Below are 576,716 nucleotides of genomic sequence, written 5' to 3'. Positions count from 1 at the left end.
ATCTATCTATATCTGTCTATCTATCATATATCTAACTGCTTATCTTTCTTTAATACTAATATTTAAATATTTAGCTGTTATCTAATATCTATGCAATATATATATATACATATACATCTAATATAATATTATGTATCTGATATCTAATTTAACTAATATCTATGTATTTTAATCTATCTATCTATCTATCCATCCATCCATCCATTATATATCTAATTATTTAGCTATTTATCTTTCTTTAATACTAATATTTACCTATGTTATCTAATATTTATGTATGTAATACATCTTTTTCTTCTTTGGTTTCATCTATCTATCTATCTATCTATCTATCTATCTATCTATCTATCTATCTATCTATCTATCTATCTATCCCTTTTGTTTATTCTCCCCAATGGACATCCTGTCCCTCCCATTCCAAGTAGTATTTTCTGCTATAGTTTTAAATGCTTCCTAGTCTAACCTGAATGTAGGATGAAGCTGGCGGGCTTTGTGGCGGAAATATAATTAAAGTGGGTGAGAGATGTAAACGATGAAGAATAAGAATGACATCAGGCCAATTTCACACTTGGCACTCCAATGGTCGGGACCAAGCAGGGCTCTTGCCATGCAACGCAGATCAAAGTGCACTGCCACTCCTAGAAAGGCAGAGGGGGAATTAAGTATGCTAATCCCCAGGACAAATATATTTTAATCTTGTTAAAATACAAGTTAATGCTGCAGCTCAGTGGCTGAACTTTGTCAGACAGTAGAGATCCAGTTGCACTGTTAACTCTGCATAAGGTAAGACATTCTCATTCAAAAGATACACAGATACAGAATCCTCTGTGCGATCTTCTTGTATCCATGCATCCTGATTTTCCATAGGGGACATTTGTCTTACATATTTTAGAGAGGCAGAAAAAAAAGTGACAAGATAATTTGAACTCCAGGGGTAAGTATTGTCCTTGGAACAGATTATGTGGGACAAATTATTATTATTATTATTATTATTTTTTACAAAATTGTATTATATACAAATAATAAATTAAAACAAACTGGGTGATAACGTCTCATGAGTGATTATACAGGTATGTAGTGATACAAAGCCTCTTCCAGAAGAAGAAAAAGGTTCATAAGGTGCAAAAACATCTAAATAGGTTTGGAGAATGGAAAATATATTTTTCTTCTTCTAAAGTTCTTTAACTTTGCTACCACATTGGAAAATCTATTTATCTATCTATCTATCTATCTATCTATCTATCTATCTATCTATCTATCTATTAATCCTCTTATTAATCTCACTTTTTCAAAACTGGTTATACATCTTCCAATAGCTCCTCACATCTAGGATCGGTATGGTGATAGAGAGTACCCACTCCTAGAATTGAAACATGGGGATATTTATAATTTAAACATATTTTTAGGCAATTTTGACACTTTTATATTTAGGACCTGATTAAAAAAAAATACTTGAAGCATTAAATATCATAAACCTGAATTAAATATTATTCTACATGCTTAATCAATGGCAACCTATCCAGTTAATGGGCATCTGTCAGCAGGATTTCACACCCCAAACTATTTACATGGACATGTAGTTCTTTCAAAGAAAAGAGCAAAAATAACTATACATGGTCAGTTCCTCCATTACTGCATAATCAGAATTTGAATTGATATGCCAATGACGCTGAAGAGCTATTTGTAAATCTGAAGCCTCTGTCACTCCAGCTCTATTCCTCCCCCCAGCACTGCCTCTGGCTGCTTGACTGACATCTCCTCTACATAAAGTCACATAGTATTGATGCTGTCAGTCAAGCGGGAGCAAAAGGAGGTGGCGCTGGGCAGGAAATAGATCTGGAGTGACAGAGGCTTCAGGGCTACAATAACTGTTTAAACTCATTTACATTTCAATTCAAACTCTGATTTTTTTTAGTAATGGAGTTGCGGACTGGTCATGTAAAGGTATTGCTGGACTTGTCTTAGAAAGAGCTACATGTTCATATAAATAGTTTGGGGTGTGAAATCCTGCTGACAGATTCCCTTTAATGTTAAGTAACAGGTGCAAGTGTTGAACTGGACCCATCAGAGATTTTTTGTTTTAAGGGCCAGACCACAAAATATTTTTTTTTTCACCATCAAGCGATAAAGAACACGTGGATTGCATGTCATTATGTTTTTCATATTTCATCATAGAAAAGGTTGCAAGATTATTTGTGAAAATAGCATAAAATGTGATAAATCCCAGGAGCCAGTTATGTTCTTCCCTGCTAGGGCTATGCTAACCCCCCAGAGCTCTGTACTGATGAGGTGGAGTATTGTGTCAGAAACCAGGACCCTCTGGAGGATTCTCTGCAAGCATCACACTTGAAGCTCATGGACCCCAATGCATAGTATCCAAATGTGTTCCCAACTATCACTGGTCTTGAAAAGTACTGGTTTCCTCATATGGGACAAAGGGGCCTTTTGGACCTTCTTTGGCTCCAGGGCCTGGGTGCAACTGCAATTCCTGAACTTACTGGTCCAGTGCTATGGTCGGCTAGTCCAACTGAGGTAGGAGACCATAGTAAGACTATGTCAAGTGATATATGTTAGTAAAACTAAGACATAATAACAGTGATGAGTGTAGTAAAACTGTATGCAAATAGGTAATTCATTGTAAAAATGTCATCAGGCTGTGATAAAACGAAGTCCGCTGCAAGCATCATGTGTCATGTTTCAGGAGTGTTTAAAATGATACTATTATTGGTATTCTTCATTGCTAGTGTTAGCAAGCTATATAAAGAAGTAGCAAACATTAACTTAATACTTAAAGGGAACCTGTCATGTGAAGAGACGCTATTAACCTGCAGATATGGGGTTAATCTGCAGGTTACTAGCGTTCTGAACCTGCCTGGGGCCTGCGCTGAGAGCCCCGCTGCAAGAAGGAAATTAACTTTATTCCTCCCAGCAGCATTCAGTGTTCAGACACAGGGGAGGCACCGGTGTGGTTTCAGTGACCGCTCTGTGTATAGAGAGCAGCAGCTGCCACCGCACCCCCGACACTGACTGACAGCAGCTCAGCATTAGGGCCGGCTGTCAGTCAGTGCTAGGGCGTGGTTACAGCCACTGCCTTCTATACACAGAGCGGTCACTGAAACCACACGGGTGCCTCCCCTGTGTCTGAACACTGAATGCTGCTGGGAGGAATAAAGTTAATTTCCTCCAGGCAGCGGGCCTCTAAATGCTGGACAGGGCAGGTCCAGTATGTAATTAACCTGCAGATTAACCCCATATATGCAGGAAAATAGCATTTTTTCACATGGCAGGTTCCCTTTAATGCATTAGGATATCATACAGGAGCAAATCTGGCTCGTGCTGTGTGCAATAGCAAGATAATATTTGCTACATTTGTATGTGTAATAACAAAGGAGCAGACTGTAATGTAATGGTAAAATGTAATGGTTCATGTTAACAAGATACCGTTGTTATAATTTTCAGCATGAAGAAAGGACATGAAAGTTGAGTTTGGTGAGGAAAAGAACTAATGGGATAAAACAAGATGAAGGGTCTAAAGCCTTGTTCATACCATGCAGCCTTGACATACATTTAAAGGGGTATTCCAGCTGCGCTCAGTTCTGCATCGGCAGCTATCATGAACCTGTCCTATGGGTATACCATGGTATAAGGGATATACCAAAGAGAACGACCAGCACTGACTTTGTGGTGCATATATAAGTTGGTATTTAGTGCTTCATCAGGGTTTCACACAAGAACAGCAGGAGCAACATTTCAGTCTATTATGCCCTTCTTCAGGCTGGTAAAGGCTGAGCACACGATGAATCCCATGCTTTTAGGGGAGCTGTTGAGTAATTGACTTGGGCACATAATCTGCTGTTTTGAACGTATCTCAGGGACATTGATCTATATCATAAATGGCATAAAACTTTCTGCCATAAAGACAAATGCCAAATGTTGAAAAAGTGGTCAAAGTAACCTGTGAGCCACTATCCTTACTTTATGTTGATAGAATTATTATTTTTTTTTTTGGAAGAAGTATAATTTCTAATATTGAAAAACCTTACAATATTTACATAGAATATTGTGTCTAATATCTTCAAAATACACAGTTGATGCTCTCCTTCTACGTGACACATTTTTTTTCTATATTTTTGCATTAGAAAATAATCCTACTCAATAATAACAATTACCCCCCAATTTGATGGATCGTGTGCTATAGCAAAATAATGGGGTGATTAAAAAAAACCCTTTTTGTTATAAACAAATTTTTAGTATTTTTTTTCCATAAATAAAATGGTATAGTTTAAAATATTACCCTAACTATAAGTAGACAAACATACACATAAAAACCCAGCTGGCTAATCTAGCATCAATATATCGTCAGGAAACCACTTAGTGTTAAACTCTCAAATCAGATCTAACTTATTGAGATGAAGAAAGGAACAGTCTCACCCAAATCCATCAAGGATATTCAAAGGTGCACAGTGTTGATCCTCTGAACCATTCAGGGATAGGAGCATCAATCCAATGCCCACACATTACCCTTGTCAGAAGGTTGCTAGCCCAGATAATCCCCAACGTGTTACCTCTGTAGACTCATCAGGGGAGTCTGCTGGTATTTAAATGGCCTGCCATATCCCTGGCTATGCCGGGTACATTCACCGCAACCGCGGCTGGATCAATACCTGTCTGTGGGCATTGGATTCGGGATCCTACCTCCGAATGGTTCATAGGATCAACACTGTGCACCTTTTAATATCCTTGATGGATTTGGTTGAGACATTTCCTTTATTCATCTCAATATGTTATATCTGATTTGAGAGTTTCATTCTGGATTTAATCTGTCTCTAGCATAATCAGGTTTAACAGTAAGTGGTGTCCTGATGACATATTGATGCTAGCTTGCCTAGCTGGGTTTTTATGTGAATGTTTCTTTAGTTAGAGTTAAGATAATATTTTAAACTTCATCATTAAAGGTTATTTTTTAATCACCCCATTTTTTGCTATAGCATTATATTTTGCATTATCTCACTTTCTGTATTGACTCGGAGAGCACTAGAGAAGAAGTTAAAAGGGTTGCCCACTATTCGGGCAACCCCTTCTCAATCAGCAGGTTTTCCCCCAGTAAAATGACAACACTTATACTGATTTCTGATGCCAGTGCTGTTCCAGCGGTGCTTGCATTGCCTCTCCCAGGGGCTGGCGTGACACGCGATCACTGTGGTCAATCAGCACTGGCTTCACTTTCCCCACAGGAAAGTGAAGCCAGTGCTGATTGGCCAAAGAGATTGCAAGATATAACAATGTGACGTGATCCCCGAGAGAACCAGTACTCACACTGCTGGAACAGCGCTGGCACCAGAAGTGAGTGTTATTTTACTGGAGGCAAACATGCTGATCGAGAAGGGCTTATCCGAGTAGTGGGCAATCCCTTTAAGCAAGCCAACAATTACTTTAGGTAAAAACACCCTGTTAGTTAGTATAACATCCAGACACACACTACATACAGTATTTGTGTTAGACAAATACAGTATATAGCTCTGCAATTACCTTAAAAGAGATAAAGAGTAGGGATATTTTCTACACATCACTCCAGCTATTTAGTGCAACTGTAGCCAAATTATGCACGTACCACTTTCTCCAAGTCTCCCTTCATTATAGAGTTTTCACCTTCCAGACTCAGGATTATACAGGATGTATAATTGATTGGTACTTTATAATGGATCTCTCACCAGATTTTGCAATACAATTTGCAAACATTATTAAATAAATCTTTTAGACCTGACAAAACTGGTGTACTTATATTGAAAATCCATCTATTCACAGAACTATACATAGTTTTTCAGCACTCACATTGGTCTCTGTCACAATTGGAGCTCACAATGTAAATTCCAAATGAATCTATCAGTATATTTTTGGATTGAGGGAGAAAACCAGAGTTTTAGGATGAAGCTCTCATGAATACAGTAGAAATATACAAATTACATAGAGATGTCACGTTACTCAAGCATATCCTCTGGATAGGGTACCCCTTTGATACAGTGGATATAAAAAGTCTACACACCCCTGTTAAAATGGCAGGTTTTTGTCATGTCAAAAATCATATCAAGAAAAATTAATACACAACTTTTCCCACTGTTAGGCTGTGTGCACACGTTGCGTTTTTTTTTTTTAAGTGCAGATTTGTAACAAAACTTGAAGGTTTTCCTGATGCCAGCAAGTGAATGAGAATCCTGAAGTTTCAAGTACACGTTCCTTATTTGTGACTTGCAGATTTGGTGGAGATTTAATTCTGCAGTATGTAAATTCTTTCAGCGTTTTTGCTGCAGATCTCACTCATACTAATGAGTGGGGAAATATCTGCACCAAAAACACAAGTAAAAAAATACAGCAAAACTGGACAATTTTGCCGTTGCGTTTTTCCTGCCAGGAGATAAAAGAAATGCTTAATGTGTGTACATACCTTAAATATCATCCATAATCTGTAAAAATCCACTGAGAAGCACACTGCAATCATTTTGAGGATGAAAATAAAAATAATAAAAATAAAATAATGTGGTTGCAAAAGTGTCAACACCCTATTATTATTGGGGATGTGCTTGTGTTCATGTGGCACCCTGCTGTGCACAGGTACCACAGGACCCAGGGTGCATGGACGGACTTCTCCACAAGAGGCCCTCATTACATACAAACACCTCCACCCTTCCACCTCATACCACCAGAGGGAGCCCGTTAGGGATATATATATGGAGGGTGGAGCCAGGCAGCTCTGTTAGTTTAGTGTTCAGTCAGACTGAGCGAGAGTCTGAGAGTGTGCTGACGCTGAGAGCAGCGAAGATGCAGCTTGTCTGATGTTGAATTCTGAGGGCCCCGAGTGTGGCCGAAGGCAAGAGGAGAAAGGAGAGAGGAGTTGAGGGGGCAGAGGAGCATCATAGGCTCACCCCAAGATACAAACCGGATACCGGGTCCGCGCCTACAGTGTCCTTTATACCCAGTAGGGATCACCGGCATTCCAGGAGGACTACAAGTCCCTGGCTGACATGAGGCTAGACCCATTACAGGACCAGGAACCACAATGCCCCAGCGTCCAGGGAGAGTGGTTGCCAACAGAAGGTCCTACTACCGAGCGACAGGTGAAGGAACAGCACAACACATAAGCTAGGCCCAGTTGCAGGCTGGCCAGGAGCATACAGAGAGGCAGACACGGGCCAGGAGGCCTTATACCCGCTCACTGGGGAGAAGTCCTGAAGTGCACCCATCCTACTGAGTACCCTGGATCGTACCTGACATCCGCAACAGTAAAGGTATTGAAGCGAATCCCCTGTCTCTGTCAGTTACTCCTGCTGCGCCATCCGCCTGCACTACAAGTCCCAGCATCACCACCATCACACTCCATACTGCCCCGGGGGCCCGCTCCACCTGTGGGGAGCAGAAACACCTCAGCTGCCATCCCATCACCCCCCGGAGGTCTGCAGCAGCGCTGGTAAACCTTACCAGGTACCACAGGTGGCGTCACAAACTATTTATTTTATTTTCCTATCCAAGTTACAAATCCCCCTTTTTGGTTGACCGCCCTGGGCCACGGACTGGGCCAGCCACCGTGATATCCCCCACCAGCATCCATAGGCCCGGCTGCCGAGTACCCCACCTTCCCCGGGGGCGCGTCATTCAGAATTGGCAAATCACATTTAATTTTATGTAAAATAGTAGTCGGTACACAGCTGCCATTATTTATAGTGATTCTGATTAACTCCAGTGCGTTTTACAGCAAAAGCCATGGTCCCAAAACAGCTTACGACACAGCAAAGCGATCTCATTGTTGAAATGTATCTGTCAGGAAAAGGGTACCATTTTTTTCCCCAAAGCATTAAGTATACAAAAGAGCACTATGAAGATGGTCAAAACAAAGTGGCTTAAGTTTAGCACAACAATTATATTACCTAGGAATGGATGTCTCTCAAAAATTGCTGAAAATTGGTTCAGGAGGCTGCCAAAAGGCCTACAGCAACATTACAGGAGCTGCTTGAATTTCTAGCAAGTACTTGTTGTGTACTACATGTGACAATAATCTACCGTATTCGTCAATGTCTGGCCTGTGGAATAAGGTGGCAAGATGGAATCTTTTTCTTACAACGAAAAACATCCAAGCTCGACTATGTTTTGCCAAAACCTACATCAAGTGTGCAAAGAGCATGTGGAAAAATGTGTTATGCTCTGAAGAGACTAAGGTTGAAATTTTTGGCCTAAATTCCAAAAATGTATGTTCGGCACAAAGCCAACAGTGCACAATCATCACAAGAACACCATTCCCACAGTGAAGCATGGTAGAGGCAGCATTATGCTTTAGGGCTGTTTTTTGATCATTGGAACTGGGGCCTTAGTAAAGGTGGAGGTAATAATAAATAGTTCCATTCAGTTTTTCATGAAAAACTTCCGGCCTCTGCTAAAAAGCTGAAGATGAAGAGGAATTTCATCTTTCAGCATGACACGACAGTAAGCATATCTCCAAATCAACAATCTGCGAATGCAGGTGTGAATATGCTAAGAATGTACTAAGTGAGTACAACAAAGAAACATGGGTATCATTGAGTTTATAATTATTTACATAATACACATGAACAAGGTAAAGCATGCTATGTGGAATGGATTTGTCTTCCTGTCCACTTTCTCTCTACAAAGGCTATTTGAATAGCAAATACAGTGTAAACAGTCACACAATATGTTGGCACAATGAAGTGGATTTAAAAAGAATCCATCAGCACGATTTTGTAATGTAAAGTAAAGACCTGTCTGTAGTGTCGCTGTAATACTGATTACATTGATAACTTTGGTGAAGAAATCCACCTTTTGGTTCTTTTTCAACCACCATTTGAATTTTTTTACTAATTCGATTTTGGTGCACAGGGGCCGGACTGTACACTGGTTTTTCTCCTCCCTGTCTTTGACTCTCTGGCCCCTCCACCTGCCTCCAGTCTGTGAATGACGGGCCTCCTCTGTTTGAAATCTCAGCAGTGACCTATCATTCAAAGACTGGAGGTAGGTGGAGGGGCTGAGGAGTCATTCTTCAGTTGAAGCTCCCGGGCTGCCACCATGTTTAAATGGTGGTAGGAGCACATTTCATGGACACTGGTAGGAAGTCACTCATAACTTCCTGCAATGCTACTGATTCTATTGCCTTTGAGTCTTTAAAATTCAGATACAATTGAATACAGCAGCTGTATTCTAGGAATCCATGTTCGGCTTCCTGCTTAGGGCTTTTGCATCTTCTCTGACATCCTGTGCCGCCAGCCTCATTCAGCAGGAAAGTATGCAGAAGATTACGAGAAGTGAGTGCGTCTGATGGGGGGTGAATGTTTTTTTTTGTTTTATTCCATGGGTGCACAATGTATATTTACTCATGTATTCAGGAGGCATGCTGTATATTTATTCATATATCCAGTGGTATAATGTATTATTCTCTTTATATTCAGGAGGCATAGTGTCATTTTTTATATTTAGGAGGCATGGTGTATCTGTTTTGGTCATTGTTAAAAGATTGTTTGATAGGGTTGCCAAAGAGTACATTTTCTTGCTAGGGGTGCAGCAAGGCTAAAAAGGTTTGGAAGCCTTAAATTAAACCAAAACATGCAAAAAGTACTCCAGATTGTCTGTTTTTAGTTAAGTAAATATACATCACTGATCACTAATGCTTATAGGGGTTTTCTTGTAACAACAAGTTCTCACCTATCCACATGATAGCTGATAACTTGTTGACTGGTGAGGGTCCAACTGCTGAGACCCAATTTTTTTTTGGCAAGTCCATGTAGAAGGAATGGAGCTGAGTTCGGGTGTCTGACCAGACACTCCATCTGGTAATGGGGATAAAAATTTCTTGATCTACCGATCAATGCAGTTTCCAATGTTGAGATACCCACCAATCAGCAAGTTATCATTATCCTGTGACTATGTGATAACTTCTTATGACTGGACCTCTTAGGTTTTCTACATGCTATATAGTCAATATAGAGTCAATCATTGCACGATTTTAGTGCACGGTTATTTCAGACATCCTGTGCTGTTTATCCTTCCTCATTGCTCCCTACTGGAACTCAGGTAAAATGTACTAAGCTAAACGCTGTTTTAGAACAGGTCACGCAGGGGCGGAACTACCGCCCGTGCAGCCGGTTCATTGAACGGGGGGCCCCGAGGGAGAGGGGGCCCCTCCAGCCTCCAGCAGGGCCGCCATCAGGGCAGACGCCCTGACTCCAGTGTGGGGCCCAGCCGGTAGGGGCCCCCTCTTGTGATTCTCTCTCCTCACGGGTCCGGGACATCTCAGCGCTGCGCTCCTGCGGCAGCACCTTCATGATTCCCCTGATTTCCGGTCATGTGACGGCGCCGTCACATGGCCGGAAGTCAGGAGAACCTGGTGTTAGCGATTTGGACGAGCGCCAGGATTCTGCAGGGATCGCATGGGGGTAAGTTTTACAAGTTTTGTTTTTTTCAAAATACAATTTACTAGGAGTGGGGGAATGGGAGGTGTGTGTGTGTGTGTGTGTGTGTGTGTGTGTGTGTGTGTTAGTGTTATAAGAGATGCACATGGGGGGGGGGAGATGATAAAAGATGCACATGGGGTGGGGGGGATGAGAGAGGTGCACATGTGGGGGGAGGGGGATGAGAGAGGTGCACATGTGGGGGGAGGGGGATGAGAGAGGTGCACGTGGGGGGGGGAGATGATAAAAGATGCACATAGGGTGGGGGGGATGAGAGAGGTGCACATGTGGGGGGAGGGGGATGAGAGAGGTGCACATGTGGGGGGAGGGGGATGAGAGAGGTGCACGTGGGGGGGGGGGAGATGATAAAAGATGCACATGGGGTGGGGGGGATGAGAGAGGTGCACGTGGGGGGGATGAGAGATGCACATGGGGGGGATGAGAGATGCACATGGGGGGGGATGAGAGATGCACATGGGGGGGATGAGAGATGCACATGGGGGGGGGATGAGAGATGCACATGGGGGGGGATGAGAGATGCACATGGGGGGGATGAGTGATGCACATATGGGGGGGTGAGAGATGCACATGGGGGGTGAGAGATGCATGGGGGGGGTGAGAGATGCATCGGGGGGGTGAGCTGCACATTGGGGGGATGAGAGCTGCACATGGGGGGGTTATGTTTACATAACTTTGTTGCCTTATGAAGCGCAGGGGGGGGGGGCCCCAAAAAATTTCTTGCACAGGGGCCCACTACAGTCTGTGTCCGCCCCTGAACAGGTGGTATGGTTCAGCAGAACATAGGGTTACTTCAGTGGGAAGGAAGTGTGGCTTAAAATGCAACAACAAGCACAAAAATTGTGCCAAAATTATTGGTTCTATGTAGGTCAACCAGCATAGTAGAAGGTCTAGTGTTATAACAAAGTTAGAACAAATTGTCTAAAAATGCTCAAAATCCAGCCACCGCCATTGTGATAGATTTGACACATTTCAGACTGTCCAGTCTTAGTTTACCCTGTCTTTAAATTAAACAGGAATAGTACAATTGTGCCAGTAGGTAGCAGGTAAATATCAGCCATGGGTTATTACCTCACATAATACCATTGTTTAACCACATATGCCTCCTTACCAATAAATAAGTGACCTCTTGATTGGAAGGGACCAACAGCCCGAGGGCTAGCCGAACTAATACCTGTTTTTCAAGTTAAGAGTTGTTCAAATGAGCATTAAAGGCTCTTTTAGAGCTAGCAATCTCCCACTGTGGTTTTCCTAATGAAGCACAGTGTGAGCACATATTGACCCAGTGCCTGAATGGTTGAGCTATTCAGATGGCCAGTGGTGAAGCGTTAAGCAAACCCATAAAGCCAAAATAGCACCATTATGCAAACATACATTGCATTCTGTAAGTGAAACCACACAATTAAATACTTTCAGGTTACAAACCTTGTGCAGCCGATCTACAGATGCACTTAGGCTGGGTCCACATCATCTGGGTCTACAGTGTAGATTCCATTTAACAAAAACTCTGGATGGAAGAAAATAGTGAAACTGATTCCATTGTTTGCAATTTCATCGTTCCCCTTTGTCCAGAGCATCAGTTTTTTTGCGCAGGATAAGTGTAGGTACTTACCTGGTGGACTCATCACAACATTTTATGTAATGATTGAATCGTTCAAAAAACTGAGTGATATCTATGCTTAAGAGAACCCAGCCTCATACACTGTGTGCACGACTAGGCATTTTTTTTTCTTCTGAGGATTAATGTAATCATTGAGCGACTACAGTGCTGTCGGTCAATCCAAAAAGTTAATAAACCTGAAACCTGAATATTTAAGAAAGTAAAAGGGAGGTTTTGTCTTTATTAGGAAAACATCTATGTGTGCAGAATTATTGGGCAGCTATTAGTGTGCAGAATTGTTATGCAACTACATGAAAAACCTATATTTTACCCTCTTTATTATTTATTTTTATCTTTTAAAGTGAGAATAATATCCAAACAACTCAAAATGTACAAAATGAAGGATTTCTTGAAAGATGCAGACTTTTTCCTGTACCACTGTTTGAAGAAAATGTCTTCTAAAAACTGACAGTAGGAGTTGATTTTAAGTCCAAATCTTTAATAGTACCAGCCTATAGCAGTACCCCACCTCCACCTTGCTGGCATCTGAGTCGAAGTGGAGGCTTGTGTTCGTTACCGATCCAGCCACCGGCCCATCCATCTGGTCTGTCCAGTCCATAAAACCTTTGAAAAATCTGTCTTCAGATGTTTCTTGGCCCAGTCTTGACGTTTTAACTTCCAGTATGTGCCTTGTTCAGTGGTGGTCTGGTTTTAGCCTTCCTTACCTCGGCCATGTCTCTGAACACTGAACACCTTGTACTTCTGGGACTCCAGGGAGGTTGCAGTTCTGGAATATGAGAGAACTGGAGGATAATGGCTTCCTGGTCGTGTTACGTTTGATTCTTCTCAAACCTGTGGCAGTTAATGTTCATATTTTTTTCTTAACATGTTTTTTTACGACCCTGTTGACTATTTGCAACAAAACTTTTCATGGTTTTGTGATCCCGACCCAAGATGTCAGCAATAAAACTTTTAACAAATCTCTTTTTTGACCCATTTTGCCATAGCAAAACAAGCTGCCTAATAATTCTGCACACCTTGGTAAAGAGGGATGTATCCTTAGGTCGCACCCCACTCATTACATAAATACACATCATTCAATCTTCTTCATCCAATAAGCATTCAAGTTTATGCAGCTTGGAGTTGGATAATTTGCATAAAAATGATGGCATGGTCAAAATACTCACTTGTCTAATGTGCACACAGTGTATATCCTTAGTCGTCACCTAAAATACATTGAAACATCATACTTTGATTTGACCCAATTTGTCTGTTTCAGTACAAATTTTTATGGACAACAAAGTCAGGTTTATTGAGCTATGCGAAGATTTGGAAGGGAATATTTCAGTATTTAACCCTTATCTGTTGAAGTACTGGGTTCCTTCAGCACTAGGTATAAGGATCAAGGGGCGGATTTGCATGATCTCCCCGTATCTGTGTTGTGTTCTAGCAGGTGCTCTCATTTCTTTAGAAAAAACACACCCATATAGTGCCTATAGTGAAACATGGTGGTGACAGTGTCCTTTTGTGGGGCTATGTTAATGTTGCTGGTGTCGGGAGCTACATTTCATTTATGGTATTGTAACGTGGTGCAGAGCGGTAGCTGTGGGCGGGGTGCTCGTCTTCCATGCCCTGGCACACTACATGAAAATGGGGGTCCTGGCTGTGTGTGTGCTCTTGTTACCTGGCCGATACGCCTCTGCAGACTGCATGGTGCCGCTATATCGGGCAGGCAACTACCAGATGTTAGAGAACTGAGGGAAACCAAAGTCCAAAAGTAAACTTCTTTTTACTGAACACAAATTTGATAAGAACTATGTACATCAGGATAACAGGCACATTTCTTCACAAAGGTTTATCTTGCATTAAGCAGACGTGGGCACTTCTTGGTTACAATTAATGACATTTCATTTCTCTTGCACATCACACTATTGCATACCATGACAAACCAGCAAACGATTATGGGAGACTCCATCTTCCCCTGTGAGGGCTGTATGGGTCAAGGTGTAAAGCTACGGCCGCTCACAGCTACTCTCAGTTTCCAACTGACATAGGAGGACCCAATTGCCTGAGGTACTGTACATCGGTACGACTCCTCACTAGAATCTCAAAAGTTCACTGCTCTCTGTAGGAGAATTTAAGTCCCAATATGGTTAGCATTGCTTTCTTTCAATATACATTAGTGAGCTTCCTTTCACCATAGATACCATAGATAGATGGTTCACTAATGTCCTTTTGATACAATGCCTTCTCTACTTTCAATCCCTTTTAAGTGGGTCTTCTACTTCCCCTTGGGTTAAGTTCAGTACCGTTTAGGTGGTCTCCCTGGCCTGGGTTCCAATCTGTTGAATGTCTTGTTAGGTTTTCTCGGTCCTTAGGATGTATTATCTGATGTCCTCGCTCTTTGCACACAACACACTATAACATGTCAGTCTGCCAATTGTTAGACATCAGGTTTTTCACTACTGAATACTGGGTTCTAGCTTTCTCACTATCAGGAAGTTGTCTCCTGTCTCACCCTCTGCAGACTGAATACTGCCATTGGGCTTGGCAGGCCAGGACCAAATGGTATGGAGATGAATGAAGGCGAAAAAAAAAAGGTCCAAAATAAACCTTTTACTGAACATCAACTTGATGAGAAGTATATACATCAGATAGCACACATAACACTTCATGAATGCTTCTTCTGCATTATGCAGAGACAGGAACTTTACGGTTACATGTGGCAGCACATTACTTCCATTACATATTACAACAGTCCAGCAAACTATTATGGGAAGTTCCATCTTCCCCTGTGAAGACAGCATGGGTAGAGGTGTAATGCTACAGTCCCTCACAACTAGTCTCAACTCCCAGTTACTTCGTGAGGATCCCACTGGCTGAGGTGCGTTGGTACGACTCCTCACTACTACTCTCAAAGTTCAATCGATGAGGGCCACATTCTCTTTGCTGTACCACTGCATCTTCAGCTCTCCGTAGGAGAACTGATGTCCCAGTGTGCAACACTATAGCTTTCTCTCCAGAGTAGATAACTGTTTGCTTACATCCCGTTTATCTAAATAAAGGAATCCTTCCTTCATGTTCCTCCCCTTTAACTGGGCCTCCTGGCCTTCTGCTCCCCTTGGGCAAAGTTCCATACCTTAAAGTAGGCCTCCTTGGCCTAGGCTAAGGATCTCGTCCCACTGCTCACCTGAGCGATGTTCTTTCCCTTTAAGAAGACTTCCTGGCCTGAGCTCCAGACTCCTGATGCCACTAGATTCTTGATTTCCTTCAGAACATACTGTCTGACATATTATGGTCTTCCCTCTTTGGACAAAACACCGTTAATATGCAAGCTGAAAGCAGCTAGACCTTAGGTCTTTTACTTCTCAAGTACTGTCTCTAACTGCTAACAAACAAGAAATTGAAATCCTGTGTTCCCCTGTAACATCATGGGCTGTTCTCCAACTGTTAACCCTGTCTGCTGCCAACTCACTGTTGCTGGGTAGAAAATAGACATACAACATTTCAAAACATCACAATGCATTATACAACCATCAAATCTTCAAGGGGGAAGGGGGGTGGCAGCTTCTCCACTCCCTTACATGGAGGTCATACAAAATACTATATGTAGTTGTTTTTGATGTGGGTGTACTCACTTTTGCATCAACTAATTTGAGTAATACTGAAGATTTTGTAATGGAACTTATATTATTAACCTTACATTCACATTATAGATTAAACATTGCTCTATAAAGCTCAGTCTTGCCCACATTTTGGAAACTGTTCTTATATTCAGTAAGATAGTGACTAAAATCTTACTTTTCAAATGGGATGTACTCATTTATGCTGATGACTGTATATAAAATACATTTTTATTGGTTCTAAAGAAATAAAATGTAAATAGTTGATTTAGGCTTAGAATACACTGGTGTTGTGGCCTCTAGTCTTCAATGAATATTATTGGTATCTGTTATGATCTGTCAGGATAAGTTCTGATCATTGTTTTCTTTTTTACTCTCATTTACCTATAATGGGTATAACAGCAATCGGTTATTTTAATGGATAGAATACCACACCAAACAACTACTCTAACCTTCAAATAGTAACCTGCCAGAAAATACTTGACGTAAGCAAGCACAGACTGGCCCACAAGGGAATAGGTGATCCCCCGGTAGGCCCCTGACCAGTAGTTGGCACAATATACTTGGTTCACTATGTACAGACAAAGGCAGCATCTACATGTAATCATTCATTTACAAACTACTCAGTGTATTATTATATAGAAGAAAAGGCAATTTGTGAATGAGGAAAATGTAATACTGGCATTTAGCTGGACAGTGGGCCATCAGAGCCAATGTTATTGGTGGGGGCTTGGCACTCCACATCGACATTGAAAGCAAGTATGAACAAAGCCCAGAGTAGCAAATTTCTACTACACATGGTCAATAGTGTCCATGTTCTACAAAATAATGATAAACCATTTTATATGTACTTGGAAACAATAATAGAACGACTCCAGATCACATAATTATTCTATGTGGAAGCAACATGATACATTGTTATGTCTGCTATTTCAGCACCTTTTTTATGTTAAGGTCAATGACCAATAAATGTAATCTTACTAAACATTAATAAATGTATGAGGTGATACATATGTGTAAAGTAAGTGACTAGATGCAACAGCGGAGGGATCAGATACAAACAATTTATTTATTGGATGGTTAACAGAGAAACTGAAATTGACAAATCAGACAAGAACAATATTTACAGAGTATTTGACAAGTAATTGTGTAACAGTGGTATATGAGTTAGTATACAATATGAAACTCCTAAATCAGCTCCGAGTCTATAGTCCAAACTGATTTGAATGAGGGAAGGGGCAAACACAGTATTTGGCGGCAACAGTCTCTAGAAATTGCTGCGGCTTCATGGGCCTTGACTAGGCTACTGCTCCGTCTCGTTAACCGCACATCTCTCTTACAAAGTCTATTAATGCTTTCTGGGCCGCTCTAGCGTCAGCCGGACCCAGTCTGGTCCGCAGCCCTCCCTCTGCCCATGCCCAGTACCGTAAGTCTGTACTGGAAGTGACGACCCTTCTCACATGTCTCCTTTTATTATTATTTATTTATATAGCGCCATTGATTCCATGGTGCTGTACATAAGAAGGGGTTACATACCAAATACAGATATCACTTACAGTAAACAAACTAACAATGATAGACTGGTACGGAGGGAGGAGGACCCTGCCCTTGTGGGCATACATTCTACAGGAATGGGGAAGGAGATAGTAGGTCAATAGAGTAACTACCGGGGGGCAGAGGGGGCGGTCGCCCCATGCCCCGTGCTCTGAGGGGGCCCACCCGGAGCTACGCTATTGTAACTGTAGCTACAGTTACACTACGGGCAGAGCAGGGAGACCCGATGTCCCTGCACTGCCCGACGGCTGCTATGGGGCCCTTGAGCAGGAGGGGGGCCCCCGGTGCCAGCATCACCCACCCACCCCGCACGTCACCGCAACCGCAAGCTCAGTGATGGGAGAGGAAGCGACGCTCTCTCTCCCATCAGTCCCCATAGCGTCCTCTGTGTCTGATGTCATCACTTGGCGCCTGGCCGGCTGTGCTGAAGATTTGTGTAGGTCGGGCGCTGGGAGCAGTGGGGGAATGAGGAGGAGAGAGAGGTGAGTATTGTGCTTATTTATTTATTTTTTATTATGGGGGGGGGGGGATTATGCTACAGACTGCCTATTGGAGGTGAGGGGGGATTATGCTACAGACTGCCTATGGGGGGTGGGGGGGATTATGCTACAGACTGCCTATGGGGGGTGAGGGGAATTATGCTACAGACTACCTATGGGGGTGAGGGGATTATGCTACAGACTGCCTATGGGGGGTGTGGGGGGGATTATGCTACAGACTGCCTATGTGGGGTGGGGGGATTATGCTACAGACTGCCTATGGGGGGTGGGGGGGATTATGCTACAGACTGCCTATGGGGGGTGGGGGGGATTATGCTGCAGACTGCCTATGGGGGGTGAGGGGAATTATGCTACAGACTGCCTATGGGGGTGAAGGGATTATGCAACAGACTGCCTATAGGGGGTGAGGGGATTATGCTACAGACTGCCTATGGGGGGTGAGGGGATTATGCTACAGACTGCCTATGGGGGGTGAGGAGATTATGCTACAGACTGCCTATGGAGGGTGAGGGGATTATGCTACAGACTGCTTATGGGGGGGGTGAGGGGATTATGCTATAGACTGCCTATGGGGGGGTGAGGGGATTATGCTACAGACTGCTTATGGGGGGTGAGGGGATTATGCTATAGACTGCCTATGGGGGGGTGAAGAGATTATGCTACAGACTGCCTAGGGGGGTGGGGGATTATGCTTCAGACTGCCTATGGAGGGTGGGGGGATTATGCTACAGACTCTGCCTATAGGGGGTGAGGGGATTATGCTACAGACTGCCTATGGGGGGTGAGGGGATTATGCTACAGACTGCCTATGGGGTGTGAGGGGATTATGCTACAGACTGCGTATGGGGGGTGAGGGGATTATGCTACAGACTGCTTATGGGGGGGTGAGGGGATTATGCTACAGACTGCCTATGGGGGGTGAGGGGATTATGCTATAGACTGCTTATGGGGGGGTGAGGGGATTATGCTATAGACTGCCTATGGGGGGGTGAGGAGATTATGCTACAGACTGCCTAGGGGGGTGGGGGATTATGCTTCAGACTGCCTATGGGGGGTGGGGGGATTATGCTACAGACTCTGCCTATGGGGAGTGCATTATACTATTTTGAGGACTATCTGGTGCATTATACTATATGGAGACTATTTATACAGTGTGGGGATTACAGTTAGGGTCATACAGTGTGGGAGATTATGTGGGGTCTTTGTATAGTGTGGGGGCCATCATACAGTGTTGGAGACATCAGTTTGGGGGCTACTAAGGGGTCAGTATACTGTGGGGGGTACTATACAGTGAGGGGGCATTATACTGTGTATAGGAGAGCATCATACTGTGTAGAGAGGGTCTGTACAGGGGGGAGACTCAGGACATTATTAATATCAGCCCCCAGAAGTCTGATTTGCCTTAGCTGGTTATTAAAAATAGGGGGGGATCCCACGTCATTTTTTTTAGGGTCCCCAATTTTTTAATAACTAGTAAAGGCAAATCAGAGAGCTGGGGGCTGATATTAATAGGTTGGGAAGGTCCATGAATATTTTCCCTTTCCCAGCATAATAAGACCAACTCACAACTGTCTGTTTTCCCTTGTCTGATATTTGTAGGTTGGGAATGGCCTAATAATCATGGGCATTCCTGGCCTATTAATATCAGCCCCCAGCTGTCTGCTTTGCCTTTGCTAGTTATTAAAAATGCAGGGACCGTAAAAAAAAATGTTGTGAGGTTCCCCCTATTTTTAACCCTTTCACAACATATGACGTATAGGTACGTCATATGTTGTGTCTCCCCCTTTGATGCGGGCTCCGGCGCTGAGCCCACATCTTTTCGGCCACATGACAGGAGATCTGATCAGCTGTCACGTGCCACTAACAGCCGCGGGTGCAATCGCGATCCACCTGCTGCTGTTAACATGTTAAATGCTGCTTTCAATCTCTGACAGTGGCATTTAACATACAGGCATCGGAAGCGCGTCACTAACTCCATCCATCGGCGCCCCTGTCACATGATCGCGGAGTGCCGATGAGTTGGTATGACCAATTCACAGCTGTCTGCTTTCCCTTGTCTGATATTTGTTGGTTAGTAATTTATTAGTAATAAATCAATAAATTAAAAAAAATGGCGTGGGGTCCCTCCTATTTTTAATAACCAGCTAAGGAAAAGCAGACAGCTGTGGGCTTATATTAATAGACTGGGAATGCCCATGGTTATTAGGCCATTCCCAACCTACAAATATCAGCCTGTAGCTGTATTTGATGCTCCAATTCTGAAGCTTAGTCTCAGCTTTTCTCGATTGCCATGGTGCGGTGGCAATTGGAGTAATTGTTTTTGGGGTTAGTAATGGAGAGGTATCAGCAAGACGCCTCCATTACTAACCCAGCAGTAACAATAAATAAACACACGCAGTAAAGTCCTTTATTTGTTAAAAACACTCCTCAACAATTAAACTCTTTCACCAATTTATTAAAGATAAAACTCCTGGGGGTGGGTAAGGGAAGGGGGGGAACTTACTGTAATATTGTAAAACGAGTATTGCCATGTAATATCTGTTCCAAGTTTTGTTATGTTTAATGAAAAATTTATCTGATTAAAAAAAGATAAAACTCCCACGCCGGTCCGCCGTATTCCACATCGAGGTCCCACAATGATCCCCGTCCAAAATTCCAGCATATGGAGTCCCGTTCAGAGAATGGAGTTTCATTGGTACCAAATGCAGCAGACACTGCCGGGTCTTGCAGTGGTCCGCGATACCAGTGTCTGTGGGCGGCGCTGACGTCAGTAGTGTTACCACATAACACCAATCAGAGCCGCTGTTTCCCACGCTGTCACACAGCGGCTCTGTTTGGTGTCGACATCAGTAAGGTTGGGGGAAGTGCCAACCATTTGAACACTTGTTGATTGGCTGCGCTGCAGCCTTTCAACAAGCTTTATTCGTGTGCCGGTTCCAAACAGTAACACGGACTTCCATTTAGAAGTCCGTGTTTGTGGTTCGGTACCGGTGCGACCCTCAAACTTTACCATTCGTGCTCGCCCATCCCTACACAGTATATATTTTTTATAATCCGGCAAGAAAAACATGGACGCTTCTGTCTTTGACGTACTCCTAAGCAAGATGCAACTACATAAGCCCCATGGATTTCCATATGATATCATCAATAAAATAATGAAAAATATGTCTTCATTGACATTCAATATATAGGAAGGATTTGTTATTTTCTTCCCCGATAAATTGTGTTATCACTTTTTTTGTCACACTTCTAACATAAAATGAATTCACATTTATCAAACATATTTAGTAAAAGAAAAATCATGTCAGTAATCAGTAAGAAGTCTTTGGCAAACACAAAAATCACGCAAAGTCCAGCATATTGGGAATAAGTTAATTAAATGACATAACCTTTGACAACCAATGAGCCGTTCACTATAGACATCTACACACAGAATTTATCATGTCATAATGAGCAATAGTTATAACAGCCTGGATAATCTCCTTCTAAATTGTTTCTTCTTTTTATATATTTTTGGATTATTTTTCTTTTCTAAAGGGGTTTTCTGAGGTCTTTCAAAAGTTGGCAAAGAATAGGAATTTTTTATAAAATAAATTCCTTTCTCATGAATCCCCGGCCACCTCAATTTCAAATTTCCATTAGTCCCCACCAGTCCAGCATTTATAACATCCCATCAGGGAAGGACTAGGACTAAAATTCAGCCGTGGCATTTGAAAGCACTCGGCCCATGCCGGCTCCATTCCCTTCCCCAGATTGGTGTCTGTATTACTTATGTTACCCTTCCTGCAGGAAATTAAGATTTACTAAAAGATCTATATTTCTAATAATGCCACTTTATAAAATTTAATAATCTGAAAATTATGACATGGATTTGTATTCAACCCCCTGAGTCAATACTTTGTAGGACCACCTTTCGCTGAATTTAATGCTGCATATGTTTTGGAGTATGTCTCTACCAGCTTTGCACATCTAGAGGCTAAATTTTTTGCCCAATCTTCTTTGCCCATTAGCTCTAGCACATTGAGATTGGATGGAGGTGTCTGTGAACAGAAATTTTCTCATCTTGGCACAGATTCTCAGTGGGATTTAGGCCTGGACTGTAACTGGGCCATTCACACACATGAATATGTTTTGATTAGTGATGGACGAGCACTAAAATGCTCGGGTGCTCGATGCTCGGGTCGAGCAAATTGGAATGCTTGTGTGCTTGATCCGAGCAACGAGCCCAATGTAAGTCTATGGGAAACTTGAACATTTTTCAGGCGGCTCCACTCGGCGGTCTACAGAGGGCCTAAAAATTGCCCAAATCGATGGGAACAGGGCTCAAATGACTTGGGAACAGCATGGGGAAGACCTCTGGAAGAATTTCTGACTCCCAGGTCACTGCGGTCAACAACGCTGTCAGAGGTATTACGCCAGTTTTACTGACTCACAATAAAACATACAAAAACGAAACCAAAATGGATTTTCCTGGGAAATATGTTAAGGAACATCCTTTCCAGAGTAATGACTTGTATATAAGGCAAAATAACTAACCAAAAACAAAAATACTCCTCCACACCTTGGGCTATGTTCACACGTATAGTTTTTGATGTGTTTTTGCACTTTTGCATTGCTTTCAACCGTGACAAGTGCATTCACCGGGAAACGTCATTTTAACATTTTACAACCTTATCTGGCCATGTGGTGTGTGAGACATGATCAAATACATCCTGTTTCATTTATGAAGGAGGGACTCTGAAAGTCACAAACCCTATTTTTATAGGGCCATCAGGCGGCCTTTACTATTCTTAAAGGGCCAGCAGTCGGCCCTTGCTATTCTTAGAGAGCCATCAACCGGCTATGCTTTGTTGTTCAAATTACTAAAGAGTGGGTCTCCTTTACTGTTATTGCGTATGCAGTGAGTGGCAGGTCTGCCTAAAATTTGGACACACCCGAATACCCCTTTGAAAATTTGGACACACCCCAATACCCCTTTGAAGAGACTTAGAGGAGGGCCTCCTGTAAACAATGTTTCCATTATTAGGAAGTGGGTCTCCAATACTGTTTGATTATGCAGTGAATACAAGGGCTGCCAAAAATTTGGATATACTCCAATGCCCCTTGAAAGAGACGTACAGGAGGGCCTCCTGAAAAAAAATGTTCCCATTATTAGGAAGTGGGTCTCCCATTGTGTTGGCCTACGCAGTGAATGCAAGGGCTGCCAAAAATTGGGAGGCAAACCAATGCCCCTTGGAAAAGACGTGGAGGGCCTCATAAAAAAATGTTCCCATTAGAAAGGAGCGGGTCTACTATACTTGTAATGCCAAACATTTACCCCTGGGGGTATACATGAAATACTGTATAAAAATTTTTTTTTACGGGCATCATAAACACCCTTTAAAAAAATTATGTGGGTGTTGCATCACGGACCATGGTCACCCTGGTGATATGGTGGTGGAGGATGAGGAGAAGGAGGAGGACAAAAGCAAATAGCCAAAATCAGGAAGCGTATACCCATGTGTGGGTGTAAAAAGGTGCATGGGAATACACCTCCCCAAAAAAAGACTGGATTTGAGTTTATGTTATGCTGCTATCATTCGGTGGTGTAAAGAAGTCTGGCCCATCCAGCCCTTGTTCATTTTTATAAGAGTCAGCCTGTCAGCATTTGCAGTTGACAGGCGGATGTGCTTATCAGTTATAATTCCACCAGCGGCACTAAAAACCTGCTCTGATAAAACGCTATCGGCAGGGCAGGCCAGGACCTCCAAGGCATAGAGAACCAGTTCATTCCACATGTCCAGCTTGGATACCCAATAATTATAAGGGACAGAGGAATCACGGAGGACGTTGGTACGGTCAGCAAGGTACTCCCTCAGCATCTTCCCAAACTTTGCACGCCTTGTGAGAGTACCCCGCGCCTCAGGGCCTGTGCAATGGGTGGGACTGAGAAAACTTTGCCAGAACTTTGACAGTGTTCCCCTGCTCTGCTGGATTGGAGTTGTGTCTCTCTTGAATGTACTCAATGTCGGACTGGGGTGTCTGGGGCCCACAGGAGGAATTGATCCTCAGGGCCCACCCTACAGCAATATGCAAATAACTGTTAGCCAATATCCCTGTTATAGTGGAGCGTCGACTGTAAATCACAGGCGGCTCCTGCACATATACTGTGCACCACCATAACTGGGATGTACAATTACGGTAGTTTGCATTAAAGGGGTTCTTTGGTTAAAACAAGTTATCACCGATCCATGGGATCCACAGGATCGGTGATCACTTATTGATCGTTTGGGTCCGAACATTGGAAAATGCACCTATCGGAAGAATGGGGAAGTTTTATCCCTGACAGGACACTTATCCCCATTTTAAAATGCAGCAGCAGGTGGGACGTCTGACCGCAGCTCCATTCATTCTCTTTGGGGCTTCCAGAAAGAAAACAAGAACAGCCACTGAGGGAATGAATAGATCAGTGGTCAAGTCGCACATGAGGAGAAAAGCTCCACATTCTACCAATCGGTGCGGGTCCCAGCAGTCAGACCCCCACTAATCAATAATTTATCACTTATCCTGTGGAGAGGTGATTACTTGTTTTCCCCGGAGAACCCCTGTAAGTGCATCTTGTTCCAAGTATTTAATCACTAATGGAAATAAAGAATCTTCTCCTAATTAATATCAGAGAGAACAAATGACCGCCAAACACAATCCACTATAACAACACCTATAGTACCACATACAAGGGAGAAATATTGAGAAATACTGCCACACCATGACCAAACCACATATTACCACCACATAGTGACCAAATAATACTTCATACAAGGGAGAAATACCACCACACGATGACAAGACCACATATTACCACCACATAGTCACTGAATAATACCACATACAAGGGAGAACTACCACCACACCATGACCAGACCACATATTACCACCATATAGTGACTGAATAATACCACATACAAGGGAGAAATACCACCACACCGTGACCAGACCAGATATTAACAGCATATAGCATCCAAATAATTCCCCATCATTTCTCTCCCCCACCTCCATCATTGCTCTCCCCATCCCCATCATTGTTCTCCCCCACCTCTTCCATCATTGCTCTGTCCCATTCCCATCATTGCTCTCCCCCACCTTCTCCATCATTGCTCTCCCTCACCTTCTCCAACATTGTCATATCTCCCCCACCTTCTCCATCATTGTCATATCTCCCCCACCTCCTCCATCATTGTCATATCTCCTCCATCATTGCCATATCTCCCCCACCTCCTACATCATCATTGCCATATCTCCCCCACCACCTCCTTCATTGCCATATCTCCCCCCACCACCTCCTCCATCATCATTGCCATATCTCCACCTACCTCCATCATTGCCATATCTCCCCCACCTCCTCCATCACCAGTGCCATGTCATATCTCCCCCTACTTCCTCCATCACCATGCCATGCATATCTCGCCCCACCTCCCCCATCACCATGCCATGCATATCTCCCCCACCTCCTCCATCACCATGCCATGCTTATCTCCCCCCACCTCCTCCATCACCATGCCATGCATATCTCCCCCACCTCCTCCATCACCATGCCATGCATATCTCGCCCCACATCCTCCATCACCATGCCATGCATATCTTCTACCTCCTCCATCACCATGCCATTCATATCTCCCCCCGCCTCCCACATTGCCATGCCATATCTTCCCCCACCACCTCCATCATCATTGCCATGCCATATCTCCCCCCCACCTCCTCCATCACCATGCCATATCTTCCCCACCTCCTCCATCACCATTGCCATGTCATATCTCTCCCCACCTCCTCCATCACCATGCCATATCTCCCCCCACCTCCCCCATTGCCATGCCATATCTACCCCACCTCCTCCATCACCATTGCTCTCCCTCATCTCCCCTCACCTCCTCCATCACCATTGCTCTCCCTCATCTCCCTCCACCATCACCATTGCTCTCCCTCATCTCTCCCCACCTTCTCCAGCACCATTGCTCTCCCTCATCTCCCCCCACCATCACCATTGCTCTCCCTCATCTCTCCCCACCTCCTCCATCAGCATTGCTCTCCCTCTTCTCCCCCCACCAGCACCATTGCTCTCCCTCACCTCCCCCCACCTTCTCCATCACCATTGCTATCCCCACTTCCCCCCATCTCCAGTATTAGTTAAAAAAAAACCACTTACCTCTCAGCACGTTCCCCCGCAGCATCGTTCTCTGCTTCCTGTCCGGCATCTTTCTCCCTGACACAGACTCACACTGCATGATGACATCATCAAGCAGCGCGGGCCTGTGTCAGGGAGGAAGCACTGGGCAGGAAGCAGAGGTGAGGACGGATCTCTCCAGCTCCGCTGTCATTTTCCTCCTGTCGGCAGCGGAGCTGGAGGGATCGCTCCCTGCCCGCCGCACAGGATGAGGGAAATCTGGCCATGGGCCCCCCAGAGCCTGGGGGTCCGAGAAGGAGGCCAGATTGCCCTCATAAGCTGAATTGCAAGGGCCCTCCTGACCCTCTGAGCCCTTGCAGTGCGGAGCATCGGTGGCCATGTTAACCAGGGGCCCCGTGTGTCCTGCTCAGGGGCCCACCGGAGAATTCTCCAGTGTCCCGTGCCCCAGGCCAACCCTGCCTGTACTCCTTGGTTGTCCAACGAACTGTGACGTCTGCCACCAACGTTTTCAGATGGGAATTTTTTTAATAGTTCTGCAACAAGGGCCTTCTGGTACAGCCCCATTTTTGTAGACCTGTCCGCCTCAGGAATAAGAGATATAAAGTTATCCTTATAGCGTGGGTCTGGTGTCACCAACCAGTAATGACTGTCACCCAAAATTTTGAGAACGTGAGGGTCACGGGAAAGGCAGCATAACATAAACTCAGCCATGCGTGCCAGACTGCTAATAGGCAAGACTTCCGTGTCCTCACCAAGAGGATGATTGACCATGCTCTCCTCCTCCTCCTTCTCCCTGTCCTCAGGCCATCCACGCTGAACAGACGGTATGACAGTTGTGCAGGTAGTACCATCTATAGCGAATGAAACTAGCTCCTGTTCTTCCTTCTCCTCCTCCTCTTCCTCATTGTCACCCAATCCACGTTGGGATGAGATGAGGCTGGGCTGTGTGTAATCACCGTGTATGGTTCCTTGCTCCATCTCATCGTGCTCCGCCTGCAATGCATCCTCTTTGATTGTGAGCAGAGAGCGTTTCAGAAGACAGAGAAGCAGGATGGTGAGGCTAATTATGGCATCATTGCTGCTAACCTCTTGGTGGAGTCCTCAAAGTTTTGGAGGATGGTACATATGTCTGACATCCATGTCCACTCCTGAGGTCTTATATGTGGAGTCTGAACTGAATGTCGATGGCCTTGTTGATGCTGGTAGCCAACAACTGCTCTCTTCTGCTCACAAATCCATCCTAACATCTGCAGTGTAGAGTTCCAACGCATGGGGACATCACACACCAGTCGGTGAGCCGGAAGCTGCAAACGCTGCTGAAGCACGGCAAGGGTGGCGGAAGCTGTAGCTGACTTTCTAAAATGGGCACAAAGGCGGTGTACTTTGACAAGCAGATCCGACAGCTATGGGTAGGTTTTGAGAAACTGCTGAACCATGAGGTTAAGCACATGGGCCAGGCATGGTACATATGTAAGCTCGCCATACTTCAGAACCGCCACCAGGTTCTGGCCATTGTCACACGCGACCATGCCTGGCTGTAGGTTCAGCAATGTCAGCCACAGATCTGCCTGCTCTTTCAGAGCTGTCCATAACTCTTCAGCATTGTGCGGTTTGTCACCTAAGAATATTAACTTCAGCACAGCCTGTTGCCGCTTGGCTGAGGCAGTGCTGCAGTGCTTCCAGCTTGTGATTGATGTGGTCATTTCGGAGATGGAGGCTGAAGAGGAGGAGGAGGCTGAGGAGGATGAGGTGCAGGAGCTGTACACTGTGGGGGCAACCCTGTTTGACCTAGGGCCCGCAATCCTCGGCATCGAGAGGATGTGTTCCGTCCCAAGGTCCGACTGGGTCCCGGTTTCCACTATGTTAACCCAGTGTGCCGTCAGCGAGATGTACCGTCCCTGCCCACAAGCACTTGTCCACGTGTCCGTGGTTAGGTGGACTTTCCCAGTAACTGCATTATTGAGGGCATGGCTAATGTTGTGGGACACGTGCTTGTGTAATGCGGGGACGGCACACCAGGAGAAATAGTGGCGGCTAGGGACCGAGTACCGAGGGATGGCCACCGCCATCAGGTTGCGGAAAGCTTCTGTTTCCACAAGCCTAAAAGGCAACATTTCGAGCGCAAGCAGTCGTGAAATGTGGGAATTTAGTAGTGTGGCCTGTGGGGAGTTGACTGCGTATTTGCGCTTGCATTCCAAGGACTGGGTTATGGACAACTGAACGCTGTGCTGGGACAAGGACGTGCTTGCTGATGGTGCTAGTTGAGAGTGTGCAACGACAGATGCAGGGCAGGAAGCATCTTCGCATGCACTATGGACAGGGGATTGGCTTGAACGCACAACAGCAGAAGAAGCAGTGGTGTCACCCGCAGACACTGTTCATGGACCCTGGGGTTTGGCCCACAAAGTCAGGTGCTTTGCTGCCATGTGCCTGATCATGCTAGTGGTGGTCAGGCTGGTAGCTTTGCTACCCCTGCTGATGCTGGCCTGGCAGGTGGTGCAAATGGCCTTTTTGGGGTTATCGGCAGAGTCTTTAAAAAACAACCAGACTCGGGAAGACCTAACAGTTGTACTGGCAACTTCCGTCATGTTGGTGTTACGGGAAATGGTTGCCCGCCTTCTGTCTGCGACCACCACACTGCTTCTTCCTGCCTGTTGGGGTGCTCTGCCTCCCTCCCCCTGTGTGCTACTGTCCTCGCCCTGCATGTCCTCCTGCCAGGTTGGGTCAGTTACTATATCATCCACCACCTCGTCTTCCACTTCCACACCCTGGTCCTCCTTCTGACTTTCTGGCAATTGTGTCTCATCATCGTCCGCCTCTTGTGACACTTTCACACCGTCGCCTTCGTATGACCGTGGCTGCTCAAATATTGGGGCATCGCTACATGCGATTTCCTCTTGCCCAGCTTCAAGTGGATCGGGCGAGGGGCCCAAATCTATAAATGGATAAGTGAACAGCTCTTCGGAGTGTCCAAGTGTGGGATCAATTGTCTCTGGACACTTGGCATGGTGGGAGGAAGGAGGATCAGGGTGAGGAATATGCAGTCCAGACTCAAGGCTACTGAGACTTGACCGTGTGGAAGACGGTGACTGGAAGCATTATCTGCTATCCAACCAATAACCTTTTCACACTGCTCTGTATTCAATAGTGGTGTTCTGCGGTCCTCTATTAATTGGGACAGTAAGGTTGAGCGAGAAGATGTGGGTGTTTGTTGTGGCACAATTTCAGCTTGCCCACGGCCTCGGCCTCTGCATGCACCATCACCATCACGTCCAGTTCCCCATCCCTTGCCACGTGCCTTGCCCATTTTAAATGGAGGACAGTATCTTCCATGCTCACTACAAATGGCTTAATTTGGAGCGAACTTATATGTGATCCGTGTGACGGACAAACCACAGTTTTAAATAGCTGGCCTGTAGGTAACTATTTGTAACAGCGCCAACCTCGTGTCAATAAGTTCACTGACACACTGCAACAAAATTTCAATGGAGGCCAGAAATGGCAATATTTTCAGTGCAATTATATGTGATCCGGGTGACGGACAAAAGACAGTTTTAAATAGCTGGAGTTTTAGCGCTGTAATATGGAAAGGACCTGGCTGTATTCTGCAGTGCCAACAAGCAAACGGCGCAGAAAAACGGTGTTCTCTGGGTTGCTTTTTAAGCAAATAATCAGGATTAAGATAAAAAAAAATATGATTCCTGGCCCCTGATACCTGGGGCTATTTCTACAAATATCTGTAAAAGCACCAGCAGACAGAACTGGAATGGACCCTCTTGCTATGTGCACTGCAGTCTACTATATACCCTGCCTGCCTAGCACTGATATCTCTGCAGCTGGATTAGTCCTCAGAAGGACTGTTAGTTGAGATGGATATGTAGAGACTCTTGTAGAATACCTACACTAACTAATAAACAACCAAATCTCTCCCTAGCTCAGCAGCACCTCTCCCTACACTGCCTGACTGCGGAGTAGACTGTGACGAGCATGGCGGTGCCAGGTCTGATATAGACCTGAAGACGATGTGCGGCCAGCCAATCACTGTAATGCCACAACCAACATGGCTGTCACAAAAAAAAGGTTGTGAGGAGCGGCGTCCTGGTGGTCAGTATTCTCTACTTGCCTTACTGCTCACATGACTTGGTTGTCTTTTGTGGCCTATTGATGTTATTTTCTTTGGAGGCAATGTGAGATTATCTGCAATATTGTGCACTTTATTAGTCTGATTTCCTTATATCATTGCCTCCATTAATAACTACTGTTATTATTTATTTATTGTGTCCACACAATTCATGTCATAGGGTCATGCAAGTCTTCTTTATTTATCATTGTTATTTATTGATGCATTTTTTCCCCCCGGCCTGCCCTCCCCCTTGAGTGTCTTCCTTATCCCTCCCACTTCTCCTTACTATGTTTTATCATATGATTCAATAAAATTTTGCGATTTTATGACTTTATTATAGGGTTGATGTATCCTTTTTAGGTCTTGATTTTTGAATGACACACAAACAATATTTATTTGCTGTCACAGATAATTTTTTGTGGTGTTTACTTTTCCATAAAGGCCAGATTTGTGGAGTATTCGACTAATAGTTGTCCTGCAGGCAGACTCTCCCACCTGAGCTGTGGATCTCTGCAGCTCCTCCAAAGTGACCATGGGCCTCTTGGCTGCTTTTCTAATTAGTGCTCTCCTTGCTTGGAATGTCAGTTTAGGTGGACGGCCTTGTCTTGTTTTGTTTGCAGTTGTTCCATACTCCTGTAATGCAGGTGTCAGAAATGCAACGTGCAGAGACACGAAGTGAGGGCAGTCAGAGATGTGTAAAAACAATTTAAATATATATATATTACCAGGTTTTAAATAAGGGGTTAGTAACAAGAATGAACAGGTAATTTACAATAACAATGAACAATCTCCCATAATAATGTGATACGCCCTGACGTGAAGGTCACCACAGCAGTTCTTTAACTCCGTGAATGGCCCTAGCGGGGGTCGCCGGTTATTCCCGCTAGGCCGCAAGTCTTTTTCTAACAAAGTCAATTAAATCTAGTTTGGCTTTTTCCACTTCGCCCGTCCCCCTCCCAACCTGACACTCTAAACCCCACTGCCCCCGGCATCATTTGAAGTGTCGGCCCTGTTCAGCGATGCAGCTCCTCTGTTTCTGCTGGCATGACTTCTCTGACGCAGTTCTCTATTATCTCCTCTTTTCTCGGCTGTTGAAGGCGGTCTCTTGCGCCTTGGAAAGCGGGGTCGGGACCTTGTCGGTTGACGGGCAATGTCGGGTACTGTGAAGTCACTCACTACCACAAGCAGATCCCGTCTCTCCTCAGCGGCCGCGGTACTCGGGGGACCTCTACGGTGAATCCGGCATTTGTTCACCAGTGTCCGCCTGTGCTACCTCGTAGGTCTCTGCCTCCGACCTGTCAGGCTGGTTTCCTCAGCGCATCCCTCGTGCGTCTCCTTCTCTCTGTAGCTTGGCGCCGAAATCACCTCAGGTTTGGCGCGCTCGACTGTTATATTTAAAAACTCCTCACTGGACATCACCTGACCGGGTTTCACGTTCAAATCTGTTCCTCCTTCAACATTCCTAAGGCGTCTTGGTTCCGTTTGATTGCGGTCAACCAGCAGATGACAATAAGTCTTGTTGACTTCTATTACACTCCTTCCATTTTTGGATGATGGATTGAACAGTGCTTCATGAGATGTTCAGTGCTTGGGCTATTTTTTGTGACCTAACCCTGCTTTACTCTACTTCATACTCCATAACTTTATCCCTGACCTTGGGCAGTGAGGGCATGCTTGGAGTATACATCTTGAACACCCTCTCGCCTAGATAACCATCCAACTAAAACTTTACTATTTTTAGAAACTACAAATTCCAGCATACTTGGCAAGACACAGACTTACCCAGCTCGTCATTTATTACTAGTAAGGATACAGGGAATTACCATTCACAACATCTTACTAGTGATTGTTGTGTTGTTACACAGTGACCTTCGAATTAGTTAAAATAGGGGGAACAGGAGAGAAATAGGGGAGAATGTGTTTTAAGGACATGACTAAAAATATTTGCTCTGGTGTTTTCCAAGTATCTTCAGCGTGCTCGAATGTTATGTTAGAGTCACTGTGTGTGCATGATTTGCGACTGTTTGACAGTTTTAATACATGTGAGGAATGCCTGTTTGTTAGCCATTCCTCACATGTATTAAAGCTGTCAAACAGTCGCAAATCATGCACACACAGTGAGTCTAACATAACATTCGAGCACGCTGCAAATACTTGGCGAGCACCCGAGCATGCTCGCCGAAGGGGTTAGCAGAACACACTCGCTCATCACTAGTAGTCATACCTTAACCGAAAAGTTTTGACCCAGGATGTGCATTAAGATTTCATGCCTGATCAGTTATCTTAATTTTTTACTCTTGAAGACTAGATAACTTGACATACAAGAATGGCTATGGGACATGGGGATTTTGCAAGTAAAAATATTGCCCTACATATACGTTCTGTCAAGACAGAAATGCCTTGACATATATAGCTATAAATTGTCAAAGAGTTTCCTTGTCGCAGGAGCAATTTGCAGTCAAGCTTCAGTTTCCAAAGTGTTACATCATTTAGCCTATTAAATAGCCCCCATAGAGGAGTGGCTTTTTCGGCTTGCAAGCTTCTTATACTCTCCTGTCAGTAGTTACAAATGATATGAGGCTTTGCACTGCATGAACATTGTTATAGGCAGTAATCCCAGATTACTCATGAAAGCTCAGTGCAGTGTATTATTATGCATGTGCAGTATCCAGCTAAAATTATATATTTCTTTGCACCATAGGATATAAGAAGGAATGCTATAACCTTGTAGAGTTGGATATTTGTTCTTTCAGCTGTTCCCTAGAGAGCACAAATCAGTATACACAATATACCTAAACCAGCAGTTCTCATATGTTACATCCTCATTATCTAGTAATTTGTCAGTATGGCATCATAGCTGCCCAATCCCATTGCTGTTCTACCTTCAGACTCAAGGAGCGAGACAGTTCACAACTATTTGATGACAACAAATAATATATGGACGTAGATAGAAGCGAGCAGCATGGAGAAGAGAATCTCCTGTGTATCCTCATTACATCTAAAAGTAAGGCCAAGAACAATGATTTAATAGCTTTGGGCACCATAATGGCTCTGCAGCCACAAGAGGCCAGTCGATTCCATATACACCCTTCGGTCCCAGGTAAGTTCTTGGTCATGGAAAATACATGGCTGGTTTTAAATAAATAATTATTGTAAATTAAATAATAATTGTAAATTTACCTCAAATTGTCCTAATTGTCTCTAAAGTTCATTAAAGGGGTTGTACACTACTATTTAAAATATGCCAAAGCGTTTTTATGATGAAAAGCAACTCTTTATAATTACCTACCTCTGCCTTTTCTGCCTGTGAGAGGCGCTATCACTGGCGGCTCACAGGCAGAAAGTGACCCCCCCCCCCGCTGACGTCCCATCTATTGAGGCGTGACCCACGCTGGGGTCCCCGCGGTGGCTGCTGGGTTGTGGGCAGGGTTACCCCACTGCGCCACACCCGGCATCCACCGCGCGCTTTCCCAATGAATGGGGAGAGGAAGAGCGCGCGGTGGATGCTGGGTGTAACGCAAGGGAATAACCCCGCCCATAACCCAGCAGCCACCATGGAACGCGGAAAAGAGAGACTCAGGGCTGCAAACTGGACTTGTCGTGACGTCAGCGGATGTCAGAACCGGCTGCAGCCGGGGGTCACGTGATGCCTGTGAGCGGCCAGTGATAGCATCGCTCAGAGGCAGAAAAGGCAGAGGGAGGTAATTACAAACAAGCTGCTTTTCATCATAAAAACGCATTGACATATTTTAAATAGTAGTGGACAACCCCTTTAACACTGGCAGGTATGGAACTATTTATGTAGCTGACAATCACTGGCCCGGAGAAGAGTGGATATGCCATTTACAGTTTATACCAGTAATGTGCCATGTAATAAAGTGGGGGTGCTTTGCTCCTAGTAATCTTGGTGATTTATTGCAAATTCAATGCACACTTACCCAACATGGCCACTACAAAATTCTGCAATGACCGGCCCTCCCATCTGGTTTGCAATTAAAGGGACCACCATTTGTGTTGCAAAAGTACAGGGACCCAAAACACACCTCCAGGCTATGTAAGGGGCAAGTGACCAAGTTGGAGTGCTGCGTCAGATGACATGTCACCCACCAAGTGACATGGTTTGGAAGAGGTGTCACCCATGGAAATCCTTTAAGATGATGACCTGAAGAAACCGCTCATGGGAATGCTAAAGACGTACAAAGCAGTCATCAGAATAAAAGGGGGGCACTTAGAATACTCTAAGTTTTAACACATATAATTGGTTTTGTTTCACGTGTTTCCGTACTCCTTGGTTCCATATATGTTTTCATGGCTTTGCTGCCTTCAGTCGAAATCTACAATGTGCACATTCCAATAAGAACAAGGAAAACTATAGCACTATATACTATACATCTCAAGTGAATGTACACTTTTAAGCAACATTTTTACTTCAGGTAAGTTTGTCAAATATTAGGTTTTAACATTTCAAATATCACTGTCATAAACATATAAATATATGTTATTATTTTGACTGCTGCCAGTCACCTCTAGTGGCGGAGCTTACTGCATACTGTTAAAGGGAACTTGTCACCTGATTCATGCTGCCCAAACCACAAGCAGCCTGAATCTGAGTCTGACTGCATGATTGGAGCCAGGAATATTTTTCTCGGAAACACTCCATTTCAGAGAAAGTATACCATATTTTGTGGATTATAAGAGCCCCCCCCAAATTTTGGGGTGGAAAATAGGAAAAAATATTTTTTTAAATAAAATGATGGTGCTCTTTACTGGGGAGGTTGGTGGCGGTGAAGCAGGGTCACTGGAGACAGGGTCGCTGCTTCAGAAGGCCGGCAGCGGCAGGGCGATTCTGCAGTGCCTGGGCGCTCATTAGATGTCGGCGCCGGTGAGCGGAGTCCCCTTTGTCATTCAGCTCACTGCGTTTGTCTTCGTGAAAATGGCCGCTGGAGGCGGTGCATGCGCAGATTGTATTACACATGTTTATTTCCTTTGTGTATATTGGAACAACAAAAAAAAAAACTGAGAAAAAAGGCAAATTAGACATAATGTCACACAAAGCCCCACAAATGGTCCAGACAAAATTGTTTCAAGCATGTGATGCTCATTGAAACTCACCTGTGGCAAGTAACAAGTGTGGGAATTATGAAAATCATACCTGAGACCAGATAAAAAGGGGAGAAGTTTATTCAATCTTTGCATTGAGTGTCTGTGTGTGCAGCACTAAGCATGGAGAACAGAAAGAGGAGTAGAGAACTGTCTGAGGACTTGAGAACCAAAATTGTTGAAAAATATCAACAATCTCAAGGTTACAAGTAGATCTACAGAGATCTTAATGTTCCTTTGACCACGGTGAGCAACATAATCAAGAGATTTACAACCCATGGCACTGTAGCTAATTTACATGGACGTGGCTGGCAGAGAAAAATTTCTGAAAGGTTGTAACGCAGGATAGTCTGCATGCTGGATAAGCAGCCCCAATCAAGTTCCAAAGTAATTCAAGCTGTCCTGTAGGCTCAGGGTGCATCAGTGTCAACATGAACTATCAGTCGACATTTGAATGAAATTAAATGTTATGGCAGGAGACTCAGGATGATCCACTGCTGACAGGGACATAAAAGCTACACTGCAGTTTCCCAAAATGTACCTGAGTAAGCCAATATCCTTCTGGGAAAGCATCTTGAGAACAGATGAGACCAAGATAAAGCAGTTTCGTAAAGAACATCATTCTACTGTTTACCAAAAACTGAACGAGGCTACAAAGAAAAGAACACAGTACCTACAGTGAAATATGGGGGAGGTTCAAAGATGTTTTGGAGTTGTCTTGCTTCCTCTGGTACTGGGAGCCTTGACTATGTGCAAGGCTTCATGAAGTCAGAAGATTACCAAGGGATTTAGGATCACAATGTAGTGCCCAGTGTCAGAAAGCTGGGTTTGCGTCCTAGTTCATGGGTCTTCCAGCAGGACAATGACCCCAAATATACTTCAAGAATCACCCAGAAATGGATGGAAAAAAAGCACTGGAGAGTTCTGAAGTGGCAGGCAATGAGTTTGGATCTAAATCCCATTGAACATTTGTGGAGAGATCTTAAAATTATTGTTGGGAGAAGGCGCCCTTCAAATATGAGAAACCCGGAGAAATTTGCAAAGGAAGAGTGGTCCAAAACTCCAGTTGTAAGAATTAAGTTGAGGGTGCCAACAATTTTGGTCCAGCCCATTTTGGGGGTTTTGTGTGAAATGATGTCCAATTTGCCTTTTTCTGTTTTTTTTCTGTTGTTCCAATACACACAAAGTAAATAAACAAGTGTATAACAAAACATGTGTAATTGCAATAATTTTCTGGGAGAAATACTTCATTTTCTGGAACAATTTCAAGAGAGCCAACACTTTCGGCAATTACTGTATTTATGGCAAGTAATAGATACTATTTAACTCAATAATAAGACAGTATGTGATAAGCTTCAAATCTACTAGTTTAACAGCTGCAGGCAGAAAGATTTTAAAATTTCATGTGGTTGTCAAAGGTTTTAAGAAAGCTGCGCAAAAGTAGTAAATATTATTACATAACAAAATAACCATTATTCACCTATTCAATCCCTCTACGTCCGCGGCTCCAGTGGTCCCTTCTGGTCCTAAAGTGCTGATAGAAAAATAGATATGATAGATAGATGATAGAAAAATCGATGTAGATACATAGATGACAGATAGATTTTATCATGCTTTCTATATAAACAGTGTTACAGAATTTAGTTAGTTTAAACTTACAGGAAAAAAAATCTAATAATTATTGTCCAACTTTATCAGAAATTACATTGAGTTCATTACGGATAATTTTAACCTTTTACATTCCACAGGTTGCCAACAATAAACTTAGAATCTGTCTTGGAAATATCAAGCACCAGGAGATAAAATCTCAGTAAAAGTGAGGCTCATAGACAGGAGGGGGGAACTGTGGATTTTCCCTCAGCTGCCTCTAACGCCCTAATTACATGATTTCTCAATTAAATATGTAAGAGAAAAGGCTTGTGCAATTACATCGCAGAAGGGAATGTTTTATAAAAGGACAATTAGCGTAATTTAAATTAATTTTAAAAGAAATGTATGCGATAGGAAGCTGGATCACTTTACAGAGGACTTGTTGAGAGACACACAGGACATTCTCTTTATACAAAGCAATGTTTCTTGTTGCAAAAATGACAACTACCATAATCTAATTACATATACAGGCCATTCCTATGAAGAACTGTCATATACGTAGTCTATAAGTTAGCCTTAATTACGTATAATAAAATCCAATTACTACTGTCAACTTTCTTTCCATATCCATGCAAAATAGTCTGTACTCATAAAGCCATTAATGCCTTTAACTTTAGCTAAAAAAAAAACTTGGAAACCTGTTCTATGTGATAAATAAATAAAATAAGACCGACCACTAAAATGAAAAAAAAAAACAAAACCATGTACTGTAAAGGTAAATTCAAATATTTGTAAGGATAAATTGCAAATCTATAATTGGCATAGTGTTATTCACATAGGTGACACATGTGGTTCGTGAACCCACTGTGCCATGGGGCCGGGCTTGACTAGGAGGTGCATAGCTCAGCAGCTACCCAGTGTTCACTGGAGCTTCTGATGGTGGAGCAAGGCTTCAGCTGCAGGTAGCAGAGGTTCAGGCACTGGCCGCACTAGGACCAGCGAGTTTGGGTTCAGGACTGGCCGCACAAGGACCAGGGACTACGGGTTCAGGACACTGGCCACACCAGGACCAGGGGATCTTACAACTCATTAGTATACCACCACACTACCTAATGATTCACAGTTACTTGGCCTCTCCATATTGGGGAGGGTGTCTTCTAAAGAAGATGCCTCCCAGCTACTAGCTGGGAGCCATCTTGCAGATGTAATCATATACTAAATGCCTCCCAGCCATCGGCTGCAGCATTTAATTATGTGCGTGCGCTGCCCCTTTAAGAACCACACCCAGTGTTCTGGACCACCAATGTAGTACTCCTAATTATTTTTTCAGACCTTTTTACCAACTTGCCCTCTTTGGCTTACATGATTTATACCATCTAACCAGCATCTGCAGAACCTTCACCTATTTATAGCCTTTTATATGAATACTTGAACACCTTTTGTTCAACTGTCTTACATACATTGTCACGCAAGGTGTGGGAAAGACTTAATGCAACACAGAGGGAAGAGGGAAAGGGATCCCAGACACTAGGGAAAGGGGGTGAGTGGAGACCTCCTAGTCTGGTCTAGTGTCACCCTGTCTCAACTATCGACCCTACATTGGCTCTTAACCAATCGCCACATGCGTTCCTTGCCCTGTCTTTCCCTGGCGTTAGACTCAGGCTAGGGCAGGGAGGAGATGAGCACTAGTCGAATTCCACTGAACTCTAAAGACAAAAAGGAAGGACAAACGGGGAATCGCTTAGCTTTAGATGACTCCAGACAAATGCGCACACGTCCTCAAACACCAGAGAGGAGGAAGTACTGCTCTTGCAGAAGTCTCACAAGGAGTAATGAATATCGCCGGCACCTCCCTCTGTACACAGCAGGTATTTGTACACCCAGACCAGGGAGTTAATTAGCCAGAGGAAGGTAGCCACTAGGTCCTAGAGACAGCCTCTAAGAAGATGTCTGTAATGCCAAACGTAGAGATCTCCTGCAACCAAGTGCAGAGCAATTGTCTGTCACTTCTGACACACCCGTGACATATATACTGTTGGTCAGTGATAAGGTGTTATGTGCATTTGTGTGCATCTAGTCCCCATGTGACTTATTCAGTACCTATATCTCAGATCCAGGGCCGTATTTGACTTAAGGCACTTGAGGGCAGGGCAGGTGCCTAGGGCAGCAGGTTGTGGGGGGGCAGCACCACCTTCTTACCTCCACTGGATGAAGTATGAAAACCGCCATCCTTATGGAGAGGAGGGTGCATGGGAAGAGGGGCACCGATCAGCTCCCTGCCCCGAAGGAGGAAGATAGATGATAGAAGTGAAGGACCTGTGATGATGCCATCGCCATGTGATTCTTATGGACAGGAAAAGCAGAAGAGACACTGGTGACAGGTAATTAGGGAACAGGGGTACATGGGAGGGTACATTAGGTGGGGGTACATATGGGGGGTGCAGGCTATATGTGGGGGTACATATGGGGGGTGCAGGCTATATGTGGGGGTACATATGGGGGTGCAGGCTATATATGGGGGTACAGGGGGTGCAGGCTGTATGTGAGGTACATATGGGAGTGCAGGCTATATGTGGGGGCACATATGAGGGTGCAAGCTATAAGTAGGGGTACATATGGGGGTGAAGGCTATATGTGGGAGAACATATTGGAAGTGCTGGATATATGTGGGGGAACATATGGGAGTGTAAGCTATATGTGGGGGTACATATGGGGGGTGAATGCTATATATGGGGGTACATATGGAGATGAAGGCTATATGTTTGGGTACATATGGGAATGCAGGCTACATGTGGGGGTACATATGGGGGTACAGGCTATATCTAGGGGTACATATGGGGGCAGGCTACATGTGGGGGTACATGAGGTGCAGTCTTGATGTGTGGCTACACATGTGGGGTGCAGGCTGTATGTGGGGATACATATGGGGGTTAAGGCTATATGTGGGGGAACATATTTTAGGTGCTGGAGATATGTGGGGGTACATATGGGGTGCAAGCTATATGTGGGGGTACATATGGAGGGTGAAGGCTATATGTGGAGGTACATATGGGGGTGAAGGCTATATGTGGGGGTACATATGAGGGTGCAGGCTATATGTGAGGAGTCCATGGGGGTACCATAAAAAGACATATATGCATGTTTTTCTCAATATCTGACACGAAATCAGAATAAACCTTTCCCGTTTTAGGTCAATTAACATTACCATAATTTTTAACATTTGCCAAATACTGGAATAATGAGAGAGAGAGAAAATGTTTTAAGTCATTTTCTATTACTTACTGCAAAGTCAAAAGTTTACATACACCTAGATTACTATGCCTTTAAACAATTCTGGACTGCCCATATGATGATGTCATGTGTTTGGAAGCTTCTGATGATACCTGAAGGTGCCTCATTCATCGGTACAAACAATTATATGCAAGTACAAACAAGATGGGAATGTCCTGCCATCATACCGCTCAGGGAGGAGACGGGTTCTGTGTCCCATAGATGAAAGTGCTTTGGTCCGACATGTGCATATCAACCTAAGGACAAAATCAAAAGACCTTGTGAAGATGATGGTGGAAGCTGGTAAGATTGTGTCAATATCCACAGTGAAACGAGTACTGTATCAACATGAGCTGGAAGGCCACTCTGCCAGGAAGAAGCAATTACTCCAAAAGAAACATAAAAAAGCCAGATTAATGTTTGCAAATGCACACAGGAACAAAGACCTTAATTTTTGGAGACATGTCCTGTGGTCTGATGAAACTAAAATTTTACTTTTTGGGCATAATGACCATCGTTATGTTTGGAGGAAAAAGGGAGACGCTTGGAAGTCTAAGAACACCATCCCAACTGTGAAACAAGGGAGTGGCAGCATCATCTTGTGGGGTTGTTTTGCTGCAGGAGGGACTGGTGCACTTCACAAAATAGATGGCATCATGAGAAAAGAAGATTATGTGGCAGTACTGAAGCAACATCTCAAGACATCAGCCAGGAAGTTAAAGCTTGGGCGGAAATGGATCTTTCTAATGGACAATGACCCGAAGCATACTGCCCAAATGGTAACAAAGTGTCTTAAGGATAACAAAGTCAATGTTTTGAGATGGCCATCACAAAGCCCTGATCTCAATCCCATTGAAAATTTATGGGCAAAGCTGAAAATGCTGGTGCGAGCAAGGCGACCTACAAACCTGGATCAGTTACACCAGTTTTGTCAGGAGGAATGGGCCCAAATTCCGTCCAACTATTGTGAAAAGCTTGTGGAAGAATATCCCAAACGTTTGACCCAAGTAATTCAGTTTAAGGGCAATAGTACCAAATGCTAATAAAATGTATGTAAACTTTTGACTTTGCAATATGTAATAAAAATGCCTTAAAACATTCTCTCTCTCTCATTAGTCTGGCATTTGGGAATATTAAAAATTATGGTAATCCTAATTGACCTCAAACGGGAAAAGTTTATTCTGATTTCATGTCAGATATTGAGAAAAACCTGCATATGTGTCTTTTAATATAGTGTATGTAAACTTCTGGTTTTTAACCATTTAAGTATTTATATAATTATTGTATCTGGTTTTATGCACCCGTTTTCTTGAGTGCCACCATGTAACCATTTGCTTGTTAAATAAAGGTTTTTTACTTTTATGACTCCACGTGTTCTGACCTTCAATGACCATATGTTTGGTGTTTCCGCTTTTAGGTTTTCACCATAAATTTGCAGGCACAGTGTCAAAGGTAAAAGTGAACAATGACAGTACAGTAAAATATTACACGAACAGAACAAAGTAATACAATTAAACAGGATATCTGTACAGCGACATATACAGTATATATGCAAACAGTTCTTTATGTTTACAGTTAATGGGCTTATATCGTTAGCAATGACTATTCCTAATGCCCCGACCTAATGGGCGCCACTCTCATTGCTAGGCCCCTCACCATTGCATTTTCTCTAGGCAGCTGAAAACATCACACAGGCCCTAACGGGGATTGATGTTACAACCCTTTAAGCATTTACTTACACACAAATTGTAAGGCTCATTTTGAGTTTGCCAAAAAAACATGTGGGGGACTCTCTAAATGAATGGAGGAAGGTGCTGTGGCCAGATGAGACCAAAATTGAACGTTTTGGCTACCAAAGTAAGGTAAACGCTATGTCTGGTGCCAAACCAACACAGCTAATCACCTCAAAAACACCATCCCCACAGTGAAACACGGTGGTGGCAGCATCAGGCTGTGGGGATGTTTTTGGCAGCAGGGACAGGGAAAATGATCCAAGTCGATGGGAAGATAGTGTGAAATACAGGGATATTTTTGAGCAAAACCTGTTTCAGTCTGTCAGTGATTTGAGACTGGGACGGAAGTTCACATTCCAACAAGACAATGACCCAAAGCATACTGCTAAAGCAACCCTCGAGTTGTTTTAGGGGGAAATGTGTAAATGTTTTAGAGTGGCCTAGTCAAAGCCCAGACCTTAATCCAATTGAGAATCTGTGGTCAGACTTGAACATTGCTGTTCACCAGAGGAAACTATCTAACTTGATGGAGCTGTGGCAGTTTTGCCTTGAGGAATGGGCAAAAATCCCAGTGGCAAGATGTGGAAAGCTCATAGAGATTTATCCAAAGTGACTTGCAGCTGTAATTGCCACACAATGAGGCTCAACAAAGTACTGACTTTAGGGGGATGAATATGTCATGCTAGGTATAGGATGTACCCAGTTTACAACGACGACGGGAAAAGGGGGGAAGCCCTGAAACTAGGGTAAAGAAGAGTGCAGACCCCTAAGCAAATCTAATGACACCCTGACTCCCCTATCGTCCCTAAATAGGCTCCGCACCTATCGCCGTGCAGGATACCTTAGCCCCGGCTGAACCTAAAGCTAGGCCCTAGGTAGAGAGGGGGAGGGGTGAGCACTACTCTGCTCCACTGCAACTTAAGACAAACAAGATAAATAGACAAGGGGATACACTTAGCTTTGAGAAGACACCAGAGAGATCACGACTACAATCCACAAAAGAACTCCAAGGAGAATCTAGTTGACTGCTAGAATTAAGACCTGAACAGAGGAATTAACTCTATCACCAGCACCTGTCTGGAGAAACTGAATGTATTTAAGGATCCAGCAACGGTGTGTTAAATAGCAGCAGAAGGTGGAGATCACCGCTGGGTCCTAAAGGGAGAGGGATGATGAAAGGATCAAGAAGGTGTTTGCAAGACCAAACGCAGTGACCTTCTACAGCCAGATCCAGTATGACGGTCTGTCAAACCTGACACACCCGGGATAGAATAGTTATGCACACTGAAGTTTTAAGTTATTTTGTCCTATTTGTTGTTTTCTTCACAATGAAAAGAAAACAAAATGTTCACAGTTGTAGGCATATACTTTACATGAACTGATGCAAACCGTCAAAAAAATTGTGAAATTCCAGGTTGTGCGGTAGCAAAACACGAAGATTGCCAAGGGGGTGAATACTTTGGCAAACCACTGTATCTATGGAAAGAGATGAACTCTGTTGAACCCCATAGTAGATGATATGTCTGCTACCTGATATGATGGTTCTTGTGAGAGTACAACATTGCCGCCATACTTGTGAGCTTATTTGCACAAGAATTGGCAATAGAGACACAGATTTGTAATAAAGGTATGGAACTAATCATCATTGCATGTACTTTACTATGATGACATTATATATTAGTCTAAAAACTTGTTGACATGTTCCCTTTAAGGCATATGAATATGTCATAAATATAAGAGATGGGAATACCGCTTTAAAACATTTTTTTTGTTAGAAATGTATTTTAATAGAAAACATAATGGTGGCAGCACATCAAATTACAAAGCTACTAAAATACACGTGGTTTAGGAAACAGAAATTCTGAACATATTGGGGCTGATTCATTAGGGCTAGCATTGCGCACACCAGTCTAAATGAAGGGCTCACTGGAATATGATGTGCCCAATCCATTGAGAAGCACACCACATAATGAATTTAGCGCAACTTCCCAGTGGCGTGCACCTTTGTGCGTCTCACTAGATATGCTACTCCAAGAAGTGACTAGAGTAGCAATTCTAGCTATAAAGTGTCAACATTTTGGTGAATTTGATGGATTGGTATAGCCATGCCCCAGTTCCTCCTCAGCTCTGCCCGTTTTGGCGGATCTGCATCAAACTGGTGTGAAAATGCGAAAAGTCACAAACCTGAAAAGTCCTGACTTTTCTATGCAGTTTATGCCAGTATTGTGGGGTAAAAGCTTTGATGAATTGATTGCCCTCATAGTACCTTCATAAATAAATTTGCCAATACCTTTAGGTTTCCTGTGTAAATAGTATATTAATACATGGAAACTAGCTGTAATTGTTAAGTGTAAAATTGTCGGAGGAACAACAAAAGCAAAGTAAAAGTGTAAAACATAAACTGTCAACTTTGCTGTATGATACCAGACGCACAAGTCCATTTCATAGTTCTTTTTGTCTATTCAAATGGAATTTATGCCCAAAACAGATCAGTTTGATACCCGATGCAAACGGAAGCAGAAGGGCCTCATTGATTATTATGAGGTAAACTTGTTTCTATTTGGTTTCAGATTTTAGAACGGAAGAAAAGTTCTGCATACGGCACTTTTCCGTCCATTGAAAAAACTGCCACATAACGGAAACCAAACAGACCACATAGTAATTAAATGGACCCTCTGTTTTCATTTGCATAAGTTAGCAGATCCATTTTGTGCATGAATTCCATTTGCCTACTCCTAAAATAGAACAGACAAGTGAAACTGCCAAACGGACGTGTGAACAGAACTTAAGACTGGCCATACACATATACACATTAGGTAGCTGTTGACCATCTTGGCTGAAATTTCCATTCACAGGAGTGCTAACTTGGCTGAGCACTCCTGTGTTCTCTGTGACAAACCCACCGACAAGCACGTCGGCCTGTGGCTTATCTCTAGGAGAACGATGAGATCGGCAGTCTGAAATCGGAAATGACATCTCTCCTGACTATCAGTCAGCCAGAGCCCCCATACACATTAGACCGCTGGCAGGTTCAGCTGACATTGGTCTAATGTGCATGGGGGAAGCCACCCATTCAGTGAAGCCACCCATTCGGAGATCTGCCAGCCAGGCAATTAAACTGAAATGCCATTGGGAAACTATGATTGTTATGAAAACTGGAAAGATAATGAGCACAATAGGGTCTTATCTGAGTTAAAAATATAAACTAAAGCAAAGAATATGCTCACCTTCAAGGTTTGTGAAAGGCAAAAATAAAATTTTGCCTGCATGTTCTTACCTCAGTACCGCAATAAGGTGACCGCACAGTACTGCCATTCAGCGGCCAAATAATGCTACCAAATGATGCCCAAATAATTTTTTTTTCAAACGGCCTTCGTCTCGATCTCGAGATAGGGCGAATTGATGGATGAACGATCTGTAGGAAAATCGATCTTAAGCAAGCCTAGTTAGGTCCATCAGGGTCTTCTCCACCATTATCTTGATAGTTTCAAGGCATTGGGTTATTGGACTTCCTCTTCGCTTGGTTCCTTCTATTCTTCCGACCATGGTGTCCTTCTCCAGTGATTGCTCTCTTCGTATGATGGAATACGTCTAATTACGCCTAAATAATACCTCCATAAACTACCCAAATGATACTACAATACAGTGCCCTTATGTCATTGCTATATAATTTTTGCTATTCAATACCCAAATGAAACCTCCCATCATTTTCCAAATATTACCGCCACACAATGCCCAAGTCATGAAGGAATTAATTGTGAAGTGCATGGTAGTCTAGGACAGTAGATTTCGAGTCTTTGGTAGCCAATAGGAAATAGGCTTAGTTTTCTAAACCCCTATGCAAGTATTTATTGGGTGACTCTTTAAAAAAATAAATTCACAAACAAAAGCAAAAATGCTTAAAAAAATATCTCAATCACCGTATCCGAACTATAGGGCTTTCATTTCATTTTTTTATTTTAACGTATTACTGATTTTTGACAAATACATTTTTACTCTTTCTATTTTATTTCAGTGTGAGGACTGAAAAATAAAATATTCAGGTTCTTGCATCTTTCATTTGTTTGTTTGTTTCCATACCTGTAAGTTCATCTAATTACGTTGTTCACAACACTTCAGTGAACATGATCAACTCCTCTTGTCAGGGGTAGACTTTACGTTTGTACTTAGATGCGTTACATTTGGCTCCTAAAGGCAGAAGCAATTCGTTCCTTTAAGGTACATGTTACCTTGTTTAGAGTAGCCAAATAACAGCATTCATGTTACATCAACAAAAGAGAAAGCACGCACCTGAATTTTGTGCAGGAGGCAAAAAAAACCACAACCACACAAAAAGGATCCAATTTCCTATGAGTGTATGGAATCACTGGGGTGGTAAATATAATGATGGAGCCTCATGTATTTTGGATTACTGGCTATCCAGCTGCCCTTTCCCTAGATAATCTTATTCAGCACATTACATGTGGATCTGTAGTTGCAGCAGGCGAAAAAAAAAAACAACACACAACAAAAAAGTGTTTAACATTTGGAAAATTCTTGAAGAAACTCGATAAAAAAAAAATAACTAAAGAACAATAAAAAATTTCAATACTAATAATTCCACATGTCGGCACTTTGGAAATACGACAAAATCTTTATCCGCCTGCTTTTTTTTTTGTTATTTAAGTAAAGCAATTGCTAATGCTACTGGCACAGTTTTCTCATTTGGGAATACACCTCAAATTTTAGCCCTCGAGGTTGCATTGGCACAGAAAACACAACACAAAAACTGTTTCAGCTGTATTGGGAAAAAAAAGTAAAGAATAAAAGACTAAGGTCTTTTGTTAGAAATGGAGGGTTCGGCTTAGTTTAGAACCTTATCCATATTTTATTTGGAGGGTGCATTCAGCTAGGGAAGGAGAATCGATTGTGCCTCCTCAGAGCTAAGCTTCAGCCTAGCTCGTATTAAACTGGAGAAAATCAAACAATGCAACAAGCTGTTATAATTAAATGCATTAGCCTCAGTCTAGTATAGTACTTTCAGCTCATTGCTAAACCATAATACCACTGTATTCAGGACAGATTTATGAAATGTGTTTGTCAGATTTCATAGTCACATCTTTTTGGGGGAAGTAATGTTCGGAAAGATTTTTTTACATTTATTTTTAATGCTCCATTTTCCATAAAAAAAAAATAAGTCTATATATAAAGTTACAATTTCTAAACCTTGCTAGAATTAAAGGTAATCAAACAGAGGCTACAATTATTCCAATGCGTTTTTTTTTTTTTTTTTTTTAACTTCTCCTGCATTTCTCCATTTTCAGAGGAAATTGTGTTTGAATAATAAATGATACCAATGGCAGAACTCCTTGAGAAGAAAAAAAAAAAGATTTGGGGAATTGAACACAATAGACCCTGGCATGCATATATCTGCATAAGAAGACTATGTTACATTGAACCATGACATATAAATGAGACCTTTCCGTTCATTTGAATACAACTACCCAGAATCCATATCTGTAGCTGAAAGTGGTAAACCCACCTTGGACAAAAATTGGTATTTTTTAACAAGTAAAATGTAGAGATGGAACATTTTAACAGTCAGAAAATAAGTCAGGATGGGGTATCTCAAAACCAGTTAAATGCTGAGGAAGATTTCATATACTTTGTGTTTGCAATCATCATGCCGATTTGTCAGTCACCAGCAAATTATATGTGTACCTCTGTTTTGCTATGGGCATGTCTAGTCTTCTCGTCATTAGGCAAATATATGTAAACATACCTGGCGCGACTGAAGTGATGCCGGCAGACGGGAAGCATACATGGAGTTAATCACCGCTCTATGGAAGGATTTCATAGTTCACTTAGTTGTGAGATTGATCCTGGGCGTTTTTAAATTTAACGAAATCCCCAAATTGTAATGTTTAAGTTTTTAAATGAAAAATAATTTTTGGCAAAACATATGTCTAGTATTCTCACATCTATTTTTTTCTTTTTCGTCGGCATTAAAGTGTGGAGAAACTCGAACAAATCCACAGAGGATAATAGACCTTACCTATCTTGAAAGAGCACCCTGTACAGTATGTGTTTGGGTGATATCTGTCAGTAAAATAATTTTTCCAACTTAAAAGAAAAAAAGTAAGCTGTTGTGTTTCTCAGCCCAATTGCAGAAAAAAAATAATAACCCCATGATACACGTAGTTAATAGGCAATGTATGAAATGATATATGCTCACCTATACGAGTGTAGAGAAAAGCTGAGATGTAAACAGAGCTTAAGAGAAAGAGTTAACATTTTACAAGTCAAAACTAAAATAAGAGGAGTAATGTTGTCTTTATAACTCGTATAAATGAATGATTGTTTTTTTTTTTGCAACAGTAAAAGGTGTTAGTAGAACTGGATGTTGAATATTAAAAAGATTAACCTACCGGACAACATCCCTGTTAAAGGGGTTAACCACTACTTGGACATCCCCTTCTTGATCTGAATTTCTGGCCTTGATAAAATAAAAAAGCTTATACTCACCTCCCGTGACGGCGCAGTTCCAGTGGTATCAGCAATCGTGCTCCCGGGGCTTCTGTTCGATTGTTGTGACACGTGAGTCTAGAGGCCAATCAGCGCTGGCGTCACTGTCCCCACCTTATGTTGAATTGAATGTAAAGAGGAAGTCCGGGCTACAGCTGATCTCTGACTTCCTCTTCATGTTCAATTCGTACAAAGGCAAGGACAGTAACGCAAGCGCTGATTGGGCTGATTGTCGTGTCACAACAACAGCACAAGAGCCCCGGGGAGAGTGAGTGCCGACACCGCAGGAATGGCACCGGCATGGGAGGTGAGTATAAGCTTTTTTATTTTATCGGAGCCAAGCGTGGGATATGACAACGAGTTGTCCAAGTAGTGGACAACTTCTTTAACTTTCTATCACGGTCAGGCTAATGACCTACGACACAATAATGAGGCCTTAAAGAGGTATTCCCAAGAACGAAAGTTAATTTTAATCAATAGATCTTGAAATAATAATAATTTCCACAATTGGATGTGTTTAAATAAAATGTTCCTGTGCTGAGATAATCTTATAAATGTGCCCCTGCTGTGTACTGTGTAATGGCTGTGTCTGACTGTGTATGTGTGTCACCCTGGCCTGGATGCCACAAATGTATAATAAAGCTGTGTCTGAGAGCAAGGGGAGGTCCTCTAGTCAAGGGCCATTAGCATGCAATACCTCCTGTCACAGGCCAGTAGGGGGAGCAGGCTGCCCCTATAAAAGCTGGAACTGGGGGCAGGGTTAGAGAGAACTGGACAACCTGTCTCTGGATTGAGAGGTGTCCCAGAGCAGGGACAGACAGTTGTGTTGCAGCCTAAGAGGACGTGTGGCAGTAGGAGAGCCACAAGCCTGGGACAAAAGGTGAAGTGAGTCTGTCCTGGCAGATAAAGATGCTAATCTACCAGACGTTGGTGTCTGAGGCTGTGAGGATTCCACATCCTACAGCAGATAACCAGTCCGCAGGGGACTGTATGTTCCTTGGCCTAAGAAGCCCGGAGGCTCCGCCACAGCAGAAGGGACCAGCAGAGCCGTACCAGGCCGGGAGTAGCAAGGGACCCGAGTTGCAAGCCATACGGGCGAGAGGACACGGTGAGCTCAGGAACGTGGGCTGTTACATTACCAGAAGGGAAATAGCCAGAAGGAGCACAGAGAGCACTGTAGGCCGACACCCTCACCTTCCCACTTGTTCTCAGACATCCAGGCCCCCTCCTAGCCGGGCCTGTTTCTGGGTCGTTTTACCTGTTCTAATAAAGACCCTGAACTGTTTAAGAGGCCTCCGTTTCCTGGCTAACGCGGTCGGAATCATCCCCTCCATCATCCATCATCCACTGCCCTGGGGCCCTACTCTTTCCGTGGGGAGTTGTACTATTCGGAGCTGCACATTTACATCTGCCCCAGAGGTCTGCACTGCAGCAGCGGTTAGCACTGACCGCAATCCACGTGTGGCGTAGTCGGACGTTACTTAAAACTTATAAAGGACTGCCACTGGTCTGACCACCCTGAGCCACGGACCGGGTTGCCACTACTACCTCCATCGTCTCCCTATTGCCCGGCTCCGAGTGCCCCACGGCCCAGGGGGCGAGTCATATGGAACATGCTCTGATCATACCTCAGCTCCTGGATGGGGGGAGCAAAAGAATATACCCAACATTACAGCACGGGATCACAGCTGATTCTTTCTGTGAGGTAAAACATTTCTCTGCCTGTTATTAAACAATGTTTTACTTCAAAGATCAGCTGTGATCCCCTGCTGTAATGTCGAGTATATTCTTTTGCTCCCCCCATCCAGGAGCTGAGGTATGATCAGAGCGTGTTCCATACACAGTCAGACACAGCCATTACACAGTACACAGCAGGGGCACATTTATAAGATTATCTCAGCACAGGAACATTTTATTTAATGCATACAATTGTGGAACTTATTATCATTCCAAGATCTATTGATTAAAATTAACTTTTGTAATTGAATGACATTAGTATACCAGCCAACCATTTGATCAGCCTCTCCAAAAAGGGGAGCAAGTTTGAAGTGACTTATGTAATTGGGAACTCCTGGGTGGTTCTGGGTGGGGATTAAAAGTGTCCTGTGAATGGGACAATTATGGTTTATAGCCAATCACTTTCTGTTTGATCCATCAGTTTCTATTTAAATTAAATGGAAGCTATCAAGAGAAAATTACCTATATTAGGTTTTTGTGTTTCATGTATTTTTGAAAAAGTACTTGGCAATATGGGATTCTTTTTTACATAACAATCTATATTAGGCAGAATGGTGGCTAAAAGGTTAGTTGCTTTGCATTACTGGGGTCCTGGGTTCAAATCCCACCAAGGACAACATCTGCAAGGAGTTTGTATATTCTCCCCATGTTTGCGTGAAGTTCCTCCGGGTTCTCTGGTTTCCTTCCACACTCCAAAGACTTACTGATAGGGAAATTAGATGAAGATGTCTATAAAGCAATGTGGAATTAATGGCGCAATATAAGTGAGTAAAATAAATAAAAATAAATATTAAAAAACAAATTGAATAGGCTTGCAGTTTTCATAGTGGACACTGGGGATTTCTTTTAGGACTTTCTATCCTTTCAGGAAGCGTTTTCTGCAGGCTCGTTATCAGCAAAGGCAAGATTACAATGACAGCTAACACTGCTAAACAAAGCAGACACCATTCATAATAGGCAATGTCACAGCTGACATAACACATTGACCTATGCACACAATTGTTAGATGTTTCATCAATACAAAAAAAGAGAGTGAGAATCTGTTCACTGTGGCTAATGACATGTGTTGTTTCCTGAAACAATAGGAAGTTGGAGTCTAAAAAGTGGCTGATGTACAAATTGCGAGATTACTAATTTTTCTTTCTATTAAAGATCATGATATGAAAAAAAAATCAACCTAAAAAAATATATGGAACACAAAAAACTGATTTAAACAATAGGTCAATTTCTGATGATCGCTTTCCTCTAAAGGTGGATAAGGTCTTATTATGTATATATGAATAGTTACAGATTAATTCCCCTGATTGACCTAGGAGTCCAGCCTGAGTAGTGACCTTGCTGCTATACATTTTCCCAAGCATGGCATAAGACTAGAAATCTAGAAAAAGCAACACATTCAGAAGATCTGGCCTTGAATCACATGATTACCCCAAACCCTGTTCTGGGGCGACTTCCTGAGCTCTTGCTGTACAGTCATGTCATGGTTCTCCTGTAACAATGCTGCAGTATCTTGCTATACACCAAATGGTTTTCTATCCCTTTAAGGTCTTAATACCAGTATGATCGGAGTTGGCATACTAATATACAGAGAATGAGCTACAGAACAATAACCAGCATTTAAATATTGCTTGCAAATCAAAATTAGTGTCTGTAATTCATATTTCAATAAACAAAAATGAGCTCATAAATATGGATATACCGAACAGGCAAAAGTTTAATTATTTCTCCTGTGAGGGGTAAATTATGTCTGTGAAAAAAAAAAAAAAAAATTACCAGCACTGAGAAGTCTATTTGAAATACACTGAGTAAGGATTAAACTATGTCCGACAGAGGCAACATTCTTCTGCAGACTTCAGAGATGGATTAGAGGGAGATATCAAAGCAATTTAGTGATAAACCTCATTATTTTATCTTCAGTCTATGTGGTTTCCTTTAGTGATTAATTAGGAGTCATTCTAAACAATACATTGACAGCACAGAGCCGTGTGACAATATAATAAATATAGAGTATGCGCCACTTTTACTGAAGTCTTGTAGGCGCTATCCCAGGAATGGAAATCTAATTATCACATCATTGGGTCTAAGGAAAGAAAAACTCAAGTTTAAAATATGAAGTTCTTCAGCAATTATACAAATTAGGCTGATATATGGAGAAGACCTCAGCTATGAAGGCCCCCATACACATTAGATAGCTGTCCGCTGAATGATCTTATGGCTAACAGCTATGTCCTCCAACTCCCCCATACACAGAAGTGCATGGCTCGGCTGAGCGCTGCTGTGCTCTCTGTGAGAAAGCCACTGCCAGACTCCTCTAGTGACAGATTATTTCCTGGAGAACAAAAAGATCGGTGATTGGAAATTCAACATGCTGGATCCTTCTCTTCCCTGACATCATCTGTTGAGGATGCGTCAGAAGCCCTCCACACACATTAGACTGTCATGAATTCCAAAGGAATCAATTTGGTGCAAATCACCAGTTCTCTCATGGCTATGCTGCAGGAATTGTCCAAAATAGTTTTTTTATCTCCACTGGCAGATGTCAAAATGACTTAAAAGGGTTGTCTGGAGGCATAAAAAGTAATTTGGATGTTTTGCAAATAGGAGATAATTTAAATATAGATAACTTATTTATTTTAACTATGAAATCTGCACCAATGTCCCACTTTTAGGCTCAGTCTTGGGGTCCAAGGATCTCCACTTCCACATTCATTCCGACACATTCAGAGAACTTCACAACTCTCGGTACATCATTATATGATGAAGGGGCCTAGCTGTCAGACTCAATTCTTAAAGGGGACCGGTGACATCCAGAAATGCTATTTATCTGCAGATACAGTGTAATCAAAGTGTGTGAACACACACATGGTGAACACACTCTGAAAAGCAGGCTGATAATCAAATTACAGGGGAGTGATTACAACGCATTGACTGTGTAGAGAGTGGTGACTGTAACTGCTCCCTGCACCGCCCCAATGATTGGAAGTGAGCAGCTGCAGGGAGAATAAAACATCATTTTTTCCCTGTAACCACTGCTTCAGTAAACCAGCTACATAGGATATAAATGCTATTTATCCGCAGATTACCCCTATATCTGCAAGTAAATAATATTTCTGGGCATGACAGGTTCTCTTTAAGCTAAGCCTACCCCCTCTGTAACACAGAGAGGAGGGGAGTACTCACTGAATGTAATGGAAAAAATGCAGGAGTGGGGCCAACGGGACTTAAAAATGGGTCTGAAATTGAGATATTAAAATATAAATAATAATGTATGGATCAAAACTTTACTAACACTTGGATAAGGGTATCGAGTGCACTAGAAATCTGTAATACCCAAAGAGTGAAAAATTACAATAAAAATATTGCATACCAGCTCTCAAAATACCCCACTTATTTGTCTAAAATTATAGATATTTATTGAATAAAAACAAAAATACAGTCATGGCCGAAATTTTTTTTCTAGAATGTGATGCTCGTTCAAACTCACCTTTGGCAAGTAACAAATGTGGGCAATAAAAAAATCACACTTGAAACCAGATAAAAAAGGTGAAAAGTTGACTCAATCTTTGCATTGTGTGCCTGTGTGTTCCACACTAAGCATGGAAAACAGAAAGAGAAGAGGACTGTCTGAGGACTTGAGAACCAAAATTGTGGAAAAATATCAACAATCTCAAGGATACAGGTCCATCCCCAGAGATCTTGATGTATCTTTGTCATGGTGCGCAACATAAATAAAATGTTTACAACCCATGGTACTGTAGCTAATCTCCCTGGATGTGGACAGCAGAAAAAAATTGATGAAAGTTTGCAATGTAGTATAATGCAGATGGTGGATAAGCAGCCTGTTACGCTCGCGCCCGGACTGACTGGCGAGGGCGTGATTAGTGATCCCACTGTACCATGAACCGAGGAGTGCCTGGAGGGGCGTAACTAAGTATCAACCCGATCCGACCAAGGTCGCAAGACGGCTTAGTCGACTCTGTGGACCAAGGAAGAACCGAGCAGAGGGACCAGGTGCGACTCCAGGTCAGATCCCGGTCACAGTTGTTGACCCACACCGGGGAATGCAGGAACAGGCAGGTTAGACTGGCATACAGGCAGGTGGGTATTGGCAAGTACGGCTGGTATGCAGACAGGTGGGCACTGGCAAGCATGGCTGGAGTGCAGACAGGGAGATACTGGCAAGCACGGCTGGAGTGCAGACAGGGAGATACTGGCAAGCACGGCTGGAGTGCAGACATGGCGGTACTAGCAGGTTGGAGCGCAGGCTGGATAGGGTCCAGTACAGACTGGGAGACAGGTACAGAGCCGCAGATGCGGTAGACAAGCAGAGTAAAGCGAAACCGCCGGAGCGGAGGACAAGGCAGAGCAGAGAGAAACTGCCGGAGCGGTGGGCAAGTCAGAGCAGAGAGAAAGCGCCGGAGCGGTGGGCAAGTCAGAGGAGAGAGAAACCGCTGGAGCGGTGGGCAAGACAGAGCGGAGCGAAACCGCAGGTGCGGTGGACAAGGCAGAGCAGAGCGGAACCGCCGGAGCGGTGGGTAAGCCAGAGCAGAGAGAAACCGCCGGAGCGGTGGGCAAGACAGAGTGGAGCGAAACCGCAGGTGCGGTGGACAATGCAGAGCAGAACAGGGCTGAAGGTGCAGGCAGAGAGGACAGAGCTCTGTTCACAAGGAACAGACTGGAAAATGCAGGAAGATGGCTAGAACACAGGAGGTGGATACGTAGGCAGGGAAAAGGAACAAGCAGAACCAGATACACACAAGGTACTTACTATGAAGTAGGGAGTGGACACAAAACTCACAAACAGAAGTACAGAGACAACGAGTTGGAGTTAGGTGCAGGTTCAGATACTGCAGGAAAAGGGAAGGACATAGAGAAAAACAGGTAACAGGCTAGGATACAGTTCAGACAGGAACTGCTACTGCAATGAGATACAAGAACGAGCCTGGGTATACAGCCCCCAGAGAGGCGGAACAGACTAGAAGACAGAGATAACAGGCCTGGGTATACAGCCCCCAGAGATGGCGGAAATGGACAAGAAGTCACAGATAACAGGTCTGGGTATGCAGCCCCCAGAGGTGGCGGAAACAGACAAGAAGCAGAGTTGGACCTGGCAACTTCAGAGTCAAGAAGCACACTGAATGTTAGTGTTGCTCAGGCACCTCCTACTGGGTGGAGGGGGTTTAAATATCCAGTAACTCACAGCAAGAGGCTGAAGACGCATTAGGGGTGCGCCCACAGCAGCTTTAAGAATCAGGAAGTAACCGGGCCGCCGCCCTAAGCAGTCAGTCAAGGGACATGCACACAGCATGAACTGGAGCAAGGTTTGTAGGCTGGACTGACAGGTAAGATTGCGGTCTTGCATAGTGGGAGGTGGTGCACTATGCAAGCACGCCGCCAGGGATGTTACACAGCCCCAATCAAGTTTCAAAAAAATTCAAGCAGTCTTGCAGGCTCAGGGTGCATCAGTGTCAGCGTGAACTCTCCATCCACATTTGTATGAAATGAAATGCTATGGCAGGAGACCCAGGAGGACCCCACTGCTGACACAGAGTCATAAAAATAGCTAGCCTGCAGTTTCCCCAAATCTTTCTGAGAAAGCCTATTGTGGACAGATGAGACCAAGCTAGAGCTGTTTGGTAAAGCACATCATTTTACTATTTACCAAAAATGGAATTACGCCTACAAAGAAAATAACACAGTACCTACAGTCAAATATGGTGGTATGGTGGAGGTTCAAAGATGTTTTGGGGTTTAGGGTTGTTCTGCTGCCTTGACTGTGTACAAAGCATCATGAAATCTGTGTAGTGCCCAGTGTCAGAAAGCTGGGTTTGCTTCCTAGGTCATTGGTCATGCAGCAGGACAATGACTGCAAATATACTTAAAGAAGCACCCAAAAATGGATGGAAACAAAGTGCTGGAGAGTTCTGAAGTGGCCAGCAATGAACCCGGATGTAAATCCCATTGAACACATGTGGAGAAATCTTAAAATTGCTGTTGAGAGAAGGCACCCTTCAAATATGAGAGTCCTGGAGTAGTTTGCAAAAGAGTGGTCCAGAATTCCAGTTGAGAGGTGTAAGAAGGTTGTTAATGGTTATAGGAAGCGATTGATTGCAGTTATTTATACCAAAGAGTGTACAGCCAAATATTAAGTTGAGGATGCCAACAATTTCATCTGGCCCATTTTGGGGGTTGTGTGTGAAATTATGTCCAATTTGCCTTTTTTTCCTCTGTGTTTTTTTGTGTTGTTCCAACACACACAAAGGAAATATATGTGTATAACAAAACATGTGTAATTGCAATAATTCTCTGGAAAGAAATACTTCACTTTCTGGAACAATTTCAAGGGTGCCAAAACTTTCAGTCATGACTGTAACACAACTCTAATCTTATAAGAAAAATTATACTGCAATACAATATCCAAAAACAGTCAGGATAAGTTAGAACAAGGATGGGCAATTAATTTTCCCAAACAGCCACATGAGAGATTGAGACTGTTGTAGAGGGTCAAACCAATAGGCTGAAATTAATTCTGCTAAATATTAATGTTAGCTAATTATTATCATTATTAATATTATTGATAATAATAACAATAATAATTTTATTGTTTAATATTGAGCAAAATTAAGTATGCTGACTAGCTACTACTACTAATACGTGTTATGATAAAGCTTATTGTAACATACACTCTTATTAAACATACATTAAGAGATGAATTGCAATATGATGCCGCAACAGTCCACCACACAGTATGATCCTCCACAACCTTCCAAATAGTTTGATGTCCTCAACGCCCTCCAACACAGTATGATGGCCACCACAAAGTGTGATGTTCCCACAGCCTCCCACACAGTATGATGATCTTCTCAACCTCCCAAACAGTGCAAAGTTCCCACACACGTGCAAACAGTATGATGCCCTCACAGCCCCCAAACCATATGATTCCCACAGCCCTCCAACATAGTATGATGCTCCTGCAGATCGCCACACACAGTATTATTATTATTATTTATTATTATAGCGCCATTTATTCCATGGCGCTTTACATGTGAAAAAGGGGTATAATACAAGAACAATTACAATAATCTTGAACACAATGTGACAGCGACTGGTACAGGAGGAGCGAGGACCCTGCCCGCGAGGGCTCACAATCTACGAGGGATGGGTGAGGATACAGTAGGTGAGGGTAGAGCTGGTCATGAAGCGGTGGTTACTGCAGGTTGTATGATCAATCACAGCCCCCTAACACATTATGATGGCCCCCACACAGCATGATGTCCACTGGTATACATTTCCCCCCACAAGTGAATGACAATAAAAAAAAACCTAAAAAACTACTCATCACTCCCCCATTCCGTGATGTGCTGCTACAGTCTGTGCTCTGTGTGGATTGAGGCTCCACAAAGCAGGCATGATCTCGTGACATCATCATACCTGCTGTGCTAAGTCTCAGATGCACAGGCTGATTGGTGGAAGATAGAGCCAATGGCTGCACCATTCTTTTCAATGGTACAGTATCTGCATCCTGAGAATGCAGACACTGGTTAATACGAGATACTGGGAGGGGTAGGGAGTCAGCATGATGACACTGTTTCCAGCCCTTTGGCTGTCAGTGTCTGCAGGTGGGACAGGAGGAGCTGGTCAGATGTGGCTTGCAGGACGCAGTCTGCCAGGTCTGCACCAGAAGATACAATAGTTAATACTCTACGTAATTTCAGACTTGTGACTCCTCACACCAGGCATAGCGCTTGCTGTCAGGATTCCCTGGTGCCAGCAGCAAGACTGGGTGGTCATATGACTGAAAGTATGTGATATTCATACTTCTGGCCACATTCCGACTAGATGTGCACGGCCTCACTCAATTCACTTGTATTGAGAGAGGCTGCGCACGTTTAGTTGGAATGTGGCTGGGAGTATGCATATTGCATACTTGCGGTCATATGACCTCTCACTTCCGACGCTGGCACCAGAGAATCCTGACAGTGCGCTGTGCCGATGTGAGGATTGACAAATCTGCAGTCACACAGTGACCCTAGACTTTTGTGCCAAACATGGACAACTGCGTTTATCCTTGCTATTTATAGTATTTTTCAAAATGTGCCCACGATAAAACCTAGTCTATGTATTAGTTGTATTTTTATATGAGTTTATCTAAGAGTTACACATAAGGCCAGTTTCACTCATCTGTTAAACACAGACCGTTGTTTTTAGATGAGGAGATCATGCCCAGCCGCTGGGTCTCCGAACTTGAGCTAACTGCCTCATAGGGAAGAGAAGGTAACTTCATATAGCAATACAAATAATGCACAATTATTAACAGTAGGGACATTGGCTGGAATTATTTATGGACACAATTTGGAATACAATTAATAACTAATGATTAAGTACAAATGAATGAGAAAAGCATTAACATTTTTTCTGTAAGTTTTTTTCTGTAAGTTTTATATATGTGTTTGTTTTTATTCAATAAATATCAACTATTCTAGACAAATAAGTGATGTATTGTGAGAGTCGGTGTGTAATGTTTTTATGTTACTTTAAGGCCTCATTCATATGTCAATATTTTTTGATCAGTATTTGTATGGCAAAACCAGGAGTGTCTCCAAAATACCGAACAGGTATCAATCTTTCATTCATAGTTTTTCTCTGTAAATTCCATCCCTGGCTTTGGCATACAAACACTGATACAAAATACTGACCAAATACTGACATGTGAATGGGGCCTAAAGAGAATAGCCACCCAAAACTTAAAGAAGCACTCCTCCCATCTAAGTTTTTATCCTCTTAATATACTGCAATCATCTTATTATATGGCACTGTGCACTTACAATTGCTCATTTTGCTTTTCTACCCAGGTAATTCTTCTCTTTCTTTGCTCTATGACTGCTCTAGTCATCCCCCTTATCAACTCCTGACCCAACTTCTCCCTCCCCCTTTCCAGGGACTTTTGCAGTGATGACTCATGCAGGGAAAATTGACCTCCTGTTTCTACATAGAGCTTAGAAGGATTCAGTTAGTCAGTTTTTAATCACATGATGTCATAGATGTTATGCACACGCCCGGACTGACTGGCGTGTGCGGGTGTTGTGGTTCCACTGGACCATGGACCGGAGAGTGCCTGGAGGGGCGTGACTAAGTATCTGGCCGATCCGACCAAGGTGGCACGACGGCATACGACGCCAGTGCACCAGGGAGAAACCGGGCAGAGGGACCAGGTGCTACTCCAGGTCAAACTCCGGACACGGGGGTTGACCCACACTGGAATTACTGGAACAGGCAGGTTAGGCTGGCACAGACTAGTGGATGTAAGCAAACACGGCAGGTATGCAGAGGGGTGGATACAGGCGAGTATGCAGGCAGGGAGGTACTGGCCGAAAGGACGGGCTGGAGCACAGAAAGGTTAAGACCCAGTACAGACTGGGTCACAGAACCGCAGATGCGGTAGACAACCACAGCAGAGAGGGAACGCCCAAAGCGGTGGGCAAGAACAGAGCAGGACGGGGCTGCAGGAGCAGCGAGCACAAGCAGGGCAGGACAGGACTGCCGGAGCAGCGGGCAGAAGCAGGGCAGGACAGGACTGCCGGAGCAGCGGGCAGAAGCAGGGCAGGACAGGACTGCCGGAGCAGCGGGCAGAAGCAGGGCAGGACAGGACTGCCGGAGCAGCGGGCAGAAGCAGGGCAGGACAGGACTGCCGGAGCAGCGGGCAGAAGCAGGGCAGGACAGGACTGCCGGAGCAGCGGGCAGAAGCAGGGCAGGACAGGACTGCCGGAGCAGCGGGCAGAAGCAGGGCAGGACAGGACTGCCGGAGCAGCGGGCAGAAGCAGGGCAGGACAGGACTGCCGGAGCAGCGGGCAGAAGCAGGGCAGGACAGGACTGCCGGAGCAGTGAGCAAAAGGGTAAGAGCGGAGCAAGGCTGCGGGAGCAGTGAGCAAGGAGTCAGAGCAGGACGGACAGGGCTCTGTTCACACGGAACAGACAGGAAGGGAAAGGCAGAGCCAGATACCCACAGGGTACTTGCAGTGAAGTAGCGAGGGGACCACAAACTCACAAACGGGAGTACAGAGACAACAAGCAGGAGTTAGGTACGAGTTCAGACTCTGCAGAAAAAGGAAAGGAACGGACATAGAGGCAAAACAGGTAAAGGATAGGAGAGAGTTCAGACTGGAACTGAGTGTACGGAAGAGACCGACACTGCAGCGGGATACAGGAGCGGGTCTGGGAATACGGCCCCCAGAGAGGCGGGACGAACAGGCAAGGAGCGTGTTCAGACAGGACAGACAAGATACAGGAACGGATCTAGGTAATCGGCCCCTAGAAGGCGGGAGGAACAGGCTAGGAGCGTATTCAGACAGGCCTGGAAATACAGCCTCCAGGAAAGGCAGCAGGCAAGAGTACACAGACAGGACTCAGTTCAGACACGGGAACTGATACCGCAAGGCAGGAGACATAGACAGGACTCAGTTCAGACACGGGAACAGATACTGCAAGACAGGAGAAATAGACAGGACTCAGTTCAGACAGGAACAGATACCGCAAGGCAGGGACACAAACAGGACTCTGTTCAGACGGGAACAGATACCGCAAGGTACAGACAGGCAGATCTAGGAATACGGCCCCTAGAAGGCGAAAGAACAGGCAAGAAGCGTGTTCACAAGAACAGACCACAGTTCAGACACAGAACTGGAAAACAGGCAGGAAAACAGGATAGGACCTGGCATGTCAGAGACAAAAAGCCGACTGACAGGACACAATGCTCAGGCGCCATCTTGAGGAAGAAGGTGGTATAAATACCCAAAGATGGACAGCAATAGGCTGAAGGTGCAACAGGGGCGTGTCTGCAGAAGGTACAAGAAACAGGAAGCTCAGCGGGCGTCGCCCTATGCAGCCAAAACAGACAAACAGACAGCAAGGAGGGAAGCCAGAGAGACATTCTGGACTGGAGATCAAGTGCGCGCTCTTGCACAGTGGGAGATGGACCACCATGCAAGGACGCCACCAGGTATGTTACAGTACCCCTCCCCCCTTACGCCCCCTCTTCTTCAGGCCTGCCAGAATCTTCCGCAGGGAATTCGAGGACCAGTCGTTCACTTCAAGGAGATCACTTCCACTGTCCACAGGAAAAATTGATCTCATCTGGTTAGCTAGGATGCTACCTCCTATCCAGCCATCCTCAGCAACAGACGAAACGGGTGGAGTACCAGGAACAGCACACAAGGAAGTCTCTCTCCACATATTTTCAGGTGGCACCCCAGAGGGTACAGGAGACAACTGGAAGTCCTTCACCGGGTTGGAGGGGGACAGAGACTTGGGGGTAATCTCTGCTTCGAGGTACATCTTGTCAAACTCACAGGAAGAAATAGACGGGTTATCAGGTACATAATGAGGAAAAGTCACTGTCTCTTTGTTATCTGGTGGTACCCCGGAGAATTCAGGAAACAACTGGAGGTCCTCCGCCGGGTCAGAAGAGTGCAGAGGCTCAGAGAAAACATCTGCTTCAGAGTACACTAGGTCGGACTCACTGGAGGAAGCAGGCGAGGTATCGGGTACCGAGTATAGGAAAGTCTCTGTCCATTCACCACCAGGTGGCACCCCGAAGGGTTCTGGAGACAACTGGAGGTCCTCCGCCTGGTCGGAGGGGTGTAGAGACTCGGGAGTAACCTCTGCTTCGGAGTACACTAGGTTGGACTCACTGGACGAAGCGAGCGAGGCATCAGGTACAGAGTAAAGGAGAGTCTCTGTCCTTTCGCTACCAGGTAGCACCCCGAAGGGTTCTGGAGACAACTGGAGGTCCTCCGCCTGGTCGGAGGGGTGTAGAGACTCGGGAGTAACCTCTGCTTCGGAGTACACTAGGTTGGACTCACTGGACGAAGCGAGCGAGGTATCAGGTACAGAGTATAGGAGAGTCTCTGTCCTTTCGCTACCAGGTAGCACCCCGAAGGGTTCTGGAGACAACTGGAGGTCCTCCGCCTGGTCGGAGGGGTGTAGGGACTCGGGGGTAACTACCACTTTGGGGTACCGATTGTCAGGCTCACAGGACGAAGCGGACAAAGTATCGAGTACCGAGTGTAGAGAAGTCTCTCTCCATTTGTCATCGATTGGTATCCCGGAGGATTCAGGAGGCAACAGGGGGTCCTCCGCCAGGTAGTAGAGGTGCACAGACTCAGAGGTAACCACAGCTTTGGAGCATCCTTGGACATGCACACCGGTTAAAGTGGGTGAAGCATCTGATGCCGGGTGCAGGAAGTTCTCCTGTGTGGAGTCTGGATGGGCAGAAGTCTCTTCGGGCAGGAGAACCGGAGCACTACCCACGCACATTACCCGTTGGGGCTTCTCCGGGATACAGGGAGATGAAGCTTCAGTAGGGACTTCAAGGTTGGGGTCAGGAGGTCTCAGGGAGGACAGACCCTGGCGTGACGGCTTGCCTCTACGTCTAGCACGTCTGGACTGCCTCTTGAGGTTGGGAGAAGTATCCGGAAAGCGTAGTCACCCTGTGAGGATTCTGGGTGGGCAGTAGTCTCATTGGGCTGGAGGACTATTGCGCTACCCACACACATTACCCATCGGGGCTGCTCCGGGATATTGGGAGGTGAAGCTTCAGCAGGAGCCTCCGGGTTAGGATCATCGAAGACCATTAGAAAGGCCACCAGGAAGGCCATTAGGTCCAGGAGGATCGGATCCTGTGTTTCATATAGGGGGTTGATCCATTCCAAGGCATCACCCGCCAGGTAAGACATAATGAATGCCACCTTAACCCGATTGGTGGGAAAACATAGAGGGTAGAACTTGAAGTGTAGCATGCATTGCTCCACAAATGCACGACTTTGTCTTGGATCCCCATAGTAACGTGGCGGATCCGCAGGAACGAGAGCAGATAGATCCATCTGGACGGGTGCGTAATTCGCCTGGAACTCAGCTGAGAAAAAAAAATAAATTTTATTTATTTTTAATGCATGTATTCGCTGGAAAACTTCTCAGAGAGCGAAGGCCGTGGGGCTCAACGGGAACGATGGCCTGAGCATGCTGTTATGCACACGCCCGGACTGACTGGCGTGTGCGGGTGTTGTGGTTCCACTGGACCATGGACCGGAGAGTGCCTGGAGGGGCGTGACTAAGTATCTGGCCGATCCGACCAAGGTGGCACGACGGCATACGACGCCAGTGCACCAGGGAGAAACCGGGCAGAGGGACCAGGTGCTACTCCAGGTCAAACTCCGGACACGGGGGTTGACCCACACTGGAATTACTGGAACAGGCAGGTTAGGCTGGCACAGACTGGTGGATGTAAGCAAACACGGCAGGTATGCAGAGGGGTGGATACAGGCGAGTATGCAGGCAGGGAGGTACTGGCCGAAAGGACGGGCTGGAGCACAGAAAGGTTAAGACCCAGTACAGACTGGGTCACAGAACCGCAGATGCGGTAGACAACCACAGCAGAGAGGGAACGCCCAAAGCGGTGGGCAAGAACAGAGCAGGACGGGGCTGCAGGAGCAGCGAGCACAAGCAGGGCAGGACAGAACTGCCGGAGCAGCGGGCAGAAGCAGGGCAGGACAGGACTGCCGGAGCAGCGGGCAGAAGCAGGGCAGGACAGGACTGCCGGAGCAGCGGGCAGAAGCAGGGCAGGACAGGACTGCCGGAGCAGCGGGCAGAAGCAGGGCAGGACAGGACTGCCGGAGCAGCGGGCAGAAGCAGGGCAGGACAGGACTGCCGGAGCAGCGGGCAGAAGCAGGGCAGGACAGGACTGCCGGAGCAGCGGGCAGAAGCAGGGCAGGACAGGACTGCCGGAGCAGTGAGCAAAAGGGTAAGAGCGGAGCAAGGCTGCCGGAGCAGTGAGCAAGGAGTCAGAGCAGGACGGACAGGGCTCTGTTCACACGGAACAGACAGGAAGGGAAAGGCAGAGCCAGATACCCACAGGGTACTTGCAGTGAAGTAGCGAGGGGACCACAAACTCACAAACGGGAGTACAGAGACAACAAGCAGGAGTTAGGTACGAGTTCAGACTCTGCAGAAAAAGGAAAGGAACGGACATAGAGGCAAAACAGGTAAAGGATAGGAGAGAGTTCAGACTGGAACTGAGTGTACGGAAGAGACCGACACTGCAGCGGGATACAGGAGCGGGTCTGGGAATACGGCCCCCAGAGAGGCGGGACGAACAGGCAAGGAGCGTGTTCAGACAGGACAGACAAGATACAGGAACGGATCTAGGTAATCGGCCCCTAGAAGGCGGGAGGAACAGGCTAGGAGCGTGTTCAGACAGGCCTGGAAATACAGCCTCCAGGAAAGGCAGCAGGCAAGAGTACACAGACAGGACTCAGTTCAGACACGGGAACTGATACCGCAAGGCAGGAGACATAGACAGGACTCAGTTCAGACACGGGAACAGATACTGCAAAACAGGAGAAATAGACAGGACTCAGTTCAGACAGGAACAGATACCGCAAGGCAGGGACACAAACAGGACTCTGTTCAGACGGGAACAGATACCGCAAGGCACAGACAGGCAGATCTAGGAATACGGCCCCTAGAAGGCGAAAGAACAGGCAAGAAGCGTGTTCACAAGAACAGACCACAGTTCAGACACAGAACTGGAAAACAGGCAGGAAAACAGGATAGGACCTGGCATGTCAGAGACAAAAAGCCGACTGACAGGACACAATGCTCAGGCGCCATCTTGAGGAAGAAGGTGGTATAAATACCCAAAGATGGACAGCAATAGGCTGAAGGTGCAACAGGGGCGTGTCCGCAGAAGGTACAAGAAACAGGAAGTTCAGCGGGCGTCGCCCTATGCAGCCAAAACAGACAAACAGACAGCAAGGAGGGAAGCCAGAGAGACATTCTGGACTGGAGATCAAGTGCGCGCTCTTGCACAGTGGGAGATGGACCACCATGCAAGGACGCCGCCAGGTATGTTACAATAGACCTAATGGGAAAGAGAACAATTAGGTGGGTAGAAGGGCAAAATGAGCAATTGTAAGTACACAGTGCTACTGTATAGAATATGATTATTGCAATTGCAAGAGGATAATAATTTTGACGGAAGCGCTTCTTTAAAACAAATCTTATATTGCTAAATTAGAAGTTACAGCCAATGTTTATTAATAATATTTTTTTTCCTTACAAAGATGTAGCATTTTATTTTTCTCATTGCCTCACACAGTTTTGCAAAAGACACAACAGGAAATTCAGACATTTGGGTTATTATATTGACTGTTACCTTTCAATTTGTAGTTATCGATATATCCCCCTATCCAATTCTCCGCTAGATTCACTGTTTGTCTCATGATTTCACTCCCCTTCTTTGCTGGCAAGTTTCTTCAATATTTATGTCTTGAGTCTTATAACATTATCGACAAGAATTGGGGATCTCAAGGCAGAGACACGTGAACCCACCTGCATGGGGAAAATGAAGCATGAGTTAGACCATAAAAAAATGTGTATTTAGTAACTCTGTTTGTAAATGTTGATAAAAATTAAAGACTGTGGACATCTTTGACATGGAATTTTTTTTACTTTCGTTTGAGGTTACCTTCAATTAATAAAATCACAGTCAGTCTACAATCTTCATTCATTTTCAAACTCCCTGACATGCAGTTTGCAGCATGATCTGAGTTTCTGTTTTTTTTTTTTTTTTTTTAACTTATGGAAGTATTTCTCCCAGTAATATAGGCAGGAAGCGAGGTATGTGTGGATTCGGGATGCTGCTGTATTTAATGCTAAAATATCAGCTCAGCTTCTATCCTCCACTTGTTAACTTTGTGCGCTCTCTTTATTTTCTATAGGTTGCATCTGAGTGTAACCTCCTCTCCCTTTCTGCTGCTATCTCTAACACTGAGAGAAGTGAAGGGGAGAGCAGAGAGAGACATCAGAAGTGAGCAAGAGCTTTGATGGATTTGTATTATTTTTGCAGCACCCTCAGCTAGATACAGTAAATGCCTTACAGACACTCTTGAGTAGCAAAATGGTAGACAATTTTTAATGACGGATATTTACAAAGTTGCTCAACTTTGTATTTCAAATTCTATGTGAAAGGTAGATGAATTTGTTTCATAAATATAGGCGACAAATTGCAGTTTTTTTCATCTGGGTCAAAACTAGGAGTGAATCCAAATGGAATGGGAACTATCAAGCAAGGACTAGGGCTCCGACACACTGAAATCAGCCTTTCTTTACTGTTGCATCCACTTCTGGCTTTGGCTCAAAAATTGTTTGTGTGATTCCAGGCCAAGGCTCTGTACACACCAGGGTTATTTAATCTCATTGTCCTACTTCATAAATTAAACTAACTGCTTTACCAGACCCCTTAGGGCTCTTGCAGACGACTGTAATTTCAGTCCAAGTGCGATCCGTCAAAACATCAGATCACACTCGGACCAATGTTGCTCAATGAGGTAGTGCACATGTCCGATTTTTTCCTCGAACCACCTAAAAAAAAAATCGCAACATGAATGATTTGCCTCCGATCAGAAGGCAGTCGCCCATTCATGTTTATGAGTCTGTTGAAAAACATAGTACCGCACTTGGATCAAATTCGAGTGCTGTCCAATTTTCATGGACTGACTTAATAGAGAAACTTTTTTTTTTCAATTCTCCACAGCTGGGAAAAATGGATCCCACACTGACCAAACTGTGATCAGAGTCTGATCAGAGTATGATTAACATAGTGGGACCATTTTTCTTCATGGAGAACATATAATTGTCTGCATCTCCCCTTATTGCAATTTTTTCTGCCCCAAAAACCAGAGTGGTGGCAGGAAAAACACTGTCTACGATACATGGGTTTTTACGTTCATTTTTGCTTCCATTTATCACCCATTCATTGTAATATGTGATATGCACTGCAAAAATGCTGAAAGAATTGACATGCTGCGACTTGGCAAAAATGCAGCAGGGATTAAAACACGGGCGAAAAACAAGCATTGGTTACATTAACATATTTTGATAAATTTGCAGCATTTTTTTTTAAAAAGGTGGAAGATAAATACCCCCCCAGCTCCTTTTACACTTATTGAAAAACAAACGCAGCGTGTGCATGAGAGTTTAGAAATCTCATTGATTATGCTGGTACTAATAAACGCTGCACATTTTATGTACTAAATACAAAGCAAAAACGCGTGGGTGATACCCTTGTTCGACACTAGCCGACGGATCCCATTAGCAATAATATTCCGCACAGTCTCTGTCATTTTTCCAACATTTTATTGGACAAAACAAGACAGCATTCTATGCTATTCTGTTCATTTTTTTTTTTACTAAAAAAGGGATGAAACCTGAAAAGCGATTGTGAACAGAGCCTTAGATGTTTTCTCAAAGTCCAGTAAAATGTGGTCACATTAGTTCCTGGCTCTTGTCTCTAAATCCTCAATATCGAAAGTTATTTTTTTTTAAGCCAATGGGGCCTTAGTTGTACGGTGAGTTCAGTACTCTCTCTCGTAAGTGACAGTAACTTCGAAAGAAGGAGTCAGGTAGGATTTTTTGTGCTAGGCATACAGTACATGACTGTGGGCAAGGAAATTCTCTCTTGCCTTTGGGCACTGAAACATTGACATTAATTTGTCGCCTGTCACTGCAGGGACTGAGCCTAAAATATTCTATAGATAACATAAAACATATAGCCCGTTATACCATGAGCCACTTTCCACCAGAATGAAATGATAGAATCAAGTTTATTATCGTCTCCGTGTTTCTGCCTTGTCTGTAGCGTATGGGGGGATGTGATTAATTAGATTACAATGAGATGATAGCAAAAACTGCTCAGGTAAAGCTTCATAAATATCTGCTGCTTCATCATCTCTGTAGAATAGAAAGTGCAATCTGAGGAATAAATTAATTTTGCTGGCATATAAATCACTATATTAATTAGACATTTGTTGCCTAAGATTTACTCGTAAGAAAAATATGCTAATCGTAAGTTGAAGAATGATCGCTATAAAAATCGAATACAACCTATAGGATCTCTAATATTTAACATTATTTCCATAAATAGTTTTTTTTTTTTTGCTAGAGGAATATATCTGTAGACCTGTATAAAGTACTTTGTGTAAAGAGGGCTGAGACTTTTACATTCAACATGGCCAATGGATACCTTCATGTCAATGTCGTAGATGTCAAGCCAATTCTTTATGTGGAATTTATGCAAATGAGCAGCGAGCCTAAAGTATAAAGCGCATAAACATAAATCTTAAAAAAGTGTTTAATCAAATCCTATATCTGTATAGATATTACTAATTATAGGGCAGCATGTGCCAAAATGAGTTATTTACTAGCAGGAAACCATTTTAATTACTTCCAAAACATTTATTATGGTTTACTATTTTTTAGAGGCCTTATGGAAAATGAAAAGGGCAACTGTAACACTTCTCTCTTGTATTAGTTTTGATAAATCTCATCTATTTGAACCAAATATGATGACTCTGATGATATATTGTGCATACTATACATTGACGCTCAAAAGTTGGGTGATGCGCCCCCAGGGCCGTGGGGTACTCGGCAGCCGGGTCTCTGGTTGCCGGGGAATATCACGGTGGCTGGCCCGGTCCGTGGCCCAGGGCGGTCACTCAAAGGGGGAATATTATATATATGGGGATTTAGGAAAGTTTGTGACGTCACATGGGGTGTCTGGTGAGGAGCACCAGCGCTGCAACAGTCTTCTGAGGCAGATGTTAGGGCAGCTTGAGATGGGACGGCTCCCCACAGATGGAGCAAGCCTCAAGGCAGTGTAGAAATAGAGAGAGGGTTGCGCTGGGCGTTGTGGTGCAGGGGGAACGATGGCGTCGATGAAGAATGGACGGAGGCAGTGCAGTGCAGTCATCCAAGATTTTACTTACAGTTCTTTAGACACTTCACAGGTGCACTATACAGGTAAAGGCCTCCCGCGTCGGGCTGCGTTCACCGGGCAGAGGTTCAATCCTTCCTCAGGCAATTTGAGAATACCTGGCAGAACCCAACTTTCTCGTGTTCCTACTTTGACCGCTTTCACTCCGGTCTTTCTCCCTCCTGCTCTGTGCTGCCCACTCTCAATCCCACTCGGGTGCTCTGAAGTCCTTCCTGTACGTCGGATCCGGGACCTACTTGACCCTCCTAGGGGATTAGAATGCCGCAACAATCCCTCTGTCTTCTGACAGATGCGGGGCGTACAGGTGCCGTCCTGCACGCGCCGTACCCCCTGGGATCCTTTATGTAGAACGGAGCCTACTCCCTGCTCCCCTCCTGGGCCTCTGACACTGGGCCCTAACTGTGGAGCAGATCTCCTAATGAGACTCTGCTCCCGGACTGTTCTTCTGAACAGTCCCGAGCTGTTCTTCTGAACTGCTCGCTAACTCAGAACCTGCCACCCTAAGATGGTTTCCCTATTTATACTCCTACTAAAGTGCTCCCTCTAACTACTTCCTCCACCCACACCCACTACTGGTTCCCCCTACCTTTGGGTTCCCCCCACTCCAGCCAGGGTCAGGGCTCAGCAGAAACATACATTGCGTCTTGCCCCTCCAGCCGGCCTGGAGCAGTATAACGTTGGATGCAGGTGTTTTGGGGTTCCATGCAGTACTCCCATCTTACCTGAGAGAAGGGAGACACCACACCTCTGGGTGAGGTGCAGTACCTCTGTGGCGACTGAACCCTCAGGGGTGCCACTTTCCCCCCCGGTAAAACACAGCACGTCCTCGGGCTGGAACAAAGCAAAAACAGGGATATAGTAACATAGTAACATAGTTTGTAAAGCAGAATAAAGACTTGCGTCCATCAAGTTCGACCTGTTAGTTCTGTAATTGCTAAAGTTGATCCAGAGGAGGGCAAAAACCCCAAATGATTTAGCCAATCTTCACCTGAGGAAAAATTCCCTCCCGACTCTGAAACCAGTAGTCAGAATAAATCCCTGTATCAACCTACTATTTTATTTTATTTTTAAGTATATGCTGAAATCTGCCTGGTATCTAGAAATGCATCCAGTCCCCGCTTGAACTGGTGTAGTGAATCCGACATTACCGTCTCCTCACTCAGTGAATTCCATATTCTCACTGCTCTTACCGTAAAGAACCCCTTCCTATGCTGGTGCTGAAACCTTTTCTCTTACAGTCTTAGTGAATGCCCTCTTGTTACCGTAATATCCCTCCTTTTGAACAAATCCCGGGCAAGATCTCTATACTGTCCCCTAACATATTTGTACACATTTATTATGTCCCCCCTCAACCTTCTCTTTTCCAGGCTGAATAGTCCTAGTTTTGCCAACCTCTCTGGGTATTGCAGTCCCTCCATTCCCTTTATTAATTTTGTTGCCCTCCTTTGTACCTTTTCAAGCTCATTTATATCCTTTCTATATATTGGGGCCCATAACTGAGCACAGTATTCCAAGTGTGGTCTGACCAGTGCTTTGTACAGTGGAAGAACAATGTTCTCATCCTTTGCAGCTATACCTCTTCTGATACATCCCATTACCCTGTTTGCCCTTACAGCAGCGGCCTGACTTTGGGCACTCCAATTTAGTTTGCTATCAATCAGGATGCCCAAGTCCTTCTCCATCTCTGAATTCCCCAATGATTTCCCATTCAGTGAGTACTGGTGACTTCCATTTTTCCTTCCCATATGTATGACCTTACATTTCTCCTCGTAAAGCCTCATTTGCCATTTAATGCTCCACCTACCCAGCTTATCCAAATCCCTCTGTAGGTCTGCACTGTCCTCTTTTGTATTAATTGTTTTACATAACTTTGTGTCATCTGCAAATATTGATATTTTACTATTTATCCCGTTGACTATGTCGTTAATAAAGATATTAAATAACATTGGGCCTAGTACAGACCCCTGTGGTACCCCACTAGTGACGCTTACCCAATCTGAGTATATTCCATTTATAACCACCCTCTGCCTTCTATCCTTTAGCCAGTTAGCTACCCACTTGCAGACATTTTCCCCCAGCCCCATCATTCTCATTTTGTATACCAACCTATTATGTGGCACGCTATCGAACGCTTTTGAGAAGTCGAGATACACGACATCCACTGGTTCCCCCTGATCTACTCGAGAGCTAACCTCCTCGTAGAATTCAATCAGGTTTGTTTGGCAGGAGCGATTCCTCGTGAATCCATGTTGGTTCGGGGTTAATAGATTATTAGCATCAAGATGCTCCGTAATTGCCTCTTTAATGAAGCTTTCAAAAATTTTGCCCACAACGGACGTCAGACTCACCGGCCGATAGTTTCCGGCGTCACTTTTCGCTCCCTTTTTGAATATTGGCACTACATTCGCCTATCGCCAATCAAGTGGTACAGACCCAGTCTCAACAGAGTCCTTAAATATAAGATATAACGGTCTGTCTATCACATTACTTAGTTCCCTTAGTACCCGTGGGTGTATGCCATCAGGTCCTGGTGATTTGTTTATTTTAATGTTACTGAGGCGTTTCTGTACCTCAACTTGGGTTAGATTAGTCATACTTAGTGGAGGATTAAGCTTGTCACTTCTCATTTCTCCTGTTAGTTCGATTTCCTTTGTGAAAGTTGTCGAAAAAAAATTATTTAATAGATTAGCTTTATCCTCATCTTTCTCTATGATTTTGCCTTCCTCACTTTTTATCGGTCCAATATTATCCGATTTAATCCTTTTACTATTTATATACGTAAAGAACAGTTTGGGATTTGATCTACTTTCCCTAGCAATACATCTCTCTGTTTCCTCCTTCGCTATTTTTATTTGTTTTTTACAGGTTCTCGTTTTTTCCTTGTAACACTTTAGTGCCTCCTTACTGTTTTCCTGTTTTAATCTCTTGAACCCCTCTTTTTTGCTATTTAACGCCCCTTTTACGTTCTTGTTCAACCATATTGGTTTCTTCTTATTTCGGGCCCTTTTATTCCCATACGGTATATACCTCTCGCACTGAGTATTCAGAATTCTTTTGAAGGTTTCCCATTTACTATTTGTATTCCTTTGATTAAGAACTTTGTCCCAGTCAATACGTTGAAGGCTTTCTTTCAGCTGATCAAACTTCGCCCTCCTAAAGTTTAATGTTTTTGTTGTTCCCTTATTGATAACCCTACTGAAGGGCATTTTGAAGTCGATAATATTATGGTCGCTATTACCTAGGTGCCCCCCTATCTGTACCTCAGTTATTCTATCAGGCCTATTAGTCAATATTAAGTCCAACACGGCCTTCCCTCTCGTTGGTTCCTGCACTAGTTGGGAGAGATAATTATCCTTAATATTTGTCAAGAACCTTTTTCCTTTCTGAGATCTACAGGTTTCTGTTTCCCAGTCAATATCCGGGTAGTTGAAATCCCCCATTACAATCACTTCATTATGTTTTGCTACTTTGTCTATTTTTCCTAATAGCAGATTCTCATTCTCCTCTGTTATATTTGGTGGCTTATAGCAGACCCCTAGTAATATTTTATTATTATTTTTTGCCCCCTCTATCTCTACCCACATGGACTCGACCCCCTCTTCTCCCTCTCCTATATCTTCCCTTAATCTGGGTTTTAGACATGACTTTACATATAAGCAGACTCCTCCGCCTTTCCCCTGTTTCCGGTCCCTTCTAAATAAACTATAATCTAATAAATTTACCGCCCAGTCGTAGCTATCGTCTAGCCAAGTCTCTGTTATACCTACGATGTCATACCTCTCCTCCGATATAAGCGCCCGCAGCTCATCCGCCTTATTGGTCAGGCTTCTTGCGTTGGTCAGCATGCAAGATAAAACTTTGGGGTTATTTAGCATCCTATTCTTCTCTAACGATCTAACTGTACTATCCCCACCCCACCTCTCCACCCTCATTATATTTACTTCTCCCCTTCCCCCTTGCTTGCCTCACATCCCACCTATTTCCTTGGTTTCCCCCCCCCGTCTCTAGTTTAAAAACTCCTCCAACCTATTAGCCATCTTCTTCCCCAGCACCGCTGCACTCTCCCCATTGAGGTGCAGCCCGTCCCTACGGTAGAGCCTGTAGCCGACCGTGAAGTCGGCCCAGTTCTCCATGAACCCAAACCCTTCTGCCTTGCACCAACTCTTTAGCCACTTATTCACCTCCCTAACCTCCTGTTGGCGCTCCTGTGTGGCTCGCGGGATTGGTAGTATTTCTGAGAAAACTACCTTGGAGGTCCTTGCCCTAAGCTTCCTACCTAGGTCCCTGAAATTATTTTTAAGGACCCTCCATCTACCACTCACTTTGTCATTGGTGCCGATGTGGACCATGACCGCTGGGTCTTCGCCAGCCCCACCCAGTAACCCGTCAACCCGATCTGCGATGTGCCGGACTCGAGCGCCAGGGAGGCAGCACACCGTTCGGCGATCCCGGTCTTTGTGACAGATTGCCCTGTCTGTCCCCCTAATAATAGAGTCACCCACTACCATAACCTGTCTTGCCTGCCCTACACTTCCCCCCTCCCCCTCATTACTGGAGCATACACTCCCCCGGCAGTCAGAGGATCTGTCGTGCTCCAATAATGCCGGTTCTGAACCAGCCTTCCTATACTTCTTCCCTCTATCCCTCCAAACTGTTATCCAGCTCCCTGCCTGTTCAGCCTGCACTTCCCCTCTATGCTCCACCCCCAGTATTGACCCATTGAGTGTCTGCTCGGTGAGCAGCAAACTCCGTTCCATGTTGTCGATGCTCCTCAGTACCGCTATCTGAGCACTTAGATCCAGAATTTGGGCTTCCAAGTGCACGATATGCTCACATCTCTCGCAGCAATATGGATCCTCGAGCGGGTGCTCACAGAATGCATACATTGCGCAAGATGTACACTGCACGGCTCCGGCCAACATGGACGTCATTCTAAATATGGGGATACAGTCAGTATATATATACAAGTACAAAACACAATTATTTATATATAGGTGTATGGACGGGGATCAATTAGGGATGTGCAAGTGTATCAATTAGATATCGGCGGGGGATCAGTTAAGTATGGACGGGGGATCAATTAAGTATCAAGTATGGACGGGGGAATCAGCTAAGTAGGTCAGGTGGATTAATTAAGTAAAAATTAAAGTAAAGAAAGAATGAAATACAGTCAGCAATTCAGTCCTAAGTCCTCCCTTCCAAACTCCCTGAATCCAAAGTCACTGAAAAACAAGTCACACACTTACTTTCGTTCGCACTTATGCTCCGGACACATGCAGCTCGTTCACACTCGCAAAAGCAGCACCGATGCCCTAGTATTTCACAGTGTTTTCTCCCCCACATGTCATAAATGACTTGCAAAATTTTAAGATGCATCCGCATATAAGATTATAAAAACATTCTTCCCTTTATGGGAGGCACTTTTCTTGAACGTTACAGGTAACATTTTTCAGAGACATTATAAAACTTTCTTAAATAACATTTTCCTTCTTCAATAAGTGCAACAAGTAGCAGCATGAGGGACCCGTCCGCAAACCCTCAACGTAGGCCCTGGGCGTGGCAGCAGGGCATAGGTGATCCTGGAGGTGGACCACGGCTTCCGCCATGCCAAACGGGTTTTTGTTCTGTGGTCATGGGCATTATTATAAAACCAATAGGGTGCACTTTAAGAAGTGCAGAACTATTTACAATGTCAACGTCCAGCTGCTCACAGTCCTCAGCCTGTGTACCCTGACGGGTATTCCTATGAACACACACTTAAGAAAACGTTATTCAAACCATTATCTTTCAACTGTATCAACAATGTTCAGTCCCACTTGCTGGCTCAATAGTGGGGACCCCGCCTGGGGTATTCTTCATTCTTCCCTGACCCAGCCGGGTCACGAGGGACTTCCTGCAGGGGTGTGTCCTTGCTGACATGGTACACATGCAGGGCGTACCAGCCATGTTCACCATGGTGCTGGGTGAACGTGACATGATCTCCCGGATATAGGTTCCGGTCGGAAGGCCTTCCTCCAGCTCGGGCTCCGCATCCCGCCGGTTGACGAATATGTCCCTGTTAAAATCGGGACTGCGGATAAAGCCCCACCCAGCCTTCAAATTGAATTTTACTATGAGGCCTTCCTCACGGGGGCTGGGGTGGGCTGTCTCCGCCTGGCGGACCTGCGACTTGGCGGCCTTATCTTGGGCCTCCAGGCACTCACTGCGCGCCTCCCGCGCGCGTCGCTCCTTTTCTAGTTGCCGGAGCTCCCGCCTGCAGAACTCTTTCCTCTGCAGGGTGGCGGCCTCGGTTTCTTGTGAGAACCCCATAAGGTCTCCCCCCGGTTGTCCCAGCATAACTCTTCTCCGTCGGGGCAGGCAACCAGGGGCGCTGGTATTGGGAGGAGTGGGCACCGCTGCTGATCCTCAAAGCGGGCGGACCAGTCAAAGACCGGCGCGCTGTACATCCACTCTGGTGCCGGAGGCGGAGGTGGCAGGAGAGCTTCCAGCAGTAGGCTCACAGCTTCAGCGCCTGGGATTAGAGGTTCCGGGGGGGCACTATATGGGGGATCCTCTGGTCCAGCGCCTGGGGGGAGGTTCCGGGTTGTACGGCTGTTCCAGCCTGGGTACTGCAGCATACGGCATGGGCTGGGGGAAGAGGCCCAGGAGCAGGTCGGTGCTGGCAGAGCCCGGGACTGGGGATTCTCTCCTACCAGCTCCTGTACTCCACACGGCCTCCTGGTTCTCCGCGGGCTCCGGTGGGGCTGCTGGCATCCGGTGTCACTTTCCACCGTGCCGCCAACTTTTCCAGCAACTCGCTTCTCCACCTTGCGACCGCTGCTTGCTGGGCTTGCTCCACCTGTTGGCCCAGCTCGAGGACCTCACTCTGGAGGAACTCCACGTCCTCCGGGGACAACTTCTCCACTTCTCCCTCTATGGTGAGGGGGGTGACTTGATGTTGTGGCAGGCCAGAGGCGGAGACTGGACTCTTGCTTCCTTCCATCCTGGCTGCCGGGTGCAGTCTGGCAAGACGGGTTGAGACCACACCCTGTCTCTATTCCTTTTCTCCTCCTCCTCTCTTCTTTTGGGGGCGGTCCCATGGCGATTTGCTGTCGGTCACTCCCTGTGACGGCCTTCCTGCCTTGACGGACACATCTATGCGGACAGTCACTGTTGCAAGGGGCAGGGTATGCTTTTGGCTCCATTCTGGGACCCGGCCCACGATGGGAGGTTCCATACTTTTGTCTTTGATCACGCACATAATGGTGCCCGTTCTTCTGGGGCGGGCGCCACATTCAGTAACATCATACAATTCTCTAGGCACACATCACCCGCCGGTACGGGCTGGTCACGCATCCTGTTCGTGACGCCAGAAGATGACGTGCCCCCAGGGCCGTGGGGCACTCGGCAGCCGGGCCTCTGGTCCATGGTCCAGGGCGGTCACTCAAAGGGGGAATATTATATATATGGGGATTTGGGAAAGTTTATGACGCCACCTGTGGTGTCTGGTGAGGAGCACCAGCGCTGCAACTGTCTTCTGAGGCAGATGTTAGGGCAGCTTGAGATGGGACGGCTCCCCACAGGTGGAGCAGGCCTCAGGGCAGTGTAGAAATAGAGAGAGGGTTGCGCTGGGTGTTGTGGTGCAGGGGGAACGATGGCGCCGATGAAGAATGGACAGAGGCAGTGCAGTGCAGTCATCCAAGATTTTACTCACAGTTCTTTAGACACTTCACAGGTACACTATACAGGTAAAGGCCTCCCGCGTCGCGCTGCGTTCACTGGGCAGAGGTTCAATCCTTCCTCAGGCAATTTGAGAATACCTGGCAGAACCCCACTTTCTCGTGTTCCTACTTTGACCGCTTTCACTCCGGTCTTTCTCCCTCCTGCTCTGCGCTGCCCACTCTCAATCCCGCTCGGGTGATCTGAAGTCCTTCCTGTACGTCGGATCCGGGACCTACTTGACCCTCCTGGGGGATTAGAATGCCGCAACAATCCCTCTGTCTTCTGACAGATGTGGGGCGTACGGGTGCCGTCCTGCACGTGCCGTACCCCCTGGGATCCTTTCTGTAGAACGGAGCCTACTCCCTGCTCCCCTCCTGGGCCTCTGACACTGGGCCCTGACTGTGGAGCAGATCTCCTAATGAGACTCTGCTCCCGGACTGTTCTTCTAAACAGTCCCGAGCTGTTCTTCTGAACTGCTCCCTAATTCAGAACCTGCCACCCTAAGATGGCTTCCCTATTTATATTCCTACTAAAGTGCTCCTTCTAACTACTTCCTCCACCCACACCCACTACTGGTTCCCCCTACATTTGGGTTCCCCCCACTCCAGCCAGGGTCAGGGCTCAGCAGAAACATACATTGCGTCTTGCCCCTCCAGCCGGCCTGGAGCAGTGTAGTGTTGGATGCAGGTGTTTTGGGGTTCCGTGCAGTACTCCCACTTACCTGAGAGAAGGGAGACACCACACCTCTGGGTGAGGTGCAGTACCTCTGTGGCGACTGAACCCTTAGGGGCACCACATGGGACCGCTCCATGAAAATGTATACTTTTCTTAACCTCTTCATGCCGCGGCCAATTTCGTTTTTTTTGTTTGATTTTTTTCCTCCCCTTCTTCCAAGAGCCATAACTTTTCTATTATTCCATCCAAATAACCGTATGAGGACTTGTTGTTTGTGGGACGAGTTGTACTTTTGATTTACACCATTGATCTAATCATGTGATGCACTGGCGAGCGGGAAAAAAATTCCAAGTGTGTCCAAATTTCCAAAAAAAGTGCAATTCAACAATAGTTTTTTGGGTTTGTCATTTATCATATACACTATACAGTAAAACTAACCTGGCAATATGATTCTCCAGGCCAAAATGAGTATGCAGATACCAAACATGTGTAGTTTATTTTATTTAAGTGGTGAAAAAAAATTAGGAAATTTATAAATATAAAAATTTTTGCTTGTGTCGTCATTTTCTGAAACCAATTTTCGGGATCTGGGGCCGGGTCAGGGCTTCTTTTTTGCTCCCTAAGCTGACGTTTTTACTGATACCATTATGGGGTAGATGCAATGTTTTGATCGCCTCTTATTTCATTTTATTGCAATTTTGCAGCGGACAAAAAAAACGTAATTCTGGAGTTTTGATTTTTCTCTAGATATGTCGTTTACCAGTTGGTTTAATTTATTTAACATTTTGATAGATCGGACTTTTACAAACACAGTGATACCAAATATGTGTTTTTGTGTTTTTTTTGCTTTATTTTTAAAGGGTTATTTCAACTTTTTTTTTTTTTTTACTTTTTCTCATGTTTTTAAAAACATTTTTTTCACTGTTTACTGTACTTGTTAGTGCCCTTAGGGGACTTGAACCTGCGATCACCCGGACACTTGTACTATACTCAGCAGTGCTACATCACTGCTATGTATAGCGAAAATCAAGATCTCCTATGAATGCCAGCTTCACAGGAGTACTGTAATTACAGACACGGGGGTCTCCAGCTTTCGAGCCTGCATCAAAGTCAGGGACCCGACATATATAACGTAGCTGTACATCATATCTCGGGAAGGGGTTAATTAAAAAATGAATAGAACTTTGGTTTCTCAGCCTCCTCTCACATGTTAGACTGGTTTAATGACCATTTTTTTAGACGTACACAGTCAAGCTTCTCCCTCAACAGCTTTGTACAGTTGTGATCTGGTAACTTTGTTGGCTAAAACATTGTCAAGAGAATACCAGATATCTGCTTCTTTCCAAAATAAATTCTTGCATATTTTAGAAAAGTGATTTCAGTCATTATCCTGTTGTATGATAAAACTGAGTCCATCCAAGTTATCTCCTGGTATGGCATTGCAAAATGAAAAGCATGATGCAATCTTCTGCCATGTGTAAAATAGCAAAATGTTAGAACTTGTCGGGAACCGTGAATTTAAAATAATTTGACACAAATCTGATTTCCATCAAAACATTTTGCTCATTATTAGGTTATCCTCTTGCAAAGTTGTGTGCATAATACACCTACTTACAGACAGTTTGTACTGATCTGTGAAGGGGGTAATTCACACCTTGATATTACATGTTCAGTTTCTGACATTTAATTTCTCACAATAACAAAATATTAACCCCTTCACGACATTTGATTTAAGTTTCCATCATGATCGGGAATGGGTTCCCGCAAAATGACCTAAATGTACATCATGGGGATCATGCAAGCACAGGATCTGTACCCGCACGATCGCTGCCGGGAGCTCGGCTTAAGCCATAGCCAAGACCCGGTTGTCACTGCCAGGAGCGGTGCCTGCGCCAACCCGAGCCATTTAACCCCCTAAATGGCAATCGATAACGATCGCAGCATTTAGAAGGCTAGGAGAGAGAGGGGGCACCCTCTCCATTCAGATTGGTGCCCCTGTAATGTCATTGAGAGGGTTCGTCATGACAACCTCCAGGTCAGCCAGCTACGGCAAGCCTGTTAGACCATGCTGAGAGCATGTTCTAAGAGGCTTCTGTCAGTGAAGCACTGGCAGGAATAATGCATTGCAGTGCTGGTGCATTACAATACATAATACTAGCGATCAGAGTAATAAACGTTAAAGTTTTATAGAGGGACTAAGTAAAAAAGCACTCCTTCCCTTCCAAGGCCTGCCGTGCCCCCGAACAGTAGTTTTCCACCACATATGGTGTATTTGTGTATTCAGGAGAATTTGCACAACGAATTATGTGGTCCATTTTATCCTGTTACCCTTGAGAAAATGCTAAATCTGGGGCAAAATCAACATTTTTGCGGAAAAATTTATTTTTTAATTTTCACGGCTCAACGTTATAAAATTCCGTGAAGCACCTCTGAATTCAATAAAGTGACACTGGTCAGAATTGTAAAAGTCAGGAAGGGGATCAGGAAGGTGAAAACAGGCTCAGAGTGAAGTGGATAAGAGTTTTGGAAGGAAGATCTTTTTTTCCTGATCATAATCAAACTATAAACCAATATTAAAGATACTAAAATACCTTAGATACTTCTGCCAACAATTATCTCTCCCGACTCGACTGTTTTTATGTCTTTTTGAAGGGGAGAGACGAGCAGGTCACTGTCAGATACCTCTGATGGAAGTTTTTTCCAGGAAAAACAAAGGGATCAGGCTCTTAGGCTTACTGAGCCGCTGCAGAGTTGTCTGTCAGTCAGTGCTGGGGTGTTCTTACATCTGCGGCTCTCAGTGCTGTGAGTGATGACCGTAATTGCTCTGGGCATGCCTACATGACTGAAAGCCGGCAGCTATCAGGAGACAAAGGTAATTTTGTCCTTAGTGCAGCACTTTAAGAAGAGCAGTCAAGCACCTTCATATTCCTATTAACCTGCTGATTAACCCTATATCTGTATTTTAAGGCTAGGTGCAGACGACCGTAGATTCTCTCATCTGAGAGAATCAGGTCAATTATACAAATCATACTCTGATCAAACTCTGATCAGAGTTTGATCAGAGTGTTATCACAGTGTGATCCGATTCTCTTGGATGAGGAGAATATGGAGAAAAAAAAATCTGCAGAAAAAAAGTCTGCAGAAATTGGACTACACTCAGAGGTCATCCAAGTGCAGTCTGATGTTTTCCACAGACTCATTGACTTTCATGTCCAAGTGCAATCTAAATATCGAATCAAAATCATGCATGCAGTAATTTTTTCCTCAGAAAGACTGTTCGATGAAAAAGTCGGACATTTGCACAGCCCCATAGGATAACATTAGTCACAGTACAATCCGATGTTTTGTTGGATCGCTCTTGGACTGAAAATACTGCCGTCTGCACGAGCCTTAATAGCATTACCCCACCTGACAGGTTCCTTATTAAAAAAAAAAAAAAAGTTTAGTTACTCTTTACGATGTCACCAACAGTCTGTGGCCTGTTACGGGAGAAGCCAAAAAGAACCTGCTTTCGGCACAGCTTCCTTGTTCTACACGCAGATCGCCCTTTCTTGTAAGCAGGAATGATACCACTAGTGGAAGAATATGTCAGAACTGCAGATAATGCAATTCTGTAATGTGTTCCAAACCAGAAAAATCTACAGAACATTTCAATTTGAAATGTTCAACTCCTTATGTAAATTCCATATATATGCCGAGAACGGCTACCATTGTTAGGATAGTACTGCTAATGACTATTTACACAGTGACACTTGCAGTCTGGCATACAGGACTTACTACAGGGGTATAGTTTAGGGGAGAATATAATATCTAATGTAATCAACTCTTCCAGGGTCAGACGCCTATAACCTACATGCATGTTCACAGACTAATACATCTCTAATCAATCTGAAAGCCTTACATCTATCTCCTGAACATTAGCCCGGACCCCATGTGCAAAATTTATGTTTAGAAAAACTATTACTCTAAACAGCATGATGTCAGGGAACGGAAATTGCAATATTTTACCTGTCAATTCCTATTTCTTAGTTTATTGGTTATCATGTGAAACCTTAATTTGATGAAATTTTCTCATTTGCATACCAAATTAGCACACTGCATGGGATTCCTACCGTAATACACTTCTGCATTATCTCTCAAATTGACTATGATGTGTTACCAAGTGGGAAGGGTTGCAAAATTTACTTTGAAATGTGTAGAAATACATTTAAAGCCATACCGGACCATTTTCAGCACAGGCTGACCTTATTATTTGTATTCCACAATTATATTCTCAGAAAAACCTCCATCTTTCATTAAACTTGTATTTGAATACGCGGCAAATGGAACGGAGCAGAGCTCATTGTTTCCATCTTAGATAATTAAATTAAGACAATACTTCACTTACTGTGTAAATGATTTTTACCATTTTGAAGTTAAGGAATTGAAGGGAATGCGCTGAAAGTAACCAGCATAGTCAGGTAATTGTAAATTACCTTTATTCACAGAACGGATTTCTATTTAAACACTTTAATGAAAATAAACATAATGTTAAATTGTGTTTGCCTCTTCACATGGTCCACGGACCCTCTGCTCAAGTGTTTCTGACTAATTAAGAAAATTATTATTTTTTCTTATGGGGCTTTAAAGATAACTTGTATTCCCGCCTGGTGCTTGTAATTCTCATTGCTGGAACACTCGAGACCTCAACTCCTTCATGTGAAAAGTCAACACAAGAGAATTTAACATAGACAACAACTGGCAAATCGAATGTAAATGTGCAGAATACAAGACGAACAAGTGAGCAATGACTAAAGAATGGAAATCTGCATACAATGTAAGATTTTATTCTTTTATCTTTTCTTGGTTCATGTTCTTGGTTTTCTATTGGTATTTACTATTCAATTAGTGAGGTAGGTCTAGGGAGAGGTTGCAGTCGCATCTGGGGTGTGGTGCCAGAAGTAACAACCCTTTGCCACGTATGAAGATGACAGTATTATAAATGGTACATTATAGTTAAAGATGACTTTCCTTCAGTAGAGATGAGCTCATCAGGCAAAATTCAAATTCGCCTGCTCGTGCATTTTTTCGATTTGTGCAGAAGTTATTCTCAGCAAATTTAATGTCCCTTATTATGTTCTGGGGTCTGGAAAGAAAAAAATTAACACGTAAAAAAATAATAAAAATGATTATAGTCACCTTGTCGGCCCCTCCGCTTCTGCTGTTACACCGCCACTCACTGCGCTTTTTTCTACATTGTAATCTGCTTCTGCAATTACAGTGGGGGAAATAAGTATTTGATCCCTTGCTGTTTTTGTAAGTTTGCCTACTGACAAAGACATAGTCTATAATTTTAAGGGTAGGTTAATTTTAACATTGAGAGATAGAATATCCAAAAAAAATGAAGAAAATCACATTGTATAAATTAGATAATTTTTTTTGTATTTTGCAGTGAGAAATAAGTATTTGATCCCTCTGGCAAACAACACTTAATACGTACTTTGTGGCAAAACCCTTGTTGGCAAGCACAGCAGTCAGACGTTTTTTGTAGTTGGTGATGAGGTTTGCGCACATGTTAGGGGGAATTTTGGTCCACTCCTCTTTGCAGATCATCTCTAAATCATTAAGATTTTGAGGCTGTCACTTGGCAACTCAGAGCTTCAACTCCTTCCATAAGTTTTCTATGGGATTAAGGTCTGGAGACTGGCTAGGCCACTTCAAGACTTTACTGTGCTTCTTTTTGAGCCACTCCTTTGCTGCCTTGGCTGCGTGTTTCAGGTCGTCATGCTGGAAGACCCAGCCGTGACCCATCTTCAGTGCTCTTACTGGGGGAAGGAGGTTGTTGGCCAAAATCTCACGATACATGACCTCATCCATCCTCCCTTCAATACGGTGCAGTCATCCTGTCCCCTTTTCAGAAAAGCACCCCCAAAGTATGATGTTTTCCCCACCATGGTTCACCGTTGGGACGGTGTTATTGGGGTTGTACTCATCCTCCTTCTTCCTCCAAACACGGCGAGTGGAGTTGATACCAAAAAGTTCTATTTTGGTCTCATCTGACCACATGACCTTCTCCCATGCCTCCTCTGGATCATCCAGATGGTCAATGGTGAACTTCAAATGGGCCTACACATGTGCTGGCAAGAGCAGGGGGACCTTGTGTACCCTGCAGAATTTTAATCCATGACGGTGTAATGTGTTACTAACGGTAATGTTTGAGACTGTGGTCCCAGCTCTCTTCAGGTCATTGACCAGGTCCTCCCATGTAGTTCTGGGTTGATTCCTGACCTTTCCCAGAATCATCCTTACCATACAAGGTGAGATCTTGCATGAAGCCCCAGACCGAGGAAGACTGACAGTCATCTTGTGTTTCTTCCATTTTGTAATAATTGTGCCAACAGTTGTTGCCTTCTCAACCAGCTGTTTGCCTATTGTCATGTAGCCCATCCCAGCCTTGTGCAGGTCTACAATTTTGTCCCTGGGGTCCTTAGACAGCTCTTTGGTCTTGGCCAAGGTGGAGAGGTTGCAGTGTGATTGAGTGTGTGGACAGGTGTCTTTTATACAGGTAACAAGTTCAAACAGGTGCAATTAATACAGGTAATGAGTGCAGATTAGGAGGGCTTCTTAAAGAAAAGCTAACAGGTCTGTGAGAGACAGAATTCTTTCTGGTTGGTAGGTGATCAAATACTTATTTCATGCAATACAGTGCAATTTAATTATTTAAAAATTTTACAATGTGATTTTCTGGTTTTTATTTTTAGATTCTGTCTCTCACAGTTGAAGTGTACCTATGATAAAAATTGCAAATCTCTGCATTCTTTGTAGGTGGAAAAACTTTAAAAATCGACAGTGCGTCAAATACTTATTTTCCCCACTGTATGAGGACATTGATGTGACTGGTAAATTGGATAATGAAAACTTGACAAAAATCAGAAGAAGAAATGACATCTTTCAGTAGGACAGTCTCATGCTTTGGGCTTCCAGGGAACTTGACAGCTGATACATGCTGCCTGTAGATTGAGCAGCATGTATCAGCTGTCAGGTTCCCTTTAAGAATATTCATAGAAGATACATATTAAAAAAACACTACAATACTCCCTGAAATTTTCCAGTAGGATTCTTTAAGCTGATGTAGATTGCCACCTTTCTGCCCTACAGAATTATGGTGCTTATATCATATTTGTAGCTTATAGCCTCATTATAGCTATCATTACACATTTTGTTACAATGTATTACTTATAAATATACTCTGCTCCCAACCGAGAACAATTGTGATAGTTTTCCTAAATAAATTACAGTTCTATTTGCAACACAAATGTGGAGTAAAAGATGCAACTATATGGAGGGAAGATTAGATCTCTTGCTGAATTCATTAAGAATTTTATATGTAGAGATATCATTAAAAAATCATGTACTTTCCTTGTCTGTGTTTTGTCTGACACGATTTGCTGAATTTTCTCCTTTGTAAATATTAACCAGTATTACCAATAAATTGATTTAAATGCCCTGATAAATCTAGTAACCAGGAAGGTAGCAGATCACTCGGGACAGTCTGAGCAATTTTTACTCGTGACTGTCACTCACGTCTATTTCTTTAATTATTTATACCCATTAAGAAAGTTCTATGTAAATATATGGAATCACAAATGCAGATTAGAACTAAGATTATCGCTAGAGATGATGAAATCTTTTCAAATTCTGATTTGCCAGCTTCAGTGAATTTTTCCCAAAAATTTGACTCATGACCAATAAATTCAGTTACTCCAATTGCCCTAACAATACACCCTCTGAGGCAGGGCCGGCTCCAGGTTTTTCTGGGCCCCGGGCGAAAGAGTCTCAGTGGGCCCCTTTAACACATACCACGATTCATGATGCAGAGATACGGCGGAGAAATATATATATAGTACAATGCAAAGATTTCACTTCTTACATTACATGAGTGATATCTATTGTAAATTCCACAATAGCTCAGAAACCGGTGAATCGCTCCACACAGAATACTGGCCCCCATATAAGGCTCCATACGGAATACTGGCCCCCATATAAGCTTCATACGGAATACTGGCCCCCATATAAGGCCCCATAAGGAATACTGGCCCCCATATAAGGCTCCATACGGAATACTGGCCCCCATATAAGGCTCCATACAGAATACTGGCCCCCATATAAGGCTCCATACGGAATACTGGCCCCCATATAAGGCTCCATACGGAATACTGGCCCCCATATGTCTCCATACGGAATACTGGCCCCCATATAAGGCTCCATACGGAATACAGGCCCCCATATAAGGCCCCATACGGAATACTGGCCCCCATATAAGGCGCCATACGGAATACTGGCCCTCATATAAGGCTCCATACAGAATACTGGCCCCCTTATAAAGCTCCATACAGGATACTGGCCCCCTTATAAAGCTCCATACAGGATACTGGCCCCCATATAACGCTCCATACAGGATACTGGTCCCCTTATAAAACTCCATACAGGATACTGGCCCCCATATAACGCTCCATACAGGATACTGGCCCCCATATAATGCTGCATGCAGGCTGTTACCCCCCACATAATGCCCCATACAGGCTGTCCCCCCCTTATAATGCTCCATGCAGGCTGTTACCCCCCACATAATGCCCCATACAGCCCCCCCCTTTTAATGCTCCATCAGGCTGTTACCCCCCACATAATGCCCCATACAGGCTGCCCCCCCCCCTTATAATGCTCCATGCAGGCTGTTCCCCCCACATAATGCCCCATACAGGCTGCCCCCTCCCCCGCCTTATAATGCACTATGCAGGCTGCCCCCCCCCCCTTTATAATGCCCCATGCAGGCTGTTCCCCACCTTATAATGCCCCATGCAGGATGTCACCCCCCCTCTTTATAATGCCCCATGCAGGATGTACCCCCCTCTCTTTATAATGCCCCATGAAGGATGCCCCCCCTTCTCTTTATACTGCCCCATGCCTCCATACATTAAAAAAAAAAAATCAAATACTCACCTCCCTTCTCCTCACCTGCTACCTGCTGCCCGCTGCTCGGGTCCGAACTCCAGCGTTGTCAGCGTCTTCCCGCTCAGCGCTCCCTGTGACGGCTCAGGGGAGGGCGTGGTGTAAAGACGTCACCGCGCCCTCTGACCTGAGACGTCACAGGGAGCGCAGACCAGGAAGACAGCGGATCTGTGGAGGCACGGGGAGAGCTGCCGGGGCCTTGAGCAAGCGGCGGAGAAGGGCGGGCGCTGACACCGCTCTCCTTCGCCCATAGCCCAGCGGGGTGCACGACCGCCAGTGGGCCCCTCTGCCTGCTCAGGGCCCCGGCATTTGCCCGGGTGCGCCGGGTGCTGACGCCGGCCCTGCTCTGAGGTCTCCTAGGACTGTGTCCACCTTCTTTCAAATCCTTTAATGCAAACACAGCCTTAAAAATGTCAAAGTGACCTCACTATATATCGCTATGGGTGCATGGATGGTAACAATTCTTTACTGCTGTGTTGTCACACACCCTGCCTGTACATTATATTCAGATTTTTTTGGCTTTCTTTCCCTATTTGTACTAGTAAGCTGTGATATCCTCTTACTAAACAGATTCATTCCAAAATGGTTGCTGCGCTGCATTCCCTGCCTCAGCTTTTATACTGGCTATAATAGGCTGTGCTATATTATATGATGCCTGTGTTATAATCTGTCATAGCTGAAAGGTATTATTGGGAATCCATGACGATCATGTGAGTCTTCTCTTGATGATGCAATCTTCCAAATTGTGTAAGATAATGGGGAGCATTTTGGGCAATTTGTTAGAACTGAATTGCAAATTGTTTGAATTTGCCGGATTGAGCAAATTTCCTAAAATTTAACACAAAGTAGTTTCATTCATCTCTAATTATCACCGATATTCTAGAGCAGACTAGAATTTAACTGGTCACAGTAGGTAAAACTTTTTGTCCTCACTAGTACAGTATATGACTAGAAGTTAAGTATGCTGCAAGCAATGTTACCCAACTTGCAGATACAATGTACGATCAGTCCCAGCATGATATTCCTGTCTTCAGCTGTTAGTAGGTCGCGGAGGCATGGACTTCACAAGACTTTTGAATTTGTCTTCTGGTGTCTGACACCAATACATTAGTGGTAAATGCTTCATCTTGTAAGTTATAAGATTTGGAGGAATAGACGACACTGAACTCATGTTCCTCAAACCATTTCTGAAGAATCGTTGCAGTGTAGCAGGGTATTATCCTACAGAACAATGCTATTAACGAACACAGTTGCCATGAAGAACTGGACTTGGGCTGCACAATATTATGGTAAAAAGTATGTCTCAAAGTAACATCTACCCAAGGCATTTCAGTAGAACAATTCCTAGAGCAGTTGTCGGCAATCTGTCTGCTATTTTGGTGCATTATCATGGGCTCTAGCAGCACACTGGCATAAAAAGGAGTTGCAGATTTTTGAAAGTAACCTCACAACTATGCTCTCCCTTAAAAAAACAGGCTGACTGAATCTTCTAGCAGGCACACAACATGCTTCTGGTGTCTACAGTAAGGTCCACCTAGCATGCCCCGTCCCACTTCAGGGCAGAACAAGATATGCATATACTAGCCATGGAGATGGAGAGATAAATATGGTAAGCTGGAGATGAGATTATATTGCCAGTCACAGGGTGCTTGAAGCTGGATGCAATAGTGTGGTGGGAGTGCTTGATATAAAAATACTGCAGGGGGTAAGGTGGGAAGCCATGGGTGCAAGTATACCGCCTGGAAGGGAGGGTGGCACAAAGTGTGATTGTGCTATGGCTGTCACTATTTTGAGAATGGGACTTCTGCATGTCACCATTATGGGAAAAGAGGTGCTGGAGGTCACTACTGTTGGTTATATCAGCTGCTACTATTTCTTTATAAAGAATATACACTGCTCAAAAAAATAAAGGGAACACTTAAACAACAGAATATAACTCCAAGTACATCAAACTTCTGTGAAATCAAACTGTCTACTTAGGAAGCAACACTGATTGACAATCAATTTCACATGCTGTTGTGCAAATGGAATAGACAATAGATGGAAATTATTGGCAATTATCAAGACACACTCAATAAAGGAGTGGTTCTGCAGGTGGGGACCACAGACCACATCGCAGTACCAATGCTTTCTGGCTGATGTTTTGGTCACTTTTGAATTTTGGTTGTGCTTTCACACTCGTGGTAGCATGAGACGGACTCTAAAATCCACAGAAGTTGCTCAGGTAGTGCAGCTCATCCAGGATGGCACATCAATGCGAGCTGTGGCAAGAAGGTTTGCTGTGTCTGTCAGCGTAGTGTCCAGAGGATGGAGGTGCTACCAGGAAACAGGCCAGTACACCAGGAGACGTGGAGGGGGCCGTAGGAGGGCAACAACCCAGCAGAAGGACCGCTACCTCTGCCTTTGTGCAAAGAGGAACAGGAGGAGCACAGCCAGAGCCCTGCAAAATGACCTCCAGCAGGCCACAAACGGTTAGAAACCGACTCCATGAGGGTGGTATGAGGGCCCGATGTCCACAGATGGGGGTTGTGCTCACAGCCCAACACCGTGCAGGACGCTTGGCATTTGCCACAGAACACCAGGATTGGTGCCCTGTGCTCTTTACAGATGAAAGCAGGTTCACACTGAGCATATGTGACAGACATGACAGAGTCTGGAGACGCCGTGGAGAACGATCTGCTGCCTGCAACATCCTTCTGCATGACCGGTTTGGCAGTGGGTCAGTAATGGTGTGGGGTGGCATTTCTTTGGAGGGCCGCACAGCCCTCCATGTGCTTGCTGAAGTAGCCTGACTGCCATTAGGTACCGAGATGAGATCCTCAGATCCCTTGTGAGACCATATGCTGGTGCGGTTGGCCCTGGGTTCCTCCTAACGCAGAACAATGCCAGACCTCATGTGGCTGGAGTGTGTCAGCAGTTCCTGCAATTATGAAGGCATTGAAGCTATGGACTGGCCCGCCTGTTCCCCAGACCTGAATGCGATTGAGCACATCTGGGACATCATGACTCGGTCCATCCACCAACGTCACGTTGCACCATAGGCTGTCCAGGAGTTGGCGGATGCTTTAGTCCAGGTCTGGGAGGAGATCCCACAGGAGACCATCCGCAGCCTCATCAGGAGCATGCCCAGGCGTTGTAGGGAGGTCATACAGGCACGTGGAGGCCACACACAATACTGAGCCTCATTTTGACTTGTTTTAAGGACATTACATCAAAGTTGGATCAGCCTGTAGTGTGTTTTTCCACTTTAATTTTGGGGGTGACTCCAAATCCAGGCCTCCATTGGTTAATAAATTTGATTTCCATTGATGACTTTTGTGTGATTTTGTTGTCAGCACATTCAACTTTGTACAAAACAAAGTACTCAATGAGAATATTTCATTCATTCAGATCTAGGATGTGTTATTGTGTTCCCTTCATTTTTTTGAGCACTGTAGTTTGTGACCATCTCTCACAGTTGAATGTGGCTCTCAAGGTAAGAAAAGTTGGGGACTATTGGCCTATAGCCTCACAATACCTCTACTAGCTTGCCTTCTTCACATAGTTCCTCCTGATGCCACCCCTTTATACTTCACAGATTAAGGCATTGCGTCATGATCAAGTTTTTCTGCTCACCTGCCCATTATAGATGGTTTTACTGTGCACAGGGGTCAGCATGGGCATTCTGACCAGTCTGCAGCTACACAGCCTCATACACTGCAAGCTGTGATGTACTGTGTGATCTTATACCTTTCTATAATAGCTACCAATAACTCAAAAATATCGGCTGCAGTGTCTTTTCGGAGGGATCAGACCAGATAGGCTAGCTCTGGCTCCCCACAAGGTCTGCAATTTGGATACTCTGACCTATCCAGTCACTGAAATGTAGCCCTGGGTACTGTGACCGAGATCATTACACTTGTCCTTGCTTCCTGCATATCAACTTAAAGAACTGATTATTCTATTTCTGCACAATATATTCCAACACTTAAGAGATGCTATTGTAATCAGATAATCAATAGTATTCACGTTATCCAGCGGTGGTTTTATTTTTATGGCTTATTGGTGTACATAATGGCCCCATGTTTTGCAGCCAAAAGCATTAATCTATCAGTAATTGGTTGATAAAAATGAAAAAAGAAGTGTAAAAAAGTAACCACAAATGAGTAAATGAAAAAATCATATATTAATCCCTTTACCAGGCCAATTTGTACAATTCTGACCAGTGTCACTTTATGAGGTAATAACTCTGGAACGCTTCAACGGATCCCACCGATTCTGAGGCCGTTTTGACATATTGGACTTCATGATAGTGGTAAAATGTATTCGATATGACATGTTTATTTGTGAAAAATCGGAAATTTGGCAAAAATTGTGAAAATTTCGCAATTTTCAAACTTTAAATTTTCATGCCCTTAAATCAGAGAGATATGTCACACAAAAAAGTTAATACATAACATTTCCCACATGTCTACATCAGAACAATTTTGGAACCAAAATTATTTTTTGTTAGGAAGTTATAAGGGTAAAATGATGACCAGCGATTTCTCATTTTTCCAACAAAATTTATAAACCATTTTTTTTAGGGACCACATCACATTTGAAGTCACTTTTAGGGGTCTATATGACAGAAAATACCCAAAAGTGACACCATCCTAAGAACTGGACCCTTCAAGGTGATCAAAACCACATTCAAGAAGTTTATTAACCCTTCACGTGCTTCACAGCAATTAATCGAATTTGAATGGAAAAAATGAACATTTAACCTTTTTTCACTAAAATTTTACTTTAGACCCAAATTTTTTTATTTTCACAAAGGTAACAGGAGAAATTGGACCCCAAAAGTTGTTGTGCAATTTCTCCTGAGTATGCTGATACACCATATGTCGGGGAAAACCATTGTTTGGGCGAACGGCAGGGCTTGGAAAGGAAAGAGCACCGTTTGACTTTTTCAAAGCAAAACTCGCTGGAATTTAGAGCGGACTCCATATTTCATTTGGAGAGCCCCTGATGTACCTAAACAGTGGAAACCCCCCACAAGTGACACCACTTTGGAAACTAGACCCCTTAAGGAACTTATCTAGATGTGTGGTGAGCACTTTGAACCCCCAAGTGTTTCACAAAAGTTTATAACATTGAGCCATGAAAAAAAAAATACTTTTTTCGCACAAAAATGATCTTTCAGCTGCAATTTTTTTATTTTCACAAGGGTAACAGGAGAAATTGGAACCCAAAAAGTTGTTGTGCAATTTCTCCTGAGTACGCTGATGCCCCACATGTGGGAGAAAACAACTGTTTGGACGCACGGCAGAGTTCGGAAGGGAAGGAGTGACGCTTTGTAATTCAGACTTTGATGGAATGGTCTGCGGGCGTCATGTTGCATTTTCAGAGCCCCTGATGTGCCTAAACAGTGGAAATGCCCAACAAATGCTCCCTTTTTGGAACTGATCTACTGTTTCCTGGAATGTGAATTTTAGAATGTAGTGTCATACGTCAGTTGGGTAGCATTCGTCAGGTTGTCATACGTCAGTTTTGTAGTGTTTGTCAGGTTGTCATACATCAGTTTTATAAATCAGAAATGAATTTAGTAGTCCATGCATGTGTGGTACAGTCTGAAGCATTCTTTCATACACAGGCCACGTTTGTCGGGGCAGGTGTCGCATTTATAAATGGTGTCCGTGCATATTCACCATCTGTAACACACTCGGCATCTCTTTTGTGACGTACCTTTTTTCCACTTTGAGGGACCTCCCCTAGGAAATCTTGGCCTGGTACTATATGAGTAGCTTCAGTTCCAGAAGTACTGGGGCCCGCTCATTCACCGCTGCTAAATATAAGGGCCGTGATCACTACCTCCTGGAACTGAAGGTACGACGTAGCGGTCTGGCCTGCACATCGTGATAGCAGGAAAGCGTTGTGCATTGCCATCTGTATGGTGTGCACGGCCAGCTTCTTGTACCACACCTTGGCCTTTCTCAAGGCACTGTACGGCTGGAGGACTTAATCAGAGAGACCAACTCCCCCCAGTCTGGTTTGATGACCTGTGTAGAGGTATTTTGTACAGTGTTGGTGGTGCTACCATCACCATGAATGGTGGTCAAGAAAAGGACATCCATATTGTCCTTGTACTTGACTACTAGCAGGTGGTCGCTACATTGGGCTCTGCTGTCACCCCTTCTGAGCATCTGCCCAATTAGCGTCTTCGGGAGGCCTCTGATTTTTGCGGACAGTACCGCAGGCTGTGGTACCTTGCACAGAGAAGGCCTTGAAGAGTGGGATGCTGGTATAAAAGTTATCCACTTAGAGGTGATAACCTTGATCCAGCTGTGGGTGCACCAAATCCCACACAATTTTCCCACTCACTCCCAGGATAGGGGGGCATTCAGGGGGTTCAATCCAGGAGTCCTTCCCTTCATAAACCCTAAACTTGTTTGTGTACCTTGAGGTAATCTCACACAGTTTGTACAGCTTAATTCCGTACCTGGCCCTCTTACTGGGCAGGTACTGCCAGAATTTAAGCCTCCCCTTAAAATGGATTAGGGACTCATCCACGCAGATGTCCCTTTGGGGCACGTACAGTTCAGCAAATTTGTTGTTGAAGTGCTCAATGACCAGCCGAACTTTGAAAAGACAATCAAAGTTGGGGTTATCTCTGTGAGGACACCGTGCATTATCATTATAATGCAAGAATTTGTGGATGGCCTCAACACGTGTCCGGGTCATGACCAATCGCTACAATGGAGTGTTATACAAAACGTCAAGACTCCAATATTGCCGAACTTCTGGCTTCTTTAGTATCCCATGTGAAGGACCAGGCCTCAAAACTTCATCATTTCTACTGCGTCTACAGGAGTCCAGTTAGCAAATGACGAGCGGTTTTGTGCCAAAAATTGCTGAGCATACAAATTAGTTTGGCCCAAGATGAGGTTTAAAAAATCCTCAGAGAAAAAGACTTTGAAAAAGTCTATTTCTGTGAGGCCAGTGGTGCCAAACGTGATTCCTGATTGCGCCACAAAATCTGAAGTCAGTGTCTCATAATTTTGGGGGGGCGATGTTCACCTGAGAAGGAGGATGAGGAGTCATGTTCAGAAAAATAATGAAAGATGGGATCCTTACCCTCACTGTCAGAGGCAAGGAAAGCATATGCCTCCTCCACTGAATAGCAGGTTTGGGACGAGCGGGACATTTTTTTTATGTATGTGGCGTTTGTGTGAGTACTTTATTCAGTTGTGTGTGTGTGAGAGAGAGTGCTTGATGTAAACTTGTAAACTTTTTTTTTAAGAAAAAGATAAAAGAAAAAAAGCAACAACAGGGGGTGGTGCAAACAGTGAGCACAAGTGCAGATCAGTGACCTGCGTCACTGATCAGTGCCCTGGCACTGCAGGACACACTAAAAAAAAATGCCAAAAATCGAGCTGTCAAGTACTGATCAGCGATCAAGTACTGATCAGCGCTTGGTGGCAGAAAGGGTGAGTGATAAGTGGGGTAAAAAGAGGAGGTAAGCGGAGACAGGTGGATTGGGGTGGATGAGGAGAGATCAGACAGGGATCGTCTTACAGTTGTCTTCTGTCATCAGCAGCAGCAATTGTGGTGTCACAGGCTTCTGTGGCACCACAAGGTCAAGCATGGCGCACAATCGGACAGCGTGACCGTCCTGTACAAAAAAAAGTCAATGAATAGAAGAGTGTAAAACAGTGAGCACAAGTGCTGTTCAGAGATTTGCGTCACTGATCAACGCTCGGCGGCTGCTGGATGTGCGCACGCAGGTGGTGCAAAGTGGGGGTGAAGTCAGTGAAAATAAAAAAAAAGTGTAAAACAGCGAGCATGAGTGCGGATCAGTGATTTGATTCACTGATCAATGCTTGTTGGCTGCTGGATATGTGCATGGAGGTGGTGCAAAGGGGGGGAGAAAAATGGACAGGGACAAAAAAAAAGTCCTGGAGAACAGCGAGCATGGACGTTGATCAGTAATCAAATGGGAGGAGTGCAAAACAGCGAGCACGAGTGCAGATCAGTGATTTGCGTCACTGATCAGTGCTCAGCTGCTGCAGGACGCACGAAAAAAAAAAAAAAACTGCCAAAAATCAAGCGATTAAGTACTGATCAGCGCTCAGTGGCAGAAAGGGAGGGTGGGTAGGGGGGTAAAAAGAGGGCGGAAGGTGGAAGAGGGGGATTGGGGTGGATGAGGAGAGATCAGGCAGGGTTCTTCTTACAGTCTTCTTTCTTCACCAGCAGCAGAGGCTTCTGTGGCACCACAAGACCTAGCACAGCGACGATCAGACAGCGTGACCACCCTGTACAAATCCTCAGCTACTATGAGGAAGTGCAGGGAGGTCATCGCCAAGTCACAGGGCGTCTGTGTGCTGTGATTATGGCTATCGATCTCATCGTTGATCGCACCAATCAGAGAGGGCTCAGGCGAGGCCTGGTGTTGCCAGGCACCAGCCTATAGCACTGATCCTAGGCTGGACATAAGTGATTCAGGCAACCTGATTGCCTGAAATACTGAGAAGTGCTGCGATTGGCTGTTCAGAATTGAACAACCAATCACAGTGATCGTAGTTGCGGGACAACAACGTCATCTACCCTGAGGTAAGATGGTGCCAGAACTTTAATGCGATCACTGCGACTTCGGTCACGGTGCCGCATAAATAGGAGATGTAATAATATGTACATGGTCCATAAGCCCCAGGGCACAGGGACGTATTATTACATACAATGTCAGAAAAGGGTTAATGGTCTTTCTAGCAAAGTAAGAAACATAACAGCTAATTTAAAGGGAACCTGTGAACAGGTTTTCCCTATAAAAGCCATAGCACCGTGTTCTCCGGCCTTTTAATATATTTCAAGCAAGCCCTCTTTATGCCCGAAAGAGCACTGTATACCTTAGAAAAATCTTTGAAGTTGTACGGCACTACATTTTAATATGCACCAAGTAGATTCTTGGGCATCTCCAAATTGTGGTCGACCCCATTCTGCCCCTCCATCGATGATTGATTCTACACTGCTTTCAGAGAGCAGAAAACCTATGTATGCACAGGTGTAATGCTAGATCTGCTGTGTGGATGGCAGAGAGGAGGCACAAGCAAAGTCTGGAGACATACATCGTACAGCTCGGTGCACATTAGAATGCAGCGCTGGACAACTTCAAAGCTTTTTCTTTTCTTTTTAAGGTATACGGTGTTGGATGGGGGATATACCGTAGTTGGCTTGTTAGAAATGTTTTACACAGCTGGTGAACGTGGTGGCAACAGCTTTTATTGGGAAAACCTGATGACAGGTTCACTTTAAGTGAACAAAAAATGTTGCTTCTTCAAGTCTGTGAAGTCTGGAGAACATACTGGAAAACGTCAAGAGAGAAACTACAAATAAATTTTAAATATGACGACGCCAGCAGAATAGTGTGAGTCCAAGTTTGAATGGAAATTATGCTTCAAGTGTTTGTCCACAACTGCAAAACTCTTTCTTAAATGCTTACATCTCCCACAATAAAATAAAAAAAAAAACATATATTTTCCTCCCAGACCAATGTTGCTTCTACAATGTACAGAACATTGGCTTCAGTCTATCCAGTGCTTTGATCTGTGGCTCTCCAGCATCCTGTTCAGAATTTGGAATGATCCATATAACCATAACTTTGGACAAATGTAAACTGGCTACACACCCTATGCAATGCATGTACAAAGTATCATGGGATTTGTAGTAACCAAAGCTACCGCCTCCAGTGATTTTTTTATAGTCAAAATGGTGAACAGAATCTGGAGCATTCTCTTTATAGTCTTTCAATCTTTCAATACACACACAAATGTTTCTATTTACTGACAGCAAAAAAAAATCTGGAATATTGTAAGGAACTCATTGTATATAAGAAAATTTCTGGAGTTATGATTATGCAATAATCACAATTTATATAGAACAAAAAATAATTTATTACATACATACACAATACATCTAGATAAACTGTGAAATTGGATTGTAGACCATGTGCTGTGCATTGTTGTTATGCCCTTTCAATTCTAGTTTCAGAATAGTTTTATCTCCCATGTAGAGGGACAGCTATGGGGTCTAATGTAGCTCCTTCATATGTAAACACCCTTACAGGATTTTGGAGGTAGATTATTCTATGTAAGTTATATATTTTGTGCTTTATTTGTGAAATTGTATTGAAGAAGCGACTATTTATATATTGAATCTGGTGTTTTCAAAAATGCATTTTATTCAAGTATTTTTCCACATCTTCTTGATATTTTGGTTATTAAATTAGTCACATATCTGTTTAAGGTCATTTGAGAATTAAGCTATTGAGATATGATAGATGTTCCCTAAATGCTACATCTTTCCATAAGTCAGTTCCCTCAAGTATAAAGGATTGTTAATGAAAATAGAATGTGTCCTCAATAAAGTATAATTCGGGTTATAATTAACCTACAATGTACTTGTCATCTATTGCAATATATCTGGAGGGTGCTAATGAGACGTTTAATTAATGAAGTTCATTTTACTGATCTTCCATTAATTTTAGAACGTAAAGGCAGTGCCATATTTCAGTAAAACAAAACTTGGTAATCATCCCTGTTGATAATGTAACAAATAAAAAATTGAATACAGTAAAAGTTTCATATATGTATAAGAAAGGAAAAATAATTTCCAACTAACCCTATATACACCTGATTTTGTAAGTATGTTTGCAGGTACGTAATACAAATTCTAGTGGATCATTATTTGTACATGAATTCTATTCTCACGTGGTCTTCCTACAAACATACAGTCATGGCCGAAAGTGTTGGCACCCTTGAAATTGTTCCAGAAAATGAAGCATTTCTCCCAGAAAATTATTGCAATTACACATTTTGTTATACATGTTTATTTCCTTTGTATGTATTGAAGTAAAGCGCCATACAATAAATGGCTCTATAATAATAATAACTAATAATACAAAAAAAAAACCGGAGGAAAAAAAAAAAGACAAATTGGAAGTAATTGTTTCAAGCATGTGATGCTCCTTCAAACTCACCTCTGGCAAGTAACAGATGTGGGAAATATGAAAATCACACCTGAAACCTGATAAAAAGGGGAGAAGTTGACTCAATCTTTGCATTGTGTGTCTGTGTGTGCCACACTAAGCATGGAGAACAGAAAGAGGAGAAGAGAACTGTCTGAGGACTTGAGATCCAAAATTGTTAAAAAATATCATCAACCTCAATGTTACAAGTCCATCTCCGGAGATCTTGATGTTCCTTTGTTCATGATGCGCAACATAATCAAGAAGTTTACAACCCATGGCTCTGTAGCTCATCTCCCTGTACATGGATGGCAGAGAAAAATTGATGAAAGGTTGCAATGCAGGATAGTATGCATGGTAAATAAGCAGCCCTAAGCAAATTCAAGCTGTCCAGAAAGCTCAGGGTGCATCAGTGTCAGCGCAAACTATCAGTCAAAATTTGAATTAAATGAAAAGCTATGGCAGGAGACCCAGGAGGACCACACTGCTGAGAGACATAAAAAAGATAGACTGCAGTTTGTCAAAATGTACACATGTAAGTAAGCCAAAACCCTTCTGGGAAAGAGTCTTGTGGACAGATGAGACCAAAATAGAGCTTTTTGGTAAAGCACATCATTCTTTACAGAAAATAGAATGAGACCTACAAAGAAAAGAACACAGTACCTATAGTCAAGTATGGTGAAGGTTCAAAGATGTTTTGGGGTTGATTTGCTGCTTCTGGCACTGGGTACTTCGACTGTGTGCAAGGCATCATGAAATCTGAAGATTACCAAAGGATTTTAGGTTGCAATGTAGTGCCCAGTGTCAGAAAGCTGGGTTTGCGTCCTAGGTCTTCCAGCAGGACAGTAACCCCAAATATACTTCAACAAGCATCCAGAAATGGATGGAAGCAAAGTGCTGGAGAGTTCTGAAGTGGCCAGGAATGAGTCAGGATCTTCTTCCTGTAGAGAGATCTTTAAATTGCTGTTGGGAGAAGACACCCTTCAAATATGAGAGACATGAAGCAGTTTGCAAAAGAAGAGTGGTCCACAATTCCAGTTGAGAGGTGTAAGAAGCTTGTTGATGGTTATAGGAAGCAATTGATTGCAGTTATTTATTCTAAAAGGCATGTAAGCAAATATTAAGTTGAGGGTGCCAACAATTTTGTCCGGCCCAGGGTTTTGTGTGAAATTATGTCCAATTTGTCTATTTTTCTCTGTTGTTTCTTTTGTATTGTTCCAATACACACACAGGAAATAAACATGTGTGTAACAAAACGTGTAATTGCAATAATTTTCTTGAAGAAATACTTAATTTTATGGTCTTATCACTTTTACCGTACCGTGAACGGCGCAAAAAATAAAAGCAGTAACTAAAATGCTGGCTTTTGTTCATTCTGTGTCTGAAAAATCTGAATAAAAATCGGTCAAAAAATATTATGTGCCCCAAAATGGTACCGAAAAATCAGCAACTCGTCCAGCAAAAAATAAACCCTCATATAGCTCTGTTCACCAAATAATAAAAAAGTTACAGCTCTCAGAATATGGCGATGAAAAAAACCAAATTTTTATAAAAAAGTATTTTTACTATGTGATAGCAGCAAAACCTAAAAAAAAGCCCCATATAAATCTGGTATCGCTGTGATCGCACCGACCCAAAGAATAAATCCGCCTTATCACTAACACAGCACAGTGAACCGTGCAAAAATAAAAATAAGAACTATTCTTGTACTGCTGTCTAGATGTTCATTCTACCTCCCAAAAATTGGAATAAGGCTCACATTTATCCTGCGCTCTCTGATGAGCGCTTATTTGGGGTTTCCGTGTAAATTCTGCAAAACTGCTATTCAGACAAAACCCCGGATGGAACCACTCATTTATGAGGCAGATGGAGTCACTTTGGACTGATCTGTGTTCCGGCGGTGTCCCATCATTTTAGGCGTCTTTTTAGCGCACAAGTGTGGTCAACCACAGATCTGTGCACACCTAAAAAAATGGACACCACCGGAGCAGTCACCAAAGTGTCTCCATCTGCCTCATTATGGCGGGTGGTTCTGTGGCACCCCAGGGGTCTGGTTTCCACAGTAACAGCAATGTTATGTCTGAGAGCAGGTGGGAGGTCTCTTGGTCAGGGATCCTATGCATGCCACACCTCCTGCCCAGTCCTGGGAGGGGAAGAACTTCCCCTATATAAACCTGGGGCTGAGGCAGGGTTAGGAAGAAGAGTAGAGAGAAGAAGAGAAGCAGTAATAGGAAAGAAAGACCAGGAGCTCTGTGGGAATCGTGCTAAGAAGAGGTCAGGGGCTGGTAGCTGTAGAGCTCGCCCTGATCGAAGCTTTCTCACCGGACCCGGAGTCCGAGGCTGTGGGGACTAACTTTTACCCAGCAGCAGAATCCGTCAGGCAGGGGATTTCCAGTCCTCTGGCCAAGAAACCCGAAGGCACGGTCACACGCGTGGGACCAGCACCGCCGTCGTGGAGCGGAAGCAAATAGAAGGCCCCGAGTCACCGGCCATACGGGTGAGCACCACACGGTACACTCAGGGACGTGGGCTACTTTTACCCGCCTCTAGCAAGGTAGCCAGAAGAGTACAGTTAGTTGGGAAGGCCTACAGCTCCGCCTGGCCAGGGGAAATCCCATCTGCTCAAGGACTGACCAGGCCCCATTCGCTAGCCAGTACTCCGGGAGGGTCTGTCTTTGTCACCAGTAAAGACCCTGAACTACACCGTACCGTCTCCGAGTGATTCCTGCTACCCCCATCATCCACGTCGGTTGCCCTGAGGCCATACCCCTCCCGTTGGGGGTTATACCATCTCCGCTGCACAACTGTGTCACCGGCCTCAGCGGTCTGCCCTGCAGCGGCGGCTCCATAGCTGCATTCAACGGGTGGCGTAGTCGTCCAATATCTACTGCTACGTACACCGCCACTCAGTCTGACTCCCTGGGCACGGACCGGGTCACTGCCACAAGGACTACCACCCCTAATAGATCCGGCTCCGGGTAACCCCTGCGTGCGCAACGCTACACCAGAAAGCAGGCCCAGGGGCGCGTCAGCTTTTGGCGTAGTCGGCAGGATCTCGTGCCCGCAACCACCGGGTACTGCGTGCCTGAAAAAGAGACTTTTTAACTTACCTGTGGTGAAGATTCCCGCCATCCGGCGCCATCTTCGGCCTTCTTCCCGCCATCCGTGGAGTTTTCCCGCCATTGGACGCCATCTTGAGGACGCCGCGCGGGAAGAAGAGGGGCGTGGACTCCGAAAGCGCGCGAGAACTGAAGCCCCGCCTCACGTCCGAACGCTGCGTAAGGTCCTGGAAGGAGCCCAGCCGACGCCGACGTCACAGGAGCGCGACGGAAGGTCCTCAACCCTGACGATCCACTGCGGAGCCGCGGCCTACGGAAGAGGATCATCGCAAGGTAGGCCACGGTCCACTAGGGGGAAGAAGGATGTCGGATACGGAGGAGAGCTTCACCGCTCCAACCCCCGCCAGCGCCACCGCTGTTGCAGTCATGCCTTTCACCATGCCCTATATCCCGGGGGCAGCCTGGCTACCCCAGTACTCAGGGGAGTCACATACCCTGCATGACTTTAGAGAAAAGCTGGATAGCCTCTTCCAGGTGTACCCCCTCACAGAAGAGCAAAAAGTGAGCATTCTGGTGGCCCAATTAACCGGGGCAGCCCAAAGGGAGGTAAAGTCCTGGCCACCTGGGGGGAGGACTGTCGCAGGGATACTAACCCGGCTGAGGGACACCTTTGATACCCGCACCTCAGCCGAGATCAAGCTTAGATTCTACGGGTGCAAGCAGCGAGCACAAGAGAGTATAAAGGACTATGCTCTGAACCTACAAGAGGCCTTGAGAGCCATTAAGCAGACCGACCCTGACGGCGTGGGAGACGAGGACAGGCTGTTGACTGAACAATTTATAGAGGGTTTATATTGCAATGCCCACCGAACTCAGTTGCGGGCAATGGCCTTACAGGACCCTCATCTGGGATTTGCACAGTTCAAGTACAGAGCCATCCGGGTGCTCCGAGAACCAGCACCAGGTGGCGTTGTGACCCACAGACGCCCCACTACCACTTACCACCAGGAGGCGGCGCCCTTGTCGGCAGGGCCTGTGGGAACTGATGCGCAGGCTTTGAGCAATGACCCGGCTCCAGACCTGCACCATCAGGTCCAAGAGCTAGCTAAAAGCGCTGCTGCGCTAACCCGAACTGTGCAGTCTTTACAGGTTTCCACTTCGGGGAAGATCCAGCTGGCATCCGGACCGGAGGACATCCCGTGGCGTCGACCAAGGAGGACCCCACCGGCCAGAGGAAGACCCAGCGACCGATACAACGAGGACGGACAACCCATCTGCCGCCGCTGCAATCAACCCGGACATATGGCAAGGTACTGTCCTTTAAACTGGCCCAACCTAGGGTAGAGGGCCAACCCCTAGGAAAAAGATCATCAGGCCCATCGAACTGGCGTGACAAATACGTGGGAGGACGTCCAGTCTTGCCTGTGGTACTGGATGGCATTCCTATGAGTGCCCTACTGGACACCGGGTCACAGGTCACCACCATCCCGTACGTGCTCTTCAAGCAGTACTGGAATGACTCGGATATAACCCGCTACCCTGACGACGACTTGAGTATCATCGCCAGCAATGGTCAGCCCGTGCCACAGATCGGATTTAAAGAGGTGACCATTAAAATCGGTAGAGTCGAACTGGCAGCACAGGGACTGATCATTGTAGACATTGACAAACACGAGAGTCACCCAAAGATAACTCTAGGAACTAATGTGATTGAAAATTGTCTTGCAGAAGTGATTTTCATTTTACAGCAGGTTGCCAAGAACGCCAGCTCCGGCGAGCAGCGAGTGCTCCAGAAAGAGATCCGGGCACTGATGCGACAGCAACAGGTGGAACTCTCCGGTGGTGAGATTGGTAGCGTGAGAATGTGTGACCCTTTCCCTATTGCCATGCCCCCAAAAAGTGAAATGATGATTTGGTGCCGGGCAGCTATTGGTCTGAGAGGTAGAGATTACCAGGCAATGGTAGAACCAGTTTACTCAGACAGTAGGCCCACCATTTTGACAGCACGGGGGGTGGTCAATGTACGCCATGGGAGGGTGCCCGTTCGCGTAGTGAATATCGGGAAGAGTGAAGTGTACCTGCCCAGGTATGCCACGCTGGCCAAATTGTATACCATCAATCGAAATTCCATACAGTCCATAGAACCCTTGCCTCCATCTTCTCCGGAGGAAGGTAACGGCTCTGAGAAAACAATGGAGGACTGGTGTCAGCAACTACATTTGGGTACTGACTCCACTCCATCACACCAGAAACAGGGAGTCTATCGGGTGGTTCAAGAGTATGAGAGAGTGTTTAGTAAACACCCGTTAGACTTCGGGCGAGTCAAGGGGGTAGAACACCACATCCCCACGGGAGATCATCCTCCCATAAAGGAGAGATACCGACCCGTACCCCCTGCACATTACCAACACGCCAAGGGGATGCTCAGAGACATGAAGGAGGCTGGGGTAATCAGGGATAGCTGTAGCCCCTGGGCAGCTCCACTAGTCTTGGTTAAAAAAAAAAGACAACACCATGAGAATGTGTGTAGATTACCGGAAAATCAACCATATCACACACAAAGATGCGTACCCTTTACCAAGGATAGAGGAGTCTTTGGCTGCTTTAAGATCTGCTAATTTCTTCTCCACTTTGGATCTTACTAGCGGGTACTGGCAGGTTCCTGTAGCAGAGGCGTACCGGGAGAAGACCGCATTCACCACCCCGATGGGACTTAGCGAGTTTACCTGCATGCCGTTCGGACTCTGCAACGCACCAGGAACCTTCCAACGGTTGATGGAATGCTGTCTGGGACACCGAAACTTCGAGACGGTCCTGCTATACCTGGACGATGTCATCGTCTATTCCAAAACCTACGAGGATCACCTGAAACACCTGGCGGAAGTGTTCGAAGCTCTGGCAAACTACGGCCTAAAGGTGAAACCCTCCAAGTGTCACCTCCTGAAACCAAAGGTGCAGTACCTGGGACACGTGGTGAGCGCTGACGGAGTGGCTCCCGACCCTGATAAGATCACCGCAATTAAGGAATGGCCAAGTCCCTCCAGTGTAAAGGAAGTGCGGCAGTTCCTAGGGTTGGTAGGCTACTACCGCAGATTCATTCCCGGTTTCACCAAAAAGGCAGCTCCTATGCAGGACCTCCTGATAGGCCAGTCCCGGAAGGCCAAGAACCAGAAGCCGCCCTTCAGATGGGAGAAGTTAGAAGAAGAGTCCTTCCGCCAGCTGAAGATGGCCCTCACGGGGGATGAAATCCTGGCATACCCTGATTACAGCCAGCCCTTTATCCTCTACACCGACGCCAGTAACATTGGGCTAGGAGCAGTACTGTCCGAGACCCAGCAGGGGAAAGAACGGGTAATTGCTTACGCCAGCCGAAAACTGAGACCCACCGAAAGAAACCCTGAGAATTACAGCTCATTCAAGCTGGAGTTCCTGGCAGTGGTGTGGGCAGTCACCGAACGCTTTAAGCACTACCTCGCCTCTTCCCGGTTCACCGTGTACACGGATAACAACCCGTTGACGCATCTGGACACGGCAAGGCTCGGTGCCCTGGAGCAGAGATGGATGGCCCGCCTGTCCAACTATGAGTTCACAATCAAATACCGGGCAGGACGCTCCAATACCAACGCGGACGCCCTGTCTAGGATGCCAAACCTACCAGACGAGGGTGAGGATTCAGAAGATTTGGAAGAGGTCGAACTCCCTGCGTTCCACCGTCATGGGACTGTCCAGTATTCCCACCGTGTAAGGGGTAAGCAAGCCGCTACGTTCAACCCCTTTCCTCACTACAACTGGGCGGAAACGCAAGACAGTGACCCTGCCGTCCGGCTGGTGAAGGAGATGCTGACTCAGCCAGAAGCTCGCCTTGACCCGGACGCTCCGGAGGAGACCAAGCAACTGTGGGCTGAGAAGAGTCGACTGTTCCTTTACAAGGGGAAGTTGTGCCGCAGAATGGTTAACTCCCGGACGCATGAACTGGTCTGGCAAGTAGTGGTGCCAAGAAGGGACGCAGCTATGGTGATGGAGGCATACCACGACGGGGCTGGGCACTTCGGATGGAAGAAGCTGGAGTTCCTGCTGCGCGGTCGGTTCCATTGGGTAGGCATGAGAGGAACCATCGAGAGGTGGTGCAGAGACTGTGGCCCATGCAACCTAAGAAGGAAGGACCGTGCCAGCCAGAAGACCCCCCTTCAGTCCATCGTCATCCGGCAGCCGTTGGAACTGGTGGCCTTGGATCATGTAAAACTGACCCCAAGCAGAAGCGGCTACGTCTACGCATTAACCATCGTGGATCACTACTCCCGGTTCTTGGTTGTCGTCCCCATCAAGGACTTAACGGCTCAAACAGCAGCTAGAGCCTTCCAGCAGCACTTCTGCCGTCCACACGGCTACCCAGAGCAGGTGCTGACGGACCAGGGACCTGCCTTTGAAGCGGAGGTCTTCCAAGAATTCTGTACTCTGTATGGCTGCCGGAAGATCAGGACGACACCCTATCATCCGCAAACTAATGGACTTTGTGAGAAAATGAACCAGGTGGTGATAGATCTTCTAAAAACATTGCCCCTGGAAGAACGCAGTCTGTGGCCTGAGAAGCTGCCCGACCTGGTGGACCTATACAACTACATCCCTGTAGGTTCCACCAACTGTACCCCGGCTTACCTAATGAGGGCAAGGCCTGGTAAGCTACCTGTTGACCTGAAGATGGGAGTCCTGACACCCGAGGACACTTCACAGGAAGCAGACTGGGACACAGAGAGGCAGCAGCAGTACCGGAAAGTACAGGAGAGCGTGGAGCGAAGTCTCTGTCTGGCTAGGGAAAGACAAGAGAAAACTTACAACCAGTATGCCCCCGCTGTTCCCCTGGTACCCGGAGAGCAGGTCTTGAAGAGGAAGAGACGGCTCCACAAGTTGGATGACCAGTGGGAGAAGGACCCGTACACCGTACTGCCCTCAAGCCACGACAACCCAAAGGTTTGTACCATCAGTAAAGACGGAGGGGAAACCACAGCCATTGTATCCCGGGATCACCTGAAGAAGTGTCCCGAACAGCTACGGAACCCAGAAGGGGAACAAGAAGACCCTCGACCCGTAGAGGAAAGGGAAGATATGGTTAGTACTGTGCTCGGAGACTTCCCTCGGTCCTGGACTCAAGTCAATGGTGCAGTTGTGGTACCCGTCCTCACGTTCCTCCAACCAGCATCCCAAGTGCCTACGGAGCAACAGGTAGAGCTGGGAGAGCAGCCGGTCCAGGAGGCAAGAGACTCCACACAAGCAGAACAGGAGGATCAACCCTCTGCTTATAGTGAGCCTGCCGTACCCCTAGTGAGCCAAAGAGCCCGTAGACAGCTGCCCAGTTTACCCTTGACAGCTCCTACACCCTGTAGTTCAGGGCCAGACAGTCAGCTCCGTAGGTCCACTAGGGCCACTAGAGGCCAGTTACCCGCACGTTGGAGGATTTGAAGTGTTTAAATTGTTTTATTTGTGGTCACCTGTCTGTTACTTGTAAATAATTATGTGTTTCTAGTTATTTTTAGGAGTCCTTGGTGGATTTACCGGGAATCCTTGTACAATTGGTTGGAGCGTAACCTAGGAATGGACTAAAGACTGTTAAGGACTCGGGGCAGGACAGACCCCTACCTGGTTACGTCTCCCTGTTTGGTGAAATGGACACCTTGCTTTTCTTCAAAACTGCACCCGGTTGCGGACACGCCGTAACCATCTTTATGTGTTTTTCTTATTGTATTATTATTGTTTATACCTTGTTATGTTTTTCTAAAATATGTTTAGTCCCGGAGTACTAAATTTCACTAGGGGGGAATGTGGCACCCCAGGGGTCTGGTTTCCACAGTATCAGCAATGTTATGTCTGAGAGCAGGTGGGAGGTCTCTTGGTCAGGGATCCTATGCATGCCACACCTCCTGCCCAGTCCTGGGAGGGGAAGAACTTCCCCTATATAAACCTGGGGCTGAGGCAGGGTTAGGAAGAAGAGTAGAGAGAAGAAGAGAAGCAGTAATAGGAAAGAAAGACCAGGAGCTCTGTGGGAATCGTGCTAAGAAGAGGTCAGGGGCTGGTAGCTGTAGAGCTCGCCCTGATCGAAGCTTTCTCACCGGACCCGGAGTCCGAGGCTGTGGGGACTAACTTTTACCCAGCAGCAGAATCCGTCAGGCAGGGGATTTCCGGTCCTCTGGCCAAGAAACCCGAAGGCACGGTCACACGCGTGGGACCAGCACCGCCGTCGTGGAGCGGAAGCAAATAGAAGGCCCCGAGTCACCGGCCATACGGGTGAGCACCACACGGTACACTCAGGGACGTGGGCTACTTTTACCCGCCTCTAGCAAGGTAGCCAGAAGAGTACAGTTAGTTGGGAAGGCCTACAGCTCCGCCTGGCCAGGGGAAATCCCATCTGCTCAAGGACTGACCAGGCCCCATTCGCTAGCCAGTACTCCGGGAGGGTCTGTCTTTGTCACCAGTAAAGACCCTGAACTACACCGTACCGTCTCCGAGTGATTCCTGCTACCCCCATCATCCACGTCGGTTGCCCTGAGGCCATACCCCTCCCGTTGGGGGTTATACCATCTCCGCTGCACAACTGTGTCACCGGCCTCAGCGGTCTGCCCTGCAGCGGCGGCTCCATAGCTGCATTCAACGGGTGGCGTAGTCGTCCAATATCTACTGCTACGTACACCGCCACTCAGTCTGACTCCCTGGGCACGGACCGGGTCACCGCCACAAGGACTACCACCCCTAATAGATCCGGCTCCGGGTAACCCCTGCGTGCGCAACGCTACACCAGAAAGCAGGCCCAGGGGCGCGTCAGCTTCGTCAGGGGTTTCGTTTGAATCGCATTTTTGTTGAATTTACAGGGAAACCCCAACGTAAGTGCTAGGCGTAGAACACAACATTGTGATCCAGCCTTATTCTGGAAGCGTCAAAAAATATTACCAATAAAACCCTAATTTATCCCACCCAAAATCAGCCCCCACTTATGTCCTTCATCTGTCACTGGAACCATATGGGGTTCCCACATTACTGCTAGAGCAAACTCTGGAAAAGCGACATGGCTCCCGCCCCCTCAAATAAAACCAGTGAAATCTGTGCTCCCAAATCCTAATGCCCCACTGTGCCTAAACCGCAGTAAGCGACCACATCTTTGCCATTCTTGTAGTGGGGAGAGAGTACTTAACAATTTACGATGTGCGTATTGCCAGAAACACAAGCTGGGTACAATGTATGGGGGCGCTACAATATATGAGGGCACCACACTGCATGGGGGCACAATGTATGGGCACTAAACTGGCATATTTGCAATTCTCCAGAAGAAAAGCCTGGTGTGGATTTTACAAAATAGTCACTGCAGCCGTTATTTCATTAACCCCTTCAGGACCCAGCCTATTTTGACCCTAAAGACCTTGGCATTTTTGTCAATTCTGACCAGTGTCCCTTTACGAAGTAAAAACTCTGGTACACTTCAACGGATCCTAGCGATTCTGAGATTGTTTTTTCGTGACATATTGCGCTTCATGTTAGTATTAAATTTAGGTCGATAATATTTGCGTTTATTTGTGAAAAAATCAAAAATATGGGAAAAATTTTGAAAATTTTGCAATTTTCAAATTTTGAATTTTTATTCTGCTAAACTAGAGAGTGATGTGACACAAAATAGTTAATAAATAACATTTCCCACATGTCTACTTTACATCAGCACAATTTTGGAAAAAAAAAAAAATTTTGGTAGGAAGTTAGAAGGGTTCAAAGTTCATCAGCAAATTTTCTTTTTTCCAGCAAAATTTGCAAAGCCATTTTTTTTAGTGACCACATCACATTTGAAGTCCCTTTGAGGGGTGTACATGACAGAAAACACCCAAAAGTGACACCATTCCAAAAACTGCACCCCTCAAGCTACTCAAAACTACATTCAAGAAGATTATTAACCCTTCAGGTGCATCACAGGAACTAAAGCCACATGGAAGAAAAAAATGAACATTTTTATTTTTCTAACAAAAATTTTCTTTTAGCCTAAATTTTTTAATTTTCACATGGGTAACAGGATAAAATGCATCCTAAAATTTGTTGGTCAATTTCTCCTGAGTACACTGATACCTCATATGTGGTCATAAACCACTGTTTGGGCACACGGCAGGGCTCAGAAGGGAAGGAGCGCCATTTTACTTTTTGAATGGAAAATTAGCTCCAAAAGTCAAATTGCGCTCCTTCTCTTCTGAGCCCTGCCATGCGCCCAAACAGTGGTTTATGACCACATATGAGGTATCAGTGTACTCAGGAGAAATTGACCAAAACATTTTAGGATGCATTTTATCCTGTTACCCATGTGAAAATTAAAAAATTTAGGCTAAAAGAAAATTTTTGTGAAAAAAAAGTACTTTTTTGTTTTCACAGATCATTTTGTGAAGCACCTGGGGGTTCCAAGTGCTCACTATGCATCTAGATAGGTGCCTTGGGGGGTCTAGTTTCCAAAATGGGGTCACTTGTGGGGGAGCGCCACTTTTTAGGCACATTAGGGGCTCTCCAAACGCAACATGGTGTCCGCTAACAATTTGAGCCGATTTTCCATTCAATTTGTTTGCGGACACCATGTCCCGTTTGGAGAGCCGCTGTGTGCCCAAACATTAGAGCTCACCTACAAGTGACCCCATTTTGGAAACTATACCCCCCAAGGCACCTATATAGATGCATAGTGAGCACTTGGAACCCCCAGATCCTTCATAAATTAATCCGTAAAAATCAAAAAAGTGTTTTTTTTTCCACTTTTTCATTTTTATGAATCAATTTGTGAAGCACCTGGGGGTTCCAAGTGCTCACTATGCATCTAGATAGGTGCCTTGGGGGGTCTAGTTTCCAAAATGGGGTCACTTGTGTGGGAGCTCCAATGTTTGGGCACACAGCGGCTCTCCAAAAGCAACATGGTGTACGCTAACAAATTGTCGACTCAAATTGTTAAAAGACACCATGTTGCGTTTGGAGAGCCGCTGTGTGCCCAAACATTGGAGCTCCCCCACAAGTGACCCCATTTTGGAAACTAGACCCCCCAAGGCACTTACCTAGATGCATAGTGAGCACTTGAAACCCCCAGGTCCTTCACAAATTAATCCGTAAAAATAAAAAAGTGTTTTTTTTTCCACTTTTTCATTTTTATGAATCAATTTGTGAAGCACCTGGGGGTTCCAAGTGCTCACTATGCATCTAGATAGGTGCCTTGGGGGGTCTAGTTTCCAAAATGGGGTCACTTGTGGGGGAGCTCCAATGTTTGGGCACACAGCGGCTCTCCAAATGCAACATGGTGTCCGCTAACAAATTGTCGGCTCAAATTGTTAGAAGACACCATGTTGCGTTTGGAGAGCCGCTGTGTGCCCAAACATTGGAGCTCCCCCACAAGTGACCCCATTTTGGAAACTAGACCCCCCAAGGCACCTATCTAGATGCATTGTGAGCACTTGGGACCCCCAGGTCCTTAGGAAATTAATCCGTAAAAATAAAAGTGTTTTTTTTTTTCACTTTTTCATTTTTATCAATCAATTTGTGAAGCACCTGGGGGTTCCAAGTGCTCACTATGCATCTATATAGGTGCCTTGGGGGGTCTAGTTTCCAAAATGGGGTCACTTGTTGGTGAGCTCCAATGTTTGGGCACACAGGGACTCTCCAAACGCAAAGGGTTCCAATTTGTTAGCGGACACCATTGTGTAGTGCATGTCAGGTTGGTGTGCGGTGTGGTATATTGTAGTGCATACACCACACACACACACACACACACACAACACACACACACAATCTCATACACTACAACACACACACACCAACCTGACATAGCCTCCTCAGCTGAGTACGCCCTAGACTGGGATGAGCGGGACGGGCGGGACATTTTGTGTGCTTTGTGCGTGTGTAAAAAAAAAAAAAAAAAAAATCAAAACTTTATTATAGTGTGAGTGTACGTGTGTGTGCTTGGTGTAACCTTCTGCAGTCACGTGTGGGGGCGGTCAGGCGTAGGGGCCGGTCAGGCGTAGGGGGCGGTCAGGCGTAGGGGGCGGTCAGGAGTAGGGGGCGGTCAGGCGTAGGGGGCGGTCAGGAGTAGGGGGCGGTCAGGCGTAGGGGGGGGTCAGGCGTAGGGGGCGGTCAGGCATAGGGGGGGGTCAGGCGTAGGGGGGGGTCAGGCGTAGGGGGGGGTCAGGCGTAGGGGCGGTCAGGCGTAGGGGGCGGTCAGGCGTAGGGGGCGGTCAGACGTAGGGGGCGGTCAGACGTATGGGGCGGTCAGACGTAGGAGGGGGCTGAGGAGATGGAGGAGCCAGAAGCAGCAGCAAGGGGTGTGATCACTGGGGCAGGAGCCGGCAGCAGCAAGGGGGGGTAGGAGGCCGGCAGCATCGGGGGGTGATTACTGGGGCAGAAAGGGGAGCAGGAGCTGGCAGGAGCAGGGGGCTGATTACTGGGTTTTCGGGGGGGGGTGATCACTGGGAACAGGGGGGGGTGAACACTGGGAACAGGGGGGGTGAACACTGGGGGGGGTGAACACTGGGGACAGGGGGGGTGAACACTGGGGGAGGGGGTGATTATTGGGAGGTGGGGGGTGATATCACTGGGACTGGGGGATGGTGGGTTTGATCACAGGAGCAGGGCATTTACACTGAGCCTGCTGCTGCTGTGATCACAGTCCACCGGCTGTCAGAAGGAGAGCAGCAGCCGGTGGATGAAGACGTGGGAGAGGGAGCGGAGGTCGGGTTGCAGGTATGAAAGTAGAGGGGGGGTGGAGAGGGGGGCGGGGGGGGTCGCGGGGGGGGTGGAGGGGGGGGGTCGGGGGGAGTGGCGGCAATACTTACCGCTGATCAGCGGTGGCGGCGGCAGACGCGATCCACAGGGTCCACAGCAGGGGGTCTGCAGCAGGGGGTCCGCAGCAGGGGGTCCACAGCAGGGGGTCCACAGCAGGGGGTCCACAGCAGGGGGTCCACAGCAGACGATCTAGGGTTGGGAAGGTGCTGGGAGGTTTCAGCCATCCCTCCATATCTGATTGGGGCTAGTATCCATGTGACACTAGCCCCCCAATCAGATCTGGGGGGAGGGGGGGAACAGAGGTGACACTCCCCCCAGCCAATGGCTGATGCTGTAAGCATCAGGCAATGCCCAGATTTAAATATTACACCAATTTTCATTGGTGAAATATTTAATTCATACCGACTGGCAGTTTCACTAAAAGTGAAAATGAAACAGCCAATCGGAGGGGTCCCAGGCACGGGGGGGTTAATCCACCCCCCGGGGGGTCGACTTCAGGATGTCCAGTTGCAGTAGCAACTGTGACACCTGAGCAACCCCGCTCGCAGGCGCTGCAGGGGCTCTTTCCCTCCATGTCACAGACGCTGTGACATGGATCGGGAACGAACTGTTTTCCATGTCACAAACGGTGTGACACGGGTCGGGAAGGGGTTAAGAGGTGTAATTTCTATAATGGGGTCACTTTGTTTTTTTTGTGCAGTTCTGACACCATCGGTGCTCCGCAAATGTTGCCCGCAAACTATTCTGGCAAAATCTGTGCTCAAACAGCCAAATAAGCAACACGTCAGGGCTGAGAAGGAAGGAGCGCTAACAGGAATTTCTGACGACACATGGGGCATCACCACGTTTGGAAGAAATTGAACAATAAATTATGGGGTCCAGTTTCACCTATTAACCCTTCTGTACTTGAAAAATCTGCAACAAATACATTAATTACATTTTTACCACTAAAATGTCATATTTCCATGTCTCAATGTTATAAAATTCTGTGAGGCACCTATGGGTTCAAAATACTCACTACACCCCTAGATGAATTCCTTAGGCAGTGAAGTTTCCATATGACGACCTAATGCTATCAAATTCTGTGTAGTACCTCTAGGTTTAAAATGCTCACTATACCCCTTGCTAAAATCCTTGAGGGTCTAGTTTCCAAAATGGGGTCATTTGTGGGGGGTTTCCACTGTTCAGGCCCATCAGGGGCTCTCCAAATGCGACATGGCGTCCGCTCTCGATTCAAGCCATTTTTGCGTTCAAAAAGTCAAACGGTGGTCCTTCCCTTCCGAGCCCTGCCGTGCGACTAAACAATAGTTTTCCCCCACATATGAGGTATCAGCATGCTCAGGAGAAATTGCACATCAAATTTTGTGGTCCATTTTATCCTGTTACTCTTGTGAAAATAAACAATTTGGGGCTAAATCAAAATTTTTGTAAAAAAAACTAAAATGTTCATTTTTTCCTTCCAAATTGCTTTAGTTCCTGTGACGCACCTGAAGGGTTAATAAAATTGAATGTGGTTTTGAATACTTTGAGGGGTGCAGTTTTTGGAATGGTGTCACTTTTGGGTATTTTCTGTCATATAGGCCCCCAAAGTCACTTCAAATGTGATGTGGTCCCTAAAAAATGGTTTTGAAAAATTTGCTGGAAAATTGAGAAATAGCTGATCAACTTTTTTAACCCTTCTAACAAAAAAAAATATGTTTAAAAAATGATGCTGATGTAAAGTAGACATGTGGGAAAATGTGGGAAATGTTATTTATTAAATATTTTGTGTGATATAACTCTGGTTTAAGGGCATAAGAATTAAAAGTTTGAAAATTGCAAAATTTTTGCCAAATTTCCGATTTTTTCACAAGTTGGATCTAACAAATTTTACTACTATCATGAAGTACACTATGTAAAAAAAAACACACTCAGAATCAGTGTGATTTGTTGAAGCATTCCAGAGTTATTACCATATAAAGTAACACTGGTGAGATTTAAAAAATTTGGCCTGGTCATTAAGGTTAAAATTGGCTCCATCACTAAGGGGTTAAAAAAAGGGCATATTTACATGACCTTTTTAAAGAAAATAAATGCTAAAAAAATGTGTGTGTTAAGGAAGTGGCCCACCAGAGGAGTCTCCTGTTCTCCTGTGGACCAGTCCAAACCTGATTGACTGTATAAGAAGAAATAAATAAATTATAAACACATTTACATTGCTGAACATTAAAAATATGGTAGTGATAGTAACGTGACTCACTCAATATCCTCTGCCTAAAAAAACACCAACTTTTATAACAGATAATAAATGCTAAAAGTTCAGATGGGAATTCAGTATCAGCAGTTTGATATGCTTGGACCCTCTTCAAAAGTGAAAACGAGCATGCTCGGATAACACCATATCTGAGCACGTTCGCTCAACACTAGTTGTGATATGAATCACAGTTTTTCCTGCTGCAGGTCTAACAGAGCTCAGTTGTTGAGGTGTGTATAATCCAGACCACATCACAGCTTTCTATGTAAAATTGTGAAATGCCTGCTAATCGGTGCTGGGGATGTGGTTGGACTAGGATGCACAAGGCCAGTTTTCCTCTAGTAATAATCTCCTGCTAATAAAACACTGATTGTATGGAAACAGGAAAACAGCCCAGTAAGTGACACGTCCCTGTAATCAGGGTCTCTGTACATATGGTGCTCTCATTTACATAGAAAGCCTGGTGACAAATTCTCTTTGATTTTCATTATAATATTGGTCAGATAAAAATCAGTTTGTACAATTATTGGCCAGAATCAAAGATTAATTTTCATCTTGCAAACGTTATCAACATAACTACTAAAGCTGCTTTTAGTACACATGCCAGTCTGGTAAGTTCAGGAACAGACCCTATTCTCTTGCGCAGTTATATGCCATCTCTTCCTTTTCAGTGAGCAGTTCCTCCACCACTATAAGTGCAAAAAATGTCTTTCCTTCACTTCCCAGAGTTCATTGTTCTACTATCCAATTGCCTGCCCAATTGCCTGACAGCCCTGACAAGAAGGCTTACCTTTCTTATGTCTGCATGCAGTTTGACAGATAAGAAAGCAGAAAAGGCAAAGCTCTGCCCTAACTTCCTATAATCTTTCTAGGCGTCTATGCTACTGAAGATGGATTACACTTGACAACAGGCAGTAGAAATCAAGTAAGACCAAAGAAATAACCAACACTTTAGAGTGATTTTTTTCAGGGTGAAACAGCATAATTTTGAAATACAGCAACTTGCAGATTGACTATTTTCCCATTATCTATCAAATGAGAGCAAGTTATCTGAAAGTATAAAAGTACATCAACCAATCAAGTCTATATGTTAATAGCCCTCAAAACCAATTCCTGGTAAGATATGCAGGCCTATGTCTCAAAAAAGGGGGTGCTAACAAATTTTTCTAAAGAATTTTTAGCCCATACTGGTTTTAATAGAATTTGACTTCTCATGGAAAGGAGAAATGGAAAGTCAAAAGGTATTATATACATCGACTGATTGGCTTATTTTACCATAGATGAGATTAAGGGTCATTGAGAAATATAGACTTACTGTAAATAAATCTCAAATTCAGGGTGACAACGTTCTGCAGGAAGATTTTACTATTATCTTATATATGAACTCCCGTAAATTTTTTTATGCCTTAACTTTGTGTAAATAGATATGTACCATAGTGTAAGTGCATTAATATACTAACCAGCCTTCTTCTCAATTCTGACTGAATTCTGACTTGCCAGATAACACTGTACTCTATGTTTCAGCCCAGCGGTGGGGAATCTTTTTTCTGCCAAGGGCCATTTGGATATTTATTCCACCCTTCGGGGCCATACAAATTGCAATCTACCTCCGCCCACAAAGTACGTCCTGATGCTGGCACTGGTGTCAGGATATAATCTTTCATTGCACGCGCCTCAGTGTTCAGTAGTGAATGCTGCATGCATGTGCTCACAGAGAAAGAAGAAATTAATGGGCCGGTCGCCATCAAAATACAACTGCCGGCCCAAGTACTGCGGTCCCCAGGAATCTGCCCGGGGGCCGGATAAAAGGTCATTGAGGGCCGTAAAAGTTTCCCATCCCTGGTTTAGCCAGAAGTCACTATAAGCCTATGGCCCCTTGTTAAGGCGCTCCATAGACTTACATTGTAAAAGAGACTTCCGGCCCACACAAAAACCCATTGTGGTCTGGTGATTTGGAATTTCAGTCACGTGAATGAGAAGAGGATCAGAGCGGCACAGGAAACTGGGGACGATGGAGGTCAGTGAGTATATTAACACACACTACATTACACATACATCTACACAGGTTTAGGGCATAACAAATTTCATGGAAGTGCTTCTTTAAATAAGGAAAAAAAAAGTTAAAGTTTCACTTTGTCTATTTTCCTCTGTGATAAACAGACTTTGTTGAAAGGAACCCGTCTGCATTCATGGATCATGTGAGAATTTTAAAGTAAAAATAAAAACCATGTGCAATATGAAAGGCAATCTAAATTGTCTTAGATGGGGGGACATACACACATGGACAAAATTCTTCTGTTAAAGTAAGAAGAACCTACAACGGTCAATGAAAGAACTTGAAATTGACAAAAAGTAATTTTTAATTTAGATTTACTGAATATCAACTACCGTATTTTTCGGACTATAAGACACACTCCCACCCCCTCAAATTTGGGGGGAAAATGTGCTTCTTATAGGTCGAATGTAGCTTACCGGGGGAATGGCGGCGGCAGGAGTAAGGGTGTGTTTGGCGGTGCAGGGGCTCCACCAACATTTTGTGAAACCCCAGAGCCCCCACACTTACATGGTTTCAATGCAGCGGTCTCCGGAAAAATGGCTGCTGGAGGTGGCGCATGCGCAGATTGAGCTCTAGGCACCGAGAGCTCGGCTCCTGAGATCTCAATCTGTGCAAACTGAGTACCGCCAAACACCCCCTTCTACCAGCCTGGGATGGGACTCGCAGCATCAACCCACGTCGTCACACCTCTTGTAATCTAGCTCTACCACCACCGCCACCCCCCCTCCCCCGGTATGCTGAATTCAGACTATAAGACGGACCCTCATTTGACGCATTTAATTTTTTTCCTCTATTTTCCTCCTGAAAATTTTGGGTGTGTCTTATGGTCCGATAAATACGGTAATGAAAATCAGACATTGCTTTTGAATTGTGGTTCAACGGAATTTAAAAAAAAACAAAAAAACTACTGGTTACTTCAGTGACCATTCTGTTTTTCTATTTTAACAGAAGGGTACCAACAATTTTGTCCATGTGTGTGAACAATTAATAGGCAAGTGAGTATTTTGACGATATCATCATTTTTATGCAGATTTTTCAATTTCAAGCTGTATAAATTTGAATGCTTATTGGATGAAGCAGATCAGGTGATGTGTATTTGTGTAATGGGGGAGCATGTGACCATAGGATACCCCTTAACAAGGTGTGCAGAATTATAAGGCAACTTATTTCCTCAAGCAAATTGGGCCAAAAAGAAATTTGACGGTAAAAAGTAAAAAATTGTTAAAAGTCGTACAGAGGGATGCAACACAGGGGTATATGATCACAGAACCATCAAAAGTTTTGTTGCTAATAGTCAACAAAAGTAAAAAAATGTGTTGCTGAAAACATGACGTACATTAACTAGAAAAGATTTGAGAAGAATAAAATGGGAAGCGACCAGGTAGCCATTATCTTCTATGCTGTCATATTCCAGAACTGCAACCTCCCTGGAGACCCAAAAGTACATGGTGTTCAGTGCTCAGAGGCATGGCCAAGGTAAGGGAGGCTGAAACCAGATCACCACTGAACAAGACACATTTGGCCAAGAAATATCAAAAGACACATTTTTTCAACTGAAGATACATTTTTAAAAGGTTTTATAGACTGATGAGAGTGACTCTTGACAGACCAGATGGATGAACCCATTGCTAGATCAGTAATGGGTGCAGACCTCCCACTATGGGATGGTATTAAAGATGAGTTAAAGGTTTTCAGGTTGAAGATGGACTCAAAATAAACTCCAAAACCTTCTGCCAGTTTTTAGAAAAAAATTTCTTCAAGCAGTGGTACAGATAAAAGTCTGCATCTTTCAAGAAAACCATGATTTTTATGCAGGCCATAGCTCCATCAAATGAATCAAAGTCCTCCACTGGTTGGATACCAGTAAAGGCCTTAAAGGGGTATTCCCATCTCCAAGATCCTATCCCACTATGTAGTAGGTGTAATAATAGTAATATTAGCAAATACCTTCAATTAGAAATGTAGTATAGTATTTTTGATTCGCTATCTCTCTTTCCTCATGTGCAGGCATTGCAGGACCTTAGGTATCCATGGTCACGTCAACTGATCAAGTCACAGTTAGTTAGCTACTGGTTAGTTGTCGTAACCATGGATACCTAAGGTCCTGCAATGCCTGCACATGAGGAAAGAGACATAGCGAATCAAGAATACTATACTACATTGCTAATTGGAGATATTTGCTAATATTATTATTACTACACCTACTACATATTTGGATAGGATCTTGGAGATGGGAATACCCTTTTAAAGATGAGAGAATAATGAAATGGCAGCTTCCTCACCTGACCTTATCTCTATTGAGAAATTGTCGGCCCTTCTTAACCGCTTCCCAACCGCCCACTGTACATAAACGTCGGCGCTGCCTGGGCTCTGTGCAGCGCCGACGTTAATGAACGGTCGGTGGTCCCGCAGCCCTCAGGACCCCCAGGGTCCTGCAAGTGCTGAGGTTGCAGTTCAGAGCGACAGCTCTGACAGGGGACATCATCGGGACCTGATTGGATCAGGTCCCAATGATGTTAACCCTTTGCTATCTTCTATATGCCGCGATCTATAGTGATCGCGGCATATAGAAGCTAGTGAGAGGAGAGGGGTCGTCCACTTACCTCTCCGACGGCCCCCTGATGTCTTCCAGGACCTGCCGTTGTTATGGCTGAGCTCAGCCTGCAGCTGAGTCCAGCAGGAGACAGACAGTGTGAAACTGTCAGCAAAGTTCTCATGCAATGTCTATTGCATTGCATGAGAACAGGGATTAGAAAAATAAAAATTAATGTCCCATACAGGACTAAGTAAAAATGTAAAAAAAAGTCTAAAAAATGTTTTCAAACTGTTAAAAAAAATCACAAAATAAATAAAAATAAATAAAATACTAAACCAATAAATCCGTATATTTATGCAAAAACAAAAAAAGTACACATATTTGGTATCGCTGCGTCCGAAACAACCCGATCTATAAAATTGTCACACTAATTAACTCCTTCTGTGCACACCGTAATAAAAATAAATAAAAAACGGAGCAAAAAACTATGCTTTTTCATCATATCGCCAAACAAAAAGTGAAAAAAATGCAATCAAAAAGCAAAATGGAAATAAAAATGTTACCGCTGAAAACGTCATCTTGTTCCCAAAAAAAAAGCCACCATATAGCTCCATCAGCCAAAAAATAAAAAAGTTACAGCTCTCATAATAAAACGATGCAAAAAAATATTTTTTCTATAAAATTGTTTTATTGTGCATAAGCGCCCAAACATAAAAAAAATATACAGTAAGTGTATCGCTGTAAATGTACTGACCCGAAGAATAACGCTGCCTTATCACTTTTACCACACGCAGAATGGCATAAAAAAAAACCTCAAAAAACAATTCCTGAATTGTTGGTTTTTGTTAATTTTACCTCCCAAAAAACGGAATAGAAAGCGATCAAAAAATGTCACGTACCCAAAAATGGTACCAATAAAAATGTCAACTCGTTCCGCAAAAAACAAGCCGTCAGACTCTGTCGGCCGAAATATGGAAAAATTATAGCCCTCAAAATATGGCGATGCAAAAACTAGATTTTGCAAAAAAAAGCGTCTCTTAGTGTGTAACAGCTGTCAGTCATAAAAGCCGGATTTTGGTAAGAACTTACCTGTAAAATCCTTTTCAGCGAAGGAAGGAAGGAAGGGAGACACAGATTCTCTAATTCGTGGGTAGGCGGAGCCCCATAGGATAGTTACCTCAGATTGGAAAAAGACGACCGGCCCCTCCAGTATATAGGCTCCTCCTACTCCCATGTTCATCAGTCCGTACACAAGCTAAGGAAGAGCAGACCAACCAGCAGAACAACATATCCCCTTCTGAAATTTCAGAAATGAGAGAAAACAGGTTATGTAATAGAAACACACAGTCTTAGGCATACCCCATTGGACCTGACAACTGTGTAGAGCTGGCGAAACTGGAAGGAGAGCCGTAGAGCGCTAAACCCAGTCCAGAAGATCGACATCAGGAAGGAGACGCGCTGCATCTAGAAACACAAAAAAACACTTCTGCCCTGGGAGGGTGCTGTGTCTCCCTTCCTTCCTTCGCTGAAAAGGATTTTACAGGTAAGTTCTTACCAAAATCCGGCTTTCAGCAGCAGAAGGGAAGGAAGGGAGACACAGATTCTCTACTTCGTGGGATGTCCTAAAGCAGTACCTACTTAAGGGTGGGAAATAGAGGCAGAAGCTTCCATACCCCAAAACTTAGGCAAGAGCGCAAACCGCGCTAAATAACGGAAAACTAAGTAAAGGGATAACTTAAATTACCGCCGCCTGCAGGACCCTGCGTCACCTTATAAAACTTAGTAAAGGTGTGAACGGAGCGCCAGGTGGCCGCCCGGCAGAGCTGCGCTGCCGAGGCCCCCTGACGAAAAGCCCACGATGAGCCAATGGCTCTCGTGGAATGAGCTTTAACTTTAACCGGATAAGGCTCGCCCTTGAGCCGGTACGCTTCCAGGATAGCTGAACGGATCCACCGAGCTATCGTGTCTTTGGAAGCACGTTGACCACGCCGACGACCTGCCGGAATTATAAAAAGAGAGTCCGACTTCCGAAAACCTTGGGTGATCGTAAGATAGAACTTCAATGCCCGCACTAAGTCCAAAGAGTGCAAGGCCCGCTCCCTTGGATTCTTAGGTCCTGGACAAAGAGAAGGCAACACAATGTCCTGATTAATGTGGAATTGTGATACTACCTTAGGCAAAAAATCTTCACGAGTACGAAGCACCACGCGATCCGGAAAAAATTCCAGAAAAGGAGGTGAGCAAGAAAGTGCTGCCAATTCCGATACTCTTCTCAAAGAGGTGACTGCCACCAAGAAGGCCACCTTCCAAGAAAGTAGTGAAAGTTTAGCAGAATCCATAGGCTCAAAAGGCCTATGCTGAAGGGCTTCCAGGACTAGATTAAGCCGCCATGGAGCCACAACTGCCCTCCGTGGCGGAAACTGACGTGTGACTCCGCGAATAAAAGAGCGCACATCCCTGCGAGAGGCAATAGCCTTCCTAAAAAGTGCGGAAAGAGCAGATACCTGTCCCCGCACCGTACTAACTGCCAAACCCCTGGCCAGACTAGATTGCAGAAAGGCCAAGAAGTTGGGGATGGAAAAAACCCTCGGGTTTCTTGAGGATCCAGAACACCATGAATAGAAAGACTCCCAAGTTCTGTGATAAATCCTGGACGTAGCTGGACTCCGGGCCGCCCGCAAGGTAGCAATGACCTCGGGCGAAAAACCGCGACGGGTCAAGATCTCGGTCTCAAGAGCCACGCCTTCAAACGAAGGGACCTCAGGTCCGGATGACGAATGGGACCCTGAGTGAGCAAGTCCGGGCGAGGGGGCAGCGGAAACGGAGGTGCCGCCTGAAGAGACACCAGCGTCGAATACCATGTCCTCCGCGGCCAGTCTGGTGCTATCAGAATTATTGATACCCTTTCGAGTTTGATCCGTCGGATCACCAGAGGTAGTAAGGATATCGGCGGAAACGCATAGATCAGCTTGAACTGACCCCACGGGGCCACTAGAGCATCCACCGCCACCGCATCCGGGTCCCTGTACCTGGACATGAACGTCGGAACTCTGGCGTTCAGCCTGGATGCCATCAAGTCCACCTGAGGAGTCGCTCAACGGGAACACAGCAGAGAAAACACTTCTGGATGGAGACTCCATTCCCCAGGGTCCACTTGCTCGCGACTGAGGAAGTCTGCCGAGATATTCAACACCCCTGGAATGTGAATTGCAGAGATTGCTGGAACTTTGGACTCGGCCCAGACCAGGATCCGAGAGACCTCCGACATGAGACTGGAACTCCTCGTCCCGCCTTGGTGGTTGATGTACGCGACAGCCGTAGCGTTGTCCGACAGGATCCGGACCGGTAGACCGCTCAATAAGACCGTCCAATGTTGGAGGCAGAGAAATATTGCTCTCAACTCCAAAATGTTGATCGGGAGAGACGACTGCTTTGGCGACCAGACTCCCTGAATCCAGAGGTTGTTCCAAACTCCCCCCCAGCCTGTCCGGCTGGCATCGGTTGTCACCACCGACCATCTCGGAGGAAGGAAGGATTTCCCCACGGATAGAGTCTCCGGACGTAACCACCATCCAAGAGATTCTCGCACCCTGCGGGAGATAATGACCGAGCGATCCAGAGAAGTTAGCGATCGATCCCAATGGGTCAGAATAAGGCTCTGGAGATCCCGGGAATGAAATTGTGCAAATGGTACTGCTTCCATAGTTGCCACCATTTGACCCAGAAGGCGCATGCATTCCCGAAGGGACATTGACAGCGCCGACCTCATAGCCTGGACCATAAGACGAAGGTTCGTCTGTTTGACAGGAGGCAGGCACACAACTGCCCGAACAGTATCGAACTGCATCCCCAGGAAAAGAATGGACTGTGCTGGCTCCAATGACGATTTCTTCCAATTGATCAGCCACCCGAAGTCCATCAGGTACTGAAGGGAGAGATCGCGAGCCGCTATTGCCTCCTCCGCTGTGGGTAACACTATGAACAGGTCGTCCAGGTAGGGGAGGATCGTAACCCCCTGTCTTCGAAGAGGAGGAGCCAGAATTTTTGTAAAAACCCTGGGAGCTGAGGCTTTGTGTGAAAGCTGCACAGCCTGTTTTCAAAACTCACTTTTTTTTTTTTTTATATATATATGCGACAGGCTCTGAAGGGTTAAAGCTCACCCTTAGAAAAGAGCTACCCCAGAAATGCCAAGCAAAAAATCAATAGGGGGAAACTCCCTTAAACACCATGTGTTTCCCCTAAAGTTCCACTTTTTCAGAAGGGGTTAACATCACAGCAACTATAATACTACACAGCCTAAAAGGTCAGTGAAGTAAATAGTTTTAGGAGAGAAAGCGGCAGTGCTCACAAGGACTCCTAATAGGTAGCCTGGAGAGACAGCACTGACAAAGAACCCCTGCCAGAGGCAGAGGGGACTCACTGATACTGCGGCGACCGCTCCTCCTAAGTGTGTGGACGGACGGGGAGCAGAGAGCAGGAGGCGCCGCTGGACGCCGGAGAAGCAGGTACCGCCAGCGCACGGTCAACCAAGCGCTTCCTGCCTAAGTAATGACGGCAGGAAGCCAGGAGACGCTAGGCCACGCCCCGCTAGGCCACGCCCCCCGCCTTACTCAAACAACAAAAATGAGGGCAGAAAACTTCCTACCTCTATGAAGGCAGGAAGCAAGTCAATAAAAGCAAGAAAACGCGCGCCAATACAGGGAGCTTCCTGCCTCAATGAAGGCAGGAAGCAAAAATGAAAAAGCATGCGCAAATAAAAAAAATAAATAAAAATTACTGGCCTCCGTCTCTGCTCCCCAGTCAAGGCAGCGTCTGAAATAGACAAGAAACACACAGGCAGTACACTTGCCGTAGCCGTCAAAGATACTCTTTAGACCAAAGAGCACTTACCCGGCTGAACGCCACAGGGATCCTCAGGGATGTGTGGCGCCATGGCCCTTTGCTCCCCCCTATGGCGGAGCACGCAGGGACCCTCTCAGATGTGTGGTGTGCGCCTCCGCCAGGGAGCGCCCTGTATCCCCCGGGGCCGGCAGGCATAAGTGGGAACCTCCTCAAGGGGTACACAGAGCTGCCAGGGGAGGGTCAGGGGTCTCAGCAGCGCCGAGACGCCCAGAGACCTCTAGACCACGGGGGGTCCAGGACTCGCTGGATATAAAATAACAACTCTTCTGAGGAGCTGTCGAAGCAGCGACTATCCTCTGAGACCTCAGATAAAAAGACTGATGAACATGGGAGTAGGAGGAGCCTATATACTGGAGGGGCCGGTCGTCTTTTTCCAATCTGAGGTGACTATCCTATGGGGCTCCGCCTACCCACGAAGTAGAGAATCTGTGACTCCCTTCCTTCCCTTCTGCTGCTGAAAACCCGATATAAATCTGGTATCTCTGTAATCGCACCGACCCGAAGAATAAAGTAATCTCATCACTTATACCGCACGAGGAACGGCGTAAAAAATAAATAAAACCAATTCTTCACCTGCTACTGATTTATTATGTCTCCCAAAGATCGCAGTAAGGCTCTGCTCACATTTATCCTGCGCTCTGCGCTGAGTACTTACACCAGAGTTTCCGTGTAAATCTCTGAAATACGTGATTCAGACGGAACCTATGAAGGAAGATTGCCTGTAATGAGGCAGATATAGGCCACTGTGGATGCCATCTGGCCTGTGATCCCACGGTTTTTTAGGCGTGCATAAAAGTGCGGTTGGCCACAGTTTTGTGCACTTCTGAAAAAAAGGACACCGCTAAACAGAGGCCAGACGGAGTCCAGAGTAACTCTGCTGCCTCATTATAGTGAATGGATCCTGCAGGGGTTTCATCTGAATTACATCACTTGGAAATTTAGATGGAAACCCCGATGTAAGTGCTCAGCCTAGAGCGCCGGATAAATGTTATGTAAAATGTTCCCAATAAAAGCTTCAACTCAGTCCTCAAAAAAAGCTAGTCCCCATTCAGGTCAGTCATCTGTTAAAAATATAAGGGACTTCCAAGTTACTGGTAGCAGAAAGGCTCTGGAAAAGCGAAATGGCCCTTACCCCCCAAAAGAAATTCAGAAAATTTTGTGCTCCCAAATCCAAATGCCTATTCTACAATAATTTGTTATCCAATTGTCAAATAGCGCTCAGTCCCTCCCAGATCTCGCCGTATGGCTAAGCAGTACGATACAGCCACATATGGGGTATTGCCACTTTTAGAAGAAATTGTGTGACACATTTCGGCACCATTTTTACCCATTGCCCTGTGTGAAAATGTAAAATCTGAGGGTAAAACATTTTTTTGTGGTAAAAATACAATTATGTTTTCTTCACTGCCCAATGGTATAAATTAAAAAATACTCACTACTTCCCTAGATGAATTCCTTGAGAGGTGTCTGCAACCTATCCCAGCCAACATAGCGCTCCTTTCTCTTCCGAACCCTGCCGTACACCAAAGCAGTGGTTTCCCCCACATATGGGGTATCTGCGTACTCAGGAGAAATTGTACAACAAATTTCATGGTGCAATTTCTCCTGTTATCCTTATGATAATGCAAAATTAGGAGATGAAAAACATTTTTTGTGGGAAAAAATGTGAAAATTTTATTTTTACGGCTCAATATTATAAACTTCTGTGAAGCACATGGGGGTGCAAGGTGCTTACCACACATCTAGATAAGTTCCCTAAGGGGTCTAGTTTCCAAAATGGTGTCACTTGTGGGGGGTTTCCACTGTTTAGGCACATTAGGGGCTCCCCACATGCGACATGGCGCGTCCGCTAATTATTCAAACAAATTTTACATTCAAAAAGTCAAATGGCGCTCCTTCCCTTCCGAACCCTGCAGTGTACCCAAATAGTGGTTTCCCCCACATATGGGATATCGGCATACTCAGGAGAAATTGCACAGCAAATTTCATGGTGCAATTTCTCCTGTTACCCTTATGATAAAGCAAAATTAATGGATGAAAAACATTTTTTGTGGGAAAAATGTGAAAATGTTATTTTTATGGCTCAATATTATAAACTTCTGTGAAGCACCTAGGGGTGCAAGGTGCTCACCACACATCTAGATAAGTTCCCAAAATGGTGTCACTTGTGGGGTGTTTCCACTGTTTAGGCACATCAGGAGCTCTCCAAACGCAACATGGCGTCTGCTAATTATTCAAACAAATTTTACATTCAAAAAGTCTAATGGCGCTCTTTTCCTTCCGAACCCTGCAGTGCGCCCAAACAGTGGTTTTCCCTCACATATGGGGTATCTGCTTACTTAGGAGAAATTGCACAACAAATTGTGTATTCCATTTTTTCCTGTTACCCTTGTGAAAATAAAAAAATTGGGTCTAAAGTAACATTTTTGTGAAAAAAGTTAAATGTTCATTGTTTTCTTCCACATTCCAAAAATTCCCATGAAACACCTGAAGGGTTAATAAACTTCTTGAATGTGGTTTTGAGCATCTTGAGGGGTGCAGTTTTTAGAATGGTGTCACTTTTGGGTATTTTCTGTCATAAAGGCCCCTCAAAGTCACTTCAAATAAGATGTGGTCCCTAAAAAAATGTTTTGTAAATTTGGTTGGAAAAATGAGAAATCGCTGGTCAACTGTTAACCCTTATAGCTTCCTAACAAAAAAAAATTTTGGTTCCAAAATTGTGCTGATGTAAAGTAGACATGTGGGAAATGTTATTTAATAATTATTTTGTGTGACATAACTCTCTGATTTAAGGGCATGAAAATTCAAAGTTTGAAAATTGCTAAATTTTAAAAATTTTCACCAAATTTCCGATTTATTCACAAATAAACGCAAGTGATATCGAAGAAATTTTATCACTATCATGAAGTACAATATGTCACGAAAAAACAATCTCAGAATCAGGGGAATCTGTTGAAGCGTTCCAGAGTAATTACTTCATAAAGTGACAGTGGTCAGAATTGAAAAAATTGGCCTGGTCACGAAGGCAAAAACAGGCTCTGGCGCGAAGTGGTTAACAGGGAGATTAACATTGAATAAAAACAGGTCACCTCTCTGATCAGTGTCTAGGTGTTAGAACCCTCCTGTTTGTTTTTTCTATCTTGTGCTTTGCGGTCATGTGACCATCTGCCTTTATATTCCAGCTCCGCCCTTCTGACTGTGCTGGACTTCAATGTTTGACTGTTTCTCTAGCCTGGTGCTTCGGTGCCTTTCTCTGTCAAGTTCGCTTGGTCCTCTGGGACCTTTAGTACATTTTTGTCAGTTTGTCTTTTTGTGTTCTGCAACAACTTCTGTTTAGGAGGTGTCCTATTTTTGTCCCAGTCCTTAGTTCTTTTAGGGACCCCTCCCTTAATTCTATAGGTCTTCGTTCAGACTAGCCGAGGACTAAGGTGGGTCTGTTCACTAGGAACAGGCAGCCCGCTACATCGTAGGGATTCAGCTTAGTCTTACTGTAGGGATAGCTTTCCCCTATCTTTCCTTAGTACATATTGCAGATCATAACAGTAAGTCCAGCCAAAAAAACTAAAAGGAAAGAAATTCGGGGATCAGTATGGTTTCCGTCCAGGATTTGGCTCAACGCCTGCAGGGATTGTCTCTGGAGGTGGCCGAGCTTCAGCAACATGTGAGTAGCTGTTCTGGAGCGCATATCGTCGAACCCAAGGTAGGACTGCCTGGTGTTTTTTATGGTTAACAGCAAGATTTTTTTTCCTTTGAAAATGCTTGTTTGTTATATTTTCATTTGAGACCAAGATCTTCTGGGAATGAATCACAGCGCATTGGTTTTATTATGTCACTTTTGCACAATGAACAACAGGGGTGGGCCTTTTCTCTCCAGCCTAATGATCTGTGTTTAAGGTCTGTTGAAGATTTTTTTTCTGCTACTGGGCTATTATATGACGATCCTGATCGAATCTCATCTGCTGAATCAGAACTTAGACGTTTGAATCAGGGGTCAGATGATGTTGAATATTATTGCACACACTTCAGGAGATGGGCTTCAGAAGTTAAGTAGAATGATCCTGCGCTGAGATGTTTATTTCTCGCTGGTCTGAGTGAAAGGGTTAAGGATTTGCTAATTGCATTCCCTGCACCTGAGACTCTGCAGGATGCTATGCAGTTAGCTGTTCGTATAGACAGGAGACTGAGGTGCAGGCTCAATGAGGTAAAGACACCTGAAATGTCAGTTCCTAGTGCCCAGAAAATCTGCTCTGACGGCGGGGAACCGATGGAGGTTGGGGGGATGTCACTCCGCTCTCAGGAAAGAGACCGGAGGTTCGCCGAGGGATTGTCTTTATTGTGGTAAAGCTGACCATTTGATTAAGTATTGTGAGCGTCGTTTAAGTAAAGAAAAAAAAAAAGGCAGTTACGCCCGTATAGCTTGTTTACGCTCTGCAAGAGTATTTCTTTCTGGGAGTACTACTCTGCAGGGAGATTTGATTGAATTTCAGGTATTTGTGGATTGTGATTCAACACTTAATGTGATTGATAAAGGGTTTTAGGAAAACCTTAAATTGAAATCCAAACCTTTGTCATCACCTATTTTTGTGGTTGCAATTGATAACACTCCTTTGAAATGTATTACTCACAAGACTGCGGCATTTCCCCTCACTATCAATGGAGTTCACCAAGAAATTTTGGACTTGGTTGTTTTGGATAATTTGCCCTCTCCAGTTGTTCTAGGATTGCCTTGGTTAAAACTGCACAATCCTTTATTGGACTGGTCTACTAATGTGATTAAGTCTTGGAGTCCGAAGTGCTATGATAAATGTTGTAATGGTCGCATTGCGGCTGTGGAAAAAGGGGAATTACCGGTACCTATTCAAGATTTTTGGAGGGTTTTTTCGGAGGAGGAGTCGCAAGTTTTACCTCCTCATAGGGATTATGATTGCGCCATTGAGTTTGTTCCAGGTGCTACTCTTCCCAAAAGTCGCTTGTTTAATCTGACTATCCCTGAAAGAAAGGCCTTGGAGGAGTACATAGAGACTAGCCTGGCTGCTGGTCACATTAGACCTTCTAAGTCGCCTGTGGCAGTTGGATTCTTCTTTGTTAAAAAAAAGGACGGCGGTTTACGTCCATGTCTGGATTTTCGTGAAATTAATAAGATTACGGTACGCAATTCCTACCCATTGCCATTAATTCCTGACTTGTTTAACCAGTTAGTGGGAGCCAAGTGGTTCTCCAAAATTGATCCCCGGGGGGCATACAATTTGTTATGAGTGAAGGAGGGTGATGAATGGAAAACTGCTTTTAACACTCCGGTAGGTCATTTTGAGAATCTGGTGATGCCTTTTGGTCTTACCAATGCACCTTCATTTTTTCAGAACCTTATTAATGACATCCTGAGACCTTTGATTGGTAAGAATGTGGTTGTGTATTTGGATGACATTTTGATTTATTCACCAGATCTAGAGTCCCATTGGCAGAGTGTACGTGAAGTTTTGCAGTTATTGAGTGATAATTCACTCTTTGCTAAGCTGGAGAAATGTGAGTTCGCTGTGCAGAAAATTAGTTTTTTGGGCTACATTGTCTCCAGCGAGGGCTTGGAGATGGACCCTGTGAAGGATCAGGCTGTGCAGGAATGGCTTAGGCCTGTTGGTTTGAAATCTATACAGAGATTTTTGGGTTTTGCCAATTATTACAGGAAATTTATTAAGAATTTTTCTGTAATTGTTAAACCTCTAACCGATCTCACGAGGAAAGGTGCGAATACGGCCCAGTGGACTACTGAGGCCATTGAACCATTTGAGTATCTCAAAGAGAGGTTCAGTTCTTCCCCTATCCTTATGCAGCCTGATGAGACCAAGCCTTTTTTGGTTGAGGTCGATGCTTCATCGGTGGGGGTCGGAGCAGTTTTGTCTCAGGAGAACAAGGGTGGAGTACATCTTTGTGCCTTTTCGAAAAAAAATTCAGAAACCGAACTGAATTATGATGTTGGAAATCGGGAGTTGCTGGCTATTAAACTTGCGTTTGAACATTGCCGTCATTTTTTGGAAGGCGCTAGATTTCCTATTCAGGTTTTCACAGATCATAAGAATTTGATCTATCTGGATGCTGCCCAGCGCTTGAATGCCCGTCAAGCTAGATGGGCACTTTTTTTTTTCTCGGTTTCCTTTTTCTGTTACCTATATCCCTGGTACTAAGAATGTTAAAGCCGATGCTTTATCTCACAGCTTCTCTCCTACGGTCGGTGCCGAGGAGGAGGAGAGCATTTTACAGAAAGGAGTTGTGGTGGCGGCTTTGGACTCCATTTTGGAGAATGGGATTCTGAAAGCTCAAGATGATGCTCCATCTAACACTCCCCATGGGAGGTTGTTCGTGCCTAGAGTCTTTAGGAGAGATTTGTTTGTGGAGTGTCATGAGTCTCGGTTGGCAGGTCATCCAGGAATTTCGGAGACTAAGAGACTTATCAGTCGCAGTTTTTGGTGGCCTGGATGGCAGAAGGAAGTCATCAAGTGGGTGCGTCAGTGTACTGTGTGTGCTAGGTCAAAGGCTTCACATACTCCTGCTGCGGGGTTGCTTTGCCTTCTGGAGGTTCCTAGTGCACCTTGGACGCATCTCACAATGGATTTTATTACTGATCTTCCTGTGTCCGAGGGTTTTACTGTCATCTGGGTGGTCGTGGACCGTTTTAGTAAGATGTGTCATTTGGTTCCATTCATTAAGTTGCCCTGCGCCAAGACACTCGCTAAGTCATTGGTTAAGGAGATTGTCAAGCTCCATGGCGTTCCCACGGATATTGTTTCTGATAGAGGCCCTCAGTTTGTGGCTCGCTTTTGGCGTGCTTTTTGTGACAGGTTGGGAGTCTATTTGTCATTTTCGTCTGGTTATCATCCTGAGTCTAATGGACAGACTGAAAGAAAGAACCAGGATGTTGAACAGTTTTTGCGTTGTTTTGTGGCGGACAATCAAGAGGTGTGGTCTGAGTTTCTGTCTCTCGCAGAATTTGCTCTTAATCATACATCCTCCTCTGCTGGGTGTTCTCCTTTTTTTGTTGTTGTACTGGGAGACATCCATCTTCTGGTTCGTTCTCCAAATTGGGGTCGGCGGTGCCGGAGGAGGAGAATTTTTCCGGAGATTTGGAGAGAGTTTGGACTAATGTACGTTGCAACCTTCAAGAGGCTAACAAGAAGTCCAAGAAGTATTTTGACAGGAAACGTAAGGAGGTTTTGTTTACTGTGGGTGACATGGTTTGGTTGTCCTCGAAGAGCCTGCGGTTGAGGATTCCCTCTAAAAAACTGGGTCCTAAGTTTGTGGGTCCATTTAAAGTGCTTCAGATTGTTAACCCGTCTGCTGTTAGGTTGGATGTCCCTACTTCCTGGAAGATTAATCCTGTGTTTCATGTTTCCTTGTTGAAAAAGGCCGACGTATCTGAGGGACGCCACTGTCACAGTTCCTCCTGTGGTGGAAGACGGCGAATATGAAGTTTCTCGTATCTTGAATTCTAGGTGGCATAGAGGGAGATTACAGTATCTTGTCTCCTGGAAGGGTTTCGGTCCCGAAGACAACTCCTGGGTGAGGACGGATGATGTCTCTGCTCCTAGGCTTGTTAAAGCTTTCCACAGGTTTCAGGATAGGCCTGGGCCTGGAGGATCCGGAGGATCCTCATAAAAGAGGGGGTACTGTTAGAACCCTCCTGTTTGTTTTTTCTATCTTGTGTTTTGCGGTCATGTGACCATCTGCCTTTATATTCCAGCTCCGCCCTTCTGGCTGTGCTGGACTTCAATGTTTGACTGTTTCTCTAGCCTGGTGCTTCGGTGCTTTTCTCTGTCAAGTTCGCTTGGTCCTCTGGGACCTTTAGTACATTTTTGTTAGTTTGTCTTTTTGTGTTCTGCAACAACTTCTGTTTAGGAGGTGTCCTATTTTTGTCCTTAGTTCTTTTAGGGACCCCTCCCTTAATTCTATAGGTCTTCGTTCAGACTAGCCGAAGACTAAGGCGGGTCTGTTCACTAGGAACAGGCAGCCCGCTACATAGTAGGGATTCAGCTTAGTCTTACTGTAGGGACAGCTTTCCCCTATCTTTCCTTAGTACATGTTGCATATCATAACACTAGGAGGCTGGGGTTGGTGCTGCCCAAAAAGTTGACAGTCAACAGATTAAGAAACTGACAAGATGCCATAGATAGAAAACGTATGACTGTTATTAAAAAGAAGAGGGGCTATATTGGTCACTCATATATATTGTTTTAATGTCAGAAACATATTTGTGTACATTTGAAGTTGTTTGGTTATTTTTCCTTTAACAGATGAAAATAAACAATTGAGATGAGAACATTTAGTTTTTCATTTAGTTGCATAATAATTTTGCACACAGTTGCTCTCCTAAGAAACACAAAACTTCACTTTCACTTTATTACATATTCAGGTTTTAGGGTTATTAACTAGTGATGAGCGAGCATGCTCGGTTATCGAGTTATACGAGTGTACTTGGGTTAGGATAGAGTGGCCGGCGTTCCAAAGTGAAATGCTTGTTCACCCACGGATGCATGTATCATGGATGATCGCATGTGTAGTGGCAGTGTAACAGCCACGATACATGCAGCTTCGGGGTACACGAGCATTTGACTCGAGCACGCCGGCTACTCTATCCGAACTCGAGCATGCTCGGATAATTTGATATCGAAGCATGCTCGCTCATCACTATTATTAACTTTTGGATTGACCAACAGCATTTTAGTTGTTCAATATTAAAACAAATCATCAAAAATACAAATTGCCTAATAATTCTGCACATAATGTAGAGCCAAACATTTGATCATGAGTGCTACATAAAACTGATTTGGCATTGGTACTCTTCTTAACTTTTCCTAGTAGGTTAACTATAAATCATGCCGATTCATTATTTTGTTTAGTATCATAGCAAATACTATCACAAGAATCAACATAGATTTTATGCTTTGTTAATGGCCAATAAACTAGTAAAGCAAATAAGTTTTCATGTATGAGTGTCAATTCAAGCACTTTCAGGGTAAATTAAAAATTTGTGTTTGGGTGAACTCAGTCACCTAAGACATAGAAGTTAGGATGGTTTTTAATCGTTAATCCTCAACACTGCAGAACTCTTTATGTGCCCTTATAATGGTAACAATTCAAACAAACACTTAGGCCTGGCTTTCCTACATACACGTCATCTGTTTTTTGTCATTCAGCTTTTTTCCCTATTTTCTACTGCTGAACTGGCGCAACATGTAGCATTTTCTTATCCGGATTTTTGAAGGGCTGAGCACAACAACTGATGCACCAAACTATTGAATCAACACTAGCATTGATTTCGCTCTGGTGTTCAACTAGAAGGGAAAAAAGCCAGATGGCCGAATAGAAGGGATCCCAGCCTTACATAAAGCATCACTAGTAATATAAGTCAAGAATTCCATATTATGACAAGTCTTCAGAAACCTTACCCTTACACTTAGAAAGCTGTTGCTCCATGTATGTGTCCTGCTTACAGATACATCCTTCTAAATCACCACTGACTGCCAAAAAATGTATTAAGAAATTTTGTAAGGCTAAATGTAATTTACTGCACTCTCATTTCAGGCTAGGAACTGGTTGGTTATCCTTGGCTTCAATAGAATCAGTGGATAGGAAATCTGAGTTCATGGTAAATTATATTCCCATGAATGTGGAGTTTAAGTGAAACATCCCAAATTCTAAAGAGCTCCAAAAAGTTCATAAAAAGTTTTTAACTCTTTTTAACCAATGTATCATCAAACAACTTGCGTTATAATATTAATCATCTTTCATTTAAATAATCTATAAAACATGAAAAATAGTTAACTAAAAATACGATACTGGTTCTAAATGTCCCTAGACAACCATCGCCATTGTGTACTCATCAAACTTGCCCTTTCGCTTAGAGTGATTGAATATGTCAAATAACTGTCATGTAGATGGAAGGAGGAGTTAATTATAAGGCAACCAAGTCACCAAATAGAAAGAAATACTACAAACTTGGTACAGTTTTCATTTTTTTAAGGGAAAAAATGGTGACGGGATAACAGAGCATTCAACTCTAAGATAACTACACGTAGGTAGGTGTAATAAAAATTGCTTTGATGGTTGACTAGAATAGACGTGTAGTAAATTAAAGAATTAATGAATATATTTATTATTGCAATTATGTGTTCAATAAAAAATAAATAAATCATAAAATAATTCAATCATATATCTAATAATAATACAAATAGCGAGCAGAACGATGGCTCAGTGGTTAGCATTATGTCTTGCAGAGTAAGCATCTACATGGAGGTCGAATGTTGTCCCATGTTTATATGTGTTTCCTTTGGGTTTCCCGATAGCAGGAGCATATAGTAAGTATAGTTGACTTCCTATGAAATTAATGATGTCTGTTAGATTGTGGATTAATGTCGATTTTTGTACAGCGGAAAATAAAATACGATGGCATTTTATAAGCAACCAGAAAAAAAATAAAACAAAATATATGTACGTATATATGAATAAATACAAATGGATCTGTTACAGATACACTAACAGACACAAGCCATGAATACAACGCCATAAAGTCTAAACCCATTGAACGTCCTATGCTTGTGAATATTGTATCCTAATGCCCAATAATGCATTACAATTATGCGTTCTGTAAATAAGGCATATCATTTCTATACTACATAGGGATGTATAGCACTATTAAAAGCGTACTGACGCCGTATGTAGGTGACGGGACCATTGTAATGGTACAATTTACTATGATGGGAATATTTGACCACTGTATCGTGATTCTATACTATATGTTGGGTTAGTATATGTCTTAAACTTTCTTTACTCTACAATTAAATCTATAATACAAGGAATAAATATAATTTTAGATACTATGTATAAAGCTTGAGAAAAGTTCTGCTATGGAACCGAAACGCTACCAAATGGGCTAACAAAAGTCCTTCACCTTTTTTTTCATATTTATTAGTATTGCTGCCTATTCTTCTATTTATATTTTATTGGACAAAGAGGGTATGTGTCCAAGAAGCTGTGCACCTGTATTATAGTATTTTTGGCACTGCTTCGCTATATATTTTTCTCTCTCTATATATATATATTTGTTTTTATTTTTTTTGTACAGCAGATGCTGCAAAGTGAAGTGACCATCCAGCTCCATTAAGACCTAGCTTCATTTCCTCCTCCTCCGTAAGAGGTGAACTGGGCACAGCCACATGATAAAATATATTAGTGGTTGAGTTAATTAATTAAATGTGGTTGTTTTATGGCACGCTCAGATGCATTGCTAATTTGACTGCTGCAGTGCTGCTCGCTACATAAAACCGTGTTTATATTGGGAAGGTACTATATCTGGTTTTGTTAAGCAGAATTTAATACCGTCCACGCTACATATCCGTCACCCATCATATTAAGTTTTCACTCGTCATATATCCAATCTAAAAATACGACATGATCATAGACGTAATACCTGTTTCAAATATCATTTGATATCTTAATAGGGCAGTTAGGCACAAGCAAGATATGGCATGGTGTAAAGAAGGAAGTTTATTTTTCTAGAAATTAATGCATTTTTGACCAATCTGAAAGCTGAAGACTTATTGTAGGAATAAAGTCAACGTTGGCAAAGCTTTAATGGATTTCTCTCACAATGTAGTAATTGCTGATCGTTTTTCTATGGATATATGTTGTAACTTAAGAGGGCACAGAAAAGAGCAGAGCATGGTTAATTTCTGTGTGCTCTCGTTAAGAAGGCCAGTGCTGGCAGCCAAGAAGACGTGCCATCAAGGTCATACAAGGTTACAGTACAGCTCAGTTATCCCTACAGTAAAGTAATACATCTAACAAATGCCACCATTCTCCGGTATAAATTAAAACAGTCGAATAAATGGTTATCACATAAACTGCAGTCTAAGAAAAATAAAACGATAATGGACGGTAAAGGTTAATTTGTTCATGTTTTGGCACCTAAGATGGAGCAAGTATATTTGGAGCGGGCAACGCCCATGTCTGCATGTCTCCAGCTCATTGCCCCCTGTATGTGGTGCCAACTCATCACATTGTATAGTAATGGCGTTTTGCATATGCAATTAACGATACGAGATCTCATAAAATATAGTTTATTGATAGATGATTACAATAAAAAAAAAAGACCTAACTAGGTATGTATTAGAAAAGTGCGGCAAAATTGGCCTTTTAGGACAATAGAAAAGGTAATTATCTATTATCATATGATGATTTTAACAAAATTTCAAACCCATTGTGTCGTCCTTGATAATCAAGTCATGATGGAAATATGGCCACGGTGACATAAGTTATTGGAGGGAATAAAACGCCATAGTTTGTGTTGCCGAGTAAGAAAATTGAGAAAAAAAATAAAATTGATTGTAGCTCTGTTTTGGGGTCTTCTATAACTCAGTATGTTGAATGCCATCACAAAATCCTAGAATAAAAACAAAAACCGGTCATATGATATACAACAGACGTCACGACCTACTGTACATCCGACACACAGAACAATCAGCTGTTGTTTTCTTCAGCTCACATCCCCAGCTCAGTAGCACGTCGCCATGGACTATCCATCGTCAGTAGGAAACCGGTTGATCTTATACATGATTTAGTTATAGAAAAATAGACACACTTATGTTATATATGTTACGTATAGGTAATATACTAGACTGATAAATCCAAAATAATCAATGGTCACAGCCTTATATTTGGATACTGCAGCTCCTGGGACGCAGCCATAGATATAACCATCTACTACTCACAGTACATTGAAGAAGAAATCTATCGATTGAAGTAATATACGATCAAAGCTCAGCCATTTTCAGGTTAAATAGAATTTCCAAGTCAAACTTCTCTTTTTTTTTAATGGAGAATGATGACAGTGAAAGTGTGATTATAAATATTAAAATGCTACGTATCCGAAAAGAAAATGCCATCTAATTTCCTTCCCATGAGATTTAAGATTTTTTTTTAAGTCATTAAATGAGTTCTTCCCAGTCTAAATCTTTTGGTATCAATTCAATATGACATAAGTAAAAGTTTCTCAGCAGATAGTATCGGACTGCTTAGATTTGGCCTGAGTACGTGTGTAGAGCTGTGTTACATGCTGCCAATGTATACACACACCTGACAATTACTGTATGTATTGTCCTACATACCGGATGACTGCCGTTAATGGAAACTGTATGTGACACCACTGTACAGACATATAATTAAGCAATACCGAATTCTGGGCATTCTCGTGGTAGAATACGGTGCAAATCAAACATTTAAAACACTTTTTATCCATTATGTTCGAGGTCTTGGGAAATATTTTTTTTTTCTTCATTTAATTAATATCATAAAATATTTAAACTCTATTTTTTTTCAAGGTATTGTGGCGTTTAACATTTTGGTAGAAAGTATATAAAATTACTCCTAATCCTTTTTTTAGAAGTTTCTCTAAATAAGGAAATTAATAATATTTCCATATACATTTACTTTAATTTTTATCATTATTTAGAAAAAAAATAAAGAACGGGAAATATTTTTTAGGATATTCTATATTATAATCCTTATTTAATTTGTGCGTGATTCGACACTTGATTAGCGCTATATATTATATAATTCAGCAAAAAAACGTAATCTAATTAGCAAACAATTTTTTTTCAGCAATTAAGGTTTCTTTTTACCTTTTTAGAGACTTATTGGACCTATTGTGACAGCCATAATATAAGAGAAATGAAGTGCATGCATGTAATGGCAAATATATATATCATAAATGGGAGGATAATTAGGGATTGTGCCAATCATATTACTTAATAGTAATATATACAGATTATATTGCACAACATGAAAAAAAGTGACAAATGTAGACTTTTTCACATATTTTAATTTAATTCAAGAAGTAAAATAAGTCCTCATTTTGAGTGTATAAGGAGGAGAAGTTATGGATGATGATGAGTGTAGGAACTACAAGTTCCAGAATGCCTTGCAAAGCAACAAAAGGCCAATAGGTTGATAAGTCTGAATAGTTCTGATTAAGTTTGGAGCTGTTAACTAGTAGTTATACATTATTATAGGTGTAACATAAAAAGGATTATCTTTATCATCATACTAACTGAATACAATCCTATGGGTTTGTAGAAAAAACAATAGTGAAATAAAAATCCTACAATTCTGTATAACTTCCCCACAAGTGTATATAATCCTAGATAAAATACAAATAAGAAAATTAATTATAAAAATAATACATTTTAACGACTGCTTTCTCAAATGAGTTAAAAAATCATGGAAATAATTTCCGGATGTGTTCTAGTGTATGTCAAATATTCCTGCCAAAAATCATAGGTTGCGTTTTTGTGCAATTTGTGGCACTATTGTGATTAAACAACTAAAACTATATGGGCTGCCATTCATATTCTTTAGAAAAATCTCATGTGCTGACCCTGTGATCAAAACTTCAGTAGGAACATTTCCATAAAATCCTTTCAAGATACATATATATCTACATACACATAATTGACACAGTTAATTCTACGGAAACCGTAGGCTACAGATACTAAAAACAACATTTCTTCACGTTTCCAATAAACACAAGAGCCGAACATTAAATGTCATTACTGTAATCTAGCTCAGGCTTTTTGGGCCTACGTTCTTCAGGCAGGAAAATAACAAACACATTATGATTTTCTTCTACTTAAATGCTTCGGAAAAGTAGAGCCGGACGCTGGGACGACATTATGAGCATATAAGAGATTATAAGAGGTTTATACAGGTTGGGTATAACGTATGATGTCTACTTAACATTCGTGGTAAGTACACTTTGTGTGACTCGAGCTGTTTACCCGTCAGTATTAGACAGTGTGCTAGTGTACCTGCAAGCTGCCATAGATGCAGCACTGTATAGAAAAATGTCAAAAGTCCTATCAACTTCATTTACAACTCGAGCTGCATGAGAGGAGATCTATAAGCACATACTGTTAGGATTAAATATTTATTTAAAACCTCAGGGTTTTTTCTTTTACATACCAAGATCTCAAGCCTTCATTTTAAGATGTCATTGGTTCTAAAATCAATATTTTATCTTGGATACATAATGCATTTTTCCCCCCTAAAACAGACTGGCTCTACGTGGTAAAGCAAACTACACCGCCTGACTGCTGAACACTGGCAAAGTGTGCTCGTTATTCATTACATAAAAAAAAAAAAAGACCAAATTGTCTGGAGTGCATTGTGTTCTCTTACTCCTCTAGTCATTAATATTTCAAGCCAGGCCACTTATTTAATACACAAATGATCCTGGGCAAAGGAAGAAAAGATGCTATGGATGGCAGAGAAATACCAAAAAATTAGCAATATGGTGGAATTTTGTTTTGTGATCTGCAATATTACACTGATCGCGGTTCCGTCCGATCTTCTTTAGGATGATAAATGGTAACCTACTCTTCTTATGAATTTAAGATCGCTTTAAAAATATACGTTCACAGAATGAAATGTGTGTGTGATTAAGTAGAAAAATGTCAATTTGCATATTTCAGTAGCAGAGGCCTACCGTGCACGATGGGCAATGGAAAATTTAAATAAAAGCACTTTGCATTACTAATAAAATCAGATCCCGTTTTGAATAGTAAAAGAAATGTGCTGGCAGAAAAATCTTGGTCTCTAAAGAACAATTTTTTCGAAAAAAGGATAAAGTTATATGTAGTAATACAGATCATGGTACAATGCAACAAACTAATGGCCCAGCTATAGATCCGGAAGGGGGTTAAAAATGATCAAAAAGGCATAAGCAAAACCATAAACCTACCTGCTACTTCATTGCACAGCTTGTCAGCTAAATTTTCAGTATCTTTGATAAGAAGTGAAATTATTTCCTCATCATTCTCCTCCACCACATGTTCACACTACAAGAAATGAGTAATGTGTTCAAGACAGGAAAAAAAAAAAAGCAGTAGAATCCAATGTTCAACGCTCAACTAATACTTCAATAATAAGATTGACATTCTGTTCAACTTTGTTTCTATGAATACAAAGACAATTTATGACTGTAATAAAAGTAAAAATGTTGGCATTTTCCAGTATGTGCTTGTTTAAAACCTAATTCTTCTACCTCAGTTACCCTTGATCAATAAAAAAAAATCAAAAAACTATAAAAAAAAAACTACAAAAAGTATAAAAAAAAAATACATCAGTTGATTGAAATAAAAAAAACAAAAATGTGAAATGCAAATTCTTAAAAGATAAACATTTCTAAAAATAAACTAAAAAAAAGTTTAAATAATTAATTGTGTATATAATTACTAACTTATCAATAAAGACATTCTTAAAAAATAGAAATATGTATAAACTACAACCAAACTGTACGTTACCATTCAACTAAAAAAGTACATAATTTTTTTTTTACTTTACTATAGCACAAAAAAAATGAAAAAAGATTTCTATAAAATGTATATGTAAAACAACAAAGTATAAATTTACGCTTCACAGAGATGTTCAGTTCTTTACTCCTTTGTATTCTAAGTGATACAAACACATGCAAGTATTGTGTGAGAAAATGTCTTACCGCAAACTTTAGAGGATTGCTATCTTCAGGATTGAACTGGAAATTGTTAAAGTCGACTGAAGGGAACGCCTCATTATCTCTGGGAGCAAACCTTTTGAAAGCCTTTTTCTTGGTATCAGGGTCTATGTAGAGGCTGTAGTCATCCATTTTTTCACATATTCCTTCTAAAACCTCTGTGAGATATACCTCAGATTTGACTAATGGAAGCTGTAAAAAAAATAAATTATTTAGAAGATAAGCAGCTTAGGACAGATTATTACTACACAGGACGAACAGTGATAAAGACAACTTCAAAAAGAGAGGGAAAGGCAAAGTATCTAGAAATACAGTTACATAGTTTCCATACTTCTTGCATGTGGAAGAGTTGTGGAAAACCTGTGCTCTGATTAGTTGTTGTTCGCCATCTTCAATGCAGCTGTTATATTGCTTCCCAGGGGCTTTGTGCAGAAAATAATAGCTTACAAAATGTAACTTCTCCCAGGTTCTACTGTTTCAGCTTTATTTCATAACAGCTGGTCCATGTCTTTGTCTCATTCGCTTTCCTCCAGAATTAAGTAAGAGTTCAAGAAGCTTTAACAAACTACCTACATACTTAGCGGTGTCTCCACAGCAAATACTCAAAGGGTCAAAGAGCACCCAGTACTCTTGGTAACTGGGACAAAAAGCCCACTCCCTAGTCTAGACAGGTCAAGGTGCAAGATGGTCCTATCTCTGTTGCTTCTTCCGGAATGGGGGTGTGAAGTGAAGCCAAGTGCACAGTAAACAATACTGATGCATCTTTGGGCCTTTCCAAAGGCTTTCTCTCCACCCTCTGCTGATCAAAGTAGGAAGTTTTCATGACAACCACAGTCAAAGGGGTTGAATCACAAATGAACTAGATTTCAGCAATGTTGATATATCCAGTCTCTATTGTCTCCTTTCAGACACAGTATGAACCCTTCCGGTCTCAATGACTACATTATAGAGGCACTTTCACATGTGTGCTTCATTTACACAAAGGGTTTCCTTGCTTCACCACCATCTGGACACAAATCAAATAAATACAGGCTGGAGAATTAAAATTTGGGGCTAGCTTTTATTGTTTCATTCATGCTCCGTTTAAAATTCAGCCTTCTGGATGTGACATTTGTTTCCCAGAGTGCAGAATAAAAAAAAAACACACACAAAGGAAAACATTTTTTTTACAGCATATTTCTTCATATTCCAACATCGAATACACCCCAAAACAAAAAAAAAACATCATAAAAGCTCAAAAGTTTTAAGAAAAATTATTTTAAAAAATATGTTTACAAATATATGTTTTTTTTTCCGGATGTATAATGTTATCGCTGGCCATGCTGAAATCCATCACTATAAATAAACTTCTACTAAAAGTTAAACTTTCAAAATTAAGGAAATTAAATGAGAAAAATTGTAAATTAAAAAGTGTTAAAACATAATATTTTTTTGCATGTTATCATAGTTGACCTCCTCCTCTTAGCCTAAGAGCCAATGCCACATGGAATTGGGAACAAAAAATGGCCACTTCAACACTCTCCAAAACCTGGCAAAATAATGACCTGGGTTAGTTATATGCTAAATACTTATTATAATAACTTGGAACTCTGGATGGGCAAAGTTTCCTGATGGATTAATACATGTGCTGTCAAATATGGGAATAATGATTCTCAGATTATTGATGCAGCATAGATATAAATAATTAAAGTCCATCTCTGGGCAAAAAAAAAAGAATTTCCAGCCTTTTGCCCCAAGCTGTGGATCAAGAGAATATTTCTTTATTCAGGGGATGAGGCATGACAATATGGTATCACTTAATAAAGAAATGGGCAAGAAATACCCCATGGCATCTCAGCATTGTGAGAGAAAGTAAATATTTTGGGGATGGGTGATTGACGCATACAGAGGCAAGCATTCAATTATCGCTTTTTGACAGAAGACTGATTATAAAGGGAATTCTATTTTTTTTTTTAAGAAGTCAAACTGTTAATATCTAATGAAATGTAAAATAATAAGTGGCATAATATTGAATGAATTTTCCAGCACTTTTGATAATAATATCCACCCGAAATCCACGTCGATCAGCTGATTGAAGGGCCCGTCCCATGCCAGCCAGTGTGGGGTCTCTTTCATTATTTACCAGGCACGGCTCAGTACATTTTGGTCGTGTCAGGTACATTTTGTAGTAGTCGTGCCAGATATTATAGTATAGAACCATTTATTTAAAGTGAGCTGTAGAGTCAGGCACATCCACTGCCAAATGTACAGAGCTGTACCAGGTAAAGAATAATCCGGGCCATGTCACCGTATCCCCCTTTACTCAGCCCCTCATATGACTCAAATTTTGAATTACCATACTCTGATACTGATGGCTTATCCTAGGCATACATGCATATCTCTAGACATAGTCAAGGCCACCAGAGTAAAAACATTAATAGTGTTGTTCAAACACAAAAAATATACGGTATATAAAAAAATTTCCAAATTACAGTAAAATATTACTGTATAAGGAACAGAAAGATGAAGTTCGTAATGCTGACATAAACACAGCTTAAAAGTATTATAATGTAGATTAGTTCTTTACATAAGGAACTAAACTTAGGTAACATTATCGTAAAGTATAAACTTCATGTCATTCTTGCATTTGTATACCAAATGTCAACATAATAACCTACCTTAGCCTCACTGCCTATAAAAGCTCCAGCTTGCCACTGTGTCCTTATAAGAGTTGTGGCTATAAACAATGATACTGTAATACCTGTCTTTGTGTGTCCCCACAATACCTGTACCCAGGCATGTGTGATCAAGCACCATGGACAGCAACCAAGCACGACTGCTCCAATCACACAGGGGATTTTGGGTCCCCGGCTCTCTCGATCGGTGGTTGCCTCTGTGGATGGACCACCATCCATCATAAATTTATTACAAGCCATTATAGAGCAGTATATAGTGGGAAATTATATTGACAGATAAAATCAAGTCCCAAAACAAGGAATTAATCAATTGGTAAAACTATGAACTTTTAGAGTTTTATCAATATTTCCTCATCGTTCTTCATCAACTCTGCAAAACTTAGCGAAAAAAGTTCACAATGACTTTGGTCACCAATGAAAACATCAATTTTGTGCTGTCAACTGCATCTTTAAATGGCAGGTTTAATGTTTTTCTATTGCTCTAAAATTAAAAATAAGGCTCCTTTGCACACAAAGACTGAGAGGGACTCAATGTTATATACATTAAATGGAGGCCATTAATATGATGTGAATAGAGCCTAATAGAAGCTGTAACTCAGAACACACATGTATATATATATATACATATATATATATATATATATATACACACACACATATACTGTGTGGAAAATAAGTATTTGATACACTGCCGATTTTGCTAGCTACAAAGAATGGAGAGGTCGGTAATTTTTTTCTTACAGAGAGACAATCTTAAAAAACAACAAAAACAGAAAATCACATTGTATGACTTTTACATAATTAATTTGCATTTTTATTGCATGAATTAAGTATTTCATACAATAGAAAAACAGGACTTAATATTTAGTACAGAAACCTTTGTTTGCAATTACAGAGGTCAGATGTTTCCGGTAGTTCTTGACCAAGTTTGAACACATTGCAGCAGGGATTTTGGCCCACTCCTCCATACAGATCTTCTCCAGATCTTTCAAGTTTTGGGGCTGGGCAACATTAAGTGGCTAGGCCACTCCAGGACCTTGAAATCTCTCAATACATGACCCCATCCAACCTCCCTTCAATAAGGTGCAGTGGTCCTGTCCCCTTAGCAGAAAAGCATCTTCAAAGTACAATGTTTGCCCCACCATGCTTCACGGTTGGTCCCAGCTCTCTACGGGTCATTGACCAGGTCCTCCCATGTATTTCTGGGCTGATTCCTGGCCTTTCTCAGCATCATCTTTACCTCACGAGGCGAGATCCTGCATGGAGTCCCAGCCCGAGGAAGATTGACATTCATCTTTTGCTTCTTCCATATTCTAATAATTGGGTCAACAGTTGTTGCCTTCTCACCAAGCTGCTTGCCTGTTGTCCTGTAGCCCATTCACAGCCTTCTGCAGGTCTACAATTTTGTCTCTGGTGTCCTTAGAAAGCTCTTTGGTCTTGGCCATGGTGGAGTGTGATTGATTGTGTGGACAGGTGTCTTTTATACAGGTAACAAGATCAAACAAGTAATGAGTGCAGAGTAGGAGGGCTTTTTAAAGAAAAGCTAAACAGGTCGGTGAGAGCCAGAATTCTTGCTAGCTGATAGGTGATCAAATACTTATTTCATGCAATAAAATGCAATTTAATTATTTAAAAATCATACAATGTGATTTTCTGTTTGTTATTTTTAGAGTCTGCCTTTCATAGTTGAAGTATACCTACGATAAAAATTACAGACCTCTTCATTCTTTGTAGGTGGGAAAACTTGCAAAATAGACAGTATATCAAATACTTATTTTCCCCAATGTATATATAGAAGTACATGCATTACATATGACAGCTTAAACTCTTCATGAATAAAATACCATGTGGATGAAGACTGGCACATCAATTCATGAAACTCAAATATAATAAAAGTTTTCAACAACAAAATTCTACAAGCTAAAATAAAGTCTTTGAATGTCACAGATTTAAGTGTCTATCCAGGAGTTACGCTCCAGGGCCAGAACTAAATGTATACATAGATTGTTAAATGTGCAATTTGAGAATCTTTAACTTATTCTTCGAAGGTTGGCAAGAGGTGCAGTGAGGTGTAATAGCACCTTTCAAAACGAAGGAACTTCTATTGTTTCAAGTTCTAGCAATACTACTACAGAAAAAAACAAGATTTAATTATTTCTGCAAATTAAGTTGGTAGTGCAATGTGGGAGGTCCAAAACAAGGCACTCTGTATGCCAATGTGTATGCCAATAAATCCTCTCCAATGCATCACCCGTGTGTTAGATGATGGCGACATTATCCTGTCTGGCTTTGAAATCCACGCTATCACTGTTCGATACAGGGAAGGAGAATGTACAGTAGCTTTGGCCTCGTTGATGTACTGTATATACAGGACAATGTCCACACCTGGAAAAATAGTGCACCCTCAGGCAAACTGTGCATCTGAAGAATTTCAGAGCTTTACAGGATAAAGTTGACATCAATCCACACAAGAAAGGGGGACACTAGGACTAATTTCTTCAAAATTGTTTTTTTTTTCAAAGGTAAGCCATTCTGTGACCATATAGGTATATGTTCATATATCCATAAGTGTAATACTCTGTGATTATATTCGTTTAGTGGGGAGAACTCTGATGACAGACTCCTTTTAAAGAGTATCTACAGTCAAATTATTACCCTTTATTACCCTTTCCAGTGCATATTTAGCATCAGTCACACAGAGTAATATTAGAAATGTACTGTCAGGTGTACAGGCTATAGACCCGGTTTGTTCCTTCCTCCACTGACCACAAGTACTAAATGTTAAGTCTCAAAAAAGAAAAAAAAATCTGCTTCCAGTTCTAATGGTAAATTGTAAGTTAGTGGTCATTAGGCATCCAGTAAAATTGGCATACGGATCATTGGGCCGGGTCCCACAATAAAAAGCAACAGAAAAAAAGTAGTAGATCCAGCTTCAAAACAATATTAGAAAAATAGGTAAAAAATAAACTTTATTTCATCTTTGATTAAAATCACATACCGTAAGTGAATCAGAAAAACATTAATGTTAAAAGGGAAACCCATAACCTACGCATTTCAAACCCATTATAAGTTCTTAATCATAGCCATGGCTGGATATACTACTTTTTTTCTGTTACTAAATGTTAAGTGCAGAATTCTTATTTGTATTGAAGGAGCTGTACTGAGTAACCACTGCAGTCTAAAGATCTTGAGACTTGGAAGAATCACATCCCTTGATTTTCCTTGACTGTCACTCGGGCACCACCTTTTACACCAACAACAAATGTTATGGGAACTCCCATTCTTCTGCCCCAGATCCACCCTAAAATATGTGACTCCACCCACTACACCCCAAGTTGTCTGCAATGGAGTCTGCTGCTGGAAAGAAAATTTCTTGGACCAAATTAGGGAAAAATACATAAAAGGTTTATCAATAGGGTATTACTTACTCCCGTAGTGCAAATATGTAATGCATTGGTCTTGAAAATCTGAAAAAGTGTGGGTTTATCCCCACGACATAGTGTGAGACATGCTGGCTCAACAGTAAATCCTTCTGACGACTCATTGTTGAACTGAAACATCACACACTATGTTGTGGTAAAAAATTCACTTTTTCATATATTTAAGATCCTGGTGCTGTTGTCTCTTTTATATATTCTCTGGGTTATTTTCAAGGAATTGTTGCACCCTTGTGGCAATGTGCACAGCGCATCTTGAACTTGTCCGGAAAAAGAGCTGTGTGGTCTCCATGATAAGATTGTTCTGCAATAATGCATTGCTGGAGGTACACTTTAAGATTTATATGTTTTTATTTTAAGTACAGTTGGAGCAAAAAGATTCACAGGACCCTGGTCCAGTAGCTATGTCATTAATTTGTGGTCGCCGGATCAAAGCCCTGTGAACCTCCTCCGACTTGCTGGCATCCCAGGCGCCTTCTCTATTTAGTAGCCTCAAGGCAACGTTACCGTTGCAGCGCAACACATGCATGATATCGCACTGGGTTAACTAATCAGAAGAGGTGTCAGGGAGGAGGAGTTTTGTAGGTAGCTCTAATCGGACAACCATGGACTACCAGCCACTGGACAACTCTAATCTAAAATCTTATAAAGACATGAGTAATCAATAAATATCAGGCAAAAACTAAAGATACATACCCAATAGGTGTCTAAACTACATACAAAGTATTACCTTGGGATAGCTTTCTAAAATACATGCAAAGCATCACCTTGGGTTATAGGGAGTCTATACATCTACAAGATACTGGTCCCCTATCTGTTACTTAAGTGTCTATTTTGGCAATAGAGGAAACTAATAAGTTCTTTTTGATTTTAAGGGTATGAGGATCCTGAATGGCGCCTGTCAATGAACAATTTCCTTTTGTAATTATGCCAGAGACAAGGCTTTCCACCCAGAACAGGCTCGAAGAGATACCAGACTCATTAAAATATCAATGCGGAAGGAGCCATCATTGTAGCAGGAGAAATCCTTTTGACCAAAGTCAAAACTATTATCTGTATTTAGAGGATAAGACACTGAACATTTATTTCGGATACATTACACATTGGCTCGGCATATATTAAACATCTGACTTAATTGGTGGTATTCTTGGCTATGTGATAAAAAAAGAAGAGATTAAAGACATAGACATCATTTTTTATAGCAAATATAAATTTCAGTTGGACGGATCTTTTAACTAATTCAGAGATCTTGTAGGTGGTGAAGAATGAATGCACAAAATATAAAAAAGGTACAAGCTTTCGTTATACTAAAATTAAGCATTATTTACATAACCCCCCTTGATCTTTAAAGGGTATAAGGCATGCCCTTGTGTCCACTCCAGGCCACTGTTGGCCATTCAAGTGCCAAATGCACCCATGCTTGGTACCAATTTTGCAGTGATAATACTAAGAAATGGACATTAAAGAGGTTATCCAAGACTTTTATATATTTATTCTTATGTGGCTGAGAACTTACAGGCAGGTAGTTACTAACTACCTGCCTGTTCTGTCGGCTCCTGCCTGCGATTCTGCGGCTTCCATTGACATTATGTCGATAGCGCAGTATCTTTTCCGCTCTGCTCAGCTGATAGGGCGTCTTTTACAATGTCATTCTAATTGACAGCTGGCTGTCAACTAGCATGACATCGGCAGTGACGTTGTGTCGACAGAGCAGACCAGAAAAGGAAGAGCTGCTTTGCTGAAGTGTGAAGCAGCAGAACCAGTCCATGACCTCTCTAAACTGGCAGGGATTGACAACGGGCAGAACAAGCAGCTAGTTGGCAACTTCCTGCCTGTTACTTCTTATCCCCATAAGAAAAAAAACCCTCAAAAGACTTGGATAACCTCTTTAAATTGAAAGAAGGCATTTATGAAAACCCAAACCAAAAGTGGTCAGTTTGTGGTGTTTCCACCTGTTTTGGGGTGTTCTCAGAAATGGAATTAAATATCCTGATTTTAGAAATTGAAATGTTAGTAAAAGTAGAGGCTCCTAGTAATCACCCTATATATACACAATATTTCTAGGTCTTTAATCATAATTGCTTCTGATAATAAGAAACACTTGTAACTGTATGCCACATTTCTCTGTCCCTGAACCACTGCATACATGTAGATTTGCAGCTTTATACTATTGGAAAGCTAATTCACAATGATTGTGAGAGTTGTAAGGTACAGGATGTGTCAATCTTCGCAACCAATGCTTTTACTGCACCCATCATCTTAAAATAAAAATGGAGCATCTTGGCAAGAATAGGTTACCATTGTAGGCTTACAGTTTCTATGCTAACCCATGACAAAAGATATAAGGTCAAACAAACCATTTGTACTCTGCAGTCATACTCTCTTCAATCTATCATCTACTTCTTGTTCACATATATTGAGGCACCTACACATTAGACATACAGGAGATGTTAGGACATCCTATTCTAAATCCATAATAGGTATTAATATGCAGTTGGGCTCCCATATTGCAGTTAAAACAGCTTCCACTCTTCTGGGAAGGTCTTTTAGAACAGAGGTCCCCAACCTTTTTTGCACCAGGGACCGGCTTTAAGCAAGACCAGTTTTCCATGGCCCGGTGGGGGTGGGGGCGGGGCTTTGGTCATATGGGGGTGGGGTTATGGAGGGGTGGAGCTGTATGGGGAGGATGCTGGCGGGACCTCGGTGTACAGCGCTGCTAAGTAGCAGCATTGTACATTGAGCGTCAGTGTATACAGCGCTGCTGCTTAGCAGCGCTACACACTGAACACCGGTACCGGGAGCCGCGTCACTGAAGCCAGTCTGCTGCCCCAGCACGCCCCACATAACATGTTCTGCCGGGGGCGTGTCAGTGAGGAGAGCCTGCCGCCCCACCCCGTCAGGAACACACCATGCTGTGCAGGAGGGCCGCGTCACTAAGACCCGCCCCGTGACGTACAACAGGTACCATGCTGTGCTGTGGAGGGCTGCGTCACTAAGACCCGCCCGACGCCCCACCCCGTCCTGCATAATGTTCTCTGCCGGGAGCTGCGAGCTGTCACGGCTATGGCAGAAAACATTATAAATCCACACAGAGCGAGCTCTGACCAGGCGCAGGGCTGCGGAGCTAGCTGTCAGCGGCGCCGCGGACCAGCTGAAAAACCCCAACGGCCCGGTCCTGGTCCGCGGACCGGCGGTTGGGGACCTCTGTTTTAGAAGATTTTGGAGTGTGTCAGTGGGAAATTTTGCACATTCATTCAGAAAAGCATTTGTGAGCATCTGTTCTAGTTTATTCCAAAGGTGTTATATGGGGTTGTGGTTAGGGCACCAAACTCACTCTACCATACCTTTATGGACCTTGCTTTGTGCACTGGGGCACAGTCATGCAACAAGAAAAAGGGCAGTCTCCAAACTATTTCCCCCAAACATACAACAGCTGTTCTCGCTGTTGGTGGCGGAGGCCGCCAGCCGGAAGTGCTCAATTGCGGAGCAGCTCCGTCTTCTGATAGTGGCCGGTTCAGGGTACTGCACATCAGTCTCCTATTGATTTGAATAGAAAGCAGATGTGCAGTACCCAGCCGCGGCCACTATCAGAAGACAGAGCAGTTCAGCAATTGAGCATTTCCAGCTGCCGGCTGCAGCTGACACTGAGAAAAACTAAATCAGTGGGGGTGTTGTGTGCCGGACATCGACCAATCAAACATTGATGCCCTATCCTACGGATATATCATCAATGATAAAGTAGTGGACAACCTCTTAAATATTTCCGCTTACTAAAACGAAGGTGCCTAGGTCAACTCCTGAAAAACAACCCCATAGTATTATACCTTCACTGTCAAACTAAACTTGGCACAGTTGGCACAATGCAGTCAGGCAGGTAACGGTCTCCTGGCATTCATCAAACCCAGACTCCTCCATCAGATGATAAATAGAGGAATGTGATTCATCATTCCACAGAACAGGATTGCATTTTTCAATGGTTTTCTTTAGGCATGATGCTTGCTGATGTAAGGCTTCCATGCAGCTGCTTGGTCACAGACACCTATGACATGAAGCTCCTGGCACACAGTTTTTGGGCTAATGTTAATGCCATAGAGGTTTGTACTTCACAGTTATTGAGTCAGCAGAGAATTGGTGAATTTTCTGCATTATTATATTAAAAAGCAATTGTGAAATCTTGCAGTTTCTGAGATATGGAGTTTCACACTGACATTTCCTGCTCTGTAGACATTTTCAGCAGTCATATCATTATCATCACAGGCAGATTAACAATGACAAGCAACGCCTATGTATATATAGTTAATCACAGGACCACACGCTGTTCACAGATAGTGATGGTCACAGCTCACCTTCTCCCTTTCCATGCCCAATGACCTCTATAAAGACCATAGAAAATGTTTAGAAAACTCAATGTTTTTCAGGTATGGTCTACAGTTTCCTATGTGTGGCAGCTATAAAGAATATCTATGAATCTATCTAACAGCTGAGGCAAGATGGCTGCCCTCATAATTATGTACAGAAAATAGAATAAAAAAATCTACAATCAGAAAAAAAAGCAAACTAGAATTATTTTTAGTATTTTTTAATTAAGTAATTTAAATATGGAGGAGAGAAGATAAAGAAAATATTTTATTTGATTAATGTAAAATACGTTATCTACAGTATATTGGCCTATGTTATTTCTAAGAGCAGGGTCTTCACCGAACTAAGGGTACGATTGAATATGCTTATAGTGTCTACTGCATAACTGCATTTTGTGTACTAGTCCTTCATACTGTAATGCAATGTTATGAATCTTGCAGCCTAAATACCTGGGTGGTGAACAGTGGCATACAAAGAATAATGGGGGCCACAAAGCAAAGAACAAAAATGGACCCTCGATTATGGTACAAACTTTTATCGCACAGAAGACAACAAAATTATATTTGTTTTCCCTCTTCATGACCTCAGTTTCTCTGGAGGCAGAAGTCCATAACATAGAAAGATTATGGTTGGCACACCGGGTGGCTGATGGCCCTCAGTGATAGGATGGATAACCAGACAATAATGTATAGAAGACTATAACCAGACTAATAATGTACAGCACTACTTAGTGGTAGGGAGGAAAATTTTACAGAGGTCAACATGTCATGTACAAGTCTCTAGGAGAAGGTGACCAGTCCTAACTATCCCCATTCAGTCTGAGGAGGTGGTAAGTGGTGCAGGACTTGTAATCTATGAAAAATAATGGCACTTGTATTGATCTGTCAGCATTTCATGTTCAAGGGTTCCACACTTTGCAAGATGTCCAATGTTTTGGTACTCTCGAACGATGATTACATCCTCCTAACAGACCATGATCAAGGTCTGGGAGATCCAAAACTTTGGACTGCCTGTAAAGTGAGGTACCCTTAACATGCTGACAGATCAGTTACTACTTCTCAGATCGGATGGGATGACTAGGACTGGTCACCATCTCTTAGAGTCCCACAACAGCGGGATGGTAGATAAAGCACAGAATACACAGCAGCAGCAAAGCGAGCTACCGTGTTGGCATAACTGCTAAGTTACAGAAACAATGTAGCTCGCTGGGCTATGCCATTTCCATAACTCCCATTCTTTTCCATAATAACTAAGCAAACAAGACAATGAAGTTGCAATTGGCTGTTTTGATAACCCTGTCTCAGGTGGCAGGGACCTAAAAGCAGTGATTCCCATCTTGGCCTTGAAAGGCAGAAATGGGATAAACCCTATAAAATGGATTCATAAGATCCCATTCACAAGAAAGAGGCCAAAAGAGGATCTTTTTGGTTTCAGTCTGGCAAGAATACTCTGCATTATAGCTTATTTAGCAAACTGGGCTATTCCATTAGGAGGCATCCATTGAATCCCTCAGGATACATTTCTTTTACTGTGTAAGCCTACGTATGATGGAGGCCACTCAGCGAATATGTCTAAGGCAACTACTGGGAAATCTACCCAACAGAAACCTTGGATGAAAACTGCAGACACTGAATAACAGGAGCCTATCGAATCTGCATACAGATTGCTTAACAGTTAAATTTCACAGAGGGAAGCCATAGTGGTAAAACAATAAAAAAAAGGCACACTCACCCCTTGATCAAGCTTCCATGTCCAGCACTCATGCTCCAATGGTCTCTGTTGGACTGGGAGTGATGTTGTCACTCACCACTAGTGACCAGACACGGATTTATTGCAGGGTCAGAAGTACTGACAGTGCAGCCAATTAATGACCAGATCTCTGGTGGTGAGTGACATCACAGCTCCCAGCCTGCCAGAGACCATCAGAGTGGCAGAGCTGGAGCGCAGTGAAGTCAGCGGTCAATTCATTAATTAGGTCACTAGTGGTCGATCAAATCACCACTCAAACCTGGCAGAGACTGTCCGAGCATTAGTGCTGGAGGGGTAAGTATGCATTTTTATTGTTTTACTCCTATGGTTGTAAACTGTGAAATTAATCTATTGAGCGTAGAACCCCTTTAACCATAACTAGGCACTTTGCAGGTATGCCAACTAAACCAATTAGAAGTGTCATGCCCTCCATTGCACTTCTTCACCTTTACTTATCCGTTTGCCAATGCCATATAAAGCTACCAGTAGAAGCTGTGCACTCAGCAACTTTCAATGAAAAATAGCAATTAAACGCCCGTTTTGGTTGCATAAAGATGTTCCGTTCCTAATTAGGCATAGTTAAAAGTCAATATTTAGAAGATGCAATTCAAACCTTAGTCGCTGTAGGCTAGAACAGGGGGAAGATGAATACACAGTAACACTAAAGGGATGATGAGTACCATAATTAGCTATTATGTTAATTGAATCCACAGCGATTTTGTTGGGTGAGATTTCTTCATATAATATGCAAATAGCTTCGAAAGGTTTGGTTTATTAGATAATATAATTAGAAATCGGGCTAACGCCGTGAATTTTAATGAGGCATAATAAAAGGTTTGATGTGAGTAATAGAGAAGGAGAAAAAACATCTGGGTTCAATCAATAAGTGGCCTTTTATATATCGTGTAGGTAGACTGCCGTCTAGATATGTGAATATAGAGCAGGTGTTTCCTAACCAGAGTACAAACACGCGGCTTAAAAGCCTTGAAAATGCTCTCCAATCCGACTCGTCAAGTCACTTATTGATTCGTTTGGAGGAAGCAGATTTCTTAAACAGGCTGGAAGTTAAAAGGATAAACTCTGCTTGGCTTTCACTAACTTCAAGCTCCCTTGAGCAGCCAGTTTGATCACCGCATCGCAAAATTACTAAATTAATTAAAAACTGGTGCTGGAGATCATTAAGAATGGGGATTTTTGAGAAACGCGTTATTCTGCGCTGTATAAATACTCTTCCACTTTAACCCCTTATCTGCTGGACAACGTCTACAATCTATTGCGAAACCAGGTTCCCCACCACCACCACTGAAGGAGAACAGGGCAATAGGGTTAATAAAGAAGCTTTTAGATCTATTCTGCAATGCACTTTGTATTCTGAGGATCCCCCTGGCTGGAAAATGATTAAGAAAATGTTCAATTAAAAGGAGTAATATATTTATGTCTGCCAGATAAATGCTCGCATCGGGTCTTATTTTGTAATCGACTCACCCATGCACCCAGTAACAGACTTAACATTTTAATTTTAAAGTCACATCCAATTAGAGAATTACAGGCGTACAACCTCTCCAGAATATTACGGATGAAATTCAGCAGGAATATTTGATTAAGGACAAAAAAAAACAAACCCTCAAAGTACACTTATAATTTAGTTATCATGAAGTTGTCATGAAAAGCATTTTACTTATTTAATTAACAAGATGAAAATATTCTAAAGACCCAAACGTAAATGGTTTCTATAGCCGTCAACTCTTCAAGTTACCTTGTTACGAGAACTTTATTACTTCAAGACTTCAAAGTGGTATAGAGATGGGCTGAAATACGGGGAACTCAAAATATACATATGAGAAATTCCCCAAAAAGTGAAAATTCCAAAAAATTAAATGAGATAATATTTTTATCATGTGGACGCTTTTGACAAGGTTTACAACATTATTTCCCTTTCCCATCCATAGTTTAAAAAAAATGAAACCAACTTCAAAAAGGACAAAAGTCTGAAAAGCTTTTCCTTCTTTTAATCTTGTTTCTGGTAAAATAAGAGTCAAGGATCCAGTCATATACATCGTTAAGTCTATACACTGACACACACAAAATATTAAGAAGGGGAGCCAGTAAGTCAAATAGAAGAGCCAATAAGATTACTCAGTCGTAATTGTCAAATGTTTTTACACTATGAGGAGCTTTTCCTCAAGAATTTAATTAAAAAATTTAAGGGCAAATTCAAGGTCTGTGTAAGACGTGTGCAATTTTTAAAATGTCTTTGGTAGATTCTAGGCTCTAGATTGATTGTCTTTTGGTAACCTATTTTAAAGCCTAAAAGAGGTTGTAACAATTTTTAAAAATAGCCATCTGTTTCCCAGGGACAACAGTGCCACTCCTGCCTTTAGGCTGGTTCTGGCATTACAAATCAGATCAATTAAAGGGCTTGACCAGTATTCAGGGCTGTGGAGTCTGAGTCGTAGAGTCTGAGGTCATTTTAGTGGAGTTGGAGGTGGTGTAAAATGGACTGACTCTGACTCCTAAAATATATAATAAATTGGGTACAGTAGTACAATGCAGAATGTGCTGTAAATGTTTTCATAACAATTTGGGAAAGTTCTGAAATGTCCTATAAATGTCTGTTCTGTTCCTGATTTAAGGATCTCGGCTTTTAGTCTCAACTGAATATGTGCCGCACTTTATGTACATGCTGTGGAGTCGGAGTCATGTGTCAGGGAAATTGAGGAGTCGAGGTTTGGCTTACCGACTACACAGCCCTGCCAGTATTGGAAAGAAAAATTCCAACATCAGTAAATGCTATAAAATACCCATCTACTAAAGCATTCACCACTCCAGTGGTAACTCTTGTTTGTTTATTTTGCTACAGCCATCATGTGCCATATTATTATTATTATTATAGCGTCATTGATTCCATTAGCAAACAACAAGTACAATAATTTGAACAAAAATGAGTCAGCGACTGGTACAAGAGGAGAGAGGACCCTGCTCGAGAGGGCTCACAATCTACAAGGAATGGGTGAGGATACAGTAGGTGAGAGTACAGCTGGTCGTGCAGCGGTATGGTGGAGCGAAGGTTACAGCAGGTTGTAGGCTTGTCGGAAGAGGTGGGTCGTCAGGTTCCTTTTGAAGATTTCCATGGTAGGCTGATGTGTTGGGGTACAGTGTTGCAGAGTAGGGGGGATGCACGGGAGAAATCTTGTATACGATTGTGGGAAGAGGAGATAAGAGGGGAATAGAGCGGGAGATCATGTGAGGATCAGAGGTTGCGTGCAGGTATGTACCGGGAGACTAGGTCACAGATATATGGAGGAGACAGGTTGTGGATGGCTTTATATGCCATGGTTAGGGTTTTGAACTGGAGTCTCTGGGCAATGAGTAGCCAGTGAAGGTATTGACAAAGAAGAAAGGCCGGGGAATAGCGGGAGGACAGGTGGAGTAGTCGGGCAGCAGAGTTTAGGATAGATTGCAGGGGTGCGAGAATGTTAGAACGGAGGCCACAGAGCAGGAGGTTGCAGTAGTCGAGGCAAGAGATGATGAGGGCATGCACTAGTGTTTTTGCAGATTCATGGTTGAGGAATGTGCGGATGCGGGAAATATTTTTGAGTTGGAGTCGGCAGGAAGTGGAAAGGGCTTGTATATGAGGTTTGAAGGAGAGATCAGAGTCAAGGGTTACCCCGAGGCAGCCAGTTTGCGGAACTGGGGAGAGTGGACAGCCATTGACTTTGATAGATAGGTCAGATGGGGGGGTTGAGCGAGATGGTGGAAAGATGATGAATTCAGTTTTATCCATATTTAATTTTAGGAATCTAGCAGAGAAGAAAGATGAAATAGCAGACAGGCATTGTGGGATTCTGGTTAGTAAGGAGGTGATATCAGGTCCAGAGAGGTAGATCTGTGTGTCGTCAGCATAGAGGTCAAACTGAAAGCTGTGAGACTCTATGAGCTGTCCCAGGCAGAAACTGCAGTTGGGGAAGAGCAGGGGTCCTAGAACTGAGCTTTGAGGGACACCGACAGATAGTGGGTGAGATGAGGAGGTGGTGTGTGAGTGGGAGACACTGAATGTCCAGTCAGTTAGATATGAGGAGATCCAAGATAGGGCCACGTCTGTGATGCCGAGAGATGAGAGAGTCGGTAGTAAGAGGTAATGGTCTACTGTGTCGAAGGCAGGTGACAGGTCCAGAAGGAGAAGGACAGAGTAGTGTTGCTTGGATTTGGCGGTTAGTAGGTCGTTGATGACTTTAATCAGGGCAGTTTCAGTAGAATGGTGCTGTCGGAAGCCAGATTGGAAGCGGTCAAAGAGGGAGCAGGAGGAGAGGTGGGAGGACAACTCAAGATGGACGTGTTGTTCCAGAAGTTTTGAGGCATAGGGGAGAAGTGATACGGGGCGATAGCTAGACAGAGAGGATGGGTCAAGGGATGGCTTTTTGAGGATGGGTGTGACCGAGACATGTTTGAAGCATGAGGGGAAGACACTAGTTGTTAGTGACAGGATGAAGAGGTGGGTTAGGGTTGGGATGAAGACTGCAGTAAGGTTAGGGATGAGGTGGGATGGGATTGGATCAAGTTCACAGGTGGTGAGATGTGACTTGGAGACTAAAGAGGAAAGTTGATCTTCTGTGATGGCGGAGAAGCTGGTTTTGGAAGAGGAGAGTTGAGTAGTTGTAAGGAGAGACTGGGGACTTATGGCAAAAACTTTGCCTTATGTTGTAAATCTTCTGCTTGAAGAATGAGGCAAAGTCTTCAGCTGAAATGAGTGGAGAGGGAGGGGGAACTGGGGAATGGAGGAAAGAATTAAAAGTACTGAATAGCTGTTTAGAGTTGTGAGACAGGGAGGAGATGAGAGATGAGAAGTATGTTTGTTTTGCTGCAGTGAGTCTGGACCTGAAAGTAGTGAGGGCTTGTTTGAATGTGATGAAGTGCTCGCTGGAGTGGGACCTTTTCCATCTCCGTTCAGCAACCCTGGAAGCCCATCTCAGTTCTTTAGTCAGGTTGGTGTGCCAGGGTTGCCTGTTGATTGTGCGAGCTTTGGTATGTGTGAGGGGGGCGACCGATTCAAGAGCTGCAGCTGTTGTGGTGTTATATAAGGTGGCAGCAGCATCTGCATCTTATAAGGAATTTATGTCTGTAAGAGGGAGGAGGGATTCGGAGAGTGAGTGTAGGTCGAGGTATTTGAGATTTCTGCGAGTGTGTGCAAATTTCTGGATTGTGGATTGTGGACCTGGAGAGGAGAGGGGAGAGAATGTGAGTAAGTTTTGGTCAGAAAGAGGAACAGGATGGTTAGAAAGGTTGGATAGGGATACCCATACACACATTGTATACCCATACACACATTTGATTAACTGCAGCCAATCACTGTCCTCAGAGGTGATGTTTATATGGATACACAGGACCACTGAAGCCAGTAATGGACTGCAGTGGTCACATGAATGACTGTCATGTGATCTTTGCAGCAAAACAAATGGGGACCAGAGACAAAAAGATTGGCATCACTGGTGTTTTGGGGAATTTTTTTTCATTCATAGTATTATGTGCTATTTATTTCGTATTTTCTTCCAACAACGTTTAAGATCTTTTTCATATTGGTGATATTTGCTTCCACAATCTGTTTTCATTAAAATTACTTTTTTAAGGTTTAACTAACAAAGGTGTGCTGCAACGTCCTAATATTGTGTTTAAAAAGTTTTTTGTTTTTTTTTCAACAAAATGGTATTTCAGTTATTGTTTTATGATGGGTAGAGTTTAAAAAGTCCAAGCTGGAGGTTACGTAAATAAAGTCAAACTTACTTATAATGCATAACTTGATTGGTCATAGTCCTATGAATATTGGACAGTTTGAAAATCGGTATAGCTGATACATTTTTTTTTAAAGTTTTATTACTTACCATATTTGTGTATCAGATCACAAAATAAATTCTAAGCAGTTTAAATAGCAGACTACAAAGTTGGTGTCAGCTACCAAATTCCGTGTGTCAATGTGCAATTTCACTGTGTTGTTAACTTGACATTATTAAATAGTGTACAACTCCAGACATCAAACCGAATGACAGAGGGTTTCTATGTTTTAGGTCATTCCATTCCAATGAGAGAGCAGGACTGGCTTGTATAATTGTAATTATTTTTGAAGCTATATCTGTACCAGGTATGTCCACCTTTCTTGGCAGAACTCTAAGTCAATTTGCTTGTATAAAGCCATTAAAAAAAACAACCACACAGATTGGCCGATAAGTTCTGTTACCTTTTGAGCAGGCCGCTGGCGATTTTGGGTTTGCGTTGCATGCTGGATGACTCAAAGTCAACCTCCTATATGTCCAAAAAGAAATGTGGATGTCATGAAATGTGGTCCCCCTCTTGTGATCCCACTATATAAACCAAAATGGTGAGCTGCTCTGTAATAATGGATCCCGCACTGGAATACCCGAGCCATCCATACATTACTTAGATATCTGTTCATCTGAATGACTGTCATGTAAAGCTAAATTTCAGAGATCAGCTGATCATAGTGATGGTTGGGTTCCGTAAGGGGTCCTTTCTTGTTAGACAAACCCTTTACTTCTGTTCAATTAACAAGGCAAACCACATAGGGTTTAATATGTAGAAATAATCCAGTCCTCAGCAACTTTTATACATATGAGTGTAATCAATGTCCCAATTACCTAGCTGTTATGTAGATGGCTCACCTTTTGGCCACATTCACATGTTGAGTATTTGGTCAGTATTTTACATCAGTATTTGTAAGCCAAAATAAGGATACAGAAAAAATACAGAAGTGGTGACGTGTTTTTATTATACTTTTCCTCTGATTATTCCTCTCCTGATTTTGGATTACAAATACTGATGTAAAATACTGACCAAATACTGAACGTGTGAACGTGGCCTTCCAATAATGAATTTAAAAAAAATGACAACCTATTAAAATATCACCCAATCCATTGACACTTTCTCCCTACCGAGATCTTCAACGATATTTGTATTTGGCATCTGACTGAAAAGCATTAAGTTCCTGAATTTTTTTTTAAAGACATTTTTACATAGAAGTAATTAGCACCCACATAGAGTTTAAACATTCCTCTCATGTGACAGGTTAATATATGAAACCGTGAAATCAGATCTAAATGTGACTTAATAGCATACTTACATGGCGTATCTGATAATAAAATTAAAAATATTAATAAACCTTGGTAAGGAGTAAGAAGCACCCAAAGCTGCCACAATATAAAATAAAATAACAACATGACAAGCAAAGGAAAGAAAAGTGAAAAAAAAAAAAAAAAAACGATACATAAAAGCTGTAGGTGGCATGTATGCGCACCCAAAAAATTATCACTTGAAAATTAAAAACTCTCTCAATTCAAGTCTCAAATGGGGTAAGAATTAATTCAAGGCTCGGTTTAAATTGCATTTGGGCTGTACATTGAGTGTGCATGGTGTATAAATCCCCGAGCATATGCACCTCAAAGGTATAGAACTACAGGACAACCTCTTATTTATGGCCAGAGTGAAACTTAAATAATAAAAAAAAAAAATCTGGACATTCCCCCCTGGATCCCTGCAGCTCCTCTGCTCTCAGCTTGGATGATCTCAGCCAATTATCTCCTGACATAAACAATGACACATGATAGCTATAGTCCTCACATTTACATCTCCGTGGAAGAAACACTGTTCTCCTGCTTAAAGAGAATCTGTCAGCAGGTTTTTGCTATGTAACCTAAAGACAGCATGAGGTAGGGGTTAAAACACAGATTTCAGCAATGTTTCTCTTATCAAGCTTGAGGTTTTGTTTGCTTGCAATTATTGTTTTAGCACCAGGAGCTTATCATTTCTGGGACACAGCAGTGAGTGCATGCTAGTACAACACACCCCCTCCTTTGATAAGCAGCTCACAGTCTATAGACACTGTATATACACAGCTTGGCGTGGGCGGGGTTAGCTTCCTCAGCTCTGCTGTATTGCTAAATCTAAAACCGCTGAATGTGTCTGAGCGCCTGCACCCAGTAATCTAAGTGATACATCGTATCAGTACATCGTGTCTACATCAGGCTGCTCTCAGATGAGGTAGCAAAACCTGCTGATAGATTCCCTTTAAAAAGACCTAGGAAGGCTGCATCTTGCTGATTGGCTGCACCGGTCAATTGACAAGGGACTGTCAGTGAACAATGGGCTATGAGCAGAGGAGCATAGATTTTTTTAAAAAATCTGTGCAGCACCATGGGCCATTTCTAAGAGGTTGTGCACTACTGAACAACCCTTTTAATTAAGCGGAGATTGCGTGGTATACAGCAGCATATGTTAATCAAAGACGAATATTGTTTTATTATTAGCTAGCTTTACCCGGCCACGCGTTGCTGTGGCTCAGTGAGGTTACATGGAAAAGAAAAGAGAAAGCGTACGTTTCTAAAATATTTAATTTCACAATGCTTGTGGGTATACAATATTTTTTGCTGTTATACAATATTTTTTGCTGTTCCATTGTCTGTGTAGATATAGAGATTGTCTGGTTTGCCGACTCTAGAACACGCAACATATAATTGTCCATGTGAGAAGCAATCCGTGTCTAGATTTAAACCGCACAATTCTACAGATTGGCCCTGAGCTGTGTTGATGGTGATTGCAAATTTCAAAATCTTAAATCTCCGACAGTTCTTCACCGATTCCTTTGAAATTTTGACACAGTCAGGTGTCACAATGGAGCCGGTCATGTCAAGGATTGCTAGTTATGCAATTCCCTAGTACAGAGGGAATGTGACAGGAGGGGGCGCAGAGATGAAGGCAGGTGACAGCAGAGGAGGAGGGGGTGATCCGCTTGACATTTCCTGGGCCTGTACCGGCCAGATCACAGCGCCGCTCCCGCCGGTGGCGCAGTGGGATTTGCACTCACTCGCTATCCACCCACTGCTGCGAGGCTAGGGCCCAGCTTAGCGCCCAGAGCGGAGGCCGCGGCCTGTGCCTCTCCGTGCAGCCTCCCTCTCTCTTGTTGTTGCGCAGTTGGAAATAAGAATCACCTGCCGGAGAAGAAGATGCCGCAGCAGCAGCGGTGCCAGAGAGCAGAGGCAGCCGCCTCTCAGGCGATGGTGGTGATGAGCAGCAGCGTTTTTCGGCCTTGAACAGACGGTCTCGTCATTCCCCTTCTCCCCAACCCCCACGGGGGACATGAAAGGAGCAGAGCACAGGCAGCGGCTGGGGCGAATGAAGGAGGGAGAAGGGTTTATGAATGAGATGTTACTAAGGGGGGGAGAATGCCAGGCGGCCGGGGAGAGTCAGCCTGGGACTGAGCTCGTAACACCCCTCCCTCTCACTGTTGCTTTTACGTCCAACAGCTAGTATATAAAAACATAGTAGGTATATAAAAACATGCGTGTATTTGAATGCAACGTTGTGGCAAATTTTCAAAGCAATCGGTGAAGAACTTTCGAAGATTTAAGATTTTGAACAAACGAACATTTACATTTTTATTTATATAGATTACTTTGACTGGTTGTAAAAAAAAGTGTATTTTTTTCCTTTCCCTGGCAATAAAAAAAGATATACATATATATGTTTGCACTAGGATCACTTCCCGATGCATTCACCGAAAATACACTCTGAACCAAAGATATTGAGCCTCTCTGAAATATAATTCCTTAAAAACGGATATTTTGATCAAAGCACAGTATTGATCACATCCTAGCAATTCTACATTTTTGACTGTTCTGAATGACAAAGAAGGTGTGTATGAGAAATAAAATCTATGATCAATTCATGAGTTTGTACTACATTTTCATTAAGATATACTGTAAGAAAGTCCTAGTTATAGTCCTAGTAATAATATAATAATAATTTTTATTTATATGGCGCTAACATATTCCGCAGAACTTTACAATTAAGCGGTGACATATACATACAATAAAAACAATACAATGCAACACGCAGTTCAACAGTTACAGGAGGAGTGAGGGCCCTGCCCGCAAGCTAACAATCTAGTAATAATTTATTATTGTAACAACTAAACGATCTTCCTTAATAATAATTTTAAAAAAACTCCACCAAAATTGAAAAAGGAGAAACACTTTGAAATAAAGGGTTAAATAAAAACCTGTTAAGTATATTTTGCTAAAAAAAGGAAAATATATTTGTAATAACCCCTAACAGTATATCATCCAACTGCTCTTTTATTATACCTTTATAATCAAAATTACTTCTTCAACTACAATTGATCTGCATTCTAAACACAATTGATTTTCGTCAGGCCCTTTAGTCTGGGAAATCCTTCAGATAAGCTGTAGGACCTGTTTTTGTAAGGAATTAATACAGAATTTGTAATTACATAGATACAAGTATTATAAGAAAACTATGTGTGAAAGTAACAAATGGCTGTGCCAACAACTAAAAAAAAAACACGAGTCCAACAAAAGATGTAGAATACTTTTGTTAGGTCCACAATTAATAAGATACAAAAGGGTGGAAAATATGGAGCAGTCTGAACTAGGATAGCCATAAAATAAACAGCCTGTAGACAGAGTGTACATGTAGAATATATGTATAAAACTACTACTATCTCAGCAAACTGAAAAGAATATATTAAAAAAAATAATAATTTGTGACATCCGCAGGTTGCAAATAGAAAATATCAAAAGGATGCGGATAAAGAATATATCTTTCCATCACAGTGTAAATGTAAGTGCAAATAAATATATATGCATAATAAATAGAATAAAGCCATGTACACTGGAATTGAAAAACAATACATAGCCATGAAGATTATTATTAATGATAATAAGAATTGAAGAACAATATATAGCCATGAAGATTATTATTATTAATGATAATAATAAATAAAAAAACAGAACTTTGCAAATAACCTAAACATTTTGTATAATTTTGTGTCTACAGCTCCTAGTCAGAGCATGTATCTCTATGGTAACAGACTACAAACAAATCCTGTGTAGTCTAGTCTTATCCTGCAGGCTTATAGGCTTATTTTCTCCCATCTTTTTTTTCAAAGGTGAAAGAGATTTCGGGATCAGACTATAAATGAGTAGTTAGTAGTCAGTTACCATGGAAACACATAGGTCTGCATTGGAGCTGTAGATATAAAATGTAAAAGGATTTTTAATACTTTATATGTACAGTATATATAGATATATATATTGAATCAAAAAATAAATAAAAATAATTAAAAAACATTGCTGGCAAAAGGTGGACCAACCCTTATAAAGCGCATTATATTGATGTCCTTTTGATGTCTGCAAAAAGGAAGTGTTTTCTAAGCAATGTTCAGAAATATAATTTTTAATGTTTTTCTATATATGAAAAAGAAAATGCTCGGAAAGGTTGTTCACAGTGGATCTAGATCTAATAGCATTCGCTGACAGTTTATTGCTGCTACTGAAGAAACAAAAACCCTTCAACTTCGTTGGTACACAACACTGGTTCTCTTAACACCTAATACCATGTGAAGTCTTTTTTTTACCCTAATTCATGTATTTTAATTGTGGTAAATATCTATATCTTATTATTTCTGGTCTGGGTTTAAAGGGGTTTTATGGTTTCAGTAAACCCCTCTTCCCCGGCTGCAGTGAGTTTAAAAAAAACAAACAAAAAAAGAAAACGACAGCGCTGCAGCCAATAAATGAGCTCGGCAGCTCATGCAATCAAATTGGGCTACTGAGCTCTGTTATTGGCTAGCAACATGATGTCAATAACAGACACCAAAAGTGTTTGGAAACTCAAAGCTAGACCTGGGGAGGGTAAACAAAGCACAACTATTTTTTTTTTTTAAAAAACAGCCGCCAAGAAAACTCCTTTAAACCCAGATCATAAATGATAATGTAAATATTTACCACAATAAAAAAAAAGATTTCACAAGGTATTAGATGCTCAGTAACGAATGCAAGTGCTTAAAAATGAGACCTTGCAAACCATGTGGTATCAGAAGTCCATGTATATTTTACTTGTGATTGACTAAAGTTGAACCATCATAAAGTAAAGTGATAAAAATGATAGCAGTGTAGTGGTTCTATCCATCTACAACATATCCTCAAAAATTATTGTACACAAGCTCAGAGAAATGGCCATATAGATATACTTTACAAGCAATAGATCTGTGGGCGTTACTCGAAAAAAATACCCCAAAAAGAGATCCTTTGTTTCCTAACTTGAGATCACCTATGGGCAATTTTTTTTTTTAATAAGAGGTGAAATGCATTGTACATATCGCAAGTTAGATATTTTCCTATAAGGCTATGTGCGCATGATGCAGAAATGCTGCAGATTTTTTCCGCTTCTCCCTGGCAGGAAAAACGCATGCGGATTTTACATGCGTTTTTCCCGCCAGGTAGAAGAGTTTGGCAAGCGTCTTTGCATGCATTTCTGCATGCGGGTTATCAAGCGCTTTTCCAAGCGATTTTAGCATCACTTGGAAAAGTGCTTGACAACTAGGTCACACTATATAAATCCATGCAACCGACATGGAGTTATATAGTGTGACCAAGTAATAGTTAAGAATAAGAATGGTAAAAAATAAAGATTATACTTACCTTCCGATGGCGCCCGGTGTTTTCTCCACTGCGTCTGATCTGTTGTATCGGTCGCGGTGGTGTGAAAGGACCTGCCATGACGTCATTTAGTCATGTGACAGGTCACGCGACCGCCGACGTCAACGGTCGCGTTATCTGTCACATGACTAAATGACGTGATGGCAGGTCCTTTCACACCACCGCGACCCATACAACAGACCGGACGCATCGCTGAGGAAGCGAAGTATAATCTTTATTTTTTATTTTATTTTAAATTATTTTTTTAACAGGTTCTATGGTATCTGGGTCTGGAGGAGAGTCTCCTGTCCTCCAGACCTGGGTACCATCCGCACATTAAACCGTATGATATCTGCATGTGCAGATGCAGTAATGCGGATGTCACGTGGTCCAATGCAAGTCAATGGCGGCGATTACGCTGCGTGTCTGCGGATTTTTCCGCAATGATAATCCGCAGCGGAAATTTGCACAGCACATGCAGATTATCATTGGGGACCATGGGGCACGTGTTACCAAGCAATTTTTTAAGCGTTTTCGCTGCGTAAATTCTGCGGCAAAAACGCTTGAAAAACGCATAGTGGGCACGCAGCCTAAACCTACTATTTGAATACCAATTTTGTCCCATGTGTTATATAATATACAAAGTTTCTGGTGCATGAAGGAAAGTACTACATGCATATAAGTGGCCAAACATGTACAAATTGGAATATTTCTGTTTAAAATGAATGGAGGCATAACAAGTAATGAATCTTATGAAGGTTATACACAGCATTCTCCCATAGTTTATTTGGGGGTTTCCATTGGGTACCCTAATTTCCTTCCACAGTACACTGGGTACAGGATGTGCAAGGCAGTTAAAACGTGTGTGCAAGAAGGCAGTATAAGTTAGTGACATAAAAACAATAAAACAAACTCTATGGCTATGTTCACACATGTTGGGTTTTTCAGAGTTTTTTTAAGCAGATTTTTATGCAGATTTTCAGCTGCGTTTTGCAGTACAAGCAAAGGCTATGAGAAACCAGAATTCTCTGTTCACACATCATGTTTTGTTTTGTTGTTGCGTATTTTGTGAATTGGTTGGGTTTTTGGAAAATGGAGCATGTCACTAGATTCAGCGTTTTTTCGCCCATAAGAAGTAATGGGTGGTGAAAAAAAACACTGAAAAAACGCATCAAAAACGCACCAAAATTTGCATCAGCGTTTTTGATGGCAAAATAGAATGGGGTCCTTTTTTTCACAGAACTTTATGTGCATGCATAAATAGAGACAGAAGGACAGTGAAAAAAACGCTGAAAAAACGAAGCAAAATCTGCGTCTTTGACGCAGCTGATTTCCTGCCAGAGATTCAATTTTGCTGCAGAGTTGTGACGCTGAAAAACCCAACATGTGTGAACATAGCTTAAGATTAAAAAGAAAAGATGTTGACAATAAGGAGTCAGCTTTCTTCTGTTGCAAAAAAAAAAGTGAAAAGTTAAATTCTGCCGGCATGGGCGATTGCAAAAAAATCTTATTACTGGACAGACCCCCAGAAGCCAGGAAATTATTATAGTTAGACATTTTATGGCACACACAATATTGGAGACATGTCCAATTTTGATTATCAAAATGAGTAACGCAAATCTATGGGTCTGGGAAAAAAAAATCGGACAGCACTCGGATGACATCCACGTGCGGTCCGATCTTCACGAAGAAAGATGGAGAACTTTTTTTTTTCCTCCATGTACGGGAAAAACTGATGACACTTGAACAACACTCTGAACAAACTCTGATTAGAATAATCGGTCTGTTTTTCTAGAAGGTGGAAAATACAGACGTCTGAATGAAACCTTAATGAAACTAGTACAAAGAAAAAGAATCTGGTGCCCACAGCAACCAATCAGATCACTGCTTATATTTTCAAAATAGCCTGGGAAAAATGAGAGTTGAAATCTTACCGGTTACTACTTTTGATAATTCCTGTAATAAATACCGTCATCTATTTTATTAAATATATAAATAAAAAAGTCATAAATATCAGGGGTAAGATAAAGGCTACCTAAAGTCTAAACAAAAAGTTGAAAAAAAGTTCTTGAATGCGGTAAAGAAGTCTTTTGCTTTTAGGTTATGTAACTTCCTAATATACTTTGTGTTACAATTCCTCCCCATTTTCATAGATCTGCTTGCTGTCAGTGCAAAAAAAAAAAAAGTTTTGCTTACAGAATCCAAAAACCATAAACTACACCGGCTTACAAGTCTGAGAAGTATTAATAAATGCAAGGCCAGTTCCACACATCTGGGTTTATATGCCTATGAGTCTGCTGAGTTTGGGGCAGGAGACTCGTGGCCAGTCCAGGCATCGCAGACCAAGTATGAAATGAGAAACACGAAGGTGGAAAACTGGCTTAAAGCGTCTGTCTGCGTTTGGGGACAATTTGTTTTATTGAAATGCATGTATTTGGGGCTAAAAAATATTTTTGCAAATGGGTTTTATTAAAAATTTTGCACTATTTGGCTTTTAGTTTCCTTGCCCATTCAACATTGATGTGGTCTGTGGTTATACATTATTAGCTGAGAGAAGCTCAAAAAAAGACAGATAAAAGATCTACAAACTCTCCCATAAGTCTGTCATAATGAGCTCACTGATGGATTCTCAGTTAATTCATTCTAAATTTACAAACATACATTTAATAAAAATAATTATCCCCAAATGTGGACAGCCCCTTTAAAGGAAGCTCCATACATGGAAAATCTGGATGTATTATAAGTGGATTTCCCCTATGTTAAGAATAGGCTCACACTGTGCAAATTTTTCTGCAAAGTATTTGCACTTGTTGCATGCAGATCTTGCCTCAGATTTAACCGTTTTGATTGCAAAGGGTTAAATCCGCACTGAATATGCACAAACAAATCGCATGCTAAAGATTTTACAAATCTGTACCACAAGTGTCAATTTCCACACGGAAATTTTCAGCAGATGAAAACTTATCTGCTTAGCTGGTACTGTTTTACGCTGCGGATTTTCTGCAAGCAAATCTGCGTGGAAAATCCACACCAAATACGAAACGTGTTCAAATATACAGCGATCCTTCACACGCTTTCAATTTTAAAAGTCAATTACTGGACGGAAAATTTACGCAGAATGTGGATAAGAATTTTTTTTTTTTTTTTTTAAATCTCATCCACTTATCTGCTTCCTTACTCCACTGGAGATTTTACCTGGGCAAATCCGAAGATGAAATCCACCTCTTCTCCATCCTGTGTGCACTTACACTAGAGACTTTCAGGCCGTGGAAGCGAACGCCTACTCACTGACAGCTAACAGAGATCTTGAAAATGGCGAGGAATTAAAAAACAAAATACGCTAGGACATTGCGAACTTTAATTATACAATGATTAAACTTTCATTACTTAAATGGAAATTCTCGATAAACAAGAGCAACTAACCCCAACTTTTAGGAGGATCTGCGCACTGGAGAGCCAGGGACAGCTCACAGCGCCACTAATATGAATAATCATTTTTATATATCCTTAATCTAATATACTATACAGTGATAAATCCTTTCCATTTAGGACTTACAAAGTAAATTGTAATTTCCTATTTATCTCTTGCTGACCCCGCATAAGAGCTAAATAGCAGGCTTGGAGAGCTTGATCGATAGCACTTCTTTTCTAGGATGAACTGTATGCAGTGTATGTTGCCTTGGTATAGTGACAGGGGAAAGTTGATGGATATTGGCCGTCCCTGGAGAGTAATGCAAGCGCAGTAATTACATTTTAATCAAGAATGTTCACTTCTCAACACTGACTGCATTACTACATATTAGTGTTTATCTTAGGAGCAGCGGCTTCTCTACATCCATTTCATTCTTCTTTTCTCTTTACCGCGAGACTGAAAATTTAGGAAAAACCTTCCTAATCTCATGATTCTATACACAGATCAATATAATGCCCATGCAATTACGGTAACTATTGCAGTGTCATCAAATAACCCTAATTCAGGATCAATGGAGATTCCAACCCTCAGTACCAAGAAGGAAAAGTATTTTTTTTCTCAAGAAATATAATGACGAACACCATTAAATTTACAATATCTCAAGTAGATTTTTTTTTTTTTTTCATTTTTAATTATGGCCTGTGACCAGTCTAATATATTTTGGCACAAATTAAAAAAAAAATGCTGTGTAACAAAATAAAAAAATTAACTAAATTAATTCTAAATGTTGAAATAAAGAATAAATGTATACAGAAGTAATTAAACAAAATGGGTAGGTAAAAAATACATCAAATTATCGCATTGATCTGTATTATATTTGATTTACAGTACATTCCATGGAACATTTGTTTTTTAGTATGAGAGACAATAATCAAGGATTAGTGGACAGCTGCCGCGGCTGAAGAACCAGCTACATTATCTAAGAGAATTGTTGAAAGCTAGAAGGAAAATGTGAAAGTATTGAAGAAAGTTTTCATAGCGTGTCATCTGGAAATTCGGGACCTTGAGATTGTCTCTCAACTATAGTCTGACACTTTATTGCAGCCCCGGCCAAGGAGCAACCTGAAAGCTCTTGAAGAAGAATGAAAACAAGGCTTAAACAGTAGACATAATTTTACAGGATGGTGAAGTAACCGCTCACTAATGGAGCTCGCCAGAAAAACAGTTAAAGACCAGGTGGTGAAAATCACATTTGTTGCAATTTTGGCTATCGCTAGCTGATGTTGGGTTGACCTTAGTTCAGCTTACTAGCTAACATTGCGGTGTTTAACTGTTCTCCCCACTCAATGTTTTTCAACAATCCTCTCTTTCGTCTTCGTATGTGGCCTCCGCGTCTTTTTTTTTTTTCAGAGTTTGATGAAGCTGAACAGGCTTAGCTAAGGAAACTTGCATTGAGCGTTAAGGTTTGTCCCACCTCGAGAGGCCACCTGGTCCAGGATCCCAGTTGTTTGTTGAGATTTCAGACAAAAAAAAGAAAAGAAAACAACCCTGATTCATAAAAGGAGACTTCTCGCTCCTGTAAGAAAACTAGACTGTAAATGAATCCAGTGTGAAGTCAATTTTCTTGTAAATAAAACGGAAGGGGGAAAAAAAAAAAAGATTGGACTAATTTCAGCAGTCCGGGTAGACGGTGTAAAGTGGTTGTTATTGCCCTCTAGTGCCACAGAGAAGACACACTTTTAACCCTCTGGCTTTTCCAAAAGTTAAATTGACTATCTCAGCTAAATGTTCATCTCATAAAATTGAATGTGTACATAAAAAAATGAAAAAAAAAATTGCATTAGAATAATGTAAAAGCTATATATTTCACATTTTTTTTTAATCTGGTAAAATTGTTACATTTGAGCGTTTGTAAAGTTTTCCTATGAATCAAGCTCAATTATTCGATCACAGTATATGCCGGTAACTTTTCACACCTATTAAGGTCTGTTTATAATAACTGATGCATTTGGTACTGCTTTCTGAGAGGTCATCACAATTATTGCTTAGTCTAAATACACTGGTCAAAAAAATAAAGGGAACACTCAAATAACACATCCTAAATCTGAATGAATGAAATATTCTCATTGAATACTTTGTTCTGTACAAAGTTGAATGTGCTGACAACAAAATCACACAAAAATCATCAAAGGAAATTAAATTTATTAACCAATGGAGGCCTGGATTTGGAGTCATCCCCCAAAATGAAAGTGGAAAAACACACCACAGGCTGATCCAACTTTTATGTAATGTCCTTAAAAAAAGTCAAAATGAGGCTCAGTATTGTGTGTGGCCTCCACGTGCCTGTATGACCTCCCTACAACGCCTGGGCATGCGCCTGATGAGGTTACGGATGGTCTCCTGTGGAATCTCCTCCCAGATCTGGACTAAAGCTGTGGTGCAACGTGACGCTGGTGGATGGAGCGAGACATGATGTCCCAGATGTGCTCAATCGGATTCAGGTCTGGGAACGGGCGGACCAGTCCATAGCTTCAATGCCTTCATCTTGCAGGAACTGCTGACACACTCCAGCCACATGAGGTCTGGCATGGTCCTGCATTAGGAGGAACCCAGGGCCAACCGCACCAGCATATGGTCTCACAAGGGGTCTGAAGATCTCATCTCGGTACCTAATGGCAGTCAGACTACCTCTGGCGAGCACATGGAGGGCTGTGCAGCCCTCCAAAGAAATGCCACCCAACACCATTACTGACCCACTGCCAAACCGGTCATGCTGAAGGATGTTGCAGGCAGCAGATCGCTCTCCACGGCATCTCCAGACTCTGTCACGTCTGTCACATGTGCTCAGTGTTAACCTGCTTTCATCTGTGAAGAGCACAGGGCGACAGAGGCGAGTTTGCCAATCCTGGTGTTCTGTGGCAAATGTCAAGCGTCCTGCACGGTATTGGGCTGTGAGCACAGCCCCCATCTGTGGACATCGGGCCATCATACCACCCTCATGGAGTCGGTTTCTAACCGTTTGTGCAGACACATGCACATTTGTGGCCTGCTGGAGGTCATTTTGCAGGGCTCTGGCAGGGCTCCTCCTGTTAGTCCTTGCACAAAGGCGGAGGTAACGGTCCTGCTGCTGGGTTGTTGCCCTCCTATGGCTCCCTCCACATCTCCTGGTATCTGCTCCATGCTCTGGACACTGTGCTGACAGACACAGCTACCCTTCTTGCCAGAGCTCGCACTGATGTTCCATCCTGGATGAACTGCACTATCTGAGCAACTTCTGTGGGTTATACTGTAGACACCGCCTCATGATACTGTACCTCTAGAGGTGAGAGCAATGGCAAAATGAAAAAGTGACCAAAACAACAGCCAAAAAGGAAGAGAACAGAGAAATGGTCTATGGTCACCACCTGCAGAACCACTCCTTTATAGGGGGTATCTTGCTAATTGCCTATAATTTCTACCAGTTGTCTGTTCCATTTGCACAACAGCAGGAGAAATTGATTCACATATTTGTGTATTTGTTCATTTTTAGATTGTCTAAATATTTTAATGCATATCTAATAAAGTTAACAATTTTTAGTTTTTATAGTATTTGATATGGGAAGAAAGGGAACAAAAAACGAAAGAGCAAAAACAGAAAATCGCATGGTCGTGAAGGGGTTAATATTAACAGTACCGCTGGATGTAGGAGAGGCACCATGTGCAACATATATGCTGCTAAGATCAAATATACATTTGAAATATATGTGTTACAATTATGTTACTAAAAATTGTTCATTAGTTACTGACTGACAGCTAGCTCAGCACTAGAGATGAGCGTTGTTCTACTCGAACTGTTTGCCAATCTCAAATTCGAGCTGTTTTGGGCGGTGTTCGAGCCGTTCGGCGAACACGAACAATTTGAGAAAAATTCGGCTGTTCGAGGTTATGTTCGATAACTGTTCATGCACCAAAATCATAACTGGATTTTTTCTCAGTAATGATGAAAATTAATGTTAATACGCAGTTTGAATGTACAGCGGGGTGGGGGGAGGGGCAGGGGATGGATCTCTGCAGGAACAATGAAGATCTCCATTTTTTTTTCTCTTTCCCGCATTTACAGTGGGGAGGTGCAATCTGTCAGCCTATCAGCAGCGCACACACGGAGCGAAGTGCTTTTTTTCACACAAGCAAGGGCATGTGTCATTGGCAGTGTATGTCACATGTCCTTGCCCTATAAGACCAAGCCATTTTCCCCGTCGCCACCATTTTCTCACTGCTGCAGCTGCGTGTTAGACGGCACCGCTGTTGCTGTGTGCGCTATACCTTGTTAATTTCAAGCCAATTTTCGCACAAATCTACAGATAGCTTGGGAGTAGGGAATAGTTGTGATTGCAGTCCTTTTAAGGACTAGGTTACAGCATTTCCTACGACTTTTATCAGGGAGGTCTGTGCTCTTAAATAGATAGATTGTGGGAGTAAAGACTAATTGTAATTGGAGTCCTTTTCAGGACTAGGTTACATCAGTTCCTATCAGTTTTTGCCAGGCAGGTCTGTGCCAGTGCTGTGCAAGTTTTTTTCACAGCATTTGGCTGAATCTAGCAAAGCTAATCCTTTTTGGCCTATTGCAGAGTGTGTTATTCAGTGGAGTAGCCTATCTGTGTTGCAAGATATACCACCTGTGTATAGAATACCAATTTTTTTACTGCACCTAGTGAAGTAAAATCTTTTGGGCATAGCATCATTCTATTAGTCCATCTATACTGACCTCCATCAGGTTGCAAATTAAAACTAATTTTTATCTGCATCTACAGTACCTCTGAAAAATATTTGGGCTTCTAGCTGTGTGTGGGACTTGTTGTATTAGTCCATCTATACTGACCTCCATCAGGTTGCAAACTGAATATATTTTTTTCCTGCATCTACCTCTGAAAAAATATTGGGCTTCTAGCTGTGTGTGGGTCTTGTTCTGCATCTAGCTCTGAAAAAATATTTGGCCTTCTAGTAGTGTGTCGGACTTTCTCTATTAGTCCATCTATACTGACCTCCATCAGGTTGCAAACTGAATATATTTTTTTCTGCATCTACCTCTGAAAAAATATTTGGCCTTCTAGTAGTGTGTCGGACTTTCTCTATTAGTCCATCTATACTGACCTCCATCAGGTTGCAAATTAAAACTAATTTTTATCTGCATCTACAGTACCTCTGAAAAAATATTTGGGCTTCTAGCTGTGTGTGGGACTTGTTGTATTAGTCCATCTATACTGACCTCCATCAGGTTGCAAACTGAATATATTTTTTTCCTGCATCTACCTCTGAAAAAATATTGGGCTTCTAGCTGTGTGTGGGTCTTGTTCTATTAATCCATCTATACTGACCTCCATCAGGTTGCAAATTCAAAATAATTTTTTTCTGCATCTAACCCAGCCAATAGGTTTGGCCTAATACCACAGTTTGGCCACTCAGCTCTGCTCGGTTACCATCCATTGTTTTTTTGTGCAAACAACTCCAGAGTTGTGAATTAGTTAACCACCAAAATGAGTGGAAAAAGGCCTGCTGCTGGTGGAAAGGGGAATAGGCGTGTTGGGAAGGGGAAAAAAGGTTGTGTCCGTGGGGTAGGTGTTAAAGCAACAGTAACATCTGCAGAAGAAAGACCATCTTCCAGCCAAACTAAAATGTCTACTTCTTTTAGCGGACAATGTGATAAGATCCCTTTCTTACGGCCACGCCAATCGCTACAAATTCCAGATGAGGCACAAAAACAGCAGGTGCTTCAACGGATATCAAGTGCTCCTTTAAGTGGGCTCTCCTCCACATCAACTTCAACATCACAAATACTCCAGTCCTCAAAGGTGTCACCCAAATCGCACTTGCTTCCTCACAGCTCCCAAATCTCCAGCTGCCCGTCTGAGTATGAGGTAGAACAGATGGTTGAGTCTGCAGAGCTGTTTACTCATACTATAGCCTGGGAATCAGAGGTCGACTCCAGCGCTTCTGTGAATCCAGACGAGGAAATGATCTGCACTGATGCCCAGAATCTTTATGAGTCGGATCCAGGACCAGACGCAGAAGGTTCTGACCATAATGTAGACCCTCATTCCCAAACTGTAACTCCTGTTGGTGGAGACAATGAGGAAGACGATGATAAGACTCAAATACCTGATTGGAGCGACAACTTTAGTTTTTTGTCAGGGCAGGAACAGGTTGGCTCTGAGGACGACGGGTGTGATAACGCACAGGGTGATGATGATGAGGTCGGAGATCCCACTTACTGTCAACCCACAGTCAGCCAAGAGATGAGGTCAGCAGAGGAGGTGGAGGAAGATGCTAGTGACGACGAGGTCAGGTTGCGCCTTCCTGGACAGAGACGTAGTACTGGAAGCACGTCAACAACTGCATCCTCAAACACAACTCTGCCTCTCACCACAAGTCGTGGTGGCTCTTCAGGTCGCATGGGTGCTAAGCCTTGCATAGCCTGGGCATTTTTTCAGATCGATAAAGATGACCCAACTCGTGTTATCTGTAACATTTGTCAGCAAAAGCTAAGTAGAGGCCAAAAAATACATAGTTTGAGTACTTCATGCATGAACCGGCACATGGACATGAAGCATAAGTTGCAGTGGGAAGCTCAGTGTGCTACAATGCGGCCTAGCCGGCCGGGCCAACCACCGTCTGCCATATCTTGTGCATCCGCGGCCTCTTCATCCTCTGTGACTGGGGGGACAGCAGTCACACCTGTTTTGGGGCGCAGACCTGCCACCTCTTTACCCGCAACAGCCAGCGTGATTGGCAGGTCATCATTTTCTTTGGAGGTGGTAACACCAGCTGGTGTTGAGCGCTGTCCGACATCGATAGCACCACCTTTGGATCAAGGCAACCTAACATGTCCACCTGCATCTTCCTCACAGACCGGCAGTTTGCCGGGGACACCCTTATCAACCCCGTCTAAGCACAATAGCCAGCCCTCGGTCCCTCAGATGTGGACAAGTAAAAGACCATTTCCTCCTAGCCATGAGAAAGCTAAGAGGTTGAATTTCACCATCTGCAAGCTCTTGGCTACAGAAATGCTGCCTTTCCGCCTGGTGGACACAGAGGATTTTCGAGACCTTATGTCCGTCGCAGTGCTCCAGTACCAGATGCCCAGTCGGCACTACTTCTCAAAGAAAGGTGTGCCTGCGCTCCACCAGCATGTCGCACATAACATCACCGCTTCTTTGAGAAACTCTGTGTGTGACAGGGTGCATTTCACCACAGACACTTGGACGAGTAGGCATGGACAGGGGCGTTACATGTCGCTGACTGGGCACTGGGTAACTATGGTGACAGCAGGACAAGGGGCTGCTGTCCAAGTCTTGCTGTCCCCACGAGTTGTGCGTCAATCCTCTTTATGTCAAAGTTCCTCCACTGCTTCTGCCTCCTCAACCTCCTCTCGGTCTTCCACCTGCACCCAAAGCCTGTCTGGTCATGCCACAAGCTTTCTAACTGCGCAGAAGGGATCCTGCACACCTCCTTACTATGCTGGCAGTAGGGCTCAACGTCATCAGGCGGTTTTTACATTGAAATGTCTGGGAAATGTGAGTCACACAGCTGAGGAGTTGTGGTCAGCTCTGGAGAACCAATTTCATGAATGGTTGTCTCCACTGGACCTGAAACCAGGGAAGGCCGTGTGCGACAATGCTGCAAACCTGGGTGCGGCCCTTCGCCGGGGCAATGTCACACACGTGCCTTGTATGGCTCACGTGTTGAACCTGGTTGTCCAGCAATTTTTAGCCCACTATCCCAGACTAGATGGCCTTCTGCAGAGGGCACGGTCGCTGTGTGCTCACTTCCGCCGTTCGCATCCCGCAGCTCAGCGACTTACATCTCTACAGAAGTCGTTGGGCCTGCCACTTCACCGGCTAAAATGCGATGTGCCTACCCGGTGGAATTCAACTCTGCACATGTTGCAGCGACTGTGGCAGCACCGACAAGCCCTGGTGCAATACGTTCTGACGTATAGCCTGGGCCAACGAGATTCAGAGGTGGGGCAAATCACGCTGGAGGAGTGGTCTCAGATCAGGGACCTATGCACCCTTCTGCACAGTTTTGAAATGGCGACGAAGATGTTTAGTGCTGACGATGCCATTATCAGCATGACTATTCCGGTGATTTACATGCTGGAGCACATGTTAAACAGAATTCGGAGTCAGGTGGTGGCACAAGAGGAGGTGGAGGAAGTAGAGGAGGAGGAGTTGTATGCGGAAGGGCTAACATCTGCAAGGTCCAGACGGTCGGCAGCACCAAGGCGGCAGGCATGTGAGGGTGGGGGAGATGGTTTTACCAGGGCGCATGGTAGCAGCCAAACTAGTGAGGAAGGTGCAGGAGCCCAGGAAGAAGTGGAGGACGAACTGATGGAAGACTCATCAGATGAGGGAGACCTTGATCACATTTCTGTTGTGCGAGGTTGGGGGGAGAGGACAGAGGACGGAAGCATGATTGTTACCTCGCCACCAACACAACAGGGACTTGGTGCTCCTGGATGCGCAACACACATGAGTGCCTTCTTGCTGCACTACCTGCAACATGACCCTCGAATTGTGAGAATTAGAAATAATCCTGACTACTGGGTTGCCACACTGTTAGATCCCCGGTACAAAAGTAAATTTGCAGAAATTATTCCTGCCATAGAAAGGGATGCACGCATGCAGGAGTATCAGCAGAGACTGTTGCAGAATCTTACATGTGCTTTTCCACAAAATACCAGTGGTGCACGTAGTGAATCTCACAGTTCCAACTTGCCAACCGTGGGACCGTCAAGTGTTCAGCACTCAAACCGTAACAGAACCACAGTATCTGCTGGTAACATCAATTTTGCGGAATCATTTCACCACTTTTTTAGCCCATCCTTTGCAAGGCCACAGGAGACAAGAAGTCTGACACATAGTCAACGCCTAGAGACGATGGTACAGGAGTATCTCCAAGTAAACATTGAAGCCACGACTGTGTCACTGGACCCTTGCTCTTTTTGGGCTTCCAATCTGGATAAATGGCCGGAGCTAGCCACTTACGCCTTGGAGATCTTGTCATGCCCCGCAGCCAGCGTTCTGTCTGAACGTGTGTTCAGCGCTGCTGGTGGTGTGCTGACAGATAAGCGCACGCGGCTCTCCACTGATAATGTAGACAGACTCACGTTCATAAAGATGAACAAATCATGGATCCGAAACGACTTTTCTACCCCTGTGTCATCCTGGGGAGAGTAAAAGCTTGATGATTGGTTAAAATCACCCTACCAACCGTTTTAAGCTTTCAAATTACTAATCATGTTTATCTGTATCTTGACTGGAAAATAATTTGGGCTTTGTAGCAGTGTGCAGCACTGATCCTATTAGGCCATCTATACTAAAGCTTCACCAGATTTAAAATTAAAAATAATTTTTAGCTGCATCTAGCCCGGAAAATAATTTTGGGGCTCCGAGATGCGCAAGGCACATAAGTGCCTTCTTGCTGCACTACCTGCAGCATGACCCTCATATTGTCAGAATTCGAAGTAATCATGACTACTGGGTTGCCACACTCTTAGATCCCCCAAACTTTTCGATCAACCTTTTCATTTTAATAAAGACCAAAAAAATGGTCATTTTTGAAATTATAAGCATTAGCAGGTTGTTAGAAACTGAAATCAAACAGTTTTCAACTCAAAACTTTATTCTAGGTGATGTTACATTTTCACATAGGACCCCTTGTTCGAAAGGAGCTTCTGAACTCTCTCGTCCATTGAATTTGTCAGGTTTTGGATGGTTTCTGCTTCAATTGTTTTGCATGAGGACAGAATACCCTCCCAGAGCTGTTGCTTAGATGTGAACTGCCTCCCGCCATCATAGACACTCCTTTTAATGATGCTCCAAAGGTTCTGAATGGGGTAGAGGTCAGGGGAGCATGGGGGTCACACCATAAGTTTGTCCCCTTTTATGCCCATATCAGCCAGAGATGCAGATGTTTTATGTGCAGCATGAGATGGTGCATTATCATGCAGAAAAATGATCTTGCTGTGAAATACACGGTTCTTCTTCTTGAACCATGGCAGGAAGTGCTGTTTGAGAAAATCCACATACATTATGGAGTTCATCTTTAGCGCCTTCAGGGATCCTAAAGGGGCCGACAATCTCTCTCCCCATGATTCCAGCCCAAAACATTACTCCACCTCCTCCTTGTTGGCGCTGTAGCCGTGTTTGCGTGGGGTGTCCATCAACCAGCCATCCTCCACTCCATCCATCTGGACCATCGAGCGCTGCACGGCACTCATCCGTGAACAAAACAGTTTTGAAATCAGTCTTCATGTAATGTTTGGCCCACTGGAGCCGTTTCTGCTTGTGTGAAGTGGATAGAGGAGGTCGACAGGATGGCGCATGCACAGCTGCAAACCTCTGAAGGACCCTGCATCTTGTTGTTCGGGGGACGTTGGAGGCACAAGCAGCTTCAAAAACTTGTCTGCTGCTATGACAAGGCTTTTTTGCCGCTGCTCTTTCAACCTGACGTAATTGCCTGTAGGAAAGAGTCCTCAATTTGCCCTTATCAGCACGCACACGTGTGTACTGTGAATCAGCTACATACTTCTTGATTGCCAAGACACTTCATCCTGATCATCGCACAATGTTGATTGTAGTCATGCCTTGACCTAAACACTCCACAATTTGTTGCTTCTCAGCAGCCGACACATCCTTTTTCTTTCCCATTTTGGCAGAAAATGTAGGCTGCTTAATAATGTGAGAGAGCCTTCTTAAGTAGTCTTGCCTTTCATTGGACACACCTGCCAAACTAATTAGCACAGGTGTCTGCAATTGCTTACAGTGATATAAAGAGCCCTGACACACATCACCATCAATGAGTTTAACTGACAAACAAACAAATTCTTCCCTTATCACTCCTAAACACTTTTTGCATAATAATTTGGAACGCAGTGTACATGTGCTTTTCCACAAAACACCAGTGGTTCACGTAGTGAATCTTACAGTTCTAACTTGCCAACCGTGGTCTGTATGGAGTTGTTCAATAAAGGGCCCAAAATTAAGATAACATAGATGGGAGAGGTCTCTATGAATAGGAATTCCTAAGTATTTGATACCCTGTGAGGGCCAGACAAAGGGAAAGTTGGACTGGATGGAATCCTATATGGATTTGGGGAGGGAGACATCGAGGGCCTCAGACTTAGCTGCATTGATTTTAAAATTTTACCATGTAACAAAGTGATCTATTTCAGCCATAACAGCATGGATGGATATATGTGATTGAGTGATATATACTAGGACATCATCAGCAAATAGAGAGCACTTGTACTCGGTGCCTCCCACCTCAATCCACCTAATATTGGGGTTATGGCGAATTGATGAGAGCAGGTGCTCCGTCACTAGGATGTATAAGAGAGGGGACAGAGGACATCACTGCCTTGTCCCATTGGTGATTGTGAAAGGTGATGAAAATGTTCTGACGCACCCCCTGGGCCTTGGGACACCCGGAGCCGGACCCTTTTTGGTGGATGCTGGTGGTTGTAGTCTTTGTGGCGGCGACCCGGTTCCGTGGCTCAGGGCGGTCAAACCAGTGGCGGAACTATTTATGTGGTTTTGATGTTTAAATGTCCGACTACGCCACCCGTGGATTGCGGTCAGAGTGAACCGCCGCTACAGGGCAGACCGCTGAGGCTGGTGTTGTGGGTGCAGCAGAGCGTAGCATAACTCCCCACGGGAGGAGTATAGCCTCAGGGCAGTGTATGCGGAGGATGGGGGTGATGGTGCAGGGCAGCAGCAGTAACGACACGGAGTCCGTGATGCAGTTCAGGGCCTTTACTCACAGTTCTTATTATCCAGACCACGTCTGCAGGTAACGGCTGCCCACGTCGTACTGTGCTCACCAGGTGAGGGGCTCAGACAACTCCCAGATAACTTTGGAGCGCTTCACAGGACCCCCTTTGTGTGTCCTTTGTCTGGCCTTTCTTACCAACACTTCTGTCCGGCTGCCTCGGGCCTCCTCTTGGTAAACTTGGCGCCAGTTTCCCTGACCCTATGTGGTGCCTTCCTAGCGGGTGTAGCGAGGGGCTGCGCCACATAAAATGTCAGAGCCTCCGGTTTCTAGCTGAGGGTCGTTTCCTGCCTCCACTAGTTCGGGGACCGGTCTCCCCCTTTGGCCTGACCCCTCCACGCAGGTGGATTCGGGCGTGCGGTGGCGACTCGCCCGTCCGCACCCCTGGGATCCCTTCATTCCTCGTTCCTGGAGCCTTCTCCGCTCCTCTTCCTTCCTTCTCCCTCTTCCAGGCCTGGGCCTCTGTTACTAGGCCCGCCTCCGGAGCAGAGCTCATGCAGAGCCCCTGCTCCCTGCCACTTCTGCTCAGACTTCTCTGCACTGAACTAAGATGGTGCCCACCTTTTATACTCCCTTCTCAATGCACCCAGGAACTGCTTCCTCCCTGCTCCTGCACTACAGGGTTCCCCTTCCTCAGTGTTCCCTCCCCCCACTCCAGCCAGGGACAGGGACTGTCGTGCCCATCTCAGGGGCATATTGGTCGCCCTGCCCCACGGCAATGTGGTGTAATGCATGCAGGTGTCGGGTCCTGATCCACACTCCATCCTTACCTGAGAGTGAGATATCACACCTCTGGGTGAGGTGCAATACGTCTGTAGCAACCGAGCCCTCAGGGTGCTACAGTTCCATTTATCTTCACCCTAGGTGACGTATTGCGATACAGGGCCGTGATTTTGGCTATAAAAGGGTCCCCTAGACCCCTACCCCAAGCTTTTTAAGAGAATCATATATGGCGTGCCAGGAGACTCTATGGAATGCTTTCTCAGCATCCAACGAGAGTATCTAATTACAAATTTTTAACTGCATCTAGCCCAGGAAATACTTTGTGCCTAGTAGCAGTGTCTGCTAGTCAGCGGATTATCCCGGCTGTTAAGCAAGCTGCACCACCTGTAGTTTAGACACTTAATTTTTTCAAAGGAAATGCTTCGGGACCATGGGATACTTAGTGAAGAGCATCAGGAGGCACCCCAAGGCATAGGGGCTGGGACTGGCAGTAGGATGCCTTGCGGTGGACAGCCGAGCTCGATCCTTATAAAAGCGCAGCTTTAGTGGACGCTACTGGAGCTGGAATTACCGCGGCTGCTGGCATGAGACTTGCCCTCCAATAGATCCTTGTAAATGGATTTAAAGTGTATTCATTCAAATTAGAGAGACAATTTAAATTAAAAAGCTTAGAGCTGCCTCCACCACAGGGGGGCTCGCTCGACCCACCAGCGGACAGGCACCAGTATTGGGAGAGGGGGGCTGGCCGTCAGGGTTCACCGCGGCTCTGGCACAAACCCGGCGACACGGAGGTGGCACGGGCAGGAGCGGACTGGCCGTGTCGGCTTCTCACTTTTTGGATTTTAGAAGGGCATGACATGCCTATATCTGTGTCTCCCCCTCCTTTTACTCCTCCACCTCTTTTATTTTCGCATGACTATATGTACTTGTCACTTTTCCATGTGTTAGTTATGTCTTCTGAGCAGTTTGTCAGCTTTTGGACACCTTTGAAGGTGTTTTCTATGTGTTTCTATGTGTTTTTGTTTGCCTGCCATTGGTTTTAACGGTGTTCGAAGGTGTTCGACGAACAGTTCGACGAACAGTTCGGCGAACACACGGGTGTTCGACGAACCGAACCGAACTCGAACACTACGGGGGTGGCTCAACACTACTCAGCACTGGAGCCGGATGTCAGTCAGTGCTGGGGGCGCAGTTACGGCCGCTGTTCTCTATACACAGAGCGGTGACTGAAGTCGCGTCAGCGCCACCCCGCGACTGAAACCCGAACGCTGCCGAGAGGAATAAAGTTCATTTCCTTCTGGCAGCACAAATCTAAGTGCAGGCGTCGGGCAGGTTCAGAACACTATTAAAGAAGTTGTCCACTACTTTATATGAACTCCCCAATGTATCTCCCCGGGGCCCAGAAGTGTTTTTGCAAATACCTTGCGGTGCTTTTTCTGCCTCTGAGCGGCGCTATCGCTGGCCACTCAGAGGCATCCCGTGACCCGTCACTGATGTCACGTCAAGTGAGGCGTAACATCAGTGACACGCTCCCCATGGTTGATGCTGGGCTGTGGGCGGCGTTACCCCGTGCATCACACCCAGCATCGACTGCGCACTTTCCTAGTGAATGAGGAGAGGGAGAGCGCGCGGTCGATGCCGGGTGTGACGTGCTGGGTAACCCCGCCCACAGCCCAGCATCCACCGGGGAACGCAGAAGTGAGTACCCCCTGCTGCAGCCGGGGGTCGCAGCAGGGGGTCACGTGGTGCCTGTGAGCGGCCAGTGATAGCGCCGCTCACAGGCAGAAAAGGCACCACAAGGTATTTAGAGAAACACTTATGGGCCCTGGGGGAATACATTGGGGGATCATATAAAGTAGTGGACAACCCCTTTAACCTGCAGATTAAGCCCATATGTGCAGATTAATAGCGTTTTTTCATGTGACAGGTCTCTTTAACGCTGCAAATTCAACAAATGACCATTTTCAGTTCTTTACAACCTATAAAATGTTTGGAATCTCTGTCTGCATAATCATTTGGAATACTGCAGTTTGAAAAAAAAAATAACGTTATCATTGGGAGGTTTGTCCAATAAAACTTTATTTATACTCTCACGGTTGATAACTTGAACATTACACTGACTCATTTGCATCGATCATTTAGGAAAATCTGAGAAAAATAACATTTGCATAATAATTTGGAACACTGAGTATATATCTATAAATCTTATTACCTATAATGAAAGGAGTGCAGGACACAAAATATATACAGTAGAAAGGAATAAAAATCACTTTTATTGAATCACAAGTTACAAAAACAAAACGATATGTAAATATAAGGTCACATGCACACGTTGAGTATTTGGTCAGTATTTTACCTCACTTAGCCAAAACCAGGTGTGGGTGATAAATGCAGAAGCGGTGACGTGTTTCTATTATACTTTTCCTCTGATTGTTCCACTCCTGATTTTGGCTTACAAATACTTATGTAAAATACTGACCAAATACAGAATGTGGCCTTAGGCCATGGCCCCACTTTCAGTATTTGGTCAGTATTTTTACTTAGGAGTGGGAGCCAAAACCAGGTGAGGAACAATCGGAGAAAAGGTATAATAGAAACAAGTGCTACAATTCTGCATCCACTCCTGGTTTTGGCTCCCACTCCTGAGAAAAAATACTGACCGAATACTGACCAAGTACAAGTAGTGGGGCCGTGGCCTTATACTTATAATAGAATGTGGGTGAGATACCATTGTGGGCGATGGAAGGGTTGTTACATGAAGGCCAGGCAAGGGAACCATGAAAGAGAGAGGATAGTTTTGCTTGTTTTAACACAAGTACATAGTTAAGGTGGCTTGAGAAACTATTCACCCTCTTTGGCATTTTTCATGTTTTGCTACCTCACAACCTGGAATTTCACTGTTTTTTTTGAGGGTTTGCATCAGTTCATGTAATGTACATGCCTACAACTGTGGTTTTCTTTTCTATTCACCCACCTAAAGTCAGTACTTTGTAGAGCCTCCTTTTGTTGCAATTACAGCTGCAAGTCGCTTTGGATTAGTCTCTATAAGCTTTCCATATTGCCACTGGGATTTTTGCCCATTCCTCAAGGCAAAACTGCTCCAGCTCCTTCAAGTTACATGGTTTCCTCTGGTGAACAGCAATCTTCCAGACTGACCACAGTTTCTCAATTGGATTAAGGTCTGGCCTTTGACTAGGCCACTCCAAAACATTTACATGTTTCCCCTTAAACCACTCAAGTGTTGCTTTAGCAGTATGCTTTGGGTCATTGTCTTGTTGGAAGGTGAACCTCAATCCCAGTCGCAAATCACTGACAGACTGAAACAGGTTTTGCTGAAGAACATCCCTGTATTTCACACCAGCCATCTTCCCCTCAACTCAGACCATTTTCCCTGTCTTTGCTGCTGAAAAACATCCCAACAGCATGATGCTGCCACCACCATGCTTTACTGTGGGGATGGTGTTCTTGAGGTGATGAGCTGTGTGGATTTGGACCCAGACATAGAATTTAGCTTGATGGTCAAAAAGTTCAATTTTGGTCTCATCTGACCATCTCCATACATTTGGGGAGTCTCCCACATGCCTTTGGGCAAACTCAAGATGAGCCTTACAATTTTTGTGTGTAAGTAAAGTTTTTTTTTGGCCACTCTTCCATAAAGGCCACCTCTATGGAGTGTACGGCATATTGAGGATATATGGACAGATACTCCAGTCTCTGCTTGGGAACTCTGCAGCTCCTTCAGGGTTAGCTTTGGTCTCTGTGGTGCCTCTCTGATGAATACCCTCCTTACCTGGGCTGAGAGTTTTGGTGGGTGGCCCTCTCTTGGCAGATTTGTTGCGGTACCATGTTCTTTCCATTTGATGATAATGGATTTGATGGTGCTCCGGGGGATCATCAGAGATTGGGATATTTTTTATTTTATTGTTTTTTTTTATAACCCAACCCTGACTTGTACTTCTCAACAACTTTGTCCCTGACTTGTTTGGAGATCTCCTTAGTCTTCATGGTGTTGTTTGGTTAGTGGTGCCTCTTGTTTAACTCCTTTACGACTTTGGACGTATAGGTACATCCAAGGTCACATTTCCATGTTTGATGTGTGCTTCGGCGATCAGCCCGCATCTTTTCCGGCAAATGACAGCTGATCTGATCAGCTGTCATGTGCCCCTAACAGCCGCGGGTGGAATCGCGATCCACCCACGGCTGTTAACATGATAAATGCAGCTGTCAATCTCTGACAGCGGCACTTAACATGACCACGCCGGAAGAGAGCCATAAGACCCTCCCAGGGGTTGGCATGACAACCCGGGTTCTACAGGAGACCCCTGAGGTTGTCATAGCCGTTCTGCTATGAGCGCCGCCCAGTGGTCGGCGCTCATAGCAGACGAGCATTTCTGCAACACATAGCAGGGCTGAAGCCCTGCTATGTGTTGCACAGGCAATCAGATGATCACAGCTTTAGTTTCCCATGGAGACTATTGAAGCAAGCGAAAATAAAAAGGTTTTTAAAAATATTTTGCCCCATTAAAAATAAAACAATTAAAAAAAAAAAAATCAAAAATACACATATTTGGTATCGCCGCGTTAAGAATTGCCCAGTCTATCAATATATAAAAAGAATTAATCTCTTCGGTAAACGGCGTAATGAGAAAAAAATCAAAATGCCAGAATTACGTTTTTTGGTTGCCGCAACAGTGCAATAAAATACAATAATGGGCGATCAAAACTTCGTATCTACACCAAAATGGTATCAACAAAAACATCAGCTCGGTGCACAAAAAATAAGCCTTCACCCAGCCCCAGATCCCCAACAAATTGAGACGCTAAGGGTCTTGGAAAATGGCGCTTTTTTTTTTTTTTTTTTTTTTTAACAAACTTTTGATTTTTTTTCACTACTTATATAAAAAAGAACCTATACATGTTTTACATGTTTTGCATCTACGAAGTCGTAATGACCTGGAGAATCATAACGGAAGGTCAGTTTTAGCATTTAGCGAAAAAAAAAAAAAATCTATTGGGGAATTGCACTTTTTTTGCACTGCACTTGGAATTTTTTTCCATTCTTCAGTACACGATATTGTAAAACTAATGCTGTCGTACAAAATTACAACTCGTCCTGTAAAAAAACAAGCCCTCACACGGCCATATTGTTGGAAAAATATAAAAGTTATGGCTCTGGGAAGAAAAGAAGCAAAAAACGAAAACGCAAAACCCAAAGTGGTGAAGGGGTTAATGGTGTTGCAGCCTCTGTGGCCTTTCAGAAAAGGTGTGTATATACTGATGGACTATGTGACACTTAGATTGCTCACAGGTGGACGTCCTGTCACTAAGCATGTCACTTAAGAGGGTAATTGCTTGCACCAGAAATTTTTAGGGGCTTCATAGCTAAAGGAATGAATACATATGCACATGACAATTTTTAGTTATTTGATCCCATAATTTTATTTTATGCCTATATTTTTCTCACTTCACCAACTTAAGACTATTTAGTGCTGATGCATCACACAAAAATTGTATTACAAAATATTTAACCACAGGTTGTAATGTAACAAAATAGGTAAAAAGCCAAGAGGGTGAATACTTTCACAAACCACTATACATATGTTGATAATAGACATCAAATTGAACTTTCCTTGACCAGTTATGCATTATCAATCGCTAGATCATCTATAACCCATGATGCCATTTGTTGTGAGAAAAACATCTAGCCCTTTTTTCAATGTTGTATGACATTACTACGAATAAAGAGAAAGTTTCAGCTCACCCCTGAGATGTAATCCCAGTCTGGCATGGAGCACGGCGTCCTCGCTGCTGCACAGCGCCTGGGTCAATGAGGAAGTGAAAATGGATCCAGCTCAACACACTGGGCAATTAATTAAAATTCAACAATCTTTATTGGCAAATCCTTTTAAAAATTTGTAGAAAAGACAAAAAATGGACATCTCAGACAACAAAGCATATATTATGGGGTGGTATGTATAAAAAATGCCATGACATTACTACCTCTGTTCCTCCACATGTAAAGTCCCTTGGTTGCTTGTAAGGTCCTTGGAAGGAATAGATCATGTGCCAGTCCTTTGTATTGGCCATACATGTGTTATACATATAAATTAGATCTCCTCTGTGGTGTCTTTTTTTCTAAGCCAGGGGTGGGGATCTTTTTTTCTGCCGAAGGCCATTTGGATATTTAAACCATTGTTCAGGGTCCGTACAAATTTTGCACCAACTCCACCAACACAGTAAGTTTTGATGCTTTCATTGCATGTGCCTAAAAGTTCAGTTGTGAACTCTGCGTGTGCGTCCTCACAAAGCAAGAAGATATTAAAATGCTGGTGGCCATTAAACCCCAGCGGCCCAAGCACTGCGGTCCCTGGAAATCTGCGCGGGGGCCGGAGTAGAGGTCAACTCGAGCTGTAAATAGCCAGCGGGCCTCAGGTTCCCCACCCCTGTTCTAAGCTAAACAAGCCCAACTTTTCTAACTTCTCATCATAGGAGAGACCTTCCATCCCATGTAATAATGTAACTGCCCGCCTTTAATCTGATTCTAGCTTCCAAGTCATTTTAAATTGTGGAGCCCAAAACTGTAAAGTAAAGACGTGGCTTTACAAGTAATAATAAATTGGGATTGCGGGATTTCATCTCTCTTTTTATACACCTTAATATCTTATTTTCTTTTGCAGCGGCTGCTTTGCATTAAAAACTGAGAAACTTTTTTTGCCAAAAAACGCAGACACCGAGCAGGATAGAAAAACAGCAGCAGGAAAAATGTACTCTTTCCGCAAATATCAAATAATGAGTCAACTACCATCAGCATGATTAATTTATCAGCTAACATACTTGCTAATACACAACTTGAGTAGTCTCTAAGATTTTTAATTTTTTTTTACCTGCATGAAGAATTGATTTATTTCAAATTTTGACAGATGTCAATAAATTTGTCCACATGTTTACTATCAAAAAACATTTTACGGAAATGGATACAGATCACAATGATTCTAATCCATCTACAAATATATTGAATATTGATACTTCTGCATCAACTTTACTTTCCACAGAGACCGTATATGAGGATGTAAACCTCATCAGCATGAACAGCTTTCCACTAGGGTGGCTGCACAGTTGGGACCTGGCCCTGCTTTGACCTTATCTATTTGGACGTACGCTGATACATAGTTAGATGAACTACAAGAGTTAAGTACCGTCCCAGTTGGGTACACCTTGTCGCAGTGGCATGCTCTGGCTCATTTTTTGGTTTTACTTATGATAGTACTAGAATACCAAATCCAGATTTTTATCCATTCAAATCACAAACTTCATGTATGGATTACTTTCAAATGTTGATTGAAAAGGTATTAAAAACTTTGGCCTGTACAAGATCCACCAAGAGTGACGCCTGAACGCAAAGAGAAAAAACAGCTGTACGTGAAGTTCTAATTGGAACATCACCATATGTCCATCCAACAAAGGGGAATCTGTTGTAGTTCTTGATAAATCTCTTTATCAAAAAGAAATAAACTGTATATTTGAAGATTAACACATGAATATGACCCCATGATGATCAAACATTAAATATTAGAGCTTCTCTTTCTTATTTATTAACAGAAAGTGTTAGGCTGTGTGCCCACTATGCGTTTTTCAAGCGTTTTTCCCGCGGAATTTCCGCAGCGAAAACGCTTAAAAAACGCTTGGTAATACGTGCCCCATGGTCCCCAATAATAATCCGCATGTGCTGTGATCTTGCTGCGGAAATTTCCGCTGCGGATTATCATTGCGGAAAAATAAGCAGCATGTCCATTAATTTTGCGGACACGCAGCGTAATTGCCGCCATTGACTTGCATTGAAATGCATAATATCCGTGTCAGTACATTTGTATACACGGATATTATGCATTTCTATGTGCGGATGGTACCCAGGTTTGGAGAAGATGAGACTCTCCTCCAGACCCAGGTACCACAGAACCTGTTAAAAAAGAATTTAAAATAAAAAATAAAGATAATACTCACCTTCCGATGTCCTCCTGGTATTTTCTCCCCTCCGTCGGGTCTGCTCTATGGGTCGCGGTGTTGCGAAGGACCTGCCATGACGTCATTGAGTCATGTGACCTGACACATGACTGAATGACATCACCGCAGGTCCTTCACACCACCGCGAGCAGTGCAAGAGACCAGATGCGGCGGAGAAAACACCGGGAGGACATCGGAAGGTGAGTATAAGCTTTATTTTTTACCATTCTTATTCTTTTTTTTTAACTAACTTGGTCACACTACTGTAAATCTATGCTGGTTGCATGGATTTATATAGTGTGAACAAGTTGTCAAGCCCTTTCCAAGTGATGCTAAAATCGCTTGGAAAAGCGCTTGATAACCCGCATGCAGAAATGCATGCAAAGACGCTTGACAAACGCTTCTACCTGGCGGGAAAAACGCATGTAAAATCCGCATGCGTTTTTCCTGCCAGGGAGAAGCGGAAAAAATATTTAGCATTTCTGCATCGTGGGCACTTAGCCTTAGGTTCGGGATTCTTAACAAAAAACAACATGATCCTTTACTCATCAGATCCTATCATACCTTTGTTTCACGCATTCCCAAAGCTCACAAAAATCAATTTCCTCCACCTTTCAGACCCAATACATTGCGCACAGTGTCACTAACAGAATGTTGGAGTAGCTGGGTACATAATCTACTACAATCCTTAGTAGATGTACACCAGTGTGACGACACAGCATTTAATCTTAATTATCCAGACGTCTAAATTTAGTAGGCCAGGAGAAATATACTATTATGTTGACTTTTGAATTTATGTGTTTTTCTTTGGCTGGTCAAGAAGGACAGACTATTATTTGTATAAGCCTGGATGTTGACACTTGAGTTGATATTTACTGCAACTTATTGTCTGCTATCTTTTGGTGACAGGGACTCAGGGTCATGGAACAATGATGTTTGCTAATATGCTAATTACATATTGAACCAGGCCAGCTAGTTTGTTGATCTACAGAGCAATGGAAGACAAACTATGCAAATTGATTAAATGATCATACAGTGAGACATGAGCCCCTGCCACCTTTTCCCCTGCCCTGTGAATGATGAGAAAGACCTTTACAAAATCACAGCCAAGAGAGACTCTTACATTAAGAGTAACTGTTCAGAACAGCAGCTAGGACACATTGCTCCATGCAGAGGGACACAGATTTGGATTCTATGGGATGCCAGATTAAGTGACCACGGCCCTGGCTGGAGGAATACAGATTTGCTGGGACTGTTCTATATGATTATTGTCTGTCTGGTGGTTCAATAAAGTATTGCCAAACTGTTTTACCCTCACCCTGTGTTGTCGGAGTAGTATTATGCCCACGGGAGACCCCCGTGTCTCCACAACCAGGCTTTATCAAAAATACTAAGAAACTACTAAAGTTGTATAACATTCAGTGGAAAAATCATTATAGTTGGGTTACCAGCGACACTAATTAACGTTACACCTCCAATCTGCATCACAGAGCATTACATTCTTGTCAGATTCAGTTATGATTTGGCAGATCTCAAAGAATATATCATTACAGTCTCTGAGTTTTTATTAAACCATAATTTTTCTCATTTAACAACTTTTTGCTTTTTTCTACAGATTTGTAGTTGCCCAAAGAACTCATTTCTTCCTTTCACTTGCCAATTTATATATGGCTTGCTGGGAAGAGAGTCACCTATATACCCCCGACAATCCCTATATCCAATTGTACAGTAGGTATATAGACGACCTACTCCTGATTCGGAATACTACACCAGATCTTATTAAGCAATCTGTTACATATTTTTACTAAAATAATCTGATTTTTACAGTGCATTTTGACCAAGTATCAATATTCTCACCAAACATCTGAGAAAACCACTACCTAACAATACCAAACAGTACTCTGATAGTTGCCACCCAATTCATGTTGTTAAAACTTCACCAATTGGTGAATATTTAAGAGCCCGACCTGTAAGTTCTGATGATCAGCATTATGCACAGCAGAGGGATATTATTACCAAGAAATTGAAAAGAAGAGGCTACTCCACCTCTATCATTAAACACTGACAAGATATGACCTACATTACTTTCTCCACCCCTTATAGCATGGATTTTACTAACATCATCAGTATTGTATATAAATATCTCCCAATTTTATATGATAATGATTCTCTAGATCACATCTTAAGAGATGGGGTTAAAGAGAATCTGTCACCAGGTTTTTCCCATACAAAGTAGGGCCAGCAGCTGTAAGCCCTCATATACAGCATTCTAAAATGCACTGTGAGGATGAAGTAGGATACGTCATTCACAAAAAGCAAAAAGGAGGACAGCAATCGCAAGAAGAGAGAAGACATCAAATCAAGACCAGCGACGCCCATCAGACCGGACAGCGCCGTATTTGAGCATAATAAAAGCTCTTTTTGTGTTATATAGAGTGCATTGAGGACATATATGCAGCATTCTAGCATAATGTATATGAGGACTTATAGGCCCTGGCCCTACTTTATATGGGAAAACTCAGGGACAGATGGCCTTTAATGTTATTGCCCACAGATGTCTTACAATAGATAACATCTTTTGACAGAGTTATTATTCTGCAAAAAATGTCACTAAAAATTGGCTTAGTACTTCTGTTTGGAAAAAGAAACATCCAGCACCAACAATCCGATAAAATCCCAATAGGCTTTACTGAATATCCACAGAAGACGACAAGTACAGTAACTGACGCATTTTGGATCAGTTGTGATTCTTAACCTTAGCATGCTATGAGTAAGGATCACAATTGATCCGAAACTTGTCAGAAAGTGTACTTGTACTCTGTAAGCACTAAAATGTGCAAACATTGAATATATAAAATTTAGACTACATTACTGCTACAAAGAATGTACAGTGCTCCGCATAAATAAGTACATCCCATTGTAAAAGCAAGATTTTAATCAATGTCTTCAATGTCACTGAATACAAGAACAATTTCCCAAATTTTGACAAGACTGAGTTTTATAGAAATTTAATAATATAACTTTGTTTAAAAATGTTCAGTTTGCAGATATCACGGATATCCGTATCATCAGGATGCAAATAGCGGTGAATACATTGTTGGAGGATGGTGCCGCTGGCTGCCTCTTCCACCAATCAGCGTGTGAAGCAGCAGATCCGATGAAGTCATTATATCGCGTCTGCTGGGCGGAGAGTCAGTTCACAAGAAACCAGTGCAGAGTGCCAGGAGAACGGGAGCGAGGGGAGTATGTGTTGTTTTTTTCTAATGGCTTTCTTCTGGCGACTCGACCATGCAGCCCATTTTTCTTCAAGTGCCTCCTTATTGTGCATCTTGAAACAGCCACACCGCTAGTTTTCAGAGAGTCCTGAATTTCAGCTGAAGTTACTTGTGAGTTTTTCTTTGCATCCTGAACAATTTTCATGGCAGTTGTGGCCGAAATTTCTGTTGGTCTACCTAACCGTGGTTTGGTTTTTACAGAGCCCCTGATTTTCCATTTGTTAATCACCGTTTGAACGCTGCTGACTGGCATCATCAATTCCTTGGATATTTTTTTGTATCCCTTTCCTGTGTTATACAGTTCAACTACCTTTTCCCGTAGATTCGTTGACAATTCTTTTCTTTACTCACAATCCAGAAACGTCAGTGGCTGGATGAAAGATGCATCCCAGAAACTCACTCAGCTTTTATGCACACACACACTGATTACAAACAAACAGGTCACAGATGAGGATGTTACCTTTAGTAGCCATTCAAACCCATTTGTGTCAAATTCTGTGCATGTTATGAGGCCAAAATCATCAGGGTATGTGAACTTTTGATCAGGGTCATTTGGATGTTTTTGGTTGTCATTAAGATTTAAAAAGAGAAAACACAGTTGTTTGACAATAAATGGCTTCACCCAACCAATAACCAGGAGTGGAGAAAAAGTTTTTTGTTATCATTCATATTCTCTGAAACATATTCTCTCTCTCTGGGGGTTCATACTGTATATGGGAAAATATGTAGGGTCTCACTATGTGTATAGAGAGGCTATGTGGGTGCTCACAATGTTTATAGGGGACACTTTCAATCCCATCCACAAGGTCATTAATAAAGAGATTAAAAAGAATGGAGCTTAATTGTGGTACCCCACTGCTGATCCTTGCAGTACCCTACTATGGACTTTAGTCTATTTAAAGAATATACCGTTATTAATTATGATTTCTAAAAACTTTTTACATCCATACACAATTATATGGCCATTTAACAAGTTCATGACCAGGGAATTTTCCTCCCTTTCTAACCAAACACATTTTTGGGTTTTAGCATACTTGCGCTTTTAACAGCTCAAAAAATGCTCTCGCTCAGATAATCAAATGAATTTCATCCCATTTTTTTGTGATACATGGGGCTTCATTTTTATATTATTTTATTTGGCTGATATCAGCGGATAAATGTAAAAATAAATAGGATATACCTGTCTATTTTGCATTTAATTTTATTTTATGGCTGCAAAGGACCGCTTAAAAACATTTTAAATTGCGTTCCCATTTTCATAGAAATTATTTTTGTATATTGGACATTTTTTTAATGGGTGTGGGGCTAGAAACAGCAATTCAGATTGACAGTGTCTAATTTTCTATTTTATTTTAGCTTTTTTAATTATTGTTTTATTTATTTAGTAAGGCCATAAATTACATTTGGGGGGACATTTTAACACTTTTTTTTTTAAATCTATGATTTCCTCTATAACTTGGGCTGGTATATTAGCTCCAGTTACAGTGGATTTCTAGCCTCCTGCCAGCATAGCTGAAGTAACTGTGTCTCCTGCTCCCACCCAGTAATCTCATATTCATTGGGTCTGAAGGAGGAAGCACAGTAAGTGCTACTGCTTCCTAACCTGTATACACAAGTTATGATTCAGCGCTGTGTCTACAGAGATGGAGAGTGGATGGTAATGAACCATGTTCATCTTTCCACTGGAAAATCTGGCTCTGTTTAACAGTCAACTTCTTGCCCCCACAGCTGCATGATTTTTTTGCAAACTGTTTACACTGAAATGACTTTTTAGAATGTCAGTGCAGAGTAATATGTGGACTGCTCGAACATACAAAGTTTATTGATAGAAAAGTAGTTAACTCCTTCATGACATCCACCGTACATGTACAGTGCTGCAGGAGGTGTGTTCCCGCAAGCCACCGTACATGTATGGCGTGACGATCGTGTGGGCTCATGCTGAGCTCTGGTGTGATCAAAAGCGGGTGTCAGTGCTATATGAGAGCTGACACCCTGTGGCAACACCCACGATCGGTGCTAGCGCCAAGTGCAGGCATTTAACCCCTCTGATGCCGCTGTCAATAGCGACAGCAACATCAATCGTGTTGCAGAGTGAGGGAGCTCTCTCTCTGCTCCAATTGGCACAACCGATGGTCTCCATGGTGACCCCGGGGCAAAAGATGGCCATGGGGTAACCTAGGTAGGGTGGCCTGTAAGCTCCTGCTCAGAGCAGGAGCTGACAGGCTTCCTTCTTTTGTGCGATGTGCAGAACTATGTTAAATATGAAAAAGGGGTGCATCATGTACCAGTTAGGTAAAGATGGGTGCTACAGGTGCATCTCACTAAATTAGAACACCATCAAAAAGTTAATTTATTTCAGTTCTTCAATACAAAAAGTGAAACTCATATATTATTTAGAGTCATTACAAACAGAGTGATCTATTTCAAGTGTTTATTTCTGTTAATGTGGATGATTATGGCTTATGACCAATGAAGACACAAAAGTCATTATCTCAGTTAATTAAAATAACTGGCCTGGGCCATCCTTAGCAGCAACAACTGCAATCAAGTGTTTGCAATAACTGACAATGAATCTTTTACAACGATCTGGAGGAATTTTTTATGAGACACGTGTTGTCAATATGATCACTACACCCAAAGATGATTTAATTGAGAGGTGTAGTTTATAAAATGAGGTCACTAATGTGAGGGGTTCTGCTGTTATGGCACTTCAGGGCCTCTGCCAATGTGACACCCGTAAACCATAACAGCAAAATCAGCCAAATAATATGGCGCTCCTTCCCTTCTAAGCTTTGCACTGTGCCTCAAAAGTAGAGAAATTGAAGGAGAAATTGCGTAACATATTGTACCACTCATTTTCTCCTATTATCCCTTTTGAAAATTGAAAAATATTTAGATTTGAGAGTCCTCAGTGGTTGATACCTTTCAATGGCTAACTGAAAAGATGGTAACAAATTGCAAGCTTTCGAGACTACTCAGGCCTCTTCATCAGGCATAGTATAACACAAAATCTGAAGAGTCACATATTTATACACAATAAGACCCAAAATTAATGCAATAGATAAGACAGGTGATGAAAAGCAGAGTTATTATGGAAGAGAGAAACAGTTCTGGCTCTAAATATTTTAGCAGTTAATAGATAAGGAGTGTGAAGGTTTTATTGTCCTGTGACTAGGTCCAGTGTTATGATGGCCTCACAAGTCTGAGGGGCACATTCCTTAGTTGATGTAGAATGACATAAATCCATGCGACACATTCATTCCTGCTCTGAAAGTGTTAAAGGTCATCATCAGTTTATATTCTGAGATTCTTCTTTCTCTTTGAGATTTGAAGTTACCTTTTAATACCAGTAATTTCATGTCTTTTATGCTGTGATCAGGGGAACAAAAATGCTTGGCTTGCTTGGCTACAGGTAGATCTATTATTTTTTCTTTAATTGTGTGGCGATGATGAGTCATCATTTTGAAAATTGAAAACTTGGGGCCAAAGCAACATTTTAGTGGAAAAAAATGGTAATTTTCCATTGACTCAGCCCAATGTTATACAATTCTGTGAATCGCCTGAAGGTTAAAAATGCTCACTACACGTCTAGAAGAATTCCTCAAGAGGTGTAGTTTTCAAAATGGGGTCACTCTGCTGTTTTGGCATTTCAGGGGCTCCACAAATGCGACATGGCTTCCTTAATTTATTCCAGCCAATTTTGCGCATTAAAAGTCAAACTGCACAGCTTCCGTTTCAAGCCCTGCCATGAACCTAAACAGTAGTTTTACACCACATATGGAATTTCAGCATACTCGGAAGAAATTGCACAACAAATTGTATTGTCAATTTTCTCCTGTTACCCTTGTGAAAATAAAAAAAATTGGGGCAAAACCAACATTTTTGCAGGAAAAATTTATTTTTTCATTTTCACGGCTCAACATTATAAATTCTGTGAAGCATCTGTGGGTTCAAGGTGCTCATCACCTATCTAGATAAATTACTTGAGGGGTGCAGTTCCCACAATGGGGTCACTTGACCGGGTTTCTACTGTTTAGGCACATTAAGGGCTCTGCAAACGCGACATGGCATCCGCTATCTATTCCAGCCAAATTTTTCAATTGGTGTTCCTTCTTTTCTGAGTCCTGCTGTGCCCCCAAACAGTAGTTTTCCTCCACATATGGGGTATCGGTGTACTCAGGAGACAATGCACAACAAATCGTATTTTTCATTTTCTCCTGTTACCCTTGTGAAAATACTAAATTTGGGGCTAAATGAACATTTTTGTGGGAAAAATTAAAATGTTAATTTTTTCCTTCCACATTGTTGTAATTCCAGTGAAGCATCTAAAGGGTTAATAAACTTCTTGAATGTAGTTTTGAGGACCTTGAGGGGTGCAGTTTTTAGAGTGGTGTAATTTTTGGGTATTTTCTATCATATAGGTCTGTCAAAGTCACTTCAAACATTATGCGGTTCCTAAAAAGAATGATTTTGTAAATTTTGTTGGAAAAATTAGAAAAATTGCTAATAAACTTTTAACTCTTCTAACTTCCTGACCCCAAAAAAATTATGTTTCAAAAATGATGCTGATATAAAGTAGACATATGGGAAATGCTACTTATATATTATTTTGTACAGCATGACTAACTGGTTTAAGGATCTAAAAATTGAAAGCTTGAAAACTGCGAAATTTTCAAAATTTTCACCCAAATTGCCATATTTTTACCAGGGTCTGGATTACGAGTCGGTGTCCATTTTGGTGGAGTCAGAGTTGGTATAAAATGGACAGACTCCTAAAATATATAATAAATTGGGCACAATAGTTCAATGCAGGATGTGCTGTAAATTTTTTCATGGGAATTTTGGAAAGTTATGAAATGTCCTATAAATGTCTGTTCTGTTCCTGATCTAAGGATCTCGACTTTTAGTTGAGATGAATCTGTGCTGCACTTTAAGTACATGATCAGTAGTGAGGCAGGGCTGTGGGGTCGGAGTCGGGACTTAGGGAAATTGAGGAGTTGGAGGTTTGGCTTACCGACTCCACAGCCCTAATTTTCACAAATAAACACACAAAATTTCAACCTAAATTTACCACTAACAAAGTTACAATGTGTCACGAAAAAAGAATCTCAGAATCACTGGGATCCGTTGAAGTGTTCCACAGTTATTACCACCTAGAGTGACACTGGACAGAATTGTAAAATTTGGCCTGGTCAAGAAGGTGAAAATAGGCTCAGGAGTGAAAGGGTTACCGTAATAGCTCTATGATTGGAAGGAACACTTAGAAGGACCAGGAATATAATAGGTTGGAAAAATACAAATTATAGAAACAGGAATAAAAACAGCATTGTCCTCTTAAATTCAACAATTCTTATTTTTCAGAATATATGTGAATCAGTGAAATTACTTAAAGGACCAAAAAAATTACAATTGACTTATATTAACTTCCAATACATTCGGAAACATCCATAACAAAGCCATAATGAACGTTTAAATAGATCCCTTCTCATTTTGTATTAAACCCAAGCACTATAATCACCCAAGAGCAGAAGCAGTATGAGCAAGAGTAAGATCTACGATTGTGGATTGTGTAGTCTTAGCAAAGAAGATGAGGTGAACGAGGGTATACCGGATCATACGCATAACATTAATCTCAAAAAAGAATTTGACTTCAGTGGCCTTGAAAGATTCCCTAAAGGAATCCTAAAGGGCCTTCATTTGCGGATTTCAATTAGCCTTTATTTCTATGCAATTATACATTAAACTCTTGTATTGTGTCGGCTATCATGATATCCCTTAATATGCATGAACATTAAACAATGCAAAAAACAATAGCATTCAATGCAATTCTGAAGGCTTCAAAGAGCGAAAGAAAAGACAGAGCAAAATGGTTACCAGGAACAGAAGAGTTACATAAGATATTAGAAAGGAAAGTTTAAGGTTATGTCAGCTCTCGGAGGGAATAAATCCAATCATGAAGGCTGAAGGATTACACCAAAACCCCCGGCTTGTTAATATTAGCATCTCCAATTCAGTCCCGTTTTTTTTTTCTTCTTACCTTATTCTGTACCTGCGTCCCGTCCGGATTTATCCTGAATGACCCTACGTCAATTGTCTTACTCGGGCTCACTTTCCTAATTTCATGCAGCAGCTCATCTACCACTGCCCTGCAGGCTAGAGAGAAAGAAAAGAGGAAAAAAAAGCAGAAATATTTTTAAAGCATTATTAAAAAAAAAAGTTACATTTATTGTGACAAATGTTACTTGTATCTATGCTGATATGGGCAAGATTATACTTGACAGCCTCAGCAATCCCTGTACCATGCCCTGGCATTTATCCATGTTCATTCGAGGTGCGTAGATTTCTTTCCACGGCCCAGAAACATAACGCATAGGTTAATTGGCTTCTAACTATATTGACCCTAATGTAAGGAAATCAAACTGTAAGCTACACAGGGGCACGGAATAATAACAAGGTACATATTTTCTGTCTAGCTGTGTAATAACGATGTGATATACAGACACAATAATAAGGCCACGCTCATACCTGGGGAATGGCTGTATATAACTGTAGTGCAGCACTGCAGCAGCTTTTTACTATACTATTACCGCTATAATACTACTCTTACTAAAAAATATATATAATAATTAAGTAATCAATGTTTACAATAGTTTCTCTTTCATTTTAACAATTTTATTTACAAGAATAAAATAAAATCTAAATATTTGTGATGGTGAGAAAGTACAGGTGCATCTCACTAAATTAAATATCATCATCAAGTCAGTTCTTCAATCCAAAAAGTGAAACTCATATATAGAGCCATTACAAACAGAGTGATCTATTTCACGTGTATATTTCTGTTAATGTTGATGATTATGGCTTACAGTCAATGAATACACAAAAGTCATCTCAATAAGTCAAAATAATTAAAGAAGTTGTCCACTACTTTATATGAACCCCCCAATGTATCCCCCCGGGGCCCAGAAGTGTTTTGTAAATACCTTGCGATACCTTTTCTGCCTCTGAGCGGCGCTATCGCTGGCCACTCAGAGGCATCACGTCACCATACACTGATGTCACATCAAGTGAGGCGTGACATCAGTGACGTGCTCCTCACACGCTTTCCCAGTGAATGAGGAGAGGGAGTGCGCGCGGTGGTTGCCAGGTGTGATGCGGGGGGTAACCCCGCCCACAACCCAGCAGCCACTGGTGGAACGTGGAAGAGGGACCCTCGGCTGCAGCCTGCACTTGTCGTGACGTCAACGGATGTCAGAGCCGGCTGCAGCCGGGGGTCACGTGATGCCTGTGATTGGCCAGTGATCGCGCAGCTCACAGGCAGAAAAGGCACCACAAGGTATTTAGGGAAACACTTAGGAGCCCTGGGGGAATACATTAGGGGATCATATAAAGTAGTGGACAACCCCTTTAACAAAAAACACCTGCAAAGGCTTCCTAAGCATTTAAAAAGGTCTCTTAGTCTGTTTCAGTAGGCTCCACAATCATGGGGAAGACTGCTGACTTGAAAGATGTCCAGAAGGCAGTCATTGACACACTCCACAAGGTCCCAGAGTTCCAATTTTCATTTGGAAATCAAGGTCCCAGAGTCTGGAGGAAGAGTGGAGAGACACAATCCAAGCTGCTTGAGGTCTAGTGTGAAGTTTCCACAATCAGTGATGGTTTGGGGAGCCATGTCATCTGCTGGTGTAGGTTCACTGTGTTTTATCAAGACCAAAGTCAGCAAAGCCGTCTACCAGGAAATTTAAGAGCACTTCATGCTTCCCTCTGCCGACAAGCTTTTTGGAGATGGAAATTTCATTCTCCAGCAGGACTTGGCACCTGTCCACACTGCCAAAAGTACCAATACCTGGTTTACAAACAACAGTATCACTGTGCTTGACTGGCAGCAAACTCGCCTGACCTTAACCCCATAGAGAATCTATGGGGTATTGTCAAGAGGAAGATGAGAGACACCAGACCCAACAATGCAGACGAGCTGAAGGCTGCTATCAAAGCAAATTTCGGATATTAAAAACATTTTTTAAGATGCTGTTATAAAGTATTCTAATTTACTGAGATAATGACTTTTGTGTTTTCATTGGCTGTAAGCCATAATCATCAACATTAACAGAAATAAACACTTGAAATACATCACTCTGTTTGTAATGACTCTATATAAAATACGAGTTTCACTTTTTGTATTGAAGAACTGAAATAAATTAATTTTTTGGTGATATTCTAATTTAGTGAGATGCACCTGTATTTATTACCTATATTTTATTTACAAATTAAACACAGATACTGATACATATTTTTTTATTTTAATTCTATTTTGCTGTAGATAATTCTAGCGGCGACCGTCTTACTCGAGTTGCTGTTAATAGCATTTTGAGACTTGGGAGAGTGTTCTAGGCATGCTCTGTGATCCGTACAGAAGTCATTGTGCAGATAGGGGAGGAGGTAAGCTGTAATCAGCAGTGGTGGATTCATTATTTACACTACTCAACATTGAAATTGCAACATCCAATAAAAAAAAGTTGTGGAATTATGTCAATCCCAGGATGGATAGACATGCTAATGATATGCAAATGAAGAAAAACTGGAAACAAAATTCAAAACCTCTCGAATTGATCAGTAGCAAATATGACCGTGCAGAAAAACACACACTTGCACATCTTGGCTGCTATCAGTGAGGTTATTAATGGTTGTCTGAGGAACGTTCTGCCGTGTTGAATGCACTTGTACATACAAAGAAACAAGATCCGCTGCTGGCAACTCCCTTTGCAATTAATGACCAATGATGTTCCATACGTGCCGGATAGGAGGCTAGTCCAGAGACGCTTCAGGCCATGGTAGCATATTTAGGCCACAAGGCCAGTAACACAAGCAATATGTGGCCTGTTGTTGTGTTGAAACCGTACAACTCTAGTATTCATTCCAGGTATGAGAACAGAACAGTGTTATATTGTTTTGATCATAGAAACAATGGTACGGCTATTTCTATAAAGTTTTTCATGATCCGTTTTCAATAAGACAACCCCAAGCCGCATATGTTGCTTGTACTGTGGTGAGCAGCATGAGTGGCTTTAACATTCCATCATGGCTTGCAGTATTTCAAGACTTGCCTCCCATCAAGGACATATGGGATGTCATTGGTCGACAATTGTAAAGGGAGCTGCCAGCTGTAGATCTTGATGATCTGAGTGCCCAAGTGCATTGAGTGTGGCAGAATAATTCTCAGACAACAATTAATAATATTCCCAGAGTACAAAGTGCGTGGCGCTCATACCCAATACTGACTAAATCAAGATGTTTGAAAATGTTGTTTATAATTTTTCAGCATTTGGATATTATAGACATGTGTATTGATTCCTCAGAAAACCATAAATAACCTCATGGATAGCATGCCAAGATGTGTTAGCGCGTGCATTTCTATGTGTGGTGCTAATACTCGATACTGAGTATATACAGATGTTTTGCAAACTTTGTTTCCATATTTTCATTATTTGCATATTATTAACACGGCTGTCCATCCTGTGATTTGCATAATTCCATGACTTTCTTCTCAGTGCTACAATTTCAATTGGCTGCTGAGAATCTCTACAGATAAGGAAAGTTCTGACTATTTAGATGCTCAGTGTCCAGTTTCGAAACGGCAAGATTTTTATTTTAAATATAACTTGATACAGAAAATTCAAAAGAAATCACTAATAATTTTTTAAAACTTGTTAACTTAAAATTTGGTTCAACTCCTTCCTTTTCCATGCCGTACTATTAATTCATGGGCAGTTTGTCATCAACACACTGTGCCATATTACTACGGCATGTCAATGGTATGGGCTAAGGAGTAAATCCTGTAACATACAGCTGACACCTCAATGCAAATGCGAGGGTCTGTGCTAGCGCCAATCCTGATTGTTTAACTCCCAATATGAGGCTTTCAATTGCATCTCCAGCATCTAGGCTTTCAACGGGGGGGTGGCTCCCTCATTACCCCAAAGCCAGTGATGTGATTGAGGGGTGTCTAAGGTTGCATTGTTTGACTTAAAGGCATGCCATCTACAGAAGCCTATTAGGCCCAGCTATTAAAAACGAGTGAAAAAAAAATTGTGATTTAATACAGAAAAAATATTTTTTTTTAAAGGAATTTTATTGGGCAAAAGTAATAAATATAAAAAATAGACATACCGTATTTTTCGGATAATAACACACATTTTTCTCCTCCCAAATTTGGGAGGAAAATTGGGGTACGTCTTATAATCCGTAGGTAGCTTACCGGGAAGGGTGGGGATGCGGATGAAGTGGAGCGGTGTCACAGGAGGTAGTGTCACTGCTGCAGGAGACCGGCAGCAGGAGTGGGGTGATGCTGCTGGCCCCGGGGGCTTGGAGGAGGTGGTGTCCCAGCGGAGCGAGGCAAAGGGCCCTGGGCTTTTATAAGATGTTGGCAATGAGCGGAGTCCCCTTTCCATTGATTTCCTTGCGGCGGGCTTCGAGAAAATGGCCGACGAAGGCGGTGCATGTGCAGATTGAGATCTCGGGAGGAGGGGTGTCCCGGTGGTGCGAGCCTGAGGGCCCTGAGCTTTTATAAGATGTCGGCAGTGAGCAGAGTCCTCTTTCCATTGATTTCCCTGCGGCGGGCTTTGGGAAAATGGCTGACGAAGGACGTGCATGTGCAGATTGAAATCTTGGGAGGAGGGCGTGTCCTGGCGGTGCGAGTTTGCGGGCCCGGGGCTTTCATAAGATGTGGGCGGTAAGCAGAGTCCCGTTTTCATTGATTTCCCTGCTGCGGCCTTCGGGAAAATTTACGCCGGAGGGAGTGCATGTGCAGATTCAAATCTCAGGAGGTGTCTCCCGAGATCTCAATCTGCGCACACGCCGCCTCTGGAAGCCATCTTCCCGAAGGCTACAGCAGGGAAATCAATGGGAAGGGGACTCCACTCACCGCAGCCTCGCACCGCCGGGACACCCACTCCTCCCAGCCCCGGGGCCCGCAGCATCGCCCCACTCCTGCCGCCATCAGCAGCGATCCTGCGTCCTGTAACCCTGCTCCAGCGCAGCCACTGCCCCCTTCCTTGGTAAGCTACAGTAAAATCGAACTATAAGACACACCACCATTTTATTTAAAAAATGTTTTCTTCCTATTTTCTTCCCTAAAATTTTGGGTGCATCTTATAGTCCGCAAAATATGGTAACTGATATCAGTGACCATAACAACCTGAGCTATAACTTTATCAAGTTACTGTATTTATCTTACCATGTGAATGCTTAAAAATAAAAAACAAGGACAGAATAGGCGGTATTTCTAGTATTTTGCCTCACAGAGAATAAAAAATGATCACAATAAAAACTACAAATTGTCTCACAAAAAATAGGCCCTCATTCCTCCATTAACAGAGCCAAAAGGAAAATTAGGGCTCCCAGAATATGGCAGCACAGGAATTTTAGTTTTTTTCAGGGAGAACAGAACTTTAATCTTCTGCAGCCGCTGCTGCTGTAAGCCAGCCAGACATGAATTAAAGCACCTTTCCTTCAGATTAACCCCATATCTGCAGGTAAATAGCGTTTCTGGAGGAGACAGGTTATAATGGATGCTTTGAACAATGTAGCTTCTAAAACTGGGTCACTTTTGATAGAGGCACAATATGGTAATGGAGCATAATACAAAAATTCATAACTTTGCAAAGGCTAATCAATAATTAAATAATTTAGTTACTCTTTACTGCTTCCCATTACAGCGCTGCCTTTTCATGACCCAACAGAATGAGGAACTTTCCATTAGGACATGAAAATGCAACGAATCATTACCTGAGAATCGTGATATCATGGCTCCCTCTGTCTAACTCTACTCACTCCAGGCTGCTAGCAAATATACAGAAGTGGTGAATGTTCAATTTAAGTGCTCTTTAGTGGCTAAATTAAAATCTTGCATGCCGTGGAAAGTAAGGAGATTGACAGAGGGAGTATGATCCCTCTGTCACTCCATCGGCTCCCTGCAACGCGATCGCTGGAAGCAAAATATTGCAAAGGCAATCAAAGTCCTAACAATCACCCCCAGGGTACATCATAGATCAAAGCCAAATACATCACAGAAGAGCAATGATCTATTTGTTGTTAGATGTTTAAGTCACAATAAAAATGGCACCAATAAAAACTACATTCTGTTATGCAAAATAAAATACTGATCAGTGAACAAAATCAGGTTTTTTTAAGCGATTTTTGTTGCTAAAGTAGTAACACAAAAAAAAAGTTGCAGACTGGAAATCACTTTAATTGTATCGACGTACTGTAAAACTATATCTTTGTTTATTCCATACACAGAAAGGCAAACAAAACATGCAAAAAACAATGCTAAAATTGCAGGGGGGGGTTTTGGTTATAAAATGCTGCAAAATAATAATTAAATAATTAAGTGTAAATAGTTGTTTTATTAACTAACAAAATGCAAAGTAAATGAAAAAAAAAAGAGAAATCTAAATAAAACCAATATTTGAGGTGATCTCCTATTGCCTAATTTTTGAACGAACTTTGCATTTTGTTAATTGATAAAAATAAACTATTAACACTTCTACTTTGGAACTTTTGAAAGCATCTCTACTTTGCAGCATTTTTTCCCACACCTGCCTAAAACTTTTGCACAGTTCTATATACAGTACAGACCAAAATTTTGGACACACCTTCTCATTTAAAGATTTTTCTGTATTTTCATGATTTTGAAAATTGTACATTCACACTGAAGGCATCAAAACTATTTATTAACACATGTGGAATTATATACTTAACAAAAAAGTGTGAAACAAATGAAAATATGTCTTATATTCTAGGTTCTTCAAAGTAGCCACCTTTTGCTTTGATGACTGCTTTGCACACTCTTGGCATTCTCTTGATGAGCTTCAAGAGGTAGCCACCGGAAATGGTTTTCACTTCACAGGTGTGCCCTGTCAGGTTTAATAAGTGGGATTTCTTGCCTTATAAATGGGATTGGGACCATCAGTTGTCTTGTGCAGAAGTCTGGTGGATACACAGCTGATAGTCCTACTGAATAGACTGTTAGAATTTGTATTATGGCAAGAAAAAAGCAGCTAAGTAAAGAAAAACGAGTGGCCATCATTACTTTAAGAAATGAAGATCAGTCATTCCGAAAAATTGGGAAAACTTTGAATGTGTCCCCAAGAGCAGTTGCAAAAACCATCAAGCGCTACAAAGAAACTGGCTCACATGAGGACCGCCCCAGGAAAGGAAGACCAAGAGTCACCTCTGCTCCTGAGGATAAGTTTATCCGAGTCACCAGCCTCAGAAATTGCAGGTTAACAGCAGCTCAGATTAGAGACCAGGTCAATGCCACACAGAGTTCTAGCAGCAGATACATCTCTTCAACAACTGTTAAGAGGAGACTTTGTGCAGCAGGCCTTCAAGGTAAAATAGCTGCTAGGAAACCACTGCTAAGGACAGGTAACAAGCAGAAGGGACTTGTTTGGGCTAAAGAACACAAGGAATGGACATTAGACCAGTGGAAATCTGTGCTTTGGTCTGATGAGTCCAAATTTGAGATCTTTGGTTCCAACCACCGTGTCTTTGTTCGACGCAGGAAAGGTGAACGGATGGACTCTACATGTCTGGTTCCCACGTGAAGCATGGAGGAGGAGGTGTGATCGTGTGGGGGTGCTTTGCTGGTGACAATGTTGGGGATTTATTCAAAATTGAAGGCATACTGAACCAGCATGGCTACCACAGCATCTTGCAGCGGCATGCTATTCAATGCGGTTTGCGTTTAGTTGGACCATCATTTATTTTTCAACAGGACAATGACCCCAAACACACCTCCAGGCTGTGTAAGGGCTATTTGACCAAGAAGGAGAGTGATGGGGTGCTATGCCAGATGACCTGGCTTCCACAGTCACAAGACCTGAACCCAATCGAGATGGTTTGGGGTGAGCTGGACCGCAGAGTGAAGGCAAAAGGGCCATCAAGTGCTAAGCATCTCTGGGAACTCCTTCAAGATTGTTGGAAGACCATTTCAGGTGACTACCTCTTGAAGCTCATCAAGAGAATGCCAAGAGTGTGCAAAGCAGTCATCAAAGCAAAAGGTGGCTACTTTGAAGAACCTAGAATATAAGACATATTTTCAGTTGTTTCACACTTTTTTGTTAAGTATATAATTCCACATGTGGTAATTCATAGTTTTGATGCCTTCAGTGTGAATGTACAATTTTCATAGTCATGAAAATACAGAAAAATCTTTAAATGAGAAGGTGTGTCCAAACTTTTGGTCTGTACTGTATAAATATATGTAAGAATTTATGGGATACTTTCTACTTTATTTTTTGCAATATGAAACTATGGTGCAGTTTTTTGAATATTTAATCCAAAAACAGGAGTGGATCGTAAGGTGGGGTTGTACAAAAATGGTCTATCCAAGTTTCGGTTCTGACAAATTCATGTGAAATCTGCACTGTGTGAACATAGAGAACATATTTCCCAATGATATGAATTAATTTATCTCTTAACTATACATTGAATCCAAAATCATAAAACTACTTGGGGCATTTGACAGAGTTTTGGGGATCTCAGAATCCTTTCATACTACACATAGTCTTCTTTTGGTGCTAAAAGGAAAGGATGTTCTATTGTTTTTTTTCTTCTTCCTCTTATTGACCTGACAAAAGGCCATTACAAAGTGGTGTCCAGTTCTCTGTTTAGAAACAAGGGTAAGCGTAACCCTGCAACGTTACTTCCCATTCATACTTGTGATTGAGGTCAGAGGAGAGAAGAGAGACCACAGAGATATCCCAAGAGATTTGTACTGACCTTTCCGGCTGTCGATGAGAAAGGCCATCTCACGCTATACTATTTTCCAGTTCTGCTCCAGTAATCTCTATATAATAACTGTCATGCGGAGACACCTTTATGTAATGTGCATGTTCTTGTTACTGGACGCTAAAAAAAAAAAATACCGTGCATTCTAAGGATTGCAGAATATCTGGGATGTGGTATTCGCATGTGAACTTTCATGATGTACAACTTAAGCTAAATATTATTGGCAGGAACAAACACACTGTGCAACTATTACGTAAGGGTCAAAATTTAAATTACTTTTGTCGTTTCTCCAGTTGAAATGGCGTAAAGAGTAACGAAACATCTGCCTCCTGAGTGTTGCAGCAGATTATTCCCAGAGTTAGTCTACATTTACACGTCCACGTGCTGTAGTTTTTTTTCTCGGAGAGCACATTGACCCGTTCATAGATCAGCTCTACAAAACGGTCTGTGTCTGCGAAACTCAAATCACGTCCTACATATCGGGACTTAGCAATTAACGTCTATAGCAATCTGAGTAAAACAAATAACATCCTATGTATCTCAGAGTTCCATATCCTAGGTTTCTCAGTTTTCTAACTGATCCAATGATTTTATTTTTTCCTCTCCTTATTCCAAATGCTACATCTCTAATTTCTCTGTCCACATAAACGTATGATGTCTTGTTTTTTTGCGGGACAAGTTGTACTCTTGAATATCAATCATTATACCATGAAATGTACTGGAAAATGAAAAAAAAGTGTAGAAAAAAAAAATCCCAGTTTTTTTTGGACTTTATTTTTCCGATGCGGCATGAGAAAAAAATTTGCAGCATATTGTGAGTGGCTCGGGAGCATACTGCGAGTGGCTCTGCAAATCAGATGACACGCATCCATTCAAGTCTATGGGTGCATGTAAAACATTGGACTGCACTTGGATGTCATCCCAGTGCAGTCCGATTTACGAGGACAGCAAGAATGGAGAAGATGGAGAAATTAAGTTCTTCGTCTTCTCCGCACCTGTGATACAACTCTCTCATGCAAGATAATTGGTTAACAGTTAACTGAAATTCGGCTCAAACTCTTGTCGGTGTTTGAGCAGAGAGTCATTACCACAATCGATCATCGCTCGTGTGAGCGAGCCCTAGTAGTTGTCTTGTGGACCAATTCTCCCACCTCAACTGTGGATCTCTGCCGCTCTTCCAGAGTGACCATAAGTCTCTTGGCTGCTTCTCTAATTAGTACTCTCCTTACTTGGGATGTCAGTTTAGGTGGACGGCCTTGTCTTGGTAGGGTTCCAGTTGTGCCATACGCCTTCCATTTTTGGATGATGGGTTGAACAGTGCAACGATGAAATGTTCAGAGCTTGGGCTATTTTTTCTCTTTTTTTTTTTTTTATAATCTATCCCAGCTTTACTCTTCTCTCCAACTTTATCTCTGACCTGTCTGGTGTGTTCCTTAGTTTTCATGATCCCTAATGTTCTCAAACAAACCTCTGAGGCCTTAACAGAACAGCTGTAGTTAGTCTGAGAATAAATTACACACAAGTGGACTCGATTTACTAAATTACCGTATTTGACTTCTGGAGGCAATTGGTCACTTAGGATTTTATTTAGGGGTATCGGATTACAGGGGGCTGAATACAAATGCACGTCACAAATTTCAGATTTATATTTTTAAAATAATTAAAAAAACATGTATCATTTCCTTTACACTTCACAAATACTTGCTACTTTGTGTTGGTATATCACATAAAATCAGGGTATGAATACTTTTTCGAGGCACTGTGGCTAAATACATGGTCTCCTTTGAAGCAAAGCCATAAGCTGGGCTTCAATTATAAGGGGGCCTTTGGTAGACTCCCAGCTACCATAACAACCCATTCTTATGTACGTGTAGAATGTAGCGCCCCCCCAGAGACTGACAGCAGAATTTAAGTGGTTAACAGCAGCCAGCATAGTATCACAGCTGTTATCTCCCAGGTATGAGCTTCTCAACCCGCTACATACATCTGCTCTCGACTTGAACTGTACATGTACAGAGGTTGTCAAGAAGGGAGTGAAGGAGTCAGATGTGGCAAATTGATTAAGAAGCGAGCCCTCCTTTAATGAATTTGGAGCATCTTGCAACTGTCGTGTGCTACTGCCAGAAATGTATGCCAGCTGGCATACATTTCGGTTGTAATTTATGCCACTTTTATGGCGTAAATTATGATGAATTTGTTGGGCGCCCTTGGCCACTCTAAAATGTTGGTGGAGCTGGCCACTTTGAGTCTGAGTTTTGCATAAAACTTTGTGACGTTTCAAGCAGTTTTAATAAAGTATTCTGATGAAAACTGCTTGATGCATCAGCCCCTCAATAAACAAAAACAAGTAAGCACTTATAAATAATTACATTATTTAATTATTAATAAAAAAGGTGAATTATGATAAGTACCATTTAATAATTTTGCAATTTCTATAAAACAAAAGTATATAGAGAACAAAGAGGCATTAGAGTGCTTTTTTCTAGAGGTTACCAAAAATGACAGGTTATAGAGAATATTTTTACTGACTAAACCAAAACATTGTATAATGATCAATAAGGAAACAATCATATCATATTATTCGAGGGAATAATGTGAATAATTCTGACTGAATAAACATATTAGTTAAAATAAACTACACCGGCAAAACCCACTGGAGCATAATTTAATATAAAGTGAATAAAAATAATAAAAAAAAATACATCAAGATAAAATAAAGCAAGTGTCATGATAAAATCGATTCATTTTGAGAACATTGTAGCAAAAGGTGAAGTGAGGAAATTAAGTTTGGGCAGCAATATGCTTCCAATAATCCCTACTATCAGGCACATGATGTTCAGATGATACTGACTGATATTTCCACTGGATCCTGAAGGGAACGGTGTCAAAACTGTATAACCACAATGGGAATATTGTACTGAGTGCATAAGAATGGCAGGCACTCATAGCAAGGGTTTAAGATCAATTCTAATTGCTGCCTTGTCTGAGTGCTAGATGCTAATGCACAAATGACTACTCTGACTTGCAAAGTTGGTGGCTAAAAATGGATTTAAAATTTCAACATACTGTAAAGTAGTATGAAAGTATAATTACACTGCTTAATTAATTTGCAATTGGAAAAGCTAGCATCCTTGTAGCTTTTTCAAATATTTTGTCTTATTTTGCAGTTTATTACTCGGTGCAGCATAGAAAGCTTTTCATAGCAGGAAAACACCAGCTGCTGTTGCTGGATCCTATTATGTTATGCATTAACACTTTGTTCATTCTCCCATGTACAGTAGTGTTCAAAATACCCTGCTCAAAAAAATAAAGGGAACACTTAAACAACAGAATATAACTCCAAGTAAATCAAACTTCTGTGAAATCAAACTATCCACTTAAGAAGCAACACTGATTGACAATCAATTTCACATGCTGTTGTGCAAATGGAATAGACAATAGATGGAAATTATTGGCAATTATCAAGACACCCTCAATAAAGGAGTGGTTCTGCAGGTGGGGACCACAGACCACATCTCAGTACCAATGCTTTCTGGCTGATGTTTTGGTCACTTTTGAATGCTGGTTGTGCTTTCACACTCGTGGTAGCATGAAACGGACTCTACAACCCACAGAAGTTGCTCAGGTAGTGCAGCTCATCCAGGATGGCACATCAATGCGAGCTGTGGCAAGAAGGTTTGCTGTGTCTGTCAGCGTAGTGTCCAGAGGCTGGAGGCACTACCAGGAGACAGGCCAGTACACCAGGAGACGTGGAGGGGACCGTAGGAGGGCAACAACCCAGCAGCAGGACCGCTACCTCCACCTTTGTGCAAGGAGGAACAGGAGGAGCACTGCCAGAGCGCTGCAAAATGACCTCCAGCAGGCCACAAATGTGCATGTGTCTGCACAAACGGTTAGAAACTGACTCCATGAGGGTGGTATGAGGGCCGATGTCCACAGATGGGGGTTGTGCTCACAGCCCAACACAGTGCAGGACGCTTGGCATTTGCCACAGAACACCAGGATTGACAAAGTCGCCACTGGCGCCCTATGGTCTTCACAGATTTTCAGGGTCACACTGAGCACATGTGACAGACGTGACAGAGTCGGGAGACGCCATGGAGAGTGATCTGCTGCCTGCAACATCCTTCAGCATGACCGGTTTGGCAGTGGGTCAGTAATGGTGTGGGGTGGCATTTCTTTGGAGGGCCGCATAGTCCTCCATGTGCTCGCCAGAGGTAGCCTGACTGCCATTAGGTACTGATATGAGATCCTCAGACCTCTTATGAGACCATATGCTGGTGCGGTTGGCCCTGGGTTCCTCCTAATGCAGGACAATGCCAGACCTCATGTGGCTGGAGTGTGTCAGCAGTTCTTGCAAGATGAAGACATTGAAGCTATGGACTGGCCCGCCCGTTCCCCAGACCTGAATCCGATTGAGCACATCTGGAACATCATGTTTCGCTCCATCCACCAACGTCACGTTGCACCACAGACTGTCCAGGAGTTGGCGGATGCTTTAGTCCAGGTCTGAGAGGAGATCCCACAGGAGACCATCCGCAACCTCATCAGGAGCATGCCCAGGCAGTGTAGGGAGGTCATACAGGCACGTGGAGGCCACACACAACACTGAGCCTCATTTTGACTTGTTTTAAGGACATTACATAAAAGTTGGATCAGCCTGTAGTGTGTTTTTCCACTTTAATTTTGGGGGTGACTCCAAATCCAGGCCTCCATTGGTTAATAAATTTGATTTCCATTGATGATTTTGTGTGATTTTGTTGTCAGCACATTCAACTTTGTACAGAACAAAGTATTCAATGAGAATATTTCATTCATTCAGATCTAGGATGTGTTATTTGAGTGTTCCTTTTATTTTTTTGAGCTGAGTAATAGAAGTCCAATATGACTAACCAGATTATTCACTGTTTTTGGTATAAATTATATTACCACATGTCAAACAATTTACCAGTTGGTGCAGTAGATTCTAAAAAAAACACCAGACTCAGCATTCATGATCTGCATGCTTTTGAGTCTGTGCATTTGAATAATTAATTGAAAGGGGATGTGTTCAAAATAATAGCAGTGTGGAGTTCAATTAGTGAGGCCAATCATTCTGTGAAGAAACAGGTGTGAATCAGATGGCCCTTATCTACACTGCACGTGTTGTACATGCATTTCTCCTTGAAAGCCTGAGAAATATGGGTCATTCGAGACATTGTTCAGAAGAACAGCGTACTTTGATTAAAAAGTTGATTGGAGAGGGTAAAGCTTATAAATAAGTGCCGACAATGATAGTCTGTTCAGCTAAAATGATCTCCATTGCTTTAAAATGGAAAGCAAAACCAGAGAGACATGGAAGAAAACAGCAGACCACCATTCGAATGGATTAAAAAATAGCCAGAATGGCAAAGGCTCAGCCAATTATCAGCTCCAGGATGATCAAAGACAGTCTCAAGTTACCTGTAAGTACTGTGACAGTTAGAAAACACCTGTGTGAAGCTAATCTCTTAGCAAGAAGTTCCCGCAAAGTCCCACTGATAAAAAAAAAGACATGTACTGGAGCGGATAAAATTTGCCAATGGACAGATCAACTGGCCTAAAGAGAAAAGGAGAAACATTTTGTGGACTGATGAAAGTAAAATTGTTCTGTTTGGGTCCAAGGGCCGCAGACAGTTCGTCAGACGACCCTCAACCTCTGCATTCAAACCACAGTACACTCTGAAGACTGTGAAACATGGTGGTGCAAGCATCATGATATGGGCAGGTTTCTCTTACTATGGTGCCGGACCTATTTACCGCATACCAGGGATCATGGACCAGTTTGCATATATTAAAATACTTGAAGAGGTTCCCTTATGCAGAAGAGGATATGCCCTTGAAATGGGTGTTTCAACAGGACAAAGACCCTAAACACACCAATAACCGAGCAAAATCTTGGTTCCAGTCCAACAAAATTGAGGTTATGGAGTGGCCAGCCCAATCCCCGGACCTTAATCCAATAGAGCACTTGTAGGGTGACATAAAAATGCAGTGTCTGAGGCAAAACCAACAAACGCCAAAAAATTGTGGGATGTAGTCAAAGCATCCTGGGCTGGAATAACAGTTGACAGGTGCCAGATGTTGGTTGACTCTATGCAACAGATGTGAAGCAGTTCTAAAAATCTAATATTAGATTAGTGATTCACAGGAATACTAAATCCTCAAAAAAAAAGAGAGGACATATTGTAAGTTTGTAAAGACAAATGCAGACACTGCTATTTTTTAGAACAGCCCAATGTTCATTTTTTGTTATCTTCTGTAAAGTAGTTATAACTTATATACATTTCTCTTCATGTTTTGAATTAGAAAACAGTGTGCAACGTTCCCAATGCATGGAAATAAAAACTAGTATAAAGATTTTGTGCTTAACTCATGTTTTTGAACACACTGCTATTATTTTGAACATTATTGTATAGCCACTAAAAAAAACTGGGGCCCGAGACATCAATTGCATTTTTTTAAGTCACTTTTGTTTATTTAATCCTGACATGTTTTTTTAGCACCAAATTTATCAAAATGGTGCACTCAGTTCATAAATTTTGGGCAACAGTACTAAATGTTCTTTTTTGTCTATCTTTAGCAATGTTGCAACTTTTTAAGAGCCAAAAGTTGCAGGTTTTGCAAAATGTTGCAAAAATTGCTACAATCTTTGCTTTGCTTTTTGCTACATTTGTGATAAATGTGACTTTTTAAAATGTTGCAAGTGATGAATCAGGAGAAATTATCTTGAAACGCTAAACCCCACCCAAAGTGGCAAATTATAAAAATAAACAGGTGAACACATAAAATAAGGCTCAAAACCACCAAAAGCTAGCTAGAAAACAGACGCAAATGTATTAATGAATCAGGTCTCTGATGTTCAAAAGTTAAAGGTTATTTTGCACCTGTGACCAAAATGATCAACTTGCATTACTAGGTTTAGAGGCAGGAGCATTCTGGTAATAATATGTGTTATGTGAGACCACAAGAGAATCTGTGCTAGAACAGACAGAGATTTAAAGGGAATCTGTCAGCAGGTGTTTAGTATGTAATCTGAGAGCAGCATAATGTGACATGATTCCAGCAATCACTTACTAATGTGTTTTTGTTTCAATAAAATTGGTATTTATCAGCAGGAGATTATCACTACAGGACTAGCTGCCTCATGCCTCTTAGTCCAACCCCGCCCCCAGCACTGATAAGCAGCTTTCTGTCAATATACACTTACAGCAGCCAATCAGTGGTGTGCGCGGGGTTATAAACAGGGTTACACACAGCTCAGCGTTTCGAACACAGCATTCCGACATCTGCTAGATCTGGAGCAGAGAAAACTGTGATTGTACCCCTTCCCCCATAACAGTGCATCATGACCACATGTTTTTCATACATTTTTTTTTCTATTTTCCTACTCTAAAACCTAGGTGTGTCTTACGGTCCGATGCGTCTTATAGTCAGAAAAATATAGTAATTAAAGTGTTGTACAAAATCAATGGTAAAAGAAAAAGTGGCAATGGACAGTGTAGTGTAAAATAAAAAAAGCCTCATACAACAGCTAAGAATGTGGGAGTTGATACCAGTAGCAAATGCACCACCACCACCCCTTGCATCAGCTGACCGCGCAGTAATACTACCAGACACAAGTCAGAATTGGACTATTTTGGCTGTGGCAAACATATTAGTGGGGAAGAAGTGGAGGGCATTATGGAATATATTGTGCATCACTTTCAGACACCAAAATCAGGTTACCTCTGACAGTGATAGGACGCCGTCCCCTTCACCCCCTTGACGCGCGTTTTGCCCACTAGCTTCTTCCGAGGGTGTGTCAGGGTGAGGGGTGGCCGTCTTTTTATGTTACGTACTGACCTATCATAACGCTGAGGGGTGAAGGGGACAGCGTCCTATCCTGGATCACAGTTTCTTTTGATGCATTTATTGCCTGTCAGGTATATACCATTTCAACTACACTTCTCTTTCACTTTGAAAAAAGAATACATTTATTATATAAATTATATGTCAATGAATATTATAAAAAATAAATAAAAACAACTACAGACTTGTCATTTTGAAATTTGAAACTTAACTTAAACTTTTGGATGTTTTTGGTTGTCATTAAGATTTAAAAAGAGCAAACACAGTAGCTTGACAATAAATGGCTTCACCAATAACCATGAGTGGAGAAAATTTTTTTTTTGTTATCATTCATATTCTCTGAAACAAGGCCAAGAAAGGAAAAATTCTGCCGGGGTCTGTAAACTTTGAGCACAACTGTATTTTAGGAGTCAAAGTTGGTACATTTCATACCGACTCCACCAAAATGGAGAGTGACTCCGACTCCACAGCACTAGCTGGTCACTACTGAGCATGTACATAAAGTGCAGCACAGATTCATCTCAACTAAAAGCCCAAATCATTAGATCAGGAACAGAACAGACATTTATAGGGCATTTCATAACTAATTCTTATGAAAAAATATTCAGCACATCTTGGATTGCACTACTTACTGTACCTAATTTATTATATATTTTAGGAGTTGGTATATTTTATACCGACTCCACCAATATGGACACTGACTCCGACTCCACAGCACTGTGTATAACCCCACACAACACTGATTGGCAGTTTTCTGCCTAAGCAGTGTACACAGAAAGCTGTCAATCAGTGGTGGGAGCAGGGTTACACAGAGCTGATGAATATAGAGGACTACCTGGCAGCAGGTTTACTAGTTCTCTAGTGATAATCTCCTGCTGACAAAACTGTGCTTTTAATCAAAACTACAGCAAGCAACTCGGTAAGTGACATTTCTTGGAATGGGGGTCTCTGCCCCTACATCATGCTGCTCTCAGATTAGTTGGCAAAAACTTGGTGACAGATTCCCTTTAAAACTGTGCAGGAAAGGGTGTGCATCCACAGAAAGAGGTGCAAAAGGTTATAGTTCTATGGTTGTATCACCGAAGAAGGTCCTGGTCTGGCTGTACTTAGATATGAACAATCACAGTATCTGTAGATATCAATGTAGGCTGGAACACAAGATTTTCTCAAATCTAATGGCATTTCTTTTTATATATGTTTCTTTTTTGATTGTTCTAATTATTGGAAGACCACTTTATCCGATGCTTCAGACAGATAAAACATTGCTGTTTTTTTTCATCTTTAGGCTATGTCCACACATTGCGTTTTTTGATACTTTTTATGCAAATTTATGCAAATTAAAAGCTGTGTTTTACAGTACCAGCAAAAGCTATGAGATTTCAGAAATCTCATGCACCCCCAGTTTTTTTTATCCTGACTGAATTGGAAAACGGCTGCGTTTTTTTTAAAACTGCACAGCATGTCACTTCTTTCAGCGTTTTTTCACCCATAGAAAGCAATGAGTAATTGCAAAAAAGCAGCAAAAACACAGGTATCAGGTTTTGCTGCATTTTTAGTAAAAAAAAAGAAGCACGTACAGCAATATGTGAAACCCATTTATTTCTGTGATTTTCCCAAGTTTAAACCATAATGTCTTGGTCTCCTCACATGAGAATGGCAGTTAGGATTAGGACAGTTTAATTAAATTAGAGATGAGTGCAAAGTAAACATTGGCCAACCAAGGTGTGAAATTGAACAATACCTGATCAATTCAAGGGCTGACCAAAGTGTTAAAGTAAACAGTGTCCTACAAACTCAATGCTCTGTCAATGTCTTAGGTACACTATTCCGGACCAATTCACCTCCCACCGCTGTTACATTTATAATTGTGTATTTTTTCATGAACTCATATGAACTTTTTTGTTCAGAATAGTTACTATTTTTTAATACATTATAATTAGTACACGCTCGCTCATCACTAATAAAAATCATTTTTCACTAATTTGACTAAATTGCCCTTTTTCCAAAAATGGTTCTATGGTTTCACATATGTCTTGCATTGGTGACCTGTGTTCATGCTTCTGTGGTGGAAGTAAAGCTGAACTTTGGGATCCTGAAAAACGCAGCAAAAAATGTAGCAAAACTTGCTTTTTGTAAGCAGCTTCTTTACTGCGAAGACAGCAGGTGTTGCCTGCAGAAAAAAAAACGCAGCAAAAATGCTCATAACAAAGAAGAGTTATTAAGACTATAGTTTTCCAGTTAGAGGTAAAATTAGACTTCCAAAGACTATTTGACCCCGATGATGGTCAATCATTGACCGTCTAAACTAACTAAAAATGTCCAATATATGTTTACTGAAACCCATGTCAGTAAACATGTAAGATGTTCTGTCGAAGATTTTCTTCTCTTTTGATGGCATAGTAAATCAATGACAATTCTCAATCTACACTGCATTAAGGAAGAAAGCAACTTCCCAGCAAAGTACCTTAAGATGCCAGAATGTATTGCAAATAAGATAATCTTTTATTTGCCTGAGGGCAGAGCCTCCAGCAAGTCTGACTCCGAACAGCATAAATGATGCAAGCGAATCTCGGTTATACAGTGGCAGTGATTAGAGGACTTCATGGTAGAGGGTACAGCTGCATGCAACGTACAGCAGGATAAGACTGTAAATCTCACAATGTTAATGCACATCTGCTGGCTCGCCCTCTCCGAAGAAGCTTTAATAACATGTCTGATCATACAGTAGACAAATAAAACATTCTTATCCATCTTGATAAGACTTCCAGATTTTCTGAACCTAACAATGGGTCATCAGTCACTCCAGAAAATGTATAATGTCATTTATGAATCCTCTTTTTCCTGCAGCCATTGGCCAAATGTATTCATGCCACCAATTCACCTGCTGTTTTTAGCTTCTTTTTTTTTTCAGTGACAATTCTGATTCTGCAGAAGTGAACACAGATTACCAATAACAAAGACAAACAAATGTATATGCATGAATGTATAGTAGTCGACCTTAAGAATTTAATCACACAGTGGATAAAATCCACAGAGCATTACAAGAGTGGCAAAGTGGATGAGATTTTACCAACTCTCATCTAAACGCCGCAGAAAAAAATATCTGCAGCGCAAATTTGAGCTGCAGTGCGGATGTCAATGTCATGCTGCATATTTTCATGTTAATTTCAACTTTTACAACATATTAGGTTAACGTGTAAAATATCTGAATTACAATCCAGAACAAATCCACAGAGGAAATTTTGAATATAAACTTATTGTCAAATGTTCTTAGGGTAAAGTTAACTGGTGACATTATAGGAGAATTCTCATGAAAATTGAAAGAAACAAACAAACATAACTTTGTAGACCCCTGCCACAGACAGTGGCTGTATAAGGCTGGGTTCACATTTAGGCTGGGTGCCCATGAAGCATTTTCCAAGCGTTTATGCAGCGGAATTTACGCAGCGTAAACGCTTGGGAAACGCTTGGTAATCCGTCCCCCATGGTCCCCAATGACAAGCCGCAATGTCAATGCCCATGTTGCGGATTTTTCCGCAGCATTTATGCTGCACTCAAAAATTCGCAGCATGTTCATTAATTTTGCTGCCACGAACGCAGCATAATCGTCGCCATTGACTTGCATTGGACCGCGTCACATCCGCATCACTACATGTGCACAAGCGGATATCACACGATTCAATGTGCGGATGATACCCAGGCCTGGAGAAGAGGAGACTCATCCAGACCTGGGTACCATAGAAACTGTAAAAAAAAGAATTTAAAATAAAAAATAAAGATTATACTCACCTTCCGGTGTCCTCCCGATGTTTTGTCCGCTCTCTTGCATTGCTCGTGCTGTTGTGAAGGACCTGCCATGACGTCATTCAGTCACGTGACCTGACACATGACTGAATGACATCACCGCAGGTCCTTCACACCACAGCGAGCAGTGCAAGAGACCGGATGCGGCGGAGATAACACCGGGAGGACACCGGAAGGTAAGTATAATCTTTTTTTTATTATTTTTTACCATTCTTATTCTTTTTTTTTAACTAACTTGGTCACACTACTATAAATCCATGCTGGTTGCATGGATTTATATAGTGTGACCAAGTTGTCAAGCACTTTTCCAAATGATGCTAAAGTCGCTTGGAAAAGCGCTTGATAACCCGCATGCAGAAATGCATGCAAAAAAGCTTGACAAACGCTTCTACCTGGCGGGAAAAACGCATGTAAAATCCGCATGCGTTTTTACTGCCAGGGAGAAGCGGAAAAAATATGCAGCAATTCTGCATCGTGGGCACATAGCCTTATACGGTACATTCCGCTTGACATATACACATGTATTTGCAAAAATCTGTATTCAGATGTTTACTAAAATGAACAAGACGTAATTAAAAAAAAATAAAATGTTCTTTCGACTACATTTTGTCAGGTTGAATTTTTTTTGTCTAAAAAACATGAGATATATGCTTTTTTTCTCCAATATTCCCAATGGGAGACGTATTGAAACATGCAGCACAATACAATATGTCTAAAATGTATATTTTTTGCTGTCTGTACTATTAAAAGCTACTAAATCAAAGAATAAAAAAGAAAAAAAACAACTTTTTTTTTTAAATGCATAGATGTAGATGGACATGCATGGATGTATATGCTGAAACTTAGACAGACATAGCTCCACATATTGTATGTGTATGTACAGTACAGACCAAAAGTTTGGACACACCTTCTCATTTAAAGATTTTTCTGTATTTTCATGACTATGAAAATTGTACATTCACATTGAAGGCATCAAAACTATGAATTAACACATGTGGAATTATATACTTAACAAAAAAGTGTGAAACAACTGAAAATATGTCTTATATTCTAGGTTCTTCACAGTAGCCACCTTTCGCTTTGATGACTGCTTTGCACACTCTTGGAATTCTCTTGATGAGCTTCAAGAGGTAGTCACCGGAAATGGTGTTCACTTCACAGGTGTGCCCTGTCAGGTTTAATAAGTGGGATTTCTTGCCTTATAAATGGGGTTGGGACCATCAGTTGTGTTGTGCAGAAGTCTGGTGGATACACAGCTGATATTATGGCAAGAAAAAAGCAGCCAAGTAAAGAAAAACAAGTGGCCATCATTACTTTAAGAAATGAAGGTCAGTCAGTGCGAAAAATTGGGCAAACTTTGAAAGTGTCCCCAAGTGCAGTTGCAAAAACCATCAAGTGCTACAAAGAATCTGGCTCACATGAGGACCGCCCCAGGAAAGGAAGACCAAGAGTCACCTCTGCTTCTGAGGATAAATTTATCCGAGTCACCAGCCTCAGAAATCGCAGGTTAACAGCAGCTCAGATTAGAGACCAGGTCAATGCCACACAGAGTTCTAGCAGCAGACACATCTCTTCAACAACTGTTAAGAGGAGACTTTGTGCAGCAGGCCTTCATGGTAAAATAGCTGCTAGGAAACCACTGCTAAGGACAGGCAACAAGCAGTAGGGACTTGTTTGGGCTAAAGAACACAAGGAATGGACATTAGACCAGTGGAAATTTGTGCTTTGGTCTGATGAGTCCAAATTTGAGATCTTTGGTTCCAACCACCGTGTCTTTGTGCGACGCAGAAAAGGTGAACGGATGGACTCTACATGCCTGGTTCCCACCGTGAAGTATGGAGGAGGAGGTGTGATGGTGTGGGGGTGCTTTGCTGGTGACACTGTTGGGGATTTATTCAAAATTGAAGGCATACTGAACCAGCATGGCTACCACAGCATCTTGCAGCGGCATGCTATTCCATCCGGTTTGTGTTAAGTTGGACCATCATTTATTTTTCAACAGGACAATGACCCCAAACACACCTCCAGGCTGTGTAAGGGCTATTTGACCAAGAAGGGGAGTGATGGGGTGCTACGCCAGATGACCTGGCCTCCACAGTCACCAGACCTGAACCCAATCGAGATGGTTTGGGGTGAGCTGGACCGCAGAGTGAAGGCAAAAGGGCCAACAAGTGCTAAGCATCTCTGGGAACTCCTTCAAGATTGTTGGAAGACCATTTCCGGTGACTACCTCTTGAAGCTCATCAAGAGAATGCCAAGAGTGTGCAAAGCAGTCATTAAAGTAAAAGGTGGCTACTTTGAAGAACCTAGAATATAAGACATATTTTCAGTTGTTTCACACTTTTTTGTTAAGTATATAATTTCACATGTGTTAATTCATAGTTTTGATGCCTTCAGTGTGAATGTACAATTTTCAGTCATGAAAATACAGAAAAATCTTTAAATGAGAAGGTGTGTCCAAACGTTTGGTCTGTACTGTATATGTTTTGGATGCATACGTCCCACGATAACGTTTGCAAAATGCAGAGCAAATGTGAACATTGCCTTAAAAAAACAAAACTGAAAAAGTGTAAATAATCTGCTGTAGCCATTACTCCTACTTTCATGTATTTAAAAAAAACAAAATCATTGAGAAAGATCTGGTGAATGTTTACAGCAGGAACAGATGAATTTTATGATTTTGATTGTTGCAAGTTAAGACCCTGATTCATTATTGCCTTTACGTCTGTTTTTTTGTCTAGTATTCTGTGATTTGCACCTTTTTATGGTTGCACCCAACTCATTATTCTATTCTTTTTTTTTTTAAAGTCTATTTTATAAGTGTTCACCTGTTTTTTTTTAAGCTTTCTTCTTTGTGGGTGGAGTCTATCATTGTCAGATATTTTTGCCTGATTCATCAATTGCGACTTTTTAAAAAGTTGTAAAATTTGACGCAACCCCAATCCAAATCTCCTTGGTGTATCTTTGAGTGCACCAAAATTTGGGGTCCGTTTTTGCGACTTCTGGAACCAATGTGAGACGTTTAATGCCGGAAGAAAGTCCTTTTTTTTTTTTTCTTTGCACCAAATTTATGAATCGTATGCGTCATGTTGATGAGTTTGGCAACAACGGCAATACCAAAAGACAAAAAAGGAAAGTGACTTAACCCCCCCTCCCCCTCCAGCGCAAATGATGTGTTTGTGCCAGGAGGCTGTTTGTCTGATAACCAGGGACAAGTAGCTCCTATCCTGTCCCTAACACTAGGGGCGCCCTTTCTTTCCCTGTTCCCCAGGTTACTTCAGATGGTGAAGATGCTGGGGCTACGTACCTTGCTGTTCTCCTTAATCAGCTCTTATATGTCCCCTCCCCCACCCAGGGAAGTGGGGAGGAATAGTGTATGTATATACACTAACCAGACACACAAGGAATGATGTACAGGGACAAATGAAAATACCAAACACACAAAACATGCACTTAGACAACAGCAGGAAATACCAAAGGGATAAGTCAGGTAAACAAAAATAGAAGAGGATGGGACTTTGCACACAACCAAAACTCCAAGGAACAGTCACAGAAAAACTCTCCTTAAACGCCTATACAAAACACCAACACCTCCACTCCACTCCAGGCTGTATAAGACATAACACTGGCAATCCCAAGAACCAGAGCAGAGACTATATAGGAGAGGGGAATGGCTGATGCTGCACAGCTGGGAACTTACAAATAGAAGATACAGAGACTCAAAGCTGAGCAGATTAACTCCTGCACTGCTAAAAGAAACTAGCACCATTTAATAGGAGGGAGAAGTGCTTCTATTCAACGCATGAGTACCTGAACTCAGACGCTGCAGTCTTCTCATTCCTCTCTGTCGGGGTAAACCTGTGACAGTTTGTCTCTGTAAGGCAGGTTTTGGGTATCCCAACCTGAGCCAACTGCTTCATAGGCATACATTTATTATGGCCCACATTTATTATTCACTTTATGCAAGTATTTTTGTAACTGCCCTCTCCACTTTAAATAAATAAAAATCACAATTTATATAAAGAGTTGGAAATTGAGCAAAAATTTTGCTATTCCACTATGCTCATCAAAAATTGTAATAGTGAATATTGTTTACATGAAGGAGCGTGGTCAACTACTTTTAGACAGAGGCAGATAGCCAACAAATTTTGGTGGTATGAAAATATCAGCGTCTTAAGATGTGTATACACCTATCGATCGGCGACACTAACAACTGGTGATCTACAACTTGTTTGCTCCTCAGTAGTGTTGAGTGAGTATGTTCTGTCGGAGTATGCTCCGGCCGAGCTCCGAGTATTTATAGCTGCTCGGTGATATGGTTGAATCGCTCCCGTGTGCACGATTTGCAACTGTTTGGCAGCTTTATTACATGTGAGGAATGTGTAAGAAATAGACATTCCTCCCATGTAATAAAACTGTCAAACAGTCGCAAATCATGCACACGGGAGCGATTCAACCATATCACCGAGCAGCTATAAATACTCGGTGCTCGGCCCGAGCGTACTCGCCGAAAGGGTTAATAGAACATACTCGCTCAACACTACTCCTCAGTGATGGTTTAGTTGTCTGTTTACACAGAGAGACCGCACGGAACAATCTGTAATACATTGTTCAGTGTGCATAGGCTCCAATTCTTCTTGGCAGAGCGATTCCCGATTACACAGTGCGATGTGCTGCCGACAACGATGATCTTTTGTGCAGCACAAAAGATCATGTCACCCAATAATGTGCATTTTGCTAGTACATCAGGTGATCGACAGCCTTTTTACACTGCACGATTACCGTGAGCATTCTTCGGAAAACACTCATTCATGATAATCTTTCATTGTAAACGCACCTTTAGTATGGAAACCACTGTACCCGGCAAAGAAGAGGAAAATACATATTTCGAGCATGGAGAGGAAATTTAATTAAAAAGGACATTAGCATAGAATTACTTTCTAATTAATCTCTATGTCTACACTTTTCTCCAATGATGCTGCTTATTGGATTCTCACTTGGGTTCCAAAAATCATAAGAATTCAGTGGAGGTTGTGGATCACACAGGACATTGAACTTCTTCTAATGTTCCAGTACAGTAAGATTTTTGAATCACAAATGTTCCTAATTTCATCCAAATGAAATTCGAGCAAAGTCTCTCACCACTAAAGCAGAATACATAGAAAATTACAATGCAATTAGAAATAGGCTCTAAGGACGCCAACAATCCCAAGAATTTGCCATCCAAAATATCTGAATTTTAAGTTAAAAATTCTCCAGCTTTTTACCTATCCCAGGGTCCAAGAAAGACAAGTCCTGTAAGTTTCCATTTTACAATACCTTTTTTGTTTTTTTAATTTGCCAAGTCCACATAAATATCTGTAGGGAAATGGAGCCCCCAAAGCCAGATTGTTGTGTCTCACTTGGTGAGGTGGATCCTCAAAGCCCCTGTATCTAGATGAGCAGTTGTAGTGCAACACGGACCAAAGACGTTGGTGTAGCAGCGAACAACCGAGGCTGTTATGGCAGGATAATAACTGGCAAAGCAGAGTTGTAATCCACAAGGAATGGGGTAGACTTAGCGAGAGGGAGCGAGAAAAGCAGAGTTGAGACACACAGGAGGTTCAGAGGTAGAATATGCCCAGCGAATTAGCAGAATTAACACAGCGACATAGCAGACCTGATTCTGTAGAAGAGTTCAACACAGAGCTGGCATAGTGATATAACTGAGTTAACTTAGCATTGGGGCAGAGATGTTAAAGAGTCCATTGCAGAACTCGCACAGCTGTAGAGTTGACCCAGCAGATAAGCAGAGCTGAGTTTGCAGCACAACTGAACAAGCAATATAGTAGTTACCCCAACAATACAGCAGAACTGAGTATGCAGAACAGCCAATGTCACACAGCCGTCTAGCAATATGGCAGTTACCCAAAGTTGTAGCAGACTCCAATGTCAAAGAACTGGCCCAGTGATGTAGCACTAAGAAGCTAAGCTGGGTTTGTCAAGAGGTTCTAGAGCAGAAGCAGCTGATGGTACTCAGGTGGCAAACTAACTGAGTCACACTATGGACTGGGAAAGTGATGTCATTGAAGTGAATTGGGCTGCCATGACAGCCTGACATGCAGAAGTACTCGGCAGCAGCTGCATAACACGAGATCCAGGAGAAGTAACGCAGATAAAAGGCCTAAGTAGTTGAGCAAAAGTCACACATTCATGTTTCGTGGTCTGTTTACAGAGCGATGCATGGACCGACCATGAGTCTTACTGACCTGAACTTGGCAGCATGATAGGCATATATGAGGCTGTCAAGTGCTGGTCATGAGACCCATGGTGGGTTCGTGCATTGTGGTTTGTACATGGACCACTAAACACGGAAGCGTAAATCCAACATTAAAGCTGCTCAATTAGGAAATTTTGCTGCATGGTGGCTCAGTGGTTAGCACTGTTGCCTTGCAGCGCTGGGGTCATGGGTTCAAAGCCCATCAAGAAAATCTGCAAGAAGTTTGTGTTCAGCCCGTGTTTGCGTGGGTTTCCTCCGGGTTCTCCGGTTTCCTCCCACACTCCAAAGTCATACTGATAGGGAATCTAGATTGTGAGCCCCAAAGGGGACAGTGATGATAATGTCTGTAAAGTGCTGCAGAATATGATGGCGGCTATATAAGCAAGCATAATAATACATTTTGCTGAATTTCAGCATATACTAATATATACTTTGAGGAAACTTTGCTTTAAACTGTTAATCATTATGTTAATTGTTTAGGTTGCTACTAATAAATTGTAGAGTTCATTTGTGGACCATGATGTACTGGTAAAGATACAGCACATGTGGTCTCTTCATTCATTTACTGTATTATTTCAAAAAAATGCTGTTGCGGATTGTTATCCGTTGGATGTTGATCTCAGCAAATTGGCAAGGGAGACAGCACTGATTAGGGAAGAGCAGAGCCGGGTCCGGTAGGTGAGAATCAAATTTTTTTTTTTTCATATCTCTGGTTTCCAGTACTAGCAGTCCCCGTCTTACAAACATTCGACTTCTGTATGTCTCATAGTTACAAACGCAAGATGGAAAATAAATTAAAAGAAACTAATACTCACATTTCAGTTTGCCCCACTGCTTACCCTAGGGTCTTCTTCTTTCTGCAGTCTCACCCCACATCTCTTAATTATAGGCCAGGACTGCTGGCAGCATCGAGGTCTTGGAGGTCACTGCGCATCATAAGGTGGTAGTGCACTTCTTGAATTTAGGATGTCGGGTCCTTATAACATGCAGTGGCTTCCAAGGCCTGGGTACTTTTGCAACTCCTGGCCTACAGTGAAGAGGCTGTCAGAACAGAGCTGATGCCCCTGCACGTGTCCCCTTGCTCTTCTCAGCAGGAATGCTGGCGTGTTCACTTACCTGTCCACGCGGCCTCAGCGTCTGTTTCCTACCAGGACCTGCACACGGCAATCAGGGCTTCTGGGATTGTGCTTCTGAAACCTTCCCCAGCCAATAGCCGGGCGGCATCTGATATTTAAGGCACCCTCCTCTATTGGGAGGTGCCTTAGCAACTTTAGTATTTAGTGTGTTTCCTGCTACCAAGTTTTAAGGTTTCTGTACCTGTGCTCCCTGAATCTTATCCTGTTCTTCTTGGCTGCACCTGATCCTGTCAGTCTTGCCTGCCCTGTCTGAACCTGAGAATGTCTGTCCTACCTGCACCTGATCCTGCCTGCCCTTTCTGAAATGGTTCCGGTCCGCCCTGCTGTAACCTGTTACTGAGCCCGTCCTGAGCATGATCCGTCTTGTCAGCACCTGTACCGCTACCCTCACCAGTCGAGCCTGAATCTGCACCTGTAATCCTGTACCTGAGTCCATCCTGTGTTCCTGAACCTATTCTGTCTTTTCTTGATCCAGTACCTGTTTTGTCTACCAGCCACACGTACTCCTGTTATCCAGTTCCTGGCCAGCCCTACTTCCGTGCCCCTTTAGGGGTCAGCTGCCATGGCTCCAGGGTCTGTCCTGGAGTAGCACCTGGTGTCCACTTGGGTTCAAGTCTAACCACACCATCAGGGGCTCTAGTGAAGAAACAGGTGGTCACTTAGTTACGCCCCTCCCGGCTCTCCTCGGACCGTGGCACAGTGTTTCAACAACCACGTGCATAACAGAGGCCAGAGATGCAGTGCACGAAAGCGGAAAAAAAAGCACTGGGCGACGGGCATTGAGCAGCAGGGTTGCGTAGAGCTCAGTGATGAGGCATTATTATTATTATTTATTTTACCGGACCTGTAACTGTTCAAACTTACATAAAAAATTCAGGTTAGGAACAAACCTACAGAACCTATCTAGTCCTGTCTGTAGTAGACTGCCCTCTTTAAGTGTGGATCTGCAGAGAAGTCTGTACGTGTAAGTTTCTGAACGTCTTAATAGACACTCATGAGATTCTGTTCAGTTCAAAAGTATCTTGGTTGACTAAAATCACATGCACATCTATTAACATGCAAAAAAACGTGTACTGAATGTAACAAAACCTGTCTCACAGCAGTCAGCTGAATAATTCTTCCTGTACATGTGGCTCCACTGCTTCATACACATCTTGCTTAGTTGGATACCTCTTACATTGTTAGAGGGAAGAGAATAACAAACTATGTACACATTTTTGTAATAAGACCATGTAAAGTGAATGTTGAGCAGTAAAAACATTTTTTTTAATCTGATAAAGCTCCAAAATTCAACAGACAGAAAGGCCACATCCTCTACTGTGTTAACCATGCTGAGGTTCCCCATACACAAAACCAACGTCGGTCGAACCCACCGATCTGGTTATGCCGCCAGTCTAATGTATATGGGGGCCCGGGACAAATGATTGTCGGGGGAGTTAAACAGTAACCACCATTTTAATTTTTTTTCATAAATGAATAGTACATATGAAAATAAGCAACTTTATAATATAGCTTATCAGAGAAATTTATTTCTTTCTCCTTGTGGACCGAACTATCACTTTCAATTCATGTGTAAAATCTGTATTCAGCGAAGACAGATTTTTCCAATGCCAAGAGATGACCGTCGGGGCTTTTAAAATTCTATGGAGGGGGAGGTAGGAGGAGTAGCTATGGGCTGACACAAACATTCTGCAAGTTCTCCTGAACTGGCAGTTACAGTTCTCCATAGAACTATATAAGCACCAACTGTCATCGCCTAGCTCAGTAATGGGAAAAACAGATTTAACCCGTGAATTGAAAATTTTCGGAATGAATGATCACTACAGGGGGCAGCATCTTTCCTGGCAGAAGATGGCTGTGTTATTCATCCATCATCTGTCTCTAACAGCGGTTAACATGTTAAATGCTGTCAATCTCTGACAGCGGCATTTAACAAGAGCCGGCAGGGGGGTGCGTCATTCCACATGTCTATCGGCAAACCTGTAACGTGATCGCTGGGTGCCAATGGGTTGGCATGACAGCCCCAGGGGTCTGCTGCAGACCCCTGTGCCTGTCATTACAGTACTCCTGTGAAAACCAGCCCATGGCTTGTGTTCATAGAAGACCGTGATTTTCGCTATACATAGCAGTACTGTTGCACTGATATACAGTACAGACCAAAAGTTTGGACACACCTTCTCATTTAAAGATTTTGCTGTATTTTCATGACTATGAAAATTGTACATTCACACTGAAGGCATCAAAACCATGAATTAACACAAGTGGAATTATATACTTAACAAAAAAGTGTGAAACAACTGAAAATATATCTTATATTCTAGGTTCTTCAAAGTAGCCACCTTTTGCTTTGATGACTGCTTTGCACACTCTTGGCATTCTCTTGATGAGCTTCAAGAGGTAGTCACCGGAAATGGTTTTCACTTCACAGGTGTGCACTGTCAGGTTTAATAAGTGGGATTTCTTGCCTTATAAATGGGGTTGGGACCATCAGTTGTGTTGTGCAGAAGTCTGGTGGAAACACAGCTGATATTCCTACTGAATAGACTGTTAGAATTTGTATTATGGCAAGAAAAAAGCAGCTAAGTAAAGAAAAATGAGTGGCCATCATTACTTTAAGAAATGAAGGTCAGTCAGTCCGAAAAATTGGGAAAACTTTGAAAGTGTCCCCAAGTGCAGTTGCAAAAACCATCAAGCGCTACAAAGAAACTGTCTCACATGAGGACCGCCCCAGGAAAGGAAGACCAAGAGTCACCTCTGCTTCTGAGGATAAGTTTATCCGAGTCACCAACCTCAAAAATCGCAGGTTAACAGCAGCTCAGATTAGAGACCAGGTCAATGCCACACAGAGTTCTAGCAGCAGACACATCTCTTCAACAACTGTTAAGAGGAGACTTTGTGCAGCAGGCCTTCATGGTAAAAATAGCTGTGGGAAACCACTGCTAAGGACAGGCAACAAGCAGAATAGGCTTGTTTGGGCTAAAGAACTCAAGGAATGGATATTAGACCAGTGAAATCTTTGCTTTGGTCTGATGAGTCCAAATTCGAGATCTTTGGATCCAACCACCGTGTCTTTGTACGACGCAGAAAAAGTGAACGAATGGACTCTACATGCCTGGTTCCCACCATGAAGCATGGAGGAGGAGGTGTGATGGTGTGGGGGTGCTTTGCTGGTGACACTGTTGGGGATTTATTCAAAATTGAAGGCATACTGAACCAGCATGGCTACCACAGCATCTTGCAGCGGCATGCTATTCCATCAGGTTTGCGTTTAGTTGGACCATCATTTATTTTTCAACAGGACAAAGACTACAAACACACCTTCAGGCTGTGTAAGGGCTATTTGACCAAGGAGGAGAGTGATGGGGTGCTACGCCAGATGACCTGGCCTCGGCAGTCACCAGACTTGAACCCAATCGAGATGGTTTGGGGTGAGCTGGACCGCAGAGTGAAGGCAAAAGGGCCAACAAGGGCTAAGCATCTCTGGGAACTCCTTCAAGTTTATTGGAAGACCATTTCCGGTGACTACCTCTTGAAGCTCATCAAGAGAATGCCAAGAGTGTGCAAAGCAGTCATCAAAGCAAAAGGTAGCTACTTTGGAGAACCTAGAATATAAGACATATTTTCAGTTGTTTCACACTTTTTTGTTAAGTATATAATTCCACATGTGGTAATTCATAGTTTTGATGCCTTCAGTGTGAATGTACAATTTTAATAGTCATGAAAATACAGAAAAATCTTTAAATGAGAAGGTGTGTCCAAACTTTTGGTCTGTACTGTATATAGTATAAGAGATTGGATGATCGCAGTTTCAAGTCCCCATCTAGGGAGACTAACAAGTACAGAGAAAAAAAAAAAATAATAATAATTTAAAACTAGTAGGTATATATAAAAGTTCAAAATTTAAATAATTTTTTTTTTAAAAAATACACATTTGTTAATGCATTTGTAAAAGTCCGATCAAAACAGAAAATATATTAATCCAATCGGTAAACGGTGTAATGAGAAAAAAAATAAAAACACCAGAATTGTTGTTTTTCACCCAAAAAAATTTAATATCAGGCGTATCTACTCCAAAGAGGTATCAATGAAAACATTGACTCTGGGTGCAAAAAAACAAGCCCTCGTACAGCCCCATATCGCGAAAATTGAAAATCTTATGACTCTCGGAAAATCGCGACACAAGCAAATATTTGTTTTTTACTATTTTTTTTTCACCACTTAACCCCTTTACAACCCAAGTTGGTTTGCACGTTAATGACCAGGCCAATTTTTACAATTCTGACCACTGTCACTTTATGAGGTAATTACTCTGGAACGCTTCAACGGATCCCCCTGATTCTGAGATTGTTTTTTCGTGACATATTGTACTTCATGGTTGTGGTAAAATTTCTTCGATATTACTTGCGTTTATTTGTGAAAAAAACGGAAATTTTGCGAAAATGTAGACAATTTAACAAGTTTCAAAATTTGAATTTTTATGCCCTTAAATCAGAGAGATACAGTGCCTACAAGTAGTATTCAACCCCCTGCAGATTTAGCTGGTTTGATAAGATGCAAATAAGTTAGAGCCTTCAAACTACAAACGAGAGTAGGTTTTATGAACAGAAGCATAAATCTTACAAACCAAAAAGTTATGTTGCTCAGTTGAATTTTATTAAATTTTAAACATAAAAGTGTGGGTCAATTATTATACAACCCCTATGTTTAATATTTTGTGGAATAACCCTTGTTTGCAATTACAGCTAATAATCGTCTTTTATAAGACCTGATCAGGCCGGCACAGGTCTGTGGAGTTATCTTGGCCCACTCCTCCATGCAGATCTTCTCCAAGTTATCTAGGTTCTTTGGGTGTCTCATGTGGACTTTATTCTTGAGCTCCTTCCACAAGTTTTCAATTGGGTTAAGGTCAGGAGACTGACTAGGCCACTCCAACACCTTGACTTCTTCCCTCTTGAACCAGGCCTTGGTTTTCTTGGCTGCGTGCTTTGGGTCGTTGTCTTGTTGGAAGATGAAATTACGACCCATCTTAAGATCCTTGATGGAGGAGCGGAGGTTCTTGGCCAAAATCTCCAGGTAGGCCGTGCTATCCATCTTCCCATGGATGCGGACCAGATGGCCAGGCCCCTTGGCAGAGAAACAGCCCCACAGCATGATGCTGCCACCACCATGCTTGACTGTAGGGATGGTATTCTTGGGGTCGTATGCAGTGCCATCCAGTCTCCAAACGTCACGTGTGTGGTTGGCACCAAAGATCTCGATCTTGGTCTCATCAGACCATAGAACCTTGAACCAGTCTGTCTCAGAGTCCTCCAAGTGATCATGAGCAAACTGTAGACGAGCCTTGACATGACGCTTTGAAAGTAAAGGTACCATACAGGCTCGTCTGGAACGGAGACCATTGCGGTGGAGTACATTACTTATGGTATTGACTGAAACCAATGTCCCCACTGCCATGAGATCTTCCCGGAGCTCCTTCCTTGTTGTCCTTGGGTTAGCCTTGACTCTTCGGACAAGCCTGGCCTCGGCACGGGAGGACACTTTCAAAGGCTGTCCAGGCCGTGGAAGGCTAACAGTAGTTCCATAAGCCTTCCACTTACGGATGATGCTCCCAACAGTGGAGACAGGTAGGCCCAACTCCTTGGAAAGGGTTTTGTACCCCTTGCCAGCCTTGTGACCCTCCACGATCTTGTCTCTGATGGCCTTGGAATGCTCCTTTGTCTTTCCCATGTTGACCATGTCTGAGTGCTGTTCACAAGTTTGGGGAGGGTCTTAAATAGTCAGAAAAGGCTGGCAAAAGAGATCTTTAATCCACACATGTGAAGCTCATTATTCTTGGTGCCTGAACTACTTCTTAATACTTTAGGGGGACCAAACAGAATTCTTGTGGTTTGAGGGGTTGAATAATAAATGACACTCTGAATTAACTTTTAACGTTTAAAAAAAAAAAAAAAAATTTGCTGCAGTGCATTTCCCACTTCCAGGCTGATCTACAGTACAAATGTCACAATGCCAAGTTAATTCCGCATGTGTCAACCAGCTAAATCTGCAGGGGGGTGAATACTACTTGTAGGCACTGTATGTCACACAAAATAGTTAATAAATAACATTTCCCACATGTCTACTTTACATCAACACAATTTTGGAACCAAAATGTTTTTTTATTGGGGAGCTATAAGGGTTAAAAGTTGACCAGCGATTTCTCATTTTTCCAACAAAATTTACAAAACCATTTTTTTAGTGACCACATCATATTTAAAGTCACTTTGAGGGGTCTTTATGACAGAAAATACCCAAAAGTGACACCATTCTAAAAACTGCACCCCTCAAGGTACTCAAAACCACATTCAAGAAGTTTATTAACCCTTCAGGTGCTTCACAGGAATTTTTGGAATGTGGAAGAAAAAAATGAACATTTAACTTATTTTCACAAAAATGTTACTTTAGACCCAATTTTTTTTATTTTTTCAGGGGTAACAGTAAAAAATGGACCCAAAAATTTGTTGTGCAATTTCTCCTGAGTAAGCAGATACCCCATATGTGGGGGAAAACCACTGTTTGGGTGCACGGCAGGGTTCGGAAGGGAAGGAGCGCCATTTGACTTTTTGAATGTAAAATTTGCTTGAATAATTAGCAGATGCCATGTTGCGTTTGGAGAGCCCCTGATGTGCCTAAACCAGTGGAAAACCCCCACAAGTGACACCATTTTGGAAACTAGACCCCTCAGGGAACTTATCTAGATGTGTGGTGAGCACCTTGAACCCCCAGGTGCTTCACAGAAGTTTATAACATTGAGCCGTAAAAATAAAATTTTCACATTTTTCCCATAAAAATGTTTTTCAGCCCCCACTTTTGCATTTTCATAAGGGTAACAGGAGAAATTGCACCATGTAGTTTGTTGTGCAATTTCTCCTAAGTAAGCCGATACCCCATATGTGGGGGAAAACCACTGTTTGGGCGCACGGCAGGGTTCGGAAGGGAAGGAGCGCCATTTGACTTTTTGAATGTAAAATTTGCTTGAATAATTAGCGGATGCCATGTTGCATTTGGGGAGCCCCTGATGTGCCTAAACAGTGGAAACCCCCCACAAGTGACACCATTTTGGAAACTAGACCCCTCAGGGAACTTATCTAGATGTGTGGTGAGCACCTTGAACCCCCAAGTCCTTAACAGAAGTTTATAACATGGAGCCGTGAAAATAAAAAAAATCTAACTTTTTCCACAAACATGATGTTTTAGCCTCAATTTTTTTATTTTCACAAGGGTAAGAGGGGAAAATGGACCCCAAAAACTTTTGTGCAATTTCTCTTGAGTAAGCCAATACCCCATATGTGGGGAAAATACAGTGTTTGGGCGCACGGCAGAGTTCAGAAGGGAAGGAGCACTGTGTGACTTTTTGAACGCAAAATTGTCTGGAATCGAGAGCGGACGCCATGTCACGTTTGGCGAGCCCCTGATGTGCCCAAATAGTTGAAACCCCCCACAAGTGACCCCATTTTGGAAACTACACCCCTCAAGGATTTTATCAAGGGGTATAGTGAACATTTTGAACCCAGAGGTACGACACAGAATTTGATGACATTAGGTTATCATATTGAATAAGTTGTCATCAGTCTTGAGCACAAGTGCTCGCTACTTGAGTTTGCATCGGGTACTCAGGTATGCACCATGTATCATGGGTGCTCAAGTGAAATGCTCGAGTCCCCGCCCGCATGTTTCACGGTTATTAGACACCCCAAAAAAAACATGCGGGGATCGCTCGTGCATGGCAGGCAATCCCCACGAGGTTTTTTTGGCCGCCAAGCATATGGGGCGGAGAGCACCCGCAATATTCAATGCATACCCGAGCACCCGATGCAAACTCAAGTAGCGAGCACTTGCGTTCAACACTAGTTGACAGATCGTCATCTTTTTTTACTTTTAAAAAAAAACAACAACCCTAACCTCAACCCTAACCCTACCCTAGCTCAACCCTAACCCCAACCCCAGCCCTAGCGTTTATTTTTTACGCTGTTCCTAGTACGATTTAAGTGATTAGATGACCTTATTCTTCGTGTCGGTGCGACTCCAGAGATACCAGAATGATATCGGGTTTTTATGATTGACAGCTGTCACACACTAAAAGACACATATTTTGTAAAATCTAGTTTTTGCATCGCCATATTTTGAGAGCTATAATTTTTCCATATTTTGGCCGACAGAGTCATGTGACTGCTTGTATTTTGCGGGATGAGTTAACGTTTTTATTGGTGCCATTTTCAGGCATGTGACATTTTTTGATCGCTTTCTATTCCAGCTTTTGGAGGCATTATAAACAAAAAACAACAATTCAGGAATTGTTTATTCTTTTTTATATTTTTTATTCTACTCCGCGTGTGGTAAAATTGATAAGGTAGCTTTATTCTTCGGGTCAGTACGTTTACAGCGGTATCACATTTATATAGTTTTTCTATGTTTTGGCGCTTTTACACAATAAAAACTATTTTATAGAAAAAATTATTATTTTGCATCGCTTTATTCTGAGAGCTATAACTTTTTGATTTTTCGGATGATGGAGCTGTATGGCGGCTTGTTTTTTGCGGGACAAGATGACATTTTCAGCGGTACCAGTGTTATTTATATTCGTTTTTTTGATCGCGTGTTATTCCATTTTTTGTTTGGCGGTATGATGATAAAGCATGTTTTTTTGCTTAGTTTTTTTATTTTTATTTTTTACCGTGTTCACTGAAGGGGTTAACTAGTGGGACAATTTTATAGGTCAGGTCGTTCCGGACGCGGTGATACCAAATGTGTACTTTTATTGTTTTTGTTTCATAATAATATTTATTGATGGGTATATTATATTTTTATTTTTGGTGGATTATTTTTTTTATTTATTTTTTTATATTTTTACAATTTTTTTTTTTTTTCACTTTTTTACTTTGTCCCACTCTGGGACTTTCACTTTTTTAATTCTGATCGCTTGCATAGCATAGGGATGGAGCACCATCTCTGTGCCATGCAGGCAGTCAGCACTGCACAGTGAGAAGATTGTTTGGTCATGCACTGCGCATGACCAAAAAATCTTCCTGCTGTCTGGTGACCCGGATGTTGTCATGACGACATCGGGTCGTCATGGCAACACCCGGGAAGCCGCGGCAGACAGCGCTGGAGGCCGGAAGAGGAGGTGAGTATTGCGATCACCTCCCCTTAGCCACCGCAATGCTGCGATCGACTTCAATTGCACCATTGCGGGGGTTAATGTGCCGGGAGCGGTGCGGGACCGCTCCCTGCACATAGTACCGGGTGTCAGCTGTGACAATCAGCTGACACGCGGCGGCGATCGCGCCCGCACAGCCTGTGTGCGCGCGTGATCGCGATGACGTACTAATACGGGTCAGGCTCTTAAGTCCCAGGGCACAGACGCGTATTAGTACGTCATGGGCTTTAAAGGGGTTAAATAAAATAAAATCTATGCATGTTTAGTATCTGCGTAATGGTACTGACCTAGAGAATTATATTGGCAGGTCATTTTAAACCGCAAAATGAACACTGTAAATAAAAGCCCCAAAAACCATTGTAGAATTGCACTTTTTTCGCCATTTCACCGCAACTTGGAACTTTTTTCACACTTTCCAGTACATCACATGATAAAATGGATGGTGTCATTCAAAATTACAACTTGTCCTGCACAAAAGGAGCCCTTACACGGCTAGGTCGGTGGAAAAATAAAAAAAAGTTATGGCCCTTGGATTAAGAGGAGGAAAAAACTGAAAAATCACCTGGTCGGGAAGGGGTTAAAGGGGTTGTCAGGTCAAAAGTGATAAGTCTGCAGTCACTCTGTGTGACTGCAGACTTATGAATCCCCCCAGCGCAGGCACTGTGCGCTGTGGGGATTTACCGGTATGAGACCCGGTAAAGGAGGGTGTGTATGTGTTATCCTTAATCCCGGCCAGTGGGCGCGGCATCGCTCTACATACACTTGTATTGAGCGAGGCAGCACCTTCTAGTTGGACGTGCCCACAGGTCGTCCACATCACTAGACGGGACGTGGCCTCGCTCCATACAAGTGAATGAAGAGAGGCGGCACTGAATGGCCGTGGGTATGTAGAACGTATACATAGCATCCGGTCCCGGGTCTCATACCGGCAAATCCCCGCAGCGCACAGTGTATGCCGTGGTGGGATTCATAAGTCTGCAGTCACACAGAGTGACGGCAGACTTATCACTTTTGATCGGACAATCCCTTTAAGGATCCGAAACGTTTAATTTCAGAATGCTGATGCTTTTGTTCTCATTGAGATAGGCCGCCACCAGAGATGTCTACCAGCAGTTTTCTGATAGAGAACTCAGGACAGCTTGGCAGAGTGAGTGTTTCTGTGTATGACAGAGTCAGCCAAGATAGCAGCCGGTCAAGTGATCGACCAAACCATCGTTTCACCGAGAGCCATCAAAGGAGTATGGGGGCTTTGGCTCTGTACTTTCTGTAGTGGGTGTGATCAGTCTGCTGATCAACAAAGCTTTCGGGAGTCGGCCCTCCATCAGTATCAGTATAGGTCATCAATATTGGAGTCCCAGTAAAGACCTTTACTTTAGTATATTGCACTTTATGCATGTGAAGTCCCTCCATTATGTTGCTAGCATTGACTTTCAATTCATAAAACACATTTTCAACCATATTTAATAAATTTGGCAAATCTCAGGTTTTCAGTGTGCCAGAAAATTAAATCTATAAAAGATACAGAATTAGGCGACATAACTATCTAATCTAAATTACACTAGTTAATTTTTCCCCTGCTTGATAGGAGGGGTGGGGTGTCATCAGCCGCCTATTGAGGGAATGAATGAACTAGTATGTGTAGGTCTATAATACTGACTATGGGAAAGGGGCACTGTAGGGGCCTTCCCACACCAGAGTGCCAGACAGGGAGTTTTATGGGAGTCTGGTCACATGCGGCTCTGATGTTTTGACATAGATTTGTTATCTCAATTACTGAGACTGAAGAAACTAAAGAATGGCCAGCCCTCTGATAAGGGAAAGTAAGTTAATAAAAACTTATTACTTTAATGCATGTAAATGATGTAGTTTAATTTATTCTAACAGTTTATACACAGGTTTTATTCCCTTTAAATCCTCCTTAAAGGGAATGTATCATCAGAAAATGACCATTTTTGTGTTAAATACATTTTTTTTTTACAGTTTTGTGTTCTTTTTCCATATCGTAATTGCATTAAAAATAAAACTGGGAAATTAGTGCAATTTTCACAATGGCCACTGGGGGCAATTCCAGATTGACACTTCCTGTTCTTTCAGGACATCATCATTAGCACCAATAGACGGACTCTAATCTAAACCCTATCTTTTGTATTGAAGCATCTAATGAGCGTGTGCAAAGGTCATTGTGAAGGGAGGGAGAGACGGGGAGCTGTGACATCGCCTATTGTAATTATCAGCTGTGTACAGAGGCATTACCCATCACTGTAATCCTGCCTGGGATAATAAGGAAATTCTTTAAAAACGCTTATTGAAAGGAAAGGACGTATAAGTCTAAAATGGCCACAGTGGCGAGGATGAACATTACAAGATTTCTACTTTTGTTTTTTAATACAGAAGATATATATATAAAAAAAAAAACCACTGCCAAAAATGTTTTAAAAATACTTTTCACACAAAAACCTTATGTAAAAAAGGTAATTGTCTGATACTACATTCCCTTTAAAAGTGCTGTCTAGGACTTAAAATCAGTGGGGGATATTTAGCAAGCTATTTACCATGGTTTCGTCAGAGTTTCTCATTGTGTTTCTTCTCGTAGTAGGTGTATATTTTTCTGTCCGTGAAATTAGGAGGAGCGCATCTTTTAATAAATTTAGATCCATTTACTCCAGTGACCTGCAGTTGAAGGCCACATTCACATGGTCAGTATTTTACATCAGTATTTGTAAGCAAAACCAGGAGCGGGTGATAAATGTAGAAGTGGTGCACGTGTGCATTAGGGCTCGCTCACTCGAGCGATGATCGAATCGATTATGGGAATGACACTAGGCTCAAACTCTAATCAGAGTTTGAGCTGAGTTTTATTTCATTGTGATCAGATTCTTTCGGCTGAGAGAATCATATCACAAGTGCAGAGAAGATGGAGAACTTAACTGTGCTGGGCTGACTGCAAGGACTACAAGTGCAGAACTAACTAGCGGGGCTGCTGAGCGTGCAGAGGCTGCATTCAGCATCCCAGAGGAGGCATAAGTATAGAGGGGCAGATAAGTACATAATTAAACACAAGATCATAGTTTAACACAGGAGCATAGTTTGGTATTTTCCTTACTAGCCTTTTATTCGTTTTTCTGCTTTTATCTATATTGTTCATCCCCATTAATATGTGCTCTATGGACAAGGTGTGCATCTTGTGAGATGTTTGCATGCCTTGAACAGTCATTTGGGGGTGAATATGTCTGCGCTCAATGTCAGCGAGTTACATGTTTGGAAGCCCAGATGCTGGATCTAAATGTGCAGCTAGCAACACTCCGGAGCATTGCAAATCTGGAGAGGAGTTTAGAGCTCACTGAGCTTGCAGTGCCTGGGAACAGTGATATGGAGGAGGGTGGAGGTGGGGAAGATCAAGACAGAGAAGTAGGTAGCTGGGTAAATGTTACAAGAAGGGGTAGGAGGAAAAGTGCCAGGGAGCCCAGTCCTGATCTGGCACAACCTAGTAAATATGCCGGTTTGGCTGAAATTAGGACTGCAAGACCAAGGCTGGGATCACTACAACAGGACGATGCCCTTAGCAACCAGGAAGACGACTGCTGTAGGAAGGAGGGAAATAGGAGTGCAGCAAAGGCCAGACAGATGTTGATGGTACGGGACTCTATAATTAAGAGGTCAGACAGGGTCATCTGCGGCCGACACCATGAATGCCGAACAGTGTGTTGTCTGCCGGGTGCTCAGGTTCGACAAATTGCGGATCGGATAGACAGATTGCTGGGTGGGGCTGAGGAAAACCCAGCGGTCATGATACACATCGGTACCAATGACAAAGTTAGAGGGAGGTGGAAGGTCCTTAAAAATGATTGCAGGAAACTAGGAGAGAAGCTGAAGGCCAGAACCTCCAAGGTGGTGTTTTCAGAAATACTGGTGGTGCCACGTGGCTCAGAAATTGGTGCAGGAAGGAAGGGTTTGGGTTCATCGAGAACTCGGCCAACTTTGCTGTCGGCTACAAGCTCTACGGTAGGGACAGGCTGCATCTCACTGTGGAGGGTGTAGCTGTGCTGGGGGAAAAAATGGTCAGACGGATGAAGGAGCTTTTAAACTAGGATCTGGGGGGAGGGAGGGTATTCGTGCTAATAAGAGGATAGATAGAGTAGACACAAAGAGTGGGACAGCAGGGGCTAATGAGGATCTAGGGGGGGCTGGGATATGCAAGGAAAGTAGGGAGCTGAGTAGGAGTAACAAATGTGCTAATAGTATTAAATATCTGCTGGCAAATGCAAGAAGTCTTGCAAACAAAATGAATGAACAGGAGATTCTTATGTCGGTCATGGAATATGATGTAGTGGGTATTACAGAAACCTGGCTGGATGAAACCCATGACTGGGTGACAAACATGGAAGGATATACTACATTTAGAAAGGACAGGAAAGACAAAAAAGGTGGAGGGGAGTGTATTTTTGTAAGATCCAACTTAAAACTTGTGCTCAACAACAACATTGGGGGAAGTTGCGACAATGTAGAGTCAGGCTGGGTAAATGTACATGGGGATGGCCATAAAGGAAAACTTTTAATTGGAGTTTGTTACAAGCCTCCTAACATAGCTGAACAGGTAGAGGATGAAATTCAAATTAAAAAGGCAGCAAATAATAATAGGGTCCTTATTATGGAGGATTTTAACTATCCAGATATTCAATGAGACATAGAATCATCCAGTTGTGCTAAAAGCTGCAAGGTCTTATCCACATTTCAGGACAATTCCCTCTCTCAGCTGGTAGATAAACCAACCAGGGGAGGTAATCTGCTGGATCTGGTTCTGTCAAATAGACCAGATACTGTTTCAGATCTACAGGTCCTGGAACATTTGGGAAACAGTGACCATAATATGGTAATTTTTAATGTAATATTCAATAAAACATTTCAAAAAGGAAATGCAAAAACCTGGAACTTTAGGAAATCTGATTTCAACAAATTAAGGGAAGAGCTTAATTGTGTAGTAGACTGGGAGCATGTCATGGTAACTGGGGATACCGAACGTAAATGGGGCATGTTTAAGGAAATACTACTAGAATCCTGTAGAAAATGTATACCCTCTGGTAATAAAATGTCCAGGAATAAAAAGAAACCATTATGGATAAATAAGACAGTACAAAGTTTAATAAGCCAAAAACAAAGGGCATTCAAAATCTTGAAGGCCGAGAATACAGAAATAGCATTTCAGGAGTATAAAGACCTAAATAAGAAATGTAAAAAAGAAATCAAGCTAGCAAAATTATCTACAGAGAAACATTAAAATAAATCCCCAAATTTTTTATAAATACATCAATGCCAAAAAGAAAAAAACAGATGGTATCGGCCCCTTAAAAGACAATAATAAAATAATTAATAAGGACAAAAAAAAGCTGAGATATTAAACAGGCACTTTTCATCCATGTCCACCAACAGTCTGTTCCAGGGATCTTTCAACAGGGCAAAAATCAAAGTTCACCACCTGATATAACTAGTTTAACACAAAAAGAAGTACGCCTGCGTCTGAGCAAATTAAACATTGACAAATCCCCCGGCCCAGATGGTATTCATCCATGGATACTGAGGGAATTGAGCTCAGTAATTGACATTGGGGTAGTGCCACAGGATTTTTATTCCGTAAAAAACAGTAGGTAAAAAATACAACGTGTTATGGCTATCCAGCCTTCATCAGGTGTTCCCCACGTTGGAGCCTTTGACAGGAATCATCCACGGCTCACCATGTTGACAAAAAGCCACTACTAAGGATTTCCATGGCATATATCTTATTTTAGAGTTGTGCCTAATTGCATAACATCATCAGGTGAGTAGAATCTTTTTCTCACATATAATTGTTTTTAACACTTCGGCTATGTGCGCACATTCAGGAATTGCTTGCAGAAATTTCTGCACCTCTTGGCAGCAAAAATGCTGCGGAAAATAAGCAGCGTTTTCATGCGTTTTTGATACGTTTTTCATGCGTTTTTTGCATATACAATGCATTGGAAAAAAAGCATGCAAAAACGCACAAAGAATGGACATGCTGCGTTTTTTTCCGCACATGAAATCCGGTCAGGAAAATTCCTGATCATGTGCACAGAACTTGCAGAATGCCATAAGAAGTCATGGGATAAGGTATGCAATGCGTTTTTGGTGCAATTCTGTACGGAAAAAAATGCATCAAAAACAGGCTGTGCGCACATAACCTTAATGCTTAGATAGTTCTCCCTTATTTCCCCTTTATTCCAGGTTACCCTCTACAGCTATTATTGTTACTAATTTTTAGAACACTATTGATTCCATGGTGCTGTACATGTAAAGGGGTTACATACAGAATACAAATAAATTACAGAGAACAAACTAACAATGACAGACTGGTACAGAGGGGAGTGGGCCCTATCCTTGCGGGCTTACAGTCTGCAGGGTAATGGGGAAGGAGACAGTAGGTTGGGGGGGTGGAGTTAGGGTTTTACTGAAGTAAAATACTGAACGTGTGAATGTGGCTTAGAACTGGTGTATGAAACACCAGCCTAAACAAATGTCTCCCATGAAATAGTGGGGTGTGTGACCACCAAGACAGCTGATTATCACAATGAAGAGGCCATGGAGCTTGCACAAGCCCTTCATGGTTTATACAGGCACAGGAGCGTGTTCATACAGGCGGCTACGGCAATGACTGCAGCTCACTTCCAGGATCGGGCACAGCTGCTATTGTGCCGTTGAGTCTGTGTACAATGAAGCGGCCTCCATTGTCATCAATTGTTTAGTCCTGGACAAACCCTTTAAACTATAGAGGCATCTCTTTCTCCAATGATCTAACATTACATATACATCCTCTTGATCAAGATGACCATAATATTCAAGATAATCTATATTAAAAGTAACATTACAATATTTCTATAAAAATTATAAAAAGATACAGCTAGACAAAATGCTAATGTTAATTCCAAATGAAAAAAAAAGTCATTACTATAAAAAAAAACAAAATGGTAAAAAAAAAATCTGTTTACTGTATTTGGTCATTAACAAGGGAAATACTCTGGTTGTGAAGCCGTCCATTGAGGTGTCATAAACATGAAATAATCAACAGCTTTGAGATCGGTGATCAGAAAAAATAGCTTTTTACAGACAATGACCCAATATACTTCCTACAAGGCAGCAGTCTGCACATTTCTTTATTCCCCATGTCAGCCTAATCTTCTGCTACATCTAAGACTGGATATGTCTGAGCATGAGATGTTTTGAAATTTGTCAATTTCTTGGTTTATTTTCTTAAAGACTTGCAAATCTTAAGGGACAATTTATTTCAAGATGTTGCTGAAAATATCTAGTGACTGACTGAGTGTCTCCGGTGGCTCATCTTGGTGCTATTGTGCACTGCCATCTGTTAAGAAATGTATCCTCTTGTCTTTTGGTTCGAGACCACAGATGGAAAGTTTCCTCTTGCCTGATAATGCTGACAATAACTGCCAACAGCCGCTTATTCCTGGTCAATGGTGTTCTAATCTCAAAGTACAAATATTCAACCGTGAACTTTTCTTACAAAAAATAAGGAGAAAAAATATACAAAAAGTCTCTAAACCAGAAAAGTCATTTGGTGCCATAGGAAAATCATTCTTAGAATACCTTCAAAGTCAAGACTGTTACCACCGCACAGTAACAAGAGAGGTCTATAGAGAGTTAATTAATTAAATCTCTGAAGACAATCAAATACGTTGACTGCAAATAGATGGATTACTTTTAGTCGAAATTAAAACTGACACTTTGAGGGTTTTTTTTTTTTTTATCTCTCTGCCTTGAATGACCTGAAATCAACAGGATGGGTCGAAGAAATTAATTTATGCCGTGCTATTAACAAAGTCCTAATTTAAGTAAGAAAACCATACTTATTCAACATTTAGGGTCTGCTTAAACTGTGCCCCCTCATATTTGATCTGAGTGAAATACCAACGATGTTCCGGTTTTGTACCATTTCTTCTTGATATTTGTGTCATGTAAACACTACAAAGAACGTGAGCATTTGTTGAAACATCCGTTCGAAAATAAATGTGCCTAATTTCAGACTATGTAAACATTGCAAGCAGCTACTTTATTTTTTTAAATTTACCATTTATCACTTAAAATGGATCTGAAAATTAAATGCTGGTGTACACTTGGATTTTTGCCATATCCCCCGCCAGTCTTTAATTCCTGCTGCAGTGATGGCAATGACGGGAGATCGGTGGGGTAAGTATGGCTGTATTTCATGCAATGTGGACTAATTAAAGCAAAATTAGACAACCCCTTCAATATTCTGCCTTATGTATGCTATATATATATTACTAGCTGAACCCGGCCACAAGTTGTTGTGGCTCAGTCTATTTAGTATAGCGTGTGTTGCTTTTATGTACAACAGATGGGTATAGCGTGTGTTGCTTTTAGGTCCAACAGATGGGTATAGCGTGTGTTGCTTTTAGGTCCAACAGATGGGTATAGCGTATTTTGCTTTTACGTCCAACAGCTGGTATATAAAAACATAGAAGTTACAGTGGGTACGGAAAGTATTCAGACCCCTTTAAATTTTCACTCTTTGTTTCATTGTAGCCATTTGGTAAATTCTAAAAAGTTATTTTTTTTTCTCATTAAAGTACACTCTGCACCCCATCTTGACTGAAAAAAAAACAGAAATGTAGAAATATTTGAAAATTTATTAAAAAAGAAAAACTGAAATATCACATGGTCATAAGTATTCAGACCCTTTGCTCAGACACTCATATTTAAGTAACATGCTGTCCATCTCCTTGTGATCCTCCTTGAGATGTTTCTACTCCTTCATTGGAGTCCAGCTGTGTTTAATTAAACTGATAGGACTTGATTTGGAAAGGCACACACCTGTCTATATAAGACCTCATAACTCACCGTGCATGTCAGACCAAATGAGAATCATGAGCCCAAGGAGCTCAGAGACAGAATTGTGGCAAGGCACAGATCTGGCCAAGGTTACAAAAGAATTTCTGCATTACTCAAGGTTCCTAAGAGCACAGTGGCCTCCATAATCCTTAAATGGAATAAGTTTCGGACCACAAGAAGTTTTCCTAGATCTGGCCGTCCAGCCAAACTGAGCAATCGTGGGAGAAGAGCCTTGGTGAGAGAGGTAAAGAAGAACCCCAAGATCACTATGGCTGAGCTCCAGAGATGCAGTAGGGAGATGGGAGAAAGTTCCACAAAGTCAACTATCACTGCAGCCCTCCACCAGTTGGGCCTTTTTGGCTGAGTGGCCCGACGGAAGCCTCTCCTCAGTTCAAGACATATGAAAGCCCGCATAGAGTTTGCTCAAAAACACACGAAGGACTCCCAGACTATGAGAAATAAGATTCTCTGGTCTGATGAGACAAAGATAGAACTTTTTGGTGATAATTCTAAGCAGTATGTGTGGAGAAAACCAGGCACTGCTCATCACCTGTCCAATACAATCCCAACAGTGAAACATGGTGGTGGCAGCATCATGCTATGGGGGTCTTTTTCAGCTGCAGGGACAGGACGACTGGTTGCAACTGAAAAAAACATGAATGTGGCCAAGTACAGAGATATCCTGGATGAAAACCTCTTCCAGAGTGCTCTGGACCTCAGACTTGGCCAAAGGTTCACCTTCCAACAAGACAATGACCCTAAGCACACAGCTAAAATAACAAAGGAGTGGATTCAGAACAACTCTGTAACCATTCTTGACTGGCCCAGCCAGAGTCCTGACCTAAACCCAATTGAGCATCTCTGGAGAGACCGGAAAATGGCTGTCCACAAACGTTCACCATCCAACCAGATGGAACTGGAGAGGATCTGCAAGGAAGAATGGCAGAGGATCCCCAAATCCAGGTGTGAAAAACTTGTTGCATCATTCCGAAGAAGACTCATGGCTGTACTAGCTCAAAAGGTGCTTCTACTCAATACTGAGCAAAGGGTCTGAATACTTATGACCATGTGATAGTTCAGTTTTTCGTTCTTAATAAATTTGCAAAAATTTCTACATTTCCGCTTTTTTTCAGTCAAGATGGGGTGCAGAGTGTACTTTAATGATAAAAAGTGAACTTTTTAGAATTTACCAAATGGCTGCAATGAAACAAAGAGTGAAAAATGTAAAGGGGTCTGGATACTTTCCGTATCCACTGTATAAAAAAAACGTGCGTGTATTCGAATGCAACAATGTGTCAAAATTTCAAAGCAATCGGTGAAGAACTTTCGGAAATTAAGATTTTGAACAAACGAACATTTACATTTTTATTTATATAAAATATATACTAGAGATAAGTGAATAAATTTGAATGGAACTGAATTCCACTCGAAATTTACAAAAATTTGCTTTCGCCAAAATGCTAATTTTTTTTGTAATCGCTTTCTGCCCTTATTCTGAACCATAAAAGGACATCAAAATGTAAAAAAACTATCACTCACCTTACATTTAAAATCACTATCACTCACCTTTATGGCCCCTCTGCATGACCCCTCCAGTTCTTGCTGGACCTCCATATCACCTATGCGCGCACTGAAGTCACAGCATCATGACATCATGTTGTGTGCCGTGACCTTGTGCATGCAGGTAAAGAACCTCTGGGGCTACATCAAAGCCAGAAGTCCCAGGGCAGTGTGAAAGTTCGGAATAATCTGAAGATGTGGCAAGGACCGGACAGGCTGGAGGGGTGACCGGTAAGGTGAGTATAATGATTTATTTTTTATACCTTATGTGTATTTAGCTTCGGGGTCTACAGGGTGGGCCATTTATATGGATACACCTACATTAAATGGGAATGGTTGGTGATATCAACTTCCTGTTTGTGGCACATTAGTATATAGGAGGGGGAAAACTTTTCCAGATGGGTGGTGACCATGGTGGCCATTTTTAAGTAGGCCATTTTGGATCCAACTTTATTTTTTTCAATGGGAAGAGGGTCATATAAATTTCTCAATAAGTTTGATGTGTTACAAGAAAAACAATGGTGTGCTTGGTTTTAACGTAACTTTATGTTTATGACCACTTAAAAAATGTGTTCAAAGTGCTGCCCATTGTGTTGGATTGTCAATGCAACCCTCTTCTCCCACTCTTGACACACTGATAGCAACACCACAGAAGAAATGCTAGCACAGGCTTCTAGTATTCGTTGTTTCAGATGCTGCATATCTCGTATCTTGATGGTATGGTGTGGTATATGGGGTACAAAAATAGTGGGGCCATTCTTCATCAATGGAAACCTCAATTCCACTGGATATCTGAAATTGCTACATGATGATGTGTTGCCCTCTTTATGCACTGAAGATGGCACGTTCCCTGAGTTTTTCCAACAAGATGGCGCACCACCACATTATGGGTGTCAGGTCCGAGCATTCCTACATGAACAGTTTGCTGGAAAGTGGATTGGTCGTCATGGGCCAGTTGAATGGCCACCAAGGTCTCCCAATCTGACCCCCTTACACTTTTATCTTTGGGGTCATCTGAAGGCAATTGTCTATGCTGTGAAGATATGAGATGTGCAGCATCTGAAACAACGGATACTGGAAGCCTGTGCTAACATTTCTTCTGCGGTGTTGCTATCAGTGTATCAAGAGTGGGAGAAGAGGGTTGCATTGACAATCCAACACAATGGGCAGCACTTTGAACACATTTTATAAGTGGTCATAAACTTCTAAATAACTCATGAAAGAATAAAGTAACGTTAAAATCAAGCACACCATTGTTTTGTTTATGAAATTCTCAATAAGTTTGATGTGTCACATGATCCTTCCCAAATATAAAGTTGGATCCAAAATGGCCGATTTCAAAATGGCCTCCATGTTCACCACCCATCTGGAAAAGTTTTCCCTCTCCCATATACTAATGTGCCACAAACAGGAAGTTGATATCACCAACTATTCCCATTTAATTTAGGTGTATCCATATAAATGGCCCACCCTGTACTTAGATATCAGAGCACAGTAACGGACATTAAATTCACAGAGAATAACGTCTTCAGAATTCTTCAAAGCTCTATGTAAAAATAGAAAGACTAATTCCTGCATGATCAGCATTAGAACTACAATTCTACATCACTGCAAAGTCCCTGGCAGGGGGGAGGAGGATTGGAGCAGCTGGGTCAGGAGTTGAAGGAGGGGTGGAGCAGGGCTACTAGGGACTTTGAAGTGATGTAGAATTGTAGTTCAAATGATGACTCATGCAGGAAAAAGACTTCCTGTTTCTACATAGAGCATACAAGGATTCAGCTAATCTGTTTTTAATCTCGTGATGTCATAGACCTAATGGAAAAAAGAATTAACTGGGTAGAAGGGCAAAATGAGCAATTGTAAGTACACAGCGCTATATAATATGCGACCTGCAATATATTAAGAGAATAAAAACATTAATGGGAGTGTTTCTTTAAAGAGATGGCAGGATGCAATACGTTGCATGGCTACCATTCTGCTGAGTGGATGATATTGTCTTGGACTTAGAAAGTGTCATGCCATTATCTCCTATATCTAGGTAAGAAAAAAGTAAAAATGTATATTTCTGAAAAGCATTATCCTATCATTATAATATTTGCTTACACAGTGCCACTGTTTTTAGAGTAGTCAATGAGAGGCATCGGTAGATATCTCACAGGACCAAAGGTTGGTTAGGTATTTTTGAGTGAGGTTGAGACTGGTTGATCTGAAGTCCTAAAACTAAATCTTTTATTTTGTATTCCCCAAACAATTGATGTGGAAAGGGCGTCATATAAACCATGGTTATGGTACTTTGTTTCCTGAAGCTTAGATTAGTAATTGTACAGAGAAGAGGGACAATGTTTCAACGTGTGACAGTCTGGTAAATGTTCTCCCCAGAATTGTAAAGTACAAAGACACCTACAATAGCCTTTGGCGATGGACTGTGTCAGGACAGTTATTCCTTTGCGTAGAATTCTAGATGAATGAAGAGGTACCTTGGTAGTAGAGCACCTGCATGACTTCTTGCTAGACAGAAAGACCTAAATTGAAAACAATGGCCTCCCAGTGGAAATTGATTTCATCAAGAAAGTGACATGTTCATGATCTTTTTTTTTGCATGGGGGAAGGTGCGTAGCGAGCTGTCAGTGAGATGCAGAATGACTAAAATCAACTCCAATTATGTATTCCACCATCTTGAGACAGCAATTTTATTTATCACTATAAAGTGCCCAAAATTAAATATCAAAAAGAGAACAAACTAAAACTTTGATAACGTCTGACATGGACTTGTAACAACTCACTGTCCTGACACTGGAGTCCTAAAAACCACAGGTACATCACTTTACAGCCGGTTGAAATGTCTCGTGCCGGCTGCTGATTGTAAAGAGTCAGAGCTCATTCCCTCTCTGTTCTGATGCCAGGCACAAGGGAGGGGTGGCAAGCTTCCAAAATGACAGGTGGTGAGGGGGGAGGGGAAACAGAGCAGAAATCTTTTTATCCACCTGAAAACAGCAGAAATGTGCTACAAATGCATCAGAATAGGTCCACCTAATTTCTACTGCCTACAAGTGAGTGCAAGGGTTGTGTTACGGCCAATTTACATATACTTATAGAAACTGTACTGCAATTTACATTAAGCATTATGTATGGAAATTGCAAAAATTGTGGGAAATTTTTTTTTTTTCATTAATTCTGGATAAATCTTGCATATATAATAAGTACTAGTATAGGAAAGACTTTGGGGGGTCTAATGAAAAAAATCACTGGTGTAGATTTTTGAAGGAAATACGTATACAGTAACTAGATAAATCTCTCCCTGTGAGCTGAGCAGGGCTGGAAAAACTGACATGTCACATAAGCTGCACAAGGCTTCTTATCCCGCAGGTGTCTGAATCGGAGATTATTTCAAGGCTTTTTCGAGAGACAGATCTTGTAAGACAATAAAAGTGGTGGAAAGAGAGTGCAGTGCCACAGAGTGACTACGGGGGGGATAGGATGGAGTGGGAGACATTGTAGATTTCAAAACTGCTTTTTTTGACAGGGATAGGTGCGAGGGGAACATTAAATGAACATGTCATGCCACCTAAATGAAGTATCTCTGGAACGGAAAAGTAAATAAAAACTAAGATGCCTCTTCATTCTCGCGCACCTGTCGGCACTGCTCTCGCACTTGCGCTCACACGCCAGTCAAAATTAGAACATCGAGTTAATCATCTTCTATAGATGACAGGGTAATATCGCAGTGCCGCAACAACTGTGCCAGGGCTGCCACACTCACTCTAGATGGATATAGTGATACATGTCAAGCACTGAGAACAATATTGGCCTTTCAGGCTAGCTGGCACAAGGTTACCAATCCAGCAACTGTCCCTTTAGAGGGCACTTGACCTCTTTTAGTTCCATCTGCTACTACAAATTTGTGAGTTTGTTTCATGACTTACTTAGAGCTTGTCACGTGAAGAGAAACAAATGACTAAATCTGTAGCGTTGGCTTATGTGATATCAATTGCTACCACAGTATAACAAAATAGAGAGTTTTTGCAAAATAGGCATAGGTTTCACAGGGAAAAAAAAGAAGACAAAGCGGTAAACGTAGGTACATGAAGTTTGTGCTGCTCCATAGCGCAAAGATAGCACAATTTTTTTGTACAGATAGGGGAAATCAACACAAAAAAAACCCTTTGTACAAGGAGGTACCGTTTATTAATCATCAATAGGGCCTTAAGTGATACACTAGAATGGACTAAAGTGAAAAGCGTGTTAGTTAGTAGTCGTCATAAAGCTTTTTCTGAATTTTCTATTCTAAGAAAAGCTTTAGCGACGATAAGTTGGATCGAGAGACGCCGCAGCCAATGTTGGATCTAGCTCTTAGACTAGTTTGGCAAAACAAATAATGGCTTGATGCCAAAAGCGATCGCACATAAAATTATGGGGTCAGTTCTGGCAACAGTTTCCCTCCAATGTTTCAATACCAGGCGGAGGGAAGAAAAAAATAACTTATGATAGTTGTACATATATGAATGAACCCTATAAAGCAATCTAGTCAAATTTCTGCTTTGTTAGCACCAGTCGCCAACTGGAAGTGCTGCGATTGTGTAGCAAAATTGTATGGAAATGCACAAAATAACCAACTGCAAGTGCTGAAGCACATGGCATGTAGAAGTTGTCTATCCTCAATTGTAATACTAAAAAGGTTATCCAAGGATATAAAAGACATAGTTACTTACCGGTATTGGGATTTCTCAGAGCCCATGACGGCACCACGGAAAGAGGGGATCCGCCCTTCAAGGACAGGAAACCTACAGATAAAAAGGGCGGTACCTCTCTCCTGCATCAGTTGTTTACAGAGCACAGAGAGGACCCCCAGGTTAGTAACACAAAATGTAACATTTTTAAGGCGTTTACCGGACACACCTCGTGACTACATATAAGTAACAAATAAGTGTGTACACAAATGCGTGAAGGGAGGGAATGTACGGGTGCCATCATGGGCTCTGAGAAATCCCGTCACCGGTAAGTAACTACGTCTTTCTCATTCACCCATGACGGCACCACGGAGAGAATTTCAGAGAAGTGTTGTTTAGGGAGGGGCCACCACTTCCAGAACCCTTCTACCAAAAGTGAGGTCTGAAGAAGACGTTAGATCCAGCCGGTAGTGTTTAAAGAATGTAGAGGGGGGAGACCAGGTTGCAGCTCTACATATCTGTTCTATTGAAGCACCGGCTTTCTCCGCCCAGGAGGCTGCTACTGCCCTAGTCGAGTGAGCCTTTAGATTCTCCGGGGCGGTTTCCCCGCTTGACGAGTATGCCAGGGAGATGGCATCTCTTATCAATCTTACCAGTGTGCCCTTGGAAGCTTTTTGTCCCTTACAAGGTCCCTGTAAGCACACAAAGAGAGACCTATCCTTCCTATACTCCCGTGTGACCTCTAATTATAGGATAATGCATCTTCTGACGTCTAAGGTGTGTACGTCTTTTTCCCCCCTGTTTTTAGGATTTGGGCAAAGGAAGGGAGGGTGACCTCCTGTGATCTATGGAAGTGTGATCCCACCTTAGGAAGGTATGCTGGGTCAGTCTTCAGTGTCACCCTGTCCTCTAGGATTTGTGTGAAAGGGGGCCCTGCTGAAAGGGCTTGTATGTCGCTAAGTCTTCGTGCCGATGTGACAGCTACTGAGAGTGACGTCTTAAGAGAAAGGGCTTTTAGAGATGCATCCGCTAAAGGTTCAAAGGGATGTTTAGTTAGGGCTGTAAGGACTAAGTTTAAGTCACAAGGAGGAGTATTCCGGGAGTGGATGGGCCTAGACCTGTAAGATACTTTGATGAATCTAGAAATCCACCTATTTCTGGCCAGATCACAGTTGTATAGGGCTCCTAATGCCGCAACTTGAACCTTTAGTGTGCTTGTGGCCAGACTCCGCTCTAACCCCTTTTGTAGGAACTCTAAGATGGAAGTAATGGGGACCTCCCCTTGTACCTTCGAACCCAAATATGAAAGGATTTTTTTCCAGGCTTTACTGTAAAGTCTGGTGGTTATGAGTTTCCTTATCTGTAGAAGAGTGGAGATCAAATTCGGGGAAAAACCTCTATCCCTTAAGAGCGCCCTCTCAAAATCCAGGCTGTCAAGTGTAGATTTGCTACCTAAGGGTGGAGGACCGGTCCCTGGAAAAGGAGATCCGGAATTTCTGGAAGAACCCAGGGGTTGGAGATGGACATTATCCTCAGCCAGGAAAACCAGGGCCTCTTTGGCCAGAAGGGGGCTATCAAAATTATGTTTGCCTGGTCTTCTCTGACCTTCCTCAGAACCGCCAGAATCAGAGTGATCAGAGGAAAGGCATAGGCTAGCTGGTGGTTCCATGGGATTGAAAAAGCATCTAATGCTGCTGGGTTCCCCTTGGGGTTTATTGAGCCGAATATGTCCACTTTTTTGTTCGGCCAGTTGGCGAATAGGTCTATGGAAGGGTATCACCACATTTCCGTGAGTTGGTTGAACACTAACTGATTCAGCTTCCATTCGCCCTGTCTCAGCTAGGTTCGGCTCAGGAAGTCTGCTGTGAGATTTTTTGTTCCTTTTATGTGGAGTGCAGACAGAGACTCCAAATTGTTCTCGGCTAACTGGAAGATGGATTTTGATACTTGTAGTAGAGGATGGGACCGGGTCCCCCCCTGTTGATTCAAGTATGCCACTACTACCCTTGTTGTCCGAGAAAACTCTTACATGGTGTCCCTGTAGAGTGTTTAGAAATTTTGAGAGAGCGAATTTTACTGCTAGATGTTCCTTCATTTTGGAAGATACACCTTTCAAGTCCTCTGTCCAGACCCCTGAGCTATTTGGTCATTTAGGTGAGCCCCCCACCCCCTGGGGCTTGCATCTGTAGTTAGGACCTGCGACACTGAGATTGTCCATGGAAAGCTTCTGGTTAAACTGTCCACCTCCGTCCACCATCTTAGGGAAAGTAAGGTTTTTGATGACAAAGTTAGCTGAACGTCTAAGTGCACTTTTAGTGATTTTTCTGCCCCCAAGATTTCCCATTGTAAGTCCCTAGTATGTACCTGAGCCCAACGGACCCACGGGATTCAAGCAGTCATGGAACCTAGAAGGGACATTGCTTCCCGCAGAGTCATAGAGGGGTGGTCTTTTACTCAAGATATAAGAGCTATCATTTTCTGAATTTTCCCTGCCGGGAGACGGCATTCCTGATTCCTCAACTCTAATAAGATTCCTAGATACTCTTGTACTTGGCCCGGCTCCAACTTGGACTTTTTTCGGTTCAGAAGCCAGCCTAAATTCGTCAAGGAATCCATGACCCTTGCTAGTTGGTCCTTGCAATGATTGAAAGAGTTGCCTATTATCAGCAAATCGTCCAGGTACGCGGTAATCAGAATGTTTTGCTCCCTTAGATGGGCCATTACCTCCGCCACTTTTTTGTGAAAACCCTTGGGGCTATAGCTAGACCGAAGGGGAGGGCCGTATACTGGTAGTGTTTGACAATTCCTTTTATCAATATTGCTACTCTCAGGAATTTTTGGTAGTCTCTGTGTATGGGGATGTGATAATAGGCGTCCTTCAGATCCAGGACAGCCATAAAACAGTCTGGGAACAACAATTTTACAGACGATTTTATTGACTCCATCTTGAAGGATTGAACCCTCAGAAATTTGTTCAATTTTTTCAGGTTTACTATTGTCCTGAAAGTCCCATCCGTTTTTTTCCTTAGGAACAGAGGGAAGTAGAATCCTTCGCCTTCCTCCTGGGCAGGGACTTCTTGAAGGACTGCTCTTTCTATTAGACCTAGAATTTCTAGTTCTAGCGCTGATTGTTCTACCTCTGATGACCTCTTGGGGGTTATAGCAAAGTTCAGATGGGGAATGGAGTGAAACTGAAATTTTAGCCCTGCTTTTATCAGGTCTAAAATCCAAGAGCTGTTTGATATTTTTACCCAGGCTGGGAGAAAATGAAGAAGTCTCACCCCCATCTGAGGCTGACTCTCATTGGCGGGTTTCCTGTTGCACTGGGGGGGCCTGTTAAACATAAATCCTTCGTTTTTTTTCTTCCTATCCTCCTATCTATCCTGGTCTTTGGGGGGTTTCCTGCGTATAAATTTTCTGCTCCGGAAGGGCTTCCTGTATGAAGTACTAGAGAGGACGGGGAAACGTTTCTGGTTATCCCCAGCCTTGTCGAGGATATCGTCAAGAGTGGGTCCAAATAGGAACTCACCCTCGCAAGGAATGGAACACAGCTTTGATTTTGTTTGGTGGTTATCCGGCCAGCATTTAAGCCAGAGGGGCCGCCTGGCTGCATTAGAGAAGCGCGCAGCTCTGGCTGCCAGCCTAACAGAATCGGCTGACGCGTCAGCCAAAAATGCTGCTGCGCCCTTCATTACTGGGATGGAGCCTAGTATGTTATCCCTGGATGTTTTGTTTTTAAGTTGTGTCTCTAGTTGATCTAGCCAGACCATCAAAGATCTGGCTGTACATGTGGCTGCGACTGAGGGTTTTAACCCTCCCACTGCGGCCTCCCAAGCCCCATTTTAGGAAGGTGTCCGCTTTTTTATCCATTGGGTCCTTTAGTACCCCCATGTCTTCAAACAGCAGGGAAAATTTTTTAGAGGCTTTAGCTATTCCCATTCCCTTTTAATCAGAGAGTGGACTTTGTCATTGAGAGGGAAAGATCTTCTTTTCTTTTGTTCCAGGCCACTGAACATCAAGTCCTGGACTGATTTCTTGGGGCGAGGATCTACCAACCCCATAGTGGACCTAACTGCCTTAATTAAATTGTCCGTACCATCTATAAGGAAACAGCTACGTCCCCCTCCCTTGGAAGATGACGAGGACGAAGATAAGGACGAATCTGAGACTACCACCTCACCGTCCGAACTGCTAGATCCTGATACAGGGGATAGGTTCCTGGTTTTCCCTCGTTTCTCCCCCCCCCTTCTGCAGTGACTTGAAGGTATCCTCTACCTGGGATTTAATGAGGGATCTGAGCTCTGAGGTGAACTTAGGGGTCTCCTCGCAAATTGTTAGTTCAATACACGAGCTGCATAGTCTTTTCTCCCATGTGGTGGGAAGATCCTCTGTGCAAAGCATGCAGGTCCTCAGTTTGGACTTGCCCGTACTCTTCCTTCCCTGATGAGAGAAGAAAAAGAGGCGGGGTCCAAGTTACAAGTGAGCTTTCACAAAGATCACTTACCATCCTGCTGTAAGAGGGAATACCGGATTTGGAGAGGAACCCGTTCCTGTAGATGGGTTTTTCCTCGATGTTAACGCCACGCTGGAGTCCTTGCCGCGTTGCGAAGACCTGCTAGACCGTCCGCTTCCACCGTCGCTTTGGCCGTGCTGGCATAAAGGGTCACTGGGGGGTCCTTTCGCACTCTTCCCATGTTGCTGGGGAGCTGGGGAGTCCTCCCCCCCGCCTCTAAAGCTTTCCTCTATTTGGCTGGACGGTGGGCATAATGTTCAAACGCGCCGCTCCCTGAGAAGCACCACGGCACGCATTACTTCCGGTGCACTGCGGCTTGCGTCAGGGGGAGGCGCCCAGCGTGCGCACGTGCCCAGTCACACCGACTTCCCAGTCACGCCCTGGAAGCCAAGGTCCACTCACCGCCCTGGGCCCCGACATCATCAAAGAACGCAGCGGCTCCAGTCTTCTCCTGTGCCGCGTCTCCCTGTCACCCTGTAGGCCCACTGACGTCAGCGGTGGCGCATCAGGACACCGCACCAGCCGAGGCAGGGAACCCCTGCTGCCTGAACCGGTCTGGCCGGGCCTGGTATGTCGTCCATATAATTCTTTTTAAGATTCTTTCTTTCTTTGCTGTAGGTCCCCGTCAAGGACAGGAAAGCAACTGATGCAGGAGAGAGGTACCGCCCTTTTTATCTGTAGGTTTCCTGTCCTTGAAGGGCGGATCCCCTCTCTCCGTGGTGCCGTCATGGGGGGGGGGGGAGGAGAAAAAATATACTAATTAGGTCAGCTTCCTTCACTTTAGTCGCACTGTTTATGGAAAAAATAGCTAACCTTTTTTATAATCAGGGATAAAGATGAGCTGACTGTTTCTTGCAGCCCAAGCCCACAATCCAGTTCAGTGTTATCTGACCGTGGAGAGGGGCTGTGCGAATTTTCTTATGCTTCAGAATTTCAGGTGCAGGTTATGATTAGCCGGGCTTCCAAGACATCATCTATATGCCATATAAATGATGTCACACATGGTCAGCGAATCAAACTCCACAGCGCGGGGGAAACAGAAGGTCAGGAAATTCACACAGCTCCTGAACACGACTAGAGAGCATTGACCTGGACCGTAGACTGGGGCTGTGAGAAGCAATCAATTCATGTCTAATCACGGACAATCCATTTAACTTTTCCAAACCAACTCTGGCAGGAAAATACAGTGGGTACGGAAAGTATTCAGACCCCTTTAAATTTTTCACTCTTTGTTTCATTGCAGCCATTTGGTAAATTCTAAAAAGTTAATTTTTTTCTCATTAAAGTACACGCTGCAACCCTTCTTGACTGAAAAAAAACAGAAATGTAGAAATTTTAGCAAATTTATTAAAAAAGAAAAACTGAAATATCACATGGTCATAAGTATTCAGACCATTTGCTCAGTATTGAGTAGAAGAACCTTTTTGAGCTAGTACAGCCATGAATCTTCTTGGGAATGATAGAGATGGGGTATCTGCGCTGGTCTAGGTGGATGTAGAAATACTAAAGAAGTGGCTGTAGACAGATATTAAAATGAAAGTATTTATTCGCAATTACACATCAGTTAGAAAGGTAGTTTAAAAAGTATCGGTGTCAGACATATACGGGGTTCAATAAAATGAGTGGGGGTGACTAGCCCCCTAAAAACAGGTTAAAAAGTGACGCTAAGTGCCCTGATAGTAGGCAGGTAACTTGAGGCTTGCTTCAGGGGGTATAATAGGTGATGGCCTGAGGTAGATGGAAGAGGCCTAGGAGAGAGGAAGGGAGAGGTAGTTAGATAGGCCTAGTACTTGAGGGTTTAAAACTCAGTTTTAATGTGGGAAAAATTACCTGTTTAGGGTTGTAGGGTATTTGATGTAGGGTGATGGAACGGCTTCAGAAGGTAGGTCTGAAGTCCAGATCTGTTGGGAAAAGGGATATTAAGAGAAAAAGAAAAGCAGCTGCATGCAGATGGACTAATGGATGGTGATGTACCTGAGTCCTTAGGGGTACTAGAGGTTGCTGGTAGAGTGCAGGTTCAGTGTGGTCACGTGACTGCAGGCTGCTAGGTTTGACTGATCAAATTAGGATCAAATTAGTATAGTAGAATAAATGGTGTCCTGTTTGATAAGGGGTTAAGGATAATTAGTACTACTATTATTATAAATACAGTTATATGAAAAAGTTTGGGCACCCCTATTAATCTTAAGCTTAATGTTTTATAAAAATTGGTGTTTTTGCAACAACTGTTTCAGTTTGATATATGTAATAACTGTTGGACACAGTAATGTTTCTGCCTTGAAATGAGGTTTATTGTACTAACAGAAAATGTGCAATCTGCATTCAAACAAAATTTGACAGGTGCATAAGTATGGGCACCCTTATCATTTTCTTGTTTTAAATACTCCTACCTACTTTTCACTGACTTACTAAAGCACTTTTTTTGGTTTTGTAACCTCATTGAGCTTTGAACTTCATAGCCAGGTGTATGCAATCATGAGAAAAGCTACTTAAAGTGGCCACTTGAAAGTTGTTCTCCTGTTTGAATCTCCTCTGAAGAGTGGCATCATGGGCTCCTCAAAACAACTGTAAAATGATCTGAAAACAAAGATTATTCAACATAGTTGTTCAGGGGAAGGATACAAAAAGCTGTCTCAGAGATTTAACCTGTCAGTTTCCACTGTGAGGAACATAGTAAGGAAATGGAAGAACACAGGGACAGTTCTTGTTAAGGCCAGAAGTGGCAGGCCAAGAAAAACATCAGAAAGACAGAGAAGAAGAATGGTGAGATCAGTCAGGGACAATCCTCAGACCACCTCCAGAGAGCTGCAGCATCAACTTGCTGCAGATAGTGTCACTGTGCATCGGTCAACTATACAACGCACTTTGCACGAGGAGAAGCTGTATGGGAGAGTGATGCGAAAGAAGCCGTTTCTGCAAGCACGCCACAAACAGAGTCGGCTGAGGTATGCAAAAGCACATTTGGAGAAGCCAATTTCTTTTTGGAAGAAGGTCCTGTGGACTGATGAAACCAGATTGAGTTGTTTGGTCATACAAAAAGGCGTTATGCATGGCGGCAAAAAAACACAGCATTCCAAGAAAAACACTTGCTACCCACAGTAAAATTTGGTGGAGGTTCCATCATGCTTTGGGGGTGTGTGGCCAATGCCGGCACTGGGAATCTTGTTAAAGTTCAGGGACGCATGGATTCCACTCAGTATCAGCAGATTCTTGACAATAATGTTCAAGAATCAGTGACAAAGTTGAAGTTACGCAGGGGATGGATCTTTCAGCAAGACAATGATCCAAAACACTGCTCCAAATCTACTCAGGCATTCATGCAGAGGAACAATTACAATGTTCTGGAATGGCCATCCCAGTCCCCAGACCTGAATATCATTGAACATCTGTGGGATCATTTGAAGAGGGCTGTTCATGCTCGGCGACCATCAAACTTAACTGAACTGGAATTGTTTTGTAAAGAGGAATGGTCAAAAATACCTTCATCCAGGATCCAGGAAATCATTAAAAGCTTCAGGAAGCAACTAGAGGCTGTTATTTTTGCAAAAGGAGGATCTACTAAATATTAATGTCACTTTTCTGGTGAGGTGCCCATACTTATGCACCTGTCAAATTTAGTTTGAATGCAGATTGCACATTTTCTGTTAGTACAATAAACCACATTTCAAGGCAGAAACATTACTGTGTCCAACAGTTATTACATATATCAAACTGAAATAGCTGTTGCAAAAACACCAATTTTTATAAAACATTAAGCTTAAGATTAATAGGGGTGCCCAAACTTTTTCATATAACTGTATTACCTTGTATTTAGGTAGAGAAATTGGTCCTGTATACCACTGGGTTTCAGTCCTTAGTATATCATGAAACACTGAGGCTGGTGGACAGGGAGGGAGGATAGTCCCTCTTCAGGTGTTCAAGAATCACTGTCGGTGATGCTGAGCGTGGATGGAGGGCAGCAGAGCCTTATTGTGTCGGTACAGAGGTTGCGTACCTGTTAGAATGGTGGTGGCTGCTGGCGTCGCAGGCACGTGGATTTGTTGGAACTGCACTCGTTGGTGGTGCTGAGTGGATCCGCAGGTACTGACCTGGTGATGAGAGCTGAATGGGCTGGTTGCGTTGCGCCGCACACGGAGTCCCGGCCGGAGGCTCCGGTCGTAGCGAGCGTTCCAGGTACCAGTTTCCTAATCACGTAGATAGGCAGGACGTCCGGTCACGTGGTGTGTGACGTAGGATCCCGCGGAGTCTCGCGATGGAGCAGGTACGGGTAGCACTGAGGACCTTTCCTACGCGTTTCGGATTTGCACGGAATCCTTTGTCAGGGATGGTCCTACAGTGCTGGATGCTTCCTTATATAGGTAAGTACTCGGTCCTCATGTGCTCCTTGATTGAATCCATTAATGTACAGATGAGATGAGCAGGTTCTTGTGGTTGCTAGAGTCCTTAATAGAGATTAGTAGCGACTTGGTGCTGATTATAAAGTATAGCTTGGATAGATAGGTTAATATATTGAGAACTGCAATTAATAGGTATTCCCGTTGTGCAGTTTAATTAAATGCAAACAATTCTATCTCACTGTTAAGACCTTTAGGTCTCAGTGAGTTGAGTTTAAAAATCCAGCTGCTTTCGATACGGGACATCTGATTGATGTAATTGCCCTGTCTCCAATGTTTCTGCACAATTTGGATACCTGTAATTTTGATATCCTTGGTTGAGCCTCCATGTTTATCTGCAAAATGTTTGGAGAGAGGGTGTTTTGCGAACTTAGTCCGTATATTGCGTAGGTGTTCACCCACTCTCCTATTTAATGGACGTATTGTGCGTCCAACATATAGTTTGTCACAGGGACATTTAAGTCCATAAATAACACCCTTAGTGGTACAGGTGATGAAATCCTTGATAGGAAACTCAATATCTCCATGAGAAATTTTATTCTGTTTTTTAGTATGCAGATTTTTGCACACTATACATTTATTACAAGGGTAGAAGCTGACTGGGTTTATGGATAGGCTTTTTGAAAGGGTGATGGACAAAGGATTTTTTTATAGATGGGGCTATTAGGTTTCCCAAATTTCTGGCTTTCCTAAATATGAATCTAGGTTTTGGGGGACATGCAAAACCCCTCGAATAAAATTTCTGGCTAATAAAGAAATCACTAGTGAGAATAATGAGAACCTAGGTGACGCCAACTTTGATATTCCAATTATCACTACCTATAATTCTAACACCCACCTCATAAGGAAAATTATCCAGCGGCATTGGAACATCCTTAGAGATAAGATAGTAGGGGACCAGATCCCCCCAAAACCTAGATTCATATTTAGGAAAGCCAGAAATTTGGGAAACCTAATAGCCCCATCTATAAAAGTCCTCCGGCCGGGACTCCGTGTGCGGCGCGACGCAACGCAACCAGCCCATCCGGCTCTCATCACCAGGTCAGTACCTGCGGATCCACTCAGCACCACCAACGAGTGCAGTTCCAGCAAATCCACGTGCCTGCGAAGCCAGCAGCCACCACCATTCTAACAGGTACGCAACCTCTGTACCGACACAATAAGGCTCTGCTGCCCTCCATCCACGCTCAGCATCACCGACAGTGATTCTTGAACACCTGAAGGGGGACTATCCTCCCTCCCTGTCCACCAGCCTCAGTGCTTCATGATATACTAAGGACTGAAACCCAGTGGTATACAGGACCAATTTCTCTACCTAAATACAAGGTAATATTTATAATAATAGTAGTACTAATTATCCTTATCCCCTTATCAAACAGGACACCATTTATTCTACTATACTAATTTGATCAGTCAAACCTAGCAGCCTGCAGTCACGTGACCACACTGAACCTGCACTCTACCAGCAACCTCTAGTACCCCTAAGGACTCAGGTACATCACCATCCATTAGTCCATCTGCGTGCAGCTGCTTTTCTTTTTCTCTTAATATCCCTTTTCCCCACAGATCTGGACTTCAGACCTACCTTCTGAAGCCGTTCCATCACCCTACATCAAATACCCTACAACCCTAAACAGGTAATTACCTCTTTCCCACATTAAAACTGAGTTTTAAACCCTCAAGTACTAGGCCTATCTAATTACCTCTCACTTCCTCTATCCTAGGCCTCCTCCATCTACCTCAGGCCATCACCTATTATAACCCCTGAAGCAAGCCTCAAGTTACCTGCCTACTATCAGGGCACTTAGCGTCACTTTTTAACCTGTTTTTAGGGGGCTAGTCACCCCCACTCATTTTATTGAACCCCGTATATGTCTGACACCCATACTTTTTAAACTACCTTTCTAACTGATGTGCAATTACGAATAAATACTTTCATTTTAATATCTGTCTACAGCCACTTCTTTAGTATTTCTACATCCACCTAGACCAGCGCAGGTACCCCATCTCTGTTTTTTTTTTTACCTAGGCAGCCTTTTTGGTTCACTGTAAGTATCAGCAGCAGGTCCAGGTTGTGAGTTTACCAGCGCCACCTACTAGTATCATCTTGGGAATGATGCAACAAGTTTTTCACACCTGGATTTGGGGATCCTCTGCCATTCTTCCTTGCAGATACTCTCCAGTTCCGTCAGGTTGGATGGTGAATGTTGGTGGACAGCCATTTTCAGGTCCCTCCAGAGATGCTCAATTGGGTTTAGGTCAGGGCTTTGGCTGGGCCAGTCAAGAATGGTTACAGAGTTGTTCTGAAGCCACTCCTTTGTTATTTTAGCTGTGTGCTTAGGGTCATTGTCTTGTTGGAAGGTGAACCTTTGGCCAAGTCTGAGGTCCAGAGCACTCTGGAAGAGGTTTTCATCCAGGATATCTCTGTACTTGGCCACATTCATGTTTCCTTCAATTGCAACCAGTTGCCCTGTCCCTGCAGCTGAAAAACACCACTATAGCATGATGATGCCACCACCATGTTTCACTGTTGGGAATGTATTGGGCAGGTGATGAGCAGCGCCTGGTTTTCTCCACACATACTGCTTAGAATTATTACCAAAAAGTTCTATCTTCGTCTTATCAGACCTAGGATCTTATATCTCATAGTCTGGGAGTCCTTCATGTGTTTTTAAGCAAACTCTATGCGGGCTTTCATACCTCTTGAACGAAAGAGAGGCTTCCGTTGGGCCACTCTGCAATAAAGGCTCCACTGGTGGAGGGCTGCAGTAATAGTTGACTTTGTGGAACTTTCTCCCATCTCCCTACTGCATCTCTGGAGCTCAGCCACAGTGATCTTGGGGTTCTTCTTTACCTCTCTCACCAAGGCTTTTCTCCCACGACTGCTCAGTTTGGCTGGACGGCCAGGTCTAAGAGACTTCTGGTGGTCCCAAACTTATTCCATTTAAGGATTATGGAGGCCACTGTGCTCTTAGGAACCTTGAGTAATGCAACAATTCTTTTGTAACCTTGGCCAGATTTGTGCCTTGCCACAATTCTGTCTCTGAGCTCCTTGGGCAGTTACTTTGAGCTCATGATTCTTATTTGGTCGGACATGCACTGTGAGCTGTAAGGTCTTAAATAGACAGGTGTGTCAGTTTAATTAAACACAGCTGGACTCCAATGAAGGTGTAGAACCATCTCAAGGAGGATCACAAGGAAATGGACAACATGTGACTTAAATATGAGTGTCTGAGCAAAGGCATTTTTATAATTTATCAAATGGCAGCAATGAAACAAAAAGTGAAAAATTTAAAGGGGTCTGAATACTTTCTGTACCCAGTGTACATTTTGTCAACGGCTTTATTGACTGAGTTTTCCAAAAAGCAGCTTGAAAGTTTGAGAGAACTGTGTAAAGCCGAGTGACGTGAAGGACAGTAGTGCCAATAAACTATGGAGCATTGTAAACCTGGAAGACTGAAGAGTGAATGAGTTTGTCAGACGCCAGAAGAACAGTTCCTTCCCAAATTCAGAACTATATACAGTATGCCAAGAGCGTGCAAAGCAGTCATCAAAGCAAAAGGTGGCTACTTTGAAGAACCTAGAATATAAGACATATTTCACACTTTTTTGTTAAGTATATAATTCCACATGTGTTAATTCATAGTTTTGATGCCTTCAGTGTGAATGTACAATTTTCATAGTCATGAAAACACCGAAATTTTTTTTAAAGGAGAAGCTGTGTCCAAACTTTTGGTCTGTACTGTATTCTAGTGGAGAAGGAATGATTGTCAAGGACTGTCATAGTTTGGGATGGAAACCCAAGTTCCAATAAAGGATCATTTTGAATGGGTATCGCATAAAGCCAAACCATGTCCATATGTTTTATTGTGGGAGAAGGGAGTGAATATCCTTTTCAGACGAGTAGAAGCTGTTATATTGGGGGGATGAGATGGGCTTAAATGAACAAAATTAGTCTAAAAGGCATTAACTGACTTAAAACAACAAAACCTTATTGTCACCACTGTAATCCATGCTGGCTTTTATTTACATACCTGCAGTGGTCACATAGTCTACCAAACTGACAGTTGCAGCCAATCACTATTCTCATCAATGGATAATACCAGACCATGGAAGCCAGTGACTAGCTGCCGTAGTCAAGTGTATAGAGGGCAATAAACCCACTGCAGGAAGCATCAAAATGCTGAAGCCAGAGTGGTGGTGGATTTATTAGGTATCTAATGGCTCCTTTGTTATTTTATGACTTTGCTACCTTTAGGCTATGGCCCCACTATTAGTATTTGGGCAGTATTTTTCCTCAGTATTTGTAAGCCAAAACCAGGTGAGGAACAGCAGAGAAAGGGTATAATAGAAGCACGTGCACCAATTCTGCATTTTTCACCCACTCCTGATTTTGGCTTACAAATTCTGAGGAAAAATACTGACCAAATACTGAGAGTGGGGCCATAGCCTCAGACTCATTTTTGTCAATCCCAGAAAGGCTTTTGCGATGAAGCCCCTAAAAATTTCTGGTGCAATCAATTACCTTCATAAATCACATGCTTAATGAAAGGAAGCCCACCTGTGTGCAATCTAGGTGTTACATTGTCTGTCAGTATATACACTTTACCTTTTCTGAAAGACCAGAGGCTGCAACACCATTAAGCAAGGGGCACCACTAACCAAACAACACCATGAAGACCATGGAGATCTCCAAACAAGTCAGGAACAAAGTTGTTGAGAAGTACAAGTCAGGGTTGGGTTATAAAAAAAATAACCCAATCTCTGATTATCTCCCGAAGCACCATCAAATCCGTTATCATCAAATGGAAAGAACACGCCTGCCAAGAGAGGGCAAACACGCCTGCCAAGAGAGGGCCACCCACCAAAACTCTCAGCCCAGGCAAGGAGGGCATTAGTCAGAGAGGCAGCACAGAGACCAAACCCTGAAGGAGCTGCAGAGTTCCAAAGCAGAGACTGGAGTATATAACCACAATAAGCTGTACGTTTCATAGAGATGGCCTTTATGAAAGAGTGGACGGAAAAAAGCCTTTACTTACACACAAAAATTGTAAAGCTCGTTTTGAGATTGCCAAAAGACATGTGGGAGACTACACAAATGTATGGAGGCAGGTGCTATTGTCAGATGAGACCAAAATGTAACTTTTTGGCCACCAAGGTAAATGTTATGAATGGCCCCAAACAAACACAGCTCATCACCCCAAGAACACCATCCCCACGGTGAAACATGGTGGTGGCAGCATCATGCTGTGGGGGTGTTTTTCAACAGTAGGAACAGAGAAAATGGTCTGAGTTCATGGGGAAGATGGATGGTGTGAAATACTGGGATATTCTTGAGCAAAACCTGTTTCAGTTTGTAAGTGATGTGAGACTGAGACAGAGGTTCACTTCCAACAAGACAATGACCCAAAGCATACTGCTAAAGCAACACTCGAGTGGTTTAAGGGGAAACGTGTAAATGTTTTGGAGTGGCCTAGTCAAGGCCCAAACCTTAATTCAATTGAGAATCGGTGGTCAGACTTGAAGATTGCTGTTCACCAGAGGAAATCATATAACTTGAAGGAGCTGGAGCACTTTTGCCTTGAGAAATGGGGGAAAGTCCAAGTGGCAAGATGTGGAAAGCTCACAGAGATTTATCCAAAGCAACTTGCAGCTGTAATTGCCACAAAAGGAGGCTCTACAAAGTACTAACTTTAGAGGGGTGAATAGTAATGCACACTGAAGTTTTCAGTTATTTTGTCCTATTTGTTGTTTGCTTCACAATAAAAAGAAAACTAAATGTTCACAGATGTGGGCATGATCTTTACATGAATTGATGCAAACCCTCAAAAAGCAAAACAGTGAAATTTCAGGTTGTGAGTAGTGATGAGCGAGCATGTTCTGTTAACACTTTTGGCAAGCATGCTCGGGTGCTCGTCGCGCATTTGCGGCGTGCTCGAATGTTATGTTTTAGTCACTCCATGTGCATGATTTGCGACTGTTTGACAGCTTTAATACATGTGAGGAATGCCTGTTTGTTAGGCATTCCTCACATGTCTTTAAGCTGTCAAACAGTCGCAAATCATGCACACGGAGTGACTAAAACATAACATTCGAGCATGCTGCAAATACTCGGCGAGCACTCAAGCATGCTCAACGAAAGGGTTAACAGAACACGCTCACTCATCACAAGTTGTGAGGTAGCAAAACATGAAAAATGCCAAGCTGGGGTGAATACTTTTGCAAGCCACTTCATTTATTTCACTATTCGGGAGCCCACATACTGTTTGTCTAGTGGTATATATAAGTTAAAGGGGCTGTCCATTTTTTTGACAATTTTTTTTATTTTATTTCATGTCATGCATTTGAAGATGAAAATAAAATTTTTGCCTTTGGGTTTCACTAAAATGTTTGCACCGTTTTGCTCTTTATTTCCAGCACTTTCAACTTTAATGTGGTGTGTGGTCATAAATCAGCTTAGAGCAGGTCACGAAGAGACAGATAAAAAGAGTTACAAACTCCTCCAACAGTCTGTCATGAGGAGCTGACTGATAGATTCTCAGCAAACTCATTCAGCAGCCAGCAATCGACAGTGCAACACATAGGCTCTAGAAGGCAAATGCTGCAACATTTTTAATGAAACCAAAATGCAAAAAGTATTTTTAGCCCCAAATACATTCATTTGATTAAAAAAAAAAAAGGTCCCAACCCCTTTAACGTGTACATAGCTGTATAGATTTATATGCACTGTTAGTGAAGTGTTGCACAAATGAACATGCTTTGATTTCTTTAAACCATTATGTAGAATATTTTTCTTTGTTTTATCTGAAAAGTCTTGGCAATCCTGTGTCTGAACAGCTCATGGAGAGTAAATTGTAACTATAGAACAAAATAAAAGTGAAACAAATATTTGTGCTCCTGCCTATTCCCTAGTCGCTGATTGCTCTGCAGAGACTCATTCTGGCTCTGAACGGTTTTGTTTCACCAATTTACCATGCTTCTCTTCATCCTATGCAGTGTACATTGCTAGCGGGGCACGGCAATGACCCTGCCTGCTGCATTTCTTTAGCATCAGAGTGACAGCTGTAACCGTGCCTATTTTGGGGGGCTCAATCTGGAAAATGTGGTTTTTAAAGGTCTTGCCCCCCTCATATATGTTTTGTTGCAGCTTCACCTTGAGTGAATTTCTGTACGGAGCATGCCAGATATTTAGAAGGTTGGAAGTGTGAGATAAATATCTAATTTGTTCCACTTTCAATAATATTAGTTGGCAATCTGTTTTTTTTTCTCTCAAAAATTGCACGGCACATTGATGAAAAACAAAGACTTCTGACAAGTATTAACTTATTTTGCTGATACTTTTACACCTTTTTTATGTTGTTATTATTAGGCTTGGTATACAACTGTGCACAGTGTAGAATAAATGCAATTTGCAGCTATTTAGTGACATTGCATTTGTATACTTTCTTTTTTTGCATGTTGTGTTATTTCTACAAATGTCTAAAACAAGCTAGAATAATAGCAGATAAAGTAATTTGGTGTATGTGTGCGAGCAACCTCACGGCGAGTCTCTGGGAATATAGAAATATGGTTCTAACAACAGAACTATTCATCCTCTAATTTCCCAGTATACTGTGCAGTAGTCACAGAGAGCTGATCTTAAGCAGTAAGACTGCAGGAGGAGATTTTTGAGTTTATGTATGCCTGTCCGTAGACTTGGGACTCGTCAGTACATCTCCACTCCAAACGGACAAGACTTATGTAAACTAGTAATCCCAGTCTGATGTCTGGGGGCTGAATTATAAAAGAGAGAGTATAACGGAAACTTAGAGGAAGTCTATTCCTCGGTTATTTCACATTTATATATTCCTGGAGAAACTATTTAATTTTTTATAAAGGCTAGAGAAAGATCTGCATCCATTTTAAGAGGAAAAGCTTCACTGCCCAAAATACTAAAGTGACAGATGAGCATTAACTTATATTTAGCGCTTTAAAGAAAATGTTTTATCCATAGATGTGCATTAGATGCGGAAAATACAAAGGTAAAAGATGCACTAAACACGCGTGTAATCTGCATATGACTGTATCAATAAAGCTTTGTCAAAGCCAAATATCAGGAGGTAATAAAAGCAGATTTAAAGGGAATCTGTCAGAAGGATCAACCTTCCTAAGCCATCATGTACAGTACAGACCAACAATTTGGACACACCTTCTCATTTAAAGAAATTTCTGTATTTTCATGACTTTGAAAATTGTACATTCACACTGAAGGCATCAAAACTATGAATTAACACATGTGGAATTATATACTTAACAAAAAAGTGTGAAACAACTGAAAATATGTCTTATATTCTAGGTTCTTCAAAGTAGCCACCTTTTGCTTTGATGACTGCTTTGCCCACTCTTGGCATTCTCTTGATGAGCTTCAAGAGGTAGTCATCTGAAATGGTCTTCCAACAATCTTGAAGGAGTTCCCAGAGATGCTTAGCACTTGTTGGCCCTTTTGCTTTCACTCTGCGGTCCAGCTCACCCCAAACCATCTTGATTGGGTTCAGGTCTGGTGACTCTGGAGGCCAGGTCATCTGGCGTAGCACCCCATCACTCTCCTTCTTGGTAAAATAGCCCTTACACAGCCTGGAGGTGTGTTTGGGGTCATTGTCCTGTTGAAAAATAAATGATGGTCCAACTAAATGCAAACCGGATGGAATAGCATGCCGCTGCAAGATGCTGTGGTAGCCATGCTGGTTCAGTATGCCTTCAATTTTGAATAAATCCCCAACAGTGTTACAAGCAAAGCACCCCCACACCATCACACCTCCTCCTCCATGCTTCACGGTGGGAACCAGGCATGTAGAGTCCATCCGTTCACCTTTTCTGCGTCGCACAAAGACACGGTGGCTGGAACAAAAGATCTCAAATTTGGACTCATCAGACCAAAGCACAGATTTCCACTGATCTAATGTCCATTCCTTGTGTTCTTTAGCCCAAACAAGTCTCTTCTGCTTGTTGCCTGTCCTTAGCAGTGGTTTCCTAGCAGCTATTTTACCATGAAGGCCTGCTGCACAAAGTCTCCTCTTAACAGTTGTTGTAGAGATGTGGCTGCTGCTAGAACTGTGTGTGCCATTGACTTGGTCTCTAATCTGAGCTGCTGTTAACCTGCGATTTCTGAGGCTGGTGACTCGGATAAACTTATCCTCAGAAGCAGAGGTGACTCTTGGTCTTCCTTTCCTGGGGAAGTCCTCATGTGAGCCAGTTTCTTTGTAGCGCTTGATGGTTTTTGCAACTGCACTTGGGGACACATTCAAAGTTTGCCCAATTTTTTGGACTGACTGACCTTCATTTCTTAAAGTAATGATGGCCACTTGTTTTTCTTTACTTAGCTGCTTTTTTCTTGCCATAATACAAATTCTAACAGTCTATTCAGTAGGACTATCAGCTGTGTATCCACCAGACTTCTGCACAACACAACTAATGGTCCCAACCCCATTTATAAGGTAAGAAATACCACTTATTAAACATGACAGGGCACACCTGTGAAGTGAAAACCATTTCCGGTGACTACCTCTTGAAGCTCATCAAGAGAATGCCAAGAGTGTGCAAAGCAGTCATCAAAGCAAAAGGTGGCTACTTTGAAGAACCTAGAATATAAGACATATTTTCAGTTGTTTCACACTTTTTTGTTAAGTATATAATTCCACATGTGATAATTCATAGTTTTGATGCCTTCAGTGTGAATGTACAATTTTCATAGTCATGAAAATACAGAAAAATCTTTAAATAAGATGGTGTGTCCAAACTTTTGGTCTGTACTGTAGGTCATGGGAAGTTGAAAAAAATGATACCTTGATATCTGTGATCTGATGTCTTATTCCAGACATCCATGTTTGTCTTAATATGTCAATGAGATGTTAAGATCTATGAGCGGGGCATATATCTCCCTGAGAATCTGCCTCCAGAGCTTATTTTAAATGAAAGGGGGTGTTCCCAGTGTGAGGCATGTAACAACTGACAGTCTGCTCTCCTGGTCCACATGTCTTACACTGGTAACGCCCCCTTTCATTTAATATAAGCTCTGGAGGCAGATTCTCAGGGAGAAAAGTGTCCAGCCCATAGATTAATGTACCATTCGGAGTTTTTCCCGGAACCATAGAATTAAAAAAGAGTGAGTTTGATCTGTGAATCGGATAAAAAACGGACATGTCTCTACATTCTTGGGAGAAAAGCATGGATATGTGACCAGGCACATAATGGGTACAAGTTGTATCAGTAAAAAACAAGGACAATTACTTCATAAGTGGTTTCCCGCAGTATCAGATAGATGCTGGAGATGTGGAGTGGAAGAGGGGAAGATGACACACATTTGGTGGAGCTGTCCCATAAGAGGTTTCTGGACTCCGGTAATTCAGACTATTCAAAAATGACTAGTCTCTCCGTACCAGGAATGTGGAGTCGGAGTAGTGGTGTTGGTGTCCATTTTGGTGGAGTCGGAATCGGAGTCGGTATAAAATGGACCGACTCCAACTCCTAAAATATATAATAAATTGGGTACAGTAGTTTAATGCAGTTTGTGGGGAATATTTTTTTCAGAACACTTTGGGAAAGTTCTGAAATGTCCTATAAATGTCTGTCCTATTCCTGATCTAAGGGTCTAGACTTTTAGCTGAGATGAATCTGTGCTACAGTAAATTTATCACTTAAACATGAGCCATGTATGAGGCATTTTGTCAATGGAAATTGAGAAGTCAGAGATTTGGCTTACAGACCCCACAGCCCTGCTCCGTACCTGACTCTCTTGAATCTCTTTTGCTCTTTATGATCCCAACTAGTTTCACCAGATACAAAAGATCTTTAATAAGCTACCTTATAAAGGCTGCTAAGAATATCATTCCTCGTCACTGGAAAAGTATTTCTGCACCTACTCTGGAGGAGTGGTTCTCTGAAATAGCCCATCTAAACAGGATAGATACTGTGAGACTTGGAGAGACCGGATTGAATTTGTGGAATCCGATGCCTACCGCCTTTCATCAGGCTGACGTGACCCACCATTTTCTCCAGTGCGCTTCTTCTCTGTACTGATTATGCTCTGCGCCTGGCTGCACTATGTATGGCTTCCATTGGATTTTAGTAACCTCATAATTGGAATACTGAGGACTTAAAATGTTCCCTTCCCTCCTTTTTCTTCCTAAAACTCAATGTTTTATTGGACGTTGTACTTATATTCCATGATATATTGATGCTGATATTGTCCTGTTTATTCTTCTTATTTGTATCTTTGTAATTGAAAATGATATAATTTTTTAATAAAAATTGAATGTTGGAACAAACACGGACAGAACTCATACATCAAAAATAGACGTCTGAAGGAGACATTATTTTCCTCCAACCAATCATCTATTTGAATCGTTTGCGTACAACAATATGATTTCAATTTCACTAAATTTCCTACCACCTGAGAAAAATGTACTAATCCTACCATCATGAATAAAATGGCAATGGCAGGTATTCTGCATCACTGATATAAATTAGATGAAGGTAGCACCTTCCAGTAGCCTGCGATTCTCTATTTTATGAACAAAAAAAGAAAAAAAAAATCCACAAAACTTTCTGAAAAAGCACATGCTGTGAGAGGGGAGGTGGGACAGCAGCGTAAAACCATTTCATTAGCTGCGCATAGCATTATGGGATCTATGGACAAAAGGACACACCGGAGAAATTTCCAGCAGCACAACGTCTGATATTTGAAACATTATTGTAACATTCATCACTTTCCTTGTCTTAATAAAAATCATTCCTTTTTTCATGTTTTCTAAAAACACTAAATATTAACAATAATAATTGTTATATTATGGGTGAATTTAGCCCAAAAGCGGATTTGTCACAATATATTACAACACAATCTGCATTAATTTATTATGAGAAATTTATAACCATTCAAATATGGATTTTCTAAATAAGTATATAAGCCCCTACAGGTCTAAGAAATCTAAGTAATAAATTGTACAGTTTGCATTGTGACATCTGATATTTCTTCTGTCATGTCTGTGCAGTGAATATTTGAATTCATAATTAAATTATAATTATTAACTCCTCCAGGATTGGGCAATTTTTTGTTTTTGAGCCTTCATTTTTTTTTCTTCCCTTCTTTCAAGAGCCATAACTATTTTATGTTTCAGTTGACATAGCTATATGAGGTCTTGTTTTTTAAAGCGGGACAAGTTGTATTTTTGAATGACATCATCCATTTTACCATGCACTATACTGGGAAACGGGGAAAAAAATGTAGTGAACTTGCAAAGAAAATCCAATTCCGTAATTGCTTTTTGGGTTTTTATTTTTATGGCATTCATTAATCGGTAAAAATGACCTGGAAATTTAATCCCTCAGGTCACTACGATTATGGCAATACTAAATATCCATATTTTTTATTTTTTTTAAACGCTGAATAAAATTTGGAAATTCGTAAAAAATAAAAAATTGTGTCGCCATTTTTCAAGACCCGTAAGCTTATCATTTTCAGTCGATAGAGCTATGTGAGGGCATGTTTTTTGCATGCATGGCTGATATTTTTATTGATTCTATTTTGTGGTAAATATGACGTTTTGATAGCATTTTTTGCAGCGTTGCGACTACCAAAAACGCACAATTTTTCTTTTTTTTCCTCTCTCTTTACGATGTTTACTAGTGATGAGCGAATGTGTTCGATTAACCCTTTCACCGAGCACACTCGGGTGCTTACCGAATATCTTCAGCGTGCTCGTATATTATGTTTGAATCCCTGCGTCTGCATGATTTACAGCTGTAAAGCAGCCTGAACACATGCAGGGATTGCCTCTTTGTTAGGGAATCATCACATGTGTTGAGGCTGTCTTACAGCTGTAAATCATGCAGACCCAGGGACTTGAACATAATATACGAGCACGCCGAAGATACTCGGTAAGCACCCGAGCATGTTCGGTGAAAGGGTTAAACGTGCATGTTCGCTCATCATTAGTGTTTAATGATCAGGTTAATTAATTTTACACAGCTGTGGTAAAACCAAATATGTTTTTTATATCTTTCATTTTAATGGGGGAAAATTGGGGCGATTCAAATTTTAGTGTTTTTTTATTTTATTAAACTTCTTTTTTTTTTTTAGTGTTTTAGCTTGACACTTCTGTGCTATGTAATAAATCAGCAGTGCTTATTTAGGCTGCACACTCCAGGTGGCATGACGTGTGGACTGATACTGCTGGAATGACGTCGTATGATACTGTCTGTTCATGATTGGACGCCCCCAGTGCAAACTATTTAATAACTGGAGTGGCTGGGGGCTGATATTTTTTGGCTGGGAAGGGCAAAATAACCATGGACCTTCCCAACCTGATAATATCACCCTCCAGCTGTCTGCTTTACCTTGGCTGGTTATCAAAAATAGGGGGGGGACCTCACGTCGTTTTCTTTAATTATTTAATAGGTTTAAAAAAGGTTAAAAACACCCTTTAGTGCCACATGAAAGACACTAAAGAGTGCAAGTTAATATTATTTAGGGAACGGCGGACATTAATCTAAGCTTTCCCTCGTATAGCAACTCTCCCTGGACTGCTTTTAGAGGACAGTGTGCCGAGCATCGGGTCAACGGGTCTTCTGTGATACCCAATGATGCAATTTGACAGTAATGCCAGTAGCCAACATGGCTGCAGCATTTATTGTCTATGATGGGCAATCCCCACATGTTTATTGGCTGTCTAACAGCTGGTAAACATCCGGGTCGGGGACTCGAGCATGGAACTTGAGCACACGCGATACTCGATCGAGTAATGAGCGTGCCCGACAAAGCTCGCTCTTCACTAGTAACAAGAAAAAAATTTAAGATGGCAGAATTACGTTTTTCGGGCTGCCGCAAGATTGCAACAAAATGCAATAAGAGGCGTACAAAACATCGTATCTACCCGAAAATCGTATCAGTAAAAGTGTCAGCTCAGGGCACAAAAAATAAGAAACACTTCAGGATATTTATTTTTTATTCATCCTGTTACTAATTCTCCTACATATTCACGATAATTGAGTATATATATATATATATATTATATATACATACACATATACAGTACAGACCAAAAGTTTGGACACACATTCTCATTTAAAGATTTTTCTGTATTTTCATGACTATGAAAATTGTACATTCACACTGAAGGCATCAAAACTATGAATTAACACATGTGGAATTATATACTTAACAAAAAAGTGTGAAACAACTGAAAATATGCCATATTCTAGGTTCTTCAAAGTAGCCACCTTTTGCTTTGATGACTGCTTTGCACACTCTTGGCATTCTCTTTATGAGCTTCAAGAGGTAGTCACCGGAAATGGTCTTCCAACAATCTTGAAGGAGTTCCCAGAGATGCTAAGCACTTGTTGGCCCTTTTGCCTTCACTCTGAGGTCCAGCTCACCCCAAACCATCTCGGTTGGGTTCAGGTCTGGTGACTGTGGAGGCCAGGTCATCTGGCGTAGCACCCCATCACTCTTCCTCTTGGTCAAATAGCCCTTACACAGCCTGGAGGTGTGTTTGGGGTCATTGTCCTGTTGAAAAATAAATGATGGTCCAACTAAATGCAAACCGGATGGAATAGCATGCCGCAGCAAGATGCTGTGGTAGCCATGCTGGTTCAGTATGACTTCAATTTTGAATAAATCTCCAACATTATCACCAGCAAAGCACCCCCACACCATCACACCTCCTCCTCCATGCTTCACGGTGGGAACCAGGCATGTAGAGTCCATCCGTTCACCTTTTCTGCATCGCACAAAGACACGGTGGTTGGAACCAAAGATCTCAAATTTGGACTCATCAGACCAAAGCACAGATTTCCACTGGTCTAATGTCCATTCCTTGCGTTCTTTAGCCCAAACAAGTCTCTTCTGCTTGTTGCCTGTCCTTAGCAGTGGTTTCCTAGCAGCTATTTTACCATGAAGGCCTGCTGCACAAAGTCTCCTCTTAACAGTTGTTGTAGAGATGTGTCTGCTGCTAGAACTCTGTGTGGCATTGACCTGGTCTCTAATCTGAGCTGCTGTTAACCTGCGACTTCTGAGGCTGGTGACTCGGATAAACTTATCCTCAGAAGCAGATGTGACTCTTGGTCTTCCTTTCCTGGGGCGGTCCTCATGTGAGCCAGTTTCTTTGTAGCGCTTGATGGTTTTTGCAACTGCACATGGGGACACTTTCAAAGTTTTCCCGATTTTTCGCACTGACTGACCTTCATTTCTTAAAGTAATGATGGCCACTTGTTTTTCTTTACTTAGCTTCTTTTTTCTTGCCATAATACAAATTCTAACAATCTATTCAGTAGGACCATCAGCTGTGTATCCACCAGACTTCTGCACAACACAACTGATGGTCCCAGCCCCATTTATAAGGCAAGAAATCCCACTTATTAAACCTGACAGGGCACACCTGTGAAGTGAAAACCATTTCCGGTGACTACCTCTTGAAGTTCATCAAGAGAATGCCAAGAGTGTGCAAAGCAGTCATCAAAGCAAAAGGTGGCTACTTTGAAGAACCTAGAATATAAGACATATTTTCAGTTGTTTCACACTTTTTTGTTAAGTATATAATTCCACATGTGTTAATTCATAGTTTTGATGCCTTCAGTGTGAATGTACAATTTTCAGTCATGAAAATACAGAAAAATCTTTAAATGAGAAGGTGTGTCCAAACTTTTGGTCTGTACTGTATATATATATATATATATATATATATATATATATATATATATATATATATATATATATATATATATATATATATATATATACACAGTGCCTACAAGTAGTATTCAACCCCCTGCAGATTTAGCTGGTTTGATAAGATGCAAATAAGTTAGAGCCTTCAAACTGCAAACGAGAGTAGGTTTTATGAACAGAAGCATAAATCTTACAAACCAAAAAGTTATGTTGCTCAGTTGAATTTTATTAAATTTTAAACATAAAAGTGTGGGTCAATTATTATACAACCCCTATGTTTAATATTTTGTGGAATAACCCTTGTTTGCAATTACAGCTAATAATCGTCTTTTATAAGACCTGATCAGGCCGGCACAGGTCTGTGGAGTTATCTTGGCCCACTCCTCCATGCAGATCTTCTCCAAGTTATCTAGGTTCTTTGGGTGTCTCATGTGGACTTTATTCTTGAGCTCCTTCCACAAGTTTTCAATTGGGTTAAGGTCAGGAGACTGACTAGGCCACTCCAACACCTTGACTTTTTCCCTATTGAACCAGGCCTTGGTTTTCTTGGCTGTGTGCTTTGGGTCGTTGTCTTGTTGGAAGATGAAATTACGACCCATCTTAAGATCCTTGATGGAGGAGCGGAGGTTCTTGGCCAAAATCTCCAGGTAGGCCGTGCTATCCATCTTCCCATGGATGCGGACCAGATGGCCAGGCCCCTTGGCAGAGAAACAGCCCCACAGCATGATGCTGCCACCACCATGCTTGACTGTAGGGATGGTATTCTTGGGGTCGTATGCAGTGCCATCCAGTCTCCAAACGTCACGTGTGTGGTTGGCACCAAAGATCTCGATCTTGGTCTCATCAGACCATAGAACCTTGAACCAGTCTGTCTCAGAGTCCTCCAAGTGATCATGAGCAAACTGTAGACGAGCCTTGACATGACGCTTTGAAAGTAAAGGTACCTTACGGGCTCGTCTGGAACGGAGACCATTGCGGTGGAGTACGTTACTTATGGTATTGACTGAAACCAATGTCCCCACTGCCATGAGATCTTCCCGGAGCTCCTTCCTTGTTGTCCTTGGGTTAGCCTTGACTCTTCGGACAAGCCTGGCCTCGGCACGGGAGGACACTTTCAAAGGCTGTCCTGGCCGTGGAAGGCTAACAGTAGTTCCATAAGCCTTCCACTTATGGATGATGCTCCCAACAGTGGAGACAGGTAGGCCCAACTCCTTGGAAAGGCTTTTGTACCCCTTGCCAGCCTTGTGACCCTCCACGATCTTGTTTCTGATGGCCTTGGAATGCTCCTTTGTCTTTCCCATGTTGACCATGTCTGAGTGCTGTTCACAAGTTTGGGGAGGGTCTTAAATAGTCAGAAAAGACTGGCAAAAGAGATCTTTAATCCACACATGTGAAGTTCATTATTCTTGGTGCCTGAACTACCTCTTAATACTTTAGGGGGACCAAACAGAATTCTTGTGGTTTGAGGGGTTGAATAATAAATGACACTCTGAATTAACTTTTTACGTTTTTTTAAAAAAAAAAAAAAAAAAAAAAAATTTGCTGCAGTGCATTTCCCACTTCCAGGCTGATCTACAGTACAAATGTCACAATGCCAAGTTAATTCCGCATGTGTCAACCAGCTAAATCTGCAGGGGGTTGAATACTACTTGTAGGCACTGTATATAAATAATTCAGCTAGTATTTCCTTATTTACACTGTGTGCAGAATTATTAGGCAAGTTGTATTTTAGAGGATTATTTTTATTATTGATCAACAACTATGTTCTCAATCAACCCAAAAAACTCATAAATATCCAAGCTTAATATTTTAGGAAGTTGGAGTGTTTTTTTTTTTAGATTTGGCTATCTTAGGAGGATATCTGTTTGTACAGGTAACTATTACTGTGCAGAATTATTAGGCAACTTAATAAAAACCAAATATAATCCCATCTCACTTGTTTATTTTCACCAGGTAAACCAATATCAGTGCACAAAATTTAGAAATAAACATTTCTGACATGCAAAACCAAAAACCAAAAAAATTAGTGATCAATATAGCCATCTTTCTTTATGATGACACTCAACAGCCTTCCATCCATAGATTCTGTCAGTTGCTTGACCTGTTTTCGATCAACATTGTGTGCAGCAGCCACCACAGTCTCCCAGACACTGTTCCGAGAGGTGTACTGTTTTCCCTCCCTGTAGATCTCACATTTTATGATGGACCACAAGTTCTCTATGGGGTTCAGATCAGGTGAACAAGGGGGCCATGTCATTATTTTTTCTTCTTTTAGACCTTTACTGGCCAGCCACGCTGTGGAGTAGTTGGATGCATGTGATGGAGCATTGTCCTGCATGAAAATCATGTTTTTCTTGAACAATACCTACTTCTTCCTGTACCACTGCTTGAAGAAGTTGTCTTCCAGAAACTGGCAGTAGGTCTGGGAGTTGAGCTTCACTCCATCCTCAACCCGAAAAGGTCCCACAAGTTCATCTTTGATGATACCAGCCCATACCAGTACCCCACCTCCACCTTGCTGGCATCTGAGTCGGAGTGGAGCTCTCTACCCTTTACTGATCCAGCCTCTGGCCTATCCAACTGGCCCATCAAGAGTCACTCACTTCATCAGCCCATAAAACGTTTGAAAAATCAGTCTTAAGATATTTCTTGGCCCATTCTTGACGTTTTATCTTATGTTTCTTGTTAAAAGGTGGTCGTTTTTCAGCCTTCCTTACCTTGGCCATATCCCTGAGTATCACACACCTTGTGCTTTTTGATACTCCAGTAACGTTGCACTTCTGAAATATGGCAAAACAGGGGGCGAATGGCATCTTGGCAGCTTCACGCTTGATTTTCCTAAATTCATGGGCAGTTATTTTGCGTCTTTTTTGGCCAACACGCTTCTTGCGACCCTGTTGGCTATTTGCCATGGAAAGGAAGTTGCCTAATAATTAAGCACACCTTATATAGGGTGTTGATGTCATTAGTCAACACCCCTCCTCATTACAGAGATGCACATCACCACATTTACTTAATTGGTAGTTGGCTTTCAAGCCTATGCAGCTTGGAGTAGGACAACATGTATAAAAAGTATCATGAGATCAAAATACTCATTTGCCTAATAATTCTGCACACAGTATAATTGTTCCTTTCAACCTAGAAATGTATGGTATTCTTCTTCAGCTACATCTTGCAATCTCACGTTGAATCCCAAGAAATTACATGTTTTTATATTCGCTGAAATGGGTCACTTTCTTTGTTGTCATGATATACGCACTTATTTGTTGTCATTTAATACCCATAACTTCCTTATTTTATTCTGTACATGGGGCTGTTTGAGAGCTTCTTTTTTTGCAGGACAAGCTGCACTTTTTACTAGTACATACTTTATTTACAAAAATAAAAAATGAACAGATGAACAAACGATCAAAGACGGAATTGTTCTTAAGTTTTATTTATTTTTTTTTTTTTTATAGAATTACAGTGCTGTATGGCTGACATGTTAACTTTATTTTGCGGTTCGATAAAATTACACAATTTATAATTTTTTTATGTTTTTCTTTTCAAAGAAAAATCATTTAAAAAAAATGAATTGCTGTTTTTTGCTTGACATATTGTAAGAGCGACAACTTTTACATTATTTTCTATTTAAGAACTGTATAAGGGCTTGTTTTTTTGTGTACAGAGTAGCTTTTATTGGTACCATATTGGGATATATAAGATGTCTTGATCACTTTTTATTTATTTTAGCTGAGCTTAACAAATACATAGTTTTTAATTTTTTTTTTAACATTGAAAAATATAGTTTTATAGTATGGATCACTACGAATTTGGCAACACCAAATATTTAGGTTTTTTAATTTTTTTTCACAAATAGGTTTTCACAAAACATTTTTATTATAATTGAAGTTATGTTTATGTGACACCCCAGGGGTCTGGTTGCCACAGTAATAGAGATATTATGTCTGAGAGCAAGTGGGAGGTTTCTCTGGTCAGGATCCCTAAGCATGCAACACGGTCCGCCCAGACCTGGGAGGGGAGGAATCTGCCCTTATAAACTGGGTCTGGGGCGGGATTAGAGCAGTCAGAGCCTGGAGAGGGAAAGGAAGAACTAGGAGCTCTGTAGGAGCAGCAGCAGAAGTCCAGGGGCTGGAGCTGAGCAGAGTTCGCCCTGGACGAAGATACTAAAGCCGGACACAGGAGTCCGAGGCTGTGGGGACTGATCTATACCCAGCAGCAGAAACCAGCCGGCAGGGGATTCCAGGTCCTCTGGCCATAGAAGCCCGGAGGCTCAGTCACAAAGAAGGGACCTGCGCCGCCATCCAGGAGCGGAGGCTAACAGAAGGCCCCAAGTCACCAGCCATACGGGTGAGCACCACACGGTATACTCAGGGACGTGGGCTACTTCTACTCGCTTACAGCAAGGTAGCCAGGAAGAGTGCAGATAAACGGGGAGGCCTACAACTCCACCTGGCCAGGGGAACTCCTGCTTGCTCGCAGACTGACCAGGCCCCTTATACTAGCCAGTACTCCCGGGAGGGTCTGCCTTGTACCATCAGTAAAGACCCTGAACTGCACCACACGTCTCTGTGATTCCTTGCCGCACCAGCACCATTAGTACTGGGACCCTCACACCATCACTCCCATCATCTTCCACCTTAGCTGCCCTGAGGCAATACTTCTCCCGTGGGGAGTTATCCCATACTCGGCTGCGCAAACAACATCAGCCTCAGCGGTCTGCAGCGCAGCGGCGGTCCCCACTGACCGCAATCCACGGGTGGCGTAGTCGGACACTTATTCCAATACAAATAGACTGCCACTGGTTTGACCACCCTAGGCACGGACCGGGTCACCGCCACGGAGAACTACAACCCCCAGCGATCCGGCTCCGGGTATCCCCCTGCACAGCACAGGCCCAGGGGGCGCGTCAACTTTGGCGTAGTCGGCAGGATTTCGTGCCCGCAACCACCGGGTACTGCGTGCCTGAAAAAGAGACTTTTATACTTACCTGTGGTGAAGTTTCCCGCCGTCCGGAGTCGTTTCCCGCCATCCGGAGCCGATTCCCGCCATCAGACGCCATCTTAGACCGTTTCCCGCCATCTTCTGCCTTCTTCCCGCCATCCGCAGCTGCTTCCCGCCTTCGGACGCCATCTTCGGGACGCCGCACGGGAAGAAGAGGGGCGTGGACGCCGAAAGCGCGCGAGATCTGAAGCTCCGCCCCACGCTCCGTCCCACGCTCTGACGCTGCGCAAGGTCCTGGAAGGGAGGAAGAGCGACGCTGACGTCATCGGAGCGCGACGCCAGGTCCTCAACCCCGACGATCGACTGCGGAGCCGCGGCCTACGGAAGAAGAGCATCGCAAGGTAGGCCACGGTCCACTAGGGGGGAGGAGGATGCCGGATACCGAGGGGAGCTCCACTGCCACAGCCACCGCCAGCACAACCGCTGCAGCAGTCATGCCATTCACCATGCCCTATATCCCGGGGGCAGCCTGGCTACCCCAGTACTCAGGGGAGTCACATACCCTAAATGACTTTAGAGAAAGACTGGATAGCCTCTTCCAGGTGTACCCCCTCACAGAAGAGCAAAAAGTGAGCATCCTGGTGGCCCAATTAATCGGGGCAGCCCAAAGGGAGGTAAAGTCCTGGCCACTTGGGAGGAAGAGGACCGTCAGAGACATATTAGCCCGGCTGAAAGACACATTTGACACCCGCACCTCAGCCGAAATAAAGCTCAGATTTTACGGGTGTAAACAGCGGGCACATGAGAGTATAAGAGACTATGCTCTAAACCTACAAGAGGCCCTGAGAGCCATTAAGCAGGCAGACCCTGACAGCATGGGAAATGAAGATAAGCTGTTGACTGAACAATTTATTGAGGGTCTACTGTGCAATGCCCACCGAACCCAGTTGCGGGCAATGGCCTTACAGGACCCTGACCTGGACTTTGCACAGTTCAAGGACAGAGCCATCCGGGTGCTCCGAGAACCGGCACCAGGTGGCGCTGTGACCCACAGGCACCCTGCTATCACTTACCACCAGGAGACGGCGCTCTTGTCTGCAGGGCCTGTGGGAGCTGATGCGCAGGCTTTAAACAGTGACCCGGCTACAGACCTGCACCATCAGGTCCAAGAGCTGACTAAGAGCGTTGCCGCGCTAACCAGAACTGTGCAGTCTTTACAGGTCTCTTCTCCAGGAAAGATCCAGCTGGCATCCGGACCGGAGGACGTCCCGTGGCACCGACTGAGGAGGACCCCACCGGCCAGAGGAAGACCCAGCGACAGATACAACGAGGACGGACGACCCATCTGCCGCCGCTGCAATCAACCCGGACATGTGGCAAGGTACTGTCATTTAAACGGGCACAACCTGGGGTAGAGGGCCATCCCCCAGGCATAAGACCATCAGGCCCATCAAACTGGTGTGATAAATACGTAGGGGGACGTCCAATCTTGCCTGTGGTACTGGATGGCATTCCTATGAGTGCCCTACTAGACACCGGGTCACAGGTCACCACCATCCCGTACGTGCTCTTCAAGCAGTACTGGAATGACTCGGACATAACCCGCTACCCAGATGACGACCTGAGTATCATCGCCAGCAATGGTCAGCCCGTGCCGCAGGTGGGATTCAAAGAGGTGACCATTAAGATCGGTAAAGTCGAACTGGCGGCACAAGGACTGATTATAGTGGACATAGACCGTCATGAGAGTCACCCTAGAATTACCTTGGGAACTAATGTGATTGAAAATTGTCTTGCAGAGGTGATTCTCATTTTACAGCAGGTTGCCAAGAACGCCAGTTCCGGCCAGCAGCGTGTGCTCCAAAAAGAGATCCGGGCACTGATGAAGCGGCAACAGGTGGAACTATCTGGTGGTGAGATAGGTAGCGTGAGAATGTGTGACCCGTTCCCTATTGCCATGCCCCCAAAAAGTGAGATGATGATTTGGTGTCGGGCAGCTATTGGTCTAAGAGGTAGAGACTACCAAGCAATGGTAGAACCCGTCTACTCAGACAGTAGGCCCACCATTTTGACAGCACGGGGGGTGGTCGATGTACACCATGGGAGGGTGCCCGTTCGCATCATAAATATTGGGGAGAGAGAGACGTACACCTGCCCCGGTATGCCACGCTAGCCAAATTGTTCACCATAAACCAGAATTCTGTACAGGCCGTGGAACCCTTGCCTCCATCTCAATCAGAGGAAGGTAACGGCTCTAAGAGACCAATGGAGGACTGGTGTCAGCAACTACATTTGGGTACTGACTCCACTCCCTCACACCAGAAACAGGGAGTCTATCGGGTGGTTCAAGAGTACGAGAGAGTGTTCAGCAAACACCCGTTAGACTTCGGGCGAGTAAAGGGGGTAGAACACCACATCCCCACGGGAGACCATCCTCCCATAAAGGAAAGATACCGACCCGTACCCCCGGCACACTACCAACACACCAAGGGGATGCTTAGAGACATGAAGGAGGCTGGGGTAATCAGGGACAGCTGTAGCCCCTGGGCAGCTTCACTAGTCTTAGTGAAAAAGAAAGACAACACCATGAGGATGTGTGTAGACTACAGGAAGGTCAACCGTATCACACACAAAGATGCGTACCCGTTACCAAGGATAGAAGAGTCCTTAGCTGCATTAAAATCTGCTAACTTCTTCTCTACTTTGGATCTCACTAGCGGGTACTGGCAGGTTCCTGTAGCAGAGGCGGACCGGGAGAAGACCGCATTCACCACCCCGATGGGTCTCAGCGAATTTAACTGTATGCCGTTCGGGCTCTGCAACGCACCAGGAACCTTCCAACGGTTGATGGAATGCTGTCTGGGACACCGGAACTTCGAGACGGTCCTGTTATACCTGGACGATGTCATCGTCTATTCCAAGACCTACGAGGACCACCTGAAACACCTGGCAGAAGTGTTCGAAGCTCTGGCAAACTACGGCCTAAAGGTGAAACCCTCCAAGTGTCACCTCCTGAAACCAAAGGTGCAATACCTAGGACACGTGGTGAGTGCTGACGGAGTGGCTCCCGACCCTGATAAGATCACCGTGATTAAGGACTGGCCAAGACCCTCCAGCATAAAGGAAGTGCGGCAGTTCCTCGGGTTGGTAGGCTACTACCGAAGATTCATTCCCGGTTTCACCAAAATGGCAGCCCCTATGCAGGACCTCCTGATAGGTCAATCTCGGAAAGCCAAAAACCAGAAGCCGCCCTTTAGGTGGGAAAAGCTGGAAGAGGAGTCCTTCTGCCAGCTGAAGATGGCCCTCACGGGGGATGAAATCCTGGCATATCCAGACTACAGCCAGCCCTTTATCCTCCACACGGACGCAAGCAACATCGGGCTAGGAGCCGTACTGTCCCAGATCCAGCAAGGGAAAGAACGGGTAATCGCTTACGCCAGCCGAAAGCTACGGCCCACGGAGAGGAACCCTGAGAATTATAGCTCATTCAAGCTGGAGTTCCTGGCAGTAGTGTGGGCAGTGACCGAACGTTTAAAGCATTACCTTGCCTCCTCCAAATTCACCGTGTACACAGATAACAACCCGTTGACACACCTGGACACTGCAAGGCTCGGTGCCCTGGAGCAGAGATGGATGGCCCGCCTGTCCAACTTTGAATTCACCATCAAATACCGGGCAGGACGCTGAAATGCCAACGCGGATGCCCTGTCTAGAATGCCGAACTTACCGGATGTAGGGGAAGATCCAGAAGATCTGGAAGAAGTTGAGCTCCCTGCGTTCCACCGTCATGGGATTACCCTGTATTCCCACCGTGTGAAGGACAGGCGCTCCGTGACATTCAATCCCTTGCCCCACTACAACTGGGCGGAGACGCAAGACAGTGATCCCGCAGTCCATTTGGTGAAGGAAATGCTGACCCAGGCCGATGCCCGTCTTGACCCAGATGCTCCGGAGGAGACCAAGCAACTGTGGAAGGAGAAAAGTAAGCTGTTCCTCTACAGAGAGAAGCTGTGCCGGAGAATGGTTAACTCTCGAACGCATGAGTTGACCTGGCAGGTAGTGGTCCCAAGACGAGACGCGGCTATGGTTCTGGAGGCATACCACAACGGAGCAGGGCATTTCGGATGGAAGAAGCTGGAGTTCTTGTTGCGTGAACGGTTCTACTGTGTAGGCATGAGAGGAGCCATCGAGAGGTGGTGCAGAGACTGTGGCCCGTGCCACCTGAGAAGAAAGGACCGTGCCAGCCAGAAGACTCCCTTGCAGCCCATCATCACCAGACAGCCACTGGAACTGGTAGCCCTGGACCATGTGAAACTGGCTCCAAGCAGATCTGGGTATGTCTACGCCCTCACAATCGTAGATCATTACTCCCGGTTCCTGGTGGTGGTCCCGGTCAAGGAATTAACGGCTCAAACAGCAGCTAGAGCCTTCCAGCAGCACTTCTGCCGTCCACACGGGTACCCGGACCAAGTGTTGACAGACCAAGGACCAGCCTTCGAAGCGGAGGTCTTCCAGGAGTTCTGCAACCTGTATGGCTGCAAGAAGATAGGAACAACGCCCTATCACCCTCAAACCAATGGACTCTGCGAGAAGATGAACCAGGTGGTGATAGATCTGCTAAAAACACTGCCCCTGGAAGAACCAAGTCTGTGGCCTGAGAAACTGCCCGATCTGGTGGACCTGTATAACCACATCCCTGTAGGTTCCACCAACTGTACCCCGGCTTACCTAATGAGAGCAAGACCTGGTAAGCTGCCTATTGACCTGGATATGGGAGTATTGACGCCTGAGGACACCTCGCCAGAGGCAGACTGGGATACAGAACGGCAGCAGCAGTATCGGAAAGTACAGGAAAGCGTCGAGCGAAGTCTGTCTCAAGCTAGAGAAAGGCAAGAGAAGGCTTATAACCAGTATGCTCCCGCTGTTCCCCTGGTACCTGGAGAGCAGGTCTTGAAGAGGAAGAGGCGGCTCCACAAGTTGGACGACCAGTGGGAGAAGGACCCGTACACCGTACTGCCATCAAGCCATGAGAACCCAAAAATCTGCGTAATCAGTAAGGATGGAGGAGAAACCACAGCCATTGTCTCCAGAGACCACCTGAAGAAGTGTCCCGAGCAGCTGCAAAGCCCTGAAGAAGATCAAGAAAACCCTCAACCCGCAGAGGAAAGGGAAGAAATGATCAGTACCGTACTCGGAGACTTCCCCCGGTCTTGGACACAAGTAAACGGCGCTGTCGTGGTACCCGTCCTCACCTTTCTCCAGCCAGCCCCGCAAGTGCCTACAGAGGAACCGGTAGAGCTGGAAGAGCAGCCGGCCCAAGAGGCAGAAGAGTCCACACCAGCAGTACAGGAGGATCAACCCACCGCTAGTAGTGAGCCTGCCGTGCCTCTAGTGAGCCAAAGAGTGCGCAGAAAGCTGCAGAACCAGTTAGTGAGCTCCGTAGGTCCACTAGAGTCACTAGAGGTCAGATGCCCGCTCGCTGGAGAATCTAAACCAATGCACTGTAAAGTTGACTGTTTATTGAAAAATGTTTATGGTTTATGTTTGTTGCCTGTTACTAATTATGTTTCTCAGTTACCCTGCAGATTTATTTGGACTAACAGGTTATGGACACTGGATAACCGGAACAGTATTGTAGATAGTTGCACCTTGGTGCCTCTTGCGAAGACGGTCGCAGAAGAGAAAACCTGTCTGGCGTGGCCTACTTGCGGCCCAAAGTAGCTAGCTCCAGCCTTGCAGCCACGCCCAAGGACAACGCAAGTGGTTTGCTTTGGACAGGTCCCCTATTCTGTGCCAAGACTTCGCCTTGTTGGGTGACATGGACACCCCCTTTGTGTCATAAACTTCACCTTGGGTGATATGGACACCCGGTCACGGAAACGCCGTGACTTCTACAGACTAAAGCTTCTTGTAAATATGTTGTCTTGTTATTGTTATACCTTGTATTTATGTTTCTTCAAAAATGTGTTTAGTCCCGGAGTACTAAAATTTACTAGGGGGGAATGTGACACCCCAGGGGTCTGGTTGCCACAGTAATAGAGATATTATGTCTGAGAGCAAGTGGGAGGTTTCTCTGGTCAGGATCCCTAAGCATGCAACACGGTCCGCCCAGACCTGGGAGGGGAGGAATCTGCCCTTATAAACTGGGTCTGGGGCGGGATTAGAGCAGTCAGAGCCTGGAGAGGGAAAGGAAGAACTAGGAGCTCTGTAGGAGCAGCAGCAGAAGTCCAGGGGCTGGAGCTGAGCAGAGTTCGCCCTGGACGAAGATACTAAAGCCGGACACAGGAGTCCGAGGCTGTGGGGACTGATCTATACCCAGCAGCAGAAACCAGCCGGCAGGGGATTCCAGGTCCTCTGGCCATAGAAGCCCGGAGGCTCAGTCACAAAGAAGGGACCAGCGCCGCCATCCAGGAGCGGAGGCTAACAGAGGGCCCCAAGTCACCAGCCATACGGGTGAGCACCACACGGTATACTCAGGGACGTGGGCTACTTCTACTCGCTTACAGCAAGGTAGCCAGGAAGAGTGCAGATAAACGGGGAGGCCTACAACTCCACCTGGCCAGGGGAACTCCTGCTTGCTCGCAGACTGACCAGGCCCCTTATACTAGCCAGTACTCCCGGGAGGGTCTGCCTTGTACCATCAGTAAAGACCCTGAACTGCACCACACGTCTCTGTGATTCCTTGCCGCACCAGCACCATTAGTACTGGGACCCTCACACCATCACTCCCATCATCTTCCACCTTAGCTGCCCTGAGGCAATACTTCTCCCGTGGGGAGTTATCCCATACTCGGCTGCGCAAACAACATCAGCCTCAGCGGTCTGCAGCGCAGCAGCGGTCCCCACTGACCGCAATCCACGGGTGGCGTAGTCGGACACTTATTCCAATACAAATAGACTGCCACTGGTTTGACCACCCTGGGCACGGACCGGGTCACTGCCACGGAGAACTACAACCCCCAGCGATCCGGCTCCGGGTATCCCCCTGCACAGCACAGGCCCAGGGGGCGCGTCATTTATCTTTATTTTTTAATGTAACACAAAAAATGTTTTTTGTTTTTTTTTTGCAATGCCTACTAGTCACTCAAGGGGACTTGAACCTGTGATCATATTGATAATGCACTGTAATACTTATGTAGTACAGAGCATTATCCAATCTATCAGTGTTTGACTGACAAATTGCCTAGTAGACCCTGTAAGATCGGATAGGCTGGGGGATATGGCAGACATGGAAACCATTGATTATTAAGTCTCTGGTTGCCAAACCAACTCACGATAGCACTTTGGGTATGTCGATGGGCTGACAGTGGCGTATGTGAGGTTAAAATGCAGGAATTGGATCTAGCTCCAGTCTCAGAACACACAGCAGGAGCTCAGCTGTGTATTACAGCTGGCTCCTTCTATAGATGACACAGGGAAAACTATTGAGTCGTAAATGTACGCCCAAATGCAGGAAAGCACTTGCAATATGCCCACTTGTGGGAAGGGATTCAAGGATTTTTCCGCTACTTTTACACTGGTGACGTACCCTTGGAAAACATCATCAATATCAGATCGGTTGGGGTTAAACACCCGGCACCCCCACTGCTCAGCTGCTGTCGCCGCCTTGACTTCGCGTCAAAAATGTATTTTAACATGAGGGAAAATTTACTGACCTCCACAATACGTGACCGGATCTCTCTTCCCTTCCACACTGTGGTATAAAACAGCTGTACAGAGCATTCCAATTTGGAACAAAAGTAATGTCATATTGAATACCTAAAAAAGAAATAAAATATAAGTTCACCCTAAAGTATCGGCATTTATATTTGTATTGAACCAAAGAATGCGTAAACCCTACTTTTCTGCTAATGGAGCTGTCAGCGGGATTGTTTCTGTTTATGAATTTTCCATTGGTAAGTTTTTATGTAATAGAGGATCCTACAATTTTCTGATAATTTTTTATTCTGGTATTTCTCGTTTCAGGATGTAGAGTGAACCAACAGACCTATTTTGCAATTATTTTTCGCAAACCATTTAATTGTGATGAGGTTCAAAAATTGACTGGTCTCTGTTTTTTTTCTATTCTTGTGGACAGATTCATCAAATTGTTTTCATCAGATTTCTGGAGTAAAAGACATTGAATTGCTTAAAAAGTTTTGCTTCTTTTTAAAGTTGTGAAAAAAATATTCTGACTTTTGGCGTTTTCACACCAATCCTGGCCATATCAGTCAAAGTGAGTGGAGCAAGGGCTGGACAGGCCATGGCGAGGCCGCCACCCCGACAAGTCCTTCAAAAGTTACATGCATAACGTATGGCAGAAATGTAATCCAGTCTCCGACTGGAGTAATATTTCTTACAAGGCGCACGGAAGCACACGCTATTGATACAATGCACCTAATTCATTAAGTGGCGTGTGACTGTTAATGAATTAGGCGCATCTTACTCCTACATGCCCATCAATAAGACCGACGTATGATATGCTAGTCTTAATGAATCAGGCCCTTGGTCTGCAAAAAAAAACAAAGATGTGAGCAGCTCTATAGACTTTAATGGGTACGTGTACTATCCATTAAAAACACAGCTAGAACATGAATATGAAACAGAAAAATCTAAATGAAGACTAAGGCTGCAGTCAAGCGGCGGTAGACACTCTCATGCGAGAGAATCGGGCCGATTATGCCAATAACACTCGGCTCAAACTCTAATAGAGTTTGAGCCGAATGTCATATTAGTGTGATCAGATTCTCTTGCATGCGAGAATCGGAGCACAAATGCGGAGATGGAGAACAAGATTTCTCCATCTTCTCCATTGTCCGATGTTTCACACGCACCAATAGACTTGTATGGGTGCACATGATCCGATTATCGGATGTACTCGCAGCATGCTGCGATTCTCTCTCATGCCGAATCGGTACTGCGACATAGTATAACATTGGGCCAAGTGCTTTCCGACAAATATCGGCTAGCAATCGGCCGTGTTAAACGCTCATGTGAGTGAGCCCTAAGACTCTGTATTTGACAACGCCAAATAGATTTTCGTAGTAATGGTTAACCCTCTGACTTCTACAGCAATGTAATTACAGGGAGCTGATGTGTTGATAGAACGAGTTCAATAGCCGCCTCCATGATCAGACATTTTAGCTGCCTATTCTGTGCATAAGTGATAAATGCCCATTAATAAAACCAATGGCCACTGAACAGCTACAGCCTTGATTTAGCGGTCTCTCTGATTTCAACAGTCACAGCCGGAGCTCACCATTCACTGTGCTGGTCCCACGCAGCCAACTTCTGACCCCATGCAATCCCTGTAACATATTTGTATAGCTTGGTGCCAAGACTAAAGGAATTCCATTATGTAACAGCACATAATGGAGTCTTAACAGGTTACACATGTGGTCAAAATTGTTGTTACCCCTCGTTTAATGAAAGAAAAACCCACAATGGTCACAGAAATAACTTGAATCTGACAAAAGTAATAATAAATTAAAAATCTATAAAAATGAACAAATGAAAGTCAGACATTGCTTTTCAACCCTGCTTCCACAGAATTAAAAAAAAAATTAAACTTATGAAATAGGCCTAGACAGAAATGATGGTACTCTTCTTAACTTAATATTTTGTTGAACAACCTTTTGAGGCAATCACTGCAATCAAACGATTCCTGTAACTGTCAATGACACTTCTGCACCTCTCGACAGGTATTATGGCCCACTCCTCATGAGCAAATTGCTCCAATTGTCTTGTGTTTGAAAGTTGCCTTTTCCAGACGGCATGTTTCAGCTCTTTCCAAAGGTGCTCAATAGGATTTAGGTCAGGGCTCATACGAGGCCACTTCAGAATAGTCCAATGTTTTCCTCTTAGCCATTCTTGGGTGTTTTTAGCGTGTTTTTTAGTGTGTTTAGTGTGTTTTGGGTCATTATCCTGTTACAAGAACCATGACCTGCGACTGAGATCAAGCTTTCTGACACTGGACAGCACATTTCTCTCTAGTGTCCCTTGATAGTCTTGAGATTCCATTGTACCCTGCACAGTTTCACAGTAGGGACAGTGTTCTTTTCTTGATATGCTTCATTTTTCCAACTGTGAACATAGAGCTGATGTGCCTTGCCAAAAACTTCCATTTTTGTCTCATCTGTACATAGGACATTCTCCCTGAAGCTTTGTGGCTTGTCAACATGTAGTTTGGCAGATTCCAGTCTGGCTTATTTATGATTTTTTTTCAACAATGGTGTTCTCCTTGGTCGTCTCCCTTGAAGTCCACTTTGGATCAAACAAAGACGGATGGTGCGATCTGACACTGATGTTCCTTGAGCTTGAAGTTCACCTTTAATCTCTTTAGAAGTTATCCTGGGCTCTTTTGTTACCATTCGTATAATCCGTCTCTTTGATTTGTCATCAATTTTCCTCCTGCGGCCACGTCCAGGGAGGTTGACTACAGTCCCATGGATTTTAAATCTCTGAATAATATGTGCAACTGTAGTCATAGGAACATCAAGCTGCTTGGAGATGGTCTCATACCCTTTACCTTTAACATGCTTGTCTATAATTTTCTTTCTAATCTCCTGAGACAACTCTTTCCTTTGCTTCCTCTGGTCCATGTTGAGTATGGTACACACCATGTCACCAAACAGCACAGTGAGTATCTGTGGCCCTATATACAGGCCCACTGACTGATTACAAGATTGTAGACACCTGTGATGCTAATTAGTGGATATAACTTGATTTAACATGTCCCTTTTGTCACATTATTTTCAGGGGTACCATCATTTCTGTCCAGGCCTATTTCAAATTGGAGCAATTTGCTCATGAGGAGTGGGCCAAAATACCCGTCGAGAGGTGCATTAGTCTCATTGACAGTTACAGGAATCGTTTGATTGCAGTGATTGCCTCAAAAGGTTGTTCAACAAAATATTAAGTTAAGAAGAGAACCATCATTTCTGTCCAGGCCTATTTCATGAGTTTAATTTTTTTTTTAAATTCTGTGGAATCAGGGTTGAAAAGCAATGTCTGACTTCCATTTGTTCATTTTCATAGATTTTTAATTTATTACTTTTGTCAGATTCAAGTTAATTCTGTGACCATTGTGGGTTTTTCTTTCATTAAACGAGGGGTACCAACAATTTTGACCACGTGTGTAATATTAGTGTCACCAGTATCCAAGCTGCAACGTCATTAATGCTCCCAAGTCACCTGGGTAGTAGAAATGATTTATCAATTTGTTTACTTAAAGCCCAGAGCTGATATCAGGTTTCAGATATTAAAAGTCACTTAGAACCCACAGGAATGACCAAATATATGTTAAAATAATGACTTGTATTTAATAGATGCATAAAATATACATGTATAATCAAAAGTGGATGATAACATTACAGATAAAGGAAGTATAACATAGCACTCTATATCCAAGGGCAGTAAAATGAGAGGTATTGTTTTTTTTTTTTTTTTTTAACAGCTAGGAGATTGGTAAGGAGACTTAAAGTATCACTCCAGTGCTTTTTATTTTACCGACGGAGTGGTGTCACTAATGTAAGTTCCCTGTCCCCAGTACTATACTTACCAGCCACCAACTTCATCTGTTATCGACACCGCTCCGGTAGTCCTCTGCAGGTTGTGACCTGCCGGATCTCTCCAGTGTTTGAGGAACGAACAGGAGGTCACTTCTCAATGTAAGTGTATGAGAGCCAGAACGAGGCAGAACGAGGTTCTCATAGACTTACACTAAGAGTTTGTGACCGTTAAGGTGCGGTAACAAGATGGCTGATCAGGACCGGAGTAGTGCAGGGAAGAGCAGAAGACAGTGGCTGCTAAGTATATTATTGGGGCAGGGAACTTACAGAAGTGTCATCACTCCAGCTCTAAAAAAATACATTAAAAAAATGCTGGAGTGGTGCTTTAACTTTTAACAGAATTTTTGAAAAAAAAAAATTCAGAGGTGGGTGACTCTTTAAAATCAATATTTTGTGAACGGAAAGAATAGATTAAGGATAGGGCTACACAGCAACTTTGGCCATGATACCTGTTGCGCTACCAAAGTTCGTTAGGTGTCATTGCTACATTACAATTCAATACAAATTAATTTGCGTCTTTGCGGCCCCCAAGGAGCTGTGGCAAGCTAGCTGCAAGAAGTCCAACCGTGTTAGATTTTTTGCATCCTGTTTGTCGCAGTACCATTGGGGTGGGGGAGTGGGGGTGGCTTTAATTTGTGTTGTGCAGAAATGTAGCGGCGTCATGTACTGTCGCACGACAAGTGTTATGGCAAAAGTCACAGTGTGGTCCCATTCTAAGTCCATGACCCCACTGTCAGTATTCGGTCAGTATTTTTTCTCAGCAGTGGGAGCCAAAACCAGGTGAGGAACAATCAGAGAAAAGGTATAACAGAAACAAGTCACCAATTCCGCATTTATCACCCACTCCTGGTTTTGGCTCCCACTCTGGAGAAAAAATACTGACAGAATACAGATAGTGGGGCTGTGGCCTAATAGTTGCATCATGCCATCCTTCATATACCTTCCATTTGTGGAATACAAACATGGTCATGGAATAATTAATGTATATAGCATATATGCTCTGCTTTGCTGTTGCTTATTTACATAACCCTTAACAGGGTGTGATTTAAGAAATAGGGGTGTGTTTTGGTTATGATTAATATGTGCTTTCCTAATATCCCAATCCTGTACAATAAACTGGTTTGACCCTACCCTCCATGTATGTAGTAAACATATGCATTTCCTGCGCAGACATGAAAAGCGCCATACAACTACTCAGCAGACATACCATAATTACTGATAGCAATAAATAGAATTTTCATAAAACAAAAATCTACTTGACTTCCTCACTTTAATAAGGCCATGTTCAGTATTTTACATCAGTATTTAAAAGCCAAAATCAAGAGTGAAATAATCAGGAAAATTATAATAGAAACACGTGCACCTCTTCAGCATTTTTTACCAACTCCTGGTTTTGGCTTACAAATACTGATGTAAAATACTGACCAAATATTGAACGTGTGAATGTGGCCTAATTCTTTAATCTCTGTTGAGTAGGCAAAGCTTCCCACTTACCTGTGTTTGCAGCAGGGACACGACCACTTTAATAGTCACTGTTTAAAGTAAAGTATTAGGAAGTCGCTGCCGGCTCAGATGAGCATTTATGATACAAGAATAACAGGTGTTTCAAGAGTCTATTCATTATTCACGTGGTGTCTCCTACTACTGCCACGATACTTGTAGCAGCATGCTGGTTCAGATGATTGACACGTGATAAAGCCAATCAGAGGGGGCACAGGTAAGATGTTAGCAAATCATTGACTCTCTCTACTGTGTGAATATCCCATCTGGAATTCCAGAGAGAAACCTTGAAATTCAATCGCACAGAGGAGAACAAACACGTCTCCTGGCTTTATATGAGCTGACTGCTGCCGCTGTAGCCTTAGCAGCTTACCTGAGACACAGAAAATACGATACATTGTACAAAATAGTACGATAAATACTATGTACAGGTGCACTTCTGTAAAATAAGCTGGGATTTTTCATAAAGTAGTAAATGTTCAAATTCCTCCCTTCCAAAAAACAAAAACAAACAAACAAAAGAAATAAGCATTACTTATCCCTTCAATCTCCAACAGTCCTGGAAGTGATGGCGTCCAGACTATCAGGTACCTGACCATTTCAGTCAATCACTGGCATGTACGACACAAAATCTCTGATCGGTTGAATTAATTAAGTGACTGAACAGATCACCAAACAGAGGCACTGGAGCAATGGGGGATTAAAGAAATGTTTCTTTTCATGAAATTGTGAATTTGGACTTAAAGAAAAATATAACACTTCTTAAGCAGGAAAATCCATATAAAAAAGATACGTCGACAGGAGAAACATTCAAAAAGAGGTTTTCCTGGCTAAACCTAAAGTTCTGCTGTAGCTGTATTGCACAGCAGATTTTCGGAAACTTGACATTGTGCAATGCGCACACTTGTCAGGAATGCTCTTCATTGCCGGTCAAGCAGCCATCACATGACCACAAATATGTGATTTTAATAATGAGAGAGAGAAGCAGGTAAAGTTGGTAGTCGGTGCGTGACTGCTGATCACATATTTGTACATTGAGTTTTATGTGCAGATTTTCCCCATAGAATTGCAATAGATGTGGAAAATCCGCAGGTAAAAAAAACACACAAAAAAACACATGTAGTCTGCACATGAATCTATCAGTTGAGTTTTGTCAAAGTCAAACATCAGGAAGTGTAAAAAAAACAAAACAAAGCAGCTTTATTTGAAACATGACATACCAAAAAGAGACAGAAACTGCAGTGTTAAAAATGACATAAAAAAAGGCATGGAAAAAAAAGACAAGTAACCTAATAGGTGCAGAAGTGTGGCAGAATATCGACAACATCAAATACTCATTATGGGAACAGAGTTAGACCTGATGAGGCTGGTTTACTTACTCTGAAAATCCATAATCAGAAGGTCAGTATAATTTAAAAAAATAGAAAAACAATTTCAAAACACATTATATTGCCATCCTGTCATAGATTTTCAAAGTAAGTACATCGAACCTCACTTCTGGTGACAGATCCCTTTAAAGGGTTATGCCCATGTTCTAAGTTAGGCATGTTTGCAAAGTACTGGTAAAAACAAGCAACTTAGCAAATCAATTTTGATTAGAATTTGGCTCCATTTTCCTGTTAGCACTACTTTTATTTTTTTATTGTTTACTGCACAGTGCCAAGGTTACTGGCCACTGCTGTTGTCAAGGAGCGATAAGAGAACTTGCACAGCACTTACAAGATCTTTCTTACTGCGCTTGTAAGCATTGCATTGGCATCTCAATTAATTAATTTATTTTACTCCCTTATATAGCGCTGTTAATTCCACAGTACTTTACAGACATCCTTGAGATGCAGATACCAGTGAACACAATTTTGGAATAAGAACCGTCAGCGCCTTCTTCCAATGATCCTGCCCGCTTGAGATTACAGCAGACGCCATGACGTCACTACACTAGCTGCGCATAGCTTCAATACACTGCACAGACCAGAGAGAGTGGGGAATGGGTTTAGGTGAGTAGTTATATATATATTTTTTCAAACTGTCAGCAATTGTGGGAAATTGTTTGGACATCATATTGCGTGGAGGCCTATGTGGGGACATCATATATTGTGGGGACATTGTACTGTGAGGGGGCTTTGTGGGGTTTATTACTGTGTGAGGGGGGGAACTCTGAGGATATCATATTGTATTGGGAGCTGTTGATCAAGGTACAAGGGCTGAATAACAGGAACGGTATAATTAATTTTTTTTGTAAACTTTATAAACAGCAGTTAACCCCTTAAGCCCCGCGGGTGGTTTGCACGTTAATGACCGGGCCAATTTTTACAATTCTGACCACTGTCACTTTATGAGGTAATTACGCTGGAACGCTTCAACAGATCCCCCTGATTCTGAGATTGTTTTTTCGTGACATATTGTACTCCATGATTGTGGAAAAATTTCTTCGATATCACTTGCGTTTATTTGTGAAAAAAACGGAAATTTGGCGAAAATTTTGAAAATTTTGCAATTTTCAGAATTTGAATTTTTAAGCCCTGAAATCAGAGCGATATATCACACAAAAGAGTTAATAAATAACATTTCCCACATGTCTACTTTACATCAGCACAATTTTGGAACCAAAATTTTTTTTTGTTAGGGAGCTATAAGGGTTAAAAGTTGACCAGCGATTTCTCATTTTTCCAACAAAATTTACAAAACCATTTTTTTAGGGACCACATCACATTTGAAGTCACTTTGAGAGGTCTGTATGACAGAAAATACCCAAAAGTGACACCATTCTAAAAACTGCACCCCTCAAGGTGCTCAAAACCACATTCAAGAACTTTATTAACCCTTCAGGTGCTTCACAGGAATTTTTTGAATGTGGAAGAAAAAAATGAACATTTAACTTTTTTCACAAAAATGTTACTTTAGACCCAATTTTTTTTATTTTCACAGGGGTAACAAGAAAAAATGGACCCCAAAATTTGTTGTGCAATTTCCCCTGGGCACGCAGATACCCAATATTTTGGGGAAAAAACACTGTTTAGGCGCACGGCAGGGCTCGGAAGGGAAGGAGCGCCATTTGACTTTTTGATTGTAAAATTTGCTTGAATAATTAGCGGACGTCATGTTGTGTTTGGAGAGCCCATGTGTGCCCAAACTTTGGAGCTCCCCCACAAGTGACCCCATTTTGGAAACTAGACCCCCCAAGGCACCTTTCTAGATGCATAGTGAGCACTTGGAACCCAGAGGTGCTTCACAAATTGATTCGTAACAATGAAAAAGTGAAAAAAAAAAACACTTTTTCATTTTTATGAATCAATTTGTGAAGCACCTGAGGGTTCCAAGTGCTCACAATGCATCTAGATAGGTGCCTTGGGGGGTCTAGTTTCCAAAATGGGGTCACTTGTGGGGGAGCTCCAATGTTTGGGCACACAGCGGCTCTCCAAACGCAACATGGTGTCACTAACAATTTGAGCCGATTTTCCGTTAAATTTGTTAGAGGACACCATGTTGCATTTAGAGAGTCCCTGTGTGCCCAAACATTGGAGCTCCCCCACAAGTGACCCCATTTTAGAAACTAGACCCCCCAAGGCACCTATCTAGATGCATAGTGAGCACTTGGAACCCCCAGGTGCTTCACAAATTGATTCGTAACAATGAAAAAGTGAAAAAAAAAAACACTTTTTCATTTTTATGAATCAATTTGTGAAGCACCTGAGGGTTCCAAGTGCTCACTATGCATCTAGATAGGTGCCTTGGGTGGTCTAGTTTCCAAAATGGGGTCACTTGTGGGGGAGCTCCAATATTTGGGCACACAGCGGCTCTCTAAATGCAACATGGTGTCCGCTAACAAATTTAACGCAAAATTGGCTCAAATTGTTAGCGACACCATGTTGCGTTTGGAGAGCCGCTGTGTGCCCAAACATTGGAGCTCCCCCACAAGTGACCCCATTTTGGAAACTAGATCCCCCAAGGCACCTATCTAGATGCATCGTGAGCACTTGGAACCCCCAGGTGCTTCACAAATTGATTCGTAACAATGAAAAAGTGAAAAAAAAAACACTTTTTCATTTTTATGAATCAATTTGTGAAGCACCTGGGGGTTCCAACTGCTCACTATGCATCTAGATAGGTGCCTTGGGGGGTCTAGTTTCCAAAATGGGGTCACTTGTGGGGGAGCTCCAATGTTTGGGCACACAGGGACTCTCTAAATGCAACATGGTATCCGCTAACAAATTGAATGGAAAATCGGCTCAAATTGTTAGCGGACACCACATTGCGTTTGGAGAGCCCCTCTGTGCCCAAACTTTGGAGCTCCCCCACAAGTGACCCCATTTTGGAAACTAGACCCCCCAAGGCACCTTTCTAGATGCATACTGAGCACTTGGAACCCCCAGGTGCTTCACAAATTGATTCGTAATAATGAAAAAGTGAAAAAAAAAACACTTTTTCATTTTTACGAATCAATTTGTGAAGCACCTAGGGGTTCCAAGTGCTCACTATGCATCTAGATAGGTGCCTTGGGGGGTCTAGTTTCCAAAATGGGGTCACTTGTGGGGGAGCTCCAATGTTTGGGCACACAGGGACTCTCTAAATGCAACATGGTATCCGCTAACAAATTGAATGGAAAATCGGCTCAAATTGTTAGCGGACGCCACATTGCGTTTGGAGAGCCCCTCTGTGCCCAAACTTTGGAGCTCCCCCACAAGTGACCCCATTTTGGAAACTAGACCCCCCAAGGCACCTTTCTAGATGCATAGTGAGCACTTGGAACCCCCAGGTGCTTCACAAATTGATTCGTAACAATGAAAAAGTGAAAAAAAACAACACTTTTTCATTGTTATGAATCAATTTGTGAAGCACCTGGGGTTCCAAGTGCTCACTATGCATCTAGATAGGTGCCTTGGGGGGTCTAGTTTCCAAAATGGGGTCACTTGTGGGGGAGCTCCAATGTTTGGGCACACAGGGACTCTCCAAATGCAACATGATATCCGCTAACAATTTGAGCCAACAATTTGTTAGCGGATATCATGTTGCATTTGGAGAGTCCCTGTGTGCCCAAACATTGGAGCTCCCCCACAAGTGACCCCATTTTGGAAACTAGACCCCCCAAGGCACCTATCTAGATTCATGGTGAGCACTTGGAACCCCAGGTGCTTCACAAATTGATTCATAAAAATGAAAAAGTGCTTTTTTTTTCACTTTTTCATTTTTACGAATCAATTTGTGAAGCACCTGGGGGTTCCAAGTGCTCACTATGCATCTAGATAGGTGCCTTGGGGGGTCTAGTTTCCAAAATGGGGTCACTTGTGGGGGAGCTCCAAAGTTTGGGCACAGAGGGGCTCTCCAAACGCAATGTGGTGTCCGCTAACAATTTGAGCCGATTTTCCATTCAATTTGTTAGCGGATACCATGTTGCATTTAGAGAGTCCCTGTGTGCCCAAACATTGGAGCTCCCCCACAAGTGACCCCATTTTGGAAACTAGACCCCCCAAGGCACCTTTCTAGATGCATACTGAGCACTTGGAACCCTCAGGTGCTTCACAAATTGATTCGTAATAATGAAAAAGTGAAAAAAAAAACACTTTTTCATTTTTACGAATCAATTTGTGAAGCACCTAGGGGTTCCAAGTGCTCACTATGCATCTAGATAGGTGCCTTGGGGGGTCTAGTTTCCAAAATGGGGTCACTTGTGGGGGAGCTCCAATGTTTGGGCACACAGGGACTCTCTAAATGCAACATGGTATCCGCTAACAAATTGAATGGAAAATCGGCTCAAATTGTTAGCGGACGCCACATTGCGTTTGGAGAGCCCCTCTGTGCCCAAACTTTGGAGCTCCCCCACAAGTGACCCCATTTTGGAAACTAGACCCCCCAAGGCACCTTTCTAGATGCATAGTGAGCACTTGGAACCCCCAGGTGCTTCACAAATTGATTCGTAACAATGAAAAAGTGAAAAAAAACAACACTTTTTCATTGTTATGAATCAATTTGTGAAGCACCTGGGGTTCCAAGTGCTCACTATGCATCTAGATAGGTGCCTTGGGGGGTCTAGTTTCCAAAATGGGGTCACTTGTGGGGGAGCTCCAATGTTTGGGCACACAGGGACTCTCCAAATGCAACATGATATCCGCTAACAATTTGAGCCAACAATTTGTTAGCGGATATCATGTTGCATTTGGAGAGTCCCTGTGTGCCCAAACATTGGAGCTCCCCCACAAGTGACCCCATTTTGGAAACTAGACCCCCCAAGGCACCTATCTAGATTCATGGTGAGCACTTGGAACCCCAGGTGCTTCACAAATTGATTCATAAAAATGAAAAAGTGTTTTTTTTTTCACTTTTTCATTTTTACGAATCAATTTGTGAAGCACCTGGGGGTTCCAAGTGCTCACTATGCATCTAGATAGGTGCCTTGGGGGGTCTAGTTTCCAAAATGGGGTCACTTGTGGGGGAGCTCCAAAGTTTGGGCACAGAGGGGCTCTCCAAACGCAATGTGGTGTCCGCTAACAATTTGAGCCGATTTTCCATTCAATTTGTTAGCGGATACCATGTTGCATTTAGAGAGTCCCTGTGTGCCCAAACATTGGAGCTCCCCCACAAGTGACCCCATTTTGGAAACTAGACCCCCCAAGGCACCTATCTAGATTCATAGTGAGCACTTGGAACCCCAGGTGCTTCACAAATTGATTCATAAAAATGAAAAAGTGTTTTTTTTTTCACTTTTTCATTTTTACGAATCAATTTGTGAAGCACCTGGGGGTTCCAAGTGCTCACTATGCATCTAGATAGGTGCCTTGGGGGGTCTAGTTTCCAAAATGGGGTCACTTGTGGGGGAGCTCCAATGTTTGGGCACACAGGGGCTCTCCAAACGCAACATGGCGTCCGCTAACAATTTGAGCAGATTTTCCATTCAATTTGTTAGCGGACACCATGTCGCGTTTGGAGAGCCCGTGATGTGCCTAAACAGTGGAGCTCCCCCACAAGTGTCCCCATTTTGGAAACTATACCCCTCAAGGATTTTATTAAGGTGTATAGTGAACATTTTGAACCCAGAGGTACGGCACATTATTTGTTTACATTAGGTCATCATATTGAATAAGTTGTCATTATTCTTGAGCGCAAGTGCTCGCTACTTGAGTTTGCATCGGGTACTCAGGTATGCACCATGTACAGCGTGTGCTCGAGTGACATGCTCGAGTCCCTGCTCCGCATGTTTCACGGTTATTAGACACCCAAAAAAAAACATGCGGGGATCGCTCGTGCATGGCAGGCAATCCCCGTAAAGCTTTTTGGCCGCGAAGCATATGGGGCAGAGACTCGAGCATGTCACTCAAATACCCACGATACTCAATGCATACCAGAGCACCCGATGCAAACTCAAGTAGCGAGCACTTGCTCTCAACACTAGTCGCCATATCGTCATCTTTTTTTCTTACTTTTGAAAAAAATCCCAACCCCAGCCCTAACCCTAGCACAACCCTAGCCCCAGCACAACCCTAGCCCCAAACCCAGCCCTAACCCTAGCCCAATCCTAACCCAAGAGTTTATTTTTGACGCCGTTCCTTGTGCGGTATAAGTGATTAGACGACTTTATTCTTCGGATCGGTGTGATTACAGCAATGCCAGAATCATATGGGGTTTTTATGACTGACAGCTGTCACACACTAAAAGACGCATTTTTTGTAAAATCTAATTTTTGCATCGCCATATTTTGAGAGCTATAATTTTTCAAGATTTTGGCAGACAGTCATGTGACGGCTCGTTTTTTGCGGGATGACTTGACGTTGTTATTGGTGCCATTTTCAGGCACGTGACATTTTTTGATCGCTTTCTATTCCGATTTTTGGGAGGCAGAATAAACAAAAACCAACAATTCAGGAATTGTTTTTTTTTTATTCTGTTCCGCGTGTGGTAAAATTGATGAGGTAGCTTTATTCTTCGGGTCAGTACGTTTACAGCGGTACCACATTTGTATCATTTTTCTATGTTTTGGCGCTTATACACAATAAAAGCTATTTTATAGAAAAAAATATTTTTTAGTATCGCTTTATTCTGAGAGCTATAACTTTTTTATTTTTCGGCTGATGGAGCTGTATGGTGGCTTGTTTTTTGCGGGACGAGATGACGTTTACAGCGGTATCATTTTTATTTATATGCGTCATTTTGATCGCGTGTTATTCCACTTTTTGTTTGGCGGTATGGTGATAAAGCATTGTTTTTTGCTTCGTTTTTTTTTTTTTTTTTTACCGTGTTCACTGAAGGGGTTAACTAGTGGGACAGTTTTATAGGTCAGGTTGTTCCGGACGCGGCGATACCAAATATGTGTACTTTTATTGTTTTTTTTTAATTTTTTTTCTAATAATATTTATTGATGGGTACATTATATTTTTATTTTTGGTGTATTATTTTTTTTATTTTTTTATAATATTTTTGCACATTTTTTTTTTTTCCACTTTCACACAGTTTATACACTTTATTACTTTGTCCCACTCTGGGACTTTCACTTTTTTTTTTCTGATCGCCTGCATGGCACAGGAATGGAGCACCATCCCTATGCCATGAAGGCTGTCAGAAGTGCACAGTGTGAAGATTGCTTGGAGATGCACTGCGCATGTCCAAGCAATCTTCCTGCTCTCTGGTGACCCGGATGTTGTCATGACGACATCGGGTCGTCATGGCAACACCCGGGAAGCCTTTGCAGACTGCGCTGGAAGCCGGAAGAGGAGGTGAGTATCGCCGATCACCTCCCCTTGCCCCCGCAATGCTGCGATCGACTTCGATCGCAGCATCGCGGGGGTTAATGTGCTGGTAGCGGTGCAGGACCGCTCCCTGCACATAGTACCGGGTGTCAGCTGTGACAATCAGCTGACACCCGGCGGCGATCGCGCCCGCACAGCCTGTGTGCGAGCGCGATCGCCATGACGTACTAATACGGGTCTGGGTATTAAGTCCCAGGGCACAGACGCGTATTAGTACGTCAGATGTCAGTAAGGGGTTAATATTGTTTTGATTAACTGCTACTGATAAGTATTCATGTTTTGCAATAAGCCATACTGAATAATGCATTAGCAGTAAATCAACAGATTTAATTCTGCTCAATATCATGTGATAAAAATTATTTTAAAATAATAATAATGAGTAGAATTAAAGGGAACCTGTCAGCTGATATATGCTGCAGCGTTTTAGAGAAAAACAAACTTTTAATGGCTGCCTGGGACCGTGCCGTGCGGGTGACTAGTAATACAGGCAGGTCCCCTGCAGCTTCTCTCCGCCCGCTAACAGTGAATGACAACACTCTGCCTGCGTACGCATATAGTAAGAGACTTGTCAGACAATGTCAGCGGCCTGGGAGAAGCAGTTGTGGACCCGTCTATAGCGAAGGTCGCGCCACAGCATTTCAGACATAAACATGCATGGCTGTGATCGTACAGCCAGTGGCTGATCCATTGTGCCTATGGTTTGGGCAGCATGCACAGTACAGACCAAAGGTTTGGCCACACCTTCTCATTTAAAGATTTTTCTGTATTTTCATGACTTTGAATATTGTACATTCACACTGAAGGCATCAAAACTATGAATTAACACATGTGGAATTATAGACTTAACAAAAAAGTGTGAAACAACTGAAAATATGTCTTATATTCTAGGTTCTTCAAAGTAGCCACCTTTTGCTTTGATGACTGCTTTGCACACTCTTGGCATTCTCTTGATGAGCTTCAAGAGGTAGTCACCGGAAATGGTCTTCCAACAATCTTGAAGGAGTTCCCAGAGATGCTTAGCACTTGTTGGCCCTTTTGCCTTCACTCTGCGGTCCAGCTCACCCCAAACCATCTCGATTGGGTTCAGGTCTGGTGACTGTGGAGGCCAGGTCATCTGGCGTAGCACCCCATCACTCTCCTTCTTGGTCAAATAGCCCTTACACAGCCTGGAGGTGTGTTTGGGGTCATTGTCCTGTTGAAAAATAAATGATGGTCCAACTAAACGCAAACCGGATGGAATAGCATGCCGCTGCAAGATGCTGTGGTAGCCATGCTGGTTCAGTATGCCTTCAATTTTGAATAAATCCCCAACAGTGTCACCAGCAAAGCACCCCCACACCATCACACCTCCTCCTCCATGCTTCACGGTGGGAACCAGGCATGTAGAGTCCATCCGTTCACCTTTTCTGCGTCACACAAAGACACGGTGGTTGGAACCAAAGATCTCAAATTTGGACTCATCAGACCAAAGCACAGATTTCCACTGGTCTAATGTCCATTCCTTGTGTTCTTTAGCCCAAACAAGTCTCTTCTGATTGTTGCCTGTCCTTAGCAGTGGTTTCCTAGCAGCTAGTTTACCATGAAGGCCTGCTGCACAAAGTCTCCTCTTAACAGTTGTTGAAGAGATGTGTCTGCTGCTAGAACTGTGTGTGCCATTGACTTGGTCTCTAATCTGAGCTGCTGTTAACCTGTGATTTCTGAGGCTGGTGACTCGGATAAACTTATCCTCAGAAGCAGAGGTGACTCTTGGTCTTCCTTTCCTGGAGCGGGCCTCATGTGAGCCACTTTCTTTGTAGCGCTTGATGGTTTTTGCAACTGCACTTGGGGACACATTCAAAGTTTTCCCAATTTTTCGCACTGACTGACCTTCACTTCTTAAAGTAATGATGGCCACTTGTTTTTCTTTACTTGGCTGCTTTTTTCTTGCCATAATACAAATTCTAACAGTCTATTCAGTAGGACTATCAGCTGTGTATCCACCAGACTTCTGCACAACACAACTGATGGTCCCAACCCCATTTATAAGGCAAGAAATTCCACGTATTAAACCTGACAGGGCACACCTGTGAAGTGAAAACCATTTCCGGTGACTACCTCTTGAAGCTCATCAAGAGAATGCCAAGAGTGTGCAAAGCAGTCATCAAAGCAAAAGGTGGCTACTTTGAATAACCTAGAATATAAGACATATTTTCAGTTGTTTCACACTTTTTTGTTAAGTATATAATTCCACATGTGTTAATTCATAGTTTTGATGCCTTCAGTGTGAATGTACAATTTTCATAGTCATGAAAATACAGAAAAATCTTTAAATGAGAAGGTGTGTCCAAACTTTTGGTCTGTACTGTATCAGCTGACAGATTCCCTTTAAGTTCGACCTGTTGGTGCGGCCCTCCACAACAGTCACAGTCTCTCAGGTGGCCCATTGGGAAAATAAATTGCCTACCCCTATAATAATAATAATTTTATTTAAATGGCGCCAACATATTCCACAGCACTTAACAAGTAAGTGGGGACATGTACAAACAATAAAAACAAAGAAACACATAGTTCACCAGTTACAGGAGTGAGGGAACTGCTCGCAATATTACAATCTATAAGGAAATAGGGGGAACATAATAGGTAGAAAGTACTTGAAGTGGACAAAGATGAATAGGGGGGGACAAGGTTCTGACTAAAATTTTGAAAGAGGGAACAGGGGAGAGCTAGACTGATGAATTGAGGTGATAGACCTATCTAAAGACGTGTTTTTAAAGCACGTTTAAAAACGTGGGGGCTAGGTATTAGTTGGATCATCTGGGGTAGTGCATTCCAGAAAACTGGAGCAGCAGGAGAGAAGTCTTGGAGATGGGAGGTTTGGATTATGGAGGATGTTATTCTTAGATCAGTTGCAGAGTGGAGGGGGTGATAGACAGAGATGAGGGAGGAGAGATAGGATGCTGCAGAACTGTGGAGAGCTTTGTGGGTGACCGAGATAAGTTTGTATTGTATTCTGTATCAAATGGGCAATTAGTGCAATTACTGGCATAGGGTAGAGGCATCTGTGTAGCGGCTGGACAGAAAGATGACCCTGGCTGCCACATTCATGATGGATGGGAGAAAGTTTGGTTAGAGGGAGACCAATCAGTAGAGAGTTGCAGTAGTCCAGACGAGAATGAATAAAATAAACCGTTAGAGTTCATGCAATTTCAAAGGTTAGAAATAATCGGATTATGGAGATGTTATTAAGATGCAGGTAACATGAGCGAGTGAGCAATTGGATATAGGAACTAAAGCAAAGTTTTTGTCAAATATAACCTTAAGACAGCGAGCGTGCTGCTTGGGAGTTATGGTTGAATCATCCAAGGCAATTTCAATATCTGGTATAAGTCAATACAAGAGGAAGGAAACATGAGAAGTTTAGTTTTGGAGAGATTCACTTTCAGATAGAGTGAGGACATAAAATTAGAGAACAGCGGACAGACAATCCCTGGTATTTTGTATTAAGGTGGGGGTAATGTCAAGAGAAGAGGTGTATAATTGGGTGTCATCAGCATAGAGATGAAACTGGAACTCAAACAGTAAGGGGAAGATTAGAGGAGTAAGAGCCAGCAAAAGATACAGTAAAGGAGCGGTCAGGTAGGAAGGAGAACCAAGAAAGAATTGTGTCCATGAGGCCAATAGAGCGGAGCATCGTGAGGAGGAGCTGGTGATCCACAGTGTTGAATGCTGCAGAGAGATCAAGGAGAATCAGCAAGGAATAGTGACCTTTAGCTGTTAATAGAGACTTTAGTGAGGGCAGCTTTAGTATAGTGTAAAGAGTGGAAGCCAGGGTTAAGAAGAAAGTGAGCTTAGAGATAGCAGGTGGACCAAGCGTTCCAGTTTAGAAATGAATGGGGAGATTAGAGACAGGTCTGTAGTTAGCAGTGCAGGTCTGGTCGAGGGATGTTTTTTAAAATAATGGGTGTATGCATGCATGTTTAAATCTAAAGGGAAAGATAACGTAAGAAAGAGAGAGGTTATTTAAGTTAAGTATGTAACAGCGTGTCTCTCCCTCGGCCTGTGTTCCTGGACTGCAATGTAATCAGGCCTGGGTCAACATCTAGTGGGGGATTCTGTCTTTGTTCTTTTCAGCATAGGACTCATCCAATATAAGCCCGTAGCTTCTGGAAACTTCTTAAGGCAACCACATGTTCTAAATAGGTGGGACCACCCCCACATCGATGGGCTGATCCCAGGACACAGAACAATAGACACATGGTTTTGGCCAGTTAGTTGTGTGCTGCCATGCAAAGGGCTAAGATCTTACGCTGAGGCGAGATCCTGGTGCCCGTGTGGGGATGGTTAGAAGCTGCCACTTGGGATTGTATTGCGTCCCTCATCTGTTGGATCCATCGAACTCATCCCAGGATTATTTCTGCCTTTTCCCTGGAGTCGGATTGCCGGGTGGCGCCGCCGGAACTGTTCCCCTTTTTGGTGTGGACTCATTGTGGACTCTAAGGAATAATATTGATATTTGATTGTTCTATGTTCCCTGCCTCAATAAATCTCATTGGATTGATCATCGGCCCGGTGTCCCTTCCTGCTCTGTCGCACACCCCGCCACAAGCTAGGTGTTATGATCTGCTACAAGCACTAAGGAAAGAAAGGAGATCTGTCCCTACAATAGAACTAAGCTAGATCCCTACGATGTAACGGGGAACCTGATCCTGCGATCAGACCCGCTAAAGTCCTCAGCTAGTCTGTACGAAGACCTATAGATGCAAGGGAGGGATCCCTACAAGAACTAGGGACTGGGATAAAGTTGGACACCTCCTAGCAGAAATTGTAGCAGTAAAAGACAAACACACAACATAGAACATAAAGGTCCGAATACCTAGCAAAACTGACTGAGAAAGGTAACTAAGCACCAAGCTAGCTTAAGAGTAGAAATTACAATGAAGTCCAGCAAGGCCAGGAGGGCGGAGCAGGACTAAATAGGCAAAAAAGGTCATGTGACCAGCAAGATAGAAAAAACCTAACAGGAGAGTTCTAACAGTACCCCCTCTTCTATGAGGATCCTCCGGATCCCCTAGGCCCAGGCTTATCAGGAAACCTCTTGTGAAACGCTCTGACAAGTCTGGAAGCAGAAACATCATCCGCCCTCACCCATGAGTTATCCTCGGGTCCGAAACCCTTCCAAGCGACGAGATAATGCAAACTCCCTCCATACCGTCTAGAATTTAGGATGCGGGAAATTTCGTATTCCACGTCCTCCACCACCGGAGGAACAGTGGCAGAGGCGTCTCCATCCGACACATAAGCTCTTTTCAGCAGAGAAACATGAAACACCGGATTAATCTTCCAGGAGGTAGGAACCTCCAACCAAACAGCAGATTGGTTAACTACCTGAAGCACCTTAAAGGGCCCTACAAACTTGGGACCCAATTTTTTAGAAGGAATCCTCAACCGCAGATTCTTAGAGGACAACCAAACCATGTCACCAATAGCAAACAAAACCTCTTGCCGTTTCCTATCAAAGTACCTCTTAGATTTTTTGTTAGACTCCTGAAGATTAACACGCACATCCGTCCAAACTCTCTCCAAATCACCGGAAAAACTCTCCTCCTCAGGCACAGCCGATACCAATTTGGAGAATGACCCAAAAGACGGATGTCTCCCAGAACAACAAAAAAAAGGCGAACAACCAGCAGAAGAGGATGTATGGTTGTTAAGAGCAAACTCAGCAAGTGGCAGAAACTCAGACCACCACTCCTGATTGTCTGCCACAAAACAACGCAAGAACTGCTCAACATCCTGATTCTTCCTTTCTGTCTGGCCATTAGATTCAGGATGATATTCGGATGAAAACGACAAATGAACTCCCAACCTGTCACAAAAAGCACGCCAAAAACGAGCTACGAACTGAGGTCCCCTGTCCGAAACAATGTCAGTAGGAACGCCATGTAGTCTGACAATTTCCTTGACAAAGGCCTTAGCGAGTGTCTTAGCGTAGGGCAGTTTGATGAAAGGAACCAAGTGACGCATCTTGCTAAAACGGTCCACGACCACCCAGATGACCGTGAAACCCTCAGAGGGGGGAAGGTCAGTAATAAAGTCCATAGCCAGATGTGTCCAAGGTGCACTAGGAACCTCCAGAGGGCAAAGCAATCCAGCTGCAGGAGTATGTGAAGACTTAGATCTAGCACACACCGTACATTGACGCACCCACTTAATGACTTCCTTCAGCCATCCAGGCCACCAAAAACTGTGACCTACAAGTCTCTTGGTCTCAGAAATTCCTGGATGACCTGCCAACCGAGACTCATGACACTCGACAAACAAATCTCTCCTAAAGGTCCTAGGCACAAACAACCTCCCATGGGGAGTGTTAGATGGGGCATTCTCCTGTGCTTTAAGAATCTCATCTTCCAAAACGGAGTCCAAAGCAGCAATCACAACACCTTCTTGTAAAATGCTCTCCTCCTCCTCAGCACCGACCATGGGAGAAAAGCTGCGAGACAAAGCATCAGCTTTAACGTTCTTGGTACCCGGGATGTAAGTAATGGAAAAATTAAACCGCGAGAAAAAAAGTGCCCACCTAGCCTGACGGGCATTCAAGCGCTTGGCAGCATCAAGACAGATCAGATTTTTATGATCAGTGAAAACCTGATTGGGAAATTCAGCACCTTCCAAGAGATGACGCCAGTGTTCAAATGCGAGTTTAATAGCCAGCAATTCCCGATTACCAATATCGTAATTAAGTTCAGTCTCAGAAAATTTTTTTGGAAAAAAAGGCACAGGGATGTACTCCATCCTTGTTTTTCTGAGACAACACCGCATCGACCCCTACCGAAGAAGCATCAACCTCAACCAAAAACGGCTTAGTCACATCAGGCTGCATAAGGATGGGAGAAGAGCTGAACCTCTCCTTTAGAAACACAAAAGCTTCAATGGCCTCAGTAGTCCACTGAACCGCATTAGTACCTTTCCTGGTGAAATCGGTCAGTGGTTTGACAATAATAGAAAATTTTTTAATGAATTTTCTGTAATAATTGGCGAAACCCAAAAACCTCTATCGATTTCAAATCAATAGGCCTAGGCCATTCCTGCACCGCCTGAACCTTCACCGGGTCCATCTCAAAGCCCTCGCTGGAGATAATGTAGCCCAAAAAACTAATTCTCTGTACAGCGAACTCACATTTCTCCAACTTAGCAAAAAGCGAATTGTCAATTAATAACTGTAATACCTCACGTACGCTCCGCCAATGAGACTCCAGATCCGGTGAATAAATCCAAATGTCATCCAAATACACAACCACATTTTTGCCGATGAAAGGTCTAAGGATGTGATTAATAAGATTCTGAAAAAATGCTGGAGCATTGGTAAGACCAAAAGGCATAACCAGATTCTCAAAATGACCCACAGGAGTGTTAAAAGCAGTCTTCCATTCATCACCCTCCTTCATGCGCAACAAATTGTATGTCCCCCGGAGATCAATTTTAGAGAACCACTTGGCCCCCACTAACTGGTTAAACAAATCAGGAATCAATGGCAGTGGGTAAGGATTGCGTACAGTAATTTTATTAATCTCACGAAAATCCAGACAAGGACGTAAACCGCCGTCCTTTTTTTTTTAACAAAAAAAAATCCAACAGCTACAGGAGACTTGGAAGGCCTAATGTGACCGGCGGCCAAGCTTGTCTGTATGTATTCCTCCAAAGCCTTTCTCTCAGGAATAGTAAGATTAAATAAACGACTTTTAGGAAGAGTCGCTCCAGGGACAAATTCAATGGTACAATCATAGTCTCTATGGGGAGGCAAAATTTGTGACTCCTCTTCAGAAAAAACTCTCCAAAAATCCTGAATAGGTACAGGTAATTCCCCTTTTTCCACCGCAGCAATACGTCCGTTACAACACTTGTCATAACACTTAGGGCTCCAGGACTTAATTTCATTGGTAGACCAATCCAGTACAGGATTGTGCAGTTTTAACCAGGGCAACCCCAAAACTACTGGAGAAGGCAAATTATTTAATACCACCAAATCCAAATTCTCTTGGTGAACACCATTAATAGTGAGGGGAAATTCACAGACCTTGTGAGTAACACTCGTCAAGGGAGAGCCATCGACAGAAACCACAGCAATAGGGGATGACAAAGGTTTGGGTTTTAATTTAAGTTTTTCCAAGAATCCCCCATCAATCACATTCAGAGTAGAACCACAATCCACAAATACCCGAAATTCAATTAATTCTTCCTGAGCAGCAGTAGTAGCAGAAAGAAATACACCCTTAGTATTTAAACAGGCTATACGGGCGTAACTGACCTTTTTTTTTTCTTTGTTCATACGAAGCACACAGTTCTTAATAAAATGGTCAGATTTCCCGCAATAAAAGCACAAACCTTCAGAAGACCTGCGGTCTTTTTCCTGAGAGCGGGGTGCCATAGCCCCAATCTCCATCGGCTCTCCAATGTCAGTACAGACTCTCAAGACACGGAGCTGACATGGCAGAGGATTTACACTCATTAACCCTTGCACGCAGTCTCCTGTCCACCCGTATAGCTAATTGCATTGCCTCCTGCAAGTTTCCAGGTGTGGGATAAGCAATCAGCAAATCCTTAACCCTTTCACCTAGCCCCCGCAAGAAACAAACTTTTCAAAGCTGAATCGTTCCACCCCACCTGGGCAGACCACCGACGGAATATTTTTCCACATTACCTGATCCCTGTCTCAAACGTCTCAATTCAGTCTCAGCTGATGAGACACGATCAGGATCATCATACAACAAACCCAAAGCAGAAAAAAAACTATCCACTGATCTAAAGCATGGATCACTAGGTTGGAGAGAAAAGGCCCATCCCTGAGGTTCTTTGCGAAAAAGTGACATTATGAACCCTATGCGCTGTGATTCATCACCAGAGGATCTGGGTCTCAAACGAAAATACAACAAACAAGCATTTTTAAAGGAAAAAAATTCTTGTTGATCACCAAAAAATAAATCAGGCAAACGTACCTTTTGCTCCACAAAATGTGCTCCAGAACAGCTACTCACGTGTTGTTGGAGCTCGGCCACCTCCAGAGAGAGTCCCTGCAGGCGTTGAGCCAAATCCTGAACCGACACCATGATGGAAACTGGAAGTCTTTCCTTAGAGATATTTTTGGGCTGGACTTACTGTTATGATCTGCTACAAGCACTAAAGAAAGAAAGGAGATCTGTCCCTACAATAGAACTAAGCTAGATCCCTACGATGTAACGGGGAACCTGATCCTGCGATCAGACCCGCTAAAGTCCTCGGCTAGTCTGTACGAAGACCTATAGATGCAAGGGAGGGATCCCTACAAGAACTAGGGACTGGGATAAAGTTGGACACCTCCTAGCAGAAATTGTAGCAGTAAAATACAAACACACAACATAGAACATAAAGGTCCAAAGACCTAGCTAAACTGACAGAGAAAGGTAACTAAGCACCAGGCTAGCTTAAGAGTAGAAATTACAATGAAGTCCAGCAAGGCCAGGAGGGCGGAGCAGGACTAAATAGGCAAAAAAGGTCATGTGACCAGTAGTGTTGAGCCACCCCCGTAGTGTTCGAGTTCGGTTCGGTTCGTCGAACACCCGTGTGTTCGCCGAACTGTTCGTCGAACTGTTCGTCGAACACCTTCGAACACCGTTAAAACCAATGGCAGGCAAACAAAAACACATAGAAACACATAGAAAACACCTTCAAAGGTGTCCAAAAGCTGACAAACTGCTCAGAAGACATAACTAACACATGGAAAAGTGACAAGTACATATAGTCATGCGAAAATAAAAGAGGTGGAGGAGTAAAAGGAGGGGGAGACACAGATATAGGCATGTCATGCCCTTCTAAAATCCAAAAAGTGAGAAGCCGACACGGCCAGTCCGCTCCTGCCCGTGCCACCTCCGTGTCGCCGGGTTTGTGCCAGAGCCGCGGTGAACCCTGACGGCCAGCCCCCCTCTCCCAATACTGGTGCCTGTCCGCTGGTGGGTCGAGCGAGCCCCCCTGTGGTGGAGGCAGCTCTAAGCTTTTTAATTTAAATTGTCTCTCTAATTTGAATGAATACACTTTAAATCCATTTACAAGGATCTATTGGAGGGCAAGTCTCATGCCAGCAGCCGCGGTAATTCCAGCTCCAGTAGCGTCCACTAAAGCTGCTGCAGTTAAAAAGCTTTTATAAGGATCGAGCTCGGCTGTCCACCGCAAGGCATCCTACTGCCAGTCCCAGCCCCTATGCCTTGGGGTGCCTCCTGATGCTCTTCACTAAGTATCCCATGGTCCCGAAGCATTTCCTTTGAAAAAATTAAGTGTCTAAACTACAGGTGGTGCAGCTTGCTTAACAGCCGGGATAATCCGCTGACTAGCAGACACTGCTACTAGGCACAAAGTATTTCCTGGGCTAGATGCAGTTAAAAATTTGTAATTAGATACTCTCGTTGGATGCTGAGAAAGCATTCCATAGAGTCTCCTGGCATGCCATATATGATTCTCTTAAAAAGCTTGGGGTAGGGGTCTAGGGGACCCTTTTATAGCCAAAATCACGGCCCTGTATCGCAATACGTCACCTAGGCTGAAGATAAATGGAACTGTAGCACCCTGAGGGCTCGGTTGCTACAGACGTATTGCACCTCACCCAGAGGTGTGATATCTCACTCTCAGGTAAGGATGGAGTGTGGATCAGGACCCGACACCTGCATGCATTACACCACATTGCCGTGGGGCAGGGCGACCAATATGCCCCTGAGATGGGCACGACAGTCCCTGTCCCTGGCTGGAGTGGGGGGAGGGAACACTGAGGAAGGGGAACCCTGTAGTGCAGGAGCAGGGAGGAAGCAGTTCCTGGGTGCATTGAGAAGGGAGTATAAAAGGTGGGCACCATCTTAGTTCAGTGCAGAGAAGTCTGAGCAGAAGTGGCAGGGAGCAGGGGCTCTGCATGAGCTCTGCTCCGGAGGCGGGCCTAGTAACAGAGGCCCAGGCCTGGAAGAGGGAGAAGGAAGGAAGAGGAGCGGAGAAGGCTCCAGGAACGAGGAATGAAGGGATCCCAGGGGTGCGGACGGGCGAGTCGCCACCGCACGCCCGAATCCACCTGCGTGGAGGGGTCAGGCCAAAGGGGGAGACCGGTCCCCGAACTAGTGGAGGCAGGAAACGACCCTCAGCTAGAAACCGGAGGCTCTGACATTTTATGTGGCGCAGCCCCTCGCTACACCCGCTAGGAAGGCACCACATAGGGTCAGGGAAACTGGCGCCAAGTTTACCAAGAGGAGGCCCGAGGCAGCCGGACAGAAGTGTTGGTAAGAAAGGCCAGACAAAGGACACACAAAGGGGGTCCTGTGAAGCGCTCCAAAGTTATCTGGGAGTTGTCTGAGCCCCTCACCTGGTGAGCACAGTACGACGTGGGCAGCCGTTACCTGCAGACGTGGTCTGGATAATAAGAACTGTGAGTAAAGGCCCTGAACTGCATCACTGACTCCGTGTCGTTACTGCTGCTGCCCTGCACCATCACCCCCATCCTCCGCATACACTGCCCTGAGGCTATACTCCTCCCGTGGGGAGTTATGCTACGCTCTGCTGCACCCACAACACCAGCCTCAGTGGTCTGCCCTGTAGCGGCGGTTCACTCTGACCGCAATCCACGGGTGGCGTAGTCGGACATTTAAACATGAAAACCACATAAATAGTTCCGCCACTGGTTTGACCGCCCTGAGCCACGGAACCGGGTCGCCGCCACGAAGACTACAACCACCAGCATCCACCAAAAAGGGTCCGGCTCCGGGTGTCCCAAGGCCCAGGGGGTGCGTCAGAACATTTTCTTCACCTTTCACAATCACCAATGGGACAAGGCAGTGATGTCCTCTGTCCCCTCTCTTATACATCCTAGTGACGGAGCACCTGCTCTCATCAATTCGCCATAACCCCAATATTAGGTGGATTGAGGTGGGAGGCACCGAGTACAAGTGCTCTCTATTTGCTGATGATGTCCTAGTATATATCACTCAATCACATATATCCATCCATGCTGTTATGGCTGAAATAGATCACTTTGTTACATGGTAAAATTTTAAAATCAATGCAGCGAAGTCTGAGGCCCTCGATGTCTCCCTCCCCAAATCCATATAGGATTCCATCCAGTCCAACTTTCCCTTTGCCTGGCCCTCACAGGGTATCAAATACTTAGGAATTCCTATTCATTGAGACCTCTCCCATCTATGTTATCTTAATTTTGGGCCCTTTATTGAACAACTCCATACAGACCACGGTTGGCAAGTTAGAACTGTAAGATTCACTACGTGAACCACTGGTGTTTTGTGGAAAAGCACATGTACACTGCGTTCCAAATTATTATACAAAAAGTGTTTAGGAGTGATAAGGGAAGAATTTGTTTGTTTGTCAGTTAAACTCATTGATGGTGATGTGTGTCAGGGCTCTTTATATCACTGTAAGCAATTGCAGACACCTGTGCTAATTAGTTTGGCAGGTGTGTCCAATGAAAGGCAAGACTACTTAAGAAGGCTCTCTCACATTATTAAGCAGCCTACATTTTCTGCCAAAATGGGAAAGAAAAAGGATGTGTCGACTGCTGAGAAGCAACAAATTGTGGAGTGTTTAGGTCAAGGCATGACTACAATCAACATTGTGCGATGATCAGGATGAAGTGTCTTGGCAATCAAGAAGTATGTAGCTGATTCACAGTACACACATGTGCGTGCTGATAAGGGCAAATTGAGGACTCTTTCCTACAGGCAATTACGTCAGGTTGAAAGAGCAGCGGCAAAAAAGCCTTGTCATAGCAGCAGACAAGTTTTTGAAGCTGCTTGTGCCTCCAACGTCCCCCGAACAACAAGATGCAGGGTCCTTCAGAGGTTTGCAGCTGTGCATGCGCCATCCTGTCGACCTCCTCTATCCACTTCACACAAGCAGAAACGGCTCCAGTGGGCCAAACATTACATGAAGACTGATTTCAAAACTGTTTTGTTCACGGATGAGTGCCGTGCAGCGCTCGATGGTCCAGATGGATGGAGTGGAGGATGGCTGGTTGATGGACACCCCACGCAAACACGGCTACTGCGCCAACAAGGAGGAGGTGGAGTAATGTTTTGGGCTGGAATCATGGGGAGAGAGATTGTCGGCCCCTTTAGGATCCCTGAAGGCGCTAAAGATGAACTCCATAATGTATGTGGATTTTCTCAAACAGCACTTCCTGCCATGGTTCAAGAAGAAGAACCGTGTATTTCACAGCAAGATCATTTTTCTGCATGATAATGCACCATCTCATGCTGCACATAAAACATCTGCATCTCTGGCTGATATGGGCATAAAAGGGGACAAACTTACGGTGTGACCCCCATGCTCCCCTGACCTCTACCCCATTCAGAACCTTTGGAGCATCATTAAAAGGAGTGTCTATGATGGCGGGAGGCAGTTCACATCTAAGCAACAGCTCTGGGAGGGTATTCTGTCCTCATGCAAAACAATTGAAGCAGAAACCATCCAAAACCTGACAAATTCAATGGACGAGAGAGTTCAGAAGCTCCTTTCGAACAAGGGGTCCTATGTGAAAATGTAACATCACCTAGAATAAAGTTTTGAGTTGAAAACTGTTTGATTTCAGTTTCTAACAACCTGCTAATGCTTATAATTTCAAAAATGACCATTTTTTTGGTCTTTATTAAAATGAAAAGGTTGATCGAAAAGTTTGGGGGATCTAAGAGTGTGGCAACCCAGTAGTCATGATTACTTCGAATTCTGACAATATGAGGGTCATGCTGCAGGTAGTGCAGCAAGAAGGCACTTATGTGCCTTGCGCATCTCGGAGCCCCAAAATTATTTTCCGGGCTAGATGCAGCTAAAAATTATTTTTAATTTTAAATCTGGTGAAGCTTTAGTATAGATGGCCTAATAGGATCAGTGCTGCACACTGCTACAAAGCCCAAATTATTTTCCAGTCAAGATACAGATAAACATGATTAGTAATTTGAAAGCTTAAAACGGTTGGTAGGGTGATTTTAACCAATCATCAAGCTTTTACTCTCCCCAGGATGACACAGGGGTAGAAAAGTCGTTTCGGATCCATGATTTGTTCATCTTTATGAACGTGAGTCTGTCTACATTATCAGTGGAGAGCCGCGTGCGCTTATCTGTCAGCACACCACCAGCAGCGCTGAACACACGTTCAGACAGAACGCTGGCTGCGGGGCATGACAAGATCTCCAAGGCGTAAGTGGCTAGCTCCGGCCATTTATCCAGATTGGAAGCCCAAAAAGAGCAAGGGTCCAGTGACACAGTCGTGGCTTCAATGTTTACTTGGAGATACTCCTGTACCATCGTCTCTAGGCGTTGACTATGTGTCAGACTTCTTGTCTCCTGTGGCCTTGCAAAGGATGGGCTAAAAAAGTGGTGAAATGATTCCGCAAAATTGATGTTACCAGCAGATACTGTGGTTCTGTTACGGTTTGAGTGCTGAACACTTGACGGTCCCACGGTTGGCAAGTTGGAACTGTGAGATTCACTACGTGCACCACTGGTATTTTGTGGAAAAGCACATGTAAGATTCTGCAACAGTCTCTGCTGATACTCCTGCATGCGTGCATCCCTTTCTATGGCAGGAATAATTTCTGCAAATTTACTTTTGTACCGGGGATCTAACAGTGTGGCAACCCAGTAGTCAGGATTATTTCTAATTCTCACAATTCGAGGGTCATGTTGCAGGTAGTGCAGCAAGAAGGCACTCATGTGTGTTGCGCATCCAGGAGCACCAAGTCCCTGTTGTGTTGGTGGCGAGGTAACAATCATGCTTCCTTCCTCTGTCCTCTCCCCCCAACCTCGCACAACAGAAATGTGATCAAGGTATCCCTCATCTGATGAGTCTTCCATCAGTTCGTCCTCCAGTTCTTCCTGGGCTCCTGCACCTTCCTCACTAGTTTGGCTGCTACCATGCGCCCTGGTAAAACCATCTCCCCCACCCTCACATGCCTGCCGCCTTGGTGCTGCCGACCGTCTGGACCTTGCAGATGTTAGCCCTTCCGCATACAACTCCTCCTCCTCTACTTCCTCCACCTCCTCTTGTGCCACCACCTGACTCCGAATTCTGTTTAACATGTGCTCCAGCATGTAAATCACCGGAATAGTCATGCTGATAATGGCATCGTCAGCACTAAACATCTTCGTCGCCATTTCAAAACTGTGCAGAAGGGTGCATAGGTCCCTGATCTGAGACCACTCCTCCAGCGTGATTTGCCCCACCTCTGAATCTCGTTGGCCCAGGCTATACGTCAGAACGTATTGCACCAGGGCTTGTCGGTGCTGCCACAGTCGCTGCAACATGTGCAGAGTTGAATTCCACCGGGTAGGCACATCGCATTTTAGCCGGTGAAGTGGCAGGCCCAACGACTTCTGTAAAGATGTAAGTCGCTGAGCTGCGGGATGCGAACGGCGGAAGTGAGCACACAGCGACCGTGCCCTCTGCAGAAGGCCATCTAGTCTGGGATAGTGGGCTAAAAATTGCTGGACAACCAGGTTCAACACGTGAGCCATACAAGGCACGTGTGTGACATTGCCCCGGCGAAGGGCCGCACCCAGGTTTGCAGCATTGTCGCACACGGCCTTCCCTGGTTTCAGGTCCAGTGGAGACAACCATTCATGAAATTGGTTCTCCAGAGCTGACCACAACTCCTCAGCTGTGTGACTCACATTTCCCAGACATTTCAATGTAAAAACCGCCTGATGACGTTGAGCCCTACTGCCAGCATAGTAAGGAGGTGTGCAGGATCCCTTCTGCGCAGTTAGAAAGCTTGTGGCATGACCAGACAGGCTTTGGGTGCAGGTGGAAGACCGAGAGGAGGTTGAGGAGGCAGAAGCAGTGGAGGAAAAATGACATAAAGAGGATTGACGCACAACTCGTGGGGACGGCAAGACTTGGACAGCAGCCCCTTGTCCTGCTGTCACCATAGTTACCCAGTGCCCAGTCAGCGACATGTAACGCCCCTGTCCATGCCTACTCGTCCAAGTGTCTGTGGTGAAATGCACCCTGTCACACACAGAGTTTCTCAAAGAAGCGGTGATGTTGTGTGCGACATGCTGGTGGAGCGCAGGCACACCTTTCTTTGAGAAGTAGTGCCGACTGGGCATCTGGTACTGGGGCACTGCGACGGACATAAGGTCTCGAAAATCCTCTGTGTCCACCAGGCGGAAAGGCAGCATTTCTGTAGCCAAGAGCTTGCAGATAGTGAAATTCAACCTCTTAGCTTTCTCATGGCTAGGAGGAAATGGTCTTTTACTTGTCCACATCTGAGGGACCGAGGGCTGGCTATTGTGCTTAGACGGGGTTGATAAGGGTGTCCCCGGCAAACTGCCGGTCAGTGAGGAAGATGCAGGCGGACATGTTAGGTTGCCTTGATCCAAAGGTGGTGCTATCGATGTCGGACAGCGCTCAACACCAGCTGGTGTTACCACCTCCAAAGAAAATGATGACCTGCCAATCACGCTGGCTGTTGCGGGTAAAGAGGTGGCAGGTCTGCGCCCCAAAACAGGTGTGACTGCTGTCCCCCCAGTCACAGAGGATGAAGAGGCCGCGGATGCACAAGATATGGCAGACGGTGATTGGCCCGGCCGGCTAGGCCGCATTGTAGCACACTGAGCTTCCCACTGCAACTTATGCTTCATGTCCATGTGCCGGTTCATGCATGAAGTACTCAAACTATGTATTTTTTGGCCTCTACTTAGCTTTTGCTGACAAATGTTACAGATAACACGAGTTGGGTCATCTTTATCGATCTGAAAAAATGCCCAGGCTATGCAAGGCTTAGCACCCATGCGACCTGAAGAGCCACCACGACTTGTGGTGAGAGGCAGAGTTGTGTTTGAGGATGCAGTTGTTGACGTGCTTCCAGTACTACGTCTCTGTCCAGGAAGGCGCAACCTGACCTCGTCGTCACTAGCATCTTCCTCCACCTCCTCTGCTGACCTCATCTCTTGGCTGACTGTGGGTTGACCGTAAGTGGGATCTCAGACCTCATCATCATCACCCTGTGCGTTATCACACCCGTCGTCCTCAGAGCCAACCTGTTCCTGCCCTGACAAAAAACTAAAGTTGTCGCTCCAATCAGGTATTTGAGTCTTATCATCGTCTTCCTCATTGTCTCCACCAACAGGAGTTACAGTTTGGGAATGAGGGTCTACATTATGGTCAGAACCTTCTGCGTCTGGTCCTGGATCCGACTCATAAAGATTCTGGGCATCAGTGCAGATCATTTCCTCGTCTGGATTCACAGAAGCGCTGGAGTCGACCTCTGATTCCCAGGCTATAGTATGAGTAAACAGCTCTGCAGACTCAACCATCTGTTCTACCTCATACTCAGACGGGCAGCTGGAGATTTGGGAGCTGTGAGGAAGCAAGTGCGATTTGGGTGACACCTTTGAGGACTGGAGTATTTGTGATGTTGAAGTTGATGTGGAGGAGAGCCCACTTAAAGGAGCACTTGATATCCGTTGAAGCACCTGCTGTTTTTGTGCCTCATCTGGAATTTGTAGCGATTGGCGTGGCCGTAAGAAAGGGATCTTATCACATTGTCCGCTAAAAGAAGTAGACATTTTAGTTTGGCTGGAAGATGGTCTTTCTTCTGCAGATGTTACTGTTGCTTTAACACCTACCCCACGGACACAACCTTTTTTCCCCTTCCCAACACGCCTATTCCCCTTTCCACCAGCAGCAGGCCTTTTTCCACTCATTTTGGTGGTTAACTAATTCACAACTCTGGAGTTGTTTGCACAAAAAAACAATGGATGGTAACCGAGCAGAGCTGAGTGGCCAAACTGTGGTATTAGGCCAAAACTATTGGCTGGGTTAGATGCAGAAAAAAATTATTTTTAATTTGCAACCTGATGGAGGTCAGTATAGATGGACTAATAGACCAAGTCCCACACACCGCTAGAAGCCCAAATATTTTTTCAGAGCTAGATACAGAAAAAAATTATTTTTAATTTGCAACCTGATGGAGGTCAGTATAGATGGACTAATAGACCAAGTCCCACACACCGCTAGAAGCCCAAATATTTTTTCAGAGCTAGATGCAGAAAAAAATTATTTTTAATTTGCAACCTGATGGAGGTCAGTATAGATGGACTAATAGACCAAGTCCCACACACCGCTAGAAGCCCAAATATTTTTTCAGAGCTAGATGCAGAAAAAAATTATTTTTAATTTGCAACCTGATGGAGGTCAGTATAGATGGACTAATAGACCAAGTCCCACACACCGCTAGAAGCCCAACTATTTTTTCAGAGCTAGATGCAGAAAAAAATTATATTCAATTTGCAACCTGCTGGAGGTCAGTATAGAAGGACTAATAGAACAAGTCCCACACACTGCTAGAAGCCCAAATATTTTTTCAGAGCTAAATGAAGAAAAAAATTATTTTTAATTTGCAACCTGATGGAGGTCAGTATAGATGGACTAATAGACCAAGTCCCACACACTGCTAGAAGCCCAAATATTTTTTCAGAGCTAGATGCAGAAAAAAAATATTTTTAATTTGCAACCTGATGGAGGTCAGTATAGATGGACTAATAGACCAAGTCCCACACACTGCTAGAAGCCCAAATATTTTTTCAGAGCTAGATGCAGAAAAAAAATATTTTTAATTTGCAACCTGATGGAGGTCAGTATAGATGGACTAATAGACCAAGTCCCACACACTGCTAGAAGCCCAACTATTTTTTCAGAGCTAGATGCAGAAAAAAATTATATTCAATTTGCAACCTGCTGGAGGTCAGTATAGAAGGACTAATAGAACAAGTCCCACACACTGCTAGAAGCCCAAATATTTTTTCAGAGCTAAATGAAGAAAAAAATTATTTTTAATTTGCAACCTGATGGAGGTCAGTATAGATGGACTAATAGACCAAGTCCCACACACTGCTAGAAGCCCAAATATTTTTTCAGAGCTAGATGCAGAAAAAAATTATATTCAGTTTGCAACCTGATGGAGGTCAGTATAGATGGACTAATAGAATGATGCTATGCCCAAAAGATTTTACTTCACTAGGTGCAGTAAAAAAATTGGTATTCTATACACAGGTGTTATATCTTGCAACACAGATAGGCTACTCCACTGACTAACACACTCTGCAATAGGCCAAAAAGGATTAGCTTTGCTAGATTCAGCCAAATGCTGTGAAAAAAACTTGCACAGCACTGGCACAGACCTGCCTGGCAAAAACTGATAGGAACTCATGTAACCTAGTCCTGAAAAGGACTCCAATTACAATTAGTCTTTACTCCCACAACCTATCTATTTAAGAGCACAGACCTCCCTGATAAAAGTCGTAGGAAATGCTGTAACCTAGTCCTTAAAAGGACTGCAATCACAACTATTCCCTACTCCCAAGCTATCTGTATATTTGTGCGAAAATTGGCTTGAAATTAACAAGGTATAGCGCACACAGCAACAGCGGTGCCGTCTAACACGCAGCTGCAGCAGTGAGAAAATGGTGGCGACGGGGAAAATGGCTTGGTCTTATAGGGCAAGGACATGTGACATACACTGCCAATGACACATGCCCTTGCTTGTGTGAAAAAAAGCACTTCGCTCCGTGTGTGCGCTGCTGATAGGCTGACAGATTGCACCTCCCCACTGCAAATGCGGGAAAGAGAAAAAAAAATGGAGATCTTCATTGTTCCTGCAGAGATCCATCCCCTGCCCCTCCCCCCACCCCGCTGTACACTCAAACTGCGTATTAACATTAATTTTCATCATTACTGAGAAAAAATCCAGTTATGATTTTGGTGCACGAACAGTTATCGAACATAACCTCGAACAGCCGAATTTTTCTCAAATTGTTCGTGTTCGCCGAACGGCTCGAACACCGCCCAAAACAGCTCGAATTTGAGATTGGCGAACAGTTCGAGTAGAACAACGCTCATCTCTAGTGACCAGCAAGATAGAAAAAACCTAACAGGAGAGTTCTAACACTAGGTAGTGACAACTGGGGAGAGGGACTAGATGAGATGTGAGGGAATAGGGTCACTGTGCAGGTTGTAGGGAGAGAAAAAGCAAGGACCCTGGTAACTACTTCTTCTGTGACAAGCTTGAAGGTGGAAAGTGACCTTTAGGTGCAAGAAGAAAGGGAATCCAGACTCTGAGGGGACTGTGCAAAAATGTCCTGGTGGATATGATTGATTTTGTCTAGGAAGTAAGTGGCCAGATCATCAGCGGGGAGGTTGGTGACAGGGGCCCGTACTTTAGTGCTCAGGGTGGAGTGGAAAGTTTCAAACAATTATTTTGGATTGTCAGATAGTGACATGATGAGGGTGGTGAAGTAGACTTGCTTGGCCAGATGAAGAGCAGAATTATAAGTTTTGAGCATGAATTTATAGTGAATTAAGCTTTATGCTGACAGCAATTTTCTCCACTGAAGCTCAGTACACCTTGAGCAACACTTGAGAAAATGTGTTTGCAGTGTCTGCCAGGGTCGCCGTCATCTGTGTCGGGTCTTTCTGCATGTAGCTGTTTCATCCAGGGCATTCTGCAATAACTTCTTATAATGTGACAATGCAAAGTCTAGAAAGGCGAGGGTGGAGAAGACTATAGTTTGTTCATAAGCTGCTGGGCATTGATGCCATGTAGATATCTGTATGTCTGATAAGTGGGGGTGTCCTGGGCATGGAGAAAATTCTTAACATAGAAGGAAAGAAGGTGGTAGTCAGAGAGCGGGAAAAGGGAGTTAGTAAAGTCGTACACTGAGCAAATCCGGGAGAAGATTAGGTCCAGAGTATTTCCATCTTCATGTGTAGGAGAGTTAGTAAACTGTGAAAGACCGAAGGAGTAGGTTCGAGAAAGAAGATGAGTGGCAGATGTGGAGAGCGGATCATCAATGCGGATGTTAATGTCTCCCATGATGAGAGTGGGAACGTCACAGAATAGTAAATGTGGAAGCAAAGTGATCGAGAAAATGTTTGGTTTTGCCTGGAGGGCGATACACAATCGCCACACACAAGGAGAGGGGTTTGAAGAGTAAAGGTGTGGACTTCAAAAGAAGGAAACATAAGCAAGGGAACAGTGGAAAACACATTGTGATTACAGGAGCAGACCTACACCTCCACCTTGTCTGCTCTCAGGTCTGTGGGTATATGAAAATGGTAGTGCACCATACGAAAAAGCAGCAGCATTGGTGGTGTCCGATTGCTGTATCCAGTTTTCAGTTAGAGCCAGCAGGTAAAGTGAATTAGAAACAAAAGTCATGGGTGTAGGCGAGTTTGTTGCATGCTGACCGTGAGTTCCAGAGGGCACAGTTAAAAGAGACATGAGAAGGCATGCACTGAATGATAATAAGATTAGAAAGGTTTCTATGTGCAGCAGGAAGAGAGTTATAAATACTAGTGGATGGAGGCCCAGGATTAGGGGAGATGTAACCAGCAACTAGGAAAGGGAGAAACAAGAGAAAAAGCCCTAGTCCCTAAATAGTATAGATGTGTAGGGCTGCACACCTCTAACTGGTAACATCCATTTGTCAGTTTCTAGGAAAAATAACAGAGGAACAGAATAATATTCTCAAGATTTGCTATTTTATGAAGAATGCAAGTGTTTACTAAAACATAAATATTAGGAGAGCATGATGCTCTTTAAAAAAAAAAAAGTTCATTGCTCTACAACACTTTATTTGAGGAGCAATATTTTAAGACATGACAGTATTGTGGGACTATTATGTCATTTGCAATTACCAAATCAACTGCACAAGTTTCTTTGCTTTCATGGTTAAGGTTCAATTACATTGGGATATGAAATTGGTAACTAATTGTTTATTACTACTCTCATTCCTGATAATTGTTGTCGGCAGCAGATTGCCCAATATAAACAAGTGATGTGCTACTGACAATATAGTGCTCTACAGAAAGTGAACCATAGGATTAAAGACTGTTCTATCCCAACATATTTTGTGTTGATCTGTGTGAACAGGTCAGTGACCAAATGCTGATAAAATAGACCGACATTAGCAATAAAAGAGGCCCGATAAAGGCAACAGGTAATAGACTACTGCATTGCTATGCTACTTTTTCTTTATATTAAAATAATACTTGCTTAAATTTCACTTCTCTCATAATTTAAGCAACAGAGCTTTGTGCAGCATGAAAAAGTTCTTGTGTGCATACACGTTGCTGACATAAAACTTCACCTAACGCTTTCTTTAGACTCCTTTGACCTCTGTTGTGTTCTCTCTATGAGGTCCAATCACCTTTATTCTTCCAGCTTTCATGCAGGCTCCTTCCAGGCATTGTGCAGAGAACTTGAAAAGTCTGATCACATGTAGGGATCATAGCCATGGTTCACTCTGTCTGCACAGGAGCTGCGCTTGGCAAACGAACTTGCTGACAGAGAGGACTGTCAGAAGGATGTACTTGGCATCACTTAAAGGCCACATATCTGCCCACAAATTTGAAACTAGTGCAAGAGGAAAAACTTAAAATTAACACATTTTTTATCATTGTAAAAACAGGAGAGGCATTTTGATTTGGATTCGCATTTGGAGGCATTTATCTTGTGTCAGGGATTTTATAAGTCCAAATAGAAAGTTACATACAGGACTGTCAGAGACACTATAAGAACAAATCCTTTATGTGTCAATGTGGTCATTGCTTATTAAAGAGGATTTCCACATTAGGGGGCGATTCATCAAAAGCGGTGTTTTTCAGGGCTGATTCATTGAGGTGCTTGCCTCTTAATGAACCAGGACTGTCGGACAAGAGGCGTGCGCCTACATGTGGCTTCGCCACTAATGTTACTCCAGTTGGGACTACATTAAGATTTGTGGCGAAAAGAACACAGCTGCTCGTCATGAATTTGACAAGCGGGGGTTGCCATGACTCCGTCCCACACACTTTGTAGGAGCTGGGCTAAAAAGACATGAGAATGCCATAAGTCACAAAATTTTAGTGCAGCCTCGACTTTTGCACCAAAACTTTTTTTTGCCAGAATCAGGCGGAAAAACTTTGAGGAATCGGGGCCTAAGGCTATGTTCACATTAGGCATTTTTTCAGTGTTTTTTTTATGCAAATTTTAAGCAACGTTTTACAGTACCAGTAAAGTCTATAACATTTCAGAAATCTCATGCACACACATTGGTTTTTGTGTCATCAGTATTTTGTGCTGAGCATGTTTTTTTGCACAATAGAGCATGTCACTTCTGGCAATATAGATTAGCACAGTTTCTTTAAATTAGTGATGTGTAAATATTGGCTCACCTAGGTGTGAGACTAAACAATACCTGTGGCCCACAGAGGTGTGAAATTGAACAATCCCTGTGCAACTCAATGGCAGACCATAGTGTAAAAATAAATAGTGTCCTACAAACTCAATGCACTGCCAATGTCTTAAGTAAACTATTCCTGAACAATTCACTTCCCCTCACTATTACATTTGAAATTCTGGTTAATATGGTTTCACATATGTCTAGCATTGGTGACCTGTATTCATGCTTCTCTTGCGGAAGCAAAGCTGAACTTTGGGATCCTGAAAAACGCACCAAAACATGCACCAAAACCTGTGTTTTTGAAGCAGATTATTTCCTGCCAAGAGATCAGGTTTTGCTGCAGAAAAAAAAACACAGAAAAAAACGCCTAGTGTGAACATAGAAGGATCTGGTCTCCCCAATCATTTCATAGACAACACATTCATTTCAGTAAGAACTGTGCAATGCTTCAGTTCTCCTGTGGTGGCAGTGTAGGAAAATAAAAAACTGGCTACCAGGCTCTACTACAGATTAAACTTTATCACTTGAGGAGTTCAACACCAGTGGGAAAACCGGGCAGGGAACCCATTGAATATAAAAATAGAAATTCTATCATGAACAACCCCTTTAAATATTTTGCTGCAACAGTTATTTTTCCAAATAGGAAAAGGATTCATATTGGTTGTCAAATTTGTTCCAAGAAATGGACGGCAAACCTTATCAGTCAACAGTGACTATCAATATGCTTGCAATTCCTGTCAAATTTAAGGGTATCTACTATATAATTGTCTTATCCCGTCTGTCTGTCTATCTGTCTTTCTGTCTGTCTGTCCTGGAAATCCCGAGTCGCTCATTGGTCCGGCAGCGGGCAATCAGCGCCGCGGGATTTCTGAAAAAAGATGGCGTCCGTTAGCGGCTCATCTGGCGGACGGAGGTCAGTGGCGATGCAGCGGGGAGATGAGCGGCGCTAGCAGCACAACTACCCCGACCAGCACGGCTGACCTCCATGCGGCTAACGTCGGAAGATCAGCGGCTTGACCCGCTGATCTCCTGACAGCAAGTGTGAACGGAGGACCGGGGAGCGGCGCCGCCGGTCGGGATGCTTCTGCTGCGAGCAGCCGCTCATCTCCCGGCTTCTCGCAGCAAAAGGAGCCGCACAGGCAGCGCCGCTCCCCGGTCCTCGCAAAGACGGAGCCGCACAAGCAGCGCACCTCCCGGGCCTACACTAATACGACGCTGATTGGTCGCGGTGGCCGGCCGCCATCAATCAGCGAGATGGGCGGCAAATTTAAACACCGCTCTGCTGATTGGTAGCGGCCGGCCACCGCGACAAATCAGCGAGATGGGCGGCAAATTTAAACGCCGCTCTGCTGAATAATCGCAGGTGGCCACAGCGACCAATCAGCGAGATGGGCGGCAAATTTAAACGCCGCTCTGCTGATTGGTCGCGGCCGGCCGCATACATATTCTAGAATACCCGATGCGTAAGAATCGGGCCACCATCTAGTATATAAGATTAGAGTAAAATGGGCTTGTTTAAAATGTTAGTCTGGCACCTCGCTTCCACATTGGGAGGTGAGCGATGCTGATGTCTTGTTCCCACAAACCTGCCAGAATGTGGGTACGATCAGCACATGTCCTATTCTAAGGAATCTAGCGTCAGGGTATTCGGCTGATTAGACTCTTAAGAAGTCCTGTGCTCCGCACATACCCCTGCGTTCAAGAGACCAAGCTCATTGGCTCCAAGAGACTAAGCCAGGATTAAAGAAAAGTCCAGCTCACTCACCACCAGGAGCACAGATCACACGGTCTGTGTGTATTGAGCGGAAAACAAAAACATCCAGCTCCCATGATCCAAATAAAATAATGGATGGCTTTATTGGATGAACCACAAAATATATGAACAAGTCAGAGACTATAAATATTCTATGAATGTCAGATCAATTATGATCCTTCTTCATGGCACTAAACATACAATGAGGTTTATACACCAACCCTTATGTTCACTAGATGTGAAAACCACATGAAAAAGGTGTGGATTTAATGAACAAACCAATGAAGGGAGTGTGCACATAATATAAAATGACAAACAAAAATAAAATGTAGTAATAAAAGCAAAAAAAACAACAACCAGGTAGGTTCTAAAAAACAGGCAGTACAGCCTATGAATTGAAGATGGTATGCCCCGCAAGAAATCAAATAAACAACAAAAGTAGTATTGCAATTGATATATTGTTTTATATGAAAATTGTTGTCATTACTAAAAGAGGAAATGTATTGGGACACTTGTAAAAACTGACAACAAATGCATGTGGTATGTCCACATTTGTATGCAAACAGGTGCTGATGTGGGAAACCAAAGTTTGGTGGGACTATACCACTTTCAAAAATCATACTGAAAATAAAATAGTTCAGCATTAGTGTTGAGCATTCCAATACTGAAATATTGGGTATCGACCGATATTCACGGTATCGGAGTTCCGATACGGAGTTCCGATACTTTTAGAATATCGAATACCGGAAGTTCCCATAATGCCTGCTCTCTGCAGTGTCTCTGAAGGATGACAAGCTGGATGGCAGCGCTCAGCTTCCTGTACATTTAGTGTTAAAGGATTTATTAAAAAAAACAATAGTGTTTTCATGCACCGTCTCTGAAAAAAAGCCGGCCGGCAATTCAGCAGCGGTACCCGACAATTTAGAATAGAAAGAATAGAGCATCACACACAGATTAGATAGATAGAAACATGTCAGTCACATATATAAGTACAGTGACAGTGTTGCTTACTGTACTTTTCATTTAGTGTTAAAATAAAGGATTTATTTTAAAAAAAAATTGGCGTGTGGTTCCCCGTAATTTTAGTCTCTAGCGGAGGTTAAGCAGACGGCTGGAGCAGATGTTTGAAGCCTGGGAAGGGGGTAATACCCACGGAGCTTCCCAGGCTACTAATATCAGCCCCCAGCTGAATACCTAGCCTTTACTAGCTATTAAAATGGGGGACCCCCCCAAAAAATGACGTGGAGTCCCCCCTATTTTAATAGGTAGCAAAGGCTAGGCAGACAGCTGGGGGCTGATATTAATAGCCCAGGAAGGGTGCCATGAATATTGACCCCCTCCCAGGCTAGAAACACTAGCAGTCAGCCGCCCCAGAAATGGCGAATCCATAGGATGCGCCAATTCTGGCACTTAGCCTCGCTCTTCCCACTGCCCTGTAGCGGTGGCAGTGGGGTAATAGGGTTGGGGTTGATGTCAGCTTATAATGCCAGCTTAAATCAAGCCCAGGTTAGTAATGGAGAGGCGTCTATAAGACACCCCCATTACTAACCCCATAGGCAAAGTTAAAAAAAAACACAAACACCCAGAATAAAGTCCTTTAATTGAAATAAAGACACAATTCTTTATTATTCTAAATTAAACCATACTTACCATCACGCCCATTCCAGCTGAAGCCAACGATCTCCTGCAATAAAAGTAAAATAATAAAGCAACATCATCCTTACCTTTCCATGGTTCCCACGACAGCTTCAGCTCTGCTACATTCACATGACAGGCTGGATCGCTGCAGAAAGCTGCCATCCAGCTTGCCATGCCGCAGAGACCGAGAAGCTCAGGCATGCAAGCGCTCCTCAGTGTCTGGCTGCGACGGCATAAAGATGAGCCGAGGTCATGTCCAATGAACTCGGCTCACCTCATGCACGTCACTGACAGCGTGGGAAAATTCTCCTGCGCTCAGCGCTTCAGCGTGAGAATTCTCCTACGCTGTCAGTGACGTGCATGAGGTGAGCTGAGTTCATTGGACATGACCTCGGCTCATCTGGATGCCGTCACAGCGAGACACTGAGGAGCGCAAGCAAGCCTGCGCTTCGCAGTGTCTGCGAGATGGCAAGCTGGATGGCAGCGTTCTGCTGCGATCCAGCCTGTCATGTGAATGTAGCAGAGCTGGAGCCGTCGTGGGAACCATGGAAAGGTAAGGATGATGTTGCTTTATTATTTTATTTTTATTGCAGGAGATCGTTGGCTTCAGCTGGAATGGGCGTGATGGTAAGTATGGTTTAATTTAGAACAATAAAGAATTGTCTTTATTTCAATTAAAGGACTTTATTCTGGGTGTTTGTGTTTTTTTTTTAACTTTGACTATGGGGTTAGTAATGGGGGTGTCTTATAGACGCCTCTCCATTACTAACCTGGGCTTGATGTAAGCTGGCATCATAAGCTGACACCAACCCCAACCCTATTACCCCACTGCCACCGCTACAGGGCAGTGGGAAGAGCGAGGCTAAGTGCCAGAATTGGCGCATCCTATGGATGCGCCATTTCTGGGGCGGCTGACGGCTGGTGTTTCTAGCCTGGGAGGGGGCCAATATTCATGGCACCCTTCCTGGGCTATTAATATCAGCCCCCAGCTGTCTGCCTAGCCTTTGCTAGCTATTAAAATAGGGGGGACCCCCCACGTCATTTGTTTCGGGGTCCCCCATTTTAATAGCTAGTAAAGGCTAGGTATTCAGCTGGGGGCTGATATTAGTAGCCTGGGAAGCTCCGTGGGTATTACCCCCTTCCCAGGCTTCAAACATCTGCCCCAGCTGTCTGCTTAACCTCCGCTAGAGCCTAAAATTACGGGGAACCCCACACCAATTTTTTTTTTAATAAATCCTTTATTTTAACACTAAATGACAAGTACAGTAAGCAACACTGTCACTGTACTTATTATATATGTGACTGACATGTTTCTATCTATCTATCTAATCTGTGTGTGATTCTCTATTCTTTCTATTCTAAACTGTCGGGTACCGCTGCTGAATTGCCGGCTGGCTTTTTTAAAGAGACAGTGCATGAAAACACTTATTTTTTTTAATAAATTCTTTACACTAAATGACAAGTACAGTAAGCAACACTGTCACTGTACTTAATATATATGTGACTGACATGTTTCTATCTATCTAATCTATGTGTGATGTTCTATTCTTTCTGTTGTAAATTGTTGGGTACCGCTGTATGCCGCTGCTGAATTGCCGGCTTTTCATGTCATTCTACATTATTCTTAGCTGTTTTCCTTCATGTAGAATTAACCTACAAGGAAAGAAAGGGTTTATTTTTATTCCGATATTTGTGTCCCATTGACTTGCATTGGTTTCCGGTATCGGAATCGGCGATATCCGATACTTTTTGGGTATTGGTCCGATCCAATCCGATCCGATATGTCCCGATATCGGAAGGTATCACTCAACACTATTCAGCACGGTTTAAGGATCAAAAAAGTTCCTATCACTAGATAGTCTGATGAATTTTTTGATCAGTGTGAAAGCATTCTCTCGGACTCTTCAATTATACTCATGCAGCTTATTATACAATATGAAGAAAATATTTTCCAGGAAACCCGAAAAGAAATTGAAATTTTATAAAAGTGACATTTCCAAAATGACTGACCACAAATCGTTTTTGGTATTGGATAATAAGTTAAAACAAAATGTCTCCTCCCTCGAAAAATACCATCATGGAGACTAAACAGACCAAATACTTGCGTGACCTAGAGGACTATCAGACCAATACAGTTTATAATTGGGAAAATAATTTTAATACCTCCTCTACTCCAGGACGACCCCTGAGATCCATATTAAAAATGTGCATCAGAAGATATCTCTTTGATGCTGTCAATTTCAATAGCAGGAATATTTCTATGGTTTCTTTTCATTGCGCGTCAGAACACCATGATCAAATCTCATCCCTTTCTCTGCAGGACGTAGAAAGGTTTAATCCATCATTGAATGGTGGTGACCAGAAACGTAAGCTTCTCAACAGAGAAGCATTTTGGATGTTTTCTCTTAATATACAGTTGTGCTGTACATGCCCCAGCAGAATTTTTCCTTTCTTGGCTTTGTTTCAGAGAATATGAGTGATAACAAAAAACCTTTTTCTCCACTCATGGTTATTGGTTGGGTGAAGCCATTTATTGTCAAATTACTGTGTTTTCTCTTTTTAAATCTTAATTGCAACCAAAAACATCCAAATGACCCTGATCAAAAGTATGTGAACTTTTGATCAGGGTCATTTGGATGTTTTTGGTTGTCATTAAGATTTAAAAAGAGAAAACACACGGGGTATGTAAACTTTTGAGCACAACTGTATGTACACCCCATGGTTTGAATCGAAGGCAAGATCTTATATTACAACTAATTGTATTTTTAATTTCAAAGTTAATCTATAATTTTTGCTTTTATTACTACATTGTATTTTGCCATTTTGTATTGTGTGCGCACACCCCCTTCATTGATTTGTTCATTAAATCCTGAATTTTTCCATGTGGTTTTGACATCCAATGAACACAGGGATGTATATTTAATAGTCATTGTTTGTGTAGATTTCATGTCATAAAGAAAGATTATAATTGATCTGTGTCACTGATGGATGGAGTTCTTATTTTGAAAGAACAATACGAGTAATTAAAGCTTTTTTTTTTGCTCAGTTGTTTAATCTGCCAGTTGAGAGCCATGGAGGTACAGCAATAAAGGAATCTATAATCACACCTGCACTCTGCTTAGCATTTCAACGCAACCACATCAACGGACTCCACAGCCAATCAGGTGGTGGTTGGTGACATGACTGCTTCTGGTCCATGGTTCAACACTCGGAGATTTACAATTTAAGCGGGAAAAAGCCATAGTGGTCAGGTCACTGGTGGTCGGTGACATCATTGCTTCCGCTCCAGCGGAACCTGTAGGTGTGGCAGTGCTGGAGTTGAGCTGAATTTATTGTTTTACCCCCGTGGCTCTCCAATGGCAGATTTAACAATTGAGTAGAGAACCCCTTTAAGGATGGTGGTTTGAGACCGTGTATTGACTATCGTGAGCTCAATCGCATAACTGTACGAAATCCGTATTCTCCCCCACCCATCCCTGACCTCTTTAACCAACTGGTGGGGGCAAGTCGGTTTACTAAACTGGATCTCCAGTGGGCTTATAATCGGATTCGTATCAAGGAGGGGGATGAGTGGAAAACAGCCTTTATGAGTATTGTGTCATGCCCTTTGGGCTCTATAACACTCTGTGTTTCAGACGCTTCAAAATTATATTTTTCGTGATCTTTTGGGTATTTGTGTTATTGTTTACATCAATGATATCATCTTCTCCAGGGACCTGGCTACACATAGGGACCATGTGCTCACCATCCTGAAAAGATTGGAGGATCATTATCTATGTCAAAAATGAAAATGTGTTTCTGAGGTGCAGGAGTTGGGGTTCCTGGGATCCATTCTGTTCCCCACGTAGTTTTGGATGGACTCCGAAAAGGTGAGGGCGGTGTTGGAGTGGGCACAACCAGTTGACCTCAAGGGATTGCAGCGTTTTTGGGGGTTTTGACAATTATTACTGTAGGTTTATTAAGGATTTTTCCAAGGTGGTGAAACCTCTCACCGATCTTACCCATAAAGGTGCAGACGTATCTAATTGGGGACTGGAGGTCATTAAGGCCTTTAATACACTTAGGAAGGCCTTTTCCTTGGCTCCAGGTTTGGTCCAGCCTGATGTCAATAAGCCTTTTGTGGTGGAAGTGGATGCCTCTGAGGTAGGGTTGAGAGCATTGCTCTCCCAGGGATCCACCACCCTAATGCATTTGAGGCTTTGTGCGTTTTTTGCTTGGAAATTTTCTCCTCCAGAGCTCAATTATGACATCGGCAATTGTGAACTTCTTGCCATAAAGTTAGCTCTGGAGGCGAGGAGACATCTCCTTGCGAGAGCTAAGCACCCATTCACAGTGCTTACTGACCATAAGAATGCTAAGAGAGTGAACTCGAGACAAGCCCAATGGGACTTGTTTTTTTACCAGATTCAATTTTTCGATCTCTTAACTCCCTGAAACCAAAAATGTTTGGGCTGATGCTCTCTCTCGGAGTCTTTGTCCTAGTAAGTCTGAAATTACAGAACCGGATTTCATTCTACCAAGGGGCATTGTAGTCTCTTCTGTCAATTTAGCTTGGGGAGTGGTTAAGGATCAGGGGATGGCTTCGTCCAGCAAACCCCATGATAAAAATATTTGTTCCGATGCCGTTACGATTGGGCTTACTCAGAGATTGTCATGACTCGGTCACAGCGGGCCACCAGGGCATTAAGGGGACGTGTCACCTCTTGAGCAGAAAGCATTGGTGGCTGTCCTTGGGTAAGGATGTTGAAGCTTATGATAAGGCATGCAAGATCTGTGCCAGGAACAAGGTGCCTCATGTTGCCCCGACAGGGAAACTTCTCCCTTTGCCCATTCCTGTACGTCCTTGGTCCCACATATCCATGGACTACATTACGAATCTCCCTGATTCCAAGGGTATAGCTACAGTGTGTGTTATTGTGGACCGATTTTCTAAACAATGCAATTTGGTTCCTTTGGCTCAGTTGCCCAGTGCGCAGGACTTGGTAGATTTGTTTCTTGTTCAGGTGGTAAGATTTCCTATGAATATTGTCTCTGATCATGGGTCCCAGTTTATCTCCAGATTCTGGAGCGATTTCTGTAAACGCCTCTGGCCAGGCAGGAACTCTCGTTTTCATCTCCATACCATCCTCAAACAAAATGGCAACCAGGGCTAACCAAGAAGTCTTGAGTCCTATCTAAGATGCTTTTGCTCCCATACTTAGCATGATTGGGGATCATACTTAGTCTTGGCAGAGCTTGCCCAATAGACACCACCAGGGCTTGGGAATGTCTCCCTTCTTCTGTAATCTGTAAATCCATGTTTTGAGGGAGAGGACGATATATTTCCGGCGGTCTGTGCTACTATTCACCGCTTCAGGAAGGTTTGTGAGGAAGCCCATATCCATCTCAAGAAAGTAGGGGAGAGCATGAAGAGGCAGGCCAATAAGCGTCATCAGCAAGGTTGCAAGCTTAGAGTGGGGGACAGAGTTTGGGTTTCTACTAAGAATCTCAAGATTAAGGAATCATCTCCTAAGCTTGCACCCAGGTTTATAGGACCATTTTCCCATTATGGAGGTTGTCAATGTCTATGCGGGTTCCCAATGTTTTTCACAAGACATTATTAAAGAAGGTGGTTACTCCGCTTGTGACCCAGGATCCATCTCCTCCAATTCTGGTAGATTATACTGAAGAATTTGAGAAAGCACTGTGGACTCTCATAGCGTTTGTAACTCCATTCAGTATTTAATTCATTGGAAGGAGTACGGTCCTGAGAAGAGGTCCTGGGTCTCGAGAGGTAATATACATGCCAATCGTCTCATCGTTGAGTTCCATAAGAGGTTTCCGGACAAGGTGGGTGGTGAGAGCCTTGAGGTCTCTCCTAGGGACAGGGGTACTGTTAGGAATTGTGGTTCTGTGCTCCCACCTGGGAATGGATCAGGTTTGGCACTACCCTACTCCAGTTGCAGGCGCCGCTATTGTCCTGACCCTGGAGGCAGAGCTACTACACGTTCAGGGAAACCGTCCCAATCTTATGGAGCATTGCGTTCTGGTGTTGTAGGAAGTGTGAGGACGTGGGAAGCTGTGTCTCTCAGTCTCTCACTGATTTCCCTGGTTACCAGGCAATGCAAAATGCTACTTTGTCTGGCACTAGGCAGTGGTGGGACGTTGGCCATTCTGCTGTTCAAGCTAGCAGGGAATGGTTGTCAGGGGATGATTGGGAGGCATTCAACACCTAATCATTAGGCGGGCTATTTAACCTGTTCCCTGATCAGTCCTTTACGGTTTATTGCAGTTCCTACATGCTGTGGTGGTGAGTGGTGCTAGCAATAGTGTTGCTATCTTTTCAAGGGTTTTCTCATTTTCTCTTCTGGTTACACTTCTTGGGGTCCTTGCAGAGGTACTCACCTGGTCTTTGACTAGGCAACAACCTCGTCACCAGACACCAGCTGTCTGGCAACAGTAGGCCTGGGAAGGGCTCTCCCAAAGTCCCCCTTTTATTTACTGGAAGCTGGGTGAAGAATATTGCCAGCCCTCAAGGGTTCGCCTAGCTGGACAGCTTGCGCCAAGTGTGTCTGTGGCTGTTCCTTTACTTATTTGGTGTCAGTCTTGCTGGGTCTCTCTGAGTAGCGCATAACAGTTTTCTTCTAATGACTCTTCCATGAAGGCCATATTTGTGCAGATGTCTCTTAACAGTCTTAACAGTAGAACAATGTACCACAACTCCAGAATCTGCTAAATCTTGCTGTCAAGTGGGGGTTCTGATTTACACCTCTAGCCTAATCCTACGAGAAGCTCTCACTGAAATTTTGATTGGTCTTCCAGACGTTATCTTGACCTCAACTGTTCCTGTTAACTGCCATATCTTAATTGCATTTCAAAATGAGGAAAGGGCAACTTGAAAACGCCTTTCTATCTACTTATAGCCTTCTCTTGCTTTGTGGGCCTCCACCATTTTCATTAGTGCTAGGCAGTTGCTTTGAATAACCCATGGCTGCTGTTTTTTGGCACAAGGTTAGAGGATGCTGGGATATTTGCATCACCTGGCCTTTCCTAATGATGATAATGAACAAACCATAACCCTAACAGGCTAATTAAGGTCTGAAACCTTGATTAAAGTTATCTGAGCACACAGAAAAAAGCCAGATTTTGGTAAGAACTTACCTGTAAAAATCCTTTTCAGCGAAGGAAGGAAGGGAGACACAGATTCTCTACTTCGTGGGTAGGCGGAGCCCCATAGGATAGTCACCTCAGATTGGAAAAAGACGACCGGCCCCTCCAGTATATAGGCTCCTCCTACTCCCATGTTCATCAGTCCGTACACAAGCTAAGGAAGAGCAGACCAACCAGCAGAACAACATATCCCCTTGTGAAATTTCAGAAATGAGAGAAAACAGGTTATGTAATAGAAACACACAGTCTTGGGCATACCCCATTGGACCTGACAACTGTGTAGAGCTGGCGAAACTGGAAGGAGAGCCGTAGAGCGCTAAACCCAGTCTAGAAGATCGACATCAGGAAGGAGACGCGCTGCATCTAGAAACACAAAAAAACACTTCTGCCCTGGGAGGGTGCTGTGTCTCCCTTCCTTCCTTCGCTGAAAAGGATTTTACAGGTAAGTTCTTACCAAAATCCGGCTTTCAGCAGCAGAAGGGAAGGAAGGGAGACACAGATTCTCTACTTCGTGGGACGTCCTAAAGCAGTACCTACTTAAGGGTGGGAAATAGAGGCAGAAGCTTCCATACCCCAAAACTTAGGCAAGAGAGCAAACCACGCTAAATAACGGAAAACTAAGTAAAGGGATAACTTAAATTACCGCCGCCTGCAGGACCCTGCGTCCCAGGGCCGCATCGGCTGAAGCACTTACGTCCACCTTATAAAACTTAGTAAAGGTGTGAACGGTGTGAACGGAGCGCCAGGTGGCCGCCCGGCAGAGCTGTGCTGCCGAGGCCCCCTGACGAAAAGACCACGATGAGCCAATGGCTCTCGTGAAATGAGCTTTAACTTTAACCGGATAAGGCTCGCCCTTGAGCCGGTATGCTTCCAGGATAGCTGAACGGATCCACCGAGCTATCGTGTCTTTGGAAGCATGTTGACCACACCGACGACCTGCCGGAATTATAAAAAGAGAGTCCGACTTCCGAAAACCTTGGGTGATCGTAAGATAGAACTTCAATGCCCGCACTAAGTCCAACGAGTGCAAGGCCCGCTCCCTTGGATTCTTAGGTCCTGGACAAAGAGAAGGCAACACAATGTCCTGATTAATGTGGAATTGTGATACTACCTTAGGCAAAAAATCTTCACGAGTACGAAGCACCACGCGATCCGGAAAAAATTCCAGAAAAGGAGGTGAGCAAGAAAGTGCTGCCAATTCCGATACCCTTCTCAAAGAGGTGACTGCCACCAAGAAGGCCACCTTCCAAGAAAGTAGTGAAAGTTTAGCAGAATCCATAGGCTCAAAAGGCCTATGCTGAAGGGCTTCCAGGACTAGATTAAGCCGCCATGGAGCCACAACTGCCCTCCGTGGCGGAAACTGACGTACGACTCCGCGAAAAAAAGAGCGCACATCCCTGCGAGAGGCAATAGCCTTCCTAAAAAGTGCGGAAAGAGCAGATACCTGTCCCCGCACCGTACTAACTGCCAAACCCCTGGCCAGACTAGATTGCAGAAAGGCCAAGAAGTTGGGGATGGAAAAAACCCTCGGGTTTCTTGAGGATCCAGAACACCATGAATAGAAAGACTCCCAAGTTCTGTGATAAATCCTGGACGTAGCTGGACTCCGGGCCGCCCGCAAGGTAGCAATGACCTCGGGCGAAAAACCGCGACGGGTCAAGATCTCGGTCTCAAGAGCCACGTCGTCAAACGAAGGGACCTCAGGTCCGGATGACGAATGGGCCCCTGAGTGAGCAAGTCCGGGCGAAGGGGCAGCGGAAACGGAGGTGCCGCCTGAAGAGACACCAGCGTCGAATACCATGTCCTCCGCGGCCAGTCTGGTGCTATCAGAATTATTGATACCCTTTCGAGTTTGATCTGTCGGATCACCAGAGGTAGTAAGGATAACGGCGGAAACGCATAGATCAGCTTGAACTGACCCCACGGGGCCACTAGAGCATCCACCGCCACCGGGTCCCTGTACCTGGACATGAACGTCGGAACCCTGGCGTTCAGCCTGGATGCCATCAAGTCCACCTGAGGAGTCCACCAACGGGAACACAGCAGAGAAAACACTTCTGGATGGAGACTCCATTCCCCAGGGTCCACTTGCTTGCGACTGAGGAAGTCCGCCGAGATATTCAACACCCCTGGAATGTGAATTGCAGAGATTGCTGGAACTTTGGACTCGGCCCAGACCAGGATCCGAGAGACCTCTGACATGAGACTGGAACTCCTCGTCCCGCCTTGGTGGTTGATGTACGCGACAGCCGTAGCGTTGTCCGACTGGATCCAGACTGGTAGACCGCTCAATAAGACCGTCCAATGTTGGAGGCAGAGAAATATTGCTCTCAACTCCAAAATGTTGATCGGGAGAGACGACTCCTTTGGCGACCAGACTCCCTGAATCCAGAGGTTGTTTCAAACTCCCCCCCCAGCCTGTCCGGCTGGCATCGGTTGTCACCACCGACCATCTCAGAGGAAGGAAGGATTTCCCCACGGATAGAGTCTCCGGACGTAACCACCATCCAAGAGATTCTCGCACCCTGTGGGAGATAATGACCGAGCGATCCAGAGAAGTTAGCGATCGATCCCAATGGGTCAGAATAAGGCTCTGGAGATCCCGGGAATGAAATTGTGCAAATGGTACTGCTTCCATAGTTGCCACCATTTGACCCAGAAGGTGCATGCATTCCCGAAGGGACATTGACAGCGCCGACCTCATAGCCTGGACCAGAAGACGAAGGTTCGTCTGTTTGACAGGAGGCAGGGACACAACTGCCCGAACAGTATCGAACTGCATCACCAGGAAAAGAATGGACTGTGCTGGCTCCAATGACGATTTCTTCCAAATGATCAGCCACCCGAAGTCCATCAGGTACTGAAGGGAGAGATCGCGAGCCGCTATTGCCTCCTCCGCTGTGGGTGACACTATGAACGGGTCGTCCAGGTAGGGGAGGATCGTAGCCCCCTGTCTTCGAAGAAGCGCCATGAGAGGAGCCAGAATTTTTGTAAAAACCCTGGGAGCGGAGGCCAACCCGAAAGGCAGGGCCACAAACTGGTAATGGGTTTGACCTATAGCGAAACGCAAGAAACGCTGGTGAGCCCTGCCGATAGGGATATGCAAATAGGCGTCGCGGATGTCTATGGACACCAAGAAATAGTACTGCGACAGGGTCGCTATCACCGATCGGAGAGACTCCATGCGGAACTTCCGTGTCCGGACGTAAATATTCAAATCCCTGAGATCCAGCACCGGACGAAACTTGTCCTCCTTTTTGGGGACCACAAAAAGGTTGGAATAAAAACCCTTTCCCTGGCCTTCCGGAGGAACCTGAACCACCACACCCTGCTGTAGGAGAGAGTCGACCTCCTGAAACAGTGCGGCAGCCAGTCTTGGCACGGACGGAATGCCCGTCAGACGAAACCTGTCTGGAGGCAGCGAATGAAACTCTATGAAATAGCCTGCCGACATAACCCGTGTCACCCAGGCGTCTGCCATGTGGGATGCCCAGATCGACCCGAATTGTAGCAGACGACCTCCCACCCGAGAGCCCTCGGGGGGATCCCTGGCGTCAGTCAGCCTTAGCGGACTTTTTATCAACCTCCCGTCTGTCCTGACGGGACCGTTGCTTCCAAGGAGTACAAGATTTCTGGGCGGATCTGCCGGAGGATGAGGGACGACCCAATCTCCAAGAAGGCTGACTGAATCGTCCCCTGGCCCGAAAGGACCGAAGACCTCTGCCGGGAACTGTCCTGCTGGCTGTGGATGCCACTGCCTTTTTCCCAGGCAGAGTAACATCCTTAGCTTTAGCTTTGGCAATTAGTTCCGAAAGATCTGAACCAAAGAGCTGACCACCCTTATATGCCAGACTAAGCAATCCCTGTTTGGATACTGCATCCCCGGTCCACTGTTTAAGCCACAGAGCTCTTCTAATCGTGACTGCCGAAGCCTGAGCCCTGGACAGAATTGAAGCAGTGTCCAGTACTGCATCTCTGCCATAACACATAGCTTCTTCCATTCGCTGAAAAAGCTTTTCCACTTCTGTGCGCTTAGTCCCATCCTGCCACGCCGCACGCAGCTGATCCAACCACCGCAGAGAAGCCTCACCGGCCCACATGGCCCCCAAGGCCGCTCGGAAACCATGACCCGCGGCTTCATAGATGGATTTCGCCGCTGACTCCGATCTTCTGTCCAAAGGATCCTGAAGATTGGCTCTCCCTTTAACAGGAAGCAGGGAAGACTTGGTCAGCTGAGACAGAGATATATCCACCTCAGGAGAGGGAACCCAATTAGTAACCATCTCCTTGGCACAGGGATATAGGGCATCAAAACAACGCGTTCCTCGGAAGCGTTTATCCGGACACTGACGCTCCTTCTCCACCACTTCGTTAAGTTCCTCATTCGCAGGTAATGTAGAACGAATACGGCGCGTCTTCTGATACAGACGGCCCGACCTAGACGGTCTTGTCGGCTCTTCAGACAGCTCTAATACTTCCCGCATGTCCTTAATAAGCCCATCTACGCGACCAGAAAGAGAAACAGAGCGATCCTGTTGATGCTCCTCTTCGGACTCAGAAATTTCATCAACCGAATCTGTTGGTGAATCCGAAACCTCTGATGCGCTCTGCGAGGGAGACAACGCCACCATAGTCTTGCGGCGCTTTTTACCTCGTGGCATTGGGTGTGATCTAGCTGACACCCACTGTCCCAGGAGACTAGAGAGACTATCAATGGAGCGAGTGAGCGCCTCCACCTTAACATCATTGAGCGTTGAACTTGATGTAGTAGAAGGCCTGAGTGTATCAGAGGCGTGCGACTGAACCTGAAACGGATCAGGAGACCGATCCACACTCCCAGGCCCCTTATCCGACATGCCACCCACACCAGATGCCAGGATGTACAACAAGGATGGCAAAAAAGTGTGAAAGCTGCACAGCCTGTTTTCAAAACTCACTTTTTTTTTTTTAAAATTTTTTTTTATTATTATTATTTTTTTATATATATATGCGACAGGCTCTGAAGGGTTAAAGCTGACCCTTAGAAAAGAGCTACCCCAGAAATGCCAAGCAAAAAATCAATAGGGGGAAACTCCCTTAAACACCATGTGTTTCCCCTAAAGTTCCACTTTTTCAGAAGGGGTTAATATCACAGCAACTATAATACTACACAGCCTAAAAGGTCAGTGAAGTAAATAGCTTTAGGAGAGAAAGCGGCAGTGCTCACGAGGACTCCTAATAGGTAGCCGAAGTGACAGCACTGACAAAGAACCCCTGCCAGAGGCAGAGGGGACTCACCGGTACTGCGGCGACCGCTCCTCCTAAGTGTGTGGACGGACGGGGAGCAGAGAGCAGGAGGCGCAGCTGGACGCAGGAGGGAGAAGCAGGGACCGCCAGCGCATGCTCAACCAAGCGCTTCCTGCCTAAGTAATGACGGCAGGAAGCCAGGATACGCTAAGCCACGCCCCCGCTAGGCCACGCCCCCCGCCTTATTCAAACAACAAAAATGAGGGCAGAAAACTTCCTACCTCTATGAAGACAGGAAGCAAGTCAATAAAAGCAAGAAAACGCGCGCCAATACAGGGAGCTTCCTGCCTCAATGAAGGCAGGAAGCAAAAACGAAAAAGCATGCGCAAATAAAAAATAAAAATTACTGGCCTCCGTCTCTGCTCCCCAGTCAAGGCAGCGTCTGAAATAGACAAGAAACACACAGGCAGTACACTTGCCGTAGCCGTCAAAGATACTCTTTAGACCAAAGAGCACTTACCCGGCTGAACGCCACAGGGATCCTCAGGGATGTGTGGCGCCATGGCCCTTTGCTCCCCCCTATGGCGGAGCACGCAGGGACCCTCTCAGATGTGTGGTGTGCGCCTCCGCCAGGGAGCGCCCTGTATCCCCCGGGGCCGGCAGGCATAAGTGGGAACCTCCTCAAGGGGTACACAGAGCTGCCAGGGGAGGGTCAGGGGTCTCAGTAGCGCCGAGACCCCCAGAGACCTCTAGACCACGGGGGGTCCAGGACTCGCTGGATATAAAATAACTCTTCTGAGGAGCTGCCGAAGCAGCGACTATCCTCTGAGACCTCAGATAAAAAGACTGATGAACATGGGAGTAGGAGGAGCCTATATACTGGAGGGGCCGGTCGTTTTTTTGCAATCTGAGGTGACTATCCTATGGGGCTCCGCCTACCCACGAAGTAGAGAATCTGTGTCTCCCTTCCTTCCCTTCTGCTGCTGAAATGAGTCTTCTTTAACTTTAGGCCTTTTAGAGATGATTTCATCTTCAACACTGTACATATGGAGGTGAAAAGCCTTACCTAGGTTAAAAAAAAAATGTTGGCCACCAACTTGGCTCTCCCTGTGAGTCTCATGGACTTTGAATAGAGTGGCATTGTCAATGCTCAGTATAGCATAAAAGATTCCTCGGAGGTGATTAACAATTCAGTACACTCTCTAAGTTTATATTGGGGTGAAGACAATTTTGGCGATATAAATTAATACTTCTGGCCTTGAGAGAAGTTATAGCATAAAGCCTAGATAGGAGTGATGGGCATGCGGGATTAAAGCATGTGCTATTCCAATCCTTTACAAAGGTTAGGCTATCACAAGTAGCTGCTTGCTTTAATACTCTCCCAGCCATTCCCTGAGAAAATCATCTTTTATGTTTTTATCAGCTGCCAAACAGTAAGAAGGGGATGAAGATTGACGCTTTTTCTAATCGGATTGTCTGCGTTGCTTTATTTATATGAAACTGTCAAGAAGATTGACACGAACAGAAACAGTCAAGTGTCTCATTACCGGCATATAATAGCCATTATTGATTGCAAAGGACTTCTCTATGGTGTTTAACAATGTGCTATGGCTTTTGTATATTGGCTGCTGATCAATAAACCTAGTTTAGAAGAATAATGCCACTGCATGAACGTCAAATGTTACATCAATATTCATGATAGGTAGGAAAATGATTCACTCTGACGCTGGTTACGTTTTTAGAAATGAAAATAAAAGTTTTCACTCATTAATATCACATATCAGTGACACTCAAAATTAAATCTGTCAGCTGACCCCCCCCCCCGATCCAAGAAAAAAAGCTGTTTACCTGCAGCCATAGTGGTATTCTGGAGGTAAATAGCATATTAAACATGTTTAGCGGTCTAACTGGCAGCGCAGCTATAGGGAGAAAATGAAGTTGGAGGGAGCTATAAACAGCCAGCACCCATTATATAGTGATCACGTTTTAACACCTTAATGACATTAGTAGTGATGAGCACAAGTGCACATTACTCGAGTTTGCCTAGGGTGCTCCGGTATGCACAGAGTATCGCGGGTGCTCGAGTGACATATTCAAGTCCACGTGGCTGCATGTTTCGTAGCTGTTAGACATAAATCATGCCTGGATTGCCCATGTTTGCCAGGCTGCAAAACATGCAGGCATTGAACATGTCACTCAAGACCCCACTGATCAAAATGTTATATTATGTCCTAGTAATGTGCAATACAAGTATGAGGATCTTACAAATCACAGATCATGTTTAAAAACAAACACACACATAAAATAAAAAGGGAATTATAAAGTAACTCTTTAAAGCAGACCGGTCACTTGCCATAAAAATGAAGGTTAGACTTATACACAAAAAGGAGGGGCTATACCTCAGGAACAGAGACGGGCAGGAACAAAATATGAACAGGGCCAGGTTCAAAAGAACAGCGTCTTTTACACCAAGTAAAATAAAGATTTACAACAAGTTGCAGATCCTATATATATATATATATTTTACAGGAAGGGTACCTATTTGCCTGATGTACATTGATATATCAGAACCTGCACCAGTAGCAATTTCCGAATACATATAATGGAAAGGTCTTATTATCAGGCTGACTTCCATGTCATTGTGATTGCAGGGATTTAGGAAACAGTAATGGATATAATAGTAAAAAAATAATTGCCAGTTTAATGTACACATTGTGAAAGGCTTGTTCTGATGTCTCTCTATATAATCCTCTAAATTCTGCTTTTATGAAAGGTTTCAGCTTGCAGACATCTAGATACAAATTACTCCATCAGAGCACAGCACCAGCATTTGACACAATCTCTTTGTACAACATTTTCTAAGGGTCAACCTGAAATCAGTCGTTGAGTGATTAAATATCCCCCATGGGGTTGGTGTTTTTCCATCTTGTCAGTGTTTATATACTCTGTTCATAAAAGATGACAGTATGTTACGGCACTTTTATTAGCGCTCCCGAGGCAGTTACCACAAATTAAAACGCCTTATTGGACAGCAAAATCCAGCTGAGTTTTCTATAAAGTCAGGAGCACTTCTACCTGTCATGAATTACAGCTAAAATAGGGTCCCAGCAGGACAGAGACCTTTCTAAACAGGATTTGGCCACTTTTCAGCATCTCGTGTCATAGCCTGTCTGCTGGTCCCTGTCTACACCTTTTTAAAGTTTACTTTATTAAAGGTATCAACTCTTGTTGTCAGGTTTCAAGGAGCCAGTAAGGGCATAATCATGCTGATATTTGATCTAATGTACTTGACAGCCCCATTCTGAAGCTATTCTTCACATTGGTAGCATATAAATCTAGCATATAAATCCGCAACACTAAAAAATCCATGTCCGACCCAGATAAATTATATACTGTACAGTTGTGGCCAAGAGTTTTGAGACTGACACAAGTTTTAGTTTTCACAAAATCTGATGCTTCAGTTTTTATAGTGCAATTTGCATTAACTCTAGAATGAAATAAAGAGTGATTAGACGTACTGGAAACATTTGCTAAATTATTCCTTGCCATGAAAATTACCTTAATCCCAAAAACTTAATTTCCAGATTTTCAGCCTGGTTACAAAATGCAAAGCCAAAAAATATATTCTCAAAAGGCAACAAAATAATATATAAAATAAAATCTAATAATTTTAGTGAAAGGGCCAGGTCTCTTCTTCATAAAATGAATCTTTTGTTATACAGTATGTATATATATTGAGTAGTGTATATTATATATATATATATATATATATATATATATATATATATATATATATATATGTATACACACACACACACACACACACACACACATACACTGCTCAAAAAAATAAAGGGAGCACTCAAATACCACATCCTAGATCTGAATGAATGAAATATTCTCATTGAATACTTTGTTCTGTACAAAGTTGAATGTGCTGACAAAAAGATCACGCAAAAATCATCAATGGAAATCTAATTTATTAACCAATGAAGGCCTGGATTTGGAGTCACCCCCAAAATTAAAGTGGAAAAACACACTACAGGCTGATCCAACTTTGATGTAATGTCCTTAAAACAAGTCAAAAGGAGGCTCAGTATTGTGTGTGGCCTCCACGTGCCTGTATGACCTCCCTACAACGCCTGGGCATGCTCCTGATGAGGTTGCGGATGGTCTCCTGTGGGATCTCCTCCCAGACATGGACTAAAGCATCCGCCAACTCCTGGACAGTCTGTGGTGCAACGTGACGTTAGTGGATGGAGAGAGACATGATGTCCCAGATGTGCTCAATCGGATTCAGGTCTGGGGAACGGGCGGGCCAGTCCATAGCTTCAATGCCTTCATCTTGCAGGAACTGCTGACACACTCCAGCCACATGAGGTCTGGCATTGTCCTGCATTAGGAGGAACCCAGGGCCAACTGCACCAGCATATGGTCTCACAAGGGGTCTGAGGATCTCATCTCGGTACCTAATGGCAGTCAGGCTACCTCTGGCGAGCACATGGAGGGCTGTGAAGCCCTCCAAAGAAATGCCACCCCACACCATTACTGACCCACTGCCAAACCGGTCATGCTGAAGGATGTTGCAGCAGCAGATCGCTCTCCACGGCGTCTCCAGACTCTGTCACGTCTATCACATGTACTCAGTGTGAACCTGCTTTCATCTGTGGAGAGCACAGGGAACCGGTGGCGACTTTGCCAATCCTGGTGTTCTGTGGCAAATGCCAAGCGTCTTGCACGGTGTTGGGCTCTGAGTACAACCCCAATCTGTGGACGTCGGGCCCTCATACCACCCTCATGGAGTCGGTTTCTAACCGTTTGTGCAGACACTTGCACATTTGTGGCCTGCTGGAGGTCATTTTGTAGGGCTCTGGAAGTGCTCCTCCTATTCCTCCTTGCACAAAGGCAGAGGTAGCGGTCCTGCTGCTGGGTTGTTGCCCTTCTACGGCCCCCCTCCCCGTCTCCTGGTAGCGCCTCCAGCCTCTGGACACTATGCTGACAGACACAGCAAACCTTCTTGCCACAGCTCGCATTGATGTGCCATCCTGGATGAGCTGCACTACCTGAGCAACTTCTGTGGGTTGTAGAGTCCGTCTCATGCTACCACGAGTGTGAAAGCACAACCAACATTCAAAAATGACCAAATCAGCAGCCAGAAAGCACTGGTACTGAGATGTGGTCTGTGGTCCCCACCTGCAGAACCACTCCTTTATTGTGTGTGTCTTGATAATTGCCAATAATTTTCATCTCATGACCGATTAGCTAATGCTCATCGTGGGGATATTCAAAAGAATGTTCCCACAGTCTCTAGCTCACCAGGGCTCATCAGCTGATGAGCCTCAGTGACCTCCTGCAGCATGTATACTGACAGGGGGTGATTTTACACCCCTGTCAGTATATAGTGCTGTATTCTACAGCAGTGACATCAGTGATGGCTGATGTCACTGCTGTAGAAGTGACACAGATCATCGTGGGACACTTGGAGTTACGTGGACTGCATCGTCGACGGCGGACAGGTGAGGAATATTGTAGTTTGTTTTTTATTTTTTTTTTCAGGAGATCAAGGGCTTCGCGGAGGCGTGTAATAAAAAAAATTGTAGAACCGTGTGTTTTATTTCATTAAAATACTTTATTCTGGCCGTGTCTTTTATTGAAAAAGCGCCGACCATGTTACCATGCGGTTAGTAAAGGGGGCGTCTAATAGACGCCCTCCATTACTAGCCTGGGCTTCATGTCAGCCGCCAATACAAGGCTGACGTGAACCCCAACCCCATTACCCCACTGCCACCGCTACAGGGCAGTGGGAAGAGCGAGGCTAAGCACCAGATCTTATGGATGCACCACTTCTGGGACTGCTGAGGGGTGATATTAATAGCTGCGGAGGGGGCTAGCATCCATGGAACCTTCCCTGGCTATTAATATCAGCCCGCAGCAGTCTGTTTAGACTTTGCTGGTTAGATTTTATAGGAGGACCCCACATCAATTTTTTTCTGGGGTCCCCCTGTAATCTAGCCAGTAAAGGCTTAACAAACAGCTGTGGGCTGATATTAATAGCCATGGAACATTGTTGGCTAATGGCCCGCTAATGGATTTACTGCATTCAATACATTCTAGTGGTCTGTTGTGGAGACTAGCGACTCAGCAAGAGAAATTGACATGCAGTGGTCCTGAAAGACGCGTCACATGTCAGTGTCCGCGGGGGATTCGCAGCCTTTTATGCACACACAGTGGACAAGGGATTTCTAGAGATCTCATCCACTATACTGTAACATCTGGACGCTGCGGGTATGAAGCTGTATATACACGCAGCGTCAAACCAGCAGCTACTCCTGATCGTGGCCACGTACCTAAACTCACCCGCAGCATGTCAGTTTCTGTAGTGGACACGTCAGACTCCACTGCAAATTTTGACCGATTGAAGTGTCACTATATGTGGTGGATTCACATGTACTGATAACAAAAGTGCAGCATTTGAACACCGCGTTTTGGACGCAATATAAATACGTTGTGTCCAAAGCGCTGCTGAGTGTTGATCGGGGGACGTGGGGGCTAACGAACCAGCTGTGAGATGTTATTTAATGGCCAGGGAAATGTTTGCCAATGGCACCTTCCCAGGCTAAAAAAAACAGCTCACAGCAGTCTCATAAATTACATGAATAGAAATGCTATTGAAGATTGGGTGAATGCGACTAGCTGACACGCAGCTCTTTTGTTTGGTGATGTCAAGGTGTCAGACTTTTTCATGACCAAACAAAGTAAAGAAACACACAGATACAATCTAAACACTTTATTTGAAATACAACAGACCCATTCTTTAATCATTTATATGAACCAATATACTCACCCCAGTTCTTATGGTAATCAAGGGATTAAGCAATGTCCCACCAAATCACTTTATTTAGCTCCAAAAATCATTCATTGATGCTGAAAAATTCTTCAAAAACCGCTTAAAAGAACGCATGTAAAAACGCGTCAAAACCGCATGTAAATCTGCATGTGTTTTTTTCTGCCATGGAGAGGCAAAAACGCTCAGAAAATTTCTGCTTCAATTCCTGAACGTGTGCACATACCCTAAGGGTATGTGCACACGATGCAGAAATGCTCAGGATTTTTTCCTGAGCATTTCTGCATCTCCCTGGCAGGAAAAAACGCATGCGGATTGTACATGCGGATTGTACATGCGGTTTCCTTCCAGGGACATGCGGAAATGAAGCGTTCTTCACTTTCATTTCCGCATGCGAGTTGACAAGCGCTTCCCAAGCGATTTTAGCATCACTTGGAAAGTGCTTGTCAACTTCACACTATATAAATCCATGCAACCGGCATGGATTTATATAGTGTGTGAATGTCAAAAAAATAAAAAATAAATATATACTTTACCCTCTGATGGCCCCCGGTGTCCTGCTTCGCTCGGTCCCGGCTACCGGCAGTGAAGACTTTAGGACCTGCCGACGTCAGCATCACGTGACCCGTCACATGACTCTGACGTCAGCGAAGGTCCTTCTTCATTCAACCCCGAAGTGCCGGGAACCAAGCAGGAGCTGCGCGGGAAGTCAGAAGGTGAGTATATATATATATATATTTTTTATTTTATTCCTTTTTTTTTTAATGGTACCTGGGTCTGGATGAGAGTCCTCTCCTCCACACCCGGGTACCATCCGCACATTAGACCGCACGGAATGCGCATCAACATATACAGTGATGCGGATTCCATGCGGTCTAATGCAATGCAATGGCGGCAAAAAAGCAGCGTTTCCGCAAAATTAATTGACATGCTGCGGATTTTTGAGCGCAGCGTTTACGCTGCGGAAAAATCCGCATCATGGGCACAGCACATGCGGATTTCAATTGGGGAACATTGCTGCCCTTCTACCATGCGTTTTTAATGCGTTTCCGCGACGTTTACGCAACTGCAAAAACGCAGCGGAAACGCATTAAAAACGCATCGTGTGAACTCAGCCTAACAGTGTAAATTTGATGTCCCCTCTAAATAACTGAACACACAGCCATTAATGTCTAAACCACTGGCAACAAAAGTGAGTACTCTCCACTGCAACTGGGAGTACTGTGATATTGGCAGTTTACCTACCTAATACTGACAAGTCTAACTTGCGACTCCAAACCAGAAGAGCAGACTAGTATTTAGAATAGTGCCATCAGACTCAGCGAAATTATTAGTGGTAAGCTAGGAGGATTGATTGAGACACTGTAAGTTTAATAATTCAATGTCTAGAAAACTTTCCTTATGACTCCATACTAGGAGGATTAACTGGATTACAATGTTTTTTTTATTTTTTGCCTTACCCCAATCATGTCCATTTTAAAACCCCAACTAGGAAGGGAAGTTAAGCTGGAACATAAATGTTTACCAACTTAAGCGCCGGTCAGTCCCTTTATGAGAAAGCAAAGCGAATTTCCAGCTTTTGGTTAAAATGTCCAATTTTTATTTAGTTATTAAAATTTCATTCCAGAGTATATGCGCAGGCGAATCTGCTTTTCTCATATCTACAGTACACACATATGGTCAGAATGTGGTTCCGTGCATACTGGACTATTTACGGTGCGCTGACATTTTCCCAGTCAATTTTATGACCCCCTATTAGGACGATCTACCGGACTACTCTAGTTTTATTCAGCATAGCACAAACATGATCATATTACAATTTCCAACTATGTGGATAAACTGGGACAGATCAGGAATGTGGAGTCGGAGTCATGGAGCCGGTGTCCATTTTGGTGGAGTCGGAATAAAATGGACCGACTCCAACTCCTAAAATATATAATAAATTGGGCACAGTAGTTCAATGCAGTTTGTTGGTAATATTTTTTCATAAGAATTTGGGAAAGTTATGAAATGTCCTATAAATGTCTGTCCTATTCCTGATCTAAGGGTCTAGACTTTTAGCTGAGATGAATCTGTGCTACAGTAAATTTATCACTTAAACATGAGCCGTGTATGAGGGAGTCGGAGTCGTGGAGTCGGTGTCATGGAAATTGAGGAGTCGGAGGTTTGGCTTATCGACTCCACAGCCCTGGTCCGACAGATTTTTATCAACTTAAAATGTTGATAAGCCTACTTTATGACTGTAGAATAGGAAAATTAACTGGACTTATATATGTTTTTATTCAGCTTATCGCCAGCATGTCCATCTTGCAACTCCAACTGGGAGGAAAAACTGGGACATGGATGTTTATCAACTAAAATGTTGTCCAGTCTATTTCATGTTTCCAATTAGGAAGATTAACTGGACTTAATGTGTTTTTTTTTCGGCATACCGCAAGCATGTCCTTCTTACGACTCCAAGGAGGAAAAACTGGAATATAGATGTTTACCAGCATAAATGCCGACTAGTCTATTGTAGGACTCCAACTAGGAGAATCATCTTAGCACAACCATATCCATCTTATATCTGCAATTAGGAGAAAAAACTGGGACATAGATGTTTATCAACCTAAATGCCGACCAATCCATTTTCTGATTCCAAGCTAGGAGGATTAACTGGATATACTACGGTGTTATTCACCTTAGCAAAACCATGTCCATCTTACAACTCCAACCAGGAGAATAAACTGGAACATACAGTCATAGCCGAAAGTGTTGGCACCCTCGAAATTGTTCCAGAAAATGAAATATTTCTCCCAGAAAATTATTGCAGTTATTCATCTTTTGTTATACACGTTTATTTCCTTCGTGTGTAATGGAACAACACAAAAACAAGAGAAAAAAAAAGGAAATTGGACATAATTTCACAAAAAACCCTAAAAATGGGCTGGACAACATTGTTTGCACCTTTCCAAAATTATGGGTAAACCACTTTGTTTCAAGCATGTGATGCTCGTTCAAACTCACCTGTGGCATGTAACAGGTGTGGGCAATATGAAAATCACACCTGAAACCAGATAAAAAGGGGAGAGGTTGACTCAATCTTTGCATTGTGTGTCTGTGTGTGCCACACTAAGCATGGAGAACAGAAAGAAAAGAGAACTGTCTAAGGGCATGAGAACCAAAATTGTTGAAAAATCTCAAGACCCGACAGCCAACACAAGGCCACAGCCAGACAACAGACCGTATGGGACAAAGCTGCAGGCTGTACAGCTAACATCAAGTCACCATCAATCATGAAGGCGTAAGCTCGGTACCAACCATGTGACCGCAGACTTCACTTAAATAGTTGGCCAAACATTAAATTTGAGGCATCAGGTACTGTAGACATGAAATCTACCTTTCCCAAAGCGAATGATAACATTTCAGTGCCCAACTGGCCATTATACTCACTGCAATTGTGGCTAGAGATTGCTATACAGCACCCTGATGGTGCTCAAGGCTCCTTGGTCCGCAGAACAGGAGACCACAGAAGGAGGAAGTGGGAGCGGCCTTTTTGTTTTTTTTGCTCTTGGCTTCCTGTCCAATGATAGCATCTGTCTCTCAGGTGCTGTCATGGGCGAGGGGAAAAATCTGTTCTATTCATTTGAGTGGGGTTATTTCAGAAGAAGTGCATGGATTTCTGCAAGACACATTCAACAGTAGCAAAACTTTCTTCAACAAATCTGCTGCTTGTAAATTTGGCCATCAACATTAGATGTCCTTTTCAAAAACAGTGAATTGGTGTTTAGCTCCCAAGAGCTCAGCTATCCCTTCATGGCATACAAATGCCCTAATTAGGCTACAGTGGAACTGCCTTTTTACAGGTCAGCTTCATAATGTCAACTCCCTGAAATATTTTTTCTCAGCTGCCATTAAAGTGGATCTGTCACTAGATTTCATGATATTAATACCACACATTGTTAAAAGAAAATTGTACTTCAGATGAACTTTTTTATTTAATACACAATATCCTAAAAAGTAATTCAAATAAAATATCAAAATGTTTAAAGTTATCTAAAATTCTGGCCACCAGTACTCGCAATGCTTCTTTAAAGGGAATTGGTCAGTTCAGATAACGCATTTAACCTGCAGATATAGGGTTAATCTGCAGGTGAATAGCGTTAGGAAGATGTGTGGCCGCTGTACTGAAAGTGCTGCACCCGGGAGAAAATTAACTTTATTTCTCCTTACTGAGCGGTAACTGAAGCTGTGTCGACGTGCCTGTATGACTGAGAGCCGCCGGCTCCCAGGAGAAATAAAGTTCATAAAGACAAACTTTTTCTTCCTTGTCATCTGTGTGCAATTCGTTTTTTTACAGCAACAGCAATTAATAATTTACAAGACCATTTACAGTTTCCTGTGTTACAGAATTGCAATGTATTCGTAAAAATCAGATTGTATACTGTGGCTTTGTATAGGATCGGATTTTTTTTTTTTTATGCTCACCCATAGTCTCGAAGGGTTGAATCTACTCTAATTTATGGAAAAAACTAGTGCATGCTGCGACTTTTTTTTTTACACGAAGACTCAGTCAGTAAAACAAATCACTCTTCTGCACTGCCCCAATGAATAAGGCTGGGTTCACATTGCATTGTTTCCTTTGTTCAGTAGCTCAGACAGGGCTTCTGCCCTCTCTTATCTCCTCCTCCATAAAAAGGGGGGAGGTGCCAACGTGGCCATTGACTAAAATGATGCAGATGGAGTCACTGTGTGCTATGTTGTGAATTATTTACCGCCATAAACGCCTTTTGGAGGTGGGCACCAAGAAGTAGACTACTACATCTTGGTGCCTGCCTCAACTAGGCATTAGTGTTGAGCGATACCTTCCGATATGGGGAAATATCGGATCGGACCGACACCCAAAAAATATCGGATATCGCCGATTCCGATACCGGAAACCAATGCAAGTCAATGGGACACAAATATCGGAATGAAAATAAACCCTTTCTTTCCTTGTAGGTTAATTCTATATGAAGGAAAACAACTAAGAATAATGTAGAATGTATTACATGAAAAGCCGGCAATTCAGCAGCGGCATACACCGGTACCCGACAATTTAGAACAGAAAGAATAGAGCATCACACATAGATTAGATAGATAGAAACATGTCAGTCACATATATAAGAAGTACAGTGACAGTGTTGATTACTGTACTTGTCATTTAGTGTTAAAATAAAGGATTTATTAAAAAAAAAAATTGCCGTGGGGTTCCCCGTAATTTTAGTCTCTAGCGGAGGTTAAGCAGACGGCTGGGGCAGATGTTTGAAGCCTGGGAAGGGGGTAATACCCACGGAGCACCCCAGGCTACTAATATCAGCCCCCAGCTGAATACCTAGCCTTTACTAGCTATTAAAATGGGGGACCCCCAAAAAAATGACGTGGGATCCCCCCTATTTTAATAGCTAGCAAAGGCTAGGCAGACAGCTGGGGGCTGATATTAATAGCCCAGGAAGGGTGCCATGAATATTGGCCCCCTCCCAGGCTAGAAACACCAGCTGTCAGCCGCCCCAGAAATGGAGCATCCATAGGATGCGTCAATTCTGGCACTTAGCCTCGCTCTTCCCACTGCCCTGTAGTGGTGGCAGTGGGGTAATAGGGCTGGAGTTTATGTCAGCTTATAATGCCAGCTGACATCAAGCCCAGGTTAGTAATGGAGAGGCGTCTATAAGACACCCCCATTACTAACCCCATAGTCAAAGTTAAAAAACCCCACAAACACCCAGAATAAAGTCCTTTAATTGAAATAAACACACAATTCTTTATTGTTCTAAATTAAACCATACTTACCATCACGCCCATTCCAGCTGAAGCCAATGTCTTCTGCAATAAAAGTAAAATAATAAACCAACATCATCCTTACCTTTCCATGGTTCCCAGGATGGCTCCAGCTCTGCTACATTCACATGACAGGCTGGATCACAGCCGAAAGCTGCCATCCAGCTTGCCATGCCGCAGACACTGAGAAGCGCAGGCATGCTTGCGCTCCTCAGTGTCTGGCTGTGACGGCATAAAGATGAGCCGAGGTCATGTCCAATGAACTCGGCTCACCTTATGCACGTCACTGACAGCGTGTGAAAATTCTCCTGCGCATGCGGTGAGCGTGAGAGAATTCTCCTGCGCATGCGGTGAGCGCAGGAGAATTCTCCCACGCTGTCAACGACGTGCATGAGGTGAGCTCATGTCCAATGAACTCCGCTCACCTCATTGACAGCGTGGGAGAATTCTCCTGCGCTCAGCGCTTGAGCAGGGGAATTCTCCCACGCTGGGATAGCATTGAGATGACAGGCTGGATCGCAGCTGAGCGCTGCCAGGCATGCTTGCGCTCTGCAGTGTCTCTGAAGGATGACAAGCTGGATGGCAGCGCTCAGCTGCGATCCAGCCTGTCATCAGAATGCCATCCCAGCGTGGGAGAATTCTCCTGCTCAAGCCCTGAGCGCAGGAGAATTTTCCCACGCTGTCAGTGACGTGCATGAGGTGAGCCGAGTTCATTGGACATGACCTCGGCTTATCTTTATGCCGTCACAGCCAGACACTGAGGAGCGCAAACATGCTTGCGCTTCTCAGTGTCTGCGGCATGGCAAGCTGGATGGCACCTTTTGGCTGCGATCCAGCCTGTCATGTGAATGTAGCAGAGCTGGAGCCGTCCTGGGAACCATGGAAAGGTAAGGATGATGTTGGTTTATTATTTTACTTTTATTGCAGAAGACATTGGCTTCAGCTGGAATGGGCGTGATGGTAAGTATGGTTTAATTTAGAACAATAAAGAATTGTGTGTTTTTTTCAATTAAAGGACTTTATTCTGGGTGTTTGTGTTTTTTTTTTTAACTTTGACTATGGGGTTAGTAATGGGGGTGTCTTATAGACGCCTCTCCATTACTAACCTGGGCTTTATGTCAGCTGGCATTATAAGCTGACATAAACTCCAGCCCTATTACCCCACTGCCACCACTACAGGGCAGTGGGAAGAGCGAGGCTAAGTGCCAGAATTGACGCATCCTATGGATGCGCCATTTCTGGGGCAGCTGACGGCTGGTGTTTCTAGCCTGGGAGGGGGCCAATATTCATGGCACCCTTCCTGGGCTATTAATATCAGCCCCCAGCTGTCTGCCTAGCCTTTGCTACCTATTAAAATAGGGGGGATCCCACGTCATTTTTTTGGGGGTCCCCCATTTTAATAGCTAGTAAAGGCTAGGTATTCAGCTGGGGGCTGATATTAGTAGCCTGGGAAGCTCAGTGGGTATTACCCCCTTCCCAGGCTTCAAACATCTGCCCCAGCCGTCTGCTTAACCTCCGCTAGAGACTAAAATTACTGGGAACCCCACGCCAATTTTTTTTTAATAAATCCTTTATTTTAACACTAAATGACAAGTACAGTAATCAACATTATCACTGTACTTCTTATATATGTGACTGACATGTTTCTATCTATCTAATCTATGTGTGATGCTCTATTCTTTCTGTTATAAATTGTTGGGTACCGATGCTGAATTGCCGGCCGGCTTTTTTAAAGAGACGGTGCATGAAAACACTATTATTTTTTTTAATAAATCCTTTAACACTAAATGACAAGTACAGTAAGCAACACTGTCACTGTACTTCTTATATATGTGACTGACATGTTTCTATCTATCTAATCTATGTGTGATGCTCTATTCTTTCTGTTCTAAATTGTCGGGTACCGGTGTATGAAGCTGCTGAATTGCCGGCTTTTCATGTAATACATTCTATATTATTCTTAGCCATCCAGCTTGTCATCCTTCAGAGACACTGCAGAGCGCAGGCATTATGGGAACTTCCGATTCCGGTATTCGATATTCTAAAAGTATCGGAACTCCGATACCGCGAATATCGGTCGATACCCGATATTTCAGTATCGGAATGCTCAACACTACTAGGCATACATGGCTGAAAATGATGCATGATTGAGCACACTTGACTCCATCTCCGTCGGCATATACGTCCGAATTCCGTTTAGGGAGAGGATTCAGACGGAAGCCTTGACAGGGCCACTGAATGTAGGAAAAACGCAATGTAAATCCAGCCTAACATTGGTTTGAGTACTGTCCGCTTTTTTCCATGGACAGCACTCGGACCAAAAATACAGTCGTGTAAACAATCTCTCATCCAAATCCTATACCATGCTTCACTCATGGTTGTATACATGGTTCAGGCAATCTTTAAGCATTTTGGTGTCATACATACTGAATGTTTGTCACTTAAATTAAGTGGTCATGAATGATGCCATATTATGTCTTAGTACAGTGTCAAAATTGTATGGAGTCAACATACAGTACTGATAAACTTGTTTTAGGTCCTACTTACTGTACCTCTGAATGGCTCCAATTTTATACAGTGGCATACTGAGCCTTTTATGTTGGAGTTATTCAGAATTGTGGCAAGTTTCTCTAGATACCATAAAGCGTAACAAATCTCACCCAGTATCATTGCTGTACAGAAGCACCATAAGGAGGCATGTGTTGTGCCTACTGAGCTTCAGTACAGAGCCACATTGACTTCATGTGCATGGTATATTTGACACTACAGTTAAAACCCTTCACATGAACTTTTGTGTTCATAGGGAGAGACAAGTCAATCACCTGCAGCAGCACTGGGAAGAACTGGCAGCAGACTAGTCTTGTCTCTCCCTATGGTCCCCGGCCAGATCTTCAAAGTAAACTTTCTTTGATAAGTCGGAGAGTCTCAGAGAATAAAATACCTCCCTGCAATTGTGCAGGTATGTTGCAAATTCATGATACCCGTGGTTTTGACAGCAGGAATGGCCTGACAGGTTCTCTTTAACCGGTTTTATTTTTCAGAGAGCATAAAACATGACGCGTTTCAGCTCCAAACAATAACTTTCATCAGATGCTTATACAATGTAAGCACGAGAGACCGTCTTGCTATTAGGCATTTAAAGTATACATACCATGACAGAAAACAGCCTGAGAAGTTAGGTACCATTGGCTCCCTGGAATTTCTACAGCTTTGACTAAATGTATATTTTAGATTAACAAAGGCTAAACTCATCAATTTTCGGCTGGACTTGCCAACAATCTAATGGGAGTGTCCCGACTCTACCCCAATGGCAGATGTCAAGAAAAAAAAATGTTGGATGTTAATAAGCCTGATATTTGTTCTAATGGAGGAGATAAGATGCAGTCATAAGTCTGGCAGCAACTTATTCTCTTCTGTGAGCAACAGCTGTCTGGTATTTAACCACTTTACCCCCCAAGGTGGTTTGCACGTTAACCCCTTCCCGACCCGTGTCACACCGTTTGTGACATGGAAAACAGTTCGTTCCCGACCCATGTCACAGCGTGTGTGACATGGAGGGAAAGAGCCCCTGCAGCGCCCGCGAGCGGGGTCGCTCAGGTGTCACAGTTGCTACTGCAACTAGACAACCTGTAGTTGACCCCACAGGGGGTGGATTAACCCCCCCGTGCCTAAAACCCCTCCGATTGGCAGTTTCACTTTCACTTTTAGTGAAACTGCCAATCGGAATGAATGAAATATTTCACCAATGGAAATTGGTGAAATATTTACTTTCTGGGCATGGCCTGATGCTTATAGCATCAGCCATTGGCTGGGGGGAGTGTCACCTCTGTGTCACCCCCCCAGATCTGATTGGGGGCTAGCGTCACATGGACACTAGCTCCAATCAGATGTCGAGCGGTGTATTTACTATGGCTGACCAAACTTTCCAGATCCATCCCTTCCGTGGAGCCAGAGGAGTTTGGTCACGCCGATCCGCTGCTGCCACAGATCATCTGCCCCGCCGCCGATCGTCTGCCACCTCCATCGCCGCCACCGATCCTCTGCACCCGCCGCTGCCACCGCTGCTGATCTGCCGCCGACCCCCTGCACCCGCTGCTGCCTCCGCTGCTGATCCGCTGCCGGTAGTATCCCCCCCCTATCAGATTTCCAGCCCCCACTTCCCCCCCACCCCCCCCTCCACCCCCCTTCCACCCCCCTTCCACCCCAGTCCCAATTTCTCACCTGTACCCCGACCTCCGCTCCCTCCCTCTCCCACGTCTTCATCCACCGGCTGCTGCTCTCCTTCTGACAGCCGGTGGACTGTGATCACAGGCAGCAGCAGACTCAGTGTAAATCTCCTGTGCCTGTGATCACACCACCATCCCCCAGTCCCAGGGATCACACCATCATCCCGCAGTCCTAGTGATCTCACCCACCATCCCCCAGTCCTAGTGATCTCACCCCCCCAGTGATCACCCGCCCCCTCCCCCGTCCGAGTGATCACCCCCCCTGCTGCTGCCAGCTACTGCCTGCCGGCCCCTACCCCCCTTGCTGCTGCCGGCTCCTGCCCCCCTTTCTGCCCCTTCTGCCCCAGTGATACCCCCCCTGCTGCTGTTGGCTCTTCTATCTCCTCAGCCCCCCCCTGCGCCCCGTGCGCCTGAGCGCGCCCCCTCCTGCGCCCCGTGCGCCTGAGCGCGCCCCCTCCTGCGCCCCGTGCGCCTGAGCGCGCCCCCTCCTGCGCCCCGTACGCCTGAGCGCGCCCCCTCCTGCGCCCCGTGCGCCTGAGCGCGCCCCCTCCTGCGCCCCGTACGCCTGAGCGCGCCCCCTCCTGCGCCCCGTACGCCTGAGCGCGCCCCCTCCTGCGCCCCATACGCCTGAGCACGCCCCCTCCTGCGCCCCGTACGCCTGAGCGCGCCCCCTCCTGCGCCCCGTACGCCTCCACACGTGATTTACACCAAGCACTCACACATACACACGTACACTCATACTAATAATAAAGTTTAGATTTTTTTTTTCCCCACAGCACACAAAATGTCCCGCCCGTCCCGCCCTAGGGCGTACTCAGCTGAGGAGGCATATTCATTTATTGCCTCCGAAGCTGATAGTGAGGGAGAGGACCCCACGTTCCTCTATTCCTCTCATTCTTCCTCCTCCAGTGACACCGAGCCGGCACCAAGACGACGTCAGAGGTCAAGGCATCGTCCGGAGGCCGTGGAAGAAGACCCACAGCCATCTGTAAGTAACCCTCAACCTGGTGCTAGTCAAGCCCAACCTAGCACCAGTGCCCCGGTGTGGACCCCCGTCCCTGAAAATTACGCTCCGCGGATTCCTGATTTCCTTCCCCAATCAGGAATCCAGTTCGAGACAGCAAACCTCAGGGAAATAGACTTTTTCAAAGTCTATTTCTCTGAGGCCATTGTCAGTCTCATGGTGGAGCAGACTAACATTTACGCCCAACAATTTTTGTCTGCAAACCCAAATTCAATGTTTTCTACTTGGAGTCCCGTTGACTCAGTAGAAATGTTAAAATATTGGGGACTGGTACTTCACATGGGGATTGTGAAGAAACCAGAAATCCGTCAATACTGGAGTACCGATATTTTATATCAAACTCCAGTGTTCGGAATGGTGATGACCCGCAAAAGATTTGAGGTCATTCACAAATTTTTGCATTTCAGGGATAACACGGACAGCCTTCCCCGCGATGACCCGAATTTTGACAGACTGTTCAAAATTCGTCCGGTCATAGAACACTTCAGCAACAAGTTTGCTGAAGTGTACGTTCCCCAAAGGGAAATTTCTGTGGATGAATCCCTCATCCACTTCAAAGGGAGGCTTCAATTCCGACAATACCTGCCCAGTAAGAGGGCCAGGTACGGAATAAAGCTCTACAAGCTGTGCGAGAGTGCCTCAGGGTACACTCACAGCTTTAGAGTTTACGAAGGAAAGGATTCGAGGATTCAGCCCCCAGAATGTCCACCTGCTCTGAAGGTAAGTGGGAAAATAGTGTGGGATTTGATCCGCCCACTGCTTGATAAAGGTTACCATCTATACGTTGATAACTTTTATACAAGCATTCCCCTATTTCAGTCCCTCTCTGCCAGAGCTACCGCCGCTTGCGGTACTGTGCGCAGAACCAAGAGGGGTCTCCCTTTGACGCTAATTGAGCAGGTTTTCCCAAAGGGTGAGAGCCGAGCTCAATGTAGCGGCAACATGGTTGTGGTCAAGTACAAAGACAAAAGGGACGTCTTTTTCTTGACCACAATCCATGGTCCCGGCACCACGGCCACCAACGTTAGAGGTACCCCAGCACCGGTCCGCAAACCGGACTGTGCCCTGGGGTACAACAAGCACATGGGGGGAGTTGATCTTTCTGATCAAGTCCTCCAGCCCTACAGTGCGATGAGGAAGGCGAAAGTCTGGTATAAAAAACTGGCCGTGCACATCGTTCAAATGGCACTGTATAATGCATACGTGCTGTCACGATGTGCAGGCCAGACCACCAACACCTTCCTCAACTTCCAGGAGGCAGTGATAAAGGCCCTGATTTTTAGAAGCGAAGAAGAAGCGGGCCCCAGCACCCCTGGAACTCGAGTCTCCCGTGTGGTACCAGGGCAACATTTTCCTGGTGAGGTCACGGTAAGAAAAAGGTGCCGGGTCTGCCATAAAAGGGGGATAAGAAAGGTCACCCGTTTCCAATGTGAAACGTGTCCTGATAAACCGGGACTGTGTTTGAATGAATGTTTCAAAATTCATCACATGTCCCCGGACTAAACACATCCTGACCTTCCCTACAGAACTCACCCACACTAGCATGACATACAAAACATCACGCACACACACAACAACCTCACGTACACTACAACACACACCAATCTATGTCAGGTTGGTGTGTGTGTTGTAGTGTATGTGAGGTTGTTTGTGTGTGTGTGGTGTATACACCACACCACACACCAAACTCACATACACTACATCTAGATAAGTTCCCTGGGGGGTCTAGTTTCCAAAATAGGGTCACTTGTGGGGGAGCTTCAATGTTTACACACAGGGGCTCTCCAAACGCAACATGGTTCCAATTTGTTAGCGGACACCATGTCGTGTTTGGACAGCCCCTGTGTGCCGAAACATTGGAGCTCCCCCACAAGTCACCCCATTTTGGAAACTAGAACCCCCAAGGCACCTATCTAGATGCATAGTGAGCACTTGGAACCCCCAAGTGCTTCACAAATTGATTCGTAAAAATGAAAAAGTATTTTTTTTCCACTTTTTCATTTTTACGAATCAATTTGTGAAGCACCTGGGGGTTCCAACTGCTCACTATGCATCTAGATAGGTGCCTTGGGGGATCTAGTTTCCAAAATGGGGTCACTTATGGGGGAGCTCCAATGTTTACACACACAGGTGCTCTCCAAACGCAACATGGTTCCAATTTGTTAGCGGACACCATGTCGTGTTTGGACAGCCCCTGTGTGCCGAAACATTGGAGCTCCCCCACAAGTCACCCCATTTTGGAAACTAGAACCCCCAAGGCACCTATCTAGATGCATAGTGAGCACTTGGAACCCCCAAGTGCTTCACAAATTGATTCGTAAAAATGAAAAAGTATTTTTTTTCCACTTTTTCATTTTTACGAATCAATTTGTGAAGCACCTGGGGGTTCCAACTGCTCACTATGCATCTAGATAGGTGCCTTGGGGGGTCTAGTTTCCAAAATGGGGTCACTTATGGGGGAGCTCCAATGTTTAGGCACACAGGAGCTCTTTAAACGCAACATGGTGTCCGCTAACAATTTGAGCCGAAATTGTTAGCGGACACCATGTTGCGTTTGGAGAGGCCCTGTGTGCCAAAACATTGGAGCTCCCCCACAAGTGACCCCATTTTGGAAACTAGACCCCCCAAGGCACCTATCTAGATGCATAGTGAGCACTTGGAACCCCCAGGTGCTTCACAAATTAATCCGTAAAAATGAAAAAGTATTTTTTTTTCCACTTTTTCATTTTTACGAATCAATTTGTGAAGCACCTGGGGGTTCCAAGTGCTCACTATGCATCTAGATAGGTGCCTTGGGGGGTCTAGTTTCCAAAATGGGGTCACTTATGGGGGAGCTCCAATGTTTAGGCACACAGGAGCTCTTTAAACGCAACATGGTGTCCGCTAACAATTTGAGCCGAAATTGTTAGCGGACACCATGTTGCGTTTGGAGAGGCCCTGTGTGCCAAAACATTGGAGCTCCCCCACAAGTGACCCCATTTTGGAAACTAGACCCCCCAAGGCACCTATCTAGATGCATAGTGAGCACTTGGAACCCCCAGGTGCTTCACAAATTAATCCGTAAAAATGAAAAAGTATTTTTTTTTCCACTTTTTCATTTTTACGAATCAATTTGTGAAGCACCTGGGGGTTCCAAGTGCTCACTATGCATCTAGATAGGTGCCTTGGGGGGTCTAGTTTCCAAAATGGGGTCACTTATGGGGGAGCTCCAATGTTTAGGCACACAGGAGCTCTTTAAACGCAACATGGTGTCCGCTAACAATTTGAGCCGAAATTGTTAGCGGACACCATGTTGCGTTTGGAGAGGCCCTGTGTGCCAAAACATTGGAGCTCCCCCACAAGTGACCCCATTTTGGAAACTAGACCCCCAAGGCACCTATCTAGATGCATAGTGAGCACTTGGAACCCCCAGGTGCTTCACAAATTAATCCGTAAAAATGAAAAAGTATTTTTTTTTCCACTTTTTCATTTTTACGAATCAATTTGTGAAGCACCTGGGGGTTCCAAGTGCTCACTATGCATCTAGATAGGTGCCTTGGGGGGTCTAGTTTCCAAAATGGGGTCACTTATGGGGGAGCTCCAATGTTTAGGCACACAGGAGCTCTTTAAACGCAACATGGTGTCCGCTAACAATTTGAGCCGAAATTGTTAGCGGACACCATGTTGCGTTTGGAGAGGCCCTGTGTGCCAAAACATTGGAGCTCCCCCACAAGTGACCCCATTTTGGAAACTAGACCCCCCAAGGCACCTATCTAGATGCATAGTGAGCACTTGGAACCCCCAGGTGCTTCACAAATTAATCCGTAAAAATGAAAAAGTATTTTTTTTTCCACTTTTTCATTTTTACGAATCAATTTGTGAAGCACCTGGGGGTTCCAAGTGCTCACTATGCATCTAGATAGGTGCCTTGGGGGGTCTAGTTTCCAAAATGGGGTCACTTATGGGGGAGCTCCAATGTTTAGGCACACAGGAGCTCTTTAAACGCAACATGGTGTCCGCTAACAATTTGAGCCGAAATTGTTAGCGGACACCATGTTGCGTTTGGAGAGGCCCTGTGTGCCAAAACATTGGAGCTCCCCCACAAGTGACCCCATTTTGGAAACTAGACCCCCCAAGGCACCTATCTAGATGCATAGTGAGCACTTGGAACCCCCAGGTGCTTCACAAATTAATCCGTAAAAATGAAAAAGTATTTTTTTTTCCACTTTTTCATTTTTACGAATCAATTTGTGAAGCACCTGGGGGTTCCAAGTGCTCACTATGCATCTAGATAGGTGCCTTGGGGGGTCTAGTTTCCAAAATGGGGTCACTTATGGGGGAGCTCCAATGTTTAGGCACACAGGAGCTCTTTAAACGCAACATGGTGTCCGCTAACAATTTCGGCTCAAATTGTTAGCGGACACCATGTTGCGTTTGGAGAGGCCCTGTGTGCCTAAACATTGGAGCTCCCCCACAAGTGACCCCATTTTGGAAACTAGACCCCCCAAGGCACCTATCTAGATGCATAGTGAGCACTTGGAACCCCCAGGTGCTTCACAAATTAATCCGTAAAAATTAAAAATACTTTTTTTTTTTTTACAAAAAAATTCTTTTAGCCTATTTTTTTTAATTTTCACATAGGTAACAGGATAAAATGCATCCTAAAATTTGTTGGGCAATTTCTCCTGAGTACACCGATACCTCATATGTGGTCATAAACCACTGTTTGGGCGCATGGCAGGGCTCAGAAGGGAAGGAGCGCAATTTGACTTTTGGAGCTAATTTTCCAATCAAAAAGTGAAATGGCGCTCCTTCCCTTCTGAGCCCTGTCGTGTGCCCAAACAGTGGTTTATGACCACATATGAGGTATTGGTTTACTCAGGAGAAAATGGCCAACAAATTTTAGGATGCATTTTACCCTGTTACCCATGTGAAAATTAAAAAATTTAGGCTAGAAAAAAAATTTTGTTAGAAAAATTAAAATGTTCATTTTTTTCTTCCATTTTGCTTTAGTTCCTGTGATGCACCTGAAGGGTTAATAATCTTCATGAATGTAGTTTTGAGTAGCTTGAGGGGTGCAGTTTTTGGAATGGTGTCACTTTTGGGTGTTTTCTGTCATGTACACCCCTCAAAGGGACTTCAAATGTGATGTGGTCACTAAAAAAAATGGCTTTGCAAATTTTGCTGGAAAAAAGAAAATTTGCTGATGAACTTTGAACCCTTCTAACTTCCTACAAAAATTTTTTTTTTTTTCAAAATTGTGCTGATGTAAAGTAGACATGTGGGAAATGTTATTTATTAACTATTTTGTGTCACATCACTCTCTAGTTTAGCAGAATAAAAATTCAAAATTTGAAAATTGCAAAATTTTCAAAATTTTTCCCATATTTTTGATTTTTTCACAAATAAACGCAAATATTATCGACCTAAATTTAATACTAACATGAAGCCCAATATGTCACGAAAAAACAATCTCAGAATCGCTAGGATCCGTTGAAGTGTTCCAGAGTTTTTAATTCATAAAGGGACACTGGTCAGAATTGACAAAAATGCCAAGGTCTTTAGGGTCAAAATAGGCTGGGTCCTGAAGGGGTTAATGACCAGGCCAATTTTTACAATTCTGACCACTGTCACTTTATGAGGTAATTACTCTGGAACGCTTCAACGGATCCCACTGATTCTGAGATTTTTTTTCGTGACATATTGTACTTCATGATAGTGGTAAAATTTCTTCAATATCACTTGCGTTTACTTGTGAAAAAAAAGGAAATTTGGTGTAAATTTAGAAAATATATGGGGGAAAACCACTGTTTGGGCACACGGCAGGGTTCGGAATGGATGGAGCGCCATTTTACTTTTTGAACGTAGAATTTGCTTATAAATTTAGCGTACGCCATGTTGCGTTTGGGGAGCCCATGATGTGCCTAAACAAGTGACACCATTTTGGAAACTAGACCCCTCAGGGAACTTATCTAGATGTGTGGTGAGCACCCTGAACCCCAGGTGCTTCACAGTTTATAACATTGAGTCATAAAAATAAAAATTTTACATTTTTCCCACAAAAATGTTTTTCAGCCCCCAATTTTGCATTTTCATAAGGGTAACAGGAGAAATTGCGCCATACCATTTGTTACGCAATTTCTCCTGAGTATGCAGATACCCCATATGTGGGGAAAAATACACTGTTTTGGCGCACATCAGGGTTCAGAAGGGAAGGAACACTGTGTGACTTTTTGAACGCAAAATTGACTGAAATCGAGAGCGGAAGCCATGTCGTGTGTGGAGAGCCCCTGATGCGTCTAAATAGTGGAAACTCCCCACAAGTGACACCATTTTGGAAACTAGACCCCTCGCTACTTGAGTTTGCATCGGGTGCTCGGGTATGCACCGAGTATCGCGGGTGCTCGAGTCTCCGCCCCATATGTTTTGCAGCTGTTATACAGCCAAAAAAAAACTTGCGGGGATTGCCTGCCATACACGATTGATCCCCGCATGTTTTTTTTTGGTGTCTAATAATCGTGAAACATGCGGGGTGGGGACTCGAGCATGTCACTTGAGCACCCGAGATACACGGTGCATACCCGAGTACCCGATGCAAACCAGCATCGCCAAACCAGGGATTGAAGCTTGAAGAGGACAATTTGCATATTCCAGGTGCCTTCTGGGAAAAGCGAAGAGTCTCCTTGAGCTAGAAGATCGTTGGGTACAGCCGGGACCAGCTGCTTGGAAAGCATCGCCAAACCAGGGATTGAAGCTTGAAGAGGACAATTTGCATATTCCAGGTGCCTTCTGGGAAAAGCGAAGAGTCTCCTTCAGCTAGAAGATCGTTGGGTACAGCCGGGACCAGCTGCTTGGAAAGCATCGCCAAACCAGGGATTGAAGCTTGAAGAGGACAATTTGCATATTCCAGGTGCCTTCTGGGAAAAGCGGAGAGTCTCCTTCAGCTAGAAGATCGTTGGGTACAGCCGGGACCAGCTGCTTGGAAAGCATCGCCAAACCAGGGATTGAAGCTTCAAGAGGACAATTTGCATATTCCAGGTGCCTTCTGGGAAAAGCGAAGAGTCTCCTTCAGCTAGAAGATCGTTGGGTACAGCCGGGACCAGCTGCTTGGAAAGCATCGTCAAACCAGGGATTGAAGCTTGAAGAGGACAATATGCATATTCCAGGTGCCTTCTGGGAAAAGCGGAGAGTCTCCTTCAGCTAGAAGATCGTTGGGTACAGCCGGGACCAGCTGCTTGGAAAGCATCGCCAAACCAGGGATTGAAGCTTGAAGAGGACAATTTGCATATTCCAGGTGCCTTCTGGGAAAAGCGGAGAGTCTCCTTCAGCTAGAAGATCGTTGGGTACAGCCGGGACCAGCTGCTTGGAAAGCATCGCCAAACCAGGGATTGAAGCTTGAAGAGGACAATTTGCATATTCCAGGTGCCTTCTGGGAAAAGCGAAGAGTCTCCTTCAGCTAGAAGAGCGTTGGGTACAGCCGGGACCAGCTGCTTGGAAAGCATCGCCAAACCAGGGATTGAAGCTTGAAGAGGACAATATGCATATTCCAGGTGCCTTCTGGGAAAAGCGGAGAGTCTCCTTCAGTTAGAAGATCGTTGGGTACAGCCGGGACCAGCTGCTTGGAAAGCATCGCCAAACCAGGGATTGAAGCTTGAAGAGGACAATTTGCATATTCCAGGTGCCTTCTGGGAAAAGCGAAGAGTCTCCTTCAGCTAGAAGAGCGTTGGGTACAGCCGGGACCAGCTGCTTGGAAAGCATCGCCAAACCAGGGATTGAAGCTTGAAGAGGACAATATGCATATTCCAGGTGCCTTCTGGGAAAAGCGGAGAGTCTCCTTCAGCTAGAAGATCGTTGGGTACAGCCGGGACCAGCTGCTTGGAAAGCATCGCCAAACCAGGGATTGAAGCTTGAAGAGGACAATTTGCATATTCCAGGTGCCTTCTGGGAAAAGCGGAGAGTCTCCTTCAGCTAGAAGATCGTTGGGTACAGCCGGGACCAGCTGCTTGGAAAGCATCGCCAAACCAGGGATTGAAGCTTCAAGAGGACAATTTGCATATTCCAGGTGCCTTCTGGGAAAAGCGAAGAGTCTCCTTCAGCTAGAAGAGCGTTGGGTACAGCCGGGACCAGCTGCTTGGAAATCATCGCCAAACCAGGGATTGAAGCTTGAAGAGGACAATTTGCATATTCCAGGTGCCTTCTGGGAAAAGCGAAGAGTCTCCTTCAGCTAGAAGATCGTTGGGTACAGCCGGGACCAGCTGCTTGGAAAGCATCGCCAAACCAGGGATTGAAGCTTGAAGAGGACAATTTGCATATTCCAGGTGCCTTCTGGGAAAAGCGGAGAGTCTCCTTCAGCTAGAAGATCGTTGGGTACAGCCGGGACCAGCTGCTTGGAAAGCATCGCCAAACCAGGGATTGAAGCTTGAAGAGGACAATTTGCATATTCCAGGTGCCTTCTGGGAAAAGCGAAGAGTCTCCTTCAGCTAGAAGAGCGTTGGGTACAGCCGGGACCAGCTGCTTGGAAAGCATCGCCAAACCAGGGATTGAAGCTTGAAGAGGACAATATGCATATTCCAGGTGCCTTCTGGGAAAAGCGGAGAGTCTCCTTCAGTTAGAAGATCGTTGGGTACAGCCGGGACCAGCTGCTTGGAAAGCATCGCCAAACCAGGGATTGAAGCTTGAAGAGGACAATTTGCATATTCCAGGTGCCTTCTGGGAAAAGCGGAGAGTCTCCTTCAGCTAGAAGATCGTTGGGTACAGCCGGGACCAGCTGCTTGGAAAGCATCGCCAAACCAGGGATTGAAGCTTGAAGAGGACAATTTGCATATTCCAGGTGCCTTCTGGGAAAAGCGAAGAGTCTCCTTCAGCTAGAAGAGCGTTGGGTACAGCCGGGACCAGCTGCTTGGAAAGCATCGCCAAACCAGGGATTGAAGCTTGAAGAGGACAATATGCATATTCCAGGTGCCTTCTGGGAAAAGCGAAGAGTCTCCTTCAGCTAGAAGATCGTTGGGTACAGCCGGGACCAGCTGCTTGGAAAGCATCGCCAAACCAGGGATTGAAGCTTGAAGAGGACAATTTGCATATTCCAGGTGCCTTCTGGGAAAAGCGAAGAGTCTCCTTCAGCTAGAAGATCGTTGGGTACAGCCGGGACCAGCTGCTTGGAAAGCATCGCCAAACCAGGGATTGAAGCTTGAAGAGGACAATTTGCATATTCCAGGTGCCTTCTGGGAAAAGCGGAGAGTCTTCTTCAGCTAGTAGATCGTTGGGTACAGCCGGGACCAGCTGCTTGGAAAGCACCTCATTTCAAGGCAGAAACATTACTGTGTCCAACAGTTATTACATATATCAAACTGAAATAGCTGTTGCAAAAACACCAATTTTAAGAAAACATTAAGCTTAAGATTAATAGGGGTGCCCAAACTTTTTCATATAACTGTATTTGCCAAATGCAAGAATAATGAGAGAGAAGGTTTTAAGGCTTTTTTTTACTTACTGCAAAGTCAAAAGTTTACATACACTAAGATTAATAAACCTTTAAACAATTCTGGACTGTCCATATGATGATGTCATGTGTTTGGAAGCTTCTTTTTTTTTGGCAACATCTGAGTTAATAAGGGACACACCTGTGGATGTATTTTAATGCACACCTGAAACACACTGCTTCTTTGTGTAGGTAGCATCATGAGAAAGTCTAAAGAAATCAGCCAAGATATCAGGAAGAGAATTGTGGACTTGCACAAGTCTGGCTCATCCTTGGATACAATTTCAAGATACCTGGAGGTGCCTTGTTCATCTGTACAAACAATTATATGCAAGTACAAACAAAATGGGAATGTCCAGCCATCATACCGCTCAGGAAGGAGATGGGTACTGTGTCCCAGAGAAGAACGTGCTTTGGTCTGACATGTGCATATCAATCAAAGGACAAAAGCAAAAGACCTTGTGAAGATGATGGTGGAAGCTGGCAAGATTGTGTCAATAACCACAGTGAAACGTGTACCGTATCAACATGGGCTGAAAGGCCACTCTGCCAGGAAGAAGCCATTACTGAAAAAGAAACATAAAAAAGCCAGATTAATATTAGCAAATGCACACAGGAACACACACCTTAATTTTTGCAGACATGTCCTGTGGTCTGATGAAACTAAAATTTAACTTTTTGGGCATAATGACCATCGTTAAGTTTGGAGGAAAAAGGGAAAAGCTTGGAAACCTAAGAACACCATCCCAACTGTGAAACATGGGGGTGGCAGCATCATCTTGTGGGGTTGTTTTGCTGCAGGAGGGACTGGTGCACTTCACAAAATAAATGGCATCATGAGAAAAGAAGATTATATGGCAATACTGAAGCAACATCTCACGACATCAGCCAGGAAGTTAAAGCTTGGGGGGAAATGGGTCTTCCAAATGGACAATGACATGAAGCATACTGCCAAAATAGTAACAAAGTGGCTTAAGGATAACAAAGTCAATGTTTTGGAGAGACCATCACAAAGCCCTGATCTCAATCCTATTGAAAATGAATGGGCAAAGCTGAAAAGGCAGGTGCGAGCAAGGCGACCTACAAACCTGGATCAGTTACACCAGTTTTGTCAGGAGAAATGGGCCCAAATTCCGATCAACTATTGTGAGAAGCTTGAGGAAGCATATCCCAAACGTCTGACCCAAGTCATTCAGTTTAAGAGCAATGGTACCAAATACTAATGAAATGTATGTAAACTTTTGACTTTGCAGTAAGTAATAAAAATGCCTTAAAACATTCTCTCTCATTATTCTGGCATTTGGCAAGAATTAAAAATTATGGTAATCCTAATTGACCTAAAACGGGAAAGGGTTATTCTGATTTCATGTCAGATATTGAGAAAATCATGCATATGTGTCTTTTTATATAGTGTATATAAACTTCTGGTTTCAACTGTAACTATACACACCAATGTAAAAAAAAAAGGCAGTTCTAAAGTAAAAATAATTATCTTTATTAAGAACACCCTAAATGCCGCAATCTATAGCAGTGGCAGCATTTACAAGGCAGGGAGAGGGATCTCTCTTCTTTCAGATCGGCGCCCCCCACGATTGTCAATCACTGCCATGGCAACTCATGACGACATCCGTGTCACCCTGCTACAGTAAGTGTGAAGAATATATGAGATATAATTCCATGCCAATCATTTGTATCCTATTTGGCATGGGATTATAAGCACCCCTTCAGTGTGTAGTTGCAACAGAACAGCTAGCAGCAGCAGGAAGGGGCGGGGGTGGGAAGTCAAAAGACTGTGAGTGACAGATATCACACCTTGAGCCAGCTCAACTCAGAACAAAGGGCTTGCTTGCCATGTGGATACCATGTGGTCTGAGTCTGCTATAATTTCATAAGGAGAATATGGACTTATCGTACGTCCTAGCCATACATCGTATACATGTCAGAGATCCCCAAACCGGAGGGCACACCGTCCAGTATCCCGATCCGTTCTGGCCTCAGAGGGTGGGAAGATACGTAGAATATCTGGTAGAAAACAGCTGTGGTTAGACTCCATGCGTAGCAGGGGCCCGGCTGGATCTGATGACACAAGAACCGCCTCCCTAGGACCGTCCATTAAGGAGTTGTGACCCATCGGAAGTTTTGGAGTTATTATCTGCCAGGGGCACAGGGAGGGGACTCAGGTTCAGCCCAGAGGGCAGGAGTGGAGTTAGCCAAGGGAGATATATGCTAGAGTAAGGCCATGTGGCGCTCTCTCTCTCTGATGCATGCGGCCACTTTGAACAGGGGGCTCACGTCGAGTAACGTGCTTGAAGGACCAAAGAACCCGCTGGAAGCTCAGGCCCCCATGAGGCCCAGCGCACACATGGTCAGATGTCACCGGTAATTGACATGATTCATCTGCTTATACCTTTTGTCCTACCACTATTATATTTGCATCTCTGACCATTATATACGTATAACTCTTGTGTATATAGTGTATTGTCTAGTGTGCCTTTAAGTCGATTAAATATATAATTTAACCTTGGGCTGCTCTTTTAACTCGATCCACCAATCCACACGTCTTTTTTTCGGGTTAATTTCCCATGCTATCGGGGCTGATTTCTGACCCAATACAATTCCCGTTAACGGACAAGGCTTATATCGAATATGAACTGGTGGCAGCTATACCGGGCTGATAAGGTTCTGTTTTACTGGGGCTAGTGAAAGTGGCCTCTCAGCCTGTCAGGGGTGTGAGTGAGTGTGGGGCCACATCAGTGACTGAGTGGGACACCTCTTCTCACTGCCTGTACCTTTCTGAGCCTGTGAGGACAAGGGGGGGCTGTTTAACACTGTACCAACCTGACCTTATGTATCCCCGAGGGGTACGGAACGTCATGTTGGTGCAGATCCATATCACGTGATCCATCTGACGCAATAGTGACGTCAGTTTCAAAATTCCAATTGTCCTTCTACAGTTTGACCACTAGTGGCTGCTGTTGTTCACCTTAATAATTGTGCTTGCTTCAATCTCACTCCTTACCACTGAAGGCTGCTGTTGTGTTCTGCAATTGCCCTTAACTAAGATGGCAGATTTTGAACCTGTGGTATTCATCTCGTTTCCTGTTTGGGCCTACTTAAAGCCACATGGATCTCTCTCTCATTGCTTGAGTATTGTGTCTAGCTGTTAGCCTAGTTTCAAGTCTCCAAGTTCCTGAACATTCTTACCTAGATTGTTCTCACCTATCTACAGATTGTTTCCTACAACTCCTTTGCTAACTACAAGAATTTCTACTACTGCTTGCTGTTCTGCTCGTGCTCCTTCGGCCACTGGTTTCCAGCAGTACTAAACCAGTATCGTAACAGTCAGGCGGGAGGAGAGGTGTGGATCCTTCACAGTAAGCCTGTTAGACCATGTTCAGAGGATGGTCTAAGATACTTCTGTCAGTGCAGCTCTGAAAGGTATAATACATTGCAAATGGGCTGTGGAGTTGGAGAGTTGGTGTTAATTATGGTGGAGTCAGTATATAAAGCAAAAATATTTAAGAATAATTATAGGGATTCAATCAAATCTAACATAACTCTTAAAATACAAAATTTATTAATGATAATTAAAAGTGAGACAAAAAAAAAACCCTTGTGAAGACAAGTTAGTACCCTCCTAAATCTAGTGTAATGGCTCACAGTGAACAACAATGAAAGACAATTTTTGAAATGAAATACACAATGAAAGACAATATGAATAACTCAGTGATCAGAATTGCTCAACTGCTTCACAGCGGCTGTACTGCACGGACCCTAAAGATCCCTTGATAGATAAATACAAAAGGATCCGGCATCAACACCGTATTGCGCCAAATATGGAGAGTACTAAAAAACAAGTGATTAAAGTGCATACAGTGACAAAGTGACAATGTGCACAATAATAATCAACATCCAATAGACATTTCAAACACTAATAAGACCTCCAGGTTAATACCACAAGTAAGTATATGGGTTTGACTAAATTAGCCCAATCTCTTGCCTTGAATACTGGCCACCTGCCTGATAGCAGAGGTTGGCACCCTAGTTCAGATTGACGATGTGGAGCTCCCGCTCCTCGGCGGCTCTCCCTTACTGGCCCTGATAAACCATGAAACAAGATAAGTAACTACAATAAATACAGGTTGAGACTTATCTCAAAGAAAGATGATGATACATTGATGCCTTAATGATAATGTCTCATGTACGTTTTATGTTGATGTCTTAATCATGCCTCAGTACCTTCATTTTCTAACTTATTTTCAATAGTAGTAATATAATTCCAAATTCATATATTTAATGTGTACATATTATAACATTAGAGTGAAGTTTTAATGCTATAGGTATTCCGAGAGCTTATAGCTTTTTTATTGTACATATTATAACATTCGAGTGAAGTTTTAATGTTATAAAATTTTTATTTTTCCACTGATGGAATAGTGGCTTGTTTTTTGCAGAACAAGATGGCGTTTTCAGAGATACTATTTTTATTTACATTAGATTTTGATTGTGTTTTATTCCACCTTGTGTTCGGCGGTATGATGAAAATACATATTTATTAGTAGAACTTTTTTTTAGTTTTTCACTACTTTGTGATTTTTAAAAAAGATATTTTTACAGGGCCCTGTGACGTGCAGGGGAGGGGGGGGGGGGATATTTAAATTAAGCATATAGGCGGCATTTCTTGGTGTCCCCTGGAAGCCAAGCCTAGAAAAACGGATTGAATAAAAATAAATTTTTCTGCAATCAGACCTGTAATATGGGCCATACAGGTAAGTATAGATTCACATTTCTATAACCTGTATGTCCATATTAGAGGTCTGTTAACTACAAAGGGGTGAAAGATTCCCTTTAATTTACGGGAGCGTGTCTCCAGAAGCATTGTTGGGCACAATGTACTGGTCACTACAATAATAGATTTGCAGTTTTCACTCAGCAACATCCAGCTTATTTCTGGAACACACACATGGAGTCAAAATCATCACTACACTTGTAAATATATTCCCAAAGGGGTATAATTTCCAAAATAGGGTCACTTGAGGGGAGATTCTGCTCTTCTAGTACTTAGGTGCTCTGTATATGGAGTCCGCAAACTATTATAGGAAAATCTGCGCTCCAGGAGGCAAATAGCGCTTCGTCCCTCCTGAGTCTCGCCATGTGGCTAAGCTGTACTGCACAGCCACATATGAGGTATTTCTACATTCAGCAAAAATTGTGTGACAAATTTTGCCGCCATTTTTACCCATTTCCCAGTGTGAAAATGTAAAATCTGGGACTAAAACAACATTTTAGTGGTAAAAATGTAAATTATTCTTTCTTCACCGCCCAATGGTATAAAGTTCGGTGACAAACCAGTGGTGTCAATATGATCACAGCACCCCTAAATGAATTCAATGGGGGAGTGTAGTTTGTAAAATGGGGTCACTTATGGGGTGCAGGGGTTCTAATCTGGCACTTCAGGGGATCTGCCTATGTGACAATGCACCCTCAAACTAGTCCAGCAAAATCTGAACACCAATATGGCTCTTGTTCCCTTCTCATCTTTGTACTATCCCTCAGAAGTAGTTTTTGACCACATATGGAATATTGGTGTACTCAGGAGAAATTGCACAACAAATTTTACTGTTTATTTTCTCCTATTATCCCTTCTGAAAATTAAAAACTTGGAGCCAAAGCAACATTTTAGTGGAAAGAACGGTAATTTTCCATTTACTCAGCCTAATGTTATACAATTCTGTGAATTGCCCGAAGGTTAAAAATGTTCAATACAACCCTGTATGAATTCCTCAAGAGGTGTAGTTTCCAAAATGGGGGTCATTTGTTGGGGTTTCTGCAGTTTTGGTATGTCAAGGGCTCTTCAAATGTGACATGGCATCCGCAATATATTCCAGTCAAAATTGAGCTCCAGAATTTAGTTGGTGCTCCTTCCCTTCCAAGTCTTGCCGTGTTCCAAAACAGTAGTTTTCCACCACATATTGGGTGTCAGTGTACTCCGGAGAAACTGCACAACAAATTGTATGGCCCATTTTCTCCTGTTACCCTTGTGAAAATTAAAAATTTGGAACAAAACCAACATTTTTGCAGGAAAAATGTATTTTTTCATTTTCACGGCTCAGCATTATAAAATTCTGTGAAACCCCTGTAGATTCAAGGTGCTCACTACACATCTAGATAAGTTCCTTGAGGGTGTAGTTTCCAAAATGGGGTCACTTGAGGAGGTTTTCCACAATTTAGGCACATCAGGGGCTTGGCAAATGTGACATAGCATCATTATCGATTGCAGACAATTTTACACTCAAAAGTCAAATGGCGCTTCTTCCCTTCCGAGCCCTGCCGTGCACCCAAACAATAGTCTTCCACCATATATGGGGTAACGGCGTACTCAGGAGAAATTGCACAACAAATTGTATGGTCCATTTTCTCCTGTTAGCCTTGTGAAAATGAAAAATTTGGGGCTAAATCAACATTTTTTAGGAAAAAAGTAAAATTTCAATTTTTTTCTTGCAAGTTCCTTTAACCCCTTTACAACCCAAGGTGGTTTGCACGTTAATGACCAGGCCAATTTTTACAATTCTGACCACTGTCACTTTATGAGGTAATTACTCTGGAACACTTCAATGGATCCCCCTGATTCTGAGATTGTTTTTTCGTGACATATTGTACTTCATGATTGTGGTAAAATTTCTTCGATATCACTTGCGTTTATTTGTGAAAAAAAAGGAAATTTGGCGAGAATTTTGAAAATTTAGCAATTTTCAAAATTTGAATTTTTATGCCCTTAAGGCTAAGTGCCCACGTTGCGGAACTGAAGCATATTTTTTACGCTTCTCCCTGGCGGGAAAATCGCATGCGGATTTTACATGCGGTTTTCCCGCCAGGTAGAAGCGTTTGTGAGGGGTCTTTGCAACGTCTTTGCATGCATTTCCGCATGCGGGTTATCAAGCACTTCTCCAAGTGATTTAAGCATCACTTGGAAAAGTGCTTGACAACTTGTTCACACTATGTAAATCCATGCAACCGGCATGGATTTATATAGTGTGACCAAGTAATAGTTAAAAAAAAAAAGAATCAGAATGGTAAAAAATAAAGTTTATACTCACCTTCCGATGCATTCTCTGCCCCGTCCGGAGTCTTGAGCGGCTCACGCTGTTGTGTGCAGGACCTGCGGTGACGTCATTGAGTCATGTGATGGGTCACATGACTCAATGACGTGGCAGGTCCTTCACACAACAGCGCGATAGCGGGAAAACACCGGGAAGACATCAGAAGATAAGAATAAACTTTATTTTTTCTTTTTTTTACAGGCTCTTAGGTACCCAGGTCTGGATGAGAGTCTCCTCTCATCCAGACTTGGGTACCATGCGCACATTGATTCCGCTGCGCTTCCGCAAAATTAATGAACAAGCTGTGGATTTTTGACCGCAGCATATAGGCTGCGGAAAAATCCGCAGCATGGGCATTGACATTGCGGAATGCCATTGGGGACCATGGGGTGCAGATATACATGCGGTTTACAAGCGTTTGCGCTGCGGAAATTCCTCAGCATATACGCCTGTAATACGCAACGTGGGCACGCAGCCTTAATCAGAGAGATATGTCAGACAAAATAGTTAATAAATAACATTTCCCATGTCTACTTTACATCAGCACAATTTTGGAACCCAAATTTTTTTTTAGCGGAGAGCTATAAGGGTTAAAAGTTGACCAGCGATTTCTCATTTTTCCAACAAAATTTACAAAACCATTTTTTCAGGGACCACATCATATTTGAAGTCACTTTGAGGGGTCTTTATGACAGAAAATACCCAAAAGTGACACCATTCTAAAAACTGCACCCCTCAAGGTGCTCATAACCACATTCAAGAACTTTATTAACCCTTCAGGTGCTTCACAGGAATTTTTGGAATGTGGAAGAAAAAAATGAACATTTAACTTTTTTCACAAAAATGTTACTTTAGACCCATTTTTTTTTATTTTCGCAGGGGTAACAGGAAAAAATGGACCCCAAAATTTGTTGTGCAATTTCCCCTGGGCACGCAGATACCCCATATGTGGGGAAAAAACACTGTTTGGGCGCACGCAGGGTTCGGAAGGGAAGGAGCGCCCATTGACTTTTTGATTTTAAAATTTGCTTGAATAATTAGCGGACGCCATGTTGCATTTGGGGAGCCCCTGATGTGCCTAAACAGTGGAAACCCCCCACAAGTGACACCATTTTGGAAACTAGACCCCTCAGGGAAGTTATCTAGATGTGTGGTGAGCACCTTGAACCCCCAAGTCCTTTACAGAAGTTTATAACATGGAGTCGTGAAAATAAAAAAAAATCAAACTTTTTCCACAAAAATGATGTTTTAGCCCAAATTTTTTTTTTTTCACCAGGGTAAGAGGAGAAAATAGACCCCAAAAACTTTTGTGCAATTTCTCCTGAGTACGCCAATACCCCATATGTGGGGAAAATACAGTGTTTGGGCGCACGGCAGAGTTCAAAAGGGAAGGAGCACTGTGTGACTTATTGAACGCAAAATCGGCTGGAATCGAGAGTGAACGCCATGTCACGTTTGGAGAGCCCCTGATGTGCCTAAATAGTGGAAACCCCCCACAATTGACTCCATTTTTGAAACTACACCCCTCAAGGATTTGATCAAGGGGTATAGTGAACATTTTGAACCCAGAGGTACGACACAGAATTTGATAACATTAGGTCATCATATTGAATAAGTTGTCATTAGTCAAGTGCTCTCTACTTGACTTTGCATCGGGTACTCAGGTATGCACCATGTATCAAGGGTGCTCGAGTGAAATGCTCGAGTCCCTGCCCCGCATGTTTCATGGTTATTAGACACCCCAAAAAAAACATGCGGGGATCGCTCGTGCATGGCAGGCAATCCCTGCGAGGTTTTTTTGGCCACGAAGCATATGGGGCGGAGACTCGAGCATGTCACTCGAGCACCCGCGATACTCAATTCATACCCAAGCAACCGATGCAACCTCAAGTAGCGAGCACTTGCGCTCAACACTAGTTGCCATATCATTATCTTTTTTTTTTTTTTTTACATTTGAAAAAAAAAAACAACCCTAACCCCAACCCCAGCCCTAGCGTTTATTTTTTACGCCGTTCCTAGAGCAGTATAAGTGATTAGACGACTTTATTCTTCGGGTCGGAGCGACTACAGAGATACCAGAATCATATCGGGTTTTAATGATTGACAGCTGTCACACACTAAAAGACGCATTTTTTTGTAAAATCTAGTTTTTGCATCGCCATATTTTGAGAGCTATAATTTTTCCATATTTTGTCCGACAGAGTCATGTGATGGCTTGTTTTTTTGCGGGATGAGTTGACGTTTTTATTGGTGCCATTTTCAGGCACGTGACATTTTTTGATCGCTTTCTATTCCGATTTTTGGGAGGCAGAATAAACAAAAACCAACAATTCAGGAATTGTGTTCTTTTACATTTTTTTATTCTGCTCCGCGTGTGGTAAAATTGATAAGGCAGCTTTATTCTTCAGGTCAGTACGTTTACAGCGGTGCCACATTTATATAGTTTTTCTATGTTTTGGCGCTTTTACACAATAAAAGCTATTTTATAGAAAAAATTATTTTTTTGCATCGCTTTATTCTGAGAGCTATAACTTTGATTTTTCGGATGATGGAGCTGTATGGTGGCTTGTTTTTTGCGGGACAAGATGACGTTTTCAGCGGTACCATTTTTATTTATATTTGTCTTTTTGATCGCGTGTTATTACATTTTTTGTTTGGCAGTATGGTGATAAAGCATTGTTTTTTGCTTCGTTTTTTTTATTTTTACAGTGTTCACTGAAGGGTTAACTAGTGGGACAATTTAATAGGTCAGGTCGTTCCGGACGAGGCGATACCAAATATGTGTACTTTTATTGCTTTATTTTTTTTTGTTTTCATAATAATATTTATTGATGGGTACATTATATTTTTATTTTTGGTGGATTTTTTTTTTTTTCAATATTTTTACAATTTTTTTTATTTTTTTATTTTTTTTCACTTTCTGACAGTTTTTTTATTTTTATACTTTGTCCAACTATGGGACTTTCACTTTTTTTATTCTGATCGCCTGCATAGCATAGGGATGGAGCAACATCCCTGTGACACGCAGGCTGTCAGCGCTGCACAGTGAGAAGATAGTTTGGTCATGCACTGCGCATGACCAAAAAAATCTTCCTGCTGTCTGGTGACCCGGATGTTGTCATGACGACATCGGGTCATCATGCCAACATCCGGGAAGCCGCGGCAGACAGCGCTGGAGGCCGGAAGAGGAGGTGAGTATTGCGATCATCTCCCCTTAGCCACTGCAATGCTGCGATCGACTTCGATCGCAGCATTGTGGGGGTTAATGTGCCGGGAGCGGTGCAGAACCGCTCCCTGTACATAGCACCAGGTGTCAGCTGTGGCAATCAGCTGACACCCGGAGGCGATCGCGCCCGCACAGCCTGTGTGCGCACGCGATCGCAATGACGTACTAATACGCGTCAGGCTCCTAAAGCCCAGAGCACTGACGCGCATTAAAACGTCATAGGCTTTAAAGGGGTTAATTCCTGTGAAGCACCTGAAGGGTTAATAAACTTCTTGAATGTAGTTTTAAGCAGTTTGAGGGGGTACAGTTTTTAAAATGGTGTCACTTTTGAGCATTTTCTGTCATATAAGTCACTCAAAGTCACTTCAAATGTGATGTGGTCCCTACAAAAATTGGTTTTGTACATTTTGTTGGAAAGTTGAGAAATTGCTGATCAACTTTTAACTGTTCTAACTTCCTAACAAAAAAAAATTATGTTTTAAAAATGATGCTGATGTAAAGTAGACATGTGGAAAATGCTATTAACTATTTTGTGTGATATAACTATCTGGTTTAAGGGCATAAAAATTAAAATTTTGAAATTTCACCAAAATTCCAATATTTTCACAAATAAACGCAAAAAAGATCAGGCACAATGCGTTGTGAAAAAAATCTCAGAATCACTGGGATCCATTGAAGCGTTCCAGAGTTATTACCTCATAACGCAACACTGGTCAGAATTACAACATTTGGTCCGGTCATTAAGGTGAAAACAGGCTTGGGGGTGAAGAGGATAAGAGGAGAAAATGGAACCCCACAAATTATTACACAACTTCTCCTGAACATGGCAATAGTCAAAATGTGATCAAAAGCTGCTGTTTACAGACATCATGTTGCATTTACAGATCACCTGAGGTACCAAAATAGCACCTCCCCCCCACCAGTGACCCCATTTTGTAAGATAGATCCCTCTAGAGTTTTCACCTATGGGTTTGGTGAGCATTTTAAAAGCACAAATGTTGCACAGAACTTTATAACATTGGGACATGAAAACAAAAAAATATATTTTTTCCAGTAAAATATTGTTTCAGCCTCAAATTTTCATTTTCACAAGGGGTGATAGGAAAAAATGACAACTGACAATAATGCAATTTCTCGAACATTGTCAAAAACGAATGATTGAGAGGATGAAGGGGCACTTACACAGGGCATTAAAATATTCTAGAGGTTTGTCTTACCATCTAGAGGGTACACAGTAGGTGCAGTAATAGGGGCACATACTGCAGAAGCGGCTCAGCATTGGAGTATAAGGATTTTATGCAGGTTGGGGATAGATGGGGACAGTGCTGGAAATGTGAGAAGTCATGTGCGTCTTTGTTGTAATCTCTTCAGATGATTCCTGGCTGGAAGAATTTGCCATGTCGGTCTGGGCCAGATGGAAAAGACAGAAAAAAGTGAATGACTCCACCAGCAAGAACATCAGCTGTAAGTCACCATCTATAACTGTACTGTATTCTTTTACATGTTTTGCAGCACTAGTATCTACAACTATATGGTCACTATATGGCAGTAATATCAGTGTTGGTTGGTCTTTGCATAGAGTTTTTTTTTTTTTATTAACAGCGCGGTCATCTGCTGTTCTCCTACATCCACTATTAGGGTTTGCCTATCCTTAGGATAGGTCATCAATGTTTGATCGGTTGGGGACCCACACCCGGCACCCCCGCCAATCAGCTGTTGTTGGCGGCAGCTGGCCGGAAATACTCACTTGCGGAGCTGGCCGCCTTCTGATAGAGGCGGACATGCAGTACCCAGTCGAGGCCACTACAAGATGGAGCAGCTTCGCAAGTGTAACTGTGGCAGCTATCTTAGAAATTAATATTACATCCATTTTCTGTATAATGTTCTAACACAATAGTTTTATGTTTGAATTTCCGAAAAGATACATTTTCTGCATGCACTAGCCTTCAGACTATTTCTGAATGTTATGTTTTAGTCTGAAAGTTTCTATTTGTAACCTTGCTACAGAGAAGGCATGCATTGTCCAGCTCACATAAACAATGTTTGAGACACCCCCCCCCCACCCATGGCAGTATGCACACGATGTTAATTAGATGCTTGACATGTAAGCCTATCAGATGTTAAATAAAAATGATTATTAACTAGTGTTGAGTGAGCATGCTCGACACTGCTCGTTACTCGCCCGAGCATCTCACTACTCGGGATGTTCGGCGAGCACCGAGCATTTTTGGGTTACTCGGGTGGGAGCCCGGGACACCGCCCTGCATGTTTGGCGCTCTTTCCAGAGCCAATGAACAAGCAGGGATTGCCAGCCAGTCACTGTAATGCAGCAGCCATGTTGTTTGTAGGCATTACAGTGATTGGCTGGCCGCACAGCGTCACCTCGAGTATTTAAAACCGGGCGCCGCCATCTTGGACACAGTCGCACCGGATCAGACAGTGTAGGGAGAGTGCTGCTGAGCTAGGGAGAGATTTATACTGCGAAATAGTTAGTGTAGAGTCTCTAAAGCCTGCCAAATCAAACAAACAGTCCTTCTCAGGACTAATACCCATCACAGATATCAGACAGGCAGGCTGTATAGGAGACGCAGTGGTTATACCAACAAACACTGCATTACAGTACTGTGTGCTGCTGCTGCTCAAATTGCTAGACTTAGCCCCAGGTCTCAGGGGCCAGGAACAAACCTTTTTTTTTTTTCATCTAAATACTCTTTTTTTTTTCCCCTCAGTCAGACTGTACAAATACCCGTCTTATTAACCTTTTGGTATTCCCCCCACCCCTCCAAAAAAAATGAGTGTGTCTGTGAGTGTTCAGACACAAATATATCTGTTTAAAAGAGTCTGGTTTCGGCCAGATAACTAGAACTGTGGTTTTGCAGTTCCACGGTTCAAATCTCTGTATTATCCACTTTTTTGCCTTTTTTCCATAAAATAAAAACAGTTTGAGTGTCTCGCTGACTGTTCAGACACAAATATATCTATTTAAAAAAGTCTGGTATACGTCAGGAAATTAGAACTGTGGTTTTCCTCTTCCATGGTTCTAATCTCCTTTTTATTACCCTTTTGCCATTGATAGTGCGAGTGTAAGCTATTTTACTTCATTTACAATGGGCAAGGCGCGTGGCAAGGGACGTGGAACTGGATGTTCTGGTGATGGTGCGTGCAGAGGTCGGGGCCGTGGCCAAGGTGAAAATGTGCCACAACCAACAGCCATATCTTCTCGCTCCCAGTTCTTGACCGAATTACTAGGGAAGCACACAACAACACCACTATTGCGAACTGATCAGTGTGAACAGGTTATTAATTGGATAGCAGATAATACTTCCAGTCACCTGTGCGCCACCACCTCCGGTCTGTCTTCCACACGGTCAAGTCTTAGTAGCCGCGAGTCTCAACCGCATACTCCTCCTCACCCTGATGCTCCTTCCTCCCACCATGCCGAGTGTCGTCAGACAGCAACTGATCCCACAGTTAGACACTCTGAAGAGCTGTTCACTGGTCCATTTCCATATTTGGGCCCCTCGCCTGCTCCGCTTGAAGTGGTGGAAGAGGAGATCCCATGTAGCGATGGCCAAATATTTGAACAGCCACGGGCACAGGAAGGCGACGCTGGCAATTTGTCACAAGAGGTGGACGATGACGAGACACAATTGACACGAAGTGAGGAGGAGGACCGTGGTGCGGAAGAGGTGGTGGATGATCTAGTAACTGACCCAACATGGCAGGAGGACACGCAGAGCGAGGCCAGCAGCACACAGGGGGAGGGAGGCAGAGTACCCCAACAGGCAGGAAGAAGCAGTGTGGTGGCCGCAGACAGAAGACGGGCAACCGTTCCCCGTAACACCAACACGAGAGAGGTTGCCTGTACAACCGGTAGGTCTGAGTCTGGAATTTTTTTAAAGACTCTGCTGATAACCCCAAAAAGGCCATTTGTACCCCCTGCCAGGCCAGCATCAGCAGAGGTGACAAAACTACCAGCCTGACCACCACCAGCATGATCAGGCACATGTCAGCAAAGCACCCGACTTTGTGGGGCGAACCCCAGGGTCCACGACCATTGTCAGCGGGTGTCACCACTGCTTCTTCCGCTGTTGTGCGTGTAAGAGAACCCCCTGTTGTGCGTGCAAGGCAATCCCCTGTCCATACTGCATGCAAAGATGACCCCTCCTCTCAGTGTTCACTTGTTATGGCAGTTTCTCAAGAAACAGCATCAACGTCCACATCCCACCGCAGCGTTCAATTGTCCATATCCCAGACCTTTGAACGAAAGCGCAAATTCGCAGCCAACACCCCACAGGCCACAGTCCTAAATTCGCATATTTCACGACTGCTTGCGTTGGAAATGCTGCCTTTTAGGCTGGTGGAGACGGAATCCTTCCGCAACCTTATGGCGGTGGCGGTCCCTCGGTACTCGGTTCCCAGCCGACGCTATTTTGCCCGGTGTGCCATCCCCGCACTACACAAGCACGTGTCCCAAAACATCTGCCGTGCCCTCAACAACGCAGTTACTGGAAGAGTCCACCTGACAACGGACACGTGGACAAGTGCTTGCGGCCAGGGACAGTACATCTCCCTGACGGCACACTGGGTAAACATAGTGGAAGCCGGGACCCAGTCGGACCTTGGTATAGAACACATCCTCCCCACACCGAGGATTGCGGGCACTATGTCAGAGTTGCCCCCACAGTGTACAGCTCCTGCGCATCATACTCCTCCTCCTCATGTTCAGCCTCCATCTCAGATATCACCACATCAGTTACAAGCTGGAAGCACTGCAGTACTGCCTCAGCCAAGCGGCAACAGGATGTGCTGAAACTCATAAACTTAGGTGATAAACCTTGTGAGTTGTGGACAGCTGTGAAAGAGCAGGCAGATCTGTGGCTAAGACCGCTGAACCTACATCCAGGCATGGTCGTGTGTGACAATGGCTGTAACCTGGTGGCGGCTCTGAGGCGAGATCACACACGTACCATGTCTGGCTTATGTGCTTAACCTCGTGGTTCAGCGGTTTCTTAAATCGTACCCCGAGTTGACAGATCTGCTCGTCAAAGTACGCCGCCTGTCAGCTCATTTTCACAAGTCGGCTACAGCTTCCGCCGCCCTTGCTGTGTTGCAGCAGTGTTTGCAGCTTCCGGCACACCGACTGGTGTGTGATGTCCCCACACGTTGGAACTCTACCCTCCACATGTTTCAAAGGATTTGTGGGCAGAAGAGAGCAGTTGTGGAGTACCAGCATCAACATGGCCGTCGATATTCAGGTCAGACTCCACACATAAGACCTCAGGAGTGGACCTGGATGTCTGACATATGTACCATCCTGACAAACTTTGAGGAGTCGACCAAGATGGTGAGTGGCAATGATGCCATCATTAGTGTCAGCATCCCACTTGTCTGTCTTTTGCAACGCTCTCTGCAGAGAATTAAAGAGGAGGCATTGCAGCCAGAGTATGATGAGATGGATCAAGAAGCCGTAGCGGGAGATTACACACAGCCCAGCCTCATCTCATCCCAACGTGCATTGGGGAACAATGAGGGAGAGGAGGAGGAGGAACAGGAGCTGGTATCATGCGCTGTAGACGGTAGGACCTGTACAACGGTCATACCGTCGGTTCAGCATGGGTGGCCTGATGACAGGGAGCAGGAGGAGGAGAGCATGGTCAGTCGTCATCTTGGTGAGGACACAGAAGTCTTGCACGTTACCAGTCTGGCACGCATGGCTGACTTTGTTAGGCTGCCTTAACGGTGACCCTTGCGTTGTCAAAATGTTGGGTGACAGTCATTACTGGTTGGTGACACTTTTAGACCCCCGCTACAAGGAGAACTTTCACTCTCTTATTCCTGAGGTGGAGAGTAGTGTTGAGCCACCCCCGTAGTGTTCGAGTTCGGTTCAGTTCGTCGAACACCCGTGTGTTCGCCGAACTGTTCGTCGAACACCGTTAAAACCAATGGCAGGCAAACAAAAACACATAGAAAACACCTTCAAAGTTGTCCAAAAGCTGACAAACTGCTCAGAAGACACAACTAACACATGGAAAAGTGACAAGTACATATAGTCATGCGAAAATAAAAGAGGTGGAGGAGTAAAAGGAGGGAGAGACACAGATATAGGCATGTCATGCCCTTCTAAAATCCAAAAAGTGAGAAGCCGACACGGCCAGTCCGCTCCTGCCCGTGCCACCTCCGTGTCGCCGGGTTTGTGCCAGAGCCGCGGTGAACCCTGATGGCCAGCCCCCCTCTCCCAATACTGGTGCCTGTCCGCTGGTGGGTCGAGCGAGCCCCCCTGTGGTGGAGGCAGCTCTAAGCTTTTTAATTTAAATTGTCTCTCTAATTTGAATGAATACACTTTAAATCCATTTACAAGGATCTATTGGAGGGCAAGTCTCATGCCAGCAGCCGCGTAATTCCAGCTCCAGTAGCGTCCACTAAAGCTGCTGCAGTTAAAAAGCTTTTATAAGGATCGAGCTCGGCTGTCCACCGCAAGGCATCCTACTGCCAGTCCCAGCCCCTATGCCTTGGGGTGCCTCCTGATGCTCTTCACTGAGTATCCCATGGTCCCGAAGCATTTCCTTTGAAAAAATTAAGTGTATAAACTACAGGTGGTGTAGCTTGCTTAACAGCCGGGATAATCCGCTGACTAGCAGACACTGCTACTAGGCACAAAGTATTTCCTGGGCTAGATGCAGTTAAAAATTTGTAATTAGATACTCTCGTTGGATGCTGAGAAAGCATTCCATAGAGTCTCCTGGCACGCCATATATGATTCTCTTAAAAAGCTTGGGGTAGGGGTCTAGGGGACCCTTTTATAGCCAAAATCACGGCCCTGTATCGCAATACGTCACCTAGGCTGAAGATAAATGGAACTGTAGCACCCTGAGGGCTCGGTTGCTACAGACGTATTGCACCTCACCCAGAGGTGTGATATCTCACTCTCAGGTAAGGATGGAGTGTGGATCAGGACCCGACACCTGCATGCATTACACCACATTGCCGTGGGGCAGGGCGACCAATATGCCCCTGAGATGGGCACGACAGTCCCTGTCCCTGGCTGGAGTGGGGGGAGGGAACACTGAGGAAGGGGAACCCTGTAGTGCAGGAGCAGGGAGGAAGCAGTTCCTGGGTGCATTGAGAAGGGAGTATAAAAGGTGGGCACCATCTTAGTTCAGTGCAGAGAAGTCTGAGCAGAAGTGGCAGGGAGCAGGGGCTCTGCATGAGCTCTGCTCCGGAGGCGGGCCTAGTAACAGAGGCCCAGGCCTGGAAGAGGGAGAAGGAAGGAAGAGGAGCGGAGAAGGCTCCAGGAACGAGGAATGAAGGGATCCCAGGGGTGCGGACGGGCGAGTCGCCACCGCACGCCCGAATCCACCTGCGTGGAGGGGTCAGGCCAAAGGGGGAGACCGGTCCCCGAACTAGTGGAGGCAGGAAACGACCCTCAGCTAGAAACCGGAGGCTCTGACATTTTATGTGGCGCAGCCCCTCGCTACACCCGCTAGGAAGGCACCACATAGGGTCAGGGAAACTGGCGCCAAGTTTACCAAGAGGAGGCCCGAGGCAGCCGGACAGAAGTGTTGGTAAGAAAGGCCAGACAAAGGACACACAAAGGGGGTCCTGTGAAGTGCTCCAAAGTTATCTGGGAGTTGTCTGAGCCCCTCACCTGGTGAGCACAGTACGACGTGGGCAGCCGTTACCTGCAGACGTGGTCTGGATAATAAGAACTGTGAGTAAAGGCCCTGGACTGCATCACTGACTCCGTGTCGTTACTGCTGCTGCCCTGCACCATCACCCCCATCCTCCGCATACACTGCCCTGAGGCTATACTCCTCCCGTGGGGAGTTATGCTACGCTCTGCTGCACCCACAACACCAGCCTCAGCGGTCTGCCCTGTAGCGGCGGTTCACTCTGACCGCAATCCACGGGTGGCGTAGTCGGACATTTAAACATCAAAACCACATAAATAGTTCCGCCACTGGTTTGACCGCCCTGAGCCACGGAACCGGATCGCCGCCACGAAGACTACAACCACCAGCATCCACCAAAAAGGGTCCGGCTCCGGGTGTCCCAAGGCCCAGGGGGTGCGTCAGAACATTTTCATCACCTTTCACAATCACCAATGGGACAAGGCAGGGATGTCCTCTGTCCCCTCTCTTATACATCCTAGTGACGGAGCACCTGCTCTCATCAATTCGCCATAACCCCAATATTAGGTGGATTGAGGTGGGAGGCACCGAGTACAAGTGCTCTCTATTTGCTGATGATGTCCTAGTATATATCACTCAATCACATATATCCATCCATGCTGTTATGGCTGAAATAGATCACTTTGTTACATGGTAAAATTTTAAAATCAATGCAGCGAAGTCTGAGGCCCTCGATGTCTCCCTCCCCAAATCCATATAGGATTCCATCCAGTCCAACTTTCCCTTTGCCTGGCCCTCACAGGGTATCAAATACTTAGGAATTCCTATTCATAGAGACCTCTCCCATCTATGTTATCTTAATTTTGGGCCCTTTATTGAACAATTCCATACAGACCACGGTTGGCAAGTTAGAACTGTAAGATTCACTACGTGAACCGCTGGTGTTTTGTGGAAAAGCACATGTACACCGCGTTCCAAATTATTATGCAAAAAGTGTTTAGGAGTGATAAGGGAAGAATTTGTTTGTTTGTCAGTTAAACTCATTGATGGTGATGTGTGTCAGGGCTCTTTATATCACTGTAAGCAATTGCAGACACCTGTGCTAATTAGTTTGGCAGGTGTGTCCAATGAAAGGCAAGACTACTTAAGAAGGCTCTCTCACATTATTAAGCAGCCTACATTTTCTGCCAAAATGGGAAAGAAAAAGGATGTGTCGGCTGCTGAGAAGCAACAAATTGTGGAGTGTTTAGGTCAAGGCATGACTACAATCAACATTGTGCGATGATCAGGATGAAGTGTCTTGGCAATCAAGAAGTATGTAGCTGATTCACAGTACACAAGTGTGCGTGCTGATAAGGGCAAATTGAGGACTCTTTCCTACAGGCAATTACGTCAGGTTGAAAGAGCAGCGGCAAAAAAGCCTTGTCATAGCAGCAGACAAGTTTTTGAAGCTGCTTGTGCCTCCAACGTCCCCCGAACAACAAGATGCAGGGTCCTTCAGAGGTTTGCAGCTGTGCATACGCCATCCTGTCGACCTCCTCTATCCACTTCACACAAGCAGAAACGGCTCCAGTGGGCCAAACATTACATGAAGACTGATTTCAAAACTGTTTTGTTCACGGATGAGTGCCGTGCAGCGCTCGATGGTCCAGATGGATGGAGTGGAGGATGGCTGGTTGATGGACACCCCACGCAAACACGACTACAGCGCCAACAAGGAGGAGGTGGAGTAATGTTTTGGGCTGGAATCATGGGGAGAGAGATTGTCGGCCCCTTTAGGATCCCTGAAGGCGCTAAAGATGAACTCCATAATGTATGTGGATTTTCTCAAACAGCACTTCCTGCCATGGTTCAAGAAGAAGAACCGTGTATTTCACAGCAAGATCATTTTTCTGCATGATAATGCACCATCTCATGCTGCACATAAAACATCTGCATCTCTGGCTGATATGGGCATAAAAGGGGACAAACTTATGGTGTGACCCCCATGCTCCCCTGACCTCTACCCCATTCAGAACCTTTGGAGCATCATTAAAAGGAGTGTCTATGATGGCGGGAGGCAGTTCACATCTAAGCAACAGCTCTGGGAGGGTATTCTGTCCTCATGCAAAACAATTGAAGCAGAAACCATCCAAAACCTGACAAATTCAATGGACGAGAGAGTTCAGAAGCTCCTTTCGAACAAGGGGTCCTATGTGAAAATGTAACATCACCTAGAATAAAGTTTTGAGTTGAAAACTGTTTGATTTCAGTTTCTAACAACCTGCTAATGCTTATAATTTCAAAAATGACCATTTTTTTGGTCTTTATTAAAATGAAAAGGTTGATCGAAAAGTTTGGGGGATCTAAGAGTGTGGCAACCCAGTAGTCATGATTACTTCGAATTCTGACAATATGAGGGTCATGCTGCAGGTAGTGCAGCAAGAAGGCACTTATGTGTCTTGCGCATCTCGGAGCCCCAAAATTATTTTCCGGGCTAGATGCAGCTAAAAATTACTTTTAATTTTAAATCTGGTGGAGCTTATTATAGATGGCCTAATAGGATCAGTGCTGCACACTGCTACAAAGCCCAAATTATTTTCCAGTCAAGATACAGATAAACATGATTAGTAATTTGAAAGCTTAAAACGTTTGGTAGGGTGATTTTAACCAATCATCAAGCTTTTACTCTCCCCAGGATGACACAGGGGTAGAAAAGTCGTTTCGGATCCATGATTTGTTCATCTTTATGAACGTGAGTCTGTCTACATTATCAGTGGAGAGCCGCGTGCGCTTATCTGTCAGCACACCACCAGCAGCGCTGAACACACGTTCAGACAGAACGCTGGCTGCAGGGCATGACAAGATCTCCAAGGCGTAAGTGGCTAGCTCCGGCCATTTATCCAGATTGGAAGCCCAAAAAGAGCAAGGGTCCAGTGACACAGTCGTGGCTTCAATGTTTACTTGGAGATACTCCTGTACCATCGTCTCTAGGCGTTGACTGTGTGTCAGACTTCTTGTCTCCTGTGGCCTTGCAAAGGATGGGCTAAAAAAGTGGTGAAATGATTCCGCAAAATTGATGTTACCAGGAGATACTGTGGTTCTGTTACGGTTTGAGTGCTGAACACTTGACGGTCCCACGGTTGGCAAGTTGGAACTGTGAGATTCACTACGTGCACCACTGGTATTTTGTGGAAAAGCACATGTAAGATTCTGCAACAGTTTCTGCTGATACTCCTGCATGCGTGCATCCCTTTCTATGGCAGGAATAATTTCTGCAAATTTACTTTTGTACCGGGGATCTAACAGTGTGGCAACCCAGTAGTCAGGATTATTTCTAATTCTCACAATTCGAGGGTCATGTTGCAGGTAGTGCAGCAAGAAGGCACTCATGTGTGTTGCGCATCCAGGAGCACCAAGTCCCTGTTGTGTTGGTGGCGAGGTAACAATCATGCTTCCTTCCTCTGTCCTCTCCCCCCAACCTCGCACAACAGAAATGTGATCAAGGTCTCCCTCATCTGATGAGTCTTCCATCAGTTCGTCCTCCACTTCTTCCTGGGCTCCTGCACCTTCCTCACTAGTTTGGCTGCTACCATGCGCCCTGGTAAAACCATCTCCCCCACCCTCACATGCCTGCCGCATTGGTGCTGCCGACCTTCTGGACCTTGCAGATGTTAGCCCTTCCGCATACAACTCCTCCTCCTCTACTTCCTCCACCTCCTCTTGTGCCACCACCTGACTCCGAATTCTGTTTAACATGTGCTCCAGCATGTAAATCACCGGAATAGTCATGCTGATAATGGCATCGTCAGCACTAAACATCTTCGTCGCCATTTCAAAACTGTGCAGAAGGGTGCATAGGTCCCTGATCTGAGACCACTCCTCCAGCGTGATTTGCCCCACCTCTGAATCTCGTTGGCCCAGGCTATACGTCAGAACGTATTGCACCAGGGCTGGTCGGTGCTGCCACAGTCGCTGCAACATGTGCAGAGTTGAATTCCACCGGGTAGGCACATCGCATTTTAGCCGGTGAAGTGGCAGGCCCAACGACTTCTGTAGAGATGTAAGTCGCTGAGCTGCGGGATGCGAACGGCGGAAGTGAGCACACAGCGACCGTGCCCTCTGCAGAAGGCCATCTAGTCTGGGATAGTGGGCTAAAAATTGCTGGACAACCAGGTTCAACACGTGAGCCATACAAGGCACGTGTGTGACATTGCCCCGGCGAAGGGCCGCACCCAGGTTTGCAGCATTGTCGCACACGGCCTTCCCTGGTTTCAGGTCCAGTGGAGACAACCATTCATGAAATTGGTTCTCCAGAGCTGACCACAACTCCTCAGCTGTGTGACTCACATTTCCCAGACATTTCAATGTAAAAACCGCCTGATGACGTTGAGCCCTACTGCCAGCATAGTAAGGAGGTGTGCAGGATCCCTTCTGCGCAGTTAGAAAGCTTGTGGCATGACCAGACAGGCTTTGGGTGCAGGTGGAAGACCGAGAGGAGGTTGAGGAGGCAGAAGCAGTGGAGGAACTTTGACATAAAGAGGATTGACGCACAACTCGTGGGGACGGCAAGACTTGGACAGCAGCCCCTTGTCCTGCTGTCACCATAGTTACCCAGTGCCCAGTCAGCGACATGTAACGCCCCTGTCCATGCCTACTCGTCCAAGTGTCTGTGGTGAAATGCACCCTGTCACACACAGAGTTTCTCAAAGAAGCGGTGATGTTGTGTGCGACATGCTGGTGGAGCGCAGGCACACCTTTCTTTGAGAAGTAGTGCCGACTGGGCATCTGGTACTGGGGCACTGCGACGGACATAAGGTCTCGAAAATCCTCTGTGTCCACCAGGCGGAAAGGCAGCATTTCTGTAGCCAAGAGCTTGCAGATGGTGAAATTCAACCTCTTAGCTTTCTCATGGCTAGGAGGAAATGGTCTTTTACTTGTCCACATCTGAGGGACCGAGGGCTGGCTATTGTGCTTAGACGGGGTTGATAAGGGTGTCCCCGGCAAACTGCCGGTCTGTGAGGAAGATGCAGGCGGACATGTTAGGTTGCCTTCATCCAAAGGTGGTGCTATCGATGTCGGACAGCGCTCAACACCAGCTGGTGTTACCACCTCCAAAGAAAATGATGACCTGCCAATCACGCTGGCTGTTGCGGGTAAAGAGGTGGCAGGTCTGCGCCCCAAAACAGGTGTGACTGCTGTCCCCCCAGTCACAGAGGATGAAGAGGCCGCGGATGCACAAGATATGGCAGACGGTGGTTGGCCCGGCCGGCTAGGCCGCATTGTAGCACACTGAGCTTCCCACTGCAACTTATGCTTCATGTCCATGTGCCGGTTCATGCATGAAGTACTCAAACTATGTATTTTTTGGCCTCTACTTAGCTTTTGCTGACAAATGTTACAGATAACACGAGTTGGGTCATCTTTATCGATCTGAAAAAATGCCCAGGCTATGCAAGGCTTAGCACCCATGCGACCTGAAGAGCCACCACGACTTGTGGTGAGAGGCAGAGTTGTGTTTGAGGATGCAGTTGTTGACGTGCTTCCAGTACTACGTCTCTGTCCAGGAAGGCGCAACCTGACCTCGTCGTCACTAGCATCTTCCTCCACCTCCTCTGCTGACCTCATCTCTTGGCTGACTGTGGGTTGACAGTAAGTGGGATCTCCGACCTCATCATCATCACCCTGTGCGTTATCACACCCGTCGTCCTCAGAGCCAACCTGTTCCTGCCCTGACAAAAAACTAAAGTTGTCGCTCCAATCAGGTATTTGAGTCTTATCATCGTCTTCCTCATTGTCTCCACCAACAGGAGTTACAGTTTGGGAATGAGGGTCTACATTATGGTCAGAACCTTCTGCGTCTGGTCCTGGATCCGACTCATAAAGATTCTGGGCATCAGTGCAGATCATTTCCTCGTCTGGATTCACAGAAGCACTGGAGTCGACCTCTGATTCCCAGGCTATAGTATGAGTAAACAGCTCTGCAGACTCAACCATCTGTTCTACCTCATACTCAGACGGGCAGCTGGAGATTTGGGAGCTGTGAGGAAGCAAGTGCGATTTGGGTGACACCTTTGAGGACTGGAGTATTTGTGATGTTGAAGTTGATGTGGAGGAGAGCCCACTTAAAGGAGCACTTGATATCCGTTGAAGCACCTGCTGTTTTTGTGCCTCATCTGGAATTTGTAGCGATTGGCGTGGCCGTAAGAAAGGGATCTTATCACATTGTCCGCTAAAAGAAGTAGACATTTTAGTTTGGCTGGAAGATGGTCTTTCTTCTGCAGATGTTACTGTTGCTTTAACACCTACCCCACGGACACAACCTTTTTTCCCCTTCCCAACACGCCTATTCCCCTTTCCACCAGCAGCAGGCCTTTTTCCACTCATTTTGGTGGTTAACTAATTCACAACTCTGGAGTTGTTTGCACAAAAAAACAATGGATGGTAACCGAGCAGAGCTGAGTGGCCAAACTGTGGTATTAGGCCAAAACTATTGGCTGGGTTAGATGCAGAAAAAAATTATTTTGAATTTGCAACCTGATGGAGGTCAGTATAGATGGATTAATAGAACAAGACCCACACACAGCTAGAAGCCCAATATTTTTTCAGAGGTAGATGCAGAAAAAAATATATTCAGTTTGCAACCTGATGGAGGTCAGTATAGATGGACTAATAGAACAAGTCCCACACACTGCTAGAAGCCCAAATATTTTTTCAGAGGTACTGTAGATGCAGATAAAAATTAGTTTTAATTTGCAACCTGATGGAGGTCAGTATAGATGGACTAATAGAGAAAGTCCGACACACTACTAGAAGGCCAAATATTTTTTCAGAGCTAGATGCAGAAAAAAATTATATTCAGTTTGCAACCTGATGGAGGTCAGTATAGATGGATTAATAGAACAAGACCCACACACAGCTAGAAGCCCAATATTTTTTCAGAGGTAGATGCAGAAAAAAATATATTCAGTTTGCAACCTGATGGAGGTCAGTATAGATGGACTAATAGAACAAGTCCCACACACTGCTAGAAGCCCAAATATTTTTTCAGAGGTACTGTAGATGCAGATAAAAATTAGTTTTAATTTGCAACCTGATGGAGGTCAGTATAGATGGACTAATAGAGAAAGTCCGACACACTACTAGAAGGCCAAATATTTTTTCAGAGCTAGATGCAGAAAAAAATTATATTCAGTTTGCAACCTGATGGAGGTCAGTATAGATGGACTAATAGAGAAAGTCCGACACACTACTAGAAGGCCAAATATTTTTTCAGAGGTAGATGCAGAAAAAAATATATTCAGTTTGCAACCTGATGGAGGTCAGTATAGATGGATTAATAGAACAAGACCCACACACAGCTAGAAGCCCAATATTTTTTCAGAGGTAGATGCAGAAAAAAATATATTCAGTTTGCAACCTGATGGAGGTCAGTATAGATGGACTAATACAACAAGTCCCACACACAGCTAGAAGCCCAAATATTTTTTCAGAGGTACTGTAGATGCAGATAAAAATTAGTTTTAATTTGCAACCTGATGGAGCTCAGTATAGATGGACTAATAGAGAAAGTCCGACACACTACTAGAAGGCCAAATATTTTTTCAGAGGTAGATGCAGAAAAAAATATATTCAGTTTGCAACCTGATGGAGGTCAGTATAGATGGACTAATACAACAAGTCCCGCACACAGCTAGAAGCCCAAATATTTTTTCAGAGGTACTGTAGATGCAGATAAAAATTATTTTTAATTTGCAACCTGATGGAGGTCAGTATAGATGGACTAATAGAGAAAGTCCGACACACTACTAGAAGGCCAAATATTTTTTCAGAGGTAGATGCAGAAAAAAATATATTCAGTTTGCAACCTGATGGAGGTCAGTATAGATGGACTAATACAACAAGTCCCACACACAGCTAGAAGCCCAAATATTTTTTCAGAGGTACTGTAGATGCAGATAAAAATTAGTTTTAATTTGTAACCTGATGGAGGTCAGTATAGATGGACTAATAGAGAAAGTCCGACACACTACTAGAAGGCCAAATATTTTTTCAGAGCTAGATGCAGAAAAAAATTATATTCAGTTTGCAACCTGATGGAGGTCATTATAGATGGACTAATAGAACAAGTCCCACACACTGCTAGAAGCTCAAATATTTTTTCAGAGGTACTGTAGATGCAGATAAAAATTAGTTTTAATTTGCAACCTGATGGAGGTCAGTATAGATGGACTAATAGAATGATGCTATGCCCAAAAGATTATACTTCACTAGGTGCAGTAAAAAAAATTGGTATTCTATACCCAGGTGGTATATCTTGCAACACAGATAGGCTACTCCACTGACTAACACACTCTGCAATAGGCCAAAAAGGATTAGCTTTGCTAGATTCAGCCAAATGCTGTGAAAAAAACTTGCACAGCACTGGCACAGACCTGCCTGGCAAAAACTGATAGGAACTCATGTAACCTAGTCCTGAAAAGGACTCCAATTACAATTAGTCTTTACTCCCACAACCTATCTATTTAAGAGCACAGACCTCCCTTATAAAAGTCGTAGGAAATGCTGTAACCTAGTCCTTAAAAGGACTGCAATCACAACTATTCCCTACTCCCAAGCTATCTGTATATTTGTGCAATAATTGGCTTGAAATTAACAAGGTATAGCGCACACAGCAACAGCGGTGCCGTCTAACACGCAGCTGCAGCAGTGAGAAAATGGTGGCGACGGGGAAAATGGCTTGGTCTTATAGGGCAAGGACATGTGACATACACTGCCAATGACACATGCCCTTGCTTGTGTGAAAAAAAGCACTTCGCTCCGTGTGAGCGCTGCTGATAGGCTGACAGATTGCACCTCCCCACTGTAAATGCGGGAAAGAGAAAAAAAAATGGAGATCTTCATTGTTCCTGCAGAGATCCATCCCCTGCCCCTCCCCCCACCCCGCTGTACACTCAAACTGCGTATTAACATTAATTTTCATCATTACTGAGAAAAAATCCAGTTATGATTTTGGTGCACGAACAGTTATCGAACATAACCTCGAACAGCCGAATTTTTCTCAAATTGTTCGTGTTCGCCGAACGGCTCGAACACCGCCCAAAACAGCTCGAATTTGAGATTGGCGAACAGTTCGAGTAGAACAACGTTCATCTCTAGTGGAGAGGTCTACAAAAATGGGGCAGTACCAGAAGGCCCTTGCTGCAGAACTCTTAAAAAAATTCCCATCTGAACACGCTAGCGGCAGAGGTCACAGTTCGTTGACCAACCAAAGCGTTCAAGCGAGAGAGAGGCAACTTCAATCCAGCAGAGGCAGGGGAACACTGTCAACGCTCTGGGACAGTTTTCTCAGACCCTCCCTTCGGACAGACCCTGAGGCGCAGGGTACTCTCACAAGGAGTGGAAAGTTTCAAAAGATGGTGAGGGAGTACCTTGCCGACTGTACCAGCGTCCTCCGTGATTCCTCTGTGCCTTTTAATTATTGGGTAACCAAGCTGGACACTTGGAATGAACTCGCTCTGTACACCTTGGAGGTCCTGGCCTGCCCTGCCGCTAGCGTCTCATTGGAGCGTGCTTTTAGTGTCGCTGGGGGAATTATAACTGATAAGCGCACTCGCCTTTCAATGCTGACAAGCGGACCCTTATCAAAATGAACAAGGGCTGGATTGGGCCAGACTTCTCATCACCACCAAATGGCAGCGGAGTAACAAAGTCAAATCCACTGTGTTATTTCGGGAGGTGTATTCCCATGCACCGCTTCACACCCACACATGGGTATAAGCTTCCTCATTTCAGCTGTTTTTTGCTCTTCTCCTTATGCTCAGCCTCCACCACCACTATACCACCAGGGTGACCGTGGTCCGTGTTGCCAGCATTGCAAGTTCCTCCGTCCTAATTTTTGGCAGCTTTTGCTTGGAAGGCATAGGCAAAGACTATGGGAGACCCACTCCCCAATAATGGGAATAATGTTTTTAATATGCTGTAGTGATGAGCGAGCATGCTCGACACTGCTCGGTACTCGCCCGAGCATCTCAGTACTCGAGATGCTTGGAGCTCGCCGAGTACTTTCGAGATGCTCGGGCGGGAGCTCGGGTCCCCGTCCTGCATGTTTGGCGCTATTTAGAGCACCAATCATACAGGGATTGTCTGCCACTCACTGTAATGTCACAGCCATGGTGGTTGTGGCATTACAGTAATTGCCCAAATCGATGGGAACAGTGCTCACAGTGAAACATGAAAAGCCGGCAATTCAGCAGCGGCATACACCGGTACCCGACAATTTAGAACAGAAAGAATAGAGCATCACACATAGATTAGATAGATAGAAACATGTCAGTCACATATATAAGAAGTACAGTGATAGTGTTGATTACTGTGCTTGTCATTTAGTGTTAAAATAAAGGATTTATTAAAAAAAAAATTGGCGTGGGGTTCCCCGTAATTTTAGTCTCTAGCGGAGGTTAAGCAGACGGCTGGGGCAGATGTTTGAAGCCTGGGAAGGGGGTAATACCCACAGAGCTTCCCAGGCTACTAATATCAACCCACAGCTGAATACCTAGCCTTTACTAGCTATCAAAATGGGGGACCCAAAAAAAAAAATGACGTGAGGTCCCCCCTATTTTAATAGCTAGCAAAGGCTAGGCAGACAGCTGGGGGCTGATATTAATAGCCCAGGAAGGGTGCCATGAATATTGGACCCCTCCCAGGCTAGAAACACCAGCCGTCAGCCGCCCCAGAAATGGAGCATCCATTTCTTAGTCTCGCTCTTCCCACTTCCCTGTAGTGGTGGCAGTGGGGTAATAGGGCTGGAGTTGATGTCAGCTTATAATGCCAGCTGACATCAAGCCCAGGTTAGTAATGGAGAGGCGTCTATAAGACACCCCCATTACTAACCCCATAGTGAAAGTTAAAAAAACAGGGTGGGAGAATTCTCCTGCGTATGCGGTGCCGGCAAATGACATCACCGCTTGAGCAGGAGAATTCTCCCACGCTGGGATGGCATTGAGATGGCAGGCTGGATGGTGGCAGAACGCTGCCATCCAGCTTGTCATCCTTCAGAGACATTGCCTGCGCTCCCAGTGTCTCTGAAGGATGGCATGCTGGATGGCAGCATTCTGCTACCATCCAGCCTGCCATCTCAATGCCGTCCCAGCGTGGGAGAATTCTCCTGCTCAAGCGGTGACGTCATTTGCCTGTACCGCATGCGCAGGAGAATTCTCCCACGCTGTCAGTGACGTGGACATGAACTCGGCTCATCTGGATGCCGTCACAGCCAGACACTGAGGAGCTTCACTGAGGAGCTTCACTGAGGAGCTTCTCAGTGTCTGCGGCATGGCAAGCTGGATGGCAGCGTTCTGCTGCGATCCAGCCTGTCATGTCAATGTAGCAGAGCTGAAGTCTTCCTATGGATGCGCCATTTCTGAGGCGGCTGACGGCTGGTGTTTCTAGACTGGGAGGGGGCCAATATTCATGGCACCCTTCCTGGGCTATTAATATCAGCCCCCAGCTGTCTGCCTAGCCTTTGCTAGCTATTAAAATAGGGGGGACCTCACGTCATTTTTTTTTTGGGTCCCCCATTTTAATAGCTAGTAAAGGCTAGGTATTCAGCTGGGGGCTGATATTAGTAGCCAGGGAAGCTCCATGAGTATTAACCCCTTGCCAGGCTTCAAACATCTGTCCCAGCCGTCTGCTTAACCTTTATTTTAACACTAAATGACAAGTACAGTAACCAACACTGTCACTGTACTTATTATATATGTGAATGACATGTTTCTATCTATCTAAGCTATGTGTGATGCTCTATTCTTTCTGTTCTAAATTGTCGGGTACCGATGTATGCCGCTGATGAATTGCCGGCTTTTTTAAAGAGACGGGTGCATGAAAATCGGAGGGCACTAGTGTGTTCCAAGTGCCCTGCTATGTTTTTCATGCACCCTCCTATATACCCTGCCTGCCTGTCTGCCCATATATTCTGCCTGCCTGACGTTTAATTGACCACTGTTCCCACCGATTTGGGCAATTTTTGACTTTCTGCAGACCGCCGGGGGGGGACCGCCAGAAAAATGATCGAGTTTCCCATAGACTTACATTGGGCTCATTGCTCGGGTCGAGCACCCGAGTATTCCAATGTGCTCGACCGGAGCTTCGAACACCTGAGCATTTTAGTGGTCCCTCATCACTATTAACCAATTAGTAGTGAGGTGTTAATACAAACCAATGAGATGCTTACATTTTTGCATCTTATTTCTTTGTTACCCCCCAAAAAATACTGTATAAATATGTATTTGTGAAGACTCGGGGGGGGTCTCCAGTGGGCATAATGCTACTCAAATAACACAAAGTGAGGGTAAAACAGTGTGGCGATAATTTATTGAACCACTAACAAACAATAACATAGAACAGTCCCAGCAAATACCCAAGATGGTGCAAAATTACACAGTCTCACCTTTCCGCTGGCCCGCCGGGAATAGAGCAGCTGCGACTTTGGGACTTCTAGGGCTAACTACCTCAACCAGTGGCACCCCGCTTTGCGTGGGCACCCACAGAGAGGAGGTAGCGGCAAGCTTAGGAAGCTGACAGTCCATTGAGGTACTTTGCCAGGAAACTCGAAGATCCAAACCTGGCTTCTCCGAACATATCCATGGAATCAGGCGACCGGAGGGTCCCAAACTGGCTTTCTCTGAGTGTATCCATGGGTTCCAGATGACCAGTGGGTCCCACCCTGGCTACCCCAAACATCTCCATGGGACCAGGTGACCTGATTGTCCCAACCTGGTTTCCACAAATGTATCCATGGGTTTTGTGATAGTCAGTGGAGCAGATCTGTATTCCTCCAGCCAGGGCCGTGATCCTTACGCTGGCATCCAAATCTGTGTCCCTCTTGATGGAGCCATGTGTCCCGGTTGCTGTTTGAAGAGTATCTCGAGGCTGCGATTTTATCAAGTCTCTCTGATAAAGAAGCATATGTCCCTTAAATAGCTCACAACTGTCCTTTCAAGCACACATCCACAGGTCATGGATAATGTTATTAACCAACACTGCTTGAGTATCCACAGCTCATGCCCCAATGTTGACTTGCAAACACCTAAACAATGCAAGTCAACCAGCTGCATGGACTTATACAATGGTAATTAACATATCTAGCAAACATCCATTGTTCAAAGACCCCAAGTCCCTGACTTGCAAAGCTAGCAGACAATAAGTTGCAGTAAATATCAACTCAAGTGTCAACATCCAGGCTTATTCAATCAATAGTCTATGTTGACCAGCCAAAGAAAAAAAACACAAATTCAATAGTCAATCATTCTAGGCCTAATGACTTTATGTCTGGCATAATTAAGAAGAAATGCTGTATCGTCACAGTATTAACACCTTCTAATAAACAGGGAATCTTGTTATTCAGAAAACTGGTCTGTAACTTAATTCCCTCCGTCAATGGCATACATCTGTGATACGAGGCTGATCCACATAGTTGCTGTGACAGCGAGTATTTCCGGCCAGCGGTCGCTGACACTGATAACAGCTGATCGGCGGGGGTGCCAGGTGTCAGACCCCAACCGATCAGACATTGATGACCAAAGGATAGGTCATCAATGAAAAAGTAGAGGACAACCTCTTTAATTGTGTGTCATTAAAAGTGAATGACTTTTAGTTCACATCTGCCTTTAGGCTATGCATACACGTTGCGTTTTTGCTGCGTTTTTTTATGCAAATTTTAAGTTGTGTTTTACAGTACCAGCAAAGTCTATGAGATTTCAGAAATCTCATGCACACACATTGTTTTCCCTCACTGATTTGGAAAACTGCTGCGTTTTTGCAAACTGCAGCATGTCACTTCTTTCAGCGTTTTTCCACCCATAGCAAGCAAAGGAAACGTGCAAAAACGCAGCAAAAAACTCAGGTATCAGGTTTTGCTGCGTTTTTAGTGAAAAAAGCATGTACAGCAGTATGTGAAACACATTTATTTTTGGGATTTTCCCAAGTTTAAACCATAATGTCTTGGTGTTTATGGCAGTTGGGATTAGTACAGTTTAATTAGTTATGTTAAAGTAAACTTTGGCCAACCAAGGTGTGAAATTGAACAATGCCTGTGGCCGCCCAAAGTGTGAATTAAACAGTGTCCTACAAACTCAATTCTCTGTCAATGACTTAGGCCATGGCCCCACTATCAGTATTATTATTATTATTATAGTGCCATTTATTCCATGGTGCTTTACATGTGAAATAGGGGTATACATAGCAGAAACATTTACAATAATCTTGGACAAAACGAGTCAGCGACTGGTACAGGAGGAGAGAGGACCCTGCCCGCGAGGGCTCACAATCTACAAGGGATGGGCGAGGATACAGTAGGTGAGAGTAGAGTATTTTTTCTCAGGAGTGGGAGCCAATTCCAGGAGTGGGTGATAAACGCAGAATTGGTGACTTGTTTCCATTATACCTTTTCTCTGATTGTTCTTCACCTGTTTTTGGCTCCCACTCCTGAGAAAAAATACTGACTGAATACTGATAGTGGGGCCGTGGCATAAGGTAAACTATTACCAACCAATTCACCACCCCCCATTGTTACATTTGTAATTGTGTATTTTCCTATGAACTTTTTTTATTCGGAATAGTCAGTATTTTTTCACACAAAAATCTTTTTCCACTAAATAGTTTGATGAAATTGCTCTTTTTCCAAAAATGGTTTTATGGTTTCACATATGTCTTGCATTGGTGACCTGTGTTCATGCTCCTGTGTTTGAAGCAAAGCTGAACTTTGAGGTCTTGAAAAACGCAGCAAAACCTGCTTTTTGTAAGCAGCTTCTTTAGCCAAGAGAGCAGGTTTTGTCTGCAGAAAAAAAAGCAACGTGTAAACATAGCCTTATGTACTGCTGCATTTTATATTCTACTTTTTGAGGATCCTTAGACAGAGCCATAGCGTACAATGACACAGAGCGTAAAATGGTCTCCATTTGCACTTTCATATTGTTGTCTATTATGTTATTGTGTCAGTCTAAAAAAAAAAGTGCAAAATGAGTCCATTTTGAACTCTGTTTGTGTCATTATAGTTCATAGCTGTCTGGGTTCTGTCTAATCCCCCCCGAAAGAAAAAGAACTCAGATGGACGGTTCAAAACAGTGTGTGAATGCGTCCTGAGGGCCTCCCCTAAAAACATTAGGTAAAAGTCAGCCAAACATTTCGTTAGGACGCCAGTCCCCATGATCAGCTCCAGAGGAAGATAAACAATGCAGGAACCAGAACAGCGCTGCTCACCGTGTAGTGGCTGCTGGTGAGAACTGCAGCTCGAAGCCTACAAGACAGGAGCAGAGATGCAGTTCTAAGCAACGACCTCGGCACAGTGAGAGGTGCTGTTCTGCCTCTGATCACTTTTTACATTCATCCACAGATGGAACCTGCCCCCAACAGACCTGGTGTATCTTTGACCGATCCTTAGGACAGGTAGCACTGTACACACATTTTTATAATTTTTTTGTCTCTTTAATAGTTTTGTGTGATTAATATAGATTTCACAATGCTGAATAAGAATATGTAAGCCAACAATAGCTATCACGTAGGGTTTTTAAGATACAGCAAATTAAACATTTTGCACATCACTACCTCTCGATCGTCATACATATATATTATAACAGTATGACTTAATTAAAGTCATAATGATAAAGACAGCATATTGAGCTGTAAACCATATCAGCAGTAAATACAAAGAGTTGAAAATGTTTTGCTGCCGACAGTAGTCAGACAGCATTGAAGAACTCCACTTGCCCTGGTATCGTTTCTTCATCTTTGCAATGTCCTAATGAAACCTTTCGCCGTGTTCATCGCTAACAGATTCAAAATTGTTAGGGAAAAAGTCCAAATGGGAATGCAGAAAATGTATTTTGAACGACATGGTTCATCGATTTGAACACAGAGAGCATGTTTTCCACCAGTTGGACATAGTTTGGCGCTCTTCTAGAGCCAAGAAAGTTAGAGATCACATTTTTTAAGTCTGTCCATGCAACTTTTTCAGTGCCTTGGAGAAGGCCATTGAAGTGACTGTCTTTCATTATCTCTCTAATCTGTGGGCCAACAAAAACTCCCCCTCTAATCTTTGCATCACAGATGCGTGGAAACTTCTGTTGCAAGTAACAAAATGCCTCCTCTTGCTTGTTCAGTCCGTTAACAAAGCTCTTCATTAGCCCGAGTTTTATTTGTAGAGGAGGAAGAAATAATCTTTGACGGATCTACAAGCACATCATGTTTTATAATTTTTTTCCAGTTTTGCACATAGTGGCCAGTCCTTTCTGACAGTGTTGATCTCTCGCACGACTGTCCCATTCACAGAGAAAGCAGCAGTACTTGGTATAGTCAAGCTGCATTCCAAGAATTGCCACTACCTTCAAATCTCCACATAAATTCCAGTTGTAATTGCAGTAATGAATGTGGTTCAACGGTAACTACATGTTTTCATAAGTCTCTTTCATATCCACAGCATATCCGACTGGTATAGAAGGGTATATATTGCCGTTGTGTAATAAAACTGCCTTCAGACTTCTGATGGACGAGTCAATAATCAGTCGCCATTCTGTTGGGTCATGTTCACATCCTAAAGCACTAAACAAACCAGTGGTATCATGGCAAAAAGCTAAATAATCAACCTGATTGAAGACTTTTTTAAGATCTTCTTCACGACTATGAAATACAGAAATTTTCGTCCCTGGTGATAACAGATTCCATCCTTGCAGCCTTGATCCCAGTAATCCTGCATGGCTCTTTAATAAGTTTAAATCCCTCACCAGGTCATTTAGATCAGCTTGACATAGGAGATGTGGCTCACTGGATGTTGGTGGCTCGAAGTCTGGATCAGCAGCAGTCTCCTTTTCTCCCGACACCTCTATTGTTGCTTCGTCCTGATCTTCCTCGAGCGTCCATACTTCGGGTGGCTTTGGAACTGGGAGACTATCATCATGAGGTACTGGTCGCATGGCTGATGGAATGTTAGGATAGTCTATGAATTTCTTAGTCTTTGCTGAAAACCCAGACACATTTGTAATGCAGAAGTAACAATCACTTATGTGATCTCTCTGCTCCCTCCATATTATTGGGAAAGCAAACGGCATTGAAGATTGCAATCCCATTATCCAAAGTCTTAGATTGGCAGAGCAAGAAGAGCAACATATATGAGGTGCCCAGGACTTATCTTGGTCCCCAATTGCACAACCAAAATATTAGTTCATGTGCTTTCTTGATGAATGGACTTACAGTACAGACCAAAAGTTTGGACACACCTTTTCATTTTAAGATTTTTCTGTATTTTCATGACTATGAAAATTGTACATTCACACTGAAGGCATCAAAACTATGAATTAACACATGTGGAATTATATACTTAACAAAAAAGTGTGAAACAACTGAAAATATGTCTTATATTCTAGGTTCTTCAAAGTAGCCACCTTTGGCTTTGACGACTGCTTTGCACACTCTTGGCATTCTCTTGATGAGCTTCAAGAGGTAGTCACCGGAAATGGTTTTCACTTCACAGGTGTGCTCTGTCAGGTTTAATAAGTGGGATTTCTTGCCTTATAAATGGGGTTGGGATCATCAGTTGTGTTGTGCAGAAGTCAGGTGGATACACAGCTGATAGTCCTACTGAATAGACTGTTAGAATCTGTATTATGGCAAGAAAAAGCAGCTAAGTAAAGAAAAAAGAGTGGCCATCATTACTTTAAGAAATGAAGGTCAGTCGGTCCTTAAAATTGGGCAAACTTTGAAAGTGTTCCCAAGTGCAGTTGCAAAAACCATCAAGCGCTACAAAGAAACTGGCTCAAATGAGGACCACCCCAGGAAAGGAAGACCAAGAGTCACCTCTGCTTCTGAGGATAAGTTTATCCGAGTCACCAGCCTCAGAAGTCGCAGGTTAACAGCAGCTCAGATTAGAGACCAGGTCAATGCCACACAGAGTTCTAGCAGCAGACACATCTCTACAACAACTGTTAAGAGGAGACTTTGTGCAGCAGGCCTTCATGGTAAAATAGCTGCTAGGAAACCACTGCTAAGGACAGGCAACAAGCAGAAGAGACTTGTTTTGGCTAAAGAACACAAGGAATGGACATTAGACCAGTGGAAATCTGTGCTTTGGGCTGATGAGTCCAAATTTGAGATCTTTGGTTCCAACCACCGTGTCTTTGTGCGACGCAGAAAAGGTGAACGGATGGACTCTACATGCCTGGCTACAACCGTGAAGCATGGAGGAGGAGGTGTGATGGTGCTTTGCTGGTGACACTGTTGGGTATTTATTCAAAATTGAAGGCATACTGAACCAGCATGGCCACCACAGCATCTTGCAGAGGCATGCTATTCCATCCGGTTTGCGTTTAGTTGGACCATCATTTATTTTTCAACAGGACAATGACCCCAAACACACCTCCAGGCTGTGTAAGGGCTATTTGACCAAGAAGGAGAGTGATGGGGTGCTACGCCAGATGACCTGGCCTCCACAGTCACCAGACCTGAACCCAATCGAGATGGTTTGGGGTGAGCTGGACTGCAGAGTCAAGGCAAAAGGGCCAACAAGTGCTAAGCATCTCTGGGAACTCCTTCAAGATTGTTGGAAGACCATTTCCGGTGACTACCTCTTGAAGCTCATCAAGAGAATGCCAAGAGTGTGCAAAGCAGTCATCAAAGCAAAAGGTGGCTACTTTGAAGAACCTAGAATATAAGACATATTTTCAGTTGTTTCACACTTTTTTGTTAAGTATATAATTCCACATGTGTTAATTCATAGTTTTGATGCCTTCAGTGTGAATGTACAATTTTCATAGTTTTGAAAATACAGAAAAATCATTAAATGAGGTGTGTCCAAACTTTTGGTCTGTACTGTATGTTTCTTTTCTGACTTTTCAGAGTGTACTCACCGCAAATGTAACAGAAATTGTCTCGGCTATTACGACACTGACGAGACATTTCAGAGTTGATTTATTACAAAAAACTAGAGATATCAAGTAGTGATGAGCGAGTATGTTCTGTCAGAGTATGCTCGGGCCGAGCACCGAGTATTTACAGCTGCTCGGTGTTATGTTTGAATCGCTCCCGTGTGCATGATTTGCGACTGTTTGACAGTTTTATTACATGTGAGGTATGTGTAAGAAATAGACATTCCTCACATGTATTAAAATTGTCAATTGATCGCGGAAACGGTAATGTTCATGAACTCAAAATTCGACCAGCTACAGCTGACGCCACATATATAATGATGTCGCATCTATGGAAACATGCCACATTTATAGACAGGTCTGGTCGTGTCTGTTATATGTCCAGACACGATTTCTTTATTGAATTTGTACTATATACATGTATATTACATATTTACACTGCAATAACATTTTTTCAAACGAGTTAGGTGGAAAAATTTAAAATTTGCTGCGACAGAAAATTTTTTCAAGTAGTTGCTTTAACATATTAGCAATAAATAGTACGTTTCATATCTCAAAAACCTTACGTGATACAGAAATGATTTCACCTCTGAAATCGGGACCATGAATTCTATATAGAACACCCAAATTCATTCAAAAACCTTGTTATTCATTGAATCGGTATTATACTCCTGGACAACCCCTTTAAATGGGCTGTCCGGACTTGGGGTACAAGTCTGCTGTCACTCTATGCACTTGCAGTGAGGATTGTGCGGTGCTGGGAGCAGTGGTCATATGACTGTATGTGAATTGCAGACTTCTGGCCACATTCAGACTAGACGTGTCTGGCCTCGCTCAGTACACTTACATTGATCGAGGCTGCGCTCATCTAGTCTGTACATGGCCGCATGTATACAGCCTTCTGGCTACATTCAGACTAGTCATGTCCGGCCTCGCTCAGTACACTTACATTGACCAAAGCTGCGCTCATCTAATTGGAATATGACTGCATGTATGCAGCATTCTGGCCACATTCAGACTAGTCATGTCTGGCCTCACTCAGTACACTTACATTGATGGAGGCTGTGCACGTCTAGTCGGTACATGACTGCACGGATGCAAGTTACATATGTATGGTAGCATGCCCGCTGCGGAGGATCCTCTTAGTGGACACAGTGCCGCGCTGTGACAATGCCAAAGTCTGCAGTCACATTACAACTAAACTGCAGCCTTGCTTCCGGACACCCCCTTTAATGCGTATGGAGGTCTTACAACTCCTGTTTCCTCAGGTGATCAGACATGTCTGGCAGCTGCGCACTTCACTCTCCCCATAGAAAGCACATGCACTCTCACAGCAGAAAAACGAAGACACAAAAACTTAACACATTGTTCATCTGTGGCCATTTGTTTTTTTTTAACTTCTAAAGCCTTCTTGCACATACCAGAGCGCCATTACCTCTGTCACCGGGCTGCTCGCACTCAGGTGAGGCTGCGCCGGATGTGAGGCGCTCACTCCTCAGACGGCCCCTCAACTTGGAGCTTAGGATGACTGTGGTGCGCGTCCTCGAGCATGCGCGTTCACTGTCCTCCCCAGAGCGCGCCTTCCCTAGCCCCGCCCCTCGCCGCCGTGTTGACACCTTCCTCGCTCCACTACCCATAATGCATGGCGGGCCCGGGGAGCGCTCGCTGACGGCGGCCATGTTGTGATTGCTGCTTGATCGTCTTCCCCCTTTTGTCGTCGCTCGCCCGGTTTGGTGCCGTGATCCAGGCCTGGGGACACCGCGCTGACAGAGGGTCTGTCCTCACACCGAGGATCCGGAGCAGCATGGCTGCTATGCTGGAAGGTAGGTGAGGTACAGGAGCTGCCAGGCCTCGGCCGTGTTGTGTATGGCTGTGGGGGCACTGAGGCCTTTGCTGAGGGGTATGTGTGTGTGTCCCCTGCACCCTCCAGGCTTTTCTTTGGGCCTTAAAGGGGTTGTCAGGTATAAAGAAATGAATCAGCCGTCCCCTTAATCTGCGCACCAATCCTCCACTGCGGTCAGTCTGTTGCCACCGCCGTCCTCAGTGATGGCCAAACCGCCGCGTGACGTGCCACCTCCGACTGACCGCAGCGGACCACCGAGTACTCTGGTGTAACCATAGCAATGGTGCCTGTGTTCCCTCCGGGTCAGGGGCTGAGCCAGAGGACGGACCCCACCAGTCTAAAAAGCCGCTTACCAGCAGGGGTCACAGGTGTTGGACCCCGGCTGATCAGACCTTGATGATCTATCCTAAGGATGGGCCATCAATGTAAAAATAGTGAACAACCTCTTAAAGGTGAGTTGGAGGGTTGGTCGCGCACCTGATCATGTTGTACGCCAAACAGCTTCCTGAAGAGTGTATAATCCAATTGGGGTTGCTGCTTCGGCCGCTGTACTTACGTCAAATGGAGAGAGGAGAGCGGTGGATCCCGGGCGCTCCCATTGACCAAGCTTAATCCAGGTGGTAAGTATAAAATAACTAATTTATTGCAACGCTTTTCAAATTAGAACCTACTTTCTTCAGCCATGACTAAGGAAGGAGTAGGTTCAGCTCTGAAATGCGTTGCAATAAATTGTTAGTTTTTTTTATATTTACTACCTGGATTAAGCTTTGTCATTGGCAGCGCCAGAATCCACCGCACTCCTCTCTCCTTTAGGGCTCTTTCACACGTCCGTGTGGTGACAGTTTACACACGTACCGGAGACACTGAAACACGTAGGTCTGCGCACATGTCAGTGTGTTTCCTTGGACCGTGTGATCCATATGTAGACATGTCAATTGTTGGCAGCACGGACTGATCACTTAGAAACACGTACCGCACACGGATGCCATCGTGTGACACGTACCGGCGCTTGGGAATCAGCTATACAGTTAGCGCTGTTCCCAAGCTCCGGGTGCTGAACGTATCCCTCATCATAGTCCCCTGTCAGCGCAGCGCTGCGATCAGCACCAGCAGGGGATAATGATGAGTCGCAGTCTAATCATGCTGTGTCCAACTGTAAAAATAATTTTATAAAATAAAAATTCCATATACTCACCTGTCCTAAGTGTCCCCCGCTGTAATCCATGCGACCGCTCACGCCGAGGAGAATGACTCCTGCATCGAGCGGACCCGGAGCTGCGCTCAGCATCATGTCGTTCTCCTCGGCGTGAGCAGTCTCATGGATCACAGCGGGGACACTTAAATCAGGTGAGCATATGGATTTTATTCTTAATTTTACAGTTGGACACAGCGGGAGCAGACACTTCTACTCTCATCATGGGCCCTTGCTGGTGCTGGTCGCAGCTCAAGCAGGGGACAATGAGGGCTGCTTTTAGCACCTGGCGCTTGGGAACAGCGCTAACTATCACTGACTCCCAGACGCCAGTACTTGTGCTCCTGAGGCGGCACACGGACACTGATATCTCCGGTACTGTTTTTTCCAGTACCGGAAATATCAGGACATGTGAAAGGGCCCTTACAGAAGAAAAAAACTGTCTGGAAGGCAAGGAGGCAAGTTTTTTTTATTTCATACAGCAAAATGGGGGTATCAAGGGGAACTTATTGTCTCCAGAAACAATATTTACCTGCAGATATAGGGTTATAGGCATTTTCTGGTGCTTCTCACAAAATTAGAATATCATCAAAAAGTTTATTTATTTTAGTTCAATACGAAAAGTGAAACTCATGTATTATATAGAGTCATTACAAACAGAGTGATCTATTTCAAGTGTTTATTTCTGTTAATGTTGATGATTATGGCCTACAGCCAATGAAAACACAAGTCATTATCTCAGTGAATTAAAAGAATTAACAAAAAACGCCTGCAAAGGCTTCCTAAGCGTTTAAAAAGGTCCCTTAGTCTGTTTCAGTAGGCTCCACAGTCATGGGGAAGACTGCTGACTTGACAGATGTCCAGAAGGCAGTTATTGACACACTCCACAAGGTCCCAGAGTTCCAATTTTCATTAGGAAATCAAGGTCCCAGAGTCTGGAGGAAGAGTGGAGAGGTCACAATCCAAGCTGCTTGAGGTCTAGTGTGAAGTTTCCACGATCAGTGATGGTTTGGGGAGCCATGTCATCTGCTGGTGTAGGTTCACTGTGTTTTATCAAGACCAAAGTCAGCGCAGCCGTCTACCAGGAAATTTTAGAGCACTTCATGCTTCCCTCTGCCGACAAGCTTTTTGGAGATGGAAATTTCATTCTCCAGCAGGACTTGGCACCTGTCCACACTGCCAAAAGTCCCAATACCTGGTTTAAAAACAACAGTATCACTGTGCTTGACTGGCAGCAAACTCGCCTGCCCTTAACCCCATAGAGAATCTATGGGGTTTTGTCAAGAGGAAGATGAGAGACACCAGACCCAACAATGCAGACGAGCTGAAGGCTGCTATCAAAGCAACCTGGGCTTCCATAAGGCTGTGTGTTCACTATGCGATTTTTAAGCGTTTCCGCTGCAGAAACGCTTAAAAAACGCTTGGTAGAAGGTCTGCCATGTTCCCCAATGATAATCCGCATGTGCTGTGCAGATGTTGCGGAAATTTCCGCCCCGGATTAACGTTGAGGAAAAATCCGCAGCACTACTAATTATTTTGCTTAATCGCGGCGTTTTCGCCGCCATTGATTTGCATTGAATCGCTTAATATCCGCATGACTACATATGCACAAGCGGATATTAAGCGATTCAATGTGCGGATGGTACCCGGGTCTGGACAAGAGTAGACTCTCCTCCAGACCCGGGTACCATAGTACCTGTTAAAAAGAATTAAAATAAAAAATATACATTATACTCACCTTCTGATGGCCCCCGGTCTCCATAGCGATGCATCCTGGCTCCACGGCAGCTGGTGATGGTCTGAAAGGACCTGCTATGACGTAATTTAGTCATGTGACGGGTCACGCGACCGCTGACGTCGGCGTCGCGTGACCTGTCACATGACTAAATTACGTCATGGAAGGTCCTTTTACACCATTGTGAGACACCGGGAAGACACATCGGATAAGGAGACCGGGGGCCATCGAAAGGTGTGTTTTTTTTTTTTTTTTTTACCATTTTTATTAACTAACTTGGTCACACTGTATAAAAATCCATGCTGTTTGCATGGATTTCTATAGTGTGACCAAGTTGTCAAGCACTTTCCAAGTGATGCTAAAATCGCCTGGAAAGTGCTTGATAACCCGTTTGCGAAATCGCATGTTAAAACCGCTTCTCTTACGCTTGTCCCTGGCAGGAAAAACGCATGTACAATCCGCATGCTTTTTTTTTCTGCCAGGGAGATGCAGAAACGCTCAGGAAAAAATCTGGAGCATTGTGGGCACATAGCCTAACACCTCAGCAGTGCCACAGGCTGATCGCCTCCATGCTGCGCCGTATTGATGCAAAAGGAGCCCCGACCGAGTATTGAGGCATTTACTGAACATACATTTCAGTAGGCCAACATTTCGGATTCTAAAAACATTTTTCAAACTGTTGTTATAAAGTATTCTAATTTACTGAGATAATGACTTTTGTGTTTTCATTGGCTGTAAGCCATAATCATCAACATTAACAGAAATAAACACTTGAAATAGATCACTCTGTTTGTAATGACTCTATATAATATGAGTTTCACTTTTTGTATTGAAGAACTGAAATTAACTTATTGATGATATTCTAATTTAGTGAGATGCATCTGTATAACATATGCCTCTCTGCCGTTCATAAGCAGTGACTACAGGGCAAAATGAAGTGTTATTCCCCCTGCAGCTCTCTTCCAGTCATCGGGGCGGTGCAGGGAGCTGTTATATTCACAGTACAGTGAGTGCACAGGCACTGTGACTAGCTGTCCACACTGCACACACACTGTACAGCAGGCTGTCAATCAATGTGTCAAAAGGTGATCACAACTGGCACACAGTATAGTGAGTGGTGACTGTACCCGCTGCCTGCACCGCCCCAGTGATTAGTACTGAGCAGCTGATTTTGTACAATACTTGCCCCTCTTTTGCTGCCTAATACTCACATATTGTAACTCCTCATCGGTGATATTATGCTGTGGACTAAAAGATGTGTTGGTTTGTACTGGAGATGATTCGCCGACTGTTTCTTAGAGAAGCAAAGGAAGAACTAAAAGTTACGGTGTAATAGAAACTGCGTCTGAATGTACATTAGGGGGTCGCCTACTTGGAGCCCCTCTTTATTAGCTAGTGTATAGCACTGCTGGGAAGAAACGCTCTTCTCCCTCTGAATGGCTCGCTAATGATAGAAGACTGACTGGGCACTTGTCTCCTCTGAGAACAGTAAGATTGGGCACAAACAAAGTCAGCATGCCCAGCCCATTTTCCCATCACTTCATATCATATAGTCGTCTGGCCCTGCCGAAATCAGTGGATGGGTTCGGGCAACTCTTTTGTGTATGGGTACTAATCGGGAGCCATGCACAAAATTCACTGAGCGTTCTACTTTTTCCTCGTCACCTGTACAGCCCAGCGAGCAGATGCTTCTCTCCATGTGTTTAGTGAGTTTGGATGTGAAGATTTTTCCTGGAGGTAAAGGGATTGTGCTGCTGTAATAATACCAGACACAGAAAAAAGACAGGGATTGGAAAGAGGACACCCCATTGTATCTAAACCACACCACCATTTCCCTCTACTACCCATAAGCTACGTTGTCTAGGCCTCACTGATGTTTCAGCCAATGTAATGCCACATCATCACAGCACATGATTCCATAGAAGCACCCAGGACCACCGGCAGTGGACAGCAGGATGTATTAGCAGTAGACTAGAGCAGAGGTGAATTGTCTCATCGGTTTGAAATCTCTTGGCCATTAGTGTGAATTGTGTGTATAAGGTTGGGACCACTTTTGATGAGCATAGTTGTGTTCGGAGGACTAGTGAATCTCACAGAACCATTCACTCCAGATGTCAGTGTCTGTAGAATGAGTTGTCAGAACCATTGTGGAGCGCTGCTTCTTTAATAAGTTGTTTTGCTGGCAAAATTGCATTTTTTTCTAAGTCCATAATCTCGAATGAGTTCTATGCACTTATGGAAAAGTCTACCTGAAAGGTGGTTAACCAAAAACATGACTGCCTTACCGGTCATCTGGTTGTTTGTGGTGTAGCAGCTCAGCCCTGTTCACTTCAATAGAGGTGAGCTGTAATACCCGACACCACGCTGCCATGGTCCGGCGTCCAATCCTGTCCCCATGGCCGATGGTGTTCATGTCTGTGCCTAGTACATTGGGGGCCCTCTGGTTCTTCCTACGTTGAACACCAGACCATAACGAATTGCTCATCTCTAAGGCTATGTGCCCACGATGCAGAAATGAAGCAGAAATTTTCCGGAGCATTTCTGTATGTCCTTGGCAGAAAAAATGCATGCGGATTTTACACGCGTTTTTTACTTGCAGATTTGCCATGCTTTTTTCTAATGCATTGTATATGCAAATTCGCATGCGGAAATGCACAAGAAATGGTCATGCTGCGTTTTTTCCGCACCTAAAATCCGCGCGGAAAAAATCCTGACCATGTGCACAGAATTGCAAAATGTCATGGGATAAGATGTGCAATGTGTTTCTGCTGCATTTCCACACGGAAAAAAACACACCAAATCCGCATCGTGTGCACATAGCCTAAAAGTCAAGTTTAACTAGTGCTAGATCTAGGTTTTTGACTTTTGGATAGTCATAGAAAAATACAGTTACTATTAATAATATTCAACCCCCATTGCAAATTAGGATTATTAGCATAATGTACAAATTGTCACATTGTCTGCTGTTTGCAATGAAACCAATAAGATGTAAATAGCTCAACACAACACATTTTTCTGTTGACCTATTGCTTGGTTTATTGCCAGCTGCAGAAAACTCTTACATTTTGCTAATCTAATTTGCAATGGGGGTTGAATACTTTTTGATTGCAGCTGTATGTAAAGTGCATGGAAAACCTTCAACAAGAAATATATACTAATGCTTAAAATAACAACATCATGCTGTGTTTATACTGCTGACGTGCTGAATTCTCAAATGCCAGAATAGAGACGCTTCAGCGTAGTGGTTCTGCTGTTGAAAGAAGCCCTCCCATAAAGTGTGTTTTTTGAACAAAAGTATATTTTAATCAACAGATCTTGGAATAATAATAACTTCCACATTTGGATATGTTTAAAAAAAAATGTTCCTGTCCCGAGATACTTATAATTGTGCCTCCAGTGTAATGGCTGTGTCTGACCGTGCAGGAACATGGTCTGATCATACCACATCTCCTGGGCAGGGAGGAAGCAAAAGAGAATACAGACAGGACAGCAGAGGATCGCAGATGATTCTTTTTATGAGTCAAACATTTACATTTCTCTGCCTGTTTTTAAACAATATTTTAAACACATCCAATTGTGGAACTTATTATTATTCCAAGATCTATTGATTAAAATATACTTTTGTTGGTGGCACAACACCTTTAAGGCTGTTGGATTGCACAGGTCACAGTTGTTCCCATGCCCTCCACAGCAGCAACCGGTTGCAAAACATAGATGAAAAGGAAAAACCATGATATAAAGGTTGTTTTTGTTTATCTTGGCTACAAAAAAAACCCATATGTATTGCAAAATTGTACCAATAGAATCTAGAAACAAGCCCTCACAGCTCTGAAACTAGAAAAATGAAAGAGGTTTCTTAAGAGAAAAAAAAGTTGTTTTGTCATGTTGGAAGTTATTTTTCTTTTAAAAATATATAAATATATTTTATAAATATATATAAAAAATATAAATTGAGTAGCAACCTAATCATATTGACCCTCACAATAAAGTTAATGTCAATTAAACTGCACTGAACTGTTAAAACTATTTCAGATTTAATGTTTTCTGTTCATACCTACTAACAAAAAAAAAAATATTAATGATCAAAAAGTTGTATGTACCGAAAAGTGGTACCAGTAAAATTACATCCATTCACACAAAAATCAAGCCCTCATACAGCTCCATCCACAGAAAAATAAAAAAGTTACGGGTGTGAGAATATAGTGACCCCAAAAAATTTATTTTATTTTTTTTTAAAGATTTCTTGTTTAAAAGTAGCAAAACATTAAATACATATATTTTGGTATTTTAGTTATCATATCAACCCAGAATAAAGATAAAATGACAGTTATGAACAACAGTAGTAATTGGTGTTTAAAAAACAAATAATAAAACCCTCCCAAAAATAAAATTGCTGGTTTTTATTTTTTTTTTATTTCTTGCCTGCCAAAGAGTTCATACAAAGTCATCAAAAAGTCACATACCACAAAATGGCACTAATGAAGAAAAAAACACTGATTGTCACGCCAAAAATACCCTCTGCTGATTGAAAATTTAGAAACTTGTGGCTTTCAAATTATTGCGACACCACCCCTCCCCCACTCCCCCAATTTTTTTTTCCAAAGTGTATTAATTGTACAAAAGTAATACATAAAACTGTATAAAATTTGGTTTCACCGTATTCATACTGACCCACAGAATAGACTATTTGTGCAGTACAGTGAACAGCATAACATTTAAAGCACAAAAAGAAAAAAAAGTTGATAGAAGTTTATTAAGTTCTATGTGCCCGTATTAGACACGTATTGGCCCGGCTTTTAGTCGTATTTGTGATCTGATTGCAGTGTAGATCCCTTGACGTTTTGGGCCTAGACATGCACCAGGTAGGAAGTTTCACTGAATGAAATATAAGATGGTAGCGGTAGAATTTGTGTTCTCTTTCTATAGTTTTCTATGACTGTTTGATAATCCAGCATTTTCATGGTTAATTGATGTAGTTTAGGTTTATATACATTGGGTATAAGATGAGATGCCCTACTGTGGCAGAGACTGGCAGGGGTAGATGTGAATCATCTTTCCCTGGTGTTGGCGTTCTCTCGCTCAGTTTGAAGTTGCCCTTGCAGGGACGCTGTCTACAGCTCAATCGAAATGCCATTGTTTCATCTGCTGTAGTTGTGGCTGAATCATCTTTATCAGCTCATGACAGGATTTTCACTTCTTGCTTCTTTTTCCCAATGGATTTCCTTTGAAATGTCTTCTCTTAAATGAGTTTACATCTGATTTCCCACCAGAGTGAATCTCCAAGGTACAAGCAAGCTACGTAGGTTGCATCATGGTACCCAAAGTCCATCCACTTGGAAATCAAAAGTTTATTGGCTGATATAAACGATCCCCAACCATTTCATGTATATTCCTGCTTGGTTCAGTGCTATAATTACTTGCACCATGGCTGTTGAGTCGGTAAGCCAAACCTCAGACTCCAACTCAGACTCCTCAATTTCCATGACTCCCACTCCGACTCTGTTTAAATGATAAATTTACTGTAGCACAGATTCATCTCCGCTAAAAGTCTGTACCCTTAGATCAGGAATAGGACGGACATTTATAGGACATTTCAGAACTTTCCCAAAATCTTATGAAAAAAATATTCCCCACAAACTGCATTGAACTACTGTACCCAATTTATTATATATTTTAGGAGTCGGTCCATTTTATACCCACTCCACCAAAATGGACACAGACTCAGACTCCACAGCCCTGATTTGCACTATAGTCCTAATGGGAATTATGCTTTTATACGGAGCTGTCCAGTAGGGATGGCACAATTATCCCGTAATAATGGAGGAGAGGTTTGGATATAGAGTGTGTCCTAGATGCAGTGGCTTGTGAATGTATTCACCCCCCTTGGCTTTTTACCTATTTTCTTATATTACAACCTGTGTTTTTAAATATTTTTGTAATCAGATTTGTGTGTGATGCATCAGCACTAAATAGTCTAAGTTGGTGAAGTGAGAAAAATATAGGCATAAATTAAATTTATGGCATCAAATAACTAAACATTGGCATGTGGCTATGTATTCACCCCTTTTGCGATGAAGCCCCTAAAAATTTCTGGTGCAAGCAATTTCCTTCATAACTCACATGCTTAGTGACAGGACGTCCACCGATGTGCAATCTAAATGTCAAATGTCTGTCAGTATATACACTTTACCTTTTCTGAAAGGCCTCAGAGGCTGTAACACCATTAAGCAAGAGGCACCACTAACCAAAGAACACCATGAAGACCAAGGAGATCTCCAAATAAATCTGGGACAAAGTTGTTGAGAAGTGTAAGTCAGGGTTGGGTTATTAAAAAAAGAAAAAAAAAATCCCAATCTCTGATGATCCCCCGGAGCACCATCAAATGGAAAGAACATGGTTCCACAACAAACCCGCCAAGAGAGGGCCGTCCACCAAAACTCTCAGCCTGGGCAAGGAGGGCATTAATCAGAGAGACAGCACAGAGACCAAAGGTAACCATGAAGGAGCTGCAGAGCTCCCAAGCAGCTGGAGTATCTGCCCATACGACCACAATAAGCCGTACATGCCATAGAGGTGGCCTTTATGGAAGAATGGGCAGAAAAAAAACTTACACAAATTGTAAGGCTCGTTTTGGGTTTGCCAAAGAAATGTGGGAGACTCCCCAAATGTATAGAGGAAGGTGCTGTTGTGGTCAGATGAGACCAAAATTTAACTTTTTGGCCACCAAGGTAAATGCTATGTTACCTTCGAACTAACAAGACAATGACCCAAAGCACACTGCTAAAGCAACACTCAACTGGTTTAAGGGGAAACATGTAAATGTTTTGGAGTGGCCTAGTCAAAGCCAAGACTTTAATCCAATTGAGAATCTGTGGTCAGACTTGAAGATTGCTGTTCACAACAGAAAACCATCTAACTTGAAGGGGCTGGAGCAGTTTTGCTGTGAGGAATGGGCACAAATCCCAGTGGCCAGATGTGGAAAGCTCATAGAGACTTATCCAAAGCGACCTGCAGCTCTAATTAACACAAAAGGAGGCTCTGCAAAGTACTGACTTTATGGGGGTGAATAGTTATGCACACAGAAGTTTTCAGTAATTTTGTCCTATTTGTTGTTTGCTTCACAATAAAAAGAAAACCAAATGTTAACAGTTGTGGGCATGATCTTTACATGAACTGATACAAACCCTCAAAAAAACAGTGAAATTCCAGGTTGTGAAATAGCAAAACGCAAAAAAATGTCAAAGGTAGTGAATCATTTTGCAAACCACTGTAAAATATCTTGCACATACTCGTTTACAGCTACACCTCTGAACAACCCCAAGCATTGAGAATTAATTGGTGTGATTATATAAGTTGACATGTGTTTTGTCTCTTGTAAACTATTACAAGCCGATCTCTTTATGGTAGGGTCACACACGGAGTGGGCACATTGCAGATTTTCTTTTTCAGCTGTGATATCCACAGATTATAGATGGATCAATATGGATGAACTCTTTATGCATCAGATGGCCAAGTTATCAAAAAATATGACGTAGTGATCATGGGAGATTTCAACTATCCAGACATTTGTTGGGGATCTCTCTCAGGCAAAAGTAACAGGTCCAGCAAATTCATATCCTCTCTTGCTGACCATTTTATCTTCCAAAAGGTAGAACAAGGGGATCTGCTACCTTGGATTTAATCCTCATAAACAGGGAGGAAATGGTTGAGTGGTTGAGGAGGTAAGGGTGGCAGGGACCCTAGGAGGCAGCGATCATGCTATCATAGAATTTTGGATAACTAGAGGAAGACCTGTGAAGAGTCAGACTTCAAAGTTTGCTTTCAGAAAGGCAGGTTTTAAGGGACTCAGAGGATAGGAGGGATCCAATGGCTGGATGTCCTTAAAGACAGAAATGTTCAGGAAGGATGGGACATTTTGAAAAATAAGATTCTCAAAGCACAATCATTAACAATCCGGAAAAGAGGGAAGAATTGTAAGCATTTACAGAAACTAGGATGAACACCGAACATAAACACATGCTAAAAAAGGAAGAAAAAAAATGTTTATCAAATGGAAAGAGGGAGGCATATCTAAAGAAGAATATACCGATCAGACATTGATAGGTCATCAGTCAAAAAGTAGTGGACAGCCTCTTTACCAATTCAATCAAGGTGGATGTGATTTCATGAAGACTGTTGAGCTGTGCGTTTTCTTTTTTTCCCCTTTTTGGTATTTTATGGGGAGCCTAAAAAAAGGCATGTAAAAACACAATTGTGTTTTTAAATTCAGAATACCAGCATTTCTGCTCTGCAAGGGAAATATGAAAAAAAAAAAAAAAAACTGTACCAAAACGTAAACCAAAAGGGAAAATGCATCAAAAACGTGATAATCAGAACAGATCCCTATTCCGTATTTTGGTTTGGACATCTGCTGTAAAAATGTAGTGGAATAAAAAACAAACCGTTTCCGCACATGCGAACATGGGCTAAGTAAAGAGACAGTGATCTCTAGCAGCCAATCGGAGTGTTTGAAGACAACTTTCTTTGATTCAGTTATAATTAATCATAAATTTCAGTTGTAAATGGTAACCAGCTACATAGGATAGGGTATAAAACTGTGGTTTGACTACTTGTACCCTCACCAATCCAGAGAACGGAGCTCTACTGAGTCCCATCTGACTGGAGTAGAGGTCCAGCTTGCACCCCTCTACTCTACTGTGTTCACTCAATTGGAACTGCCACAAATAGAGGAGCACTGTATTTTTAGGCTATCTTCGGCAGTCCCATAGACAATGAATGCGTTGGAGGTGTGAAAGGTAAATTTCTGTTCCTTTCAGATGTGATTTTGCAGAGTCCTGTTCTCTGGATTGATAGGAGTCACAGCGATCAGTAGGTCATCCCGTATTCAAAACTTGGTACAAAGCCTTTAAAAAAGAACTTTACTTTCAACAAGCTTTGCATAAATTAACGTTACCCGTGAGTATGAGACTTTGTAACAAATATTGGCAGCGAAATCTTCTTCTCCCTGCCTCCTGAACTGACTACCCGCTCTTAAAAAATGGCCTAAATCTGTCCTCAAGACAAGCCAGCCTGCCAGTATGGGGAGGTATCAGATGACACAGACCATTATACTCTATGAAGTGGAGGGGTGAGGAGCAGGGTGAGAAAACCAGCAGAGAGAGACACTGAAAGATGAAGCTGAGCTTTTTAGCAAGCCTTTTACCTCCCTTCTAGAGCTGGATTCATATATACACAGCTCAGTGCTTTTGGATAGTGTACTCTATGCTGCTGATCCTGTCTATGTGCTAACTAAGGAATGAAGTGGAGGAATCCCTCTCTGTGCAGCTTGCTGTGTATGGGAAGCATCTTAGCACATGGTCTCCTTCCGCCAGCTCAGAGTTCATAGCAAAATTAAGATACAGAAGCTAGAGAGGGGAAAACTGGTAAATTAGCAGCCTAGAAACATATAATGGCCAGAAATGGTGTTATACCTTGTGTACACGCACGGCAGAACATCTTACTCTGAAAATTTGCTTGTAAGTAGTTACCCTGTAGGGATGTGTTGTAATTTGTAGATCCATATTCACCTTTGTCATCTCTTTCATGTTCTTAATGTTTTATTCTGTTACCTTTTTTAATGAGTTGCTGCTCTGTTATTTGTTTGGCTTGAGAGTGAATCCTTGAACGCTGACATCCCCCCCCCCCCACCTCCCATAAAGCTTTTCCCATAAGACCAATGCCGTGTTGTGAGTCTTGATTAAAATGCCGATGTAGTGGACATACTCTCTTGTAGGTGATTATAGGCTAAGATACGCCTGGGACCTCCTTAAGGCAGGGTGAATTTGTACATAAGTGCTTTTCTATCTGTGCAATCCTTTTACAAGACGCTCCCCAGGTCCCACATGGCTCCATTCATATCAGCAGCCTATACCATGCTGACAAGTAATCAATACATAAATGTATATGTGATGAATAATAATTGTCCTGCGAAAGGGGCAGAATGACTATTCATGACATTGCGAGGTTTAGATGCTATCAGATGCTATCATGACGATTCTCTGTCATTGATTATGCTAATTATCCGCAGTGATTGACTGATTACAACCTGATATCTTGCCGTGGATAATCCTTTGGGTTTATTTGCTTTCATGTTTCTTTTCCGTTCTGGCGTTATCTTCAGTTATAAGAGAAGGTCTGGGAACAGGGAGTACTGAATTTAACAGCTGAAGGTCATGAGATATGGGAAGAAAGAAGCCGCATTAAACATATGCAATTGGTGCTGGGACATATAGGGGTAATAGCTGGAAGGAATTGAATGGAGTCCTGTCACTGGAGTGTGCAGATCAGTGTCACCGAAATCCTGGCATTCTGTATTTTTTTTTTTTAAATATTTGGTCCCAGAAACATCAGTAAAGTTGCTCTATCTTGTCGATGCATAAATTGAAGTTGTGTTCTATTATTTGAAAAAAAAACCCTCTGCTTCTCTCTCCAGTTCCTTGCAACGACAGCGCTTACTGAAGGTTCCCCCTGGTTACAGCTTCCTGCAGCAATTGTGTGCTTTATATCATCCGTGTGATTGCTGCAGCCAATCACTGGCCCCAGTGGTCACATGCTTTACATGCCACTGATTGGCTGCAGTGTGTGTTTGAATGATGTACGCGATCGCTACAGGAAGTGAGCAGAAACAATTGAGAAATGAAAAAGTTTGTTTAAGGAAGTTGTCCACAACTGTTTATTATCCTCCCAATATATTCAGCTGGTGCCCATAAGGGTTTTTGTAATTACCTTTAGTTGTCTTTTTGCCTGTGAGCGGCGCTACCGCGGGCCGCTCACAGGCATCACTTGACCCCCTGCTGATGTCACATCAAGTGAGGCGTGACATCAGTGACGCGGTCCTCGCGGTGGATGCTGGGCTGTGGGCAGGGTTACCCCGCACGTCACACCCAGCATCAATCGTGCGCTTTCCCAGTGAATGAGGAGTGGGATGCCGGGTGTGACGTGCGGGGTAACCCTGCCCACAGCCCAGCAGCCACCGTGGAACGCAGTAGTGAGACACCCCCGGCTGCAGCCGGAACTTGTCGTGATGTCAGAGCCGGCTGCAGCCGGGGGTCACGCGATGCCTGTGAGCGGCCAGTGATAGCGCCGCTCACGGGAAAGAAGGACAGCAGAAGGTAATTACAAAAACCCTTATGGGCACCGGCTGAATACATTCAGAAGATAATAAAAAATAGTGGACAACTCCTTTAAAGGGTTGTAGAAGACAAAAGCCCCCACCCTACGCCACCATTATACACTTTAGATTAATGTCAGCCGATTCCGCTGATATCGATAGTTTAGGGTGACTGTCTAATGTATATGAGGGATGGGACAGAGGATTGGGGGAGCTAAGTATCTGGCGTGTCCGATTTTAGACTGTTAGTCTTTTTTTTTTTTCTCTCCAAGTCTGTAGTCACTGTATGTTATTGCAGACTTGTGAAGCCTCACGTCACACGCGCTGTGAGGATTCTTCAGGAGAAGAGGGCGCGTGACTGCAACTGTTTGCATATATGAGGTCACATGCCTATTAGATGGGCGTGGCCTTGCTCAAAGCAAGTCTAGTTGGCATGTGGCCGGAAGCATGCAAATGTCATACTTGCGGTCTCGTAACCGGCCGCTCCTTGCACCAAAAAATTCTCATAGCACAATGTGAGGATTCACAAGTCTTCTGCCAGAAAGGGTTACTGCAGACTTGTATCGTAAGGCTGGACGACCCCTTTAAGCCATTGCCATAGATATCTTGCAGTGGCTCTCTTAACGACAACACAGGCGCACTCAGCAGAGCGACCAGTCTTGTGTATAGGACACATAGTCAAGATAGCTGCCGGATGAATGATCGGTTGAACCTTCGTCCTATTCTTAGGAATCAATGATGAGGGTCCAACATTAGTTACCCCAACACATCAAATACTTTCATGTGGCTAGAAGTGTGTATGTAAACGTTTCTTTATTGTCAAAAAACAAAACAACTTTAAAACTGAAGCTTGTTTACTGCTAATATTAGCCAGGACTAGTCCGACCTCAGATTCCAGAGGCCCAGGCTCCTTTGTCTGTGATGACATCTTTCCTGCCCTGGCCGTGTGTGCCACATTTGCTCTGAGCTTTGCTTCCTGGGTCTGTGCAGAGAAAGTGGAAACTCCCTGGCTATCTGCGCAGGAAGGCGTAGTGATATGGGATTGTAATGGCCTGTACACCAGGGAGGGGTCTTCATCCTATGCGTACAGGACTGAAGCCGGACTAGTTCTGGATAATTGGCATAAGACAAAATTCACTATTCAGGTTTTTTTTTTTTTTTTTACAATAAGGCTATGCTCACACATCATGTTTTGTTTTTTTTCAGTGTTTTTTTGCTGCAGATTTTTATGCAAATTTTCAGCTGCCTTTTGCACAGAGCAAAGTCTGAGAAACCAGAATTTTCTGTTTTATACATCATGGGTTTTTTTTGTTGCGTATTTTGTGCCTTGCAGCCTTTTTTGGAAAATAGAGCATGTCCCTTCTTTTAGCGTTTTTTCAGTGTTTTTTCCCCCTATCGGAAGTAATGGGTAGTGAAAAATGCTGAAAAAAACATGATGTGGGAACATAGCTATCAAGTTTTTCTGCGTTTTTAGTGAAAATAAGCAAGTACAGCAGTATGTGAAACACATTTATTTTTGTGATTTAACCATTTTACCTTGGTCACTGAGATGGTAGTTTGCATAAGCAGAGTTTAATTAAATTAGTGATGTGTAAAGTGGAAATATTGGCTGACCTACCTGTGAGATTGAACAATGCCTGTGCAACTGAATGGCAGACCCCATAGTGTTAAGGTAAATAGTGTCCTACACACTGGCAGTGCATTGAGTTTTAGTTAAACTATTCCTGAACAATTCACCTCCCCCAAAACCAGAATGAATTTTTTTTTCACTGAACTTAATGTACATGCATAAAAGAGACAAAGCATGAACAAGAGACACAATAATGCAAAAAAAAAAACCACACCAAAAAATGCAGCAAAACCTTCGTTTTTGACACCGCTTCTTTCCTGCCAGAGATCAGGTTTTCTTCAGATTTGTGACGCAAAAAAAAAAAAAAAACATGATGTGTTTACATAGCCTAAAGAATCAATGTTATAATGCAGCAATAGGCCAATTTAACTCTGTGTGAAACTTGGCAGACCTGATAACTTCCCTTTTTAAAGTGGATCTGTTGTCAGATTTGACTAAATCGATTACATTAATAAATGGATGTCAGACTTGATGAGGCTGATGAACTTACTTTGGAAGTCCATGTCCAAATGACTGTTTAAGCCATCTGGAAATTTTCCCTAAAATTAAAGTAAGCGGCTCTAGCTGAGTTTATAATGGAAGTTTTTTATTTCATCAATACACAGCCATTCTGACATGGATTATAACAGTAACTACACCAGCCACTTCAAGTCTATTATGTAATAAATAATGTCGAGGGTGTATATTGGGAGACCTGGTGACAGATTCATTCTAACCTGCCCAAACCTCATTATTGCCGCCCACCTTGAATGTGTAATCCAGAATAACAACATACAGCTCTGGCAAAAATTAAGAGACCACTGCATGGTTTTCTCTCCATATCTGACAGCCATTCCATTCCAGTGTCAGTTGAATTCCAACCACAGTCCACCTCATTCTACTTAATGTGCTTCTGATTAGGTGATCACCTGAACCAAATCTTATGTAACAAGGGAAAGTATAAAAATCACTGCTGTGATCTTCACAATCCTCTTGCAATAGGACAAGCTGGATGGCAAAACAAGTGCTAGGAATAGCCCAAAAGTAATTTGAATGAAAAAATAACTTTTAACCATGCCAAAGGAGTTGAAAAGAAAAGTCTTGAGTGAGGAAAAGAAGGGCTCAATTCTGGCTTTACTAGCAGAGGGATACAGTGAGCGTCATGTTGCCTCCATCCTTAACATTTGGAAGACGGCAGTCCATTACAACAAGGTCATGCAGCAGACATTGGGGACAACAAAGCTACAGACCGGCAGAGGGCGAAAGCGTCTCTCCACTGACCGGGATGACCGTCATCTTATTCCAATGTCACTCAGCAACCGCAGGATGACATCAAGTGACCTACAAAAGGAATGGCAAATGGCAGCTGGAGTGAAGTGCACGGCAAGAACAGTTTGTAACAGGCTCCTAGAGGCCTCATGTCATGTAAAGCTAGAAAAAAGCCTTTCATCAATGAGAAGCAAAGGAGAGCCAGGCTGAAGTTTGCCAAAGAACATAAGAATTAGACCATAGAGGACTGGAGTAAGGCAATCTTCTCTGATGAGTCTAATTTTCAGCTTTGCCCAACACCTGGAGACCTGGAGAGGCATACAAGCCACAGTGTCTTGCACCCACTGTGAAATTTGGTGGAGGATCAGTGATGATCTTGGGATGCTTCAGCAAGGCTGGAATTGGGCAGGTTAATCTTTGTGAAGGACTTATGAATCAAGCCGCATACAAGGTTATCCTTGAAAAACACTTGCTTCCTTCTGCTCAGGCAATGTTCCCCAACTCTGAGGACTGGTTTTTCCAGCAGGACAATGCCCCATGCCACACAGCTAGGTCAATCAATGTGTGGATGAAGGAGCATCACATCAAGACCCGGTCATGGCCAGCCCAATCTCCATACCTGAACCCCATTGAAAACCTCTGGAATGTAATCAAGAGGAAGATGGATAGTCACAAGCCATCAAATAAAGAACTGCTTACATTTTTGTGCCTGCAGTGGCATAAGGTCACCCAAAAGCAGTGTGAAAGACTGGTGGAAAGCATGCCAAGACGCATAAAAGCTGTGATTAAAAATCATGGTTATTCCACCAAATATTGATTTCTGAACTCTTCCTGAGTTAAAACATGAGTATTGTTGTTTCTAAATTAATTAGAACTTTTTTCTTTGCATTATTTGAGGTCTGAAAGCACTGATTCTTTTTTATTTTGACGATTTCTCATTTGCTGCAAATAAATAGAAAATTTTTAGCTTTGAATTTTGGAGACATGTTGTCAGTAGTTTATAGAATAAAACAACTATGTATATTTTACTCAAAAATATACCTATAAAGAGAAAAATCTGAGAAAATGAACATTTTGCAGTGGTCTCTTGATTTTTGCCAGAGCTGTATATGGCCAATAGCAACGAAGACCCGGTTGTGCAGGGGTATAATGTTACCAAACTGCGAATAGTTCATATTTAGCAGTGTATTCGGCTTGCCTGGTCCTATTCCTGTTATGTGCTGTGTAGTATGAAGCCGACGGCATCTTACCTTTAATATTTCATGCATTTGTAACGTTTTTAAGTGTTTCTGAATGATAAGCTTAATAGTCGTCTTAACAAGATTTTTCTCTCTGCAGACGATGACTTTGATCAGTTTGATAAGCCTGGCGCAGAAAGGTCTCGGAGACGAAGAACTAAGGATGATGACTGGGACAGGTAGTTATGTTCCTCCCTGTGATAAGCCATCATACGGCGATGGCATTCTGTTTGTCAGGCGAAATATAGGTTATATAATGAAGATGTTACGTGCGCTCCCCGTGTCGGCAAGTAAGCGAGGATTTGACTAATCTAACAGAAATGCATACCACGACGGAGACTGAGTTTAAGGAACGTTTCTTGTGTAATTGTGTTCCCGAGGCAAATAGAGATGTCAGATTTTTCATTATTGTGACTTTTTTTTTTTTTCTTGTGGCTTAAGGCATTAAAAACATTAAAGAAAAAACACAATATGTGCTCTGAAAGGGCGATACACGGGTGGTCCTAATAGAATAACTCCTTTTTAGGGTTGTATGACTGATGCAGAAGTAACCATAATGTTAGAGGAATGTTTACACCTCCAAATTCAAAGTGTCATTTATTTCTTTTTTAAATAACTAGAAGTCAGTATAAAAGAAGTATTTCTTTACTGCGGGCAGCCGTAACGATGCACAGTTTTTTTCTGCGTTTTCAGAAGAGTTTGTGTCAGCTGTAAAGTGTGGGATTTTATTGAGAAATGGACTGAACTTGTATTTATCCAATAACTCTTAGCAATGGCTGAGTGAAAAACGGATGAAACAGATGGAAAACTGACGTACACAGTATGTCCTCCATGTTTCATCCGGATCCCCATTTACTTTAAAGGGCCAAGTCTGGTACGCAAAACAGATGAGATAGGACATGCATATAGACCCGACACATGAATTCAACTTTTAATCTGTTGAGAGAGAGGGTCTCCTTGATAACGTTGCTTATCCAGATGTTTTAGACAGATTCCTGAAATGCGACTTGTATCAAATGTCGCCCTTTCTTTTTTTCTGGACATCTAACGCCATTCCCTGCCTGTACTGGGTTTCTGGAGGATTTTTCAGTTTGGCGCAATTTTTCAACTTTTGGTGCTGAAAATTTGTAAAAACCGGTTAAATGTCTCACCATAATTAACCCTTAAAACTTCAGTCTCTGTTAATTAATTAAAAAAAAAAAACACCAACCATTACACACTTGAATTATATCAAATCTAGATATAATAAATGGATATGCTAAATACCTTCCCTATCTTGCCGCGGATGTTGGCACCCTAGGAATAGTAAAATCGAGCCCCTGCTCAGCTTATTCTCCCTCACTCTCCCTGGGAAACCATAACCTATACCGGGGATTAGTGATAAGCGAACGTGCTCGGATAAGGGTTTATCCAAGCACGCTCGGGTGCTATCTGAGTATCTTCGGCGTGCTTGAAAAATAGGTTTGTGTTGCCGCAGCTGTTCAACAGCTGCAACACATGCAGGGATTGCCTGTTTGTTGGTCAATCCATACATTGCCGCAAGACATGCAGCTACGGCGACACAAACCTATTTTTCGAGCACGCCGAAGATACTCGTTAGCACCCGAGCGTGGGTTAACCCCTTATCTGAGCATGTTCGCTCATCTGTTATTAATACACGGGTAAGGCTGAAAATGGTCACATACAATTCATTTCAAATCCTCTGCATGACCATAGGAGCTATATAACCACTGCAGACTGACCCAACTGATTAATTTCTTAATACATGCTAATATATGAACCAATAATAGGTCATGCCCTTAATCACTTATACTAAAATATGGAAATTATACTCCGGCACAACAAGCTATACGCCTAGGATGTATCGCCATATGCAGTACACTGCTACTTCTCTTTGATAAATTCATATGCCGTTTTGCCTCAGATATAATAAATAGATATCCTAAATACCACCACATTCCCCTACTAGATGACGTTTTCTGTAAACGAAAACCGGTTAAAAACAAAACAATTAGTATTTTTGATTTTGTGGCAAATTCATGAACCACATGCGCCTTATTGAAGAATTATTCGCCAAAACAGTGAGTGAATACCCCAATAACAAAAAGGAAAAAAAAAAGAAAAATAACTTTAATTCAGAAATGAGGACTCTTAAATGGGTTGTCCACTACTCAGACAACCCCTTCTAAATACCTATGATTCCCCCCAGTAATATAATAACACCTAGTCCGTTGCTGGTGCTGTTCCAGCGGTGTTGGCACTGGCTCTTCTGGGACTCAGGTGACATTGTCACACAATTACTCCAGTCAATCAGCGCTGGCTTCTCTCCTTTTTTTCAGACAAATCTCTCTTCGCTCTTTTCTACTCGGTGGTTGCCCTACTGCCACCATAACTATCTTGCCCCTCGTCTAGGTCTCCTTCAGCAGTAGAGCGATCGTTAAATCACTCTCTGCTGACCCTGTTCCAGTCTACACAGCGAAGCCGACAAACTGCTGAAAATCAGAAGCGCCAGCCTGTAACTGCTCCTGTTGTCAAACACCCTTTTTGATCATGAAGAAAAAACAAACAAAAAAATATATTTTTAATAAGATATATTTTTTTAACCGATCCCTTCATGGCGGACAATCTCACCTTTTGCTTTTTAAGACGCATTTATCAATACCATACTTGTCAGAGATTTGGCCTTCTTTCCTTGGGATCAGGCTTTCTGCTAGATGAGTGATTGTGATACAGTATATTGTACCGTGTCATTTGTCTCTTATGTTGTAATTTTATGGCTTAATTTGCATGTCTCTTTTTTATATTCTTCTCAGTGAGCTGGAAGATGATCTTCTTGAGGAGGACTTCTTACCTGGGAGGAAGGTAAACTGTTTTTTCTTTTTTAATGCTTAAGTATTTGCTATCTGATTTAGTGTATGTGACTCACTCCATCTGTTTGGTCTTCAGACTTCTCTAGATCTGTCAGATGAAGAACTTAATGATGATCTTCTCCAAAGTGATGAAGAGGAGCTGGAAATCACTAATTACAGGTATAAATTGTACATTTAATCACTATATTTTCCTTGTTTGGTTTTGTGGTTCTATGTTAAAGTAAACCAGTTTTTTTTTTTTTTAAACTGGCAAAAATTGGGTATTGATATTCCAAGGATGCATTAATCTGTTATAATCCGAATGCCATTGCTTGCTCATCAGACTGGTTGCAAAACTTCACGTTTATGGCAAGTTCTCAAACTTGCCATAAACGTGAAGTTTTTCAACCAGTCTGATGAGCTGTATACTTTTTACTGTAGGGATTTTGGACTATAAAAGATCTTGGTAACACTGGGAATGCTTTTGTTTCTGGAAAATACTTTCCACTGCTGATATCATTGTGCCTGTTGGTTGCTGCCTTTACCCTGTCCTACATGTACTTGTACAAAAAGGGTTATTTAATCACTTTATAAAGGCCATGGTGTGCCACCGTCTAAAGGCGGCCATACGCGTTAGATTGCTCTCAGTTAGCCATCTCAGCCGACTCCCATACACAGTAGCGCTTGCTCAGCCGTGTGCTCCTGTGTCCTTTATGTGACACATGGCGGCTTAACACCGAGAGAACAACGCAATCAGCATTGCGAAATTGGACATGCGCGATCAACGTCTATGCCGACCATTAGTCTGCTGGCGCTATTGGCCAAAGCCTTTCGGTATCAAGATATTATTCTGTCCATGGGGCGTGCAGGCTGACTGACTGGTGGGAGAGATAATGATCGCACATGTTCGCTTCTGTCCCATTCTTCTGGGGAAGTCTTTGTAACTAGTGTGCAGGGCAGTTATTAAGGTCCTGGTCACTGTTCCCTCGAACCACATCAAATAAAACCTCTTCTCACTAGCCATAAAGAACCAAAACATTAGTATTAACTGGAGACACAGCCATTTAGAGGTTATTTTGTTTTTTTTACCCCCTCCTTGCCTTCCAAGAGCCATAACACTTAAGTTTTTTTCACCATATACTTTTTTTTTTTTTTACTGGTTTAAGACAGCGAAAGTGTTAGTATATTGCTGGTGGTCTAGGACAGCAAATGGAATTAATCATTATGAATGGTGAAATGAATCCTGCACAATGGTTAAAATCGTCAGCATTATTAGTGATTTGTTATCCCTTCCCAACATGCGCTGTATATATACTGCTCTGCGGAAGCTGCGTTTCCGCAAAGAGCAGTATATATACGGCGCAGTAATCACGCGGGCTCACGCTGATTGCCGCCGCTATCAAATGCGGGTGTCGGCTCTATATGAGAGCTGACACCCCCAGCAACACCCATGATCGATGCGAACACTGATGGCGGCTGTTTAACCCCTGTGATGCCGTTGTCAATAGTGACAGCGACATCGAGGGGCATCGCAGAGGGAGTGAGTCCCCTCTGTGCTCCGATCAGCACAACGTGATGCGATCGCTTTGTGCTGATGGTCTCCATGGTAAACCCGAGTCCCAAGATGGCCTTGGGGTCCTTCAGGGAAGGTGGCCTGTCGACGCCTGCTCAGAGCGGTAGCTGACATGCCTCCTCCCTGCATGTCAGATGCTGATCTGATGCTCTACAGTGCAGAGTCATTGCAGAGTTTCAGATCCATGATCTGACAGTGTACAGATGATGTGCCGTCCTGTGACAATGTGAAAAAGTAAAAATAAGTTAATAAAAATTGTAAAAATATTAAAAACAAATCCCAAAAAAAAGAAAAAATAATAATCCTATAAATACATTTATTATATAAAAAAATACACACATTTGGTATCCCGCATTTACAACGACCTGACCTATAAAACTGCCCCACTGGTTAACCCCTTCAGTGAACATAATAAAGAAATTAAAAAACAAGGCAAAAAACTTTGCTTTATCATGCCGCCGAACAAAAAGTGCAATAAAATACGATCAAAAAGACTAATGTAAATAAAAATGGTACCGCTGAAATTGTCATCTTGTCTCACAAAAAAACAAGCCGCCATACAGCTCCTTCAGCGGAAAAATTAGAGTTACAGCTCTCAGAATAAAGCGATGCAAAAATAATTATTTTTTCTATATATGTGGTATCGCTGTAATCGTGCTGAGCCAAAGAATAAAGCGGCCTTATCAATTTTACCACACGTGGAACGGCATAAAAAACCAATTCCTGAATTGCTGGTGTTTGTTTATTCTGCCTCCCAAAAATCGGAATAGAAAGCGATCAAAAAATGTCTCGTGCCCGAAAATGGTACCAATAAAAACGTCAACTCGTCCCGCACATGACTCTGTCGGTCGATATATGGAAAAATTGTAGCTCACAAAATATGGCAATGCAAAAACTAGTTTTTGCAACAAAAAGTGTCTTAGTGTGTGACCGCAGCCAAACATAAAAAAAACTATTTATAAATCTGATATTGCTGTAATCGCACCGACCCGAACAATAAATTCGTCTAATCACTTATACCGCATTAGGAACAGCGTAAAAAATAAACCTAATTCTTCAACTGCTGCTGATTTGTTCATTCTGCCTCCCAAAGATCGCAGTAAGACTCGGCTCACATTTATTCTGCGCTTACACCGGGGTTTCCGTGTAAATCTCTGAAATATGTGATTCAGACGGAACCCCCAGCAGAAGATTCCCTGTAATGAGGCAGATGGAGGCACCGTGGACGCCGTCTGGCCTGTGATCCCACGGTGTCCCGTCTTTTTAGACAGTTTTGTGCACTTCTGAAAAGGACACCGCTGAACAGAGGCCAGACGCAGTCCAGAGTAACTCTGCTGCCTCATTACAGTGAATGAATCTGTCTGGGTTTCATCTGAATCACGTCACCCGGAGATTTAGATGGAAACCCTGATATAAGTGCTCAGCGTGAGAGCGTCGGATAAATGTGTTCCAAGCTGTTATGTAAAATGTTCCCAATAAAAGCTTCAACTCAATCCACAAAAAAGCCTCCACTCATGTCCTTCATCTATTATCAGAAATATAGGGGGCTTCCACATTACTAGTAGCACAAAGTCTCTGGAAAAGCACTATGGCTCTTCACCCCCCAACAGAAGTTCAGTGAATTCTGCGCTCCTAAATCCAAAGGCCCCACTCCCGTCTTAGCCCCTGTGTGTCTAAACCACATTTAGCGCCCACATGTTTGGCATTTCTGTAGCGATGAGAGCCCGCCTAATTTACGGGTGCATGTCTCCAGAAGAACGAGCTGGGCACAATGTACAGGAACTACAACGTACTAGTCACTACAACCGCAGTTGGCAACTTTCTCTCAGCAACATCCACTACTGGTTGTTTGTGGAAAACATCCATCTAGTCAAAATCGTCACTACACCTGTAGATAAGTTCCCAAAGGGGTATAATTTCCAAAATGCGGTCACTTGAGGGGTGATTATGCTTTTCTAGCACTTAGGGGCTCTTTGTGGAATCTGCAAACAATTCTAGGAAAATCTGCGCTCCGTCCTTCCTGAGTCTCGCCGTATGGCTAAGTGGTACTATACAGCCACATATGGGGTATTTCTACATTCAGAAGAAATTGGGGGACACATTTTTGTGCCATTTTTACCCATTTCCCAGTGGGAAAAATGTAAAATCTGGGGCTAACACAAAATTTTGATTGTAAAAATGTACATTTTTTTTCTTCACAGTCCAATGGTGTAAAATGCCACCTGTGGTGTCAGTATGATCACTGCATCCCTAGATTAATTAATTGAGAGGTATAGTTTGTAAAATGGGGTCACTTATGGAGGGTTCGGCTGCTCTGCCACCTCAGGGGCTCTGCCAATATGTCATGGCACCTCAAACCAGTCCAGCAAAATCTGAACTCCAGTATGGTGCTTCTTCCCTTCTGAGCTTTGCACTGTGCCACAAAAGTAGTTTTCGACCACATATGGGGTATCTGTGTACTCAGGAGAAATTGCGCAACAAATTTTGGCATCCATTTCTGCTGCTATCCTTGTGAAAATTAAAAAATTTGGGTCTAAAACAACATTTTTGTGGAAAAAATATATATTTTTTCATTTTCACAGATCAATGTTATAAAATAATTTGAAGAACCTTGTGGGTTCTAGGTGTTCACCACTTCTAGATAAATTCCTTGAGTGGTCTAGTTTTCAAAATGGGGTTACTTGTGGGGGGTGTGGTAGTGGTTTCCACTGTTTAGGCACATCAGGGGCTGTCCAAAAGCAGCATGAGACCTGCGCACCACTCCATTAAAATCTGCATTTCAAAACGTTACCCCTTCCTTTCTGAGCCCTGTCATGCACCCAAGCAGTGGTTTTCACCCACATATGGGGTATCTGCTTACTCAGGAGAAATTGCACAACAAATTGTATGGTGAAAGTTCTCCTGTTACCCTTGTGAAAATGCAAAATTTGGGCTAAAATACATTTATACATTTTTGTGGGAAAATGTTTTTTTTTTGTTTTTAATTTTCACGGCTCAATATTCTAAACTTCTGCACCTGGGGGTTCAAGGCGCTCACCACACACCTATACAGGTTCCCTGAGGGGTTTAGTTTCTAGAATGGTGTCACTTATGGGGACTTTCCACTGTTTAGGCACATCAGGGGCTCTTGAAATGCACCATGGCATCTGCTAATTATGCCAACAAATTTTACATTCAAAAAGTCAAATGGTGCTCCTTCCCTTCCGAACCCTGCTGTGCGCCCAAACATTCGTTTTCCACCACATATGGGGTGTCGGCGTGCTCAGGAGGCATTGCACAACAAATTGCATTGTGCAATTTCTCCTGTTACCCTTATGAAAATGCAAAATTGGGGGCTGAAAAACATTTTTGTGGGAAAAATGTGAAAATGTTATTTTTACGGCTCAAAGTTCTAAACTTCTGTGAAGCACCTGGGGGTTCAAGGTGCTCACCACACATCTAGATAAGTTCCCTGAGGGGTCTAGTTTCCAAAATGGTGTCACTTATGGGGGCTTTTCACTGTTGAGGCACATCAGGGTGTTCCCTAACACGTCATGACCTCCGCTAATTATGGCAGCAAATTTTACATTCAAAAAGTCAAATGGCGCTCCTTCCCTTCTGAGCCCTGCGTTGTGCCCAAACAGTAGTTTTCCTCAACATATGAGGTATCTGTGTGCTCAGGAGAAATTACACAACAAATTTCTGGGTCCATTTTCTCCTATTACCCATGTGAAAGTTAAAAAAAAATTGAGTCTAAAGGAAAATTTTTATGAAAGAAAGTTAAATATTTCTATTTTATTTCCACATTCCATTAATTCCTGGGAAGCACTTGAAGGGTTAATAAACTTCTTGAATATGGTTTTGAGCACCTTGAGGGGTGGAGTTTTTAAAATGATTTAGGGGCATAAAAATTATAAGTTTGAACATTACAAAATTTTCACCAAATTTCTGATTTTTTCACAAACACAAGTCATATCGAAGACATTTAGCACTATCATGAAGTACTATATGTCACGAAAAAGCAGTCTCTGAATCACTGGGATCTGTTGAAGAGTTCCAGAGTTATTACCTCAAAGTGATCGTGGACAGAATTAAAAAAATTGGCCTGGTCATGAAGGTAAAAACAGGCTTTGGGGTGAAGAGGTTAAACATATTCCCATGTATCTGTAGTCCATAAGATAAAGCATTCAGGCGTGTCTGTTGCCCTCAGCACCTTACTCATGACTGTTTCAGTGTAGATTGTAACCATTGAGCTGGTTTCACCATTCATTTTGATTGCTGTCGTCTTTGGCAGTGACTCCTGTTCCGTGTTCCGATAGAGCTAAGCGATCACGGCGAGTTGGCTTTTTTTTTTTCTCCTTTTCAAATATAAATCATTTTGCCTGGTGGTCTAATGAAGTGAGAGATTAATTCTAGTGTCCCTGGTGGTCTAGTAGGGGGGGAAGAGTTAATGTAAGGCTGCGTGCCCACTATGCGTTTTTCAAGCGTTTTTGCTGCGGAATCTCCGCATCGTAAACGTTTGCAAAAAGTTTGGTAGTCTGTGCACCATGATCCCCAATGAAAATCCGCATGTTCTGTGCCCATGCTGCGGAATTTTCCACTGTGGATTTTCCTTGCGGAAAAATCCGCATCATGTCCATTATTTGTGCATTTCTGCATGTGGATTTGCGGTCCCAATGTATTTGAAAAACGCAACTCAAATCCGCATGTAAAAACGCGTCAAAAACGCGTGTAAAATCCGCAAGCGTTCTTACTGCCAAGAACATGCAGAAACGCTGCAGAAATTTTCTGCTTCATTTCTGCATCGTGGGCACATACCCTAAAGGTCTTTGGTGTCCTAGGGCTGTCTGGACCGCAATATGAAGTGTCAATCTGCATACCTATTATCCAGTGGGATACTTGCCCCACCAGGCTCCAGCGTGGTCTTGGATCTTCACATTGAGGGGTTAGAGAAGACTATGTAAAGGACTATGATTAGGTAGTGTCATGAAGGTGCTCTCTGTCTTACTACTTAGTGGGGTCTGTGTGGGAGCACATAAAGCTTCTGAGCTGCACAGATTGGAAGAAACGGGGGGCATCCCACCTCCATTATGTCTATAATGCATAAGTTATACCACCACAGACTTATGACTTGTAATACTAACCTTTTATCAAATTTGAAGGGGAAAAAAAATAATGTTCAAAGTTGTTAAAGAAGTATTTCCATCTTTATGAGTAATGACATATTACTAATATACGCCATCACTTAATGGTCACTGGGGGTCTGACCTCTGGGTCTCCTACTAATCCTAAAAATACATGGGCCTCAGTGCTTAACACTTGATTCATTTATCTATTTTTCTTCCATAGCGTCGCTCCCAGCCCCCCGGATGTGCAGTGAGCTGTAGCTTGCCCAATACACGTTAGCGGAGCTGTGCTTCGGTGCAGACTGGGAACTCTTCTCTGCATCCTTATCATTTATAGGATCTGTGGAGATTGGACACCCAGCAAATGAACGGGTTTTGCATATTTTTATCAGGAACGCACTGTTTTCCCGGCTTCCTTGCTTGCAAGGGGGGCGTCATGTTTCTGAAGACTCAGACTGGAGGCATTGTGTCCCTCACCCAAACTGTGCGCTCTCCCATATGTCTAGTAGAAGCAGATTAGTTTCTGTAGCATCAGAAGAGCACACGATCACAGAAGATGACCGGATCCATCTCTCGGCCAGCTACAGAGCAGCACTTGCAAGCTCTACTTTGCAATTTTATTTAACTTGACACCATCCCTTTTAAGTGGATGCATATAATGGCAATATGTCATAACTTACTAAGATGGAAATACCCCTAAATGTCTTAAATCTATGGCCCACCTTATTGAAAAGTTGGATATAACCATAAATTAGATCCACTTCTTTTATTCTAGTACACAAGGAGTCACCGTCAGTCTTAATGCGACCACTGGCGGCATCTCATCCTTTGACCTTTCTAAAAGCATAAATGAGGAGAGTGCAACAGAATACGAGGAAGAAGCGACTGATGAAGTTTATGAGGAAGCAGCAGAGCTGGAATCAGCTCCTGAGGATCTGGTGGAGACCTATGAAGAGAACTATATCGGGGTAGCTGATGGACAGGTGGAATATGAGGAAGAAGAAGCTGCAGATGAGGTGCTAGACCTTGAGATCAATGAACCTCTGGATGAATTTCAAGTAAGTCGTCTTGTATCTTGGTTGATCAAGGGTTTTCATGCAACTTGGGCTTGAGGACAATTTGAAATCTATTCTCTTCCAGTGGAAGAGATGAAAATTAGACCTATTATCAGCTGCTGCCAGTTTCTTTATCTAGATGGTGACAAACTTTCCGTTGACAGCTTGTTTGTCGTCAGGTAGAGGTCCTTTGTTATTCTGGATGGCAGGAGAGAATCATGACCTTGAGGATCGTATCCTCATAGATGAAAACAGCTTTGTGTTCTGGGGTCCACTCGCGATTGTTCGTACTGTTTAATGCAAAAGCTATTATCCAGGCTTTTGAGCAAGATCTGATAAAGTCATCTAAAGCTAAAAGATTATTGACTTCCTAAAGACATCTTTAAGGTGCTTACTCTGAGGGGATGATTGATTGCTTTCGCCGGTCATTTTTGTAACTAATAGCTGTCCAAGGCTGAATGAAGAGATTGGAGATCCATGTTTACCCGCAGAGATAATAGATTTATAAGAAGATGCTTTCTATGTGCTTTGGCCGCTCACAATAAGAGTTAATCTTAAGTGATGTATGGATGACTCTTTTCAGGCAAAGGCTTTTTTTTTTATTTTTTAGGTAGACCTGTTAGATCACGGCACAAAATCCTTATACCTCATTTAAAGATTTTTCTGTATTTTCATGACTATGAAAATTGTACATTCACACTGAAGGCATCAAAACTATGAATTGGTCTTGGTCTGATGAGTCCAAATTTGAGATCTTTGGTTTCAACCACTGTGTCTTTGTGCGACGCAGAAAAGGTGAACGGATGGACTCTACATGCCTGGTTCCCACCGTGAAGCATGGGGGAGGAGGTGTGATTGTGTGGGGGTGCTTTGCTGGTGATACTGTTGGGGATTTATTCAAAATTGAAGGCATACTGAACCAGCATGGCTACCACAGCATCTTGCAGCGGCATGCTATTCCATCCGGTTTGCGTTTAGTTGGACCATCATTTATTTTTCAACAGGACAATGACCCCAAACACACCTCCAGGCTGTGTAAGGGCTATTTGACCAAGAAGCAGAGTGATGGGGTGCTACGCCAGATGACCTGGCCTTCACAGTCACCAGACCTGAACCCAATTGAGATGGTTTGGGGTGAGCTGGACCGCAGAGTGAAGGCAAAAGGGCCTACAAGTGCTAAGCATCTCTGGGAACTCCTTCAAGATTGTTGGAAGACCATTTCCAGTGACTGCCTCTTGAAGCTCATCAAGAGAATGCCAAGAGTGTGCAAAGCAGTCATCAAAGCAAAAGGTGGCTACTTTGAAGAACCTAGAATATAAGACATATTTTCAGTTGTTTCACAATTTTTTGTTAAGTATATAATTCCACATGTGTTAATTCATAGTTTTGATGCCTTCAGTGTGAATGTACAATTTTCAAAGTTATGAAAATACAGAAAAATCTTTAAATGAGAAATGTAGAAATTTTTACAAATTCATTAAAGAAAAACTGAACTATCACATGGTCATAAGTATTCAGACCCTTTGCTCAGTATTGAGTAGAAGCACCCTTTTGAGCTAGTACAGCCATGAGTCTTCTTGGGAATGATGCAACAAGTTTTTCACACCTGGATTTGGGGATCCTCTGCCATTCTTCCTTGCAGATCCTCTCTAGTTCCGTCAGGTTGGATGGTGAACGTTGGTGGACAGCCATTTTCAGGTCTCTCCAGAGATGCTCAATTGGGTTTAGGTCAGGGCTCTGGCTGGGCCAATCAAGAATGGTCAGAGTTATTCTGAAGCCACCCCTTTTTATTTTAGCTGTGTGCTTAGGGTCATTGTCTTTTTGGAAGGTGAACTTTTGGCTAAGTCTGAGGTCCAGAGGACTCTGAAAGAGGTTTTCATCCAGGATATCTCTGTACTTGGCCACATTTATGTTACCTTTAATTGCAACCAGTCTTCCTGTCCCTGCAGCTGAAAAACACCCCCATAGCATGATGCTGCCACCACCATGTTTCACTGTTGGTATTGTATTGGGCAGGTGATGAGCAATGCCTGGTTTTCTACACACATACGGCTTAGAATTCTCACAAAAAAGTTCTATCTTTGTCTCATCAGACCAGAGAATCTGATTTCTCATAGTCTGGGAGTCCTGACATGCACTGTGAACTGTGAGGTCTTATATAGACAGGTGTGTGCCTTTCCAAATCAAGTCCTATCAGTTTAATTAAACACAGCAGGACTCCAATGAAGGAGTAGAATCATCTCAAGGAGGATCACAAGGAAATGGACAGCATGTGACTTAAATGAGTGTTTGAATACTTATGACCATGTGATATTTCAGTTTTTCTTTTTTAATAAATTTGCAAAAATATCTACATTTCAGTTTTTTTTCAGCCAAGATGGGGTGCAGAGTGTTCTTTAATGAGAAAAATGAACTTTTTAGGATTTACCAAATGGCTGCGATGAAACAAAGAGTGAAAAATTTAAAGGGGTCTGAATACTTTCTGTACCCACTGTATATATAGGAAAACAAGGAAGACTAAATAGATGTGTACGTGAGCCATACAAGCCCACAGTAATAAGATTTTCTTTGCTATGGGTGTCGGGCTTTCTGTGTTTAATGTGGTGGAAGGAACAGTAAAGTTCTTGTGATGTAGAATAACACCAGATAGGTGTTGGGTTGTATAATATTCTGAAGATGAAAGGAAAGTATGGAGCTCATACTTGTAAGGGTGGAGGACCTTCATCCAAAATAACATCTGAGGAGTTTAAGCTGAGGGTCAATCTAAAAGAAAAGAAAAATTATTAAAGGAATTGTCTTCGACTTGGTTATTGATGACATGACATATCCTTAGGATGCGTGATAAAACCTCAAATTGGTGGGAATCTGTCAGGCGCCACACCGATTTTTAGATGTTTGCCAGTCCCGTGGCAGCCAGAAGTAATCGGGATTTGGCGCCAGGACACCACAGCGCCGTACACTTTCTGGTGTCCGTTCTTGGGTATTGCAACTCGGCTCCCACTCACTTCGGTGGTGTTGGGCCCCACTGATCTGAAGGATAAGGAAACCAGTTTCAGGGTATGTGCACACGATGCAGAAATGCTCAGGATTTTTTCCTGAGCGTTTCTGCATCTCTCTGGCAGGAAAAAACGCATGCGGATTGTACATGCGGTTTCCTGCCAGGGACATGCGGAAATGAAGCGGTCTTCACTTTCATTTCCGCATGCGGGTTGACAAGCGCTTCCCAAGCGATTTTAGCATCACTTGGAAAGTGCTTGTCAACTTCACACTATATAAATCCATGCAACCGGCATGGATTTATATAGTGTGTGAATGTCCAAAAATAAATATATACTTTACCCTCTGATGGCCCCCGGTGTCCTGCTTCGCTCGGTCCCGGCTGCCGGCAGTGAAGACTTTAGGACCTGCCGACGTCAGCGTCACGTGACCCGTCACATGACTCTGACGTCAGCGAAGGTCCTTCTTCATTCAACCGCGAAGTGCGGGGAATCAAGCAGGAGCTGCGCGGGAAGTCAGAAGGTGAGAATATATATATATTTTTTATTTTATTCTTTTTTTTTTTTAATGGTACCTGGGTCTGGATGAGAGTCCTCTCATCCACACCCGGGTACCATCCGCACATTAGACCGCATGAAAAGCGCATCAACATATACAGTGATGCGGATTCCATGCGGTCTAATGCAAGTCAATGGCGGCAAAAGAGCAGCTTTTCCGCAAAATTAATTGACATGCTGCGGATTTTTGAGTGCAGCGTTTACGCTGCGGAAAAATCCGCATCATGGGCACAGCACATGCGGATTTCAATTGGGGAACATTGCTGCCCTTCTACCATGCGTTTTTAATGCGTTTCCGCAACTGCAAAAACGCCGCGGAAACGCATGAAAAACGCATCGTGTGAACTCAGCCTCAAAGTAGTGGCCATGTACTATTCTCTTCTGGCCAACACCTATTCCTCCTGAGGTTCCCATGTATGTTCTCCAAGAGGGAAGAGGAATAAGCCATTCTTAGACACTTCTGCTAAAATTGAAAGACTGGAGCATGTCGAAACCCAGCATACCGACCCTTCTTTCCCCTGACCTTTACTATCATGGGTATTTTTTTTCTTCTCTTGATGTCATTGGGAAACACAAAACCATGGATATACATCCTGATACTAGAAGCAAAAAAGGGTTTTCTGGTGGGCCATACCCTCTCCCTGTCCCTAGACAGTGGTTATCTCTGTTTTAGGCTAGTGTCTGTAGGAGGCAGACACAACATGTATCAGGTCTTCTGCACGTTTTTTCTTTTTTTGATTATTTTTTTTTTCTTTTGACCATGACCAGATCGAATTTTTCAGTTTTGGAAGCTTTCTGGCATCTCAATTCTCTTTTCGTGATCCCTGACAGGGATATCCATAGTCCATTTGGATTAGGTCAGCTACTGTGAACGAAGGCCGAAGACTAATTTCTACCTTTTGGGTTACAGATAGTCCTGATGCTTGACTGCTCCTGCAGAACTATGTCTCAGGCCTGCAAGTCTGCCACCAGGGCCTTCGTCCACACATTTTCGTCAGACTCTAAAAGGCCCACTCTCTGGTATACTCTGATGCCAGCTTGGGGCATAGGGTACTGCAGGCCGCTTTCTACTAGGGTGCTCCGCATGGTTAGCTATTCTCCTTCCTATTTGGACTGCTTTAGGATGTCCCACAGTCTTTTGTCCCCCAATGCTATTAACAAGAAAATTGAATTTTGTACTCATTGTGAAATAACCCTTCTTGTTGATTACGTTGGGGGATACGGCTCCCATCCTATCTTGGTTCTCCTGTCCCTGGATCAGTTCTAGGTTTCTGTCTTTTTATCAGGTCATGTTGGTTCCTGTTTTATTGTTCAATTAGTTTTACTGGCTTTGGGTTACTTTCCTACAGCTTCCGGCACTAAACTTGGCTGCTGGTGTCTGAAGAGAGGGCATAGCCCACCAGGCCGGACAAACACCTTTTTTTATTTCATAGCACTAAGCCTTCTAGTGGCAAGGTGTTTTTGCATGGTCCTGTGTGCAGCACAAAAGTACAATAATGCAATTTTTCAGTATACGCGCATTGAATTACTACAGCACGGGTAACACTTGTAGTATTCTAGGTTCTATACAGTATATACTGTTGTCCAATACTCATAGGACACATCCTCACTGCTGAAGGTGTATTCATATTGTAGGGGTTTTACTCACTTGGGTGCGACTGGAGGAAAACAGGAGGCTTGTTCCTTTTAAGAGTTCATGTGGGTTTATTACATCAGAAGCCAAAGAGAAAAGCAAACAGCCTTTAGATCAGGAAAACAAAGTAAAATGTCCTTAGCAGGTCTCTGCTCAGCCAGGCTTGTGTGGCACACCGGCTGGGGTAGTGTCCAGTATCCTGGCTCGGTCTGGAGACTAACATACCCAGGAGGCCTTCTCCCTCCAAACATACAGACCATGAGCCAAACACCGGCATCCATTTTAAAGGCTGTTACCTCACCTCTGGGTGTGGTTATGTGGGTAGCAAGACTCGCCCATCTCTCAAACTACCCATAACCCTTCCCATGTGCACCAATTAGTCCTCTTAGTGCGTATGTGCACTATAGAAACCCTCTGGGTTAGATCAGAGGACATCCACCTCTGTGACACATTCCTCCCATTGATTATTCGACCCTTAGCCACCTTACATACCCCCCCTTCTGCCTAAAGCCGTGGGGCTTGGCACTTTCTACTACCAGACTGGATTCTCGAGAGGGCATCGGCATTACCATGTAGCTTCCGTGTTCTATGCTCTACATAGAAGTTGAAGTCTTGTAGGGGTAAGAACCAGCGGATCTCCCTAGCATTTTTACCCTTTATTTCCCTTATCCATCTGAGTGGGGCATGGTCAGATGCCAATCTAAATTTGCGTCCCAACAGTACCGTAACGTGTCCACCGCCCACTTTATGGCCAAGCACTCTTCTCTATAACTGAATAATTCCTTTCACATGAGGACAGCTTCCTACTCAGGTAGAGAACAGGGTGTTCCTCCCCGTGAATCTCCTGGGAAAGGACTGCTCCCAAACCGACGTCTGAGTCTTCCGTTTGGAGCAACCAGAAATGGTTGCTTACACAGAGCCACCTTCATTTCTTGAAAGGCCGTCGCTGTCTCCGCCTCTGCAGTCCACTTGGCCATAGCCGATTTTGTCCCTTTAAGGAGGTCAGTCAGTGGTGCGGTCATCATGGCGAAGTTTGAGATTAACCTTCTGTAGTGTCCCACGATCCCCAGGAAGGCTCTAACTAACTTGTTTTTTTGACAGCGGTCTCGGCCAGGTTTGGATTGCCTCCACTTTACTGATTTGGGGTTTGATCTCGCCTCTACCCACTACATATCCCAGGTATTTGGCTTCTTCTTTCCCCGTGGCACATTTCATCTGGTTTATTGAAAATTCCGCCTTCCTTGGTGCATCAAAACCCGCTTGGACCTTTTCCAGATGACTTTCCCAGTCTGGGCTGAAGATAATATCGTCCAGGTATGCTGCGCCATATTGCTTATGGGGTGCAAGGATTCGATCCATAGCTCTCTGGAAGGTTGCAGGGGCCCCCTGCAGTCCAAGCGGCATTCGGACATACTGGAAGCATCCATCCGGCGTAGATAGCGGTCTTTTCTTTGGCTCCCTGTGCCATGGGGATCTGCCAATATCCCTTTGTCAAATCTAAGGTGGATATGTACCTTGCTGGCCCAAGTCTCTCGATCAGCTCATCGACGTGTGGCATGGGATATGCGTTGAATTTCAAGACCTCATTCAACTTCGGATAGTAGTTGCAGAACCTCCATTCACCATTGGACTTTGGGACCAGGACAATCGGGCTCGACCAACCGCTCTTGGATTCCTCAATGACCCCAATTTCAACATACACTCCACCTCCTTGGAGATCACTTCTCGTCGGGCCTCCGGAATTCATTAAGGCTTCATGTTTACGCGCTCATGTGGCTCCGTCAGAACATCGTGCTCTACGACCTTTATGCACCCCGGCAATTCAGAGAGCAGGTCCCTGTTCTTCTGGAGCAACTCCTGGCACTGCTGTTTTTGGGCCTTCGACAGTGTCTCTTCTATGGCCACACCTCCAACCTCTCCTTCTGGCGTGCCCAGCAAGCGCAGAGTTTCAGCTGGCTCTCTGTCTTGCCATGGCTTGATGAGGTTGACATGGTAGATCTGATATGGTTTCCGTCTTCCTGGTTGATCTTTTATAGTTCACATCACCAAGCTTCTCCACCACCTCATACGGCCCTTGCCATTTGGCCAAGAACTTGCTCTCCAGAGTAGGAATTAGCACTGACTCGGTTTTCCGCAATTGAACTGCCTCACTCTGGCTGAGCGGTTGTAGACTCTGGCCTGAGCTTCTTGTGCCTGGAGGAGATGTCCTTTTACGATGGGCATCACCTTCGCAAACCTCTTCTGCATCAATGCCACATGCTCGATGACTCTTCTTTGGGGCGTGACTTCAGCTTCCCAGGTTTCCTTGGCTATATCCAGGAGACCTCGCGGATGTCGGCCATACATAAGTTCGAATGGCGAGAGCCCCTTTGAGGCCCTTGGAACCTAACGGATGGAGAACAGATACGATAGGAGACAGTCCCAATCTCTCCCTTCCTTGGCTTTTCTTAGCACACTCTTCAGCATTTTATTAAACCTTTTCACAAGGCCATCTGTCTGAGGATGGTACACTGAAGTCCTCAACTGGGAAATTTGCAGCACCTTGCATAACTCCCTCATCACCTTACTCATAAAAGGTGTTCCCTCGTCGGTCAGGATCTCCTTTGGTAAACCGGTTCGGGTAAAAACCTGGACCAATTTGCAGGCTATACTCTTTGCGGAGGAGTTTCTTAGGGGAATTGCTTCAGGATAGTGTGTGGCATAGTCCAGGATGACCAATATGTATTGATGCCCATGAGCAGATTTAACCAGGGGACCAACCAAGTCCATAGCAATTCTCTCGAACGGCACTTCAATAATGGGCAATGACACGAGGGGACTTTGAAAGTGAGAGGTGGGGGCGGTTAACTGACACATAGGGCAGGACCTGCAATAGTTTAAGATTTCCCGGTGACATCCGGGCCAATAGAACCTCTGTACGATCTGTTCCTGTGTTTTTTTCCACTCCCAGATGTCCCCCCGATAAATGTGAATGGGCCATGTCCAACACCTTCCGTCTATAGGGGCCTGGCACTAATAACTGTTCCACCAACTCCTCCCTCACTTTTGTGACTCGGTATAACAACTCCCCACTCATCATAAAATAGGGAAGCCTTGTGTCTGCCCCCGACTCCTGTGCAATCCCATTTATGACGGTGATGTTGTTAAAGGCTTCCTTCAGAGTTGGGTCCCTATGTTGGGCAGACCCAAAATTCTCGCTGGTCACCCCTAACTCTGGAATGTCAGACTAAGGGGACACTACCTCCTCATTCCCCACAAGGACACAAAAGGGAAATCCGCCTGACTCTGGGTGTGGTGATACCTCTTTAGGGTTAACTGATTCCCTATCCGAGCCAGCGAACCCAGAACCCTTCCCCCACAGATCCCAAAATAAACAAGTCCCGGCCTATAATAATAGGGTGCAACAAGTCCTGAACAACGCTAATCTTGTGGGACTCAGTCCCATGTGCTGTTTCAATGTCAACTCTGGGCATAGGGTAGTCCTTAGCATCACGATGAATGCACCGAACGCCAAAGTTTTTTCCCCGGTATCATTTGAAGAGGAAGGGTGGCTTTCACAAGGATCACCAGACTCCCGGAGGAGTCTAGCAGTGTCATTACCTTCTGCCCGTTCACCTTCACGGGACACACTTGAGGCTCCTTGCTGGGTGGACAGTTCACACTGCAGGCCGGATATGCATAATATGAACAACGGCGTCCTATGCTGCAGTCCATCTGCTCGGGGGTCAGGGGACAACAGACAGCTATATTTACTAGGCTTTGGCACCTCCAGCAAACAACATCACCCGTATGGACCTTGGGCACCACCTCCCCTCCCCATTGGACCTTGGACGCCCCACCCCCTTTTGGGCTTCTGCCCCTTGTTGGGACACCCAGAATGTAGTGGGCTGCCTTCCCAAGGAACCTTCAACTCCCTGGTATCTCTCGACCCGTCCGACCAGTTCATCGGCATTCCGGGGATCACCCTGGGAAACCCAAGTCTGTATGGTTCTCGGCAGGCAGTGCACAAACCGATCCATCACCACCCGCTCTACCATCTGCGCAGGCGTAGAGGACTCGGCCTGCAGCCACTTCTGGACCAGGTGCAACAAGTCAAACATTTGGGAGGGAGGTGGTTTGTCCCTGTGATACGCCCAGCGGTGAACCCGCTGCGCCATAATAGTCATTGTCACCCCCAAGTGCGCGAGAATCTCAGTTGTTAGCTTTCCATACTCTTTGGCGTCCTGCAAAGCCAAATCCTAGTACGCCTTCTGGGGCTCTCCCGTCCAGTATGGCGCCAGTACCTCTGCCCACTGATCTGACGGAAGTTTCTCCCTCTCGGCGACCCTTTCAAACATAGTCAGGAAGGCCTCCGTGTCATCTCCCTGGGTCATTTTCTGCAAGGCCCGTCTTACCGCCTTCCGGATGTGGGCGTTAGCCGGACTTGGGGTTGAAGTGCTCGTCCTGTCCTGGATGGCGGTTGCCAGAAGCTTCATCTGCTGCCGTTGTTCCTGCTGGTGCTGCTTGGATCTGATGTAACGGCCTGTTGGTTTCCTGCTGGTGTTGCTGCAACTGGACCAGGTGTTTCAGCAGGTCCTCCATTTTGTCTGGCGATGCTTGCGACAGACTTAACCCAGGACATGCAGTCCTCCCTGTAGCAGTCACACGTCTCTGCTGGGAATGCTGCCCTCACGTCTAACACCAATTGTAGGGGTTTTACTCACTTGGGTGCGACGTGAGGAAAACAGGTTGCAAAACAGGTATGGGCAATATGAAAATCACACTTGAAACCAGATAAAAAGGGGAAAAGTTGACTCAATTTTTGCAACGTGTCTGTGTGTGCCACATTAAACATGGAGAACAGAAAGAGAAGAGAACAGTCTGAGGACTTGAGAACCAAAATTGTTGAAAAATATCAACAATCTCAGTGTTACCAGTCAGAGATCTTGATATTCCTTTGTCCAGTGTGCGCAGCATTATCAAGAAGTTTACAACCTATGACGCTGTAGCTAATCTCCCTGTATGTGGACGGCAGAGAAAAATTGCTGAAAGGTTGCAATGCAGGATGGTCTGGATGGTGAATAAGCAGTCCCAATCAAGTTCCAAAGGAAGTTAGCGCTGACACTGATGCACCCTGAGCCTGCAGGACAACTTGAATATCAGTCAACATTTGAATTAAATGAAATGCTATGGCAGGGACATATAAAATGGCAGAGACATATAAAAGCTAGACCACAGTTTGCCAAAATGTATGTGAGTAAGCCACAATCCTTCTGGGAAAGTCTTGTAGACTGAAGAGACCAAGATAGTGCTTTTTAATAAAAGCACATCATTCTACAGTAGTGTTGAGCGATACCTTCCGATATCAGGAAATATCGTATCGGATTGGATCGGACCGATACTCAAAAAGTATCGGATATCGCCGATTCCGATACCGGAAACCAATGCAAGTCAATGGGACAGAAATATCGGAATGAAAATGAACCCTTTCTTTCCTTGTAGGTTAATTCTACATGAAGTAAAACAACTAAGAATAATGTAGAATGTATTATGCGAAAAGCCGGCAATTCATCAGCGCATACACCGGTACCCGACAATTTACAACAGAAAGAATAGAGCTTCACACACAGATTAGATAGATAAACATGTCAGTCACATATATATGAAGTACAGTGACAGTGTTGCTTACTGTACTTGTCATTTAGTGTTTAAAATAAAGGATTTATTAAAAAAAAAATTGGCGTGGGGTTCCCCTTAATTTTAGTCTCTAGCGGAGGTTAAGCAGACGGCTGTGGCAGATGTTTGAAGCCTGGGAAGGGGGTAATACCCACGGAGCTTCCCAGGCTGCTAATATCAGCCCCCAGCGGAGTACTTAGCCTTTACTAGCTATTAAAATGGGGGACCCCCCCCCCCCAAAAAATGACGTGGGGTCCCCCCTAATTTAATAGCTAGCAAAGGCTAGGCAGACAGCTGGGGGCTGATATTAATAGCCCAGGAAGGGAGCCATGAATATTGGCCCCCTCCCAGGCTAGAAACACCAGCCGTCAGCCGCCCCCAGAAATGGCGCATCCATAGGATGTGCCAATTCTGGCACTTAGCCTCGCTCTTCCAACTGCCCTGTAGCGGTGGCAGTGGGGTAATAGGGTTGGGGTTGATGTCAGCTTATAATACCAGCTGACATCAAGCCCAGGTTAGTAATGGAGAGGCGTCTATAAGACACCCCCATTACTAACCCCATAGTCAAAGCTAAAAAAAAAAACACAAACACCCAGAATAAAATCCTTTAATTGAAATAAACACACAATTCTTTATTGTTCTAAATTAAACCATACTTACCGTCACGCCCATTCCAGCTGAAGCCAACGATCTCCTGCAATAAAAGAAAAATAATAAAGCAACCTCATCCTTACCTTTCCAGGGTTCCCAGGACAGCTTCAGCTCTGCTACATCGAGATGACAGGCTGGACCGCAGCAGAACGCTGCCATCCAGCCTGTCATCCCGCGGACACTGAGAAGAGCAGGCATGCTTGCGCTCCTCAGTGTCTCTCTGTGACGGCATCCAGATGAGCCGACAATGAACTCGGCTCACCTCATGCACGTCACTGACAGCGTGGGAGAATTCTCCTGCACTCAGCGCTTCAGCGTGAGAATTTTCCCACGCTGTCAGTGACGTGCATGAGGTGAGGTCATGTCCAATGAACTCAGCTCACTTCATGCACGTCACTGACAGCGTGGGAGAATTCTCACGCTGAAGCGCTGAGTGCAGGAGAATTTTCCCACGCTGTCAGTGACGTGCATGAGGTGAGCTGAGTTCATTGGACATGAACTCGGCTCATCTGGATGACGTCACAGCCAGACACTGAGGAGTGGAAGCATGCCTGCGCTTCTCAGTGTCTGCGGGATGACAGGCTGGATGGCAGCGTTCTGCTGCGGTCCAGCCTGTCATCTCGATGTAGCAGAGCTGAAGCTGTCGTGGGATCCATGGGACGGTAAGGATGAGGTTGGTTTATTATTTTTCTTTTATTGCAGGAGATCGTTGGCTTCAGCTGGAATGGGCGTGATGGTAAGTAGAGTTTAATTTAGAACAATAAAGAATTGTGTGTTTATTTCAATTAAAGGACTTTATTCTGGGTGTTGTGTTTTTTTTAAATACTTTACTAGAAATTCATGGTGGTCATGTCTAATATTGGCGTGACCCCATGAATTTCGGGCTTAGGGCCAGCTGATAATGCCAAGCTGGCCTTAACCCCTTTATTACCCAGTGAGCCACCGCACCAGGGCCCTGGATGAGTTGGGTACAGCGCCAGAAGATGGCGCTTCTATGAACGCGCCATTTTCCGGGGTGGCTGCGGACTGCAATTTGCAGCGGGTGGGGCCCAGAAAGCTTGGGCCTCCCTGCGCTGCAGATTCCAGCCCCCAGCTGCCTAGTTGTACCTGGCTGGACACAAAAATAGGGTGAAGCTCCACGTATTTTTTTTTTTTTTTTAATTATTTCATGAAATTCATGAAATAATTAAGAAAAAAAGGGCTTCCCGATATTGTTGTGTCCGGCCAGGTACAAATAGGCAGCTGGTGGTTGGGGGCAGTCCGTTCCTGCCTGCTGTACCTGGCTGGACACAAATATAGTGCGAAGTCCCCACGTCAATTTTTTTTTTAATTATTTCATGAATTTCCTGAAATAATTAAAAAAAATTGACGTGGGGCTTCGCACTATATTTGTGTCCAGCCAGGTACAGCAGGCAGGAACGGGCTGCCCCCAACCACCAGCTGCCTATTTGTACCTGGCCGGACACAACAATATCGGGAAGCCCTTTTTTTAAAAAAATTATTTCATGAAATAATTTAAAAAAAAAATACGTGGGGCTTCTTCCTATTTTTGTGTCCAGCCAGGTACAACTAGGCAGCTGGGGGATGGAATCTGCAGCGCAGGGAGACCCAAGCTTTCTGGGCCTCCTCCCCACTGCAAATTGCAGTCCGCAGCCACCCCAGAAAATGGCGCGTTCATAGAAGCTGGATGCTGTACCTGGCTGGCATACAAAAATATGGCAAAGCCCACGTCAAAATTTTTGGGAAAAATTAATTAAAAAATAAAGATGCAGTCCCTAAATTATTATTTATTAACTCCTCAAATGTCATTTAGTGTTAAAATAAAGGATTTATTTTAAAAAAAAATTGGCGTGGGATGCCCCATAATTTTAGTCTCTAGCGGAGGTTAAGCAGACGGCTGGGGCAGATGTTTGAAGCCTGGGAAGGGGGTAATACCCACGGAGCTTCCCAGACTACTAATATCAGCCCCCAGCTGAATACCTAGCCTTTACTAGCTATTAAAATGGGGGACCCCCCCAAAAAAATGACGTGGGGTCCACCCTATTTTAATAGCTAGCAAAGGCTAGGCAGACAGCTGGGAGCTGATATTAATACCCCAGGAAGTGTGCCATGAATATTGGCCCCCTCCCAGGCTAGAAACACCAGCCGTCAGCCGCCCCAGAAACGGTGCATCCATAGGATGTGCCAATTCTGGCACTTAGCCTCGCTCTTCCACGCTGCCCTGGTGCGGTGGCAGGGGGTAATGGGGCTGGGGTTCATGTCAGCGCCAGCTGCCATGAAGCCCAGGTTAGTAATGATGGGCGTCTATAAGACACCCCCATTACTAACCTACAAAGTGTTAAAAATAAAAAACACACTACACCCAGAAAAAAATAATTTATTTGAAATAAAACACACCATTTTATTTAATTCTTAGTTTACTAAAAAAAAAGTTACCTGTCCACGTTCCTGCGCTGATCTCCCATGCACAGCTGTCACATCTGGAGATGGTGACAGCTGTGCATGGCTGCTGTAAGCTCACACTGCCGGGAACATGTCCACTCCCGGCAGCGGGAGCCCCTGACTGAGGTCACCGGAGTGCATTCAGGCAGCGCAGCTCCGGAGACCTCCTTTACGGCACTGCTGTACCGTGGGAATTTCTCACGATACAGCAGGGCCGTAAAGGAGCTGACCGGAGCAGCGCTGCCTGAACTCCGGCGAACCCACTTATGCAATGACGGGGCTGCTTTACGGCCCCGTCATTCTAGCGGCGGCAGCGGTTCAGAGCGGTCACGTTCTATGTGGCTACTCTAAACTGGAGATCATCGTGGGACACTCGTGGACTACTACGGAGGGGTAAGGATAAGGTTGTGGTTTATTATTTTATATTTTATTACAGGAGATCGATGGCTTCGGGGAATTAGGTGTCTAGGCGAGTATAGGTGTAGTTTTTTATTTTTTTACTTTATTTTAGGTGGCGATCGGCGGGGACAGGTAATGTATGAACTAATTTATTGTAGGTAACCACTGGCCACCAATGACATGTATTTAAAATTTATTGGGGACACAGTAGGGCAATTTAAATAGCAGGATCAGGCTGATGGGAACTACTGCTCCCATCGAGCTGATCCTGCTGGCACGAGTGGACGGGGGACAGACATAGGCCGATGGGAGTAGTAGTGCCACATCGGCCTATGTCTGCCTGCACGCGCAGGACACCGCACAGGACACCGCACAGGACACCGCACAGGACCGGTCTGGGAGGTGAAGCTGACCTGTGCGACCGTGGGAAAGTTCATGTGAGTTCATGCAATGCAGTGAAGCATGAACTCACATGAACCCTCCGAGGGCACCGCGGCGACTTCAAATGAACAGCTGATCGGCATCACCTGATACCTCAGCTGTTCATTTGAAATAACCGGCGGGAAAGCCGGTGGTGAAGTCTTTTCACTGCCGGCTTCCCCGCCCGGGTTCTTCGCTCCCCGCTCCTTGGTGCTGCGCTCCCCGCCTGGTCCTAACTTACGATCGGGATGGGAGGTGGCGAGGGGAGCGGAGGATCGGGGTGGGAGGCTGCGGGGAAGCAGTATGGGGCTGTATGATTGTTTAAAAGCCGGCGGCTTTTTACCGCCCGCCGGCTTTTAAACAATCAGGAGAATTCTCCCACGCTGGGATGGCATTCTGATGACAGGCTGGATCGCAGCTGAGCGCTGCCATCCAGCTTGTCATCCTTCAGAGACACTGCAGAGCGCAGGCATTATGGGAACTTCCGATTCCGGTATTCGATATTGTAAAAGTATCGGAATTCCGATACCGCGAATATCGGCCGATACCCGATATTTCAGTATCGGAATGCTCAACACTATTCTACAGTTTACCTACATGGGATTGAGGCCTACAAAGAAAAGAACATAGTACCTACAGTCAAATATGGTGGAGGTTCAAAGATTTTTTTGGGGGTTGTTCTGCTTCCTCTGGCACTGGGTGCCTTGACTGTGTGCAACGCATCATGAAATCTGAAGATTACCAAATGATTTTGGGTCGCAATGTAGTTCCCAGTGTCAAAAAGCTGATTTTGCATCATGGGTCTTCCAGCAGGGCAATGACCCCCAAACATACTTCAAGAAGCACCCAGAAATGGAGGGAAACAAAGCGCTGGAGAGTTCTGAAGTGGCAGCCATGAGTACGGATCTAAATCCCTTTGAACACCTTTGATCTTAAAATTGTTGTTTGGAAAAGGCGCCTTCAAATATGAGAGACCTGGAGCAGTTTGTAAAAGAAGAGTGGTCCAAAATGCCAGTTGAGAGGTGTAAGAAGCTTGTTGATGGTTATAGGAAGCGATTGATTGCGTGCAACCAAATAAGTTGAGGGTGCCAACAATTTTGTTCGGCCCATTTTGGGGTTTTGTGTGAAATTATGTCCAATTTGCCTTTTTTTTCCTGTGTGTGTGTTGTTTTTTTTTTTTTTTATTGTGGTGCTCCAATAAACACAAAGGAAATAAATGTGTATAACAAACGTGTAATTGCAATAATTTTCTTGGAGAAACTCTTCATTTTCTGGAACAATTTCAAGGGTGCCAACGCTTTCGGCCATGACTGAATTTCATAATGAGTAGAAGCCAATGCGTGCTGTGCGATATGTCCTTTTAATGTTGTACTTTTTGTCTTTAAGGATGAAGAATACTCACAATCGTACAAGAGACAGAAAGTGAGTGAAGAGCAGCAGCAATATGAGGTGGATGCAGAGCAAGCTGCACAGGAGCAGGAGCCACAAGAGCTGCTGAATGAATCTGAAGAGGTATCTGATGGGTTATGTTGCCTGGCTGGGTTTTCCTGTAGTTTGCCCACAGAGCACTGCATAACTGTAAGCTTTCTGACATATTTCTTTTGATTTTGTTAGGTGTTCAATGAATCCCAAGAGCTGCCCTCACATACTAAAGTACTTGATGAGGATGATGAAGATGAGGACGAAGAAGAGAGCGGTCGGATACGCTTCAAATCTGAACGTAAAGAAGGGACGATAATTCGGCTTTCTGACACCAGCAGACAAAGGCGAAACATTCCAGAGACTTTAGGTAACTTTTCCCAAATGCCCAGTTTCACTATTCTTCTAAGCTTAATGGTTTAGTAATGTGTTTCTTTGTGTTCCTATGCTTAAGCTGACATTTTAGTGTGTGACCAAAGGAGCACCTGCAGCTTCTCTACTGACTATCTGTGCATGTGTAATAAGGCCAGGTCCAAGTGTTCACCATTTTATGGGATCATATTGTGTCATTTGCTATTAGATTTGTATTCAGATGGAAGAATCCTAACTTTGAATTTTTGCATGACCTTATGACTGACACATGTGGATTAGTGTTGAGCAAAATGATTAGCAGGACACTGGTCTAATGGTTACGTCAGCACCCTGTGGTGACCGGACCAGAGCCCTCTGAACTTAGATACCGGCATCCTTGCCCCCTCTTCTTATTAGGAGGCCATGTTATGATGTCGCAGGACCTATTATTAATAAGAGGCACTGTGGATGTCGGCAGGTAGTAGGAAGTTCACAGATTACTGGTGTGGCCTGTAGACCAGGATTTAAATGTTTTTTTTTTTCCCTATCACCCATGACTAAACCACCTTAGAGAGGGTATCAGCCTATCAAGGACAGGAAACCTACAGAATAAAAGGGTGGAACCTCTCCCCCGCATCAGTTGGATTCCTGTCCTTGTAGGGGAATCTATGCACAGTGTGTCTGGCACGGAACAAAGAAAAGTCTCCTACCCAGATCCTGTCCAGTCTCCTAGGGTGTGAGGTCTGCTGAGCTGGTGTGCGGGGACTGTGATTTCCTTAGCTGGTCCATTGGGGCCTTGGCTGGAGTTCAGGCGAAGACAGCATCTGTGTGTGTCTGCAGGCCACCTCGTCTCGGGATATGCGCAGAGCATGCAGTAAGGGCACGCCTTGATGACGAGCTCCGGTGACATTTGACCCGGGAGAGGTCCAGATGAGGGGGAATAGGTGCTGTTCTCACTGGTCCCGCATTTAAATGTGGTTTAGGACCGTCGGAAGTGGAGTGACTCTGGCACTTCTCCCCAGTTCTGGCATGGAGCAGTTGTAGCAGCAAACACAGCTGCAGGTCCAGCAGCACTCGAAACCAAAGAAGCAGCAACGTTGCCGCAGTGGCGGGTTTGTACTGCCAGTTCCAGAAGTGAAAGTAGCAGAGCCACAGCGCAGTTTCCAGAGGAGATCACTCAGATGATTCTATTCCGCCTCCGAATCCAGTACCTTCACTATCAGCTTTGTAGTGATGTGATCTTCTTGAAAGCTCACTTTAGTAAGTGGTTGCTCTCTTGCTTATTTGTTTGGAGAGGCCTAAGAAATGCATAGCTAAGCTCAAGCATAAAGAGTGTTCACTGTGCGGAGAGGAATTTCCCAGCTCATGGCAGAAAAAACTATGCCAAGCTTGTATAGAGATGAGCGTATGGAAAGAATTCCCTAGTTTTGCTATAGAGCTTAGAGCAGCTATTAGACCAGAAGGGAAACCTTCTATTAAGTTCTTAGCCCTCCAAGAAAGCGGCAAACGTAAAAAGGGGAAGAAGTTAATCATATTGTTGTCTGATTCTGAAAGATCAGAAAAATCGAAAGGAGAATGTATGTCATCGGATTCCTCTTCCTCGAATGAGTGTGAAGGGGGTCGCCCTTTCTTACCAGTAGAAGATATGGATCGATGAGTCAGGGCTGTTAGGTCCACCATGGGCATTATAGAGGCGAAAGCACATTGATCAATAGAAGATATTATGTTGGAAGGGTTGGAGCAGAAAAAAATTAAAAACCTTTCCGGTGAATAAAAAAGTACTGGCCCTTATTAAGAAGAAATGGAAGAGGCCTGAGAGAAAGGGTTCATAGCCCTCATCATTAAAGAGGAAATATCCCTTTGAGACAGCCCTATTGGATAAAGCGTTGAAAATAGATGTAGCGGTGGCTAAGTCATCAAAGAAATCCTCCTTGCCGTTTGAAGATATGGGAGTACTTAAAGGTCCCTTAGATATAAAGGCGGACAGCTACCTAAAAAATACCTGGAAATCCTCAGCAGGAGCTCTAAAACCAGCTATAGTTGTGACATCTATAACAGAGTCCAAGATGATCTGGCTTGATCAATTGAAAAATCAGGTAACAAATAAGGCTGCAATGGAAGACATCTTGGCTAATATCCCGTTAATGCAAGGTGCATCAGCATATTCTACAAGATTGGCAGCTAGATCGGCAGCTCGAAGAGCCCTGTAGCTTAAAAGCTGGACTGGTGATGTGCAATCAAAATCCAGATTATGTTCTATTCCATCTGAAGGAGCATATTGGTTTGGGCTCACCCTTGACGACCTCTTAGACAAAGCCAGTGATATTAAAAAAAAAAAAAAAAAGTCGCCCTAATTGGTCCATCTCTAAATTCAGTAGGTCCTTTCGAAAGAGAAGATCTGGTCATAGAAGAATTTTGAAAGATCAGGGCAAAGGGGAGGACCTGTGAAGGAACAGAGGGTTCATGCTCTGGGATCCTTCTTCGGAAAAGAAATGGTCTTCCTGGTGACTCCATTCCCCAGGTGAGGTGAAGGCTTTACTTCTTCCTCCCTGCCTGGACGAGAATCTTGTAGAGCGGATGGTTTCTAAAATTGATAGTCAGGCCTAAGACTGTAGTTCTTGGTAGTTCCCTCACAGACCTGATAACTAGTGTTTTGCGAATTTGTTCGGCATTTCAAATTCATGCTTGGTGTTCCGACTTGTTCGCGCCAAAAAAAATCTGCTCCGCCCATGAACATCCCTGATTTGCCACGCTGTCACACAAGTCGGAACCCCAAACACGAATTTGAAATGCCGAACAAATTTGCTCAACACTACTGGTAACGCCTCCTCGGAGGTCTGGGGGGGTCTCCGTTAGCCCTAGAAATCGATGCCCAGGAACTGATAAAAAAATAAAAAAATAATCAATCCCCTGCTAGACCTAATATTAATCAACAGGCCAGACCGCATATCAAATATACGAGTTGGGGATCACTTGGGTAATAGTGATCACAAAATAATAAGTTTTCATGTAACCTTTAATAAGATGTGTAGTAGAGGGGTTACAAGGACACTAAACTTTAGGAAGGCAAAGTTCCAATGGTTGAGAGATGATCTAAGTGCAATAAACTGGGACGATATCCTGAGACATAAAACTACACAAAGCAAATGGGAGACATTTATTAGCATCCTGAATAGGATCTGTGCACAATATATACCCTATGGGAATAAACATGCTAGAAATAGGAGGAAACCACCATGGCTAAATAGAGCTGTAAGGGGCGCAATAAGTGACAAAAAGAAAGCATTTAGAGAACTAAAGCAAGTAGGTAGTGATGAGGCATTATATAAATATAGAAAATTAAATAAATTCTGTAAAAAAACAAATCAAGGCAGCAAAGATTGAGACAGAGAGAATCATTGCCAGAGAAAGTAAAAATAACCCCAAAATATTCTTTAACTACATAAATAGTAAAAAACTAAAAAATTAGTGTTGGCCCCCTTAAAAATGAAATGGTGAAATGGTGGATGAGGATGAGGAAAAAGCCAATATGCTAAGTGATTTTTTTTTCAACCGTATTTACACAAGAAAATCGCATGACAGAAAACATAATTAGTGACGACAAAAATTCTCCATTAAATGTCAATTGCTTAACCCAGCAGGAAGTACGGCGGCGTCTAAAAATCACTAAAGTTGACAAATCCCCGGGCCTGGATGGGATACACCCGCGAGTACTGCAGGAATTAAGTAACGTCATAGATAGACCATTATTTTTAATCTTTAAAGATTCCATAATAACAGGGTCTGTACCACAGGACTGGCTTATAGCAAATGTGGTGCCAATATTTAAAAAGGGGATAAAAACTGAACTTGGAAATTATAGGCCGGTAAGCTTAACCTCTACTGTAGGTAAAATCCTGGAGGGTTTCCTAAGAAATGCTATAATAGAGTATCTGAAGAAGAATAACCTCATGACCCAATATCAACATGGGTTTGCGAGGGACCGTTCCTGTCAAACTAATCTGATCAGCTTTTATGAGGAGGTAAGTTCCGTACTGGACCAAGGAAATGCAGTGGATGTTGTGTATATGGACTTTTCAAAAGCTTTTCGTACGGTTCCACACAAAAGGTTGATGCATAAAATGAGAACAATGGGGATAGGGGAAAATATATGTATGTGGGTTAAGAACTGGCTCAGTGATAGGAAACAAAGGGTGGTTATTAATGGAAAACACTCAGACTGGGTCTCGGTTAACAGTGGGGTACCACAGGGGTCAGTATTGGGCCTGCTTCTTTTTAACATATTTATTAATGACCTTGTAGGGGGCATACAGAGTAATACTGCAATATTTGCAGATGACCCTAAACTCTGCAGGGTAATCAATACAGAGGAGGACAATTTTATATTACAGGAGGATCTATGTAAACTAGAAGCTTGGGCTGATAAATGGCAAATGAGCTTTAATGGGGATAAATGTAAGGTAATGCACTTGGCCTGAGGAAATAAAATGTATAATTATATGCTTAATTGTAAAACACTGGGCAAAACTGTAACTGAAAAAGACCTGGGTGTATTGGTGGATGACAAGCTCACTTTTGGTGGCCAGTGTCAGGCTGCTGCTGCAAAGGCAAATAAAATAATGGGATGCATTAAAAGAGGCATAGATGCTCATGAGGAGAACATAATTTTACCTCTATACAAGTCATTAGTGCGACCACACTTAGAATACTGTGTACAGTTCTGGTCTCAGGTGTAAAAGAAAGACATAGCTGAACTAGAGCGGGTGCAGAGAAGAGCGACCAAGGTTATTAGAGGATTGGGGGGTCTGCAATACCAAGACAGGTTATTACACTTGGGGTTATTTACTGTGGAAAAACGAAGGCTTAGGGGTGATCTTATTACTATGTACAAGTATATGAGGGGACAGTACAAAGACCTTTCTACTGATCTTTTTACTCTGAGGCCTGAGACGGGGACAAGGGGGCATCTTCTACCTCTGGAGGAAAGAAGGTTTAATCATAATCACAGACGTGGATTCTTTACTGTAAGAGCAGTGAGACTATGAAACTCTCTGCCGCATGATGTTGTAATGAGTGATTCACTATTAAAATTTAAGAAGGGCATGGATGCCTTTCTTGAAAAGTATAATATTACAGGTTATATATACTAGATTCCTTGATAGGGCGTTGATCCAGGGAACTAGTCTGATTGTCTTATGGAGTCGGGAAGGAATTTTTTTCCCCAATGTGGAGCTTAGTGTTTGCCACATGGTTTTTTTTGCCTTCCTCTGGATCAACATGTTATGCTATGGGTTGAACTAGATGGACTTAGCCTAACATAGTAGCAGTCTTCCTTCAACCTTAAAAACTATGTGCCCACGTAGCTTTTTTGAAACGTTTTTACGGCCGCGAAAACGCTTGTAAAACAGTCTGCCATGCAAAGCAATGTGAATTCGGATGTGCTGTGCACATGATGCGCTAATTTGCACGCCAAATTCGCATTACGTTGCAAAACGCAGCATGACCATTTCTACCGCGATTACGCTGCAAATTTGCGGCCATTGAGTAACATTGAAACGCAGCAAACCCGCAGGTATATGTGGATTTGCTGCGTTTCAATTAAATTCAATGGCCGCGAATTTGCAGCGTAATCGCGGTGCGTGTGGTACCCAGGATGAAGAGGAGACTACAACTCCTCTTCATCCCGGCCACCACGCGGTGAAAAAAAGAAATAAAAAAAAGTTAAAAATAAACAAAACCTGTATATTCGCCCCTCCGGCGGTCCCCCGGTCTGCTCTCTGGTTCTCCTCCGGTCTGCTCCCGGCCTCGTCTTCTCTCTTCAGCGTCCCGCAGTGTACTGTCAGGACCTGCGGTGACGTCATTTAGTCACCTGATGGTCATGCGACCGCTGACGTAGGCGGTCAGGTGATGGTCGCGTGACCATCAGCTGACTAAATGACGTCACCACAGGTCCTGACAGTACACTGCGGGACGCTGAAGAGAGAAGACACGGCCAGGAGGAGACTGGAGGAGACCGGGGGCTGCCGGGGAGGTGAATATACAGGTTTTTAGTTTTTATTTTTAACGTTTTAATTCTTCTTCTTTTTTTTTTTTTTTTTTACTATACATGCTGCATTTAAAGCATCAGTTGTTCACATATTATAAATCCATGCCCGTTGCATGGATTTATATTATGTGATCAACTTGTCAATTACTTTTCCAAGTGATGCTCAAAATTGCTTGGTAAAGTGCTTGAAAAAACGCATGCAAATCTGCATGCGTTTTTTTCTGACAGAGAGAGGCAAAAACGCTCTGCATCCAATCTGCTACATGGGCACATAGCCGGAGAGGGGTTCTATCCTCCTCTTTTCCTGATAAAAGAAACAAAACAGATGCCTCTTTCAGGACTATCATAAGCCTGAAGAAGCTAAATAAGTTCCTAAAAACTCATTTTTTTTAAGATGGAATCTATAAACTCCGCCATAAAGCTACTATTTTCCTTGCTGTTATGATTGTTCTAGACCTAAATGATGCATATTATCATGTTCCAATCCACATAGAAGATCAGAAATTCTTAAGAGTGTCTCTAGCCATAAATGGAAGAATCAGGTATTTACATTTCAGCTCCGTCTGGTTTATCAATGGCTCCGCCAATTTTTATAGAGGTGATAGCGGAAATGACAGCTCATCTACAGGAACAGCACATGCTTCTAATTCCATACTTGAACGATTTCTTGATCATAGGCAACAGGGCTGTGGAGTTGGTAAGCCAAACCTCCGACTCCAACTCGGACTCCGACTCCCTCATACATGGCTCATGTTTAAGTGATAAATTTACTGTAGCACAGATTCATCTCCGCTAAAATTCTAGACCCTTAGATCAGGAATAGGACAGACATTTATAGGACATTTCATAACTTTCCCAAATTCTTATGAAAAAAATATTCCCCACAAACTGCATTGCACTACTGTACCCAATTTATTATATATTTTAGGAGTTGGTCCATTTTATACCGACTCCACGAAAAATGGACACGGACTCCACGACTCCGACTCCACAACCCTGATAGGCAAGACAGTCGATCACTGCAATTCTCAATTAGAATGTGTCAGAACAACCTTTACGAATCTGGGTTGGCGTCTGAACTTGAAAAAGTATAGATTGATTCCCTTGAATCCAAATCTTTTTAGGCCCCCTGTTAGACTCTGTAAACGAAAACTGTCAAATTCCAAAGGAAAATAGAAAAGGTGTTAGATCAGGTGCTAAAAGTGATAAATAATCCCACCATGACCCTCAGGATGCCATGTCATTGCTGGGGTCTCTGACCTCTTGTATTCCAGTGAACCTGTTGGCTCAATTGCGCACACAAAACTTCAACTGTACATTTTAATCAACGAAAAGGCACCAAAATTACATCTAAAGGGAAGAGTAGCCTTTTCCTTGGTCACTGTAAAGTCTCTCCATTGGTGGTTAAATACAGAAAATATATCAAAATGAGTTCCTTCGGACAATCCAGTTCAGAGTATTCTAACCACAGATGCAAGTCTAAAATGTTGGCGAGCGCATTCAGAGGGTGGGTTGATCCAAGCAGGATGGACAAGAGAGGAAAATATAGGGTACTCCAATTTAAAAGATCTAAGGCAGTGACATAAACGGTAAAGAACCTACACTGATCTATACAAGGCAGACATGTTTGTATTCTATCAGACAACAGAGTAACAGTGGCATGCATCAACCATCAGGGAGAAACTCAATCCGATTTGCTGATGATTGTATCAGTACTGACCTTTCAGAAAACCATTTCTCTTTATTTAATATATAAAAAGTTTGTCAGCTCACCTGAGCAATCCGAAGAATTGAGCACGGAAATTCGTCCTGACCAGACGCCAACAATACTGAAGAGACCAAAAAGGTATCCAGCTCCATGATCCAAGAAACAGGAAATTTTTTAAAATACCAACTTTATTAGAAAAAATTCATAAAAATTACTCCATCCAAAAATGATGGAATGAATAAAATAAAACTGAGGTACAGGTGCAATTGAATAGCTGTTACTAGGACATTTTCAGCAATGCGTTTTGATCGCTCAGAGGCAATCTTTTTCAGAGCTGTTATTCAAATGCTAATACACCATTTAAATAACATGCTGGCAAAAAAAAAAACAGGTGAGATCATTACCTTCAATGACCCAACAGATGAATACCTGCATGTTAAAGCACATACAGAAAATAACACCAAGCATGCAAACAGTTAAAAACCAAGTGTGAACACTGATATTAGCACAAGTATCCTAAAAACATAACAAGAAAAACCTAGTCAATTATAGCGATACATGAATTGTTTTCTGATGTTTAATCCATTTGGAGCACAAGTCCCCAAATTAAAAATCCAAAATGCTTCCCTTGTACGTAACATTCTGTCAGAATGTTACGTACAAGGGAAGCATTTTGGATTTTTACCATGGTTCTTATGGATGAGGTTGATGTCTGTCACCGATCCTTGGGTACTGCCAAAGATCCCGGATTTTCTCATCCAAGGTCCAGTTTGTCACCCACAGGCAACTGGGCTGCTTTTGACGGCTTTGAATTTAAGAGGTCACTATTAGTGCAGCAAGGGTTCTCAGATAATTTAGTCTCCACATTGCTAAAAAGTAGAAAACCGTTAACTTGAATCCATGGTAGAACCTGTCCCACTCCAACGAGCACTTAATCGCATTCAAACAATCCCTCACCATTTTCAAGTCCACAATCACTGCAGCAAGACTAACACTTCTCATCTCTCATATCCTCTGTCTCACAACCCTAAATATCTTTTCAACACTTTAAATTCTCTCCTCCGTCCCCCAGTGCCTCCTCCCTCTCCTCTCTTCTAAACCGAAGACTTTGCCTCATTCTTCAAGCAGAAGATTGATAACCTCAGACAAAGGTTTTGCCTAAAGTCCCCACAGCCCCTCCTCCTATCTACCCAACCTTCCTCCTCCAAAACCAACTTCTCCACCATTACAGAAGATCGAGTCTCCTCTTTACTCTCCAAATCACACCTCACCACCTTTGAACTCGACACAATCCCATCCCACCTCATCCCTAACCTTACCACAGTCTTCATCCCAGGCCTACGAGTCTTCCCCTCATGCTTCAAACATGCGTCGATCACACCCATCCTGAAAAAAAAGCCTCCCTTGATCCATTCTCTCTGTCTAGCTATCGCCCCATATCACTTCTCCCCCATGCCTCAAAACTACTGGAACACGTCCACCTTGAACTGTCCTCCCACCTCTCCTCCTGCTTACTGCTTACATCAGACTTCCGACCGCATCACTCCACTCAAACTGCCCTGACTAAAGTCACCAGCGACCTACTAACTGCCAAATCCAAGAGACACTACTCTGTCCTCCTCCTGGACCTGTCATCTGCCTTAGACACTGTGGACCATTCCCTCTTACTACAGACGCTCTCTTCTCTTGGCATCACAGTCTTGGCCCTATCTTGAATCTCTTTATACCTAACAGACCGGACATTCAGAGTCTTCCACTCATACACCACCTCCTCCTCTCGCCATTTATCTGTCGGTGTCCCCCAATGTACAGTTCTAGGGCCCCCTGCTATTCTCCATCTACACCTTTGGCCTGGGACAGCTCATAGTCTCACGGCTTTCAGTATCACCTCTATGCTGATGACACACAGGTCTACCTCTCTGGACCCGACATCAACTCCTTACTAACCAGTATCCCACAATGTCTGTCCGCTATCTCATCCTTCTTCTCTGTTAGATTTCTAAAACTTAACATGGACAAAACAGAATTCATAATCTTTCCCCCACCTCACTCAACTTCCCCATCTGACCTATCCATTAAAGTTAATGACTGCCCACTCTCCCCAGTAACACAAGCTTGCTGCCTCAGTGTATCCCTCTCTTCAAACCACATATCCAAGCCCTTTCCACTTCCTGCCGACTCCAACTCAAAAATATCTCCCAGATCTGCACGTTCCTCAAAGACTCTGCAAAAACACTAGTGCATGCTCTCCTCATCTCCCGCCTCGACTACTGCAACCGCCTGCTCTGTGGCCTCCCTTTTAACACTCTTGCACCCCTGCAATCTATCCTAAACTCTGTTGCACGAGTAATCCACCTGTCCCCTCGCTACTCCCCGGCCTCCCCCCTCTGTCAATCCCTTCACTGCCTCCCCATTACCCAGAGACTCAAGTTCAAGACCCTAACCGTGGCATACAAAGCTATCCACAACCTGTCTCCTCCATACATCTGTGACCTAGTTTCCCGATATTTACCTACACGCAACCTCCGATCCTCACAAGATCTTCTCTACTCCCCTCTTATCTCCTCTTCCCACAATCGCATACATTTGTCCCGTGCATCCCCCCTACTCTGGAACTCTCTACCCCAATATATCAGACTCTCACCCACCGTGTTAACCTTCAAAAGGAACCTGAAGACCCACCTCTTCTGGCAAGCGTGCAACCTGCAGTAACCACCGCTCCACCATACCGCTGCATGACCAGCTCTACGATCACCTACTGTATCCTCACCTATCCCTCGTAGACTGTGAGCCCTCCCAGGCAAGGTCCTCTCTCCTCCTGGACCAGTCGCTGACTCGTTTTGTTTAAGAGCAAATGCAATAATATGTTTACCCCCTTTTTCACATGTAAAGCGCCATGGAATAAATGGCGCTATAATAATAAATAATAAGTTCCTCAGCAGCTCAGGTGTAAAACTACAAGACTGTATTTCTATTGAACCCAACATAGAATTTCTCCAGAAGGGACTAGATAGGGGTTATCTATTAGCACCCTAAAAGTACAGATATCAGCCTTTGGGTCTCTCTATAATTATGACCTAGCGAGTAATAGGTGGGTAATGAGATTCATAAAAGCATGTGATAGATGAAAACCAGTGTTTACTCCAAAAATTCCACTTGGGATTTGAACCTTCCACTGGAGGCACTGCCCCATTCCCCTTTCGAACTGATCGATTCTGCATCAGTCAGGAACCATATGTTGAAAACTGGCCTTCTGGTTGCCTTAACATCTGCTAGAAGAGTTAGTGACATTCAGGCCTTGTCTAATAGTATTCCCTTTCTGCAAATCCTGGATTACAGGGTTATCTTAAAGCCAGACCTTCCCATAGTTGCCACTAGGTTCCATAGAAGTCAAGAGGTCATCCTTCCTTCTGCACTAACCCCAAGAATTGTAAGGAAGAAAAATGTCACACCTTGGATTTTAGAAGATGTCTGATAAAACTTTTTTGAGCCACAGGGCCATGGAGAAAGTCAGTCGTAATTCGTCTCCTTCCAGGGTTCTAGGAAGGGAATGATAGTTTCACCCTAATATCCCCCCCAGCTCCCAACCAGGGGGGATTAATTAGCCAGAGGGAGGCAGCTGCTGGATCCTAGAGACTGCCTCTAAGAAGATGTGGAGGGGTGCGAGAGTGTTAGAAGGGAGGCCACAGAGCAGGAGGTTGCAGTAGACAAGGCGGGAGATGAGGGCATTAATTAGCCAGAGAGAGGTAGCTGCTGGATCCTAGAGACAGCATTTAAGAAGATGTCTGTAATGCCAAATGTAGAGATCTCCTGCAACCAACTGCAGGGCAACTGTCTGTCACCACTAACACCCCCGTGGCACCTGCTGAGTCTTTCCAGCAGAAGATGCTCCATGAAACATTTTTTTTTTTTGTATTCTTTTCTTTTTTGTTTATTTTTTTATTTTATTTTTTTTACTGTAGTTTTCTGGTCTTAATTACTCAATTGAGTGAGAAAAAAATAAGTAACCGCTAGCATTTATTTTTAAGCAAAAGCCGTGGCAATCCGCTCAAAAGACACCCAGGTGTTTTTTTTGAGTTTTCTCATTGACTTGTATTGGAAAATACGGAGTGTGCCAAGTGGAAAACATTTGAAGAATGAACAGGAAACTTTTTTTTTAACCTTTTGAGGGCCATCGATTTCAAAACAAGTTAAAGGACACTCAAAAGGCTGAACATGTCATCAGCAAGACGTTTTTCCATAGAAGTGCAAATGTTCATTCTTTTAAGTATTTTTTTCAACATTTTTTTTTTTTGTTCTGCTTGAAAAAGATGTTGTGTGCACATGCACTTACCTGGTCCCTAAGGTCCAAGGTCAGTGGGGGAGTTTTCTTTTTCAGCAAACTGCCTCCCAGTCAGAGATTATATTATTTGAGAAGACTGTGGCAGATGGATCCCTTTTGGAACATGTTTTTTTTTTCTTCCCGTTTCTCTTTCATTTGGATAGCGGTTTGCGATCATATGGTCATTATGATATTTTTGTTTTTCTTTACTTTTTTTTTTCCTAAGGACTCCGTTGTTCAAGAATTATAGTTCTCATGTTCCATCTTATTTTTACATGTATTTCTCACGACCCAGTATGATTATAGAAGTCTTAAGTTTTCAATGTTGAGCAATCTAAAGAAACACTTAAAGGATGAATTAACATTTCAGTAGAAGTAACAAACATAATTTCCATCCTGTCACATATTGGTGACCTTTTGTGACAGCTTGTCTCTATTGGAGGGAAGTATTTTTATGTGCTGATTAAAGATGTCATTTGAAACCATTTTATTACTAGGGATGGTGAAATTAATCTTGACACTTGGAGCCAGATGAAAAATAATTGCTGATTCACGGCATTAACTGTGAATGGTAGTCCGGTGCAGGCGGGAGCACCAGGGATAGAAGGGGGTTGGTAATGGGGGTGAAGATCAAATCTCTCATGTTATGTGTGGGATTTCTAATTAACACGTTCCTGCAATGTAAAGCTCTAGTATTTATGATGACCTCCATTATTGAATGGTTGATGGTACAGATGTTATCTCTTGCAGCATCACATATCTTCTTTTGTGTCCTCATTACACCTTTTATTTTAACAGTAGGTTTATGGAAAATATTGCAATTTTTTTAGATCCTTTATATGGCTAATTAAAGAAATCTGACTGTCTTATTCATATGAATGGATCTGCAGAAATAAACATGTTTGCAGGGAAATTTCTGCCACATGTGCATATACACTAAGTCATTTAAAGGGGTTGGCCATGTTTGTTTGTTTTTGTTTTTTTGTTTTTTTACAAATGAGCAGTAAATAACATTATGGGCATGTGCAGTCGACTGTATGTTCTCCATCCAAGAAAAATGATCTGATTATGCTAATCAAATGAGTTTGATCACAATGTGATCCGTTTTTCTTGCATGTAGAGAATTAAAAAAAAAAAAAAGCAAAAAACGTCTGAGTGTGGTCCAATATTTCGTTCATTCAAGGCCCCTACAGAAAACAGGGTTGGCCTTTTAGGACAGGTCGATACAATCTCAAGACCGTCCAGTCCTCCTTCCACTTCACCAATCTCTCAAGTAGTTGACGTTGCTCCTATTAACCCAGAGTTGCTCCTTCCTCTTCTGCCACTGGTCAGTTTAGGGATCTTGGAACAGTCCAGAGAGACCTAAGCTCAGAGCCATCCGTCTGGCTTTACTACATTGGGACCACCATCAATATCAGATCAGTAGCAGTTTGACTTTCCTGCATCCCCACCAATCACTGGAGGGCGAGTGCTGTACCCCTTCACTGCTTACATTGCACAGCACCGTACGTTCTATAGTGGGTTTGGCAGGTACTGCAGCTGTTTGCAGCTCTGTCCTATTCAAGTAACTGGTACTGAGTTGCTCTGCCAGGCACAGATACTACCTAGTAAATAATATAAAAGGATGCAGAGTCAGCCCCACAACGATCTAATATTAATGCCGTGTCCTAAGAATATGCCGTTAACATCAAAGTCTGTGAAAACTTATTTTTTTTGTTTGCAGTCATTCGTATTGTTCCTACAGTGCATTTCGGATGTTTTCCCTTTTGAATCCCCATCCCAAGCATGAGAATAAGGTCTTGTGATCTGTGAGCGTCTCCCTTGCTGACCATGTTTGCTTACACATTACAGAACTCTCTGAAGAAGCCAAGGCTTCCCTAATGGAGTTTGAAGAGATGGAACGTCAGCGCAAATTAGGGCGTTATGGCGGCAGAAGAGGTGGCAGGCGAGGGGGCAATCATGGCATGTCCCGTGGCATGGGAGACCAAAGAAATGACGTAGACCGACGGAATCTGAGAGATCGTCATAACCAAGGGGTAACTATTAACATTACTGATATTTCTGAATTCTATTCTCTCGTTCTGGGCATCATGGGACTGTTAAAGGAGAGATGAATCTACTGTAGTATGCCTCCTTTCCATAAGCCGTATGCATATAAATATTGCAGAGCCCATTCTGTTACAGGTGAAATAGCTGGCTACTTCAATATTAAAGAGATTCACTGTATTTAAATAAATCTTTAAATGCGGCAGTCCTTTTTAATTTTGGCACGGCTTTTAATTTTTTTAAACTCTTGCTCAACGTGTAATGTAGATATGTTGATTGCAGGTGTATAGAGCAGGCACAGGAGCTGAGTCCGCACCATATCTGGCAGATTCTGCCTGTGTTATACATCTTCATGTAACAGCAGCGACCAGAGCTCTGCTGTTTAATCACTTAAGTGCAGCTGACAGACTTGACAGGTTCAATCAAATTGGGCATATATACTAACCGATCATTGGTGATGGTATAAGGTCACCTGTGCATTAATTTAATACTATTAGGAGTGCAGGTTGTGATTGCAGATGGATTGTCATGGCAGTTGGGGAGAACATCATTTTCACTATGTATTGCAAAACAATAGCATTGCAGTTTACAGAAGAAGTCATCGCAGGTTTAAGTCCCCCGTAGGGGGGACTTAAAAATAAGGAGGTCTTTGCTATGTATTCTGACAGCAGCATGATGTAGGCACAGAGACCTGATTCCAGCAATGTATCACTGAGTTTATTAGGTGCAGAAGTTGTGATAGAATCATAGTTTCCTCTGCTGCAGAAATAGCAGAGCTCAGAATTCTGAGCCCTGTATAACTCCGCCCACACCACAGCTCTCTGTATATTGTATAGAGACAGAGCGCTGCTAATCAGTGCTGGGGGTGCGGATGGACTAGGAGGCCGAGGCCAGTTTTCTCCTTATCGATTATCTTATCGTTTAAAAATAGCAAAACAGTATAAATAAGTGACACATCGCTGGAATCAGGGTCTCTACTCCTACACTATGGTGCTCTCATATTACAAAGCAAAAACCTGCCTACAGATTCCCTTTCACTCCTGTTTAAAAAAAAAAAAAAAAAAATAAAAAAATCATATTTGGTATCGACATGTCTTTAAAAGTTCGAACTATCACAAAATTGAAATTAATTTACCTGTACTTTCAGCAGTGTAAGGCGAAAAAAAAGAAATCCCAAACTGTAGATTTTTCTTTCCTGCATGTTCTTGAAAAATGCAATAAAAAGCTATCTCAACATATGAAAAACAAACTTACACAGATGTGTTTTTTTTTTTTTCATATAAAATTTAATTTCTGTTATCTTTTGAGTTCCATAATGTTTTTATTTTTCCGCCGATGACTGGAGTCTGCAATTTTTATACAAGTTTGGCGTAGGTACAATGTCTTGATCGCTTGTTTGTATTTTTTTTTGGTGTGGGGTGCCTGAAAAAAATGCAATTCTGAGGTTTTGATTTTTTTTTTCTACTTATGGCATTTACTGTAAAGATTAATTTTAGATTTCGATAGGCCAAAATTTTATGGACTTGGCAAAATGAAATATGTTTTCTTTTACGTTTTTTTTGTTGTTAATATGGGGGGAATTAAAATGAATTGACTTCTGGGATCCAATGGAGACTGTTATGTGTGAACCCCGGCTCGCATTCAATTTAAAGGGAATCTGTCAGCAGGCTTTTGCTATGTAAACTAAAGACAGCAGGAGATAGAGGCTGCAACACCGAATTCAGAGATGTGTCACTTGTCAAAGTGCGTGCTGTTTACTAACTGAAGGATTTATCACTAAGAGATTAACATTGCCGGACTAGTCCAGCAACCAAGCACCTCACTGTCTATGGATATTGTATATACAGAGCCTGTTGTGGGCGGGGTTAGCTTCCTCAGCTCTGCTTCATTCTAAATCTAAAAACTCTGTGTCAGAGCTGCTGCATCCAGTAATCTAAGTGATACATCCTTGGATTCATCTTCTCTTTGTCTACATCATGCTGGTCTCAGAAGAGGTAGCAAAAACCTTCTGACATATTCCCTTTAGATGCCACTGTCAGTTGTGTTTGGTTAACAGCCATAGGAAGAACTTGGGCACAGATGCTGGCTATTTAATTTGGCCCGTAACTCGCCTCCTGGGCCAACTCAGCACATCCTCATCTGCTCTGATAGACATATCTGTTGTGGGGCATGAAAGGGGTTTTCCCACGAACGAAAGTTCATTTTAATTAATAGATCTTGGAATAATAATTAGTTCCACAATTGGATGTGTTTAAATAAAATGTTCCTGTGCTGAGATAATGTTATAAATGTGCGTCTGTGTACGGAACACTCTCCTGGGCAGGAGAGAAAGCAAAAGAGTGTGCAGACATTACGTGAGGCAAAACATTTCCCTGCCTGTTTTTAAACAATGTGCTGTAATGCTGCGCTCAAAAATCCGCAGCATGTCAATTTTGCGTAAACGCGGCGTTTTCGCCGCCATTGACTTGCATTAGAACGCGCTAATTCCGCAAGACTGCATTTGTACTTGCGTTATTGGCGCGTTCTAATGTGCGGATGGTACCCGGGTGTGGAGGAGAGGAGAGTCTCTTCCACACCCAGGTACCATTTAAAAAGCTGTAAAAAAAGAATAAAATAAAAAATAAATGTATACCTACCTTCTGTCGGCCCGCGCAGCGCTCTTGCTTGGTTCCCGGCACTTTGCAGTGAGTTGAAGGACCTGCGCTGACGTCAGAGTCATGTGACGGGTCACGTGACGCTGACGTCGGCAGGTCTTTCAATTCAAAGTTGCCGGGAGAACGGATTGAGCAGGACAGCGCGGGCCATCGGAGGTAAGTATATACACTCTCTCGGGTCACACTATATAAATCCATGCTGAAAGTCTGGTATCGGCATAATTGTACTGCCCTGAACAATTAGGTTACCAGACCATTTGTACTGTATAATGAATGTCATAAAAACAAAACTCTAAAAACAATGGTGGAATTGCATTTTTTTTTATATGGTGAAAATTACAACTCGTTCTGCTGAAATCAGCTCTTGTACTTATGGCTATGAGAAGTCCTATTAGGAATGTGTTCCTATTATTGTGTGATCGGCCCCTCAGCTTCAGGCTCGGTAGGTATTTGCCTATATACAGCGTCACTGACTACATTTCTGTCCTGCTTTCTCTAGCAGCCGATTCGCAGCCTGTTCCAGCATCATCAGCCCATACAGCCTCTTCTGCCAATGCCACGGTCCAGGAATCAATCATCCTCTGAAGGCCTGCACTCACCCCTGGAAAAGTCAAGGATGGGGAGTAATTCTCTCTTGGCAACACCACCCCAACAGCCTAAAAATATTCATATTAATCCACATTTTAAGGGAAATGTGGCTCCAGTCCAAGGTAAGGATTACTTTTGGCTGGCTGTCATTGGTGCTTATGTTCTGGGTAGATTGGAGCATGTGCACTGTTGCTATGTTAGTATAAAATACAAAAATCAAGTTTTGGTAAAATGAAGGTTTGTAAGATATATCCTATGAAGTTACTGTATATGTCGTCAGAGCAATATCTATATAGAGCAAGGGTGCACAACATGCGCCTATGGCCCCAGTTTATCCTGGTCTGCGTTCCTATGATTCAGACAGAGCAGTTCACTTACATCCCACTGATCACTGGATAGCAGCTCCATCCTCTTTTCTGGCACTGATAAGGGTCAGTGCAGCACTTAGATGGTACAAGTATGCGCCCTCTAGTGGATACGTAACTTATAGCTCCATGTCGGAGAGCAGTAATGGCATGCTATGCAGGAGAGGGTGCAGGTAGGTGCTAATGGTGAACTCTGGGGCTGTTTGAATTCTTTTCTAGACAACTTAGAGGGTTCCAGTTTTGTTTTGTTCTTTTAATTGACAACCATTTTGCAGGGAACGGGGATTCCACTCTCTAGTCTTGCAGTATATTCCTCATACAGGTGCACGGGCACATGAGCTTGACAGACATTAATGGTGAAAGGATATCCGAACTCTGTAAGTGGACTGAAATCTACAAGTTTATTTCAGTAGTATAAATGTAGACCTGACAGCTGTCATCAAAACCAACATGTTTCAACCAGAAGGTCTTAATCCTAGTTAATCATAGTAGCCATGATTAAGACCCTCTGGTCGAAATGTGTTGGTTTTGAAAACTGAGCTGTCATGTCTACATTTATATTCCTGAAATATAAACTTGTAGATTTTTGTTCTCTTACAGAGTACCGGATATCCTTTCACCTTTTTATTCCTATGGTATCCTCCATGTTAGATTGGTGGAGTCTGACCCTCGGCATCTCTGCTGAACTGGGGACCAGCTAGTTTTACATAATCTTCATTATTAAAGGGTTTTAGTTTTTTTTTTTTTAATATACCGTGTCCACCACCTTTTAGCCCTTTTCCGCACTTGACATGAGCTCAGCTGCACCCCGCATACTTTCGAAAATGCCTTCAATAATATTTCCATACGGTTTGCTAATTAGCACATGGCCGTCCAGTGGGCGTCTACAGTGCGTTCCTGCTTTGATTGATGAGTATGATGTCTCCTACGTCACCCGCACAACCTGTTCAGCTTTCATGCATGCGCCGGTCTTGTTCTCTACTGTACAGAGGCACCGTGCGTGATCTGGAAATGCCCACTGAACTGCTCGTCGCCCATTGACACACTGCATCCTTACTTTTTCGCAGGGGAATTGGGACAGCAGGGCTCATACCAAGTGGTTGTTCCTATGAAATACTATAAATACTAGGCATATCCACTCCCAAAAGTACCAGACTGCCATACAGAGCGCCGCAGCCTTTTTAAGCAGTTGATCGGAGGGGTGCGGATAGTCGGACCCCCACCTATTTAAAATTGATCTTCAATATTAAAGAACCAGAAAACCCCCTTTAATTAAGAAATCTATTAATATATACTTTTGCCTCATTTAGGGTTTGGTATTTTTTATTTCCTTTTTGTGAAGAAGGAAATAAATTAATTGGTCAGTTTCATTAACATCAATCTATCTTAAGCCTCAGAGCCGATTTAATTAGGTCATAGAAGATGTGAGCATCCAGTGACCATGAGACTGAAAATTAAACTGATGTGATTTTTTTTCCCCCACCACAGTTCCCCTTCTGCCTGTCCCAAACCAGCCTCGTCCACCAATGGGGCCACCAAGGTTTCCCGTGAGTACCCGTCACGTCCTGATATTTCACTGTGCACGCTCCTTCATGCTCCTCTTTTTATAATTGTTGTAAAAATATAGATCAGTCTGTTCGTGTGCGTTTCATCTTTCATAAGAAATATAATTTGCTCACATGAAATGTCATAAAGCTGAATTTCAAAGGAACAATACCTGCTGCCCGCAGTAATGTGCCTACCTGTTGGCATAATGTAACGGCTTCATCATGTGTGAAATGTGGCAGCTTGTGCTGAATAATTCGCTGCCGTTTGGTGACCTCAGCCGTTCATTGGAGAATTTATAGCCTGAACTTGGACTGATTTCTAATGATAATGGCAAAGCTGCTTAGTTTTTCAGCCTCTTAAAGCGAGTAAAGTGCTAGAGCAGGCGGTAATGGACACATTAGAAAATACTACATTTACTGTAAAACTGCCAGAATTATCACCTTTTTGTATTTGGGCGAACATCACATGCCATCTAACGTGCCAGTGTGTAGTCAGCAGGCAGTTTTCCTTAAAAAAAACCTGCTGATGGTGAGAGCTCGAACCATTGCCAGCTTCAGCTTACAAAGGGTTATTATATAGGTTTTCTACAAGTAGATTGAAGTCTTCCTCCTGGTAAAAGCCATACAGTGAACGGAACAGATGAACAGATTATATGCTGTGTATCAGAAATGTTAATCCTGATTTCCTCTAGTCAGCGTTTCTGTATGTTTATGTTTGTGTGTGTATGTATGTATATGTGTATATATATATATATATATATATATATCTATCTATCTATATCTCTATCTATCTATCTATCCTATCCATGGGTTGTCATATCAGTTTTGTCACTCCCAATCTGTTTACAGCTGCGGCCAGATGTATACGGAGCCTGGACAGCATAGCTATGTACACTGCCCAGTAGCTGTTCCCGGGCAGTGCAGCTCCGCTCCCATTCACTTCAATACATGTTGAGCTGCAGTACCAGACACTGGCCACTACAGTGTATGGCGCTGTGTTCTGACTACATTGTGTAGCAGTGGCATCATCGGGAGCTGTGCACAGCTGATCAGTGGGGCTGATGTCAACGAGGCTGATTTTAAATTCATCATGATTTCCGCAAAAAAAAAAAAATTACAATAGAAAAGCATTGTATTCCCTGACTAAAGTACATTTCTTGCAATTGCGACAGATTCATTAATGGGCATCTTCATCAAGACTGGTGTTTAGTGTTGAGCGATACCTTCCGATATCAGGAAATATCGTATCGGATTGGATCGGGCCGATACCCAAAAAGTATCGGATATCGCCGATTCCGATACCGGAAACCAATGCAAGTCAATGGGACACAAATATCGGAATGAAAATAAACCCTTTCTTTCCTTGTAGGTTAATTCTACATGAAGTAAAACAACTAAGAATAATGTAGAATGACATGAAAAGCCGGCAATTCATCAGCGGCATACACCGGTACCCGACAATTTACAACAGAAAGAATAGAGCTTCACACATAGATTAGATAGATAGAAACATGTCAGTCACATATATATGAAGTACTGTGACAGTGTTGCTTACTGTACTTGTCATTTAGTGTAAAGGATTTATTAAAAAAAATAATAGTGTTTTCATGCACCGTCTCTTTAAGAAAGCCGGCCGGCAATTCAGCAGCGGTACCCGACAATTTATAACAGACAGAATAGAGCTTCACACACAGATTAGATAGATAGAAACATGTCAGTCACATATATATGAAGTACAGTGACAGTGTTGCTTACTGTACTTGTCATTTAGTGTTAAAATAAAGGATTTATTTTAAAAAAAATTGGCGTGGGGTTCCCCTTAATTTTAGGCTCTAGCGGAGGTTAAGCAGACGGCTGGGGCAAATGTTTGAAGCCTGGGAAGGGGGTAATACCCACGGAGCTTCCCAGGCTACTAATATCAGCCCCCAGCTGAATACCTAGCCTTTACTAGCTATTAAAATGGGGGAACCCCCCCAAAAAAATGACGTGGGGTCCCCCCTAATTTAATAGCTAGCAAAGGCTAGGCAGACAGCTGGGGGCTGATATTAATAGCCCAGGAAGGGAGCCATGAATATTGGCCCCCTCCCAGGCTAGAAACACCAGCCGTCAGCCGCCCCAGAAATGGCGCATCCATAGGAATATAGAAATTCATGGTGGTCATGTCTAATATTGGCGTGACCCCATGAATTTCGGGCTTAGGGCCAGCTGATAATGCCAAGCTGGCCTTAACGCCTTTATTACCCAGTGAGCCACCGCACCAGGGCCCTGGATGAGTTGGGTACAGCGCCAGAAGATGGCGCTTCTATGAACGCGCCATTTTCTGGGGCGGCTGCGGACTGCAATTTGCAGCGGGGGGGCCCAGAAAGCTTGGGTCTCCCTGCGCTGCGGATTCCAGCCCCCAGTTGCCTAGTTGTATCTGGCTGGGCACAAAAATAGGGCGAAGCCCCACGCATTTTTTTTTTTAATTATTTCATGAAATTCATGGAATAATTAAGAAAAAAAGGGCTTCCCTATATTGTTGTGTCCAACCAGGTACAAATAGGCAGCTGGTGGTTGGGGGCAGCCCATTCCTGCCTGCTGTACCTGGCTGGACACAAATATAGTGCGAAGCCCCACGTCAATTTTTTTTAAATCATTTCAGGAAATTCATGAAATAATTAAAAAAAATTGATGTGGGGCTTCGCCCTATATTTGTGTCCAGTCAGGTACAGCAGGCAGGAACGGGCTGCCCCCAACCACCAGCTGCCTATTTGTACCTAGCCGGACACAACAATATAGGGAAGCCCTTTTTTTCTTAATTATTCCATGAATTTCATGAATTTAAAAAAAAAAAACGTGGAGCTTCGCCCTATTTTTGTGTCCCGCCAGGTACAACTAGGCAGCTGGGGGCTGGAATCTGCAGCGCAGGGAGGCCCAAGCTTTCTGGGCCCCACCCGCTGCAAATTGCAGTCCGCAGCCGCCCCGGAAAATGGTGCGTTCATAGAAGCGCCATCTTCTGGCGCTGTACCCAACTCATCCAGGGCCCTGGTGCGGTGGCTCACTGGGTAATAAAGGGGTTAAGGCCAGCTTGGCATTATCAGCTGGCCCTAAGCCCGAAATTCATGGGGTCACGCCAATATTAGACATGACCACCATGAATTTCTAGTAAAGTATTTAAAAAAAACACAACACCCAGAAAAAAGTCCTTTAATTGAAATAAACACACAATTCTTTATTGTTCTAAATTAAACCATACTTACCATCACGCCCATTCCAGCTGAAGCCAACGATCTCCTGCAATAAAAGAAAAATAATAAAGCAACCTCATCCTTACCTTTCCATGGTTCCCACGACGGCTCCAGCTCTGCTACATCGAGATGACAGGCTGGACCGCAGCAGAACGCTGCCATCCAGCCTGTCATCCCGCAGACACTGAGAAGCGCAGGCATACTTCCACTCCTCAGTGTCTGGCTGTGACAGCATCCAGATGAGCCGACAATGAACTCGGCTCACCTCATGTACGTCACTGACAGCGTGGGAGAATTCTCCTGCACTCAGCGCTTCAGCGTGAGAATTTTCCCACGCTGTCAGTGACGTGCATGAGGTGAGGTCATGTCCAATGAACTCGGCGCACCTCATGCACGTCACTGACAGCGTGGGAAAATTCTCACGCTGAAGCGCTGAGTGCAGGAGAATTTTCCCACGCTGTCAGTGACGTGCATGAGGTGAGCTGAGTTCATTGGACATGACCTCGGCTCATCTGGATGCCGTCACAGCGAGACACTGAGGAGCGCAAGCATGCCTGCGCTTCTCAGTGTCTGCGGGATGACAGGCTGGATGGCAGCGTTCTGCTGCGGTCCAGCCTGTCATCTCGATGTAGCAGAGCTGAAGCTGTCCTGGGAACCATGGAAAGGTAAGGATGAGGTTGCTTTATTATTTTTCTTTTATTGCAGGAGATCATTGGCTTCAGCTGGAATGGGCGTGATGGTAAGTATGGTTTAATTTAGAACAATAAAGAATTGTGTCTTTATTTCAATTAAAGGACTTTTTTCTGGGTGTTTGTGTTTTTTTTAAATACTTTACTAGAAATTCATGGCGGTCATGTCTAATACTGGCGTGACCCCATGAATTTCGGGCTTAGGGCCAGCTGATAATGCCAAGCTGGCCTTAACCCCTTTATTACCCAGTGAGCCACCGCACCAGGGCCCTGGATGAATTGGGTACAGCGCCAGAAGATGGCGCTTCTATGAACGCGCCATTTTCCGGGGCGGCTGCGGACTGCAATTTGCAGCGGGTGGGGCCCAGAAAGCTTGGGCCTCCCTGCGCTGCGGATTCCAGCCCCCAGCTGCCTAGTTGTACCTGGCTGGACACAAAAATAGGGCGAAGCCCCACGTATTTTTTTTTTTAATTATTTCATGAAATTCATGGAATAATTAAGAAAAAAAGGGCTTCCCTATATTGTTGTGTCCGGCTAGGTACAAATAGGCAGCTGGTGGTTGGGGGCAGCCAGTTCCTGCCTGCTGTACCTGAATGGACACAAATATAGGGCGAAGCCCCACATAATTTTTTTTTAATTATTTCATGAATTTCCTGAAATAATTAAAAAAAAATTGACGTGGGGCTTTGCACTATATTTGGGTCCAGCCAGGTACAGCAGGCAGGAACGGGCTGCCCCCAACCACCAGCTGCCTATTTGTACCTGGCCGGACACAACAATATAGGGAAGCCCTTTTTTTCTTAATTATTCCATGAATTTCATGAAATAATTAAAAAAAAAAAAACGTGGAGCTTCTCCCTATTTTTGTGTCCAGCCAGGTACAACTAGGCAGCTGGGGGATGGAATCTGCAGCGCAGGGAGGCCCAAGCTTTCTGCCCCCCGCTGAAAATTGCAGTCCGCAGCCGCCCCGGAAAATGGCGCGTTCATAGAAGCTGGATGCTGTACCTGGCTGGCATACAAAAATATGGCGAAGCCCACGTCAAAAGTTTTGGGAAAAATTAATTAAAAAATAAATAATAATTTAGGGACTGCATCTTTATTAACTCCTCAAATGTCATTTAGTGTTAAAATAATGGATTTATTTTAAAAAAAAATAGCGTTGGATCCCCCATAATTGTAGTCTCTAGCGGAGGTTAAGCAGACGGCTGGGGCAGATGTTTGAAGCCTGGGAAGGGGTTAAAACCCACGGAGCTTCCCAGGCTACTAATATCAGCCCCCAGCTGAATACCTAGCCTTTACTAGCTATTAAAATGGGGGACCCCCCCAAAAAAAATGACGTGGGGTCCCCCCTATTTTAATAGCTAGCAAAGGCTAGGCAGACAGCTGGGGGCTGATATTAATAGCCCAGGAAGGGTGCCATGAATATTGGCCCCCTCCCAGGCTAGAAACACCAGTCGTCAGCCGCCCCAGAAATGGCGCATCCATAGGATGCGCCAACTCTGGCACTTAGCCTCGCTCTTCCACGCTGCCCTGGTGCGGTGGCAGGGGGTAATAGTGGTGGGGTTCATGTCAGCGCCAGCTGCCATGAAGCCCAGGTTAGTAATGATGGGCGTCTATAAGACACCCCCATTCCTAACCTACAAAGTGTTAAAAAGAAAAAACACACTACACCCAGAAAAAAATAATTTATTTGAAATAAAACACACAATTTTATTTAATTCTTAGTTTACTAAAAATAATAGTTACATGTCCACGTTCCTGCGCTGATCTCCCATGCACAGCTGTCCCATCTGGAGATGGTGACAGCTGTGCATGGCTGCTGTAAGCTCACGCTGCCGGGAACACGTCCGCTCCCGGCAGCGGGAGCCACTGACTGAGGTCACCGGAGTGCATTCAGGCAGCGCAGCTCCGGAGACCTCGTTTACGGCAGTGCTGTACCGTGGGAATTTCTCACGATACAGCAGGGCCGTAAAGCAGCTAACCGGAGCAGCGCTGCCTGAACTCCGGTGAACCCTTACGGCCCCGTCATTCTAACGGCGGCAGCGGTTCAGAGCGGTCACATTCTATGTGGCTGCTCTGAACTGGAGATCTTCGTGGGACACTCGTGGACTGCTACGGAGGGGTAAGGATAAGGTTGTGGTTTATTATTTTATATTTTATTACAGGAGATCGATGGCTTCGGGGAATTAGGTGTCTAGGTGAGTATAGGTGTAGTTTTTTATTTTTTACTTTATTTTAGGTGGCGATCGGCGGGGACAGGTAATGTATGAACTAATTTCTTTTAGGTAACCACTGGCCACCAATGACATGTATTTAACATTTATTGGGGACACAGTAGGGCAATTTAAATAGCAGGATCAGTCTGATGGGAACTACTGCTCCCATCGAGCTGATCCTGCTGGCAGGAGTGGACGGGGGACAGACATAGGCCGATGGGAGTAGTAGTGTCACATCGGCCTATGTCTGCCTGCACGCACACACCCGCACACACACCGCACACACCCGCACACATCGCACACACCCCGCACACACACCCCGCACACACACCCCGCACACACACTAATCATGACGGGTCTGGGAGGTGAGGCTGACCTGTGCGGCCGTGGGAAAGTTCATGTGAGTTCATGCAGTCAAGCATGAACTCACATGAACCCTCTGAGGGCACCGCGGCTAATTCAAATGAACAGCTGATCGGCATCAGCTGATACCTCAGCTGTTCATTTGAAATAACCGGCGGGAAAGCGCAGCACAGAACGGGAAAGCCGGCGGTGAAGTCTTTTCATTGCCGGCTTCCCCGCCCGGGTCCTTCGCTCCCCGCTCCTTGGAGCTGCGCTCCCCGCCCGGTCCTAACTTACTATCGGGATGGGAGGTGGCGAGGGGAGCGGAGGATCGGGGTGGCAGGCTGCGGGGAAGCAGTATGGGGCTGTGTGATTGTTTAAAAGCCGGCGGCTTTATACCGCCCGTCGGCTTTTAAACAATCAGGAGAATTCTCCCCCGCTGGGATGGCATTCTGATGACAGGCTGGATCGCGCTGCCATCCAACTTGTCATCCTTCACAGACACTGCAGAGCGCAGGCATTATGGGAACTTCCGATTCCGGTATCCGATATTGTAAAAGTATCGGAATTAAGTATCGGAATTCCGATACCGCGAATATCGGCCGATACCCGATATTACAGTATCGGAATGCTCAACACTACTGGTGTTCAAAACTTTAGTTTTGATGAATTGTGCCTCAAGACCCCCCCCCCCCCAAATACACATTAGATCCCTGTGAACCAAACAGTTGTTCAGCTGATGGCTGTCTCTACTGACTCCCCTACACTCGGGAAGACTTGGCTCGGTTGAGCGCTCATGTTTTCTCTGAGAGCAGGTGCCAAAATCATCTATATTACCATCAAATAACAGGAGGGGCCACTAAAATTCCAGGTGCTCTCTCCTTCTCTTTCCTGAGCTTATCTGTTGGTAAAAGAGTGAGACTGTCCCTATACACCTTAGACCAGGGATGTCAAACTCGCACATAGAGGGCCAAAATGGAAAACATGAACAAAGTCGTGGGCCAACCTGTATACGGTATAATGGGCCCCACGTAGTCCTCGAGACAGAATAATGGGCCCCACTTAGTCCTCGAGACAGAATATTGGGCCCCACATAGTCCTTCATACAGAATAATGGGCCCCACATAGTCCTTCATACAGAATAAAGGGCCCCACATAGTCCTCGAGACAGAATATTGGGCCCCACATAAAGGTGGCAGTTCTGGTGTCGTAGGCCAAATATAACCACCCTGCGGGCCAAATTTGGCTCACTGGCAAGAGTTTGAATTGTATGCCTTAGGCCAGTGATGGCGAACCTTTTAGAGACTGAGTGCCCAAACTGCAATCCAAAACCCACTTACGTATCGCATAGTGCCAACACGGAAAATTAACCTGAATACTGACATTTTAGTTTAGAAAAAGAACTCCTACAGAGAGCAGGCGAGGGCAGCATAGAGCATCCACAGAAAGGAGCAGGGGTATGAGACCGCGCTCCCCCAATCCTTGTATATATGCTGCCCTCCCCAATCCATGTATATATGCCTGCCTCCCCCAATCCATGTATATATGCCTGCCTCCCCCAATCCATGTATATATGCTGACGTCGACGGGCTGAGTCCTCAACCGCCGGGCCCGGTCCAGGTGCGCTAGTGCTGAGGCGATGGCGCGCGTGCCCTTAGGGAGGGCTCTGCGTGCTATAGGTTCGCCAGCACTGCAGAAGTTTGTGTGTCCCTGGCTTGTCACCCACTGAACGGGGCCTTGGTATCAGGTGGCAGGGGCTGACCTTTCCTGCCCAAAGCTTTATGTGGCATTTCATGGAAATTATGCCTCAATGAAACTGCTGTCCCAGCCCGGCTATGTGCATAGTGATAAAGGACATCACACAAAGCTTGTTCTGTCTGTTGCATTCAATGTGAAGTTTTCATTTTTGGACACTGTTTCCACGCACGTTGTAAATCTTACTAATAATGGCTGTTGAAGTAGAGAAGCAGCAGTGGGCATTTAGTCATATCCGATGTATAAGTGCTGCTGAGCAGATGCAGCGTGAGATGGGTCCAGCTGTCAGATCTGGTCAGGCTGGTGCAGGCGGGATGCAGCTTAGGATGCAGCTTACATAATTCTGCACATCCTCCACTTGCTGGTGGGCCTCTGATTAATTACAATTACCATACATTATCATACCATCACATTTAATCATATCAATGAATTCCCTTCAGCCGTTGGCTCATCTAAATAAGGCTGCATTCACCATGCTATTTTATGCTTCTTGTTTGGAAACCTTTAATACAGAAGAGTGTGCAACTTTTCCAGTAAAAATGTTTTCTAAGCCCCTTATTTTAAATGTCATGATGAGAGCTTTGGGAAGAGTCAAAATATCACAATGTTGTCAGTGTTGTGTTTAAGGTAATCACAGTACAAGCCTTGTGGAAAGGTGGCTATACCCAGTAGATAAATACCGACATAACTAATAATTTCCATTGGAGATTACTTAATATTCCATGTGTTTGTGTGGCTAAGGATTGGGCATGTTATTAGCTTGTTCTAGAGTCTACACTGCTATCTCTGTATTTACACTTAAAGATAACAGGGCATTTGAACAAGCATAGCTGTGACTAGGATAACTGCTCTGGTACAAGCCCATTCTGCCTGTGATTTTGTAAGATTTATAACAGCAGCTTGTCAGGAGCTGAGAGGTAGCAGGATAGAAGTGAGCAGCTAACTGCTGTATAGAAATTAATGGGCTTGAGAGAGCCTACTGGTATGTTAGGAGTTAACTCCTCTCCTGGAATGTGACTACTGTGCACATTCAGTGGCTGGTCTCCGGTCTCCAAGGAAACCAGCTGTATTCTATGAGAGATGAAAACTCTCATTACAGGAGAATGACAGCAGATGATAGTAAAAGCCAGTCAATTGCAAACTTGGTTATTTTCATGCTGTCTAACTGATTAAAACAATGTTATAACTTGAGAATACACCTTTAACTCATTCTGTAGCCAATAATATTGCCACACAGGCAATAGAAGGCAAACAGTGCAACTTTTTTTTTTGTTAAATGAAAAATAAAAAAAATATTTTTAGCCCAAAATGAATATTTAATAGGAAAAGAAAAAATTGCCCCCCAAAGATGTCCATATCCTTTATATGTGGATTCTTTTTAAGATAAGTAGTATACTTTTGTTCTAAAATTAAAGATGTGGATCATAAAACAAAAAAAAAATTCTAGATTTGATTCAAGCCTAAAGCTAGCCTCACACTTTGTACTGCTCTGATCCAAACAGCTTTTCCTCCTGCCCCACATACACATGCACGCTCCGCCGATCATGCATATGTTCTCCATGGGAGAAATCAACGTGCCTAACTAACCCTTCTTTTCCCCACAAATTGTCCTTTGGGTAAGAGTCAAAATAGACCTCTAAATATCTGACATTTGCGGGTTTGACCTGCATTCTTCTAATGTGTACAAGTGATAAATTTCTGATTACTGGAACCCCCTCTGATCCCTAGAATGGGTCTTAAATGCCTCATTGGATCAGAACAGTGGATAGGCACCATTGGTCCATTCATTCTTTATTAGAATATCGAAGATGGCAGCGTACAGCTTTTTCCAGATATTCCATTAAACTGGGATTCCCAACCAGTGGCTCGCAACTGTCTGCCAGTTTGGGGCATTAGCACCAGGTTTACCCAACAGCTATTGTAAGTAGCCCCACATAGAAGAGCAGATCTTTTTGCTCATATACATTTGTTGGATGTGGAGAGATAAATTAAGTGTTAAGCTGGACATAGGATGATACTGCCAGATAGAGATGGTGATTAAAGAAGTTGTCCACTACTTGGACAACTCCTTTTCATATCCCACGCTTGGCCTCGATAAAATAAAAAAAGCTTATACTCACCTCCAGTGGTGGCGCTGTTCCCGCGGTGTCGGCACTCTTTCCCAGGAGCTCCTGTGTTGTTGTGACATGTGATGACGGCGCCCAATCACAGCTGGTGTCACTGTCTCCGCCTCCTGTCGAATTGAACATGAAGAGGAAGTCCAAGAGCAGCCACAGCCTGGACTTCCTCTTCATGTTCGGTATGTCTGATGGTGGGGACAATGACACCAGTGCTGACTGGGCTCCGGGGTCACGTGTCACAACAGCACGGGAGCCCCGGGGAGAGCGAGTGCTGACACCGCTGGAACGTAGCCGGCATGGGAGGTGAGTATAAGCTTTTTTTATTTTGTTGGGGCCAAACATTTAGTTCAAGAAGGGCTTGTCCAAGTAGTGAACAACCCCTTTAATACAAAAATGCCAAAGGAGACTAAGGTGGGAACCCATAAATGCAAGTTTGCTGCCTTGTGTTTTCTGAGACCTTTTGGCTGTTATACCCATGTCGGGGGCTCTCGGTGTCAGCACTGTGGAGGAGGCAGGATCTAGATGTTACTATTTGGGGCTTTGGATGGGTCTCATATCCCTCTCCCATCCCTAAATGTGTGTCTCAATGTAAGAATGCTTGGGGGTCAGTGCGATAGAGTATGAATAGATTGGTATTACACATACCCAAACAATTCTCCTTTCTGTTCTCATAATTGATAGGGGTCTGATCCAGAGTCCTCACCCATCCTAAAACAATTTTAAGTTCTAAAATGCTAGAGGGTTTGTTATAAGGAATATTGGAAGAAGGCCATCCCTTTAGTATCAGGACACAGTACAATTTACTATTGAAGATACCATTCCTATGTTCTCATTTGCTTTTCCCACTAATAGATCCCATAAGGGCCTGCAGAAGACGTATCGTTAACACAAAGTTAAAGAGCAAATACTTTTTAAAAGTGTTTAATTCTCGGAATACAGAATTGAATTTGCGTAGCCGGCTATATTGGTCATTAATCTCTAAGCCCCGCTCTCAATTGTCTGTCTGACCCTGTTTAACCATCATTAGAATTCTAATAGGACGCCGGCATACGGAGCAAAATTAATAAATGAAAACATGTTGTAGACGTTGGAAGTCATTTATTGAAAGATTCATTAAGTTACAAAGACTTTAACACATTTAATTAGTCCTATGAAAGTAGAAGTGACCCTTCCCGTAAAGCTGATAAGTCTCATAATAGCTGTTAGATTTCCTTTTTTTTCTGGTTTTCTCTTTAAGATTAACTGTGTGCGAAGCAATTTATGCTAAGTTTCCATTCTTTTCACCGGTAGGCCAAGTTATCTGCAGGCCTTGAATAGATTACTGCAGATAGCATCATGTAATTAACAAGAGATGTGGAAATGTAAAGTATAATTTGTGTCGTGATTGTGTGCGAGAGAATGTTAATTTCTTAACTAGACGGATATTTAAGGGGATAAAAGAGGCAGAAAAATAGAGTGTAATTCTATAAAAGGATTAGGGCTACCTTATCTCCTGTTATTGAGGTGGTGGGATGGTGGGCATATTATGTAGCCAAAAGCCACGTTTAATGAGGAAATTGTCGATTTCTTAAGACTTTTTTTTTTTTTTTTTTTAAATTCCATTAAATTATCCGTTTGTTGATGACTTGGATTGAAGTTGCTTTTGTGTTTTTGTTCCATAAGTAGTTTTTTGTCAACTTCAAGTTTTTTACTTGTTTTATCTGCATGTTCTTTTAGCCTCATGAATGCTATTATTTGTTTCAAAAGGGCATGCCGGACTTTCAGCCTGCGTCAAATCCTCTGCCGGGAAACTTCAATCAGCCGCCAAGGCTTCAAGAACCATGGAGGAATCCGCCCCCGCCGCCACCACCACCACCACCACCACCACAGCCTGAACGAGAACCGTTCTTCATAGGAGGTCAACCATTTCACAAGTTTTGTTTTTTTTCTTAGATTATTGAGAATGTACTCAATATATAATTTGCGAGAACATTATAAAGATTTATTATATATTCTTTTACAAGAAGGTGACCAAATGTCTTGGCCTAGTGTGAGACCATCTAAAGCTTCAAAGCGGTTTCTGTATTAGATTAACCCCGCCCTTCACTCCAGCTCTGCTTATCCACCCGACCGGAACAAATACTTTCCTAACCATTATCCACCTGACCCTGCAGACAATCGGTGGCTTCAATGGTTAAGTCACCTCTTCTGGTCTGGCGGAGACTGTGAAATCCTCAGAGTTGGAGCAAAGGATGGTTTCTTGCAGTAGATATAGTTTTTTTTTTTGTGTCAGAGTCAAAACTCCAGTAAAGAGGACCTTTCACCAAATTTTTCATGTTGAACTGGACACATGATTAATAGTGGCTACAGAATATATTTTTGATTACATACATACATTTTTTTATTTTTTACTGAGATATTGGCAATCAAAGTATTAGCATCTAATAAGTTAACTTTTGTAGTCCAAGTGGGTATTTTCAGACAGTTTCACTGGGGGCGTCTACTTTTCCTGGTATGAAGCTTACCAATCATAAGCAGGCAACAACACTCAAAGGAAAGCAGAACACGCCCCCACCACAGTTTGAAACAGGTTTCTCAGTGAGTGATGTACAATGTCAGCAGCCTTGGTCTAACCTGCGTGAGTCTGTGTGTGGTAGGGTAGTGCAGCTGAGTTTAGCTGTGTCACATTACAAACCCTTCTCTCAGCTCTTCTGATTACTGAGTGTGTCAGTAATCACAGTTATATCTGCTGTGCTCAAACAACTTGTAATAGCTCTGCAGTCGTCATATCTCACATAGGAGTAGCCTGCCCGTTCTGGACTACTTCTCTGTGAGATGTAATGACACCCTGCTCTAATCTCACTGCAGAGCAATTACAAATATAGCACAGCAGACGTAAGTGTGATTACTGATGCTACCTGCTTATGATTGGTTACCATCATACAGGGAGACGTACACGCACCTAGTGAGAACTCTTGATATCTCCCACTTCAACTAAACTTTTTTTTTTTTTTCACTCATTAGCTGCTAATTCTTTTATTGCTAATATCTCCAACAGAGAAGTGAAATTAAAGAACAAAACCCTTAAAAAAATAAATATATATATATATATATATATATATATATATTTATATTTTAATTGAACTGGATGCACGTTATAATGAAGGCTGTAGAACATATATATAATTTTTTGTGTGTATTTTTAAATATATAATCTGCAGCCTTCATTAAATTGTGTGTCCAGTTAATCATGAAAAATTTGGTGAGAGGTCCTATTTAAATGACGATATTTAACGTGTCCTAACTCCTTTAGGGTCGGCTGCACGCTTGTTTAGCTGACTGATTTCTCATAAGAAAGTTGGGCAAGTCCTGCCAAAACTGGTGGGTTTGACCAACTTTACTCTGTGTGTGGGTGGGCTCCTAAACTGTATTGAATGTAACATTTTTTCTCATTCTTTTCACATTTTTGTTATACTTACAACTCTCCTTTTTGTTTCCTCACAGAACCACGGTTTCCCAACCATCATATGTTCAATCAGAGAAATCCTCCTCCTGTTCCTCCTCCACCCCTTATGAATCCCAATCACCCAGTTCCTAACCAAAATGTTCCACCATTCAATCCACCTGGACAGGGTTTTAACCCGCCGCCCCGATTCAGTCAGCCCCAGTCTAACTTTAATCCACCTGGGCCGGGTTCACAACCAGGATTCAACCCACCTGGGCCTCAAGGAGGCTTCAATCAGCCAGGCTTTAACCAACCTGGTCCACAGTCTGGCTTTAATCCACCAGGCCCACAGTCAGGATTTAATCCACCTGGCCCTCAGCCTGTCTTTAACCCTGCAGGTAACCAGCCAGGGTTTAATCAGCCAAATTTTAACCAGCCGGGATTTAATCAGTCTGCACCTCAACCACCGTTTAATCCGCCAGGACTTAACCAGCCTGGTTTCAACCAGTTAAACCCTGGACCACAGGTTGTATTTAACCAACCAGGATCTGGCCTTCAACCAAACTTCCCTCAGCCTGGCCCTCAGCCAGGGTTTAACACCCCAGGGTTTTCTAGAGAGCGTCCTGTTCGCATCAACATACCGCCTCCATTTACCCAACCATCAGGCAACATTAGACCTTTTGCTCCACCAAGACAGCAGTTTCCATCAGGACAAACATTTATTCCCCAGGTTTGTACATATTTGCATCATGCACGGTGTTCAGTTATTGACAGGATTACTTCCTGAAACAGAAATGGTAATAATAATCCATTAGCCGTTGTCCCCCTTCAGAAATCATTTCCCTTAACTCCTTCACTATCTGGCGATTTTTCATTTTTGTTTTTTCTTCCCCTTCTTCCAAGAGCCATAACTTTTTTTTTTCTGGCCATGTGAGGGCTTGTTTGTTGTGGGACGAGTTGTTTTTTTGAACAACACCATTTATTTTACCATATAGTGTACTGGAACACGGGGGGGGGGGGGGGAATTCCAATTTCATTGAACTTGCCAAAAAAAGTTCAATTCCACAATTGTTTTTTTTATTGACCATGTTCACCTATATGGTAAGATTGACCTGGCAATATGATTCCCCAGGTCAGTGCGAATGCGCAGATGCCAAACATAGATAGTTTTTTTTTTTTTTCTTTAGTTTTTTTAATTAGAAAATGATGACAAAAAAAATATTATTATTTTATTTATTTTTTTTACATATTTCCTGAGACTCTACTTTTCATTTTTCAGGAACTGGGACTGCGTGAGGGCTTGTTTTTTTGTGCCCTGATCTGACGTTTTTATTGATACCATTTGGTTTAGATACAATGTTTTGATCACTTGTTATTGCATTTTATTGCGATGTTGCGGCAACCAAGAAAAACCCCTAATACTGGCTATTCTACTTTTTTTCTTGTTACTGTGGACCTTTTTCATTTTAATGTGTAGGTGGCTGGATTTTGTGATACTTATATATTCAGTACTAGTTTAAAAGTTTGGATGCCCCTGTTCATGCAATCATTTTTCTTATTGGAATATGTAAAGACTTAAGAATGAAAAACCACAAAGAAACACACTTGGAAACTAAGGGTAAAGATCCATGCGTGAATCAAACCAGAATGTGGTAAACTTTTGATTCCTCAAAGTACGTACCGTTCTTTAAGCCACGGCCCCACTATCAGTATTTGGTCAGTATTTGGTCAGTATTTTTTCTCAGGAGTGGGAATCAAAACCAGATGAGGAACAATCAGAGAAAAGATATAATAGAAACAAGTCACCAATTCTGCATTTATCACCCACTCCTGGTTTTGGCTCCCACTCCTGAGAAAAAATACTGACCAAATACTGCTTGTGGGGCCGTGGCCTTACTCTGATAACCACTTGACACACCCTTGGCGTTGTCTCTCCCCCAGCAGCTTCATCAGATAGTCACTGGGAAGGGTTTTGCAGGTGTTCCCAGAGGTGCTGAGCACTTCTTGGCTGCTTTGCTTTCACTCTTCGTCCTTCTCATCCCAAACCATGTCAGTTGGGAGGAGGTCGGATGATTGTGGAGGCCAGGTCATCTGACGCAGCCCTCCATCACTTTCCTTCTTGGTCACATAGCTCTTACATAACCTGGAGGTGTGTTCTGGGTTATTTTCCTTTTGCAAAAGAAATAATGTTCTCACGAAGTGTAAATCAGATGGGAGTGCCTGTCATTGCAGAATGCTGGGTATGTGTGCTTTAAAGGGAACCTGTCATGTCCCCAAACGCTATTAAGCTGCAGATAATGGGGTTAATCAACAAATTAATGGCATTACAATGTTACTGAAAGTGTGGCTACATTGAGAAAATGTACTTTTTATTCTTCCTCTTTCAGTCATTGAGGCATGCCCGGAGTGGCTACAGTGAGCAATGGCTGTGCGCATGCCTCAGTACTTTGACAGCTGGCTCTGCAGCTGAACTGTACATCAAAGTGTCGGGGCATGCTCACAGCTGCTGCTCCCAATGCTGTGAGCCATAACTGTAGCCACTCCGGTCACGCCTGTATGACTGGAAGCCAGCGACTCCCAGGAGGTATAAGGCTGTGTGCCCACGTAGCGTTTTTCAAGCGTTTTTGATGCGGAAATTCCGCAGCGGAAACGCTTGTAAAACGCTTGGTAACCCGCACCCCATGGTCCCCAATGGGATTCCGCAAGTTCTATGCACATGCTGCGGATTTTTCCGCAGCGTTTATGCTGCGTTCAAAAATCCGCAGCATGTCATTTAATTTTGCGTTTCCGCAAGCAGAATTGCCTTTGTCCAATGCATAAAAAACGCAAGGCAATTCCGCATGTGGAAAACGCGTGATAAACGCGCGAAAAATGCGCGATAAACGCGTGCGGAATTCCGCATGCTTTTTTCCGGGAGAGGACTTGCAGAAATGAAGCAGAAATTTTCTGCTTCATAAATGCAACGTGGGCACATAGCCTAAAGCTCATTTTCTCCCGGTAGCCATGCTCTCATTAAGGTGGCCGGGACAGCATTGTATCGCTATTAACCTTCTAATGTTTGGTTAATCTGCAGGTTAATAGCATTTGGGAACATGACCTTTTCCTTATAAATTTGTAATAAATCTCCAACAATAGCACTAGAAAACAACCCCGCACCATCACACCTGAACCTCTATGCTATTCGGTGTGCACAAACGCGTGTAAAAACCACCTACTCAGCTTTGCGAGATGTAGAAGAGGTATGGCCTGGCTATTGTTCCTAAAAATCTCAATCTTTCACTCCTCAGACCACAGTACAGATTTCCATTAATCTAGTGTCCAGTCCTTGTGTTGCGTGGCCCAAACATGTCTTTTCTTATTTACAGTCTTCAGTAGTGTCTTTGCTACAGCAGTTTGACCATAATGGTCGGCTCCTCGCAATCTCCTCTGCACAGTTGATGCTGAGATGTCTGCTACTTGATCTTTGGGCATCACTTGAGGACTGTTGTTGTGTGCGATGCTGTTAGTTTGCAGTTTGAACTTATCCTCTGCAGCAGAGCTTACCTCTTGCACTTCTTTTACTAGAGTAGCCCTCATCCGAGCCAGTTTCATCATCACGATTGATGGTTTTCATGGCTGTACTTGAAGATACCTTCAAGGTTCTAGTAATTGTCTGGTTTGACCGACCTTCGTGTCTTTAAGTATTGATGGACTGTCGCTTTTCTTAATTGACTTCTTGCCGTATTGTGGCTTAGAACAATTTTGAGATAGGGCTGTGCACTGTATGGAGCTGTGCACAAACACTGCCTCTGGAAACACTTTCTGAAGGCCATTGGTTCCACAAATGGACTCTTGACGAGGCATTCCTGTCCATTGGAAGTCATTTCAGGTGTCTACATGGCAAAGCTGCTTGAGTGAAAATGCCAAAAAGGTGTAGAGTACAGCTGTCATCAGAGTAAAAGGGGAGGAATCCAACGTTTGATAGATAATCTAGTTTGTGCTATATTTGTTTCTTTACTCTTTGTTTGCATATGTGATTCTTTATGGTTTTGCTGCTTTCAGTCTCAATCTACAATGTGCACATACCAATAAGAACAAGGAAAACCATTGCATGAACAGGTGTGCCCAAACTCTTGCCTGGTAAGAAAGTATTAGTCTCCTCCTGAACTTGTCCCTGCAGCCTTCTTCACAGACGGAGCATGTGACCGGACCTGTCCATCAGTATCTTCATACAAGTGCTGATCACAAATAGTGATGTGTGAACAAAGCCAAAGAAGCTGTTTTTCAGTTGTAGGAGGCAAATGGACAGATCTGGCTAGATGCTCAGCCTTTTTGTGAGGGAGGACGTGGACCTGCCTTATTTATTAGGGAGTGCCACAAAATCAAGTTCCCAGTGCAACTGTTAAAAAAGATAAAATGTCCGGCCCCTTGAACTTCTAGAACTTTAGTTTTTTATATTTTCGAGAATACTTTGTCCATTTTCTTGTGGTTTCCTCTGGTTCATGTGAAGCTAGTTTCTGAGTTCGAACTATGTTTATACCGCACCTTTTTATAGGGCCAAATGCAGCCCCCGATACAGCCATTACACCCACATCACCACCATGGGGTGCCACTGAAACCTCCGATGTCCACCCAACAGCCACTTCCATTCAGAGCACAGACACCCCAGACTCCTACCCACAGAATGCCAGGGCAGCAACGACATGGGCCTCTAAAGCCCCGACAGGTAATATGGCATTCAGAAACACCGTCTTAATCTCATTGCTCTTACATTAAATTCTTCCTGGAACTGTATTTTTTTCCTTTTACAGAATATACCAGGTCAGAATATGGCAAAGATTCACAACCCTCAAACACCGCATCAGAGGAACAGCAATTTAAGAGAGTTGCCCATTGCGCCCCCCAGTTCGGCTGCAGAAATGAACCGGAGACGATCTGCACAGGTTAAACCTCTTGGAACGGCAACACCACAAGCAAAGCCAGAAACTCCTGGCATTGCACAAGCCGGAAAATCTCTGAGCACCCCCATCCCGATTAAGCAAGAACCGAAGATTGAAGAGCAGGTTAGTAGGGTTACACACAGTAGTCAGTAGGGGGAAAGAAGTCCAAATAGTTGGATGAAGTAGGGGTAAATTTCAGAACAAACGATCCCAGAGGAAGGTAAAATCTCTGAAGGCATGTGCCCTAAGAAGAGAAAATGTCTCTTTTGTTCCACAAATATTCGGACTGGATCAATAGTCAGACAGGAATTCTACGTTTCCATAAGCGAGAATATATTGTGTCCTAAGCTTTGTCAGTGAAGGACATAAGTGATCTCATTGATAATCTGGAAATGCTGAGCTTTTCTTATTATTTCTTGGTTTTATGCATGTGTTTAATATTGGCCTGTGCCTTGGTGTAATGCCGTCTGCTGGCTATGCCACAGGGCAATAGCGGGCGATGTAAAATCCATACAACACTTTGATAGCGGTGCAAAAACACCTCTAAAGTAAGGGTGATGGTGGGGGAGAGGATGGGATATAAAGGGTTATTCCTAAATAGGTGTTTTCAGATAGTGATTGTAAATGGTTGCAATTTCACTGCTTGTTAACATTTTCAGATTTAGATATGAACACTTTTTTTTTCCTTTTTTTTCCAGTTTGTTGCCTTGGAAAACGGCCACCACTACTAGAAAGCAGAACATGCCAAGTACTTTACAAGCTCTATTTTTTCGCGCTTGTAAGCACTGTTTTAAACATGACCAAGGTCGCTGGGGTTCGGTGTTGCCTCCTAATCCCTGCCAGCTTCAGCATAGTGCTTGCAAGCTAGACAGCAGATGTGGTCGGTCTCCTAGGCAACGAGCTGTAAACAAAACAAAAAAAATATGTTGAAAGGGTTCATTCCCTTCTAGACGACACCTGCTTAATCAAGTCAGGACATGATAAAAAAATAAAAACTATGGATGCTTATTTCCTACAGCGATGTCGGCACTGCTCTTCCCGGTGGGAGACGTAATGATGTTGTGTCATATGATCACTGCAGCCAATCAGTGACCGTTGGACCAAACCAACAAGTTCTTAAAAGTCCTTTTAGTGCGATTTTGATGCAGTTTTATAATAAAATTCATGGTTGGATTGAAAGTAGGAAAGTTGGAGTCTGCAATCCACCTCTAGTTGTAGGCATCATAAACTGCACCTGACTGCCCGGTGTGAATGAGACCCGTGCATCCTGGATGTCCTGTTTTACTTATTGTACCCTCTCTTTTATTGTTTTTTGTAGCATTTTTTTTGTAGTTTTGCCTCTGTAAAGAAACAAACTTAGCTGACAGATGTTGACTAATAGGGAGGATTAAAGAGGCTTTCTGTTTTGATATTTTTCATGCTTTTTTCCCCCTAGGCCCCTCTATAGTAATAAAAACAAAAATACATGGTGTCAATAAAAAATAGCCACAATAAACATAGAAATTTTAGTTTTTTGACAAGCTGGAAAAAAAGCAAGAAAAGCCAGGTTGTGGCTTGTACTTCTGGTGGGGTATTGAGAAAAGCGGTTTAATGAGTGTTAGTGCCCACTAGGTCCGGGTACCTTCCCACGTAGCGAGAACATAGCACAGTACAGAACGTCTGCTGCGTTTTACACTCCCAGCTTTGTGCACGAACCTTTTGAGATGACAATGCAAACAATATCCGCAGAGTAAACTGCCCCGCGCTGCAGAGTGCTAGCCCAAGCATGTCCGTCTATCCAACAGTGGTCATGTAGATGTGTTACCCTTTGCAGTGCAGCGATACCCGCAGGGACCGTACCCTTAAAATCAACAGGGCTTCTCATACCTGCCCTAATTTAGAGATCTCTCACAGTGACAGATTGTGGTTTCTGATATGTGAGATATTTAATTAGTCCATTACGTTCTGCTTCTGTTAGTCCAACCCATGCTTTATCTGATATTCCTTAGAGATTTTCCATAAGGACCTTGTGTCCCTTGGTGAATCTCCCATTATATAGTAAGACGCCTTGTCCACTTGTCCCCTAATAGACAGTAAACCAGGACCGTGCCTTTGGTTTCTTATTAGAGTGCACGGACCGAGCAAAGGTTATTTGATGCTTATTATTTCCATCCACAGAAGCCACGATCGCGGAATAATAAGTCTTTGTTGTAGACCATTAATATTCCGGCTTTGCAATTGACATGATTTTGATTCTGGAGAAGGGTGCACGAGTTCAAGGTCAGCCTCGCGACTTGTGCTGTTCATTATAAGCAATTATTGTGTGACAAATGAGTTGGAGATCATGCTTTAAAATTCTGTAAGAAAAAAATCAATAGTTCTAATGAAACCTTTTCAGGTCATTTACCTCACTACCTTTGTTAGTTTGTCAGGAGGGAAGGAGATAAAGCGATCTGACAGAAGGCCGCTCGGGTATCTCCATACTTGTTTCATCCTGTATTTATAGAGCGCCGCAAACAATTTCTGTGCGTGTTTAAACTGCCAATGGCAGCCCGATTGTGTGCCGAAAGAGGACGGCAGCACAACCAGGGCTGGAAGAAAACCTCCATGATTGTTGTATTTGATGGAGATTTTTTTTTTTTCTTCTTTCTTTACAGTTTCCCGACGAAGATGAAGAGACTAGAAAATACCGTCTAAAGATTGAAGAGCAGAAGCGCCTAAGAGAAGAGATTTTAAAGCAGAAGGAGCTACGACGGCAGCAACAGGCAGGCGCCAGGAAAAAAGAGCTGCTTGAAAGGCTTTCACAGCAGCATCAGCAGCAGCAAACGCCCAACGCGGCACAGCAGACTCCGGCAGAGGCCGATAAACCCACAGCAAAGGTGGAAAATAACAGTAGTCCAATAATGACTCACGTGACTGAGCAGATCCGGCCAAATGTGAAAAATAGACTGGTATCAAAGAGGCCAGAGACATTGTCCATGGTGACGCCGCAGAAAATCCCCCTGCTGCAGACAGCTGGAGCCAGTGTACCAATGCAGAAGAAAGTGGTTAAGCAGACTGTCCAAAATAGGGTAGCTGGAGAGACCCAGGCAGCAAAAGTGCGACCGCTGCGCCCCGCCGGGTCCGCTGCCCCATTTGGGCAACAACCCATTATGAAAGTGGCTTCAGTTCAGGGGAAGCCGCAGGAACAAAGACCCACAGGGGCCAAGAGAACAGTCATGCAGAGGTCCAACAGCAGCAGTGGCGAACAAGCCCATTTAGCCACCAAAGTCCGTGTAATTAAGTTATCTGGTCCGGTAAGTCCAAAAATTTTTCTCAATAATACATTTTATGTAATAAGTTACCTTTTTAAGGGGCATTCCCAAAATTTATAGAGATCCCAAGGACAGGCTCTGGGTCCTGGGAAGCCTCATGTTGAATGCAGCGGAGGTGCCCATGCTCTGCCTGCTCTCCATTTATTGTCTATAGGACTGGCAGAGAAAGGCGACTAGTGCACTTGGCATTTTCTATCACTGAGAACCAGGGATGGAGCAGAGGTGCACATGAACGTCCTCTCTCTGTTTATTAACCTATATTCTATTCTTTGGGTAGAGTATAAATTTTAGATTCTGGGAATAACCTTTGACCACCCTGATGGACCGCTCTTCTCTTGTGCACTAATATTTAGATCTCTATATACAGGCAGAACGGTAGACACATCCATTCTGACAGCAGTGATAACCTCTATAGTCATTTACACATAAAAGTGCAATCTGACCTCTAGTTTGTTGATCTTCACTTATACACATGAAGCTGAGTATACAGTTTTCCCAGGTCCGAGCTACGGCCGGAGGGGAAATATCCACTGGTTGGTTTGCTGGATGCTTCCAGAGAACTGGAGCAGGTTTTATGCTATAAAGTTGTATTGCCTTGGTTTGTAGCTCGTTTATCACTCTTTTTAGTGGGACGTGTCTTATGATGCGTACATGTGAAATGTCCGTGTGTCTTTAGCCTGCAATGTAACAGGTACATAGATGACTGTTCCACCATGCTGTAAGGAAGACATTGGATGCCACACATTTCCGGGGAGCTGTGGGGTTCCCATACTATGATGCTTTGTTTTTTGAGTGAGCTAATACTTACATAGGAATCGCACAACCATAAGTGAGTTTTGGACTCCAGTGCAGGGTTCGAGTCTGAACCTTATTTTGTCCAATGTTTTGTGCCGTATACTGGTTCATGCTACCTCCTGCTATTGAAAGGCGGCGTAGGCTGTGTGTGGGCGCCGGGGCGGCGTGGGCGGCGTAGGCTGTGTGTGGGCGCCGGGGCGGCGTAGGCTGTGTGTGGGCGCCGGGGCGGCGTAGGCTGTGTGTGGGCGCCGGGGCGGCGTAGGCTGTGTGTGGGCGCCGGGGCGGCGTAGGCTGTGTATGGGCGCCGGGGCGGCGTCTGACGGCTCCTTGCTGAACATATTCCATGAGATAACATTTCGCTGTGTATTTGGGATCCCAAAAGCTGCCAGACGTGTGATCCCTTACCGGGGTATTCCACCTGTGTCGGATCGTAATACATGGCACCTGTCATCCGTGGGCTATTACAGCATCTGTTTATTGGGTGTGACATATGACACATCTGTCCGCCATAGGCAGTAATGGCACCTGTTTAATGGCCATATTATGGACTGCTATGACGTTTTAGTTAAACAAATGCCATATATTGACATCTCACTCATAATGTTCCTATAAATAAAAGTGCATTTTTTTTCAGGGTCACATGAACGACCCTTTAACACTTTAACTGAGCATCCTTCTGTAGGCTTGTTCATATGAGAGCCCCCATAATGATATCCGCCATCTGGACACAGACCCCTCCAAGGCTAGACATGGAGTATTGCCTGTTACTCTGGGGGTCATGGGAAAATACAATCAGGAGCTGCCTCTTCCCGATATGTGGGATGTCTCCCTTGCTATTTTCGTTTATCGGTTCTCTGTAGACTTATCAGTAACATAAAAGCGCACAGATGCCCCCGCACTTTGTGCATGTCATCGAGTTGAGGGTCTGCGTGGATTTAAGAAAAGATCAGCGGCCAATTGAATGCGAGGAAGAGTGACAGACGCCAGCGGGGAGCGAGTAGGAAAGCCTTCCTGGCAGACGGATGGTGATTTAATTGTGCCCACCTCTCCAGGATGTCACTGCTCTCCACACATTTTAGATTGATCACCCTTATGTTTTCAAAGATATTTAACCCCATAGGACAACTGGAGAAATTGGGAGATAGCGACGCTGGGAGAGTCTAGTGTAGAGTTTATCTACTAAGACTTTAGGACCCTATATCTCAAGGAAAATATTAATCAATCACTCTCCACGGCAAATCTAAGTCACAATACTGATGATTATTGCTGAAAATTGTGCTGCAGACGAAAGGAAACCCCACAGAGATCCTTCCTTAAGGCCACTGGGCAGAAATCTGTCCTCTAGATTAATACATTACCTTTGCTTCAATAAGCATATTCTCAAAATGGAAAGGCCATTCGCCACATTATCTTGTCTGCTCAGGTTTGGGAAACGTTTTTTTTTTTTTTTTTCTCTGTTAAATATTAATTTCCTTATTTAATTACGTCCACCGTCCTTTCCCATCTGTTTTTTGATGATGACTAATATGTATCAGGTCGAGCTCGTTAAAATGATTGTCCAGCTCAAAAGAAAAAAACAAACCATGTAAATGTGTTTAAAATAGCAAAATATACTATTTAATATACTTGTATTAAGAAACTGCTGCAAAATCTAAATATTAGTCGACCTCTTGGCTTGGGGTGGAGACTAGAAAACTTACTGTGTCGACATATAACTAGTACTAATGGTGAAGGGGGCTGACCGGCTCATTTAAGTAGCTAAACCAGCCCCCTTCCCAGTCTATGCATCAAAGGTGACAAAGAAGCCAGTTTGCCTAAAGTGGTTTTCCAAGCTTAAAGGGCTATCCCAACCTCCAAGATGCTCTCTCAATATGTATGAGGTGTAATAATAATTATAATATTAGCAAATACCTCCAATTACAAATGTATAGTTCTTCTGATTCGCTATGTTGCTTACCCCATGTGCTGGGCATTGGGTATCCATGGTTATGACCACTAACAACTAACTGTCACTATATGAGTAACCGTAACCAAGGATACCCAAGTTATTGCAATGCCCTGCACATGAGGTAAGCGACATAGTGAATCAGAAGAACTATACCTCATTTCTAATTGGGGGGATTTGGTAATATTATTACACCTACTACATATTGGGATAGGAACCCCTTTAATTATTCGAAGTGGGTCTGTCTCCTTATGTCACTAGTCACGTGACGACATAGGAAATATTCTAATTTGTCGACCTAAAGCTTCCGGGGCTGACACCTGGACATGGGCCGCCTTTGTTAATTGAAGTACATGAATAAATTTGTATATTTTGTTAACATTTATAGTTTTTTTTCCCCCAAAAATGGATAACTCGTTTAGGCTGGGGCTGCACAGTGATTTTGGCCATGACACGGGTTGTGCAGCCAAAAATCTCTGCCACTGCTACATTGCTGCCTAAAGCCGGTGATTGGGGTCGAATTGCGACCCTGAGGGTAACACGACAAGCAAGTCGCAGAAAATCCAACCGGATCTGACTTTTTATGACTTGCTTGCCGCAGGAGCTTAGGGATCACTATGTGATGCAGCAGCACATGGCCATCTATGGTCTCCGTCTAGCCCAGACTTAATGGAACTTTTGCATTTTTTTTTTCTTTTTCTTTTTCTTTTTTCTCCTTGTAAAATTCTTCTGACCATTACAATTTGTGCGGCTTTGAGAAAAGACCTCATTGTGCTGTTCTGCTATTCCAGGAAATGTAGGTGAAAATTGACAATGTTGCGTTTTCTCCCACCTTCTTTATTTGACACATCTTTATAGCAAAGGAATTAGTAATGCCCAGTTGTCATTTATTTATACATTTCCAGGAAGGATAATAGAGGAACTGTTGGATGAATCATTCTGAGAAAAGTTGCTCCTGAATTGTCTAAGCAAAAAAAAAAAAAACATTTCCCTTACTTTAAAGTCAGGAGAGCTTACATGTTCTCCATTAAAGGGGTTTCTCACCAGTAAATGTATTTATTGCCCAGGTCATGAAACCTTAACAACTTGCGATTTGTGTATAAAAAAAGTTAATCCTAAAAGGAAATCTGTCACCTGCTTTTATCTACATAATGTTAGAGCATCATAATGTAGAGATGGAGACCCTGATTCCAGCGATGTCACTTACTGGGCTGCTTGTTGTAGTTTTGATAAAATCACTGGAAATTAGCAGAAAATTATCACTAGATGACTAGTAACACTGCTGCCATGTGGTCCAACCACGCCCCCACTACTGATTGGCTGCTTTCTGCCTATGCACAGTGTACACAGAAAGCTGCCAATCAGTGGTGTGGGCGGGGTTATGCATAGCTCAGTATTCAGAGAACTGCTACATCTGCAGCAAATAAAACAGTTTTTAATCAAAATTGCAGCAAGCGATCCAGTTAAGTTAGTGACACACTGCTATAATCCGGGTCTCTGACCCTACCTTATGCTGCTCTCAGATGGGATAGGAAATACCTGCTGACAGATTCCCTTTAAAGAACAGCCATTAACTTGCACAGTATGGCGCCACCTGGTGTTCAAAGTGTATATCAATATGCCTGCCCACCTAATGAGCAGAGTGCTGGTTGGCAGGGAGACCTAGTCATTCTCCCTACTTTTGGGTCCTCATTTCTGTTCTCGACATGATTTTCTGTGCGCTGAACAGAGGCCTATAGAAGCTGCTTCTGCGCGGCTTGTCTGGGAAGGGGCAGAGCAAGTGCAGCACAGCAATATACAATAAAGCACCAAAACTGCTCCTTTACTATGGACTCGAGAGCAGGCAGGTATTATTTCTCTTCATTGCTCCAGACTGTATTGTAAAATTATCTAACTATCTGCAGGGAAACTTATTTTCTTTATATTTTCCATTGTCAGATGATGAAGATGACTTACTAGTTATTCACAAGTGCCAGAGGGTCAAGACCAACGGTGGCGATGTGGTATACGGTGAAAGACATACACAGGGCATTTAAGGGGTATTGGGAGTATAGACGGGAGACTGAGAAATGGCTGATGTGACACCAGATTGAGTGACAGGCTGGCAAGGATGGAGTACAGCGGTTTGTAACCAGACAGCCTGCCCCGGTTTCATGTTGCCCATAGTTTGGGCAGCATGGATATTAAGTTGATAGTGTGGAGGGGTCCTCTGAAATCCATGAGGGACCTGACATGTTCTGCATCATACAAGACAACCATTCATTCCAATGAGTTGCATGTAATTCCTAATTTCCCCTGTGGAGGCAGTGCTGAGAAATTGAACACTTACTGAAAGTTTTCTCCATAAAAAGCAGCAGATCGTTAGGGGTCCAAGCAAGGGGGCCCTTTGTGCTCAGGTTACTACCAAAGGACCCCTCCAACAAGTACATGTCCTCAGCCACCCGTTCGTGGAAGTTGGGTTAATAGTTCCGATGTGACAGGTGGGCATGATCTGAGGCTGGTGTACGTGACTGTGGCAGGATATAGGTCCCTGTGCACTGGATGTCGCTCAGTCATCAGTTCATCGTCATGCCTGGAACATTACTTTTCTCACCCCCCAATGTGGTGACTTTCCTATGGGCACAGGATCGTCAGCATTTTTGCTGCAGTTCTGCGCCCACTCCCTCTCGCGTTCACTTCTGGATAGGTGCTGCACCTGACGGGGAGACTCGCGTCCTATAATACATTGTTCAGAGACGGCGTGCTGGCAGAGATTTCCCATCTGCTATTTCATCTTCCTGACTGGTTGGGGAACGTGTTTATTGCGAGGCCACATCATTGTCAGACCTCATAGAAATCTGTGTCGTTAGATTTGCGAGATCAGTAACAGCGGCGCTGACAGCGAGGTACTGGCCTTATCACAGCCGCATTCAGAGGCGGCTGCCCTGGGACAGCGCTCCGGTGTCCTGCTGTGTATCCTCACAATGTTATCTGTCCTCTCAATATGCACTATCAAATGTCTGTCATGAACACCGAAATTAATTTAATGTCACCTGAAGACATGCAATTAATCTTTTCTGAGGTTTTCATAATACCTTTATAGAAAGAGGAGTCTGTTTGGAGGATTTGGATTTTGGGGCTTAGAAAAAGATAAGGGAAATTAATTTTTTCATCGGGGTTAATGCCGGCGACAATAGTCTGAGCGAGGCGCTTTGGGAATTTGTCAAGTGTTGTCACTTCAGAATAATGCCGCTTAACGTCTCCTAGTTGTAATCAAGAGATGTGATTTCTGTTGAGAGGGATTAATCAATTTGCTCAGCTCTGGATGGATGTCGCCAGTATCTCTTCTTGGGGTTCGAGAGGGAAAATAAGATTTGATCTGTCAAATTGCGGGAAGCTGACAGCAACAGCACTTTGTATCCAAACTGAAGGCTCGGCCGCGCTCTTCATCTTCATCGTAGACGCTCTACGCTATGAGCTATTGAAAACATCTTTATTTTTCGATCACGCAGACGGATGAGATTTCTTTAGTGTACGGTGAGCGGAAGCCGCTGTTCTTTTCAGTGCCGTCATTTCACCTTATTTGTGAGCCGCTTACTTGTCACATTTTTCATTTAAAGCACATTCAGTCCTGAAAAGTCCTTATGTTGCCCTCTTTAATAAAAAGAAAAGTGTATATTTGTATTTTTGTTAGTGATTTTTGGGAAAACCATTATTATTGACCATCCCATTGTCAATGACCCAGCTTTCCTGGAGCCCTGAAAAGCCCATTTTCCAAGTTACCGGCCATATAATATTTCCACATGATGAGGCACTTTTGACATTCGGGGCTCTTGCATTTTTAGTTGTGACTATTTGCTAAGCTTTTTTTTCTTTTAAATGCTTTTAATGCAATAAAAAATAAGCCACATTTTAAAGGGAACATGTATTTTTTAATTTAAGGGGTCATCCACCTGTGCTGCCCCTCTACAGCATATCCTGCATCACTCGCCATTCTCCGTGCTTGTATACAGTACAGACCAAAAGTTTGGACACACCTTCTCATTTAAAGATGTTTCTGTATTTTCATGACTATGAAAATTGTACATTCACACTGAAGGCATCAAAACTATGAATTAACACATGTGGCATTATATACTTAACAAAAAAGTGTGAAACAGCTGAAAATATGTCTTATATTCTAGGTTCTTCAAAGTAGCCACCTTTTGCTTTGATGACTGCTTTGCACACTCTTGACATTCTCTTGATGAGCTTCAAGAGGTAGTCACCGGAAATGGTCTTCCAACAATCTTGAAGGAGTTCCCAGAGATGCTTAGCACTTGTTGGCCCTTTTGCCTTCACTCTGCGGTCCAGCTCACCCCAAACCATCTCGATTGGGTTCAAGTTTGGTGACTGTGGAGGCCAAGTCATCTGGCGTAGCACCCCATCACTCTCCTTCTTGGTCAAATAGCCCTTACACAGCCTGGAGGTGTTTTTGGGGTCATTGTCCTGTTGAAAAATAAATGATGGTCCAACAAAACGCAAACCGGATGGAATAGCATGCCGCTGCAAGATGCTGTGGTAGCCATGCTGGTTCAGTATGCCTTCAATTTTGAATAAATCCCCAACAGTGTCACCAGCAAAGCACCCCCACACCATCACACCTCCTCCTCCATGCTTCACGGTGGGAACCAGGCAAGTAGAGTCCATCCGTTCACCTTTTCTGCGTCGCACAAAGACACAATGGTTGGAACCAAAGATCTCCAAATTTGGACTCATCAGACCAAAGCACAGATTTTCACTGGTCTAATGTCCATTCCTTGTGTTCTTTAGCCCAAACAAGTCTCTTCTGCTTGTTGCCTGTCCTTAGAAGTGGTTTCCTAGCAGCTATTTTACCATGAAGGCCTGCTGCACAAAGTCTCCTCTTAACAGTTGTTGAAGAGATGTGTCTGCTGCTAGAAGTCTGTGTGGCATTGACCTGGTCTCTAATCTGAGCTGCTGTTAACCTGCGATTTCTGTGGCTGGTGACTCGGATAAACGTATCCTCAGAAGCAGAGGTGACTCTTGGTCTTCCTTTCCTGGGGCAGTCCTCATGTGAACCAGTTTCTTTGTAGCGCTTGATGGTTTTTGCAACTGCACTTGGGGACACTTTCAAAGTTTTCCCAATTTTTCGGACTGACTGACCTTCATTTCTTAAAGTAATGATGGCCTCTCGTTTTTCTTTACTTAGCTGCTTTTTTCTTGCCATAATACAAATTCTAACAGTCTATTCAGTAGGACTATCAGCTGTGTATCCACCAGACTTCTGTACAACACAACTGATGGTCCCAACCCCATTTATAAGGCAAGAAATCCCACTTATTAAACCTGACAGGGCACACCTGTGAAGTGAAAACCATTTCCGGTGACTACCTCTTGAAGCTCATCAAGAGAATGCCAAGAGTGTGCAAATCAGTCATCAAAGCAAAAGGTGCCTACTTTGAAGAACCTAGAATATAAGGCATATTTTCAGTTGTTTCACACTTTTTTGTTAAGTATATAATTCCACATGTGTTAATTCATAGTTTTGATGCCTTCAGTGTGAATGTACAATTTTCATAGTCACGAAAATGCAGAAAAATCTTTAAATGAGAAGGTGTGTCCAAACTTTTGGTCTGTACTGTATATGCACATGTAGATTTTCATTTTTTAATGTTATTTTCTCTTGCTCTGTATTGTGAGATCGGACAGCCTATTGACCCCCCAAATGGTACCAATGTGGCTAGAGTCGCAGCACAGGTCGTGCAGCCAAAGATCACATTGAAGAATCTCAATGTGGGGAGTCGCGTTGAAGCATCTCAATGTGGGGAGTCGCGTTGAAGCATCTCAATGTGGGGAGTCGCGTTGAAGCATCTCAATGTGGGGAGTCGCGTTGAAGCATCTCAATGTGGGGAGTCGCGTTGAAGCATCTCAATGTGGGGAGTCGCGTTGAAGCATCTCAATGTGGGGAGTCGCGTTGAAGCATCTCAATGTGGGGAGTCGCGTTGAAGCATCTCAATGTGGGGAGTCGCGTTGAAGCATCTCAATGTGGGGAGTCGCGTTGAAGCATCTCAATGTGGGGAGTCGCGTTGAAGCATCTCAATGTGGGGAGTCGCGTTGAAGCATCTCAATGTGGGGAGTCGCGTTGAAGCATCTCAATGTGGGGAGTCGCGTTGAAGCATCTCAATGTGGGGAGTCGCGTTGAAGCATCTCAATGTGGGGAGTCGCGTTGAAGCATCTCAATGTGGGGAGTCGCGTTGAAGCATCTCAATGTGGGGAGTCGCGTTGAAGCATCTCAATGTGGGGAGTCGCGTTGAAGCATCTCAATGTGGGGAGTCGCGTTGAAAGTGTTGCAACTAGTGGCGCACAGTCTTTGGCCGCACGACCACCAAAAGACATCATGTGGCTGATGCAACTTGTCCTGCAAAAATAAAAAAAAACCTCTCCCATAACTATTAAGCGAAAACTAGGAGTCAAGGTTTTTTTTTTTTTTCTAATATATGCTTGGTAACAACATAGCTGTACTGACCCGTAGAACAAAGTTACAAGGTCATTTTTGTCATTTTTACGTCAAATCCAACATTGTATAAATAAACCTCTAAACCTTCAGATTTGTTGCCTTCTTTTTCCATTTGTACCCCACTTGATTCTTTTTTTATTCCGGTTTTCCATTACATTGTATGGTAAATTGTATTTTAAATGCAACTTTCCCCACTGTAAACTATCCCTCATATGGCTGTCGATGGGAAAATAAAAAAAAAGTAGTTTCTCTTGAAAGGGCAGCAGGGAAAATGAGAAATTATCTGTAATTTACTCATTTTATCATTCCATTATTTTTAGGGACAAAGGCATTTTCTATCCTCTCGTCATAGGTGCACTGATTTTGCATCCAAAGCCATTGATTGTATAAAGCTGGTTTATACCACCTGACTGGCGGCAATAAATGACTTTGTCTGCTCCATATTTGCTGATCAGCAGTCACTTCATAGCCTTAGGCAGGCAGACCGCCTTATAGATGCACTCGGGACATCAGTAGTAGACCGCTTAGTGCACATAGGCTGCCCGTGTTCTCGGCAGCACAGGTCCTGTTTACACAGTATGATGTGCTGCCGAGAACGATGATCTTTTAAAAAAGTTAAAAGATCATTTCAGCGTTTTGCTCGCTCATCAGGCGATCAGTGCCCTGTTTAGACTGCGTGATTGTTGGGAAAAGTGGGTTCCTAGAAGCGCTCTTTCTTCATAACTGAACCTTAAGGCAGACCATAAACATTAGATGGCTGTCGGTCAGACGATGCTTTGTTCGGCCAACAGCCAACCTGTGTTCTCTATGAAAAGCCACCAAATGACCCGTCGGCCGGCCAATTATCTCAGGGAGAACAATGCAAGCTGTAGTCCGAAATCGGACACGCACGATACAGATGTCTACCAACCATCAGTCTTCCAGTTCCACCTACACATTAGACCATCAGCCGAATTTGTCGATATCAGTGGGTTAAGCCGACACTAGTCTGATATATACGCAGGGCTGTGTAGTCGGTAAGCCAAACCTCCGACTCCTAAATTGCCAAGACACCAACTCCGACTCCACGGCTCCGACTCACTCATACATGGCTCATGTTTAAGTGATAAATTTACTGTAGCACAGATTAATCTCAGCTAAAAGTCTAGACCCTTCATAACTTTCCCAAATTCTTATGGAAAGAAATATTCCCCACAAACTGCATTGCACTACTGTACCCAATTTACTATATATTTTAGGAGTCAGTCAGTCCATTTTATACAGACTCCGACTCCACAGCCCTGTATATACGGGGCCTTAAGTTAACAGCCTTGTTGTCGATGTTGATTCGGTATTTAATAAATGCAAGTTTTCATTTTCATTTCCTCTACTAGGGGGAGAATGTATCTCTGCAGGCTTCAGAGGGCAGTCCGCAAGTGCAGGTAGCCCACCCCAGAGTCCAGCCTCAGCAGAGAATACCACCTCAGCAAAGGCCGCAGTTTCAACAGCGGATTCAACAGAAAACCGGGCCGGTGCGGAAAGTGACGCTGGGGCAAGGAAGCGTTCATCAGCAGCAGAATCTGCCCTTTCCGCAGCAGAATCTACCATTTCCGCAGCAGTATCAAGTCAAAGCGCGTCCGATGTCTTCACTGACGGAGCCCACATCCCCCCATGTCCTGAATACTATGCACAGACAGCATCTACCAAATAAGGTACAGTGTGAATGCGTGCTGGCGAGAGGTTTATATTTGGTTTTGCAGCAATAGTAGTTGGGCTTATGTGGATTTTAAGAATTATTAGAGAAGACAAACTAACTTTGGATCTCGTGCTGTTGGCAGGTCATTATGCGAGGGAGAGGCAGAGGTGTAGGTGGACAGATGGGCCGAGGACGTCTGATGCCAAATAAACAAAATCTCCGTGTGGTGGAGTGCAAGCCTCAGCCCTGCGTCGTGTCAGTTGAAGGGCTTTCTTCATCAACCACTGATCACCAATTGAAAAATTTGCTGATGTCGGTGGGACCAATTCAGGTAGGTCAACCTTGGAGCTAGCCTTTGTCTGGAAGAAATGTCTGACTCTGCAAAGATTTTAACTTTTCTCCTCCTGGAAAGCTAACAATATATAGATTACATTATCCCTGAGACAGCATTACTGTACTGATGTGATGGGTGATTGTAATACGGCTCATTGGTCCGCACCATTTTTTTTTACTATAATTATAGTGATATTTGTTTTCGTGCATTAAATAAAGGTCCCTCCACAAAAAAGGAGATATGGCTGGAGACTGTGAGAATAATGCGCACGGAGCCTATAGATAGAGGATTTTTGTGGGTCAGTGGCATTTATTCAGAACACTCTAGGTACGGCATTTTTGTAGTATTTTATCACAGTGGCTAGATATGGTTTCCTTACTTTTTTAGTTCATTTAAAAAAAAATCAGCAACCAGCTCAGCACGTCCAATTCCATGGGTCAGTGGTCTCACACACTCAAAAATCTCATATAATTTGATCACCTGACAAATGTATACTTCAAATAGAAATATTATCCAATAAAGTACAAAAAAGGCAATCCAGTAAGGATATATACAGAAAATAGTTCACTTTCGGTGCATACAGCTACCTTAAACAGACATTGCTGTAGATCCGGGGTGGAGAATCTCCGGCCCACGATTATGTTTTCTGCGGCCCCCAGGCAGCTTCCTGGGAACCGTTGTGCTTGGGCCGGCAATCGCGTTTTGCTGGCTGCCGGCCCTTTAAACCCCCACTTGGACTGCAAGCACGCACACGCAGCATTCACTAGTGAACACTGCATGCATTGAAGGAGTACGTCTTCATGCTGGCCAGTGCCAGCATGTGAACGTACTTTGTGGGGGGAGTTAGCATGCGATGGGCTCCCATCCCACAGATGAAGAGAGCAGCGGCAGCCCTGCCCAGTGATGCCTCAGCCCTGCCCTTCCCAATGATGTCTGTGACCCCCCAGCCCTCCCCAGTGATGTCTGTGACTCCCCAGCCCTCCCCAGTGATGTCTGTGACTCCCCAGCCCTCCCCAGTGATGTCTGTGACTCCCCAGCCCTCCCCAGTGATGTCTGTGACTCCCCAGCCCTCCCCAGTGATGTCTGTGACTCCCCAGCCCTCCCCAGTGATGTCTGTGACTCCCCAGCCCTCCCCAGTGATGTCTGTGACTCCCCAGCCCTCCCCAGTGATGTCTGTGACTCCCCAGCCCTCCCCAGTGATGTCTGTGACTCCCCAGCCCTCCCCAGTGATGTCTGTGACGCCCCAGCCCTCCCCAGTGATGTTTGTGACGCCCCAGCCCTCCCCAGTGATGTCTGTGACGCCCCAGCCCTCCCCAGTGATGTCTGTGACGCCCCAGCCCTCCCCAGTGATGTCTGTGACGCCCCAGCCCTCCCCAATGATGTCTGTTGAAAAAAGACCATGGTCCATCAAGTTTAACCTTTCTCCACCAATTGTTCATTTTGTCACTAAATTATCTATAACCCACAATGTTATGTGTACTGAGGAAATCATCCAGCCCTTTTTTTTAAAAGCTGTTAGTGTCTGCCATTACTACCTCTCGTGGTTGGCATTCTACAGTCCAACTACTCTGACTGTAAACAACCCTTTCCTAATTAGCTGCCAGAATCGCCTTTCTTCCTCCTGTAATGCGTGCCCCCTGGTCCTTAGTATGGTCTTTGGAAGGAGTAAGCGATATGCCAGTACTTTATATTGACCACTAGTGATGCGCTAACGTGCTCGGATAAGGGGTTATCGAAGCATGCTCTGGTACAAACCAAGTAGCTTTGGCATGCTCAAAAACTATGTTGGAGTCGCCGTGGCTTCATGTCTCGTGCCTGTTAGACAGCCGCAACACATGCAGGGATTGTCTAACAAGCAGGCAATCACCGGATTGTGTTGTGGCTGTCTAACAGCCGTAAGACATGCAGCCACGGCGGCTTGAACATAGTTTTTGAGCACGCCGAATCTACTGTTGGCACCCGAGCATGCTCCGATAACCCCTTATCCGAGCCTGTTAGCGCATCTCTATTGACCACACATATATTATACATATAAATGAGATCTCCTCCTCTGAGGCGTCTTTTTTTCTAAGCTAAACAAACCCAATTTTTCCAATCTCTCATCATATGAGCGGCTTTATAAAACTTATTATCACAAAGAGTTGACTGCTCTCCAGACCAACGCAAACCTGGAAAAGCAGTTGTGAGAAGGAAGATGCCCAATGCCACCTAATATTACAGCTCCGGCCGTCACAATAGGGCTGAGTTAATTAATTGTTTGACCAAATATAGCAGGGTAATTTTCAAGTTGATAATTTTGTGCGACCACAAATGGCCCTTGGCAGAAAAAAAGGTTCGCCGCCCCTGCTGTAGATCCACAGGCGAAACTGCCATATGCTGAGACACTACAAGGAGGAATAGCATCTCTGCACGCCTGTGCAACGTTTCTTAACCCCTTGGAAGAAGAGAGGTTACCCCCCGAAACAGCTTTGGTAACTATTTTCTGTATATATCTTTACTGGATTGTATTTTTTGCACTTTATTCGATAAAAATATTTATATTATATATTTGAAGAATACATTTGTCAGGTGTTTCAATTTATATGCCTTCATTTTAGACCTTTTTTCCCTACATATTTTGGCACAATCTTGGGCTGTTCCCCATTGCATCAGTGTCACACCCTTTTCACCTAATCAATGCCCTTTGTCAAATGAGGCACAAATTGTTGAAACGCCAGGATATGACAGGGACACCAGAATTCTGGTCATTTAGAATAGTAAATCTGCCGTCCTGCGCCCCCATATGTGAATCCCCCTTGTATCATTGCTCTCGGATAGTGAAGCTGGTCTACAGTTGTGAAGTTGTGATACATGTGGGCATTTACTTATTGAGCCTTAATCGGTTACCCAGCTTCACTGCAAATAATTCTTTAGGCCCCAATCTTAGTAAGTAACGTGAAAGAAATTAAGTGGCTAAAATGCAGCAATAAAAGCTTGCTCTGATTGCAATAGTCACAGGGAGGTGCCAGCTCTATAACACAGCCAGCACCTGCTGGTCACAAAGAGGGCTCAGCGCCAGCAGCAGATATCTAGGGGAGTACAAGATGCAATTTTTAGCAAGAAAAGTTCTTGCTTAAAAGTGTGAGCGTCTTATAGTCCAGAGTCAGTTTCCTGTGTTGGAGGAGAACGCAGATACCGTGTCCTTCCTGATCACTGAGTAAACTGCTCTTTTCTGCCCCACACTGATCTGTTTAATCGTTGTAGGGCAGGAGAGAAAGCTACCAGGACCTGCAGTGATACTGCACATCCTCAGTAGCTCAAGGACCTTTAGGCCACGTTCTCATGTTCAGTATTTGGTCAGTGTTTTACATCGGTATTTATAAGCCAAAATCAGAAGACGAACAGTCAGAGGAAAAGTATAATAGAAACACGTCGCCACTTCTGTATTTATCACCCACTCCTGGTTTTGGCTTACAAATACTGATGTAAAATACTGACCAAATACTGAACGTGGCCTTAAGGTCACGTGATCGGGCACTTTAAATTGTGTGGCGTTTTGCTGATGTAGCTGAGCTTGTGTGTGTGTACTATGCATGTCATGGTGTTGTATATGTGTGCTTTGCAGAGTGTGTACATACTGGGCATGCTGTAAAGCTGTATGTGTGTAATTCACATGCTGCGGAGAAACACTAAGAGGAGAACCACTACCTCCCAATTCCACCCTAGTGCATTAAAACTAGTGGTATTGACCCTCCATGTCTTTACACCACCAGGGAATTTTTATTTAGTAAGAAATAGGTTTTTCCTATTTTTGTGCTGTCTAATCCTGAGTCTTGTAGTAAGGTGCTTTCTATTGTCTGAAAAGTACTAGTAAGTAAATAAGAATATTTAATTCCCCCCTCTATATAAAAACAAAAAAGCCAGAAATTGCAGTTTTTTGGTCACCTCTTCATCCACCAAAAAATGTAAAAAAAAAAAAAAAAACTGCTAAAAATGTTTTACGTGCCCCAAAAATGCTACAATAAAAACCATAGTTCACCACCATACCGAAAAACAAGTCCTCACACCGCTTCATCAGCTCAGATTACTGTGAATATAAATCAGATTTATTTTTCCCTCCACCTTATTTACTGTATGCTTTGGTCACCCATACTGGCTCAAAAACATTGCACAACTTGACTGGTTTTCTTTTTCTTTGCTGGCCAAATCTCCGAAATATTCTGTTCACTATAGAAAGAGACCTTGGCTGATATGGCCTTGGTTGGTTGATTTGTGGCGTTTACAATTTAGGCTCCATACACTGAGTTAAAAGTTTCCGCCTTAATGAAAAATTCACAGGTGACGGGGGGAAAAACAAGACTGTGGAGTCGGTAAGCCAAACCTCCAACTCCTCAATTTCCACGACTCCGACTCCCTCATACATGGCTCATGTTTAAGTGATAAATTTACTGTAGCACAGATTCATCTCAGCTAAAAGTCTAGACCCTTAGATCAGGAATAGGACGGACATTTATAGGACATTTCAAAACTTTCCCAAATTCTTATGAAAAAATATTCCCCACAAACTGCATTGAACTACTGTACCCATTTTATACCAACTCCACCAAAATGGGCTCAGACTCCACGACTGCGACTCCACAGCCCTGGAAAAAATATTAAAACACGGCATATCCGCTTACTATCATCTCCATGGATCGAACACCGGCTGCTTCGGTGGTCTGCAACGGAAAATATGGCATCATCTATTGCCCTTTCTCTGCCCACCAGAGCAGGCTGTACTGGATCCATGGGGATAACAGCACTTCAGGATGCCTCATATATTCCTATTTATGTCTCATCCATCCCACTTTTTTACAGTTTTTTTTTTTTTTTTTTTTTTTTTTTTTTGAGGCCAAACAACCTATTTAAGCTCCTGATTTTATTTGTATCAGTGTGTGTCTTTATGGAGATTACACCCACAAAGAGCACTGCTATTTCGATTGAACTTTGAAGCTGGTTACTGCGATAGATGGTTTATATTGGAGCTTATAGCACATGCTGTCCTCTTCTGTACCTTCCTATGGATCTATAGCACAACCCAGTGGCTATATGTTGATGTCAGGAGCTGCTGGTTAAAGCAGTAGGATATGGTGACCACAGGTTTTCTGAACCTCTTTGCTGCCTTTTTGGCTAATCTGTGGATAAACCACAACTGATGTTACAACTGTGTTTTAAGAAGAAAAAAAAAGCTTACCAATATGACGTTTAATAGTATTAGAAAGCTGCCCGGCCTCTGTACTGAAGGCACTGCTTTCAGTCGTACAGGTGCTGCAGCATGGCTACAGTCACCGCTCTTAGCACTGAAAGCAGCGACTGTAAACACGCCCTGGCGCTTTGACTGACAGACGGTTTTTCAGTGCATCCGTGCAGAGCCAGTTGTCGATATAGGGTTAATTTTCAGTTTAATTGCATTTGGGGACATGTCCAGTTCCCTTTAATATATCTCCCCACCTGAGCGTCCTTAGCCTGTTGTATATGTGCCGCACTCGTTCTGGTGTAGATCAGTAATGCCATCTGTGTACTTTCTCAGCACGTGCTTTTGGAACCGGAGAGGCAGATTATCCTACCGTAAGTTTTGTAAATTGGGGTTAAGGTTATCAGGTTGTTTTACTACTTTGTTATGAAAGTTGATAAAGTCTTGCTTATAAAGTCTAGACCCATGGTGACTATTTCTGCTTATTTGGAGGTAGTCATGAAGTTCTCTTAATACAGTAATGTTAAGGATTCCTCTATTGGTGAAGCACTTTGCCGTCTATATAAGTACAGAACAATCCATGCCAGCAACTAATTATCGCCAAAATATTTAACTAATTTGTAACAGTTTTGTTCCAGACTAGTTGTACCCGCCACGATATCACTGATTCACTGCTCCCAACACATGACTTCGAGATTAACCAAGGGTCTAGACTTTGGCTGGAGCCCCCATATTAAAGGGACACTTAAAAACTAAATAAAGAACTGTTTAAAGTGAACCTGCCAGTAGGAGCAACCCTGCTAAGCGGTGTATATGGGCATGCAGGTCATAGAAATCTGAATAAAATGCACCTTGATATCTGAGGTCTGATTTCTTAGTCCAGAAAAATACACATTTTTCTTAGACTGTAAATGAGCTGTTAAGATCTATGGGCCGGACATAGATCTCCGTGAGAATCTGCCTCCAGAGTTATTTTAAATGAAAGGTGGCGTTCGCAGTGTGAGACATGTAATGACTGACAGTCTGCTCTGCTGATCTACACGTCTCAGACTAGTAATGCCCCCTTTCATTTAGCATAGGCTCTGGAGGCAGATTATCAGGGAGATCTATGTCCGGCCCATAGATCTTAAGAGTTCATTTACAAGAAAAATGTGGATTTCTCTGGAATAAGACATTGGATCGCAGATATCAGGTTATCATTTTATTAACTTTCTATGACCTGCATGCTCCATATAGTTGGCGTAGGAAGGCTGATCCTAGTGACAGATTCCTTTTAATATAATCTACTTCTCAATCTGATGTCACAGCCACCAATAATACAAGTTCAGGTTATGCCAAGAAGCCACATTCCACCCTTTGGTCCTAGTGAAGGATTTTCCAGCAGGGCTAAGGCTGACAACACACACAACATTTTTCAGTGTTTTTAGTGGCATTTTTGTTGGTCTTAAATTTTGTCAAATATTCTGCATGCAAAAATAACTGTAAAGACTATACCATATTATTGAGAAGTATACATAAATATCACATTTGTGTTTTTACACACCCCCCCCCCCCTTACTCTTCTCCACCTCTCCCAAAATAAAAAATTCAGTATGTTCCAGGCATGCAGGGTTTTTTTTTCTTTCTATTTTTCCCAAATGACGATGGAGGCGGCCATGCAATCTAAACTTTTCTTGTGTTACAACCTCATTTCTAGTGTTAAGTGTCCCTTTAATATTGTATCCTGACTTTCATTAAGTTGTAAGTACTTCCTGTAAAATTCACACACATTTTCTTTAATGTACACTGCTCAAAGGGAATCTGTTGTTCGATTCATACTACCAAAATCACGGGCAGCATGAATCAGATCCAGGCTGCACAATGGCAGCCAAATATATTTTCACACCAACGTTTAGAAGAAAACTTAGTATAAAGATCCATTCAGGAAAAATATGCAGAGACTCCACTTCGCTATAGGTTATTAACAGGTCTCTCCCTATCTGCACACATTGGAGACCTGCTAATCACTTTTAGCGGCGCTGGGGATGGCATCAGACTAGTCTTGTCTCTGCAATATGGTCAGTGAACAGATCTTCCTACTACATTGTCTTCGAAACACTGGAACGATTCTGATAAAAATATATCTGGTTGCACTCGTGCAGCCTGGGTCTCATTCATGCTGCCCGTGCTTTGGGCAGTATGAATCAGGTGACTGGTTCACTTTAAGGGAACACTTAAATCACATATCCGATCTCGAAAGAAAGATTCAAGCTGAAAATCTTTACTCATATTAATGGTGTAATTCTTTGAGATCATAATGGTGTATCAACAGTCAGTGGAAACCAAAATCATCAACCAGCTGAGGGCTGGATTAATTCACCCAAAAATCTAAGTAAAATCTAATCCAGCAGTTCTAATTTGTGTGAATTTCATCAAAGTAACTGATAATGTGACTCTGTATGCACAGCTGACAAAATCTGAGCATTCTCCTGATGAGACAGCAGATGGTGTCCTGGAGGATCTCCTCCCAGACCTGGATCTAAATATCAGTGGGCTCCTGGACCTTATGCTACTTAGCGGTGTCTAATACACTGATGCATAATGGACCAGAGGTTTCTCAGTTGGATAAGGGCCAATCAATGCTTGAAACCCATTGTCATCCAGGAACTGACTACACATTCTGGCCATATGAGGCCGGTCATTCTCCTGCAACCTAGGGCCCATTGCACCAGCGTAAGTTCTGACAATTTTTATAACTTAGCTCAGGCTGCCATTGGATCATGTGAAGGTTTAGGAGAATCTCAGAGCATACCTCCACAGTCCATCACTGACCCACTGACAAACCTGTCGTTGTATAGCATTGCAGGCAGCATACCACAAGAAAATGGGTCTCCAGTGGTAGACTTGGTAATTCTGCTGTTCTATCATAAATACCAATCAAGCTCCTCGGTGCTGGGCTGAGCGCGCCAGTCCTGTTACAGGACGTCAGGCGCTCTCATGGAGCCAGTTTCTGATATGCTTGGCAGTAATCAGCTGGAGGTCATTTTTTTTGGTCCTGGCAATGCTCCTCCTGTTTCTTCTCACACAAAGGTACACATACCAATCCTGCTGCTGGGAGATGTGCTCTCCCCCCTGCCCTCCACCCGCCCTTCTGCTCTCCACCCGCCCCCCCCCCTGCTCTCCACCCACCCCCCCCCCCTGCTCTCCACCCGCCCCCCCCTGCTCTCCACCCGCCCCCCCCCTGCTCTCCACCCGCCCCCCCCCCCCCTGCTCTCCACCCGCCCCCCCCCTGCTCTCCACCCGCCCCCCCCCCTGCCCTCCACCCGCCCTTCTGCTCTCCACCCGCCACCCCCCCTGCTCTCCACCCGCCCCCCCCTGCTCTCCACCCGCCCCGCCCCCCCCCCTGCTCTCCACCCGCCCCCCCCCCTGCTCTCCACCCGCCCCCCCCTGCTCTCCACCCGCCCCCCCCTGCTCTCCACCCACCCCCCCCCTGCTCTCCACCCGCCCCCCCCCCTGCTCTCCACCCGCCCCCCCCCTGCTCTCCACCCGCCCCCCCCCTGCTCTCCACCCGCCCCCCCCCTGCTCTCCACCCGCCCCCCCCCCTGCTCTCCACCCGCCCCCCCCCCCTGCTCTCCACCCGCCCCCCCCCCCTGCTCTCCACCCCCCCCCCCGCTCTCCACCCGCCCCCCCCCTGCTCTCCACCCGCCCCCCCCTGCTCTCCACCCGCCCCCCCCCTGCTCTCCACCCGCCCCCCCCCTGCTCTCCACCCGCCCCCCCCCTGCTCTCCACCCGCCCCCCCCCTGCTCTCCACCCGCCCCCCCCTGCTCTCCACCCGCCCCCCCCTGCTCTCCACCCGCCCCCCCCTGCTCTCCACCCGCCCCCCCTGCTCTCCACCCGCCCCCCCCTGCTCTCCACCCGCCCCCCCCCTGCTCTCCACCCGCCCCCCCCCCTGCTCTCCACCCGCCCCCCCCCCCTGCTCTCCACCCTCTCTCCCTTCTGCTCTCCTCTCTCCCTTCTGCTCTCCTCTCTCCCTTCTGCTCTCCACCCGCCCCCCCCCCTGCTCTCCACCCGCCAACAGCATGTGTCCTAGTATCTGCTCCTGCTCTTGACTGTTTGGGTGCGCCTTCTTGGGAGTGCCAGACGACCTGTGCAATCTGAGCGTGTAGCCGGTCCCACGTCATGCTACCAGTAGTGACACAGAGACAAAACAAGAGAAGAAACCGGAAGGATAAATGAAGAATGCTCTGTGGCCTCCACCTGTAAAGCCATTCCGTTTTTGATGTAGTCTCTGCTGTGCACCTTTCATCACTCTCATTTGCACCAAAGTCGGTGACATTCACAGTTGCATATGCTCCGTAACTGCACAGATTTATATCCCTCAAGTTTAGGTGACTTTGGGTTATACTGAGATGTGTAAGTGTTCCCATCATCTTTTGAGCAGCGTATATATTATCATATGTTTTTAATGAAGCTGCGTACCATCCTCTTCTGGATCGTGAGCAGTAGCTGGTTTTATCTCTTACTTTCCTGCAGGAGGCAAAGACCATGAAGAGACAGACATGACATTTCTTTTGTGTCCAAAAATTCAGAATGATTCCATTGAATATGTTTGATATGTATGATAATCAGAGTATGATCATTGGGAGGTTAATTGATCTAATTAATGGGGCCGATTGTGGTAACATTCATTAAAGGCGATCTGGTTTCTCTCTATTTGAAGAAATAGGAGTTGTTGCCTTTGCCTAGATCACTGGGAGTCCCAACATTTGGGCTTCCAGTGATTGGTGTGATGTATCCTTTGGGTCATTAGAGAGCCCCTTTTCAGTAAGGACCTATAGAGAAAGACTTGCTGAGTACATAACGTCATTTTTATCAGTACAGGTCTGTAGATGTGATCCATGTTCATGTGCGTCGTCTACACAGGATATTCATGAGCCTAAATCGGACAGGCTGCCCACAATTTTTTCTACCATTCACTGGCCTCCAATATTGGGTAACCTTTTTAGGAAGAAATGTTATGTCTGGATCTTCTAGGTAACTTCTTTCCACAGTATCCTTGTACATTCCCACCTTATATCGGATTTGTTCACATGTGTGTTGGACTATGTCTTTGATGGAAAAAAATAAGAGGACAGACACCTTGGCAGAACCCCACCAGGCTGTGCTCACACATCATTTTGGTCCCATGGAAGAAAGCAGCTTGTTACTTATTTCTTGTGGTTTCTGCATAGAGGATAGGGCTGATATGCTTCGTTCCATGGCAAAAAAAACGTTTGTACCAGCCTCTGATTTCTGCTGTGGGAAATACATGTCTGGTTTTAATCCTTGTTTTCAAAGTGCCCTTAATGGTGCAAGTTTGGCCATGATTCTGGTACTGCATTGTTGCTTCACTTTTAGACGGACCATTGTTTTAATATATCTACAACCTGTTAGATTTTGATAAATTAAAGACCACTATTAAACTGTCTCACACTTTATTCGCAAAGGAACGCTTCTATTTCTGTGTGGAAATGATGTCAAGCTTACTTGTGTATGTGTCATCACCATTCAATACCTTTTATACATACATATAATTTACATACAGAACTGAGTGTGATAATTTACATTGCATTACTTATAATGATCCAAGATTACAGACTGTGCAATTCTAAGGAGCTGCAGTCTTAAGAGCTGAAATCTCCCAGCATTCTTTCCTGATTCAATGATTTCGCATACTGTAGCTTATTCTGGTAAGACTAGGCTCATACACACAGTGCTTGCTGTTGAGTACCACAATGGGGTTTTAGTTGGAATTCCTGAAAAACATTATTCTACCAGAAACCCCAACATAATTTTGGACACTGTCTGGCCTCCGTCCTGGCAGCGTGTCATTTTCCGATGTGCACAAAACGTGGAAAATCATATTTTTGTGCAAATCTAAAAAAAAGACTAACCCTACCAGGACAGAGGCCAGACAGTGTCCAAAGTGGCTCCTTCAGGGATTCTGGCGCAGCACTAGATGTGTGAGCCTAGCCTTATTAGCATTCTGGAAAAAGTAGAAATTACACCAGAAACCATTTAAAGGGAATCTGTCGGCAGAGCAAACTGCTCTATCCATGATGTACCTCACCGGACACTGAGTATAGTGATATAATTATGTGTACTCACTGGCATGTCCCTTCAACTTGCCGATAAATATTACAAACGGCAAATATCAATCATCCGCAAATCACGTCTCTGCCTTTCCTAATGAATATTCATATTCCTGCTGCCCTGTGTCGGGCGTGATAAGGTTGCTGGCAGGGCACGTTTAATTGAAGCAGGCTGGGCGGGATCACAGCACTGAATTTGCATGTGGAGGACTAGGTGGCACGTGTGCACCACTGAGCGGACTACTTACGGCTTCAGCATGCGCTATGTTAGCTGGATTGTAGCAGGATATAGATGGTGAGTATGAAGATGGAAAAAAAAATATATATACTGTACATTTTCTTGTTTATATTTTGAAGCTCTGTATGATGCTTTCTGTAGTTCTTGAAAATGGTGCTGACACATTCCCTGTAAATAGGTGCTTGTTCCTTGTTTCGGTTAGCACCCAGCAGAACTGTGAGTGCAGCTCTGCGTACACTGAAGGCTCTAACCATAGCTGTGTATTTACAAATTTGTGGATTGATTTTATAGCCTTATCACCATTTACCAGTCATTAATAAGACATTTAGTTTCCTGTGGCTGATGTTCAGTATTAATGTATATAACAGTTACTGACTACATAACAGTTCCATGTTATGGTATCACTAGTGCACAGTTCTGTGGATGACCTTCTTTGACCTCCTGGCCTGCAGGGTTCTGCCAAGGTACCTGTGTATAAAAGCAGTTTAGCATCATTGTCACTGCTGTATTCTGAAATTGTGTATATATCACTAGAACATTTTGACTTATGGGTTCAGAGCACCAGTATAGCATTGCACCCCTTCAGAGTTTTTCCCTGAATACTAGCACATCACTTAAATGCAACCCTATATAAAGATGCACTCGCCATGAATTTTCTCCTCAATATTTACTTTATTTCATGCCACCTTATTTACATATACAATTTCACCCCTCCATTATATAAAAATTGTATTGAATCCCTCTAGGTGATTTTAATACTCTTCCCCCACCCAACACACTGCTGTATATACATTACATAGGATGCACACTCTGCTGTAGATGCATCACATAAGAGACACTGAGAACTGCTGTAGATACATCACATAGGAGACACTGAGACTGATGGTTATACATCACACAGGAGACACACTCTGCTGTATATACAGGTGCATCTCACTAAATTAGAATATCATCAAAAAGTTAATTTATTTCAGTTCTTCAATCCAAAAAGTGAAACTCATATATAGAGTCATTACAAACAGAGTGATCTATTTCAAGTGTTTATTTCTGTTAATGTTGATGATTATGGCTTACAGCCAATGAAAACACAAAAGTCATTATCTCAGTAAATTAGAATACTTTATAACAACAGCTTGAAAAATGTTTTTAAAATCTGAAATGTTGGCCTACTGAAATGTATGTTCAGTAAATGCCTCAATACTTGGTCGGGGCTCCTTTTGCATCAATTACTGCATCAATGCGGCGTGGCATGGAGGCGATCAGCCTGTGGCACTGCTGAGGTGTTATGGAAGCCCAGGTTGCTTTCATAGCAGCCTTCAGCTCGTCTGCATTGTTGGGTCTGGTGTCTCTCATCTTCCTCTTGACAATACCCTATAGATTCTCTATTAAGGTCAAGGCGAGTTTGCTGCCAATCAAGCACCGTGATACTGTTTGTAAACCAGGTATTGGTACTTTTGGCCGTGTGGACATTAGCCAAGTCCTGTTTGTAATGACTCTATATAATATGAGTCTCACTTTTTGTATTGAAGAACTGAAATTAACTTTTTGATGGTATTCTAATTTAGTGAGATGCACCTGTACATCTATTAGAAGACACTGAGATTCTGCCGGAAACATCAGGGGACAGCATATCGATGTCACTTATCACTATCATCCATTAGATAGGAGAAAAGCATCAAGGGAATAGTATCCTGCACTTGGGGGAAGAAGGAATCAAGATGGCAGACAACCCAGACATGGTGCATAAATTAAAACTGGTCTACTCAAGACCTAAACAAAACTTCTGTTATTTTTTTTATAATGGCCTATTCTGCGCTGTATAGGCAAAAAATATTTTCCCTGTAATTCTTTACATGAATTGGACGGTACCGCAGGTTCCCGGGGATGCTGCTAAGCAGAGAACAACAGTGAAGGGGGCTCAATACTGAATCGGTAGTGCAGCCCCTCCATTCTCAGTGGTAGGTCTGATCATGAAGTGATGAAATATCCGAAAGATATGATGTTTCTTTATGGAATTGGAATTCCACTTTAAAAACTTATCAAATTAATTGGAAAATTGGCAAACAAAGATGCTAGATGTCCCGGATAATGTTTGGATTGATGAGCATCATACTCTTCTTTTCATTTACCAGAAAACGCCACAGGATAAAACACATCCGGCCTCCAATTGTGAGCATCAACCACAAAATACTTACAAATCTGAGCCTTATGCAAATTTAATTCCTCTAGAATAAATTCTGCCATTTGAACACCATTGTTGGCAAAGAGTTTTGTGCCCCTCAGTCCTCTCCTCTCGCCTTACATTATGTCACTTGATTATAGGGAAAATAACATATACTTTTCTTACTGTTATTTGAAGGGGTTGTCCAGGATTACAACACTCGGTAGCCCCACCATTCAGGTGTTTTGCCGCTTTTGTGGCGGCCGGATGACAACAGCGTATGAAGCGAAACCGCTCTGTACACAGTTCAGTGGCCATTGTGAGGTACTGCAACTCATCTCTCGTTTACTTCAATAGAAACTGAGCTGCGGCACCCGAGAACGGCCACTCACAGCTGATCGGAGGGGGTGCCGAGTGGTTGGTGCCTGCTGATCTTTTATTAGGTCATCCATATCGTAGGTTTGGATAATCCCTTTAAGTATCAACTTAACTTTTTTTTTTGCATAAGATGCTTTTTTGTTCACTTTTTGGTGATGATTTAAGTTTTTTTAAAAAAAAAGTTAACTCCACTCAAACTCTGAAAGTCCCGCCATCAATGAGGGCCTTACTTATTATTGCCACCACTCGGCGTGTATCATCTCTCAGTCTGAGCTTCTGCTGGATTCCACATCCATAGAGCACTGTTATGTCAGAGATTTCCAATAACCTCTGTGGTGGGCTGAGATCATGGCTACATTGATGATCACTTTGTCAGAAGATCAGTTTTGGAAGGATTTGCCTATTTGTAGTGATTAAAATCTGAAAATGCAACTTTAGGATGCCGATTTTAGAAAGGCGCTATAAAGCATCACATTTCCCTACACATGTAACTTACCCGACAGCTGCCATGCTAGAGATCCCCACACAACATTGGCATCAGCTAGCGGGCATTCGGCATAAGTGCCACAGCTGCCATCTCCTGCAGTTTACAGTTGTAGTATTTCCCTTCGGTTTGCCACGTGACTCGTGTCAGTGCTGATCGGTTGGGGTTACAAAGAATATGTCATATATTGGTGAACTGCTGCAAATTGTCGGTCTATCAATTGTTCTTCAATTGACCATGTGAAAACGGCAATCTTTCCAGACTCTTCTTTGTATTGATGGTCACAAAAATTACATTTTATTATAAAAAACATATCAGAAGTTTCTTACTTCAAAGGATTTTGCCATAAGAATATAAGAGTCATAGGAACTCCTAAAAAGCTTTCCAGTGTGACCACCCCACAGAACTATCGACGACACCGGAACTTTCTGACTTTGAATGGAGTTGTGGTAAGACGTCTGCTCTCCACTGATGTGATCTTCTCATGTCTCCTCATGTTGCTCCCAATGTGATGGTTAAATCATTCTGCTTTTTTTTTTGTGACTTTTGACAGGCATGACGAATTTACCACATACGGAGACCGCACAGACTTAGTACAGAGCCCCACCTGTAAGACTAATGTGGTTGTGAGGATAACTTATTAGTAAGAGGTCACCAAGATCTACTGTGGCTCAAAGATGCAATGGTTTCCCTTGTTTCTTTTCTCATTTATTTTTTTTTTGTCTTGTGCTCTCCTGATATTACAGGGCAGCACTTCAGCATTTCTGTTGTGAAATCAGCAGCAGTTTCTCCGTTCTGTTTATTCACTGTTCAATACCTACAGCCGATCGCTGTTGGCAAGGGCAATAAAAGTGTGTGTCACGTGGCACCGTCCCCTAAATCCGCAGTGAAATCCAGAGTAATAGATTGGTATATGGTGTACCTCACTGCTCTCAGGGGCAGAACTATGATAGGTGCAGGAGTTGCTATCGCATCAGGGCCCTGGAGCCTAGGGGGGCCCAAATTCTCCTTTTGGTTCATATGAAAAGATGAATGCTATTAAACACTTACAAGAGTTGGGGTCCTTATTGCAGATTTTGCATTGTTGCCCATGAGCTTAAAGTTACCCCACTCTGTAGATTTGAGCTGAAACGTTAAGTACCAAGGTAGTAGTAAGGAAGAATGGTGCTTACATTAGACTGCAGATTTGTCTTTATCTATTTGATTACAGACTGCCGAATTGTAACAGTGTAATCCCCAGGAGAGTGGTCAGTCACGTGAAAACGTTAGTTTTTCATACTTGCTGTCACTGGCCGACTAGACTTTTACGCTTCTTTCTATTATCTTCTAATGAGAGAAGCCAAATAAGTCTAGTCAACATGACTGCCCATCCACTCAAGGAATACAGGGGAATCATGACAGTGTGAACACGGTCACATAGACTGACTGCACACTTTTAATTTAAGCTTGAACATTCCCTTTAATTCCTCTAGTCAAGTTACTGTTGCGTGGTGTATAAATATATGCTTCATTTGCCATATTAGAGAATGTTCACACTGCGTTTTTTATGTTAATTTTTAAGCGAAACCTCCTGAAAATCTACATCAAACAAAATTTAAATAAGATTTTGTCAATTTTGGAGTGCATGCACTTCAAAATCCACATAAAAATCTGTAGTGATCAAAAGACTCTTATAGTGATTGTCCTATTAGACACTGATGACCTATCACTAGATGATTCGTTGGATTGAAGTGCCAAACTATTGTCCTAGGAAAGCATCATGACAAAAATATGGTCCAGGGAAAGCACCGCGGCAGAAATATGGTCCTAGGAAAGCACCGTGCCAGAAGTATGGTCCTCTTAAATTTTCCTGATGGCCATTTTAGTCAATGATCATCCTTTCAGAGCTGTCCATTCGACCCAAAAACATTTCATTCTAGTGGTATGTAGGTCCCAACTATCTGACTCCCTACCAGTCGTGCATCTTTAGGTCTTGGAGACAAGCCGTGGGAGTTATTAGCTAGCTAGATCTGTTATACAGATGCATGGGTGCCAAGCTGGCCTCCTTGATTAGCATGCCCATTAATGTGTCCTTTGGGCTGGTCACATATTTGACACCTTTACCTAGTGATCCGATTACCATAATCTCATGCACAATTGAGGTCATGCAGGGTTTGTCAACTAAACCAAAAAGGTATCTGTGGTGTTAGGCTGGAAGGCTGCTTTTATATTTTATAGAGAGAAAAATACCCTTTAGGTACTGGGCCATTTTGGTTTATAAATGGAAGTCAATATCTTTATTGAAAAATGTCTCCGTTCTGTTGCTACTGATGCATTTAATTTGTCTTGATTAATTGAATTCTTCTTTTGAGGCGGAGATTGCCATGTTGTATTGTGTTTTTTTTACCTGCTTCTGTAATGGAAGCTAGAGGAACTTATTTTGTATATCAAAAAGTTGTAAATGGTTAATATTTGTAATAAATGAGATTTCGGAGTAACTTGATTTGTGTATTTCATTACTATTAGTCATTATTAGATGAAACGTTTTGTTGGCCTTTATACATTTCATTAATATTCAAGAAGCCAGTGCACGGAAGATTGACCAATTAGTTATTATAGGTGTGCAAATTGTCTCTTCAGAGAGGAAGAGGACTAGAACTCTAGCGCCACCTATTAGAAGAAGCAATCCTGAAAGTTAATATCAACCCTTTAACGAGCCTTGCCATAGGACTTAGGATAAAAGCCAAACCAGAATTTCATTTTGCAGTCACGGTGTTTCGGGGTACTGCCCCTCGTCAGTACAAAGTATGAGATCTAATTTGGCTAGGTGAGAGGCTTAAGACTGGGATTTATCATACTTTGCACTGACAAGGGGCAATACCACGAAACACTGTCTGCAAATTGAGATACTGGTTTGGCTTTTATGCTTAGTCATGTGGCAAGGCTCGTTAAAGGGTCGATATTTACTTGGGATTGCTGCCTCCAATAGGTGGCACTAGAGCTCAAGTCCTCTTCCTCTCTTTAGAGACAATTTGCATATTTAATTTCCCAGAGGAGCACGCATGGCATATAAGTCTCCTCACTCAGACATGCTAGGCCTTGCTTGTCACTCTCCACAAGGAGAACAGTTACCCCTTTGACCACCGGTTCTCAACTCCAGTCCTCAAGGCCCACCAACAGATCATGTTTTCAGGATTTCCATTCACATAGCACAAGTGATGGAATTATCACCTGGGCAATACTAAGGAAATCCTGAAAACATGACCTGTTGGTGGGCCTTGAGGACTGGAGTTGAGAACTGCCGCCTTAGATCCTTATTATAAGTGCCTATAAATCTAATGTGTAAGTCTCCCATACTCTCAACATTTTTGGCAGGAATGGCCAACTAATATAATGTGTTTGGTTGTCCAAACTCTCCTGCAACATCAGGCCTGTTAGATTTCCGCGTGTCTGATGTTTTGTTCCCATGGAAGACGATCTGCCCCTAGAAGAGTCCGGCGATGGCTTATTCCATTTTCATCTTTGAAACTACATGCACCTTCACATGAGCACAGCCTTCATGTATATGAAGAGGGGAGGGTGGAAGAGTATACGGCCATTTTCTAGGCTTACAATTTGTATCAGGAAAAATAGCCATAGAATACAATTTTTTTTATATATATAATACACTTCACTGTGATTCAGTACATGAAGATATATGAATACAGCGCCACCACTGTCTGTCTGCAGTAGGAGCAAACCCCACTCCCCTGACATTAACTGATATCCCCTCAACCATCTATTAGTGGAATATGCAAAGAAAACTAAGCCCTGTAAAATTTTTACACATTCTAAAGACTGACAAACAGTGTGGACAAAAGTATGTCCGATTTCCTAAGTGAATGTTCCATTTAAAGAGCCCTTATCACTATGAGGAAATTACCGACTAAGGCATGGCCCCCATTCACATCCATCCAACTTGCTAGAGACCACAAAACAAAGCGCTAACTGGTTTTGTTATGTAACGTGAACTATCACATGATCTCTCTCTGCCAGTTAGCAGATCTGAAAAGTCATGTGACAAAACAATTGTCACATGATTCTTTTCAGAGTAAATGATAGGCTGAGAAGGATCATGTGACATATTATAATTCCACTGAATCAGGAAGTCCTTTCTTTTCCGTGCCCTGTTAGATATTCCAAGGCGTGCTCAGTGTCCATCATTACACCTTGCAGTACGGCTTGTTCAGCCTGGCGGTTATTCTTTATCATAATCCTTCAGTCTCTAGAATAAATAATAATTTAGTCCTACTTGTCACCCAGCAGCTTGAGATGAGCGAACTCAAACTGTAAAGTTCAGGGTTCGTACCGGACACCTAGTTGTCCGGTGCTGGACTCCGAACACTAACTTCTCCCGGACGTCCATTGTAGTGTTCGGAGTTCCGGGAGAAGAGAGAGATACTCTGCTAACTTTGGCACCCCCCCCTAACCCTTACTAAGGGTCGATATTGACTTAGGATTGCTGCCTCCAATAGGTGGCACTAGAGTTCAAGTCCTCTTCCTCTCTGTGGAGACAATTTACATATTTAATTAATAGAATTAATAGTATGACCGTTTTACAGCGCCAAATTTCTAGCCCCCATTGGCGTTTATGGGGTTCGGGTAGAGTTCTGGTACCCGAACCTAACTTTGGACTAAAGTTCGGTCGAACCCGAACATCCACCGGGTCCACTCATCCCTACCAGTAGCCAAAACATATTTTGCAAAGTCACATAGTCGACAGGACACTGATGTGGCCACGCTCTTGTGGAGTTTTTACGTCCCGGCCATGTTGTCGACTCATTAGCAGATATGGTGAAGCACTCAGTTAATACTTGCCATTCAGTCCTGGAAAAGGGAGGAAGATGACTGTCCCTCTCTACCATTTCAAAGGGAACATCAAAGTAAGTGCTGGCCAAACGCCAGATCTCTATACCAGTTGACCTCAGTGGTGACCACTAGATCCTGACGTTAGACCGCCAGCCTGTCCTCTTTAAGGCCCAATGCAATCTCATTGGCTCTAATTACAAACATTTGAGTGTGCTATTCACCACTTGCATAAAGGGACAGATTGGTTACTGAGCGTCTCTAAGGTCTCCATTACACAGTCACATGATAGCCTTTCTAGGCATATGTTATTACTGCTCATGTGGTAAAACCTCTATCAAAATGCGCATGATTGTATTAAACTTATGTCCCTTTTTTAGATTTGTGTTTTTGTTCCTCTTTAATATGTAACACCATAAAGTATTTGGATTTGATTAATAAATTATCATGAAAAATGGAACCTCTATGAAAATGTGTACCAGATCTCAAACACAACACTGAACGGCCTGACCTTATTTTCCCTGAACCAGTGACATGAGATGAAATTGGGTTAGATGAACTTCTAATTTTGCCGCTTTTATACAGCCATTTTGTCGGTAGTTCCATTGATTACTGAAGCCAAAAAGCCAAACAGCTTATTGGCGTGAAAAATGACGCTGCTTGTCTTCTGGAAGTGTAGTATGTTTTTGTTTTTATCTGACTTTTTTAGTAACCTGTTACCCATGTATCAGTCATAATGAGGGTTTTTTTTAATCATAGAGCTTAAATCAGAGGTTTTAAACTCATTTTCACCAAGGGCCAAATCCACATTATGGCTGCCTTCAAAGGGCCACTTGTAATTGTAAGGGCTGATGCAGTCATCCGTGTAACATGGTACGAGCATGGTTTGCAATGCACGAACTGGCCAGGTGCTGTAAGAGAGCTGTACCTGCATACTAGGGCTAAGAGAGCTGTTCCTCTGTAATAGGGCTATAAGAGCTGTCCCTGCATAGTTGGGATAAGAGCGGTCCCTGGGTAGTAGGGCTGAGAGAGAGCTGTCCCTGGTTGGTGGTAGGGCTGAGAGAGAGCTGTCCCTGGTTGATAGTAGAGCTGAGAGAGAGCTGTCCCTGGTTGATAGTAGAGCTGAGAGAGAGCTGTCCCTGGTTGGCAGTAGAGCTGAGAGAGTGGTCCCTGGTTGGTAGTAGAGCTGACAGAGCTGTCCCTGGTTGGTAGTAGGGTTGAGAGAGAGCTGTCCCTGGTTGGTAGAAGGGTAGAGAGAGACCTGTCCCTGGTTGGTAGTAGAGCTGAGAGAGAGCTGTCCCTGGTTGGTAGTAGAGCTGAGAGAGCTGTCCCTGGTTGGTAGTAGAGCTGAGAGAGAGCTGTCCCTGGTTGGTAGTAGGGCTGAGAGAGAGCTGTCCCTGGTTGGTAGTAGAGCTGAGAGAGAGCTGTCCCTGGTTGGTAGTAGAGCTGAGAGAGAGCTGTCCCTGGTTGGTAGTAGAGCTGAGAGAGAGCTGTCCCTGGTTGGTAGTAGAGCTGAGAGAGAGCTGTCCCTGGTTGGTAGTAGAGCTGAGAGAGAGCTGTCCCTGGTTGGTAGTAGAGCTGAGAGAGAGCTGTCCCTGGTTGGTAGTAGAGCTGAGAGAGAGCTGTCCCTGGTTGGTAGTAGAGCTGAGAGAGAGCTGTCCCTGGTTGGTAGTAGGACTGAGAGAGAGCTGTCCCTGGTTGGTAGTAGGACTGAGAGAGAGCTGTCCCTGGTTGGTAATAGGGCTGAGAGAGTTGCCCCTGGTTGGAAGTAGGGCTGAGAGAGTTTTTCCTGGTTGGTAGTAGGGCTGAGAGAGTTGTCTCTGGTTGGTAGTAGGGCTGAGAGAGCTGTCCCTGGTTGGTAGTAGGGCTGAGAGCTGTCCCTGCTTGGTAGTAGGGCTGAGAGAGAGCTGTCCCTGCTTGGTAGTAGGGCTGAGAGAGAGCTGTCCCTGCTTGGTAGTAGGGCTGAGAGAGAGCTGTCCCTGCTTGGTAGTAGGGCTGAGAGAGAGCTGTCCCTGCTTGGTAGTAGGGCTGAGAGAGAGCTGTCCCTGCTTGGTAGTAGGGCTGAGAGAGAGCTGTCCCTGCTTGATAGTAGGGCTGAGAGAGAGCTGTCCCTGCTTGATAGTAGGGCTGAGAGAGAGCTGTCCCTGCTTGGTAGTAGGGCTGAGAGAGAGCTGTCCCTGCTTGGTAGTAGGGCTGAGAGAGAGCTGTCCCTGCTTGGTAGTAGGGCTGAGAGAGAGCTGTCCCTGCTTGGTAGTAGGGCTGAGAGAGAGCTGTCCCTGCTTGGTAGTAGGGCTGAGAGAGAGCTGTCCCTGGTTGAGAGAGAGAGAGCTGTCCCTGGTTGAGAGAGAGAGAGCTGTCCCTGGTTGAGAGAGAGAGAGCTGTCCCTGGTTGAGAGAGAGAGAGCTGTCCCTGGTTGAGAGAGAGAGAGCTGTCCCTGGTTGAGAGAGAGAGAGCTGTCCCTGGTTGAGAGAGAGAGAGCTGTCCCTGGTTGAGAGAGAGAGAGCTGTCCCTGGTTGAGAGAGAGAGAGAGAGCTGTCCCTGGTTGAGAGAGAGAGAGAGAGAGCTGTCCCTGGTTGAGAGAGAGAGAGAGCTGTCCCTGGTTGAGAGAGAGAGAGAGAGCTGTCCCTGGTTGAGAGAGAGAGAGCTGTCCCTGGTTGAGAGAGAGAGAGCTGTTCCTGGTTGAGAGAGAGAGAGAGAGCCGTCCCTGGTTGAGAGAGAGAGAGAGAGCCGTCCCTGGTTGAGAGAGAGAGAGAGAGAGAGCCGTCCCTGGTTGAGAGAGAGAGAGAGAGAGCCGTCCCTGGTTGGTAGTAGGGCTGTGAGAGAGCCGTCCCTGGTTGGTAGTAGGGCTGTGAGAGAGCCGTCCCTGGTTGGTAGTAGGGCTGTGAGAGAGCCGTCCCTGGTTGGTAGTAGGGCTGTGAGAGAGCCGTCCCTGGTTGGTAGTAGGGCTGTGAGAGAGCCGTCCCTGGTTGGTAGTAGGGCTGAGAGAGAGCCGTCCCTGGTTGGTAGTAGGGCTGAGAGAGAGCCGTCCCTGGTTGGTAGTAGGGCTGAGAGAGAGCCGTCCCTGGTTGGTAGTAGGGCTGAGAGAGTTGTGCCGAACCTCAGTTCAAAATGGACTGCTCCCTATATGAAGTACAGGCTGCTCCTGCTCTGTTTCAAAGATGGTTCCTATGATTTTGCCACTGTTCCTTGTCCTGGTGCCACCACTCTGTACTAAGTGCTGGCTGCGTCTGCTCAGATTTCAATATAAGACCAGCTTGCTCTGCTTTCCCCACCGCCCCCTGCTATGCACAGGCTGCGTCGGTGTAGAACGCAGACAGTACTTAGTGGAGTGGGTGCTATCTTAGAATATGAGCTCCGGTTTACACCTCCACACTGCTTTTTAAAATAAATTGTCAGTGTACACAGGCCGGTTTTCTGTATGGGAGAAAGTGGAGAGCAGGTGGTTCTGTGTCCTGACCTCGTGTACCACATAAAATGACGTGCCGGGCCGGATTTTGCCTGCAGGCCTTGATTTTAACACCCCTGGCTTAAATTAAGCCATCATCAGAATATGACTTGTTTAAATCCTTTTTTTTTCTGCTACATGTGTTTTTAATTTTGCCTATTTTTCCCCTTGATCTTTTATTAAAAATATGTAATTGGTCATCTTGCAATTTTCACTTCCTGTCCTTTCAAGAGAACCTGTCAGCAAGATTTTGTTACCCCCCCCCCAACTGATCTAATCTGTTAGGTCAGTGTAATGCAGATTAATTCTTTAACTTAGTTTTTTCACTCCTTTACTCCAGAGTAATCGCTTTTCAAGTTTTTATGTAAATGAGCTACAAGTTCCAGGGGTCTTGGCCCTGCACTTACAGGGATTTCCTCATGTGCTGCCCCAAGGAATGACTGCACCTGCACAAGATCTCTGGTTAGGGAGGCAGGTCACTCATAGAGAGAGACCTGTCATTCAGTGACCAGAGGGCGGCGGTGGGTGGGGAAAGAGGGCGGAGAGCTGTGCAGGAAAAGTCATTACTCAGGAATGGAATTAAGGATTGCAACTATAAAAGTAAGGAATTAATCTGCATTACAAAAACCTAACACTGGTTCGATCAGTTGGGGCTACTAAAACCAGCTGACGGGTTCCCTATCAGGAAAAGTTTTCCATAAGACTACTTATCAGCAGAGGCAGGATTACAATGACAGGTAACACTTCTATACTGATTACACAGGATCCACCTCACAATATGCAGTGTCACACCTGACCCTGCTCCCTTTTCCTTGACAATTACCTTGCACGCACTCATTAGAGTTCAATACAAAACAGAGTCTGGATCCAACCATTGTGGCTATGTACATGTGTTGTTTCCTGAAACAATAGGCAATTAGTCTTTAAAAAAAAAAGCCAGAGTGGAAAGTATAAAAATTGCAAGATTTCTAGGTTTTATTTTTAATACTGATTGATGTAATACACAAGCTTATACACACAGCCAGGTTTGACGCTATATTTGGAAGGTATCAGCCATTATTATTTTTTTTTAGCCTGGGCAACCCCTCTAATTTCTAAGCCTTGCGGTTTCTTCTATTTACATGACTGTATTATTTTAAACTCTACAGCTGATTACAGAGGAAAGTGTAGGACCATTGCGACTATTTTGCTGAACGTTTTTAAACCCAATTGATATTTTGTTTCTATATTTTTTTTTAAATCAAAATTGTTGATCTGTAGATGTTTTAATGTATGAGTGAAAATTGTTTGTAATGATCAAATGACATTATAAAAATGTAAAAAATAAATTGAACTGACCTCCGGTTATAGATACATTCCCTATGAGACACTGTTTGACTTTTTAACAAGTCTTGCAACCTGATTGAGGATATTTAGCCAAACTAAAGACTCCAACAAGGAATAGACCTTCATCTGTAGAGCTGTTTCAGGGTTCTTGCCTCTCGTCATTGCAGAGCAGGGTACAGTTTGGATGAGTGAGAGGACTTTGATGGACATCTAGGGTAATACTGTCTCTTCATGAAAATCACCACGGTGGCAGAGCTAGACTTGTAGGCCAAGCAATGCTCCTTGGGGAAAAAGGTATGTAAATTAGATATCCTACAGAAAGCTAGCAATTGCAGGTTTCTAGAAGTCAAAGTCCATCCTTCTAACGAGCCTGATCACTCATCTTCTGATGTTATTACAAGCCAGTATCTTCTCCAGAAAAAGTCTCCCATACATAACATTCTGGAATTTATACTAATGGTATCCACAAAGTATGTTGTCACAGACCGCTCCTGCCGGTGACTCAGCTGCTTCCACTGATGTCAAGTCGACAAAGCAGTGGCTTCTCTTCCGATCTGCTATGTTGATGGGGCATGACTGTCGATGTCATGCTGATTGACAGCTGGCTCCCTGCTGCCTAACTGCGGGAAGCTGGCTGTTGATGAGAATGACCCGTAAATCACACCCCGTCAACAAAGCCGCCTGGAAGAAGAAAAGACGCTCTTTTCACCTGGAGCAGCTGAATCGCCAGCAGGATCGGTCAGTGACCTCCGAGACAGCGCCTGCTTTTGTGCTTGTTCATTTTTAGGCACAAAAAAAGTCCTGAACAACCTGTTTTAAGCCCTTTTGAAATATTTGTTATTGAAAAACACTCCTGCAGTAAAAACAAAGATGTTGCATATGGAATTGTCTCTTAATGAGATATGATCTTTGTTTTTCCTTTTTTTCTTCTTGCAGAATCTTCAGATGTTTCCCCATCAAAGAAAAGCCATTGCGACATTTGAGAGTCCTCACCATGCTTCACAATTTCAGCAGAGGTTTCACAGGTATGTTTTAGCCATTTCACCTCTTCCTTTCATTATAATCAACGACTCTTGTATTGAACAATCAATGATTTTAATTTTGAGGAATTTGATTACATAGGGTTCACTAAAGGGAACCTGTTGGGACCTTCCACCTCACTAAACAGCCACTGTTGGTTTATAGTACAGGGGACTATGCTTCTGATCATGTCCTAAAACCTTATTCAGACATCCCTTTTTCATAAAATGCAAAAATATTTCCTGTTTGTTTTTAATAGCAGTCACAGATCAAAATTACCTATATGGGTCAATGGAAATCACTGACCGCACACATTGCAGTCCGTATGCTGCCTGTTTTTAACATTTTTAATAGAAGTTTTTACAATTTTTGATAATTACCGTTGAAGAATAACTGGTGTTTTTTTGTTTTTTTCCTCTCTCAATCAATCATACTGACCATCCCTGTCGTGGCTTGATTTGTGACTCTGGCTGGGATGGATGATCATAAACCACCTCCAGTGTATACAAATTGCACAGATTGCATATATGGGAGGATGGACCATGCCTATCAAAAAGGGATTGGTTTGTGTGACTGTTCAGGAGAGAGGCGCCACCCCATGACTCTTCAGCTTACCATGTGGCACCCGCTGTACATTTTTTTTTATTTTTCCCGATGGCATATTTTAGTTTTTTTTCCTATACATGCAATTTAAAGAACTGTTAATAATTGTTCCCATTAGGATATTGAAGTAATTTTTTTGTCTATTTTTCATGATACATGGGGCTTCATTTTTATGTCACTGTCATATTCCTTTTTTTTTATTCCCCTGATATTAGGCTATAGCAATGGGGAAATAAGTGTCTGTTTTTCCCATTTTTTTTCTTTTTTAAATGACTCTAAAGGACCTATTAAAATTTGTTCCCCATTCTGTAACCATTATTTTTATATATTGGGCACTTTTATAGTAACAGCAGTTATAGTGGCGTTTTTACATGTCTTTATCGGCTATGTTTAACCCTTTCACAACCTTGGGATTTTTCGTTTTTGCATTTTCGTTTTTTGCTCCCCTTGTTCCCAGAGCCATAGCGTTTTTATTTTTTGGTCAATATGGCCATGTGAGGGCTTATTTTTTGCGTGACGAGTTGTACTTTTCAACGCTATTACTAGTTTTACCATATCGTGTACGGGAAAACGGGAAAAAAATTCCAAGTGCGGTGAAATTGCAAAAAAAGTGCAATACCACAGTTGTTTTTTATTTATTTTTTTTTACCACTGAATGCAAAAACTGATATGCCATTCTTATTCTCCAGGTCATTACGAGTTCGTATACACCAAACGTATAGGGTCTTTTTTTATTTAAGTGGTGAAAAAAAATTCCAAAATTTGGTTTAAAAAAAAATAAAAAATAAAAAAAATAGCACCATTTTATAAGACCCGTAGCGTCTCCATTTTTCGGGATCTGGGGCCGGGTGAGGGCTTATTTTTTGCGCACCGGGCCGACGTTTTTATTGATAACATTTTGGGGTAGATCCGATGTTTTGATCGACCGTTATTGCATTTTATTGCAATTTTGCGGCGACCAAAAAACGTAATTCTGGCGTTTAGAATTTTTTTCTCGTTACACCGTTTACCGATCGGATTAATTCTTTTTTTATATTGATAGATCGGGCGATTCTGAACGCGGCGATACCAAATATGTCTATGTAGCTTTTTTTATTATTATTTTATTTTGAATGGGGCGAAAGGGGGGTGATTTAAACTTTTTTTATATTTTTTTTTAATATTTTTAAAAACTTTTTTTTCCCCACTTTTTGCATGCTTCTGTAGTCTCCATAGGAGACTAGAAGCAGCAACTGTCCGATCGCCTCTGCTACATACAGGGGATCAGCAGAAATGGTCCTGTGCTATGAGCGCCGACCACTAGGTAGCGCTCACAGCGACCAGCTCATGACAACCGCAGGCGTCTGCTGCAGACCCTGGGTTGTCATGCCCACCCATCGGTGACCCACGATTACGTGATGGGGTAGCCGATGGGCAGGGCTTAGGACGCGCTTCCCGGAAGCGCGCGTTAAATGCCGCTGTCTGAGATTGAGAGCGGCATTTAACATGTTAACAGACGCCAGTGGATCGCGATTCCACCCGCGGCTCTTGCGGGCACATGTCAGCTGTAATAATCAGCTGACATGTGCTCGGTTCAGTGCGGGCTCACCGCCGGAGCCCTCACTGAACCGGGGGATTACCGCCTGTGCGTACTAATACGTCACAGGCTGTAAAGGGGTTTTAAATTATTCGTTTAATTTGTCATTTAGTTTACATATAGTTCCCCCCTTAAGGTCACAAAAGACTTTTTGAGCACACATTTTAATATTTAAATATTTGCATTTTCATCCTATTATCTGCTGTCTGTGTATCAGGGCTGTCTGCGTTTCCTATGACCCTACAACTCCTACTCCCTTCCTATACACAGTGATCACATGATCGCCGTGTATGAAGGAGGATGCGCCGTCAGCGCTCTCTACTACTGCACACACTGCGCTTATTTAGCTCTGTATACAGCGATCGAGATGGCATTGACGGTAATAAACCCTCTCTGCCTTCTCTATGGGGATTCGCAGCGACACGATCATGTGTAGCTGTGCTACTCTGCAGTGACGTTTCAGAACGTCACTGCAGAGTAGAAGCCGGAACGCCTGGACGTTTAAAGTCTATGGGCGGTCTGGAAACTGTTAAAGATAAACCAGGAACACACATTTTGTTTAGGGACATGTTTAGAAACATCCCTTGCACTATAAACAAGTAGTGGTGAATTAGTGAGATAAAAGGTCCTGACAGGTTTCCTTTAAAGAGAAACTCTGGAAACCTGATTGAGTCTCCTTTTTGAGCCCTCTTCTAAAATGTTTTTGTTAAAATTTAAGAAAATTCTATCTTTTAATTCCTCTCCACTTCAGCACTGGGAACCAGTGACCACCTTCTCTGGAGACTTCCTGGATGTGCAAGTTCTGATGGTATGTCCTCAATAAGAACCACCAGTATTAGACTGGTTGGCCACTATGAAGGTGTTTGTAGGAAATTAACCAGAGTTTCCCTTTAAATGCTATGAAAAAAAGTGTACAGCCTGGAAACTAAAACTGCATTGTCTTTGGGTGTTAGTGAGCAGTATGTGTGATATGTCATATATGATTTCTGAAGGCAAACAGATGACATAGCATCTTGGGGAGCCCCCTCTATCCTTTATTAGTCAGAGCAAATCTGGCCTGGTACTTATATTATATGACTGGCCTTTTTATCTGAATGGCCAGTGCATGATACTGCTGGGGCTTTACCTTGGCGATCTCAGGAAAGTTTTCTACTATATACCTCTGAAGGCAGTATCCAAAGCGCCAATGGAAAAGGTAAAAAAAAAAGCATGCAGCAAATTTTAAGGGAACCTGACTGCTAATACATGAACCCGAACCACAGGCAGCATGTATCAGTCGCTGACTGTATGATCTCAGCCAGGTATGTTTGACACTGAAGCACTGAAATATTTCAGAGAAAAACATACTTTAAAAGCCTCTGGGAACCGAGGTACACAGCAGACTAGTCGGACAGGCAGGTCCCCGGCGATTTCTCCTCACTAGTTCCCCTGGAGGGACCGGTTTCTCCCGACGTCTGTTTCGAGCTGCCCGGTGTCTGGTGCAGGCTGCCCCTGTATCGGGCTTCATGTATCAGCTGTCAGGTTCCCTTTACAACTGTTAACGTGACGCTTAGGATATACTTCAAAAGGTACAAGTGTTTCTCACTAAATTAGAAAATCATCAAAAATTTAATTTATTTCAGTTCTTCAATTCAAAAAGTGAATCTCATATTATATAGTCATTACAGAGTGATCTATTTCAAGTGTTTATTTCTGTTAATGTTGATGATTATGGCTTACTGCCAATGAAAACACAAAAGTCATCATCTCAGTAAAGTAGAATAATTAACAAAAATACCTGCAAAGGCTTCTGAAGCGTTTAAAAAGGTCCCTTAGTCTGTTTCAGTAGGTTCCACAATCATGGGGAAGACTGCTGACTTGACAGATGTCCAGAAGGCAGTCATTGACACACTCCACAAGGAGGGTAAGCCACAAAAGGTCATTGCTAAAGAAGCTGGCTGTTCACAGAGTCCTGTATCCAAGCATATTAATGGAAAGTTGAGTGGAAGGAAAAAGTGTGGTAGAAAAAGGTGCACAAGCAACCGGGATAACCGCAGCCTTGAAAGGATTGTTAAGAAAAGGACATTCAAAAATTTGGGGGAGATTCACAAGGAGTGGACTGCTGCTGGAGTCATTGCTTCAAGAGCCACAACACACTGACATATCCAGGACATGGGCTACAAGTGTCACATTCTTTGTGTCAAGCCACTCATGACCAATAGACAACGCCAGAAGCGTCTTACCTGGGCCAAGGAGAAAAAGACCTGGACTGTTGCTCAGTGGTCCAAGGTGTTGTTTTCAGATGAAAGTAAATTTTGCATTTCATTTGGAAATCAAGGTCCCAGAATCTGGAGGAAGAGTGGAGAGACACAATCCAAGCTGTTTGAGATCTAGTGTGAAGCTTCCACAATCAGTGATGGTTTGGGGAGCCATGTCATCTGCTGGTGTAGGTCCACTGTGTTTTATCAAGACCAAAGTCAGCGCAGCCGTCTACCAGGAAATTTTACATCACTTCATGCTTCCCTCTGCCGACAAGCTTTTTGGAGATGGAAATTTCATTCTCCAGCAGGACTTTGGCACCTGTCCACACTGCCAAAAGTACCAATACCTGGTTTACACACAACAGTATCACGGTGCTTGATTGGCAGCAAACTCACCTGACCTTAACCCCATAGAGAATTTTTATAGAGAATCTATGGGGTATTGTCAAGAGGAAGATGAGCGACACCAGACCCAACAATGCAGACGAGCTGAAGGCTGCTATCAAAGCAACCTGGGCTTCCATAACACCTCAGCAGTGCCACAGGCTGATCGCCTCCATGCCACGCCGCATTGATGCAGTAATTGATGCAAAAGGAGCCCTGACCAAGTATTGAGGGCATTTACTGAACATACATTTCAGTAGGGCAATATTTCGGATTTTAAAAACATTTCTCAAGCTGTTGTTATAAAGTATTCTAATTTACGGAGATAATGACTTTTGTGTTTTCATTGGCTGTAAGCCATAATCATCAACATTAATAGAAATAAACACTTGAAATAGATCACTCTGTTTGTAATGACTCTATATAATGAGTTTCACTTTTTGTATTGAAGAACTGAAATAAATTAACTTTTTGATGATATTCTAATTTAGTGAGAAGCACCTGTATGTGTTGGGAGTCTTGCCAGATGTATATCTCAAAAATATGCCTCTCTAAAGTGATTCAGTGATATATGTTGTCCATTGGCCTCAATGTAAGAAAAAAAAAAAAAACTGTACTGTGGAAAATCCTGTCTGTTACATTTTGCCATTAAAAATAGAAAAGTATGTGATTTGTCTCTAATTGGGGCCAAAAGAGCTCTCTTTTGGTGACTAGGGGCCTATGGCTACATCCACCGTATGGCTCTGGAGCTTTCCCTGTTCATAGGTTGAACGTCTTCACTAAGTATAATGTGATCACAGCCAAATAATGACTGATGTGTATCTGACTTGTGAATTTATAGAGCGAACATATAGAAAATGTGTTCTTGTTTTTGGTTTTGACCTACTTTGAGGGACGTCATAAAATCTCGGTGCTTGACATAAAAAGAGTGAATGATTCCAAACCTGCTAACTTCTTCTAAACCATTGCAGGCACATGATAGACTTGTCACACATCAACGTATCTCTGGTCACCGAATGAACGAGCCTTCATCTCGAGCTGACAGTCAGATGAAGAGAGACTCCGGACTCTGCAATGTCTCCTGCTTTGGACCTGATGACTCAAGAAAGCGACTCGGAGGAGACTTCTAGTAAAACCATAAGACTGAGATGTGCTCGGTAGACTTTCCTACATGGATCTTTGCCAAGTTGTGTTTTGTGACCCTTGCATGTAAGGATGCCTCTGGGACAGACTCATTTCAGTCGAGAAAAAAGAGAGAAAGTCACAACGAACATAATTTGTAGGAAAGAACGCACGATAATGGTTACTCAACTCCTCAGGGCATCAGTAACCCCACATACGACCTCACACCACTACATTCTCCGCAGACGATTTCTAGCTTAGTCCTTTATCTGCAATTATGGTTGCACCTTACTGAAAATGAGACTAGGTGTCAATCATTACATTAATAATGATATTGAATGAGTCAGTGTCCTCAAAATGCCTCGTGTGTCCCATCAAAGGGTAGGATTTAGGACATTTTTTTCTATTTTCTACACATTCCTTCTACCGTTGACTTTAGAGCTTAAGGTTGATCCACTCCCAATTAGTCTTGAAGTGTTCGGGTAAATTAGGAACATCAGGATCTTCTGAATGGAAAGAAATACCAGTTTTGAATTGGCCTTCATCCTGCTTTACTATCTCTATACTTGAAAAGATTGTGCCCGCTGCGAATTGTCACTTGGCGGTAATATTAAGAGCGCTGCTCCGGAGTGATTGCTGACTCATTTCTACTATTCTATCTGCTGGAGGTGCAGAGAGAAATCCCTTCTTCTGTCCCTATTTAGTCATCATATAGATACAGGTACTAATCTGCTGCAATAGTGTAATAGTCATTAAAGGTGTTGTCGAGGAAAACTTGTGATTAGTCCATAGGTTGTGTGGGGTATTGCTGCTCAGTTCCATGGAAGTTAAATTGCCTGAGCTTCAATACTACCCACAACCTGTGGAAAGGTGTGGTGCTGTTTGTTCTAAGCAGCAGCTATGTTTTTTTCTTCTTTTCTAACGCTAAACAATCCCTTTTAATACATTGGTTCATCCTCCTGTATGTGTTGCAATTTAGAAACCCTTTCTAAAGACTTGTTTTAAGTCAGTGATGTAACCTTTAGGATCAGAGAAGTGCACAAAAGGGTAAACGCGATCAGTCTGTTGCAAAATCATTTAGACAAAATGTCTATCTCCAATATGAGCAGTTATATACCTGCCATCTCCAGCTGCACATGAGCGAGTATATACCTGCCATCTCCAGCTGCACATGAGCGAGTATATACCTGCCATCTCCAGCTGCGCATGAGCGGGTATATACCCGCCATCTCCAGCTGTGACTGACCAGTATACACCCACAGTCTTCAGCTATGTCGGAGCTGTATGTATTTGCAATCTCCAGCTCTGACGAAGAGGCATATATCCGCCATCTCCAGCTGTGCCAGAGCGGTATATACTCGCCATCTCCAACTATGCATGAGCATAGTTATTAAAGAGGTTGTCCACTACTATATAAAATGGCCCAATGTATTTAAAAGGTGGAGATAAGTGTTTTTGTAAATACTTTCTGCTTGTGCGTCTTGCCTGTGAGCGGCGCTATTGCTGACCGCTCACAGGCATCACATTACCCCAACTGTAGTCAGCTCTGACATCCGCTGATGTCATTTCAGGTTCTGGCTGCAGCCAGGTGTGACCCAGTGACGCGCGCCCTCTGATTGATGGGCTTGGGCAGGGTTTCCCCGCGCGTCACAGCCCAGCATTCACCGTGCGCCTTCCCTTTCCTGCATTCATTGGGAGAGCACGCGGTGAATGCTGGGTGTGACGCTTGGGGAAACCCTGCCCACAGCCCATCAATCAGGGGGGAGCGTGTCACTGGGTCACGCCTCACTTGATGTGACCTCAGCGGATGCCAGAGTCGGCTGTAGCCTGGGTCACGTGATGCCTGTGAGCGGTCAGCAATAGCGCCGCTCACAGGCAAGATGCACAAGCAGAAGGTATTTATAAAAACGCTTATCTCCACCTTTTAAATACATTGGGGCATTTTATATAGTAGTAGAATACCTTTAAACTTTGCACCCCCCTAACATGGCAGTAAATACTGCAGGGGTACAAGCCTCGATGGTTTGCATTGCGCACTTTGAAAGCAGTGGGCTCCATTCACATTAGTCTTGGAGATTCTCAGTGGATGTTAACAAATTCTAGTAACATTCAGGTTTCTATATGGATATCTTGTGTTTTTCACGCCAAGAGTAGTGCTCCAGACTAAGTCATTCAAAAATGCCAGGCATCAGGTGGAAATCCTTAATGTGAACAGAGCCCTATTGCTCTATCCTTGCCCCCTTTAATAAGGAGTGAGGCTAAAATCATCCAAGTTTGTGCATAAAGTTTCTGGCTTTTACTTATGTGAATGCTGATTGCCTCCTCGTATAGCTGTGAGTGCGTCTGATCGCTGGGCTGGCCTTTACTTACCTGGGAGGCAGGGAAACCCCTCGTTGTTGGCAGCGTCTTGGGAGGGTGCATCCAACAGAAGATGCCTTATAATTATCGGCTTTAGGAACTCTATTTAAAATCTTTAATATTTTAGCTACACGTTCCATAAAATTGCGTAAATTCCATCATAAGATCTTTTTATATTATAAGCCTAAGGTTGGATCAGTCTGACCCATCTGCTTAGAGGATTGCTTCAGTGCCATATAGATATACTGGAGTCTAAGTCCAGAGTTTTCTACTTAGCGAAGACTAAGAAGAAGTTTGACTTAGGTCAACGGGTATAAACGGCAATATTATCTTTCTAGTCGAGGGGAAAGAAAATAATCTCGTTTTGGTAATTTTAGTAATACTCTTCACATGTGCGTTGATGGTTTCAGAGTTTTTGGTAAACTTTCCAACATTTTTAATGGTAAGCCAGTCTCTCTTTGCCGCCAGATATCCCAGAAGTTTACAGATTGCCTGTGAGCATTTGTGTTTAGTTGGAAAATGGATGCACAACAGCGCCTTGACCTTACTTATAAATGGAAGCCATTACCCTTAGGTGTATGGAGCCAAACAATCACTTTTGCAGATTAAAGGGGTTGTTCACTACTGGTGAACCCCAGCTTAAGCAATTTACCGCCCCATAGAAAATAAAAACAATCTATTCTCTCCTCCCCCAGCCATGTCACCTTTGCTGTTCCCATTGAGTGACATGTCATTGGCAGCAGCTGTCGCGTGACAACAATCGGCTGTTGCTGACCGGTTGCATCTGTTACTATCTCATCAGAGCGAACTTCTACTATGATGGAATGTTGATGAGCTGCGGACAATCAGAGGCCGCTGATGTCCTGTTACCGCTGCAGCCAATTCACGCCACCCTCTGGGAACAGCAATGCAGACGTCTCTGGGAACGATCCTGCTGCGGGAGGAAAGTATGCTCTGTTTTTATTTTCCATGGGACCCTTAATTGTTATAGGACCATGGACCTGCCATGTAGGTATTATCCTGCTTAGCACTTTTTAGAGTGAATTAAAAACAAAAACATCTGGTACTCAAAGTGCTGTGCCGATGACTACTGTCGTAATATATAGAGGTTTACAGTGACTAGAGTTACAAGTTTCTGGTATAGGAATCCTAGTTAACGTGTTAAAAAAAAATGCTGTAAAATTCTGTTTGCAGCCACCGCTAAAAGGCTCTTGCTGCATACTATTTGTACAGTAAAGTCCATGATAAGACCGTATGCAGACAGCTCCCTCTGGTGGCCAGTCGTCCAGAATTTTCTTATTTTAGGAAATGTTGATTCAGTGGATTTGGAACATTTTTTTTTTTTTTTTTTAAAGAAAACTGGTTCCAATCCTTTTATAGATATAACACGTTAATCTACAGAGATTGCTCCTCTTATAGATGAATATTCACCTAAATCTCGCTTTAATCTTGTGTTTGGTTGTACCATTTTATTCTTGGAATAATGACCACTAAAAGGAAAATAGAAGAGGCAAAAGATTATAATTTTTGTTGTGTTTTGTTTTTTAATTTGAAAATGCTTAATGGAGACATCCAGTCCGACACCTCTTCCTTACGTTTCGGGAGATGGTAGGTGGTGCAGACATGGTACCTGATGGTGATGTATCAATGGGTATTGCGCAATCTTTTCTAATCAATGGGACAAGTGCACGATACCTGGGAAGTGTCCAACTAATGTCATGTCAGCAGCTCCTCTCATTTCCTAAGGTGGAAGCGAGCGACGCTGAATTTGATCTTGCAATTTGAACACGGTTTATTTGTTTTACAGTTGCCCAGTGTCTTAGGTATGTGATTTTTACTAAGCAAAGTATTAAGAATTTGATTATAGACCATTGTCCAAAGTGCTCCCATCGGTTCTGTTTCTCCAGCAAGAGCCTTTCCAAATCTAAAGCAAGAAAGCTGTAATCAATCAGTGTCCTAGAATTATTCTGCTGTCCACCAGCACACTATGACCTTTTCTTTGACGGTCTGTTGGAAAGTTGAATTCTCTTCGGCCGCCTAACTCTAGGTTTGGCCCGAAACTGTTTTTTTTTTTTTTTTTTTTTTTTTTTTTTTTTTTATATAGAGATCTCTAAATATCTCAAGAGATGGTGGACCTCGTTCTTATCATCGGCACATTACACTTGGTTAAGTCCAATGGTTTAGAAGGTATTACCCTTTTACTCAGGCTTTGGTGATTTAGATTAGAAGTCTTTTCTCCTCTTCGAGACCCAAAGTGTTCTGTTTGATCAACCACAGTGCCCCTCGAGGAAGTAGAGCAACCATTATCTGTGTTCTCTTATTGTGCATTTCAACCCAAATGCAAACTGCAAATTTAAACCTTTTTGTACATACCGAAAAAGACTTTTAAGATTTTGCTGTACACCCGTGTTACTTGGACTTCTGTTTCTAAGATCTCTCTAGCGCTGTTTTTCTTGTATAGTTCTTCAATTTTATAAACATAATTAGCAAGTCACCAACTTTACCCAGACCAGTGTATTTGTTCATTATTCAGTATTTTGAGTAAAACCTACAAGGACACATTTATTTTTTTTTTATGTTGTGCTAATACTTTTCTTTTGTTCATTAAGCATTTGTCATTTATACTTCAATTTCCTGTTCATTTTTGTTTTGTTTTTTTATTTTATTTTTTTACGTCTGTTGCAGTGTTGTAGGCGATCTTATAACTGTACCATTCAGAATCTGCAGTTTATATCACTGTGAAGGGCTTGATATCGGCCTTTGTTGTATGAACGTTATGTTTACTATTAGTAACTCGCAGAGAATAATTTCTCCAAAATAAATGCTGAACCTTCGACAGGATGTTTTTGTCTACAGTGCGAGACAACTGTTCGAAAATCCAAAAATCGCCTTCTTTCCATCCAGTTTGTTTTTTTTTCTTTGGGCTTGATTGTTACCAAATTAACTCTGTTTGGGTTTATTTATTAACGGAATAGGATTTATTTTGCTTTGTTTCTTAGAATATTTCTTATTTCTGGGCTTATTCTGAATTATTTTGTTTGGCTTCCTTTTGTTTTCATGCCCATATCCAGTGTTCTTGGTTTCATTTTCATTTCATGACCGCGTCAGTCCTTCAAGATAAAGATAAGTTTGAGTTTGGAAGTGGTTTTAGTTCTGTAATACCATTTTTTAAAAAAAAAAACAAAATAGGGTTTTTTTGTTTTAATTTTAGCATTTTGTTAGCAGTTTTTGATGTTACTGCACAACTTTTGACCATACCATTTAGATACCCACTGTAAATTTTTCGAGGTTTTTCATAGCAAGGTTTTTACTCCAAGTTAGCGATGGAAAGTGGCAAAACAATATTTGTAAATCAAGTGAGGTCTTTTTAAAAATTTGGGGTCGAAAATGGTAAGATGGAATTACTTTTGACAGTATTGAAGTGACCCAAGTTATTAAAAGTTTGCCTTTTTTGTCCAGAGTTTAGCATAGGTCTATAACTGCACTTTTTGTTTCCGCTCTACAGAGTTAATTCATTATGTGAGATGTTAAAAGTACAATAAAGGAGGACACTATTTAATTTTCAAAGTAGTTGTCCTGCAGATAAAAATGACTACTGTTTAACTCATTCTCACCAATCCCTCATAGCTCCAGTTATATAACGATTAATGGTCTGGTCTTCCTGGTCCAGTCTCAACAGGCTAGGATTGATGGGAAATGCTTGCTCAACCAATCAGTGACTGAGGTCGGTTGCCGCTGGAGCCAGTCATTGACTGGGCAGGTATTTCCAGCCATTTTTAGTATGTCAAAACTGAACAAGGAAGTGAAGTGAAGGGTAAGTGCCAGAACGGGGGAGTTTGGTGAGACTGAGTATCATCTTTTTTTTTCCTAATTATTTTTTATTTATTTATTTTTTTTAGTTGCAGCCCTTTTAGCCTTTGGACAACCTCATTATTTAATTCCTAACATTTCCAAAGAATAAAGTGAACTACCTTCCCGTACTATGCATAAAACGATATATAAGAATATAGAAATTCTATAGATTAATTCTACTGCTTTCCCATGGTAAAATAGCATAGGCTGTTCTTGTGTGCACTTGGGCATAGCTATGTGTAATGATCAATACAGCCATACTGCTTTGCATTATTCCATCTATACATATAGGATACAGTTTCTGTAGCCGAATGACACTACACGTACACTTAGTAACAGTTTTTGCCGTACTGTATTTGTGTGGAGCAGTGGGCGCAGTCACACTGCCTCTTGTTTCATACTGTATTATACAATAAGGTAAGGTCATGTGCTGCTGTGCTTATGCTTCATCCAAACCACTGAAGAACTCACAGTTGTAGATTCATTTTTTTTCTACTTTTCCCTAAATGTTATTTATTATGTTACTGTTTTCTATGAACTTTCTGCAGTATTTTATTGATCACTTTTGCACATCTTTGAGTTATATTTATACTGTTGGTATTTTCAATGCAGAATGGCTGATAGTTCTTTACATTCAATCCTATGGGTTGATCGAAAAAGCAGGTTAATAACACGCACACGATGAGTTCTAATCTGCAGGTTTGATTTATATTAGATCGTGTTGTTTTCTATACTCAGGTTGTTCTTGTAGTTGGAAAGGATCTTTTAGGTCCATGATCTGTTTCTTTCTTACTGTGAATTGGCGTCTTGTTCATGCTGAGGTGGCCTTCACGGCTGCTATATATTTTACAGGTTTGTAGACTAATGCACTTGTTTACGGCTAACTTTTTCAATTTTTTTGCAGGTCCTAATATAAAACCTTTCTTTACCGCAGGATTTATAAAGAAGCATCCAAACGAAATCTCCTTTTCTCTACAGATCTTTTCTTCTCCATTAAAAAAAAGTACTCCCATATTTATTTTTCTTTAATTAAATGTGTGCATATAATGTACACTCCCTGACAGAAGTTATGTCACTTATCCATGTTATGTAAATAAAAGCTTATAACCTGACGTTAAATTCATCCATTGGTTTTATAAATTACTCTTTTGAAAGCTGAAACCCTCCCAAATTTGGTTTAGATTAAGAAAATAAATTGGCATCAATGCTGAAATATTGATCATTTAATGAACACAGAATGGTCAGATTTTGGTAAGACAAAAGTTTTGTCGCCAACAGAAAGTAATGTGATATTCAAACAAATAATTATCTTAAAATACAAATATATGTTGCATAACATTGGTGAATGGAGTTGTGAGGCTATTAGAGTCATATTTAATATTTTGTGACTTCCATGAGCTTGAAGGACTGCATCCATGCGGTTCAACAATGATTCATACAATTTATTAAGTCATCAGGAATAGCAGAGAATGCCGTCTTACAGGCCTCCCAGAGGTCATCTAGATTCTTTGGTTTTGTCTTCCAAGCTTCCTCTTTCATCCTACCCCAAACATGCTCAATGATGTTCATGTTTGGTGACAGGGCTGGCCAGTCCTTGAGCACCTTGATCTTTTTTGCCTGGAGGAGCTTTGTTGTAGAGATGGATGTATGAGATGGAGCACCATCCAGCTGCAGAATTTGACCCCTTTTATGATTTGGAATGTAAGAGGTAGCGAATACTTCTTGATATTTTAGGCTATTGATATTGCCTTCCACCTTGCACACCCCCATACTGAATGTAACCCCAGACCATGATCTTTCCACCACCAAATTTAACTGTTTTCTGAGTGTATTTTGGATCCATACGGGCTCCAGTAGGTCTCCTGTAGTATTGGCTGCGGCTGTGGTGTAATTCTACAGAAGATTCATCAGAGAAATCCACCTTCTGCCACTTTTCCAGCGTCCATCTGTTTAGCAGGCTGTGGGACTTTGCAAATGCCACACGTTTTTTATTTGCCTTTTGTTTAGTGCTGGCTTCTGGGCACTGATTCGACCATGGAGGCCGTTTCGAGACGGAATCCTACAAACTGTTGTAGTTGACACAGGGACTTGAGGTGACCAGGCCTGTTGGAGCTCTGCTGCAGTAGAAGAGGGGCTTGGTTTGGATTTTCGAACCAACAAACGTTCCTCCTGAGCAGTTGTCTTGTGGGGTCTGCCGGACCTGGGCTTATCAAACACATCTCCAGTCTCTACAAATCTTTTTTTAATTCTTTGTACTTGACGCTGAGACACATTAATGGTGCCAGCCACCTCTGCAGTGGATTTGGTCTTCAGTCTCTTGATAATCAAGGCTTTGGTCGCAGGGTGGATTTTTGGCATGTTGTCAGAGCTCAAGTTGCAGTTCAAGTGAAGGTCTGGGGTGCTGGCTTTTTATACACACCCACTAATTAACCGATCATTTACTGAGCACTGGTGAGGATGTAAACTAGGATTGGGTGCATTATATGGCCAGGCGACAAAACTTTTGTCTTGCCAAAATCTGACCATTCTGTGTTCATTAAATGATCAATATTTCAGCATTGATGCCAATTTATTTTCTTAACCTAAACCAAATTTGGGAGGGTTTCAGCTTACAAGAGAGTAATTTATAAAACCAATGGATGAATTTAACGTCAGGTTATAAGCTTTTATTTACATAACATTTACATAACATGGACATAACTTCTGTCAGGGAGTGTAGTGTGAATGTATTAATATACTCTCCTTCCGCTGCTCTTTCCAGGACCCAGAGCCGTTCTGCTCCTGTTCTCAGTGACATCACCGCTCTGCAGACTGGTCAAATCACACTGCGCTCTGCGTGAGCCAGAAGTGGCTTTTACAACGTAACCCTATGGAGTGTCAGAACAAGGATCCATATGCTTACAGTGTAAAAGAGACTTCCGGGTTACACACAGAGCATTTTCGAGCCGGAGAGTCTGAAGAGCGGTGATGTCACTGAGAAGAGGAGCAGAACTGCTCTGGATTTCTGGAGAGTGCTGTGGTAGGTGAGTATATTAACATTCTCACACTACATTACATGCATATACACACAGATTTAATAAAAAAAATATATATAGATAGGAGTGCATTTTTATGGCTCAGGGGTGTTCATAGACTTTAAAGATATCTAGGGCAACATGGGGCTACAGTGAGGGGTAGGACACAGATGTAATTGAATATGGTGATGTTTTGGGTCAAGAGACCTGAGGAAGTGGTCATAAAAGCTAGGACAGATGGGTACTACATGTTAGCAACACCACGTTTATGATTCACATGCTGAAACCATAATGTTTTTCTTCAGTCTAATTTTTTAGGTTTTTTTTCCACAGTTCCAGAGTAATGAGACGCTAACGATGTATTTTTTTTTTTATTTGACCCCTCTTTTCTTTAGGTATTGGAACAGCCTGCTGCTGATTTTAGGTGTTCTGGTCATTCCTGTTTTTCTTTTCACTTTCTTATTTTATGTTGTAAATGTTTTAGAAGTATTATTTTTAATTTATTTATTTTTCGCACTTTACAAAAATTCTGATCTACCTCGGAGTTCCACTTCATAACCAATGTAGTTGAATGTGATCCTTCCTAGCCTCAGATCTTTACTATCTTTTAATTGGGTAGAAATCTACCCCAAGAGCGAGGCATGAACTCGCGTTGATTTGCATTTTTGCACAATTTTACAACACTTGAGAATTACAATAAATGCTGCTATATACATGTATAAATGGACGTAAAAGTTGTACATTTTTAAAGCATTCCTTTTTATACTTCACAATAAAATATTTAATTATACACAGTGTGTTCATTGTCTTTTGGAAAATAATGTATGTTTTTGTAAAAACGTATGTATTTTATTATTGTGATACACTTCCAATTTTTATATAAATATATGAATAAAATTATTTTTTCACAATGGTTCCTTTTTAATCATTTATTTTGTATACTTTGTGCCTATTAATGGTTATCCTGCACTTGCAAAAGGTTTTCTACTTGCTGACGTGGTCTTCGGACAAAGAAGATTTTACTGAGAGGTTGATCGCTACTTTTTTTTTTATCAATCCATCAATATCTGATCGGTGAGGCTGCAACACCCGACACCCCTGCCGATTTAGCTGTATCGGTGCTGGTCGGAAATTCTCGGATGCTGATCAAACATAACATAGACCTCATATATAATGTGTAATCCACTTGTTATGCAGCAAACTTGTAAAATGTTTATGATGCACAGTAACAAAAGGAACAAAAACATCCCTATTTTATTCAACTTAGTGCATTTTACTCCTGTACAACACAAAAATACAAACGAGCTCTTCTATTCACAAACATTAAATTAAAATACTACAGTAGCATAATAGTATGCTTTATTGTAGCTTACTTTGAAGTTTAAAGCAAACTGCAGCACTGCAAGTTATGGGTTACAATCACATGTCGCCACCAGGTGGCAGTGTTGCACCGAGTCGCTTGTGTACATGTGTAGGATTAAATTCAGGATAAATGGACTTGGACCACATGGAAGTAATTCAGTGAAAATCTATCAGCAGAGGTTTCGCAACGGTTTAAAAAATGTTGAATATTTGTATTGAGATTATAGAAGAACATGTTCATCGTATTTTATGTATGCTTTTATATAAAATCCATTCTTTGTCTACACTAGGGTTGCACACAATTTTTTCGTTTAAGGGTCATATTGCCATACTGAACCAATCCCAAGGGTCGCAAAAAGTGCTAAAGTTGTACTTTCATGAATACAATTCCAGAACCACCAACAGCATGTTAATATATCACCATAGCCAAGTTTGAGTATTTGAGGAGAATGTGTAAGAAATAGTGTTGAGCGAGTATGTTGTGTCCGAGTACGCTCGGGCCGAGCTCCGAGTATTTACAGCTGCTCGGTGATGAGGTTAAATCTCTCCCGTGTGCATGATTTGGGACTGTTTGACAGACATTCCTCACATGTAATAAAACTATTTCTTACACATTCCTCACATGTAATAAAGCTGTCAAACAGTTGCAAATCATGCACACGGGAGCGATTCAACCATATCACCGAGCAGCTGTAAATACTCGGAGCTCGGCCCGAGCGTACTCGGACAGAACATACTCGCTCAACCCTAATTTTTAACTGTCGGTCATCGCTGGAGAACCATTTTTTTCTTTTTGCAAGAAATTTAAAAGATGTCCAGCGCTTTATAGGATTTACAGATTTCTATAGATAATTCATTAAAAACTTTTCAAAAATCATTTTGCCAATTACTTCACTCACAAAGAAAACCAAATAGAAGAAACACAAGATGACTATCAATCTTCCTCAGTCTGGGGCTCCATGCATGATCTCGCCTGGGTTAAGGATGACTCTAAGAAAGGTTAGGAATCAGCCCAGAACTACACAGGAGGATCTGGTCAATGACTTGAAGAGAGCTGGGACCACAGACTCAAACCTTACCGTTAGTAAAACACTACCTCGTCATGGATTAAAATCCTGCAGGGCATGCAAAGTCCCCCTGCTCACGCCAGCACGTCCAGGCCCATTTGAAGTTTGCCAATGACCATCTGGATGATCCAGAGGAGGCATGGGAGAAGGTTATATGGTCAGATGAGACCAAAATAGAACGTTTTGGTATCAACTCCACTCGCCGTGTTTGAAGGCAGAAGAAGGATGAGTACAACCCTAAGAACACCATCCCAACCGTGAAGCATGGTGGGGAAAACATCATACTTTGGGGGTGATTTTCTGCAAAGCGGACAGGACGACTGCACAGTATTGAAGGGAGAATGGATGGAGTCATGTATTGCGATATTTTGGCCAACAACCTCCTTTCCTCAGTAAGAGCATTGAGACAATGACCCGAAACACACAACCAGGGCAACTAAGGAGTGGCTTCATAAGAAGCATTTCAAGGTCCTGGAGTAGCCTAGCCAATCTCCAGACCTGAACTTAAGGCCATGGCCCCACTATCAGTATTCGGTCAGTATTTTTTCTCAGGAGTGGGAGCCAAAACCAGGTGAGGAACAATCAGAGAAAAAGTATAATAGAAACAAGTGCAACTGAAACTCAATGTTGCCCAGCGACAGCCTGAAAGCTAAAAGATCTGTATGGAGGAGTGGGCCAAAATTCCTGCAGTAGTGTATGCAAACTAGGTCAAGAACTACAGGAAACATCTGACCTCTGTAATTGCAAAAAAAAAGTTTCTATACCAAATATTAAGTTCTGTTTTTCTATTGTATCAAATACTTATATCATGCAACATAATACAAATTATGTCAAAATCATGATGTGATTTTCTGCATTTTATTTTTAGATTCAGTCTCTCACAGTTGAAGTGTACCTACGATAAAAAATTTCAGACCTCTCCATTCTTTGTAGGTGGGGAAACTTTCTAAATCTTCAGTGTATCACATACTTCTTTTCCTTACTGTAATTACCGGGGAAGATGGCGGCGATTGGTCGAGGTTCCAGGAGGCAGGGCCGCTGCTGCAGTAAGCCCTCGGCAGGAGTGGGGCGATGCTGTGAGCCCTGGGCTAGTAGGAGAGGGTGTCCCGGCACTATTTTCCTGACACCCACGGCCAGGAGATCAACGGCTCCTGCCTCACACCGCTGGGACGTCCCCTCATCCAGCCCAGAGCCCGCAGCATTACTCCACTTCTTTTACCACTTTAGCACTTGCTTAATGACTAATGTGTGGGAGAGTATTTATATTCCACCATACCTAAGAGTAGTAGCATATTTCATGTGAACATACACCTCAGGTCAGATGTAACCTAGTGTCCCTCACAGTTTGGAGGTGCTTTTTTATCATTTGTATGTGTACTCAACGATAATCAAATGTTGTTATTCTTAGTCTGCTGAATCAGTTTGGTCTCTAATCATACTTTAGATTTTATGCGGGCCGCACTATATGATACCAATGTCTATATTTTGTCAGCAACCCTATTGGAGTTTGTGGGACGATTATGGTTTTTTGATTATAATTGAGGTTTAAAGTAGATAAATTTAAGGTCATAGATTTAGGTTAAGAAAATCAAAAGTACAATTATGTGCTAAATAGTAAAAACCTTGGTAAAACTGACCCCAAAAAGGACTTGGATGTATTGGTGGACAGTGCCAGGCAGCTGCTGCCAAGGAAAATAAAATCATGGGATTTATTAATAGAGACATAGATGGTCATGACAAGTACGTAGTTTTACCTCGATACAGTCGGGCCACAGTTTAGAGTTAATTCATTTGGAAAAATGAAGGCTTGGGGTGATCTTATTACAATGTTTTATTCCAAATATATGATGGAACAATACAGATGTTGCTAATAATCTTTTTACATCTAAGCCTGCAGTGATGACAAAGAGACATCCTTTATGTGTAGAGAAATGAACATCTTATCACAGTTAGCGATTCTTTACTTTGTGAGCAGTAAAGTTATGGAGCTCTCTGCCACAATGTGTTCTAATGGGAAATTCACTAAACATGTTCAAGGAGAGTCTGTATGTCTTGCTTGAAAAATATAGTATTACATGTCATGGGTACTAGATTCTGGAGATGGAATATTGATAGTCAACTAGTTGTATGATGAGTCTGGAAGGAATTTTCTCCTTAATATGGGATATGAGCATCTGCCTCTGTGTTTTTGCCTTCCTCCTGCTTAACACATTAGGATTATGGGTTGAACTCAATGGACTTTTATCTTGGCAACAGATAGGTGCATGACTAGCTGCATGAGTTGGGCCACATTCAAACGGTCAGTATTTGTAAGCCAAAACCAGGAGTGAGTGAAAAAGTGGTGCATGAGTTTCTATGATGCTTTTCCTCTGATTGTTCCCCTCCTGTTTTTGGCATACAAATACTGATGTAAAATACTGACCAAATACTGATCGTGTGAATGTGGCCTTAGTCACCAGCAGGAATATGATAAACCTGCCAAGAAGATGTGCTGTTAGGGTACACGTAAAACTGTATTGTGAAGACCCGGGGTCTTCCGTGGGCATGATACTACTCAGACAACACAGGGTGAGGGTAAAACAGTGTGGCAATACTTTATTGAACCACCAAACAGACAATAAACTCATAGAACAGTCCCAGCAAATACCCAAGATGGTACAACATTACACAGTCTCACCCTTCCACTGGCCCACCTGGGATAGAACAGCTGCAACTTTGGGACTTACAGGTCCAACTATCTCAACCAGTGGCCCTCCACTTTTGGCGGTCCCCCACAGAGAGGAGCTAGCGGCAAGCTTAGGAAGCAGACAGTTCATCGAGGTACAAGGCCAGGAGACCCGAGGGTCCCACCCTGGCTTCTCTTAGTGTTTCCATGGGGCCAGATGACTGGCTGGTCCCAATCTGGCTTCTCCCAACATCTCCATGGGTTCCAGATGACCGGAGGGTCCCACCTGGTAACCTCCAACATATTCATGGGGCCAGGTGACCTCATTGTCCCCACCTGGTTTCCCCAAATGTATCCATGGGTTCTCTAATGGTCAATAGAGCAGATCTGTATATTGCCAGTCAGGGCCGTGTACCCTTAGGCCGGAATCATGTAGAAACCAAATCTGTGTCTCTCTGGATAAAGTCATGCTACCAAGCTGATGTCCTGAAGAGTCTGTCTGATCTTTGATTCTTTCAATTCTGACTGCTACAGAGGCATATGTCCCTTAAATAGTTACAATCGTTATTTCAAGTACACATCCACAGGTCAATGATTAGGGAGGGTATTATTCCACAGGGCTCAGGTCTCCTTGTTTGTGCATTTAATCAATTTACATAGTTGGTATAGCAGGGTGCTCTTTATATCAACAACTATCTGGCTTTAGTACAATATGTAGTTAGCATATTAACAAACATTATTGTTTCCAAACCAAGAGAAGTCAACATAAACACAATAGTGTATTTCTCTTGGCTTAACAAATCTAGATATCTGGCTGGTTAAGATAAGAAGCTGTTTACTCACATGGATGTTGAGAATTTACCTTTTTGTCTGGAATAGTGCATTCCAGAGAACTGGTGCAGCTTGATAAATTAAGAGACTGGCATATAAGGTTTGGATTATGGAGGCTGTTAGTTTTAGGTCAGAATGGACCTCAATGCTAGGTTGGTAGACTGAGGTGAAGGAGGAGATGTAAGGGATGCTGTGGGAGAATCACCGTGGAGGGTTTTGTAGGTGAGTGTGATAACATTTTTATTGTATAGTGTATGGGTAACCAGTGCAATGACTGGAACATTGTGGAGGCATCGGTGTATTAGCAAGACATAAATATGAGTCTGTTTGCCGCATTGGGCACAGCTAGGAGAGGGGAGAGCTTAGTTAGAGGATTAGTAGAGTATTGAAGAAGAGAATGAATCAGAGTGGCAGTAAGAGTTTTGCCATTTCCACTCTAAGTAAAGATCATATTCTGGAGATGTTTTTCAGTCGCAGGTAATATAAGTGAGCAAGTGATTAAATATAGGTAGTAAGACTGATTTCACATGTTTGACTTTCACTGTCTGAGTATGAACTGCAATAACTAGACCAGTATACCCCCATGTGGCAAGTCCAGACCGTAAATGTCGAACGTGTGAAACCAGCCCAAGACACAAAACAGTAGGCATGTTGCCTAGAAGTTATACTAGTACATTAGGTTTGGGTATGTTAGTATTTGGCTGGAAGCACAGAGGCTCCGATTCATCAAGACCAGCGTTGTTCATGCCAGTCTTAAGGAGGAGGGGGTAGGGGAGTCAGTCACACGCCTCTTCATGAATCAGGCATGTCTTAAAAATGGCGTATACCTCACTACAAATCCTACTCCAGGCAAACCCAAGTTGCAGAAAACTTTCTTTTCAAAATATCTTACTCCATATTTTTGGTGTAAACACTTTGATGAATAGGGGCCAAAAAGTTACATTTTGGAAAGATTTTGTTTCCTATCGAGAGAGGACGCTTGTTAGATTTAACATTTAATAAATGTATAACTTCTCTGAGTTCACATTTCTATTTGGCAGTAAATAAATTATTATAGAAATGGATATATGACCAACTTCTTAGACTCTTCATATTTGCATTCTTCATTTAAGTTGTTCTGCTACACTTCTAATAATGTGCAAAATGTATAGAGTCCATAGACTGATAGTGTGATAGATGAATGTGTGTAAAGTGATCTCCATCCACCATACAGCTGAATGACTTGGAGATCTGATCAGCCTTTAATGGAAATTAACAGTAAATTTTTCAGGTTTATGAACAAACCATGGAAATTGCAGACACTATGATCTAAGGCAGGGGTAGGGCAATTAATTTTCCCGAGGAGCCACATGAGAGACCGTGACTGTTGTGGAGGGCCGAACCAATAGGCTTAAATTAATTCTGCTTGATATTAATATTAATTAGTGTTGAGCGAACATGCTCGACACTGCTCGGTACTCGCCCGAGCATCACGCTACTCGGGATGTTCGGCGAGCACCGAGCATTTCCGGGTTACTCGGGCGGAAGCTCGGGTCTCCGCCCTGCATGTTTGGCGCTCTTTACAGAGCCAATGAACATGCAAGGATTGCCAGCCAGTCACTGTAATGCCGCAGCCTTGTTGGTTGTGGGCATTACAGTGATTGGCTGGCCGCACAGCGTCAACTCGAGTATTTAAAACTGGGCGCCGCCATCTTGGACACAGTCACTCAGGATTAGACAGTGTAGGGACAGCGCTGCTGAGCTAGGGAGAGATTTATCCTGCGAAATAGTTAGCGTAGGTCTGTAAAGGCTGCCAGATCAAACAAACAGTCCTTCTCAGGACTAATATCCATCCCAGATATCAGGCAGGCAGGCAGGCTGTATAGGAGACGCAGTTGTTATACCCGCAAACGCTGCATTACAGTCCTGTGTGCTCCTGTTTCTGAAATTGCTGGACTTAGCTCCAGGTCTCGGGGTCTTTTTTTTCATCTAAATCCTCTTTTTTTTACCTCCTTCACACTGTACAAATACCCGTCTTATTAACCTATTGGTGACCCCCCCCCCAAAAAAAAAGTGTCTCTGATTTTTCAGACACAAATATATCTGTTGAAAAGAGTCTGGTGTAGGCCACAGAAACAGAAGTGTGGTTTTGCAGTTCCATGGGTCAAATCTCTGTATTATCCAGTTTTGGGCCTTTTGTATCTAAAAAAAAACAGTTTGAGTGTGTCGCTCACTGTTCAGCCGCAAATATATATATATTTAAAAAAGTCTGGTATACACCAGTAAATTATAACTGTGGTTTTGCTGTTCCACGGTAAAAAATCTCTATTATTCAGCTTTTGGTATTTTTTTTCCGTAAAGAAAAACAGTAATATTTTCTCCCTGATTGTTCAGATTGTTTAAAAGAGTCGGGTGTAGGCCAGAGAAATAGAACTGTGGTTTTCCTCTTCCACGGTTCTAATCTACTCTTTATTACCCTTTTTCCATTGATAGTGCAAGTGTAAGCTATTTTACTTCATTTACAATGGGCAAGGCGCGTGGCAAGGGACGTGGAACTGGACGTTCTGGTGATGGTGCGTGCAGAGGACGGGGCCGTGGCCAAGGTGAAAATGTGCCACAACCAACAGCCACATCTTCCCGCTCCCACTTCTTGACCGAATTACTAGGGAAGCACAGAACAACACCAGTATTGCGAACTGATCAGTGTGAACAGGTTATTAATTGGATAGCAGATAATACTTCCAGTTACCTGGGCACCACCACCTCCGGCCTGTCTTCCACACGGTTGACTCTTAGTAGCCGTGAGTCTCGACCGCATACTCCTCCTCACCCTGATGCTCCTTCCTCCCACCATGCCGAGTGTCGTCAGACAGCAACTGATCCCACACTTGGACACTCTGAAGAGCTGTTCACTGGTCCATTTCCAGATTTGTGCCCCTCGCCTGCTCCGCTTGAAGTGGTGGAAGAGGAGATCCCATGTAGCGATGCCCAAATATTTGAACAGCCACGGCCACAGGAAGTCGACGCTGGCAATTTGTCACAAGAGGTGGACGATGACGAGACACAATTGTCAGGAAGTGAGGAGGAGGATCGTGGTGCGCAAGTGGAAGAGGAGGAGGAGGTGGTGGATGATCTAGTAACTGACCCAACGTGGCAGGAGGACATGCAGAGTGAGGCCAGCAGCACACAGGGGGAGGGAGGCAGAGTACCCCAACAGGCAGGAAGAAGCCGTGTGGTGGCCGCAGACAGAAGGTGGGCAACAGTTCCCCGTAACACCAACAAGAGGGACGTTGCCAGTACAACCGGTAGGTCTTCCAGAGTCTGGAATTTTTTTAAAGACTGCTGATAACCCCAAAAAGGCCATTTGTACCACCTGCCATGCCAGCATCAGCAGGGGTGACAAAACTACCAGCCTGACCACCACCAGCATGATCAGGCACATGTCAGCAAAGCACCCGACTTTGTGGGGCGAACCCCAGGGTCCACGACCAGTGTCAGCGGGTGTCACCACTGCTTCTTCCACTGTTGTGCGTGCAATAGAACCCCCTGTTGTGTGTGCAAGGCAATCCCCTGTCCATACTGCATGCAAAGATGCCCCCTCCTCTCAGTCTTCACTTGTTATGGCAGTTTCTCAAGAAACAGCATCAACGTCCACGTCCCACCGCAGCGTTCAATTGTCCATATCCCAGACCTTTGAACGAAAGCGGAAATTTGCAGCTAATGCCCCACAGGCCACAGTCCTAAATTCGCACATTTCACGACTGCTTGCGTTGGAAATGCGGCCTTTTAGGCTGGTGGAGACGGAATCCTTCCGCAACCTTATGGCGGTGGCTGTCCCTTGGTACTCGGTCTCCAGTCGACACTATTTTGCCCGGTGTGCCATCCCCGCACTACACAAGCATGTGTCCCAAAACATCTGCCGTGCCCTCAACAACGCAGTTACTGGGAGAGTCCACCTGACAACGGTCACATGGACAAGTGCTTGTGGCCAGGGACGGTACATCTCTCTGACGGCACACTGGGTAAACATAGTGGAAGCCGGGACCCAGTCGGACCTTGGGACAGAACACATCCTCCCCACACCGAGGATTGCGGGCCCTATGTCAGTCAGAGTTGCCCCCACAGTGTACAGCTCCTGCGCATCCCCCTCCTCCTCCTCCTCATGTTCAGCCTCCATCTCAGATATCACCACATTAGTTACAAGCTGGAAGCACTGCAGTACTGCCTCTGCCAAGCGGCAACAGGCTGTGCTGAAACTCATAAGCTTAGGTGAGAAACCTCACACTGCTTGTGAGTTGTGGACAGCTGTGAAAGAGCAGGCAGATCTGTGGCTGAGACTGCTGAACCTACATCCAGGCATGGTCATGTGTGACAATGGCCGTAACCTGGTGGCGGCTCTGAGGCGAGGCGAGATCACGCACGTACCATGCCTGGCTCATGTTCTTAACCTCGTGGTTCAGCGGTTTCTTAAATCGTACCCCGAGTTGCCAGATCTGCTCGTCAAAGTACGCCGCCTGTCAGCTCATTTTCACAAGTCGGCTACAGCTTCCGACGCCCTTGCTGTGTTGCAGCAGTGTTTGCAGCTTCTGTCACACCGACTAGTGTGTGATGTCCCCACAAGTTGGAACTCTACCCTCCACATGTTGCAAAGGATTTGTGAGCAGAAGAGAACAGTTGTGGAGTACCAGCTGCAACAAGGCCGTCGATATTCAGGTCAGACTCCACACATAAGACCTCAGGAGTGGACCTGGATGTCTGACATATGTACCATCCTGACAAACTTTGAGGAGTCTACCAAGATGGTGAGTGGCGATGACGCCATCATTAGTGTCAGCATCCCACTTGTCTGTCTCTCTGCAGAGAATTAAAGAGAAGGCATTGCAGCCAGAGTATGATGAGATGGATCAAGAAGCCGTAGCGGGCGATTACACACAGCCCAGCCTCATCTCATCCCAACGTGCATTGGGGGACAATGAGGGAGAGGAGGAGGAGGAGGAGGAAGAACAGGAGCTGGTATCATGCGCTGTAGACGGTAGTACTTGTACAACTGTCATACCGTCGGTTCAGCGTGGGTGGCCTGAGGACAGGGGGGAGGAGGAGGAGAGCATGGTCAGTCATCATCTTGGTGAGGACACGGATGTCTTGCCCGTTACCAGTCTGGCACGCATGGCTGACTTTGTTACGCTGCCTTAACCGTGACCCTCGCGTTGTCAAAATGTTAGGTGACAGTCATTACTGGTTGGTGACACTTGTAGACCCCCGCTACAAGGAGAACTTTCACTCTCTTATTCCTGAGGTGGAGAGATCTACAAAAATGGGCCAGTACCAGAAGGCCCTTGCTGCAGAACTGTTAAAAAAATTCCCATCTGAACACGCTAGCGGCAGAGGTCACAGTTCGTTGACCAACCAAAGCGTTCAAGCGAGAGAGAGGCAACTCCAATCCAGCAGAGGCAGAGGAACACTGTCAACGTTCTGGGACAGTTTTCTCAGACCCTCCCTTCGGACAGACCCTGAGGCGCAGGGTACTCTCACAAGGAGTGGAAAGTTTCAAAAGATGGTGAGGGAGTACCTTGCCGACCATACCAGCATCCTCCGTGATTCCTCTGTGCCTTTTAATTATTGGGTATCCAAGCTGGACACTTGGAATGAACTCGCTCTGTATGCCTTGGAGGTCTTGGCCTGCCCTGCCCCTAGCGTGTTATCGGAGCGTGTTTTTAGTGCCGCTGGGGGAATTATAACTGATAAGCGCACTCGCCTGTCAACTGACAATGCTGACAAGCTGACCCTTATCAAAATGAACAAGGGTTGAATTGGGCCAGACTTCTCATCACCACCAAATGACAGCAGAGTAACATAAAGTGAAATCCACTGTGTTCTTTCGGGAGGTGTATTCACATGCACAGCTTCACACTCACACATGGGTATACGCTTCCTCATTTCGGCTGTTTTATGTTCTTCTCCTTATCCTCAGCCTCCACCACCACTATACCACCAGGGTGACCGTGGTCTGTGTTGCCATTATTGAAAGTTCCTCCATCCTGATTTTTGTCAGCTTTTGCTTGGAAGGCATAAACAAAGACTGTGGGAGACCCACTCCCCAATAATGGGAATAATATTTTTAAGATGCTGTACTGTATGACTCTTGTAAGGGGCATTAAAATCATCTTGTTATACCACTCTGACCTCCACGTCTCTTCTGAGGGGCATTAAAAGCGTCTTGTTATACCACTCTGACTTCCATGTCTCTTCCAAGGGGCATTAAAACCGTCTTGTTATACCACTCTGACCTCCACGTCTCTTCTGAGGGGCATTAAAAGCGTGTTGTTATACCACTCTGACCTCCACGTCTCTTCTGAGGGGCATTAAAAGCGTCTTGTTAAGCTACTGGGACCTCCACGACTATTCGAACGGGCATTGCATTTCCTCATAATTTTTGGCAGCTTTTGCTTGGAAGGCATAAGCAAATACTATGGGAGACCCACTCCCCAATAATGGGAACAATGTTTGTAATATGCTGTACTGCATGGCTCTTGTAAGAGGCATTGCAAGTTGCTCCGTCCTAATTTTTGGCAGCTTTTGCTTTCAAGGCATAAGCAAATACTATGGGAGACTCACTCCCCAATAATGGGAATAATGTTTGTAATATGCTGTACTGCATGGCTCTTGTAAGAGGCATTGCAAGTTGCTCCGTCCTAAGTTTTGGAAGCTTTTGCTTGGAAGGCATAAGCAAATACTATGGGAGACCCACTCCCCAATAATGGGAATAATGTTTGTAATATGCTGTACTGCATGGCTCTTGTAAGAGGCATTGCAAGTTCCTCCGTCCTAATTTTTGGCAGCTTTTGCTTGGAAGGCACGAGCAAATACTATGGGAGACCCACTCCCCAATAATGGGAATAATGTTTGTAATATGCTGTACTGCATGGCTCTTGTAAGGGTATTGCAAGTTCCTACGTCCTAATTTTTGGCAGCTTTTGCTTGGAAGGCATAAGCAAAGACTATGGGAGACCCACTCCCCAATAATGGGAATAATGTTTGTAATATGCTGTTCTGCATGGCTCTTGTAAGAGGCATTGCAAGTTCCTCCGTCCTAATTTTTGGCAGCTTTTGCTTGAAAGGCATAAGCAAATACTATGGGAGACCCACTCCCTAATAATGGGAATAATGTTTGTAATATGCTGTTCTGCATGGCTCTTGTAAGAGGCATTGCAAGTTGCTCCGTCCTAATTTTTGGAAGCTTTTGCTTGGAAAGCATAAGCAAATACTATGGGAGACCCACTCCTCAATAATGGGAATAATGTTTGTAATATGCTGTACTGCATGGCTCTTTTAAGAGGCATTGAAGTTGCTCCGTCCTAATTTTTGGAAGCTTTTGCTTGGTAGGCATGAGCAAATACTATGGGAGACCCACTCCCCAATAATGGGAATAATGTTTGTAATATGCTGTACTGCATGGCTCTTGTAAGGTTATTGCAAGTTCCTACGTCCTAATTTTTGGCAGCTTTTGCTTGGAAGGCATAAGCAATGACTATGGGAGACCCACTTCCCAATAATGGGAATAATGTTTGTAATATGCTGTTCTGCATGGCTCTTGTAAGGGTATTGCAAGTTGCTCCGTCCTAATTTTTGGAAGCTTTTGCCTGGAAGGCATAAGCAAATACTATGGGAGACCCACTCCCCAATAATGGGAATAATGTTTGTAATATGCTGTACTGCATGGCTCTTGTAAGAGGCATTGCAAGTTCCTCCGTCCTAATTTTTGGCAGTTTTTGCTTGGAAGGCATAAGCAAATACTATGGGAGACCCACTCCCCAATAATGGGAATAATGTTTGTAATATGCTGTACTGTATGGCTCTTGTAAGGGTCATTAAAAGCGTCTTGTTATACCACTCTGACCTCCACGTCTCTTCCAAGGGGCATTAAAACCGTCTTGTTATACCACTCTGACCTCCACGTCTCTTCTAAGGGGCATTAAAAGCATGTTGTTATACCACTCTGACCTCCACGTCTCTTCTGATGGGCATTAAAAGTGTATTGTTAAGCTACTGGGACCTCCACGACTCTTCGAACGGGCATTGCATTTCCTCATAATTTTTGGCAGCTTTTGCTTGGAAGGCATAAGCAAATACTATGGGAGACCCACTCCCCAATAATGGGAATAATGTTTGTAATATGCTGTACTGCATGGCTCTTGTAAGAGGCATTGTAAGTTCCTCCGTCCTAATTTTTGGCAGCTTTTGCTTGGAAGGCATAAGCAAATACTATGGGAGACCCACTCCCCAATAATGGGAATAATGTTTGTAATATGCTGTACTGCATGGCTCTTGTAAGGGTATTGCAAGTTCCTACATCCTAATTTTTGACAGCTTTTGCTTGGAAGGCATAAGCAAAGACTATGGGAGACCCACTTCCCAATAATGGGAATAATGTTTGTAATATGCTGTACTGCATGGCTCTTGTAAGGGTATTGCAAGTTGCTCCATCCTAATTTTTGGAAGCTTTTGCTTGGAAGGCATAAGCAAATACTATGGGAGACCCACTCCCCATTAATGGTAATAATGTTTGTAATATGCTGTACTGCATGGCTCTTGTAAGAGGCATTGCAAGTTCCTCCGTCCTAGTTTTTGGCAGCTTTTGCTTGGAAAGCATAAGCAAATACTATGGGAGACCCACTCCCCAATAATGGGAATAATGTTTGTAATATGCTGTACTGCATGGCTCTTGTAAGAGGCATTACAATTTCCTCCGTCCTAATTTTTGGCAGCTTTTGCTTGGAAGGCATAAGCAAAGACTATGGGAGACCCACTCCCCAATAATGGGAATAATGTTTGTAATATGCTGTACTGTATGGCTGTTGTAAGGGGCATTAAAACCGTCTTGTTAAGCTACTGCGACCTCTACCACCTTTCCAAGGTGCATTAAAACCATCTTGTTAAGCTACTGCGACCTCCACCACTTTTCCAAGGGGCATTAAAAGCGTCTTGTTATGCTACTGCGACCTCCACGTCTCTTCCAAGGGGCATTAAGACCGTCTTGTTAAGCTACTGCAACCTCCATGTCTCTTCCGAGGGGCATTAAAACCATCTTGTTAAGCTACTGTGACCTCCACCACTTTTTCAAGGGGCATTAAAACCGTCTTGTAAAGCTACTGTGACCTCCACGTCTCTTCCAAGGGGCATTAAAACCGTCTTGTTAAGCTACTGTGACCTCCACATCTCTTCCGAGGGGCATTGAAATGTTGTTTTTAATTACCTCTAACCTCCACGACTCTTCCAACGGGCATTGCATTTCTTCCTAATTTTAGTCAGCTTTTGCTTTTCAATGCAAAGGCGAAAACTAAGGGAGACCCACTCCCCAATAATGGGTAGAAGGTTTTTAGTACGCTGTAATCCACATCTGTTTCAAGGGGCATTGCAGTTCCTCATAATTTTTGGAAAGCCTTCCATTCACTGCTTAGGCCAACAGTGTACAGGAGATCCAGTTGCTATAAATGGAAAAAACGGTTTAGTTAAGGCCCTTTGACCTCCATGTCACTTCCAAGGGGCATTGGAGTGCCTCGAAATGTTTGGTAGGCATTGCACTCACTGTATGCCCTATAACTGTGTAGCAGCACCGCTCCTTTTGTTACAGAAACATATCCTACAAGACATGTGTGGTTGACTGGCCTGATATTGATGTGAATGGTCCCTGTTCCTCCTGCTCTTTCTCCTTTGCCACCACCTCATCCATCATTTATCACCTGAAGCTTTGTTTTAACAGGAGTCATAGAACTGGGATAGTAGCAGGAAAACATCCAGCAATCCTTGGAGGAGGTACGATATGCGCCAAAACGCTGACCACCTAAGGCCTAGCCGCTACTACATACATGCGCTTGCATTCCAAGAAAACAAAGCAGATGCTAACTTCTATCATCATCATGCTCCTCGCCTTGGCACTCTCAACTCACCTGATGGAGAAGCCAGGGCTCACCGGAGGAGTCTGGTTCTCTGGTGGGCTCGTTCAATGCGCCCTAAAGCAGGCCAGTCTAAGAAAAGTGCGTGGGTCGGTAACAGGAGAAATAGGGGCGGCTGGGGACCGTTTGTGGACACCCGGTCACGGGGCGGCTGGGGACCGAGCATGGACACCCGGCTGCCGGGTGGCTGGGGACTGAGTATGGATAAAAGGGCCGCCGATGCAGCCATGACATGGTGGCCGGCGTCTGCCTCCACTTGCCTAAAAGGCCCAATTTCAAGTGCAAGCAAGCTAGCAGTATGGTGTTGCAGCCTGGGGGTGGGTGGGTGTTTGGCAGGTTGCACACTTACGCTTGCATTCCAACAAAACAAAGCAGATGCTAACTTCTATCATCATCATCATGCTCCTCACCTTGGCACTCTCAACTCCCCTGATGGAGAAGCCAGGGCCCACCGGAGGAGTCTGGTTCTCTGGTGGGCTCGTCCAATGCTGCCCTAAAGTAGACCGGGCTAAGAAAAGTCTATGGGGATGTTCCACGGAAAAATCGGGGCGGCTGGCGACTGTTTATGGACCATGTGTAGACACCCGGCCGCCCCCTGACGGCTGGGGACCGAGCGTGGACACCCGGCCGCCGGGCGGCTGGGGACTGAGTATGGATACCTCGCTGCCGAAGCAGCCATGAGGTAGTGGCCAGCTTCGGCCTCCTCAAAACTAAAAGGCCCCATTTCAAGTGCAAGCTAGCAGTATGGTATTGCAGCCTGCTGGTGGGTGGGTGGTTGGCTGCATATTTGCGCTTGCATTGCAAGGAATGGGGGAGGTACAATTGAACACTGCCCTGGGACAAGGACTTGCACGGGGATAGTTGCAAGTCTGCATCTTCTGATGCGGCAAGGATCACTTCTGATGGGCACACTTTTAGGCAGTGACCTGGGAGTCAGAGATGCTTCCAGGGGTCTTCCCCATGCTGTCCCCATGTCTTTTCAGCACTGTATGCATGTGTCACACAGCACATGGCCAAATAAGGTTGTAAAATGTTAAAATGACATTTCCCGGTGAATGCATTTGTCACAGTTGAAAGCAATACAAAAGTGCAAAAGCGCATAAAAAATGCTACTTGTGAACATAGCCCAAGGTGTGGAGGAGTATTTTTGTTTTTGGTTATTTATTTTACCTTATACACAAGTCTTTACCCTGGAAAAGAAATTCCTTAACATATTTCACAGGTAAAAAGTTTCACTTTCGTTTTTGAACGTTTTATTGTGAGCCTGTAAAAGTGGCTTAATACCTCTGACCACGTTGTTGACAGCAGTGACCTGGGGGTCAGAAATGCTTCCAGGGGCGATCCCCATGCTGTCCCCATGTCATTTGAGCACTGTCACTATCGTTTTGGGCACTTTTTAGGCTTTCTACAGACTGCGGGGGGTGCGCCGCAAAAATGCTCGGGTCTCCCATAGACTAACATTGGGCTCGTTGCTCGGGTTGAGCACCCGAGTATCACGGCGAGCTCGGCCCGAGCTTCGAGCACCAGAGCATTTTAGTGCTCGCTCAACACTAATATTAACATATTAATTATAATTATTTTATATTAATATTGCTTGTATTGCTTAATATTGAGCAGGCTATGTACTAGCAACTTTTTTTTTATTGTATTTTTTTATTTTTAATAGAGACCATTGAAACTATATTAGTGGGATCTTCTGATAACAAATGTCATCAATTAGTATGAACAAAGCTTAAAATTGAATTTTCATGTTTGCAGAAATGAAAATCATATTCTTTTCTAACACTAGATGGCGTTATTCCCAAAATTTTCTTTGAAACTACAAACTAAGGACTTGATGAATTCTTCTTGTCCTTCCCTATTGAAAGGAAAGAAGAATAAATTCCACTTTTAAGTTGGCCTCAAATAAGCAGAAAATAAACGTTTCTGGACGATTTAATGTCTGTGACAGATCATCTTAATTAAAAAAAAAGAATTGTGCAATCTTTGTGCATTTCTTCATCATTTTCAAGAACTTTGCTTGCTTCCATTTATTTATTTTTTTGGCTTACAACTGTGTAAGTTGGACAATTTGGTTTTTTAAGTTTCTTAATATAAACAGAATTGAGAAATCACATTATTTTATTTATTACTTGAAGTCAAGGTACCTGTTTTATCGCTGCCTTACTGGCTAAGTACAAGCTGTTTATAACTTATACTCATTTTACCAGGAAAGTAGATTGGAACTAAAATGAGTGACGTGATTAACAGAACATGAGCCCTTTTGTTCTGCTGATGGGTAAGGCCTTGAACAACATTTTCTTTTAATGACAGAGTCTCACAATTAAAGTCTAAACTTTGATTAACTTTATGAACCTGAATGACATTTGTTGTGCAGAATAAGTAAAGTAGATAGCCACTAGGTGGCAGTGTTTGAAAGCACAAAACCAATTGCAGCAGATGATGCCCATAGAACGAACATCTGCGGCTGTGAGCAGTTATTTACCATGAAGTGCTAGATTTTCATTTGCAAGATACTAGGGTGAATTATTTAGTCTACAGCACTTTGCATGTCATAAAAAAATGTAATTGGCCACATACTACAACTCATTTCACAGCGCACGTCCTGCAACATGTCTATTGAAAGATTATTCCTTAAAAAAAAAAATTATCCCCAGTGGGATAATTTGTTGATCACCAGGGCTCGAACTGCTGGGGCCTGCAAGTGTTTCTCTACATTCACAACCAGAAGCCAATTAGAATACCCTTAACCAGAGGTGGCGCTGTTGTCAAAAGATTCAGAGCTGTGACCTTGGATTTCTGTCTGGAAGCCCCGGATCTCTGACAAGCGACACTGTGTACTGTATCAGCATCAACAAGTTTGTTCTGGTGCTAAAGCAGAGAGCCGCAAGCTCTTGTAGGCTACGGGCTACTGTAGACCTGCGGCCTTCAAGTCATCAGTGTTGCGGTGCGATGATGTCACTGCATTGCGCCACCTGTGCCAGTCTGCCCTTGCTTGCAAGGGGATAATTGAACTCTGAGGCTTTGGACATCAGAGTGAATATTAGGAGAGTATAATTTTTTTCTTTTTATATTGGGGCTGCAGCACTTTGAGGACATTATTACTGGGGGAGGCACACTTGGATCATAATTACTGATGGGGGGCACTATGGAGACATTATTACTAAAGGGGACACTAATAATAATAATAATAATGTTTTTACTTACATAGCGCAAACATATTCAGCGGCGCTTTACAATTCAGACAATTTACAGACATTATCGGCACTGTCCCCATTGGGGCTCGCAATCTAGATCCCCTATCAGTATGTCTTTGAAGTGTGGGAGGAAACCAGAGAACCCAGAGGAAACCCACACAAACACAGGGAGAACATACAAACTCCTTACAGATGTTGTCCTTGGTGGGATTTGAACCCAGGACACCAGCTAATGAATCAATATTACTGGAAGGGACATTCTGTGGGTGTTATTTCTTAAGGGGGGCACTAATGGATCTAATATTACTGGAAGGGGTACTCCAGGGGAATTAATACTTGGATGGCGCACCCTAGGACCATTATTACTGAAGTCACAGATTTAAGGGTAGCGGCAGGATTTGGAGTTTGTATCGATTTGGAATAGATGGGGATGTTCTGGAAATATGAAGTAAAATGTGCCTTGTATTACAAACTCTGCAGGCAGAAGTCATCATGGCGGTCTGGGCCAAATAGAAAAAAACACAAGAAAAATGAACAACCCCAATCAGAAAGAACGACACCTGTAAGTCACTGTATCTAACGGTCCTGTAATCACTCGTACTGTGTGTACAGATCCTTTTGATAATGCTAGGAAGAAGATCTGCAACCTGCAGCTAAATCAAATTATGTTTGTCCACAGTTGGAGATTTAATACTCAGCTTAGGTCCCATATATCAGTTGTGTTATGCCTGAGTTGCACACATCTGATGTAAGGTCGAGCACTTTGTGAATCAGCCTAATGTTCATAGCAGCTGTCAAAAAAATGCAACGTTTTCAGATCCCGCTGTAGGACCAATCCAACACAAGAACTGATATGTCAGATATCTGTAAATGATCCTACAGAGAGCTAAGCGGTTAGTTCTGGCACATCGGTTTCCCTTGTGTTATTGGACCATGCAAAAAAAAAAAAGAAATAAAAACACTGGATGCACTGATAAATGGATCAAGGCCTGTTGTTATCATATGACAAGTAGACGGGCAGGCTTGGCCCACAGGAGAACAGGAGAATCCTCCGGTGGGCCCCTGTGCAAGAGTGAGCCATCACCCTCTTCTATGAGCAGTACTTGGCACAGTATACTTGAATCAATATGTATAGAGAAAGGCAGCATCTTATTCATTTAACAATCTACCCAGTGCATTGTTATGTACAGTTGAAACCAGAAGTTTACATACACTATATAAAATGACACATACAGTGGTGGCCAAAAGTATTGGCACCCCTGCAATTCTGTCAGATAATACTCAGTTTCTTCCTGAAAATGATTGCGATCACAAATTCTTTGGTATTATTATCTTTATTTAATTTGTCTTCAATGAAAAACACAAAAGAGAATGAAGCAAAAATCAAATCATTGATTATTTCACACAAAACTCCAAAAATGGGCCAGACAAAAGTATTGGCACCCTCAGCCTAATACTTGGTTGCACAACCTTTAGCCAAAATAACTGCGAACAACCGCTTCCGGTAACCATCAATGAGTTTCTTACAATGCTCTGCTGGAATTGTAGACCATTCTTCTTTAGCAAACTGCTCCAGGTCCCTGATATTTGAAGGGTGCCTTCTCCAAACTGCCATTTTGAGATCTCTCCACAGGTGTTCTATGGGATTCAGGTCTGGACTCATTGCTGGCCACCTTAGAAGTCTCCAGTGCTTTCTCTCAAACCATTTTATAGTGCTTTTGGAAGTGTGTTTTGGGTCATTGTCCTGCTGGAAGACCCATGACCTCTGAAGGAGACCCAGCTTTCTCACACTGGGCCCTACATTATGCTGCAAAATTTGTTGGTAGTCTTCAGACTTCATAATGCCATGCACACGGTCAAGCAGTCCAGTGCCAGAGGCAGCAAAGCAACCCCAAAACATCAGGGAACCTCCGCCATGTTTGACTGTAGGGACCGTGTTCTTTTCTTTGAATGCCTCTTTCTTTTTCCTGTACACTCTATGTTGATGCTTTTTCCCAAAAAGCTCTACTTTTGTCTCATCTGACCAGAGAACATTCTTCCAAAATGTTTTAGGCTTTCTCAGGTAAGTTTTGGCAAACTCCAGCCTGGCTTTTTTATGTCTCGGGGTAAGAAGTGGGGTCTTCCTGGGTATCCTACCATACAGTCCCTTTTCATTCAGACGCCGATAGATAGTACAGGTTGACACTGTTGTACCCTCGGACTGCAGGGCATGGATGTTAGTCGAGGTTCTTTATTCACCATCCGCACAATCTTGCGTTGAAATCTCTCGTCAATTTTTCTTTTCCGTCCACATCTAGGGAGGTTAGCCACAGTGCCATGGGCTTTAAACTTCTTGATGACACTGCGCACGGAAGACACAGGAACATTCAGGTCTTTGGAGATGGACTTGTAGCCTTGAGATTGCTCATGCTTCCTCACAATTTGGTTTCTCATGTCCTCAGACAGTTCTTTGGTCTTCTTTCTTTTCTCCATGCTCAATGTGGTACACACAAGGACACAGGACAGAGGTTGAGTCAACTTTAATCCATGTTAACTGGCTGCAAATGTGATTTAGTTATTGTCAACACCTGTTAGGTGCCACAGGTAAGTTACAGGTGCTGTTAATTACACGAATTAGAGAAGCATCACATGATTTTTAAAACAGTGCCAATACTTTTGTCCACCCCCTTTTTTAGGTTTGGTGTGGAATTGTATCCAATTTGGCTTTAGGACAATTCTTTTTGTGGTTTTTCATTGAAGACAAATTAAATGAAGATAATAATACCAAAGAATTTGTGATTGCAATCATTTTCAGGAAGAAACTGAGTATTATCTGACAGAATTGCAGGGGTGCCAATACTTTTGGCCACCACTGTATGCATATTTTTCTCAATATCTGGCATGAAATCAGAATAAACCTTTCCCGTTTTAGGTCAATTAGGATTCCCATCATTTTTAATATTTGCCAAATGCCAGAATAATGAGATGAGAGAGAATGTTTTAAGGCATTTTTATTACTTACTACAAAGTCAAAAGTTTACATACATTTCATTAGTATTTGGTGCCATTGCCCTTAAACTGAATGTCCTGGGTCTCACAATAGTTGATCAGAATTTGGGCCCATTCCTCCTGTCAAAACTGGTGTAACTGATCCAGGTTTGTACAGTGCTGGTCAAAAGTATTGGCACCCCTGCAATTCTGTCAGATAATACTCAGTTTCTTCCTGAAAATGATTGCAATCACAAATTCTTTGGTATTATTCTCTTCATTTAATTTGTCTTCAATGAAAAAAACGCAAAAAGAATTGTCCTAAAGCCAAATTGGATATAATTCCACACCAAACCTAAAAAAGGGGGTGGACAAAAGTATTGGCACCGTTTGAAAAATCATGTGATGCTTCTCTAATTCGTGTAATTAACAGCACCTGTAACTTACCTGTGGCACCTAACAGGTGTTGGCAATAACTAAATCACACTTGCAGCCAGTTAACATGGATTAAAGTTGACTCAACCTCTGTCCTGTGTCCTTGTGTGTACCACATTGAGCATGGAGAAAAGAAAGAAGACCAAAGAACTGTCAGAGGACTTGAGAAACCAAATTGTGAGGAAGCATGAGCAATCTCAAGGCTACAAGTCCATCTCCAAAGACCTGAATGTTCCTGTGTCTTCCGTGCGCAGTGTCATCAAGAAGTTTAAAGCCCATGGCACTGTAGCTAACCTCCCTAGATGTGGACGGAAAAGAAAAATTGACGAGAGATTTCAACGAAAGATTGTGCGGATGGTGGATAAAGAACCTTGACTAACATCCAAACAAGTTCAAGCTGCCCTGCAGTCCGAGGGTACAACAGTGTCAACCCGTACTATCCATCGGCGTCTGAATGAAAAGGGACTGTATGGTAGGATACCCAGGAAGACCCTACTTCTTACCCCGAGACATAAAAAAGCCAGGCTGGAGTTTGCCAAAACTTACCTGAGAAAGCCTAAAACATTTTGGAAGAATGTTCTCTGGTCAGATGAGACAAAAGTAGAGCTTTTTGGGAAAAAGCATCAACATAGAGTGTGCAGGAAAAAAAAAGAGGCATTCAAAGAAAAGAACACGGTCCCTACAGTCAAACATGGCGGAGATTCCCTGATGTTTTGGGGTTGCTTTGCTGCCTCTGGCACTGGACTGCTTGACCATGTGCATGGCATTATGAAGTCTGAAGACTACCAACAAATTTTGCAGCAAAATGTACGGCCCAGTGTGAGAAAGCTGGGTCTCCCTCAGAGGTCATGGGTCTTCCAGCAGGACAATGACCCAAAACACACTTCCAAAAGCACTATAAAATGGTTTTAGAGAAAGCACTGGAGACTTCTAAGGTGGCCAGCAATGAGTCCAGACCTGAATCCCTTAGAACACCTGTGGAGAGATCTCAAAATGGCAGTTTGGAGAAGGCACCCTTCAAATATCAGGGACCTGGAGCAGTTTGCCAAAGAAGAATGGTCTACAATTCCAGCAGAGCATTGTAAGAAACTCATTGATGGTTACTGGAAGCGGTTGTTCGCAGTTATTTTGGCTAAAGGTTGTGCAACCAAGTATTAGGCTGAGGGTGCCAATACTTTTGTTCGGCCCTTTTTTGGAGTTTTGTGTGAAATGATCAATGATTTGATTTTTGCTTCATTCTCTTTTGTGTTTTTTCCTTGCAAGCCAATTAAATGCAGAGAATAAGACCAAAGAATTTGTGATTGCAATCATTTTCAGGAAGAAACTGAGTATTATCTGACAGAATTGCAGGGCTGCCAATACTTTTGGCCAGCACTGTAGGTCGCCTTGCTCGCACCTGCCTTTTCAGCTTTGCCCATAAATAGGATTGAGATCAGGGCTTTGTGATGGTCACTCCAAAATATTGACTTTGTTATCCTTAATCTATTTTGTTACCATTTTGGCAGAATGCTTCGGGTCATTGTCCATTTGGAAGACCCATTTCTGCCTAAGCTTTAACTTCCAGGCTGATGTCTTGAGATGTTGCTTCAGTATTGCCACATAATCTTCTTTTCTCATGATGCCATCTATTTTGTGAAGTACACCCGTCTCTGCTGCAGCAAAACAACCCCACAACATGATGCTGCCACCCCTGTGTTTCACAGTTGGGATGGTGTTCTTAGGCTTCCAAGCTTCTCCCTTTTTCCTCCAAACATAACGATGGTCATTATTCCCAAAAAGTTCAATTTTAGTTTCATCAGACCACAGGACATGTCTCCTGAAATTAAAGTCTTTGTTACTGTGTGCATTTGCAAACATTAATCTGGTTTTTTATGTTTCTTTTGGAGTAATGGCTTCTTCCTGGCAAAGTTGATACAGTACTCCTTTCACTGTGGATATTGACACAATTTTACCAGCTTCCACCATCATCTTCACAAAGTGTTTTGCTTTTGTCCTTTGGTTGATATGCACATGTCAGACCAAAGCACGTTCATCTCTGGGACACAGAACCCGTCTCCTTCCTGAGCGGTATGATGGTGGGACATTCCCATCTTGTTTGTACTTGCGTATAATTGTTTGTACAGTTGAATGAGGCACCTCCAGGTATCTTGAAATTGTACCCAAACGATGAGCCCGACTTGTGCGGGTCCACAGTTCTCTTCCTGATATCTTGGCTGATTTGTTTAGACTTTCCCATGATGCTATACAAAGAAGCAGTGTGCTTCAGGTGTGCGTTAAAATACATCTACAGGTGTGTCTCTAATTAACTCAGATGTTGCTAAAAAAGAAGCTTCCAAACACATAACATCATCATATGGGCAGTCCAGAATTGTTTAAAGGCATAGTAATTTTAATGTATGTAAATTTTGATTTTGCAGTAAGTAATAAAAATGCCTTAAAACCTTCTCTTTCTCTCATTATTCTGGCATTTAGCAAATATTAAAAATTATGGTAATCCTAATTGACCAACGGGAAAGGTTTATTCTGATTTCATTTCAGATATTGAGAAAAATATGTATATGTGTCCTTTTATATAGTGTATGTAAACTTCTGGTTTCAACTGTAAATTTGTGATTGAGGATAATGTCACATATGCAGATAGCTGAAAAGTGGGATCCTTGCGTTGGTTACTGGTGGGCCCTTGGCATCCCAGTCTGATACTGAGCATGGGCACCGCCTCACTTCTCCGAGTACTAGCTGCATTGTCAGAAAGAAAGGTTTTAGGATATTCATCTTCCCTATACCACATTTGATAAGGTCACCCCCAGCATTATGTGGAATACCTATTTCACACCCATTATTTTTATTTTATAGGGGAAAACTTGGTGACGGTGTCCCTTTCAGTTGATTTCCAACAGCTCTGAGTGGTAGTATCAGGATCATCAACATTAAAATAGTTTTATGAAGCAGAAACTATTTGATGTATTTGACTTTCACTGACATGATATAGAGTGAACCTCGTCTCTTCCAATTATAACAGTAAGGAATAGTGTTGATCGAGCAGTGAAATGCTCGAGTGCTTGTTGCTCGAATCGAACATGTTGGGCGCTTGTACATGCTCAACTCGAGTAGTGAGTATTATGGAAGTGAATGGCAAAGTCGAGCATTTTTTCAGAGGACGGAAAGATTCTCTCTCTCCTTCCGGCTCAGATAACTCACTTACGGGGATCGAGCACCCTGATACTTGGCACTGCTCGCTACTCGATCAAGCACCCTGATACTTGGCACTGCTCGCTACTCGATCAAGCACCATGATACTTGTCACTGCTCGCTACTCGATCGAGCACCCCGATACTTGATCGTGCACTGCTGAGCGCGGTCACCCATCACTAGTAAGGAAACAAATTAAGCTGTTCCTATAACAGAGGGTATTTCTATGCTCACCCTCAGGGGTGGATTAAGAGTAGCCAGTGCACCCCTCTCCCAGCACCAGATGTATTAGATGACATTTTGGGAGGTCATGTGACAGATCATGTGATGATGTTTGTAGACGCTAAATTTTTTCAAGCATGCACAGCGCTATGCATAACAATAGGGAATACTAAGAAATAAAAGATGGCGCTAAATATATAGCAAGAGAGGATGCAATGCAATAAGGGACAGCACTAAGGGACAGATCGGTCATCCTTGTCCCCTGGACAGGAGGTTCACAAATTTCTTGCTTTCTGGTATCCCCAGTGCAGCTTTTGTTAGCCGGGCTAATCCTCATTGAGGTGTGATGCTTGAAGTCAAGCCAGCCCTGCTAATCCAATGTTGTGCCAGGGTTCCCAGAAGGTAAGACAGTTGCAAGCCTCCCGTTCAGTGGCCAGAGACTACTGACCTGACCAATGGACCAGAATCCCATGCATTAAAACAACCAAATAGTTTCCTGCAGCTACGCTGCGATTCTCTATTGCCACAGTGTAGCTCTGGACCCAGGCGGTAGCCCAAATTGCCCTCATTATAATCCATCCCTGGTTGCCCTCATCACATATCCACACAAAGATATCTATCCTCATTTTTGATAGTGGCATTAGTTGCTGCCCTTAGTGGCCACTATACATCCAAAACTGCTGGTGTACAGCACAGATGGAGAATAATACTTCAAACAGTCGTTCGGGAGTATTAGCTTTCAACATTGTAAGGTAGTGAAGCCTTTGCTTAATGGGCTTGAGATTTCCTAATTAATTCAATGTAATATTTTGTTCATTTTAGGCTTTCTGATCCTAACTTTGCAACCTAAGGATTTGGGCAAAAAAGTCTTTTTCTAATGGTTCCGCTCCAAAACCTGTCTGAAAACGAGCTGAGAAAACTCTCAAAAGAATGAACATGCATTTCTATGTAAAAACTACTTGCTGTTCATACGTTCAGGCTTGTGAGCATCTTCTAACCACATCAGGTTTCCAAAGACACTAAGTGGTAAAAAGAAGTGACCTGACCACTCTTCTGGCGTTTTATGCTTGGAAGACACTCTATACTTTACAATACAAGTGAATGGGAAGACTCCAAAAATCCCGCGTGCCTTTTTGAGCATTTTCCAGTGTTTTCGCTTCAGAAACTGTTAGTGATTTCTTCATTGTTTAATGGAGAAAGGAAAAACAACAACTGGAAAATGTCAGTGAAGAAGACAACCCTAAAACTATGTAAAAGTGCTAAAAAAAAACCTGCAGGTGATCAAAAATGAAGGAAATGAGCAAAAAGACTAAAAGAAAAGACGTTTCAGGATAAAAAATGTCGGCTTGTCCTGAAAGTTGTTCCTCTTGTAAAACTCAGCAGGATCGCCTGCATATAACATACCTCTACATCTTGCAACTCCCACATACACGTGAACGCTCAACTTGGCAGAGTTTTTACTTGTTTTCAATGAGCGTAAGGCAGAAGCCGAGGCCATTCACCGTAAAGTTACTCATCTCCCCAGATGGTTGGCCGGTCCATCATGTATTGGCAGGATTGTGCAACTTTTATCCAATGTAAATTGGGGGGACTTAACTTAGATTAGTTCCCCCAGGCATGGTTTTTATCCCTCCTCTGATAATGGTAAATTATACTGAAAGCTCTCTATTCAGACTGAAATAAATGTCAGTGCCCCAGTAGGGGCAGAAGGCAATGATCTGCATGATGGTGTTAAGTGGATGGATGATGGATGTGACTATTCTGGTGTAAGATGACCATGAGAATGAATAGAGATGAGCGAACTCGAACTTAAAAGACTTAATAAGTCTTAAACTTAAAATCCGTTGCAATGTTTGTAGTTCCGGGGGAAGTCTGGGAGGAGAGAGAGATATGCAGTTACAGTTCGGGTAGGGTACCAGAACCCGAAATTCCACAGGTCCACTCATCCCTAGGTTTGAATCATTTGTTTCCTTGTCTTTACCATGTTTTTGGGAATTTTTGCAGTGGATTGGAAATTTAAAAAAATCATGCAAAAAAAATATCAGAAAATAAAAACATGTGACAGCTGAGCTGCTGATAGTGACACCTGGGGGGCATTGTGCGGGATATATTCCGTGATGTGATGATGGAGACCTGACTAGACAGTGACTGGTTACTCCGGCCTGATTTTATTTTTCATTGATTCGATTTCCTCATACAGCAGTTCAGAGGTTAAACATGTACAGGCCATCAGGCTTCATATCCAAAGTCTCTATAATTTGATTGAAAATGTGACAGGCAGGAATGACAGCGATTTGGGTTTATTATGTCTGAGAGTATTGCACAATGCAGCATAGTTGGTGGCCTTTTTAAATTAAATAATAGAAGTAGTTTGATATGATAGGGGACAACCTCCTTTTGCTGATGTGGAGGAACCCTGCTCTATTGGAAAATTGACCTTAGCGTTCCAAAAGCAGGAAAATTATGCCCGAGTTTTCCAGTTCAGATCTCAGACTGTCAGGAGGAGCTTGAACACTTTATAGACACCATTGCCTGTAGATGGGACAAATTTATGGCGTCCATCAATAACATGAAAGATGACTTAAAGGTGTTCTCCAGCCTTGGCCACAAGTCTGAAGTCTTTATATGGCTGCACACTTGTGAATCCTTGCATCACACACCACGCGCTGTGAGGATTTGCCGGCGCTGGGCGCAGATGCATGACTGCAAGTATGTGATGTGATTTGCATACCTGTGGTCACATGCCAAATAGACATGCTCTACCTCGCTTAATGCAAGTGTATTGAGTGAGGCCCGGCACATCTAGTCGGAATGTGTCCGGAAGTATGCAAATCACATACTTCTGATCACATGACCGCCCGCTACCGACACCGGCACCAGAGAATCCTCACAGTGTGCAGTGCATACGATGTAAGGACCCTCAAGTCTGCAGTCACATAGAGTGACTACAGACTTGTATCCTAAGGATGGACAACCCCTCTAAGGTTGAATCTTACCTTTATGCAGTCTGAACATTTTCTTCACTATTGTAATGAGCAGTTTACACACAGAAAAAGTTCAAGTCCCCCACCTGCTCCTCATCCCGGATATATCACACAGATCCGTCCAAAATCTGTAGGATCCCCCAGGAAAATAATATTCCTCTGACTGTTGTCACCCAGACCCATTACTTGCTTGGAAGAGAGGCTGTCCACACTTAGCCTTCTTCTTATTAGTTAAATGTCTACTATGGCTAGATTCAATTTTCAACATGGCTGCTATAAGGGTGGAACTCCTGTCCAAGACACAAGCAAATGAGGTGTCCCCCTTTTATGTCAACTCTTGTTTCCCATATAGCAGTCATCCTACGGGACCTGCACAGTGGTCTTATGTGCAAAAATGGTGAAAGTGCACAACCACAATGTCCATGATGAACGACCAGAGCCCAAAAATTTACATTTCCCTATATTTGGTTAAGATACAATTCATGGCATCGCAGGGTATGAACCGATCATTTGGCTACCATTATTTTGGAGATCCTATAGTTTCATTGTTTTGTTGCCCATTTTGTGCTATCCTTTATAATATGAGCATGCCCATCAGTAGGCTTGTAGAACAGGACATTTACTGAATGTATGGACTATTGTTAGCTTCTATGTTTTTGAGTTTGGAACTTTTTTTGTATCAATGTATGAAAACTTTTACCTAAGTGTGAAGACTTGAAGGAATGTAAATTGCATGGACCTTGATCTCCTGGGTTGTCCTGACCATGTCTCTCTTAAGGGATGGAAAGGATTCCTCTTTACACACTGAACCTCTGAGTGTCTTTATGGGTCTGTATTCTCTGCCGGGTGACGGAGAGTTCAGTCATTTCCTCTGTAGTGGTGCTCAGCCTGACGTCTTGCACACTGGCACAGCATTTCACATGTAAACATTAAGACGACCATGCAGGTATTTATTCCTGGATATGAGCATTCTTGCCTGGGCACAAGGTGACATTTCAAATTCCTGTCATATCTTCGAATGAATCATTGGCCCTAGTGAATAAAGGTTACTACATGGATAGTTCATATGAATTCCTGTGAGCAGATAATTGCTGTCTATTCTGAAAACAAATAATTGACACTTTAATTTCATTCATATTTGTAAAAATGAAATTTGTATACATTGTTATCTATATTATTAATAGTAATTATTATCAGAATGGTGGCTCAGTGGTTAGCACTGCAGCCTTGCAGCACTGGGGTCCTGGGTTCAAATACCACCACAGTCAACATCTGCAAGGAGTTTGTATGTTCTCCCCATGTTTGTGTGGGTTTCCTCCGGATTCTCCAGTTTCCTCCCACACTCCAAAGACATACTGATCGGGAAACTAGATTGTGAGCCCCAATGGGGACAGTGATGATGACGTCTGTAAAAGGCTGTTGGATATGATGGTGCCATATGACCATGCATAATAATAATAGGCTAACGTCTATTTTTTTTTCTACATGGCTGTGTCTGGTATTGCACCTCAACCCCTTTTACATTTAAACGGGTGGTCCACTCCTCGGACAACCCCTTCTCAATCACTGTGTTCCCCCCAAGTAAAATAATAACACTTATACTCCAATCTCGGCGCCAATCAGTGGCCACTTCACTCTTCTCTTCTTCGGAGAAATCTGATATCCAAAGGAAGTCAGAGAGCAGCCGCAGCTCTCACTACCAGGATTAGTATGAAGGAGGGAAGAGTGAAGTGGCCGCTGATTGGCCGCAGGGCTCCCATGACATAACAATGCCATGAGAGCCCTAAGACTCCATTGGAATAGCGCCCGCATCGGAAGTGAGTATAGGTGTTATTATTTTACTTGGGGGAACACAGTGATTGAGATGGGGTTGTCCAAGTAGTGGACAATACCTTTAATTAAATATGGCTAAGTTGCAATATCTTACACAACCTATGGAAAATAGGGGCGCTATTTTTGGAAGAAAGCAGTCCAGTTTTTCTAATCTTATAGAATTACATTTTTACTTAGCTATTCCATAAACTCATAAATTACATTAACTATTCAATGTATTTCTATGGACGGCCTGCCACTTATTGCTGTAGTCTTACTACATAATATAGTAAGTTTTAGGGGCATAGTGATATGACTGATGGATCCTTAAGCAGATCCATTTCAAAATCATTATGAAAATCTGCTTCAAACACTCTTTGACAAAGCATTTTGAAGGAGATCCAATTCAAAATCCAGAAAAAATGTAAGCCCAGCCTTAGGCTGCAAATTTTTGGAGTACAACATCTAATAAAGCAACTGATGTGGAGAAATGTATAGAAATATTATGCATTAGGGAGTATATTCAACTTCATGGGATATCCAGATTGCACAAAAAATATATCAATATCGCCATTAATCAACAAGTATAAGCACACAGATGCAATACTAATACCATAGTATTTATGTCTGCAATAGTCACCAATTACATGCAATTTGTTCCTCAATATGGTCCTTAGGTCCTCATATTGTACAATCTACACAATATTGTGACATGGGACATAGTTCACATGCACAATATTGCATCCCACATTCACATAATATGAGACGCAATATTGCGTAAAATAATTATGTACTTGTCAAAATAGCTAGTTCATGCAAGTGCAAGATCTTGCCACAAGCAATAAGTTGTTATTGAGTCCCAGTTTAAAAAATTGTGGTGACAAAAATTGTAAAACAGTTGATATTATTATTGCATTTCAGTTTGCCATCTCTGTACCCATAAGCATCATTGGACTTGCACATATTTTTAAGGCATACCTCTGGACTTCATGAACCTGACAGTTAAACAAACCCGCAAAGCTTATTTATAGGGTATATTGAAACTAGTCCTTTGGGCACTTAAAGGAGTTGCCCGCCTTTGGTGACTTTTTTTTATTTAAATGCATATAACTTTGGCTTAAAAAAATAACAGTTTTGCAGTTGGGTTACCTAAAAAATGTTGCACTGTTTGCCCTCTAGAGCCTCTGTGTTGCACTATTGCTGACTGCAGAATGAGTTAACTGAGAATCCATCAGTCAGCCCATTATGAGGATCTGACAGAGAGTTTGTAACTCTTTTAGCTCTCTTTTTCCGAACTCCTCTCAGCTGACATATAACCACAAACCATATTAAAGTTGAATATGCAGGAAAACAAAGAGCCTACAGAAACCAAAAGGTGCAAAATGTGTAATGCAACCCAATTGCAAAAATATTTACATGCATTTAAGCAAAAGAAAAAAAAAAGTCTCCAAAGGTGGGACTTTGTGGATGAAAGAGTGGATTTTACACAAACCAGTATGCTGGGACCTGCAGTGCCAAAACACCTCCAGAACTTCCCTCATCTCACTTCCTGTGTTAAAATATTGCACCTCACATATAATATGGATGTCAGCTTATGTATCAATCTGCATAAATAGGATGTTTTATCTGTTGCTTTGCAGATATGTCAACTATAATCTTATACATCTAGATAATAATGACATAATTAAGCAGGCTACAACAGTAAAAACTTGGAATATTAATTAAACGTAAAGGAATAAATGATAACTTTGTCGTATGGTTTAATTAGGCTTACCAACCACACTACAGGCTATTCTTAATGATCTAGCTAATCAATCTCTATAAGGGCTCGTTAAATATATATAAATTGGATGAGTGCTATCTGAATTTTTTTATCGGCTAGCGCACTGACCCATGTTATTCAATGAGGCACTGCAGATGGCCTATTTTTTTCACACACAGAATCTACTATGATTTGACTCTGAAATCTGATGAGACTCACCAATTCAAGTCTATGGGTTTGAAAAAAAAAATCAGACTGCACTCTGATGACATTTGAGTGCGGTCCGATTCTCACAGACTGACATATTGGAGAATATGGAGAAACTTTCTTTTTTTCTTAGAAAAACAGTCCTGTGCTCCTGCTCTAATTTGCGGTTAGTGTCGAAATTGATCCTGTTGCAGCTAAGAAAAGAATAAGCAATAAACAAATAAAATAAAAAACAG

General features: G+C 43.5%; 2 protein-coding genes across 4 annotated transcripts; one reads left to right on the top strand and one right to left on the bottom strand.

Moving 5' to 3' along the window:
* Window positions 1–134,781: 134,781 nt before the first annotated feature.
* On the bottom strand, window positions 134,782–405,400 carry CNPY1 (canopy FGF signaling regulator 1). Its single transcript, XM_073677697.1, has 6 exons — window positions 405,277–405,400; window positions 286,550–286,652; window positions 197,223–197,338; window positions 139,229–139,435; window positions 138,473–138,569; window positions 134,782–135,118 (listed from the first exon to the last, which is right to left on the bottom strand). The coding sequence occupies exons 2-6, from the start codon at window positions 286,641–286,643 to the stop codon at window positions 135,084–135,086; spliced, it is 549 nt and encodes a 182-aa protein (XP_073533798.1). The 5' UTR covers window positions 286,644–286,652; window positions 405,277–405,400; the 3' UTR covers window positions 134,782–135,083.
* Window positions 405,401–405,454: 54 nt separating this feature from the next.
* On the top strand, window positions 405,455–536,087 carry RBM33 (RNA binding motif protein 33). 3 transcript variants are annotated; one of them, XM_073677695.1, is made up of 20 exons: window positions 405,455–405,678; window positions 423,991–424,069; window positions 426,704–426,752; window positions 426,837–426,919; window positions 434,193–434,475; window positions 450,613–450,738; window positions 450,841–451,015; window positions 464,923–465,107; window positions 468,271–468,481; window positions 470,213–470,271; window positions 482,367–482,517; window positions 484,104–484,774; window positions 488,579–488,749; window positions 488,835–489,086; window positions 491,600–492,238; window positions 502,866–503,183; window positions 503,310–503,498; window positions 528,616–528,704; window positions 531,630–531,686; window positions 534,474–536,087. In XM_073677695.1, the coding sequence occupies exons 1-19, from the start codon at window positions 405,660–405,662 to the stop codon at window positions 531,643–531,645; spliced, it is 3,765 nt and encodes a 1,254-aa protein (XP_073533796.1). In that variant the 5' UTR covers window positions 405,455–405,659; the 3' UTR covers window positions 531,646–531,686; window positions 534,474–536,087. The 3 variants fall into 3 exon arrangements, with proteins under 3 accessions (XP_073533796.1, XP_073533795.1, XP_073533797.1); XM_073677694.1 differs by lacking the exon at window positions 531,630–531,686; XM_073677696.1 differs by lacking the exons at window positions 528,616–528,704; window positions 531,630–531,686; window positions 534,474–536,087 and adding an exon at window positions 518,638–518,773.
* The last annotated feature ends 40,629 nt before the right edge of the window (window positions 536,088–576,716 follow it).

This window comes from Phyllobates terribilis, unplaced genomic scaffold (assembly GCF_046119375.1).
Source record: "Phyllobates terribilis strain yellow unplaced genomic scaffold, ASM4611937v1 Scaffold_4__5_contigs__length_816908805, whole genome shotgun sequence".
NCBI classification, from domain to species: Eukaryota; Metazoa; Chordata; class Amphibia; order Anura; family Dendrobatidae; genus Phyllobates; species Phyllobates terribilis.
The sequence above is the reverse complement of the archived record's forward strand: the minus strand, read 5'-3'. Positions and strand labels throughout refer to the sequence as shown.

Coding starts and splice junctions, on each gene's coding strand:
- CNPY1 (XM_073677697.1), bottom strand. CDS start 286,643: ATGACATTACTTTTGTTCCAAATTGGAATGCTCTGTACAGCTGTTTTA. Junction 139,436..197,222: donor GGACGCAGGTACAGAATAAG/GTAAGAAGAAAA, acceptor TTTTTTTTACAG/CTTCCATTAGTCAAATCTGA. Junction 135,119..138,472: donor GCTGTGCAATGAAGTAGCAG/GTAGGTTTATGG, acceptor TTTTTATTCTAG/GATTTTGTGATGGCATTCAA.
- RBM33 (XM_073677694.1), top strand. Junction 451,016..464,922: donor AAACATTCCAGAGACTTTAG/GTAACTTTTCCC, acceptor TACACATTACAG/AACTCTCTGAAGAAGCCAAG. Junction 492,239..502,865: donor TAATTAAGTTATCTGGTCCG/GTAAGTCCAAAA, acceptor TTCCTCTACTAG/GGGGAGAATGTATCTCTGCA.